A 562,368-nucleotide genomic window follows, 5' to 3' on the forward strand; every position below is an offset into this window, starting at 1 on the left:
TTAAAAATTTGATAAAGTATTGTATTAATAATTTGTATTTCTTTATAGATTTTGTATTTGATAAAAAAATGTTGGGATATCAACGCCGAAATGTACGAGTATTTTATCAGAAATATTTGAAAATAATTTCTGATAAAAAAGTTTAGATATAACGGCCAATTGTACGAGAATTTTATTAATAAACTTATTAAATATTTCCGATAAAAAATATACTTATTTTGATAAAGATATTGTTATGATTTTGTCGACAAAAAAAGTAAGTATTAAGTGTTAATTTTGTGATTCAATATTTACTGTGTTTCCAGAATTGTTACTGTCATTATTATTAATATCTTATAACTGCTGATTATACCCACCACCATAGAATGGTGACGGGGGTATAATAAGTTTGTCATTCCGTGTGTAACACATCGAAATATCGATTTCCGACTACATAAAGTATATGTATTCTTGACAGGGCTGTGGAGCCGGAGTCGGAGTCGGAGTCTTGGAGTCGGAGTCTGAAGATTTTGCTGGAGTCGGAGTCGGAGTCGTAAAAATTTTGCTCGACTCCGACTCCGGCTAAACCAAATTTTTTAAAACACTTCACATTTTTGTAACTAAGCAAGTTTTTACGCAAATTAGATTCCATTGCGTTATTCATTCGATCAATGTACAGCATGATTACAGCCAATTACGGCTATCTTTTTATGTTTCCTAGAATGTTAGACTAGCAGATGGGCTGTATCGATCCATTTTAACGCTCATATCAATCGAACAATCGAAATTATTTTTTTTATTTTATTTTAAGGCCATATACATATGTGGAATATTTACAGAAAATTTTTTCAAAGTTTTTTTTTTATAGAAAATTTTGTCAAAATGTTATTTCTATAAAAAGTTTTGTCAAAATGTTATTTCTATAGCAAAATTTTGTCAAAATTTTATATCTATAAAAAATTTATTCAAAATTTTATTGCTATAGAAATATTTTTTCCTATAGAAATTTAGTCAAAATTTTATTTCTATAGAAAATTGAGTCAAAATTTTGTTTCTATAGAATATTTTGCAAAATTTTATTTCTATAGAAAATTTTGGAAAATTTTGTTTGTTACACAAACATTTTTTCAAAATTTTATTTCTATTGATAATTTTATTTCTATAAAAATTTAAGTCAAAATTTTATTTCTATAGAAAATTTTGCCAAAATTTTATAGTAATAGATTTTTGTATTAAAAAATTTGGTCAAAATTTTATTTCTATATCAAATTTAGTCAAAATTTTATTTCTATAGAAAATTTAGTCAACATTTTGTTTCTATAGAATATTTTAAAAAATTTATTTCTATAGAAAATTTTGCAAAATTTTCTTTGCTACACAATTTTTTTTAATTGTATTTCTATTGATAATTTTTTCAAACTTTTATTTCTATAAAAAATTTGCCAAATTTTATTTCTATAAAAATTTTATTCAAAATTTTATTTCTATATATTTGGTCAAAATTTGATTTCTATAGAAAATTTTACCAACATTTTATTTCTATAGAAAATTTAGTCAAAATTTTGTTTCTGCAGAAAATAAAATTTTGCAAAATTTTTTCCAAAATTGTATACTCACAGATACTCACTGCTAAGTCGAAAACTTGTAGAAATGACTCAAATTTTCAAATTTTTCAATGAATGAATCATAAATGAATTTTTGCGAAATTGTCTAAACAATTATAAATATTTCCCAAATATTGCCCGAGATTTTGTAGAAGTCTGATTTGAGATTTTATCAAAATGTAGATCTAAATACAAAGTTGTGCAGAGTATATTATAATCGGCCCGCCTGACTTTAGACTTTCCTTGCATTTTTTGTTAAAATTGTGTTACGTCCCATAACGTTAGATTTAAATGTTAAGTACATAGATTTTGTAGAAGTATATACAATTTTGTCTAACTCGATTCAGATTCAAATTCATGCATACACACAAAAAAATAATACATTTATTTTATGAATAGTGTTCACAAAAATTTTCCAAATACGGGATTCATAAATTATATGAAAACAATTCATAAAATAAAAAATACAGGTTTTCATTGGCTACGAATGTATACATAATATGAATGGAGTTTTTAATATTATAAATGAAGTATACATATTTTTCGTCATAATTGTCGAGCAAAATTGGCTCGACTCCACAGCCCTGATTCTTGATCAGGGAGATATTTTAAGACGATATAAGCACGTCCGTCTGTCTGTTGTAATCACGCTACAGCCTTCAATAATAGTGCTATCGTTCTGAAATTTGGCACAGATTCGTTGTTTTGTTTGCAGGCAGGTCAAGTTCGAAGATGGGCTATATCGGTCGCAGTTTTGATATAGTCCTCATATAAACCGACTTCCCGATTTGGGGTCTTGGGCTTATAAAAACCGTAGTTTTTATCCAACTTACCTGAAATTGAAAATCTAGAGGTACTTATGGGAGCTATACCATGTTTTGGTATAGCTCCCATATAGACCGATGTCCCGATTTTGCTTCTTGGGCTTCTAGAAACTGTATTTACTATCCGATTTGCTTAAAATTGGAAATCTAGAAGTACTTTGGGAACATATAGAGGTGTGTTGAAAATGGTCCGTATCGGTCCATGTTTTGGTATAGCCCCCATATAGACCGATCTCCCGATTTTGCTTCTTGGGCGTCTATCCGATTTACCTGAAATTGAAAATCTAGAGGTACTTTAGGACCATAAAGAGGTGTGTCGAAAATGGTCCGTATCGGTTAATGCTTTGGTATAGCCGCCATATAGACCGATCTCCCGATTTTTATTCTTGGGCTTCTATAAACTATATTTTCTATCCCATTTGCCTGAAATTGAAAATCTAGAGGTATTTTGGGACCATAAAGAGGTGTGTCGTAAATGGTCCGTATCGGTCCATGTTATGGTATAGCCCCCATATAAACCTAACTCCCGAATTTATTTCTAGAACTTCTGATAAGCGATTCAACGATTTTCTCTAAAATGTATGTCAAAATAAAACTATGCTTGTCTAAAATTTCGTTCCTCAGAAAAGAAAACACTTCTTTCAGGGTATAAGAGGCGCACTGTTCATGATCAGTGCGCCTGTTATATTGCTTGAAACTGAAAGTAAAAATTCCAGATTTTATTCATCGTATTCATTTAAATAATGGCGGAAAAAATAGAGAGATTTAAGATTTCAAATCAAGGCGTAATTTCATCATATACACGGTATGTTTATGATTTCTCTAAAACTGAAACAAAATTGGTTCTCATAAATCCTGGGGGCTAATCACGGCATTCGATATCGAATTCATAATCGTATCGAAAAAATTGTCGATACGATTAAAAGTTTGGATCACGGGATTCGATCGAAATTTGATGCAAGCGTTGCCAACAGCAAAAAACGAAGCAGAACAAAATGAAATGACAAAATTAAGTTAGCGTCACAAAATAGAATGTAGAAAAAACACGTTTTTGGAGGTTTCAAAGTAAAAAGTAAATTGTATTGCATTATATCTTATGGACCCATATCTCTTTTGATATTTGTCCGAATTCCTTCCTAATTGGAGGATGCGATGAATATAAAATAATTCGGCGACAAATAAGGAATAAAAGTGCACTTTGTTATTGGTGTAAGTACATGGGTTTGAAATGGTGTGCACTGTTAGAAAGTCACCTTTTGCATGCTTAATGGGCGATTTCGGCTGACAAAGGAGGCGTTCAAATGGAAAATAATTTTTGGTGGCATGTCAACGTCAATTCTATCACTTTACAATTGTCTGCCGTCTTAAAACTTTTTGCGAGTGAAAGCCTTCATAATTCACTTTCTTACAAGGTGGTCCAGGAGCGTTATGTTGTCACAGAATGGTACGGTATTTGGTTGATCGCAATCTCTTGGATATCGATCTAGCATGTTCACTTTATATATGGTTCTTTGCCAAGATAGGATGCTCGCTGCCGAACTCGATTGTTTAACTTTTATTGGGGTTGCATTAGTCCTAAATATTCAAAATATGTTCATTATATGTAAATTTACTACAAACTAGCAACAATTCGAACTAAAACTAATATATTTACTATTCCTATAAGGCGAAAACAATGTAAAAAACAAGTGAAAAATGTTTACCAATCGAAAAAATTGTCGATCAAAAAACTCGATATCGCTCCCGTGATCCGAAAAATGTAGATTTCGATCAAAAGTTCTCGATATCGAATGCCGTGATTAGCCCCCAGAATCTGATCTTGTCTTCATAGGTAGAATCTGGTTGAACTGATTTGCTTGGGAGAAAATTTGCAATCAAACCCCCTAAAATTCTATACATTACCAAGAAATCTGATACGACGAAGAGTTTTCAAAGTGAACTATTATATTTGATTCATGGTGGTGGGTATTTAAGTTTCGGCCCGGCCGAACTTACTGCTGTATATACTTGTTTTATTTACAGATTGGAATCTATTTTGAGTTAAAACAGCAAGCTGTCGTCGACTTTATTTCCAGAATTTTGAGTTAAAAATTATATATGCAATGAAGACAACAATTCGAGTGTTTATTTGTTTAAAATTTCTTTGAAAAATCAAAAATTATATTTATTATTATTTGGGTTGAACAAATTATTTCTCAATAGAAATAATAAAAGTTTCCTTTTTATGTAAAAATGTATTTTATTTCCACAACATTTTTGATCAATATTGATAAATTGATGAGGATATTTTTATCAAATGGCGGATAATATATTCATTAATTATAATTGATTAAATGCTTACGACATTTTTATAGAAATTAGGATTGTTTTATGTTCATAAATCGTTTACGATATTTTTATCAAATTGTGGATTTATTTTTATCGATATTACAAACCTACGACCTAATTGTTGAATAGTGGATTTCTTTATCGGTTTTGCAAGTGATAAAATGCCAACGATATTTTTGTTAAATTGTGGATTTTTTATCAGTTCAATTTAGAAAATATTTTCGATAAAACACCTTCAACTATGGACTTTGAAAAAGTTTATCGCAGGAAAATTGAATAATATTTTATTTGGATCTTCGTATTTTTTTTTCAAATAAAATTATATTTTCGTTCTGTGTATCACACTCTAATAACACGGGTGATGAACAGATTATTCCTTTCCGAGGTAGATGCCCATTCAAGGTACACATTCCAAGTAAACTTGTAATATACGGTATGAAAGCCTGGATAGCAGTTGATTCTGACAATGCGTTTTGCTTATAATTCCAAATTTAATTGGGAGAAAATGCTACATACGCAATACAAAATGGTTTACTTGATTAATAAAGGGTGATACGGTCAACTCTTGGTCAAGGGAAAACGCGTGTAAATCGGTGAAATCGTTTATTTAAAAAATCAAATTAAATTTCTTTTTCAAGTTCAATTAGTATAAAACTCAGGAAAAATATTCAATTAGGCTTTCGCTTTTCCAAATCCGAATTGCCGGGCCTCACGCTTGACACCTGCCATCAGATTTTGTACAGCCACCTTCTTCGCCGCAGAAAGCCAGTTTGCCTTGAACTGCTGCTCGTCCTTAGCTGTTTTTTTGGTCTTCTTTAGGTTCAGCTTGACAATAGCCCAGTATTTCTCAATTGGGCGGAGCTCTGGCGTATTGGGAGGGTTCTTGTCCTTGGGAACCACCTGCACGTTGTTGGCGGCGTACCACTCCATGGCCTTTTTACCGTAATGGCAAGATGCCAAATCCGGCCAAAACAGTACGGAACAACTGTGTTTCTTCAGGAAAGGCAGCAGACGTTTATTCAAACACTCTTTCACGTAAATTTCTTGGTTGACAGTCCCGGTAGCTATGAAAATGCTGCTTTTCAAGCCACAGGTACAGATGACTTGCCACACCAGATATTTCTTTGCGAACTTTGGCAGTTATGTGCTTGAAAATATCTGCTACCTTTCCCCTTCCTTTTGCCGTATAAAACTCCTGTCCCGGAAGCTGCTTGTAGTCGGCTTTGACGTAGGTTTCGTCGTCCATTATTACGCAGTCAAACTTCGTCAGCATCGTCGTGTACAGCCTCTGGGATCGCGCTTTGGCCGTCGTATTTTGTTTATCATCGCGATTTGGAGTCACTACCTTCTTGTAAGCCAATAGCCCGGCTCGTTTTTTGGCTCGATGCATGGTTGTAGACGACACACCCAGCTTATTTGCGGCATCTCGGAGAGAGAGGTTAGGGTTTCGCTTGAAACTACCGGCAACTCTCTTTGTCGTCTCAGCGGCTTCCGGTTTTCGATTTCCCCCGATCCAGACTTCCTGGCTGTCGACAAACGTTCCCCATTACATTTGTAACGGTTGATTTGGAAACTTTTAGCGATTTTGCCAGCTTTGCGTGCGAGTAGCTCGGATTTTCGCGATGCGCGAGCAAAATTTTGATACGCTGCTCTTCTTGCTTGGACGGCATTTTGACAACTGAAGAGTGAATTCCAAAATCAAAATAGGAGCAACATTCTACACACACACACCTTCAAAATGAGGGGTGTTCAGGTTTTTTAAATGCAAAATTGAATGAAATACGTCAAGTTTATAGTGACCAAATTTTGACCGTATCACCCTTTACTCTTCACCATAACACCAAAATTTTAGAAGATAAAACAAAAAAAAAAAACAATATTCCAGAAATAATATACTATTACAACTCGATAAAGGGTGGAGTTGACACACTGGACCAAATGGTTCGTACATATTTATGTAAAAGAAAAACGCATCGGTGACCAGTTGTTCTCTTTTCTAGCTTATTAGACATTTCTTCTCTCGATGCTTTTATAATGTGGACCGAAATGAATCCTGAATGGCAGAAAAATAAATTGCACAAAAAGCACCTATTTTTGGAACAGCTCGGTGAAGATCTAGCGCAAGATAATATCAAAAGTCGCAATCGACTTCCCCGCGCAGAAGCCTCTGCAACAATTACAAGGTTAGGTTAGGTTAAGGTTAGGTTAAAGTGGCAGCCCGATTAAGATTCAGGCTCACTTAGACTATTCAGTCCATTGTGATACCACATTAACTAAAAGTACCTATTACATATGGGCACTTCTAGTTTTAACCGCTGAACCTTCTTGATTATTTTTCTTTGTTGAACCAACCAGATTGTTCCAAAAACAGTAGCAGACTGCTTAAGTTAACGTTTTCCAGATCCGCCAGTAATCTGAAGCTATATGCTCCTAAAAGTTGCTTGCGCTTTACACAAAATGCAGGACACTCACACAAGAGGTGTTTAATTGATTCTTTTTCCTCTGCATCATGACAGCTCATACAATAGTCATTATACTTCGCGCCAATAGTTTTTGCAAAATCGCCTATCAGGCAGCGACCCGTTATAGCAGATATCAGGAGTGATATCTGACGTCTCGAGAACATTAGCATATCTAGTGTGCGGTTTAAGTTGAAATGGGGCCATATTTGCTTGGTGTCGTTACAACCCTTACAATTCTCCCATCGAACATTTGTCATCATAACAGCCTTCTCACGCAGCATGAGCTTGCAGGTAGCTAGGGGCATACCAACAAATTCTAGTTCCCCTGGAATATGTAAGGTAGTCCCTAGCCTTGCCAACTCATCCGCTTCGCAGTTCCCCGGTATGTTCCTATGGCCAGGCACCCATATTAGGTGAATATTGTACTGCTCAGCCATCTCATTGAGAGATTTGCGGCAGTCGGAGGCCGTTTTCGAGTTGAGGAACACAGAGTCCAAGGATTTTATTGCAGGTTGACTGTCTGAGTATATATTAATGCCCACATTTTTTGGAACATTACTTCTCAGCCAATTCGCCACCTCTCTTATTGCTAATATTTCAGCCTGAAAAACACTACAGTGATTAGGTAATCTTTTCGCTATTCGAAGTTCCAGATCATTAGAATATACTCCGAACCCCACTTGTCCATCCAATTTGGAGCCATCAGTGTAGAAATCTATATATTCTTTATTCCCCGGGGTCTGTGTGCACCACGCCTCACTGTTGGGGATTAGAGTCTCAAACTTTTTGTCGAAAAGTGGACTCGCCAAAGTGTAATCCACTACGTTAGGCACATCTGGCATTGTTTTGAGGACAGAACTGTGACCGTAACCTTTTTCCGACCACAGCGATAGTTCGCGCAACCGCACAGCCGTTGTTGCAGCTGACTGTTTGGCCAAAATGTCTAAAGGCAATAGATGCAGCACGACATTAAGGGAATTTGTTCCTGTCTTGCTGAATGCGCCTGAAATACACAAACACGCCATACGCTGAACTTTATCTAAACAAGTCGGTTTCTGAAGTGCCGGCCACCAGACTACAACACCATATAGCATTATAGGTCTAACCACTGCCGTGTATAGCCAATGCACAATTTTTGGTTTCAGTCCCCACTTTTTTCCTATTGCCTTTTTGCACGAGTACAAAGCTACAGTTGCCTTTCTCGCCCTTTCTTCAATATTAAGCTTAAAGTTCAGCTTCCTGTCCAAAATAACGCCAAGGTATTTTGCACATTCACCAAAGGGAATTTCAATACCCCCTAAGGAAATAGGCCTAACCGTGGGAGTTTTGCGATCGTTGCAGTACATGACTAATTCTGTCTTTGCAGGATTTACCCCAAGACCATTGTCTTTCGCCCATTTCTCAGTCATCCGGAGGGCCCTCTGAATAATATCTCTGATTGTGGATGGGAATTTTCCCCTGACTGCCAGAGCCACATCATCTGCGTATGCCACCACTTTTATCCTTTCTTTTTCTAGAGTAACCAGAAGGCTATTTATAGCAACATTCCAAAGAAGAGGTGATAGGACTCCTCCTTGGGGAGTGCCTCTGTTCACATACCTTTGTATGTTTGCTTGTCCTAGTGTGGCTGAAATACGTCTCTTCATTAGCAGTTCGTCTAACAGCCTGAGTATACATGGATCAACATTCAGAGTTGTCAGTCCATTTAATATCGAGCTCGGATGGACATTATTGAACGCCCCTTCGATGTCTAGAAACGCCACGATTGTGTATTCTTTGACAGATAGTGAGCTTTCAATAAAGCTGACTAGTTCATGTAGTGCGGTCTCAGTAGACCTGCCCTTCGAGTATGCATGCTGTCGTTTCGAGAACAAACTTGACAACAATTACAAGAAGAATTCGAGAAGATTCACCACTTAAGACTTCGTCTTTTGCAGAACCAAAAGGTGCTAGTAAACGTAAGAGGTGTAAATTTTGGCCATTGAAGAACGAAGGAAAAACTCTTACTGACTGCATAACTTGCAAAAAATGCAAATGATCTACCCGATGAAGTAAAATATGCCAGTATTCAAATGTACGCTGACGACGTTCAATTACATATATAACTAGTAATTCGGCTTGTTTTGATGTTTGCGTACAGAATATCAACTTGGTTCTTGCCAGGATCAATAACTGGGCCACAAGAAATGGTTTACTACTAAATCCAAGCAAGTCGAAAGCAATAATTATTAGAAATAAGAATTCTAACGTAAACCTCAACTGCTGTCTGCGACTGGGTGACTCCGCAATTGAAATTGCTAATAAAGCCAAAAACTTGGGCGTAATTTTTAACGAAAACCTAACCTGGTCGGATCATATCACCGCTGCGTGTGGCAAAACCTACTCAATGCTAAGAAACCTTTGGACGTCTCAATCCTATACACCTCTGAACATCAGAATACTTCTAGTAAGGACCTACATTTTACCTACGCTGCTTTATGGTGCTGAGATCTTTGCAGGCTGTGACGCAAACTCTAAAAGGAAACTCCAAACCACCTTCAACAATGCCATACGATATATCTTTGGACTTAGAAAGTTTGATCATATTTCATCGTTTTCGCTTCAAGTGCTAAAAATGCCTTGGGAAAAGTACTTAGAATTCAAATCTCTGCTATTTTTACACAAAATAATTTATACAAGGAATCCCTCATACCTATACAATAGACTACAATTTGCTAGGTCATCTAGAGGAAAGAACATCATACAAATATCATACCGTCGAATATCATCACAAAACTTTTTTCTCATACGATCAATCCGTCTCTGGAATCATCTCCCAAATCTTATTCAAACTATTAGCAACGCGCAATGTTTTAAGAATAAACTATTTTTACATTTAACACAAGAAAGATAAATATTCTTGATTTTTCTTATTATAAAATTGTTGCATCTTTGCATTTGTATTAGTTCAAATGTTAATTTTATTTTATTTAAATATTAAACGTTTATCAAATTTGTTTTTCATTTAAAATTAATTTTAATCCACATATCAATAACTTAGAGATTATAATAACATTGCAATTCCAATACTGTAATATTTAAGATAATTATCTTGTTGTATTGACATATAATTCAATAAATCCATCAATCAATCAATCAATCGAACCCACGACCTTGTGTATGCAAGACGAGCATGATAACCATTGCACCACGGTGACACACAAGGTATTTCCAATTTATTTTATGTAAACGTGACAGTTAAAGCATAAAAAAATTGACTTAAGGAAATTAAATTGAATTGAACCAAAATGAAAAATTAAATAATTTAAAATAATCTAATATTAAAATACATTTATTAATTAAATTGATTTAAAATATAGTTAATTTAAATTAAAATATATTTTATTTACACTAAAATCTCTTAATTTCAATTATATTAACTAGTAAGTAGACGACTATTTGTATAATGTTTATTTATCATTATCTATGTGAAGCAAAATATTGTAAATTTAGTACTTTAATTAATACTCTCCAACTCTGACATTTAACATTTCCTTTATATCAGCTGCAATGTACATTTTAAACGACCGTTATTTTGATAACATCAATGGGTCCTCTATTACATTCCTTTGGTTAAAGTGTTATGTTAACGTTAACATTAACGTAATGCCCATGAAAATAATTATTTGCAAATCACCCTGTGTGATAACATTTGTTAACAGAGCACATCAATGTTAACTTGTTGCTCTCACACAGCAACATGTTGTGTTGTGTTTGTAGCAGGTTGTGTTTACGTTCGCTCGTGTGCTTCCAACAAATCCACAGGCATAAAACGAACCCCATTACACCCCATACACGAAGCAATTTTGCTATGATTTTATGAAGTTCATATTTAAACGAATGTCTTGCTTGGCATTTAGTTTAGTTGTTCGAACACGTTCGAACCGAACGGTTTAAATAGAAAATACGCTGAGTATATAACGAAGTCGCCCTCTGTGACAAATTAATGTTTTAAATTTTTTCTAAACTAAACGAATTTTTTATGTTTTTGCCCCCGCTCGCTTTGCATTAATTGATTAATTTTCTTGCCAACAACAACAACAATAAAGCAAGAGCTTAGAGTGTGTGTATTATTGATTTAAATTACAACAATAATAAAAAAGTGGAAAAATCGACAAGAAGAAAACAAACCAATATTTATTCTCCACAACGGCGGATATTAAGAAATGCGCTTGCTAACACCCCCGACTATTTATTTTTGTGGGTCTTTTCTGATTAATTTGCATTTTGAAATAGCAATAAACCACTAAATCAAACAAAAGGGAAAAAAGTGTCAAAGAAGATAAGAAAAGTTACCGTGATTTTGAAAACAGAGCTTTGGTTTTCTTTTGAAAACGACGAGTGAATACCAAAAAATTGTGGACCAATTTAATGGAAATATTTTCGAATGAAATAAAACGTTTTTAAATAAATGATTTGGTCTTGATAATTGATGAAAAGTTAATTTAATAAAAAAAAAAAAACAACCAAGTGCTTGTAAAACCCGTTAAAAAAATAAATAAAAAGTTCTTAAACCCAGTTTATTACCCGTCATAATAATATTTCCCTTGTGGACAAAAACAAATCTACTCTCCTCTGTGGATTAATGAGCTCTCATGCTGGATTTTTAAATTGATGCTGAACTAAATTGACAACGATTGTTGCGGTTTATCAACCATATTAAAAAAAGGTTTGTAAAATGGAATCGCTTACACATTCTGTATTCTAGCAACTGTGATTATTCTTCGTTATGTGTTGTTATAAAAAAAAAAAAAAAACAACGAACATAGTAAATAAGTGAGTGTTATCATCTCAATTTAGCGATTATTATTGTCCACCACCACAACAGAATTATAAAATGTAAACATATCAACAACAACAACAAAATTATTATGGATGAGAGTGTTCTCTAACCCTCGTACTCTCATCACCCACCCTCCCCTGAAGCAATTGTCATTCTTACTAGTAACGATCTATTCTTATTGAGTTCTCTCCCTCTTTGGATTCTTAACAGCTGATTTCTGTAGTGTTTAACGGTATTTCTTGTCACACATTCTGGTCAAAGTTTAAGTGGTCATTGTTGATCTCACGTCTTGTGAGAGATAGCGACACACATATTTAGCCTACCATTAAGGAAGCCCATTTCGATAATCAATTAATTTCAGTTTCCATTTTAATTTCCCACCATTTATTGGTAGTTTGATGGGGTCAACAAGGAAGACATTTGATTGCCCTAGTTTGAAATCCAAGAATTTCCGATAATTTTAATGGGAATATTAATCAAAGCTAATGCACTCGCTAAGCGCATGGGTCGTAAATGTCCATTTAAATGCTATAAAATTTAACGGAATGTATATATTTTCGATGTTTATTGGAAATTTTATTTTTCAAAAAAAAAAAAGTCTCCTCAAATGTGAGAAATTGAAATGTTTAACTTTGTCACTGTACCGCATTGCATGCATCATTTGATATCACGAAAGTAAATATAGGTTTATTTTAGAAAATAGTAACTAAAAAAATTTACTGTTGCAATCAGTGATACAAATAAGTTAATAATTTTTGTTAAATTGAAGAAAATATATTAAAAATAATAAAGTTTTGCTGTTGGTTTAGAAAATTTCATATTTTGAAAATTGAAGTTAAGGGAAGCTAAAGACATATTCATTTTAAGAAAAATGTACTCGTTTAAGATTTATTTATTACAAGATTTACAATCTTAATAAATTATGAAAATAAATAAGTGCCAACAACAAAGGCTTTTGGTCTATCATTTGAGAAAATTATGAAAGCAATTTAAGTAAACTTCAACCATTTTAGAAAAATATGAACTATCTGCATATTAAGTAAATTTGTGTAATTTTTTCACGTTATTAAAGTAAGCAAAAAATAACTAAAATAAAAAAATTGTCTGAAATGTAAAAAAAAATAAATTTCGTTGTCTTTTTTGTAAAGGTGTCAATTGAATTGATGATAGAATGATGATTTAAAATAAATAAATTTCTATTAAAAGAAAGTTTGTTAAAAGATTTTTCATTAACGACGAAATTTTCGTCCCTCGTAAGTCGTATGTCTTTGAAGTAAGGCAATTTTTCCTTAAAGTAAAAAAAATATTTAAATACATCATTTTTAAATTAAATGAGTCTCTAGCCTCAGGTGGCCTCAGTTGCTAAAGCTTCCCTCTATTTTCCCATACTCATCTTATATTTACTATAAGTTTAGTATAGTTTAAATAAAAAAACAAGTACACTGAAAAAACAGTGAACCCACCAGGAAGAAAACTTTCGGTTAATTTTAGAAAATTTTGAATATTTGTAGAAAATTTTAACTAAACAGTATTACAAACGTTGGCATCACGCCGATGTCATAAAAATAAGTAAATATTTTTCGACAAATTCAAAAAAATTTATTAGACATAATTAAGTTTTTCCACTTGTTAAAGAAAATTTTGTAGTTTGAAGGAAAAAATTCGAATTCAAAATTGCAAGAATGTCTTTAGTGACATACGAAGTTCATGATGAACGCATTTGTAGTAAAATTTACAAATTTAAAGAAATATTGAACTATTTTGTGGAAGACACGAATTTAGTTAATCTTTATCCTTCATTTGTGTATATTTTTTTCCTCGGTTTTAGTTAATTTAACTAACGTACACAAAAAATTATTATAGTAGAGGAAACTTTCTCCAAACATAATAATTCCATGAACTAAACGAAAGTTAAATTGGCTTTAGTGAAATAGAGAGTTCACTTTTTTTGAGTGCCGAATCTTATGTACCCTCCACCATGGATTGCATAGAAACTTCTACGAAAGACTGTCATCCACAATCGATATGGACTTTTGTACGGTACGTAGAGAGCCGGAATTGAAATATGGGGGTCGCTTATATGGGGGCTCTACACTCAAAAAAAGTGAACTCTCTATTTCACTAAAGCCAATTTAACTTTATTTTAGTTCATGGAATTATTATGTTTGGAGAAAGTTTCCTTTACTCTAATAATTTTTTGTGCACGTAAGTTAAATTAACTAAAACCGAGGAAAAAAATATACTCAAATGATGCATAAAGATGAACTAAATTCGTGTCTTCCACAAAATAGTTCTGAATTTCTTTAAATTTGAAAATTTTACCAAAAATGAGTCTATCATGAACTTTGTATGTCACTAAAGACATTCTTGTAATTTTGAACTCCATGTTTTTCCTTCAAACTACAAAACTTTCTTTAACAAGTGAAAAAACTTAGTTATGACTAATAAATTTTCTTGAATTTGTCGAAAATTATTTACTTATTTTTATGACATCGACGTGATGCCAACGTTTGTAATACTGTTTAGTTAAAATTTTCTACAAATATTCAAAATTTTCTAAAATTAACCGAAAATGTTCTTCCTGGTGGGTTCACTGTTTTTTCAGTGTATACAGTTATGAACTTGATATGGACCAATTTTTGTGTGATTGGGGATCGATTTATCTGAGGGCTATATATAACTATAGACCGATATGGACCTAGTTAAGCATGGTTGTTAACGGCCATATACTAGCACAATGTACCAAACTTCAACTGACTCGGAAGAAATTTGCTCCTCCAAGAGGCTCCAAAACCAAATCACGGGATCGGTTTATATGGGGGCTATATATGATTATGAACTGATATGGACCACTTTATGGACCGATTTCGACCAATTTTTGCATGGGTGTTTAGGCCATATATTAACACCACGTACCAAATATAAACTGAATCAGATGAATTTTGGTCGTCCAAGACGCTCCGGAGGTCAAATCTGGTGATCGGTTTATATGGGGGCTATATATAATTATGGACCGATTTCGACCAATTTTTGCACGGGAGTTTGAGACAATATATTAACACCACATACCAAATATCAACTGAATCAGATGAATTTTGATCGTCCAAGAGGCTCCGGAGGTCAAATCTGGTGATCGGTTATATGTGGGCTATATATAATTATGGACCGATGCGGACCGATTTTTGCATAGTTGTTAGAGACCATATGCTAACACCATGTACAAAATTTCAGCCGGATCGGATGAAATTTTCTTCTCTTAGAGGCTCCGCAATCCAAATCTGGGGATCGGTTTATATCAGGGCTATATATAATTATAGGCCGATGTGGACCAATTTTTGCATGGTTGTTAAGGACCATATACAAAGACCATGTACCAAATATCAACTGAATCAGATGAATTTTGCTTCTCTTTGAGGCTCCGAAAGCCAAATCGGGGGATCGGTTTATATGGGGGCTATATATAATTATGGACCGATTTCGACCAATTTTTGTATGGGTGTTTGAGACCCTATATTAACACCACATACCAAATATCAACTGAATCAGATGAATTTTGATCGTCCAAGAGGCTCCGTAAGCCAAATCTGGGGATCGGTTTATATGGGAGCTATATATAATTATGGACCGATGTGGATCAATTTTTGCATGGTTGTTAAGGACCATATACAAAGACCATGTACAAAATTTCAGCCGGATCGGATGAAATTTGCTTCTCTTTGAGGCTCCGAAAGCCAAATCGGGGGATCGGTTTATATGGGGGCTATATATAATTATGGACCGATGTAGACCAATTTTTGGATGGTTATTAGAGACCACATACTAACACCATGTACCAAATTTCAGCCGGATCGGATGAAATTTGCTTCTCTTAGGGGGTCTGCAAGCCAAATTTGGGGATCCGTTTATATGGGGGCTAAACGTAAAAGTGGACCGATATGGCCCATTTGCAATACCATTCGACCTACATCAATAACAACTACTTGTGTCAAGTTTCAAGTCGATAGCTTGTTTCGTTCGGAAGTTAGCGTGATTTCAACAGACGGACGGACGGACATGCTCAGATCGACTCAGAATTTCACCACGACCCAGAATATAGATACTTTATGGGGTCTTAGAGCAATATTTCGATGTGTTACAAACGGAATGACAAAGTTAATATGGCCCCATCCTATGGTGGAGGGTATAAAAATAAATAAATTAAATGAGATATTAATAACTTGGAATAAAGATTAAAATGCTTCCAATATATGCAACGACCTATTTTGAGGGGTTTGAAGAATTTTAATATGCGGTTAACACGTTTATGAAGGGATTCGATATTACATGAAAACAACAGTGGCAAAACACGAATATATCATCTATTTTTTTGCAGAATCAATACCAAAATTATCAGTGTAAAGAGAACATTTTTGAAATCCGGCAACTTTTTTTCACTGTACTCTAAATCAGAATCTTAATTCTGCTCTCTTTACAAAAATTCAAGTAAGAAAAAAATCAGTGTCAAGAGGTTCCTTTCTGTCATCTTTTATCTCTCAGAACTTAGTGATGACTGCAGTGTTATTTGATTTGCTTCCCCTCAAAAAAGCAGGGGGGGTGGTTCAAAAAGGTTTTAAATAAAATTTTATTTATAGAATTTAATTTTTCTTGCAAGACATCACTCATTAGTCATGCCATAAGTGTTCACCACAATAAAGGAAAAATGCTTCGTCATATTATTTTCGTAAAGGGGGGCTCACTTTGATGACGTATGAAATTATTATGGCATTTTTTGTTTTTGTTTAAGATAAAAAGACATTAAATTCGTAATTGTTCAAAGATTATCACTGTACTCGTATTGTGTCATATATCAAAGGTTGGAATAATGACGACAGGGTCATAATATTTGCTAATTTTGGTGTTTTTTTGCTTAGTTACTATTTTGGCTGTGTGATGAATTCCAGGAACCCCAAATTGGCTTCCTAGGTCATCGACAATGTGTTTTTAGTTTGCAAATAATAAAATCTTGAAAAATTCTTTATTTGCTTCTTTTATCAATTTGAGAATTAGTGATTCATAATGTGTCTTTTTTGTTGAGAATTTTTGTTTATTTTTTTAGCTAAATGTGAAATTAGTTTTATATTTTTGCATTGGCATTATTTTATGTTGGTCTCAATGCAATTTTAACTAATGGCGAATAATTAGAGAATTTTTGTTTGAAATAAATGATGATCGCATAAACGATTTCAGGTTTTCAAAGTTAGTTCGTCTATTGTTGGCTTGGCATAATTATGTCTATGTTTTTTATATGATGGTTTAAGGTCCGCAAATCTGTTGATTAAAAAATTCCGGAGGTATTTAAAGTCCGATAATAGCTTACTAAGTTTAGTATACAGGATGACTGAAATGTATTACAACTTCAGCTAGCTATCTCATCTAATCCGCCCGTCTGGCAGCTGACCGTGGCAGTCCATTTTATTGTTTAAAAGCTTATAAAAGTATTTTTATCTATTGCATTTAGATAGTAAGTTATTCGTGATGGAATTAAAGTTTGATAGTATGACCGACCTATAGTTGGCTGCTTCTCGTACGATTACTCATTACAGAAAGTGGTCGAAAACAGTGGTAACACAGAAGAAAAAGACTGTTTTTCATATGTTACGGTGTAAAAATTATATGTTTGGAACTCAAATTTTTTAACACAATAGTTTTAAGTGCAAGCATATAATGTTCATAAACTAGCATAACATGTTTGGGACATATATGTTAATATGTTAGAACACATTATGTTTGGGATACAAAATGTTTGTAAATATAATATGCTTAGATGCAAACCTATATTACCATGGTGCAATGGTTAGCATGCCCGCCTTGCATACACAAGGTCGTGGGTTCGATTCCTGCTTCGACCGAACACCAAAAGTTTTTCAGCGGTGGATTATCCTACCTCAGTAATGCTGGTGACATTTCTGAGGGTTACAAAGTTTCTCTAAGTGGTTTCACTGAAATGTGGAACGCCGTTCGGACTCGGCTATAAAAAGGAGGTCCCTTGTCATTGAGCTTAACATGGAATCGGGCAGCACTCAGTGATAAGAGAGAAGTTCACCAATGTGGTATCACAATGGACTGAACAGTCTAAGTAAGCCTGATACATCGGGCTGCCACATAACCTAACCTAACCTAACCTATATTAATTTAGAAATAGCCTATAAACATATATGTGTTTAGAAAGAGAGACCCTCTGGGTAGTATGCTGCAAGTAAAATAATGGAAGTAACCAATTGGCGCCTTAAAAATATATATACACAAAGAAAATTTCATTAAAGTTTCTTTCTACCAGTGAAAGCCTGAGGTGAAACATAATATGTTTTAACAATACAAACAATATTTTGTTTCGACCAATCCTGAAAATATATATGCTTGAAGCAAAATGTGTTTGGGGCATATGTTACAGAAGTGATTTTGTTTTTGAGGGTGAACAACACCAGAAGTGAAACCCTGGATAGATAAATATTTCGACCGCAGGCCATGGACACTCCAACAGGACTCAACACCAGCGTTACCACAACGACATTTTATTTTGGATCAAATTTTTCCAAACGGAATCAATTTCGAATCTCGAAGAAAAATGTCTTGAAAAGAAATTTATTGTTGTGCAGAGAACTTTAATTAAAAAAATAAAGTAAACCTTGAAAGGACTAATGTGATATACGAGTAGTGGTTGAAATCTACTTTTCGACTTTTAAAATTTCCAAAAGTAGACTTTTTGAAAAGGCTTCTTTAACAAAAATTTGATTTCCACATAAGATACATTTATTTGGTTTATATTGGAATAGCTCCCATGAAGATCGGTCTCTATATTGTACTTCTTGAGGAAATAAAGTAGAATATGGAATTTTCATCCGAGTTGCTTTACAAGCATAATGTAATGCGTCAAGCGTGATTCACATTGGTCCATATTCACTTCAGGCGTACATTCAAGTATAGGAGTTAAAATTGCCAAGAAGATAGAAAAAATGAATAAAATTGACCAATTTTATGAAAATGGACCAAAAAGACCAAAGTTCCATTTAGTCCGACACATCGACCAAATGGAACAAATTTAAAAATCTTTTGGACCAACTTTGGTCCGGTCGGACCGAAATGACAACGATACTCAACACCATTGCTCAGCACACGTCAACAAGAATGTCTTAAAAAGAACGTTCCTTTCTTGATTTCTACCACACATCACATCGCCGATTCCTTTCCGTTGGACTTTTGCGTTTGAGGCATTTTCAAGAATAAGGTTCGCACTAAAAAATACCAAAGTGTCAATCATCTCAAACGGCGCTTCACTGGAAATAGACCAAAATATAACTGGACCATTTTCGTGCAGCTTTATGGGTTGTTTGAAGGTAGGGATGCCAGATTTTGAAGAGGCAAAAAGAGCACATTCAGCTTATAAAAAGAACACATACGAAAATAATAGAGCACACTTTTTCAAATAAAAGAAAAACATTTATTTCCAATTTATTGAAATATAATTCATTTAAACATAGCAAAAAGGTTCATACCATAAACATAAAATAACCCACTTTCAACTCAAGCTAATTTTCTTACAATACTTTTTAAGTCATTTTTTGGTGTTTTTGTGAAAAACGTTATTGAAGAAGTTTGTTTACATTTAGAACAGAGTACAAAGTGAAGAAGCAACATCTTCTACGACTCTGATATATAAAGTAACTATTTAATTAGAAAATAACGGCTAGGAAAATCTATTAGTGCGACATTTACTGAAAATACAGTTACTTTTACCATTTATTTAATCGCGCTTGATTAACATTTGTTGTGATGCAAAAAAAGAGCACTTTTGCGTGCTCTTTTGGCCTGTCTTGTTTTAAGAGCACATTTTGTAAAAAAGAGCACATGTGCTCTTTAAAAGAGCACGTCTGGCATCCCTATTTGAAGGCCATAATTTGTACGAAAGATGGTGAAATCTAAACTGATTTTAAAATTTTATGAAAATTAAATATCGTAATTTTCATAAAATTTTAAAATCAGTTTAGAACAATAATAAAAAAAAAACATTTACATATCAGCCACCTTGTATATGGTGTGCGGTGAGCATAACGCTGGGGAAAGCCCGATCCATCTTCCAATCTAATCAAAAACAGTTTTCGTTACCTAAGAAAGCATCATAAAAAAAATGCTTCCGTTATTCTTTATCGTTCGACTCCAAAACCTTTCCCATTCACACTTGTCTATGTTGTTGCTGTAGTTGTTGTAAATATTACAAAATTTCCAGACGGGTTTTCAATCACAATGCCTAAAAAATAAAAACACGATATAGTGGTGATCATTTAGATCGGCAATTAACACTTCGACAGCTAGGTATCTGGGGTGCAATGTGGGTAAATGGCCCATGAATCAACCGATATGTGGACACATTTTAAGGCCAAAAAACAAAAGAAACTAAACCAAAGAAACCAAATGTTATGGTCAAAAATTGAGTTAGTAGTTAACCACAAAGAAACCAACAACTATAAAAACCATGTTAAACAAAAAAAAAACGGAAAATCTTAAAATTAAAACGTAAGTGTTACAAAAGTACGCCTTCGCACATTTTTTTATGATTTTTTTTTGCCTATATGAGTGATTGTTGGCCATTGAATGAATGCTCTTTGGTTTGGGTAACCATCAAAAGCGTCCAGCGTCTATCGAATAGACTGACGACTGATGACTGATATAATCCATGTCAGAGGACCATACTACGTAACTAGTTGCTAATAGCCGGTCTTATAATAATGTACATAATATGTTTGTGTGTGTTTCTATTGAAATTGCTTGTTTTTGCTGAGTGTGTTTTTTTTTTTGTGTATATTAGAGCTTATGTAGACTATTTTTGTTTGTTTGTAGAGATACGAAATGTTTGAAACCATTTAAGAGCTCTCCATAAATGGTTGAAAAAAGCCGACGAAACATTTATTGGCTGGAACAAAAAAATCAATAGGTATTCTTAGTCAGCTGATTGGGTTAGTGGCAAGCAAGCACGTTTAGTGCAAAAAAGAAATCGATAAGATATCAAAAAAAAAAAACAATAACACAATATTTGTTATTGTTATCCAAAAAAATTATAATCATATCTGAAAAAGAAGGTCGTCTGATAAGGAATTGGCGGGATAAAATGTTGATAGGATTCACCCTGTTATCAGGTAGAAGAAAACAGTTGCTAGCAAAACGGTAATTCAAAATTTTAGTATTTACGATTTTATAAATAAACAAATATTTTAAAAGGGAAATAATATTATTAAGGGATTGTTCGAAACCGAACAGGCTCTTAAAATTACGTCGATTTAAAAATTTGACGTAAATCGAGGTGAGTATAATTTCTCTAACCCAAGGGGCTAGTAAGAAATTTGACATTTGTTGAAAATTCTTGACATTTACGACATCACTAGGCTTGGCATGTTTTGATTATATCACACTGAAAAAACAGTGAACCCACCAGGAAGAAAACTTTTGATTAATTTTAGAAAATTTTGAATAGTTTTAGAAAATTTTAACTAAACAGTATTACAAGCGCTGGCATCACGCCGATATCACAAAAATAAGTAAATATTTTTCGACAAATTCAAAAAAATTTATTAGACATAAATAATTTTTTTCACTTTTTAAAGAAAATTTTGTAGTTTGAAGGAAAAATTTGGAGTTCAAAATTGCAAGAATATCTTTAGTGACATACGAAGTTCATGATGGACGCTGCTGTAGTAAAATTTACAAATTTAAAGAAATAATGAACTATTTTGTGAGAAGTACGAATTTAGTAAAACTTTTTACTTCATTTGTGTATATTTTTTCCCGTCTTTTAGTTCATTTAACTAACGTACGCAAAAAATTATTAGAGTAAATGAAACTTTCTCCAAAAATAATAGTTAAATTGGCTTTAGTGAAATAGTGAGTTCATTTTTTTTTTTGAGAGCAAAACAAACTAAAATTAGTTTTATATTTGAAAGAAATGTGTACACCAAATTAGCAATTGTTTTTCACCATAGTAAATTGATATCTCACCATAGTAAAAAGTTTCGGTTTCGAACAGACCCCAAATAAAGTAAAATTTAACCCAGCAAAAAAAAATTTGGAAGTTTTTCTTAAGGTACAACTTTAAAATCATTTCTAAAAATGTTCTTTCAAAGATGTTCTTTATTTGTACTACAGAGGAAGTCTTTTTAATTCAATTTTTTATAACTCACTGTTTTCATATTTTTAATGGGTAATTTTAACTTTTTTATTTCAATTCGGTTGAAAACAGAATAAGAATGAGTAATATTTTACTCACGCTCACGCACACTCACGACGGAAATTTCTTATTAACGCACACTAACGCACGATATTGTTTGGTAGGTCTCCCGGTCACGCACACTCACGAAAAGAAAACTTGTACTCACGAATTTACCTGAGGGACGTGTCTGATGTCATGAGCACGATTAAAATCGGGAGCGTTATTAAACTTTTAACATCCTAGGTGTCACTAAAATTGCAAATGAATTTAACTTTTAAGCGTTTTATGTTGGAGAGCGGGATTATTTTCGTTATCGTAATTCGTTACTCACGCACACCCACGAAGATATTGTTTTCGTGACTCATGCTCACGCACGACATTTTGGTTTGTTAATCACGCTCACGCACACTAACCCCGTTCACATGAGCGTGACTCACGATTCATGCGTGAGTCACGAAAATTTTCGTGTTACGTGCACACCTCTAGCTTATATTAAATCAATAAAAATTCATATATTCTGCATCAAGACAAATTTTTATAACTTTGTCATTCCGTTTGTAACACTTCCAAATATTGCTCTAAGACCCCACAAAGTATATATATTCTGGGTCGTGGTGAAATTCTGAGTCGATCTGAGCATGTCCGTCCGTCCGTCTGTTGAAATCACGCTAACTTCCGAACGAAACAAGCTATCGACTTGAAACTTGGCACAAGTAGTTGTTATTGATGTAGGTCGGATGGTATTGCAAATGGGCCATATCGGTCCACTTTTACGTATAGCCCCCATATAAACGGACCCCCAAATTTGGCTTGCGATTGCTCTAAGAGAAGCAAATTTCATCCGATCCGGCTGAAATTTGGTACATGGAGTTAGTATATGGTCTCTAACAACCATGCAAAAATTGGTCCATATCGGTCCATAATTACATATAGCCCCCATATAAACCGATCCCCCGATTTGGCTTGCGGAGCCTCTAAGAGAAACGAAAATTTCACCCGATCCGGCTGAAATTTGGTACATGGTGTTGTTATATGTTCTCTAATGACCATGCAAAAATTGGTCCATATCGGTCCATAATTATATATAGCCCCCATATAAATCGATTCCCAGATTTGTCCTCCGGAGCCTCTTGGAGGAGCAAATTTCATCCGATCCGGTTGAAATTTGGAACATGGTGTTAGAATGTGGTCTCTAACAAACACGCAAGAATTGGTCCATATCGGTCCATAATTATATATAGCCCCCATATAAACTGTTCCCCAGATTTGATCTCCGGAGCCTCTTGGAGGAGCAAAATTCATCCGATCCGGTTGAAATTTGTAACGTGGTGTTAGTATAAGGCCGCTAATGTCCATGCCAAAATTGGTCCATATCGGTCTATAGTTATATATAGCCGGTCCCCAATTACACAAAAATTGGTCCATATCGGTTCATATTCATGGTTGCTACTCGAGCCAAAAATAATCTACCAAAATTTTATTTTTATAGAAAACATTGTCAAAATGTTATTTCTATAGAAAATTTTGTCAAAATTTTATTTCTATAGACAATTTTGTCAACATTTTATTTCTAAAGAAAATTTTGTCAAAATTTTATTTCTACAGAAAATTTTGGTAAAATTTTATTTCTATAGAAAATTTTTTCCAAATTTTATTTCTATAGAAATTTTTTTCCAAATTTTACTTCTATAGAAAATGTTGTCAAAATTTTATTTCTATAGAAACTTAAAACTTAATTATATACGTATTTAATCGGCCTTTTTTAGTTTAATATATACCACGTATGGACTATGTGGTATATATTACGGTGTTAGGAAGTTTTAAGATACCTTGCCATCGGCAAGTGGTACCACAACCCAAGTAATTCGATTGTGGATGACAGGTACATAAGCTTCGGCCTGGCCGAACTTACGGCCGTATATACTTGTTTTAATTGATTTTCAATTTCCCAATGCTTGTCTTGCCATTCCGTTATCCATTGAAGTATAACTTAAAATACCAAATTGCTACTAAATCTGTACATCCTTTTATTGTAAACCCAAATCAATTATTAGAAAATATATAACCGTAAGGACATTCCCAATGGACTTGAAGGCAAGTGTAATTAAAACAAAAATCTTTGTTTGCCGAGGTCCTATGCAATTCCCCAACTGCTGCATTGGATCCTCTAAGCCGCCGTTGAATTATTCTAACCCCACCCAACTTTTATAGATTTTCCCTTTCCTTTTCACTTGTTTCAGAATCTTTCCCGGTTCTTTTTTTTTTTTTTGATGAGATTTGTATGAGTTTGAGTTTCACTTCAATTTCAAAGTGTTGGCAAACACAAGACAATAATTTCCCCCTTCTCCATAAATGACTCGCAATATTTGCTTTGCATGATAGGGGGTGTTTTATTTCCTGGTCTCGGTTTAATTGTCTTTACTTGGTGAAACCCCAACTGCATGGATACCCCCCCCCCCCTCCTCCGCCAGACATGAATTCGAGTTTGGGGACTAAAGAATCATGTGCAGATTTGTTTTTTTTTTTCGTATTCACCAGGATGGGGGATACCTACATACTTCTCCACCAGCTGGAAGGAGGAAGGAAAAACAAACAAACAACTGGTGGATATGTCATTACGGCCAGGACATGCGCACGAAATTTTTTGACAACTGTCAAAATCATTTGTTTGACACATTCTTTGCCCCTCTACATTAGTGGAGACTTTGATTTCTCTATACATCGACAAGTGTAATGTCAAAAATCCTTCATGTGAAAATCTCTCCAACAGGATGTTGTCATCTGGTTTTCAGTATTTATTTACCTTAAGTCTAGAGTTTGCCGATATCCTTTGTGACGTTAAGTTGTATTGCCGTCCGTAGCCGTCCGTGTATGTGTGTGTGTGTACGAGTGTTGTCCTTAACGGCATTCATAGTATATCGTATCAATGTGTGAGTGTTTTGTATGTGCACGAGTAATTACAGTTTGCGGAATTTCCGTTTTAGTTTTCTCTGTTGTTTTTTGCTCGTCTCATTGTCGCGTGTTGATTTTTCCTTTATTTCTCTATGGGATTTCTATGGTATTTTCATTAGTCTTGCCGCTCTTCGGGTTAGCTGGCGGTATGGTGTTCTAGACAGACGTCCCATAAATATTCTGCATGCCAAAAACCAACCCAACAACAGAAAGAAAATCTATGTGGCATGAAAAATCCAGGAACTGAATTTAGTTTGGTCTCTGTTTTGGGGTGGAAATTACCGCGAGTGAACTAAATGAAAAAGAGAATTTATTTTATGGAAAATTGAAAGTGCAATAAAAATATAAACAATTCAACACACACACAAAAAAAGGTGGGTAACAACGTAATAGAACAAAAAATGTAATAAAAAACTCTCAGCAGGATATTTTTGTATTGAACATCAAAATAAAATCACAATAAATTAGGACAGTGACAAACATGAAAAGGTCTACCTTTCACAAAACTAAATAAACAAAGAACGGATGTGTAAAAACTGTTAGAGGAACAAATACAGGAGCAGACAGGCCATTCTCGTTATCCTGCCTATAAAAGAATTTTCATTTATCCGCCCGTCTGTCTATGAATACTTCTTGTGTATGTACGTTTCCATTGACTATGGCGATGACACAAATCCAACTCAAATAGTTTTACTTGATAACAGTTTGGAAAAAAAAGTAATTCTTTGGAGATTTTTTTTTGCCATTTGGAATAAAAATGTAAAACAATTAAATGTATTCCGTACGTAAATATTGGAGGGCGTATTCCCTTGCTGATAACATTTACTACACTCACCACATGCATCAATTGCAGCAGCAATATGGTGATAAAAAAAATTTGTTCTAAATTTAAATCACACTCTAGACGAGAGTCTTTAACCCTTTTACATATTTTGTGATATTTAGTGGCTCTAGACTACCATTGGAATTTACTAGAATGGAGTGATTGTCTCGATATCTTTTGTTTTTTGGGTTTGTGGCAAAATAACTTACGAAAAAATTGGAACTATATTTTCATCAAATATAGGAACTTCGATGGGTGATATAGTCATTGAGATATATTCTAAAAAAAATACGGTAGCGGCTGACCAAATCACCGAAAAGTACACTATTTTGTGCCAAAAATTGAAGTACTAAATCGGGGAAAATGTAACAATTTTGTATGCTTATGATTTAAGAAAGCTACCATTTAAGAGAGTACTCCTCATAAAGAAAACAAACAAAAAAAAAATATATATCTAAAAATAACTAAAACAAGTATATACAGCACTAAGTTCGGCCGGGCCGAATCTTAAATACCCACCACCATGAAGCAAATATTAGGGTTTCCTTTGAAATTTCAGGAGGGCTTGAGGACACTTCCTGAAGATACATTTAAGGATTTCACCTATGAGGACTATATCAGATTCTGGATTTATAAGAACCATTTTTGTTTGAGTTTTAGAGGAATCATTAACATCTCTTGTAAGTGTGCAAGAAAATTATAAAATAACGTCTTGATTTGAAATCTTAAATCTGTAGAAGTAAAATCTGGAAATTTTACATTGAGTTCCAAGCAATTTTCATGATCAGTGCGCCTTCTACACCCTCAAGAAGTGAAGTCGGTCTATATGGAGGCATTACAAAATGGACCGATAAAAACTTAATCCGATACACGTTTTTGTGAGCCTAAAATACCAGAATATTTACAATTTCAGGCAAATCAGATAAAAACTACGGTTTCTAGAAACCCAAGGAGTTAAATCGGGAGATCGTTCTTATGGGGGCTATACTAAAATATGGACCAATACTCACCGTTTTCGGCACACCTCTTTATGACCCGAAAATACCTCTAGATTTCCAATTTCAGGCAAATAGGATAAAAACTTCGGATTCTAGAAGACCAAGAAGTAAAATCGTGAAATCGGTCTATATGGGGGCTATACCAAAATATGGACCGATACTCACCATTTTCGGCACACCTCTTTATGGTCTTAAAATACCTCTAGATTTCCAATTTCAAATTGGATAAAAACTACGGTTTCTATAAGCCCAAGACCCCAAATCGGGAGGTCGTTTTATATGGGGACCATACCAAAATATGGACCGATACTCACAATTTTTGGCACACGTATTTGTGGTCCTACAATACCTCTAGATTTCCAATTTCAGGTAAATTGAATAAAAACTGCGGTTTCTATAAGCCCAAGAAGTAAAATCGGGAGATCGGTCTATATGGGGGCTATACCAAAACATGGACCGATACTCACCATTTTTGGCACACCTCTTTATGGTCATAAAATACCTCTAGATTTCAAATTGGATAAAAACTACGATTTCTATAAGCCCAAGACCCCAAATCGGGAGGTCGGTTTATATGGGGACTATATCAAAACCTGGACCGATATAGCCCATCTTCGAACTTGACCTGCCTGCAGACAAAAGAATTTCAGCAGATTGCTTCATTATTGAAGACTGTAGCGTGATTACAACAGACAGACAGACGGACGGACGGACATCGTTATATCGTCTTAGAATTTCTCCCTGATCAAGAATATATATACTTTATATAGTCGGAAATCGATATTTCGATGTGTTACAAACGAATGACAAACTCATTATACCCCCGTCACCATTCTGTGGTGGTGGGTATAACAAGTGAGTAAAGTAGAAAGTCGGGCGGGACCGACTATATCATACCCTAAACCACCCCTACTGAATTAATAAACATTGTTTGTGGGGTATCAATGGTATAGGTTTGGGGATAAACCGCATTTCCATATTTAAGGATGGGGAATGGAAGTTTAATCACAGTCTGAACAGAAATGTCTGATTTTAGAAGCTATAGTTGATTCTGAACCTACAGAGTTAGTTAGCCACTAATATTGAGTCCATTATTAAAAAATAAAGTTTTAAGGGGTAAATTTTTGAAAAACGGGCTATACATATATGGGAGCTATATCTAAATCTGAACCGATTTGGATTATATTTTGCAGGTTTTGTTGATATTATAGGAGATTACCTTGTGCAAAATTTGAGTTAGATCGGTTGATAAATGAGGCCATTATGGTCAAAAATATGCTTATAAGGGGCAAATTTTTCAAAATCGGTCGCTACATATGGGAGCCATATCTAAATCTGAACCGAATTGGATGATATTTTGTACATAGAGTCAGTCTTTTAGAAGGTTAGAGTAAGTCAAGACTGAGTGGGAACGGTTGATAAATAAGGGGTTTATGGCCAAATTAGTGAAAATCTGGCATAGTGAAATCATACATATATATGGGAGCTATGGCTAAATCTGAACCGATTTCGATGACATTTGGCACACTTAAAGGATGGTCCATTGGATTACTTTGTGGCAAATTTGACGCCGATCGGTTAGTAAATAAACGCAATCTGACCCCATTTATCGAAATCGGACGATACATATATATAGCAGCTATATCTAAATATGATCCGATTTGTTCCAAATTCAATAGCGTTCGTCCTTGTGCAAAAAACACTCTGTACCAAAGTTCATAAAAATCGGTTAATAATTGCGACCGGAATCCTGCGAAGAACAAATACATGGACGGACGGACACCAAGCGCTGGATCGACTCATGAGGTGATTCTGAGTCTATATTTTATGGGGTCTAAAATAAATATTTCTGGTAGGCATATTTTTTGGCAGATCAAAGTTATTATACCCTGACCACTATGTGGTTTACTAAGATATTTTTTATTGGTGTCCATTTTACTTAGATGTCAGGTCATTGATTTCCAGACGTTTCACGTTTAGTTTAAAATAAAATTTCTGAGACATATTTGGGATAAGTAAATTGTCAATAAAAATAAGATAAATTTAGCACAAGTTTGACGATGATTTTGTTTTCAGTGTACTCTACCTAGAGGAAATAAGAAAACAATAAATCGATGTATTTCTTGCTGTTTTATTTCGAATTTTCCTACACAGAAAATAATTTCACGATCATTTTCCAATTAAAGTCTTAATTTAGTTTAAAAAAATATTCAATTAAAAATTTAATTGATTCAACAATTTTTTTTTTAATTGAAATCAATAACAAAAATTAATAGTATCAATTAATTTTTTAGTTGGATCAATTAAATCAATTTTTTAATTGACTTTCAGTTAATTTTTTTATTTGATATTATCATTTCTGCAATTGAAGACATTTCAATAAAAACTGAATTGGATCCATTAATTTCGTGATTAAAGACAAAATATATATTTTTTGTGTGTATAGAATTGGATCTTTAGAAAATATGTATATACGCAAAAAATTAATTCTTTCTTCCTAAACAAAATTTTGGAAAAACAACTATCGTTTACCTTTTCGCTGTAAGGAAATTTGTTTGGAAGAAACGTATAAACTTTTGTAATAAACGTTGATTTTTTTGCAGAATGTGAAAACAATTTGATAAGACAAACCCAAAAAAATTTTTTGCTGGTGAATTTTGATTGTCTTACAGACAATGTAGAAACATATATCCGATTTGATTCATTTTTCAATTTTTTTTTACTTTTATTTTTATTTTTACCTTTAACCCGGACGGAGAACAGAACCGCGGACAATACAGTTTGTAAGCCAACACACTATCCACTGGACCATGTAGCTCTTATTGTCATCAACGCACAAGCAATGCATATAGTCAAACAGTTTTATTTATAGAACAGATTGTTGGGCGCACACATGACAATTTAAATAAACTTAATTTAGTAACAAATTTTGGATTAGAAAATAATTGAATATTACATATATTCCAAAAATTTTCGAAAGGATGTTTGCATTTGCATAAATAACACAAGGCTAAGGCAGCCTGAAATATCGGGCTGCCACTATAGATTGGATTTGCATTATACTCTATTAATTTTTTACTATGAAAGCACAAAATGTGTCTTATTTAAGACATGGAAAACAATTGTGTTCGATAACAAATAGAGAAATATGCCCTTAACCCTTAAATGCGCACTGTTTCTTTTAAGATACAACCAGAAAAAAAATCTTACGTCTTAAAATTTTGACCGAATTCTATGAATTCTATGTATGTTTGTTGCACTTAAAACATCATAAAACTATTTCTAAAAATAAGTTTTTTCGGAAAATGTGTAGTCCTTCTGAGTAATACACAGTCAAAATTGAAAATGAAATTTTCAACAAAAATTAAAAAAACTATAAATTGGAAGTTAAATAATATTTACCAGAGATTATATTGTTTAAAATCCTATGTAGTGTGAAAATATCTTTATTCTCTATTCTCTACTAAAATCTAATTGTTTATTTGTAAATAAAAACTTATAAAATAAAAAATGACCTTTATTATTATGCCCTCCAGCTCTTAAAAAATAATAACTTTACATTAATATAAAGAAAGAGAGCGAGCGTTGCTGCTCTCATATCTATTTATGGATTTTTTTTTTCTCTCTTATAAGTTAGTTTCGTATTCTCGGTCTTTTTAAACCCTCCACCATAGGATGGGGGGTATATTAACTTTGTCATTCCGTTTGTAACACATCGAAATATTGCTCTAAGACCCCATAAAGTATATATATTCTGGGTCGTGGTGAAATTCTGAGTCGATCTGGGCATGTCCGTCCGCCCGTCTGTTGAAATCACGCTAACTTCCGAACGAAGCAAGCTATCGACTTGAAACTTGGCACAAGTAGTTGTTGTTGATGTAGGTCGGATGGTATTGCAAATGGGCCATATCGGTCCACTTTTACGTATAGCCCCCATATAAACGGACCCCCAAATTTGGCTTGCGATTGCTCTAAGAGAAGCAAATTTCATCCGATCCGGCTGAAATTTGGTACATGGTGTTAGTATATGGTCTCTAACAACCATGACAAAATTGGTCCTTTTCGGTCCATAATTACATATAGACCCCATATAAACCGATCCCCCGATTTGGCTTGCGGAACCTCTAAGAGAACCAAATTTCATCCGATCCGGTTGAAATTTGGTACATGGTGTTAGTATATGGTCTCTAACAACGATGCAAAAATTGGTCCACATCGGTCCATAATTATATATAGCCCCCATATAAACCGATCCCCCGATTTGGCTTTCGGAGCCTCTAAGAAAAGCAAATTTCATCCGATCCGGCTGAAATTTGGTACATGGTGTTGGTATATGGTCTCTAATGACCATGCCAAAATTGGTCCATATCGGTCCATAATTATATGTAGCCCCCATATAAGCCGATCCCCAGATTTGACCTGCGGAGCCTCTTAGAGGAGTAAAATTCATCCGATCCGGTTGAAATTTGGTACGTGGTGTTAGTGTATTGTCTCTAACAACCATGCAAGAATTGGTCCATATCGGTCCATAATTATATATAGGCCCCATATAAATCGATCCCCAGATTTGACCTCCGGAGCCTCTTAGAGGAGTAAAATTCATCCGATCCGGTTGAAATTTGGTACGTGGTGTTAGTATATGGTCTCTAACAACCATGCAAGAATTGGTCCATATCGGTCCATAATCATATATAGGCCCCATATAAATCGATCCCCAGATTTGATCTCCGGAGCCTCTTGGAGGAGCAAAATTCATCCGATCCGGTTGAAATTTGCAACGTGGTGTTAGTATAAGGCCGCTAATAACCATGCCAAAATTTATCCATATCGGTCTATAGTTATATATAGCCGATCCCCAATCACACAAAAATTGGTCCATATAATCTACCAAAATTTTATTTTTATAGAAAACCTTGTCAAAATTTTATTTCTATAGAAAATTTGTTCCAAATTTTATTTCTATAGAAAATTTTTTCCAAATTTTACTTCTATAGAAAATGTTGTCAAAATTTTATTTCTATAGAAATTTTAAACTTAATTATATACGTATTTAATCGGCTTTTTTTAGTTTAATATATACCACGCATGGACTATGTGGTATATATTACGGTGTTAGGAAGTTTTAAGATACCTTGCCATCGGCAAGTGTTACCGAAACCAAAGAATTCGATTGTGGATGACAGTCTTCAGTAGAGGTTTCTACGCAATCCATGGTGGAGGGTACAAAATCTTCGGCCTGGCCGAACTTACGGCCGTATATACTTGTTTTTATTCTAAAAATAAAAATTTGTAAAAAAATGTTTGTTGATAAAGCTTGAAATTTTCGAAGAAATTAAAAAAACTCTAACAAAAGAACAACGTTTGCGACACACATTTTCCAAATGTTTATTCTCTATGGAACGGGAGGCTTATTATTGAAGGAAACATGAGCCAAAAGATGTGACAAAATTTAAACTAACTAATGGTCTGGTGGCCCTCCCATACATCAGAAAAAGTCGTCCCATCCGATTTTTGAAAAAAAAACTAAAATGCATACAATCCCTATATGTAGGTAATGAGTTAATATAGTTAATATATGATACCAATAATGCTATTTACTCAATTTATTTTAGGGTGTACCGTTAATGTCAATAGCTTGATCACGCTATTCAGTAACTTGTCAAAATCTCCAATGTCCAGTCTTTTAGCAAAAACTATTTTTATTACAACCATAATAGCTGTCCTTGTGTCAATGACCTTGTCATAATGGCAATACCCTTAATTAACGATAGCCTTAATACGAGACCAACACCACCAACACGTGGGTGTGTGGGTGGGTGAAAACTGTAATGTAGTCATCATCAGCTGTTATTTGCAAAGTTTTATGGTTAATATATGTCCTTGATCTTATTTCGTTTTGAGTTCTGTAACACTCAGAGAATAGTTTTTATCTCACTCTTAAGTGCTCCCACTCTCTCTCTCTCTCTCTCTCGACTTTACCACAGGAATGTCAATATTTTCGATAATGTTATGTGAAACCATTTATGATGTCATTATCGAGTCGTTTTCCTGTCGCCAACAACAAATTAATGAGAATTAATCAGCGGCGTATCACTGCTACCATTATCGTGTGGTATTGTCGCAGTAGTGTCACTCGCTTGTTTTGTGTTACATATTAAGCTGTAGTCATTCATTTACAAGATTTCCTCGGTTTATTGTTTATAAAATTGAGCATTTGTTGTGTTGGCAAAATGGAAACTAAAAAAAATTAATTGATTTGATTGCAGGGTTTTGTATTCCCAGAAAAATAATTAGTCGAAGTGAAAAGCGCCACACCAGAATCTCTCATAGCAAATGATACGGTGAGAGGGGAGAGGTGATGATGCTAGCGAAAATTACCACAGTGGTGAGATCAAATGTTTCCTCAATTGTTGTTCTAATCGTATACACTCACACATGGATAGCGATAGAGCTACTCGCTGTACATGATCCAATTCTAACCACATAAACACGATATAATTTACAATCATCGTCGTCATCCTAAATTAATGGAATCCCTTAAATGTTAGAGATGGCAATTTAGTCGCATATACATATGTACCATAAACCATACGGATGGATGTATATGAGCGCCAAGAAACTCATAGGTGGTGAACACGTCTGTTCTAAATTTCCAATGTGAAGCTGAACACAACCATTTCCACCTTATAATCGGGGTGGCACCCATTGCCATTGGCTCGAATAAAATGGGTTAACAACTACTATTGGCGGTACTGCCACATGAATTGAGTACTTAGATGAATGATAGACGACAACGTTGTTGGCCCTACTTAAAATTAATGACAAGAAACCTATGGTTCCAATGTCTTAATGGGTTCACCAGTTATCTTCGTCGCCTTGTTCTGCACCACATCGTCTTGGGCAAATTCAATGATGTGTTATTAGGTCGTTGTTAGTTTTTCATGTAGCTTGATAGCACATATGTGGACCTTAAGGTGATAGAGCAGCATAAAAATCCAAGATTTATTTTATTACGGAATGTGGATTCTGGTAAATGAAAACGAGAGTACTCGTATTGCTATCAATGATATTGATATTGTGTTGAGACTTCTTAGCCTTCAGTAGTAAGCGGAAAATCTGCTGAAAAAAAAATTGGCACATTGAAGAAAAGCATGCAAATCTGTTGTCTTTGAGTTGGGTATTGAGTCCGAGCCAAAGAAGCGAATAATGGAAGTCAGGATACTTTAAAGATACAATTTTCTTTTAAATGTGAGTTTTGCGTACTTGATTCTAGGAAAAATTTTTAAGTAAAATCTTCAGACCTTTAAGAATAGGTTAACGACAACTTAAATTTCCAAATTCAGACTCCACTTTAAGCAGAAATTAAACATAGCATATTTGAATGAACGAATGAATGAATGAATGAATGAAATCTTTGGCCTCACGACAATATTTTTTCAGTGTATTATGTTTTTTTGGTTATTGCAGATACAATGGACGACTTTTTATTGTTTGGTAGAATTCTAGCAGTGTTGGTACTTTTTTTTCTAAATATTCCCCACAAATTTCAATTAGTACAGAGAAATTAGGATAAATTATTCCGTTTGCACCATAATTTCCCCATCATATGGTATAATAACTAAGTTCAGATGGATTTTTTTTTTTGAAACTACCAAGTTGGTCTTGAATTTCTAAGTAATTTTTGCTATCAAAGTTCATTGTGACATACAGAGAAATATTTGTTGTCTGATTTAATCACGAAATTTTTCAATTGAAATTGTTTCAATCACGATAAATAATAGAATCAATTAGAGAATTAATTTTAAATTAAAAATCTTGTTGATTAAACAAATTAAATTGTTTTTTTCCAATTAATTTTTTAATTGGTGCAATTAAAATTTTAATTGAGTTTTGTCAGAAAATACAAATAAAAGAATACACAGTTAGTTAATTAGTGAATATATTCGCGTTTTTTTTTTAACAATTACTTATTCCAATTAACAATGTAATTAAAAAATTTAATCGATTGCAAACAATTGTTTAACTCATTAAATTAAAAAGTTTTACTAAATAATGAATGGAATATATTACAAAACTGCTTGAGTTTTGCAATGAATATCAAAAACAAAATTTATTGAATCAATTAAAAAAAATCAAATTAATTAATTTTTTAATAAAATATTTTTTATACCCAACTCAAACTGTGATTGATACTATCATTTTCGTGATTGAAGACATTTCAATTAAGAAATTGATTGGATCAATTAATTTTATGATTGAATCAGAAATAACTTTTTGTGTGTAGGCTGTTTGTATATTTTACACCTTTCCCCTATAAATTGAACATTTTTGTTCGATTAGAAAATCCAGTGCAGCCTACCCAAAATGTGCACGTTCGATTGGCGGGGTGTAACTCATTGTATAAGCAATAGTGTAAGCCATTTTGCACTATAGGTAGTCTACGGTACAGATGGTTGCAAATTGAAACAGTTGTTGAAGAAGCTTTTATTCTTCGGCCTAAATAATAGCGTGGTTAAAAATACAAAAAAGTGTATGACGCGTGTATTGTGGTTGCTTTTCGATTTCTTCAACACAGCTGATGAGTGTAAAATTAAATATATTAAAAATAAAAGAAAATTTCAAAACGCAAATGTCTTGCTTTAATGATAGTTGATAACAATAATCGAAAAATTTCAGCGAATTTTCTATTATTTACAAACCACTTGTTTTCGATTGCATTTTGTACACATTTTTGTTCGTCTCTAAACGCAAAGAGTGTGGTCTTTGCAGGGGATTTTAGCAACATTGTGGTAACACCATAAAATGTTGTTCACTTTTTATAACTATAGAAATAAGAGAGAAGTTCACCAATGTGGTATCACAATGGACTGAATAGTCTAAGTGAGCCTGATACATCGGGCTGCCACCTAACCTAACTATAGAAAACTGTATATGAGTTTTAAATTAACTGAGATTTTGTATAAAAAATACACCCAAAAAAATTTGCTTGTATCAAAACTTTTTTGTCTTACTTTAAGGGTTTTTGGTATTGATTCCGAGTCATGGATAAGGCTTCTTTAAAAGAGTATTTTTTTTTAATCTAGGATCGATAAAATTGAAACTATATTAAATTAGATTGAAGATTCAAAATCTCAGTTAATTTTTGGATGATTTCTTTAAACCAAAACCATTTTGATTTAGTTCTAAGAAAATTTGCCTTACTTCATAAACATACAAAAACTTCAATCATTCGTGTCCCAAATATAAAGAACAAAACTTTAAAGAAAATATTATGAACCTAATTTAATATAGTTGTCATCGATATTGTATAAATGGCGTGTCTCAAAAATTTAAGTGTCATATTCGGACAATATTTTTTCAGTGTAAGCTAAGGGCCAAAGTAAACTTTTGTCCGTCCGTCTGTTGAAATCACGCTAACTTCCGAACGAAACAAGCTATCGACTTGAAACTTGGTACAAGTAGTTGTTATTGATGTAGGTCGGATGGTATTGCAAATGGGCCATATCGGTCCACTTTTACGTATAGCCCCCATATAAAATTTCATCCGATCCGGCTGAAATTTGGTACATGGTGTTAGTATATGGTCTCTAACAACCATGCAAAAATTGGTTCACATCGGTCCATAATTATATATAGCCCCCATATAAACCGATCCCCCGATTTGGCTTGTGGAGCCTCTAAGAGAAGCAAGTTTCATCCGATCCGGCTGAAATTTGGTACATGGTGTTAGTATATGGTCTCTAATAACCATGCAAAAATCCATATCGGTCCATAATTATATATAGCCCCCATATAAACCGATCCCCCGATTTGGCTTGCAGAGCCTCTAAGAGAAACAAATTTAATCCGATCCGGCTGAAATTTGGTACATGGTGTTAGTATATGGTCTCTAACCATGATGTTAATATATGGTCTCAAACACCCATGCAAAAATTGGTCGATATCGGTCCATAATTATATATAGGCCCCATATAAACCGATCCCCAGATTTGACCTCCAGAGCACCTTGGAAGAGCAAAATTCTTCTCATTCGGTTGAAATTTGGTACGTGATGTTAGTATATGGTATTCAACAACCATGCTGGAATTGGTTCCTATCAGTCCATAATTATATATAGCTCCCATATAAACCGATCGCTAGATTTGACCTCCGGTGCCTTTTGGAGAAGCAAAATTCATTCGATCTGGTTGAAATTTGGTACGTGGTGGTAGTATATGATATTTAACAACCATGCCAAAAGTGGTCCATATCAGTCCATAATCATTTATAGCCCCCATATAAACCGATCCCGAGATTTGGTTTTGGAGCCTCTTGGAGGAGCAAATTTCATCCGAGTGAGTTGAAATTTGTGGATGACAGTCTTTCGTAGAAGTCTCTACGCAATCCATGGTGGAGGGTACATAAGATTCGGCCTGGCCGAACTTGTTTTATATAATAAACTTACTTTTACAGCTCCCCTTATAAAATCTTCAGTAAGTAATGAAATTTATTTACTTCCCTTGTATTCGACAATAGAATAATCTCTGCAATCGCTTCCAATCATTACAAATGTTTTTATTCAGAGAGCAAAGATCCAAACCTCGCCCTTAAGGATTTGTCATAATAATTTGATATTTTATTAAAATTAAAATGATGAAAAACATACGAAAGAATCAAATACAAAGACCCCATTACATATTTTCAACAACATTCACAATAAATGTCAACAATGAAGTTGGGTGGAGGGAGGAGGTGGGTTCTGTATAGCTATGCGAAAACTAACGTTTCTAAGCGATAAAAATGCCAACGCTCTATTGCTGGAGGGGGTGGTGGCTTTAATGGTGTCATTGGAGGTTCTTTGGGGAGTCACCATTTAGCCTCACACATATGGTCATGGACTCGAGCTCGAAATGAGTCACTTTTTTCGGTTTGTTTATGACTGAACCGTCGCTCTCTGTACCCTGTGGATATAACCAAATTTTCAAGGTATTTTTGGTTTTTCCTTGTGCAAACCCCTTTTGGGGCCTAGGTTTAGTCATCGCCTTCATCGTCCTCATAGGTATTCCTATGGATATTCCATTTGACATGCAATGTCAAAATGAATATCCATTTTAATGGATTTCTTCGTTGTGTTGTTTTTTCTTTTTCTCTACTCATTTAAAGAAAATACCGAGTATTCTATTCCAGACAAATGGATCCACTGCGGCAATATGTGAGTCTAGTGTTAGTTCGCTCCAGTACAATATTTATGAAGGCATGCAAATTTTCCATGTCAAAGTTTTGGGGCAATGTCTTTTCAGCGATAAATGAAGCAAAGGCATACAAAAAAAAAACTGTTCACCTCGTTAGCGGCATTTCTTTAGGGGGGTGATCCATTGAATTGGACGAAGGTGTTTGTAAGGCATTCGAAAATAGAAACGTATGACAGTTACAATAATTTATGGACTCGCAAATATATTGCAATAAATCAGAATATACACTTCATTTGATGAGAATTATAAGAGGCTAGCAACTTTTCCATATACCAAGGAAACAGAGGATTGAATAACATTTACATTGGGGAAATTGGATATTATTCTCGTTCTATAGGAAATTTAGAATATTTTCAGTGGTATTCTATTAAAATTGTCTTCCAACTACAAGGATTTTTACTAGAAATTATTACAATATTTATTCGAGCTTATTGGACAGGAAGATTAAGGGAATTGACATCATTAAGTTACTGAAAAGAAATTTGATAAATTATTTGATAAAGTCTTGGAAATAATGTTTGGTTCGTTCTTAAATCGTAGCTCACCTCACAGAAATTTTGATACGTCAAAATTTGGTCAATATAAACTTGACGTATTTCTTTCAATTTTGCATTTAAAAAACCTGAAAATTATCAATTAAATTACTGAAAAGAAATTTGATAAATTATTTGATAAAGTCTTGGAAATAATGTTGGGTTCGTTCTTAAATCGTAGCTCACCTCACAGAAATTTTGATACGGTCAAAATTTGGTCAATATAAACTTGACGTATTTCTTCCAATTTTGCATTTAAAAAACCTGAACACCCCTCATTTTGAAGGTGTGTGTGTGTAGAATGTTGCTCCTATTTTGATTTTGGAATTCACTCTTCAGTTGTCAAAATGCCGTCCAAGCAAGAAGAGCAGCGTATCAAAATTTTGCTCGCGCATCGCGAAAATCCGAGCTACTCGCACGCAAAGCTGGCAAAATCGCTAAAAGTTGCCAAATCAACCGTTACAAATGTAATTAAAGTGTTTGGGGAACGTTTGTCGACAGACAGGAAGTCTGGATCTGGAGGAAATCGAAAACCGGAAGCCGCTGAGTCGACAAAGAAAGTTGCCGGTAGTTTCAAGCGAAACCCCCCTAACCTCTCTCTCCGAGATGCCGCAAATAAGCTGGGTGTATCGTCTACAACCATGCATCGAGCCAAAAAACGAGCCGGACTATCGACTTACAAGAAGGTAGTGACTCCAAATCGCGATGATAAACAAAATACGACGGCCAAAGCGCGATCGCGGAGGCTGTACACGACGATGCTGACGAAGTTTGACTGCGTGGTAATGGACGACGAAACCTACGTCAAAGCCGACTACAAGCAGCTTCCGGGACAGGAGTTTTATACGGCAAAAGGAAGGGGAAAGGTAGCAGATATTTTCAAGCACATAAAACTGTCAAAGTTCGCAAAGAAATATCTGGTTTGGCAAGCCATCTGTACCTGTGGCTTGAAAATCAGCATTTTCATAGCTGATTTTCAAGCCACATTTACGTGAAAGAGTGTTTGAATAAACGTCTGCTGCCTTTCCTGAAGAAACACGGTTGTTCCGTACTGTTTTGGCCGGATTTGGCATCTTGACATTACGGTAAAAAGGCATTGGAGTGGTACGCCGCCAACAACGTGCAGGTGGTTCCCAAGGACAAGAACCCTCCCAACACGCCAGAGCTCCGCCCAATAGAGAAATACTGGGCTATTGTCAAGCGGAACCTAAAGAAGACCAAAAAAAAAAACTCCTAAGGACGAGCAGCAGTTCAAGGCAAACTGGCTTTCTGCGGCGAAGATGGTGGACAATGTGGCTGTACAAAATCTGATGGCAGGTGTCAAGCGTGAGGCCCGGCAATTCGGATTTGGAAAAGCGAAAGCCTAACTGAATATTTTTCCTGAATTTTATACTAATTGAACTTGAAAAAGAAATTTAATTTGATTTTTCACCGATTTACACGCGTTTTCCCTTGACCAAATTTTGACCGTATCACCCTTTACTTTTTGTGATAAACGTTTATTTTTTTCCAGGATGTAAAAACAATTTCATAAAGACTAACTCAAAAAAATTTTTTTCCGGCTAATTGCATTTTCCCTCACATCTTTCTCACTTCCACTAAGTTTTTTAGTTCTTAGCATCTTTTTCTGTAATACAAACAATGTAGAAGAAATTATACGATTTTATAAATTTTTAAAATTTTTTTACCTTTCGCCTGGACGGAGAATCGAACCGCGGACCATGCAATTTGTAAGCCAACACACTATCCACAGAGCTATGTAGCCGTTATTGTCATCAATAGACAATTACACATATAAGTTATATTTATATAACATAGCTTGCGGCGCCCACGAGCCGATTAAACAAACTTTATTTAACAGAAAAATACATTTAGTTGGGCACCGTGGAGCTTTGGTTGCTACGTCCGACTTGCATACCAAGGGTCGTGGGTTCGATCCCTGCTTCGACCAAAGTTTTTTTTTGACAGATAGATTCCGATAAAATGTTCAACATTACATTCTACTATATTAAATTTTTACTATAAACTGTAAAATGTGTCTTATTAAAAACCTATAGTCAGAAAAGAACAGTGTTTGACATAAAAGAAATGGACTGTGTTGTTGGTTCAAAAATAACTTTTTTTTTATCGAAAAAATAAAAATTTTGTAATAAACGAATTTTTTTGGTGATAAAATTGTATACTTTTCGAAGCAATTCAAAAAACTCTAAAAAAAGAAAAACGTTTTCGGTACACGTTTTCCAAACTTTTTTTTTTTCTTTGCGTGTATGGCACGAAAAATAGACTTCAATGGCCGGCTAGGTCATCACACGCAGCACGAAAGTGACTCTGCGGTATTTTAGCTCATTCCCAGCACCATCTTGCGATGATAGACAGGAAACCACAAGTGGCTGAGTTACATGCAAAGAAAATTTCATTAAAATTGAGCCAACGAAATTTGTTCCTTAATATAACGAAATTATTTCATTAAGACAATAAAAATATTCGTTGGTATAACCAAACGTGTTTTTAGTGCCAGCCTTGCACCCGGGCACCAAAATGACCCGAGCGCAAAAGTTCAATGGATTGAGATCCAGAGACTTTGCTAGTCTTTGTACGGGTAGCGGTCATTGGTCATTATGGCGGTTACACGATTACCATCGGTGCGCTTGAGTTATGGTGGCCTATCGAAGGTGTAAACTTTTAGCTGACCACTTGGCTAATAAACCCAATTTATTTGTTACACTGGTAGAAAAAGTTTCGTTATATTAACGAAATGTGTCATTAAAATTGAGCCAATGAAACAAATTCGTTAATATAACGAAATTTTTCGTTACCATAATGAATATTCTGTTATTCAACGAAAATTTTCGTACTATTAACGAATATTTTCATTGTCTTAATGAAAATGTTTCGTTATATCAATGAAAATTTTTCATTGGCTCAATTTTAATGAAATTTTCTTTGTGTGTAAAAAAAAATAAATAAAAAAAAACAAAAAACGGCTCAATTTGGCTTCTCGTGTTCAGATCACGAGAAAGTTTTCTACCACTATGGCGTGGATTTCCATCAAATCTGGATTTCACTACTCGGATCCTTTCTGGTATTGTTATCGTGTTTTTTGTCCACTTATTTAAGGCAATGAAATATTGCTAGTATCACAGAAACGAGCAATGGTATGAGACACAAACGATTTATTCACATTTAAATGGAGAGCTCTGACGATAGCCACTTTTTCAGCCAAATATGCAGCAATCATTCTATGACGCTTGAATTCCGTTACGAATAACTTTATTTCTGAACGCATGTAAACAATATAATTAACTGTTACTAGAATAAATCTGTCAGCTGTCAGACGAGCGGTTTAGAAATGATAGCAATCTGAAGTTAGTTGCAATACATAACAGCCACATTGTAGCTTTTACTCCAGAGATATGTTTACTTTTTTTCTGTAGCGTGTGGACTTCTAAAGACGGGAAGGGGAGGCCCTTTTAAAGACGATAGATTTATACAAAAATAATTTTAAAAGTTTTTTTTTTAGTGCTCACAAAACAATTACCATAAAAAAATTATCTAAAATTTCTAATAACATTTAACCATGGCTAGGGGGGATAGCAAGCATAATGACTGGGATATTCACTAAGATGAATACGCCAAAAAGATCATCATATGATCATCATGTGCTACTACAGACTTCTTCATTTTCCAAAGCTTCTATCCCCTTGTGAGTAGTGTTTTTGTGATGATGAATAAACCGAAAAAAAAGCGAGAGACTTGTTTTCGTAAATTTGGCTCATAATTAATAAAAATGAGCTTTGAATGTTAAGCACTTAATAATTGAGTCTTCAATTTTCAAAGAAGCTTAACTAAATGGATTGCCATTAAAAGCAAATTATTTCCATTACAAAAATATGGCAGTCCCAATGGCATGGGGTTATCATGGAAGTCGATATTTTGGGGCTTCTACGCTTCTACTCCAGATGACAGCCACTTGTTACGAAAGATGTTTTCGTCATAAGAAAATGATAAAATGATCGTTACAAATTTAATTTAAAAAAATTAAATGGAGGATGATAAATTATGAGAGTAAGCAAAGAGGAGACAAATAAAGCACGCACACATTTTTCTGGTCATACGAGGAGGGGTACAGATGACCGGGATATTTAATCAGATAAATAATAACAAATGGTCGGCTGAAAAAAAAAATAAATAAAAAGATCACAAAACAATAATGTGTCTCCAGAAAAATATATCCACGACCTAGGGCAATGCAAGAGTATCCAAAAATAACCCCATAGAGTCATGGCTGTCTGTCTATCCATCCATCAAACAACAGACCTATGGACATGAACAACTCGTTCCGTTCGTTTTTCTTTGTTCGAATGTTGGGAGTTAATTTTGTCACCCTATTGAGGTTTCTCTGCCAGTTATTTTTCTGTTGCGTTTTTTCTTAATTTTTTGTTTTGTTTGCTCTTTAGAAATGACATTGACGCCAGTTCGAAAATTTGGCCATTTATGTTTGGTTTCTTGACTAGGTTTGATGTTTGTTGTCGTCTTGCGGTTTACAATTTGGATTTTCAATTTACAAGTGGGAATTATGGGCCAAGTGAGTGTGCATTTGAGTGAGCGCGCGCGCGTGTGTGTGTGTATTAATGAATGGGAGAATTAATGCCCCGCATGGGTATGGGTGAGTAGTGAGTGAATTGTCGCTGTTGATTTCAATAACTGACAATTTGGCTGACTATGTCCGTCTTGACTCATGTCCATGTCAACTTATGTCCGTCTCTTTGAATGGCAGTAAGTCGCTTTGCTCGGCACATTGCCATATTGGTGTAATTGATTAAAAATAAATAATTGACAAGCCAGACGACAAAAAGCCCACCAAATAAAATAAAAAAAAAAATATATAAATTTTCGAAATTCGGTGATTTATAAAAAATGATTTAATATAAAGGAGGTGGTATTATAATTTTGGTTAAACTTAATCCTTTCACTACCAAATTAAACTTAATGTTAAAATTTTATTTTCTTCTTCTTTGTTTACTTGTACTAACAGTATGTAGAAAAAATTGTAATTTTGAAGACCTATCTCAGTTAGTTAATAAGGTATACGAGTTTGTTCTGAAAATTTAATTTGCAATTGTGACTTTGGCCTATAATATCTGTAGAAGTGTGAGAACAAATACAAACAAAAATCGGATATAATATCAGCTATAGTTTTGACATGAATGTCCATTAGAGAAATGGCCTCAAAATTGTGTATTTTTTTTCGATGATTTTTAAAGAAGTTTATGAAAATGCAGTTTTCTGGCCACCAATATGGGAAATAATTATAGCTCACACAAATTTTTTTTTTTGCTGATTCAATCACGAAATTAATTGATTCAATTAATTTTTTAATTGATTCAATTCAATCACGAAAATGATAGTATCAATAACAATTTTAATTGGGCATAACAAATATTTGATTTAAAAATTAATTGCTTTCATTTGAAAATTTCAATTAATTTTTCAATTGATTCAATTAAAAATTTAATTGATGTTGATTGCAAAGTGTTTCTATGATTGTTGGGTGAAATATTTTGGTCCAAAACAAAAGTTTGTTGTGGTAACGCTGTCACCAGAGATTCGAGCAATGATGACTTGCTCACTCACGATATTTGCACTAGAGATCTGCATCGAATAACTTTTCACTACATGTATGCAATTCGCTGTCGAATATAGTACATACACTGTCTTTCTCTCAGAGCGCAAGTAGTGAAGTGAAGAGAACACTTGCTTGTCAAATACCACCAAGTACTTATCGGAAAAAATATGTGTTCCGAAAAAAAAGGAACAATAAAAATGCAAGTACTTGAGAAAGAGAACAACATGGATTCTCTTCACTTCACGTGGTACTACAAGTATTTCTCAGTTATGTGCTAAGCAAAACTTTCCATTATTATTAATCATAGATATGTATGTATGTCACATATTTCATATATTTATGTATGTCACACACTTACCTTAACGTTTGCCGTTCTTTATAACAAACCGAAAACATATATTATGGAGAGTAACTGTTTTTTGTATTTCTGAAACTGCACGTGGTACATGGAGTACTCTATGAAGTTTTGTTCTCGCAACATACTCGACGTGATCACTCTGAGTACACTTCAATAAGGGAGAAAAAGGAATATGTGTTTGTTGGTAGTGAAGACATCAGAGTAGCAACAAGAAGTTACTCGAGGCCTCGTGTGTACCAATTGTTTTGCGACTCTCTCAAATAGATGTACTCATGTCGCAAGTACACGTGTGCTCTTCATTTACAAATGTAATTGTGCAGACCTCTAATTTGCACGCAGAGAAGGAATATGATCACCTCAAACATGTTTCAAGAGCAAAATGTTATTTTTGTATGGTGACCATGTAACATGTTTGTCACTAAAATGTTATTTTCTCGTCAAATATAACCAGCTTGCCGAAATCATATACATGATTTCCGAGAAAATAGCATGGTTGCGAAAACCATGTTACATGGTCACCACCCAAAAATAACATTTTGCTCTTAAAACATGTTTGAGGTGATCATATCCTTCTCTGGGTGTGGGAACTTTGTAGCTTTTGTGCTTGTCTGCTTCTGTACCTTCTGTGTCTTCCATTATGTGGAAAAGTTTATAAAAATATAGCGATATAGTTACTTTTAAATCAATCTTAATATTAAATTCATGAAGTCATTTAATTTAAATATTTTTCTTTTTATTGCAGGTGAGAGTGAACATATATTTGATGATGGATTACGTTATTACATAATGTTAAAGTTATGGTAAGATGAACATATGCTCCATCCAATTTGAACTCATCATCCGATTTTTTTTTTTTTTCAAATGTAACCCAGCGTTATCATATTTGGAGATTTTCAGAATTATTACTTCCATTTATATGTCGATCTTATTCAATTCCAAGAATTCTTTCCATAATCTCTTTAGCTTTTGTTTTTTACATTTCTTGCATTAAAGATTTTTTAACTTAATCTAACCATACTCGAATACGCGGTTCGAAATTCCTTTACTGTTCTTCCCAACCCTCATACTATAACCAATTTAATTTTACATGACATTTATGGCCACAAATTTTGAAATAGGAACCAAAAGAATTTCTTATAATGTTTTCCTTTTTTTTGTTGTTGTCTTAAGTACCAAAGGGGCCCGCCAAATAAAAACTTTTTTTTGGTAAAAAATGTATTTCTTTCGAAATTCTTTGTAATATTCACAACAACGATGACACACATTAAATTGGATGTCAATAATGTTGCATGATTTTCGGTGTAGTTGGTATCATATCCAAAAAAGCTTTATTAAAAAGCCATAAGAGTCTAGCAGCACCCCCCAGTCCTTCACTTTGTTACATTTTCATTTCTTAATGAAATCGAAATTCTAGTGGGCACTATGCCCAGATGGGAAAACAATCGTTCAACCATCAAAAAGAAAACGAAAAATTCGACTCATGACGAAATTTTTTGCTTAACGAAGAAATCAAATGGACGGCAAACCCTACCCCAGAAGCAAATCGAGTGTCACACAGCAATACTGACCTACAGCACAACAGTGTATCTGACGGGGCCTATGAATATTTTGCTGATAATTTTGTTGCTACTGTTGTTGATTTCATAAAAAAAAACAAAAAGAACAACAACAACGATATACAAATGTTGATGATGCGATAATGTCGTCTTAGACGATATTTGTCCATATGATTACAATTTTCATTTTGGCTATGCGGGATATTAGACTGCAAACTGCTTCATGTCTCTCTCTCTCTCTTTCGCTCTCCCTATCTATGCTCTCACATCATGAGTGTATTTCTTTTATTACTTGATTATGTGTAATTGTTTGTTTTTTTGTGTGTTTTTAAATAAAAAAACGAGCCATCACAATCATCTATCGAAAAAAATTATGATTCATATATAATTTTGGAGGAATTTTTAGTGAAATCATTCTTCCGCAGGGAAGTCTATGAAGTCCATTAATAAAATGAAAGTTGGTCACATAAATTTTTATACGGCAGAAATAAAGGGTGATTCTTTTGAGGTTAGGATTTTCATGCATTAGTATTTGACAGATCACGTGGGATTTCAGACATGGTGTCAAAGAGAAAGATGCTCAGTATGCTTTGACATTTCATCATGAATAGACTTACTAACGAGCCACAACGTCGAATTTTCAGTGAATGGGCCCTAGAAAAGTTGGCAGAAAATCCGCTTTTTTATCGACAAATTTTGTTCAGCGATGAGGCTCATTTCTGGTTGAATGGCTACGTAAATAAGCAAAATTGCCGCATTTGGAGTGAAGAGCAACCAGAAGCCGTTCAAGAACTGCCCATGCATCCCGAAAAATGCACTGTTTGGTGTGGTTTGTACGCTGGTGGAATATTGGACTGTATTTTTTCAAAGATGCTGTTGGACGCAACGTTACGGTGAATGGCGATCGCTATCGTTCGATGCTAACAAACTTTTTGTTGCCAAAAATGGAAGAACTGAACTTGGTTGACATGTGGTTTCAACAAGATGGCGCTACATGCCACACAGCTCGCGATTCTATGGCCATTTTGAGGGAAAACTTCGGAGAACAATTCATCTCAAGAAATGGACCGGTAAGTTGGCCACCAAGATCATGCGATTTGACGCCTTTAGACTATTTTTTGTGGGGCTACGTCAAGTCTAAAGTCTACAGAAATAAGCCAGCAACTATTCCAGCTTTGGAAGACAACATTTCCGAAGAAATTCGGGCTATTCCGGCCGAAATGCTCGAAAAAGTTGCCCAAAATTGGACTTTCCGAATGGACCACCTAAGACGCAGCCGCGGTCAACATTTAAATGAAATTATCTTCAAAAAGTAAATGTCATGGACCAATCTAACGTTTCAAATAAAGAACCGATGAGATTTTGCAAATTTTATGCGTTTTTTAAAAAAAAAAAGTTATCAAGCTCTTAACAAATCACCCTTTATTTCAGATAAATGCCTGCGATTAATGGCAGAGGAAGAGTGTACTTTTAAATGTTTAGAAGAACTATATACACTGGTAGAAAAAGAACTTAGTGATATTTATTAATCGAAAAAGGTTGATCCAGTGAAATATTTCCGCAAATATAAGGTGCCCTGAAAAATATAATCGTTAGAACAAAATTTTCTTATCATTGCAATGTTTGCGTAGCATACACAAAAAAAATATCACCAAAATATTTCCAATTAAAAAGTTGATTGCGGTTGAAATTTTTTTCAATTAATAAATTAATTTATACAATTAATTTTTTAATCAAGATAGAAGCATAGAATTAATTAAGTCAATGATTGTAATATTTTATATTGTTAATTAAAAAATTAATTGATACAATAAATTTTCAATCAAACTCAGAAGACTAATGGCCATTTTCATGTAGCTCCGTTAGGCTTTAACTGCCAGTTAACAGAAAGAAAAATAAAAATATCTTTTCTCCGGTTAACTTTAACTGAAAATTTTTCAGCAGTTAACTGACATATGGAATATATATGCAAGATCACAGATGTATATATATCACGGTTTAAAAGTTCGTTGGCTAACGTAGCACTAACAGAGCTTCATGAAAATGGGGGTAAGTCACTTAATAATGTGATGGATTTTTTTTAAAGTTTTAAATAAAAAATTATTTCAAACAATATATTTTTAAATCTAACTAAAAACACAAAGTCAGACAAGAAAGTAATTTAAAATAGTCACATTTGTATTTCAAGAAATTAATTGAGTTTCGCAATCAATATCACTTAAATTTTTAATTGAATCAATTAAAAAAAATGAAATTTTCAAATCAAATCAATTAATTTTTTTAATCAAATATTTTTTTTATGCCAAATTAAAACTGTGATTGATACTATAATTTTCGTGATTGAAGACATTTCAATAAAGAAATTAATTGGATCAATTAATTTCGTGATTGAATCAGAAAAAATTTTTTGTGTGTAGTTCGGTTAGCTATAATGGCAGTTCGTTATTTCAGGATCACTATACAGTACATTGGAATAACAATGGTACACAGAGAAAAATATCACCAAATTTTTTTCTAATTAAAATTTTAATTGAATTTTAAACAATATTCAATTACAAATTTAATTGGTTCAACAAATTTTTAAATTGAAACAAAACAAAAAAAACTTTGGTGATTGATACTATCATTTCTGTGATTGAAGAAATTTCCATTAAAAATTAATTGAATCAATTAATTTCATGATTGAAGACAAAAAATATTTTTTCTGTGTAGTGGTGAAATTACGTTGAAATCGCTTAAACACTCAGACATGCCACCAGCAATAATCCACCTCCGAAAGACTTTTTCGTGTTTGGTCTAAACACAGGACACTTTGTGTGAGAGGACGACTTTTTAATCTCTGTGATAGAAATTTTGACAAATTATTTTTTTTTAATAAAATTTATTTTTCTTAAATAAATTTTATAAAAAAGACAAACAGGTCATATACACTAACAGGCATACACTAAAAAAGCCATTCCTTAAGATGGGGGTACAATCACTTTGTCATTTCTTTTATAAGGTATCGAAATATTGGTCACAGACCCCATTATTTCACCATGAACCAGAACATATATCTGGTTCTGGTTCATTTGGACCTCTTTCTATACTATATATATATATAAAAAGTTAGAGGTGTGCACGTGACACGAAATTGTCGTGACTCACGAAAATTTTCGTGATTCGTGCGTGAGTCACGCTCATGACAACAGCGTGAGTGTGCATGAGCGTGACTAACAAACCAAAATGTCGTGCGTGAGCGTGAGTCACGAAAATAATATCTTCGTGAGTGTGCGTGACTAACGAATTACATTCACGAAAATATTCCTGCTCACCAACATTAAACGCTCAAGAGTTAAATTCAATTACAATTTTAGTGACACCTGGGATGTTAAGAGTTTAATAACACTCTCGATTTTAATAATGCTCATGTTTTCAGACACTTCGGTAAGGTAAATTAATCATAAAATTATTCGTGAGTCACGATATGTTTCGTGAGTCACGACGTTTTCGTGCGTGAGTAAAAATTTTCTTTTCGTGAGTGTGCGTGAGTGCTACCAAAAAATATCGTGTGTGAGTATGATTTTTCAGTCGTGAGTGTGCGTGAGTAAACTATTACTCACGTGCACACCTCTATAAAAAGATCATATAAAACAAAATTTGTCTGGGTTGGTTTCGAATATAGCAACCTTTTAGGCATAAAGTACACGTCACACCCTTTCTCCTGATACCAAAATATCCTGGACAGGATTGCACATTTCTATCCTAGTTTGTAATTTCTTATTAACTTGGATAAAACACAATTTTCTGGATTGGTTTCTCCTGATACCAAAATATCCTCGGCAGGATAACATAGTATTTTTCCTTATATTAGGCAGGATTTTTTCTTATATTAATCCATCAAAGCTAGTATTTTTCCATTGAATTGGAGAAAACACAATTTTCTGGATTGGTTTCGAATACAGTGACCCTATAGCCAGTAAGTACACGTTACGCCCTTTTTCCTGATACCTAAATATCCTGGCCAGAATATTTTGGTATTAATTAAGGGTCGATTAGTGCCGTTTTATTTCTACAATATCTTAATCGTTATTGTATTTTTTATCTATGTGACTTTATTTTTCCTGGACAGGATTGCACAGTGGGCCAGTTTTCTTTATATTTTGGACGTAGTTTGTATTTTTGCATAAAATTGGACAAAACAGTATTTTCTGCATTGGTATTGAATATAGAAATCTTTTAGCCATAAAGCACACGCCATACCCTTTATCCTGACACCAAAATATCCTGGGCAGGATTTCTTTATATTTCTATCCTAGTTTGTAATTTCTTATTAATTTGGATAAAACAAAATTTTCTGGATTGATATCTCCTGATATCAAAATATCCTGGGCAGGATTGCATAGTGGGGCATTGTTCCTTATATTAATCCATCCAAGTTAGTATTTTTCCATTAAATTGGAGAAAACACAATTTTCTGGATTGGTTTCGAAAGTACACGTTACGCCCTTTTTCCTGATACCAAAATACCCTGGGCAGGATATTTTGGTATTTATTAAGGGTCGATTAGTGCCGTTTTATTTCTACAATATCTTAATCGTTATTGTGTTTTGATCTATGTTACCTTTTTTCTGAAAGTGCGCTCCTGGGCCTTTGTTATGGTATCAAATTTGTGGCTTTGTTAATTGGTCAAAAGTAGTCAAAATATATATAACCATTTTTTGGTCTCCTTAGCGTAACTCACTTAACCCATTTGGTGCGCTGCTACATCTGCCGGGATTGCGTCTTAGCTAGTTACAATTTATCTTCACGTACATATTTAATCAGACTTTTTTATATGAAAATTAAAGGAAAATGTTAAGGAAGAAAGCCCTACCTTGCGATCGACAACTGCCATCACAACCCCAGTCTTCATTAGAATTCTGTACGCTATCCATGGTAGAGGGTATATAAGATTCGGCTTGGCCAAACTTTCGGCCGTAGATAATTGTTTTATTGAATTCGTTTCAAATTGTTGACAATAAATTTTTCCATTTTCTCCTTGGGTTTTTAAGAGACCTAACAAAGTATAATAATATCAAGGCAGATTTAGTAAGGTAGTTTTAGTATTACAAAAACAAAAATGTCAGTCGCCATATTGAAACTTTGATTGTCAGTCAAATTGAATTAAATGTCTCACTTGTTGAACAATATGTTCAACAAATTGGAAATTTAAAATAGAGAAAATCTGGAAATGATCGATGTATGCTTCGAAATATGAAATACGGTCTACAAGAATAATTGAAGTAATTCTTACCATCAATTATGAGGGTAATTTATTTCGATACTTTTCTGTCATAAATTTAAAGCAAATTGAAAATTCCAAATTTTTGGTATAAAATAATTTTAATTTGAATTTTTATTTTTATTTGTCACAATTGTCTATTAAACATTGGCGTAGCTAGCAACATTTTCGTAGGGGGTAAAAGCAACGATGTGTGCTCATTGTGAAGATACCTCAAAAAAAGAAAAAATAAATTCTTATAGATGGGAAGAAACCATAATATTTAATTCAATGATATATAATCATGATTTGAAGAAATACTGAATGGTATTTGGTAGGGGGAGATGAAAAACCCATAAAACCCCTTTAGCTACGCCTATGCCATTAAGCAGATACCGACAATCAAAGTTCTGCTCAAATGAAAAAATTGTAATCATCTGATAGCTTGAAACTACCTTCCTAAATATACCTTGCGCATATTTAACTTCAGTTGTCAGTCAGAATATGATCAGGATTCAATGCGACAAAACACATAAATAGATATGTTTTTTTGTTGTTTTTGTTTTAAATAAAATATCATATGACAAAACAACATAAGTCGGTAATTCCTAATTTTCTCTAAAAATAAGCTATCGAAAAGATTTATCACATAAATATTAAACATTTTCCAAATCTTTTCTACAGAAGTTTTTGAGACCCCCTATATGTGTATTTTCGCTCCCCTGTAAAATTAAGTTTTTAGACTTATGGGGTTTTATCATAAATCCACAGATACGCACTTATATTTGTGAAATCAGCGTTTAGTTTAGTTAAAACCAGGGATCCGGAGCGGAGCGGAGCGTGGAGCGGAGCGGAGCGGAGCAAGCCCTTTTTTTGCCGGAGCGGGAGCGGAGCGGGAGCGGTATTTTTAAAATCCGGAGCGGAGCGGGAGCGGAGCGGTTTCCAAATGAAAAACCGCTCCGCTCCGAATAAAATATTACTTGAATGAAATGTGTAACTTTGAAATTACACTGTGTAGGTAATTTCAAATTTAGCTAGTACTTAGCGTAGTGTGAGTAAACGTTTAAAATGTACGATATGTATTTTTGTACGTACGTACATTGGGGAAAACACAACGTGTTTTTTAGTAATTGTTTTCAAAAACGGCAAATGTCAAAATATATATCTAGTATGTGTTGTAAAAGTAACAACAGTACTTTAGATCAATTTCATCCCGTATTACTACAAAGATGTTTGTAATGAACGTCAAATAAATGCAATTAAACGATCTTATTTATATTTAATTTTTTAGTTTTCTACACTGAAAAAAATATTGTCGTGAAGTCAAAGATTCCATGTCCTTAGAATAAGAATGCAAATTTTGCTTAACATGGAAGACGCATTTCTCTAAAATAAAGTTTTTTTTCTTGTCCAAAAGGTAATAAACTTTTGAATGAAGTTGTAATGTCCTTATAATTAAGTGATTTTACTTAAAAATGTGTATCATAACAGGAAAGATACAATTTTTGAGGTAAGGTAAACGTGACTTTAATAATTAAGAAAAAATTATCTTTAAAATTAATAAAATTGTCTTTAAATTTGTTTCCTTTTTGCATCTTGCCTACAAAGCAAAAAATCGTTAAAAAATAAGACATGTTTTTCAACACTTTATTTTAAAGACGCTTTTTACTTGAAACATAGCATAATTTCTACTGGAAGTCGAGTCTTAATATGGAAAAAAATAACTCGTTAACTCGTTTTTAAAGGATTTTGATAACAACTGACGAAAAAAAATCTAAAAAAATTTGCTTCCTAGAAGCAAGTACATAACCCCCAAATTTAAAAGAGAATTACGTCTTTAAAGTATCCTTACTTGTATTCTCCGCTTCTTTGGCTCGGAATTAATACCCAAACTGTTAAAGTAAAGACAAAATCTTTGGAACCGGGCATGCATTTTTTCATTCATATTTGCTTTACTATTGTACTATACCTAGCATTCTCTTATTTCTGATATTAGTTCTCGAAAATTTAATTAAAATTATGGATAGTCTCAATTTTGGTTGAAAAATGTGCGCATATACATTTATTATACAATAAAGGGGAAAAAAGCGAAATTAGGTAACACTAGATCTGAGTAAGAATATTCGTAGGTATACCACGGACTGATGTCGATGGAGGTTGTTGCAAACATAAACATACACAGATAAAAATAAGTTTGAGAACCAATAACTTTTGTTGGAAAACCAATAACAAAATTTGTTAATTTTCCTGCAACAAACTAATTTGTACTTTTAATAACCATTATTACAAAAAAGTTGTTAGCAATCGTTACCATCAGAAGGCAACAAATAATTTGTGTTCTCAATAACATAATTTGTAAGTAATTTGTTGATCATCCAACAGTACAAAATATTTGTTGTTGAACGTTACGTTTAATCCTCAACAAATATTTTTGAATTTGAACGAAAAAATTTGTATACGGTTTGTTGGAGTCTATCAATGACCTGTAACAAATTTATTGGTGTATTGACAAAAAATTAAATTGAAATTGACAGAATTGCAAAATTGCCGGAACAATTTTGGAGATATTTTGTTAAGTACACACAAAGAAGGAATATGACCAAAATGCTATTTTTGGACGGGGAACATGTAACATTTTTGTGTCGAAAATCCTATACTTAGTTTTGTAAATGTATGACGATTTTAAATTTGAGTAGTCCAGGGTCTAGCAAGCATTTTTACAACTTTTTGCCCAGTGATATATTCTAGTTAATTAGAATTGTAATAACTCTAATCCCGATATTAATATGGTTTTATTAATTATCTCATACAACAAACACATTTAAGAAACTAACAAATTGAAAAATAAAAATTTTGCACAGACATTTATAAATGCTTTTCTGTATTCTCTGATGAATGAGCTCTTTGCTTGCTATCATACACGTGCATGTGCTCATACTCATTTTGTTCTAACGGTATTCTTCGCATACTTCTTTTAGCTTTCGTACATGTTCTCAGAGATGTGCGCGTAACCAGTCTTGTATTTTTGTTTTTGTTTTTATATCGGTAGCAGTCAACTATTTCCTCAACAAAACAATTTGTTAAAAGTTCAGAATATTTCTATTATTTCCTCTGTCAGGCATCTACAAACACATTTCAACAACAAATGCCTCATATTCAATAGACAAATTTGTTGAGCATCAGCAGATTTTACATACGAATAAAGTTGTTAATATTTATTTGCAGTTATTTTTTTGTGTGTACACACACACACACATTACAAATAAAACAAACCCTCTTCTCTACGTCTGTTGCAAAACAAAAAACTTTCGGAGAGTAGTTACTTATACTTATATACTGTATAGACTTTCAATTCCAATCAGCGTTGCCGTTTTGGTCCGATCGGACCAAAATTGGTCCAAAAGATTTCTAATTTTTAAATTTAGTCCGATGGTCAGACCAAACAGAACTTGGTCCATTTTCATAAATTTGGTTTCTATCACATATTAAATAGTAGATGGTGCACCGCAAAGAATATTGTCGGGAGGGCAAATATTTCACATGCTTAAAATACGAATACGAATTTTGCTTAGAATAGAAGACGTATTTCTCTGAAAGAAAGTTTTTCCTTGTCTAAAAGTCTCTAAACTTTTCAATGAAGTCTGTTTGTCCAATGAAGTCTGTCGACATAAAAATGTGTATCCTAACATGAATGCAAATTTCGTTTTAATGAAGTCAAAATGGATTTAATATTTCTGAAAAAATCTTCAAAATTAATAAAATATTTCAACACATTGTTTTAAAGTCATTATACCCTAAACCACATAGTGGTTGATTTTAGACCCCATAAAATATATACCGATCGACTCAGAATCACCTCCTGAGTCGATCTAGCGCTTGGCGTCCGTCCGTCCATCCATCCGTCTGTCCATGTATTTGTTGTTCACAGGATTTCGGTCGCAATTATTAACCGATTTTGATGAAATTTGGTACAGGGAGTTTTTTTGGGCACAAGGACGAACGTTATTGAATTTGGAAGAAATCGGATCAAATTTAGATATAGCTCCCATATATATGTATTGCCCGATTTCGACAAATGGGGTCACGTTGCACTTTTTTTACTAATCGATCGTCGTCAAATTTAGCACAAAATAATCTTTTGTATCACCCTTTAAGTCTGAAAATTTCATCGAAATCGGTTCTGATTTAGATATAGGTCCCATATATATGTATCGCCCGATTTTGTCAAATTAGGTCATAAAACCCTTATTTATCAACCGATCTTACTCAAAGTTGGCGAAATGTAATCTTCTATAGCACTAACTATATGTGCAAAAAATCATCGAAATCGGTTCAGATTTAGCTATAGCTCCCATATATGTACCGCCCGATTTTTCTAAATAAAATAAAACTCAATTGAACAAATAATACAATGTTTGTACTATAATTTTCTCGAAGAGGAGCGGAGCGGAGCGATTTTTTTTTTCTCGGAGCGGAGCGAGGAGCGGAGCGGTTTTTTTTTCTCCGGAGCGGAGCGAAAAAATGGACCGCTCCGGATCCCTGGTTAAAACTTTATACAATTGCCTACATTTGTAAAATTAACCAAAATTGTTCTTCCAACCAATATTGACATGTCGTCTGTAATGGCAAAATAATATCTCTCCAAGCAATTTTCCATTTCGAAGCCATCTAATCAACGAAAACAATTGTTCGTTGTAATTGTTATCTTGCTTCATATTAACCCAAATGTTAGTTAGTTTTCATGATAAATGAAAATTATGTCATTTTTTTGTTTGTTTTGTTATCACAAAACCCTTCGGTTTGAAAAGGGGCCAAAACTGATTGTGAGAAGTAGAGAATGTAACTGGACATGCTTATATGGATGGAGGCACAAAAATATCTGTGTATGAATAATACTGGGTCGTAGTTCCAAAGAAAAATCAATACTGAGTCAGTCAGTCGGATGTTTTCATACTTGGGGTTTTAGTTTTTTTCCTTTGTTGGTTGTTCTTTTTATATACATCTTCTTTATATATATTCACAACTGCCAATGACCATTTTGTAATAGCAAAAAAAAAAAAAAAAAACGCAAACTAAATGGTAATAATAGAAAAAGAAGCTAACAACTGGCATTTCTAACATTCCATTAGGTTTTTTACGTAGTAATTTGTGTTAGTAATACCTCCGCATATGGCTATGTCAACGAACGGAGAATTAGTCAAGCAGAAGATTTATATGATGAATAACTCGAAATGGTATCATCACCCAGCCAAGTATCTATCCACCTTCTCACCCATATTTGCCTAACCTTAAATACACTTGAGCCTATAATTGCGGCTACGTCAAAGAATTCCAGTTATGTGAGCATTACAACAGAAAAATATTGTAACTATATGGAGATGGAGCAAATCAATGCTGGAAACCAATGAACGATTATGAAAGAGTGGACAAACTAGAGCATTATACGTATGTTTGCAGACAGTCCAATGCTCTTATGAAGCGTAAGCTTTTATTCTATGGCACAGTGGATTATTATTCTCGAAAATTCGAGGTGTGGTATGGCACATATCAGGGATGATAAAAAATTGCATTCTTGAAATTGTACGAAATCAGCTTCGAAAAAGTACCTTTTGGCTTAAAAAAGTAAATTTTCGAAGCAATTTCGTTTTTGCTTAAGAAAGATATCCACCAGCATAAAGTGGTTAGCATGCCCGCTTTTCATACAGATTGTCATGATTTTTTGTTGTACTTCCTGAAATATTGATGTAATTTATAAATTGCTCAATTCAGCCAAAGTGCCCTCGGGTATAACGTGTGAAAAAGAACTGAAAATTGGAATGAATTACTGTTTCATATTTGCCATTGTACCAATAACTCTGAAATAGCAAATTTCATAAAAGTGCCATTTTTTTTTAATTTATTTATTTCGTGTTTTCTAACAGTATAGTAACAATCAAGTTATAAAACTAATTTACTTATTGTTAAAAAAAAAAAAAATATATATATATATATATATATATATATATATCTGTAATAACTAAAGTTATAAATACTGTTTTTATTTATTTATTAACGCCTCAGCGTATTTAAGACATTATTAGAGACTAGTTGGCTTTTTTAATACAAGTTTAATACAAGATTTAGTAAAATTAAAAGTTTGAAAATATGTAATATTATTATTGTGAAATATTTAAAAATTCATTTTATGACACAATTCAATTCAAAAATTCATCTATATGTTCCAATAAAAATGATTTTAAACGATGTTTAAAGGTGGAAATTCTGTTTATAGATTTCAGTTCATTCGGCAATTTATTAAATTCTATGCTTCCAACATGTTCAAGCTCAAGTCTACACCAACCAATTCTTAGATTGCTATTATTTCTCGTATTAAAATAAGTTTGATTAATGGAAAAATTTATTGTGAAACTATGAAAACTATAATTATATGGTACTATGGACATTAAATACAAGGCCTGCTGAGCTGGAAATGCACTTGTCTGCACTCAAAAAAAGTTTACTTGAATTCATAGATTTTAACCTTCCCTTAAGTATTGTGCTATGGATTCCGAGACAAAGATGTAGCCTCTTTAAAATAAAAATATTTTTGAAGGAGCTATCTAGCTTTAAATCTAGGCTCTATAAAATTGAAATCTGATTACAGATCCCATTTATCGAATTTTCGTTCTCTTTTTGCGATATATCAACAAAGATATTAATGTAAAGGGTGGTTAAAATTTCAAGGGCCGATGTTGATTTTGAATAAAACACAAACTATTTAGGAAATTATTGTAATTTTATTTTATTATGATATATTGGTATTACTCAATTATGTATGGAACAAAATATCGGCCAAATGGGCGCCGCGACCTCGGTGGCACACCTTCATCCGATGGTCCAAATTTTCGATGACGCTGAGGCATAATGGAGGTTCTATGCCGTTAATGTGCCGAATTATCTCATCCTTTAGCTCTTGAATTGTTGCTGGCTCATCAACGTACACCTTTTCTTTCAAATAACCCCGAAGAAAAAAGTCCAACGGTGTCAAATCACATGATCTTGGCGGCCAATTGACATCGCCATTACGTGAGATAACACGGCCTTTGAATTTGTTGCGCAAAAGGGCCATTGTTTCGTTAGCTGTGTGGCAAGTGGCACCGTCCTGCTGAAACCACATATCGTCCACATCCATATCTTCCAATTCGGGCCATAAAAAGTTCGTTATAATCTCACTATAGCGAACACCATTCACAGTAACTGCCTGACCGGCCTCATTTTGGAAAAAATACGGCCCGATGATCATTAGCGTAGCTAGACAATTTTCCTAGGGGGGCTATAGCCCCCCTAGCTAAATATTTATATTTCATTTATTTATATTTCAATTAATGTTTTATTTCATAAAAATGAATAAAAAAATTATAATATATATATATTAAAAATTAAATAACTCGAAAATTAATTTATAATAAAGCAAGTAAAAGTAGTTCCACACATTTCCCAGCAAAAAAATTTGGAAGTTCTTCCAAAGACACAACTTTAAAAGCACTTCCAGAAGATGTACTCCCAATGATGTTCTTTATTTTAACTACCCAGGAAGTTATTTAAATTCAATTTTTTATAACTTGGTTTTTTCTTACTTTTAATGGGAAATTTTAACTTTTTTGTTTCAAATACCTTAAAAACGAAGTAAGAATTCATAAAATGGTACAAATAACTTGAATTTTGTCGAAAAAAATTATAAATATAATCTGAAAAACTTGTGAATTTTTGAAAATATTTGAGGTCAAACGTTTCCGACAAGCATGAGAATCCATTAAAAATTATAAAAATTATTTATTTGACAAAATATAACAGAATTTTTTAATTTACATTCAAAACATTGAATTCGGATCACACCTAAAGAAGTCATGCAAATTCAGTGCAACGGCTGCTGAAATGGAGGACTTCCGTCCTATGACAAGCCCATGTTAAATTCATCGCTTCTTCGCCAATTTTGCACCACTTCCGGATCCAAAAAGATCATTTTCATTACTTTTTGGGCTGGGCTTGTTTATTTTTTATAAAAATGGAAAATCGTAAATAGGTTTTCAAATTCTGGGGGGGGGGCTAAAATTTTTCTGGGGGGGTCTAAGCCCCCTCCCCAGAGGCCTTCCTACGCTTATGCCGATGATGCCGCCACCCCATAAACCGCACCAAACAGTCACTCTTTTTGGGTGCATTGGTTTTTCGACAATCACTCTTGGATTCTCATTCGCCCAAATGGGGCAATTCTGTTTATTGACGAATCCACTGAGGTGAAAATGTGCCTCATCACTGAAGATGATTTTCTTCGAAAATTGATCATCCACTGTTGCCATTTCTTGGAACCATTTAACACGTTGTTGGATTGTGTGTCTCTCCATGGTTCAAATTGAGTAAGTCTGAAATAGAGAAATGTCAAATAAAATTCGAAAAAGAACTTGGTGTTTAGGAGTGGTTCACATTCATCATCGGCCCTTATAGTTTAACCACCCTTTACAAACAAAATGTTGGTTAAAAAATCCAAAAAAAATAGCATATATTTAATAGTAAGAAATATTTTCTTAATTTCAAAAAAAAAAAAAAAACTTCATACCTAAGAGTCAAAATCCTCAAAATAAGTATTAGCCTATTTTTTAAGTTTTTGTTATCTTTAACCCAAAGATTCAATATCTCAGTTAATTTAAAGATTATTTCTTTAAATCAATAATGTGTTCTTTATTTTAAGATTTGTGTCCTAAATTTAAAGAAACATTTTTTTAAAGCTAAGATTATGAACTTTTTTTTAATTAAAATTGCTTCAATTTAAAGAAATGTGTCTTTAATATTTTGTAAATTGCATATCCTAAATTTTAGTTTGCATATTCTTTTATATTAGGTCAATATTTTTTCAGTGTTGCAATGCGTCACTTGGGATCTGTCTTACCTATTTATTACCGTTATAGTGTGTATTCTCTGCATAGACAATAATTCTTCATAAACTTTAGAAAAATGTTCCTATCGCCTATAAGGTTAAACCAATTCGGAATAGCGTTCACATTTTAATTTATGAACTTAGAAAAGGTTCAAAACGGTACCGAATGTATCACGGGGGTGCTACGTTACTTTCTATACTCAAATAGTGTTAAAAACTGAATAAAAGTGTCAATTTTATCAACCCTGGAACACATACAATCTTCTCGATTATATTATTACTTCAAGGAAATACATCACTCGGATATGCGGAGATTTTGGTGTCCAGGGTGCGGTAGAAATGAAGCAAGAAAATTTCTTTTTAGCCATTCTTGATTGACGTGTGCTTAGTGCGATGAAGGCTGTTGTCCTGTTGGAATATCCATGCGGTCTGCGGGCGAAATGCTTGTCTGCCTGAGGGACATTTACCCCAAAGATAATAAAAGAGGAAGATGGGAGATTGGCTACTGAGCACATCAAACCATTTACCACATTAGTTTAATACTCGAACCAAACGCGTATACGACTGGTATTGACATAGCATTAAAATGCACATAAAAAGAAACTAAGAGCACGAAATAAATTTCCATAAAGGGGAAAATGTAATTTTTTTTTGTTGTTGCCTAAAATTTATCATTGTTTCATTAAGAAAATTAAATTTTTCATTTAAAAAATAAAAACTAAAAACAACTAAAAGGTTACAAACATGTATTAAACTAATCTGGTAAATGCAACATTTGGTATGACGCAAGCCAATCTCCCATCTTCCTCTTTTATTATCTTTGATTTACCCGATAATATTCGACATTTATTTTTACAGCGCGGTCTATGAATATCCACATCATTACTATCGGCAGTGCTCAAGTTCTGGTAGTCAATCGAAATTGTAAAATTTCAGCTGCCTTATCCTGCGTGTGAACCCTATCAGTTTGTTTGTTCACAATCAGCTCAATTTGAAGCGGCTTCCCATCAAATTTCCATTTAAGCCAGCAAAGCAACTCCTTGGCTGTTTTCAATTTAACTTTTTGGTGTATCGGCAATCTCTTGCACTTTCTGGAACTTCAATGGCTTGGACTAAGCAGGCTAATTTTTCGACATGTGTTGCATCCTACGGTGTTATCATTTTCCTGAATGATGCAATTTCAATTAAAAATTAATTGGGTAAAGGGAGAAGTTCCCCACTGTGGTATTACAATGGACTGAATAAGGGGCTCCTACTATAGCTAACCTAACTGAACCTGTATGCACAAAGAAATGTCCATTGAATAAAAATCCTCTGAAATTGAACCATTATACCTTAGTGTTGAAAATCCCAAATATATATACCTCAGAGTTTTCTTATGAATCTCTTCAGTATTGCATTCATTTTCCATCCACTGTGCCTCATAGACGACGTGTTTAACAGCCATTATGATAAGAATTGACACACATTTCATTCCCATTACTCTCGAGGAAATAATATCCATTCATTCATATCGATGGAAGGTGTTGACAATGCGGACGGATATACGATAATAACTAAAGATCAACAGCGGCGACATCATCAGCAAATATCAACAAAATCATCAGTAAGCATTGATGACCGACTTTCTTCTCTCTCCCCTCTCGTTCATCTGATGATCTTTTATTAGCTGTTGGTATTGTATCGGTCTATTTGTTCAGTTTGTTCACATTTGTTTTTGGGTAAACATTGCCATCAATGCACCGCAGCAGGCTGAATGAAGCAGAACCACAGCACACAGCTGGCTTGTAATGCAAGACGCAATGAAGTGACAAGAACTCTACGCACTCCCAAATGCAACTGCAAAGGCATCCTCACCAACACACACACTCTCTCACAGAGAACAATCATTTAAGATAAGATTGTAAATAACCTGGTTTTGGGTTTTGGTGTTCTTTCCCCTAGTGGATGGATGGATGGTTCTTCATTGCACCTTTTTTATGGGTTGATCAATCGTTTGGTAAACAATCACCCGAATGCCATTGATAACCGTGTGCTTGGTTTTGTGTGGTTGGGTTTATTGTTGGGATTATCACAGGCGCCAAGAACAGTTGTTGCATGACAATCATCACCCATATAAGGTGTGAAGAAAGGTATTACCAAACTCATTACATGAATGCCACCATTTAGTTTTTGTTTTTTCCGTTTTGATTAGGATTCGTGGTACGGGTAAATATTTGTTCTGCTTATGTTTTGTGAATTTGATATGATTGTAGTTTTATTGCCGACATGTATGCCCGCACACACTCACACACACAATGCATTGGGTAATGAAAGTGATTACCACCATATTGGAGATTGAGTATATAAGGAGAGTTTTTTTGGTGTAAATAACTTTGTACCCAATTGTCCATATTTGTTGGGTGTAAAAGGTGTCATTGGCTTTGCGGTTTATATTGTCCATTTTCTGTCTTTTCCTTGTCTTCTTCTTTTTAAGTTTTGCCAATTCTAAGCGCCTTTTCGCTTATTTGTAAGTAGTATTGGTACGAGGGTATTAGTGACCATATGGTTGTAATCACCATATGGTTTTGTTATCGCAACAGATTGATAGAAATGTTAGTGCCATTGTAGAACATCGTTAAATGAATTGCACCAATATGTGTGGCATTTTAAGAAAATCCTTAATTTAAATCCTTTATTTTAATGCAATTGTTATTGCTATGCTACCATCGCACTATGGGCGAAATCATGATTTTAGCGTCAAAAAAAAAATTCCCACCAAGTTAGCTTCACAAAATTTAGTGAGTTGATTTGTAGTTATAAAGAAAATGATTTAAAAAATGAATTTTTCGAAAAATTGAGTGATTTTTTGCAGCCTTCAGCAAAGTTGTAGCTCTTGAACTATGAACTATTGAAAATTTTACCAATCAAGGTAAGAAATGTAGCCTATAGTACACATAAAATTCATACGACTACTCCTTAACAATATTTTTTTTTATACCCTCCATCATAGGATGGGGGTATATTAACTTTGTCATTCCGTTTGTAACACATCGAAATATTGCTCTAAGACCCCATAAAGTATATATATTCTGGGTCGTGGTGAAATTCTGAGTCGATCTAACCATGTCCGTCCGTCCGTCCGTCTGTTGAAATCACGCTAACTTCCGAACGAAACAAGCTATCGACTTGAAACTTGGCACAAGTAGTTGTTATCGATGTAGGTCGGATGGAATTGAAAATGGGCCATATCGGTCCACTTTTACGTATAGCCCCCATATAAAGGGACCCTCAGATTTGGCTTGTGGAGCCTCTAACAGAAGCATATTTCATCCGATCCGGCTGAAATTTGGTACATGGTGTTGGTATATGGTCTCTAACAACCATGCAAAAATTGGTCCACATCGGTCCATAATTATATATAGCCCCCATATAAACCGATTCCCAGATTTGGCTTGCGGAGCCTAAAACAGAACCAAATTTCATCCGATCCGGCTGAAATTTGGTACATGGTGTTGGTATATGGTCTCTAACAACCATGCAAAAATTGGTCCACATCGGTCCATAATTATATATAGCCCCCATATAAACCGATCCCCAGATTTGGATTGCGGAGCCTAAAAGAGAAGCAAATTTCATCCGATCCGGCTGAAATTTGATACATGGTGTTGGTATATGGTCTCTAACAACCATGCAAAAATTGGTCCACATCGGTCCATAATTATATATAGCCCCCATATAAAACGATCCCCAGATTTGGCTTCCGGAGCCTCTAAGAGAAGCATATTTCATCCGATCCGGCTGAAATTTGGTACATGGTGTTGGTATATGGTCTCTAACAATCTTGTAAAAATTGGTCCACATCGGTCCATAATTATATATAACCCCCATAAAAACCGATCCCCAGATTTGGCTTGCGGAGCCTCAAAAGAAGCAAATTTCATCCTATCCGGCTGAAATTTGGTAAATGATGTTGGTATATAGTCTCTAACAACCATGCAAAAATTGGTCCACATCGGTTCATAATTATATATAGCCCCCATATAAACCGATCCCCAGATTTGGCTTGCGAAGTCTCCAAGAGAAGCAAATTTCATCCAAGACGGTTATAATTTGGAACATGGTGTTAGTATATGATCTTTAACAACCGTGCCAGAATTGGTCCATATCGGTCCATAATTATATATAGCCCCCATATAAAACGTTCTCCAGATTTGACCTCCGGAGCCTCTTGGAGGAGCAAAATTCATCCGATCCGGTTCAAATTAGGAACGTGGTGTTAGTATATGGTCGCTAACAACCATACCAAAATTGGTCCAATCACACAAAAATTGGTCCATATCGGTTCATGAGCCACTAGAGCCAAAAATAATCTACCAAAATTTTATTTCTATAGAAAATTTTGTCAAAATTTTATTTCTATAGAAAATTTTGTCAAAATTTTATTTCTATAGAAAATTTTGTTAAAATTTTATTTCTAGAGAAAATGTTGTTAAAATTTTATTCGTTTCATAATAAAATTTTCATCATTTTCAAAATTTTATTTCTATAGAAAATTTTGTCAAAATTTTATTTCTACAGAAAATTTTGTTCAAATTTTATTCGGTTCATAATCATGGTTGCCACTCGAGCCACAAATAATCTACCAAGATTTTATTTCTATAGAAAATTTTGTCAAAAGTTTATTTCTATAGAAAATTTTGTTAAAATTTTATTTCTGTAGAAATTTTTGTCAAAATTTTCTTTCTATAGAATATTTTGTCAACATTTTTATTTCTATAGAAAATTTTGTGAAAATTTTATTTATGTAGAAAGTTTTGTCAAACTTTTATGTCTACTACCTTGCCATTGGCAAGCGTTACCGCAACTTAAGTAATTCGATTGTGGATGGCAGTGTTTAGAAGAAGTTTCTACGCAATCCATGATGGAGGGTACATAAGCTTCGGCCTGGCCGAACTTACGGCCGTATATACTTGTTTTAATTTTATTTGTTTTTTTTTCGCTTTTGGATTATCAAGCATTTTAAAACGTTTAGTGACTTTCCTACACTTGTTTCGGGCCTTAAATGAAGTTTCTGCAAGACAATCTACAGTTACTACTGAAGACTCGTTTATTTGAGTTAAAGATACTAATATTTTATATATGTTGGGGCAGACATCGGGCATCATTCATATTTTGTGACAAATATTTCACTTTTTAGCAGTCAAATGCAGACAGTTTTGGCATAAAAATGGAGATTTCTAAAACAATTACATGTAAAAATTTCCAATGACACTTCAAAACACTTTTAGTTTTACTCCACGAAAAACGATGGCTTTTGTGAAATTTTGAGTAACTACGAAATACACAAATTTAGCAAATTCCATTTGTATATAGTTAAACTAATCACCTTGTGTATTAGAACTCATATTTACATATTTCTCTTTTATAAAAATATTTATTTAAAAAAACAGTTTGTTTTTATTTTTCGAAAAATTTACACGTGACACGAAATTGTCGTGACTCACGAAAATTTTCGTGATTCGTGCGTGAGTCAAGAGTCACGCTCATGACAACAGCGTGAGTGTGCGTGATTAACAAACCAAAATTTCGTGCGTGAGCGTGAGTCACGAAAATAATATCTTCGTGAGTGTGCGTGAGTGACGAATTACACTCACGAAAATATTACCAACATAAAACGCTTAAGAGTTAAATTCAATTACAATTTTAGTGACACCTGGGATGTTAAGAGTTTAATAACACTCTCGATTTTAATAATTCTCAGGTTTTCAGACACTTTCGTAAGGTAAATTAATCATAAAATTATTTGTGAGTCACGATATTTTTCGTGAGTTACGGTATTTTTCGTGAGTCACGACGTTTTCGTGCGTGAGTACAAATTTGCTTTTCGTGAGTGTGCGTGAGTCCTACCAAAAAAAAACAAAAAAACATATCGTGCGTGAATGTGCGTGAGTATGATTTTTCAGTCGTGAGTGTGCGTGAGCGTGAGTAAACTATTACTCACGTGCACACCTCTACTCTTGTTATCAACTATTAAACATTTTGTATGTACGGCATAAACAGGGTTGCCAACAGTAATTTATTTTGATTTTTTTACTATCAATATATTCGTTAGTAAATCCCATCTAGAAAATATTAAAAATTTGAGGTTGAAAAACTGACTTTTTGCCGCTAAAATTGCAATTTCAGCCATAATGGAATGAAGTGATCGCCCATTTCAACTCTTTTCAAATAGGAAACTAATACTCGCAATCAGTTTGTTAGTTCAACTTCGATTAGAACGTTGTACCTGTAAACCTCATGTATTAGTTTTGCTTTAATTTATTTATTATAAAATTAATAGGACGAAAGAGTTTCTGATAATTTACTGAGTTGTGAAGGAAAGCGAAATATGCGTAGTACTCAAACTGACATGGTAAACGTACTGGATCGATTGCAGCGAACTAGTTCAATTGAACTAGATCGTTAGGCGCATTACCTCTGCCATGATATACCGATCTCATCATTTTGGAGGAGAGACAATACATTGAAAAAAACATTTAATTTATTTTGAAGAATTTTTCAGAATTCTTAAAGTCAAGTTGGCCTTAGTGCAACAAAATTTTCTTTCATTTAAAAACACCCATTTTTAAGTGGAATCACTTAACTATAAGGACAAAATGACTTCATGGAAAAGTTTATAGTCTTTTGGACAAGAAAAAAAAACTTTACATAGATAAAAATATTTTTAAGTGTAAAGTTTGAAATTTTTTAAGTAATTCAACGTGTTTTGAAGAAAATCCATTTCCTATTTTTCACTTCCCATTTTTACTCGTCTGATAAATTACATTTGATCGATCAACCATGTCATTCACAATACTCAACGTTATCCCTCTTAATCTGACAGTTTTTCTCTTTATTAAATTAGTTGCATGATTGTCATTTGTTTAAGGAGAATTCGGTAGTCTACAATACCCGTATGAGAACTTATTAAGACGACATTTAGGAATACAAACTACCAACATATTTCCACATGGATTATGTTGGGCCTCTCTCATGTTCTCAGACACAAATCCAAATTAAATCAAAATAAAGCCCTCATAGGGTAGACAATTTAATGCATAATCTTAACAAGGAAACCCCTATGCAATGGCTTCATTAAACACCAAATGCTATGGATGGACGGATGAATGGTTGGATGGATAAACCACCCTTGGGTTACTGATTTTTGAATTTTTCGAACTTTCGAAAATTGTATCCACCATCAGTTTTTCGTGATGGAAATATAAACATCTAGTAAATATTTTGAAATGCTTTGAGATTGAGATGAACTGTCGACGGGATTTCATCGATTGATGTGGAATGATACAATTTGAAGAAATTCTGAGATATGGATATGACAGCTTACCACAAATTTTGTCGATAATAAAGATTGAAGATGACAATTCCCCTGCATCATTCGATTTGTATATCAACAAACACGAATTATTTCTCTATTAAATGGGAACATGAATGCCTCTCGCTGAGGTTATATTGCGGTTTCCCCAAGAAGGCTAACAAGGGTCGTGATGGCTTCGTCATGGATTTAAAGAATTGATGCATGTCTTCCTTAAGTATAGACACGTGCATCGTGTGGTCTTTATTCCCATGCATTAAAAATGAAATATTTTGCACTCAGAAAATCCGTCTGTCCCATTCCGGTGTTATGGTTGTAGTACTGGCCACAATTAATGATCGTACTGCTGTTATTTGTTGGACACAAAAATATTTAATGATGCTGCAGTTTCATCCTGTACATAATTCCGAATCTCTATGAATTTAATTCTATCTGAGAATGGGCAAGGCAACGTATCTTCTATCAAAAACACTCGGATAACCATCCAACCAATCTCATTATGGCCGGTTGAAATGCTGTGGTTATGTTGCTGTTGTTTTTGGGGACACCATACAATGTTGTGGAAGCAGCAGTCTCACAGGATTTATTACATCAGTGGCAACATTAGGTGGGGTTCACTTGTACATGGTGCAATAAATTTCAGTTGACTGAATTAGATAGAGAGGCCGATGAACATTTTCGATTTAATTTGGAAGTTTTCGTTTCTCATTAACTTACACCCACAGAAATTTGTTAGAAAGCACAGCAGAAAAATCTTTTCGGAAAGAGCGGAGTTTTTTTTCCAAATAGCCTCCTTTTAATTCGATTCATAACGCTCCATCTTTTTTAACCCGCCTAGGATAGGAATATAGGACCATTTTGGGGTGATATTACCATCAAAAATGCTCTAGGAGGTAATCATATTCCATCTCTGTGTGTTGGTCTTTTTCTTTTCCAAAGCCACTCGTCGATCACAAATAAAATCCAATAAGAGTCATCGCCCCAAGATGGTCATATATGACATTTTTGCCGCAAAATTTTTATCTTATATTCAATCATAAAATTGTACAATATAATGTATATAATAATGTCAGAGAAAATAAAATGGTTACGGCAAACAAGTTACATGTTCACCCTCCAAAAAATATTTTCCTCTAGGAGATGATCATATTCCTTCTATGGATGGCTTTACCTTAACGAGATGGGAGATGCGAGCAGATCCGTTGTCATGAGAAACAGCTCCTTTATCTTTTTCAATAGGAGCCGTTTTTGTTCAATTCATTTCCCTTCTACAGGTAGACGATGTGGATCACATCTTTAGATTTCAAGAAAACGGTGGCATTCACCTTGCCGCGCGATGGAGAATTGTTTGCCTTCTTCGGAGCCCATTGTTTTAAACATCTCACACACTCTCATTGTGAGGTCTGCCTATACTAGATCATGGATTTTTATTATCTGAATTTCGGTGACAACCGTTATTGGAACACCTGCACATGACTTTTAAAAAACGACGTGTGACCATAGGTTAGGTACAATGACAGCCCGGTATTTCACGCTCACTGAGACTATTCAGCCCATTGTGATACTACAGTGGTGAATTTCTCTCTTATCAATGAGTGGTACCTGATACCATGTTAAGCGCAATGATAAGGGACGTCATTTCTATGACCAAGTACGGACGGCTTTCGCATTCCGGTGAAATCGGTCAAAAATATTACCAGCATTACTGATAGGGGAAATCTGCTGCTGAAAATGTTTTTGTATTTGGTCGAGACTGGGATTGAACCCATGACTTTTTGGAGGCAAGGCAGGCATGTTAACCATTGCACCACGGTGGTTATCCATAGAAAGTGTAAATATATTGTAGAACGCATCCAACATTGGTGAACTTCTCTCTTATCACTGAGTGCTGCCCGATTCCATGTTAAGCTCAATGACAAGGGACCTCCTTTTTATAGCCAAGTCCGAACGGCGTTCCACATTGCAGTGAAGCTTTGAAACACTCAGAAATGTCACCAGCATTACTGAGATGGGATAATTTACCGCTGAAAAACTTTTTGGTGTTCGGTCGAAGGAATCGAATGCACGACCTTGTATATGCAAGGCGGGCGTGCTAACCATTGCACCACGGTGGCTCCCCTCTTTGATTTGCGCGTTTTACCACTCGAATCATTGACTAGCATGGATACTTCCGCTTTCCCACTCGGTCGGACCACTTTCGCGGTTATCATGTTAAAAATGCATCCAAAGGGTAATGAGTTCAATACTATTTTCGGCATAACCCAGGAAAGTCTTTCATCGATGCTTTTCCCCTCTCAAAAATGCTGGTGACATCTCAAGGGGTTTTAAGGCTTCTAAAAGCGGATTCGCCGTTTGGGATCCGATATTAAAAGGAGGATCCTTGCATCAGCATTAAAGTTGAGAATTTCTAAAATGTAGCACAAACCGAGTCACTCGTCATAAAAGATGGCACACAAATTTTAAAAAGCAATGCACAAAACGTGGCATATTTTGTTATATAGAAAAATTAACTATTAAACGAATTTATATCAGTTGTGTTTGTAGAATTTTGGCACTAACGTGGTACAATGGTAATTTTGCTTGTCATTGGTACCAAAATGAACTGAATAGCCTAAGTGAGCCTAAGATAAAATCTGCCTATACCTAATCTCAGCTAATAGCAAAATTCCATTAATAAACTTCTATCTATGGAATGTTGAATTCAACAGGATGGCATTTTCTTTTTCTTTTCTAGTTTTTTTACTGAATTTCTCTCAGTGTATTTAACTTATACATTTGATATATGTTTGAATGGAAAATTTAGATTTTTCATTATTCACCTTCTCCTCTATTTGATAGCAAAAACAAGGCAATTAAATCAAAAAGTTCCTGTGGCAATAAATCAATCATCGCATTATGCTTTATTAGGAGTACGTTTTTCAGTGTTTTATTCTTTTTGTTGCTCTCAAAATATTTTTTCTTCCCCTTGAACTCCCCCCACTCAGAGAAAGACATAATTTATGAAAATGTTTTTATTTGCCATCTTCAGTGCTCCATACACTCATGTCTTTAATTTTATTACGATTTTTAATTGAAGCCAAAAAATTCGTAGAGTGGGCCTCTGTGAAGTTGGCTCGCATGTGTGAGGTCTCTTTGTAGTCAAATTTACTTACCTCCTAAATTTATGGAGGTTTTTTTTTGTGAGTGTTTGTTTTCTTTCATGGTAAAAATATTAAATTGAGGAAACCGAGGACTTTTTCACGCCAACTGGGAATAATATTTATTTGTTCTGCTTTTAATTATGAAGTAAGTGTTAATAACGAAGAGGAAATTGTTATGACAAAATTATTTTTAATTTTGGGATGGTTGGGATGCTTTATGGTGGTTTAAATTGCATACGGTTCAACCAAAACCAAAACAAATGCAATAGAGTAAATCATATAAAATTAATTTGGAACAAATCAAATGAAGTCGAATTAAACTGTTTTAATTTTGAATTAAATTAAAGTAAATTAAATGAAAGGCAAGTATATTCGTTGGCGACTTTGCGACATGGCGATCGGATGCCTGGCAGCTAGGTAGGCATCCTCCCACAAGAGTACCCTGTATATAGACGCGATTAGCGGAGTGATGTCTCCGTGGACTCCCTAATCAAACACGTAGAATATAGGACCGTTATTGACACGAATTACGAATATGATTTGAACTACGGATCGGTATAGGAACAGCGAGCCGACAGTTGTGGCATTCTGTTACCTGAGTACCTGGGAGTGACATCTCAAGAATATGGTTTTAGGCTAATGTCACATCTGCCTCCGTCCTGTTAAACCTCTGGCGGGCCTTGGAAAACGCTCTGAATCACGTAAGCATTAAGTTGGCAATATAGGATATGACATCCAGATTATTACCTGACATGGCTCTGAACACAATTACCGATAAGGTCAACACTCGCAAGGACCTAAGTGCTTGCATAGCGACCTTCGGGGTCACTCTAACGAACAACTACATTATCGGATACAGATAACGGCTTCAAATTGAGACCCATACCGAATTACTACTCTGACAAACAATACAAGTGATGGGACAGTTGGAGTTAGCGTCAGGAGCTAGATAATGAGTTCGTCGGTAAAACCCATGCGTCCCACCGGCCAACTACTCCAAGCAATTCAACGGGAAACGGAGAAAATCTCTAGTCGGTTGTAACTTTCTGAAATCGCAACTCGTCAAAACATGAGTTCATTATGAAAATGAGAACATCAGAAGAGGAAGCCCAAGCTAAGTGTTAGTTAACACTCCGCAAGACGAATGCCACAATAAGTAGACCTTCCAGATCAAGCCAAGTGCACCCACCCAGTAGAGACAACTCCAGGAAAGAAGCTAAGAAAGAAATCGATCAATGTATTGCACCTACAGAAGTAGCCAACGTGGTGCAATGGTTAGAATACCCGTCGAGGGTTCGATCCCTGCTTCGAGCAAAACACCAAAAAGTTTTTCAGCGGAGGATTATCCCCTCTCAGTAATGCTGGTGACATTTCTGAGTATTTCAAAGCTTCTCTAAGTGGTTTCACAGCGACCACTTAGAGAAGTGGTTTGAAACGACGTTCGTACTCGGCTATAAAAAGAAGGTCCCTTGTCATTAAGCTAACATCTAATCGGGCGGTATCACAATGGACTGAATAGTCTATGTGAGCCTGAAATATCGGGCTGCCACTATACCTAACCTAAGCTACGGAGGTAAATAAAGCTTCGAACATAAAATTTTCGCTTGCGAAGCGAGAAGGGACTTTATAACGCCGTCGTTATAAAGCCCTGTGACGGGTACAGTTATGTGGACGTTCTGAGAAGTTTGAGGGATAAAATAAATCCTCATGGAAGCAGAGGTGGCAGTTCAAACCGTTCGGAATACTAAGACTGGCTCCATTCTCTTAGTGTTGGGAAAAAGAGGAGACGATGAGACTTTCTGTGAGACGATCACGGGCACACTGAAGGATAATCCCATTGTAAAAAGCATTAAGTCGAATGTCACAATATAGTTCCAAGACCTGGAAACACTTACGAGAGAGGAAAGAGTACGAGAATCTATTAGGAAAGTGACGAAGACCGCTAATGAAGACATGACTATAAGACTTACGACAACAAACTTCAGAGAGCAAAGGAGGGCCGTCGTCTTACTGCCGGAAGACGATGCAAATATTTTTCTTAAGGAGACAACGATTTTAATTGGATGGACCAATTGCCGGATGAAGTAAAAAGAGGAAATTAAACGTTGCTTTTAATCGGGACACATGTGATGGGATTGCAAAAGATCGGACAGGAAGGAAATTAGTCTCTGCATAAAATGTGGAAGAATGGGCCTGAAGATGGAACAATGCACAAACGCCATGAAATGTTGCATTTGCTCTAAGAGCAAATAAATTAAATACAATAAAAAATAAAGCATCTTTTTATAACAATTGTATTGCCAAAATGACTTTCTAAAGAACAAAGCAAATTCTTAAGAAACATTTTCAAAAATTAATCATGTTTTTTTGATTCTTTTAATTTATTATACCCACCACCATAGAATGGTGACGGGGGTATAATAAGTTTGTCATTCCGTTTGTAACACATCGAAATATCGATTTCCGACTATATAAAGTATATATATTCTTGATCAGGGAGAAATTCTAAGACGATATAACGATGTCCGTCTGTCCGTCTGTCTGTCTGTCTGTCTGTCTGTCTGTCTGTCTGTCTGTCTGTCTGTCTGTCTGTCTGTCTGTTGTAATCACGCTACAGTCTTCAATAATGAAGCAATCGTGCTGAAATTTTGCACAAGATCGTCTTTTGTCTGCAGGCAGGTCAAGTTCGAAGATGGGCTATATCGGTCCAGGTTTTGATATAGTCCCCATATAAACCGACCTCCCGATTTGGGGTCTTGGGCTTATAGAAATCGTAGTTTTTATCCAATTTGCCTGAAATTTGAAATCTAGAGTTATTTTATGACCATAAAGAGATGTGCCAAAAATGGTGAGTATCGGTCCACGTTTTGGTATAGCCCCCATACAGACCGATCTCCAGATTTTACTTCTTGGGCTTATAGAAACCGCAGTTTTTATTCAATTTACCTGAAATTGGAAATCTAGAGGTATTGTAGGACCACAAATACGTGTGCCAAAAATAGTGAGTATCGGTCCATATTTTGGTATAGCCCCTATATAGACCAATCTCCCGATTTGGAGTCTTGGGCTTATAGAAACCGTAGTTTTTATCCAATTTGTCTGAAATTGGAAATCTAGAAGTATTTTAGGACCATAAGGAGGTGTGCCGAAAATGGTGAGTATCGGTCCATATTTTGGTATAGCCCCCATATAGACCGATTTCCCGATTTTACTTCTTGGGCTTCTAGAATCCGAAGTTTTTATCCTATTTGCCTGAAATTGGAAATCTAGAGGTATTTTCGGGTCACAAAGAGGTGTGCCGAAAATTGTGAGTATCGGTCCATATTTTAGTATAGCCCATATAAGAACGATCTCCCGATTTAACTCCTTGGGTTTCTAGAAACCGTAGTTTTTATCTGATATGCTTGAATTGTAAATATTCTGGTATTTTGGGCTCACAAAATCGTGTATCGGATTAAGTTTTTATCGGTCCATTTGGTAATGCCTCCATATAGACCGACTTCACTTCTTGAGGGTGTAGAAGGCGCACTTATCATGAAAATTGCTTGAAACTCAATGTAAAATTTCCAGATTTTACTTCTACAGATTTAAGATTTCAAATCAAGACGTTATTTTATAATTTTCTTGCACACTTACAAGAGATGTTAATGATTCCTCTAAAACTCAACCAAAAATGGTTCTTATAAATGCAGAATCTGATATAGTCCTCATAGGTGAAATCTTTAAATTTATCTTCGGGAAGTGTCCTCAAGTCCTCAAGCCCTCCTGAAATTTCAAAGGAAACCCTAATATTTGGTTCATGGTGGTGGGTATTTAAGATTCGGCCCGGCCGAACTTACTGCTGTATGTACTTGTTTTTTATACGAAATGTTTATAAAAAAGCAAACTCGTTAATATTTCATTCATATTCACGGCATGCTGAATGAATTTTCATGAACCATGAAGATTTGAATTGAGAGATTTCTGTTTTATGACATTCCTTCATAGTTATGGGTCAATGGAATTCATCTTAGTTTTGTCACCGCTGAGAAGCCACTCTTTTGACAGCGCGCTAATCACTTTATGGATGAAATCGATTAAGCCGGTGTAAGTAGAGTCATAAAAACAAGAAGATAACATGACTCGCATCATAAAATTTTAGATTGCTAGTCAATCAAAACCAGAGAAAAATACTCTTTTAATAGTCATTTGAAGATGTTGTTTTATTCGATTGAAATTCAGTTGCATTGTTTCTTCTAAAGAAAGTTTATGACAATGAGTAGATCATTTAATTTTACTAAAATGCAAGAAACATAAAAATATAAAAAATTAACGATGGGGAATTAGAGTTTGTAGTGGGATGCTTTGTCTTGGCTATAAACTTTACAGTTTGTTCCTCATAAATATTTTAGATATTACGAATGGATTGAGTTCAAGAGTTCTTTGTATTGTCTGCCTTTCGCTTTGATTTCCACAACCGCAAACTCACAATACACAAAATTAATCATTACATACTAATTTTAAATTTAAGATATTGGCTTATCTCACCGCAATCTCTTGATCAAATAAAGAAAATAGTCATTTATTACAGTTTAAAAAAGAAATATTTATTTTATTGTAGAGGGAAATTCAAAGGGGTTTTTATTCGTGGAAATAATCTAACACATTTCGCATATAATTCTAAATTAAAATTAATTTTTTATAAATCTGTATGAGATTCAAATTCATTCAAATATATTTTTGTGGAGACCATAGCATGGGAGATTCGATTTTGGATTTATTCATCTGTTACACAGAGCCCAGTATTGTGGGCAAGATCATACCAGAACCTTACACCAAAAATCATAGAGAGGGCTGACAAGACTTACATATGCTAGGTAGGCTTTGCAAATCCTAATATATGGGTAGTTAGTCTGAAGGAAATTGACAGGGATAAATTGTAAAATTAGACAAAACCCACATTTTTATATATTTGGGCAGTAACTTCATAAGTTTTTGAAAAACGTTTGCATTGTTAAATAACCCAAAAATTTGAAATGAAAAATAATCCCAAATTTCCTCTTTTTCAGATTCAGTTTAAAGTGGGTCCATTTTTGCTTTGTGGCATTTGGCAATGGTGGCAACTTTTTGTTGTATTGAATATCATTTTATTGAATTGAGTGGCTTACCTTCGGGCGCTGTTTGCGACTTTCATGGAGTCCATAGAGGACGTCGGCTTTTGGCAAAGGTTTGAGATTTTCTCATATGGACAGAGTCCAAAATGGGATAACGCCAATATGCAATGACGTATGTGGTTATATTTTAATAGTGCAAAAAAATCCATATTTTTTCTTCGAACTTGGTAAAACTTCATAGTTGTTCGTCAGTTAGGGTTTTTAAATCAAAAGAAAACTAGCTATAATTTAGTTTTGGGATCGATTTTTACTTACATTTGGTTGGTGTTCATTTTCATCGGGCCCCACATTTGGGGCTCAGTTTTATTTGGGTTCTTCTTAGCAGAATTCTATACAATTTTCCGATCCGAACTTGTAGAAATTTTACGCTAATAAAATTAAAACCAAGTAAGGAAATCCAATTTTGCGCTGGGAGTAGAATTAACACCTACTCCCAGCGCAAAATTGGAGTAAAACATTGGTCATATGAATGGAAATCGGGCGATAGTGATATATAACATTTTCTATAGAAATAACATTTTAACAAAGTTCTATAGAAATAAAAGTTTGAAAAAAATCAATAAAAATAAAATGTTGACAAAATTATCTATAGAAATACAATTTTTGCAAAATTTTCTATAGAAATAAAACTTTGACAAAATTTTCTATGGAAAACAAAAATTATATAGAAATAAAATTTTGACAAAATTTTCTATGGAAAACAAAAATTATATAGAAATAAAATTTTGACAAAATTTTCTATAGAAATAAAATTTTGACAAAATTTTCTATAGAAATACAATTTTGACAAAATTTTCTATAGAAATTATATTTTGACAAAATTTTCTATAGAAATAAAATTTTGACAAAATTTTCTATAGAAATAAAATTTTGACAAAATTTTCTATAGAAATACAATTTTGACAAAATTTTCTATGGAAATAAAATTTTGACAAAATTTTCTATAAAAATAAAATTTTGACAACGTTTTTTATACAAATAAAATTTTGATAATGTTCTTTATAGAAATAAAATTTGTTTTCATTCGTTTTCTTTTGTTATTGTTGGTTTTGTTCTTTAATCATTGTTGTTGTTTTTTTGATTTCAGCTTAAAACCATGCATTGACTAGACTACAAGTGTAGCTTAACCAACAGAGAAAAAAAATGTTTGTCAATTTTGACAATATTTTCTATAGAAATTAAATTTTGATAAAAAACTTTCTATAGAAATAAAATTTTGACAAAATTTTCTATGGAAATAAAATTATGACAATTTTTTTATAGAAATTAAATGTTGATAAAAACTTTCTATAGAAATATAAATTCGACACAATTTTCTAAGGAAATAAAATTTTGACAAAATTTTCTATAGAAATTAAATGTTGACAACAACTTTCTATAGAAATATAATTTTAACCAAATTTTCACAAAAAAAAAAAAAAACATTTGACAATGTCTTTTATAGAAATAAAATGTTGACAAAATTTTATATAGAAATAAATTTTTGACAAAATTTTCTATGGAAAATAATTTTTGAAAAAAATTTCTATAGAAAAAAAAATTGACAAAAACTTCTATAGAAATAAATTTTGACAAAACTTTTTATAGAAATAACATTTTGACAAAATTTTCTATAAAAATAAAATTTAGACAATGTTTTTTATAGAAATAAAATTTTGACAACATTTTCTATAGAAATACAATTTTGACAAAATTTTCTATGGAAACATAATTTTGACAAAATTTTCTATAGAAATAAAATTTTGACAACAATTTCTATAGAAATATAATTTTGACATAACTTTCTATAGAAATCAAATGTTGACAAAATTTTATATAGAAATAAAATTTGACAAAATTTTCTATAGAAATAAAATTTTGACAATGTTTTTTATAGAAATAAAATTTTAACAATTTTTTTTGGAAATAAATTTTTGACAATGATTTTTATAGAAGTAAAAGTTTAATAATTTTTTCTTAGAAATACAATTTTGACAATATTTTCTATAGAAATAAAATTTTGATAAAAAACTTTCTATAAAAATACAATATGGAAATAAAATTTTGACAAAATTTTCTATAGAAATAAAATTTTGACAATATTTTCTATAGAAATAAATTTTTGACAAAATTTTCTATAGAAATAAATTTTTGACAAAATTTTCTATAGAGATAAAATTTTGACAAAAATTTCTATAGAAATAAGTTTTGACAAAACTTTTTATAGAAATAACATTTTGACAAAATTTTTTATAGAAATAAAATTTTGACAATGTTTTTTATAGAAATAAAATTTTAACAATTGTTTTTGGAAATAAAATTTTGACAGAATTTCCTATAGAAATAAATTTTGATAAAATTTTCTATAGAAATAACATTTTGACAATGTTTTTTATAGAAATAAATTTTTGACAAAATTTTCTATATAAATAAAATTTTGACAAAATTTTCTATAGAAATAAATTTTGACAAAATTTGCTATAGAAATAACATTTTGACAAAATTTTCTTAGAGATAACATTTTGACAATGTTTTTTACAGAAATAAAATTTTAACAATTTTTTTCTTGGAAATAAAATTTTGACAATATTTTCTATAGAAATAAAATTTTGATAAAAAAACTTTCTATAGAAATACAATTTTGACACAATTTTTATAGAAATAAATTTTTGACAAAATTTTCTATAGAAATAAAATTTTGACAAAATTTTCTATAGAAATAAATTTTGACAAAATTTTCTATAGAAATAACATTTTGACAAAATTTACTATAGAAATAACATTTTGACAATGTTTTTTTTTATAGAAATAAAATTTCAAGAATTTTTGTTGGAAATCAAATTTTAATAATTTTTTTCTTGGAAATAAAATTTTGACAATATTTTCTATATAAACAAAATTTTGATAAAAAACTTTCTATAGAAATACAATTTTGACAAAATTTTCTATGGAAATAAAATTTTGACAAAATTTTCTATAGAAATAAAATTTTAACAAAATTTTCTATAGAAAAAATTTTTTGACAAAATTTTCTATAGAAATAAATTTTTGACAAAATTTTCTATAGAAATAAAATTTTGACAATGCTTTTTATAGAAATAAAATTTTAACAATTTTTTTTTTGCAAATAAAATTTTGAGAACATTTTCTATAGAAATAAAATTTTGACAATGTTTTTTATAGAAATAAAATTTTAACCATTTTTTTGGAAATAAAATTTTGACAACATTTTCTATAGAAATACAATTTTGACAAAATTTTCTATGGAAATATAATTTTGACAAAATTTTGTATAGAAATAAAATTTTGACAAAATTTTCTATAGAAAAAAATTTTTGACAAAATTTTCTATAGAAATAAAATTTTGACAAAATTTTCTACAGAAATTATATTTTGACAAAAAAATAAAATTAAAAATAAAATTATGACAATATTTTCTATAGAAATGAAATGTTGATAAAAAACTTTCTATAGAAATAAAATTTTGACAAAATTTTCTATGGAAATAAAATTGTGACAAATTTTTTTATAGAAATATAGAAATAAAATTTTGACAACATTTTCTATAGAAATAAAATTTTGGCTAAATTTTCTATAGAAATAAAATTTTGACAAAGTTTTTTATAAATAAAATTTTGACAACAATTTCTATAGAAATCAAATGTTGACAAAATTTTATATAGTAATATATATTATATAGAAGTTTTGACAAAAATATTATATTTAGAAATAAAAATTTTTACAAAATTTTCTATAGAAATAAAATTTTGAAAAAATAGTCTATGGAAATAAAATTTTGACAAAAACTTGAACATTTTCCAATCTCTTAGTAATTAACCTAGATCATTAAAGATTTAACACTATTATTTACAATGTCTTCAACGTGCAATAAAACAATAACATTTACCTGCTGTGCAGCTTTTTCTAAGTCGAAAGTTACCGAAATCACTAAAATACAGGTTGGAAACATTCTGTGTGTCGATTGCTGCGTCGTTGTGAAAGATTTATGTCACTATTTCACAAAATAACTTTCACGAAGGATTGCTTTTTTTTGGCGAAACTGGAAGAAAACTGGAACAATTTAATTTCTCTGTTAACCGGTCAAGTAGATCCACATTCAGCACACTGTATCACTACAAAAACAGCTGGTATGTCTGACATTTCTAATGTGGTGAAATTCGTATTTGTAGCCGTTATTACATTCCAAATACAACCCTGAACAAGACTGAAGTTGAGCAGATCGTATTAATATCGCACTCCACGATTTATTGTACAATTTATATGCACATTTATATATCTTTTGCATTTTTGAACTTAACATTAATTTATCATCATTTTTGCAACTAAAATTATTTTTGCAAATAAAATTATAATAGAGAAAATTAATTCTTACGGTTACACTTGTTGGTTGGAAAGAAAAACAATACTTACAACTCAGACCCCTGAGATATGCAAAATTCCCCGAATCTATTCACATCCCAACAAACAAAGCGAAAACTAGGAGAAACTTCACCCGAAGAAACCAACATGGCAAAGAAACCCGTTGGTAATATGGAGGTAACCGAACTGATGGATATTATGATGTTAACAATGGGTAATATATTGGAAGAAAAATTAAAAAATTTGCCCACAAAACAAGACTTGGAAGAAGTCAAATGCGGTATTTCGTTGGCAACCGCTGAAATAACCAGTCTCAAAGCTGAAAATTCGCAATTAAGGTATGAAATGGGACTGATGAAAAATAAACTGGAAGAAAGCTCCCAAACTATAGCATGGCTAGAGCGTCATATTCAAAATAAAAAATTGATTTTTAAAAATGTGACAAATGGAAAGCCAGCAATAGAAGTTATTAAAAAAATATGCTCTGAAAAATTGAACATTAATCCGCAGATTAAATCGGCAAAACCCCTTTTCGAGAGAAACAACTCACAGACTGTCATAGTTGAATTTGAAGAAGAAAATGATGTAAGAGAAGTACTAAATAATACAAAAGGTCTAGCAGGCTCAGCAATATCAATTGATAGAGACTTGAACCCACAAAGACAAAAAAATAAAACAGCTCTTCTGTTAGTAAGAAAGGAGATTTTAAAGGTATCAAAGAAGTACAAAATATTAGTCAGAGATGACAAAATGAGAATTAAAAACAAATGGTTTTCTTGGAATAATGATCATAAATTGGTATGTGGGAGAGAAGAGAGTGAAGCTGTGCTCAAGGATTTATACGGCGATGAGTTAAAGGATTACTCATTCAATGTAATTTTTGATAATATTGGTTCAAAAAACTAAAAAATGTTCCAAACCAAATTGCAGAACATTTAAGGAATCAAAACTACACAAATTTTAAAATATTATCATATAACATCAATGGATTATCTAATAAATACCTATATCCAAACTTTTTTAATTATTTAAAAGACTTTGAAATTATTATTCTCTTAGAGACACATCTCATAGCACTTAACATACACCAAGCTGAGAAATATTTCCCAGAACATAATTTACATTGGATATATGCTAAGAAACCAAATAGATTTGGCAGAGCAGTAGGGGGCATTATGTTTGGGGTGAAGAAATCAATATTAAAATTTGGTTTACGCTATCAATTTTTCTCCAACGAAGAGTTCTGTGGGGCATATTTCCAAACTGAAAATTTATCTTTCATGGTCTTACCACTTTACATAAGAAGCGCCGATTGGAGACAGGAATTCGAACGGGCGAAGGTGTTTTTCGAGGAGAAAAAATGTGAAAATATAATATTGATTGGAGATATAAATGTCAGAATAGGAGATTTGCAGCAAGACATAGTAGAATTGTATTTGAACTACTTTCGGGCATACACGGGGATGCGGAAATCTTTAGATAACGAAGTGAATTTAAATGGAAGAAAATATATTGATTTTTGTAACGAGCAGAATCTGATAATACTCAATGGCCAAACAAAAGGCGATGATCAGGGTAACTTAACATATGTGAGTAATGTTGGCACTTCAGTTAATGATATATGCGCTGTGGATATAAATATTCTTCAGTACGTAGAAGATTTCCATGTTGAAGAAAAAATTTGGTCAGACCATTTACCTATTTCTCTTAGCCTTTTATTATATAACACGGAAAATATGGAAAATAATATTCAATTATTACCAAAACTGATGTGGAAAGACGCAGATAGAGCCAAATATCATTCCAATTTGAGAAAAAATCTAAACGATTTTCTTGAACATAAAAATATTACATGCCTCAAAGAAATGACAGATATAATTACTGCATCAGTAGTCCAGCGAAATAGTATACAACATTTCGAGCCAAAACAAAAATGGTTTAATAGTAGTTGCTACTGGGCGAGGAAAACAACATTTGAATGTTTATCAAAGTTTCGGAAAACGCATCAGGATTCTGACAAAGTAAAATATCTGAATGCAAAAAAGAAATATAAGGATATATGTGAAACAAGCAAACGAATATTTTATGCAGAAATTGTTGAGAAGCTTAAATATATATCAAATGGAAAAGAATGGTGGAGTTTAGTCAGACTAATAAATGACCAGAACTTTCAAATAAGTAGCTCTCTCTCTGCTGAAGCTCTAAAAGATCATTTTTTCACCTTGCTACAATCACAAGAATCTAACAGGAGTATAGAATATGCACCAAACCTAATGGAAAATCATATATTGGACTCAGATATTACCGTGGACGAAATAAAACATATGTTGCGTAAAACTAAACCAAATAAAGCTCCTGGAGAGGATAGAATCCCATATGAGTTTTTCGTGAACGCAACCGATGAATTTCTCACCAAACTAGCCGAAATATATAATAACATTTACTCTAATAGTAAAATGGATGAAGTTTTCCAAAAGTCAATTATTTTTCCGATTCATAAGAAAGGTAGTTTGGATGATGCAGCTAATTATAGAGGAATTTCATTCATGAACTCCGCAGCGAAAATATTCATGGGAATTCTCAACGAGCGGTTATTACAATGGACTGAAGAAAATGGTATAATGGATGAACACCAGGCTGGTTTTCGAAAAAATTACTCCGCAATGGACAATATATACAACTTAGCCGCCATTGTTAATATTAAACTGGAAGAAAGGAAGAAAATATATGCCTTCTTTGTAGATTTTCGAGCTGCATTTGACAAAATACCTCGAAATCTACTCATTTTTAAACTACACCAAATGGGAATTTCACTGAAATATGTAAAAATGATAGAGGCTGTATATAGTAATACGCAGTCCGCAGTATGGACTGGGAAAGAGCTATCTAGCTATTTTGAAACTCAGTCAGGTGTAAAGCAAGGTTGTCTTCTATCGCCTTTACTGTTTTCCCTCTATATCAATGATCTAAGCGAGTCACTTGGTGAAGGACTGTATATAGAAGACATTAATATTAGGGTTTTACTGTATGCTGACGATATAGTTTTGCTAGCTGAAGAACCTAGTGTCCTTGTAACTATGATTAATAAATTAGAGGAATACTGCAATAAATGGAATTTAGTGGTTAACACAAGTAAATCCAAAATTATGATTTTTCGCAAAGGAGGCCGAGTATCCCAAAATAATACGTGGATCTATCAAGGGGAACGACTTGAAATAGTACCAGACTACAAGTATTTAGGAGTAATACTAACACCACAGATGAAATTTTCGAAACATATCCAGGCTCGAAATAACCAAGCAAAAAGTGCTATAAAGTGCACATGGAATAATTTTTTGAGAAAGGACGATATTTCACTTGAACAAAAATGGAATCTGTACACGGCAGCATGTAGATCAGTACAGACATACGGGGCTCAGATTTGGGGATATGGAAATTTCGAGCAAGTTGACCAGCTTCAACGCTTCTTCCTTAAACTAGTTCTACGATTACCAGAATGTACACCAAATTACGCTTTATACATCGAAACGGGAATGGAAGAAAGTCATCTATACACTCTTCAGCTTCATTTGAGATACATCTTAAGGACTATTTATCAATATACTGCAGAAAGACTTCCTCATCAAATGACCCTAATAATAATTAGAAAAAATCTCTTTTGGGCCAAATACATCAATAACCTATTGAATGAATTGGGCATGCCATTATTAAGAGAATCCACGACATCGGAATCTTGGAATAGCACAGTTGATTTGTTGCTGGAAAACTTGTGCCGGGTTAACAGAGAAAAATCGATCCAGAGAGCTCAGCAAAGCACATCACGTTTTTACAGAAACTTAGACCCAGATAGAGGCAAACTATATTTCACCGGAGGTTATACCTTGAGAGAGATTACATTGATTTTCAAGGCACGTGTGGACTTAATATATCTAAATTCACATAATCGCAATGCAGATGATCAATGTTCGCTTTGCAACCTTTCGGAGAGAGAGACACTTTACCATTTCTTAGCTGTTTGTCCAATTTTTAGAGGCCAGAGGACTCAATTCTTTTGTAAAACATACTTGTCCGAGCAAGAAGTTGTACAAATCCTAGATGGAAGAGGGGATCTTGACTGGAGAAACTTGGTCAAATATATTGCAGCCTCAATTATATACAGGAAGCTGATAATGTCAGAGTATTCCTAATTTACTTTGATATTCATATATGTGCAACCCTTAAAGTTATACACAAAATTTTAAAATTAAATTCCGGCCGACGACAATATGTCATAGCCGTAAATCTTTGTTTCGCTTTATTTATTTTTTGTAAGAAAAACAAAACAAATAACTAAAATTCAAAATCACAAATTTTATACCATGTATATATATAATGAAAATTATGAAATAAAGATGCTACTACTACTACTACTACTACGTGCAATAAATTATAGATTAAAATATGGAGGCCACAAAAAATAAATATAAAAATAAAATTAGTAAAATTAAAAAAAAAAAACTACACATTATTGCCCTCTATTCAGAAATGTGGTGAAAAATAGTATAATTTCGTCCACATTGCCCAATTTGCAACATCAATTAGTCGCATTCGTATATACACTCATTTAATATAAATATAAGTTTCAGTTATTAATGACAAATATAACTAAATTGTTCTGTGAATTGAAACAACATTAAGTGGAACCTATAATCAAATGCAGAATACGACACCCCTGAGCCTAATACTCGTAAAATAAAAACCGTCATAATGAACCACGACCTAGCACAGTCTCAGTCATATTAATCTCATATAGGCTTACATCATAGAAATGTAAACTTGTGTAATTATGGCTTATACATGCACGTACTTAAGTTGACATGGCTAGAAAAAAAAAAACTAAAATACAAAAAGTCTCAAGCCTTTAATAAGAAATATAGGTAATCCCCTAAATAGTCTCACATTAACACGTTCATCCAAGTAATTAGGGTGTAACATTACGCTTGTACCTCGTACCTCGCATATGACGCCATCAACAGATGTATCAGAAAACCACTTTCCGCCCCATTCCCACCCAAACACCCAAAATTCAAGGCTATTAAAATTCCAAAATGGCTAAAAACTAATAACACAGTCAGGCGCTTTGATAGTTGGCGAAATCTACTCAGTATTCTGCAAATTAAGAAATTTTTAAGCTGATTAACTTCCTTATTGTCACAAAGTTGTTAAGCCTATTTAAATTTAAATGACTTTTCTGTTTTAAGTGTTAACTACACCTCATTCGTTAACCCCTTTTGTTGGGTGTAGAGATACTCGTAGCTAAGGCGTACTTATGAGGAGCATATTAGCGTTTGAAGTTAAGGTCATTCATACAGAGGAGAATGGAGCAAATGGAGGTTTTATGTCAATTTCCCCCTCTCGGAAAACGGGGAGTTGAGCAAATAATGACCTCTTTTTCACACTAGACCATGGCATGACGTCAGGTGACATTATGTTCTGAGCCCCTAGGAAGTAAGATGCTAGTCAGCATACAGATGATGGTGGTGATGATGATGACGGGAGATGCTATTATTAATTGTGGTTGCTTTTGAATTCGCCACCAACCTGCTAAGAAGTCAGCAACACGTTCCTTAAAGCCAAGCCAATTTAGTCAAGGAGTAGGCCACGTTTTTTGTTAACAGCGATTTCTTTTTGTTTTTGTGTTGGCCAAAAGCATTTTTGCCATCATCACCAGCTGCTGTCGGCGGTACCACATAAGGCATTCTCGCTTCTTTTTTGTGTTTTGAGCTCATTAATGCAAAAAATGCGAATTCGATGACTGTTTTGTTCATCTCTCTTTGAGAGCAGCAGAGGCTTTAATCCGAACCTCCATTCATGCATACATAAGAATTCATTCATTCATTTGAACAAGTGGTAATAAAATCGAAAAACAAGACAAGAAGAGGGATTCTGAATCGAATCTTGGATACTCTATGGGTTAGGGTGATCAAAAACCGGGGTTCGTGAACGGACGGTGGAAAAATGAAACGGAAACGTTCACAAAAAATCAAAACGAAATGTTCACAATTTCGTCTACGGGCGTTCACGATTTCATGAACGGCATTCGTTTTTCTTTGGCCATGAAAAGAAAGAAATAGTCATTGGACGCTATTATGGCAACTTTCTCGGTGGTGCAATGTGCTAAGGCGACTGTTAACGCGTATGGTGCAGAAAACACAGGTTCGAGTCACGGTAGCGGAAATCTTTTTTTTAATTTTGTTTATAAATTCGTAACCATAACGTTTTCAGATCGTGGACGCTGGTTTTTATTTCAACAACGGATGGTATCATTTTATCGTTGTCAGATTGACACCGCCTGTTCTCCGTTCAACACCACATGTGTGTTGATTCACTTTGATGAACAAATCGTTTTGAAATGAGCATGCCTTGCATAATTTTTTCTATGAGTGAAGAGTTTTCTCGATTTAAAAAAAATCAAACTTTTTTGCAAAACACCAGTGGACGGTGTTTTTTGAAAGAAAAACCCGGTTCAACCGGTTTTCGAACACATAACTTTGAAAGGAAAATCTATTTTAAATGTCCATAAGCGTAGTAAGGCCTCTGGGGGGAGGGCTTAGTCCCCTCCAGAAAAAATTAGCCCCCCTAGAATGTGATAACCTATATATGATTTTCCATTATATATTGTTACTGTAGTATAGATAGGGTGGCTATAGCCCCCCCTGGTTAAAAATGTCTAGATACGGCAATGTAATTGTCCCCAAAAACACCGGTTCTACCGTCCGCCGAAAATGGGATTTTCATAAAAACCGTAATCGGTTTTGATCACTCTACTAGCGGTTCAATGAAAAGATGTTTGTTTCATATACCACACGTTAATAGAAAAAAGTATATGCGGAATTAAGTTCGGCCTGGCCGAATTTTACATACCCACCACTATAATTGGTTCCTTTGAAAACTTTTCGCGCAGCGATTTACTTGTAAATATATAGAATTTCAGGTATACAATATATACCAAAACATGAACCGTTAATTCGGGTGGTCAGTATATATGGGGGAGATACCGAAGCATAGACCGGTACACACCATATTTGGCACACTTATGTATGAACCTCTAGATTTCCAATTTTAGCCAAATTGGATAAAGACGGCAAATCTGGGGACGGTTTGTATTGGGGGCTATATCAAATTCTATGGTGATGGGTACAAAAAAACTGTGTTACAAGATTGTGAACCAGGGATGGAAAATACAATTTTAAGAAAGTACAAAAAAGGTATTTTTTTTGAGCGAAAAAGTACTTTTCACTAAATTTCAACAAAAATTCCATTGGAAGATTATTGTCAACAGCTCCTTTAGACTGAATTTTAAAGAAAATAAAATTGTGTTTGTCAACTCCTCAATTTTAAATATTTTTTTAAGTTTTTTTTCATCGTCTTACAAAGACTGCCGTAGTATTGTAATCACTGTAGCCACAGTTGTACTTCGTGGTACCTCATAAATTTTCTGTAGATAAATAAAAATTCATTTTTGGCAAAATTTTCTAAAGAAATAAAATTTTGGCAAAATTTTCTATAGAAATAAAATTTTGACTAAATTTTCTATGGAAATAAAATTTTGACAAAATTTTCTATAGAAATAAAAATTTGACAAAATATTATACAGAAATAAAATTTTCTACCGAAATAAAATTTTGACAAAATTTTCTACTAATATAAATTTTTACAAAATTTTCTAAACAAATACAGTTTTGACAAAATAAAATGTTGACAACATTTTCTATAGAAATAAAATTTAGGCAAAATTTTCTATGGAAATAAAATTTTGGCAAAATTTTATATAGAAATAAAATGTTGACAAAATTTTCTATGGAAATAAAATTTTGGCAAAATTTTCTATAGAAATAAATTTTTGGCAAAATTTTCTATAGAAATAAAATTTTCTATGGAAATAAAATTTTGGCAAAATTTTCTATAGAAATAAAATTTTGACAACATTTTCTATGGAAATAAAATTTTGGCAAAATTTTCTACAGAAATAAAAGTTTGACAAAATATTCTATAGAAATAAAATTTTCTACCGAAATAAAATTTTGACAAAATTTTCTACCAATATAAATTTTTACAAAATTTTCTAAAGAAATACAGTTTTGACTAAATAAAATTTTGACAACATTTTCTATAGAAATAAAATTTTGACAAAATTTTCTACAAAAATAAAATTTTAATAATATTTTATAGAAATAAAATTTTAATAATATTTTATAGAAATAAAATTTTGAAAAAAATTTCTGTAGAAATAACATTTTGACAAAATTTCCCAAAAGAAAAAATTTTGACAAAATTTTCTGTAAAAATAAAATTTTGACAAAACTTTCTGGAGAAATAAAATTTTTGCAAAATAATATTTTTTGGTAAGATTTTCTTCAATCGTTACATTATTTTATTTTCAAGTTACATTATTTTTGTTTCAAGTTTCGATCGTGACTGTAATGGTACGCGATCGATAACTTCCTATCTAGAAATTGTTCGTGTGCAAGCGAAACATAGAAACACATGATTTCTTCGACTAAAACAACATTCTTGAAATTCGAGATTTTCTACCCGAATGAACTTGTCTGTCTTGTAAAAGACTATACGCAAATAAGTTTGTTAAAGATTTTTTCAAAATATTAAAATATTTTGTAAAAACTATTGTACCATAAATCTGATATTGGTTTAAAAATATCTACACAAAAGGTATTAAATTATTCCTGGGGGTACTACAGTACTGACTAGGGTGGAAAAGTATTGAAAAAAGTACTAAAGTACTGCATTTTCCATCCCTGTTTTGAACGGATATTTACCACAAATGGACGTTAATCAAAAATCAATAGCGATCGTTCATGATTCCATGAAATGTATAAGGAAATGGGTTCCTTTAATAAAAAAAATTCTTAAAAAATAATTTTGTTTTATCACTATTTTTATTTGACTTCAAAGTTTCTTTTAACTAGGATGTCCTTAAGAATATGTGGTTTAAAAAATGAATTTGTACATTGTACAGGAATGGGTTAATTTATTTGCCAATCATTGCCGGATTCGATGGTATTGTAGGAAATACATAAAATCAGTCTAAACTGCCGAGAAGTCAATTTACTGGAGTGATGTACTTGAAAACTAAAATTGTTGGTGCACAGAAAAAAAATCTAAACTGTTGTAAGAGAAAAATGAACTATATTTTTCGTGCAAAAATTGAACTAAATTGTATTTCAGTTGTCATAGTTTTTAGATGAAGTACTTGTATAGAATCTAATCAAGCCATTTCGCTATTCTTTGAAAGAAACTCTATAAAATCATATTTGATTTAGAAATCATAAATGGATTTTAGTGAAGCAAATTATTGGATATATTTACTATACCATCTCAATTTATCGATGATCGGTGCATGCAAAGAAATTTATATTTTTCCATTTCTGTCAAAGAATCTCTCGTCAATGTTTATTTACTTTTGTTATTCCATTTTGTCTTTCATTTAAACTTTCCCAAAGTGTTGCCGTTTTATTATGGTCATCGAATCGATTACGACTACCAAGCCAACAGTCTTTCCGTTCTTTGGGCAAGAAATACAAACTTTTGAATTAAATTTCAATATAAATTCCTTTTCTACTGATGAAAAACAATGAAACCCAGAGATATTGTCTTTTGCAGACATTGTGAATTTCTTTTGTTTATGTCTGGCCAAGATTATGAAAAAGTTGTCCATTACAAAAAAAAACGAAATAAATAATCAACTTTTTTTTTTGGTTGAAATTCTCAATATATCTACAAATACAGATTGACTATTCAGATAATTAAAATAAATTTAAAGAAAATTATTTAAATTACAAAATTACTGGAAAGAGGATCTACATTAAAATAAATATTGATTTAATACAGGCAGCCAAAATTGTAGACAATTTACACAATATTAAGGACAATTTTATTTAAAATAATGAAATTTTTATTAAAAGTTAGTTCTGCTTCAAAAAAATTGAATGTATTAAAATCGTATGCCTTTCATGAAAGGCACATAATCATTTTTAAGTTAAAGAAATAATACAAGACTTATTTCAATGATTTTGCATTTTTTGCTTTACAATTTATTATAATTTAGAAATAAATATTTATTATAATTTAGATTTTTAGACTGGTATTTATTTTTTGGTGAATATCTAATGTTAATTGAATGAAAATTCGATGAAGATGATGTCTATTCTAATTTTAATTTTCAGAGCCTAGATTTAAAGCTAGCCAACTTTCTAAAAAATGTGTTATTAGTGGATTCAATACCAAAATCCTTAAGGGACGGTCAAAATCATTGGAAAAAAGTAAACATGTTATTGAATGTTTCCTGGACTTTCTAAGCTCACTTCGATTGCTTGATCCGAACTCTACCGTATTCCGAGTGCGCTACGTAGATGATTTTGTATGCCTTTCTGTTTATTTTACATTTGTAAGATGTCACTAAAAAATAATATGAAATAGCACACGCGTTTTACATGACAAATTTCTATAAATTAATTTAATTAATTTTAATTAAAAGAAAGTTTGTAATTTTTGCTTTATCACTGTTTTTCATTAAATTTTGGGACACGAATCTTGTAAATTTCCGACCCATCTCGGATGTCTTTGAAGTAAAACAAAATTTCTTTAAAGTAAAGAAAAAATATTTAATTTAAAGAAATCGTCTTTTAATGAATTGAAATATTGAATCTGTAGATTTAAAATAACAAAACACTTCAAATATAGGCTCAGATTTATATTGAGGATTTAGTTTAAAGTTTATTTTGTTGAATATGGGTATTTCCAGGATCGATAACGTGACATTCGTACACCTTTAAATGTAAAAAAAAACATGGTAAAAATCAATAAAAATATATTTGTTATAATATTGACTTTTAGAGAGAATGAAAATTCGATAAACGAGATCTGTTTTTTTTTTATTTATTTAACTCATTTTACAACCAAGCCGAAATGGCCATATACGGTTACAGGGATACTCAAAATAAAGAATTACATTAAATTTACTTAAAAAAATTATAAAAATAATTAGGACTACAATCAAGGACTGCAAAAACTTGACATATAATTACACCTTAATACTAAGTATATATCTTACTACTATATGTAGACTACGTTACAAAAACAATTTGATATATAAATATACAAATTTAGGAATTAATTACTACTCTCAAATGCCAATTTTAATTTTATTGATCCTAGATTCAAAGCTAGATGGCCCCTTAAAAAATGTCTTTATTTAAAAGAAGCCGTATCTTTGCCTCGGAATTAATACCAAAAATCCTAATAGGAAGGTCATAATCTTTGGTTTAATGATACAGAATAAATACAAATGGAATTTCTGATTTCTCTTTACTGAAATTCGACTTTGCAAAATCCATCAAAACGTCAAAAATTCTACCAATCTATCATTTTTGGTAGAATACTACATTCTGTTACAACTGTGACCATGTCATGTAAATCGGTTCACAATTGCGGATTGGATTGCAAAATGTCATATACCCGAGGTGACAAATTTTCGAGACCTATAGGCTAGCCCCACGACCAAAAACTTGCAACCTTATAGGGAAACACCTTAGCTTTCACTAGAAAAACAATTCAAAATTACTCAACCTTTTCAGAGACTTTGAAACCCCCTTTAATTTTGATAATTCTCTAAAAATAAAATTTATTTATATTCAGCAGAAACCCTATGATATGCATGAACTTCTTGGACAGTTAAAATTTAATTTGACTTAATTATTTTAAATTAATTAAAATGAATTAGTTAACTCCAACTAAATTAAGCAAAACTACATTAAACAAGTAAGGAAAGTCTAAAGTCGGGCGGGGCCGACTATGTTATACCCTGCACCACTTTGTAGATCTAAATTTTCGATACCATATCACATCCGTCAAATGTGTTGGGTGCTATATATAAAGGTTTGTCCCAAATACATACATTTAAATATCACTCGATTTGGACAGAATTTGATAGACTTTTACAAAATCTATAGGCTCAAAATTTAAGTTGGTTAATGCACTAGGGTGGAACACAATTTTAGTAAACAAAAAATATGGGAAACATTTAAATATGAAGCAATTTTAAGGAAACTTCGCAAAAGTTTATTTATGATTTATCGCTCGATATATATGTATTAGAAGTTTAGGAAAATTAGAGTCATTTTTACAACTTTTCGACTAAGCAGTGGCGATTTTACAAGGAAAATTTTGGTATTTTGACCACTTTTGTCGAAATCAGAAAAACATATATATGGGAGCTATATCTAAATCTGAACCGATTTCAACCAAATTTGGCACGCATAGCTACAATGCTAATTGTACTCCCTGTGCAAAATTTCAACTAAATCGGAGCAAAAAATTGGCTCTGTGGGCAAATGAGTGTAAATCGGGCGAAAGCTATATATGGGAGCTATATCTAAATCTGAACCGATTTCAACCAAATTTGGCACGCATAGTTACAAAGCTAATTCTACTCCCTATGCAAAATTTCAACTAAATCGGAGCAAAAAATTGGCCTCTGTGGGCAAATGAGTGTAAATCGGGCGAAAGCTATATATGGAAGCTATATCTAAATCTGAACCAGGGATCCGGAGCGGAGCGGAGCGGAGCAAGCCCTTTTTTTGCCGGAGCGGGAGCGGAGCGGGAGCGGCATTTCTAAAATCCGGAGCGGGAGCGGAGCGGTTTCCAAATGAAAAACCGCTCCGCTCCGAATAAAAATATTACTTGAATGAAATGTGTAACTTTGAAATTACACTGTGTAGGTAATTTCAAATATAGCTAGTACTTAGCGTAATGTGAGTAAACGTTTAAAATGTACGATATGTATTTTTGTACGTACGTACATTGGGGAAAACACAACGTGTTTTTTTAGTAATTGTTTTCAAAAACGGCAAATGTCAAAATATATCTCTAGTATGTGTTGTAAAAGTAACAACAGTACTTTCGATCAATTTCATCCCGTATTACTACAAAGATGTTTGTAATGAACGTCAAATAAATGCAACTAAACGATCTTATTTATATTTAATGTTTTAGTATTCTACACTGAAAAAAATATTATCGTGAAGTCAAAGATTTCATGTCCTTAGAATAAGAATGCAAATTTTGCTTAACATGGAAGACGCATTTCTCTAAAATAACGTTTTTTTCTCGTCCAAAAGTCAATAAACTTTTGAATGAAGTTGTAATGTCCTTATAATTAAGTGATTTTACTTAAAAATGTGTATCATAACATGAAAGATAAAATTTTTGAGGTAAGGTCAACGTGACTTTAATAATTAAGAAAATTTCTTTTTTTTTCAGTGTAAGGACATTCATATTTGCTTTACTATTGTACTATATCCTAGCATTCTCTTATTTCTGATATTAGTTCTCGAAAATTTAATTAAAATTATGGATAGTTTCAATTTTGGTTGAAAAATGTGCGCATATACATTTATTTTATTTTTTTTCTCACATTGAAAAATAATGACTTGATTTGTATTATTGCATGTTATCTCCTTTTTTTGAGAACGAACATTTCTTAAAAACGCTGTTCGAAAATGTATTTTTACAATAAAGGGGAAAAAGCGAAATTAGGTAACACTAGATCTGAGTAAGAATATTCGTAGGTATACCACGGACTGATTTCGATGGAGGTTGTTGCAAACATAAACATACACACACACATTACAAATATAACAAAACCTCTTCTCTGCGTCTGTTGCAAAACAAAAAAAAACTTTCGGAGAGTAGTTACTTCTACTCTGAGTATAGACTTTCAATTCCAATCAGCATTGCCGTTTTGGTCCGATCGGACCAAAATTGGTCCAAAAGATTTCTAATTTTTAAATTTGGTCCGATGGTCGGACCAAACTGAATTTGGTCCGTTTTGGCCCATTTTCATAAATTTGGTTTCTATCACATATTAAATAGTAGATGGTGCACCGCAAAGAATATTGTCGGGAGGCCAAATATTTCACATGCTTAAAATACGAATACGAATTTTGCTTAGAATAGAAGACGTATTTCTCTGAAATAAAGTTTTTTCCTTGTCTAAAAGTCTCTAAACTTTTCAACGAAGTCTGTTTGTCGACATAAAAATGTGTATCCTAACATGAATGAAAATTTCGTTTTAATGAAGTCAAAATGGATTTAATATTTCTGAAAAAATCTTCAAAATTAATAAAATGTTTCAACACATTGTTTTAAAGTCATTATACCCTAAACCACATAGTGGTTAGGGTATAATAAGTTTGATCTGCCAAAAAATGTGCCTACAAGAAATATTGATTTTAGACCCCATAAAATATATACCGATCGACTCAGAATCACCTCCTGAGTCGATCTAGCGCTTGGTGTCCGTCCGTCCATCCGTCCGTCTGTCCATGAATTTGTTGTTCACAGGATTCCGGTCGCAATTATTAACTGATTTTGATGAAGTTTGGTACAGGGAGGTTTTTTGGGCACAAGGACGAACGCTATTGAATTTGGAAGAAATCGGATCAAATTTAGATATAGCTCCCATATATATGTATTGCCCGATTTCGACAAATGGGATCACGTTGCACTTTTTTACTAACCGATCGTCGTCAAATTTAGCACAAAATAATCTTCTGTATCACCCTTTAAGTCTGAAAATTTCATCGAAATCGGTTCAGATTTAGATATAGGTCCCATATATATGTATCGCCCGATTTTGCCAAATTAGGTCATAAAACCCTTATTTATCAACCGATCTTACTCAAATGTAATCTTCTATAGCACTAACTATATGTGCAAAAAATCATCGAAATCGGTTCAGATTTAGTTATAGCTCCCATATATGTACTGCCCGATTTTTCTAAATAAAATATAACTCAATTGAACAAATAATACAATGTTTTTACTATAATTTTCTCGAAGAGGAGCGGAGCGGAGCGATTTTTTTTTCTCGGAGCGGAGCGTTTTTTTTTTCTCCGGAGCGGGAGCGGAGCGGAGCGAAAAAAAATGGACCGCTCCGGATCCCTGATCTGAACCGATTTGGCTGATATTTCGCAAGTTTTTCGAGACTCATAAAATATTCGGATGTACGGAATTTGAAGAAGATCGGTTGATATACACCCCAATTATGACCAGATCGGTGAAAATATATATGACGGCTATATATAAATCTGAACCGATTTTTTCCAAAATCAATAGGGATCGTCTTTGAGCCGAAACAGGACCCTATACCAAATTTTAGGACAATCGGACTAAACCTGTGAGCTGTACTTTGCAAACAAAAATACACCAACAGACAGACAGACGGACAGACAGACAGACAGACGGACATCGCTAAATCGACTCAGAATTTAATTCTAAGCCGATCGGTATACTAAAAGGTTGGTCTATGATTACTCCTTCTTGGCGTTACATACAAATGCACAAACTTATTATACCCTGTAACACAGTAGTGGTGAAGGGTATAAAAATTAAATAAAATTTCAGTTGACCAAATTAAATTACAGTCAGCTAAATTTAATTACATTCGTAAAAAAATAAGTTTTATTAATTGCGATAACAAAATTATTTTTAAAACATTTCATTTAAGAAGTTAAATCAATTGGAAAGTGTATTTTTTAATATACAATGTCAAAGGAAAAAAACAACATTTTATTTTTTTTTTTAAATTACAAATTAAAAATTTAATTCATTTTATTTTAGTCCAACATATTTTATAGTAAGTTAGTTTAACATAAATGAAATAAAAATATTTAAATTTAGCTGAAACTGATCTCATTTTTTTCATTTAAATTAAACCAACTTGATATAAAATAATTATAATAAGCTAAAATAAAATAAATTCAATTTTAATAAATGTATTTAACCCTCTAATGCCCCAATTTTTTTACCAGCTGATTAAATTTTCAATGTTAACGACACAAAAGCAAGAAAACTAAGCAAGAAAAATTTTTACGGTAATATTCAGAATATGCTGCAAAGCCTCTTGAATAGTTTCAAATAAATTTTCTTTTTATTTTGCCCATTTTTGTTGTCTTAAGGTGTGTTTTACTAAAAACTTCCTTATTAAATGAAGCGCGCCTAAAGGCGGGCTTGGGTATTAGAGGGTTAATATAAAGTGACTATTTTTATACCCACCACCATAGAATGGTGACGGGGGTATAATAAGTTTGTCATTCCGTTTGTAACGCATCGAAATATCGATTTCCGACTATATAAAGTATATATATTCTTGATCAGGGAGAAATTCTAAGACGATATAACGATGTCCGTCTGTCCGTCTGTCTGTCTGTCTGTCTGTCTGTCTGTCTGTCTGTTGTAATCACGCTACAGACTTCAATAATGAAGCAATCGTGCTGAAATTGTGCACAAGCTCGTCTTTTGTCTGCAGGCAGGTCAAGTTCGAAGATGGGTTATATCGGTCCAGGTTTTGATATAGTCCCCATATAAACCGACCTCCCGATTTGGGGTCTTGGGCTTATAGAAGTCGTAGTTTTTATCCAATTTGCATGAAATTTGAAATCTGGAGGTATTTTATGACCATAAAGAGATGTGCCAAAAATGGTGAGTATCGGTCCACGTTTTGGTATAGCCCCCATATAGACCGATCTCCCGATTTTACTTCTTGGGCTTATAGAAACCGCAGTTTTTATTCAATTTACCTGAAATTTGAAATCTAGAGGTATTGTAGGACCACAAATACGTGTGCCAAAAATTGTGAGTATCGGTCCATATTTTGGTATAGCCCCCATATACACCGATCTCCCGATTTTACTTCTTGGGCTTATAGAAAACGCAGTTTTTATTCAATTTACCTGAAATTGGAAATCTAGAGGTATTGTCGGACCACAAATACGTGTGCCAAAAATTGTGAGTATCGGTCAATATTTTGGTATAGCCCCCATATAGACCGGTCTCCCGATTTTACTTCTTGGATTTATAGAAACCGCAGTTTTTATTCAATTTATCTGAAATTGGAAATCTAGAAGTATTGTAGGACCACAAATATGTGTGCCAAAAATTGTGAGTATCGGTCCATATTTTGGTATAGCCCCCATATAGACCGATCTCCCGATTTTACTTCTTGGGCTTATAGAAACCGCAGTTTTTATTCAATTTATCTGAAATTGGAAATCTAGAGGTATTGTAGGACCACAAATACGTGTGCCAAAAATTGTGAGTATCGGTCCATATTTTGGGATAGCCCCCATATAGGCCGATCTCCCGATTTGGGGTCTTGGGCTTATAGAAACCGTAGTTTTTATCCAATTTGTCTGAAATGGGAAATCTAGAGGTATTTTAGGACCATAAAGAGGTGTGCCGAAAATGGTGAGTATCGATCCATATTTTGGTATAGCCCCCATATAGACCGATTTCCCAATTTTACTTCTTGGGCTTCTAGAATCCGAAGTTTTTATCCTATTTGCCTGAAATTGGAAATCTAGACGTATTTTCGGGTCACAAAGAGGTGTGCCGAAAATGGTGAGTATCGGTCCATATTTTAGTATAGCCCCCATAAGAACGATCTCCCGATTTAACTCCTTGGGTTTCTAGAAACCGTAGTTTTTATCTGATATGCCTGAAATTGTAAATATTCTGGTATTTTAGGCTCACAAAAACGTGTATCGGATTAAGTTTTTATCGGTCCATTTGGTAATGCCTCCATATAGACCGACTTCACTTCTTGAGGGTGTAGAAGGCGCACTGACCATGAAAATTGTTTGAAACTCAATGTAAAATTTCTAGATTTTACTTCTACATATTTAAGATTTCAAATCAAGACGTTATTTTATAATTTTCTTGCACGCTTACAAGAGATGTTAATGATTCCTCTAAACCTCAAACAAAAATGGTTCTTATAAATCCAGAATCTGATATAGTCCTCATAGGTGAAATCTTTAAATTTATCTTCGGGTTGTGTCCTCAAGTCCTCAAGCCCTCCTGAAATTTCAAAGGAAACCCTAATATTTGGTTCATGGTGGTGGGTATTTAAGATTCGGCCCGGCCGAACTTACTGCTGTATATACTTGTTTTCCTTAAACCTTTTATATTAAAAAAATCCAGTTGATTTAATGTCTTAAAATCTAGTTATCTTAATTAAATTAAATTTGACATACTTTTAATGAATGTAATTTAATTTAACTACCGTGGTGCAATGGTTAGCATGGTCCTGGGTTCGATTCCTTTTTCGACCGAACATCAAAAAGTTTTTCAGCGGTGGATTATCCCACCTCAGCAATGCTGGTGACATTTCTGAGGGTTTCAAAGCTTCTCTAAGTGGTTTCACTGCAAAGTGGAACGCCGTTCAGACTCGGCTATAAAAAGGTGGTCCCTTGTCATTGAGCTTAACATGGAATCGGGCAGCACTCGGAATCGGGCAGTGATAAGAAAGAAGCTCACCAATGTGGTATCACAATGGACTGAATAATCTAAGTGAGCCCGATACATCGGGCTGTCAGCTAACCTAACTCGCTTTAATGAAATTCAATACCTTATTTTATAATTTATTAAATAACCTCAATAAATCTAATCAATTTTTTAATCAAACATTTCTTTTTTCTATTTTTGTTTTTCATTTTAGGTAAATTTTTGAACTAATAAATATCTCGATTGATTAATTGGATTGGAGTTTTTCTCATGAATTCGCCATGGATTCCGCTAATAGATAAGGTCAGTTTTGGATTATGCAAATTTATGAAATTTATTAGCAAATTGAATGATTAATCGATGGCTAATTAATTAAAGCTAATGCCAATAAACACAGATTTCCATGTTATGCTTAAAGTTAATGGGTTTTTGAATTTTAATATCCCCTCTAAAAATTAAGAGGATATATTATGATGATGAAATAATCATCAGCAGGTTTTTTGCATGGTGTGAAAAATAGAAGAAGAAAAAAAAACTAAATACAAAATCATGTTAAACTATTAATTCATTTTTATGATGTATGATAAATCGTTCGATATTATTAAGTGCGTAAGGGTTAAACTTTCTTCCAAATGCCATTTGAAATATTCCAGATTTAATTATAAACTCTTCAATAGCTGTCTATACAAACTTATAATTAAAACTACTCACATACAAATTTTTAAGAAAAAAAAAAAAAAAATGATCTATCGATTTTTTTTAAGGAAAAAAAGTGTGAGAGTGTTAAGAAAGGGAAAACAGAAGAATCTTTTGTTTTTGTTAATTTGCTTAATACATGGCTTTTCAATCAAACTGCTGTTGAAGAAGATTACAGGGATGACGAAGATGCCGATATGACTGAAGGGCATAACAGACTATCAATGCAGAATCGAATGATGACCATGATGACGATACCTTTCTTTCTCTTGATCATTTCAAAAGCTTTATCATTTGGATGGACCATGTGTCTACTCTTTCCCCCGCCCTTCACCACGCAAAAATGAAAGCAATGAATTTTTATTTTTTTTTTGTTTGACTGAATATGGTAACTGAGATTTTTCAAGTATGCATCTATGAGAAATCATTTGTGGTGAATGTTGCGTGTAAAAGTTTTCAATTGGAAAGAAAATCCATATAAAAGTTTTAATTTTCAATCAAAAAATTATAGAAAAAAAATCAAAAAAAAAAAATTAAAACTTAGACATACACTTAGTGGCGGCATGACATGCATTTGAAATCAATTGAGGCGATTTTTTGTTATCCCCATTCACAGTGAATTCATTAATTCAGACTTTGCATTAATTGTGGTCTTTGGCTATACGATGGTGGCGCTGATGATGATAACCAGCAGCAATATCACCCATCAATCGATCTTCTTTGGCTTAGTGTTTTTTTTTTTTATTTTTTATGATTTGGGTAAAAACGGAGACCTCAATCAATTTCCACACGAAAAAATTTTCATGATTGAATAGTAGTGGGTCTGTATCATTAGCTAAATTGATAGCTTCCATCACAATCATCATCTCGAGCCATGAAAGTTAGTTTGGACAAAAATCAAACTGTATAAATAACCAAGTTTCAAAATTGGTCATCTTTCGTGGACAATATCGTAGACAAGTGTTTGTGTTTCTCTTTCTAAGTTACTTTTATAACAGCGATTGTTTTTTTTTTTCTCACAGACGATATCTTCTTCGATTCCCTCCCTCTCTCCATATGGACATTTTTTTGCTTTAACAAATACATCGCCTAAATGTCTAACTAATAAAAAACCCATAAAATAATGCAAGCAATTTTTTTAGTTGGCTAATTTACGATAGAGCCCATCATGAATCAATTAAAAAATAGAAAAATAAAAACATTTATGGAATTTTTTTGTAAACCTCCCTCTTGTTTGGCGGAATTTATTGAATGCCATTTCTGTGTTGTCGTTTCTTAATTGAATTGATATCTAATTGTGTAACCCCATTGAGGTTTCATTCATTGTGGGATGATAGTTTCAGTTTCATAAAATTTTTGGTGCATTGACAAGCATACTTTGATAGTTGGTAGATTTGACCTTTACTGCTTATTAAGGGTATTCACTGTGAAGTGATAGCATGGAGAATAGTATGACTACAGGGATGTTAAAATCTCTGTTGCTAAAGAGGACTTTCATTGAAAGAATACTGATTGACTTAGGGCTCTTTTCTTTTAAGGTCGGTATGTACCTCTCGCGAAATTTTCGATGGCAAAAATTTATTTAAGTCTACAACAAAAAAACGGGTTGTGTATAGAGTGTAGAGAAGTATAATACACAAATATTCCTCAAATAAATTGTTGATTATTTACAGACCTCTTACAACTTTTCCACACACAATGATTATGAATAAATTAAATATTTGTTGCCATGAGTTATCAACATCTCTCCAAAATATGCATTTGACAACCCTGTTATGAACAAAAATTTTCATTAGAGGTGCGTACCAACTTACGAAATTGAACGTTACCGAAAATTTCGTTAGCATACATAGCAATGCATTTCTTATGGGAACGAAATTTTTCGCGGGAGGTGCATACCGGCCTTTAGTACTGGATGCCCAAGCCGTGACGAACTAAAAGAAAACACAATGCTCGTTTATCCAGGACATCTCAAAAAATATGCAGCCCTGTCAACAGCTCTTTAATACAAATCACAGAATGTATGAAATGCTCAAATAGTAATAAATATTTAGTGCTGTAATTATCTATGTTATGCGACACATTAATCAAAACAAATTGATACTGTGAATCGAGTAAACGTTACTTTATCAAAATACAATCTGGCAACACCGACGCAACTTGCAGCAGAGAGAATAAAAAGACAAGAGAACGAAAAGCACTCTTCTACAAAAACAACAAATGTCAACCGTATAGATGTCGCACAATGCCTGCAGCTTTGGTATTGCCGACGTTGCGGCCGAAGCGCTGTTTTGATAAGTTTTTTATAAAGGCATTGGCAGTTATAATTTCAAATTATCTGCCAAAAAATTTAGTAGAATGAAAAGATTTATATAAAAGAACATTTGTTATTACAAAGTAGGTTCTAAATCCTATTTTCCTTACGTTTCGTATGATATTTGAGAGAAGCGCCGACAAAAACTGCATGATATTAGATAAATTTTCCTCCTTACTGTCACCTACTGACGCAGTTTCGCTTCACAGTTTCCTCCTCTTGTATTTTTATTCTCTCTGCTTGCAGTGATGTGATGTTCTGAGTAGAACACCAGTGCAAAGATGTTCGGATAGCCCATACAAAAGTTGCGTCTGGTACCAAAAGAAAGCAGGCCTATTGTCCAACTTCAGTATCAATATTTTCAATTGAGAATACTGACGAAATATTGCAAAGGAAACTAATTTGGAATATGTTAGTAAGGAACCTGAGCTTGGAATCCTGGGGAGCCATCCATTCCTAACAGTTGTCGTAACATTTCTAAGTAATTTCTAATGTTGTGTCCCACAATGTGGTGTACGTTAGGTTAGGTTGCAGCCCGATGTATCAGGCTCACTTAGACTATTCAGTCCATTGTGATACCACATTGGTGAACTTCTCTCTTATCACTGAGTGCTGCCCGATTCCATGTTAAGCTCAATGATAAGGGACCTCCTTTTTATAGCCGAGTCCGAACGGCGTTTCACATTGCAGTGAAACCATTTAGAGAAGCTTTGAAACCCTCTGAAATGTCACCAGCATTACTGAGGTGGGATAATCAACCCACCTGTTCGGTCGAAACAAGAATCGAACCCTTTTGTATGCAAGGCGGGCATGCCCCACGGTGGTGTACCTTACGGAGTTAGGTTAAGCTAATCCAACTTATCAACTTCCATTTTTACCTTCCCTTAAGGATTTTCGAATTAATGCCGAGCCTTTTGCAGCTTCTTTAAAATTAAAGGCGTTTTCCAGGAAGCTATCTTTGAATCTAGGCTCATTTGTAGAATTTTTATTTTCGTGTGAAACTATACTAATGAAGCTATTCAGGCACAAATGTCAAATTATAAATCCAAGCTATAAAAGACACTTTAAATCAAAGATGAAAAATCCTTAAAATAAATATCCTGCACAGAGCTCATATTTGTGCCTGGTATTTCTGGTATCATCATATTAAACGTATTTCTATACTTATTCCAATCAGCTTTTCACACACATTTGGTGGAAATATGGTGTTAGAAGTACGAACAGCCAATTATAAATTGATGTAGCCAAGATCTGAGAAGCTATGTTCGCTTAAAAGCTAATCTAACTTATGGGAACCCATTTGAAATTGCACTCAAAAAGAGTTTAGAGTGGAGCAAACGATTTGGACCTTCGCTTAATGCTTTTGGAATTAATTCGTAGCCAAAGAAGAGGCTTCTTCAAAATAAAGTCGTTTTACAGGAAGCTGTCTTTTCATTCAATTCTTGCGAGTCCAAACTCTAAATTACTGACTCATATATTATGATGTGCAGATCCCATGATGAGTTTAGCTTTGTTTTCAATGAGTCCTCAAGGTCTTAATGGCACATGGAGCCATCTCCCTACTTTGTTCCATGTATGAATTTGGTTATTTCTAGACTGACTACGACAGTCAACATGCATTGCTCAATGAAGGTAGCAGAAGTAAGTTTAGCTCAGTTTTTGCAATTATACAGGCTTGGTTTACCCGGGGTCCGTAATTCACAGATTTTATTTTTATATACATATGGTTGGTGATTAAGAACCAAATCCCTTTCATCAGGAGAACTTTTATGACAACACAAGCAGCCTTACAATGTTCAACCACTGTCACATCAACAGTTTCGATTGAATCATCAAGAATGTCCTCTTCACAAATCTCGGCGATTCTTGCAACAACCCTCGGTTCAACTTTGGTGCACGCAGAGAAGGAATATGACCACCTTCTAGAGAAAAATGTTATTTTTGGATTGGATGAAACCAACATGTTTGCGGTAAAAGTGTCCGAGAAGATAACATGGTTGCCACAAACATGTTACAGTTAACCGTCCACCATCTAGGAAGTGATCATATTCCTTCTCTGGGTGTGAGTTTTGAAGCCGTAGAAACCCCTTCCCACATACGATGTTCTTCCATGTCCAAAGTTTTGATGTCTCCCTCGACTTCGCAAGAAGATCTGCTCATTTCTGATTCAGACAGAGGTTTGTCCATTTCGGAATTTTTTGGCTGACCGTTTATATATACCTCGTTTTTTATACCTTGGATATAATGGAAGCCATAACTCACACGTCCCTGGGAGTTGGCTAGATGTGGCAAAGATTGAATGCCAATCTTCCAATCAGCAGATTACATTCCTTTAGACTGTTTTATATCGATTCAGGATCTGGAGGGTTATAAGGTATCCATACGTATTCTAGTTCTAGCCGGCATGTCCTTCTTATCGACTAGCTCTAGAGCAGCTCCATAAACTTTTAGTCCTCAAACGTGATTAGCTTCAATCGTCCTTAGAACCAAACAGCCTCGAGGACTTGGACCGAGAAACTTGTCCAACACCTGTGAACTGTAACATCCAGTGCTCACCTTTTAATGACAAGACTGTCTTTTGCAGCTGAGGTAGACTATCTCTGACAATCTTTTATAAGCTGGAATTCCAGAACTCCTTTCGTCCATATTAAGGAATTGCTTTGCTTGGCCGACAATGCGCTTGGGTCGGCTGATCCTAATTTCTTTAGGACAAACAATTTTGCTATTCCTTAAACCTTTGTCTTGAGGAATTACCACCTCTTGATATCGTTACCATAGGAAAGGTTCGCCAAAGGGGTGTCGCAGCCAGGGTTGGCCTGTCACAAATTGTGACTTTTGCGACGTTATAATACGTATGTCGCAAAAGTCGTAAACCTACTGTAGAAAACCTAATTTTGAATAGAAGAAATTATGAAAAGTTTTTAATTTTGTTTGGCTCCCCGATAAAAGGAATGCGGTCGCTGTCAGTTTCTGCAGACATTTGTGAAAGTTTCCCCATGGTCAAGCCCATTTTCTTAGGTGGTATTGAAATTCCCGTTGGTGACTGTGCAAAATACCTTGGGGTTATATTGGAGGAGAGGCTGAAGTTTAAGCTAAGAAAGGTCGAGAAATGCCACCGTTGCCCTGTACTCGTGCAAAAGGCAATAGGGAAAATGTGGGGACTAAAACCGAAAATTGTGAACATTGCTAAGAATTGAAACTTCTTCGCACATACCATCGTCTTGGATATCATCGAATTCGCTGCCTAACTAACGCGACTAAAGTATTTTGAGTTTGCGACTTTTGTTACTTATTCTACATTTACGACGCGTATGTGACGTTTACAACTTTGCGACAGTCGCAAGCATAAAACAGGTTTCGTACAGTCCGGTCGACCCGTCTACTCTTGATCATTGGTCAAATTGGTATCTTCAGTCGAAACCCGTTCTGTGAACCCTGAAGTTGACAGCCCAGTGAATGGAGTTGAATTTCGTTGCATGATAGCTTCTTCAACCACACCAAACTTGAGTACTTGTTACGGTATATTGGACTACTCTAATATAGAAAAATACGTCCGATTGAATTGTAGGTAACCAATGTTCCCCCCTACTCAGATCTGTTGACAGCTTTATCTGAATTCTGTGGAAATTATATTCTGTGGCCTAAAGTAGCTTCCCACTTTCCTATATATTTCAAATGTTTTCCATACATAGGCCGTTCAACCCTGTTTGACTTAGCATTAAATATCAGCTGGTTTTCTTCGTTAGACATCAGCTGTTCCTGCCTCATACAATTTTGCATTCAATGATGCGTGGTGTATATCAATTTGCAGACAATGACCCCTCATCTTAACCACACATAAAGCTGATATGGATGACATTTGATACGATTCCATTGTAATTGGAGTATTTGGGGGAAACAATGCAATTACCACAGATGCAATTGAACGAACTCGAATAACTGTAACTGGGCAAAAAAAAAACAATTCCCAAGTGAATACCCTTAATAATCTAGGCGGGCGCAAAAATTCAAAGTAGCTCAACTCTTGAACAAGAATGTGGTTATTTTCGGTTGACCGTGGTGAATAAAAATGTGCGTATCCACATGATTGCGTACTGGCAGATAGACGGACATGGGCAAACAGCACGTGCGTAGGTTGTCCGCAACGAGGTTTCTTGATGATGAATTCCAACCATATGTCCGTCCATCTAGTGCTTGTTGATGATAGTTTCTTGACTATTGGCATGGCAAGAGGGGCTTCTTGGGCTGATCGATTGTATGAATGAATTCTGCTCTGTTTGGAACTACATAGAGGCTTGTGACTTCAATGGGTGAACGAGTCGAGTCGAGTAAATGAATGAATTAGTTTTGTGGCATTAGCTGCTGCTGCTGTAGGTATTGGCTTATACAAAATGCCAAGCAAATGTTTGTGGCCATTGATCAAATTGCTGTGGCATCATATTTACATGGCCATAATAAAATCTCCATGGGCAAGCCAAGTGGTGAAAAACTTCAAAACTTCAACGTAAAACAAAAAAAGAGGTACTTAACCATGTGCTCTGGGAAGGCATATTCCAGTCATTGATCGCGGTAGTAGCCTATTAGTCTCTTTCTGTGAGCTTCACTGAGTGTCTGACTGATTGTCTGTCTGTCCATTTGTCTTGTCAAAGTGGCCATCTGTCACTTGTTGTCTTTGGTCGACGGCCTACGGAAAAAGTAGTGAATTTTTTTTTTTTGTGTTTGTTTGGTCAAATACAGTTTTGATGGTGGTCGATGTTATTGCCTTGTGAGTCTACTCAAAATGCGTAAATATTTTGCAATCATTTTTTCCTTAAGAATTCAACAACAATTTGTTTACATTTCGATGGTCTTGTGTTTTATTCATTTTTCTTAGTTTAGTGACTCAATGCACTGAAAGGGGGTAGCCTCTGCATGTGAGAAAGCCAATAATGAAAAATAAACGCCTTTTTTAAATAAAATTATGGTCATCTTTAAGTTGGTTTTCTTATGGAATTTCGAAATGTTTTATTGTCTATTTCCTCATATCGGCTGTTCGTTTGGGAGTTTGGGAGCTGGCTGAAGAAAATGGCAAATGAAATTGAAAGTTGTAGTTCGAATCTCATGAGGATTTGAACACCTGTTATAAGGATTCGCTATTTCCTGGTGTTTGCGAAATGGCAAATTAGAATTAATTAAATGTGGAAAATGGGCAGGATTGTGTTAAAATTCTACCAGTATCTGGTTGGTATCTATATTTGGTGAGTGTCTGTGTATGGTTCGAATACCGAATATTAATCAATTGAGTAGGATATTAGCTATATTCTGCTAAATAGGCCACTTAGACAATGGATGGATCGAATGTTAGACGAGCTATAGACAAGCTAAGGACAATGTATCCGCTTGCCGTTGAGATTTTCTAAAAAATGGCACAAAAAGTCATTCGTTCACATTTCACCACTGTGGTATCACAATGGACTGAGTAGTCTAAGTGAGTCTGAATATAACGGGCTGCCACTATAGCTAATCTAACATAACATTAGTGAAGGAGTCCCGCCATGCATACACGACCTTGTGTGCCCTTGCGTGCGGTGGCTCATTAAGTTAAACATAAAACCGGGCAGCACTAAGTGATAAGAGAGAAGTACACCACTGTGGTATCACAATGGATTGAAGAGTCTAAGTGAGTCTTTAATATCGTTCTGTAATCTACTGGCAACAAAATGACTGTCTTCTTTATAAAGAAGAAAATTAAGAATAAAATGGGGTTTTCCCTGCGAAATTTTAAAGTCGCCATATTTTTAAATTAGAGCTAAATCAATCAACAATCAATGTTTGAAATTGTCAGCTTAGAGAAACTATACTCGAAAAAACTCCTCAAAATTAGAGTAGTGGGAGCAAAAGTTCCATTATAGGTTAAGGCATGGATCAGACCAGTAACTTAAACGAGAGCTGGGGTGAAAACTAACAAAAAATAGTGCACTAGAAAGGGTTTAATAGTAGTCACAAAACATTGCGAAGACGTGATACAAAATTTAAAAAAAAGTATAACATTTAGTATCACAACAAGAGAAGTGGTACAAAGGTGTCAACGATTGAAAAAAGTAGCAAACATGCCACTAAAGTGGCACAGCGTTAACACAGGCCCCTTGTCGACATAATTCAGAAAGATTGCGACAAGGCAATACTAAGAATTACGGAAAATTATTCCGTCAGTAGGATTGCACAATTGCTACATAAACTCACGACAATGAAAGGCACGAATACAAAGAAGAGACTTCAATTAGCAAAAGAGACCATGGTGGTTCAACAAACAGCAAAAGAGCTAAAATCTGATCTACGCAAATTTTAAGTGCTGATCGGCTGTTACGGTGACATTTTTGTGTCACAAAGTGCCATATTTATCTCATTTTATCTTTGTACCACCTTTTTGTTATTTTCCGCAACTTTAACATTAATTCCTTATATATCCCGTAAGATTTATTATAAATTTGAAACTACTTAGGCTTACGAATGTGATAGCAGCCTTGCAAAAATCGAGCCAAAGTCTATACGGGGAAACCTCCAAAATTTGGACATTCTGAAAACCGGACACTTCTCAAAAATAGACAATTTTCGTGAAGCGTTTGTTATATTATCTCATTAAAATTAACCCCCAAAAATTTGACAAAATGGAGTTGGCCATTAGTGTCCATTTCTGGGAGGTTTCGCTGTATTTGTAAGCACTTTCTCCTACTTAATGCATAATGCTTGCAAATATGAAAGGAAGATTTTTGATAATAGGTACCCCAAGATGATTCCTTAAATCACCTTGGGGTCCTTGGCAGCCCGTTATATTCAGGCTCACTTAAACTATTCAGTCCATTGTGGTACCAGAGTGGTGAAGTTCGCTTAACTGAGTGCTGCCAGATGCTATATATAGCTCAATGACAAGGGACCTCCTTTTTATAGCCGAGTTCGAACGGCGTTCCGCATTGCAGTGAAACCACTTAGAGAAGCTTTGAAACCCTCAGAAATGTCACCAGCATAACAGAGAGGGGATAATCCACCGCTTAAAATTTTTTTGGTGTTCAATCGACACTGGGATTGAACACACGATAGTATGGTCGTGGGTTCGATTCCTGCTTCGGCCGAATACCAAAAAGTTTTTCAAGGTGGATTATCCCACCTCAGTAATGCTGGTGACATTTCTGAGTGTTTCAAAACTTCTCTAAGTGGTTGCACTATAATGTCGAATGCCGTTCGGACTCGGCTATAAAAAGGAGATCCCTTGTCATTGAGCTTAACATAGAATCAGTGATAAGAGAGAAGTTCACCACTGTGGTATCATAATGGACTGAATAGTCTAAGTGAGCCTGATACATCGGGCTGCTACCTAACCTAACCTAACATAGCACAATGACAAAGGCCTCATTTTATAGCCGAGTCCAAACGATGTTCCACATTGCTGTGAAACCACTTAGAGAAGCCTTGAAAAACTCAGAAATATCACCCGCATTACTGAGAGGGGATAATCCACCGTTGAGTTTTTTTTTTGTGTTTGGCCTTTGTATGCAAGGCGGGCATGCTAACATGCTAAAGTATTTCACTTGAACCTCGCCTTTGGTCAAAGTCCTATTTCACTACCTCTTAGGTTATCAAGGAGTAGGATGTGTATTCCTTGGCCATTAGCATCTATGACTCTCCGGTCTACAATCATGCTTATTGGGATCTCATATACTAGGGTGCTTCCGGGTTCTCGGTCCGAATCTATTTCCTTCTGTATCAGTACTCAATGTACTCAAAGCGTATATTCAGTAGATCGAAGCCCAAGTTGACATCAGATTTTTAAAAGAATTCAATTATGGGTACTGCCGATCACCATCTAAAGTCTATTTTCAACGTTTTTTTTTGTTTTAACATAAACTAGCAATGGTTTAGAAAAAAAAACAAATTTTTAAAGAAAATATTCTGTTGGTCATTGTCCGATTTAGCAGCTCCAATAAAAACAAAGAGTCTCTGTAACGTTTTCTTTCATTCCAAAAGACCTAATCTTGATCCCAAGGAATGCACCTAGGTGTAGACCAGAATACTCTCTATCAAATCGATCAATGTAAAACTTATGGCACAGATCGCTGACAACTTCCTCATTGTTTGGCATTACGTCTTCCCTTACTACTGCCAAGGTGTCTTTCTCTCTTTTTAGCGTTAAATAAATTCCATAGCATAATGCTTAAGCCAACGCATTATTGTATCTTTTTCGAGATCTACCCTTCATTTCGATTTCGTTACACTGTGCGCATTATAATTATTGATTTGCATAAATCGATCGCAATCAATCAAAAACAGCAGAAGTTCTTGTTAACATTCCTGTATGCAGATGATTGACGTTGTCATGGAAAATGCCGAAGACAGTGATCAGGGAAAACGGCAAAGTCATTGCCACACCGCCAAAGATCCAGGCAATTGTTGGAAATACAGTTGAATGGTTAGCCCGCTGACTTGCCGGCTATCAACTGGCTGACTGGCTCGCTCTTTTAATTGTATGCCAACAATCTGATCGTTCACAGATTGACGGTCATGTCATATGTCCAAACGACCGACCAACCGATCGTCCGTCCGTCCGTCCATACCCCAAGTCAATCGTTGGCTGGCATCCATCGATGCGAGAGTGCCCGTATGTTTGCTCACTGCTAAAGTGATAAGTTTGACATAAAAATGAAAATGTTGATAATAACGTGATAATTATACTTGATGCCATCCAGTCAGCCAAGCGACCATTAATTCATCCATCCATCCATCTATCCATCCATCCATTGGTCTATCCTTTGCTCTTTTTCCCAATGCATAGCATAATGCCTCCTCATGTACAAGTCAAATGTGCTGATCTTCATCAACCAGAAAAACAGAAAAAAACGAAAAAAAGACGGAGTTTCTCCCCATGGCCAAACACTTCTTTTTTCTTATCAAGATCATCATTTTGTTTATATGCGTTTCCTAAGCTTTTTCTTCAGTTGGCTTCTTTTATTTTGGTCGTTGTTGTTGGTGTTGCTGTTGTTTTAGCTCAAGTACTTCATTCAACTGCCACATGGAATGAACCCCACAACAGGTGAAGCAGTAGAGGTGGAGAGATCAGCTAAAATTTACATGCGAATCGTTTCCGTCCGTCTTCTGATTTTAAGGTGGATATGTTGGCATTCTAAAGTGGAGAGTGTTGAAACCAATCTAACCAGATTGTTTGTTTGTTATCTGTCGTTTTGTCTGTCCGTCCGTTCGGATTCATGCCAGTCGGCAATGTAACAAAGAATTTTTAAATACCGGATACTACCGTTTAGTAGGACAGATTGTTATCATATCCATCTGCACGTATTACATTTATGCATACACAAATGCGTAACGTATGATCTGTGATACGACGCTTACGCTGAGCATTAGATGGGTTAGGTGAGATTGGAGTTTTCAAAGCAATGGGTTAGTGTGTTACAAGCAGCGTTACCGTTGTGCCACTTTAGTGGCAAATTTGCCACTTTTCTTGGACGGTGCCACTTTTGCGCCACTTTTTGTTTGTGCCACTAAATGTGATACTTTTTACGATTTTGTGCCACTTTTCCAATAATTCGTGCCACTTTTTCAAAAGTTTAAATATTATGGGTAGTTATCACCATAGATGTGTTATTAAGAAAATTTAATATTGTGCACCAACAGCCTTCGCTCATTAATTCTTATTACGTGAACAGTTACGATTCAACTTATTTGGTAAACCGTACTTTGAATATGCCAAATTTATTGTGGCATGAAATATCAGGATAAATATGAAAATGTTTAAGGTGTGTATTACGACCGCAGGAAATAATTGATGATGGATCCCATAAGGACCCAGTTAGAAAAAATTGCAATCGCCCTTTGAGACAGATTGTTCCAATTCTACTATATTCCTCAAAATGAATGCTGGAACAGTGGACAGTATTGAAGCATTACCTCATTAGAGAAAAATTGGAAGAAAAGTGTCCTAAGAAATTAGAGAAAGTATATGTTAAAGATCCAAAATGCACTTTCAAATACCAAAGATTTATCTTAAATTTTTAGTTTATATTATCAAAAGTATGAATACCGTTAACAGAACATTCCAAAGCGAATCCTCCTAAACGTGAGTACTATGTTCGGTTTTCGAGTTGAAAATCACTTTATTTTCGCGATTACTTTTCCTGAAATAATCAAAATTATAAATGATTGAGTTATTGAGTTAATTTATCTGCTTTATATTGAACTGTTTTAGTAAAGTAACCGCGAAAATTTCAACTCGAAAATCGAACATAGTGCTTACCTTAAATTGTTTATTAATTATATTTAACAAAAATATTCTATTACAAATATACATAAATTTTGTAAGAAAGTTTGTAAAAACGTGATTTAGCAGATATCGACTATAAAAATTCTTTGTATATTAAAACATTAAAACAATATAGATAGGTCACAAAACGACATCACAATCCGAAAGTTGTGGACAAATTTTACCATGAATTGACATAAATGACAAAAAACTGAAGAAAAGGGGGTTCCGCATTACTTAAAAACCAATGATGATATAAATTATTTTGATATCGTAAATAAATTTAAAGATATAATTGAAAGGCCTGATTATTTTATAGACGCTTAAAAAATAATTTTAAATAGGATTTGTTCACCAATTTGTATGAATTCGCAAAATATATTTTAACTTGACCTCATAGCAGTATTTATTTCTTAAGTTTTTTTTTGTTTTTGTATAAGTTAATAAAAAGAATGTGCCACTTTTTGTGCCACTTTTCAAAAATAATTGTGCCCCTTTTTTCGACGTTTGCCACTTTTTGTGCCACTTTTTGAAAATTCCCAACGGTAACGCTGGTTACAAGAGATCACAAGAGGAGAAGAAATGAATTGTGGCCAAAAATTCTAATGAAGATGAAATTCTCTCGCTGTCACTCTCCCTGTCTATGTAGACTCATATGAAGAGTATAAGACAACTTTAAATGTTCTCGAATACGAATGTGAGGAGTCGAAGAGTCTTAAAAAAATCAAAATAGATATGTCATCGATGACTAAACCAACTATCTAACATAGACAAACGTTAATGACCAAACGTAATAAAAATTTCAAAAAGCTAATTAGACAAAAATTTCGTCTAATTAGCTTCCCAGCGAACAATTACTTCCGAATTCGGTCCGAATTCTGACAGAACGTCTGCTAAATCAACCGAGTCTGATTCCGAATTCGGCCCAAAATCGTTCGTATTTGACCAAGAAAATTTTGAAGCAATGTTGTCGTCTTTAAATATAAGTTTTTTATTTTTTTTTTTAGAACACCGTTATGATATTGTTATTTACTATTTTAACACTTCACTTTGCCACTATTTTGTTTATTCACTAGCCGTTTTATTTGTACAATCTGCTCCGCGAAAAAAATGCAAAAACAAAAATTCCCTCCGAACTTTTGCAGAGGTTTTCGGTCAAATCTCGGTTGTCAAAATTCCCTTCAGAGATTCTGCCGACTACGTTGGTTAGTTCTCGTACGAAACTTCAGAGATTGTGCAGACATCGTCTGAAAAAAGATCAGAGAATGTACAGACAAAGTCGGATAAATCTCGGAAGAAATAACAGATTTTCGGCTAAATGTCTGATATAATACCAGAGATTTAGCAGACGTTTTCGGACGTCCGACACGTCGGACATAATTGCTCGCTGGGTTATTTCTAAATTGCAACTAATATTCATTGCAGCTAGGACATTTTGAATAAGCAACCACTTTAGAGACATAGAACAATTTCAGGCTCTACTGTTTAAATTTGACAAATCAACTTTCGATTTTTTGAAAATCGAATCAAATCGAGATCGAACTTTGACATCGGCCATAATTTAATAGTGAACGAAATCGGCATATCGAATTTGAACGAAAATATTGAATTTCAATTGGAAAGATATATTCAAGCTGACAATTTATGTAAAAAAATCGACTTGTTATTAATCGCAAATGTCGATATTTTAATTCTCATTAAAATCTCTATTTTTAGGGAACCAAAACATCAGCAGTGGTTTATCTGTTCCCAGCAATGCTGGTGATATTTCTGGGTGTTTCTGAGCTTCTCTAAAAGGTTTCATCGAAATGTAAAATGCACGTCGCTTGTCATTGTTCTAAGTATCGGGAATTGGACAGAAATCATTGATAATAGAGAAAAATATAACTTATGGTATCGCGATGGACTGAACAGTCTAAGTGAGCCTCAAAATATCAGGCTGTCACTATACCTAATCTAAATTATTCCTAATTCTAAGATAGATTTGGTTGGAAAGAGTTATCATGTATTTCTGTCTAATATACGAAGATATAGGCTAGTTAGGTTAGGTATAGTGGCAATCTCATATTTTAGGCTCAATTAGACTATTCACTTCAGTTGTGATACGACAGTGGTGAACTTCTCTCTTAGTACTCAGTGCTGCTGCCCGATTCCATTTTTAGCTCAATGATAACTGACCTCCTTCTTATAGCCGATTCCGAACGGCGTTCCACTTTGCGGAGAGAGGATAATCCACCGCTGAAAAACACTTCTGGTGTTTGGTTGAAACTGGGATTGAGCCCATGCTAACCATTGCACCAGGGTGGTTTCTACGAATATGCATCTAAGCCAATATTCGGGTTATTGTACGCTCTGGCCCTTCTCATATTCTAGAAACTCCATGTCGATGGCAATATGATGGGTCCAGAACTGAATCGTCGCTTTTTCATGTGGCGGAATCTGTATGTCTTGAATGTAGGGAAGTGGCACAGATGTACGTTGAACTCTAGATTACTGGTCGTGATAGTCACTTGATCCACTGACTGTCGCCCCAGTTGCACTGGTTCTAAGTGTACTAAACACTGAGTAAGCTAAACTTTTCTCCAACTGATGTTTCTATGTTCTTTTTGCAATTGGGAGTAGAGTCTAGAATGGACAGCTTCTTCGCGACTACCGAGGCATTGTTAGCGAGCTAGAAATGAGAAACTATAAACCATCTGAAATCTTAGAGAATGTAATGCTTCATACATCCGACTGGATTACAAATGTTCACAATGTCATTCTAAGGATCGCACAAAATCTGTGTTGATGATGGGTTCCGTAGTCTGATTGGTCCAGTTTTTTACTTGTTGTCCTCTGTACCTAAAGTGAACAGATACAACGGCATCTGTGCTTTTTGTAGTTAATGTGCCACGTTACCTATGTAGATTGTTTAACATCTTGGATTCTCAAGTCCTCTACTTATTATAATTAAATCCGATTCGGGAAGATTTTCTCCTAGACGTAGACCATGTCAGTCATGCAGACGACATTCGGTATGATATCACAAATAATTTTTGGGATTTTTTTTATAGACAGTAAGTGTCATATCCTCAGCTTATGTCACCTCTGTTATCTTTTGTTCTTGTGAGAAGGCAAACGACTGTTCTTCTCAAAGTAAAATTATAGAACTCTTCCCTGAAGACTATTAGTTTGACCTAGGATAAAATGCATCGACGGATGCCTATAGTAAAGCTAACTAAATAGCTCCTTTAGGCTTCCCAGTCCTTCGGAATTCTAGTAGGCACATTGCTTTGTTAAAGATCATCTTGCTAGATGTCTTCTTCAGCTTCTCTGATACTACTTTACTCCTAATATTACCATGACTCCATGACTTTACTCCTAATATTATCCAATGTTGACTATACGCATAGTTTTAAAAATGCTTGGAAACTGAAACAAAACCCAAAAATATCTACAGATCATTCTAATAAATACCTTAAATAACTGCAATTGTTCGTAATTTTTAATAGTGTTGGGCATTATAGTTCAGTGTAGTGATCGCTCACTTCAGCTCTCTTCCGATCAATGAACTAGTTGGTCAGTTAGTTCATTTTCGGTCAGTGACCAGTTCATTTCAACTTATGTTGTTGCTTTCTCCCAGTTCATCATAAATGAAACACATTAGCCTTGCGTTGATTTATTCATCCCAAAAACCACATGCGAAAAGAATCCGGAACTGCTAATGTGCAAAAAAGATCGATAAGAGCGTAAAGGCAGAAAATTGACCAATTATTACGAAAGCGAAAATAACTGAGCGAACAAACGATAAAATGTGCTTAGCTAGCTAAACTGACATGGTGAACGGAAAAGAACGATAGATGTGAACTAGTTCAGCTCTCTCATTTCAGTAAACCGTTCAATTGAACTAGTTCGTTCGCGAACTACCCAACTCTAATTTTTAATTTTAATCTTTCTGAAAAAATTTACGCATTTGTTCCATAACGTCCATTGAATTTAATTTCTGTAGAGAACTGAGAAGAACAATAGATTGAAGTAATCGCAAAACTCGCATATGAAACCAGTTTCGATTGCTGCTAATTCCAACCCAAACGTCAAACAATCAGCTGTCGATGTGTGAGCGAGCAGCTGTTTGAGGCTGCTTCTGTAACGGCCATGTTCTGGATAGGAACCAAAACAAATCTGGGGGAAAAAAACTTTGCATTACAGTTAGAGCTGGTGCATAGAAAAGAGAAGAAGAAGAAAACCAAACTATGCTAAAAAAAAACAATCATAAAACAACTTCCGTTTAAGGTTTTATACTTAACAACAAATCTACAAAACAAAGCGAAAAAATAGAAAATCAATGCGACTTCAGAAACGCAAAACAAAAAAATCTGTGTGAGTGAGTGACTGACTGAGTGCGTGGTTGTATTTAAAAATCACTCTAAAAGATATCTCTCGGCTACAAAACAAATGGATTTTGTGTGAAATTCGTAATAGACAAAATCAAAAAAGGCAATAGAAGTAGCTGCTGTAGAAGCAGTTAGCACTACGAGGTTCCTATGGCAATGAAGGTAAGAAATGCGAAATTCTGGAATTAGAAAAGTCCCCATATTAATGAGAAAAATTATAAACCATTATGTTCAGAGACTTTAAAGTAAGAAGACTAAATTGAAAATTACAACAAAATGTAAGCATCTCAGTCATCGTTACTGTTGAAAATTTCTAAAAAGTGGCCCCAAAAGTGTCACTTGCAATAAAAAATGGCACAAACATTTTTGTCCTTAAAAATATTGTGATATAAAAAAATAGATCGGAATCTATTTTTTTACACCAGAACTTATGAAAGATATATTTTTTATACGTATAGGTTTGCTGGAGGCATACCAGATTCTATGGAGTCTGTAACGTAGTTTCGAGTGTTGTAATGCGATTTACCTACTATAGACAACTTTCGTTGCATAGTTTTAGGCGGTACATGTTTGTGCCTGACAAAAAGTGGCCCTAAAGGTGCAAAAGGTGTGGTATGTTTGGTGCCATGTCGGCTATCACTATCGGCTTATTGTGCACTCTGACCAAATAAAAAAACTTATTTTGCAATTTTTGTGGTTTTATGAAAAAATGTTTCTTTGAATGAAATGATCTATTATTTTATTTTAGAAGTTTATTTTTTTATTATCACTCCTAATTTCCATCGAATTATAAACGTGTCCTCTACCTCTACAAAAAGGTAGAACATACCCACAATGGACTTTGATACCTACCTAACAAAATGTTATTTCTATAGTAAAGGGTGATACGGTCAAAATTTGGTCAAGGGAAAACGCGTGTAAATCGGTGAGATCGTTTATTTAAAAAATCAAATTAAATTTCTTTTTCAAGTTCAATTAGTATAAAATTCAGGGAAAATATTCAGTTAGGCTTTCGCTTTTCCAAATCCGAATTGCCGGGCCTCACGCTTGACACCTGCCATCAGATTTTGTACAGCCACCTTGTCCACCTTCTTCGCCGCAGAAAGCCAGTTTGCCTTGAACTGATGCTCGTCCTTAGCAGTTTTTTGGTCTTCTTTAGGTTCCGCTTGACAATAGCCCAGTATTTCTCAATTGGGCGGAGCTCTGGCGTGTTGTGAGGGTTCTTGTCCTTGGGAACCACCTGCACGTTGTTGGCGGCGTACCACTCCATGGCCTTTTTACCGTAATGACAAGATGCCAAATCCGGCCAAAACAGTACGGAACAACCGTGTTTCTTCAGGAAAGGCAGCAGACGTTTATTCAAACACTCTTTCACGTAAATTTCTTGGTTGACAGTCCCGGAAGCTATGAAAATGCTGTTTTTCAAGCCACAGGTACAGATGACTTGCCAAACCAGATATTTCTTTGCGAACTTTGATAGTTTTATGTGCTTGAAAATATCTGCTACCTTTCCCCTTCCTTTTGCCGTATAAAATTCCTGTCCCGGAAGCTGCTTGTAGTCAGCTTTGACGTAGGTTTCGTCGGGATACATTACCACGCAGTCAAACTTCGTCAGAATCGTCGTGTACAGCCTCCGGGATCGCGCTTTGGCCGTCGTATTTTGTTTATCATCGCGATTTGGAGTCACTACCTTCTTGTAAGTCGATAGTCCGGCTCGTTTTTTGGCTCGATGCACGGTTGTAGACGATACACCCAGCTTATTTGCGGCATCTCGGAGAGAGAGGTTAGGGTTTCGCTTGAAACTACCGGCAAATCTCTTTGTCGTCTCAGCGGCTTCCGGTTTTCGATTTCCCCCCGATCCAGACTTCCTGGCTGTCGACAAACTTTCCCCAAACACTTTAATTACATTTGTAACGGTTGATTTGGCAACTTTTAGCGATTTTGCCAGCTTCGCGTGCGAGTAGCTCGGATTTTCGCGATGCGCTAGCAAAATTTTGATTTTTAATAGGAGCAACATTCTACACACACACCTTCAAAATGAGGGGTGTTCAGGTTTTTTAAATGCAAGTTTATATTGACCAAATTTTGACCGTATCACCCTTTATTTCAGGCTCACTTAGACTATTCAGTCCATTGTGATACCACAGCGGTGAACTTCTCTCTTATCACTGAGTGCTGTACTAATTAACATTTAAAATTTTCTAAAAAGTCAATTTTTGATAGTGGATTTTTGTGAAAATGATTTGCAGAAAATATCGAAATTGAAATCGTTTTATCATTAATCGAATTATATACACGTACTTACTTAATAGGCAAATAATAATTTCGAATGTGGTTTTCGAAACCCTTTTTATGAAACAGTCTACTTCATTTGTCCGTCAGTCCGTTGAAATTTCGTCAGCTTCTGAACAAACAAAGACTTAATATTAAAACCAATACAAACCGCTTAGCAAATTAATTAATTTATGCCAATAATTTCGTTGGTTAAAATAACTTCAGTAATTTATGGGTAAAATCTTTCCCAAAGTTATAGCAGGCCCTTCGCTTTAACTATTCTACTATGACTTGAAAATAGTCACTCATACACTCATTCATCAATCACTATGGCGTTCGACAATAGGCGATAGCGACATGAGCGCGTCGTCAAAGCCAAAAGCCCGAAAAGAAAGAACAAAAAAAGCGGTAGGAAGTTGAGAATCAAACGATGATTCACACAATTTTGCATTTCCATTTATTTGACATAAATTTTTTTTTCCAAGCAGTCAGACTTAGTTTTTGCTAATGCTAACAAAAATAAAATATTTAAGAGCATAGCATAGCAAAGCAGAAAATTAATGCCCCACGAATAAAAACAAAAAATAAGGTAATCAAATTAACATCGAGATAACACAAGAATCGAACACCAATAAATACAAAAGACCGCCACCTCTTTAGCATTTTATCACCGTCTTATTTTTGCTGCGGTTATTTCTTGGCCCTGTGAGTATTGCCGTAAAGTTTCTTCAATAATAAAAAAAAAAATCATTTTATTATGTTTCTGCAAAAGTGCAAAGCTCTGGAGCAGACAATCATCGCCAAGTAATCTTGTCGTGGTCGCTTAAGCGTTAAGTTCAGTTCAATATTTGCAATTGTCAAATAAAAATTTATTCAATAAAACTGTCACGATATCGACACCAAATTGTTGTAGTCAATCTGTCTGTCCGTCCGTTCATATATCTCAGTCGGTCTGTCCTCTACAATAGTCGCTCATTATTGCTTGGTGTTGGTCTGAGAGGTAGCTTGATTTGTCGCGGGTAGTTTATGCGATTGTTGGGGCGGCTTGGATTATGAGACTCAAGCCGTCATTACTTGATTTTAGCCGCCACAACAGTCTCACATCTCTCTTGAGTGCACAGTCACAGTCGTCGAACTTGATGACCATGAATTTATCAAAAACCACTTCAATGATTGAATAGCGGTGTAATGTCAAGAAGAAGAAGAAAACAAAACGCAACACAAAATCGAATACTGAATTTGAAAATCGTAAAGTCGAAGTCGAAGAAAATCAATTTGAAAAATGTTGTAACGATTATATTTCGTTAATAAAACGACAGCAACAGTCAAGCCATCTCAGAAACTCCTTTCAACCAAAGGCCATTTGCGATTGTCGTGTTATTGGCATTTTTTCCCCCTTCTTGGCCGAATGACAGTTCCATATAAAGATCTATTAAAGGTAATCATCGACTTTGTGGCACTAAATATTTACCATAGCCAGAAGCAGCAGAGTGGTAAATGAATTTTTCATGTTTTTTTCGTTTTTCAAATATTCCCAAGATCATAAAGGAGACCAAATAGATGAAAAAAACATCAAGCAGGGAAAATCAATGCCAAGAACTATAGAGGCGATAGACTTTTTTTAAATATCCTAAAAATTAAATTTAAATGGCCCACTAAGGTTTGAAATTCACACTTGATTATTTCACTAGAATTTGAAGAATAAATTCAAAATTATATGTTGGTGTCGACACACATTGTACCGTAAAAGAAATCGTGAAATGTTACTGGAATTTACTGGGGATTATAAACAGAACAAAAAAGTTGAGTTTTTGAAAAGTTGACTTTCCCAATTTTGAACTTTTTAAAAATTTGGAATCTTCAATTTCTTTTCGAGCTACATATAATTTTTATACCCTGCGCCACACTGTGGAACAGGGTATTATAAGTTAGTCCATATGTTTGCAACACCCAGAAGGAGACGAGATAGACACATGGTGCCTTTGGCAAAAATGCTCAGGGTGGGCTCCTGAGTCGATATAGCCATGTCCGTCTGTCCGTGAACACATTTTTGTAATCAAAGTCTAGGTCGCAGTTTTAGTCCAATCGACTTCAAATTTGGCACAAGTATGTGTTTTGGCTCAGAATAGAACCCTATTGATTTTGGAAGAAATCGGTTCATATTTAGATATAGCTCCCATATATATATTTCGCTCGATATGGACTTATATGGCCCAGAAGCCAGAGGTTTACCCTAATTTGGTTGAAATTTTGCACTAGGAGTACAATTAATAGTGTAGTCAAGTGTCCCAAATTTTATTGAAATCGGTTCAGATTTAGATATAGCTCCCATATATATCGTTCTCCCGATTTACACTCATATGACCACAGTGGCCAATCTTTTACTTCGATTTAATTGAAATTTTGCACAGGAAGTAGAATAAGCATTGTAGCTATGCGTGCCAAATTTGGTTGAAATCGGTTCAGTTTTAGATATAGCTCCCATATATAGTTTTCGCCCGATTTACACTCATATGACCACAGAGGCCAATTTTTTGCTCCGATTTAGTTGAAATTTTGCACAGGGAGTAGAATTAGCATTGTAGCTATGCGTGCCAAATTTGGTTGAAATCGGTTCAGATTTAGATATAGCTCCCATATATATATTTTTTTCTGATTTCGACAAAAATGGTCAAAATACCAACATTTTCCTTGTAAAATCGCCACTGCTTAGTCGAAAAGTTGTAAAAAGAATCTAATTTTCCTAAACTTCTAATACATATATATCGAGCGATAAACCATAAATAAACGCTTGCGAAGTTTCCTTAAAATTGCTTCAGATTTAAACGTTTCCCATATTTTTTACTAACATTGTGTTCCACCCTAGTGCATTAGCCGACTTAAATTTTAAGTCTATAGATTTTGTAGAAGTCTTATCAAATTCTGTCCAGATCGAGTGATATTTAAATGTATGAATTTGGGACAAACCTTTATATATAGCCCCAACACATTTGACGGATGCGATATGGTATCGAAAATATAGATCTACAAAGTGGTGCAGGGTATAATATAGTCGGCCCCGCCCGACTTTAGACTTTCCTTACTTGTTCATATTCACCAAAAGGGGTTGTATGCACTGTGGAACGCCTTTTGGATTCAGCTATCAAAAGGAGGTCCCTTGTCATTGAGCTTAACATGGAATCGGGCAGTACTCAGTGATAAGAGAGAAGTTCACCACTGTGGTATCACAATGGACTGAATAGTCTAAGTGAGCCTGAAATTTCGGGCTGCCACTATACCTCACCTAACCTAACCTGACCGCTTTCGTTCAAGGGAAGCAATTCCTTGGCTTTTTCCAGACTAATATTTCTTGCACATCAATGAGCTCTTGTATTTTGTGGAACTTCAATTGCTTTAGGCCAAGTTCATTTTTTTTTCAATATGTGTTGCATTTGTTCTCGCTATAAGGTCATCTCACGTGCTAGTTTTTTACCACTGTAACGTGGATTTCGATCAATTCTGACCTCCACTTCTGGTGTTATTACTGCCTTTTTTTGTCTACTTTCTGGGTGCGATGCAATGGAAATTTAAATGCCGGAGGGCTCTAACGATAGTCAGTGGTGATTTTCTAGCCAAAATATAAAGCAATCACATTATTACGCTTGATTTCTATTACGAATAATTTTATTTCTGAATGCAATAGATCGAAATGCTTTTGTAAGCTTATAAAAAGGATCTGTCACTGGAATACATCTGTCAGCCGGCAGACGAGTGGTTTGAAATTTTCGTAAGTTTTGCATTGATTTTCAAGCTATAAAGATTTTCTTCATGATGTTCTGGGATCACAACATTGCTCACAATTGTATGTCATAATTTAAACAAAATGAAAATTAAAAATGTTAATTTAATTTAAATAATTTAAATGTATAGAATTATATTATTCTTAATTAAAGTAAACAAAATAGAAATTAAAGTATTGAAATTAATAGAAATTTAAGTATTTAACCAAACTATAATTAATATTATTTACTTTAAAATGTAGTTTAATGTAATCGATTTATTAATTTAGATTAACTTAATTTAATGTATTTTAAATGTTATCATATAATTTAATGTAATTAATTTGAATATAATTTCTTTTTTAAGGTTTTATGTTTGATTAGTTTAATTCACTTTAATTTAATTGCATTTAATTTGCTTTAGTTTAATTAACCTAATAATTAAATCAAATAACTCTAATTCATTTAATATAAATAGTTACTTAAAATTGGTATGGAAATTCGGGCTTAATTTTTTTATTTTAATTTCACTAAAATTATTTCAAATTAATTTAATAAAATGAAATTAATCCAAACCCAATTTTAAGTGAATACACACAAAAAATAATACATTTATTTTATGAATAGTGTTCACAAAAATTTTCGAAACACGGGATTTATAAATTATATGAAAACAATTCATAAAATAAAAAATACAGGTTTTCATTGGCTACGAATGTATACATAATATGAATGGAGTTTCTAATATTATAAATGAAGTATACATATTTTACGTCATTGAAAAATATGTACTTTTCCATAATATATATTAAAAACGTCATGCAATACCTGTAACTTTTCCTTTAGATTTTTCCCCTGATTCTTAATGCCAGCATAATTGGTCAAAATGTATGAACCCATTTACTAAAAACCGCATTATAGTCCAACCAGTAAAGAACATAATTTTATAATATTTTATATTACTTATGAGCACCAACGCTTCCATTTAATATTGTTTTTGTCAATTTTTTACAGCAATAAAAAATTCTTCGAATCGCGACGGCGTCTCCAACAGTACTGAAAAACTCAAACACACGTGTTGCCTTCAAAACGTTATGTTTCGTTTTTTTTTGTCTCTTATTATATGCTTGTGTTGTTACATATGAGAGTAACTCTATGGTGTGGTTCTCTCACGCTAAGAGAAAACCAGTATTTTGGATATATTAAGTAAAGTTTAATTGATTTTATGAAACCGTCCATATATATTATTAAAAAATTCATAATTTCACAACAAGTATTTACGAAAACAATATATTATGTAAGTGTACGTATTTTTTATGAAAAAGTCAATAAATTTATAAAAATGTACACATTTATGTACAAATTCATATTTTATTTTTTTTTGTGTGTATTTATATTAAATGATCTGAAGTTTTTTGTTTTACTTGGGGTTAATTATTTCTTCCAAACTCTCGATCAGTCTTAATGAATTATTATAAAGTTTTGATATCATTGCCACTATGCTGAATGTGTCACTGTGCGAATAAACTGAAACATTCTGCCGATTTGTTTGTAACAAAGTTTTAATTAAATTTTTGTTTATTTTTCTCATTATTGAATTTAATGAAGCGTCGTTGATATACCAAATGATGTTACTTTGTTGCTTGCCGACAACCAAAAATGATCATGATCTGGCCACCTTTTGGCTGCTTAAGTAGTTTGTTTTTCATTTGTGTGTGTGTTTTTTTTTTAGATTCAAAGTTGTTTGGATTTGCGACAGTATTTAGTTTGAAATCTTAAAAACTGTTTTGTTGTGAATTGTGTTTTGGTTTTTCAAAATTTTTTGCTTATTATTCAATCTAGTAAGCCCAAATGATGCTTTTCTCGGGGAGGAAACTGGAACATCACGGTGAAGCTTTATAATGGCTTCCATATGACCATAGAAGTGTCTCGTTCAAATGCGCAGGCGCGCATGTTGATTATGATGGACTTACTTACTGAATGACTAGAGCTTGTATGTAGGGTTTATTTGCAAATGTGGGGTATACATTTCGCTAGATATGTTTTCTTGTTTTTGTCTTCCGTAGCTTTTGAATGTTGAAGTATTTGTATTTAATATTTCTTTCCTAAGTACGTCTAGAGTAATCTTTTTGATTTAAGCCGCTTGCAATTTTTCCACAGAGTAAATATTTCTTCTACTCTTAAAAATTTCGATTATAGGCAACAACTTGGTGGCGGTGCTGGTGGTGGTGGACTGATGTCAACACAACAATTTTTTCGTTCTTTTTTCATTTAAGTGGTTTTAGTCTCTGGTTGGTCTGTTGTCATAGAGATAGACTTGCCAACCGAGCAAAGGTAAGACATAGAACTATGGAGGAGATACCAAGCCAAGCGAAGCATGTAAGTTGTATTGGCTAATGTAATATAGTTTGCATAAATACTACAACAACAACAACAATAAAGTTGTTACAAAATTGTTCTGGAAATGTTGTGTATCCCAGAAATGTTGGTAAGTGCAGCAAAACCACTATAGCATTTCAGTCAGAGCCAACTCTTCCATCTCCGCCAATGTCCATCACTAAAGTAAGCTAAGATAACATTATAAATTTGCCATTAACAACAGACAGACGCATATATTCCACAAAGGTTTTTATTATACCAAATACCCCCAACACGTCCTTATATTTGAAATTTAAAATAACAACAGTTTTGCTTTTGTTGTTGTTGTTGTTCTGCTTTGTGGTGAATAACATAAGAAAGATTTCTTACTTACAAAATTGGCGGCGTCCAAAAGCCACTATAGTGCGAGGGCGTCATTTGGCTTTTAATTTATTCGCTACTGTGTTGTGCTGTTATGGCTTGTATGGTACGAGTTCGAACTCAACATCCAACAGACAACAACAGTTCGAAATTTAATTCTTCACTTTTTCACTTAACATACGTGCTTGTTTGTTCTCTTCTTGCCTGTCAAGCGGCTTTTTTTGTCAGCGTGTATGTGTGTGAGTGTGTTGAGTTTTTTTTAATGCCCTGTTTACTTAGCATGGGTTCTCCTTTTAAGGAGGCTTGACGTTGAAAGTAAAATTAAAATTTGCGACGACGTTGTTGTAGTTGTTACATTACGTCGCATAGTTATCTTTGTGGATATGTGTCGTGTGTCGCACTGACTTAAGTACTTACCCTAAGTTTGTTACATCAATGACAACTTCTTACATGTAACAATATTACAACATTACTCATGTAATGAATTATAGCGTCATATGACAGTGTTGTTTGTGTTATTTTGCACTATAACAAAAAAAAAAAAAAACAAAACGAAAAATATGTAGCTGAAATAGCGGCTAGATTTTTTTAGCTGCAACTTTATTAGAAGTCTCTTCAACACTGTGACTACAATCCCTTAGCCTTTAACTTGGAATTGAATGTGAATTTATAATTCATTACAAACTAAATTGAAAATCACTTAATATTTATTGGTTTTAGTTTAATATACACAAAAAATAATAAAATATGAATTATAAATTCATATTTTATTTAAAAATAAAATATGAACATAAATTTGTAAATTTTTATAAATTTATGGACTTCTTCATACAAAATGTGTACACCTACATAATATATTGTTTTCGTAAATACTTTTTATGAAATTATGAATTTTTTAATAACATATAGGGACGGTTTCATAAAATTAATGAAACGTTACTTAATATATCAAAAATACTGGTTTTCTAATAGCCACAACATAGAATTACTCTCATGTGTATACAATACAAGCATATGATACGAGACAAAAAAAAAATCGAAACATAACGTTTTGAAGGCAACACGTGTGTTTGAGTTTTTCAGTAAAGTTTGAGTCTCCGTCGCGATTCCAATATTATTTATTGCCGTAAAAAACTTGACGAAAATACAATATTAACTGGAAGCGTTGGTGCTTATGTTTATAAATAATATAAAATATTATAATTATTAATTATATAATTATGTTCTTTGCTGGCTGGAATTTAATACGGGTTTTAATAAATGGGTTCGTAATTTTGACCAATTATGCAGGCATTAAGAATCAGAAATCTAAATGAAAAGTTACATGTAATGCATGACGGTTTTATTATATATTATGTAAAAGTTCATATTTTTCAATGAGGAAAATATGTATACTTTATTTATAATATTAAAAATTCCATGTATGTATATGTATACATTCGTAGTCAATGAAAACCTGTATTTTTATTTTATGAATTGTTTTCATATAATTTACGAATCCCGTGGTTGGACAGTTTTTGTGAACACTATTCATAAAATAAATGTATTATTTTTTGTGTGTAACTAATTTAACCAAACTATAATTAATATTCTTTACTTTAAAATGTAGTTTAATGTAATTGATTTATTAAATTAGTTTAACTTAATTTAATTTATTTTAAATGTTATCATATAATTTAATGTAATTAATTTGAATATAATTTCTTTTTCAAGGTTTTATGTTTGATTAGTTTAATTTAAAATTATTTTATTTTGATTTAATAAAATATATATATATATATATATATATATATATATATATATATATATATATATATATATATATATATATATATATATATATATATATATATATATATATATATATATATATATATATATATATATTCAATGAAATGAACTTGTTTTATTAAATTAAACCCAAACTATGTTATATTTATCTTATAATTTAATTAAATTAGATTATGTAAATGCATTTTTAAATCAATTGTTTTTAATGTCAATAAAATCAATCAATTATTATACCCTCCACCATAGGATGGGGGTATATTAACTTTGTCATTCCGTTTGTAACACATCGAAATATTGCTGTAAGACCCCATTAAGTATCTATATTCTGGGTCGTGGTGAAATTCTGAGTCGATCTGAGCATGTCCGTCCGTCCGTCCGTCTGTTGAAATCACGCTAACTTCCGAACGAAACAAGCTTTCGACTTGAAACTTGGCACAAGTAGTTGTTATTGATGTAGGTCGGATGGTATTGCAAATGGGCCATATCGGTCCATTTTTACGTATAGCTCCCATATAAACGGACCCCCAAATTTGGTTTGCGATTGCTCTAAGAGAAGCAAATTTCATCCGATCCGGCTGAAATTTGGTATATGGTGTTAGTATATGGTCTCTAACAACCATGCAAAAATTGGTCCACATCGGTCCATAATTATATATAGCCTCCATATAAACCGATCCCCCGATTTGGCTTGCGTAGCCTCTAAGAGAAGCAAATTTCATCCGATCCGGCTGAAATTTGGTACATGGTGTTGGTATATGTTCTCTAATGACCATGCAAAAATTGGTCCACATCGACGCATAATTATATATAGCCCCCATATAAACCGATCCCCAGATTTGACCTCCGGAGCCTCTTAGAGGAGCAAAATTCATCCGATCCGATTGAAATTTGGTACGCGGTGTTAGTATATTGTCTCTAACAACCATGCCAAAATTGGTCCATATCGATCCTTAATTATATATAGCCCCCATATAAGCCGATCCCCAGATTTGACCTCCGGAGCCTCCGAGGAGCAAAATTCATCCGATCCGGTTGAAATTTGGTACGTGATGTTAGTATATGGTATCCAACAACCATGCAGGAATTGGTCCATATCGGTCCATAATTATATATAGCCCCCATATAAATCAATCCCCAGATTTGGCTTGCGGAGCCTCTAAGAGAAGCAAATTTCATCCGATCCGGTTGAAATTTGGTACGTGGAGTCAGCATATGATATCGGTTCATAATCATGGTTGCCACTCGAGCCAAAAATAATTTACCAAAATTTTATTTCTATAGAAAATTTTGTTAAAATTTTATTTCTATAGAAAATTTTTGTTAACATTTTATTTCTATAGAAAATCTTGTCAAAATTTTATTTCTATAGAAAATTTTGTCAACATTTTATTTCAAAAGAAATTTTGTCAAATTTTTTTTTCTATAGAACATTTTTCCCAAATTTTATTTCTATAGATTTTTTTCCAAATTTTACTTCTATAGAAAATGTTGTCAAAATTTTATTTCTACAGAAAAATTTTTTTAAAATTTTATTTCTATAGAAAATCTTGCCAAAATTTTATTTCTATAGAAAATTTAGTCAACATTTTATTTCTATAGAAAATTTTGTTAAAAGTTTATTTCTATAGAAAAGTTTGTTAAAATTTTATTTCTGTTGAAAATTTTATCAAAATTTTCTTTCTATAGAAAATTTTGTTAAAAATTTGTTATGTCTATAGAAAATTTTGTCAAACTGAATTATATACGTATTTGATCGATCTTTTTGATTTAATATAACCACGTATGGACTTACATACAATTTAGAAGACGGTGTTAGGAGGTTTTAAGATACCTTGCCATGGACAAGCATTACCGCAACTTAAGTAATTCGATTGTGGATGGCAGTGTTTAGAAGAAGTTTCTACGCAATCCATGGTGGAGGGTACATAAGCTTCGGCCTAGCCGAACTTTCGGCCGTACATACTTGTTTTTAATTTTAAACACATTCTTGGCAAAGAATATTATTGAACATGATTAAATGTGTAACTGAAAAGAAACTCCCTGACACGAATCTATCTCCAAAAATTGAAATTGTTTGGTCATAGTACAATTGTCCCCTATATGAGAACATTTTCTTGATTTTAAATATGTTCTGCTTACTCTAACGACATGAACTCAAAATGAGAAAAAATGTGTACATTTATTTCTCGCACAATTCGATTTTCGTACAGAATTGTTAATAAATTATTTAAACTAGGAAACTAACTAGCTTTAAATCAAGCATTTAAACAAAATTAAAATTCTGATACAGATCTCATTTATCTAATTTTAACTCCCTTTTTTACAAAGTTATTTTAGTAAATACCAGGAAAAATATCCAAATTACAACCGATATTTTAAAGTAGTTTTTATTTCAAACAAATTTTGAACCATAAGGCCGGTACTCTGTTCGGTTTTCGCGTTGAAACTCCATACAAAACTATTTATGTGGGTTTATAACGCAAACACGAAACATATTTTTGTTCCGAAAATATACAAAGGATCAAAGGAGTAGCAGATCAATTGCCCAAGGAAAAATGTTAATTTTGTAATAGCAAGCAGCAACCACCAACTTAATTCAATATCGCTCCCTGTTAAATAGCGCTCCCAGTTACCTAAATAAACACCGCTTTCTATGTGCGAAATAATGGTTTCTATAAAATTCTTTCGCCAGAATGAACATAGTACCGGCCTATAGATGCAAAATCCCCAAAAATAAAACTTAACCTATATCGGAAGCGTTTTATCTTTAATCCAGAAGCTCAATATCTCAGCTCAAAAATGTTTTCTCTAAATAAAAAAGGTTTTTCTATACTTTAAGAAAATTTTCCTATCACGGTTGTCTTACTGGGTAGAATTCTACCAAACATGGTGGATTTTTATTGTTTGGTAGATTGGTAGAGTTCTTCATTGTTTGGTAGATTTTGCAATAGGTTAGGTTAGGTGGCAGCCCGATGTATAAGGCTCACTTAGACTATTCAGTCCATTGTGATACCACATTGGTGAACTTCTCTCTTATCACTGAGTGCTGCCCGATTCCATGTTAAGCTCAATGACAAGGGACCTTCTTTTTATAGCCGAGTCCGAACGGCGTTCCACATTGCAGTGAAACCACTTAGAGAAGTTTTGAAACCCTCAGAAATGTCACCAGCATTACTGAGGTGGGATAATCCACCGCTGAAAAACTTTTTGGTGTTTGGTCGAAACTTGGTTCCAACCCACGACCTTGTGTATGCAAGGCGGGCATGCTAACCATTGCACCACGGTGGCTCCCAGATTTTGCAATATATTCCTCTTCAATTGGTCAATAGGTGACCATGCCACCCTAGGCAAATATTTGCGAGAAATCGAAAAACAAATCGTCGCCAAACATTTTTAGCTCATATTCTCAAAATGGTCCTGGAAAAAGGTTTGACTCTCAGTTTGGTCAAATATTTGCCTAGTGTGACCATGCCCTCAGTTGAAGAGGAATATATTGCAAAATCTACCAAACAATGAAGAATTCTACCAATCTAAATTTTTGACAAAATTTTCTATAGAAATAATATTTTGATAAAATTGTTTAAAGAAATAAAATTTTGGCGCAAGCTAAAATCGTCGAAAGATTTAGATTTAACAGGTAGGCTGATAAGTCCCCGGTCTAACAAAGAAAAACACATTTTTTTTGTCAAAATTCGTTTTTATTATTCAACATAGTTCCCTTCAAGAGCGATACAACGATTGTAACGACCTTCCAATTTTTTGATACCATTCTTGTAGTACTCCTTCGGTTTTGCCTCAAAATAGGCCTCAGTTCTTTGCAGCCAAATTTTTTCCTTGCGAACATCCTTTTGAGGTCTGAGAACAAGAAAAGGTCGCTGGGGGCCAGATCTGGAGAATACGGTTGGTGGGGAAGCAATTCGAAGCCCAATTCATGAATTTTTGCCATCGTTCTCAATGACTTGTCGCACGGTGCGTTGTCTTGGTGGAACAACACTTTTTTCTTCTTCATATGGGGCCGTTTTGCCGCGATTTCGACCTTCAAACGCTCCAATAACGCCATATAATAGTCACTGTTGATGGTTTTTTCCTTCTTAAGATAATCGAAACAGAGGCCATTACTTTGCCAGCGGACTTTTGAGTCTTTCCTCGCTTCGGAGACGGTTCACTAGTCGCAGCCGATTGTCGATTGGACTCAGGAGTGTAGTGATGGAGCCATGTTTCATCCATTGTCACATATCGACGGAAAAACTCGGGTGTATTACGAGTTAACAGCTGCAAACACCGCTCAGAATCATCAACACGTTGTTTTTGGTCAAATGTGAGCTCGCGCGGCACCCATTTTGCACACAGCTTCCGCATATCCAAGTATTGATGAATGATATGACCAACACGTTCCTTTGATATCTTTAAGGCCTCTGCTATCTCGATCAACTTCATTTTACGGTGATTCAAAATCATTTTGTGGATTTTTTGATGTTTTCGTCGGTAACCACCTCTTTCGGGCGTCCACTGCGTTCACCGTCCTCCGTGCTCATTTCACAACGCTTGAATTTTGCATACCAGTCAATTATTGTTGATTTCCCTGGGGCAGAGTCCGGAAACTCATTATCAAGCCAACTTTTTGCTTCCACCGTATTTGTTTCCTTCAGAAAACAGTATTTTATTAAAACACGAAATTCGTTTTTTCCAATTTTTTCACAATAACAAAAGTTGCTTCACAAAAGACGCTCTATCTCACAAACTAATTGACTTACAGACGTCAAATATTGACACGAATCATTTGAAGGTTGGTACTATATAAAAATAATATGTATTTAATACTAGCGACGCCATCTATGTGTCAGACCGGGGACTTATCAGCCAACCTGTTATACACATTTCCAATCCACGGGATATTTATACAATTTTTTTTTTAAATTCGGTAAATTTTGGTAGATTATTTTTAGCACGAGTGGCAATATGAAAAACTACTCAATATTTAAATAAAATTCATGTCGTCGAACAAAAAAATAAAGTGCGAATAATGTATTTTTTTTACATATATAGATATCCGCTCTACAACTGATTTAATAAAATCTAAAATAATAAATCATCAAAGTCATACAAAATCAAGCAATTCAAAACAATGAAGTAGATTTTGTTCGTTTATATTTTTGTTGTTTTTTTTTATTGTAGGTCATAATGAATTTATTAAATTTAGATTTTTTTATGGAAATGTTTTAAAACTATAAAACGAGATATTTTTACTTTCTTGCCAACATTGCATTATGAAATATATTTTATAAGAATACTCTAAAGTCCATACGCGTATGCTTATAAGAAATATATGTTGTTTAACTTATAAACAATAATTACATAAGAAAAAAATACATATAAAAATAATTGTGTTTTTTCTAACTTTCTTTTATTCATTATCTACTGTAACATTCTGTTTATTTACTGTTCACTAACAACTGCTCTGTATGCAATACAGTTGCGCATGTGCAAATGCAATTCAATTAATTTTTTTTTTTTTTTGTAATTCATTACACTTATGGTTATGGCATTGGATCTGCGGATATGTGTGTTTGTGTGAATTTCTGTCTACATATTAATTGTAAAATTATTCACTTGTACACCAGCCAAATTGATTTAAAAGTCTGTGTATGTTCTCTGTTTATTAGCACTTTTAATATGCAATGAAAATTTATTGAACCCACACTCCAGTAAATTAACTTGAGGCGTGGTCAATAGAAAACGCTAATGGAATCGCAGATATATCTTCCGGGATAAGATACATCTTAAAGATATATGTGTGCACTGAGGCAATTGAAAAATGCACCCCGACAAACGGAAAGATCAATTAAAATGCAACACGCCTTACTAATTAAGTTCACGAGCCTATCAAGAGCTGAATATTTTTAATAAAATCATTTAGCAAATGCAATATAGTTTTAAAAATATATATATGCAAGAAAATAACGATGTACCATCAGTACCATCATTTGATGACATAGTAAATTATTTTTAAAAGAATGTGCAATAAATCGTTAGTAGCAATTCATGGAATCCATTTAAAGAAAATCAATATAAATTATATAAAAGCAAATTTTTTTTGCTTTTGATGGTAAAAACCATTAAATTATAAATTTAAATGGAATGTGTTTTAATTTGAATGTTTGAACAAACCTTGGAATGTTTAAATGCAAAAATAAATATTATAAACAAACATCCATATTTGATTAATTAAATAAAAGTAAATACTGCCATAAATTAAATTAAAATAATTTGAAACTAAGTTGGAAGTTAGAGTGACGTGTAGTTTTCGAAAGACCTCCTTAGTAGGCAGGGGTAGTCAAAGGGTTTATACGGAAAAATATACAGTCCAAATTGGTGAGAATAAAATTGTTTCGGATATTCCCAATATCATCAATTGACTTTATTGGACAAATATCTGCTTCGTATGAGCTTTCCAGAAATTTAAAATATTCCTAAATCTTATTCCTAAAAAATGTCAACATTTTGATAAATAAACGTTTTTTAATTTGGTTTCGTAACAGTCTCTTGGCAGATCTATCGGATATCGTGGTATTACCTTAAATGGATAAACGGAAATTTCTTAGAATAACATTTAAGGTTATAACTTAGCAAATAAATTTGCATACGTAAAAGTAAACCTCTCACACTCATAGGATGAATTCTTTAGATTATGTTTTGTAAAGTCGGAGTTGATTTATTGATTCAATTGATAACATTGCCAAAATTTTCTCATAGTCTTCCAAAAATATTTCAATACAATGTAACATATTGAGATTGTTATTTTGCTTCTGTCGCTTTTTTGTTTGTGGTCGGTTGACTGTCTCATTATTTATGGTGCTTGTAAATTAATAAAATAAATTGGTTATAAATTTAAATGTTTAATGTTCACTTCTCAAATTTCCCATAAATATCAATGTGACGTTCTTTTTTCCTTTTTTTCCAATTATACTAGAACTTTGAATTGGGAATATTAAATAGGAATATTGTAGACAGCTAAGAGGAGATAAAGACAATAGCGAATGTATTTACCAGACGAAATAAACGGCTAAAACATATGGAGGCTTTAAGTAAGTTTTGTTTCAATTGGCTAAAGGGTTTTCCGCAAGGGGTGATTAAAATTTAATGAAATAAATCGGGGATTGTTTTTATTTTATTTATTCCAAGTTCTATCCAATATTATTTTTATAAATGAATGACATTTTTGATTTTTTTTACTCGAAGTAAATTTAAATGTATTTCATATATTTTAATTTAAGTGATTGATTAATTAAAATTGATGTTCTCTTTTATATATAAATTTAATTCAAGTTAGGTAAACCTTTAAAATCAACATGATTTAATGTAATAAAATATATTTAATTTCATTAACTTAATTTAATTTTAATTTTTATATGAGTATTTTTTTATATTTTTATAGCTTAAATAATTAAATTAAACCTTGTTTGTTTGCAATTATTTTTATATAATTTACATTAATTTTAGTTATTATACCCTCCACCATAGGATGGGGGGTATATTAACTTTGTCATTCCGTTTGTAACACATCGAAATATTGCTCTAAGACCCCATAAAGTATATATATTGTGGGTCGCGGTGACCCAGCATGATCTGAGCATGTCCGTCCGTCCGTCCGTCTGTTGAAATCACGCTAACATCCGAACGAAACAAGCTATCGACTTGAAACTTGGCACAAGTAGTTGTTATTGATGTAGGTCGGATGGTATTGTAAATGGGCCATATTGGTCCACTTTTACGTATAGCCCCCATATAAACGGACCCCCAAATTTGGCTTGCGATTGCTCTAAGAGAAGCAAAATGCATCCGATCCGGCTGAAATTTGGTACATGGTGTTAGTATATGGTCTCTAACAACCATGCAAAAATTGGTCCATATCGTTCCACTTTTACGTATAGCCCCCATATAAACGGACCCCCAAATATGGCTTGCGATTGCACTAAGAGAAGCAAATTGCATCCGATCCGGCTGAAATTTGGTACAAGGTGTTGGTATATGTTCTCTAATGACCATGCAAAACTTGGTCCACATCGACCCATTATTATATATAGCCCCCATATAAGCCGATCCCCAGATTTGACCTCCGGAGCCTTTTAGAGGAGCAAAATTCATCCGATCCGGTTGAAATTTGGTACGTGATGTTAGTATATGGTCTCTAACTACCATGCAAGAATTGGTCCATATCGGTCCATAATTATATATAGCCCCCATATAAATCGTTCCCCAGATTTGATCTCCGGAGCCTCTTGGAAGATCAAAATTCATCCGATCCGGTTGAAATTTGCAACGTGGTGTTAGTATAAGGCCGCTAATAACCATACCAAAATTGGTCCATATCGGTCTATAGTTATATATAGCCGATCCCCAATCACACAAAAATTGGTCCATATCGGTTCATAATCATGGTTGCCACTCAAACCAAAAATAATCTACCAAAATTTTATTTTTATAGAAAACATTGTCAAAATGTTATTTCTATAGAAAATTTTGTCAAAATTTTATTTATTTTAGAAAATTTTGACAAAATTTTATTTCTATAGAAAATTTTGTCAGAATTTTATTTCTATAGAAATTTTTTTTTCAAATTTTATTTCTATAGAAAATTTTGTCAAAATTTTACTTCTATAGAAAATGTTGTCAAAATTTTATTTTGTCAAAATTTTATTTCTATAGAATCTTTAAACTTAATTATATGCATATTTAATCGGCCTTTTTTAGTTTAATATATACCACGTATGGACTATGTGGTATATATTACGGTGTTAGGAAGTTTTAAGATACCTTGCCATCGGCTTCAGTAGAAGTTTCTACGCAATCCATGGTGGAGGGTACATAAGCTTCGGCCTGGCCGAACTTACGGCAGAATATACTTGTTTTTATATAATTTACATTAATTTTAGTTATTATTTAGTTTAATTTAATTTACTTAAGTTAGTTGATTTACTTTATTTTCATTTTAATTAATTATTTAATTATTTTTTTATTACTATAGATTAAAAAACTAAATTAATCCCCTGGTGTTTACAATTATCTTTAAATGTACTTTTATTAGTTAGTCTAATTTAATTTTAGTTAACTTAGTTGATTTAGTTTAGATTCATTTTAATTAATTGAATCATATGTAATATACATTCAACAAAATTTTATTCATATAATTTAATCTAATGTGCGTGAAGACAAATTCTGAAGTTGTTTAGCAGAGTCATCAACTATTTTATTAGCAGTGCTCTGTTAATTAGCCAACTCTATAAAGGCGTTAACACAGCACTGTAAGCAGCCAACAGGACTATGTTCTGGCCTATCCAATTAGAAATTATTTTATTGTGTCCATCAGGAATAATAATTTAAAATGGGTTTTCCTCAATTAAATTTGAGAAATATAATGGCTTAAAACACTGGCTGTGGGCACTTCAAATCATGGCTACATTAAAACATATATTTCGGCGAAACTTATTAATTTTTCTGTATATTCTGTGTGAAATGTATTTGAACAACTGTCCCACCCCGACTTCTATACCACCTGGAATGTCTTGTGCGTGTTAATCGAAATACTAAATATTAAATTATTTAAAATTAAATTTCTGGAGCGAACACTGATATTTTTTCTGATTCAATCACGAAAATTAATTGGTCCAGCTAAGTCTTTAATTGAAAATGCAATAGTAACAATCACAAAATTTATTAGACATAATAAACAGAATTGATTTCGTTGACCACTTTCAACTAATTTTTAATCGATTTAATTAAAAATTTAATTAAAGCTCAATTAGTTTAAGACATCCATTATTAAATTTCACCTACTTTTTCAACAATTATTTTTGATTGATATATTTAGAAAGTGCAGTTTTCATGTGTTTTTTGATGAAAAACTTAATTAACTTTTTAATCGACTTAAAAACGTCTGTTAAGAAACTTGTTGAAAATGTTTATGCTTTTAATTGAAGTATTAAGTATCCCTACTAATATTTTAACTAAATTAAAAAATATTTTTAGTTAAAAATCGTTTTGAAATTTTCGTATTCTCCATAGGTTCATTAAATGTTGACTCAATTCCAAAGAAAGTACTAAATCATATGAATTATTACAAAATCACAATAAAATTATTTTTGCATCCAAAGGTAAAATAAATATAAACAAATAATAAAACAATAAAAACTTGATTGCCACAATAAAACAAAAATAATTGAGTTTTGCGACCAAAATCAATACATTTTTTCCTTGATTCAATTAAAAAATTAATTGAAAGTGACGAAGAATTTCATTAATTTTTTGATTAAGAATATTTTTTTATTTCAAAGTAATTCTGTGATTGAAAAAAAAATATGGGAAACATTTAAATCTGAAGCAATTTTAAGGAAACTTCGCAAAAGTTTATTTATGATTTATCGCTCGATATATATGTATTAGAAGTTTAGGAAAATTAGAGTCAATTTTACAACTTTTCGACTAAGCAGTGGCGATTTTACAAATTAAATGTTGGTATTTTGACCATTTTTGTCGAAATCAGAAAAAACATATATATGGGAGCTATATCTAAATCTGAACCGATTTCAACCAAATTTGGTCCGCATAGCTACAATGCTAATTCTACTCCCTGTGCAAAATTTCAACTAAATCGGACTTAAAAATTGGCCTCTTTGGTCATATGAGTGTAAATCGGGCGAAAGCTATATATGGGAGATATATTTAAATCTGAACCGATTTCAACCAAATTTGGCACGCATAGCTACAATGCCAATTCTACTCCCTGTGCAAAATTTCAACAAAATAGGAGTTAAAAATTGGCCTCTGTGGTCATATGAGTGCACTGAAAAAAATATTGTCGTGAGATCAATGATTTCATGTCTTTAAAATACGAATGCAAATTTTGCTGAGCATAGAAGACGCATTTCTCTAATATAAAGTTTTTTTCCTTGTCCAAAAGTCGATAAACTTTTCGATGAAGTCGTATTGACCTTATAATTAAGTGATTTCACTTTAAAATGGGTATCATAACATGAAAGAAAAAATGTTTGAGCTAAGGTCAACTTGACTTTAATAATTCAGAAAAATTATTTAAATATAATGAAATTGTCTTCAAATTTGTTGTCTTTTTGCATCTTGATTACAACGCAAAAAATCGTTCAAATATAGGACATGTTTTTCAACACTTTATTTTAAAGACGTTTTTTACTTAAAACATAGCATAATTTCTACTGGAAGTCGGGTCTTAATTTAGAAAATAAAGTTGTCGTTAACTCGTTTTTAAAGGACTTTGATAGCATATGAAGAAACAAAGCTGAAAAAGCGAAAAATTAAAATTTGCTTCCTAGAAGCAAGTACACAAAACCCAAAATTTGAAAGAGAATTGTGTCTTAAAAGTATCCCTACTTGTATTATCCGCTTCTTTGGCTCGGAATCAATACCAAAATTTTTAAAGTAAAGACAAAATCTTTGGAACCGGGCATGCTTTTTTTTCAGTGTGTAAACCGGGCGAACGATATATATGGGAGCTATATCTAAATCTGAACCGATTTCAACCAAATTTGGTACGCATAGCTACAATGCTAATTCTACTCCCTGCGCAAAATTTCAATTAAATCGGAGTAAAGATTGGCCACTGTGGTCATATGAGCGTAAATCGGGCGAACGATATATATGGGAGCTATATCTCAATCTGAACCGATTTCACTAAAATTTGGCACACTTGACTACACTACTAATTGTACTCCTAGTGCAAAATTTTAAGCAAATTAGGGTAAAACTCTGGCTGCTGGGACCGTATTAGTCCATATCGGGTGATAGATATATATGGGAGCTATATCTAAATCTGTACCGATTTCAATAAAATTTGGCTCACTTGACTATAGTACTAATTGTTCTTCTTGTGCAAAATTTTAAGCAAATTAGGGTAAAACTCTGGCTTCTGGGGCCATATAAGTCCATATCGGGCGAAAGATATATATGGGAGCTATATCTAAATCTGAACCGATTTCAAAATCAATACGGTTCTATTCTGAGCCAAAACACATACTTGTGCCAAATTTGAAGTCGATTGGACTAAAACTGCGACCTAGACTTTGATTACAAAAATGTGTTCACGGGCAGACCGACAGACGGACAGACGGACATGGCTATATCGACACAGGAGCCCACCCTGAGCATTTTTGCCAACGACACCATGTGTCTATCTTGTCTCCTTCTGGGTGTTGCAAACATATGCATTAACTTTATCAATTAATTTCGTGACTGGATCACTATATTCGTTTTTCTTAAAAGCAATTAGAGCAAATTATTGTAATGCTTTGTTATAAATTTGGGCTTATTTGCTCTTTAAAAAAATCATATTGTTTGTTTCATTCGTTTGTTTGTTTCCTTTAGGAGGAAAGTGATGTTTCTTTCGGAGAATCTACATATCCTATTATTATTTTTTTCTGCCTAAAATCCATCAATCCATTTGAAATACACCCTGTTTGTTAGTCCTCATGAATAATGTATTTCCTATACAGCAATTATAAGCATAAACTAATACCAAATTGGAAAACTTCAATTGATTTTTGGAAGTTATTGCTTGAAAATGTCAAATTACTCATCACGACCATAAAACAATTGTTATTGCATAATAAGGCACCCTCGAAATAAAAATTCACATCACAAAACGACATGAATAAATTTTCCCAAAAAAAAAAATCAAACTAAACAACTGAAATAATACAACAGCAACATTGAATCCGATCGAGTTTGATCGAGCGACAACATGAAGAACATAAATCTCCTACAAAAAAAAAAAAAAGAAATAAAATAAAATCTTGTCATACACCATCAGAGATGGATGTTAATCTCCCTTGAATACCCCTCCCACAATCAGTCATAAAATCCGGGCATTAAGAACAATCGATGGAAAAACAAACTAGCTCAGTGTTATGACTTCTACTCTATTTCGCTACAGCATCCACTTCAAAAGAATCGAGTAGCAAAGAATATTCATATAAACGGAACTAAAGCGGGGGGAAACGAGATGAACGAAAGGCAACAACTGCATAAGCAGGAAGAATAAAATCTTATGTTTAAATTTTATTTTATGAGAAAATTATTTATGGTTGTCGCATAATTTTATGTTCATTCCCTGGCTCGTTCATTTTGTTACGGTTGCACAATGTTGCACAATAAAATAACAACAACACCAACGAAAACATAATAAAAACAATAGCAACAATTGTGAAAATAATAAACGGAAAAATAATCAACATATGTATGAACATATTCATCAGATATATGCATTACATGCATTCACCAATCTCAAACCCAGTGGTGGAAAGAAGGTAGGATCTATTGTCTGGTGTCGAGAGCAGAGAAGATTGCTAATATGTTATTTTTGGGATAAATGATTCTCGTATGTAATTTCCATAAGAAATTAGCATATAAGACCCAAATTGAATCATCTTACCCAACCAGATCTTACTAGAGACTATGGAAATATAGATTAGCCAACACTGAAACATATGTATAGTTAGGCTTGTAAGATGGGTATCTGGCATTTTCTTTTCAATAGCATAATAATACCAATTCCTTCATCTTCGTGTCCAATTAGCTCGAATTTAAAATTGTAATTAATGTAAAGTAATTGATTTGGACGAAAAAACCCAGCCTGCATTGATATTAGGCTAACATAAAAATATTTTTTGGTTTCTTTAGAACATTATGCTGTCCTCTCAGGCAACCGTCTCAAGAATTTTTGCTACGAAATGATATAATTATACCGGAAAAATCAATTTTTTTTAATTTTTATACAATTGAAAACTTTAATAAAAGTAAAATTAATTATTAATGTTTTTAAAATCAATTGAAAAAAAAAAATTGATAAATTTACAAGAGATTTAATTTAAAAAATTAAAAAAAGGTATATAAAGCAGTAAGTTCGGCCGGGCCGAATCTTAAATACCCACCACCATGAATCAAATATTAGTGCTTCCTGTGAAAATTTTAGGGGGATTTGATGACAAGCAGATCAGTTCAACCAGTACACTTCCCGAAGATAAATTCAAAGATTTTACCTATGAAGACTAGATCAGATTCTGGATTTATAAGAACCATATTTGTTTGAGTTTTAGAGGAATCATAAACATCGTGTGCAAGAAAACGATGAAATAACGCCTTAATTTAAAATCTAACTGCCCTGTTCCTGTATATCGAACGAAACCCAGTTCGAAAGAAAGGCAGTCACTCGAATTCGAATGAATTTGGGTTTTTCTATTTTGGAAAGTTCGATTCGTTTGTATGAGAATACATTGGTTATTAAACCAAGAATAAAATCTGGAAATCGGTCTATATGGGAGCTATATAAAAACATTGTCCGATTCTCATCATTTTCAGTACACCTCTTTAGGGTTTTAAAATACCTCTAGATTTCTAATTTCAGGCAAATTGGATAAAAACTACAGATTTTAGACGTCCAAGAAGTAAAATCGGGAAATCGGTCTATATGGGGGCTATACCTAAACATCAACCGATAGTCACCATTTTTGGCACACCTCTTTATGGTGCTAAAATACCTCTAGATTACCAATTTGAGGCGAATTGGATAGAAACTATCGATTCTAGAAGCCCTAGAAATATAATCGGGAGATCGGTCTATATGGGGGCTATACCAAAACATGGACCGATACTCACCATTTTTGGCACACCTCTTTGTGGTCATAAAATACCTCTAGATTTCCAATTTCAGGCAAATTGGATAGAAACTAAGGTTTTTATAAGCCCAAGATCCCAAATCGTGAGGTCGGTTTATATAGGGACTATATCAAAACTTGGACCGATATAGACCATCTTCGAACTTGACCTGTCTGCAGACAAAAGACAAGTTTGTGCGAAATTTCAGCACGATTGCTTTAATATTGAAGACTGTAGCGTGATTACAACAGACAGACAGCCAGACAGACAGACAGACAGACGGACATGGTTATATCGTCTTAGAATTTCTCCCTGATCAAGAATATATATACTTTATATAGTCGAATCGATATTTCAATGTGTTACAAACGGAATGACAAACTTATTATACCTCCGTCACCATTCTATGGTGGTGGGTATAAATATATTTTTTTATAATTAGAAATATTCAAACATTAAAAAAATTTCTTTTTCGTTAATTTTTTAAAAATTAGAATATTTATTAAACATTAGAAATTGTGTCAATTAATATAATAATTTAAATTTATTTCCTTTTAATTTAGAAACTTTTAAACATTAGAAAATTAATCTCTTATATTTTTAATTACAGATAGTATAACGATTATTTATTTTTGTTTCTAAAAATCAATTTTTGTGAATAAGAAACTCATTTAAAAGATAATTAATTTATTTTTACATTTTTCTTTTTTCTTTTATTTTTCTAATTACAACATTTAATAAACATTAGAAATTGAATCAATTAATAATATACATTTTAATTTTTTAAAAAAGTTAACATTTTTAAAATTAAATGAATTTTTATTAATTTAAAACCTTTAACAAAAATTAAATCAGTTAATATTTTTGTAATTTCTTAAAAATTAAAAAAAAACAGATTTTTTAAATTAATTTTTTTATTAGAAATTTTTAAGCGTTAATAAATTTAACTTATTTTTTATAAATTAGAACAGTTATTAAACACTAATCAATCAAATAATAATATATTGTTTTAATATTTTAAAACCTTAAAATCGACAATTTACTTTAGAAGCAACTCCATCACTTTAATGCTAGTCAAACCTCGAGAACATGATGCCTGTTATTAGGTTAGATTTGCGAATGCCTAACTAATTTCACCACTGGGATATTTACTCCTTCATACACAAAGAACTTTGTCATATTTGGGATTATATGTCGGGGTTGAATTCGGCATTTAGCTAAGCCGGAAATCTTATAATAATTTTAAGATTGAATGCACGTTACGTTTGCTATGGCAATTTAAAACTATATATATATATATTCTTAGCTATTTGTATTTTTATTTTTCATAGCCTACAAGAAACTTAACTGGAAAGTAGGAGGATAAACGAAAAGATTTTAAGTGTCTGAATAAACATAAGGGAATAATGTAATATAATGGAATGCATGATTTGTATTGGTGTGTGTGTGTGTGCAATAGTTTGCCTATTCAATTCCAAGAAAACCGGACCGCGTTGTACTTAAGGGTTTAAACTAGTTTAAATAAATTAAGAAGTTTTTTCTTCTTGTTTTTGTTTTTCTGCATTTCATATTCAACTGGGACCTAGATTGACTGGATACTAAATATCCATGGTACGTAGGTTTGTTTTTATTATTCTTTCTTGATTATTTTCCATTAAATGTTGAACTGAGTATTGAAAGCATTAATGATTTCATGCCTACTCATTTTTCATATCCAATTTACACCCGAACAGTCCGATCATGTTACTGTTTGACATGCAAAGAACAGTGGAGTTTTCTCGATATTGGCAACAGAAAATATTAATCGTATGTTTTTATAGTTTCAACAAAATCGAAGCAATCTAAAAATTCTAAGCAAGGACCAGTAGCTCCAAATATATGCGGATGATATACATGAGTCTGAAATGGGGATATTTATCCTAATTTTAATTTTATCGAGCCTAGATTTAAAGCTTTAAAATTTATTTATTTTAAAATAGTAACATATTTGGCTTAAAATCGATATTAAAATCCTTATTAACGTTTTAAGTGTAGTAGAATAGCCTTTTGTCGTGTTGGCCAAAATTAAAAATTCCAAATTCAAAGTATGCCATGTTTTAAGTAAAAAGTGTTTTTAACATAAAGTCTTGAAATGTGTCTTATATTTGTATCTTTATAGTCAGAATACAAAAAATCATCGAGCGTAAAGATGATTTTTAAAATATTTATGAATTTTTCAACGATTTTTCAAGAAAACGAAAGAGATTGTAAGCGTGCTCTTATTTTTCTCTTTTATTCTTAATCTTGGAACTGTCAAACCCATGGCTCATCTATGTATTACAAGGTCTATGTGGTGGATAGTATATGAGAGCATATCGAGTTTCGATGTACTCCTTAAAATTGTTAGCCTCTCTGATGTATTACAATGTAACCGGAATTTGAATTTTCATATTAAATGTTATTTCCTTTTTTTTACAATCTATCTCTCCATTAAACGGTAATCAAACGTCCAAATCTAAATAGGTAATGTGAAATGTTCATTACCCACTGTCTTGGAGTGTACCATTCAATGAGACACTTTTCCATCGATTGTCATTCCCATAAGGAATGAACAGCCACATAAAACTTAATCTGAACCATTTAATTTTCATTGACATTACCGCGATCGGCATTCATTTATTTATTAGCTACGCTTTGTTAACAATTTGTTTGGCTGTGGCTAAAAACAAAATGAGTGGGGAGGTAGCCCTCTCAGCTATGGATAGCTTAAATAACTGAATGCATTTAAAGAAAACATGGCTAATACTACAAAACTTGCGGCATTTTTACTTACCTCATCATCAACACCGCCACCAACACTAGCCCCATAGCACAGACAATGAGTGCTTAATTGTTCAACAAAAAAAGTGTGAATGACAATTTTCATTTTCTTTTTCGTTGTTGTTTCTGTTGTTGTCTTGTATGTGTATCGAACGCAATTGATAAGAACTGGCTGGCATGGTATAAAATACAAGAGCAATACAATCAAAAACAATGGAAGATGAAGATGGGAAAATGGCAGCAGAGGGTATCAAACCATTGACGGCGTTCGATGCAAACGTGTCGTTTATGATTTTTTGTTCCACAAATTAAACTAAGAATAAGAAGAAATTTATATCAGGGAATGACGTAGAACAATCGGTCAAAAGTTTCTCATTATTATTTACACAAAATTTAACATCATTTGTGAGTTTTTAACAAAAAATTTGCAAATTAAAAATGAACGAACGTGTATGTATCGAACACCGTAAATGCAACTTTTGGTATGACGTCGCCCATTTTCCAATCTTCCTTTTCCATTGTTTTTGAATACAATGGCCAGAAAAAAACAACAACCAAGTCTACTACTACAACAACATCAAAAGAGAATTACCGCTATATGCAATTGCAATGTGATATTGTGTTGTTGTTATTGTTGCTGTTGCTGCTGGTATTTTTTTGTTATAGATATTCTCTTGTAATTCCCAATTATCGTTGGTGTAGTTGTTGTAATATAGTCTACCGGTCATTATTGCTACTATGCAGTAGTCTTTGTTGCTGTTGTGGTTGGTTTTTACTCTTGTGGTCTTACGTTGCTGCTGTTCACACCAAGCACGTGACCTGTAGACCTAATAAACATAATTTGTTGGATTTTGTGGGTCCGAAAGGGGGAGGTGGAGTCGAATAATAATAACAAGACTCCTCTGGTGTAATGTTAAACGCTTGGCTCAGGCATTACTAATAAAAATGTTAATAACAGCCAGACACCAACAGCTGTGGCAGCATTTAATGAGCACTGCCTATTGTTTAGCCAGCAATGAGAGAAGGTCGAGAGTATGTCAGCAGTCAGCATTATTACATACAGATAATAAAATTAAGCTTTAGATTGAAAATTAGTGATAAATAGTTTGGGACAAACATTTTACGATCAAGAGAGATAGTAACACTACAATTGCTCTTAGCATATGTAGTTGAGAGTGTCTTTCACTGTAGGTTAACAATGGCAACAAGGGCAAGTTTGTTAAAGAAATTTGTCCTTAAAATTGTGTAAACCGCGTGTCCTAAAATTTATGGTGCATGATCTTTCATATTAGGTCAAAATTAGAATAAGAACTCTTTGACCTTACAATATTTATCAGTTGAATGTAAATCTTATACTATAGGTTAACAATGTCATATTTCGAGACTTCCCCGATGACTGACGCTGACCTTATTTATTGATTTTTTTTATTTTCAAGGATGCAATAACCTCAAAATAAATCTTAACTTATATTTTAGGCTTTTTCCTTTTATAATTTTTCACTTCATGGTTTTTTGTAAAAATGTTGTGTTAAAGGACAATTGAATTAATGAAGTATAGTACATTTATATTTAACCCTAGACAGTCATTCTTCGTCAAAATGACGACGCATAATTTCATTTTCGATATAAAATGCATTTTAGCCGATTGGTAATTGAATAATTTAAGTTATCCTAATTCATATATTTTATGAATTTTTGTTTTATATTAATTAAAAACAAATTGAATAAGAAAATAAACTCAATTTTCTCTCGATGCAAATTATAGCATCTTGAAGTAAGCCGTAGTCAAAATGACGTTAGTGTACAAAAAATAAGGATGACTTTCCAGGGTTAAGCAATTCCAAGATACACTCAAAAAAAAAAGTCTACTTGTATCCAAAGATGTTGACCTTCCTTTAAGGATTTTGGTATTGATTCCCAGCCAATGATGCGGCATCTTTAAAATAAAGACAGTTTTTAGCGACCTATCTGGCTTTAAATCTAGGACCAATAAAATTAAAATTATGATACAGATCTCATTTATCAAATTTTCATTCTCTTTTCACGGTTTATTTATAAAGGTACTCACGTACAAACAAATGTCAGTTTAAAATCTAAATTATGACGGATACTTCAAAGTAAAAAATGTTTTCCTTATTCCAAAAAAAAACTTTAAACCAAAAGTGCTAAATCCTCAAAATAAGTCTTAGCCTATATTTGAAGCGTTTTTATCTTAAATCTAAAGTTTCAATATTTCACTTAATTTAAGGCCAATTTCTTTAAATCAAAAATGTGTTTCTTTACCTTAAGGAAAATTAGCCTTAGTTCAAAAACATGCAATTTTAACGGAGGGGCGCAAATTTACAAAATGTGTGGCCTAAATTTAATAAAAAAAAATTTTTGAAGCGAAGATTAAACACTACATACTAATTAAAATTTCGTTATTTTAAAGAAATTTGTTCTTAACATTTTGTAAATTTCGCATCCTAAAATTTAGGTTGCGAAATCTTTAATATTTTTTTCAGTGTAGGTTTGACTGGTATAGGGGCGAGGGTTCTTTTATTTCCATCTTCAAGAAACGAAAGTTTCCCTTTTTTCTGGTTGAATTGGAGAACAAGGAATAGTTCACTCTCATATTGTACAGTCCTATTGCAGAAGTTGCTATTACCCATTTACGACAAAGAGCTCACAACAACGGATCTAGGGTTGCCTTTAAATCGAAAAATCACAGTGTGGTATTTAAAGCGGTTCCAGATCGGCTAATGACACTTGACTATACTACACCCTCATTGCCAAGAAATTTGAAATTTTTTTGTTATAACACGCCCTTGCTGAAACAATTTCATTGCTGTGAAAGTTTTTTTTTTCTAGATAATGCCAAGCCCTTTGCTCTCTTTTTCATTGATATAATATTATAATTGGGCTGCACTCATTCCTCTTGTCCCTCAAGGGATGTTAGTGAAAGTCAGGGTTACACTATATTTTCACTGCATTAATTTTATTTTGACTTTATTTAAATCCTGCTCACCTTATCAGGTGATAAAAACACAGCTTATATCCACTTTTCATCAACTGAAGCCCCCATAATAAATATGTAATAACGGCCGCTCAATGTCATAATCTTTACCGTTTGTTTGAATAAACATCAATTGCCACTTGCCATCAGAGAGACCAATGCACACACACGCATACATACACATTGAAGACCATTATGCATCTCCTCAACTCAAGTATACTTTGGACATCATTCGTACTCACCAAACTTCTCGTTTAAATCGAGCATGCAACCAATCTAGATTGCTGTGTTTGCTGCATTTGTTGTTGTATTGCTAAAAAAAACACACCCATACTCTTGTTAGCAGAATTCCGCAAGACCATCATCCACAGCTTAAAAAATGTTCTACGTAGTTTTCATTCATGCGTTTTATTGAATGATTACGTCTACTTATTCTTTTATTGTGACCAGAGAAATAAAAAAAAAAACAAAACACGGTTAAGTATAGACACCCATGCATACTGCATATCTGGTTGTACGTGAATTTTGCAATAAATAGAATGAACTCACTAATGTTAGATGCGATGTTAATGGAAACATAAACACTCTACGACATTTTGAATATTTTCTTATATTTTATTAACGATAATAAAAAGAGGGCATACGGATGTAAACCTATTTGAAATTTAATTTACTTTTATGGACGCTCCTATGAAGGACAATGTAGCCAAATTAATTTTTTATCTTTATGAAGAAGGACCTCCATCTCAGAGCTGGGTCTGACGAGTACACCATCCAATAGTGGTCACCATTTATGGAAACGTTTCGAAGAGACAACCAACCAATACGTTTTTGTCCCAAAAATTAATCAATGACTTCGGCTTCTATAAATTAAGAGAATAACGCCCCATTCATTCCATATGAAAGTCACATCAACATATTCTTCATGTGATTTAAGTTCCCACAATTTCCTGATCTAAGGCCTTAAGTCACGTACCCACCCATAAGATTTATGGTAATCAATGGAAAGCAAAGAGAACTCTACACGCATTGTTCATTACATTAGTGGACATTGGAAAAAAGTTTTTTTTGGCAAATATTTTTGTCAAAGGTTCAATGAAAATATGTGGTTCAAATATATGTTCTTCATGCCAAATTGTACTATGATGTCTCCTACAAAAAATAACCAAAGCAAATAAACCTAATAAAAAGTCACGTTCCAAATTTGCAATGAACTTGCTTGGTTAGGGTAAATGACTCTAGTAGAGATATCTTCATGGGATGAATAAGCCAGAAATTCTATTGAAACTGAAGAACATAATGCTAAAATCCAATTTTTTTTTAATTACTATAGAGCCTCATTTTTGCTATTAAAGATAAATGAATTTAAATTTTTGAGTCTTAGAGGGTTACGAATAGAATGGTATTCGGGTATTAGTTTAATTCAAGACAAACGGAATATTTGTAAAAACGTTTTTCGACTATTTGCCCCCAAGTGCTAATACAATTCAATTCATTCGTTATAAATATAGTGTGAAGTTATTTTAAGTAAGTTTAGTTATCGGTGTCGGTTAATTAATTAAAATAAAAACATTTAAATGCATACATAATAACCAGGTGAAACTTTAGATATTTAGTGCAATGCGTTTAAATTTAGCACATTATGCTTAAATGATTAATCGGTAATGTGTAATTTTACTAAGTTATCGTACGTACCAAAAGTCCATGTGCCGACAAAAAGTCTTCAACTTTTATTCTAGTTTCCAATATCAAAAGTCGTTGTTAAAAACTATTAAAAAATCTTTTAGTTGACCTTGAAAAGCCGATCACTGGATTTTTTGACATAAATACGAAAAGTCGATTATCGATTTTTTTTAACAAACACGATAGGGACATTGTGGAAAAATATGTCGATATCAACTTTACGGATTCACAATCACCAGTGGAAGCAAATGGAATTCCCAATTCAAAAATGTAGTGATTTTTGCACCGAAATCTATTTTCTCATTGACCCAATTAACAAGTGATTGAAATTTAATAGTTTAATTGAGTCAATGTAAATTAATTGATAATGCAAATATATGCATATTAGTTACAAAAAAAAAAAAACATTTTCAAAAAGTCGATTTTTTATTATGATTAAAAAGTTATTAAAATTGTTGACAAATGTATTCTTTTCGCTCCTTTGATTGCCAAAATTTACAAGTACTTAGTAGCTTCAATTAAAACATTCTTCTAACGCCCTTCTAATAATTTCCAATAGAATTGGAATAAAGAAAATTTTGATTCAAATAACCCCTTCGATTTGCTTTAAAGGACCCAGAATGCGTCCAGAAAAAAAACTAATTATTATTTGCTCCCGAAACTGATATGACATTTGTAAGTTATCTTCACTTCAAAAATATACGATTTCGATGATAGCGACAATTATTTATATATATTTTATTTAATTGTCAATATATTAATTGAAAACGGAATTAATTATTGGTTCAATCAAATTATTAATTTTTATTTTTTATTTAATTAATAAATATCAATCATCAAAATAATTTGAATTAAATTTTATTTTTATTGAATAATGTTTAATAAATTTAATTGAATTAATTATTATCTTATATAAATACCTCAAAATTGTCAATCTCGTGTCTAATTATAAAAAATATAGGTTTATAGGTGAAATGCTAAATTGTATGAATAAAATTATTAATTAAATTTGTTTTCAGCTTCAACTAATTTATTGAAGAAAAATTTGATAGTTTCTGTGCGTAAATTAAAATCTACTGTATGTAAGTGAGGTTAGGTTATGTTAGGTGGCAGCCCGATGTATCAGGCTCACTTAGACTATTCAGTCCATTGTGATACCACATTGGTGAACTTCTCTCTTACCACTGAGTGTTGCCCGATTCCATGTTAAGCTCAATGACCAGGGACCTCCTTTTTATAGCCGAGTCCGAACGGCGTTCCACATTGTAGTGAAACCACTTAGAGAAGCTTTGAAACCCTCAGAAATGTCACCAGCATTACTGAGGTGGGATAATCTACCGCTGAAAAGCTTTTTGGTGTTCGGTCGAAGCAGGAATCGAACCCACGACCTTGCTAACAATTGCACCACGGTGGCTCCCAACTGTATGTAAGTTACATTAGGTGTATTCATGTTCTACGGCCTCATATAAAGCCCCTATGCTAATATTCCCTTATTAATACATGATCTAACTTGTCTTCTTATTCTCTCATATCCTTAACGCCTTTCCCAATTTGTCTCCAATCCCAGTTACTCAGTTAGGTTTGACCAAGTTCTATATCATCCGGCTTTTGAAGTATATAATATCTCTCTAAAGCAGACCAGCGACATACCGTCGTCTACTGCCCTTAATTATAGATGATTATAGATGATATAGATGATAGTACTTCTTTAATTTTTTCCGTATCGGCTTGTTCTTCCCACCTGCCACACCACCGTGGTCCCTACACTTAAGGACAATGTACTTTCCTCCAGAGCGAAATTTTTGACAAAACAAATTATAAAGTATTTTCCTTCAGAGCAAATAAAGCCGAATTAGTGGCAAGCGATGTAACGAGTGTTTTCAATCGCTATTTCGCCCATTATTTCTCTTCCTATTCTTCAATATTATCGCAGTCATTGCAGGCACATTTCGAAATTTGTACGTTACAACCCCACTTTATCGACAAAAATTTTGCTGATGGGCCTAACTACACTCTCATATAAACAGTTTGCCACCGTTGGGTTCAGATCCCACTTTTTAGGTCTGCCGCTCTTGGGCATAGTCTCCAGCATCTGTCATCGATATGGCAATTAGCAGGCGGTACCATTTTCGTATCATTCCTTGTTATCCAATTATTTAGAAAATTTCATCATCGATAGATGGCGGACCCAATATGAAAATGATACCGTCCGGAAAACAGATTATTACCAAATTAGATACGTTCCATATAATATACACATTTCCAGCTCCAGGTCCAGTCCAAAAGAGCTTCCATCTCCCTGTCCAACTATCTTCGTAGCATATTCTAATTAGAGTGCTTCGTATTCGGTCTTAGGAATACTTCCTCAAAATAATATTCAAATGTTTTTTTCCGCGAGTCTTAAATCTTCTGGGCATGCAATAGCTGCTGATGTTGTTGTTGTTTGGGTTGTCATTGGGTTTCCTACATATTTCACATTTCTGTCCAGCCAATGATGTAAATCATGTGTGTTGTAGCGTAGAACTTTCAAAAAAAAAAAAACAGAAATAATAAAAATAAAATAGAAAAAATTGTGGCATAAACACGTTCGGCGATTTCCGGCATGAGTGGGTTTCATTGAGAGAAAAAAAAGAGAGTGGTTCTTACTGCTGCTATAGCTTTCTTGACTCAGCTGCTTGTTATGTTGTTGTTCTGTACGACATTGATGTTGCTGTTGTTGGATTTTCGTTCATTCATTCATTCATGTCGATAAGTGTTACAAAGTTGCATGGGTTCTGGTGATAAAAGTGTTCCATTGGAAACCGAACAAATTCTTCAATTCCCAGGTGTATTCTTGGTAGATCACATACAAATGCTCTTAAATGTTGTTTGCATTAAATGTAAGTGACCAAATTGCACCCCCTCACATTTAATTAGGGTTTAACGATGTGTGTTGTGATTAATGAAGACATCAGACTATTGAATCAAATCTCTAATGCTCTTTGACCAGTAAAATACTAGAAGAAAAAGAAAGAGAGAGAGAGAGAGTGATGTGTAGACTAATGCTATGAATCAATTTTACGTGCCTTAAACACCTATACACAAACACACACTCCAAGTTGAGTGTAAAAAGGAAATACGTATACATCACGTATCAGCTACCTAAAGCTTAGTTACGTTTGAGTGCTTGGATATTAGGCGAACGTAGTCGCAACGTAGGGCGATTGTCAATACGCCAGTGTTCTATGAGAGAGAAAAAATGCCCCCATACCACTATCAATGACTAAGGCGGCATACACAGGAAGTTTTTGTTTTATTTGTTTTGATAACAAATAACAATCTGGGTCTGAGCTCTAGCTAAGCTAAGTGAGTGTCATGTATTGAAAGCGTTTCAAATGATTTGTTCAAAATAATTATTTTTTAGTTCGTGGTGATGTTTTTAGTGTATGTACTTACTTTTACTATGTTTGCGATATTATTGTTTTTAGTTTGGTTTAAGTTAAGTATCCATTAATTGCTAATATTTGTTTTTCTTTCTTTTGTTTTCTTTGCAGGTAATTAATTGTTATTAGCAAAATGGAGTGGAGATTTTGAAAACGAAAAGGTAGGAAAACGAACTCATAAACTCAAGTTGTACGTCAATTGAAAGTGCAAAGTGTATTGCAAATTTGGTTTCAGTAATTAGTGCACAATTATCTTAGGCAAAAATAAAATAAAACTAAAATATAACAATAGTTTTAAGAAGATAAAGCTTTGTTTTCGACACGTTTTTATACCAACACCTTAGAATGGTGGTAAGGGTAAAAGGAGTTTGTCATTTCGTTTGTAACATATCGAAATATCGGTATCCGACTACATAAGGTATATATATATATATATATATATATATATATATATATATATATATATATATATATATATATATATATATATATATATATATATATATATATATATATATATATATATATATATATATATATATATATATATATATATATATATATATATATATATATATATACATATATATATATATATCCGTGATCAGGGCGAAAATCTAAGACGACACAACCGGGGTAAAAAAGCAACTAGAAGTAGTTTCACACTTTTTCCCAGCAAAAAAAAAGGCACAACTTTAAAAGCACTTCCAAAAATGTCCTCACAAAGAAGTTAATTATTTTAACTACGCAGGAAGTTGTTTTAATTAATTTTTTTATAACTCGTTTTTTCGTATATTTAATGGGTAATTTTTTATAATAGGTAATAAGTTAAAATGAGTAAGAGTTTATAAAATGGAACAAATTTTTCAAATTTTGTCCATTCTAGAAAATTTTAATATTTTAATAATTTTTGAAAATATTCGAGGTCAAATGTTTCAGACAAGCGTAATAATGCATTAAAAATCATAAAAACGTATTAAAAATTTTGTATTCGGGAAAATATCACCAATTTTTTTTATTCATCTTATAACAAAGAAACTAACTTACAATTTAGAAGGCAATGCTAAGAAATATATACTGCCATCGGCAATTGGTACCACAATGCAAAGTCGTAAATAGGTTTTAAAATCCTGGGAGGGGGGGGTCAAATATTTTTATGGGGGGTCTAAGCCCCCCCCCACCGAGGCTTTCCTACGCTTATGATGGCTAACTGTCTGTTGTAATTACGCTACAGTCTTCAATAATGAAATTTTGCATAAACTCATCTTTTGTCTGCAGGTCAAGTTCGAAGAAGGGCTATATCGGTCTAGATCTTGATAAAGCCCCCGTATAGACATCCCAATTTTTATCCGATTTGCCTGAAATTCACAATATAATGATATTTTGGGTTCATAAGTGTGCTGAATATGGTGTGTATCGGTCCACTTTTGGATATAGCCCCATATAACCCGATTTGACTTCTTGGGCTTATAAACACTGGAAGCTTTATCCGATTTGCTGAAATTGAAAATCTTGAAGTATTTTGGGTTCATAAATAAGGGGGCTGAATATAGTGTGTGTCGGTCCTTGTTTCGGTGTAGCTCGTATGTAGCCCGATCTTCACTTTAGAGTCGGTTCAGTCCCCAAATTCAGCGAAAACGAAGAAAATGTTATTGAACACACAAAAAAATGTTATTCATTGACATAGAGAAAATTTTTCGTTAGCACATAACATCATAACAATAACGAAAAGTTTCTTTGTATTTATGAAAATGTCACGCTGAAAGTTGACAGTTTTCGTTAATGTTACGAAGTTTTTTCTACCAGTGTAGTACATCCCTGTGATCGATTTGTGCATCCCAGAAGATGCTTCCATCACACTTGAGGTCTATAGGTCGGGCTTTGCCTGCCTCTGTTCACTCAGCGTTAGGTTATGTGGCAGACCGATGTATCAGGCTCACTTAGACTATTCAGTCCATTGTGATACCCCATTCGTGAACTTGTCTCTTATCACTGAGTGCTGCCCGATTCCATGTTAAGCTCAATGACAAGGGACCTCCTTTTTATAGCCGAGTCTGAATGGCGTTCCACATTGCAGTGAAACCACTTAGAGAAGCTTTGAAACCCTCAGAAATGTCACCAGCATTACTGAGGTGGGATAATCCACCACTCAAAAACTTTTTGGTGTTCGGTCGAAGCAGGAATCGAACCCACGACCTTATGTATGCAAGGCGGGCATGCTAACCATTGCACCACGGTGGCTCACTCAGCGTTAAAAAGTGTTCCCATATTCAATCGTCGATTCACCAGTACTAGGTCGTGGTTTTTTGTTGCCTCATACTTCTTGGAAGTCATATTAGGGATACCAGGATGTGGCTCATAATCTATTTAATTTCGCTGTGCGATTTACCTTCCCAAGGCAAACATCTAATCACCAACTGATATAGCTCTTTTGCAATTTTTCTAGAATCCGCGGACCCAGAATACGAGTTCGTTTTGTACTTACTTTTCTTTAGTACACGAGAATATATTATTAGTAAAGTGCTGCAAACATGCATATTAAGTGATTACTGAACTTCTAAGCCATCTCGTCGAGAGATATGCGGCAATCTATAGTCGTTTCGTAGCAACTTCCTACCCCGTATAGGATAACAGAGCCTTATTACAGATAACGCATTAAGTTTAGATGGGGCCATATTAGCTTGGTTTATTCGCAACCCTTTCCAGTCATTCGCCATCATCGCCTTTCCTGACGCAGTATGAGCTTGCAGGAAGTTGGATCGGAATAATAGATTATTGGCCCGATGGAATATGCAAGGTAGCTCCCAGTCTAGCTAAAATATACGCTTCGCAGTGCGCTGATATGTTCCTGTGGCCACACACCCATTTTTGAGTTGAGGAACTCAGAGTCCAAGAATTTGATTTCATACTAACTGACTGAGTATATATTTAACATTTGGAAGTGCTTTTAAAGTTGTGCCTTTTTTTTTGCTGGGAAAAAGTGTGAGTTCCAGCTCTATTGAGTAGTCATTAAAACCTAATCGTGGTTGGAACCATGCTAATCCAGTTTGGAACCATAGGTCTAAATAAGCTTCATTTTTATGCTCCACTCTGCACTATTACCAAGTAGTGTTCCAAATGTCTTGTGGACAGAAGACTTCGCTAGAGTCGAATCCATTGCGGATAACAAATTTGGCATTATTTTGTGGCTCGAATTTTGTCCGTGAGCTATCGGACCGCAGTGATAGCTCGCGTTGACATTGTTACCAAATGAGTGTTTGGCCAGCAGATACAATATGACATTAAGGGAATGTGTATCTGTCTTGCCAAATGCAAGTAAAATTATAGATTGTTCGGGCTTTTCTATTTCGCTTATATAAACGACGCACTTTTTCATTGTGGTGAAACCTGATTTAAGAGAAAATTCCCTTTGGCCTCCAATGGAAAATCGTGAGAATTAGAAATCCAATTGAGATATTAACATAAATCACATTCATTGACTTGTGTGTGTGTGTGTGATTCATTTAACCCTGTTCCAAATCCATGGAATTATCTTTTCCCACAAATAACAAAACTATCAACTAAAGTTTTTGCTCACTTTTTTGTTAAACTTGCAAATAAATTGATCGGACTTTAATCACTCAATGACTCTGTCAAATATTGTAAATCTATGCTGGGACACCTAAAATGCATGGATGCCTCTAAGACATTTTGGCAGCGATTAGTGTCACTTGGACAATTATTAAGTGTCATTGGGAACACATTCACACAAAATTCATTTTTCATTTTTTTTTTTGTTTGGTGTTGTCATAATCACCTATGGTGGAGTGGTGACATAGCTACGAGGAATTTGGTCTCTTCCATTCCAATGGAAGTTGTAGCTGCAATAGTATTTCGTTTTGGATGTTTTGTTAACTTTTTCTCTTTGCAACGAGCGGCAAATATTAATTTTCAAAAATATGCAAAAATCGTAGCAACAAGTGATTATTTCATTATTTGACCATATATGGATATGCTCGCTTAGAAACTAGCAGAGAATTTTAATCTACAATATCCGATTACAAATTAACAACAAATTTTGCACATTAAAAAATGCAATACGAAAAATAAATTTAACAAAATAGCGATATCTCATGGATTACAAGGCAAAGCGACCGACAATGATTCTGCATAAGTTGGAGTCATGGGATTTTGGTACACAGACACTTGGTTAGACACTCAACCAAATGCTGAGTCAGCTGTGATCATCCTGTAATTGGCCCATACAACTTTATAGCCATCAGACTCATCTATCTCTAGCTCTTCACTAAAGTCAGTCACTCAGTCAGTAGAGATGGATTTAGTGTTTGGGTTAAGAAGGCAAGGGGCCAACCGCCACGGTTCCAGTACCAACGGCAACGGCAACGGCAACAGCAACAAAGACGGTTGACAATAGCCATAGAAACTGTAACAGAGGAAATGATAAGCGTGCAACAATAGGAAAACGACCTTATTTCTCAAGTGGCCAGCTATGCATATTCATTCATGCACAAGGTATTCCAAAGAAGATGCACACGGGGTTCAAGCTTTTATTTTGATTCAATAAACAGAAATCCAAAGCACACATTTAGTCATGAAACAAAAGCAATCATAAAATTAATTTATATGATTAATTTTTAATTGAAATTAAATTTTTAATCGAATATTTTTTTAAATCTAATTAAGTTTTAAATGAGAAATGTTCATTAAAACAAAAAAATAATTCATTCATATTAATTGATGCAATTAACATTTTAAACTAACTCGGAAGACTAAGTCAGTAAAAACAAGTATGGAAAGTCTAAAGCTAGGCGGGACCAACACGGCACCACTTTGAAGATCTACATTTCGATAACATTCCAAATCCTTCAAATTTGGTTTTACGTTCCTATAAAATTTCTTAGACTTCTACAAAATCTCTAGGCTTAAAATTTAAATCTAATCCAAACGGTGGTCATATGAGTCTAAATCGGGCGAACGGTATATATGATATATATATGAGAGCTATATCTAAATCTGAACTGATTTCAACGAATGGCATGCATAGTATGAATGTTAATTCTACTCCCTTTGCAAAATTTCACGTAAATCGGGGGGAAACTTGCCAAATTTAAAGTCGATTGGACTAAAACTGCGACCTAGACTTTGATTACAAAAGTATGGTCACAGACGGACATGGCAGGATTGACTCAGGGATCCACCTTGAGCATTATTGCCAAAGACACCATGTGTCTATCTTGCCTCATTCTGGGTGTTGCAAACATATACCCTACCTTTTATTAATTACACTACGGGAAATTGATGCAAATTGCCACTGACGGACCTATCACAGAACTGGCACCGGTGCTCCAATTTTTTAATAGTCGTAATTTGTTGAATTGTGGAAATTTTTAAAATTTTTAATTTAAAAAAATTATTTGGAACAGTCTGTTAAGAAAGTGTTTGAAAGTAGTTACGTTTTTAATTATAAAAAAATTAATTGAGTTTTGTAATCAATATCAATTAAATTTTTAATTGGATCAGTTCAAAAATTAATTGAAATTCGATTATGAAATCAATTAATTTTTAATCAAATTTTTTTGATGTCCAATTAACCCTTAAATGCACAAGAGCACCGATTCCTCCGAAAAAAATATACAAAATGTCTAAAAAGAATATATGCATACCACATTTCATTTAAAAAAAAATATGTTCTTTTGTTTTTCAAAAAAAAAAAAATACATACGTTTTTATTTAAAAATAAACAAATTGATTTTATTAGAGAGTAGAGAATAGAAATATTTTTCATTATACCGTTTTTTTACCAACATCACTTTCATCTCTGGTAAATATTATGTAACTTCCAATTTGTAGTTTTTTGAATTTTTTGACAAAATTTTATTTTCAATTTTCTTCAATTTCTTCAACCACAGAGCTAGCGAAGTTAACACGTATGTCACAAAACAACCCTGATTACTATATGCAAGTATGCTTGTATTCACTCTATAATACGGGCAACATTTTTCCATTTCTCTTACAAAGTTAATCCCACTGTTCCCCGACGTAGCATCACCTTCACGAATACATCATCATAATGAGACAACCTCCCCAGAATCATCTCATCTTTGTCATTAGCTTTTTCTCTTAAGGAAAGATGCGCTAAAGCGTGACATTTTCCTATGTTCTACCTATACACTGGCTGACTCTGGCCGCCTGAGTGAGTGAATGTTAGACTGACACATGAACTAAGTGGCCGACTGAAAGTGCGACTGGGTGACTATTTAGTTATTGGACTACTTCAATGTGTATGAATATCACACTCATATGGCGGTCTGTGAATGATGATGATACGGCATCCGATGCTGCATCCTTTGTTTGCGTTTGTTTACATACAGAGGAAGAAGATAAGGCTTAAAAGTCAGAAACTCTGCTCTCCACTCAAGATGTGTTGCTTTGTAGGTGAAACTCTTAAATTAAAGGCTATAAAGAAACATATGCGAGACACTTGGACAGACGCCAGCACGTACGGTAGGGAGGACGGACAGTCAGTTGCATCAAATGTCGGTAGTGGTGGTGTTGCATTGGCCTAAACTCACAATGTTGGCTGTCAAGTACACAAATGTTATAGACAACAACTACAACAGCAACCAGAGATATTGCTACAACAACAATGATAACCCAAACAAAACACCATTAGAGAGTAAGGTAGTAGCCTTAAGCCATAGAGGCGTGCCACATATGAACGATATCAAATAACTTCTCGAACAACCACAATGCATCTATCCGTGTAGTCAGCATCTTTGTTCGAGGGATACAAATAAACCAACTGCAAGTGCCGACTGTAACAAATATCCCAATCCAATTCTTTTTAGCCATGGCAACATAGCTTAAAATTCGAAAAATTCTTAAAATCAAGTAAGAAAAGTTTTGTGTTTAAGGCAGCATAATCTTCGAGTAGAGAGAGATGGGGTTGACCAATAAGGAAACTATTAACAAAAATTTGCATTTTAAATTATATTAACGTAATTTTAATCTATAAAAAAAAAACATTAAAGATTGAACAGGTATGAAATAAATACAATACATGCCGCTAAGAATTGAGAGCTGTCACAATTATTATAAGAAAATGGGATTTACAAAAATTTAATGTCGCTTTTCATCTGAAAATCGGATACGAAAAATAAGGAAGAAATCTATGTAACAAGAGTTGGGTCTGGCCAGGAGAAATACGAAAAAGTGGGTCAGGGACTTTAGACTTTCGTCCATATATGAAAGGGTTATGCCAATATATATACAACTGTGTCAAAATGCTTTTGTAATTTTTAAAGTAGAAAATTTCAGAAATTTTGCATCTTTGTGAATTACTTATCGAAAATGACTGACTTTTTGACAATTTTTTCCATATAAGTTTCAATGAAAGTAATTAATTTAAATTACTCATGTGAATCCAATGGACTTTTATCATTGATATATTATTTACATTTACGTAACATAAATTAAAAGATATTTAATATCATATAAAATTTGATAAATGAAAATATATTGAATTACCAAATAGAAAAATTATCTAATATTGAATAATTTAAAATAAAAAAATATTTGTATATAGCAAAACTAAATGATAAAATAATTAATTACACAAAAATAGACTAAATATTAAATTAATTTAAATTGTTCAAAATTAAATTACAATTAACTACATTCGAGAAGATGTATCGGGGACTCGATTGCCACTCGAGCCAAAAATAATATACCAAAAATTGGAGAAAATTTTACCAATAAACTACCAAACAAGAAAATCTATTTTGCAAAATTTTATCTCTATAGAAAATTTTGTCAAAAGTTTATTTCTATAGGAAATTTTGTCAAACTTTTATTTCTATAAGAAATTTTGTCAAAATTTTATTTCTCTAGAAAACAGTGTTAGTAAAATTCCATGTCTTATTCTAGTTAATGAACTATTCCTAACTGCTTTCAGTTTAGGATTTTTTTTACTGAAACAAGTAAATTTTATTATTTCACACAAAATTTAAACTTAATGGAAATAAAATGGCTAAACCAAATTGATAAACATTTTTATACCCTGCGCTACACTGTGGAACAGGGTATTATAAGTTAGTGCATATGTTTGCAATACCCAGAAGGAGACGAGATAGACACATGGTGTCTTTGGCAAAAATGCTCAGGGTGGTCTACTGAGTCGATATAGCCATATCCGTCTGTCCGCGAACACATTAATGTAATCAAAGTCTAGGTCGCAGTTTTAGTCCGATCGACTTCAAGTTTGGCACAAGTATGTGTTTTGGCTCAGAATAGAACCCTATTGATTTTGGAAGAAATCGGTGCAGATTTAGATATATCTCCCATATATATATATTTCGGCCGATATGGACTTATATGGCCCCAGAAGCCAGAGTTTTACTCTAATTTGATTAAAATTTCAGATTTAGATATAGCTACCATATATATCGTTCGCCCGATTTACACTCATATGACCACAGTGGCCAATCTTTTACTCCGATTTAATTGAAATTTTGTACAGGGAGTAGAATTAGCATTGTAGCTGTGCTTGCCAAATTTAGTTGAAATCGGTTCAGATTTAGATATAGCTCCCATATATATGTTTTTCTGATTTCGACAAAAATGGTCAAAATACCAACATTTTCCTTGTAAAATTGCCACTGCTTAGTCGAAAAGTTGTAAAAATGACTCTAATTTTCCTAAACTTATAATACATATATATCGAGCGATAACTCATAAATAAACTTTTGCGAATTTTCCTTAAAATGTCTTCAGATTTAAATGTTTTCCATATTTTTTTACTAACATTGTGTTCCACCCTAGTGCACTAGCCGACTTAAATTTTGAGTCTATAGATTTTGTAGAAGTCTAACAAATTCTGTCCAGATCGAGTGATATTTAAATGTATGTATTTGGGACAAACCTTTATATATAGCCCCCAACACATTTGACGGATGTGATATGGTATCGAAAATTTAGATCTACAAAGTGGTGCAGGATATAATATAGTCGGCACCGCCCGACTTTAGACTTTCCTTACTTGTTTCCTTTAGTTTCGAAGACACTTTTTGCTGGATGAGCGTAAATTAAAATAATAAAATTAAAGTATCTGACATTTTCATTTCAATAACTGAACAATACCAATTCCTTCGCATTGTGAAAAAAGCTCGTATAAAATTGTAATATAATACATTTTTTAGAATATTGGAATTTACTATTCTTGGTAACATCGTATTATATAGTAGCATATTGAAATGCGTAGCAGATTTTAATATTCATTACTGATATGTGAAAATAATACTTTTATTTGTAATTGCAGAAAATTTTCATATACTTTTACAAAACTTTAAGTTTCCATACAGTGTGAAAATTATCTACTTATCCCAACTCTTCTAAACACCCAATTCTAAGATAATGCATTCTGCCATTACTGTACAAGCATTCTCTTTTTTTTATCGCGAAATTGGCATGTCGTCTCGATTACATACCCAGTTACAGCAAAGTAGGAATTTCTATGGATCTTACATGCTTCAAATACTTGAAAAATGTTTCAATTTACCAGTGCCCAACCCCCTCCTATGCCCTCCCCAATGGTGGTGGGCAAAAAATGGAAAGCAACTAAATATGAACATTCATCCGGATAAACTTGGATAATACACCTAAGGTCCGTACAAGGTATTTCAGTTGTTCCATGATGAGGCGTACAAGGCAACGCATCCATGGAATAGATCATAGACGAAGGCTGGTCTCCAAGTAAAGCTTTATTAAATTGGCAGTGTCAATGTGGTAACTTGTGATCTGAACGAAATGATAAGGGGAGGGAAGTATACCTCTTGAAAATTGAAATGTTAAAATGCAAAAATGTTTTTTGTTTGGTTTCGTCTGGCAATTATTCGCAGTTGGTTAATTACCGAAGAATCTTCAAGGCAAGGTCATATTACTGTGCATTGCATTGGTCATTACTTTGGTATTATTATTTTTTTCGGGGGGTTTAAATGGAATTTGCAAGTCTTAATAAGAGATTTGGAGAAGCGGTTTACACTTGACATTAAAGTGGAATTTATGGAAAAGAAAATAAAGATTGTTTTCAATGATTTCATACAATGACCAGGAAGTAAAGAAAAATAAACAGATTTAGAGCTCAAATTTGGTTATTTCGATGAATTGTTCGGTATTTCAAGCTTGCCGAAATAGTCATAAGTGTAGGAGTTTTAAAGCATGCCAAATTAGCATTTTTAGTGCACTTTTTTTTTGTGACACAATAGCGGTCATGCAATATTCAAAAATGGAAATGTTGCAAAGAGAGAGAAACGATTTGTCATCGCTTCTATAAATTAATTTTATTTGGCAGCATTGAATATAGCATATGGTGTTATACTTAAAAAAAGATTTACTTGGATTGAAAGATTTTTTAAGGATTTTGGAATTTTAATACCAGGTCAAAAATCAAATTCTTATCCTATCACAATGTCTAACAGCACAACGTTTTGGTCCAAAATACTTTTTTTTTGTCAAAATTTCCAAATGGACTAGTCCTGTTTTTTTTTAAAATAAAAATGTTTGAAAATTTGATTCTCGATCAAAGTTAGTTGAGATCGGGTATTTTGGACTATATGACAATATTTTCATTGTGGTATTGTGGACAATATAAAACCTCTAATATACGCCTTTAAAAGATCGAACAAGTTGAAGAAGACGAATTTTTAGATTTCGTTACGTCGGCCTAGTAGGTAGGTAGGTTAGGTGGCAGAAATATTAGTCTGGAAAAAGCCAATAAATTGCTTCCCTTGAACGAAAGCGGTCAGGTTAGGTTAGGTGAGGTGTAGTGGCAGCCCGAAATTTCAGGCTCACTTAGACTATTCAGTCCATTGTGATACCACATTGGTGAACTTCTCTCTTATCACTGAGTGCTGCCCGATTCTATGTTAAGCTCAATGACAAGGGACCTCCTTTTTATAGCCGAGTCCGACGGCGTTCCACATTACAGTGACACCACTTAGAGAAGCTGTGAAACCCTCAGAAATGTCACCAGCATTACGTCGGCCTATATTTTAGAATCAGTCTGGTAGATATGTCTGTTTTAGCGACACTAAAGTAAATAACTTACGAATACTCGACCATTTGTTAAATAAAAATGCAAAAATTCAATCAATTCGTGATCTTCAAATTCAACTCAATTTGTTTTTGTTTTGTGAAAACTTTTAACCGAAATCTACCCATCGACTTTTGATAGGGCAATTGACTTATCTACACAGAAAACAAGTTTCTCTGAATCAATCACGAAAATAATTAAACTGAAACTGTGTCAAACACTATCATTTTCGTGTTAATCAATCAAATAATTAATTAGTAGTACAAAATATATTTGATTAAAAAATTAATTGATTTCTTCCATACTTTCAATTAATTTTTTAATTGGTTCAATTAAAGTGTTAATGGGTTTTGGTTGCAAAACTGAATTAATTTTTTCTTAAGGCATACAATTCGTTATTGTACTGTTATTCATTGATTTATAATTACACTAGTTTACAAAATATATTTTTTTCATGTACATTTGATGAGAGGTGACGTTTCTTATGCATTTGATTAGCTGAATTCAAACAGTGTAAACTAGTGTTAGGTTAGGTGGCAGCCCTATGTATCAGGCTCTCTTAGACTATTCAGTCCATTGTGATACTAGTGTTATATTACCCTTAGATTCAACAATTTTTTTGTAGTTTAAACTTTCTTATGTATTCTCCGATTTTAATTATGGATGAAAATATTTTTTGATTTAATTAAAATTTTAATTGACATCTTTAATATTTGGATTAATCATTTTTTACTGCCTTTATTTTTGAATTTGATTAAAATGTTTATTATATCAGTTAATTTTTTAATTGATTACTGTTTTTAACTTTAATCAACCCTTTATTGGAAATATTTTGGTGATATTTGTTTCTGTGTACTTTTAAAGTGAAATTCTATAATTCGATTTTGATTTGGAAGAAGAAATGATGTAAAAACTAGAAAACTGCGATATCAATAGTCATCTTTTGAATAATCTCAAAATTCGGCTTTTCGAAAAACAAAGGAAATTTTTCTAAGTTTGGAAAAATCTTAAAGCCGTTTCTTTTAGATTTTGGAAAAGTCTAAAAACAAATTTGTTTTCAAGTTAAAAAAAGAGTTTCTATACCCCCACCATACATGGCAAAAAGTGGAAGAGCCCACAGATGCACAAAAAAATTAGGTTAGAAAGAGCCTAGGAATTACTTCGCTTGCTTAAAAGTATACGAATTTGGTTGTCACAAATGAGAAGCCATTCCAATCGAAGCAAAATGAAAATGTACACCTTCGATTGGCCACCAGAATTCAATCGCTGCCGCTCGTAGGATCAAAATAAATGCCGAATATTATCGGGAAAATGGGCAGACAAACATTTAGCCCGCAGACCATGGACCTTCCAACAGGACTAAGCATCATCGCATTCAGACGTGTCAACCAAAAATGCCTTAAAAGGCGGTTTCTTGATTTATTTCTACCACACATTGGTTCCGATAATCTCTAGATCTCAATCTGTTGGACTTTAGAGCCTGGGGAATTTTGGAGCGTCGTTCATCTCAAGACGGGTATGGGGCCACTTTCATGCAGGTTTTATCGGCCTTTGAAGGCAAAGGTAGTCGATTCGTGTCAAAGGTAGTCGATTCGAATAAATATAAACTGATTTAAAATTTTGATATTATTTCCGAAAGTTTTTGCTTTGGACAATACAGTTATAAACAAAAACATAGTGCTTTACTTTGTGGCATTGCATATCAGCCACTTTGTATTCGTGGTGATATTCTGAGTCAATCTGGCGATATCAGACCGTCCGATCATCTCTTGGAATCACTGCTAACTTCCGAAGTCCCCATATAAGACGACTCCCAGATTTAACTCTGGAGCCTTTTGGAGCAGCAAAGTAGAAATTTGGTATGTGATGTCGGCATACGCCCTTTAATCGCCATATCGATCCATAATTATGTATATGTCTTCCTAATATTTAGAGATAGGTATCGTCCCTCAACATTATTCTGAAATTCTTTCGTATATAATTAAAGCAAAATACTGTCCCTAACATTGTTTTGAGCCAGTGGAATGTTAGTTGATCACTTGGAAATAATTACCATGACATAGCGCATACATTCCCTTCACAATACTGGACATACGGAACGTTGTTCATGGATTCTCATCGCATCTAAGTGTATCTTTAGCATTTCGTTTTTTATGCGATATCTAAATTAACCATAAATGGTTAGCTCCGTTCTATCTTCTAACTGGATAGAGAAGATCTCATCAACTGGCAAACATGCTGGGCACAGAAGTCTTTGGTGGACATAATTTTGTTTTTTTTTTGTTGAGCGCTGTTTAGGTGAGCGTGTCACCATGACTATCATATCATCTTTGGTGTAAACATATCTGCTCAGATAGGGGGGCTGGCGCAGAGAATGAAGCCGACCCATTTTTGTCGGCGGCGGCTAACACTAAATATTTGCCTCCCGCGGCGGCGGCTTGACGGCTAAGCCGATAAAAAATTATCTATTCGGCGGCGCAAAATTATCTATTATAAAATCAATTTGAAGTTTTCCGAATTGTAATGAGATTAGTTGTACAACCAATCCTACAATCAAATTTACATTTCATTCAAATTTTTTGAGCTGAATTTTTGTAAAACTATTATAGCAACTTGATACTAATTCATTGAAGGTGGAAAGTTCAAAATTTTGGCAAAAACTATAACAAATATTATTAAATTTTTCTGATATAAATCAATATTTTAGATTAATTGGCGGCTAAATTTGAGTCGAGATGAGTCGACATATTCGGCGGCGGCGTCGACTGCTAAAAACGGGTCGGCGACGGCTAAAATCGGCGGCGCGACTCGGCGGCTTCATTCTCTGGGCTGGCGATAGACGACACAGTCCACACAAGTGATCTACAATAATTCGTTAAACATTAAATAGGTGTTGTCTGATGCATTGCCATCGTAATTAGATTTGTTGGCTCACACACACACATACACAGAGGACAAAAGAAAGAAAGATCTCAGAGCAATGCCAACAATGTGCAATCTCTCAGAATGCCATGACGATCTCTAAACGCAAAAACAAACAAGGATGGGGGCCATTAAATGGCGAGATAAGTGGTTACTCACCACATACACACACACACACACCGTATGGCTCCCAATGTCTTCGAGACTCCATACCCCTCGAACTGACCGCACTCAACCATCACTCCTTACACTTGACAATGGAAAGTTAGATGCGTTATTGCATCGTACTGTAGAGCCAATGTCATCGCTGTCACACCATAAATGGACCGTGCTCATATGGGCCATAAACAATTGCTTGGCACGCACACTCCACCAGTCACCATCCTTCCTCATCATCTTCACAGGCATGGTAAGGCCTACAGAAAGTTACGAAAAAAGCGAAATAATGAAATGACCATGAAAAGAAAGGCTGTCGTCGTCAGGCCAGGCGTCTTAAGGCGAACCATAAAGAGATGATGATGTTGGAAATTAGAGATCAACTGGAGATACCAAAGAGAATATGTTCATGTGACTCTGTTACTCCGTTTTTGGTTTTTTGTTGCTCCCAAAATGAAATTCCCTCACCAAATATGTGCTTGTCGATGTTTGATTGTCAATTGGTGGAGTCTCCAACATCTCTCGGGGGAATTAATTATTATTAATTATTACATTTATTGAATGCCATTGTGATTCATGACTGCATTTCATCGCTGGAGTTTTCACCCATGCTAATATGGTGGTATTGAAATGGGAGATTACAAACTCAATGAAATTGGATTAAATTGTGGTGGGAGTAGGGTAGGAGGTTAGGAAACATCTATGTTGAGAAAAGTTGGTCATAATAGAAGAAAAAAGAATATAGATTAGTGGAGGTATTTGGCATGCATAACTAGAACGTTAATTCTACTACCTGTGCGAAATTTCATGTAAATTTGCGTGAAACTTGGAACTCCTCTCTGGTCATATGAATCTAAATCGAGCAAAAGATATATGGCAGCTATATCTAAATCTGAACCGATTTCAATCAAATATAGCACACTTGACAAATTTTAGTCAAATCTAATGAATGTGAAGGCTTTTATGCGCTCAAGAATCTGTTTATGTAAGACTATACCGAAATCTGGACCCACAAACGCCATATTTCTTTGAGGATCCCGAATTCTGGAAAATCGTATAAATATTTCAGCCAGGCAAAAATGGGTAGACCGTTTCTCACAGCCAGAATACTCTAAGCGTTTAAGAAACCAAAGATCGGTTTATTTGTGAGCATGAAGTCTAGAAACAGACGGACATATCATATCGTCTTAAATTTTATGGTGGTGAACATAAAAATGGATCGATTAAGCCCATCTCCTAGTCTAACCTTTTAGAAAACAGAATAATATCCATCATTGGAAGTTGCATGTGCAATTACCGTCATTGATTGATTGAAGAACTCAATGAAATCAAATTTGCATAAATATTTATTTAGTTAGAAGAATATAAACTATTTTTAAATTTTAGGTTTTTCTGGAGTCGGAGTCGAGCAAAATGTTTAAGACTCCGTCTCCGATTCCAGCAAAATCTTAAGACTCCGACTCCACAGCGCTAGTTGTAATAGTTGTCGAATTCTTAATATTGTCTTCTAAGTTGGAAGTTAGATCAAGTGAGGCCCATGATAAGGCCGGTACTACAGGGTGTCTGACAGGTAATGCAACATGTGCTATATTATTTATTGTTTGTTTGTTTTTTTTTCGTGTAGAATTTTAATATTCATAGGCAAAAATTTCGGATATAGTATGAAATTTTAGAATCAGTTAAGATTTGCTTGCATCATGGCTTTAAATGACTGACAAAAGCATCACATGCTGCACGAAAGTGATTCTGCAATATTTTGGTCCATTCCCAGCGAAGCGCCGTCTTGATATTTTTAGTGCCAACCTTACTTTACCAAATGTCCCAGGCTCAAAAGGCCAACGGAATTAAACGCGAAGATTTTGATGGTCATTGTTTGACGCATACTGAGTTCGATGGTGCCGAGTCCTGGTGGAATGTCCATAGTCTGCGGCCGAAGTGTTTTTCTGCCCACGGCTGCCCACAATGCTGTCCATTTCCCCAATAATATTCGCCATTTATTTTAATCACACGGTCGAATGAAAACCAGAGAGGAACGATCATCGGTCGTTACTGCGCCCAATCGAAGGTGTATATTTTGATATTCTGATCTCTTTGACAACAAAACCCGATCATTTTGTTTATTTACAAACTGTTCAATTTGGAATGCGTTCTCTTCGGAGAAAGCCAAATTAGGTATCTGTCCACTTTTATTGGCTCTTTCCAGTCGAATTTGTTTGCACATAGGCGAACTTCGAAATTTTGGAACTTCAGTGGCTTTAGTCAAAGCTCAGTTTCATATCTAAATGCTGGATTTGGGCTGGAAATTCTGGTATTAATTCCGAGGCGCAGAAGCGGTGAATTGAAGTAAGGATGCCTTTGAATTTTGTATACTTGATTCTAGGAAACAAATTTGAATTTACTCGTTTTTTTCTGCTCTGAAATTTACAAAATCAGACTCGACTTCAAGAAGAAATTATGCCATGTTTCAAGTAAAAACATCTTTAGAATAAAGTATTGAAAATCATTAGGTTAGGTATAGTGGCAGCCCGATATTTCAGGTTCACTTAGACTATTCAGTCCATTGTGATACCACAGTGGTGAACTTCTCTCTTATCACCGAGTGCTGCCCGATTCATGTCATAAGCTCAATGACAAGGGACCTCCTTTTTATAGCCAAGTCCGAACGGCGTTCCACATTGCAGTGAAACTCTGAAATGTCACCAGCATACCTGAGGTGGGATAATTCACCGCTCAAAAACTTTTTGGTTTGGTCGAAACTGGGTTTGAACCCACAACCCTGTGTATGCAAGGCGGGCATGCTAACCACTGTGGCTCAAAATTTTTGCATACCTGAGGTGGGATAATTCACCGCTCAAAAACTTTTTGGTTTGGTCGAAACTGGGTTTGAACCCACAACCCTGTGTATGCAAGGCGGGCATGCTCAAAATTTTTGCAATTTAATTTCATTCATTTTGAAAAATGTTTCTGAATTATTAAAACCAAGTTGTCCTTAGTCAAATAAAATTGTCTTTCATGTAAATATTTATCGACTTTTAGATAAAAAAAAAAATTAAATTTCAAGGGCCGATGTTGATTTTGAATAAAACACAAACTATTTAGGAAATTATTGTAATTTTATTTTATTATGATATATTGGTATTACTCAATTATGTATGGAACAAAATATCGGCCAAGTGGGCGCCGCGACCTCGGTGCCGAATTATCTCATCCTTTAGCTCTTGAATTGTTGCTGGCTTATCGACATACAAAATACCAAAGAAAAGAAAAAAGTCCAACGGTGTCAAATCACATGATCTTGGCGGCCAATTGACATCGCCGTTACGTGAGATAGGTTAGGTTAGGTTAGGTTATGTGGCAGCCCGATGTATCAGGCTCACTTAGACTATTCAGTCCATTGTGATACCACAGTGGTGAACTTCTCTGTGGTATCACAATGGACTGAATAGTCTAAGTGAGCCTGATACATCGGGCTGCTACATAACCTAACCTAACCTAACCTATCTCACGTAACGGCGATGTCAATTGGCCGCCAAGATCGTGATATAACACGGCCATTGAATTTGTTGCGCAAAAGAGCCATTGTTTCTTTAGCTGTGTGGCAAGTGGCACCGTCCTGCTGAAACCACATATCGTCCACATCCATATCTTCGTTATCATCTCATAATAGCGAACACCATTCACAGTAACTGCCTGACCGGCCTCATTTTGGAAAAAATACGGCCCGATCATGCCGCCAGCACATAAACCGCACCAAACAGTCACTCTCGGTGGGTGCAGTGGTTTTTCGACAATCACTCTTGGATTCTCATTCGCCCAAATGCGGCAATTCTGTTTATTGACGAATCCACTGAGGTGAAAATGTGCCTCATCACTGAAGATGATTTTCTTCGAAAATTGATCATCCACTGTAGCCATTTCTTGGACCCATTCTGCCCATTCATGACGTTTGGAATGGTCAAGAGGCTTTAGTTCTTGAGCCAATTGCACCTTGTAAGCGTGTAAATGCAAGTCTTTATTCATAATGTTCATCAACGACGAGCGTGAGAGGTGCAATTGACGACGAGTTTAGGTGGACGGCTCTTCAGCCACACTATCGCGAACAGCAGCAATATTTTCTGCAGTACGAGCTGTACGAGCATGCACTGGTGTTCTCACATCTTCTACAGACCCGGTTTGCTCGAATTTTTCCACGATTTTTGCGATTGTACGCACATTTTGACGATCAAATTGACCAAAAAATCACGAAGTGCACGATATGCATTTTGATTTGAACGCCCATTTTCATAATATTTAAGTCTGGATAACTTTAACACGTTGTTGGATTGTGTATCTCTCCATGTTAGGTTAGGTTAGGTGGCAGCCCGATGTATCAGGCTCACTTAGACTATTCAGTCCATTGTGATACCACATTGGTGAACTTCTCTCTTATCACTGAGTGCTGCCCGATTCCATGTTAAGCTCAATGACAAGGGACCTCCTTTTTATAGCCGAGTCCGAACGGCGTTCCACATTGCAGTGAAACCACTTAGAGAAGCTTTGAAACCCTCAGAAATGAGGTGGGATAATCCACCGCTTAAAAACTTTTTGGTGTTCGATCGAAGCAGAAATCGAACCCACGACCTTGTGTATGGGCATGCTAACCATTGCACCACGGTGGCTCCCGTATCTCTCCATGGTTCAAATTGAGTAAGTCTGAAATAGAAAAATTTCAAATAAAATTCGGAAAAGAACTTGGCGTTTAGGTGTGGTTCACATGGTGGTTCTATGCTAAGCAAAATTCGCTCTTGTATTGTAAGGACACGAAATTTTCGGCCTCACGACAATATTTTGTTCAGTGGGGTTTCCAGCCAATCACTCTACCACGCTTGAACTCTATTACGAATAACTTTATTTCTGAATGCAATAGATGAAAATGTTTTTCCAAGTTTGTTAGCTGTCGGTTTTCGATTTGAAATTGAGGGATAGATAGAATTTGAAATTGATTGATAGGTAGGACCTTTCCTTATGGAAAGGTAAACATCTTTGGATCCAAGTAAATTTTTTAGAGTGTAGTTGGACTGCTAAAAATTCCTTTTGTCAGCGTATTTGGTAATATTGAAGGTATCGTATTGTAAACGTTACGCATGCGTAACACATCATTAAGAACGTAACTTCCCAGAAGCTGTCTGAATCATATTTGAAATCTAGTTTATTTTGTTTTCATCTTTTTAATATCTTAATTGCGTTATTTGTTTCCCAGAAATTCACTTCCCATATTAATAATCCTGTCAGTTGGATCTATTAATAAAGCTAATGCCATAGGTATTGTCTTGCTGTCAAGATAATATTTTTTGTTTGTTTCCTTTGCTAAACTTGTTTCAAAATCGATTACCGCCAAATTCCATAGAAAAATAGTCAACCAAAACCAATCGAATAGAACAAAAGAAGATGTATGGTATCTTTAAATAAAAATTTGACCTTATTTTCAAGAAATCGTCAAATACATGAAGCCGGTGATACATCTTCAAGCATTAAGCATAAAAATCCTAAAAGTATGAAACTTGGTTATAATTTTTCAAATTAATACTAAATTTATTCTTAAATTATATTCACAAACAAAAAACTACCTCTGACAATGTGATAACAAGCACCTGAAATTTGAAATCTAATCCCAAACGGGTTCTTTGGCTTCCAACAGGGGGGTAGGGGGAAGCAACATGGTTAATTTTAATACGAATTGCTGTTTGTTTGTGTTTTTTTTTCGGAAACTTTTATTATACCAATTAATGTAAATGTGATCATTAAATGGCCACTTGTTGTTGGTGTCTGTCTTGTGATCTGTCCATCCGTCCGTCCATTTATGTATCTGTCTGAGTCGATGTTGGGGTCTAACAAATTATTGTAATACGGTAGTAACTGGCATGCTGACTAAACTTGGCCAAACGGCTTAGATGCTTGTGGCTATTTCTCTTGACTGCTGGGGAGGTGGAGGAGAATCGGCCAATTCAGCCACTTGGCTTAACTGATTGCTGTTTTTGTTTGTTCTTTCAAAACCCTAATGACTACCAATAAAATATCATTTCGTACCACAGATTCGAAATGCAAAAACCCCTTGATGGTCATTATTTTTGCGATTATTTGCCATTATTTTGATTTTTTGGAGATTTATTTTGGCAAAGCAAAAAATAAATAAAACAGAAAAAGATTGAGTTGGGCAAACAAAAAGAAAACACTCTAATGTTCTTAAGATCTTTTCATAAGATTTGTATGCTTTGTTCCTCATTGGATGGAATTGCTGGTTTTTTTTTTTTTTTTGAATTTTAAGCCTTCTTGGCGGGAGTAAACTCCATTAGCCAAAATACACACGATTACGATGAAAACAGAAACTGAAAACAAACTTCACAAGAAACACAAACATTTTGCTCTGTTTTTTTTCTGCCCGAAAAACGGAAAAAATGTACAAGTTCAAGGTTAATGTTGTGTTGTTTTGTATTTTTGTTTCGGCATAGCCCGGCAGAGATTTTCGTATGGGAGGAGGAGGTATGAACCGTAAATTTAAAAAAACCGAAACTTTTGAACCTGGTTTTGAAAAGGAGGGTTGGTGAAATAATTTGGGCGGAGCAAAAAAATAAAAAGGCATGTACTGGGTTTCTCTTCCTTACACCCAAAGAAAAGTTGACTTTTAAAATCAAGTTTCAAATTCTTATTTTTAGCCTGAATATCAGAGAGAATAAAAACACAAGAGGACGAAAATGTCTCTTCTACAAAAACAACAAATGTTAACCGTATAGATGTCGCACAATGTCTGCAACTTTGGTATTACCGACGTTGCGGTCGAAGCGCTGTTTTGCTAAATTGTTTATAAAGGCATCGGCAGTTATAATTTTAAATTGTCTGCCAAAAAATTTAATGGAATGAAAAGATTTATATAAAAAAACAGTTGTTATTACAAAGTAGGTTCTAAATCCTATTTTCCTTACGTTTCGTAAAGCCGGCAGAGAACTGAACTGGGTGACGCCGACGCAAACTGTATGATATTTGAGAGAAGTGTCGACACAATATGCATGATATTAGAGAAATTTTCCTCATGACTGCCACCTACTGACGCAGTTTCGCTTCACAGCTCCGTTCTCTTGTGTTTTTATTCTCTCTGTGAATATATTGCCGGTTAGAGGTCTTAAATGCCATATTGGCGATTTATTTGTCTACTATATGATATTCAAGAACTTAAAAGCTTTCAGTTACCTACAATTTAATTTGTGTGAACTGACAGTTAACGGAGTTACTGGAAAATGGAAAACGGTCCTTATAGGTTAGTTTAACCACTACACAAAGTACTTAAAGTATCTCGGCTTTATATTCGCTAGTCTGGTAATTCTGATTCTCATCTATAAAGTCAAGGACCATCGAATTCTGAAAAGAGTTGTGCGCATGCGTAACACTTTAATCACAAATATGATTGAAAAATTCTATTCACGCGCCTACGAACACTCACGAAAAAGGACTATTAGTCACGAACCAGAATTATGCTAAATGTAATAATCACACACTCAAAAAAAAGTTTACTTGGATCCAAAGATTTTGACCTTACCTTAAGGATTTTGGTATTGATTCCGAGCCAAAGATGCGGCTTCTTTAAAATAAAGACATCTTTGACAGACCTACCTGGCTTTAAATCTAGGATAAATTAAATTAAAATTAGATACAGATCTCGTCCACTTTACTTTAAACAAAAGATGCAAATCCTTATAATAAGTCTTAGCCTATATTTAAAGCGATTTTATCTTAAATTTAAAAATGCAATGTGTCAGTTGAGTTAATGACGATTTCTTTAAATTAAAATTGTGTTTCTTTATTTTAAGGAAAATTAGCCTTACTTCAAAGACCTACAACTTCAGCAGAGAGACAGAAAATTTCAAGATTTGTGTCCTAAATTTAATGAAAAAAAATTTTTTGAAGCAAGGATTATAAACTTTCATTTAATTAAAATCTCATTATATTAAAGAATTTTGTCCTTAACTTTAGGTAAATTTCTATTCCTAAAATTTAAGTTGCATAATCTTCCATATTAGGTCAATATTTTTTTCAGTGCATTCACGAAATGCTTCCAAGGACAAAAATCGATGTTAGAATGGAGATCGAATGTTAAGCATTCCTTCCCATTTTTTTCCACTTCCTACAAAGTCCAATTCTTAAAAAATGCAAATGAAATTTTCCTCAGCAGCGTGGCAATTAAAGATCATGTGTTAGTCACGAAAATTTTCTGTTCGTGAGTAAAAACGAGTTGAATTTTCGTCGCATCTATGCACTCTCAAAATGTAAATTTCAAACGTAACATGCGACACAGTGATCATTTTATTGAGGGAGGCGATTTTTCGTGCTTCAGGAAATTTTTTGTGAGTCACGAAAATGGATGTGAACCCCCAGTTTAGGCTATTTCCCTATATTTCAGACTCACTTAGACTATTCAGTCCATGGATACCACAGTGGTGAACTTCTCTCTTATCACTGAGTTCTGACCGATTCTATGTTTTGCTCAATCACAAGGAACCTCCTGTTTATAGCCCACTCTGAACAGCGTTCCACATTGCGGTGAAACCACTTAGAGAAACTTTAAAACTGAGAGTGGATAATTCACAGCTGAAAAACTTTTTGGTTGAAACTGGGATTGAAGCCATGACCCCACGACGGCACCCAGAATGAATCGTGAGTAGAAACTTTCTGTGCGTTCTGTGCCTTCTAACGATCGTAAGTAAACGTGAATAAAATTTTTCCACACGAGCCTTTAAAAGTTTTACGTGCGCGAGTACGAATTTTCGTTTCGTGAATGGGCGTGAACGTGATCACTACTAAAACTATCGTGCGTTAGTAAACATTTTTCCATCGTGGTTAGGGATCATGATGAACTTCAAAGTAGATTTAGCCCTGTTCGTTCGTCCGTCCGTCTGTCGGTCTGTTTAAATCGCATACCCAAATATCAAGATTTTGACCTTCCCTTAAGGATTTTGGTTTTGCGTCCAAGCCAACTATGCGACTTTTTTAAAATAAAGACATTTTGTAGGGACTAGATTTAAATCGAAGACCATCTAGGGCCACAATGTTCCCCGAATCTCTTTGATTGCAAGCGATCTCTAACTACCATAACAAAATTAATCAATCTCGGTCCATAATTAGTATAGCGTCAATATCAAAATAGGCTTCAGATATCATTGAATGCTTTAAATCTCTAGGAACGGACAGATTTTTTTTCCCATTTTCGAAGTAACCTCATGAAGTAACAAAGTCGAAATGTTTTAGCTTTTCAAAATCTTGGCCACTATGTTGCATCTCTGTGCGTCATTGTATTCTCCAAGTAAAGTCATACGACCTTCGACTTAACTGATCAGATATGCCCCATAAATCCAATACCAAATTATTCAGGTGTATTCGCTTTCCATCTTACGTATGGCTCAGTGGTTTTGTTACCTTTTCACACAAACGCATACACATATACACATATACGCACGTGCGCTTTAAAAAGGCCTAAATTGACCGGGGGGTTAGGAAGATTTAAACTTGAGCTTAGCTTTTTGACTCTTTAAGCATCCCAACTAGTCAGTCATCCAAAGATTCAGCATCGCCGCCTATCGCACCGCCAGATACCGGCAACATCAACTAAAAATATCCAACCATGATGACGACAAGTACAACCATCCAAGCAACCACAATTCACCCCAGGCGTCTGGTGTTGGATGTTTTCGGTTTTTGGTAAATGTGCCACATTCGTTGAATGGGCACAGAGAAAAATCCAAAAAACCCCAAAGTAAATTCTTCCATACCCGGATGAGTAATAAAAGCAATGTGATCAGGCGCTCAGCACCAACTACAGGTTGAATTGTGAACGACATCATCACCCAGTTCCAGCCAGAAGCCGCATTATTATCATGCGAGTATCCAGTATCCAACAGGCATGGAGCTTAAGCAGGTAGCCAAGTCTCTGTTGGCAAATCGAAATTGAAGAAACGCAAAAACCAAACTTTAGTCGCACTTTTTTCGTGGTCATTCGTTTTCTTCGGTTTATAAGGAAATCAACTCAGAAAATATGGTTTTACGCTTCATTTAGAAAAAGTTAATCGTCTGATGTTTGACTTTAAAGAGCGCTTTTTTCACCAAATCATTTTTATATTTGCCACAGATTTTCTGAGGGGCTTTGGGGGGGGGGGGGGGGGATTTGCTTTCTTCGTCTTCATATTCTTAATGGAACTGCTTCATGCTTAGTTTGGAGCGAAAATCTTAAAAAAAGAAGCTCCATTGGCATAACTCATTAACCCCAGGGCAATGAAATTCGCATGCGAACAAGTGTTTAATGTGGCGAATATTGTGTTGCTTCCAAGAAGTGTTCTTCCATGAATGGACTAAGTTCACAGAAAATGCTAATAAATTAATTTGAAAAAAAAACTCTAAATGGGTTATTAGTAGGGAGTGTATCGAATTAAATCGTTGGAGTTGGTTATGTTTCCAAAAGCATTAGCATTAATCTTCAATGGATTTAAAAACAAAATACATGACAGTTCACACGTTATAATTTGTAGGATTTGAAGTTCTCTACCATTAAGCAAGTTCCTATGAATTTTATTACTCAAGGAGACTAAGGTAAATGCGTTCTAAGGCCGTTGCAGGAATTTCTAGTATGGCATAGATCGATTTTTCGAATTTGGAATCAAATCCCTAATGCGGAAATGACGAATACTTCCCAAGAGCTGGATAATTAATAAAGCTATTCGAATTGATAATTTAATAGGTTTCTAGATATTTCTAGCTCTTTTTGTTGAATTCACATATGGCCATTTCGATTGGGGAAAAAGATGCAAAATTCTCGAAATTGATTACCAAATATGAAGGATCATTCAGTATGTGGTTGTGTATCTCAGGCACATTCACTAAGACAGGAACAGATTCTTGTAATGTCATACTGCATATATATTACCTTTAGACATATTAGCGAAACAGTCATCAGCAACAACGGCTATACGGTTGCGTGAACTATCGCTGTAGTCGGAAAAAACACACGGTTCGGTCCTCGGGCGAAACCACTTCTTGAAAGTCTCATTCCCAACAGTGAGGTGGTGGTGCACACAGACCCCGAGAAATAAACGATATATAGATTTCTATACTGATGTCTCCAAATTGGATGGACAAGTGGGTTTCGGAACTTCGAATAGCGAAGTTTTTCAGGCTGAAATATTAGCAATATGAGATGTAGCGAGTTTGCTGAGAAGTAATATTCCAACAAATGTTGGCATTAATATATACTCGACAATCAACGGCCATCGACTGCCGCAAATCTCAAATCAAACGATATGGTTGAGCAGTACAATATTCACCTAATATGGGTGCCCAGAAAGACTAGGAACTACCGGTTAAAACTAGAAGTGCCCATATGTAATAGGTATTTTTAGTTAATGTGGTATCATAATGGACTGAATATAGTCTATGTGAGCCTGACAATAAATCGGATTGCCACTTTAACCTGACCTAACCTAACTTCACTATGTAGGATACTGTCACACACAGAATAAAATATCACCAAAACATTTCCAAATGAAAAGTTAATTGAAGTTTTCAATTAATAAATTAATTGCTATTAACTGTTTAATAAAGATAGAAACATTAAGTTAATTATGTCAATGATTGAACTTTTTAATTTTTAATTATAAAAATAATTGATACAATTAACTGTTTTATCTACCTCAGAAAACTAAGTCAATTAAAACAAGAATATACGGCCGTAAGTTCGGCCAGGCCGAAGCTTATGTACCCTTCACCATGAATTGCGTAGAAACTTCTACTGAAGCCGATGGCAAGGTATCTTAAAACTTCCTAACACCGTAATATATACCACATAGTCCATACGTGGTATATATTAAACTAAAAAAGCCGATTAAATACGTATATAATTAAGTTTAAAGTTTCTATAGAAATAAAAATTTGACAGCATTTTCTATAGAAGTAAAATTTCGAAAAAAATTCTATAGAAGTTTTTTTTAATCAAAAGAAAATTTTGTTTTCTCACGAAAGAAAACTCCTCTTTCAGTGCCCACAATATTCACAAGTTAGGCTTGCCAAATGGCTGGGCTTCGCCTTTATTGTCCCTGAATTTCGTCCCGAAGTGTGGCGAATCTATCACAAAATTTGACAAAAATCCCGGAATTTCAATTACACCGAAAAAAAGAGAACAATTTTATAGGAAGAATGAACTATCACGCACGAAAATTGAACTACATTTTACTCCACATTTTGAGATTTCCACAAAGCGTTGTTAAAACCAGGAAGTTTTAATGCCTTCTTGTACTTTTTAATTGCAGTTCATGAAATTACATCATCTCATAGAAGAAAAAATTAACTAAAAGTAAAGAAGAAAATCATTGGAGCCAAATCGTGACCATTTTAACCATACAGTAGTTCATTCTTACTATTTTTGGGAATCGTACGAAAATTTTCACTTGTTTTAGTTCATATTGAACTCATGTGTACGGTCATTGAACTTTATACTCACGTTTAGTTCATAACATTTTTGATACATACTTAAAAACAGTAAGATTTCATTAAGCTGTGGAATATTTCGATAAAAATAATAAAATTTAACTACAAGCAAATAATTTTTTTCCAATAAAAATAAGTTAAATTAGGCGTTAGTTTAACTACGGACATTTTTTTCTGTGTACTTGCAATCGAAATACTATTTTTATGTTTCACAGCTTTTAAATATTATTTCTTTAACAGAAATATTCTGAAGAATATTCAGAAACTCATATTGGTTATATTGGTTAAATGACACAAATATCATTGTAGAAATATACCGTTTAGTACCTTGCGAAATAAGCAAAATTTTCTCTATAATGTTCCGTTAAAAGAAAGAATCGTTTATGAGCGTGAAGCTACAAACTTTCTACAGTAACATTTGCAAACAGAAAAAAATGTTTGGTATAAAAATTTTTGCTGCCATCTTGGGGAAAGAATTTCGGAATTTTCAAGCCTCTACACAAATTATACCCATTACTGGTAAAATATGGGCATCTGTTTTTGTGATAGGGAAAATTGTCCAAATTTATTCAAATTGGTAACAATTTATATTTTCTATATCTATAAATACTGCCTATTGCGAAAGAGTGTTTAGTATTTTAAATAAATTATATACTACACACAGAGAAGAGATTGGTTGGAAATCGGTTGAAGTAATTAAAATACTACATTTATAATGAAATATCAATTGCCCCAATCTATGTACTATATTTGCAATCATACGTGGGTCTCTACTACAATGTTTCGATTATTTCAATGGATTTACGTTTGTGATAGAAGACAGACAGTTGTAGGAGTTAAATGTCTCTACTTTAAAAAATTTTGCCCGTATTCGGATGACACAACCTGCCGTAATTAATTGTAATAACTGTCACTTTGTTATCACAACTTACGGATGGCTTTCACAACCAAATGCCATTTGAATTATTGCACAAATGTCATTTCGATTAAAATATTAATTTCATGTCTAAGAAAGACGTATTTTTTTAATTTTTAATCTTCAAAACAAAATTTGTTACCTGGAGAACTCGGAATGTAATAGATCGGATGAGAAATTCACTTCCTCAATGGTCAAGGAGTGCTCCGAGACACCACTTTAATGCACCAATCTTCACAGTTCCAACAGGTATTTAACCCTAGCATTTAGTCTGTAATTTGATCAATCAATCAAAACTTTTGTCCTTTAGTTTAGTAAAATACTGACAACTTAATTCCGTGCTAAAGCAAATATAAATTCTCTCGATAGCTGGCGACGTCGGCAAAAAGTAAATATTTGTAATCTGCTATAATCTCAATAGTAACGATTTTCACCATTTTACGTACATATCAGCTAAACAGGTGCAGATGTTCATGCAATATGTTACGAGATGAGTCTTCAAGTAAATTTCTTATGTGTCCTCCACTGTGTTGGGTATTAGTTATACCCTCTACCATAGGATGGGGCGGAGGTATCGAGATATGGCTCTGAGACCCAATAAAGTATATATTCTTAGTCGTGCTGAAATTCTGAGTCGATCTAGCCATGTCCGTCCGTCTATTGAAATCACGTTAACTTCCGAACGAAACAAGCTATCGACTTCAAACTTGACACAAGTAGTTGTTATTGATGTAGGTCGGATGGTATTGCAAATGGGCCATATCTGTCCACTTTTACGTATAGCCCCCATATAAACCGACCCCCTGATTTGGCTTGCGGATCCTCTTAGAGAAGCAACATTCATCCGATTCGGTTGAAATTTGGTACGTGGTGTTAGGTCCATATCGGTCCGTAATTATATTTAGTCACCATATAAACCGATCCCCAGATTTGACCTCGGGAGTCTCTTTGAGGAGCAAAATTCATCCGATCCGATTGAACTTTGGTACGTGGTGTTAGTATATGGTCTTTAACAACCATGAAAAATTGGTCCATATCTGTCTATAATTATATATAGCCTCCATAGAAACCGATCCACAGATTTGACCTCCGTAGCCCCATAATTCATTCGACTCGGTTGAAATTTGATACATTGTGCCAGTATATAGCCGCTATCAATCATACAAAGTCCATATCGGTCTATAGTTATATAGCCCCATATAAAACAAACCCCATATTTCAATTCTAGCTCTCTAATTACCGCGCAGAAGTTCATATCGGTTCGATTTTTCTGCGTATTTAGTTGTTTTCGATACGAACATATATTAATTAATTTATTAATCAATTTTTATTTTGTTTGTAGTAAAAATTTTTTGCCACATAGGATGATGCGCAAATTCATAGCGAAGGATATACGAGCTGATTTACAACCAACTTAATCGCTAAAAATTATAAATTGTAATTTTCATAATTTACACATACTACAATGAATTAAGATTTATTTTCATTTAATATTTTTAAATTAAATAAAATAAATTATAATATTTAAGGAAGGAATTGGTTTTTAATTTGGCCATGAGTATTATTAAGGTTGGGCAACACAACCGAATGATGAAGGTAGCTACAACCAATGTAGTCGGCAGATCCAACCAATACCACATTAGGAATTAGTTGTGTCGACCGAATCAGTCGGGTGACACAACTGCCAAAAGAAGGTTGGAAATAAATTCGATTGTCACAACCAATCTGTATTCTCTGTGTAAGAATAAAGCAGTATGGGTTATTAGAATCATTTATAAACACACGCAGAGAAGAAACATGATTGCCACAATCATATTCGAAGAGCAAAATAATATGATAGCAGCTATTTTTGCGGCGACCATGTAACATTTTAACCTGCAACCATGTTGGCTCAGTGAACATGGTTCTAAGAAAAATACAATTGTCCTCATCTAAAATGTTATTATATTGATAAAAAGAATTTTGTTTCCATTAAAAGACAATGGTCACGATCTAAAATGTTATGTTATTCGTCAAAAATGTTTTTCTTCTAGTTAAAAGAACATGGTCACAACCTAAAATGTTTTGATTTTTATGAAAAAACTTTTTTCGTCGTCGAAAAAAGGACGCCACTTGAGAAAAGAAAACACAAAATCAATTTTATTTATTTGTTTTTATTTATTTATAAACTAATTCATTGTTTATTTGTATTTATAATGTTGTGCAAGCAAACTTCACATATTTTTACACACTCTAGTTTGGTTCAATTTCAACAATAAGAAATCATTCCATATTTACTTCGTGCCCATCAAATGTACAAACACAGACATCATATAACTGCAAATAAAAATAAATTATACCATATGTCAAAATGCAGAACAAAAACCAGGTACATTTGTTTCAATTACACTTTCCTTTTTTGTATTCACATAAAACCACGTGCCATTTCTGAATAAATAAATTAACACAAAACACAATAATTCCGTATTCTCCGTCCATTCCAAGAAACAATCAACACACGACTGACGCGCAAAATGAAGATCGTGTGTACCTGCTCAATGTTTTTATAAAATTCTTGTCGCTGCAAAAAAATTAAAAAATTAAATGGTCACGAAAACAATGTACATGGTCTTTATGGCCATGTAATGCTTGTAGACATATCTATACGTAAACTATAAAAATACTTTTTTCTTTGCAAAAAAGTAAAAAAATTGAATGGTCAGGTACATGATTTTCCTGACCATATAATGGTCTCAAATTCTATCATTTAAATAATAGAACATGTTTGCGGCATTTGAGAACCATTTAAATGCTTATTACCAACATATATTTTTCTCCGCTCGAAAATTATTTTTACAAAGACAAAATACATGGTTTTCGCGACAATTAAATACTCTAAATAAGCATTAAATGGATGCGGCAACCATGTCCAAACATGTTTTTTCTGTGCGTGCAGACGAAGTAACTACCCAGCAAAAAAAGCGTCGCCAAATAAGTAATGAAAATGTTCATTTTGGATCCGGAAGTGGTGCAAAATTGACGCAGAAGCGATGCATTTAACATGGGCTTGTCATAGGACGGAAGTCCTCCATTTCAACAGCCGGTGCACTGAGTTTGCATCACTTCTTTAGGTGTGATCCGAATTCAATGTTTTAGGTGTAAATTAAAAAAATATGTGATATTTTGTCAAATAAATAATTTTTCTAATTTTTAATGGATTCTAACGCTTGTCTGAAACGTTTGACCTCAAATATTTTCAAAAATTCAAAATTTTTTCAGATTGGATTTAGCATTTTTTTTTTCGACAAAATTTAAATAATTTGTACCTTTTTATGAATTCCTAAACTGTTTTTAACAAATTTGAAACAAAAAAGTTAAAAAAATTACCCATTAAAAATATGAAAAAACTATTTTTTTTTAATTGAATGAAAAGAACTTCCTGTGTAGTTAAAATAAAGAACATCATTGGGAGTAGATCTTCTGGAAGTGCTTTTAAAGTTGTGCCTTTGGAAGAACTTCCAAATTTTTTTGCTGGGCAAATTAGCTGACAAAAATGAGGTAGACAAAAATAACTTTATATATTAAGTGGATTTTTTGTGTTCCCAATGTATAATATTTACATTATATATAAAAATGGGCCTTTCTGTTTTGGTTTTACTTAATAAATAAAAATTTATATGAAAGTGAAACTCGAATGTACGGCGCAAAGTCCCGGATTTCGGCAACCATCATCTGGCAACCCTATTCACAAGCCATTTGCAATTGCAATATCTTCATCCTTCTAAATGTCACTCTTCGATTTAAAGATATTCTAAATATACTCGTACCAAGAATCCACCCCAGAGAATGGGTCAATGATACAGAATGGACTTGTGACATTTAAGTGTGACCTCGAGTGTTCTTGATATCTTCTCTGACAAATCTTTCCAATGCCATGATGGGATTCATTAACATGCGATTTTATTTTACACCCCACCCATGTATGCACTGCACTTGACACTTCTGTTTCTTCGACTGTTTGAGGCGATGCTCTAGTCTGGTCAGAGGCCACCCATAAAGATCCTTCGTAATGGCATAGGCATTTATTGAGTAACAATGATCATTATCATGTGAAGTTGTTTATGTTGTTGACACTTCTGTTTTACGTTATGTGGTGACTAGCTCTATGAGCAGCTGTCCCTCCGTCCGACCGTCCGTCTGTACATTCATCAATATGCCTGGTGCGGAACGAATTTGTTGCCACCTCAAAGAGGTCCTATTCCATTGGACCGACAAACATTTGTCAAAACGATCCGCTTGTTTTTTCAATAAATAATTCATTGGACATTTGTGTAAAATTGAATGTAACGTTATGATGTCTTTGTCTCTCTCTCTCTCTGTGTCTTGTCCTCCAGGCTTCTTTCTTTGTGGGTACTCATACGTCTATATCTTGGTGTTTGCATCTTGATGGCGTTTGGCGTTCAATACGTATCCAATTTCAATTCATTTTACAATACTTCAGAGTATTTGTCCATATTTTTTATTTATTTTTCAATTGTTGGTGAATTTGTTTTCTGTGTGCTTGGAGGAGGGGGATATGCTGATAGGTAACTAATTCCAAATAGAGTACAAAATTCTGCCTGTTGGGTAGGTAGAATAGTTTTAACACGTGCGTCGTCGTTCTTATCGGATCGATATTTCATAGCTGGGGGAAAAAAAATATTTCCAATTAGAAACGATAAAAACAAGTTTATTGGCTTTTTTTCTCTCCTTTCTAAGGTTTGATATTTTTGCAAAACAAAAAAAAAACGCCTTCGACGATGGAATACTAATTGTGGTGGAGGGGGTTGCAGCAAACAAAGCAAATGTGATTATTAAATAGAATTTCAAGAACCAGAGAGTTCAGGTGTAGGTCTCCCTGATAAAACCATCATCAATCTTTGTTTGACTCGCAGTGTAATTTAGTGAATTTGATATGCAGCAGCAATTTACTAATATTTATGACCAATTTATCTGATTTCATGAATAACACACAATTCAAACTGTAATGTATGGGCAAGTTAAATATTTGTATGGCCATTCAGGCGGAATATTGTATTACTCAGTTAGAACTTGGTAAGTAGTTGAGGTGGAAAGGCTCACTGCCAAAAGTTCTTGTGCCATTACCCCCAGCATTAGCTTCTGCTTGGAAAAAATGACTTACTGTAAGCAAATACTTTCGATTTCCAAACACTAAATGATCTTGAAGATGATCTTGAAGAAAAAAATATTGTGGGCATAAAGATGTCTTGTCTTTATATTACGATTTTGTTTTGAAAACTTGATTTTTGAATTGTGTCCGACATAGTATTACCATTTCATAGCGCTATTTGGCCTATAAAATCCGTCGAAGTGTGATAAAAAATACCGAACAAATCTGACATAATATCTGCTATATTTTATATATTAGAAAAAGGATCTCAAAATTTCGAATTTTCTTAGATTGTTAAAGAAGTTTATGGGAGCCACCGTGGTGCAATAGTTAGCATGCCCGCCTTGAATATACAAGGTCGTGGGTTCGATTCCTGCTTAGACCGAACACTAAAAAGTTTTTCAGCGGGAAGTTCACTACTGTGGTATCAAAATGGACTGAATAGTCTCGGTGAGACTGATACATCGGGCTGCCACCTAGCCTAACTTAACCTAACCTAAAGGGTGATTTGTTAAGAGCTTGATAACTTTTTTTTTTAAAAAAACGCATAAAATTTGCAAAATCTCATCGGTTCTTTATTTGAAACGTTAGATTGGTCCATGACATTTACTTTTTGAAGATAATTTCATTTAAATGTTGACCGCGGCTGCGTCTTAGGTGGTCCATTCGGAAAGTCCAATTTTGGGCAACTTTTTCGAGCATTTCGGCCGGAATAGCCCGAATTTCTTCGGAAATGTTGTCTTCCAAAGCTGGAATAGTTGCTGGCTTATTTCTGTAGACTTTAGACTTGACGTAGCCCCACAAAAAATAGTCTAAAGGCGTCAAATCGCATGATCTTGGTGGCCAACTTACCGGTCCATTTCTTGAGATGAATTGTTCTCCGAAGTTTTCCCTCAAAATGGCCATAGAATCGCGAGCTGTGTGGCATGTAGCGCCATCTTGTTGAAACCACATGTCAACCAAGTTCAGTTCTTCCATTTTTGGCAACAAAAAGTATGTTAGCATCGAACGATAGCGATCGCCATTCACCGTAACGTTGCGTCCAACAGCATCTTTGAAAAAATACGGTCCAATGATTCCACCAGCGTACAAACCACACCAAACAGTGCATTTTTCGGGATGCATGGGCAGTTCTTGAACGGCTTCTGGTTGCTCTTCACTCCAAATGCGGCAATTTTGCTTATTTACGTAGCCATTCAACCAGAAATGAGCCTCATCGCTGAACAAAATTTGTCGATAAAAAAGCGGATTTTCTGCCACTGATTTTGGTAATAAAATTCAATGATTTGCAAGCGTTGCTCGTTAGTAAGTCTATTCATGATGAAATGTCAAAGCATACTGAGCATCTTTCTCTTTGACACCATGTCTGAAATCCCACGTGATCTGTCAAATACTAATGCATGAAAATCCTAACCTCAAAAGAATCACCCTTTAGTTTTAATAATCAATTGGTACAGCTGTAAATATTCTTCTTTAATTTTTTTCAATTAAATCCATTGGAACAGCGTCTCAAAAACTTTTAAATATAATTAATATAAAAAATTAATTAAATATACAGACAGGCAGAAAATTTTGTGTTTTTCATTTCGAGACCGCATTGCATGAATTAGTCAACTTTATTAAAAGCTCACTATCTGTCAATGAATACAAAATTGTGTTAAACGAAGTTCTAATGAAGAGACGTATTTCAGCCACACTAGGATAAGCAAACATTCCAAGGTATGCGAACAGAGGGATGAGTTCTATTGCCTCTTCTTTGGAATGTTGCTATAAAAACCACCTTCTGTTTCCCTAAAAGAAAAGAAGGGTAAAATTCCATCCACAATTTAGAGATGTGATACAGAGAGGCCTCCGGGCGACTGACAAAAGGGCGACAAAAGGTTTGAAACACTAATTCCACACAAAAAAAACATATTTTTTGTCTTCAATCATGAAATTAATTGATCCAATTAATTTTTAAAACTCAATAATTGGAAAAATGTTCGTTAATTTTTTTTCTGTATCCCAACAGTGAGGCGTGGTGCATACAGATCTCAAGGAATAACGTTATATAGATTTCTACACCGATGGCTCCAAATTGGATGGACAAGTTGGTTTCGACCTGGAACTTAAAATAGCGAAAAGATTATCTAATCACTGTAATGGTTTAAGCAATAAATAGGTGGCACATTGGCTGAGAAGTAATGTTGCAACAAATGTTGGCAAATAGAATTCGTAGACTCTACGTTCCTTCAGACGAAATCATCCATAGACTACCGCAAATGTTTCAATGAGATGGCTGAGTATTGCAATATTCACCTAATATGGGTACCTGGTCCCACACGCAAAGAAAAAAAACGTTTGGAAAACGTGTACCGAAAACGTTTTTCTTTTGTTAGAGTTTTTTGAATTGCTTCGAAAATTTTAAACTTTTATCACCAAAAAAAATCGTTTGTTATAAAATTTTTATTTTTTCAATGAAAAAAGTTATTTTTGAAACAACAACACAGTCCATTTCGTTTATATCAAACACTGTTCTTTTCTGACTTTAGGTCTTTAATAAGACACATTTGACAGTCCAAAATTTAATATACTACAATATAACATAATTTTGGACATTTTTTCGGAATCTTCCGAACATATCTGGAATATATGTAAAAAAAAAAAAAACAAAAAAAAACTTTGGTCGAAGCAGGGATCGAACACACGACCCTTGGCATGCAAGTCGGACGTAGCAACCACTGCTCCACGGTGCCAAACTAAATGTTTGTTTCTGTTAAATAAACTTTGTTTATTCGGTTCGTGGGCGCCGCAAGCTATGCTATATAAATATAACTTATATGGATAATTATCTATTGATGACCATAACAGGTACATAGCTCAGAGGTTAGTGTGTTGGCTTACAAAGTGCATGGTCCGCGGTTCGATTCTCCGTCCAGGCAAAAGGTAAAAAAAAAATTTAAAAATATATAAAATCGTATAATTTCTTCTACATTGTTGGTATTACAGGAAAAGGTGTTAAGAACTAAAAAACCTCGTAGATGTGAGAAAGATGTGAGGGAAAATGCAAACAATGTTTTTTTTTTTGAGTTTGTCTTTATGAAATTGTTTTTACATCCTGGAAAAGAATAAGCGTCTATCACAAAAAGTATATACTTTTCTTCCAAATACACTTCCTTACAGCGAAAAGCAAATGAGAAACGAACTTTGTTTGTCTAAAATTTCGTTTGGGAGGAAAGAATTATTTTTTTGCGTGCAGGTTCCAAGTCTTGGAAGTGTGGCAAATATTCCTCATTTCACTAAATTAACTGAGATATCGAATCTTTGGATCAAAGATAAAAAAGCTTCGAATATTATTTTTCGAGAAATTAAACAAAAACTCTTTTTACTTTGGAATTTCAGTTGTAATTTGGATTTAAAATCAACGTTGCTCTGTTGGAGAAGAACTTTATAACGTCATAACACTTTATTGATCAGCCTTATATCCAGAGTATATATTTTATAAGAGAAAAAAATTATGTAAAATGTTTGATTTATATGAAGGAAAACTATTAACAAAAACCTTCAATAACAATATTTTATTTAACGGCGATTTTCTCCAGATTTGGTTAATATGCACAATACATTGATCAGGTAGATAAATGCAAATATTTTACATTCTTTTGCATTTTGGCTGTCACTTCGCAAGGTAATTCAGACGATTTATTACTTTCATTTTTGCCAACTTATGTTTTCTTTTGTTTTTAACTGGGGACACTTTCATTGGTGTTTTGAAATTTATCAGACCTTACAGAGGTCAATGACAAGCAAACACTTCTAATATGCGACTTTAATTTCGCCAGTTCATTAAGCATTTCTTTATGGTATAAACTTCCCAATGAACTCCTTTGGTCGGTTTAATGAATTAAATGTCTGGAGTTTTTCCTTTGTTTTTGAAGGAGTGCCAATTTGAAACGCACGCAATGTAATTCTGTTTCAAACCCTAAAACCAAGCCTTCATTCTGGTCACTTCTCGTATATGGTTGATTGGAGGTGAAGTACTCAAGTGTTTAAATACATGCATGATGGAAATACATATGGGTTATTCCATAGGAAATTTGAAGAAAATTTTTTGTCGAGGCACTCACAAATATTAAAAAAATAATTGAAAATATTCCAGGCACAAATTTGGTTTTGAAAAAGATGTTTTTCTCCATAAAGTTGTAGAAGAAAACATTTTTTATGGCAGGAAGATTGAAAAACAAATCCAAGGAATTTTTAAATTTGGAGACTATTTGAGTGTGTGTGAGAGAGCTGTTTAGATAGGCGCTGCTTACCTAACATAAAGATCTTGCTACTTGAGAGAGCTAAGGTTTAAGCCGTGGAGCAATTTGGAAACAGCTGACATGTGTCCCAAAAATCTGGTTCCTCTTTTGACCCTATTATAGTTAGAAAATAAAACGAATTGTCACTTCAACTTTTTTTCAACATTTGGAGAGGTTGAATTTAAAAACATCGACTTTACACTTTGGATGTTTGCAAAAGTCAACTTTCGACTTTTAAAGTGGCAACCTTTTTTAATCAGTTGACAATTAATTAATTGAAAATTGATTTTATTCATTGCCATAAAACGAATAATCAATTATGGCCAACATCTCTTGATCTTTGTAGTGTTAGGCCCCATATATGTAGGATGGATTTAAAAGGAAGTTTATTTGATTGCCCTCAGACTTAGCTACTTAGCTTAAATAATTGAGGCAGTGACCGTGGGGTTAATGCCACAAATAAAATTATGAATTATTTCATAATTGGCCATTGTGTTTATTAAGACGAAAACAAACCCGATCAAGCATAAATTCTACGATAAGAGGGGAAAAATTCTAAAACCACAATAAATTTAAAAAATTAAATAAATTTAACTGTGGTAAGAGGAAGGGAATGAAAAAAAGTACCCAAAAAATAAATTAAAATTGAGACAATGAACATTTTTCATTGACTTAGCAAAGAATTGTCATTGTGACTATGAAAATGTTCATTATGTAGTATGAAATGTTTCAATATTGAATTTCATTGTATTTACGAAATTGTTTCGTTGCCTCACCTTTAATGACATGTTTTGGGAATTTGATTGTCCTAGCTACCTTAAATAATAGAGGCAGTGACCATGGGATTAATGGTACAAATGAATTATTTCATAATTGGCCCTTCTGCTTATTAAGTTAAAAGCAGAGCACGCATAAATCCTGAGATAAAAAGGGAAAATTCTAAACCCACATAGGTTAGGTTAGGTTTAAGTGGCAGTCCTTTTTCCAGGCTCACTTAGACGTTTCAAAAGAAATCGATCAGTTAATGAGCTGCCCTCTGCATTGGACGGTATATGTCTGGTTTCTACTCACATGGCGATGTCTGGTTTCTACTCACATGTGCTAGAAACTTTTTTTGGAAAAAGTCCTCGACGCTATGAGGTTGGCTAGTACCAAGGGCGATTTTAGTTAATCGCATTTTCGAACCAGATGTCTGTGGATTGCTTTAAACTTGCGTTGATGCTAATTGCGGAAGCTTGGGAAGGAGACGCTTTGGAGTTAGTCGAGAAGAAGGACACACCGGCTAGACCTAGAGCACATATATGAATGCCTGCAAACCTTTTAGTTTATGTGGTATCACAGTGGACTGAATAGTTTAAGTGAGCCGGAAATAAATCGGGCTGCCACTTTAACCTAACCTAACCTAACCCAGTGTTGCCTGGTTAGGGGTTTCCCCCCAAAATTAGGGGGTTTTTCACGTTTAGGGGGATTTTTAGGGGTAAAATTTATTTGGGGGGATTTTTGGGGGTAAAAAATTATTTCAGACCTTATAAAGTGGTGCAATTCTCAAGCAAATTCGGAACAATTCTAGCATGAGTTATGAGAAAAAAGATGCGGAAAGTCAACAAGAAGATCCTAAATACAAACAAGTATCCAATAGCATTATTTTCGTTATCTTTTTTAAACTCTTCTGTTGAAAGGGCATTTTTAATATTTGACAAAATTAAAAACAATCGTATTTTAACTTAGTAGCTGAAAGCTTTTTAAGAGTAAGCCCGCTTTTTAAATTGATATACATATTGTATTATTACATCCATAGAAAAAATAATTTCCTCAGGGATGAAATTTTAAACAAACGAAAATCTCTTTTGTTTTAAAGTATTTTCTTAAATAGCAAATTTTATTTACTTCAAACGAAAAAAAAACTTTTAGCATCAAAAGAAAACTTAGTTTTTCTAAAATTTCGTTTCTCAGGAAAGAACTCTTCTTTCAGGATATATATTTGTGTTAAATTTAATTTTTAAAGTGTATCACTACAGGATTTTTTTCACGTAATTTTTGTACTTTTATATTCTGAAATTTTTTGGGGGTTTTTGAAAAAAGCTTAGACCAATTTAGAGTTTTTTTTTCTTAAGATTTGGGGGGAAGAATCAAAAATCACCTGGCAACACTGACCTAACCTAGACTATTCAGTCCATTGTGATACTACATTAACTAAAAATATTACGTATAGTTTTTTTACTGTTTAACCCACCCGATTATTTCGTCCTGTTGAACCAGCCTGGTTGTTTCAAAAACATTAGCAGACCGCTTAACTTTTCCAGGTTACTGCTAACATTTTCCGGTTCCGTTAATAATCTAAAGCTCCTAAAATTCGCTTACGCCTCACACAAAATGCAAGGCACTCACTCAAGAGGTATTTAATTGATACCTTTTCTTCCGCATCGTGATAGCCTAAGCAGTAATCATTATTCTGCACTCCCACCGCTTTTGCAAACTCGCCTATCAAGCAGTGACCCGTTATAGCAGATATATGGAGTTATATCTGACGCCTGGAAACACTAAGTTTCGGTTTATGTTTAAATGGAGCAACATTTGGTGTCTTTGCAGTCCTTACTATTCTCCCATCTGACATTCGCTATCATAGCAGTCTTCTCAAGTAGAGTGAACTAGCAGCTAAGGAACATCGAGTCCATGAATTTTATTGCAGATTGACTGTATGAGTGTATATATAAGCCAACGTTTGTTGGTCTTAGCCAATTTGCCACATCTTTTGAATGTACTCCAAAATCCATTAGCCCATCCAATTTCACATAAATTTAAAATATTAAATAAATAGAACTCAGGTGAAGGGAGAGGAATGAAGGAAAATTTCATCGAAAGAAATTTACAAAAAAATTGAACCAACGAAATTTTTATAATAAAAATTTTCATCAGTACACTAAAAAAAATATTTACATGATATTAAATATTACGGGAGCCACCGTGGTGCAATGGTTAGCATGCCCGCCTTGCATACACAAGGTCGTGGGTTCGATTCCTGCTTCGACCGAACACCAAAAGTTTTTCAGCGGTGGATTTTCCTGCCTCAGTAATGCTGGTGACATTTCTGAGGCTTACAAAGCTTCTCTAAGTGGTTTCACTGCAATGAGGAACGCCGTTCGGACTCGGCGATAAAAAGGAGGTCCCTTGTCATTGAGCTTAACATAGAATCGGGCAGCACTCAGTGATAAGAGTGTAGTTAACCAATGTGGTATCACAATGGACTGAATAGTCTAAGTGAGCCTGATACATCGGGCTGCCACCTAACCTAACCTAAAGATTACACAACCTCAATTTTAAGATGCGTAATTTACACACTATTAAGGACAAATTTCTTTAAAATAATGAAATTTTTATTAAATGAAAGATTATAATCTTTGCTTCAAAAATTTTTTCATTAAATTTAGGACACACATTTTGAAAATTTTCATCTCTTCGTGAAAGTTGCATGTCTTTAAACCAAGGCAAATTTTCCTTAGAGCTAAGAAACACATTTTTGATTTAAAGAAATCGTTCTTAATTAACTGAAATGTTGAATCTTTAGATTTAAGATAAAAACGCTTCAAATATAAGCTAAGACTTATTTTGCATCTTTGGTTTAAAGTTTTTTTTTTGGAATTAAGAAAATATTTTTTACTTCGAAGTATCCGTCATAATTTGGATTTTTAAACCGGCGTTTGTTTGGACGTGAATAGCTTTATTAATATACCGGAAAAATAGAATGAAAATTCGATAAATGAGATCTGTATCCTAATTTTAATTTTATAGATCCTAGATTTAAAGCCATATAGGTCGCAAAACAAATTTCCTTATTTTAAAGAACCCACATCTTTGGCTCGGAATCAATACCAAAATCCTTAAAGGAAAGTCTAAATCTTTGGATCCACGAAACTTTTTTTTTTTTTTTTGAGTGTATGAACAGTCTTACTTTTTGTAGTTTTTGGAAAAATCAGGCTGTTTCAACAGAAGGAAATAATCGGGTCAGTTCAACGGTAAACAAAACTAGAAGTGCTTATATGTAATATGTGTGGTACTTTTGGTTAATGTGGTATCACAGTGGACTGATTAGTATAAGTGAGCCTGAATCAAATCGGGTGGCAGCCCTAACCTACAGTATGAAATGTTTCATTATTGTATTTCCTTGTATTTAGGAAATTGTTTTGTTGGCTCAATTGCAATGACTCATTTTGTTAATATTGCGAAGCCTTTTCGCTAAGTGCAAGGTTGACCATTAGATGGATGACCTAAAACTCTCATTTAGTTTGAAATTGAAATTCCCAAGACTTTCTCGTACATATTGAAAAAATTCAAAGAAACCCCAAAGCAATATTGAATTTCCGTATTTGTTTTTCTCTCCTCAAACTCAAAATGTTTATGTCTGCGAGTCATGTAATCAATCAAATTGTAATTAATAATATTTCTATTTAATTTTATGGCTTTTTGATTTTCTTTAAATGTCCAGAGTTATGGTTATCACCTTCCAAATCCAAATGTCAGTAATTGATTTCGAACAAAAGAAAATAAGAAAAAAAAAACAATCCGTTATTCACAACATTTTATTGAAACATTTTGTCTTTACTCAATGACCGTATTAGAGGTGGAGGCGGCAATGGCAATCACATTTGTTAAATAGCTCAAATGATTGGCAAAATGTGTGATTTTTATTTTTCATATTTAAATAAGAAAAAAAAAAACAGTGCGGTGCGAACAGAGCCATAGGTATTTATAAAGTCGCCAAGTAATTCTATCTGAGAACTCGTTCACTTAATAATCTGACAGGTTTGAGTGTTTTTTTTTTTTTTTTTTTGAATTCACAGTAAATAATTCAAAACGACTCTATATCACCTCTAGACGGTGGCAATACGGAGGCGACGACTTTGTTTTTTTTTAAGACGGCATAATGTCAAAGTGTACAACTCAACTGAGTTAAGATTTCAAAACAAGGGGGCATAATAATTTCGATTTGTGCCAGCTTCGAAAATAAATAGTAATGGCAAAAAACCATAGTAATTTTCATTTTTATAGTTTTTTTTTGTATATTAGATTTCATTATTGAATAATCACCATGGTGAAAAAATTCAATCCGTTTTTTTTTGCCATTTTATTACTTTGTGGGAGTCAATGGCGGTTTTTTATGCTCTATTTTGTTTTCTTTGTATTTAACACTGAACTTGAAATTTTACGATAAACTAAAATAACAAACGCAACTCTTTTTAATTCCTATTCTTCGTTTTCTTTCAATTTCAGGTATCTAATCTTGAAGAATTGGTGATAAACTTACCATGTATGTATGTAGGTATCTATGGTTGTTGGTTACTCTTAAGTACTTTACATTTTCAAAATAATACAAAGAAAGAAAGATTAAAACTTTGAATGACTACATTATTCAATCTGTACCATAATGTTATTTTTCTGTTTTTTTGTTTTTTGGCCATAAAGACAATAACATCGAAATTATCAATGGTTATAATAATTCTATGATTTCATTGAATTCTCCAGAACCATTGCAAATCATGCGTGGGTTAGATTAAATTTTGAATGGAAAAAGCAAAAAAAAAAAATTCAATCCGTTATAATTACTTCACAGTTCACAGTAATCAATTTTGATTGGAAATGTTATTCATGTTAAATTTTCAATTGGATTGTTTAATTTTATGTACGTCGATTGATAATTTTTCTAAGAGGTTCCGCAATTTCTGACTTTAATTCAATTTGTAGTACTATAACAATTCACAATGGTTAGCATATGCCATTCACAATGGATATCAGCATTAGATCTTTTCAATGATTTGCGTGATTAGTTTCGGTAGTCTCTGAACAATACGGTTTAGAATTAATTATTAAAGAAAAGCTTACGTCAGGAATCTAGATTTAACTGGAGAATAAAGCACGAACCCTTATTGATATGTCTATATATCTCAGAATAGCTATAAATAGGGGGTCACACTGTATGTGAAACTTCTTAGAGAAAATGTCAATAATTTAAAATGTTCAGATCATAAACAATTTGGTATTTTTTAGTGCCAAGCGTATCCGCCAAAATGCCCTAGGCGTAAAAGTTTAACGGATGGAAATCCGGATATTTAGGTGACCATTGTGAGGTAGAAATGAAGCGAAGAATCTCCTCTTTAAGCTATTCTTGGTTGACGGGTGCCGAATGCGTTGGTGCTGAGTTGGAATGTAATTGGTCTGCAAACTATGTAATTGTCTGTCCAGGGCTTCATTACGTTTTTTTTTTTGAAATTTATTCTTATCCGGTTGATCAGTGGTGTCAAGGGAAATTTTCGGTTTATCGTATAAAGCTAAAAAATCCCTTCACAGACGACAAATACTGTTTTCATATGTTTGGGTGTAAAAATTATATGTTTGGAACCCAAAATTTTTAACGCAATATTTTTAAGTACAAGCATACAATGTTCATAAACTAGCATAACATTTTTGGGACATATATGTTAATATGTTAGAACATGTTAATATGTTTGGTACATAAAATGTTTGTACATATAATATGCTTGTGTTCAAACATATATTAATTTAGAAATAGCCTATAAACATATATATGTGCCTTGCATACACAAGGTCGTGGGTTCGATTCCTGCTACGACCGAACACCAAAAAGTTTTTCAGCGGTGGATTATCCCACCTCAGTAATGCTGGTGACATTTCTGAGGGTTTCAAAGCTTCTCTAAGTGGTTTCACTGGAATGTGGAACGCCGTTCGGACTCGGCTATAAAAAGGAGGTCCCTTGTCATTGAGCTTAACATGGAATCGGGCAGCACTCAGTGATAAGAGAGAAGTTCACCACTGTGGTATCACAATGGACTGAATAGTCTAAGTGAGCCTGATACATCGGGCTGCCACATAACCTAACCTAACCTAACCTATATGTGTTTAGAAAGAGAGACCTACAGAGTATGCTGCAAGTAAAAGAATGAAAGTAAACAATTGTAGTCTTAAAAATATATATAAAGGGTGATTCTTTTGAGGTTAGGATTTTCATGCATTAGTATTTGACAGATCACGTGGGATTTCAGACATGGTGTCAAAGAGAAAGATGCTCAGTATGCTTTGACATTTCATCATGAATAGACTTACTAACGAGCCACAACGTCGAATTTTCAGTGAATGGGCCCTAGAAAAGTTGGCAGAAAATCCGCTTTTTTATCGACAAATTTTGTTCAGCGATGAGGCTCATTTCTGGTTGAATGGCTACGTAAATAAGCAAAATTGCCGCATTTGGAGTGAAGAGCAACCAGAAGCCGTTCAAGAACTGCCCATGCATCCCGAAAAATGCACTGTTTGGTGTGGTTTGTACGCTGGTGGAATCATTGGACCGTATTTTTTCAAAGATGCTGTTGGACGCAACGTTACGGTGAATGGCGATCGCTATCGTTCGATGCTAACAAACTTTTTGTTGCCAAAAATGGAAGAACTGAACTTGGTTGACATGTGGTTTCAACAAGATGGCGCTACATGCCACACAGCTCGCGATTCTATGGCCATTTTGAGGGAAAACTTCGGAGAACAATTCATCTCAAGAAATGGGCCGGTAAGTTGGCCACCAAGATCATGCGATTTGACGCCTTTAGACTATTTTTTGTGGGGCTACGTCAAGTCTAAAGTCTACAGAAATAAGCCAGCAACTATTCCAGCTTTGGAAGACAACATTTCCGAAGAAATTCGGGCTATTCCGGCCGAAATGCTCGAAAAAGTTGCCCAAAATTGGACTTTCCGAATGGACCACCAAAGACGCAGCCGCGGTCAACATTTAAATGAAATTATCTTCAAAAAGTAAATGTCATGGACCAATCTAACGTTTCAAATAAAGAACCGATGAGATTTTGCAAATTTTATGCGTTTTTTTTTTAAAAAAAAGTTATCAAGCTCTTAACAAATCACCCTTTACAAAAAGAAAATTTCATTAATTTTTTTACGGTGAAAAATAATATCATTAAAAAATTCAAACATTATTTTGTTTGAACAAATCCTGAAAATATATATGCTTGAAACAAAATGTGTTTGGGTTATATGTTACAGAAGCGATTTTTTGAGGGTGTACTTTCCCCTACACCTCCAAAAAATTTCCCCGCAATATTTTTCGTTTTTTTTCATTAGATGAAAATTCAATGTATCCGATATTACTTAAAATAAAACTTGTACTTTGAATTCAGTCATTAAAGAAATTATGAATTTCAAAATTTCTAAAGTTCATCCTTCTGAGGAACTAAGTATTTTAGATACGTTGTCTCGCATTTGAAACTACCAAAATCTCTATTGGTAGTTTGTTGCATGTACTGTGACATTATGTTCGAAGAACATGCAAAGCCATACTTCAAAATTGGCCACCAAATCTTTATCATTTTTGCTGCCGAACCTTTTATGTGAAGCTTCAATTTACCATGTTTCCCAAGTTCTGATTTACCATAGCTCATGTGTTTGTCATAAACTGTGCATTTACACTTGCATTTACCGTCTTTCAGTTCAGCAAGCCATCTTGGCCTAAATTTTAGTTTTTATGCCCTAAACCACATAGTGGTCAGGGTATAAAAACCTTGGTCTGCCAAAAATATAGAAATAACTATAAAATCGTTTGATTGAAATATCGAAGATAACGTTACATCGTCATTTGTTAAAATCGTCATATCTGGCAATGGTCAAAACAAATGAAATAAAAACACATCTGAGCTGTTAATAGATTTTGCCGTTGGAATTTCATTTCATATTAGGAACTAGCGTAACCCGGCCCGCTTCGCTACGCCTCCCGAAGCATATTTTCGTTAATTTAGTCAACTATATCCTTCGATCTGAAAACAAATTCGAAAAGATTTGAACTCTTTTAAATAGAAGGGCCAGGGGAAGTCTGGCACAAAAACTGAAGTACTGATTAATCACTCCATGGTTTCCACACACGTGTCCCGTACATTTCAACAAAAAAATGGACTGCTTGCTTTTTCGTTTATATATAGAAATAGGGCAAACGTCGGGTAGGGCGTATTCCCTTTCAAACAATTTTTTGTTTTTTTTTTTAATTGTTCTGTATTCAAATCGCTGGACAATCTTCTACATTTCCTGTGAATTTCAAGCGTGGTTTGTCAAGAGGAGACATACATCTCCTCAACATACCGTCCAATAAATCGGAAAAAGTAAAAGTACTTAAAAATTGACCATATTAACGTTTGTTAAAGTGTTGGACACGGAGAACATGCCTTTCCCAAACATATACCGGAAAATGAAGCACCCTCTACTTTGCGTGTCAACTTCATGTAAAGTTTTTTACTTAAAAATGTCTGGCAGAAGCCTGTGGGAAAATCATAAAATTATGTACCGAGTTCCCATTTATCGACAATCCTCTACTTTATATTTTCAAAAAATCGGGCAAACGGGAACCCCCTCCTTCGCTCCTCACTGACCTGATATTGTAAAATCACGTACCCTATATTCATTTCACATTGAAACATTCGAAAAATAAAGTAGCTGTTCTTTGCCTACACTGTTAGAAAAATATGTTTTTCATATGTTGCGATATAAACAAAATGTGTTTCGGGCACAATTTTTAAACACAATATATTTAAGTGCCAACATGTAATGTTCCTAAACTAACACTAAATGTTTGGGACACATATGTTAATATGTTAAAATATATTATGTTTGGGGTATGAATTTTTCATAAAAATAATATGTGTGAATGTAAACATATATAAATTTACAAATTTCGACCAAACATATATATGTTTACAATTTCTGTGAAACGGTTGTATGTTGTTTCGGAAAAATGCTTTATGATAAGGCCAAATATTTTATATGCTTAAGTCTAAATATTATTTAATTTGAATATTAGAATGAGTATTCGGAGTAAAGAGAATAGACATTCGGAACCAAGAGCATAGAGATTTGAAAAAAAACAGCATGTGTTTTCGCCTTGAGAGGAGAATTTTATGTATGTGGGGACTGTAAATTTTTAATAACCCACATTTCGAAGTTTCATTATAAAAATTTAATATAGTATAAATGTCTAAATTGCAAAAAAAATTGGTTCGGTCGGAGCAGGAATTGAACCCACGACCCTTTGCATGCAAGGCAGACATGCTAACCACTGCTCCACGTGGCCAACAAATGTATGTTTCTTTTAAATAATGTTATGTTTGCATGGGCTCGTGGGCGCTGCAAAGTATGCTATATAAATGTAACTTGTAACGATAATTGTCTACTGGTGACTATAACTACTACGTAGCCCAGTGGATAGTGTGTTTGCTTACAAACTGTATGGGCCTCGGTTCGATTCTCCGCCCTGGCGAAAGGTAAAATTAAGAAAAAAATTATAAAATTGAATAATTTCTTCAACATTATTTGTATTACAGAAAAAGGTGCCAAGAACTAAAAATTTCGTGGAAGTGAAAATTATGTGAGGGAATGATCACAATCTTCTTTGGGGAAAATTCTTCCAAGCATATAATATTTTTGGGCTCAAAATGCTTCCAAACATATAATATGTTCACAAAAAACAAACATATTAATATTTCGGCAGTATCCAATAATATATATGCTTCCTGAAAAATATGTTTGGAACATATGTTAAAGAAGCGATTTTTTTGAGGGTGTAGATGCCCACTTCAACCTTCCCTGAAAATTTCCAGAAAATTTAATAATTTTGTTCCAATTTTCAAAAAGTGCGGCAGGGGGGGGGGGGGAGGTCCTCCTTCCCGTCCAAATATTAAAAAAGCAGGTACCCCATAATAAATTCATAACCTCACAACGTGTTCTCTGTAAATCTCAAGTAAATCGAAGAATTTTTTTAACGGTACTTTAAACAAAAGTCGTATAAAGGGGTGGTCCACCTAAGCGACGAAATATCGAAAAATAAAGTACCGGGTCTTTGTCTAGACATCACCCTTTACCTTCCTTGGAAATTTCAATTTTGAAAAAGTCGGGCAAGGGGAGACATCCCCTTGCCCGACCACCAGATATCAAAAAATTAAATACCCTGTGTTCACAACATGATTACTCTCTACGTTCTCCGAACATTTTTCATGTGAAAAAATTGTTTTATAACAAAAGCAACTGCGATGAATTCAAATTATAAATTTTTGTAATGTGCGCTGTATGTAAAAGAAAATTTCCCGATTTTTCCGTTGAAACTTTTCTTGAATTTTCTTTGCTATAAACCTCACGGAGCCCGAGACCTTTCCAACGAATGCCAAACCGCGGAAATCGGTTCGTGCGTTCTGGAGTTGCATCAGAGATGGCGTTGTATATAAAAAATATTTTCCAGCTTTTCTGTTGAAACTTTTCTTTTTTTTTTCATTTTCATTTCATTTCAAGTAACCATTTATTTCATTTCATTTTCTTATTACAAATAAAAGAGCAATAGGTCTAACTCTATATTTTATGTTAAATATACATATGCAACACTTTGCGTTTCTCTGCATCAGCTACTTAAGTAACGAAACTTTTCTTGAATTTTCTTTGCTATAAACCTTACGGAGCCCGAGACCTTTCCAACGAATACAAAATCGTGGAAATTGATTCGTGCGTCAGAAAGGAAAATCCGACTTATTTTTATATAGTAGATAACATTTTTTTCAGTGCATTAATATGATTTATGAATAGAAACACAAATTTGAATTTAATTCCGTTTAAATGGATAAACAATTATTTAAAGAACATAATTATTTAAGAGTTGATGTTGATATTCTATTGAATAATAAATTCGTACAAAACGATTTACACAATTATCACAAAAAATAATAACAAACAAAAAAAAAATGAACAGAATCATTAATATAACACTTATGCTCATTAATAATTTATGTTTCAATTCTCATACAAATGACGGCTTTTGTGTGTTGTGTATTTAAATTACAAGCATTAACATTTTAAATAAAAATTGTATTGAATATAATTAATAAGAAAAAAAGCTTCAAGCTTCAGCTGACTGGCTTTTTTGAATATGCAAACCAATCACACATCACCCATTATGGCCATAATCAATTGGCCAAAGAAACATGTGGGGGTCTCCAACTGTTCTTGAGCAGATTTTTGTTTTGTGTAATTTATGAACATTTGTTTGAAAATTTACGATTTTTTTCTTGTTTTGATTCAAAAACGATTTTTTTTCTTCATTAAAATTCTTGAGGGGTTACGAATGAAATTGTCATCGGAGTTATTGTTTTACACAATTTAACAATGGCAAAACATCCTTGCTAATGAACATTTGTTATTACCATAATCAGTTTGGCTTAATGTTTTTGGGGTGTTAGCCATAAAACAAAAGATATTTTGTATCTCTAAACATAACCTCCAGCACTCAGTGCTGGAAATCAAGTGACAGGTCTTAGACGAGAACTTCAAGATTTTAAAAAAATTGAAAAAAAAACACAATCTCATTTGGATTTGAATTGCAATGTTCATGATGTTGGGACATGGTTAAAATAAATTTGCAGTTAAACATGTTCATGGAATGCCAAACAAATTCATTTGTTAAAATAAATTGACTACAATTGCGTTATTATTTTTTTATATTTGTAGTTTTTTCTCTTTAGAGGCAGTGACAAAATGGAAAAACGAAACAACTCCAGGCAAATCAAGAATGGAGACACCATTCTAAGAAAACGATAACAAGAATTCTCACTTGAATACGCGAATTAATTGTAAAATCGTGTAATTAAAATGGACAAAATCGTACATAAAATGGACACTTGTCTTGGCACATGTGTGTGTGTGTGCATGGGGGCAAGTCTATGCGCATGCGCAAATCTAATTTCACATAAATACTTTGTACACAACCATTAGAGGCTGGGGGACTCTATAATCCGTAATAGATACAAATGATCATTTGAAATATCTGACATTTTGAGCCCAATAGCAAAATCACAACAGCTCTAAATATCTTCCAAATTCAATTTCAAGAGAATGGATCTATGGAAACACGGTTGAGGGCTTAATTGAAATGAGGTATAAATTACGCATTTGTTTATTTCTTTGACGTCATTTAAGCTCAACAACGATACTTTCAAGCTGAGTGGGGTAAAGTAGATAATATTTTATGTAAACGTAACTCATAATTTACACCAGGCCTTTTTAATTGATATTTGAAATAGTTTCGGAAAATGGAGTTGGTAGATAAGCAAAGTCTGGTGTTTCCGACTATATATCAACCTCACAGGACTAGTATACCACCACCTTGGAGGGGATTTAGAAGAATTTTAATGTCAAATTTTAAAAAGATTAGTTACGAGTATCTTAAAATATATATATTTAATAATTTGGTGTGACACATATCAAAATTGAAGGTTGAATGACAATGTCATGCAATTCTACCTAGCGATTTTTTTCCTGTCCGTCTTTTGAAATCACTGTCATTTTTGCTTGATACTTGGCTCAAACAACTACTTATTGCAATAGGTTACCTTGCATTGCAAATCGAAAATATTGATATAGTTCTCAGACATACCTAATAGGGATTTGGACTCTTGTGTCTAGAATGTTGAATTTTTAATGCCAAAACGTATGGACAGATCCCCAGCTTCGACTTCTTGAGTGTTCTAAGAGCTTATTTTGTTTAAATCGACGTTGTACGCTCCGGTACTATTTGCTATCCATCCCAATCGTATGATCGAAACTTCTTTTTGAAATCTCTGGCCAGCTTTCGCAAAAACAACAAAACCTTTTATTTTTTTCTAAAAGATGTTGGCATTAATTCGGATTCAAGATTTTATGTAAATGAAAATCTAACACAATCAAATTACAATTTACTGCTAGACGCCATTGGATTGAAGAAAGAGAAACGGCTGAGTGCTGCCTTCTCAATGCGCGGACTGGTGTATGTAAAGACTAATACCTCTGATGAACCTATATGCATCCTTAGTGAAGATGATCTTAATAAACTTTTTCCTGGAAGTAATTCACACTAAATACAAATCTACACTTATATCTTTCACAAATCGTAATTATATCCTAAGCATTAAATCTAAAATTAATATCACAAATTTTACTGTAAAGTGTAATTTACCTATAATTAATTTATTTACTTTCTTAATAACTATTGGCTTTACTGAACTGTGCTCTGAATCTTGTATATCTTCTGCATTTCTAATTGATGTCGAGTGTATCCAATAACACTCTTCCGTGGATCTATCATTTTATGATACACCGAATGCTTCAATGGAATCATCTTTCAATTTTGAATGTGTAAATAGTTTTGATGTCCTCGACAGCCTCCTATCTGTGAAGTCCTATGCAGTTGGTGCGGACAATATAGACCCTAGATTTATTAAGATTCTTCTTCCGGAACTGATGCCTTACTTGACATACGTATTTAATCAATTTATTACTAGAAGTGTCTTTCCTGATCGCTGGAAAATCGCCAGGATAATACGGATTCCGAAGAAGAACTCTGATTATAGACCAATTGCTATTCTGCCATATTTATCGAAAGTATTCGAGCACATATTGCATAGACAAATCACATCACACGTCGACCGCAATAATCTTCTATCAGATCGACAATCTGGTTTTAGGGCTCATAACAGTTGTATTTCGGCATTAACGGATGTGGCTGAGGACATCAGAGAGTGTATAGACAGTGGTGATATCGCACTACTTGCCCTGCTTGATCATTCGAAAGCTTTCGACTCGGTCAATCATCACGTCCTGCGACAAAAACTGTCAGGATTTATGCACTTCTCGGTGTTTTCCTAACGCTTAATAGCATCATATCTCAGTGACAGATCGCAGTATGTACAGGTTGGACGGAATAGATCTATGGCACTGCGGGTTTTACAAGGTGTTCCACAAGGTTCTATCTTAGGACCTTTACTATTTTCAATCTATGCGAATGACTTACCGGGTGTCTTAATCCATTCCAAATCTCGGATGTATGCGGATGATCTTCAGATCTACCTGAGCAGTGGCCTAGAGGAGTTTGATAGATGTGTAGAGAGATTTAATGAGGATTTGCGAAGAGTGAACTCATGGGCGCAGAGGAATGGCTTGTCTCTCAATGCGTCGAAGTCCAAGTGTCTGGTAATACAGAAGCGTGTCAATCGTCTGTCACTGACTCCCTATATTCATATAAATGACGAACCTATTGAGATTGTCAGAAGGTATAGGAATCTTGGTGTTATGTTTAATGATTCTTTAACGTGGTCTGACCATATAACCATGATTTGTGGCAGGACATTTACCACTCTCAGATCTCTTTGGAAGACACAGAGATATCTACCACTGAGAATCAAACTACTCTTGGCGAAGACATACTTAATCCCGGTACTGACATATGGGTGTGAAATCTTCTCTAGCTGTGATGCCAGGAGCATACGGAAATTGAATGTCTCCTTTAAAGCAATTGTATGGTACGTGTTTGGCCTTAACAGGTATGCCCATCTGACTCCGTTCTAGACAAAGATATTGGGGGTCAATTTTGATAACTACCTGAAAATTCGTGTTTTATTATTTCTACATAGGATTATTACGGAAAGGGAGCCTAATCATCTATTTAATAGATTACGCTTTAGTGCATCGAGTAGAACTGGAATTTGATCCAATTACGTCACAGACATGTTGTATCAGAGTGGCAATTCTTCTTCCATGCGATTTGTCTCTGGAACATGTTACCACTAAATATAAAAACAATTACAAGCAGAGCACAATTCAAAAGCAAACTTTTTATCTATTTTCGTTAATATTGATATCTTCAGCTATAAGTAAATTACACTATTTTTCAATTCTTTTCATTGTAGTCATCATAATTAATTATAATACTTACACACATAATCTTTGTTAAGTTACAATTCAATTTCAGTCTTTTATATAAGCTTTTTTTTTTGTTTCGTATCAAAAAAAAAAAAACATTACTTTTTATTTCATGTGTCATTCCTTTATCTCATTTAAATCATAACTTGTCCTTTCTGTCCTGGCTCAACTAATGTTATTAATTTTGTCTTGATATAAATATGTTCGTATACAATCTAATGCCTGTACTGTAAATTATAGGACCTCGAGTCTTGTTGTGCAGGAACCAAACTCAATAAATAAATAAAAAAATCATCAGATTGTCCTAAAGGGTTCAACTAATTGTCCAGAACAATAGTTTACATATTAATTCGTCTGTTTTTTCGTGTTGGACCACTAGTAAAAATATATATAATAGCAACGAAACTTGTCATTCAACTTGAGCCAAGAAAACAATTTCATAACAAAAAAGTCTTTCCAAACAAGTAGTTTGGATCCCCACCCTATGATCCGGAAGTATTACAAATTGGGATCATACCCAATGAATTGTACATGGGCTTGTTATAGAAGGGAAGTACTCCTTGTGCTTTGAAAATTCATTTGTATGGAAAATTTAACAAACTAAAAACAATTTTTTTCACCAATTCTACTTTTTTCATTCCATTTTTTTCTGCTTGGAAATAAATTTAACATTTCTGCTGCCTTAACAAAAAATATTCTTTATGACAATAAAACAAATTCATTCTTTCAATTAACTTTTCTTGATGTGGGGAGATACATCAATGGCAACATTTTCCGGTTGCTTGTGATAGACCATTAACCCGGACCATGGTATTGTTCAATTGCCTGAAAGCAGATTTGCAATCGTTCGGTTTGGGTGAGATTTAACAGGTGCCTTCAATGGATACACTTCCGGAACTCTTTCAGTCTAACATAGCTGCGTGAGTACACTGATATTGACTACGTTACAGGATGCTGTACCAATGTCAGCACTAATTTGGGGATCCTTGACTTCTTCCGAGAGTATACACCATCTTCCTCCAAATATTGTTGTACAAGTTTCGGAAACTTATGAGATCGTAGTATGTATTAAGACCACGACAATTCAAAAGACCAAACTAAATCAACAATTTGTAGCATACTCCTGTTCTGCAGGGATCGCAAAAGAAATTGGACTAATGGAGTGGTTTTTATTCTACACCGTTTCGTTAATGTAGACCCATCTTGACTCTGCCAGACACTAGTAACCCGTCCATGGGGTGAGCAGTGAAGTCTGGGACTTTCCAAACAAGTAGTTTGGATCCCCAGGTACCCCATAATAAATTTTAGTTTTTATGCCCTAAACCACATAGTGGTCAGGGTATAAAAACCTTGGTCTGCCAAAAATATAGAAATAACTATAAAATCGTTTGATTGAAATATCGAAGATAACGTTACATCGTCATTTGTTAAAATCGTCATATCTGGCAATGGTCAAAACAAATGAAATAAAAACACATCTGAGCTGTTAATAGATTTTGCCGTTGGAATTTCATTTCATATTAGGAACTAGCGTAACCCGGCCCGCTTCGCTACGCCTCCCGAAGCATATTTTCGTTAATTTAGTCAACTATATCCTTCGATCTGAAAACAAATTCGAAAAGATTTGAACTCTTTTAAATAGAAGGGCCAGGGGAAGTCTGGCACAAAAACTGAAGTACTGATTAATCACTCCATGGTTTCCACACACGTGTCCCGTACATTTCAACAAAAAAATGGACTGCTTGCTTTTTCGTTTATATATAGAAATAGGGCAAACGTCGGGTAGGGCGTATTCCCTTTCAAACAATTTTTTGTTTTTTTTTTTAATTGTTCTGTATTCAAATCGCTGGACAATCTTCTACATTTCCTGTGAATTTCAAGCGTGGTTTGTCAAGAGGAGACATACATCTCCTCAACATACCGTCCAATAAATCGGAAAAAGTAAAAGTACTTAAAAATTGACCATATTAACGTTTGTTAAAGTGTTGGACACGGAGAACATGCCTTTCCCAAACATATACCGGAAAATGAAGCACCCTCTACTTTGCGTGTCAACTTCATGTAAAGTTTTTTACTTAAAAATGTCTGGCAGAAGCCTGTGGGAAAATCATAAAATTATGTACCGAGTTCCCATTTATCGACAATCCTCTACTTTATATTTTCAAAAAATCGGGCAAACGGGAACCCCCTCCTTCGCTCCTCACTGACCTGATATTGTAAAATCACGTACCCTATATTCATTTCACATTGAAACATTCGAAAAATAAAGTAGCTGTTCTTTGCCTACACTGTTAGAAAAATATGTTTTTCATATGTTGCGATATAAACAAAATGTGTTTCGGGCACAATTTTTAAACACAATATATTTAAGTGCCAACATGTAATGTTCCTAAACTAACACTAAATGTTTGGGACACATATGTTAATATGTTAAAATATATTATGTTTGGGGTATGAATTTTTCATAAAAATAATATGTGTGAATGTAAACATATATAAATTTACAAATTTCGACCAAACATATATATGTTTACAATTTCTGTGAAACGGTTGTATGTTGTTTCGGAAAAATGCTTTATGATAAGGCCAAATATTTTATATGCTTAAGTCTAAATATTATTTAATTTGAATATTAGAATGAGTATTCGGAGTAAAGAGAATAGACATTCGGAACCAAGAGCATAGAGATTTGAAAAAAAACAGCATGTGTTTTCGCCTTGAGAGGAGAATTTTATGTATGTGGGGACTGTAAATTTTTAATAACCCACATTTCGAAGTTTCATTATAAAAATTTAATATAGTATAAATGTCTAAATTGCAAAAAAAATTGGTTCGGTCGGAGCAGGAATTGAACCCACGACCCTTTGCATGCAAGGCAGACATGCTAACCACTGCTCCACGTGGCCAACAAATGTATGTTTCTTTTAAATAATGTTATGTTTGCATGGGCTCGTGGGCGCTGCAAAGTATGCTATATAAATGTAACTTGTAACGATAATTGTCTACTGGTGACTATAACTACTACGTAGCCCAGTGGATAGTGTGTTTGCTTACAAACTGTATGGGCCTCGGTTCGATTCTCCGCCCTGGCGAAAGGTAAAATTAAGAAAAAAATTATAAAATTGAATAATTTCTTCAACATTATTTGTATTACAGAAAAAGGTGCCAAGAACTAAAAATTTCGTGGAAGTGAAAATTATGTGAGGGAATGATCACAATCTTCTTTGGGGAAAATTCTTCCAAGCATATAATATTTTTGGGCTCAAAATGCTTCCAAACATATAATATGTTCACAAAAAACAAACATATTAATATTTCGGCAGTATCCAATAATATATATGCTTCCTGAAAAATATGTTTGGAACATATGTTAAAGAAGCGATTTTTTTGAGGGTGTAGATGCCCACTTCAACCTTCCCTGAAAATTTCCAGAAAATTTAATAATTTTGTTCCAATTTTCAAAAAGTGCGGCAGGGGGGGGGGGAGGTCCTCCTTCCCGTCCAAATATTAAAAAAGCAGGTACCCCATAATAAATTCATAACCTCACAACGTGTTCTCTGTAAATCTCAAGTAAATCGAAGAATTTTTTTAACGGTACTTTAAACAAAAGTCGTATAAAGGGGTGGTCCACCTAAGCGACGAAATATCGAAAAATAAAGTACCGGGTCTTTGTCTAGACATCACCCTTTACCTTCCTTGGAAATTTCAATTTTGAAAAAGTCGGGCAAGGGGAGACATCCCCTTGCCCGACCACCAGATATCAAAAAATTAAATACCCTGTGTTCACAACATGATTACTCTCTACGTTCTCCGAACATTTTTCATGTGAAAAAATTGTTTTATAACAAAAGCAACTGCGATGAATTCAAATTATAAATTTTTGTAATGTGCGCTGTATGTAAAAGAAAATTTCCCGATTTTTCCGTTGAAACTTTTCTTGAATTTTCTTTGCTATAAACCTCACGGAGCCCGAGACCTTTCCAACGAATGCCAAACCGCGGAAATCGGTTCGTGCGTTCTGGAGTTGCATCAGAGATGGCGTTGTATATAAAAAATATTTTCCAGCTTTTCTGTTGAAACTTTTCTTTTTTTTTTCATTTTCATTTCATTTCAAGTAACCATTTATTTCATTTCATTTTCTTATTACAAATAAAAGAGCAATAGGTCTAACTCTATATTTTATGTTAAATATACATATGCAACACTTTGCGTTTCTCTGCATCAGCTACTTAAGTAACGAAACTTTTCTTGAATTTTCTTTGCTATAAACCTTACGGAGCCCGAGACCTTTCCAACGAATACAAAATCGTGGAAATTGATTCGTGCGTCAGAAAGGAAAATCCGACTTATTTTTATATAGTAGATAACATTTTTTTCAGTGCATTAATATGATTTATGAATAGAAACACAAATTTGAATTTAATTCCGTTTAAATGGATAAACAATTATTTAAAGAACATAATTATTTAAGAGTTGATGTTGATATTCTATTGAATAATAAATTCGTACAAAACGATTTACACAATTATCACAAAAAATAATAACAAACAAAAAAAAAAATGAACAGAATCATTAATATAACACTTATGCTCATTAATAATTTATGTTTCAATTCTCATACAAATGACGGCTTTTGTGTGTTGTGTATTTAAATTACAAGCATTAACATTTTAAATAAAAATTGTATTGAATATAATTAATAAGAAAAAAAGCTTCAAGCTTCAGCTGACTGGCTTTTTTGAATATGCAAACCAATCACACATCACCCATTATGGCCATAATCAATTGGCCAAAGAAACATGTGGGGGTCTCCAACTGTTCTTGAGCAGATTTTTGTTTTGTGTAATTTATGAACATTTGTTTGAAAATTTACGATTTTTTTCTTGTTTTGATTCAAAAACGATTTTTTTTCTTCATTAAAATTCTTGAGGGGTTACGAATGAAATTGTCATCGGAGTTATTGTTTTACACAATTTAACAATGGCAAAACATCCTTGCTAATGAACATTTGTTATTACCATAATCAGTTTGGCTTAATGTTTTTGGGGTGTTAGCCATAAAACAAAAGATATTTTGTATCTCTAAACATAACCTCCAGCACTCAGTGCTGGAAATCAAGTGACAGGTCTTAGACGAGAACTTCAAGATTTTAAAAAAATTGAAAAAAAAACACAATCTCATTTGGATTTGAATTGCAATGTTCATGATGTTGGGACATGGTTAAAATAAATTTGCAGTTAAACATGTTCATGGAATGCCAAACAAATTCATTTGTTAAAATAAATTGACTACAATTGCGTTATTATTTTTTTATATTTGTAGTTTTTTCTCTTTAGAGGCAGTGACAAAATGGAAAAACGAAACAACTCCAGGCAAATCAAGAATGGAGACACCATTCTAAGAAAACGATAACAAGAATTCTCACTTGAATACGCGAATTAATTGTAAAATCGTGTAATTAAAATGGACAAAATCGTACATAAAATGGACACTTGTCTTGGCACATGTGTGTGTGTGTGCATGGGGGCAAGTCTATGCGCATGCGCAAATCTAATTTCACATAAATACTTTGTACACAACCATTAGAGGCTGGGGGACTCTATAATCCGCAATAGATACAAATGATCATTTGAAATATCTGACATTTTGAGCCCAATAGCAAAATCACAACAGCTCTAAATATCTTCCAAATTCAATTTCAAGAGAATGGATCTATGGAAACACGGTTGAGGGCTTAATTGAAATGAGGTATAAATTACGCATTTGTTTATTTCTTTGACGTCATTTAAGCTCAACAACGATACTTTCAAGCTGAGTGGGGTAAAGTAGATAATATTTTATGTAAACGTAACTCATAATTTACACCAGGCCTTTTTAATTGATATTTGAAATAGTTTCGGAAAATGGAGTTGGTAGATAAGCAAAGTCTGGTGTTTCCGACTATATATCAACCTCACAGGACTAGTATACCACCACCTTGGAGGGGATTTAGAAGAATTTTAATGTCAAATTTTAAAAAGATTAGTTACGAGTATCTTAAAATATATATATTTAATAATTTGGTGTGACACATATCAAAATTGAAGGTTGAATGACAATGTCATGCAATTCTACCTAGCGATTTTTTTCCTGTCCGTCTTTTGAAATCACTGTCATTTTTGCTTGATACTTGGCTCAAACAACTACTTATTGCAATAGGTTACCTTGCATTGCAAATCGAAAATATTGATATAGTTCTCAGACATACCTAATAGGGATTTGGACTCTTGTGTCTAGAATGTTGAATTTTTAATGCCAAAACGTATGGACAGATCCCCAGCTTCGACTTCTTGAGTGTTCTAAGAGCTTATTTTGTTTAAATCGACGTTGTACGCTCCGGTACTATTTGCTATCCATCCCAATCGTATGATCGAAACTTCTTTTTGAAATCTCTGGCCAGCTTTCGCAAAAACAACAAAACCTTTTATTTTTTTCTAAAAGATGTTGGCATTAATTCGGATTCAAGATTTTATGTAAATGAAAATCTAACACAATCAAATTACAATTTACTGCTAGACGCCATTGGATTGAAGAAAGAGAAACGGCTGAGTGCTGCCTTCTCAATGCGCGGACTGGTGTATGTAAAGACTAATACCTCTGATGAACCTATATGCATCCTTAGTGAAGATGATCTTAATAAACTTTTTCCTGGAAGTAATTCACACTAAATACAAATCTACACTTATATCTTTCACAAATCGTAATTATATCCTAAGCATTAAATCTAAAATTAATATCACAAATTTTACTGTAAAGTGTAATTTACCTATAATTAATTTATTTACTTTCTTAATAACTATTGGCTTTACTGAACTGTGCTCTGAATCTTGTATATCTTCTGCATTTCTAATTGATGTCGAGTGTATCCAATAACACTCTTCCGTGGATCTATCATTTTATGATACACCGAATGCTTCAATGGAATCATCTTTCAATTTTGAATGTGTAAATAGTTTTGATGTCCTCGACAGCCTCCTATCTGTGAAGTCCTATGCAGTTGGTGCGGACAATATAGACCCTAGATTTATTAAGATTCTTCTTCCGGAACTGATGCCTTACTTGACATACGTATTTAATCAATTTATTACTAGAAGTGTCTTTCCTGATCGCTGGAAAATCGCCAGGATAATACGGATTCCGAAGAAGAACTCTGATTATAGACCAATTGCTATTCTGCCATATTTATCGAAAGTATTCGAGCACATATTGCATAGACAAATCACATCACACGTCGACCGCAATAATCTTCTATCAGATCGACAATCTGGTTTTAGGGCTCATAACAGTTGTATTTCGGCATTAACGGATGTGGCTGAGGACATCAGAGAGTGTATAGACAGTGGTGATATCGCACTACTTGCCCTGCTTGATCATTCGAAAGCTTTCGACTCGGTCAATCATCACGTCCTGCGACAAAAACTGTCAGGATTTATGCACTTCTCGGTGTTTTCCTAACGCTTAATAGCATCATATCTCAGTGACAGATCGCAGTATGTACAGGTTGGACGGAATAGATCTATGGCACTGCGGGTTTTACAAGGTGTTCCACAAGGTTCTATCTTAGGACCTTTACTATTTTCAATCTATGCGAATGACTTACCGGGTGTCTTAATCCATTCCAAATCTCGGATGTATGCGGATGATCTTCAGATCTACCTGAGCAGTGGCCTAGAGGAGTTTGATAGATGTGTAGAGAGATTTAATGAGGATTTGCGAAGAGTGAACTCATGGGCGCAGAGGAATGGCTTGTCTCTCAATGCGTCGAAGTCCAAGTGTCTGGTAATACAGAAGCGTGTCAATCGTCTGTCACTGACTCCCTATATTCATATAAATGACGAACCTATTGAGATTGTCAGAAGGTATAGGAATCTTGGTGTTATGTTTAATGATTCTTTAACGTGGTCTGACCATATAACCATGATTTGTGGCAGGACATTTACCACTCTCAGATCTCTTTGGAAGACACAGAGATATCTACCACTGAGAATCAAACTACTCTTGGCGAAGACATACTTAATCCCGGTACTGACATATGGGTGTGAAATCTTCTCTAGCTGTGATGCCAGGAGCATACGGAAATTGAATGTCTCCTTTAAAGCAATTGTATGGTACGTGTTTGGCCTTAACAGGTATGCCCATCTGACTCCGTTCTAGACAAAGATATTGGGGGTCAATTTTGATAACTACCTGAAAATTCGTGTTTTATTATTTCTACATAGGATTATTACGGAAAGGGAGCCTAATCATCTATTTAATAGATTACGCTTTAGTGCATCGAGTAGAACTGGAATTTGATCCAATTACGTCACAGACATGTTGTATCAGAGTGGCAATTCTTCTTCCATGCGATTTGTCTCTGGAACATGTTACCACTAAATATAAAAACAATTACAAGCAGAGCACAATTCAAAAGCAAACTTTTTATCTATTTTCGTTAATATTGATATCTTCAGCTATAAGTAAATTACACTATTTTTCAATTCTTTTCATTGTAGTCATCATAATTAATTATAATACTTACACACATAATCTTTGTTAAGTTACAATTCAATTTCAGTCTTTTATATAAGCTTTTTTTTTTTGTTTCGTATCAAAAAAAAAAAAACATTACTTTTTATTTCATGTGTCATTCCTTTATCTCATTTAAATCATAACTTGTCCTTTCTGTCCTGGCTCAACTAATGTTATTAATTTTGTCTTGATATAAATATGTTCGTATACAATCTAATGCCTGTACTGTAAATTATAGGACCTCGAGTCTTGTTGTGCAGGAACCAAACTCAATAAATAAATAAAAAAATCATCAGATTGTCCTAAAGGGTTCAACTAATTGTCCAGAACAATAGTTTACATATTAATTCGTCTGTTTTTTCGTGTTGGACCACTAGTAAAAATATATATAATAGCAACGAAACTTGTCATTCAACTTGAGCCAAGAAAACAATTTCATAACAAAAAAGTCTTTCCAAACAAGTAGTTTGGATCCCCACCCTATGATCCGGAAGTATTACAAATTGGGATCATACCCAATGAATTGTACATGGGCTTGTTATAGAAGGGAAGTACTCCTTGTGCTTTGAAAATTCATTTGTATGGAAAATTTAACAAACTAAAAACAATTTTTTTCACCAATTCTACTTTTTTCATTCCATTTTTTTCTGCTTGGAAATAAATTTAACATTTCTGCTGCCTTAACAAAAAATATTCTTTATGACAATAAAACAAATTCATTCTTTCAATTAACTTTTCTTGATGTGGGGAGATACATCAATGGCAACATTTTCCGGTTGCTTGTGATAGACCATTAACCCGGACCATGGTATTGTTCAATTGCCTGAAAGCAGATTTGCAATCGTTCGGTTTGGGTGAGATTTAACAGGTGCCTTCAATGGATACACTTCCGGAACTCTTTCAGTCTAACATAGCTGCGTGAGTACACTGATATTGACTACGTTACAGGATGCTGTACCAATGTCAGCACTAATTTGGGGATCCTTGACTTCTTCCGAGAGTATACACCATCTTCCTCCAAATATTGTTGTACAAGTTTCGGAAACTTATGAGATCGTAGTATGTATTAAGACCACGACAATTCAAAAGACCAAACTAAATCAACAATTTGTAGCATACTCCTGTTCTGCAGGGATCGCAAAAGAAATTGGACTAATGGAGTGGTTTTTATTCTACACCGTTTCGTTAATGTAGACCCATCTTGACTCTGCCAGACACTAGTAACCCGTCCATGGGGTGAGCAGTGAAGTCTGGGACGGCCGACATACAGTACCCATTGGGTTAATTCCGCCGATTGGGAGCTGTGCTCTAGGTTATAGTTTGCGCATAGAGAGGTTATTGCGCGAGCCCAAATAATATGTTCATGCCCAGCAAAAACTTCGGTATTTTCTCCAAGGTAATGACTAAGGCATATAATCATCGCTGAGCAAATTAATGTGACCACTAGTCACGGGGAACAAGTAAGATCCTAAAATAATTATGGGTGACTACTACACTTAGCCATATATATTGTTAGCATCGCTTGGTCTGGTAATTGACGCAATCTGACAAACCATAATTTCAATTGAATCAGGCCAGATTGGTTTAGCTCATCGTCCAGCGGGAGCCATCACAATTTGTGAAGGAAGACTTTAATTCCCACTGCGAATGTTAACATTATCTCATATGATCAGAGGCATATAGGCCTAACAGAGCAAATTATGGTTTCTACTTTTGCATTGAGAACGAATAAGCTCCCACCCTAAGTATGGGTGACTGCTGAGTTCGCCAGATCTATCCTTAGCATCCCAGTAAAAAAAAGCGTCGCCAAAAAACTAATGCAAATTATTATTTTTTGGATCCGGAGGTGGTGTAAATTGACGAAGAAGCGATGAATTTAACATGGTCTTGTCATAGGACGGAAGTCCTCCATTTCAACAGCCGGTGCACTGAATTTGCATCACTTCTTTAGGTGTGATCTGAATTCAATGTTTTTGATGTAAATTAAAAAATCCTGTGATATTTTGTCAAATAAATAATTTTTATAATTTTTAATGGATTCTAACGCTTGTCTGAAACGTCTGACCTCAAATATTTTCAAAAATTCACATTTTTTTCAGATTGGATTTAGCATTTTTTTCGACAAAATTTAAATAATTTGTACCATTTTATGAATTCTTAAACGGTTTTTAACCAATTTGAAACAAAAAAAGTTAAAATTGCCAATTAAAAATACGAAAAAGCATGTTATAAAAAATTGAATGAAAAGAACTTCCTGAATAGTTAAAATAAAGAACATCTTCTGGAAGTGCTTTTAAAGTTGTGCCTTTGGAGGAACTTCCAAATTTTTTCTTGCCCCACAATGGGATCTAGATGCTAAGGTTGAACAGTGTTGTCAGATTAGGGGATTTTCACCCAAACTGGGGATTTTGTCTCGTGGTTGGGGATATTTGTTCACTTTGGGGATTTGGCTGGGGATAACGTCGTGATTTGGGGATTTTCCATCTTCAATCACATAGTATTACATTTGTTATAGAAAGGGTAAAAGCAAAGGCTTATGGGCTAAACCGCGTTCCTATTTACTATCGCAGTATCTCAGATTCATATTTATGTAAAAAACTTGAAGAAGGTCCAACTTCCATTATTACTTGGGGTTATATATCTGTTCGGTCTTAAACAATTCGTATTAATTACCATGAACATTTTCTTTTAGTTTCATTTCGCGCTCGCTTTGTTTGTTCGATCATCAGAAAATACCAATTTAAAATGGGAATAAGCTAATTTTAATCTAAATTCTCAAAATTTTCTTAACCTCTTTTTCCGTACTACAAAAATGTATAACACGAAATTTTAACACATTGTTCTTATGGAAAAGGAAATTTGTTTGGAGAATTTTTTTTGGCAAAATATGGAATGGTTCAGAAGTTATTGACAATTCAAAATTTTGTGTTTTGTGAATTCGTAAGCCAGAACATAGGATATAGTCTAACTTTCTGAGAAAAAAACTCGGCTATTTTTATTGCAAACACACATCGATTCCAAAAGTTTACCATCTGACAGATTTGCTGAAATCCTCATGAAGGAATACGATAATGTGAGATTTGTTTTTCTTTTTTATAGAATTTACATACATTTAATAATTATATGAATTTTCCTCTGGGGATTTTTCATGGGGAAAAATATTTCAGTTGCGGATTTTTTGGGGATATAATTTCGAAATTTTGGTGCTCTCTCTCGAAAAAATTTGGCAACCGTGATGTTGAAACATCTGGGCACATGGTGAGTTGAGTACCAGACCAGACTTCTTCGTAATCATTCGTGGTACCCGATGTCTGGGAATTTGGCAACCGTGATGTTGAAACATCTGGGCACATGGTGAGTTTAGAACCAGACCAGACTTCCACGTAATCACTCATTGTATCCGATGTCTGGGAATTGGCAGAGAATCCACAGACAAACGCCATGCAATGGAATAACAAACAGACCTATCAGAAGTCAGAAGACCCTCTAACATTAACACAAAAATTGGTTCAAATCGTTTATAATCGGTCCCATAGATTACCAGCTGGGATTTATCAACCATTCTATATGTTTTTATACCCTCCACCATAGGATGGGGGTATATTAACTTTGTCATTCCGTTTGTAACACATCGAAATATTGCTCTAAGACCCCATAAAGTATATATATTCTGGGTCGTGGTGAAATTCTGAGTCGATCTAAGCATGTCCGTCCGTCCGTCCGTCTGTCCGTCTGTCCGGCTGTCCGTCCGTCTGTGGAAATCACGCTAACTTCCGAACGAAACTAGCTATCGACTTGAAACTTGGCACAAGTAGTTGTTATTGATGTAGGTCGGATGGTATTGAAAATGGGCCGTATCGGCCCACGTTTACGTATAGCCCCCATATAAACCGATCCCCAAATTTGGCCTGCGGAGCCTTCCGGAGCAGCAAAATTCATCCGATCCGGTTGAAATTTGGTACGTGGTCTAAGTATACGGTCTCTAACAACCATGGGAAAATTGGTCCATATCGGTCCATAATTATATATAGCCCCCATATAAACCGATCCCCAGATTTGACCTCCGGAGCCTCTTTGAGGGGCAAAATTCATCCGATCCGGTTGAAATTTGGTACCTGATGTTAGTATACGGTCTCTAACAACCATGCAAAAATTGGTCCATATCGGTCCATAAATATATATAGCTCCCATATAAACCGATCCCCAGATTTGACCTCCGGAGCCTCTTGGAGGAGCAAACTTCATCCTACCCGATTGAAATTTGGTACGTGGTGTTAGTATATGGTCTCTAACAACCATGCAAAAACTGGTCCATATCGGTCCATAATTATATATAGCTCCCATATAAACCGATCCCCAGATTTGACCTCCGGAGCCTCTTGGAGGGGCAAAATTCATCCGATCCGTTTGAAATTGGGTACCTGATGTTAGTATACGGTCTCTAACAAGCATGCAAAAATTGGTCCATATCGGTCCATAATTATATATAGCTCCCATATAAACCGATCCCCAGATTTGAACTCTGGAGCCTCTTGGATGAGCAAAATTCATCCGATCCAATTGAAATTTAGTACGTGGTGTTAGTATATGGTCTCTAACAACCATGCAAAAATTGGTCCATATCGGTCCATAATTATATATAGCTCCCATATAAACCGATCCCCAGATTTGACCTCCGGAGCCTCTTGGAGGAGCAAAAGTCATCCGATGCGGTTGAAATTTGGTACATTTCGTTAGTATATGGCCTCTAACAGCCATGTAAAAATTGTCAAATTTTACTACTATAGAAAGTTTTGTCAAAATTTCATTTCTATAGAAAGTTTTGTAAAAAGTTTATTTCTATAGCAATGTTTGTCGACATTTTATTTCTATAGAAAATTTTGTCAACATTTTATTTCTATAGAAAATTTTGTCAAAATTTTATTGCTATAGAAAATTTTGTCAACATTTTACTTCCATAGAAAATTTTGTCAACATTTTATTTCTATAGAAAATTTTATTTCTATAGAAAATTTTGTCAAACTGAATTATATACGTATTTAATCGGCCTTTTTTTTGTTTAATATATACCCCTTATGGACTAACTTACAATTTAGAAGACAGTGTTAAAAAGTTTTACGATACCTTGCCATCGGCAAGTGTTATCGCGACCCAAGTAATTCGATTGTGGATGACAGCCTTTAGTAGAAGTTCCTACGCAATCCATGGTGGAGGGTACATAAGATTCGGCATGGCCGAACTTACGGCCGTATATACTTGTTATCATTTCTTACTATCCGCTAGGTAGATAAAATCGCTGTAATCCAGTCCATATTCACAACAAACTGTATTTAAGGAGCATGCATACACGCCTTCCTTCCTTCACAATCATCACAATATGGCAAATTTCTTGCGAAGTACCATCGTAGCCAGCAATAACCCACAAAATCAAAACAGAATGATGGATAAATTAAAAAAAACAACAACAACAACAATAGGCCCATAACAAGTCAAAAGCCTTTCAAGTACTTGACCCACTTGTAGGTCGATCGCATAATCTCTGAAAGGCACAACATAGCCAAGTTGAACTTTAGCTGCCTACAGCAATCTCGAAGGAAAACAAACGTTTGGGGAAGATTGTGGGGACGACGAGTCGCCTTTGAACACCTAATACGTGTTCAAAGGTACTCTAAGGTTAGATGAATTGGAAGAGAAGTATTATTACTACCACCCCGAAAAGCCGTTGGGGGAGGGGGGTGATGCAAATGGAGAAGCGAAAATATTGCAATTTAACCTTCGCTTTATGGCAGTACTCCGTGTATTGCGGTTAAGATGGTTTAATGAACCCGGTTACAATTAAACGGTCTACTTTATATCGAATCAGTGAGTGAGCGATGATTTTGTTTGTGGTTAGGAAAATAAAATAATTGACTCTGGCCCCCCACCAATTACGATAGTGAGACTAGGGAGCAGTTGCAGTGAGACGCAACTGAAAACTATTGGTGGGAGATTTTTAATGATTTGCGGAAACTTGGGCAATGAATATGCGATAGTGACCACGGCAGAAATACTACGGCATCTCCTCCCACCTCTCTGATAGCCAAGTGTGGCAAATTGGTATTGAGTTCTTGCTTTATTTACATCGTAAAAGAGATCAACTTTATTATCTCAGTGCAGACCAATCAATGTCGCCGCAATCGATGTTCGTTGCCATTGTGGTTTAGAAAAGCAAGCACCAAAAACCAACTTAACCGCCAGTACTGAAATTTTGGATTTAATTCTAGTCGTTGTACTTGTGCCCAATTCATTGAAATCTAATGTCGACATTGTCAAATGGAGGATATATTTTTGGGGTTCATTTGAAAAAGAAGTCTTGGCTGGGACAATGTTTCGTTGTGTTCGGTTTCTTGAATTCACCAATAATAAAGTATTTTTTTTTGATTAATGATTGCTCAAGTCCATTTGGCATTTTTGTTTTTTTCGTTCGTACTGTGTACGTTTATATGTGTTCGAGAGCTTACCTCTAATCAATATTTAATTTTAAAATGGGCAAAAACATTTCAACTTCAGCTTACCAGCTTCTTTATTTGACAGTTATTATGGCAGCTTTTAACCAAATACAGACGAAGTGGAAGAAGATGAAAATTTTCGAAATTAAAAAAAAAAAACTTGTCAAACAGTAGCCAAGATCTTGTACATACGAATTAAAGAGATTCAGTGGCAATCATGGATCAAGCCACTGAAGATAGAGAGACAGACAAGATATTTTATATTTTTAAGGTATGGTCATGTTAAGATCATTCTACCCACATATTGACGAGGAATACTCAGCAATACAACAAGAGATTTTAGCGACATTGTAATTCTTAAGGTAGCTTGTTGTAGAGAACGAAATCGATAAGTCACGCCGACTTACCCATTGCCGAGTAATATTCGCCGGTCAACGTCATTGACGATTATTAAGAAGCTAATATTTGCATCGACAAAATTTACAAAATTTACGATATATTAACCCTTTCACTACCGAAATAAACCTAATGATAAAAAAAATTATTTTTCTTCTTTTTTTACTTGTACTAACAGCATGTAGAACAAAATTTGTCATTTTGAAAACCTACCTCAATTACTTCAAGAGCTATATGAGCTTATTCTGAAAACTTGATTCTTGAATTGTGACCAAATGGCCTTACGAAAATAAGCGCTATTTGCCCTATAATATCTTTCAAAGTGTGAGAAAAAATACAAAAAAGAACCCGTAAAAGTATCAGCTACAGGTTTTGTATAAATGTCCATTTACTAGAAATATACAGTACAAAAATTGTCTCAAATTTTCGTATTTTTCGTTTATTGTTAAAGAAGTTTATAAAAATGTATTTTAGACCTCAACAATATGGACAATATATATATAGCTTATTTAGATGAAAGCCTCTACTTTAAAATAACATCGAGAAATAAATCGAAACTAAGTGGGAAAATAGAATTTTTTCGAAATGTCCTTCTAAGTGGACATCAGTAGTGAAAGGGTTAAAACAAAAAGTAAAATATATTAAAGTTACAATTTACAATTCAGTCAATCGATTTAACGAAGGCCCAGTAACAAAAACGTAGTTTGAATTCCCAACTTGTGATCCGGAAGTAGTGCATATCTCCAATGCATTTTACATGACTGTGATATACCGATATCGATCTTCTAATACCGTAAACAAAAGTTGTTTTATCATTAGTAACAACCTTCAACTCCCGGGAATATATAGGGAATCACAGTTAGAATATATTTCACTAGTAGTGATCGAGTCCTCTCTGGTACAAAATTCCACTGCCACAAAGACTACGGAATATTGTGTGAACTTGACCAATGACCATTTCCGCTTTGCATATAATAGGCTTGTTGAGCACTCTAACCTCTTCTTTGCCGTCTTTTATTCCAGGAACTCGGTGTCTCGAATTCCATATTTTGTTTCCGTTCTGGGCCAGGTTATGTTCCATGCACCATTATCTGCTGGTGGTCATTATTATCACGGTCCTCTTGACTGTCATCATACTCTCCTTAAGTAGTTTCCAGTCTTTTTCTTCCGTCACTTTTCCGACCGTTTTATTCAATTCGGCTCGATTGGCCTTTATTGGCTTTTCGTTCTCAAAGTTCACTTCCCTATGCGTCCTAACTTTTATCGCCAGTTGAGTTTCCTTTACGTTTCTTCTGATAAGCCATGTCCCGACACTCATATGATGCGGATCCAGCGGTATTCCGAGTATTCGTCGAACATGCTTTTGCAATCCAGTACGGTTAGCGATCGAACCGTAATGTCTCCTATTGCCTTCATTGTCCTCCGGCAATCTGTGAAGATGTTGTGGCCTCGTGTTATTCGGAATTATTTAAAACATTCCGTTATGGCACGCACTTCTGCCTGCAGGATTAGTGTCCGGTAGTCGGAATAGAATCTCGGTGTCTGGGTCCTCCACATTTCCTCTCTCCAATCTTCGATCCATCGGTGTAGCATTTATTTCAGTGCGGGGGTCTCATTCTCCCAGAATCATCTTAGTGGGTTCAGAATGGAACAGTCGGCATCTATGGCCACCCCAGGTATACGATCACCCTATCTGATTGTTCATCATGATTCGTGTTTCCGTCCATTCTTACAATATCATCCATCTCATCACAGCGGTTACGCTCTTTATCTGAACCTCATCAGTTCTCTATAGTCCAATATTGTCTCCAAGGCTCTAGTTGACGTGGAAGTCATTACCCCAGTTATGTCAAAACAAAATGTCTGTAGGACGCTTTGTAAAATTTCTTTGTTGCACATTCTCTCCATTAATGTCCACCAGACTACCGACGCGTATATCAGGGTTGGTCTTTTTACGCTCTCATTCTGTGTGTCACCTTTCGAATCAGGCCCCATTAAGGGCCCACCGCTCTTTTGCAGATTCCTCTCCTTGAGGAATACTCCTAATTTTAGTCCCTCTAGTGAAGCTCCCTCAATGTCAATACATACAGCTAGTGTGTACGCCTTAAACAAAAATTCGGCTTTCAACCGTTGCGTCAACCGTTGCGTCTTTATCTGGAATAAAGTAAGACTTATAGGCCTGTATGCCTTTGGATTTGCATAACTCGCTTTCTTTCGGTTTGAGTATGAAGACTGCCCTTCCAGGAGTTTGGAATGTATGCGAATTTAATGTATGCCATATAAATATTCCACCACCATTAACTGAGACCGATTTACGAAATTTCTCCACGATTCTCAATTGAACATGGTCGGCATATCGATATCATTAATGTGAAAGAAGAGCAACAACGATCCGAAAACTGACCACTGAAGTGCGCTTCGATTGACAGTTTGCAAATTTGAATACTGACCATTTGAAAATAAAGCATGCGAGAGGAGGATAAAATTTTGAAGTTTCGTAATTATAATGGAGTGAGTCCACCGAATCGAAAGCTCTTGAGTGATGTAAGAGGATCAGAAACCTGAAGTCCTTCAACCACTTCAATAAGTGAAGATGTACAACTTTGATCAGTTCGATATCCATATTGTTTCGCAGATAACAATATTCGTTTATTTGTAACTTGTCAAGGACCTTGGACATTATTTAGACAATGGAGATTCCTCAGAATTCTGAGCTCGACTGAGGAATGGAAATGACGTTTGTCAATGTCCACGGTTATCGGTCATGAAACCTGTCAAAGCTTTCGGCTAACACATCATTTTCCATCCTATATTGTTCGAATTTGGCATATGGCCTTCTTTACGAACATCTTGCCACATATCAATCCTATCTGGCTTAGATTTAGATGTAGCTGCCATGTATAAATCACACGATTTAAACAAATACCGCCGATAGTATTTCGTAGAGCAGCAGAATATAATTTATATTAACTCTGATTAGTAAATTTATCCCAAATTTTAGGATTTTTTCAATAACGAATAATGAATCAATGATTTTATCATTTTTCCCAAATTGAAAATATCATAGAAATGCCACCGGCACGCGTTAGTCATGCTTCAAACCCATACTGAGTGTTTATTGTTCTCATTTTATTGGAATTTATTTTAGTTGTTTTATTTAAATTAAATGCTAATCCACAGTTATCAATGACATCAAATATTGTAAATAAAATAAATTTAAAATCACGACTATTTCCATAGACAAAGGAGATTAAAAAATGATTTAATTGTTGTTCGCCTCCCTATACAAAAATGCGGATCAAATTGGACTAACAAATTTGCATAAATGCCAACTGATTATATAATCGATTTAAATATGAAGAGAATCATGCCAAAAACAAAAACTTAAGATAATTTGGTAACCACATCCAAAATTCCATAATTCAAAAGCTTGTTAAACTTGAGAAGTTTGCAATTTTGAAATATTATTAAACCAATGAAGCGCTTTGAAAATTTTGAATGAATGTGATGGAAATGATAATAACACATAACTTCTTTTACCATAGCATTAAAAATAAAAATATTTCAAATTAAATATAAACCGTGTAAGCATTTGTGGTTAGACAAATTTGGGGAATTTCCTGGAATTTTTGCAAACATCCATTTTCTATCGTTAACTGAAATTGTAAAGAAATCCAAAACCTGTTAAACTAAAAAGTAGGTGTGTCCAGCTCATTTCTTCTTTTGGAAATGATATCTCCAACGGTGTTTCATTCATATTGGTTTGCTGTCTTGATGGCCACCACTTCATTCATATCTTCGTGCACATAGAGAAAAGAGTATGTAGGCTTGACGACCACCACATTCATTTTGTGTTTTTTTTTTTCTAAGAATTTAGTGATTGCAATGTGAATGTACATCGCCTTCGTGAAAAGTTTTATTGTGCAAAAAAATATACTCGAAATTGTAAAAGATTAGGTAGTATATATTCCCGAAACATTCGATCTATCGAAGTTCTTTGTTGCTATTTGGGAATGCCAAGACCAGGCGGCATTTAGTCGTGTTAGGATGGCTGTTCCTCTGCCGAGTTGGTTTGATTAAATTAACTGGAATTACAAGTCCATTAGAGACCTGACATCGCATAAAGATTCCCTATTTGCTGTAGAGTCCTTCAGGCTGAAACATTTTTTATTTATTAAGTCTATAGATACAAAAATACTTGCAGACTAATATGTACAAGCAAAGATAAATATAACTACTGGTTCAGGTGCAAAAAAATATTTATTTTCAACGTAACTCGGTTCTCAAGGGGAGCCACCATGGTGCAATGATTAGCATGCCCGCCTGCATACACAAGGTCGTGGGTTCGATTTCTGCTTCGACGGAACACCAAATAAGTTTTCCAGCGGTGGATTATGCGAACTCAGTAATGCTGTTGACATTTCTGAGGGTTTCAAAGCTTCTCTAATTGGTTTCACTGCAAGGTGGAACGCCGTTCGGACTCGGCTATAAAAAAGAAGGCCCCTTGTCATTGAGCTTAACATGGAATCGGGCCGCACTCAGTGATAAGAGAGAAGTTCACCACTGTGGTTTCACAATGGACTGAATAGTATAAGTAAGTCTGATCCATCGGGCTTCCACTTAACCTAACCTACCTTCCATACTATTTGCTCCTTTGTATTTTGCGATATCTTCTTTGAATCCGTAAACGGACATGTAATATTTTCAAACTTTATGTAAAATGCAAAGAGGATGGATCAGCACCATCAGCCAACTAACTAAGATGACCACAATTACAGGACTCTGTCCTTTTCATGAAATTTATGTGAAATATTTTTTTATTTTATTTTTTCCTTCGTGTGTAGATATTATTTAACATACATGTGTTTGCTATTTTTGGTCAATCTAATTTTATGGCTGCCTTCATCACAAATATCAACATTATTTGCTATTGCCTTTTTTATATCATTAATTTTCGAAAAATTCAAATAATTGACTTAATTATCTTCATTATTGAAATACTTGTGATGTAAATATGAGAAGGGGAGATGGCGATAAATTCATTGTATAAGGCGGCAACATTTTATGAATGTTGGCTTTATTGGTTTTGCTAATATGGTTAAACGAACTATCATTATTGGTATTTTGTAATACAATAGGCCAAAATCATCGTCATCGTAGTCAGCCATAAACAAAATATGAAACAAAATGTTTACAACATCAAAGGATCATAATTTTTAATAGATGTTTTGTAATAAATTATGACTGCATAAGGTGTGGTCTCGTATACCTTTTTTTGTTTAACATATCTACAAATACATTAACGTTATTTTGTTTAATAAAATCGTAAATATTTATTTATATATTTATGTGTAACAATTATATATGTAAATACATATAAATATACATCACAAGTTTCCAAGTTACTCTCAACAACAGTGGACTTTCAATATTTTAGCCCATGGGAACACACGACTTGGTTATGTGAATTTTTAAAATTAATCCGTTAACTTTGTTACAAATTAATTATCCGATAAGATAACACTATTATGAAATTTATTAATGTTATTTATCCATTTCATTTAATTAAAACTATATAAATAACCTTGCATCCCCAAGTCTCCGCATATTAGATATTTTACTGATAAGTGACACTTGCTGGGTAAAACGTGTTTATTTCCTCTTTTGATTTTAACAAAACAAAAATCCATATTTCTCACCTTAAACTTTGGCGAGTGAAGATGAGTTCGAACTGGTTTTTTCTTCAGCAAGATATGGACTACATTTAAATATTTTGGGGAAAAACATATTTTAATCAAATTGTACTGCCACTGTGGAGAAGTCAACAAACAGTATTGGGAACATTAATTGTGAAATAAGACTCCAATATTTTTTTTTGTTATGGACTATTTAAATCAATCATCTCCTTCTGGAGACATAGTGGTCGGGTTATTAACTTACAAGAAAACTTATCTATTATTGGTTCTAGACCACGGTTGTCGCTCAAGCCAAGAATAATATACCAAAATTTTGAGAAATTTTACCAAAAAACTATCTAAGAGAAAAACATTGTTTGTTAAAACTTTAGTTTAAGGTGGCATCCCGATTAAATTTCAGGCTCACTTACACTATTCAGTCCATTGTTAAAATGTTATTTCCATAGAAATTTTTTTTTCAAAATTTTATTTCTAAGAACATTTTGTCAAAATTTTATTTCTATAGATAATTTTGTCAAAATTTTATTTCTATAGATTAATTTGCAAAATTTTATTTATATAGCTAATTTTGTAAAAAATTAATTTCTATAAATTTTTTTATCATTTTTATTTTCCATAGAAAATTTTGTCAAAATTTTATTTCTATAGAAAATTTTGTCTTTTTTTTGTCCATAGAAAGTTTTGTCAAAATTTCAATAAAAAATTTTGTCAAAATTTAATTTCTATAGAAAATTTTGTTAAAATTTTATTTCTATAGAAAATTTTCTCAAAATTTTATTTCTATACATAGTTTTGTCAATATTTTATTTATATAGCTAATTTTGTAAAAAATTAATTTCTAAAGAAAATTTTATTTCTATAAATTTTTTTATCATTTTTATTTTCCATAGAAAATTTTGTCAAAATTTTATTTCTATAGAAAATTTTGTCATTTTTGTTTTCCACTGAAAATTTTGTCAAAATGTTATTTCTATAGAAAATTTTGTCATTCCGTTTTCCATAGAAAATTTTATCAAAATTTTATCAAAATTTTATTTCTATAGACAATTTTGTCAAAATTTTATTTCTATAGAAAATTTTGTCAAAACTTTATTTCTATACACAATTTAGTCAATATTTTATTTATATAGCTAATTTTGTAAAAAATAAATTTCTATAGAAAATTTTATTTCTATAAATTTTTTTGTCATTTTTGTTTTCAACAGAAAATTTTGTCAAAATGTTATTTCTATAGAAAATTTTGTCATTCCGTTTTCCATAGAAAATTTTGTCAAAATTTTATTTCTATAGAAAATTTTGTCAAAATTTTATTTCTATAGAAAATTTTGTCAAAATTTTATTTCAATAGCAGATTTTGTCATTTTCATTTTCCATAGAAAATTTTGTCAAAACTTTATTTCTATAGAAAATTTTGTCATGCTTGTTTTCCATAGAAAATTTGTCAACATTTTATTTAAAAAAAAAAAATTTGTCATATTTGTTTTTCATAGAAAATTTTGTAAAAACTTTATTTCAATAGAAAATTTTGTCATTTTTGTTTTCCATAGAAAATTTTGTCAACATTTTATTTCAATAACAGATTCTGTCATTTTTGTTTTCCATAGAAAATTGTGTCATGTTTGGTTTCCATAGAAAATTTGTCAAAATTTTATTTCTAAAGAAAATTTTGTCATATTTGTTTTTCATACAAAATTTTGTCAAAATTTTATTTCTACAGAAAATTTTGTCCAAAATTATTTTCTATATGAATTTTTCTCATGTTTGCTTTCCATAGAAAATTTTCTCAATTTTTTTTCTATAGAAAATTTTGTAAAAATTTTATTACTATAGAAAATTTTGTCAAAATTTTATTTCTATAGAAAATTTTATTTCTATAGAAAATTTTGTCAAAATTTAATTTCTATAGGAATTTTCCTCATTTTTGTTTTCCATAGAAAATTTTCTCAAAATTTTATTTCTATAGAAAACTTTGTCAAAATTTTTTTTCTATAGAGAAATTTTGTCAAAATTTTATTCTATAGAAAATTTTGTCAAAATGTTATTTCTATTGAAAATTTTGTCAAAATTTTATTTCTATAGAAAATTTTGTCAAAATTTTATTTCAATAGCAGATTTTGTCAAAATTTTATTTCTATAGAAAATTTTGTAAAAATATTATTTCAATTGAACATTTTGTGAAAATTTTATTTCTGTAGAAAATTTTGTCAAAATTATATTTCTAAAGAATATTTTTGTCAAAATTATATTTGTAAAGAATATTTTTGTCAAAATTATATTTCTAAAGAATATTTTTGTCAAAATTTTATTTCTATAGAAAATTTTGTCAAAATTGTATTTCTATAGAAAATTTTGTCAAAATTTTATTTCTATAGAAAATTTTAGCAAAATTTTATTTCTATAGAAAATTTTGTCAAAATTTAATTTCTATAGGAAATTTTCTCATTTTTGTTTTCCATAGGAAATTTTGTCAAAATTTTATTTTTATAGAAAACTTTTTCAAAATTTCTATAGAAAATTTTGTTAAAATTTTATTTCTATAGAAAATTTTGTCAATGTTTTTTTGTAAAGAAAATTATGTCAAAATTTTATTTCTATAAAAAATTTATGAAATATATCTTAGTTGGAGAGGAATACTATGCAAAATCAACCAAAACATCAAGAATTCTACGAATCCACCAATCAATAAAAAATGTACCATTTTTGGTAGAATTCCAACAACTCTGGCAAACGTGTTCTAGACTCCATAAATTATATACCGATGGATTCAAAAAAAGCTTCTGAGTCAATCTAGCTTTTGTTTTCTGTATCATAACGGCCGTTATTAGTAATCCACTTTGATGTAATTTGGCAAAGCGTGATTTGCTAACCTTTGTGTCAAAGATTTTTTTTCACGTGAGAAATGATGTTTAGTTTATCATTTTAAGTAGTGTAGGATGTAGAATTGTGAGTGAAGCCGAGTTGAGCTCCCGACTTATTTTCGTCAGTTGGCGAATTCAAAAATTAGCTGTACAATTAATCCCAAATTGTTTGGAATTTCCAATTGCACACTGTCTGCAGCCTTCTATATAATTTTTTATTCATCCTCCACTCAACCTTTAGGTAGTAGATCAAGGGTACACGGCTTTAGAGTAATAAAAGTCACAATACTCCTATTAAAGAGAAATATTCACACATGAAAATCCTTTTGCTATTCAGTTGATTAATTCGAGAAAGCAAAATTGTGAATAGGCAAATGGCTTGCTCACGTCGATATCGAGCTGATTTCATATTCAATGTCAGACAATGTTTGAATTATTCATCATTTGAAGCAGACACAAAGTAAGTCATCGAAGATAGATTCTCAAACCAAGGCGCTGTTCTTAGGATTCTACACTTAAGAGGATACAAAAAAGTACCAGGAACTCAAAAGAACATTCAAACCATAGAAAAGGATAACTATGGCGGAGTTTTTTTTTTTTTTGTAGACTACAAAAGAAAAATAAGAACATGCATTGTGTCTGATTCCTGAATGTAATACGTAAAAGCGTTTGCAAAGACAGTTGACGTGGTAAAAAAAATCCACAAACGAATGATGTCTGAGTTGTATCCCTATTGGAGTCCTAGCCACATACACCCATAAACACGCAGGATATAAAATATGTGTATAGGAAAATATATGAAAATTGATTTTCCTCCCATTTCCTTTATTTACCAAAAGCGGTAGACAGACAGACATGACAGTCTAGCCGTTGTTCTGTGCATTGACATTAAGTCTGATTGAATAAAGTTAGCGCACCACCCACATCACCATCATCATCACAATGTGTATCCCCTATTTTATGACTTTGGAAAATGTCCTGCGTTCATTGTCTTTAAAGGATATGTATGGTGAATATTGATTGAATGACTTTAAAGCTGCTCTTCCATCATTTTTTTTTGTGATGCTCTGCTCTTCAGCTGTTGTTGGCTCTGTGACAAAAGTTAATGTCAAGAGCAGAACGCTATCAAGTGGCATTATGCAAAAGTTAATCCTTTAATCAAATACTTGGTCCCGCTTAAATGACGCTTACGTACAGGAAGTATGAACATCAACACCCAGAGAGCCCTCCTTGTTCGGCAGTGAATGTTGAGTGAAGTGTTCATTGTCGATAGCGAAATGTTTCTAAATGGCATCGACACTTAAGTGATCCATTTATTGGAGGGGAAGACTTGTTCTAGCTTTTTTCACGATTCACGTGCTGAAAATGGCTATCTTAACATGAAAGAAAATTCCGTTTGAATAAGGTCAACTTGGTATTAATAATTCTGAAAATTTCGTTAAAACTAATGAAATCGTCTTTAAGTTTTGAACCCACGACCCTGTTTATGCACGACGGACATACTAACAATTGCTCCACGGTGGCTCCCACCTCCCATTTATTCGTTCACGAACCTACTGCTGCTTTCGTCTGTTTGACCTTAAATTTAAAGAAATATTGTTTTGAACGCAAAGAAGTCTCGTCCTTGAATTATGAATGCGAATTTTGCTTAGGAAAGAAGACGCATTTCCATATTTTTGTTTGTTCCAAAAATTTAAAAAAATTTCAATGAAGGCGGTTTGTGCTTACACACAAAAAATAATTCATTTATTTTAGTTGTGTTCCTTTACGTACTACTAGTTACTACTTTTACTAGTTTTTACTAGAAACCGTTCCTCAACCCCAAAAAATAGTAAAAGTAGTAAACAATTTTAAGAGAACAATGTCAAAATGCATGTCTCTTTTAAAATTTTTTTTACTACAAGTTACTCGACAATTTTTTTCGAGTAAAGGTTGTAGATATGTCATGACAAAAATAATTATTTGTTTTCAAATTTTCGAAACTAAAGTAAACTAAATCGCCTTTTTTTGGAAATAATTCTGTAACTTTTTAATGGATTAAGATATCATCATAATTTTTTCTTTGTGCCAAAGCTGAAATGTTTTTCTCTATATTTAGAGGTTTGTAGGTCCCTAGTGGATTCACGGGCTGGTCTATAGACGTTGGAACTTGGACACCTCGGATGTATGAAATTTAGTGTTACTTGGCAAACGCGCAATTATGCACCGATTTTCATGACTTTTGCTTTGCTGGATAGAACTTATAAACTACCATAAAAAGATTGTGTATGTGTGCGAATATATCTAATATTTGCGAGATAGGGCCTTACAATTTATTTTTTTGCAAAATTTGAACAAAGTGGGGTCTGTATTTTGAGTCTAGAAGGACTACATTCCTTATAAAATTCTACGTATTCTGGAGGAAAATTTTGTGCACCTTTGTGCTTTAGATTTAACGTGTAGACTCCACAATTTCAAAACAATGCCGAACCAATACCATTTGTTTCGAAAAAAGTACCAAAACATTGACCGACTCACACCAAATTCGGCACACCCTTTAATGGACCAAAAGTACCTCTACGTTTTGAATTTCATGCAAATCGGATAAAAGTTTTAATGTCTATGTCATGAAGACCCCAATTGGGGGGTCGGTTCATATGGAAGCAAAGTCGAAACTTAGGCCGAAGTAGTCCCATCTTCAAAATTGACCTGCATGTAGAAGAAAAACGTGTCTGGTAAAATTTCTGCACTATAGGTTCATTATTGAAGGAAGTAGCCTGATTACAACAGATAGCCAGACAGAGAGACATCGTCTTATAATTTCTCCCTGATCAAGACTATATATACTTTCTATAGTCAGAATTCGTTATTTGTATGTGTTACAAACAGAATGAAAAACCCCACCTTATAAGATACTGATAATATGCGCTATTACTCTACTTTATGGCCCAGAAGCCAGAGTTTTACTTTGATTAAAATTTTTGCAAAAGGAGTACTTTTTATAACAAAGTAAAGACCATAGCTTCTTTCTATCGTAATAGGGATTTCAAAGTTTCCTGCAAAAAATCTGCCATTTGTCAAAAAAATTTCGATATAAAAGTATTTAATTTACCTACATGTTTTGAAAATATTTATTCAAATCACAATGCTTCTTTTGTTTTTTACTTGACATTTTTACAGTTTTTACTATATTTTCGTTCCTGCACATTTAACAAATATAGAAATCTGAGAGGATTTTCAAAATTTCTCTCTTTTACTACCGGCTAGACCTAGAGCACATGCCTGGATACCTGCAAACCCTTCTGACCCTGAATCTATTTTAAATAGACTGAAACGATGCAATCCAGATCTTCCAACAGCTGATTGGAAGGTTGGCCGTTTGGATGAAGTGGATGGACCAAGACGGCATGCAGTGTTTATATTGAACACTCAGTCTTTGCCACATCTGGCAAAGTCCCAGGGCCGTGTATGTTATGGCTTTCATTATATCCAAATGAAGGTGTATAAAAACGATCAGCTAAAGGATTCAGAAATGGACAAGCCTCTGTCTGAATCAGAAGTAAGCGGATCCTCTTGCGAAGTCGAGGGAGATACCAAAGTTGAAGACATGGATAGATACCGTATGCGTGAGGAGGCTTCTATTGCCTCAGAACTCACCAAAGTCGAACCTATGGTTATTGCGAGAGTCACCGATATCTCTGAAGAGGACATTCTTGATGACTCGATCGAAGCGGCTGATGTGACGGTTGTTGAAAATCTCGATGGTCCTACGGATCCTCCAGATAAATCTTCATCATTGTAAGGCTGCATGTGCTGCCTTAAAAGTTCTCCTGATGAAAGGGGACATAGATATAGTTCTTATTCAAGAACCATATGTTTACAAAAACAAAATATGTGAATTAAGTACTCCGGGGTTCAAACTATTGCAGTATACTGGTAATGATGTAAATCGAGCCTGTATAATTGCTAAAAACGAGCTCAATTTGTTTCTGCTTCCCTCAATGTGCAATACAGACACTGTCGTTGCAAGTTTAGAAATAGCCAAATGCAAATATTGGGTATCTTCGGTCTACATGGGACATGACAGGGAGATGCCTCCATATGCCGTTAAGACCTTAGTGGAGGAGTCACTGAAAACAAAGGCGAAACTCATTATGGGATGCGATGCGAATGCACATCATAGTATATGGGGAAGTAGTGATACTAATGCAAGGGGAGAGTCGCTAATAGAGTTTATTTTGCGTACTAATCTGGTAGTTTGCAACAAGGGAGATGTCCCAACCTTTGTCACTAAAAACAGGCAAGAGGTTTTGGACATCACCTTGGCCTCGCAAGAACTAAATGAAATGATATCTGAGTGGCAGGTTTTAAGTGAACACAGCTTCTCAGATCATCGCTACATCAGTTTCAAATTTGATGTTCATATCACCAAGATCATATTTCCGCCAAATGTTAGGAAAGCTGACTGGAATAGGTATAGGGAATCGTTCAATATGATGATACCGGAAATAACAGAGACAAATATGAGAAATGTGCAAGATATCGAACACGCAGTGGAGCGGATTACTAAGGCCTTCAACATCTCACTGAAAGCTGCATGCCCTAGAGGAAAGCCAAGGGGGAAACATCGACCACCATGGTGGTCTACGGAATTAAGTAATATGAGGAAATCCTGCAGGAAGCTCTTTAACAAGGCAAAGTCCACCAGAGCCCCTGAGGACTGGGACGCTTACAAGAAGAATCTGAGAGGATACAAGCGAGAACTGAGAAAGGCTCAGCATAACTCTTGGAATGCTTACTGCAGCAGTATTGAGAATACGTCCGAGGCTTCCAGACTACGGAAGGTTCTAGCATCCACCAACTCCGCTCCAGGTTTCATTAAAACATCGGAGGGCAATTGGACAACGTCCAGTAAGGAGACGCTGGAGGTACTATTGGACACACATTTTCCTGGAAATCAGACGGTTGAACCATGTACTGGCGGTGCCACAGTTGCTCAGCGGTCGTTTCCTGTCGAGGAAATTGTATCGGAAACTAGAATAAGATGGGCGCTAAATAGCTTTGGACCATTCAAATCCCCTGGACCTGATGGAATTACTCCGGCGGAGTTACAAGCTGTAACTGACAAAATTATCCCCTGGTTGTCGGTGATATATAAAGGATGTATCAACTTATCATATATCCCAGGAAAGTGGAGGGAAACAAAAGTCGTTTTCATACCTAAAGCGGGAAAAGCCTCTCACTCGAGGGCGAAGGATTTCCGACCAATCAGCTTATCCTCATTCCTACTTAAGACTCTGGAGAGGATGATAGATATTTATCTTAGAACTAGCATCGATTCAAGTTTGTTCTCGAAACGACAGCATGCATACTCGAAGGGCAGGTCTACTGAGACCGCACTACATGAACTAGTCAGCTTTATTGAAAGCTCACTATCTGTCAAAGAATACACAATCGTGGCGTTTCTAGACATCGAAGGGGCGTTCAATAATGTCCATCCGAGCTCGATATTAAATGGACTGACAACTCTGAATGTTGATCCATGTATACTCAGGCTGTTAGACGAACTGCTAATGAAGAGACGTATTTCAGCCACACTAGGACAAGCAAACATACAAAGGTATGTGAACAGAGGCACTCCCCAAGGAGGAGTCCTATCACCTCTTCTTTGGAATGTTGCTATAAATAGCCTTCTGGTTACTCTAGAAAAAGAAAGGATAAAAGTGGTGGCATACGCAGATGATGTGGCTCTGGCAGTCAGGGGAAAATTCCCATCCACAATCAGAGATATTATTCAGAGGGCCCTCCGGATGACTGAGAAATGGGCGAAAGACAATGGTCTTGGGGTAAATCCTGCAAAGACAGAATTAGTCATGTACTGCAACGATCGCAAAACTCCCACGGTTAGGCCTATTTCCTTAGGGGGTATTGAAATTCCCTTTGGTGAATGTGCAAAATACCTTGGCGTTATTTTGGACAGGAAGCTGAACTTTAAGCTTAATATTGAAGAAAGGGCGAGAAAGGCAACTGTAGCTTTGTACTCGTGCAAAAAGGCAATAGGAAAAAAGTGGGGACTGAAACCAAAAATTGTGCATTGGCTATACACGGCAGTGGTTAGACCTATAATGCTATATGGTGTTGTAGTCTGGTGGCCGGCACTTCAGAAACCGACTTGTTTAGATAAAGTTCAGCGTATGGCGTGTTTGTGTATTTCAGGCGCATTCAGCAAGACAGGAACAAATTCCCTTAATGTCGTGCTGCATCTATTGCCTTTAGACATTTTGGCCAAACAGTCAGCTGCAACAACGGCTGTGCGGTTGCGCGAACTATCGCTGTGGTCGGAAAAAGGTTACGGTCACAGTTCTGTCCTCAAAACAATGCCAGATGTGCCTAACGTAGTGGATTACACTTTGGCGAGTCCACTTTTCGACAAAAAGTTTGAGACTCTAATCCCCAACAGTGAGGCGTGGTGCACACAGACCCCGGGGAATAAAGAATATATAGATTTCTACACTGATGGCTCCAAATTGGATGGACAAGTGGGGTTCGGAGTATATTCTAATGATCTGGAACTTCGAATAGCGAAAAGATTACCTAATCACTGTAGTGTTTTTCAGGCTGAAATATTAGCAATAAGAGAGGTGGCGAATTGGCTGAGAAGTAATGTTCCAAAAAATGTGGGCATTAATATATACTCAGACAGTCAACCTGCAATAAAATCCTTGGACTCTGTGTTCCTCAACTCGAAAACGGCCATCGACTGCCGCAAATCTCTCAATGAGATGGCTGAGCAGTACAATATTCACCTAATATGGGTGCCTGGCCATAGGAACATACCGGGGAACTGCGAAGCGGATGAGTTGGCAAGGCTAGGGACTACCTTACATATTCCAGGGGAACTAGAATTTGTTGGTATGCCCCTAGCTACCTGCAAGCTCATGCTGCGTGAGAAGGCTGTTATGATGGCAAATGTTCGATGGGAGAATTGCAAGGGTTGTAACGACACCAAGCAAATATGGCCCCATTTCAACTTAAACCGCACACTAGATATGCTAATGTTCTCGAGACGTCAGATATCACTCCTGATATCTGCTATAACGGGTCGCTGCCTGATAGGCGATTTTGCAAAAACTATTGGCGCGAAGTATAATGACTATTGTATGAGCTGTCATGATGCGGAGGAAAAAGAATCAATTAAACACCTCTTGTGTGAGTGTCCTGCATTTTGTGTAAAGCGCAAGCAACTTTTAGGAGCATATAGCTTCAGATTACTGGCGGATCTGGAAAACGTTAACTTAAGCAGTCTGCTACTGTTTTTGGAACAATCTGGTTGGTTCAACAAAGAAAAATAATCAAGAAGGTTCAGCGGTTAAAACTAGAAGTGCCCATATGTAATAGGTACTTTTAGTTAATGTGGTATCACAATGGACTGAATAGTCTAAGTGAGCCTGAATCTTAATCGGGCTGCCACTTTAACCTAACCTAACCTAACCTACTACTTTTTACTACGAGTAAAGTAAAGGAACACACCTTTTATGAATAATGTTCCAAAAAATTTTGCAAAACACAAAATTTTTCATAAATTGTTTTCGTCAACGTTTTTCAGCAATAAATAATCTTCGAATCGCGACGGCGACTCAAACTGCAATGAAAAATATATTGTCGTGAGGTCAAAGACTTCATGTCTTTAAAATACGAATGCAAATTTTGCTTAGCATAGAAGACGCATTTCTCTAATATAAAGCTTTTTTTCTTGTCCAAAAGTCGATAAACTTTTCAATGAATTCGTATCTTCCTTATAATTAAGTTTAGATTTAAGATAAAAAACACTTCAAATATAGGCTAAGACTTATTTTGAGGATTTAGCATCTTTAGTTTAAAGTTTTTTTGGAATTAAGAAAATATTTTTTACTTCGAAGTATCCGTTATAATTTGGATTTTTAAACTGTACGTACGTGAATAGCTTTATTAATATACCGGAAATATAGAATGAAACTTCGATAAATGAGATCTGTATCCTAATTTTATTTTTATACACGGATGAAAAAGACTGTTTTTCATATGTTTGGCTATAAACATTATATGTTTGGAACACAAATTTTTAAACACAATATTTTTGAGTGCAAGCATATAATGTTCATAAACTAGGATAACATGTTTGGGACATATATGTTAATATGTTAGAACATATTATGTTTGGGACATAAAATGTTTGTAAATATAATATGCTTGGATGCAAACATATATTAATTTAGAAATAGCCTATAAACATATATGTGTTTAGTAGCTTGGAGCGCTATTTAACAGGGAGCGATATTGAATTAAGTTGGTGGTTGTTGCTTGTTATTACAAAATTAACATTTTATTTTTCCTTGGGCAATTGATCAGCTACTTCTTTGATCCTTACAAACTGTGTGGTCCGCTGTTCGAATCCTCGACCGGCAAAAGGTAAAATTAAAATAAAAAAAAAAAACAATCATACAATTGAATAATTGCTTCTACAATGTTTGTATTACAGAAAAAGGTGCTAAGAACTAAAAAATCTCGTTGAAGTGAGAAAGATGTGGGGGAATATACAATTGGGCAGAAACAAAATTTTGAGCATTCAGGTCGAAAACCTATGTTGTTAGCACCTATATTACCTGTTTATTTTCATAATTCGTTATGATTGTAAATATATAAATAAATAAATAAAATTTTGAGCACAATATTGTTTGGGAGAATTTTTTTAAGCATATAATATTTTTGGGTGCAAAATGCTTCCAAACATATTATATGTTCACATAATAACATATTGTTTTTTGGAAGACAACATTATTGAATTTGGATGCAAAAATACAAAATGTTTGGAACTTAGACTACCCAAACATATATTGTTTAGACCAATATGCTTTCAAACATATTATATATTGGAAGAGATCAAACATATAAATGTTTGGGCAATACCCAAAAATATATATGCTTGAAGCAAAATATGTTTGGGAGTATATGTTACAGAAGCGATTTTTTGTGAGCGTGTAGATGCTAGATTTAAAGCCAGATACGTCGCAAAAAAATTTCCTTATTTTAAAGAACCATCATCGGAATCAATACCAAAATCCTTAAAGGAAGGTCAATATCTTTGGATCCAAGTAAACTTTTTTATTGAGTGTACGCCAAACTCTAATATAAAATGTATCCTTAGTACAATACTTATTATCTTTCACTCGGAATCAACATTACAGCCTGTTTCTGTATGTCGAACGAGCTCTATCGATCGACTGAAATGGAAACAAACAGCTGAATTTATAACCAAAAATCAGCTGTTTGTATGCATTTCAGTCGATCGATAGAGCTCGTTCGACATACAGAAACAGCCTGTTAAACTCATTAGTGTAAAGACAAAATGTCGGGCAAACTTTTGTTTTCAGTGTAATCTTTATAAAATAATTCTCTCTCTTTTGTTGAATCTCCATATGACCAATAATTTTGTATGTAAATACAACTACTTGTGAAGTTTCACTAAATTTCTAAATTGCAATGTAACCCATAAAATGTAGCATTCAAGACAAAAGTACGTTTTTACTATGAAATAATCAAGATTTCGTTATTATTCAACATTTCATTTTAAATTTCACTTATGATGTAAGCCTAAAATGTGGAATTTTTCTTTTTTTACCCCCAACGATAATCACTAGCGTCTGTTATTAATGCGAATCCTACTACCCTACGACGTGCTATACATTTCCCCCTCGTTTTATTTTATCTTGGAATGTCGAATACGAAATTGGCATGCCCATCCATGCTACTTGTAATCGAGAGAGTTTTTCAACCGTTGAATATGTAAATAATTGCTCCTTAATCTTCTTCTTCTTTTGCTGCTTCTGCCTGCGAATCGAATCTGATGTGTGAGATCAGATAAACTACGCGGCATTCCTTTCGTAACGCAATGTAAACCAATCCATTGGACAAGCCCATCGCATTTACGATATGGCCAAATGTTGTAAACGAAATGTGTTGAATTAATTCCGATGAATGAATGTACTTACATAGCAACATCTCTAGATGCGCAGAAGAAGAAGAAGCACTACATATGTTTGTTAATTCAACCCAAAAAGAATAACAAACGCGAGTTTTATGTTTTACTCAAGTTGAGTGATTTGGATACAATGTGGCGTTTATTAGGGGGTACTCAATTTGATGGGCGTAAAAGTAACAGTTACTCTCCACACAACATCGCCTAATTTTCACTATGGTATTATTGTTGTTGAAATGCGAATCATCTTTACATCAGATAATAACAGTTGATAAGACGAAAATGTATAGCACGCCTAATTATTGGCTGGACCTTAGATCAAATGAAACCTTTCCCTCTGCCGGTCCCAATAGAGAAGAAATATGATCACCATGTTTCAAAAACAAAATGTTACGGCAAAATTTAAATAATTTGTACCATTTTATTAACCCTCTAATGCCCAAGCCCGTCTTCCTTAATTCAGGAAGATTTTAGTAGACAACAAAAATGAGTAAAATAAAAAGAAAACTTAGTTAAAACTTTTCAAGAGACTTTGTATCCATAAGTGTAGGAAGGCCTCTGGGGAGGGGGCTTAGACCCCCCCAGAAAAATTTTAGCCCCCCCCCCAGAATTTGAAAACCTATTTACGATTTTACATTTTTATAAAAATTAAGCAAGTATATACTCGTACAACGCACAAAGTCCCACTAAAGACTTTCATGCACAATCGAATTACTTGGGTTGTGGTAGAAGTCTGATATTTATGAAATAAAGCTGTGGTTGAACTTATGATTTAGTTGAATAAAAAATAGTAATTGATATTAGAACTATTCTTTCATAAATTAATATCTTAATAATGCTGCAAAAAAGCGTCGCCAAAAAGAAATGAAAATGTTCTTTTTGGGTCTGGAAGTGGTACACTCTTACTTACTCTTTTACTCTTTTTTTATTACTTTTTATTACCAATTTTTTGCTGGGAAAAGTGTGGAACTACCCTACGGGAAATGGATCAACCACAGAACTGGTACAGGACTAGTCCCTGGTGTGTATGGATCAGTCCCAGTTCTGATCAAAACGTATGGAAGGGACCGTCCACCTTTACATGGGTTTTGTCATTGACGGAGTAAACTTACATTTTAGGACGCGTCTTGGACTCACCCCAAAGGACATGTCCTGGAACAATTTAGCAGGAGCAACCCATAAACAGGTCCTCAGGAACCAGTCTCGGACAAACTCTTAGAAACTCTTAGAAACTCTTCAGTCTATAAAGTTTTAGCTAGGGGGACTATAGCCCCCCCTAGGAAAATTGTCTAGCTACGCTAATGTTTGTATCATATACTAAATTTTACCGTATTAATTTTTCTTATTTAGTTTTCTTGCTTTTGTGTCGTTAACATTGAATATTTAATCAGCTGGCAAACAAATTGGGGCATTATAGGGTTAATTATAACTCTGTTTTTAACTCATTTGAATGGAGCTTAACATAGAATCGGGCAGCACTCAGCGATAAGAGAGAAGTTCACCAATGGACTGAATAGTCTAAGTGAGCCTGATACATCGGGCTGCCACATAACCTAACCCATTTGAAGCAAACAAAAAAAAATAAAATTACCCATTAAAAAATGAAAAAAGCGAATTGTAAAAAAATTAAATTAAAATAACTTCCTGTGTAGTTAAAATAAAGACCAGCTTTGGGAGAACAATTTTGGAAGTGCTTTTAAACTTGTGACTTTAGAACAACTTCAAAATTTTTTTGCTTGGGTGTAATGGCTTTTTCGGTCAATTCAAGACCATAATTCTTGCCAATTCGACTAAATCTAAATCGATTCTAAAATTTAATGTTATTTCTAACAGTTTTGATTTTGAAGAATTTAATTAACAACAAGTATATACGGCCGTAAGTTCGGCCAGGCCGAATCTTATGTACCCTCCACCATGGATTGCGTAGAAACTTCTACGAAAGACTGTCATCCACAAATTTCAACTCACATGGTTGTTAAATATCATATACTACCACCACGTACCAAATTTCAATCAGATCGGATGAATTTTGCTTCTCCAAAAGGCACCAGAGGTCAAATCTGGGGATCGGTTTATATGGGTCAAATCTGGGGATCGATTTATATGGGTAAAATCTGGGGATCGGTTTATATGGGGGCTATATATAATTATGGACTGATATGAACCAATTCCTGCATGGTTGGTGGATACCATATACTAACATCACGTACCAAATTTCAACCGAATCGGATGAATTTTGCTCTTCCAAGCGGCTCCGGAGGTCAAATCTGGAGGCTATGCGTAAAAATGGTCCTATATGGCCCATTTGCAATATCATCCGACCTACATCAATAACAACTACTTATGCAAGTTTCAAGTCGATAGATTGTTTCGTTCGGAAGTTAGCGTGATTTCAACATCCGGACGGACGGACATGCTTAGGTCGACCCAGAATTTCACCACGACCCACAATATATATATAGTTTATGGGGTCTTAGAGCAATATTTTGATGTGTTACGAACGGAATAACAAATTTAATATACCCCCATCCTATGGTGCAGGGTATAAAAAACACTAAGCCTGTAGTGAAGATCACGTTTGTACAAGTAGGTGATCCATTGGACGATATGATACTGATCTTTATGGTATTCATATACCCTCCTTGGAATAGTTTCTTTTGGCGGCTGAAATTCATTTCACCTGAATAGCTACTCTTTTTTTTCATTATTTATTGTGCTTATGTAATTTTTGGTTAAATTTTAAGCAAATTTTGTTGGCTTATATTGTAAAATGGAAAAAAATCAAGACAAGGGGGAGGTTAAGTCATTTGTTCCATTGGCTTATTTGCGTCTAATAAATGACCCCTTTTACTTCTTCCACATCATTTAGAAGAAAAAACAGCGATTTTTTTCTTTCTTGTTATTTGGCTGAGATTAAATGTTGCCAATAAAATCCAGAGTTGTAGTAACGCGTCCATTCCTTGATTTTTTTTAGTTTTAGCTAAATGGCCGTACATTATTTTTAATGTGTAATTTTTTTTTTGCTCAACAGCAACAACTTAAGTAAATGTAAATGTTTACTTATCGTTGGTTGTTTATTTGGTTTCGCTATTTTTTTCTCGGGAGGATTTTTTTCTTTGCTCCGTTGATGTGCGACTTGAAACTCGACTTGGCCTGTGATTTAGAGTTCGAATGCGTGTAAAATTTATGTGAGAAATAACAATTTTATTGTGTTTACTTAGCAAATGTTTTAAATATTTCATTTTGGACCACCATAGATTGAGATTACAAGTTGGCGACTGCCTCCCCTGAGTGTGGCCCGGACTGGTAATGGTGGTCTATGATTCCTTATCGAAGACCATTGGCCACAATCATTGAATTCTTATTTTAGTTTTCTCTACAAAATATTTGCATCGTTATGTCTAAACAATTTTGGATTTTTTGTTTTTGCGTATTATGTTGATTTGGCTTTTTTTTTTGCTGATTGGGGAGGGAGTGTTAAAACAAATAACTTTAAAGTTAAGTAAGTAAATATGAGTTTACACACAAATATCGCAGATATTTATATAAGAAATTGATTTCAAATATTTAACATGAAATTGAATGTTTGGGGTGTTTCCGTAGAAGACCGTTGAGTGAAAGGAACCTATTTCTAGCTCTTTATTCTCTAAAAATGTTTTAATGTGATGGCATTAATACTGAGAGCAAAATTCTTCAATTTTATATGGGCTTGTTATAATTACTACAAGAAGGGAACATCGTTTTTCTGTATGTATGCTTTGATAATGAATTTTTGCCTTTAGCCACATTAACTAAGATTTAGTTTCATTTGTATCGGAAACTAGAATAAGATGGGCGCTAAATAGCTTTGGACCATTCAAATCCCCCGGACCTGATGAAATTACTCCGGCGGAGTTACAAGCAGTAACTGACAAAATTATCCCCTGGTTGTCGGCGATATATAAGGGATGTATCAACTTATCATATATCCCAGGAAAGTGGAGGTAAACAAAAGTCGTTTTCATACCTAAAGCGGGAAAAGCCTCTCACTCGAGGGCGAAGGATTTCCGACCAATCAGTTTGTCCTCATTCCTACTTAAGACTCTGGAGAGGATGATGGATATTTATCTTAGAACTAGCATCGATTAAAGTTTGTTCTCGAAACGACAGCATGCATACTCGAAGGGCAGGTCTACTGAGACCGCACTACATGACCTAGTCAGCTTTATTGAAAGCTCACTATCTGTCAAAGAATACACAATCGTGACGTTTCTAGACATCGAAGGGGCGTTCAATAATGTCCATCCGAGCTCGATATTAAATGGACTGACAACTCTGAATGTTGATCCATGTTGTTAGCTGTTAGACGAACTGCTAATGAAGAGACGTATTTCAGCCACCCTAGGACAAGCAAACATATAAAGGTATGTGAACAGAGGCACTCCCCAAGGAGTGCCTCTGTTCACTCCTATTCTTTGGAATGTTGCTATAAATAACCTTCTGGTTACTCTAGAAAAAGAAAGGATAAAAGTGGTGGCATACGCAGATGATGTGGCTCTGGCAGTCAGGGGAAAATTCCCATCCACAATCAGAGATATTATTCAGAGGGCCCTCCGGATGACTGAGAAATGGGCGAAAGACAATGGTCTTGGGGTAAATCCTGCAAAGACAGAATTAGTCATGTACTGCAAAGATCGCAAAACTCCCACGGTTAGGCCTATTTCCTTAGGGGGTATTGAAATTCCCTTTGATGAGTGTGCAAAATACCTTGGCGTTATTTTGGACAGGAAGCTGAACTTTAAGCTTAATATTGAAGAAAGGGCGAGAAAAGCAACTGTAGCTTTGTACTCGTGCAAAAAGGCAATAGGATAAAAGTGGGGACTAAAACCAAAAATTGTGCATTGGGAGCCACCGTGGAGCAATGGTTAGCATGCCTGCCTTGCATACACAAGGTCGTGGGTTCGATTCCTGCATCGACCGAACACCAAAAAGTTTTTCAGCGGTGGATTATCCCACCTCAGTAATGCTGGTGACATTTCTGAGGGTTTCAAAACTTCTCTAAGTGGTTTCACTGCAAAGTGGAACGCCGTTCGGACTCGGCTATAAAAAGGAGGTCCCTTGTTATTGAGATTAACATTGGATTCGGGCAGCACTCAGTGATAAGAGAGAAGTTCACCAATGTGGTATCACAATGGACTGAATAGTCTAAGTGAGCCTGATACATCGGGCTGCCACCTAACCTAACCTAACCTAACGGCAGTGGTTAGATCTATAATGCTATATGGTGTTGTAGTCTGGTGGCCGGCACTTCAGAAACCGACTTGTTTAGATAAAGTTCAGCGTATGGCGTGTTTGTGAATTTCAGACGCATTCAGCAAGACAGGAACAAATTCCCTTAATGTCATGCTGCATCTATTGCCTTTAGACATTTTGGCCAAACAGTCAGCTGCAACAACGGCTGTGCGGTTGCACGACCTATCACTGTGGTCTGAAAAAGGTTACGGTCACAGTTCGGTCCTCAAAATAATGCCAGATGTGCCTAACGTAGTGGATTACACTTTGGCGAGTCCACTTTTCGACAAAAAGTTTGAGACTCTAATCCCCAACAGTGAGGCGTGGTGCACACAGACCCCGGGGAATAAAGAATATATAGATTTCTACACTGATGGCTCCAAATTGGATGGACAATTGTGTTTCGGAGTATATTCTAATGATCTGCAACTTCGAATAGCGAAAAGATTACCTAATCACTGTAGTGTTTTTCAGGCTGAAATATTAGCAATAAGAGAGGTGGCGAATTGGCTGAGAAGTAATGTTCCAACAAATATTGGCATTAATATATACTCAGACAGTCAACCTGCAATAAAATCCTTGGACTCTGTGTTCCTCAACTCGAAAACGGCCATCGACTGCCGCAAATCTCTCAATGAGATGGCTGAGCAGTACAATATTCACCTAATATGGGTGCCTGGCCATAGGAACATTCCGGGGAACTGCGAAGCGGATGAGTTGGCAAGGCTAGGGACTACTTTACATATTCCAGGGGAACTAGAATTTGTTGGTATGCCCCTGGCTACCTGCAAGCTCATGCTGCGTGAGAAGGCTGTTATGATGGCAAATGTTCGATGGGAGAATTGCCAGGGCTGTAACGACACCAAGCAAATATGGCCCCATTTAAACTTAAACCGCACACTAGATATGCTAGTGTTCTCGAGACGTCAGATATCACTCCTGATATCTGCTATAACGGGTCGCTGCCTGATAGGCGATTTTGCAAAAACTATTGGCGCGAAGTATAATGACTATTGTATGAGCTGTCATGATGCGGAGGAAAAAGAATCAATTAAACACCTCTTGTGTGAGTGTGCTGCATTTTGTGTAAAGCTCAAGCAACTTTTATTTAGGAGCATATAGCTTCAGATTACTGGAGGATCTGGAAAACGTTAACTTAAGCAGTCTGCTAATGTTTTTGGAACAATCTGGTTGGTTCAGCGAAGAAAAATAATCGAGAAGGTTCAGCGGTTAAAACTAGAAGTGCCCATATGTAATAGGTACTTTTAGTTAATGTGGTATCACAATGGACTGAATAGTCTAAGTGAGCCTGAATCTTAATCGGGCTGCCACTTTAACCTAACCTAGTTTCATTTAATGAATTTAATGAAATTTATTGTTTCCATATTTATCTTACTTTCACCCCCATTTTCGTGAAGCTCCGTTAGTGCCACGTTAGCTAACGAACCTTTAAACCGCGCTATCGACATATCTGTCACCTTGCCTATATATTCCATGTGCCAGCTAAGAACTTAACTGCCGAAAAATTTTCAGTTAAAGTTAAACAGTGAGTAAATATTTCCATGTTTCTTTCTGCTAACTGGCAGTTAAAGCCTAACGGAGCTAAATGAAAATGGCCGTTAATATAATTTAAGTTTAGTTGCTGGTTTTTGTCCAAATTATTAATTTGCTTGCGTTAAATGAAATATAATTAAATATATTTTACAATAATTTTATATCGCTCAATTTGAATTTATTTTGTTTTTACTTAATTTATATTAATTTAATAAATTTAATTTTATATTGATAAAAATATTTTTTTGTTTAATTTAAAAGATTAGGGACATTTTTACACTAAAAAAAGTTTACTTATATTTAGTTTTTACGGAGTTATATAGCTTTAAATCTCAGCTCTACAAAATTAAAATTAGGATTCAGATCTCATTTATCGAACACTGAAAAAACAGTGAACCCACCAGGAAGAAAACTTTTGATTAATTTTAGATAAAATTGAATATTTTTAGAAAATTTTAATTAAACAGTATTACAAGCGCTTGCATCATACCGATATCACAAAAATAAGTAAATATTTTTCGACAAATTCAAGAAATTCAAAATAATTTTTTTCACTTGATAAAGAAAATTTTGTAGTTCAAAAATTACAAGAATATGGACGCTTTTGTAGTAAAATTTACAAATTTAAAGAAATAATGAACTATTTTGTGAGAAATATGAATTTAGTAAATCTTTATGTTTAATTTGTGTATAATTTTTTCACGTTTTTTAGTTCATTTAACTAACGTACGCAAAAAATTATTAGAGTAAAGGAAACCAAACATAATAATTTCATGAACTAAAATAATTTCATGAACTAAAATTGGCTTTGGTGAAATGGAAAGTTCACTTTTGTTTGAGTGAAATTTTCTTCTCTTTTTGCGATATATTGACAAAAAATATTCACGCAAACATAAATTTTAAATTCCAAATCCAATTTATGACAGATACTTCAAAGTTCAAAAATGGTTTCATAATTCAACAAAAAAAAAATTAACTTACAAAAAAAATTATTAACTAACAAAGAAAAAAATTTCCGTAGTTAAACTAACGCTAAATTTAACTTATTTTTATTGGAAAAAATTTATTTGCTTGTATTTAAATTTTATTATTTTTATGGAAATTTTCCACAGCTTAATGAAATCTTACTTTTTTTTAAGTATGTCTCAAAAATTTTATGAACTAAACGTGAGTATAAAGTTCAATGACCGTACACATGAGTTCAATATGAACTAAAACAAATGAAAATTTTCGTACGATTCCCAAAAATAGTAAGAATGAACTACTGTATGGTTAAAATGGTCACGATTTGGCTCCAATGATTTTCTTCTTTACTTTTAGTTAATTTTTTCCTCTATGAGATGATGTAATTTCATGAACTGCAGTTAAAATGTACAAGAGGGCATTAAAATTTCCTGGTTTCAACAACGCTTTGTGGAAATCTCAAAATGTGGAGTAAAATTTAGTTCCATTTTCGTGCGTGGTAGTTCATTCTTCCTATAAAACAGTCCCCTTTTTTTGCGTGTAGCTTTCAAGCTTTATTCCCAAGGCTGATTATCTCAGTTAATTTAAAAATTGTTTGTTTAAAAAGAGTTGTGTCCTAAATTTAATATAAGTACAGATTATGATTTTTCTTTTGATCAAAATTTCTTTAATTCATAGAAACTTGTCCTTAATAAAATAAAATATACTTAATTTGTCATTATATTCTTCAGGGTGATGAAATTGCGATCTCGCCAAATCTCTCTTTCGATATCATCTTGAAATCTTGTTTTTGCAGTAGGGTAAATTTCATGAAAATTGAGTCAACCATATTTTGTAATTGATATAGCAAAGAGTTTTCCTCGATCAGATGAACAGTTTTGTTAATAACATAGTGCGTTTTTAACAGAATAATAAGGGAACATTTCGTTATTGTTACGAATTTATTTCCATGAATAATTTCGTTAATACAATTAACTTCTTGAGAGTGCAGGTTTCATTCTACTCACTTGAAATTCGTATGCTAATGATCCTAAAAAAATTTTTCTCGATATATGTATATAGCTCCCACATAAATAGATCACGATATTCTTGAGGTCTAACATGTACCCCCAAGAATAGTAATAAGAAAATGTTTGTCTATTCATTTTTTCTAGAAATGAACAGACAAACAATTTTCCAGACTGATGCCTAAATGCAAGTTTCATAACATATATAACTCAAATAAAAATGAAAATTAATATAACATACATATCTTTTAATTAATATCACTTGTAAAAATATTCCAAGAATTCCGAATGAAAACAATCGCATTTCTTCTTGCCAGGCATAAAATTAAGTCGTTAAATCTGGCCTTCATTTGTTAGTTATACCCTGCTGAGGGTCTCAATAATAAAATATCTCACATGATTGCTTTCTTTCTAATTCTAAGGTCAACGTCTCTAATGAAGGCAGGCGCAAGCCTTTCCTCTATCTAGGGTCCCTCAATGCATATTAAAAGCCCATAAAATTCAATTGTTTTTTTTTTCCCGAGTCTAAGACATTTCCATTAATAGCCTCTTCACAGCATTCATTAATATTGATCATCATAATTTTCTCCCTCCCTCCTACGTCTATTTTCAGATTACAGTCACCGCCAAGATATTCCACGAATTGCCGCATTATTAAAATTAATTGCTGACACCATTGGAAAACGAAATCAAACGACCAATTCGAATTCAAAACCGATCCACAAACTAAGCAATTTTACCTCCTCATCCTCGTTATGGCTGTTGGGAAGACGAGCGAATGTGATTTACCAGCATGAAATAATGTTTTGTTTTCTTCGTAAATTTTAAAATATTTTTATTTGGTTGTTTTTGGTTTTTTTTTTTGTTAACTCAAAATTTTGAAATTATAACGACACAACAACAACCACTACTGAAGTTAAAAGTTAATTTCCCTCGAACGCGAACTTTTCCTTAAGAAGATTGTTTTTATTTGAAAATTGTATTACGCGAAACGTTACAAACATTAAACGACAAAAATGGCTATGCTTGAAGCACGGCCTTATCGACCTTTCAAGTCGAGTGAAGAATATTTGGAAGCCATGAAAGAAGATTTGGCTGAATGGATGAACACACTCTATCCGGAATTAACAATAAATGCAGAAAATTTTATGGATCGCTTGGATACAGGTGTAGCACTATGCAAGGTAAGTTAATTAATCAAATGGGTGCATTCATTTAATTTTTTGCGAAAATTGCGAAAATCATTGTTTACAATCATATATTAGAGTATGTTATGGTTTAACTTAATGCATTTTTTATTATGATTTTCGTAATGAATTTTTATACCCTTCACCACTACTGTGGTACAGGGTATAATAAGTTTGTGCATTTGTATGTAACGCAAAGAAATAGTGGTCATAGACCCATCTTTTAATATACCGATCGGCTTAGAATTAAATTCTGAGTCGATTTAGCGATGTCCGTCTGTCTGTCTGTCCGTAGGGCCGTTTCTTGGGGCAGAGATAATCGCTATTGGTTTTGGAAAAAGTCGGTTCAGATTTAGATATAGCTGCTATATATATTTATCCCCGATTTGGTCATAGTTAGCGTGTTTATCAACTGATTTTCTTGAAATACCGTACATCCAAATATTTTATGAATCTCGAAAATCTTGCAAAATATCAGCCAAATCGGTTCAGATTTAGATATATCTCCCATATACATCTTTCGTCCGATTTAGACTCATATGACCACAGAGGCCAAAGTTTACTACCGAAATTTTGCGCAGAGGATAGAATTGACCTTCTAGCAATGCTTGGTAAATTTGATTGAAATCGGTTCAAATTTAAATATAGCTCACATATATATCTTTGTCCGATTTGAACTTATATGGCCACAAAAGCCAGAGTTTTGCCGTGATTTGCTTCAAATTTTGCACAAGCGGTTCTTTTAACGATACTATTGTATGTGCCAAATATGGTCAAAATCGAGTCAGATTTAGATATAGCTCCCATATATATCTTTCTTCCGATTTGAACTTATATGGCCTCAAAATCCAGGGTTTTGCCGTGATTTTCACAAGGAGTACGTTTAGTAGTATCGGTAATTGTGCCAAATTTGGTTGAAATCGGTTCAGATTTAGATATGGCTCCGATATATATCTTCCGTCCGATTTGCACTCATATGACCAGGGGGCCAAAGTTATACTCCCATTTACGTGAAATTTCGCATAGATAGCAGAATTATTATTCTAACTATACATGTCAAATTTAGTCAAAATAGGTTCATGGGAGATTATATATAGCTCCCATATATACGTACACCAGAGTTGGGTAGACTGTTACACATTTTAGACCCATTTTCAATGGAAGTTTCCTCCAATTAACTGGATAGCGTTAGCCGATTTAAATTTTAATTCTAGAGATTTTGTAGAAGTAAAAAAATTGTCTCCTTTATATAGCGTCCACACGGATGAAAAAGACTGTTTTTCATATGTTTGGCTATAAACATTATATGTTTGGAACACAAATTTTTAAACACAATATTTTTGAGTGCAAGCATATAATGTTCATAAACTAGCATAACATTTTTGGGACATATATGTTAATATGCTAGAACATATTATGTTTGGGACATAAAATGTTTGTAAATATAATATGCTTGGATGCAAACATATATTAATTTAGAAATAGCCTATAAACATATATATGTTTAGTAGCTTGGAGCGCTATTTAACAGGGAGCGATATTGAATTAAGTTGGTGGTTGTTGCTTGTTATTACAAAATTAACATTTTATTTTTCCTTGGGCAATTGATCAGCTACTTCTTTGATCCTTACAAACTGTGTGGTCCGCTGTTCGAATCCCCGTCCGGCAAAAGGTAAAATTAAAATAAAAAAATCATACAATTGAATAATTTCTTCTACAATGTTTGTATTACAGAAAAAGGTGCTAAGAACTAAAAAATCTCGTGGAAGTGAGAAAGATGTGGGGGAATATACAATTGGGCAGAAACAAAATTTTGAGCATTCAGGTCGAAAACCTATGTTGTCAGCACCTATATTACCTGTTTATTTTCATAATTCATTATGATTGTAAATATATAAATAAATAAATAAAATTTTGAGAATTTTTTTTAAGCATATAATAATTTTGGGTGCAAAATGCTTCCAAACATATTATATGTTCATATAATAACATATTGTTGTTTTGGAAGACAATATTATTGAATTTGGATGCAAAAATACAAAATGTTTGGAACTTAGACTACCCAAACATATATTGTTTAGACCAATATGCTTTCAAACATATTATATATTGGAAGAGATCAAACATATAAATGTTTGGGCAATACCCAAAAATGTATATGCTTGAAGCAAAATATGTTTGGGAGTATATGTTACAGAAGCGATTTTTTGTGAGCGTGCAGCAAATTTGAAGTAGTTGAGATGGTAACACAAATTTTGGCCTACACAGGGGTGAAGGGTATAATATAGTCGGCCCCGCCCGACTTTACTAACATGTGTATTATGATTTTCTTTATTATTTTATTTATATTTTTAATAAATGTCCATATTTAAAATAATTTATAAACAGTTTATCGAAGGAATTTGTATGGGAAAAGCAGGTTCAAGTTTCAATTTAATTTTTTTGAATATTATGATAAAACAGTAGAAGAGAAAGATAGGTAAATGTCGATAAATGTAAATGCAGCATTTCGTTCAATTTAGTTTTTATGAAAATCTCCCAAATAATATTGAAATTTAAATAATTAATAAGAAGAATGATTTCCCTTAGTAATTTTCCCAATATCTTCTAATTTTCTTAATGAAATAAGAAAGGTAGAGTCATTTCTAAAAACAAACTTTATGGCAAACTTTATCGTAATTCTTAAACAATAAAAGATCGACATGACATTTGGAGAATAATTCCATAAAAAATTGTAGTCAACTGATTCAGAGATGCTGAAGATCTCACTGGGGTAACTGCAGATTGCAGAAATTTCCGAAGAAATGAAACCTCAATCAATCTATTGTCAAAAAATATTTTTGGTGTCGTAAGGAATCCTTTCGATTGAATTCTAATAGTACATGCAACTAAATCATTCGGTTGGAACAAGAATTATTTCTTCCCTGTATGTACAACTGGAAATCTTACAACAACTCTCCTCTTCCATATGATCGCGCGGTCAACTTTATTATTGGCCGTCACTTAATTCCTTATAAATATTCCCACCGCTTAGAGACAACAAACTCACTGACCAATTGCATTAGCTCCGAAAATTATGTCTAACATAATAAAATCAAATGTTATGGACATTTACCTATTGCCACTGCCTCTGGCGAACACTTCGGAGAAGAAGCAATGAAGTATTAACTGCACTTACTTTATGGCCACAGGCTAGAGTAGTACGAGCAGCAGCAGCCGCCGTAATTATGAAAAAGCATTTGCATGGCAATAAATAAAATTTACGCCTTTTAAAGTTTTCTTGTTTTTAACGGGAGAATAAAAAATTAACAACAAACTTTGATGGAATTAACGACAGAAGCCTGAGAAGAAAACAAATGAATGGCGGCAAACGTTTGGTGGCAGTGGCCGAATATTAGATATCCTTCATAGGTGATCGGATCTACACTGAAAAAGATAATAACATTGGGATTGATTTCTAGCGAAAGAAGCGAGGAATTGGTTACATGATGATGTTTATTTTTACTTAATCGAGAACAGACGTAGTAGCTGAGATGTAAACGATCCGGATTTCGATCCGGAAAACGACTTTCAAACGGTTTCGTGTAGCTAGATTCTTGTTATTGCCTCGGCGATGGTTCGTAGAAGTGGACTGGCCTAGCGATATTTTTCCAGGCTTCGATAGGGGATTGCTAACAGTTTCGGTGTGATAGCTAATCTAGGTAGAAACTTTCGATGCAAAGTCCTTAGGTATATCAAGCTCACTTGGTCTATCCAGTCCATTGTGATGCCACAGTATTGAACTTCTCTTTTATTACTGTGTACTGCCCGATTCTGTCTTTAGTTCAATGACAAAGGACCACATTGCGGTGAAACTCAGAAATGTCACCAGCGTTACTGAGAGGGGGCATTCCATCGCCGAAATGCGTTTTGGTATTTCATCGAAACTAGAGTTGAACCCATGACCCTTTGTATGAAAAGCGGGCATGCTAACCACTGCTCCACGGTAGATCCTAGGGAGATTGTTGAACTCTTCCGGCCTTTCAACTGGTTGGCTTTAATTGTTACTTGCTATTGCCTTGGTGATGTTTCGTAGAAGTGGACTGGCCTAAACTCCGGTGGCGGTAGTTTCAGCTTCGAGGCGTCAGCTTGTGGGCGTCAATAGTTTTGGGTCGGTTTCAGTGTTATTGACGACCACTCATGCTAACTACTTTGATAGCTAATCTATGTAGGAACTTTAGATCCGAGGATTCTAAAAAGTCAGTAAAGAACTATATATCTGACGTACGGAACTTTAGAGCAGAGGGATTCAGTGTGAGTATGTATGTGATTATTATGCGCCCAGGATGGAGTTGGTGTAAACAGTGTAACCAATTAACACCGAAGTAAAGCAGGACAATGACTGCACCTGAAAGATGCTGTAATATCCCAAGTAATTGTGCCCCCTTTTCGAAGTCTTCTTTTCCTTTTTTTGCAAAACGTTCATAATCATAGCGAATCAACCAACGGACTATATGAGAATTATGTGCAATGGTTAGCATGCCCGCTTGCATACACAGGGTCGTGGGTTCGAACCCAGAGTTGCCAACTGTTTGCGTGTGTGCCCGCTTGCCTATTGGCGTATCCAGAAACCAAGTATTGTTGTTTTTATTTATTTAAGCGAATACATATATGATACTTAACTTATACTACAACTAGTCTCTATTATGAAGAAGTGACTAACCAGTAGTTTATTTATTAACAATCAAAAGACTTATAGATATTAAAATATCCTAAGACTAAGCTAGGACAAATATTCTTGTAAAATTGTTGTTTGGATTGAGACTTTCATATATTCAAAGTAAATCATGTGGTTTGAAACGGCAAAATCTTCTAGGTTGATTGGAAGTTTGAAGTAAATTACGGGCTTCACGATTAGTATGGTTCTGTAGGCGGATAAGATGTTTTTCTGCAATTCTAGAGATTTCCTCTTTGATCGTAGTCATTTTTAAGTATCGGTGGAGGTCACTATTTCGGACATACCATGGAGCGTTTACTGCACTTCTTATCACTTTGTTTTGAAACCTTTGTATTTTCTCGATAGAACTGTATGCCGCACATCCCCATGCCATAAGAATGCCATATACACACAAAAAAAATGTTTTCTGATTCAATCACGAAATTAATTGATCCAATTAATTTTTTAATTGAAATGTCTTCAATCACAGAAATGATAGTATCAATTAAAAAATTAATTGAAGGTCAATTAAAAATTAATTGATTCAATTAAAAAATTAATTGATACTATTAATTTTTGTGATTGATTTTTGTTCCAATTAAAAAATTTGTTGATTCAATTAAATTTTTAATTGAATATTTTTTAAAACTCAATTAAAATTTTTATTGGAAAATTGTTCGTGAAATTTTTTTCTGTGTAACCATATTGGTTTTAATGCTTACTTATATATTAAATAAGCGTTTATTATCTGTAGACAGAACTGACTTTTTTCCGATTAACCAGCGGTATTTAATATTTAGTTCTTCGCACTTTTTATCAATATGAATTTTCCAATTTAATTTAGAATCCAGTGTAAAACCAAGATATTTTGCTGATTTTGAAAAAGGCACTTCTTCATTGCCTATATTTAGGGGTTTGTATCTCGAGGCAATTTTCGCAAAGTCAACATGATCAGATTTGCTACTGTTGAGCTTTAGACCCCAGTTTCTTGTCCATTGGTGAACCTTGTTTAAAGATGCCTGGAGGCTATGTACGGATACCTCCGTATTTTTTCCAGTTGACATTAAAGCTATGTCATCTGCAAATGTTCCAATGAAACAATCTTCGTTAACAGGCATATCGTGAGTGTAAAGTAGATACAGCATAGGTCCAAGTATACTGCCCTGCGAAACTCCTACAGATATTGGATATAGATTAGTAAATTCATTATCATGGCATACTCTATAAAATCGATTACTCAGGTATGAGCTAAGAATTTCACAAGCCAAGTATTGTAACATATTTTAAATTTCCGAAAGGACTTTTTTCAATTTTCCACTTTGGCAAATATCCTCAGTATTTTAATGAAGTGGTACCTTGAAATGTGTGGCAAACAGACTGTATTTTTTTGATGAGAAACATTTTCCTCTCTATACATGGGATGTTCATTGGAACTACATCCACAATGTTGATGTGCACGCAGAGAAGGAATATGATCACCTCAAACATGTTTCAAGAGCAAAATGTTATTTTTGAATGGTGACCATGTAACATGTTTGTCAATAAAATGTTATTTTCTCGTCACATATAACCTGCTTGCCGAAATCAGATACATGATTTCCGAGAAAATAACATGGTTGCGAAAACCATGTTACATGGTCACCACCCAAAAATAACATTTTGCTCTTAAAACATGTTTGAGGTGATCATATTCCTTCTCTGGGTGTGGGACCAACATAATGACCAACGTAGTATACCCCTATCCGTTGGTAGAGGATATATATAAACTGAAAACTACCAATGGATTCATAAAACAAAAGTGGCAAACAAGCATCTAAACGAATGTGGTTATGGCGACAAGATACTTACAGCTATAAAGTCACTCGCATGGTCCATGCTAATAAAGATAGTGCTACAAATCTGTAGAAAAGTCATATATAGGGCGCGCGCGCGAGGGACAGGGGCACGGAGATCTACATATCCTGTATTTGTTTAGTGAATGACTCCACTAGAGCTCAACAAATGCCATATGGTGGATGTTAGTTGGTCCATTGCTTCCCTACGGCAATGTGCCAATGTGAACTAAAGATGAGGAGAAAATCTAAAGCCTATTCCTGGTTACAAGTCCACTGATGCACAACGACTGGTGTGTGGTATTCGGTGTTTGGTGAACATATGTTGTCTGCTGGCTACTGGTGCTATCCAAATGCAAAGGAAAAACGCTCAACTTCAAGCTTCTGTATTTTATGCTCACTTCATACATAAATACCATAATTGACTTGACTTTTTTATGAGCAAAGGAGTTTGTTTGTTTGTTTTTGTGCTCAAATAACTCCATTAAGCCACTAGAAGAACCTAGTGCAACCATATACAGCTGGAAGTGTAACCTGGGGATATTGGAACTTGCAGCACAAACTACAAATCAACTTTGAGAGTTTTTTTCCCCCAAAAACAAAAAAAATCGAATAATAATTTTTAACTGCCATGTCTTTCGTAGTCTCTGCAATAATCCACACCATGGGATGAATGTTTACATAGCAAAACATTCACACTACCCTAATGATACATCCATATACAGTAGATCGCTGCAAGCCACTGTACAAATACAGCACACACTCAGTCAGTCAGTCAGAAGCAAGCACCCAATATTTGTATCTGTACATCAAAATCATCAATTGGCCGCATGCTTCCAAGATCGGTGCAGTGACAGTAGCTGCTGTAGTCCCAAGACCCAAGATGCATTCGGCGGCGGCGGCATTGAGTTTATTAAAGTTTACGAGATTTATACACGGCTGGAATAAATCCATGAATGAATGCCCATTTATTTATTGACTTTACATGGGGGTAATCAAATATTATCTATGAATTGTACAGCAGACATAAAACAAATAGCTGGTGTAAGCAAATTGCTGATGGCCATGATGGTGGTCCAATGGAATTAAGAGATTTGTGAAAATAAAGCATCACCAATTTATTCATTGCATTTGCCACTTAGAACTTGCTAGCATATGCATCGATTAGAAGAGGATCATATATGCGTTGTGATTAATTGATGAGAATCATTTGAAGATTTGGAAAAGAAGACTACTTCATCAATTAGTTGATCGCATTATGGCAGTATTCTTGGGACAAAGAGGGCAATATCTTCACATACATAATTTAAATTTAAAGGAGTTCTAATTTGTGAGTTTTTTTAAATGATATTCAGATGGAATAGATCTAATTATAATTAAAGGATAAAGAAAATATGCAACTGTTGACGAGTTTTTGGAAATACAAAATTTTGCGATTTCTTAAACCACAACGCGGAGGACCATTCCTATGACAATTATTTTGATACATCCCATAAGGGACAAGAATTGTCTATTTCCAAATTCCTGTAGTTGAATAGTTCGCAAATGTCTTAAACTCCATTCCGAATATGGTCGCACTTATCGATTTTCAACGGATTATTAAATTGCATAAACTCGATAGGACCCTTTGGCGGTTTTATTGCACTTACAACCTCCCATAAGTGACAAGAATCAGTTGGCGATGAATAAGTGTATATGGTACCGTATAAACACGAGTTTTCCTAAGCTGTTAGGACTTCGTTACAGTGATCGAAATATTGTATACCATACATTCGCTAAAGATGGTCGCCCCTATCTGACACAAATGTTTCCTCATCTTTTGTTGCACCATCAGATTTCTATGTCACAGATTATCGTCCTATCTCCTTCTGAAATATCTTGTTTCTCATATTAGTGTTAGGTTAGGTGGCAGCCCGATGTATCAGGCTCACTTAGACTATTCAGTCCATTGTGATACCACATTGGCGAACTTCTCTCTTATCACTGAGTGCTGCCCGATTCCATGTTAAGCTCAATGACAAGGGACCTCCTTTTTATAGCCGAGTCCGAACGGCGTTCCACATTGCAGTGAAACCACTTAGAGAAGAAATGTCACCAGCATTACTGAGCTGAAAAACTTTTTGGTGTTCGGTCGAAGCAGGAATCGAACCCACTACCTTGTGTATGCAAGGCGGGCATGCTAACCATTGCACCACGGTGGCACCCATAGTCTCATAATTGCATACAGCGCGGAATTGAGCCAAACCTGGCGAACTTTGTTTACCTCAAGAGGCTCTCATGTTCCTACTAGATTGTTGGTCATTTCGTTGCCTCCGAACATTTTAATCAAAAGCTGAGAGAAATAATTAGGTTAGTATACGTAGTGACACCCCGTTATTGCGGGCTGTCTTACATTCCATACCTAGCTCAATGGCAAGGAGCCTCCGAATCCGTATACAGCTTTATTGAGAGGAGATAATCAACCGCTGAAAAATTTTTGGTGTTTGGTCGAAACTGCGATTGAACTCATGACCCTTCCTAGGCAAGGAGGGTATGCTAATCATTGCACTATGGTGAGTCCCATTGAGAGTAGTTTAGGTTATGCTAGACATAGTGGCAGCCTCATATTTCAGCTGAGTTAAACTATTCAGTCCATTGTGATACCACAGTGGTGATCTTCTCTCTTATCACTAAGTGTTGCCCCATTCTATGTTCAACTTAATGACAAGGGACCTCATTTATAGCCACTTAGAGAAGCTTTGAAACACCCAGAAATATTACCAGCATTACCGAGAGGGAATAATCCAACGCTGAAAAAATTTTTTTGTGTTTGGTTGAAACTGGTTTTAAACTCACGACCCTTTGTATGCAAGGCGGACGTGCTAACCATTGCACCACGGTTGGCCTCGTTGAGAGCAATCGTTGTTTCTTTTTTCTTACATTCCAGCACGGTTTGTAATTTTCTGTCATTTTCTCATTGTCATTCGGTTTGGTTGATTTGGGTCTCGGATCTTCTCCAACTCATATCTACAGCTATACACGTAAGCCATCAATCGATTTGCTGTGTGCTTTAATACTCTCTTTTCCTATCAATTTCCCCCACGTTTCTATATTGGCTTCGATATCGAACCTCTTGCATTCCTGCAAGTTTTGTGATTGTCCACCATTTTCTGAACAAGTTTATAAAAGGTCTTGCGTCTTCGGCAGATATTGAACGAGGTTCCTTCCATTTTTTTCTTTCCAAGATTTCTCCAAACTTTGTTTCGCCGTGTTCACAGCTTCGTTATCGATCAATATGAACTAAAATCTAGGTGCCCCGTAAGAACTATTATGATAAATCGGGTTATAATATCCCCTTTTTCTTCTAGCCCCTTTGCATCTAAACTCAGTCTGCGTGACATCTATCGACCTTCTATAGTCCCATAGCTACGACCAGTATGCAGCGGTGCCAACTCTGACGATTTTTGATGGTAAATTTGGCCTCTGACGATTTGACGGCGATTTTAAACAACTTAGTTATGAGATGACGATTTTTTAAGATGCTCGACTCAAGCGTTTCCTTTTATGGGTTTTTATGTCGATTTGACGATTTTTCAAGTAATTTTGGATCCTAATAATATGACAATTTATATGTAGCTTGCTCCCAGCCGTCTCCAATTTCAAAGCAATCAATATAAATAAACCTAAAATTCGGAATCCCTTTGAAACTTAAACATTGCAAGGTATTATTTTGTCTAAAAACTATTTAAAGCTAAATAGTTCTGATTGCTATGATGATAGTTTAGTTAAATTCACTTTATTTATTTATTCATTACCGATAATAGTAATAATAATAAAAATTATACATGAGCAAGTAATAAGGATTTAAATTCGATTGGAGAATAGGAAATTTTTTTCAAGAAATTCTTATTAAGCAATGCAGTACATGTGGTCACAATCAGATATATTAATGTTAATTTAAATTACTTAGTTTAAAAAACTGGAAACTATATGACTTAATTAGAGATTTAAACGGCATTATTCATGTAACTAAAATGTATTTTAATAACAGCTTTATTGTGTAAACAATAAATGGATGCCTCAGATGTTTGGATAAAACTTTTATTTTGTTCCTAAATCCTTTTTTCAGCTATTTTATGGGTGATTATTTATTGATTTATTGACGAATTCTTTGGGAAGAATTGATGATTTTGACGAAAAATATTTTTAAAATTTACGATTTTCAGCCCAAAGCAGCTGGCACCACTGCCAGTATGTTATTGGTTCTTACGTCTTCTGGAAGCAACGGCTGCCCTACAACCATTCTTGATAGACAGGATAAATCTTTTTACTCTTTAGTGGAGGGTTGCTTATTCGAAATTACATATTCGTACCCGACACTTTGGATCTCGCCGAGTATCAAGACAGCTAGCATTTGATTACATTTACTAGCGATATAATTTGGTGGTTCCTCTTCATCCATTCTCAATCTAGGGAATTTGAAAAGCTTGAAATATTCGTCTGTTTTGATTTCTTCACATAGAGTTTCTTTCCAACTCTCAAGCTACAAAATAATGGACAATAACAATGCATTGTAGTCGATATCTGCTAAAGGCGGCACATTACCAAGACCTTGTGAACTTTCTCATAGATAATAGCCCCAAAGCAATTTCTTTCTAATCAAAATGAACAGCGAGTTTACAAATCTCAGATGGAAACTATAAAAGAACGTGAAATGCATTTCACACCGTAGTAAATACTGCGGTTTATTTAGTTTTTATTTGAAGAACAAAGTTTTTTTTCTAAGATTAACAAGAAAGAATCAACAATGAAGAACTCCCTCAAAAGATAGACTGAAGAATATACCACCCTATGGGTGAATCGAAAAAAAAATCGACAAATATGCTGCAGCTTATCTAAGCCACCCGCAATTTACTTGTTTTCCTTATTTATTTTGGTTGCTGTGTTAATTTTCAAGATAAATAAGATGCTGCATGTTCACGGTGCTTTTGGAGGCTTCTGTTGACCATATGTTGATAAAATACAAGGAAATGCATTTTTGAAGATTTAAATAAACAGTCAAGAAGTATTGGCTTTCAAGAGAAGTAAATAAAATTTTTTTGTGGAGTTTGTATGAGTCCCATGCGGCAATGGATTTTCAATTTTATTGGGAAATTCGTGTTTGGAGGCAAGACAACGAAATGGTAAAATGCAATGCATAGAGCATATCAAATAATGGACATGTACTTAAAACTATAATTATTTAGAATGACATCCCGGCATTTCAGTCCATTACCAGCAAAAAATTGCACATTCTTTTGGAAGCTTATGTGAACCTAACTACTTGGAAATACCTTGCCAATTTTCGACATTGCGTTGCCTATATACACACACCTTAGATCAAAGTTTTCTTCAGAAGGCAGTTTGCAATTTAATTTCCATAATTTCGATTTTATGACACAAACAGATAATCGAGTTTAAAGTAAATAAATTCTGATCCATCGCGGCTTGGATTGTTTTCAATTGTAAATCGCAATCAAGAGAACTACTTGCTAAAATAATTCATGCTGGATGTCTTATTACTTTATAAAAAAATCAATTGGAGAAGCAGAGTGACAAATAGTGCTACACAATTTAATTAATTCTTTACAGCGTACTCATTTTGCAACATTTTGTTTTTTATCACTGAGTGCTGCCAAGTTCTCTGTTATGATTAATAATAAAGGACCTCCTATATATAGACGATTCCAAAAGGTGTGTAACATTACGCGACAATCCTGTGCAATGATCCCTGCATTACTGAGAGAAGATAAACAATCGACGAAATACTTCTAATGTTTGGCCAAAACTGGGATTCAACTAGCGTTACCGTTGGGAATTTTCAAATAGCGACAAAAAGTGGCACAATTATTTTTAAAAAGTGGCACAAAAAGTGGCACATTCTTTTTATTATTATTCTATTTTTTGTTATTATGTCAGTTCATAAAAAATTTGACAATTTTAGGTTGACATTTTAAAATATAAGTTTTTACTGTATTAGTACCAGTTTCAGGGATGCTTTCTGAAATAATTTCTGATTTGGCTTCATGGCCTATGTATATTTTTGTAATTTCTTTAATATAAAAAGAATTTTTTATAGTCGATATCTGCTAAATCACTAACTGCAATATAACAATATATGTATATTTCTAATAGAATAATTTTTGTTAAATATATTTTATCAGAATTATAGTCTACCGAACTAGAACAATCAGTCCCAAGAGTGATTGCAAACTTTTTTAACTAAGGTCTCATGGGATCCATCATCAATTATTCTTTGTGGTCGCACTACAAACGATATTTAACTCCACAATAAATTTGACATAACCTAAATTGAATCATAGCCGCTCACATATATTAAGAATTAACGGACGACATCTGTTTATAGTTGGTAGACGATATCCAATTTTCTGAAAAAACGCATCTATTTATGATGTTAACTTCCCATACATTTTAAACTTTTGAAAAAGTGGCATAAATTATTGGAAAAGTATCACAAAATCGGAAAAAGTATCTCATTTAGGGGCACAAAAAAGGTGGCACAAACGTGGCAAATTTGCGACTAAAGTGGCTCAACGGTAACGCTGGATTCAACCAATTTATTAAAAGGATACGATGATCAACTAAGTTTCTATAATTTTTTTTTTTTGAGATGAAGGAATTATTTTTGACTCGTTTTTTTATATCCATCACCGTACGTAACGTTTCCCATTACGTCACCGCCATTACACTGCTCTAAAATTTGTTGGTGTTTGGTCTGAACTGGGATTAAACTTATAACCCTTTGTGTGCAAAGCAGGCATGCTAACCACTGCACCACGGTGGTCCCCAATAAAGAAGCTATCATTCTGAAATTCGGCACAGATTCGTTTTTCTTTGCAAGCAGGTCAAGTTCGGAAATTGGATATATCGGTCCGGCTTTTCATATAGCGACCTTTTCATATAGCCTGAAATTTGAAATTTAGTTTTGTTGTGGGCTAAGTGTGGTGTGTATCGTTCCATAGTCTGACATATAAATCTTGGCTTTCCGAGGAATTTGAAACGTAGTGTCACTTTGGGCCAACAAAAAGACGTACTAAATATGGTGTATATTGGTCCATATTCTGATGTAGCACTCCTTATATCCCGATTAAACTTCTTGAGTACATAAAAAAAAAACGAAAATTTTTATTTTGATTTCACTGAAATGAAATTGTATGTTTAATGGCAAAAAGACCCCAAAAAATTTACAAAGTGTCCGAAAAGACACTTTACGAACGAAACAAATTTCAAGACTTTTTTAAGCGATTTTTGTTAGTGGTTTTGTCGATTTTTGAACTCAAATTTTTACGAGTTGTGGTCAAAAGTATCTGACAACACTTTACTTTTTATCCCTAATATAATCTAATTCCATTTTTATACTCACCACCATAGAATGGCGATGGCGTATGATAACTTTGTCATTCCGTTTGTAATACATCGAAATATCAATCTCCGACTATATAAAGTATATATATTCATGATCAGGGAAAATTCTAAAGATCAGGGAAAAAATCTTGATGAGGGGAAAATTCGTGTTTTGTGTGCAGGCCGATCTAGTCAGAAGATGGAATATATTGGTCCAAGTTTTGCTATAGCCTCCATATAAATTTTTATCCGATTTACCTGAAATAGGAAATCTGGACGTATTTTAGGTCGCAATATAGGTATGCCGAATATCTTGCGTATCGGTTTAGATCTCCCGATTTGACTTCTTGACACCACAACTTATCATCGATTTGCCTGAAATTCAAAATCTAGAGGTATTTGAACTCCAAAAAAAATGTTGATCCAAGAGTATAATCGAACCCTATAGAGAGATACATTATATCAAACAATTGTCCCTACACCAAACTGTCGAAAATGTATTTCATCGTTTCTCAAAAACTAGATTATTTGATAATTGATAATAATTCTATTTGTTGGTATCAAATAGAAAATAATTATTCAAGCTTGATCTTTAAAATATAATTTACTTGAAACGAATCCGCCATATAGTTTCTGAGAAATATAGCTTTAACAGTTTGGTGTACGGACAATTGTTTGATATAGTATATATCAATTTGGGTTTAAATCATAAGCGTTTGATATATCCCAATATATACCGGTCTCCCGATTTAAGTTTTTGAGGGGTTAGAAGGCGCACTGATCATCCAAATTGCAGGAAACTGGAAGTAAGATTACCCGAGTTTAATTCTCGTGCTCATTCGAATAATGTGGGTAAAAATATAAGGAAATTAGATTTCACACACAGAGAAGGAATATGATCACCTCAAACATGTTTCAAGAGGAAAATGTTATTTTTGGACGGGGAACATGTGTTTTGTCGAAAATTATGTATCTGATTTCGGGCAACAAAAATGTTCCATGTTCATTGTCTAAAAATAACATTTTGCTCTTGAAACATGTTTGAGGTGATCATATTCCTTCTCTGCGTGCAAATTATAGGAAAGGCATTATTTTTATTGGATATTCTTATTCTCGCCTAAGCGTGATGTTTAAGGCTCTTCTGAAACTCAAAAAAAATGGCTCTTATAAATCCAGAATCTGGTGCAGAAATTTTAAATTTTACTTTAGGATGCGTACCATTTGAACCGATTTGCTTGGTAGAGTATATGTCATCAAATCCACTTAAAATTCTATATAATTTCAAGTAACCCTTTACGACGAAGAGTTTTCAAATGAATCTTTTATATTTAGCCGTGTTTGAAACTTCAGTCACTTTATAGGTGTTGATTGACCAAACTCTATCCGATATTGCTACGTAGTCCAAAATATTCAAAGTGGTATGAGTCTGTATAGTTCCACTGTCATCTCTTAGCAACTATTGGTTTGATATCTAAATTTTTGCAGATAACATTTAAACCCATTTGTAAATGGGCTAACAGTTTTGAGCAGCATGAAATCCAATCACAATAAGAATAATGAGTTTGGTAGTTATTATCCTTGTAAACGATTCATGCTGCAGAATCCAAAATATTCGATTCCTCTGAAATGACGGCTTTATTTATTTATTATTTAATACATCAGAATAATTAGAATTCCTTAGATATGATTTTCCTTACACCAAGTTTCTTTATTATGTTAATGTAATGGAAATTTATATTGCAAATGTCATTGCATTATAAAAATCCATTAGATATTAATTAGTTCCCGTTCGAAGAAGTGATTCCTGTCATTCACAGGAAATAATTAAAAATACCACTAGAATTCATTGCTTTGTCTATCCAGGCATACGATACATTTCCTCTGGCTCAGTGAATTCCATTCTATTTCTCTCCTTCACATCGAAGGGCTTGCAATCTATCTTACAAAACGAAAGGAATTTACAGAAAAAGAAATCATTCATTGTACACAGGAACAAAGACTACTCAACGGATGGATGGATGGATGGATGGATGATAGCTGTATTCAAAACAATAACCTATGCGAATAACGATGACGATGACGACGACGAAGAGATTTCGCTTCGAGAATGATGAGAATAATGCAACAGATATCAATGAACTAAAACAAATTATAATGTGGTGTATTCATACAGGCAATTGCATTGTCACATCGACGTACGAGTAAACACGCACACATACTCACAATATCCATCCATGTATTTGTGATGTAAATATTGTCACAGAATCCAATGAGGGAGGCAGTTAATTGTCCCTGAATATGAATGACTACAATGTTGGAATGAGGGGTTGTCGATATACAACAAGCACTGTGTGGTTGGCCCAAGCATCAGCAAGGATTGTTGCATGCTGCTGTCAACAACAGCAAGAAAACAAAGTTTTATTCTTTTTTTTCGTATATTTCAATAAATCATGATAAATGACTCACATAGTCTAGAGTTTACAATGGCATGACAAAATTTTGTAAAAATCTGATGACTACGCAGGAATTTGGCGCCCGAGCATAGCATATGCATACATACGATAAGTTAGGTTAGAGGTGGTTATTATTTGGTTTTACGCCTCAATCAAAAAGTGTCAGCTTTTTGTATATGTGGGGAATCTCAAAACTAATGCCAATATCTAAGATATGAATATCGTCTTTTATAGCTCAAAAGCTTTTTTATTGATTCTTTAAAACAAAATTCAGTGATACCTTACTCAAAACAATTTACTATTCAGGCTGGACTTGAAAATAATAAAATCGTTTGATTTTTAACCGTCTGTCACTATGCCCATTCTAACCTAACTTAGTAATAACCTTATTTTTCAAATTTTCTGCAATTGTTTTATGATATACAGAATCAACAAGTATTCAACGTTGTGCAATTATTGCCGAAATTCATTCGAAGGATTTTGGTATTGATGGTATTGATCCAAAATTTATTAGGATCATACTTCCAACGATTTTGCCTTTTGTTACCCATTTTTTTAATACGATTTTAACCACAAGTATGTACCCCACTATGTGGAAACATGCGAAAATCATTCCGGTTCCTAAATCTAATTTGGATTTCCGTCCCATATCTATACTCAGCTACTTGTCTAAGGTTTTCGAGAAGATATTGCACTCTCAGATGTCAGAATATCTTCACCGGGAGTCACTGTTGACTGGTAGGCAGTCTGGGTTTCGCCCGGACCATAGTTGCATCACTGCCCTGGCGGAGGTTTCAGAATCGTTGAGAGGAGATATTGATGACAACAAAGTTGGATTCCTTGCACTTTTGGACCACTCGAAAGCGTTTGATTCTGTTGATCATCAAAATCTGGCCATGAAATTGAGACGTTTCTTTAAATTCTCATCAACCGCATTGGACCTGATTACGTCGTACCTTAAGGACAGGATTCAAACAGTTTATAGTGGAGGCGATAGATCGGGACCTCTACCTGTATATAGGGGTGTACCACAGGGGTCCATTATAGGTCCGTTTTTATTCTCACTATATGCCAACGATCTCCCCCTACAATTAGAGCATTGCAAGACTGTCATGTATGCTGATGACGTCCAGGTTTTCCTGAGCGGCAATGTTGACAGTATCAGGGACACTGTAGAGAGGCTTAACTATGATCTTAACCGTGTATTTAATTGGGCGAAGGCTAACGGATTATTGCTGAACCCTACTAAATCGAAATGCCTTATAATACACAGGAACAAGCATTTCCACCCACATGCGCCGGATATTATTATAAATGGTCAGAAGGTAGATGTTGTCACCAGAGCGAATAATTTAGGAGTAATTTTCAATAGTTCACTTAGTTGGACAGATCATGTCAATTCTGCTGCGGGCCAGACTTATGCTAGGTTAAGAGCGCTGTGGTTTAGCCATTCCTATACGCCACTGAACATACGAATTCTCTTGGCGAAAACTTTACTAGTACCAGGACTGATTTATGGCTGTGAACTTTTTGCTAATTGTGACTCGGGGAGTCTACGGAGGTTAAATGTTGCCTTCAATAGCATCATCCGTTATGTGTATGGACTGAATAGGCGACAACGGGTCGCACATCTAGGCATTTCTTTATCAGTACAATACGTCTTTGGAACACATTACCGAGCAACATACAAGGCATCAGCAACCCCTTTATTTTTAAAAAGCGAATACTACAATTGTATCGGAATTAATTTAGATCTATCTTGTCCTTCATAAACTTCTATTTACATACTATCACGTCTTTGCAATTAAATGTTAAATTTTTCTTCGATATTATTATAAATACTAATAACATATTACTTTTCAAAAATTATTTATTATATAAATTATTAATATTTAAAAGAAATGTTTTTCCTCAATTTTTTTTTTATAAAATTTCCCATAATATGAATTATTGTAATCCTAATTAAGATGGATATTATTTCAACTATTGAAATCTGCACTATAATTATAAGACATTGTCTTGCTGTGTAGAAATATACAAATAAATAAATTAAATTAAATAAATAAATACATTTTTATGGCCATTGACATTGGTAGTTAAACTCTTCTGGTGATATATATGTTCGCCCCCTTTTTGGGGATTTTCGAGGAAGAAATTTATTTTTAACAATTCGAAGAAGAAGAAGGCATAAATTGATTCGATTACTTAAGTGATCTCATTCACTTATTGTTCTTCCCGGCAAAAACTCTTATTACCCGGTAATCTTGTTGGTAAACCTATTTAACCCTTTCACTACCGACTCATATAGCTCTTGAAGTAATTGAGGTAGGTCCTCAGAATTACAATTTTTATTCTACGTGCTGTTAATACAAGTAAACCCAGAAGAAAAATTTAAGTTTGTAACATTAGGTTTATTTCGGTAGTTAAATGGTTAAAAAATAGTAACCACTTATCGCTCGCAGACATCGCTCCGGATTACATTTACATACGCATGTGCTAGAAGGAAAGTACTTCTCCCCAGGCATACCTTAGTGCTTCCCCAGGCATAAGTAGTGATTTTAAAGCATATAATCACCTAATATGTAATCACTTATTCGTACATATACCAAAGCTTGCAAAATAGACACTTATTGTCTCAGGCAACCAAATCTCGAACATATTGACTTCTCTCGCCGATTACAATGCTGTAATATGAACATTACTTGCCCAGCAAAAAAGCGTCGCCAAAAAAGTATTGAAAATGTTCTTTTTGGATCCGGAAGTAGTGCAAAATTGACGCAGAAGCGATGAATTTAACATGGGCTTGTCATAGGACGGAAGTCCTCCATTTCAACAGTCGTTGCACTGAATTTGCATCACTTCTTTAGGTGTGATCCGAATTCAATGTTTTGGATGTAAATTTAAAAATTCTGTAATATTTTGTCAAATAAATATTTTTTATAATTTTTTTTTTATAATTTTAATGGATTCTAACGCTTGTCGGAAACGTTTGACTACAAATATTTCCAAAAATTCACAATTTTTTTCAGATTGGAATTCGGATTTTTTTCTACAAAATTTAAATGATTTCTACCATTTTATGAATTCTTACTCTGTTTTTAACCTATTTGAAACAAAAAAAGTTAAAATTAACCATTAAAAGTATGCAAAACCAAGTTATAAAAAATTTAATTAAAAGATCTTCCTGGGTAGTTAATATAAAGAACATCATTGGGAGTGCATCTTCTGGAAGTGCTTTTAAAGTTGTGCCTTTGGAAGAACTTCCAAATTTTTTTGCTGGGTGAATATAAACGTAGAAATAAACAAAAATATAACATTATAAATAAATTATAAATAATTTACGTGTAATCTAAATAAGATTATACGCAAATTAATTTCACACTTAAAATAGAAATAAATGTAAGTTGTTTAAGGGAGTTGGATTTGTGAATTACGTTATAATATACCTAATTCAAATTATGTTCGAAATCTACTAAAATGGATTTCAAATTCCCTTTTTTTATTAATAGCCAACTGCATAAAAATTTGAGAATAACAAGTTGAAAATTAACGAGAAGTATGTATTATTATCATTACCAGTTAGTCATTATAATTCATCGCAATGTAATGCAACGTATAATGGTAGCTTTACTCCCGGTAATGGCAATTGTAATGAGATGTGGTTACCCAGTTTTTGCTGGCTTCCTTGAAATATTTCTATACTGAAGTTTGTATGTATCCATATAAAGGATGAATTTTTCATTTATTTATATCATTCTATAATCTGTGAGCCGTATTTGGCCTAATCGATTACGCAATTTAATATATGGGCACAACTAACATAAAAATACTTCAAAGAATAAGAAGTACAAACTTTTATACTAATGCTTATTCTAAAGTGCCACTGGCATGAAAATGGATGACGAAATTATATATTCATAGAATTAAAATCCAAGTAGGTCATCAAAAACACTGCAAAACTGCACTGCATTAGCCTATGGTACCACCGAATTCCATAATCGTATTGCCCGGACACGAAATTATCGCTACATACTCGTAGTTAAAGAACGATACTGAGGCAGCTGAAATGAATCAGTCCTAACTGAACATCCAAACCTAAATTCGAGGCCATATATGGTGGATTATCTTGCTCAATAACCTTATAGAACAATAAAAGTACTCTCAAATGAACCATATTCCCAAAACTACATCCCTGAAACTGCAATACATAAGAATTGACGTAGTCGTTGTAACTCAAACCATAAACATACTAACGAACAATCCTATTAAGTAGTATTCGGAGGCGATCAAGCGTACCTAAAGAGCATCCGAATAAACCTCAATTCGTACAATATGTGTGTCAATTTTCCCACAATTTTCCACGACTGAAAGTTAGACCCCTGTGGCCTATAATCTTCATAAGAGATAGGCTTATCTTGAAGCTATGCTAGACACACATGAGTTTGCCGTCAACGAAACTAAAATAAATAAAAAAGGAGAGAACCTAAAATTGATCCTTACGGTACTCCACGGTAGACATCATACATATTTGAAACATCACCACCACACTGCACAAACTGAGTTCTATAATTCAAAAATGACTTCAATAAGAAACAGGTTGAAGGCGAGAAATTAAACTTTTCATATACGAGTTTGTTCAAATGAACCATATGACTTATTCGGTCAAAGGCCCTACTAAAGTCCAAATTAATTAAGACAAAGATATTCCTCCCACCAATCAATTCCTTGATCCCATCAACCAAATCTGCCATTAACGTTGTCGTACTACAACCTTTCCGTAATCCAGATTGATAAACCGACAACAGTCTCCTCTCATTAAGGCAAGATTTCACCTTTTCATCAATTAGACTCTCCAAAACCTTCGAGAGAGCCGAAAGTTTTGGGCTGAGATGACCTTATCTTTGGCACCGGAAGAACTCCGGCACGAGTTCACATTCGAGTAAAGTTGATGTCATAAAATTTTTAAGAGCTATAGGAAAATAAAAAAAGGTTAAATTGGCAACCCGATTAAATTTCAGGCTCACTTAGACTATTCAGCCCTTGTGATATTTAAATATCAATCATTTACAAAACGCTGAAATCTTTATTTCAACCGATAGCACGGTCCATATAATTTAATTTTTGAAGATAATTTCAAGCCAGTGCTAGTATATTCGCTTAGTCCAATTTTGGCATTATCATGCCAACATTTCGGCCGGCATCTCACGAATAAATAACTCAATGTTACCTTCCAATTCGTCAATATAAGCGAGCTTGTCTGTATAAAACGAGCTTTAACATAGCCCCACAAAAATAGTTTTTAGGCGTAAAATCGAACCATTTATGTGGCCAATTGATCGGTCCCGAACGTAAAGTAAAATGTTCAAATGTCATGCAAGTCAAGCTCTCGTATTTTTGGCAAAAAAAATTGGATATCATCTCACGGTAGCGCTACCATTCCCACTGTGACTGCATCAACTGCGACTTTTTCAGCATGTACACCCTCAAAAAAAATCGCTTCTTTAACATATGTTCCAAACATATTTTGCAGGAAGCACATATATTATTGCATACTGCCGAAACATTAATATGTTTGTTTTATGTGAACATATTATATGTTTGGAAGCATTTTGAGCCAAAAATATTATATGCTTGGAAGAATTTTTCCCAAACACGATTGTGCTCATTCCCTAACATACTCGTAATTTTCACTTCCACGAAATTTTTTAGTTATTGGCACCTTTCTCTGTAATACAAATAATGTTGAAGAAATTATTCACTTTTATAAATTTTTTTAAATTTTACCTTTCGCCTGCACGGAGAATCGAACCGAGGACCATACAGTTTGTAAGCCAACACACTATCCACTGGGCTACGTAGCTGTTATAGTCACCAGTAGATAATTATCGTTTTAAGTTACATTTATATAGCATAGTTTGCAGCGCCCACGAGCCTATGCAAACATAACATTATTTAACAGAAACATACATTTGTTTGCCACGTGGAGCAGTGGTTAGCATGTCTGCCTTGCATGCAAAGGGTCGTGGGTTCAATCCCTGCTCCGACCGAACATTTTTTTTTTTTTTTTTTTTTTTTTTTTAATTTACACATTTATATTTATACTATATTAATTTTTTTAAATGAAACATCGAAATGTGCGTTATTAAAGATTTATAGTCAGTAACAGTGCTTGATATAAACGAAATTGAATGATTTTTGGATAAAATATTATTTTTTATTGCAAAAATAACAATCTTGTAATAAAAAACTGTTTTCGTACAAAACTTTAAAATTTGGAAGGAATTCAAAAACTAACAAAAGAAGAACGTGGAGTCGAGTATAAACATACATACATAATTTTATAATATAAACATAAATTTATTTAGGAGTGAACAGTTTTTTACTAGCATTTAACACCATCGATCTAAAATTCCTTTTATTTTTCTTTAATAATTCATTTTAAAGAAAATAAACTTTTTAAATTGTTTTAGCTGTAAAAGTCGAACTTAATGCCCGCTTTTATATTTGATGGTGTCCGTCAACTCCTCGTGGACTACTTTTTAATAAAGAGAAACTAAACTTTGTTTTTTTTACATTTTACTGTGTAATTTTTCACTATTTCCTCCATATTTCATTTTACCGTCCCAACTCTAAAAAGAGTATAGTGCCATTTCGTTATTTTTATGAAGACCCCTGATTTCTTTCAACGAACCAAGAAAAAAATAATGCCAAAATGATAAACAAAACACATGTCCACACATACATAAAATGCTGCTCTCAAGGCGAAAACATAAGCTGTTTGTTTTTCAAATGTCTATTCTCTTGGTTCAGAATGTATATTCTCTTTATTCAAATTAAATAATATTTAGACTTAAACATATCAAATTTTTGGCCTTATCATAAAACAGTTTTCCGAAACAACATACAAGCGGTTTCACAGAAATTGTTCTCTTTTGACTCTTTTGCTGTGTTATATTGATATCTTTCGTCAACTCTCCCGGTTTCCATCTCTATTTCTCTCTATACTCTCTCTGTCGCTTTGAATAAAATATCACAACATATGTATGTTTAGTTGAAATTTGTAAATTTATATATGTTTGTATTCACACATATGATTTTTATGAAACATTCATGCCCCAAACATAATATATTCTAACATATTAACATAGATGTCCCAAACATTTAGTGTTAGTTTAGGAAAATTACATGTTCGCACTTAAATATATTGTGGTTTAAAATCGTGCCCGAAACACATTTTGTTTATATCGGAACATATGAAAAACATATTTTTCTAACAGTGTATGCACCCAAAGAAAAAATACTTTCCTCAGGAACGAAAATTTAGACAAACTAAATTCCGCTTTCTTATAAAGTATTTTCTTGTAGGGCAGATAAACTCGAATTTTTAATAAATGATTCAACGATTGTCTGTAATCTATTTTATTTGTCTCTAAAGAAAATTTTTTAGCGTCAAAAGAAAACTTTGCTTGTCTGAAATTTCGTTCCTCAGAAAAGAAAATTCTTCTTTCAGTGTGGATAGTCTTTGCAATGTTTCTAGCTGATCTTCACTCTAAAATTGACAATTCTGCACTGAGCCAAAAATGAGTTGCGTCACTGAATGACAGTAAAATAAAACACGAAACGAAAAAAACCGCCGCCCATAGCACCGGAGGAAAGAGACCTCCCAAGGCAGACTAGGGTGGTTTTAGCCCAATTAAGATCAGGCAAGTGCAGCCGCCTCAATTCCTAACTATCAGTGATTGATAGCAGCGTAGCTGACGTGTATCCCATCTGTAACCAAGGGCCACATGACACTCGTCACCTGTTTGCTTGCGCAGCTAAACCTACCCGACTCACCACCAGATCACTCTGGACGCACCAACTGAAGTACCAAAGCATGGAACAAATTGGATGAAATTACATTTAAACTGTTACAACAACAACGAAACGAAAAACAAACTTCGATTACCGAAAATAAATGGGATCCATAAACATTTATTCAATTGCATTACCCAACAAACATGGTTAAGTGGTTGTGATGAATAATAAACTACCAAAAGCTGATGTGGACTGACGCTCTATATATGGGGCTAATGTCGGCTAGGGTTATCACATACCACATGAAATATCGCCACCGTGGTGCAATTGTTAGCATGCCCGCCTTGCATACACCAAAAAGTTTTTCAGCGGTGGATATCCCATCTCAGTAATGCTGGTGACATTTCTGAGGGTTTCAAAGCTTCTCTAAGTGGTTTCACTGCAATGTGGAACGCCGTTTGGACTCGGCTATAAAAAGGAGGTCCCTTGTCATTGAGCTTAACATAGAATCGGGCAGCACTCAGTGATAAGAGAGAAGTTCACTGGACTGAATAGTCTAAGTGAGCCTGAAATATCGGGCTGCCACTATACCTAACCTAACCTATCGCCTGCGATTCCACGTCACAACTCTGGATCCTGGTCTCGCATTCTGGAGATGGTTAACATCTAATCCTTTTTTCTCTAAAGGGCGGTATTAAGTTCTCATTAAGAACTCTTTCACCGGAATTGTCTATTAATATGCTTCTTACTAATGAGACGTATGAAAATTTGTAGCGAAAAGCACATCCAAACAACTAAGAATATCTTAAATATTTCACTGCCATGGATCTCTCAGAAAATAATAGGACCAAAGAGTCCTTGCGGAAATTGCGGAAATCATATTCCATTCAATGGGATATCGTTACCATAAGGATCCATACAATGTCGAAAAAGGATGAGACGGGATTAAATATTCCCTATTTAAAGTAAGCGACGTTTTTGTACTCCCACTCCTTTACTAACTGCCGCAATCATTACTTCAAGGAATTTATAAAAGCGAGCAACATTGTTGTTAAACAGATGGCAACGTTTCATTGAGGAGTTAAGGGAAGGGAGTATGAGTAGGCATATGGTGTCTGAAGATGATGACATCTAGGATGACTATATGAGCAAGTGACTGGTGTTGATACTGACTAAGCTCCTATATACTGAAGCTGATTCGTCACTCTAATGATGATGCCCTGTCAGTGGTTTACCAAGTGGAATGAGTGTTATCGTATCTCACATGAAAGTCTATGGAGCCTATAGAAAAACAACCAACCCAGGCCCATACTGGTGCTAAAGCCTTGTACTGATTATGGTGTTCCAACTCGCTGTGAGCTCATACAGCTGGATGGTTGATGATATATTCAATTTTCACTCTCGTAATGTAGGATAAAACACTGCAGGTTATTGCATTTAGTTATGGCATCATGGATGAATCTTTGCCTGGCATCATGGAAAATGGAATTTTCACAATGTCACACATAGCTTGCAGGTTTAGGTCGAGGAAGATGCCATGTATTCCCCTACCCATTCACCTCTCCGACCCAGTGACATCAAATTATTATTTATGATGGAGGTTCTTCTACAAAACAGATAGGACAAAAATCCTTGGTAGCATAGAGACATTTCTATGGTCTCCATTTCCACTTTGCACCTTGAGTATCATTAGATGACTAAATTCATTCACTCTGATACAACTGCCTGCAATTTGCCTAACAAATTGTGGCAGACAACTTTCTACACCAGTACTCTCACCTGTTCCTCCATATACGGGCTTAAGTGACAAGGACTTTTTATAATGTTTTTTGTTTCGCTGCGAAAAAAAAAAATTAAAACTAAAACTAAATGCTTTTAGTTCATATCCTTACTTAACTTTTTAGCTAAATCCATTATAGTTGGCAAACCAAAGAACTTACAGAACGTGGGCTTCATTATGACTATGGCTATGTGTGATGGAACAGGCCCTATAAAATACTAAAAGTTATGTTGTGTTCTCCAATGTTGGGACTATCATGAGGGACCATAAAAAGTGCCTTCGCCAGAGAACTCACACATGCACAACATAGCAATCTCTAGTATGGCCTTTGTAAATTAGGAGACCTGCCATGTTAGGTTTGATGTTTATTAGAGCACATTAACAAGTGATGTCAGTCAGGAGCAGCACAAGGATCTTCACATTAATGGCAAGTCGAACAGAATTAACTTTACAAACTTTATGTTTTTCTCTATTTCTTTCGAATATACGGAAATTGAAGACAGACTGGGTCAAGGAAGAAATACACTTGGGAAATTTATGAAGGATTCGTTGTCATTTCATGATGGGCCAAAGCATTATTTAGAACTCGGATGTGTGCTAGTCAATTTATTTTCAACAAAAAAACTATGAAAAAAGTTTACCAATTTCACAAGAAACATTAGTTTCTCAAACATTATCTTCAAATTTTAAAAGACTCATAGTGAAACATATTTTTCAGAATTAAAATAAACAGTAAACATACACGGACGAAAACGACAGTTTTTTGCAGGATTCGATGTAAAACTTATATGTTTGGAATCCAATTGTTTAATGTTCATAAACAAGCATAACATGTTTGCCACATATATGTTAACATGTTAGAACATATTATGTTTGGGACATAACATTCTTTTAAATATAATATGTTTGTCTAATTATACAATTATTCTTCGAGCTTTATGGACAGATATAGATTAAGGAACATGGTCAATAGAGCCATTGAAAATAAAACGCCAGATACCAATCTATACACGCCTGGACTGTACATGTTTCGATTCGGGCGAATGAACCTTTCCACAGCCTTTAGTATAGATCTGGCTGGGAGAGATAACTCAATTTTGGGCCCTTTATGCTAACTCCTTATGGAGAAAACATTTGGGAAATTTCCTCTTACAAATTGAATCATCTTTTCTCCCACTGTACATCATCTTTTCATATAACTTACAAGTCCTTAATCTTATTTTTATTTCGTTTTGTTACACAGTAATGCAACAACACGAAATTTATTTTTAGAAAGCTAATTTGTTAGAATTCACCTAAGTGGTGAACAGTCGAACAATGCTTATTGTTTCTACAGTCAACTATATGTTTGGATGAAAACATATATTAATTTAGAAATTGCCTATAAACATATACAGTCGACACTCAACAATTTGAAATTCAAGGGAAAAGAGAAAATGTTCAAACTACCAAGTGTTTCAAAATAATAAGAGTTCAAATTATCGAGAGAAGATAACGGAGAAAAAGTTCAAATAAGCAAGAGTATTAATAAATCAGGAAAATTAGTTTTACATCATATTATTTTGAAAAAAAAAAATGTGTTAATTTCTTCTAAGTTAGCGTTCTGTCATTATCTAATGAATTTCCTATTGTTATGAGTGCTTAATAGAATTCGTCACTTGTATCAGTTCTAAGGAGCGTAGGCTATTAATAGATTTCCTTGCCTCGCTCAATGTGACTGGATTCAGCCGTTGGTCTTCTTCATTTTCCTCCTTGTTTTTATCCAAATCTAAAAGTTCAGCATCAGTAAGAACTCCATAAACATGGATGTCAGTATCAGCTTGGACAAAGTCCTCAAAAGTTAAATCTCCACAGTTAGGTAGAAGTCCCCACCCAGGGTCCGTACTCGAAAATATTGATAATTCTGATAACTATGGCTCATTGTCTGTTTGTCTAAACCCGCTCTTTTTGAAACAGTTTTTACACTGTTAGAAAAATATGTTTTTCATATGTTCCGATATAAACAAAATGTGTTTCGGGCACAATTTTTAAACACAATATATTTAAGAGCAAACATGTAATGTTCCTAAACTAACACTAAATGTTTGGGACACATATGTTAATATGTTAGAATATATTATGTTTGGGGAATGAATGTTTCATAAAAATAATATGTGTGAATGTAAACATATATAAATTTACAAATTTCGAGTAAACATATATATGTTGTGATATTTCATTCAGAGAGCGACAGAGAGAGAGAGAGAGAGTATAGAGAAAGAAATAGAGATGGAAACCGGGAGAGTTGACGAAAGATATCAACATAACACAGCGAAAGAATCAAAAGAGAACAATTTCTGTGAAACCGCTTGTATGTTGTTTCGGAAAACTGTTTTATGATAAGGCCAAACATTTGATATGCTTAAGTCTAAATATTATTGAATTTGAATAAAGAGAATAGACATTCGGAACCAAGAGAATATACATTTGAAAAACAAACAGCTTATGTTTTCGCCTTGAGAGCAACATTTTATGTATGTGTGGACATGTGTTTTGTTTATCATTTTGGCATTATGGGCACAATTTTTTTCTTGGTTCGTTAAAAGAAATCAGGGGTCTTCATAAAAATAACGAAAGGGCACTATACTCATTTTAGAGTTGGGACAGTAAAATAAAATAAGGAGGAAATAGTGAAAAATTACACAGTAAAATGTATAAAAACAAAGTTTAGTTCCTCTTTATTAATAAGTAGTCCACGAGGAGTTGACGGACACCTTCAAATATAAAAGCGGGCATTAAGTTCGAGTTTTGCAGCTAAAACAATTTAAAAAGTTTTTTTCTTTAAAATGAATTATTAAAGAAAAACAAAAACTGTTTTTGTTACAAAATTGTTATTTTTGCAATAAAAAAAATAATATTTTATCCAAAAATCAGTCAATTTCGTTTATATCAAGCACTGTTACTGACTATTAATCTTTAATAACCCACATTTCGAAGTTATATTATAAAAATTTAATATAGTATAAATATAAATGTGTAAATTAAAAAAAAGTGTTCGGTAGGAGCAGGGATTGAACCCACGACCCTTTGCATGCAAGGCAGACATGCTAACCACTGCTCCACATGGCAACCAAATGTATGTTTCTGTTAAATAATGTTATGTTTGCATGGGCTCGTGGGCGCTGCAAACTATGCTATATAAATGTAACTTATAACGATAATTATCTACTGGTGACTATAACAGCTACATAGCCCAGTGGATAGTGTGTTGGCTTACAAACTGTATGGTCCTCGGTTCGATTCTCCGTGCAGGCGAAAGGTAAAATTTAAAAAAATTATAAAAGTGAATAATCTCTTCAACATTATTTGTATTACAGAAAAAGGTGCCAAGAACTAAAAAATTTCGTGGAAGTGAAAATTACGAGTATGTTAGGGAATGAGCACAATCGTCTTTGTGAAAAATTCTTCCAAGCATATACTATTTTTGGGCTCAAAATGCTTCCAAACATATAATATGTTCACATAAAACAAACATATTAATATTTCGGCAGTATCCAATAATATATGTGCTTACTGCAAAATATGTTTGGAACATATGTTAAAGAAGCGATTTTTTTTGAGGGTGTAAGAGTCTTAGGGTTGACATTTTTCCAGACCTCATCGTTATTATGCACGTAATCCAAAAACAATAAGATTTTGCGTTTTTTTTTTCTTTTTCACGTCAATTATAGAATGTTGGCAAGAAAAATGCCATTTCTACGGCTTCAAATTATCAAAGTGTAAAACTCGTACTGTTTTTTCAATTTATCGAGTTTTTTCAAGGGACCGGTAAAAGACTTCAAATAATCAAATTATCGAGAGTCGGCTGTATGTGTTTAGAAAGAGAGGCCGAGAGAGTATGCTGCAAGTAAAAAAATTGAAGTAACCAATTGGCGCATTAAAAATATATACATACAAAGAAAATTTCATTAAATGTTTTTTTCTATCATATTTGAATAATATAATATAAACAAAATTTGAATAATATAAACAAAATCCAATCATGAAAATATATACACGCAAAAAAATAATTGTTTCCTCCCAAACGAAATTTTAGACAAACAAAGTTCGTTTTCCATTTGCTTTTCGCTGAAAGGAAGTGTATTTGGAAGAAAAGTATATACTTTTTGTGATAAACGTTTATTCTTTTCCAGGATGTAAAAATAATTTCATAAAGACTAATCCAAAAAAAAACATTTTTTTCGGGCTGATTGCATTTTGCCTCACATCTTTCTCACTTCCACGATGTTTTTTAGTTCTTGGCACCTTTTTTCTGTAAATGTAGAAGAAATTATACGATTTTATAAATGTTTAATTTTTTTACCTTTCGCCTGGACGGAGAATCGAACCGCGGATCATGCAATTTGTAAGCCAACACACTATCCACTGAGCTATGTAGCCGTTATTGTCATCAATAGACAATTACCCATATAAGTTATATTTATATAGCATAGCTTGCGGCGCCCACGAGCCGATTAAACAAACTTTATTTAACAGAAAAATACATTTAGTTGGTTTTTTTACATATATTGCAGATAGGGGCGGAAGATTCCGAAAAAATTTTCAACATTACATTCTACTATATTTCATTTTTACTAGGTTAGGTTAGGTTAAAGTGGCAGCCCGATTAAATTTCAGGCTCACTTAGACTATTCAGTCCATTGTGATACCACATTTAACTAAAAGTACCTATTACATATGGGCACTTCTAGTCTTAACCACTGAACCTTCTCCATTATTTACTTTTGTGGAACCAACCAGATTGCTCCAAAAACATTAACAAACTGCTTAAGTTAACGTTTTCCAGGTCAGCCAGTAATCTAAAGCTATGTGCTCCTAAAATTCGCTTACGCCTTACACAAAAAGCAGGACACTCACACAAGAGGTGTTTAATTGATTCCTTTTCCTCCACGTCATGACAGCTTATACAATAGTCATTATACTTCGCACCTATAGCTTTTGCAAATTCGCCTATCAGGCAGCGACCCGTTATAGCAGATATTAGGAGTGCTATCTGACGCCTTGAGAACACTAGCATATCTAGTGTGCGGTTTAAGTTTAAATGGGGCCATATTTGCTTGGTATCGTTACAACCCTTGCAATTTTCCCATCGAATATTGGCCATCGTAACAGCCTTCTCACGCAGTAAGAGCTTGCAGGTGGCCAGAGGCATACCAACAGATTCTAGTTCCCCTGGAATATGTAAGGTAGTTCCTAGCCTTGCTAACACATCTGCTTCACAGTTCCCCGGTATGTTCCTATGACCAGGCACCCATATTAGGTGAATATTGTACTGCTCAGCCATCTCGTTGAGAGATTTGCGGCAGTCTATGGCCGTTTTTGAGTTAAGGAACACAGAGTCCAAGGATTTTATTGCAGGTTGACTGTCTGAGTATATATTAATGCCAATATTTGTTGGAACATTACTTCTCAGCCAATTCACCACCTCTCTTATTGCCAATATTTCAGCCTGAAAAACACTACAGTGATTAGGTAATCTTTTCGCTATTCGAATTTCCAGATCTTTAGAAAATACTCCGAACCCCACTTGTCCATTCAATTTGGAGCCATCAGTATAGAAATCTATATATCTTCTATTCCCCGGGGTCTGTGTACACCACGCCTCACTGTTGGGTATTAGAGTTTCAAACTTTTTGTCGAAAAGTGGTTTTGCCAGGGTGTAATCCACTACGTTAGGCACATCTGGCATTACTTTGAGGACCGAACTATGACCGTACATTTTTTCCGACCACAGCGATACCTCGCGCAACCGCACAGCCGTTGTTGCAGCTGACTGTTTGGCCAAAACATTTTTACTATGAACTGTAAAATGTATCTTATTAAACACTTAAAGTCAGAAAAGAACAGTGCTTGATATAAACGAAATGGACTGTGTTGTTGGTTCAAAAATAACTTTTTTATTGAAAAAATAAAAATTTTGTAACAAACGACTTTTTTTGGTGATAAAAGTGTACAATTTTCAAAGCAATTCAAAAAACTTTAACAAAAGAGAAACGTTTTCGGTACACGTTTTCTTTTCTTTGTGTGTATGATGGAAACAGAATATGTTTGGGAGTGTATGTTACAGATGCGATTTTTTTGAGGGTGTATAATTGCAAAATGTGGACAAATATCTTCATTATTTTTGGGTTTGACACGGACGAAAAATACTGTTTTTCGTATGTTTGGGTGTAAAAATTTTATGTTTGGAACTCAAATTTTGTAAGCATATAATGTTCATAAACTAGCATAACATATTTGGGACATATATGTTAATATGTTAGAACATATTATGTTTGGGACATAAAATGTTTGTAAATATAATATGCTTAGATGCAAACATATATTAATTTGGAAATAGCCTATACGCATATATGTGTTTAGAAAGAGAGACCTAGAGAGTATGCTGCAAGTAAAATAATGGAAGTTACCAATTGGCGCCTTAAAAAGAAAATTTCATTAAAATTTTTTACTACCAGTGTATGCCCTAAGGTGAAACATAATATGTTTGAACAATACAAACAATATTTTGTTTGCACCAATCCTGGAAATATATATATGCTTGAAGCAAAATGTGTTTGGGGTATATGCGATTTTTTTTGAGGTTGTAGGGATAGTCTACGAATTTTTATGAATGTTATGCCCAAGAAGCCGTTCCCATATTCTGTCAATCTAAAAGTTGAATAAATTTACTACATGCTACGTTATTTTCCCAATGTATGCGTTTCTTCTATTAAATATCTGCTCTAATAGACTCTTAAAATTTGTTTTATATAAAATAATTTTTCCCCCAAATAATATACACATTGGCCATGGCAAAACAAAATTTATCTTGGCTCTTGGCCAAGTACAATTTTATTTTTACTTTTAACGAATAGCAAAAGCTACTGCCTTTAAATGCTTTTTAGGATAAAACGAAATGCCGATGCTGTTGGATATATGGGGCAGTAGAATATGTCTGTATTTTAGGGCTTTTCAAGTTTGTTTTGTAAGTTCGTCAAATTATGAGCTCTGCATGATAGCCGAATTTTGTGGTTTGTTATATGTTTCAATGGGGCGATGTCCGTTAAGAGATCCTTATAACTTGAAGGCAACAAAAATTGCAACAGTCATCCCTCCATTACCATCGTTGGCTTTTGAGCTTCTATACACTTGAATAACAATCGACGAGAAGGACAAAATAAATAAACCAACCCACCAACTACCCCTTTTGGGAAATATTTTGGTATAAAGGGAAGGCGTTTTGTTGCTCTCAAGGATAATTCATAATTTCTCTAATCTTTGAGACATCTTGGTTTCAACAATAATAATATTTGTCGAAAAAGGACTTGAATATTATATCATAATAGACATGTTTTTTGGGGGATCTGTGATGATAAGAAGGCATGTAAATCTTGCTAGCCATCCCTCATATCCTTAAGAGTGTTTGTAAGGATGCTATTGTGTTTAGTTAGTATATAAGTAAACACTGAAAATAATTTGGTCAAAATGCCGAGCTTGCATTTTTTGCTGTTTTTCTTAAATAAAAAAGTTTTATTTGTAAATATTTTCTTTTATCCTTGGAGAATACAGAAAAACTTTGTCCTTTTCAAATAGCCAGAACATGGTTGTAATGATGGATACATACTCCAGGGCAGAGAAAATAAACACAAATCATATAAATTTGCTTTCTTATCTACTGCAGAGAATAGAAGCTGTTATTTGAACAAATTCGAGTTTGATGATAATCCGTAGTGTTCACATCAGCAAAATGAGATTTATTTATATGGAAGAAATAACACAAATAAAAACCTATTTGGCAATATTTATAGGAAAATGATGCCAAATTTTTTCGATACAAAGGTCGCTGGAACCACCGGCACAATTTAAGGAGTTATAAGGAAGATTGCATGGCTGCCAAATGAGTGAAAACCAATAGCATAAGACTATAGCTGCAGAAATATACCAAGGCATAATTTTAAGATACACAGGTCCAATTAACTTTATTTACACAAAAAAAAATATTGTCGTGAGGCCAAAAATTTCATGTCCTTAAAATACGAATGCAAATTTTGCTTAGCATAGACGACGCAATTCTCTAATATAAAGCTTTTTTCCTTGTCCAAAAGTCGATAAACTTTTCAATGAAGTCGTATTGTCCTTACAATTAAGTGATTTGACTTAAAAATGAAAGATTTTTTTTTTTGTGGAAAGGTCAAGGTTATTTTTAATCCAAAATCCCATTTCAGTCAGTTTAAATATTATATCTTTAATTCAAACGTTTTTTCTTTACTTTGAGGAAAATTCCATTTAGGTCAAAGACATGCAAATTAAACAGATAGACGCACATTTAAAGGATACAAATCCTAAAATTAAAGAAACAAGTTTTACTCAAAGGTTTTAAATTAGGATACAGGTCGGTAGGGTTTGTAAAGAAATCTACAAGTTAGTTGCCGAAGCTACAAGTGGAATCAAGCTAACTGCCGAAGCGCTTAGTATGGAAGCAAACAAATTGCCGAAACGATTTGTGAATTGACAATATGGGGTGAAAATATCTTAGGTCGATTTGGTTTCGCTAAAAATGGGTTGCCTTGGTATTACACTGATTTTTCCCTTCTTATATTTTCACCCAACTGATAATGTCTTTGCAAAGTTATTGTTAATTCATAAGATTGTGAGGAATGCAGGACCCAAAATCTATGACAGTGTCCTTCATATTTTGCAATCAATTTGAAGAATTTGAAGAATATATAATCAAACGATATGTATATAATGTAATATATTACTGTTAGTCTGTAAGGGTTTAATCCATAGACGAAAATAAAAAAAAATGTTGCAACGTTCATTCCAAGCGAAATCGTCATTAGACAAATTACAGCCTTCAAACGTTTCAATTATTCCCGAAAACTTTTAATTCATATAAATATGTAAAACATTCCTATACATTTAATAACATTCAATGCCATCTTATTCCTTTAGTCAACAGTCTCCAGCATACAATGCCATATTCAATTTTTCGTTTTCACCTTGTCATATCATTTGGGCTAATTAACAAAGCTGTCAGATATAGACCTACAGGCCATATCCGACCTAGATTCATCTTGCTGCACTACATTTTCGTTGGCAATTGAAATCGAATGCACGACGTGTGAGAAAACCAATCATGTGTGGTCGAAAGGTAAAATTTATTAATTGCCTTCCCCCTAGCAAACAAATAAAAATCGAATTATCAGCAAAACTGCCTCCATATAAATTGCCTAGTGACAGAAATGCAGATATCCCCTCCAGACTCCATAACATAACAGTGGCCATGCAAATGCACCACGAAATCTACTACATAGCTGGGAAAATTCATACCGGTAGCCATAAAATGTAAAATACTCTGAGTTTATCAATTCCAATTTTCTATGGTGCACTTAATTAATTTTGAAAATTGATTGATAACAGCCGCCAAAATGGGAATGGCCACCAGGGCAAGTGCAAAGATACCAGCACTTATTTACCTCTCCCTGTCATTGGCTATCTATCGACAAGTAAAACATGAATCCAACTGTCTGGGAAGGAAGAAAGTGCAATATTGTGAGAGTGTTTTCCATCGACAATCGACCATTTGCTAATGAGCAACAATATTGCGATGTAGTAAGAAAAACGATGGTGATAAAGTTCATCTCGAGTGGAAATGGACAAAAATGAACACAATTTCTAATACTCCAGAGGAAAATCATTAAAGTACACATCAAAGCCAAAGTTATATTATCAAAGTTATATTAGAAGAAGGGTACTATGACCTTGTTGAACACTACAAATACATTATGAAGATACCTTGAATACCTCTAGTAGTTCCTAGTCCTTCCAACTAAACTGCTTTCCAATTTCCTGTGAAGACACAAAAAATGACTTCCCTATTAAATTGTAATCGTGCTCCTTTCGGAATTTTGTTTTTGGCTCAAAAGGCTAGAAGTAAATGCAATACGGCAATATGGACATATGTAGCTGCTTCACATAATGCTGCTGATGTGACACTGGCAAAATTACGCATTACTTGTTCGAGCACCTGGTGGAACATTTGAAACCATTCAAGCTTCCAAGTCTGGTCTGAAGGCAAGTCTTCCAGCCCTCAGACCAGATAGCCTCCATATGGCCGTCAGTCAGGCGAACGTTCTCCAGACATTAAAGACCCCTAAAGGATTGACAGCCATTATCCCAGATGGTCTAGCTACGAGAATGTCGAAGCACATTGGAGAGCGATTACAATAATAATCAAAATTAATCAAATTACCGATTTTTGGAAAAATTGTATAAGTCGACGTTCCGACATCATATTCTCCTTTTAAATTAAATTCGACTTTTTCCGTTAAAACTCGATTACTCTTTTTTACCTCGAGATGTCTACTTTCGAATTCTGTATCTGTAGTCTTATATTTTTGCACCTTCAGCGACCTTAAAATATCAGATATCTGAGTACTTCATAGCTCTCTCTTGGAAGATATTGTGCAGTCTCCATTCTCAATTATGTGGAATTTCGAGGAAACATCTTCGCTCACGGGGAATAAGCAAAGCCTGCCTCAAGGTGGAGTACTGAATGTTCAGATGTACGCCTATACGGATGGTTGCTTCATAGTCACGTCAGGTAGATAATTCAAGGAATTTAAGGACTTCATTGCCAGTAGTAATATGCAACTTTCTTCCTCCAAGTTGACAGCAACCATTTCCAACTCCTAGATTAACCAGGACCCCGCCACATATATGACAAGATAATTTCCACGTCCAATTATCCTAAGGTTCTTATCGTGACGTTTGATAAGCCTTCACTCTTTACTAAACACACCGAAATGAGACGGAAATTCCCGAATACAGTGAGTGATAGCAAGTAGGAGCTATTCCTCCACCAACATTGTGGGTAATGCGCTTTACAGACTATCAGTTATTCCGGAATGTCAGTGTTTGTAAAGAATCTTACAGTGTGGCGGATCGATACGACTTGTCGGCGATGACTAAATAATCGGTAAATGTTTTATCGATCCAATATACATGCAGCAGTATTGATTATGCCTTCGGACTTAACTTACAATGTGCACAATATATGGGATATGTTCGATACGAGCACTGTCGTCCGGAATAACTGATAGTCTGTAAAGCGCATAAGACTATAATCTGTTAGCGATCATAAGAGACAGCTACATCGAGAGATAAAATCATTGGTCTCCTATCTTCTATCTAGGTAACTAAACAGTTCCCTCTTACTTCTCAACCTACAAAAAGGTGCGAGAGTGAAGTACGCCTGACGCCTTATTCAGTCTGGTCATATGCTTCCTTGAGCTGAAATTAGACTCTTAAAATATCATAAATTGTCGATGTCGACTTTTCTACTAAAATTCGAAAAGTTTCATATTTTGAGATTATTTTGGTGGCGCAGCTTTCGATTTTTTTCCTCCACAATGTTGTTTTCGTTAACAAAAATTTTTAGTCGGGTTTAGCCACCATAACAGTTCAATTAGACGATTGGATTGGGTTTTCAAAAAATGTAAAATTGGATTAGTCGAATTTCAAAAGTACAAAATATCGACTTTTTGCATAAGTTGGTTATCGAGTTTTGTATCTTTAGTTGCCAATGACTGTGTTATTGAAGTCCTTTTAACTTCTACAGAGACATACGGAATCAGGGCCAACCTATTGACTGTAAATCCTTTCCAATTCTTCAATTTTCCTGCTTCAACGACAAGAACATCTTTTCTTGCTCTCCATATTTCTGGAATTTACGAAAAATGGAAATGGTGTTGCACTATCGAGAAGGAAAGGGAATTGAAGAAAAATCGCAATGAAAAGAGCCATTTGTGATAAGCCACGAATATTTGACTGGGGAGTATTTGCAAATACTCAACAAATAAAAATAAAAAAAAAAAAAAACAAAAAACTCTCTTCGCTATAAATTCAATTTGCAAATTTTCATCTTTCCAACCGGAAAGAGAAATTGTGCGGAAACTGTTGAAATGCATGACATTTTTTTGCTTTTCGTTAAATGAAATTTTAATTTGCAAATAGCGTCGAAAACAACACAGCTAAACTAATGTGAAATATGGCTATGGCTTGTTCAACGAAATCATCACCAACCTGGTAAAACGCTCTTCCAAAAACAAAAACCAAAAAAATGTGGCACGAAACTACTTGGAGTCATCTCCCAGAGAGTGGCGTTTTTGTTTCAATTTTTCTAGAAACCAGTAGCAGTAGTAGTTCGGTTAGCAGATTAGCGCTGTTGGCGTCCCAGGCAACCAACCAGCCAGCCAGACGATGATGGATTATGATTTGATGTGCTGTGCGCTTGTCATGCATCCATCGTACGTACCGCTTTGGCCCAATGCAATGCTTCGGCGGTAAGGTGCTCGCAAGCAATGATGATGGACTGTTGTTAATGTCATGTAACAATTTCGCTAAATGATGTGTTAAACAAACTACCGGTACAATTAAACATTATTAGGAGTCACATTCTTGGGCCATGAAGTCTTTTGATGCGCTTTACTTTACGCGTGGCATGGAATCGCATCGTTGCCTTAGGTATTTGGAGTTCCTTGTTCAGAAGACTCCGACAAATACAATATAAAATCCCAGGAAGAAAAGGAAAAACAGTGGTTAGATAATGGAACAACTACTACAAATAAAAAAAAAGAATTTCCATGAAAAGTGATTTTTGGAAGTTGGATACTGACTATAATACCTGATTATATTAGACCAAGAGCTTTTGATCAGGGTTTCTACATGAAAGTGGTCATAGACTCCACGCAGAATGAACGATTCAGAATAGTTTAGAGCCGACTAACTGTCCGTCCGTCTCTCTATTTACTTGTCAGCAAAAAGTATAGTATTAAACGTTTGAAGTATAGTATTAAAAGTTGGAGTCGGATCATTCAGGATGATTCCTTTCCAAATCCACAAAACACACAACCTAGATGGCTTCTGTCCTGGCTTTGCGACCATTAGCTTAGCTTCATATCGTTCGCACCATGAGCTTTTTCCACATTATTGTCCTAGTTGATCCACTTTTCATCTCCTTTTACCATTCGCTATACTCGCAGAGAAGAAAAGCCGTAACTTACACGACCTTAGGTCTGGGCTAGATGTAACAACGACGCAATGTTCTCTCAATGATCTTGGTGCATCCACCTCTTCCAATCGGTGAGATGTGGGTTACATACCTTTAGTCTATTTAATATTGACTCAGGATCAGGAGGGTATGAATGCATGTGCTCTAGTTTTAGCCAGTATGCCTCTCTTCTCGACTAACTCCAAAGCGACTCCTTCTTAAACTTCACCAATTACCATCAAAGGAGCTTTAAAGCAATCCATAGACCTCTGATCTACAAATGTGATTAACTTAAATCGTCTTTGATACCATCCGAAATCTTGCTGTCGAGGACTTGGTCCGGGAAACTTTTCTAGCACTTGTGAGTAGGGACATCGACCCCTTTTAGAAGATGGCGGCTCATCCGGGGATCGTTCTCTTTTTCCAGCTTCACGAATTCCTTGCGGCCATTTTAAGGAATTGCTTTGCTTAGCCGACAACGTGCTTGGGTCGACTGATCCTAATTTCTTTACGAAAAACTAGGCATTCCTTGAATCTTTTTCTAGATGTCGCTACCTTAGGAAAAGTTCAAATGCCAAAGTATCGCAACCTGTCGACCCTTCTACATGGTCATTTTCATGGGGCCCATATTCACAGCTCCAAATTTTACACAGATCGGGCAAACAATCTCGCGGTTGAGTATATCAAGATATCAAATCTGATAATCGGTTATATATAAATTTGGCTTGATATGACTTTTCTCTACATTGACAATTCCCTACAACCTACTTGAATATATGGCCGATTCATTAGAATCTTGGCTTGTTATCAACCAACCGATTATTGGCATTCCAGTGTTTATTCAATTTCGAAGATCTGTATAGCAATCAATTTGAGTCGCTTAAAATCATCCGATGACATCCGGGCAACCAAATCTCTAAGGCCGTAAATTTTATCGCTGATAATTGAGCACCACTGTGCCTGTGATGGTTTTGTCACTCTGCAATTCAATTGTCATTCCATGCAATTCCTAGAAATGGGTAACTCCACTCATCATAACATGCTAACGAAAAATGATGATGTTGCGTAGTTGTAGTCCCTGATTGGAATACTCGTGTATTTGATTTGTCAAACGGAGTAACATGAAATGGGCTTTGTTTTCTGCCTCATTGTAAATTCTAATAATGTTTGTTGGAATTTTGTGTTTATTTTAGGAGAACATTTCCAGGGAAACCGCATACATGACGGGCCCCATAAATAAGAACACGCCGCCATCCCATGTGAATGGAACTCACACATACTTCACTCCACTTCAAATGCCCTCCCGCTGTCCTTTGATTGTAAAGTGAAGAAAAATGCCTGTCAATTGTATTTCATTTGACAAGCTCGGGTGCTCTCATAGCTCTCCTTCCATCCATCTATGCATCCATGGTTTAATATTCTGCAAAGTGTGCGCATGCCATGCACCAAATGTGCGCTTTACTTTTTTAATTAACATTTTACGCTTTGTGCGAAATCGGAAGACTCTGTGCGGAGGCACGCTGTGCGAGCATAACGCATCTGTGTGTAAAGATTGTCAGATTGCGCTGATTCTTTGTTTTCGATGGTATTTATTTTTTTTCATACAAAGTGAAAATGATAAGTTGAGTACATGGTCAGTACCATAGTACTTGGTTTTGCTTGCCGGGATGCTGCTCCCTCCTAGTGGCGCCATCAAAGATTACTGCCAAGAGTCTAGCTAGCTGGAGGTCAATGGCGCAAGAACACCAAAGAAATAAAAAAATGCAAGCTCATATCAACACCATTTCATAATGAAATTTCAGAAAAATTTAATTTGTAATACTCTTGTGAAAATTTTAAATAAATAAACATGAATTTTGTGAAATATTTATTGTCTACGAAATAAGCGGAGGCCACCATTTATCCTTTTGGGATGAAGAAAGAGATTCCAATAAGTTCTTAGATGATTGATGAAAACACTAGGGAGATATGATAAATAGTTTAGCTGAACAGATACCAAATCAAATTGTGAAGAATTAAATATGGCCGTATGTTCGGCTGGGCCGAATCTTAAATACCCACCTCCTCCAAATCACCATTCATATGGTGTCAAACCGAGAACATACGGTGTCTATCTGATAACGATAAAGTGACTCCATACGTTGACAAAACAACAACCTGCGTTTATGATCTGAAAACGTAATAGTTACGAATTTATAAAAAAAAAAAAATAAAAAAATCCGCTACTGTGACTCCAACCTGAGTTGTCTGCTCCATAGGCGTTAACAGTCGCCTTAGCACATTGAACCACCGGACGGAGTTGCCTTAAGCACGTCTAACGAATATTTTAAGACTTTTCATTGCCAAAAAATAAAGAAAACCGTTCATGAAATCATGAACGCCCGTGGACGAGACCGTGAACATTCCGTTTTGATTTTTCGTGAAAGTTTCCGTATCATTTTGTTACCATCCGTTCACAATTTTGAAAGTAATTTTTCTATTAGTGTATTCAGTTGTCATTTCATTATTAAAAACATGATCCATATGACTAATTATTTATTACAAAATAATTAAAAAATTTTACAAAGAAATGGTGCAACATTTTGAAGAAATCGATTTATGCGTTTAATAACTTAACGATATTTTGAAATTGAGAGATGACCATGAACCAACAGTTTTATTATTTCCTATGTATTCCTGCAGATTAATAATTTAAATAAAAATACATTTCTTGTCTAGGATTTATCGTGGACAATTAATAACACTACGATATCGATTTCTTATGAAATTCACTTTTTATTCTCGCTTTGTCCTTTCTTTGAAAATGAACAATGCAATTGGTAGCATCTTGGTAATCCCTCATCATTTCCAACTGTGCCAGGAGGGATTCGAACTGGCGGTATTGATTGTGGTTTTGTGCAAATGAGCCTGACAAAAAGATATGACCATCGTCATATTATCTCCTGGGAACTCTTAACAGTCTTCACTTTGTTCTAGGAGATATAAATGCCCTTGGGAGCAAGTAAAGTCATCAAAGCCCATTATACAATGAGGACCTCACACTGTGTCGAGAGCATCCTGTATTCATGGAAATCAATGAGTGGTAAATTAGAGATCAATAACCTAGCGCAACATTGTGTTGTGTTTTCACAACTCTGGTCACTGAAGGTCCTTGGCACTTGAAGGACAATGGTTATGGTTAAGAATTTCGATTTGTTTTTAAGTGTTATATTTACCCAGAATTAATTTTATTGCCTATTCTTAACATTTCAAGGATCATCATGGCCATTTCATGTACACACAAACGCATTCCTTGCCTTTGTCGTAGCTGGAAATTTTTTTGTTAAATCATTGGAATTATTTTATGAATTGTTTATTTGTCGGCATTTAGGAGTCTTTGAAGTTGACAAATTCCAATAATGGGATGGTGATCAATCGAAGAAAATTTGTGGGAATTGCAGCAGGGAAGTAGAAATTTCATAACTGTTGAAAAATAGATAAACATCTATAGAAATATCTTATATTGGATGGTTGTTTTTTTTTTTATTTTTTTTTTAAATTAATTGATAAGCGAAGTATCTGTCGCAGCATAAACCCCTATTGTAGAGTGTAAGGTATGTTTACGAATCAGACCGCATTTAGCAATTCATTCGATTCGGTTGAAATTTGGTACGTGATGTCAATTTATGACTTCTACACCCTCAAAAAAATCGCTTTTCTAACATATGTTCCAAACATATTTTGCAGGAAGCACATATATTATTGGATACTACAGAAACATTATTATGTTTGTTTTATGTGAACATATAATATACTTGGAAGCATATTATGCTAAGCAGAATTTGCACTCGTATTTTAAAGACATGAAATCTTTGACCTCAGGACAATATTTTTTTCAGTGTACAATTATGAACTTGATATGGACCAATTTTTGTGTGATTGGGGATCGATTTATCTGAGGGCTATATATAACTATAGACCGATATGGACCTAGTTAGGCATGGTTGTTAACGACAATGTACCAAATTTCAACTGACTCGGATGAAATTTGCTCCTCCAAGAGGCTCCAAAAACAAATCTCGGGATCGGTTTATATGGGGGCTATATATGATTATGGACTGATATGGACCACATTTGGCATGGCTGTTAAATACCATATACTACCATCACGTGCCAAATTTCAACCAGATCAGATGAATTTTGCTTCTCCAAAAGGCACCGAAGGTCAAATCTGGGGATCGGTTTATATGGGGGCTATATATAATTATGGACTGATATGAACCAATTCCTGCATGGTTGTTGGATACCATATACTACCGTCACGTGCCAAATTTCAACCAGATCGGATGAATTTTGCTGCTCCAAAAGGCACCGGAGGTCAAATCTGGGAATCGGTTTATATGGGGGCTATATATAATTATGGACCGATTTCGACCAATTTTTGCATGGGTGTTTGAGGCCATATATAATAAATAAATGAACACAAAACAGTAAATCCGTATTCTCCGTCCATTCAAAGAAACAATCAACAAAAAATTCTTTTCGCTGCAAAAAAATTAAAAAAAATTAAATGGTCACCAAAAAAATGTAAATGGTCTTTATGGTACATGGTTCTAGACATGTCTATACTTAACCCTCTAATACCCCAATTTTTTTGCCAGCTGATTAAATCTTCAATGTTAACGACACAAAACAAAGAGAACTAAGCAAGAAAAATTTATACGATAAAATTCAGCATATGCTGCAAAGCCTCTTGAATAGTTTCAAATAAGTTTTCTTTTTATTTTGCCCATTTTTGTTGTCTTAAGGTGTGTTTTACTAAAAGCTTCCTTATTAAATGAAGCCCGTCTAAAGGCGGGCTTGGGCATTAGAGGGTTGACCTATAAAAATACTTTTTCCCCTGTAAAAAAGTAAAACAATTTAATGGTTCTCGACCATTTAATGATCTCAAATTCCATCATTTAAATGGTAGAACATGTTTGCGGTATTTGAGAATCATTCACATGCTTTTTTATTGGAAAAATAACACTTTTGTAACAAAAAACTGTTTTTGGTATAAAAGTTTGAAATTTTGGAAGGAATTCAAAAACTCTACAAAAGAAGAACGTGGAGTCGAGTATAAACATACATAAATAATTTTATAATATACGCATAAATTTATTTAGGCGTGAACAGTTTTTTACTAGCATTTAACACCATTTTAAATGCATTTAAGGCCGGTTTAAGTTGGCATTATCACTCTAAAATTACCATGTTTTGCCTTTTATTTTTCTTTAATAATTAATTTTAAAGAAAATAAACATTTTCAACTGTTGCTTTGGATCATTCCCCACCAAGTTATAATACAATTTCGCAAAAAAAGTTATAACGTTATTCTGTTCTTAGAGATTCGAGTTTTGCCGCTAAAATGAAAAATCATTTTAGCTGCAAAACTCGAACTTAATGCCCGCTTTTATTATTGAAGGTGTCCGTCAACTCCTCTTGGACCACTTATTAATAAATAGGAATTAAACTTTGTTTTAATACATATTACTGTTTAATTTTTCACTGTTTCCTCCTTTTTTCATTTTACTATCCCAACTCTAAAAAGAGTATAGTGCCCTTTCGTTATTTTTATGAAGATCCCTTTGTAACTTTTGTATATTTTCCACTGTTTATGTTTTAATTTCCTTTGTCTGAATATTTTGACTTACTTGTCGTACGTTCCGATTTCTTTTAACGAACCAAGAAAAAACTTGTGCCCATAATGCCAAAATGATAAACAAAACACATGCCCACACATTCATAAAATGCTGCTCTCAAGCCAAAAACACACGCAGTTTTTTTTTTCTCAAATGTCTATTCTCTTTACTCCGAATACTCATTGTAATATTCAAATTAAATAATATTTAGACTTAAGCATATCAAAATTGTGGCCTTATCATAAAACAGTTTTCCGAAACAACATACAAGCAGTTTCACAGAAATTGCTCTCCTTTGATTCTCTCGCTGTGTTATGTTGATATCTCTCTCTCTCTCTCTCTGTCGCTCTCTGAATAAAATATCACAACATATGTATGTTTACTCGAAATTTGTAAATTTATATATGTTTACATTCACACATATTATTTTTATGAAACATTCATGCCCCAAACATACCCAGCAAAAAAAGAGCTTCCAAAAAAGTAGTTTAGATCCCCAATCTGTGATCCGGAAGTAGTGCAAACTTGGATCATCTCCAATGAATTTAACATATGTTTTATTATTACACAATTATTTTCCTATTATCTAATTTTTACAATTTGAAAAACTTTTTCGCTCCGACCAGGGGTTGAACCTGGGTTTGCTGGCACCATAACAGAACGCCTTAGCACACTCAGCCACAAACGCCATTGAACATAAAGCGTCGAAAGGTCAATTCAAATGTTTGTGATATGATCGTAATACAACACCAAGGAAGCAATTAGAAGCTTCTCGAGATGTTCTTTATTAGTATGAAAGAAAAAAATAAGAAACGCAGGTTCAAATCTCACCAGCGGCAATTTTTTTATCAAATATTTTTCAAAAAAAATTATTTTTTTTATGTCATGCATCGTTTTTATTTTTTATTTTCGGCATATATTTTCGTATAAATATATTTTTTCCATTAAAAATCAACAAAAAAAATTAAAAATTCTCGTAATTTGCAAAACCTTCTCAAAAGAACTTCCATGGAAGCGAAAAAGTGAAACGGCACAGGTTCAAATCCCAGCGGGGATGAAATTTATTTTTTTATTATTTTTTACTTTTTTTATTACTTTCTTTTTTTTATTTTTTATTAGTTTTCTATTTGTTTGTAAAATTTAACTGTACAAAATTTGCACTTAAAATAGCCTGATTGCGTTCTTTCTAATACTTGTCCACAAGGACTGCATCGGAACTAGAAAAAAATCATTGGGGGATCCCAAGATGCGCTTTAGAAGAAATGTTTGTACACTTGTCCAAAAGGACTACATCGGAAGTGGAAAAAAATTATTGGGGGATCCCACGATGCGCTTTAGAAGAAATGTTTGTGGACTTGTCCAAAAGGACTGCATTGGAAGTTGAAAAAACTCGATGGGGGATTCCGGGATGGGCTTTAAAAGAAATGTTTGTGGAACAACTTCCAATTTTTTTTGCTGGGATAATATATTCTAACATATTAACATATGTGTCCCAAACATTTAGCGCTAGTTTAGAAACATTACATGTTTGCACTTAAATATATCGTATTTAAAAATTGTGCCCGAAACACATTTTGTTTATATCGGAACATATGAAAAACATATTTTTCTAACTGTGTAATGATCATGCAAAAATTGGTTGATATCGGTTGAAGGACTCTATATGGACTAACCTAAAATTTAGAAAACAATGTTAAGAAGTTTTCAGACACCTTGTCATCGGCAGGTGTTACCACAATCCAAGTAATTCGATTGTGAATGACAGTCTTTAGCATAACTTTCTACACAATGGTGGAGGATACATAAAATTCGGTCGAACTTACTGCCATATTTACTTTTTACAAGTTGTGATCTTGCATACCGATCTCAATAAGTGAAGATTGACTTGACAATGTTTTTAATAAATTGAATCAGTATTTGGTTCAATAAGTGATACCTATGTGGTGGATCTTATCGCCAGTTTGGGCTTTTTTAAGAATTCCATAAAAAGATCATATAATATTAATAAATGTTCATTGCATGTACAGAAATAAAAAAAATGTTTTCAACACAAGGTCTTTGAGAGCATGCTAGACTGTTACTACCCAGCAAAAACCCCTATTACCAATTGTAATTATGGGTAAAGGGTGATACGGTCAAAATTTGGTCAATATAAACTTGACGTATTTCTTTCAATTTTGCATTTAAAAAACCTGAACACCCCTCATTTTGAAGGTGTTTGTGTGTAGAATGTTGCTCCTATTTTGACTTTGGAATTCACTCTTCAGTTGTCAAAATGCCGTCCAAGCAAGAAGAGCAGCGTATCAAAATTGTGCTCGCGCATCCCGAAAGTCCGAGCTACTCGCACGCAAAGCTGGCAAAATCGATAAAAGTTGCCAAATCAACCGTTACAAATGTAATTAAAGTGTTTGGGGAACGTTTGTCGACAGCCAGGAAGTCTGGATCGGGGGGAAATCGAAAACCGGAAGCTGCTGAGACGACAAAGAGAGTTGCCGGTAGTTTCAAGCGAAACCCTAACCTCTCTCTCCGAGATGCCGCAAATAAGCTGGGTGTATCGTCTACAACCGTGCATCGAGCCAAAAAACGAGCCGGACTATCGACTTACAAGAAGGTAGTGACTCCAAATCGCGATGATAAACAAAATACGACGGCCAAAGCGCGATCCCGGAGGCTGTACACGACGATGCTGACGAAGTTTGACTGCGTGGTAATGGACGACGAAACCTACGTCAAAGCCGACTACAAGCAGCTTCCGGGACAGGAGTTTTATGCGGCAAAAGGAAGGGGAAAGGTAGCAGATATTTTCAAGCACATAAAACTGTTAAAGTTCGCAAAGAAATATCTGGTTTGGCAAGCCATCTGTACCTGTGGCTTGAAAAGCAGCATTTTCATAGCTTCCGGGACTGTCAACCAAGAAATTTACGTGAAAGAGTGTTTGAATAAACGTCTGCTGCCTTTCCTGAAGAAACACGGTTGTTTCGTACTGTTTTGGCCGGATTTGGCATCTTGCCATTACGGTAAAAAGGCCATGGAGTGGTACGCCGCCAACAACGTGCAGGTGATTCCCAAGGACAAGAACCCTCCCAACACGCCAGAGCTCAGCCCAATTGAAAAATACTGGGCTATTGTCAAGCGGAACCTAAAGAAGACCAAAAAACGGCTAAGGACGAGCAGCAGTTCAAGGCAAACTGACTTTCTGCGGCGAAGAAGGTGGACAAGGTGGCTGTACAAAATCTGATGGCAGGTGTCAAGCGTGAGGCCCGGCAATTCGGATTTGGAAAAGCGAAAGCCTAACTGAATATTTTTCCTGAATTGTATACTAATTGAACTTGAAAAAGAAATTTAGTTTGATTTTTTAAATAAACGATTTCACCGATTTACACGCGTTTTCCCTTGACCAAATTTTGACCGTATCACCCTTTAAGCCTGTGTCCAGTTCAGTAACCACTTGTTAGCTGGTATACACACAATTTTACATTTACACGGTCATGTCATTCGAGGAAAGTATTTTCGAGCAAACATTTCAAAAAAAAAATATTTTAATTGCCAAATTTCACAATAAATTCAAGCCCTACTGCCATACTTGCTTTCCATATCTCTCTCTAGTACAAAGTGATTCGTATCTACTGTGTGACATGTTGTTAATAAAGCAAAGCTACTTCCATGAAAACAAATCCTAGAGGGATTTAGAATTTAATGTCCTAAACAGAAATTCATAAGAATTTCAAAATATCGCCGAATCAAAAAATATTTCAAAATGTTTTTTTTTTTTAATAAATTATAACATATAAAATAATCTGATGATCTCACACACATTTCAACGAGCTAATGTTGGAATTTGAAAAACCCCGAAAAACCACTTCATTAACAGAAACAGCAGCAGCAGCAACAGTAACAAATAATTAAATACCCACCAATGGACAGAAGGACGGACTGTCAGATGGACAGATGTTGAGTATTGGTTATTGCATTGCATGAACACACAGAGAATAATAAATTGTTGCCGCAATTAATTGAATGGTTTTGTGGTGAATAAGTTGGGGTGTATGTTCATTTGGCTCTAAAACCACCAGCAATTTAATTGTAAAAAAACGCAAGAAATAAAAAGCAATTTTAGTTGAATTTGCTGCTGAGGCAGTGCCAGCTTCTTCTCCAGCATGCTGATGCAGTGACAATTAATTAAACTTAACTCCTACAAAAGCCAAATAAAAACAAAACGGAAAACTTAAATGAAGGAGAAAAATACCAAGAGGCCAAAGATGACAACTTTTTACAAAACTTTATTACTTATAAAGACGTTTACATAAAATCCCATTTCGGACGCAATTCCATGTACCATGGCTCTTGTTTTTTTTTTTTGGATCTGGTGTTTCGTTATTCACTTGAATTTTTGAAATGCTGTGCAGCCAACTATGCCGCTGCAATCACAATAATGACTGCAATGGTCGTTATCGTTATTTGTTTTTCTTTGTTGAAGATCATAATCATCAAACCCCTTGATGATCGGGTCGTCATCATTGATGGTGTTGAAAATGATGTTTTGTTTTAATGTTTTGTGTAAATTTAACAGCAAATTTTCTGGTGTTTTGTTTAACAGCAACGCAAAACAACAACAAAAAATATAAAACAACTAAACCTTATGCGACATATATCCTTTGTGACATAGTAAAACACAGTGTTTCGATTCTATTTTATTTTTGTCACCATTTAATTATTTTGGGAAAAAGGGAAATTGTACACAAAAAAAAAACTAAATGTCCTTTTTACTTATAACTATTGGCTGAAATCGAATTATTCGTGTATTGATTTTGAGTTAACAAACAAAAGTGTACGCCCAATTACTTAATTTGTAATATTTATTCGTTATTTTTTACAGTATTATTGTGAAAACGGCACATATTCTTTAACTTTCTTGGAAATTGAAAATATAATGTAATAATATCGATAATTACATTTACAAATTTTCTTTAAAATTGTAAATTCAACTACGCAATTTATTAAATATGTGTTGAAAAGTTAATAACAGACGTAATTGAAAATAAAAGCTAAATTTTTTTTTTTCAGTGTAAGACATCATTTGCTCTGTTTTCGTTTAGTACTACATATAAAGTTTGTATGATTTAACTAGCAAAACGTTACACTTGACCAATGCTAATCGTGAAGGTATTACCAGGATAAAATTGCCTGTAACTTTTCCTTCATTGACGATAGCCCTTTTTTGTCAATAATTTAAATAATAAACGAAGAAAGAGTGTGAGCAGGTGGAATATTTTTCGCCGAATAATAAATACAAAAAGTGCTTTTAATGGCAATATAGAATTAGTTTGTAATATTCCACATTTTGATATATGATAAATTTGCCTTATGAGTTGGAGATCTTTGTAATGTTCAATCTTATACTAAAAGAAAACACGCCTATTATATAAAGCCATGAACTTTATTCATGTAAATACTCTTTGTTTTATTCATTATTTATAATTTTCTTCTTTTTTATTGCAGGTCAGTAAAAAAATCGATAACCAATTATAAAGTAAGTAATTCCTAAAGTTTGCTACATACAATTGGGTTCAAATCTAGACCATAGTTGATTTATTGATATCCCACATGGTGATGAGTCCCCTACGGGAAATTGGTAGAAATTGTCACTAACGGACATACACGAACAAAAAATTATAATTTTTCATATATTTCGATGTAAAAATTCTATGTGTGGAACTCAAATTTTTAACACAATATTTTTATGTGCATATAACAAATAATGTTCATAAACTAGTATAATATGATTGTGACATATATTTTAATATGTTAGAAAATATTATGTTTGGGACATCTCATTTTCTTCAATATAAATATAATACAATAATTATACAAACATAACAGGTTGGCTGATAAGTCCCCGGTCTAACAAAGAAAAACACATTTTTTTTCTTCAAAATTCGTTTTTATTATTCAACATAGTTCCCTTCAAGAGCGATACAACGATTATAACGATTATAACGACCTTCCAATTTTTTGATACAATTTTGGTAGTACTCCTTCGGTTTTGCCTCAAAATAGGCCTCCGTTTCGGCGATCACCTCTCCATTGCAGCCAAATTTTTTCCCTGCGAACATCCTTTTGAGGTCTGAGAACAAGAAAAAGTCGCTGGGGCCCAGATCTGGAGAATACGGTGGGTGGGGAAGCAATTCGAAGCCCAATTCATGAATTTTTGCCATCGTTCTCAATGACTTGTCGCACGGTGCGTTGTCTTGGTGGAACAACACTTTTTTCTTCTTCATATGGGGCCGTTTTGCCGCGATTTCAACTTTCAAACGCTCCACTAACGCCATATAATAGTCACTGTTGATGGTTTTTCCCTTCTCAAGATAATCGATAAAAATTATTCCATGCGCATCCCAAAAAAACAGAGGCCATTACTTTGCCAGCGGACTTTTGAGTCTTTCAACGCTTCGGAGACGGTTCACCGGTCGCTGTTCACTCAGCCGACTGTCGATTGGACTCAGGAGTGTAGTGATGGGGCCACGTTTCATCCATTGTCACATATCGACGGAAAAACTCGGGTGTATTACGAGTTAACAGCTGCAAACACCGCTCAGAATCATCAACACGTTTTTGTTTTTGGTCAAATGTGCGCTCGCGCGGCACCCATTTTGAACAGAGCTTCCGCATATCCAAATATTGATGAATGATATGACCAACACGTTCCTTTGATATCTTTAAGGCCTCTGAAAAGATTTATATAAAAGAACATTTATTATTACAAAGTAGGTTCTAAATCATATTTTCCTTACGTTTCTTCTTCTCAATTATCTTTGGTAGATGTGCTAGCCAGTTTTGCCAGGTTGCGGGGTTTCCTTCCAAATTTTAGGGGGGTTTTCACGTTTGGGGGGGATTTTTAGGGGTGAAAAATATCTTATACCTTATAAAGTAAAACAATACTCAATCAAATTTGGTACAATTCGGGCATGCATTTGAAGAAAATGGAACGAGGAAGGTTAAAACAAGTACCTAACTAAAAGCAAATATGCAATAGCATTACTGTCGCTACCCTTTTCACATGCTTTACAGACAATTAAATATTGTCTGTAAGTGTATCAAAATAGGATTTTTTTTCAAAATTTGGAAAGGCTTTTTTATCTATTTACATTCCTAAAATTTTTATGGTTCTTGAAAAATCTCTACAAAAATTTAAGGATTTTTTCTTAATATTTGGGGGTAAGGTCCACAAATCACATGGCAACACTGGTGCTTGCATTCGTTATGGTATGCGGCTGACACATACACGAGGCACTCCAAAAATATATGCTTAGGGTGAAACATAATATTTTTGCACAATACAAACAAATTTTGCTTGAACAAATTCGGAAAATAGATATGTTTGAAGAATAATATGTTTGGGTTTGGCGTATGTTATAGAGGCGATTTTTTTAGGCTGTATCACAGGACTCGTAAATATAACTCCAGTTTGCAGCAATATTTAAATGTTAATATACCTTATTGATTTATATATTTTCTTGATATTAAAATCTGATTGGATCTATACATTTTTCGTCCTTTGGAATGAAGTCAAAATCCTGTCCTTAATTGTAAATTTAACCCGTCTGAATAATATTGGGCTTATGCTGTAGTCAAGGGGGGGCTACGTAAGAGGAAGAGGGGCTCCTATACACTGGCCGACGATGGTGATGGAGCTGGATGAGTGGAGCACTGTGACAGATTGTAAGTTGTTGTTGTGGACTGTATTTCTGAGTCGCAGAGATCTTCCAATCTCACCAGAGCAAACGACTACCTTGGTTGAAGGAGACGAGAGGGGTTACTTGTGGGATAGAATCTCACAGGGAATTCAATCCACACAAGTAGAAAACCAAAAGAATAAAAACACACAAGAGGACTCAGTTCAGTATGGGGTTTATTGGAGTTGAAATTTCCTTACCAGTAAATTTGCAGCTTCTTCTTCTGTTGGTAAAATAGAAGTGACCCTATTTAGGTAGAGTGACTTCCCAAGAAGTCGCTATTTCTAAATTTGTATCTTTTTTAGTACATTATAATTCATTTTCATTGACATTCGTAGATCTTAGTTATTTTCAAACTGTAGATATTTTGGTAATATAAATTCAAATGACAGTTACAAATTAAATTCAAATAAGAAAATTCAAATGTTATTAAGTATAAGGCTATAGGTTTATACACCGTCAATGACAAACCTATGTTAAAGTGACGGGTTCCTTCCATACGTTTTGATCCGAACTGCGACGGTTCCATACACATCAGGGACTAATCCTGTATCGGTCCTGGTTTTCTTTATTTCTTTCGAATTGTTTTCTTTTTCACACTAATACTAAATGCGGTTTTGTTTACTCATTATTTTAAATCTGAAATGCAATCACTTCTTTAAAACGCACCAAGTTTGTTGGGGTTTATCAAACTGACTTGAAATAAATACTCTTCCTTGACTCTCTTACGTCAAGGTAAGTTCAGTGTTGTCGTATATATTACGTATAGTTTCGTGTATTTTATGAAGATGTCCATTTATAAAAATGTACAAATTAATATTTTTAAGATGAAGCTAAGTAAATCCACATGAAGGAAGTTGTATGTCTGTTTTCGAAAACTTAACCAAAATATAATTAAAATTTTGACTTGATATATTTTTAGTCCATTTAAAAAAATCATTGACATAAATAGCTTTTTTTCGCTGTTAATTTCGCAGAAACAAAACTGAAATTTAAATACGTTAAAATAAAATTAAATTTAAATGTTTTTGTTTTAAAATTTTCCTAAATTATATTTTCGCCTTTATAAATTTCCATTTCGGAAAAAAGAAACTATATTTTGTTATTCTGTAAAATATGTTATCTAGAAAAAATTGGCTCCCCATATCAGGGTCTGTGCAACACTGTTACACAATACTACGTTCCCTGAAGACCCAATAACCAATATTTGTTAAGTTGTTGGTTAAACATAAAAATCATGTTTCTCGGCCTTTTTTGTAACTTTGTCTTTTTTTTTTTTTTGTAAAAACAAGCAATGTTGTTTTGAAGCACAGAAATACTTTGCAATGGCAAAAAGCAAGGTGCATTAAGTATTGATGCTTTTACTGGTTCTGCTCTTGCTGAAGATCACTATAGTCATGGCTATTGTCTCCTTGTGATTGCTCCTCCGCAATTTTGTCGTTCATGATGGGGCTAAACCGTCTGTTGGCTTGGAGCATGTTGTGTTGTGGGATGTTGTTGAAATTCAGTGTTTAAGACTTTGTATTTTGGAACGAGTATAGTTGCCAGATTTTTTATACCCACCAAGGGGGTATAATAAGTCTGTCACAACGAAATATCGATTTATATACTTAAGCATCTGTCAATCTATCTGCTGAGCGCCCAGACGTAACAGTTTTTATCCGATTTGCTTTATATCTATAAAACCAAATTTTCTTTATAACGACCGCCATATAGATCGTCTACCCCTTTTGAAGGCAAGGAAGCAGAAATTTTCATCCTATACAATTGAAATTGGAAATCCAGATGTATTTTAGGTGTAAAAGAGCTGAGATAAATTTATTTCAAGAGCAAAATGTTATTTTTGTATGGTGACCATGTAACATCTTTGTCACTAAAATGTTATTTTCTCGTCAAATATAACCTGCTTGCCGAAATCAGATACAAGATTTCCGAGAAAATAACATGGTTGCGAAAACCATGTTACATGGTCACCATCCAAAAATAAAATTTTGCTCTTAAAACATGTTTGGGGTTATCATATTCCTTCGCTGGGTGTTGGTTCATACATTGATCTTGATCCGATTTTGCTCAAATTTTAAATCTGAAGATATGTTGTAGACGCGTGATTAAAATAATCTAGTAAATCAATAACCTTCCAACATTTGGGTCTCCAATAATGTGAAAGGCGATTTTTTCATACAATTTTGAAAATCTTAAAGGAGAAATTTTAGCTTCCCTCCGTACCATTTGAACTGATCATTTGGAGGTAGGGACAGTGTTGCCAGGTGATTTTTGATTCTTCCCCCCAAATCTTAAGAAAAAAACCCCTAAATTGGTCTAAGCTTTTTTCAAAAACCCCCAAAAAAAATTCAGAATATAAAAGTACAAAAAGTGGTCCCAAAATTACGTGAAAAAATCCTGTAGTGATACACTTTAAAAATTAAATTTAACACAAATATATATCCTGAAAGACGAGTTCTTTCCTGAGAAACGAAATTTTAGAAAAACTAAGTTTTCTTTTGATGCTAATTTTTTTTCGTTTGAAGTAAATAAAAAATAAAATTTGCTATTCAAGAAAATACTTTAAAACAAAAGAGATTTGCGTTTGTTTAAAATTTCATCCCTGAGGAAATTATTTTTTCTATGGATGCAATAATACAATATGTATATCAATTTAAAAAGTGGGCTTACTCCTAAAAAACTTTCAGCTGCTAAGTTAAAATACGATTGTTTTTAATTTTGTCAAATATTAAAAATGCCCTTTCAACAGAAGAGTTTAAAAAAGATAACGAAAATAATGCTATTGGATACTTTTTTGTATTTAGGATCTTCTTGTTGACTTTCCGCATCTTCCACTTTATAAGGTCTGGAATAATTTTTTACCCCCAAAAATCCCCCCAAATAAATTTTACCCCTAAAAATCCCCCTAAACGTGAAAAAAAAAAACCCTAAATTTGGGGGGAAAACCCCTAACCTGGCAACACTGGGTAGGGATATGTTCGACCAAAATGTCCATAACAATAAAAGTTAATATTTACAATTTGCTAGAGACCCGATATCATTTTTTATCAGCAGCAAAAGTCGTCGTATGTGATGTATGGCCTTCTATTGCAAGCAGTTGTATTCAAAGAAATTTCTTGCATGAATTCTATAGTGGTGTGTAGCCACCGTGGTGCAATGGTTAACATTCGCGTCTTGCATACAAAGTTTCATGGATACAGTTCCAGTTTCGACCAAACACGAAAAAGTTTTTAGGCCGGGGAATAACCCCTCTAAGTAATAAGTGAGATTTCTGACTGTTTCAAAGCTTCTCTAAGTGGTTTCAACGCAATGCGAAACGACGTTCGGAATCTTCTATAAAAAAAGAGCCCTTGTCATTGACCTAAACATGGAGTCGGGCAGCACTCACACGCAGAGAAGGAATATGATCACCTCAAACATGTTTCAAGAGCAAAATGTTATTTTTGTACGGTGACCATGTAACATGTTTGTCACTAAAAAGTTATTTTCTCGTCAAATATAACCTGCTTGCCAAAATCAGATACATGATTTCCGAGAAAAGAACATGGTTGCGAAAACCATGTTACATGGTCACCACCCAAAAATAACATTTTGCTCTTAAAACATGTTTGAGGTGATCTATTTCCGTCTCTGGGTGCTGTGATAACAGAGAAGTGGTAACACAATGGACTGATCCCTACATCACCCCCAGAAAAACAAAAAAATGCTTTCTTCTGGCAACACTGGCCATTATGTACAGATATTGTGTGATGTTGTATTGTTGGCAATAAATGTTTCAATAGTTGGACAACTTATGCTAATTTGTAACTTGACATAATAATTACAAATCTCTGGTTGAAACCCCCAGATTTGTGATATTCTGCTGGAGGTTGTTTGGTTTTTCGCTTGGTTCCTTTGGTAGGTTGCAAATCACTTTTGGCTCTTTACTCGCCATGTTGCAAGGGAGTTTTTGTTTGTTTTATACGAAATCATCGTTGTTTATTTGTTTGTCGTGCAATTTTATTATTTGTTGTTTGTTGTTGTTATTATTTTTTTTTTAGCAATTGTCATCATAATTAAACAACAGGTGTGGATGGCAACTTTATGGGTATGAGACTGCAGTAATAACAGCATACGATTATGATATCCACAAAGGATTTCATGTAATCATGTTTTGATCATAACTTATCAGCAGCAACTTTATTATCTTGCTTATACATGGACATGGGCAATGCAATGGTCATGATCATCATTTGTGATCATCGGAGAGTTAGCTAATTGGATGCTGGCATTATTTCTTCATCTTGCAATTTATTTTATGCACTTGAAACAATTACGACTGTTGTTTTTATCAATGAGGAGAAATTTTGTCATATTTTTCGATCGATCTCAACTGCATTTAAATAAAGGTTTTTATGAAAAGGTCTAGCATTTGAAAGTAAACCAAAATTCGTTGAGTGATATCCGTATGCTAGTCTACAGTAAATAATATCTGGACTCTCCTAGTAGTTGCATCGTATCGTTATAATCTGTAACCTCCCTGCACAAAAAGTGTAACAGGTTGGCTGATAAGTCCCTGGTCTAACAAAGAAAAACACATTTTTTTGTCAAAATTAGTTTTTATTATTCAACATAGTTCCCTTCAAGAGCGATACAACGATTATAACGACCTTCCAATTTTTTGATACCATTTTGGTAGTACTCCTTCGGTTTTGCCTCAAAATAGGCCTCAGTTTCGGCGATCACCTCTTCATTGCAGCCAATTTTTTTCCCTACGAGCATCCTTTTGAGGTCTGAGAACAAGAAAAAATCGCTGGGGCCAGATCTGGAGAATACGCTGGGTGGGGAAGCAATTCGAAGCCCAATTCATAAATTTTTGCCCTCGTTCTCAATGACTTGTGGCACGGTGCGTTGTCTTGATGGAACAACACTTTTTTCTTCTTCATATGGGGCCATTTTGCCGCGATTTCGACCTTAAAACGCTCCAATAACGCCATATAATTGTCACTGTAGATGGTTTTTCCCTTCTCAAGATAATCGATAAAAATTATTCCATGCGCATCCCAAAAAACAGAGGCCATTACTTTGCCAGCGGACTTTTGAGTCTTTCCACGCTTCGGAGACGGTTCACCGGTCGCTGTCCACTCAGCCGACTGTCGATTGGACTCAGGAGTGTATTGATGGAGCCATGCTTCATCCATTGTCACATATCGACGGAAAAACTCGGGTGTATTACGAATTAACAGCTGCAAACACCGCTCAGAATCATCAACACGTTTTTGTTTTTGGTCAAATGTGAACTCGCGCGGCACCCAATTTGCACAGAGCTTCCGCATATCCAAATATTAATGAATGATATGACCAACACGTTCCTTTGATATCTTTAATATAAGGCCTCTGCTATCTCGATCAACTTCATTTTACGGTCATTCAAAATCATTTTGTTGATTTTTTTGATGTTTTCGTCGGTAACCACCTCTTTCGGGCGTCCACTACGTTCACCATCCTCCGTGCTCATTTTACCACGCTTGAATTTTGCATACCAATCAATTATTGTTGATTTCCCTGGGGCAGAGTCCGGAAACTCATTATCAAGCCAAGTTTTTGCTTCCACCGTATTTTTTCACTTCAGAAAACAGTATTTTATCAAAACACGAAATTCCTTTTTTCCATTTTTTTTTTCACAATAATAAAAGCCGCTCTCTCTCACAAACTAATTGTCTTTCAGACGTCAAATTTTGAAGGTTGGTACTATATAAAAATAATATGCATTTAATACTAGCGACGCCATCTATGTGTCAGACCGGGGACTTATCAGCCAACCTGTTAGTCAAAACAGCAATTGGAAATGCTCTTTCTTATCCAGAAGTTTTGAAAAATCAGCTTAGAAGCACTGATTTTTACATGGACCTGTCATAGGACGGATATCATGGTTTTAAACATCCGCTGCCATCAATTTCGCAATTATTCTTCGGATGTGATGCTATTTCAGAGTTTATTAAACTTTGTCAGTTTCTACCTTTAAGTAAAGACGTTTCGAACAATCCTAACTCATATTTTATCGCAAATGTCACGTCTTACTAGAAATCAATAAGCACCCCTTTTCATAAATTGTCCTGTATTTTAACTGGCCTTACTGTGTTTTATTCCAACCGATCGATCAAATCGATCAAGTCTAAACATTTCACACTGGTTCGATGCTAATGACATTTATTATTTTTAGGTCCTGTTGAGATCAATCGACATAGACTGTAATGGGAAGATAGTTTTTCGAACCTCGAAAATATTTTATAGTCCTATTTCAAAATGATCCATAGATGTGTTTTCCTAAAAAAACACTATATAAATGTTTATTTTAAAAAGACAAATAAATACCTCTTGACAAGATAATATAACGAAGCTTTTTAAAAACACATCACCACATTATTTTCCTCATTAAATATTTAGGAGGAATCTTTATTACAATGCTTTATGGCCTCCAGAAATTCTTCTGCCCATGACAGAAAGCCATAGCGGAAAGCATCCCATGTATATACATATCTGGTCATTGAACCATAAATTTTGATAATATTCATAAATTATTTTTATGCATCCACTTTTCCAATTCCCATATTGTATTCGGAATGCACCCATAAGTCACACCAAGTATGCCAACAGTAGCAATTGCAGCAATCTGTATCACCACCAAAGAGCAGGGAAACTATTGGGGGAAAAAAAGTAAAAATAGTTCTCCCTCTACAAAAGACATACACATGGTACTGGTGTCCTCCACAGACATGGGGGGGGAGATAAAAAGAAGGCATAGAAAGTCAAGTTCATTGACATATTCATAGCAGGGATGCAACAGCAGCAACCATTCAAGGGAGAAATTCAAAGATGCTGACAATTGTAAACAAGACGAAAAATTTCATTGCTCTCCAGCATCATCGCATGGAAAGAGGAAATGTCAACGAAATGCAATGCTCAAATGATCCCATCATCACCAAACCAAATCACCATCATAATTTCCACTTAAATTATGATGGCGGGAAATGCAGAGACAATTTAAAATAGATGAACTTAATAATGGAATTAGCAAAGTTCATTAAACATTAATCTGTGGCGGGGAATGTCTTTTTTGTGTCTTTCAATGGCAACTTTGTAAAACAAGCAACGTTTTTTCAAATTCCCGTAGAGAGAACAATGAACTTATTTCCATTGTTATTTCCAACCTCCCATTGATTTGTTGCCGCATTACTGTCACTATTGACTTTGACATTAAATGTCACTGTCAAATCAAATGATTGCAGACAAATACTTTGGGATCTTACCCCCTTTCAGGGGGTACATCTTTTGGTTTTGTTGTACTACAAGTTGTCGGAGTTTGTTTGTATTTTTATCCCACTAAAGCTTATGAAGTTTGGCGAAATAGAACAACTGGGAGGATGAATGGAATGGAAACAAACAGATTGGGATATTTGGAAACTAATACGGCACCACATACAGGATGGCAGAAATGTAATGCAATAAATTAAAGCGCTGCATTCTTTTAATTTTTTTTAATGGACAAAAACAACAAATCAAATCAAATTTTAGAATCAGTTTAGCTTTGTTCGTATTGGCTACATATGGCACGAATTATGTCCGACAAAACCATCACACGTTCCACGATAGTGGCTCTGCGGTTTTTTGGCCAATTCCAGGTGAAAGGCTCTCTTAAGATGATGATTAAGATGATTAAGAGTTGGCGCAAAAGTTCAACAGATTAAGATCGGGAGTGTATGGTGGCCATTGTGCGGTAGAAATGAAGCGAGGAAGCGAGCTGAGTGCAATGGTAATAGGTCCTGCCCATAGTCTGCGGTTCAAATGTAGTCTGCTCAGGACTTCCATAGGGCATTTTACCGATAATATTCAGTATTTATGTTGAGTTCTAGTAACTAATGAGTAGACCTCTTTTGTGTATCGATGAGTTCTTGAACTTTGCGGAACTTCAATGGATTTATACAAGCTAATTTTTCTCGATGTGTTTCATTTGTTCTCGCGAATGTTCATCTCACTAATAAGTTTTCTAAAACTGAGGCAAATTTGGATCAAATTTGGCCTTCATTTGTCGGAAAATTTCTGCTAGTGTTACCGTTTTTTCGTCTACTTTTTGGACGCGATGTCACGGTAACGAGCAATGGATTTATTCACATTTAAATGATGAAAGGCTCTAACGATAGCCACCTATGGTTTTCCAGCCAATTATATAGGAATTACACTATCACGCTAGAAATCTATCACGAATGACTTTATTTCTGAATGCAATATATCAAAATGTTTTTGCAAGCTTGTAAAAATAAAATGAACTGTCACTGGGAAGCCACCGTGGTGCAATGGTTAGCATGTCCGCCTTGCATACACAAGGTCGTGGGTTCGATTCCTGTTTCGACCGAACACCAAAAAGTTTTTCAGCAGAGGATTATCCCACCTCCCACCTGACATTTCTGAGGGTTTCAAAGCTTCCCGAAGTGGTTTCACTGTTATGTGGAACGCCGTTCGGACTCGGCTATAAAAAAAGGTCCCTTGTCATTGAGCTTAACATGGACGGGCAGCACTCAGTGATAAGAGAGAAGTTCACCATTGTGGTATCACAATGGACTGAATAGTCTAAGTGAGCCTGATACATCGGGCTGCCACCTAACCTAACCTAACCTAACTGTCACTGGAATACGAGTGGTTTAGAAATGATGGCATCCTGATTTATGTTGCAATTCATATCAGCCACCCTGCAGAGAAACGGAAGACAAGAGTAATGAAACATTTCCACAAATAAAGCGTTGGCTGTGTTTATTGGAAATTTGTGAATTATTCAGAAATGTTACATACATACATTATTGCTGATATAATCTGACGTTTAAAAATCGCCAAAATTTAAGTTCAACCATGTTTAATCTTTCGTATTCATGGCTAACATATAAGTGTATAAACACAACCACAGCGATAGGCGAGCATTTGGTAATTTTGGAGCCCAAGATAATGTGATGGCTAGCACTGTGTTATCAAATTAAAATCGATTCTACTTCATTGGTGGGAAATTGGCGTTTTACATTACGATGAAATCACTTAGAGAAGCTTTGAAACACTTAGAAATTTCACAAGCATTATTGAGAGGAGATAATCCAACAGTGAAAAATTGTTTGGCATTCAGTCGAGACTGGGATTGAACCCAGGACCCTATGTAGGAAAGAGTAGGGTCAACAATAGGGTTTAATAGTAGAGAATCTGCTAAATCACCCGTGTGAAACTTGAAACGTAGGCATTTATGACGACATACTGATTGCGTTAGTTTGTCGCGGAACAGGATTTCTGGATTACCTAAAGAGCACTCGCCGAAGATATTCCATAATATTTAAAAAAAATGGTTTAGATTTTTTAGACTAACTCAGAAATCAAAACCTTGACATTAACTTTTACTTTTAATGTACTTGATTCTGCATTCCCAATCCATACCGTACAAAAGGTAATTTTGCCCAGTTCTTGACCTATGGCACCCTGCAGTAACGTTAGAAAAAAAAACACAGACTGCCTTAGAAATTAAGATAACTGCGTTTAACACAATTTTTTTTTAACAATTTGTTTATTTACGACGAAAAAAATGCAAATCATGCAAAACTTCAAAAACACCAAATACAACAACATGACACTGAAATATATGTTCCGTACAGCATTTGATAGACAAGTGCCTGCGGAAAAATCGCAAATCGTACTTATGGCACGATGCGGCACCAACAGCAGCAGTTCCAATGTTCTCGAGTTACAAAGCAATTGAGATTTCTTAATTTAAAGTACGAATATTTGTAGACAAATATGATTCATTATTTTACCATGTTTTCGTTGGTGCATTTTTTTCTTATTAAGATTTCAAAAGCTAACAAACCTTGAAGTTTGAATTCAATATAAAATACGTTTGTCAAAATGGAGGGGGAGTGTTAAGAATTTGCAAACAATTTTAAAGTGATTAATGTGGGAGTGAATTTTTACATAGTCATTTCAATGTGGAAATTTTATCAAATTTTATTAAAATATCAAGTCTATCATGTACAATGTTGAAAACATTGCAGAAAATTTTAGAACATACAATTTACTGTAGGTTAAGGATATATTTTTTTAATATTTAATCAATATTTTTAATGAAGTATTTACATATTGTTAATGAAGTATTTCAAATTTATAGATATTATGGATCTTAATATTCTAAAAAAGGCTGTTATCGGCAACATATAATGTTAATTTTGAATCTGAACTTTGTCCAGAATTGTGCGACAAACACTCACTGTGCGCATTCGTCGTGATCATTTCGCCAAAATTTTAACAGAAATAAGTTCGCGAGCACTGTATTGCCACTACTTAGCATGTTATGAGGATTGGAAAAACGTGAAATTGATATAGAAGAATAAATAAAGGTTTTTCACTTTGCATACAAATTCCCCCTATTTTTTGCCGACAGCAGTAAACATTAACTCATAAATGTTTTACACAAAAAAAAGTAAAGAAAGCCTAAAGTCGGGCGAAACCGCTATATTATACCCTGCATCGTTTTGTAGATCTGCATTTCTTCAATGTTAATTGTACTCCCTGCGCAAAATTTCACGTACAGCTCTGTGGTCATATGTGTATGTAAAGTCGGGCGAAAGATATATATGAGAGCTATATCTGAATCCGACCTAAAATCTTAACCAAATTTGGCACACTTTACGACATTACCAATTGTACCCTTTGTACAAAATTTGGTAAAAGTGTGGTTTCAGAGAACATATAACTGCATATCGGTCGAAAGATATATATGACAGCTATATCTAAATCTGAACCGATTTCTTTCAAAATCTGACCCAAAATACATACGTTTAAATTGGTTGGACCAAACATCGACCTAGACTTTGATTACAATAATATGTTCACAGACATACGGAAAGTCAGACAACTCAGGGGCCAGCCCTGAGCAATATTGCCAAAGACACCATGTGCCTATATCGTCTCCTTCTAGGTGATGCAAACCGATTGCTTTACGAAACACCGAAAGCATTTTCTTCGTACAAAGAACGAAAAATTTCGTTAAAGTACGACTATACCAAAGAAACTTTTAATTAAAAGTACGAAATATTTCGTTCTTTTTACGAAGAAAAGTTCTTACAAATTTTTCGTAGTTTGTAAGAAAAAACTTCGTACTTTTTATGAAAAAGTTTCATACTTTTTAAAGGGTGATACGGTCAGAATTTGGTCCAGGGAAAACGCGTGTAAATCGGTGAAATCGTTTATTTAAAAAATCAAATTAAATTTCTTTTTCAAGTTCAATTAGTATAAAATTCAGGAAAAATATTCAGTTAGGCTTTCGCTTTTCCAAATCCGAATTGCCGGGCCTCACGCTTGACACCTGACATCAGATTTTGTACAGCAACCTTGTCCACCTTCTTCGCCGCAGAAAGCCAGTTTGCCTTGAACTGCTGCTTGTCCTTAGCGGTTTTTTTGGTCTTCTTTTGGTTCCGCTTGACAATAGCCCAGTATTTCTCAATTGAGCGGAGCTCTGGCGTGTTGGGAGGGTTCTTGTCCTTGGGAATCACCTGCACGTTGTTGGCGGCGTACCACTCCATGGCCTTTTTACCGTAATGGCAAGATGCCAAATCCGGTCAAAATAGTACGGAACAACCGTGTTTCTTCAGGAAAGGCAGCAGACGTTTATTCAAACACTCTTTCACGTAAATTTCTTGGTTGACAGTCCCGGAAGCTACGAAAATGCTGCTTTTCAAGCCACGGGTACAGATGGCTTGCCAAACCAGATATTTCTTTGCGAACTTTGACAGTTTTATGTGCTTGAAAATATCTGCTACCTTTCCCCTTCCTTTTGCCGTATAAAACTCCTGTCCCGGAAGCTGCTTGTAGTCGGCTTTGACGTAGGTTTCGTCGTCCATTACCACGCAGTCAAACTTCGTCAGCATCGTCGTGTACAGCCTCCGGGATCGCGCTTTGGCCGTCGTATTTTGTTTATCATCGCGATTTGGAGTCACTACCTTCTTGTAAGTCGATAGTCCGGCTCGTTTTTTGGCTCGATGCACGGTTGTAGACGATACACCCAGCTTATTTGCGGCATCTCGGAGAGAGAGGTTAGGGTTTCGCTTGAAACTACCGGCAACTCTCCTTGTCGTCTCAGCGGCTTCCGGTTTTCGATTTCCCCCCGATCCAGACTTCCTGGCTGTCGACAAACGTTCCCCAAACACTTGGGGAACTTGGCAACTTTTAGCGATTTTGCCAGCTTTGCGTGCGAGTAGCTCGGATTTTCGATGCGCGAGCAAAATTTTCATACGCTGCTCTGCTTGCTTGGACGGCATTTTGACAACTAAAGAGTGAATTCCAAAATCAAAATAGGAGCAACATTCTACACACAAACACCTTCAAAATGAGGGGTGTTCAGGTTTTTTGAATGTAAAATTGAAAGAAATACGTCAAGTTTATATTGACCAAATTTTGACCGTATCACCCTTTATGAAAAAATTCGTTCTTTTTACGAAAATTTTCATACTTTCTATGAAATTGTTACGTACTTTTAGTAAAACCATTTCGTACTTTTTATGAAAAACTTTCGTATTTTTTGTGAAAAATGTTCGAACTTTTAGAAAAAAAATTATAGTCCAAAGTTTATTTGGTTGTAGTAACAAGTTTTAAAAGTATCATCACTACTTTACATCTTAAATTTTTGAATAACGTTTAGTTTGGTTGCTTCACTTTTATTCGTAGCATGTTATATTCGTAAAATCTTCTTCGTAAAAATTACGAAAACTAATGAAAATTTCGTTGGTTTAATGAAGAATTCACGAAGAATAGTTATGAAGAATTCTTCGTAAAATTAACAAAAGAATTCTTTCGGTGTATAAAAACATACTATTGCCCATGTTCCCAAATCCACTTCCAGGTGAATGTGAATCAATTCCACGATTTTCGTGTCCTACAATTCACTTTCACCATTATTTTCGTGAAATCAATTCACTTGCAAAAGTCTTGGTGAGAGTTGAATTATGTTCAAGATGGGTGTATTTCCGGTTAAAAAAAGTACTCGCGTAAAAAATTTAAAGTGTTTTATATTTAATACATGAGTTTTATTAAAACTGCGTAGTTTTTAATTAAAAAAAATAATAAATTATAATAAGTCTATTGATTCCACTTATTTTGATTTCCGCCTTAGTGATGATTTGTGCAACCCAGCTGGTTACAGAAAAGTTCAAAAAAGAGCGTGGAATTAAGAACACCAAATTTTCACGTTCGGGGATTTGACGTGAATAGTGGAAGTGGATATCGGAACATGGGTGTATATAATCCAAAATTTACGTCGTGAAATGCGTAAAATTTTTACGGCAAATATATCTGCTTTAAAGATATATAGAGCCGAAGGGTCGGCCATACCAAATCTTACCTACCAACCACCATCCGTTATAGGTTAGATCAGGTTAGCAATTGTGGCAGCCCGTTATTTCGAACTCACTTAGATTATTCAGTCCATTGTTATACCACAGGAGATGAATTTCTCTTAGCAATGAGCTCCTCTTTATAGTCGAGACCGAAAAGCGTTTCACATGACGGTGAAACTATTTAAAGATAATTTGAAACACTCAGAAATGTCACCAGCATTACTGGGTGGAAATAATCCACCGCTGGTAAACTTTTTGGCCGAAACTGGGTTTGAACGCTCAACCCTTTGTAGGCAAAGAGGACAACGATCGTTCACAATTGCATTTCTACATCCAATTATGGACTGATATTGATCATGTTTTTTGTTTTCTTAGAGGTTAATATGGACACTAATTATAGGTGGAATGGATATTGTACAGCGGCCGTATCTAATTATTTATGGACCGACTGAATATTGACTGGGTCAGGATTTTTTCTAGATTGGTCTATGGGGTTTATAGTCCGATATTCGTTCGACATTTGCCGTGATCGACTCATTCTCGCTTTCACAAATCCTTGGCAGGTGAAAGGAGATGCCAGCGAAAATGAGAAAAACTCAAACTTGCAACCTTGATCGGTACACAAATTGACGACCTGGTGGATAATTGGTGGAGGTGACCTTATACGATACACAAATCGAAATCGACCAGTACAATATCTGTTTCCTGAAATTGCTCTAAAGACTCCGTAAAAATGACCTTTTCTAGAAAGTTCCTTCAATGTCAATACATACAATTGATCATACCATTCCCGACCTTTCATATAGGCATATTGCTTGAACCTTAGCACCTCGCTCGAGATTCCACTTTTCATTATGATGTCAAACTTATGTGGCTATAGTTCCTCGGGTGCACCCAAATCACCTATCCAGACCCATTTACACAACATCCAGTATTATCCTCAACGATTATTCTCAATTTCCCATATATTTATTATTAATAATTTCTCAATAGCATAGATAGGTACTTAACCCTTATCAGGGAGGAGAAAACTAAAACATTTACCCTATCCCAAATAAACAATCAATCATTGTTGAAGTCCAATCGGGTATATAATGCAAAGGGCATTGCAATTGATATGGATGGCGTTTTGGAACACTTGAGAGGTATCAAGAGATGCACTTAAAAAAGAAAACTGAAAGTACACAAGAATAATGCACCACTTTAGGGCTCATATTTTCAAGTGTTGCAACATATCAATGCCTTTTTTCCCAACAATATGGAAAGTTTCAAGGGCTCCATTATTGACTTGACACATAATTAGATGCAATATGCAGACAATTATTTCATTGTTCATCCATCACTTCAACTCAACCATTCATTTTATATACTTCAAAGATGCTTTGGGAGTATGGTGTAATCTTCACTGGACCCATTTTGTGGTCAATCGATTGTGTTTTCCCAAATGGCGTTGAGAGAAGCCAATGTAAACAATGACTCAAGTTAATCCAATTTTTAAAGAGCCCTATAGATTTTACGCTGTCAAATGTACTTTAAAGGGTTATGGTAATGAAATGAGAGTTTTCAATTTCCTTCATAAAATGGTTGGGGGAAAAGACAGTTTCTTGAATAATGAAATGGATAAAATAAATCATCTGGCGCCCAACGTATCTAAATTTTTGGAATGGCATGCGTTCCGATAATCGTAATCATGAATCGCAAAATTTTGATTTTCTTATAATTATAGAACTCTTTCATTTAAACTCCCAGTGCAAGAGAATGCAAGTGCTCGTAGATTTAAAACTTTTGTAGTTTCGTTACAAAGGACCAATAAAAATCCTCCGATTACCGGAACATCGGAGACAGTAATAAGAGTGATCGTTACAGCAAACGATCTGGTGATACGAGCCAATGGACAAGTGGAGCTAGTGAACAATCGAACCGCGAGGACTATGGCTCGGCAAAAAATTCCTACTATAGGTCCATTGTGATTCCTCTAGGTAGTTTTCTCAACTTCTTCTTTATGAAGTGGTGTCCTTTAAATACGCTCAAAAACTTTTTGTCCGTCTTCCTTAAAGTTGCTTAAAACTTCCAACCAGAGGACCTGATGAATGCGAATGTATTCCTTAAGCTAAACTGTTTTTCTATTTGTTTCTAAAGGATGGACACTGGCACAGGTAGTCTTATGAGTCTTCTGTAGCTTCCGGGTCCAGATACCATCTGCAAATGTCATCATGTTATGCCCAGTTATAACTCCAATTGAAGTCCTCAACTTCTAGTTGTTCATCGCCATCAGAATCTCGCAATTCTTACGGCCTTTTTGGTTAACTATTAACTTGGTTTGCTCGTAATTTTCAAAGAAATTCAACGTCCTCGTTCATCATATTTGACATGTAACGATATGAGGAAAGAATTTAATCGTTCCACGAGCGCCCTCCTTAGCCGCCAAACATGCTTAAAGAGCAAAATTTTCATTTCTGTTCAATGAGAACCCTAAGCTCTCTATCACAGCGGTTTTATAGCTGCTTAACTATCGATGAAGAAAATGATATCGCGTCTGAATAATGACCACATCAAGAAGTTCCCTATGCCCACAAACAGTGCTATCCTGTGTATCTAAGCCTTTAAGTCTCACGAGTGTCACCTCTGTATTTTCTTGTGCAAATCGAGTCTAAAGCGGTACTGGCTATGGTCCTCATAACGCTTGTCATATAAATAAGTGCTGTTGTATTTATCCCATTAATTTTCGATATCTGATTTTGGTGGTTCGCGATTGTCTACCAAACGTGTAGCCACAGGTTTTATAGCCTGAGTATAAAGCCAATTAAAAAGTGAAGGACGCATTCCCCATCATTCCCCGAATAATTTTTCACAAGAGTACAATGCCGCATAGGTCTTCTTTATACTGTCTGCGGTTTTCTATCCAGTTCAGTTTAGAGTCCAAGTGAACTGCTGCCGATGTCGATAGACTCAATATCTTTAAATTCAGGATCTTTGTATTCAATGATCTTTCTTCTTCCAGTTAAGACCAGCTCTGTTTTTTCTGGGTTCACTCTCAATCCACATCCTCTGGTCCAGTCTGAAAGATATGTCATAAAAAATGGTAAAAAATTATAAAAATTATTGATTTGTAAAATATCACAGTTTTTTTTAATTCACACTCAAAACTCGGAATTCGTATCATACCTCAAGAATTGATTCATATTCAGTGCAACGGCTGTTGAAATGGTGCCCATCCGTCCTATAACAAGCCCATGTCAAATTCATCACTTCGGTTAAATTCATCAAATTTGCACCACTTCCGGATCCAAAATGAATATTTTCACTACATTTTTGGTGAGGCTGGGAAGTACTAGGTGTATTGAACGTCATTTATATACCAGCTTAAACCTATACAATTGCTTACCATGACCCTAGAATTGATCGACAATTGATAATGGGAAATCAATATACATTTATCACTTGTAACCACATGATTCTCATGGGAATTTTCAATAACACAAAAATCCTTGGTCCCGTTAGGAAACATATCTTCAAATGAACTGACTCAAATGACGTGCGCGGAAAACGTTAACCTTCGATAAACTTCCAAAGTCCATCCATCTTGGTAATGGCTTTACTAACTTAATTTTCAATTTTATTACAATAATCTTGAAAACAATTTATTGTCAATTGTTATTCATAGATGCTATGCAGCAATATACTTCCATATCAATAGCTATTGTTTAAACAAATTTTATTTGTGTATTTCTTGTTTTCAGAGTTTTTTGCCTATTGCTAATTTCTAAAAATATAAACAATGCGAAGTTAAACTGTCATTAACGTGACAAGTATGGCGGTCATAATTGTTCGAACTTGACACTCAAGTGATTCATCAGCACTTTGATTGTCAATCGATGGCTAAATATGGACATTATTGTCGGAGGAGCATATTCTCCGCTAAAGTCGGTTTGTTAAAGCTAAACGGTTTCTAGAACAACTAACGCCACCACCACCACCAACGCCAATGTCTCGGCCAGCAAGAATTGACAAACATAGTCGTCTATTAGTGACATTAAATATATGTGTATATATTTATTTAATAGCATTAATAATAATAACAATCATAGAACAATAATAGTTACCTAGGAACAAGCACTTGATCAAAAATTGCACTTTAGAACAACAACAACAAAAAACTGGAAACTGACGGAATGAAAAAAAAACAACAAAAATAAAGTCTCTATAATTGAAGTTTTATAGATTTCCTTTTTTGTGTTGTTCACCAAACATTCTCCATTCAATTGTTTATGATTGTTTCAATTATTTTTTTGAAGTTCATGTGTCATATGAAATTGTTATTGGCTCTGTTAAAATGATTTTCGTTGTCGTGGAGGTGGTAATAACGGTGGCGGCCGCGTCGTAGCATATGGCGACGGCTTAGGCTGCTGTGGCATCGGTGGCGGTTTTATAGCTTAGACGTCAAACAAGTCGATGTGTTTTTGTTTTTCATAATTGTTGTAACTAAATCATTAATATTGTCATTCTAAAGCTCTCAGTAAAGGTAGATAATATAGGCTGTGAGTAATCATTAGAAAATCATGGCAATCAAAGTGAGATCCCAAGTGATTGTGCGTAAATTCGCTCTACTTTTTCACTGCATTGGACGCTGTCATTTAGCGTTGAGTTCCTTATTAATTTTCACCATTAATTAATCAAGATGGGTGGATGATTGTTTCGATACCATAATTGGCATTTGATATATGGACACAGGGTGTGTCAAAAAAAAAAATCCAAATGTAATTTATTTCCTCTAACCAAAGTAATATTTTCAGCACCTATCATTTACGAAAGTAAATGCTGATTTTTTGTTAACTAATATGTTTTTGGCAACAAGCGAATTGAATTTAAACCAAAAGATAACAATTGGTCAAATAGAGCTACAAATTCTCCTCTGTCGTATTCTTCTGATTGAAAAAATAACCGCCACTTTCATGGTGAACTCACCATGAAAGAAAATGTATGTTTATTTTTATTGCAACATAATACAAATAAGTTAATAATTTTTGTTAAATTGAATAAAAATTTAATAATGTTTCTATTGTTTAAGAAAATTTAATATTTTGAAGAAAAAATTAAAGTTAAAAATTATTAAAATGTTAATATGAAGTTCAAGACAGACACGATTTAAGAAAAATTTACTCATGTGAAAAACTTATGAACGCAATTTAAGTAAACTTCACTCATTTTAGTAAATTATGAACTATTTTCCAATTTAGTAAAATTGTGTATTTCATTTGTATAATTTTGTTTCTCATTTTTAATTCACGTCATTAAAGTAAGCAACAAATAATTAAAATAAGAAAAGTGTTCTCACATTTAGCAAAATTTAACTAAAATCCACTCATTTTCATGAACTAAAATAAAATTAAAACGGCTATAAAAATTTCGTTGACCTTTTCTGGATGTGGATGGCGAATTTCGAATTAATTGAATACAGTTTTAGGATCGCTCTGAGGATCGCTTTTTATATTATATTACACTAAAAGAGGGAGAGAGAGTTTTATATTTAATTACACTGAAAGAGGATATTTCTCAGGAATGAAATTTGGAACATGCAAAGTTTTGTGAAAAATATTCTTTAAATTTAAATAAATCAAATTGGAGCCAACCGTTAAATTACTTGTCATACAGCCTGATAAATTTGCCCTAAAAGTAAATAACCTTCTGGTTACCCTAGAAAAAGAAAGGATAAAAGTGGTGGCATACGCAGATGATGTGGCTCTAGCAGTCAGAGGAAAATTGCCATCCACAATCAGAGATATTATTCAGAGGGCCCTCCGGATGACTGAGAATTGGGGTATATCCTGCAAAGACAGAACTAGTCATGTACTGCAAAGGTCGCAAAACTCCCACGGTTAAGCCCGTATCCTTAGGGGGTATTGAAATTCTCTTTGGCGAGTGTGCAAAATACCTTGGCGTTATTTTGGGCAGGAAGCTGAACTTTAACCTTAATATTGAAGAAAGGGCGAGGAAAGCAACGGTAGCTTTATACTCGTGCAAAAAGGCAATAGGGAAAAAGTGGGGACTAAAACCAAAAATTGTGCATTGGCTATACACGGCAGTGGTTAGACCTATAATGCTATATGGTGTTGTAGTCTGGTGGCCAGCACTTCACCAGCCAACAAGTTTAGACAAAGTTCAGCGTATGGCGTGTTTGTGTATCTCAGGCGCATTCAGCAAGACAGGAACAAATTCCCTTAATGTCATGCTGCATCTATTGCCTTTAGACATTTTGGCCAAACAGTCAGCTGCAACAACGGCTGTGTAACGACACCAAGCAAATATGGCCCCATTTAAACTTAAACCGCACACTAGATATGCTAGTGTTCTCGAGACGTCAGATATCACTCCTGATATCTGCTATAACGGGTCGCTGACTGATAGGCGATTTTGTAAAAACTATAGGCGCGAAGTATAATGACTATTGTATGAGCTGTCATGATGCGGAGGAAAAGGAATCAATAAAACACCTCTTGTGTGAGTGTCCTGCATTTTGTGTAAGGCGTAAGCAAATTTTAGGGGCATATAGCTTCAGATTACTAGCGGACCTGGAAAACGTTAACTTAAGCAGTCTGCTAATGTTTTTGGAACAATCTGGTTGGTTCAACAGAAGAAAATAATCGAGAAGGTTCAACGGTTAAAACTAGAAGTGCCCATATGTAATAGGTACTTTTAGTTAATGTGACATCACAATGCACTGAATAGTCTAAGTGAGTCTGAATCTTAATCGGGCTGCCACGTCAACCTAACCTAACCTAACCCACATTGTATTTGCGAAAAATCTCATTCCTACATCTGTATTGGTTTGAAAATTGGTTCGACTCAGAGTTTCGCCACGAACAGTCTTACATATTTCGTTTTGAGAGCAATTTGTGGTCGTTTTAACAGTAATCTTGAATCGATATTGTTTTTACGATATATCTCAATTTGTCTTTGCATAGTTTTTGAGGGAATATTCGAAACCATTTGACGTTTCTTTATGCAGCTCTTTATTAAATATGCATTTTGAGGGGTTATTCAATATTATAACATTGACGATAACTACTTTATATTAAGTGAGAATAAAATGCATTTGTTGGATTGGTATAGTTGAATATTTTTCATCTAAAAAAGTAGATTAATATTTTTAATTAAAACTCGAATTAGAAATCACATTTAGATGGCACACCCTGTATCTCCCAACAAAAAAGCACATATTACTCACAATACGGTGAATGTACTCCATAGTTCAGTATGTTCGTATTGTTTTCTAAGGTTATGGGAATGAGGTAGTGCTTTTATTGCTTCTACTGGCTCTTCAAAACTGAAATATGAATCCATACAATAATCGAGTTCGATACTCACATGATTGAATTTCAATAGGAATAAAAACTCGTAATCATGCACAAATTGTTTTTAGCATATATTTTTTTTTAATTATTTTCAGTCTACTTTTTTCTTCGTTCATTAACACAATCTCAGATTGGTATATCCATGTATTCGCATAGATAAATAAATGATTGTTGTTAGTATTTTGTGCTTTTGCATATTCGCAATTATGAATTCATTTAGAAAATAAAACAAATAAAAAAAACTAATTGCATATCTCATTAAATACTGTATCAAGTAGCAGAATAATTTTTAAATATGGATATCAATTCAATAGGATGGAAGATTCTTCATAAATGGTATGTTTTTGAAACTTCCTAGACTAATACACGTCATTATTATAAACTCACGAGACATAAAAAGATTACTGTTTATTATGTTCATTTTATATTTTGTTTTTAAATTACATACTATATTAATGTTATGTGCTATATCGACATAAATTAAATGCTATAACATATGGAATTTAAATAAAAACTAGGATTAAAGCGAAGCACAGCCCTATTGTTATCTCAATCAGAATGGCAGCAGCATTTTTGATGATTTTATACTACACTCAAAAAAAGTGAACTCTCTATTTCACTAAAGCCAATTTAACTTTATAAACACAACTTAGCAGCAGCGTTTTTGTGGAGAATAGTGGCAGTACACGCACCCTCATAAAAAATCGCTTCTGTAACATATACTCCCAAACATATTTTGCTTCAAGCATATACATTTGTGGGTATTGCCCAAACATTTATATGTTTGATCTCTTCCAATATATAATATGTTTGAAAGCATATTGGTATAAACAATATATGTTTGGGTAGTCTAAGTTCCAAACATTTTGTATTTTTGCATCCAAATTCAATAATGTTGTCTTCCAAAAAACAATATGTTATTATGTGAACATATAATATGTTTGGAAGCATTTTGCACCCAAAAATATTATATGCTTAAAAAATTCTCCCAAACAATATTGTGCTCAAAATTTTATTTATTTATTTATATATTTACAATCATAATGAATTATGAAAATAAACAGGTAATATAGGTGCTAACAACATAGGTTTTCGACCTGAATGCTCAAAATTTTGTTTCTGCCCAATTGTATATTCCCCCACATCTTTCTCACTTCCACGAGATTTTTTAGTTCTTAGCACCTTTTTCTGTAATACAAACATTGTAGAAGAAATTATTCAATTGTATGATTTTTTTTATTTTAATTTTACCTTTTGCCGGACGGGGATTCGAACAGCGGACCACACAGTTTGTAAGGATCAAAGAAGTAGCTGATCAATTGCCCAAGGAAAAATAAAATGTTAATTTTGTAATAACAAGCAACAACCACCAACTTAATTCAATATCGCTCCCTGTTAAATAGCGCTCCAAGCTACTAAACACATATATGTTTATAGGCTATTTCTAAATTAATATATGTTTGCATCCAAGCATATTATATTTACAAACATTTTATGTCCCAAACATAATATGTTCTAACATATTAACATATATGTCCCAAACATGTTATGCTAGTTTATGAACATTATATGCTTGCACTCAAAAATATTGTGTTTAAAAATTTGTGTTCCAAACATATAATGTTTATAGCCAAACATATGAAAAACAGTCTTTTTCAACAGTGTAGATGTTGTCGTTGTGGAATCTGATGTTTTAGTCGTTAATTTCATGTTTGCTTCACTCAATATAGCCGATTAACGTAGAAGTCTCTTTTGACATCACTGATTACGAATACTGATTATTATCCGGATTTATATACACGCACAGAAAAAACATGTTTGGAAATGGATGAGACATTTAATGGTTATCTAGAGCATGTAATTGCCGCGAAGACCATTGTTTTTTGGAAGACAACATTATTGAATTTGGATGCAAAAATACAAAATGTTTGGAACTTAGACTACCCAAACATATATTGTTTAGACCAATATGCTTTCAAACATATTATATATTGGAAGAGATCAAACATATAAATGTTTGGGCAATACCCAAAAATGTATATGCTTGAAGCAAAATATGTTTGGGAGTATATGTTACAGAAGCGATTTTTTGTGAGGGTGTAGTCCAATCTGGGTTCCCTTTCACATACCAATGACATGCACCGAAGCCGGACTCTAACTTGACCTTTTTATAGTACCCTTTTCGTACTGTAGGTGTCGAGTTCCAATTTCACAAATTGTCTTCAAAATGGTTTTTGGATCAAATAATGAAATCAATGATTTCATGTTGACTAATTTTTTGTGAAAGATATATATTCCAATATTCTTTTAATTAAAAAGTTGATTAAAACAGCAAAAGTGTCAAAAATTTATCAATTTAAAGCCTTTTAATTAAATTAAATTAAAATGTCAAATCAGAAATTTATTATTTTGATTGCATTTAAATTAAAAATACCTCTCAATTCAAATGAAAAAGAAATCCAAAAATTTGTTATGAAGCTGCCTACGTATTCTGTTAAATTAAAAAAGTTCAAATTAGTCTTATAACGATATTATAATTGTTTTAATGGTTTTAATTTTTATTCATTATTATCAAATTAAAAAATTCAATTAATTATGTTAAAGGTTTTTGCCAACTAAATTAAATTAAATTAAATATTTTATTGGTTGAATTAATATATCTATCAATTATAGAATACTTTTATTTAAAAAAATTAGTTGGAAAGAATTTGTTTCTCGATAAAATCCTTAAAAAATTATTGAAATTTGAATTGACAACTAAATAATTAATTTGATCAATTCATAAAACAATTTGCTTTTAGTATCAAAATAGATCAAATTCTTTTTTTTATAAAGACATTCAGTCAAGTATATTTTTAATGTTTGACTAAATTTAGGATTGGTCCTAGCATAATGATAAATTAATCTCGTGATTTAATCATTTTCACTTTGTGATACTAAAAAAAAAACGTAATAAATGACATAAGGTCACTAAAAATGTCATCAATGGAATAAACAACCTTTGCATAATCAATTCTAGTAAATTATCATAGTAGTTCTCTATGTTTAGCAATAAAGTACATTAGACAAACCTGATTGACTTAATATAAAATCCCATATTGATATGATGGAAAATTTCACACTTCACCGACATTCAATCGCTCGAATAAATAACAACAAAAAGGTTTTACCTTGATTGTATAAATCTCACCGTTAATAGAACTTTTGCAAGAGTCGTGAAACATCTTATCGCAAAAATTTACATATTAAAACTATAAACACATATATTAAAATAGAAATTACATAAATCATTAGCAATTTTTAAATCAACTTTTTTTTCGTAGAATTAAATTTACACATTTTAAGCCATATCTGTCATTGGATTCTAACCAACACCATATCCGTGTTTCTTTTCTTTTCGTTTTTTTTTTTTTTTTTTTTGTCACAGGTATGTAAATCCAAATGGCAGACGGACACGATAGATAGAACGAGGTGGTTTGTCATAATGTCATGTCATGACATGACACATCAGGTGTTTGTTGGCTATTTTAATTCAATTTACCAAATATGAATATGGTCACACAGCTGCTGGGCGATAATAGGTGGAAAGGTAGGTAGTTCATTAGAGAGTCGTGTGACAAATTTGATGAGCCGCCGTGCTTGAAGCTCCAAAATCTACTTTGAGATGCTGCTGCAATCGGATGAGTTGAGACTTCCCTCTGTCGAACAAAAACGGTTCCATAATTTGCATTGATGTCAACTTTTCAAGTCCATATAAAGGCGCGAAATGGCACGACCGACAAATATGAGTTAATATGCATAACATCATTACTTACATATACTAAAGTATTAAAAATAAAATTAAACACAACAAAAAAAAAATCGAAAATGTATAAAACGAACGTCATACTTCAAGCTTTTTAGCATTTCGAGCTTAAGCCACTATGTATTTGCTTATATCAAAGTGTTCCCACGCTTGCCGCAAAACCAGAAAAATCAAATAAACCAAAAACCCAATGACATTAGATAGACACATGTTCGCATGGTTTATTTTAAATATTTGCATATTAATTTGAACAAAATCCAAATACAAGCAAGCACGAAGAAGAAGAAGAAGCGGACATTAGGCTTACAATAGATTATGCCTTGAAAAAAACAAAACAACACAAAAGGGGCCAACAAAATGTGCAAAATTCCTTTTGATTTGTAAAATAAACGGCTTCAATGATGACGGCGTCAATACAAGCAACGGCGACAAAGAAAGTTTCACTAAAAGTCACGTTTGTTGACATTTCGTTGTTTGACAAATGTCATTTTTTCCACCATCAAAGCGTTAACAAAATTGTCTTGTTTCATGTTATTGTTGTTATACCTAAAGCTGATCGTTGTGTCCAAATGTTTGTTAGCTGTTCGAAAACCATCAGAGGGATCTTGTAAGTCACTTATGTGAAATGAATAGATAATTTCGCATTTTCAGTCTTACCATAACGATTGACAATTTGGTGTGAGAGATGGTAATCTACAGGTGTTTAAATGTAAAGACCCCTCATATAACCTGGATCTCATATCAACAAGAGTTTCTAATTACATTTTTAGCTACGATTTTCGATAAAGAGTTTTAAAAAGGCAGGTTAGGTCAATGACTTACATGCAAACAGTAGGCGTACGTTTTGCTACATAATTATACCAATGATTGTCTAATGTATACCAATGTACCGTTTACACGCAAACAGAAAAGAAAACACGGTTTGTGTGTTGTTATTGGAATTGTCTGCCAAAAATTATGTGGTAGGCTAGGTTAGCTTTGAGATGTTACTATTGAATAGGAAAGGCAACATTTTCCGATAACAAACCCGATGATGGTTGTCGTTGCAGATATTTTCTTCTGTTTACGCTGGCTCCAATTGAATGCTACAAATCAGATAATTTACTCATCTACCGTAGAAGCCACAGGTGTTCAGTTTGCATTGGAGGTGTGCACGTGACCCGAAATTCTCGTGACACGCGTGATTCACACCAGAGATGGTCTGTATCAAACTTTTTTAGGTTTGCGACTGTCGCAAAGTTGTAAACGTCACATATGCGTCGTAAATGTAGAAAAAGTAACAAAAGTCGCAAACTCAAAATACTTTAGTCGCGTCAGCTAAGCAGCGAATTCGATGATATCCAAGACGATGGTATGTGCGAAGAAGTTTCAATTCCTAGGAATGTTCACAATTTTCGGTTTCAGTCTCCACATTTTCCCTATTGCCTTTTGCACGAGTACAGGGTAACCGTGGATTTTCTCGTCCTTTCTTAGCTTTAAGTTCAGTCTCCTGTCCAATATAATCCCAAGGTATTTTGCACACTCACCAACGGGAATTTTGATACCACCTAAGAAAATAGGCTTAACCGTGGGAAAACTTTCACAAATCTCTACAGAAACTCACAGCGAATGCTGTCAAAATAAATTAAAAAATGTTCAGGATTTCTTCTATTCAAAATTAGGTTTTCTACAGTAGGTTTACGACTTTTGCGACATACGTATTATACCGTCGCAAAAGTCATAGTTTGTGACAGGCCAACCCTGATTCACACGTGAATCACGTGAGTCGTGAACAAAATCCAAAGCAACTCTCGTGAATGTGCGTGAATAAGACTAAAATAAATTTGTCGTCCGTGAGCGGGCGTGAGCAATTAAATCGGTTCGTGAATGTGCGTGAATAAAATTTCTGTAAAATCAAGCTCACGAAAAAAATCAAGATTTAATTCATACTCGTATGTTTACTGAAATTAATTTAGCTCTCCAACTATATTCTGTTTTCGAATTTTGTTGCCTTTGTTGATTTTCGTTTGGAAAATTTCGTGAGTCTCGTGAATTTGTCATGAACGCGTGAATTGTCGTGAATCGTGCGTGAGCGTGAATGTGCTTGAGTGGGATTGGCTACCATACGTATCGTGCGTGAGTGTCAGTGAAATTTCAGTTTGAATCCTCATTAGCGGAGTGCCCCTTGTTCTAGAGTGGTATTTAAGCCAGAAATTCTCTATGTTGGCGAAAGTTTCCTCAGTGTCTTGGAAAGACGTACTTGTTTATTCGTCGTCACTTGGACATTAATACTGATTAGTTCATGCAAAGCGGCCTTCGTAGTCGTTTGCTTGGAAAAAGTATGCTATCGTCGTCTATTCAGTTCTAAGAAGAATATCTACCAGTCTCTTAAAATCTTAAATAGAAATTCAGATAGGCTTATTGGTAGGGTTTTTCCCCCGGGAATTCCCGGGATTTTGAGCGGGATCCCGGGAAATTTGAAAAAATCCCGTTTTCCTGGGAATAGAAATCCCCCTAATTATTGAACATAAACCCTTTGAACTTGAGTTCAAGAGTACTTTTCGTTTAAAATTTTCGCGGCGAAAACCCGCTTGTTTATATGGTTATTTTTGGAATTAATAAATTTTTAAAAAAAGAGATGAAGTGTTAACCAAATCAACCAATCAATGTCCTTGAATGTCATCCATGATTTGATGGAAACGTATTCAGAGTGGCTGATATTTAATACGACGAAGTAAAGCACCATATTTTTTAATTTTATTCTTCACAAGCAAAAAATGTCGGAAATAACACCAATTATGGCCTTCCACCGGCAGGCAGAGCCATTACAAAAAAAGAAATGAAATTCAGAGATATAGTTTTGGTTACAAGTCCCCAAAGTACCACCAAGATGGCCAAAATGGAAAAAAATGAAAGTTTCACATTTTTTACACAATTTTGTTACTCTTTCAAAATTAGCAAAATTTTATATTTTGAGTTGAAAGCTAACAACAAATACACAGAAAAAAATATCACAAAAATATTTCCAATTAAAAAGTTAATTGAAGTTGAACATTTGTTCAATTAATAATTTAATTGATACAGTTAACTTTTTAATCATGATAGAAACATTAAGTTAATTAAGTCAATGATTGAAAATTTTAAAATTTTTAATTAAAAAATTAATTGATACACTTATCTTTTTAATCAAATTCGGAAGACTAATTCAGTTAACAAAAGTGCTGATTTTTTAATTTTTAATTAAAAGTGTATTTCAAACAATCATTTGTTAATCCAAATAAAAACTCTAAGCCAATTCAGAAAGTAATTAAAAAGAGTTACCTTTTTTAATTAATAAATTACTTGAGTTTTGCAATCAACATCAATTAAATTTTTAATTGAATCAATTAAAAAATTAATTGAAATTTGGTGAAAACATCAATTAATTTTTTAATGAAGAATTTTTTCTATGCCCAATTAAAACTGTGATTGACACTATCATTTTCGTGATTGAAGACATTTCAATTAAAAAATTAATTTGATCAATTAATTTGGTGATTGAATCAGAAAAAGCATTTTTGTGTGTATACAAAATTTTTAACGAGTCAAAATTATAAAAAAAAATAAAAATTTGATAAACTCTTCCCATAGCCGAGGAGACCGTGGTGTGCGGTAGAAATAAAGCGAAACCCTCCTTTCTGGATAATAATATTCCACGGTCTATGAATACAAGCGGGGAGCGTCCAAGGTGTATGTTTTAGAGCTAACTTCCTTGACAAGTAAACCCAATTATTTTGTTTGACCACTTTGGAATGGCTTCTCACCGGAAAAAAACCAAATTAGATAACTAGCCACTTTCATGCAAGCAAAGCAACTCCTTGGCTCTTTCCAATCTAGCTTTTTTTTTGTTCTTTACTCAAAGCTCATTCTGCAATATGTTTAGCATTCCTTCTTACGATATGTTCAGCTCACGAGAAAGTTTTCTAATACTGCGGCTTGGATTTCGATCAAATCACACCTTCCATTTTGGGATAATTTCATGTGACCATTCTTTTTCGTCCACTGTTTGGGCGTGATGCAATATTCAAGATAACGAGTTATGTTTTGTATTTCAGCCACCCTGTATTTTTAATAGTTTTATTCGAATTAAGAATTTTGGTGAAAAAATGGAACATAGTATCACACTTAGACTTTTTCTCTCTCCAGAATATACAAATCCTGATGTAATCGACAGCGACTGAAAACTCTCTCAGTTTCTGTTTGCCAGAGTACTTCCATAATACCTACCAAAGTACATCCCTTATGCCCTTGAGAATTAATTGTGCAAATAAAGGAAATCCAAAAATGACATTCATGATCATAAATAAGATTAAATTCGACCTTTTCCTATGCATGCCTATTTGAAATCATTGATTCTAATAATTCGTTATATTGTGCCTTGCCATAATAGACATAGCTGGTAAACAATACTCCATAACTTCATAAAGAAATTATATTACGCTACCAAGGCGCCTTGCAGAATTTCACAATTAGCAAAGGTTAATGGAAAAAAGATATCCCCATTGCTAGTAGCAACCCATACAAATTTTATGTTAGCCAATTGGGTCATATCCCAACTTTCCTAATCCACTGACCTAGTTTCATTTGTAAACCAAAAAAAAAAACAATATTTGCATTGCCAAAAAACGATGCCATTTGATATTGAAAATTTCCTCGAATTTCCTTTTCTTTTGGCCTCAGGGGCCGATTCTATTGTCTACAGCGATGAGTTGTCTGAAATCGGTCCAAAGGTCACCAGAAAAAAAAGAAAAACAAAACCGAAACGTAAAATTGAAATGAATCCTTTTGTGCTGTGAATAACAATTATATCTTAATGTTGGTAATGGCCCACTCAGCCAAACCAAACAACACAAAAGCAACTTCGAACAAAAGAAAATGTTGATTTGTTGTTACTTTATTAAACAATTAATAAGATGTTTATCATCATGCTATTGTAGTTGCCCGATATAGTTAGCGGTCTCAAGACAAATGCTCAGTTATAACAACCATTCGGTCGGCATCTCATTGTTGGCTTGATCTGAGAATACAACGCTACATCATGAGGCGGATGCATACTGGGAATGTCATACCATTTGCAATGTCTGCAATTATAGATACGGTGAAATATTTGGGGAATATTTGTCACTGAAATTGAAAATGTCATAAGATTCTTCGATAAGTACCTATTACCACATTTTGTTTTTTTAGATGATGACGAAAAATACAAATATTAAATGAAAATTGTTTTTACTGTCTATCGGTCTGTAGACTCATTTTTGTAATCAAAGCTTACAAAGCTGTCATACGCTCTCTACGTAGCCCGTTTTTGCTTTTCAGGTTCACTTAGAACCTTGCCATACCACATTAACAAAAAAAGTACCTATTACGTATAGGACCTCCTAGTTTTTTTACCGTTGAACCCACACGAACAGTGGTGCCAACTCTGATGATTTTTCGTAAATTTAACGATTTTTGATGGTAAAATTGGCCCGTGACGATTTGGCGACGATTTTAAGCAACGTAGTTAGGTGGCAGCCCTATATATCAGGCTCACTTAGACTATTCAGTCCATTGTGATACCACAGTGGTGAACTTCTCTCTTATAACTGAGTGCTGCCCGATTCCATGTTAAGCTCAATGACAAGGGACCTCCTTTTTTATAGCCGAGTCCGAACGGAGTTCCACATTGCAATGAAACCACTTAGAGAAGGTTTTAAACACTCTGAAATGCCACCAGGATTACTGAGGTGGGATAATCCACCGCTGAGAAACTTCTTGGTGTTCGGTCGAAGCAGGAATTGAACCCACGACCTTGTGTATGCAAGGAGGGCATGCTAACCATTGCACCACGGTGGCACCCAACGTGGCAACGTAGTTATGTTTTGACGATTTTTGAAAATGTCCGACTCAGGTATTTCCTTTAAACATTTTGTATAACGTCTTGACGATTTTCAGAGTGACGTAGTTATAAGTTGACGATAAACACTTTTTAATCTCAATACTATGACAATTTATATATAGTAACTTTGCATGGCATTCTTTAGTCCAAAAACTATTTAAAGCTTAATAATTCTGTTTGTTAGTAATTATGATTGAAGCCAGTTTAGTTAAATTCATTTTATTCATTACAGATAGTAATAATAAAATAGTACAAATAGTAATAATAATAAAAATTATACTTGAGTAGGTAACCTGACTTATTCATCCGCTTCCCAGATCTCTGATATGTTGCGGTGGTCAGGCACCCATATTAGGTAAATATTGTACTGCTCAGTCATTTTGTTGAGAGATTTCCGGCCGTTGATGATGGCCGTTCTCAAGATAACGAACACAGAATCCAGAGATTTTATTGCAGGTTGACGGTCTGATTATATTTATATTCATGCCAACATTTGTTGGAACATTACTTCTCAGTCAATTTGCCACCTATATTGCTATTATTTCAGACGGTTAAGTGTTTTGGAAACTTCCATCTCTGTTATGAACACATGTTAAATTTTGTTTCGATCTGGCAACCTTCATATAGAAACAGGTGTTCAAAAAAGACGCATCCGCAATTTTTTTACAATGGAAAAATTAGAAATGCGTGCTGTCATTACATTACATATTTACATAAAAAAGGTTTTTCGGGACAAGAAATTCATAATGATATGGTGAATGTGTTAGGTGAAAGCGCTCATTCATATGCAACAGTAAAAAATTGGATTGCTGAATTTAAACGTGGTCGTGCAAGCATTGAAGATGAACCACGTAGTGGACGTCCTAAAACCGCAACAACAACAGAAATTGTAGCCAAAGTGCATGATATGGTATTAAATGATGGACGAATAAAATTGCGTGAAATTGCTAATATCATGGGCATCTCAAATGATCGAGTCCATTTAATTTTGCATGAAGAACTACAGATGAAGAGCTTTCTGGGTGCCCCATTTGTTAACAGTCGATCAAAAACGCATAAGAATGAACATTTCTCAAGTTTGTTTGGATCGTTTTAAGCGAAATAAAATGGATTTTAAGCGTCGTTGATGACACTTGGATCCACCACTATACTCCAGAGACAAAAGAACAATCCAAACAATGGACTGAAGCTGGAGGAAGTGCCCCAAACAATTCAATCGGCTGGTAAGGTTATGACAACGGGTTTTTGGGACTTCAAAAGTATTTTATTGATTGACTATCTGCAAAAGGATAAAACAATAAATTCAGAGTACTATTGCAACCTTTTGGGTCAATTAAAAACAACACAAAAAATAATTTTTCATCAAGACATCGCACCAGCGCACAAGAGTGTTTTAACAATGGCTAAACTCAACGAATTAAAGTACGTGTTGCTTGACCACCCACCTTAGTCTCCTGATTTAGCTCCCAATGACTTTTACTTGTTCCCAAATCTAATGTGATCGTGATTGAAGTTAAAAATTAATTGATCACATTGAATTTTTAACTGGAACAAATATTTTTTTTATTTGGGATCGATAACTGATGCTATCATATCAACTATAAAGCAACACAAAAAAGTGCATCCTATATTTCACTAAAGCCTATCTAATTATATTTTAGTTCATGGAATTATTACGTTTTACGAAAGTTTCCATGACTTTAATAATTTTTTGCGTAAGTATCTCCCACAAAATAGTTCAGAATTTCTTAAAAGTTGTAAATTTGATCAAGAATGTACCCATCATGAACTTCGTATGGCACTAAAGACATTTTTGCAATTTTGAACTCAAATTTTTTTCCTTCAAACTATGAATTTTGTCCAATGCCTTGAATTTTTGTTGAAAATTATTTACTTATTTTTGTGAAATCGGCGTGACATCTGCGTTTCTATTACAGTTTAGTTAAAATTTTCTAAAATAAATCTAATTTTTCTAAAATTAACTAAAATGTTATTTCCTGGTGGGTTCAATGTTGTTTCAGTGAAGAAATATTTTTTCTGTACAATAAGCCTGCCTGCTAGCTACCCACAACTCTTTCTCATATCTTAGGGCATCTCTCAATTCGACTTAGCTGAATGCTACAAAACACTACTCATAGTTGTTATAAGAGCTTTCGGGCTGATGTGTTTGCCAATTTCAATGAGATTTTTATGAATATCTCTTTCAGTCTCCTAGTTTTGATTTTTTCTTTAATTTTTCAAAAGGCAGTTTTTTTCCATAGATTTTGAAAAATGAAAAATGTTGAAAAAATTTCTATACATTTTGCTCAAGCCATGCCAAGTAACGAAATAAAATAATCGATGGACAAGGGGACTGTTATTTGTTTTTGGCCACATTGAAGTCCAATTGGCAACAACAACAGCAACAGCAATAAATGAAAAACCGAGAGATAACTTCAATTCAATGTGACTCTGGGAATGTGGGTGAACTTGTTAACTCGATCGAGGCCATAACCGTTAAATGGAAATAATCCAACAACACTAAAGCGGCCCAATACAAACTAACCAAAAAGGCAAAAATATGGCCAAAACAACTAAAACGATTTTTTAGTGTTGATTTCAAGAAAACGATAAATAAAATAGACCAATGTTGTTGTTGTTGTTTTTTTTGTTGGTGTTGCGATTGTTATACTGACACTGGTTGCTAGCCCATTCGTATTTTTGAAGCATTGCTTATTGCCTTTTGTCTTAGTGCGTTTCTTTTTTGTTTTTGGCCATAACATCTTTGTCCGTCCATCCGACGGTGTTTTTTTTGGTATTCTTAACAAACGTACTAATCTTTTGGTCACAAACAAACATTCAGCCCATTGAAACCATCTGGAGACCCATTGACCAAAATGGCAACTCCTCTTGGCCAGGCTGGGTCCGCTAGCTGGCTGTCAGAAAATATGTGCTAAAACCCTAAAACCGCATGTAGTTCATAAATAACATGAAATGACACACCGCCGCATAAAGCCAAAAAAACACAGTCCAATGCAATGCTTCAACGCGAAATGGTCAATTCGGATTAAGAGAACCATGGGGACAATTATTTGATGGTCTTAAACAACAAGGAATGCTGCCGTTGTTGCAACAGAATATTGTCAGGGGCGTTAGTCGAAAAGAGGGGGCCAATAGATCTCTCTCTCTCTCTCTTGTCATTGACAATATAATGCACATCTGTAAACATTTCTCTTATTCTCATCATTTCAAATCTGGACTGTAAAGTTTATGGTTCGCTTTTACATTAAAGTCTACAATTAGACTATATTGGCTTTACACATCATTAGACCTAATCAACACATGCTCTTAATGTAACATTGCATTAGCTATTAAATAAACTTAAATAATTTGTATAATCCCTTCAGTAGCTTTCAAGTTTTTTACCACCCCCCTGCAATCAAATAAGCCACATAATATTTTAAGCTTTCCAATGACTTTGAAGGAAACAAAAACATGGATTATACACAGCATGAAATCGAAACTGACCAGCAAATGCCAAGAACATAAAATAAAAAAAATAGAAGGCGGTGACGGTGGAGTAGTAGGAGGTGTCGCAGGCAAAATAAAATAATTTTCAGCGAAATGAAAATCCGATATGATCTGATGATACTGACAAAGAGCAAACTATGTCCTGGATGCAAAACAAGCTAGCAATGAAAGCGACCACACCAAAGGTACCAATGACAATGAATCCGATTGAGATGACGATGTTTGTGTTTTTATTTCGATAGTTTTCAATTCATTTAATTGTCGATGGTTATCTAGGCATGGACATATTTTCACTATATCAAATTAAAGAAAAAAATTTAAGCAAAATAGCTTTTTGACTTAATCTTGCTAAATTCTTAAAAGGAAACAAATATAATTTTCAAGACCATAAAAATGAGGATAAACAACATAGCCATAAGAATTTCAATATTATAGTTAACATATACAAAAATATAATGGTATAAAATAATCGGATGAAGCTGATAAATAGTTGATGGGCTATATTTAGAAAGATGCTCATTGGACTAACAATGGATAATAAAATTGGTAAAATTATAACAATTAATTCACTTTAAGTTAGATTATATATATTGTTATATAGTAAATTAATTAATATAAAATGAATTAAATTAAATATAATATGGCATTTTAACTAGTGTACTAATTTAGTTAAATTATATTAATGTAAGTAAAATTTACTTATATCATATAAATATCAATTTAATAAATTCAACTAATCCTGGTAGTTTTAGTTATTCGGGTGTATTGAGAGTCTACACTGAAAAAACAGTGAACCCACCAGGAAGAAAACTTTTTGTTAATTTTAGAAAATTTTTAATATTTTTAGAAAATTTTAACTAAACAGTATTACAATCGCTAGCATCACGCCGATATCACAAAAATAAGTAAATATTTTTCGACAAATTCAAGAAAATTTATTAGACATAATTAATTTTTTTTTCACTTGTTAAAGAAATGATTGTAGTTTGAAGGAAAAAAATGGGGTTCAAAAATGCAAGAACGTCTTTAGTGACATACGAATTTCATGATGGACGATTTTTTGGTAAAATTTACAAATTTAAAGAAATAATGAACTATTTTGTGAAATTACGAAATTACGAGTAGTAAATCTTTTTACTTAATTTGTGTATAATTTTTTCCCGTTTTTAGTTCATTTAACTAACGTACGCAAAAAAGGAAACTTTCTCGACACATAATTATCCCTTGAACTAAAATAAAGTTAAATTGGCTTTAGTGAAATAGAGAGTTCACATTTTTTGAGTGTATCAACATTTTAAGCTGTAGATAATCGTAGTCAAAAAGAAAATATTGTATTTCCCGGTTATTTTGTCACCACGGTTACATACACAAAAAAAAAATTCTAATTCAATCACGAAATTAATTGATCCAATTAATTTTTAATTGAAATGTCTTCAATCACAGAAATGATAGTATCAATTAAACATTAATTGACAGTCAATTAAAAAAATAATTAATCCAATTATAAATTAATTGATGCTATTAAGTCGTGTGATTGATTTTTATTTCAATTAAAAAATTTGTTGATTCAATTTTTGATTGAATATTTTTTAAAACTCAATTAAGATTTTAATTGGAAAAATTTTCGTGAATTTTTTTTGTCTCTGTAACTTCCACACATAAATTCCTTAATTTCTAATTTTTATGTTTTTAATGCAAAACTTCATGGTTAATCACTAAGTACCCATCTTGGTTAATTGTCCAAAAGTAGTATACCTAAAATTATCTTTGGCATAATTATCCTTCATACATTATATTTTGCAAAAAAGTATTGTCGTGAGGCCAAAGATTTTATGTCCATAAAATTTGTATGCGAACTTTGCTTAGCATAAAAGACGAATTTCTCCTTGTCCAAAATTCGAAAAACTTTTCAATGAAGACGTTTTGTCCTTACGGTTAAGTGATTTGACTTAAAACTATGTGTCTTTGTATGAAAGAAAAATTTGTTTTATTTAGGTCAACTTGACTTTAATAATTTTGAAAATTCTTCAAAATTAATCAAATCTTCTTTAAATTTGTTGACTTTTTAATATCATCTATGGACAGACTAACACTAATATATACATATGGTTTGTTAATATCTTAAGTATTTAATAATAATGTTATCTTCTTCTTTATATTATATTTCTCTTCTGACAAATCGAGATATTTATAGAATTTATTGAATTCATTAAAAAGTCGGCAAAGCGGATCGTTGTTTTCAAAGTTCGTTCGGAAGTAATCTATGTGAAGCAGTTCAAAGTTGCGGGTAGGTCTTAACGGTACATGGTTAGGTTATGTGGCAGCCCGATGTATCAGGCTCACTTGACTATTCAGTCCATTGTTATACCACATTGGTGAACGTCTCTCTTATCACTGAGTGCTGCCCGATTCCATGTTAAGCTCAATGACAAGGGAATTCCTTTTTATAGCCGAGTCCAAACGGCGTTCCACATTGCAGTGAAACCACTTAGAGAAGCTTTGAAACCCTCAGAAATGTCACCAGCATTACTGAGGTGGGATAATCCACCGCTGAAAAACTATTTGGTGTTTGGTCGAAGCAGAAATCGAACCCACGACCTTGTGTATGCAAGGCGGGCATGCTAACCATTGCACCACGGTGGCTCCCAGTGGTGCATTGAACGATATACTGTTAAGAAGGAAATCAGATTTAAATCTTCCGTTAATTACATCAACCGCAAAACAGATATTCAGCATGGTACGTCTACTTTTCAGTGTAGCTAATTTGACACGTGATAGTCTTTCTTTGTAAGACGGCAAGGTTTCAGGAGTCCAGTTATTCCGACGTAAACAAAACAGTAAAAATTGCTTCTGTACTGATTCAATACGAATGCAATGAATTTGGTACTGTGGGTCCCAAATTATAGATCCATATTCCCGGATAGGACACACAAGTGAAGTATATAAATACCTTGTAACAAATGGGTCAGAAAATTCCTTACTCCAGCGCTTGACAAATCCAAGTGTTCCATATGCCTTATTCAAAGTGTGAGATCTAAAATCTAGCCTGTGATCCAAAAGTATTCCAAAGCGGTCAAAATTTAGTCAAGGCAAAACGCGTGTAAATCGGTGAAATCGTTTATTTAAAAAAACAAATTAAATTTCTTTTTCAAGTTCAATTAGTATAAAAATATTCAGTTAGGCTTTCGCTTTTCCAAATCCGAATTGCCGGGTCTCACGCTTGACACCTGCCATCAGATTTTGTACAGCCACCTTGTCCACCTTCTTCGCCGCAGAAAGCCAGTTTCCTTGAACTGCTGCTCGTCCTTAGTAGTTTTTTTGGTCTTCTTTAGGTTCCGCTTGACAATAGCCCAGTATTTCTCAATTGGGCGGAGCTTTGGCGTGTTGGGAGGGTTCTTGTCCTTGGGAACCACCTGCACGTTGGCGGCGTACCACTCCATGGCCTTTTTACCGTAATGGCAAGATGCCAAATCCGGCCAAAACAGTACGGAACAACCGTGTTTCTTCAGGAAAGGCAGCAGACGTTTATTCAAACACTCTTTTACGTAAATTTCTTGGTTGACAGTCCCGGAAGCTATGAAAATGCCACAATTACAGATGGCTTGCCAAACCAGATATTTCTTGTGAACTTTGACAGTTTTATGAGCTTGAAAATATCTGCTACCTTTCCCCTTCCTTTTGCCGTATAAAACTCCTGTCCCGAAAGCTGCTTGTAGTCGGCTTTGACGTAGGTTTCGTCGTCCATTACCACGCAGTCAAACTTCGTCAGCATCGTCGTGTGCAGCCTCCGGGATCGCGCTTTAGCCGTCGTATTTTGTTTATCATCGCGATTTGGAGTCACTACCTTCTTGTAAGTCGATAGTCCGGCTCGTTTTTTGGCTCGATGCACGGTTGTAGACGATACACCCAGCTTATTTGCGGCATCTCGGTGAGAGAGGTTAGGGTTTCGCTTGAAACTACCGGCAACTCTCCTTGTCGTCTCAGCGGCTTCCGGTTTTCGATTTCCCCCCGATCCAGACTTCCTGGCTGTCGACAAACGTTCCCCAAACACTTTAATTACATTTGTAACGGTAGATTTGACAACTTTTAGCGATTTTGCCAGCTTTGCGTGCGAGTAGCTCGGATTTTCGATGCGCGAGCAAAATTTTGATACGCTGCTCTGCTTGCTTGGACGGCATTTTGACAACTGAAGAGTGAATTCCAAAATCAAAATAGGAGCAACATTCTACACACACACACCTTCAAAATGAGGGGTGTTCAGGTTTTTTAAATGCAAAATTGAAAGAAATACGTCAAGTTTATATTGACCAAATTTTGACCGTATCACCCTTTAACTTACACCATACTCATTTATTAGAAAGAGGAGTGTATATAACTTCCAATCAATTGTGCATGTTTCGAAGTCTATATTGCGTATCAATTTTCAAACCTATCAGTCTTCTCTTTTTCCAACCATAACAGCTTTTATAGTAAATTTAATTTCCACACATCGCTTTCAATACCTAAGTTAATTAATGAAAGAATTGTGAACATTTTGCCCATTATTACCTAAATAAAATCAAGCAACACCTGTTTTGTACTAACCGCACACTGATATCTATTCCACAGAATGGTGGTGTTATTTGTTTTTCATTTCAATAAAACTGAAAAATTTATTGAAATTAAAGTGAAGGTTATATATAAAATATTTTCGAAATATATTTTCAAAATACTTAAACGTGATGCCGGAATTTTGAGGAAATCTTTAATCTTATAAACAATAATAAACACAACAATTAATTAAGCAATTGCTTATAATGATAAATGCCACAAAGATCTGATGTCAGAAATGAGTTGCTAAAGTAAAACTAAAAGGAATTCTATTCAATTTCGATATATATTTAGCAATATGTAAACATCAATATAACGATTTCGTCCACCATTATGCATTCGTCCTACCCGTATTGTGTCATTGTTAATCAAGCTAGTTCGAAGATTCACAAGATCGGCCTACTTCCTCTTTTATCTCCATTTATTAAAAGGCTAATAACAGTTTGGATACGAGAAAGACCCGAAAAGTATTAAAATTAAACATTTTGGAACACTAAAAAAAAACATTGTCGTGAGGCCAACGGCTGATTTAATTTAATTGTATTTAATTGAATGGAACTTATTCAAATTAAATAGCAATACTTAAATTACATTTAACTTATTTGAAATTAAAATAAATTAATATAAATTAAGCTAAATTGAATTATCTATGTTAACAAAATTAAAAAATCAAACTGAATATATACTTGTTACCACGCACTACTGTTTACATCCGTTTCTTCATACAATTACTTACATTATTCGACACTCTTCATTCACAATAGTTCCATAACAGCTGTTAGCTTTCAATTGATGTAAACATTATATTATCTAGGATATAATTTTATATATAATTGCGTTTAGCCAATCGACATAAAAATATACCACCATTATCAGTCTGGCATAAAATTATGTACATTGCACATTTACCTATTTGTTGTTGTGTTTTTGTTATTTTGCTTTATTTCAAATATTTAGGTCTGTTGGTTATTTCTATGAATCTTCCATCTTGTCTTACGTTTTCGAATTTATTCACATGAGCGGTGGTGTTAATTACTCACCGAGTTCTGCAATTTTTCCGCATTTCTTCGCCATTATCGTTTTGCTTTGTTTGTATTTATTTGGTGTTTTGTTTTTCCATTTTATTGTGTAAAAAATACAAAAAATATTTCCATTAGTTAGCAAGTTTTCTTTATCGTGGATGTGTAATAAAGAAGCCACAGGTTGAAAATGTGGAAAACAATGCGTAAACTGACAGGTGGTTTCATTCATGCAATATAAATTGAAAAAAAAAAAAACGAAGTAGATCTAAAGAAATATTTGTTTTTAGTAATATGTAGAGAGATATTTAATTTTAAAATATATGCTATATATAATTTATATGAAAAACTAGTATAAATATTTATAGTTCTAATAATCCACAGATACCAAATTCCGATTACTTTGATTTAGTTTTGTTGTTGTACCTACTTTAAAATTTGTAGTCATCTCAATTTGTATTTTAAAATAGTTAAATTTTTATTAATTTTCTACTATTTACTATATCATTTTTATACCCTCCACCATAGGATGGGGGTATATTAACTTTGTCATTCCGTTTGTAACACATCGAAATATTGCTCTAAGACCCCATAAATTATATATATTCTGGGTCGTGGTGAAATTCTGAGTCGATCTGAGCATGTCCGTCCGTCCGTCCGTCTGTTGAATCACGCTAACTTCCGAACGAAATAAGCTATCGACTTGAAACTTGGCACAAGTAGTTTTTATTGATGTAGGTCAGATGGTATTGAAAATGGACCCTATTGGTCCACTTTTACGTATAGCCCCCATATAAACGGACCCCCAAATTTGGCTTGCGATTGCTCTAAGGGAAGCAAATTTCATCCGATCCGGCTGAAATTTGGTACATGGTGTTAGTATATGGTCTCTAACAACCATGCAAAAATTGGTCCATATCGGTCCATAATTACATATAGCCCCCATATAAACCGATCCCCCGAATTGGCTTGCGGAGCCTCTAAGAGAACCAAATTTCCACCGATCAGGCTGAAATTTGGTACATAGTGTTAGTATATGGTCCCTAACAACCATGCAAAAATTGGTCCACATCGGTCCATAATTATATATAGTCCCCATATAAACCGATCCCCCGATTTGGCTTGCGGAGCCTCTAAGAGAAGCAAATTTCATCAGATCCGGCTTAAATTTGGTACGTGGTGTTAGTATATGTTCTCTAATGACCATGCACAAATAGGTCGAAATCGGTCCATAATTATATATAGCCCCCATATAAGCCGATCCCCAGATTTGACCTCCGCAGCCTCTTAGAGGAGCAAAAGTCATCCGATCCGATTGAAATTTGGTACGTGGTGTTAGTATATTGTCTCTAACATCCATGCCAAAATTGGTCCATATCGGTCCATAATTATATATATACCCCATATAAGCCGATCCCCAGATTTGACCTCCAGAGCCTCTTAGAGGAGCAAAATTCATCCGATCCGGTTGAAATTGGGTGCGTGGTGTTAGTATATGGTATCTAAAAACCATGCCAAAATTGGTCCATATCGGTCCATAATTATATATATACCCCATATAAGCCGATCCCCAGATTTGACCTCCGGAGCCTCTTAGAGGAGCAAAATTCATCCGATCCGGTTGAAATTGGGTACGTGGTGTTAGTATATGGTATCTAAAAACCATGCAAGAATTGGTCCATATCGGTCCATAATTATATATAGCCCCCATATAAACCGTTTCCCAGATTTGATCTCCGGAGCCTCTTAGAGGAGCAAAATTCATCCGATCCGGTTGAAATTTGCAACGTCGTGTTAGTATAAGGCCGCTAATAGCCATGCCAAAATTGGTCCATATCGGTCTATAGTTATATATAGGCGATCCCCAATCACACAAAAATTGGTCCTTATCGGTTCATAATCATGGTTGCCACTCGAGCCAAAAATAATCTACCAAAATTTTATTTTTATAGAAAACATTCACCCTTATTCCTGAAGTCGCCTTCGCCGTCGCTTTTTGTCGCTTTTCGTCAATCGCCACTAATTGGTATTCCGTTCGTCGATATATTCTGCTATCGAAAAAAATCGGTATTCCTGGTGTCGCTTTTTGTCGCCAACATCGTCGCTTTTTGTCGCCTTTAAATTTACCAGCGACGAGTTTAGTGTTTAATTTTTGAAGAAGTTTTTTAGACTTTATTAATCGAACAATTGAAAAATAGATGTAAAAAATGGAAATTGGTAAGAGGTAAAGTGACTAATCTTCAATAATTACAAAAAAATGGGAAAAATCAATATATATAGCAGTTATGGTCATCACATTGAAATCACAGAAAAGAACACTGTACAATTAAAGTAAACGTGTTGATTTTCAATTCCATTTATTTTTAATAGAAATCCTTCAAGGCCAATGTATTTTATTTAGCACCAAACTTAGGTAACAATTGTGTCGAACTTTGAATGATCCTTGGACACATAATGTCAACGTCGTTCCAATTGTATATCCCGGATGTTGTTATTGTCCTAATGTAGATATCTAAATCATTTCCCGAGTCAAATTTATCATTTATTTTGATTTTCCAATTCAACATTGGATTACAAACAGCATTTTAAACACAAATAATTAAAATTCAGTTTTGCACATCAGCTGATTGTTTTCTTTCACGATGATCCTTGTGCCATTGATCTCAGCGTCGTCGCCATTTTTGTAGTTTTGGAAGCTTTAACTGTCCTTGAATATATATCCACATTTTTTCCGCGTCAAATTAAATATTTGTTCTTAATTGTCCGACTTGGGATTGCGTCAGAAATGAAAATATTTTAAACCGAAAAAATTAAAATTCTTTTTTTGCACATCAGCTGATTGTTTTCTAGTGATATCGGCCTTTTATTACCGAGTATTGTAATTGGTACAAAAAGTAATCGTCGTCGTCGCCGTCGCCACTTCGCAGGAATACCAAATGAATGACGAGACTACTTAAAAGCGACAGACGACAAAAAACGACGGCGAGAGCGAGGGCGACTTCAGGAATAAGGGTGATTGTCAAAATGTTATTTCTATAGAAAATTTTGTCAGAATTTTATTTCTATAGAAAATTTTTCCAAATTTTACTTCTATAGAAAATGTTGTCAAAATTTTATTTCTATAGAAACTTTAATCTTAATTATATACATATTAATATATATATTATATATTGTGGATGACAGTCTTCAGTAGAAGTTTCTACGCAATCCATGGTGGAGGGTACATAAGCTTCGGCCTGGCCGAACTTACGGCCGTATATACTTGTTTCTATTGATTCATTGACTACATATATAAATTAATTTTATTTGTATATTTTAAATGCATTTAGGAACTCCTTCCAATTTACTACAATTCATTTAATTTTGCCCAAATTAAATTGAAATTGATTTTAACCTTATTAAATCTAGTATCATGTCCCAGCAAAAAAAGCGTCGCCAAAAAAGTAGTGAAAATGTTCTTTTTGGATCCGGAAGTGGTGCAAAAGCGATGAATTTAACATGGGCTTGTCATAGGACGGATGTCGACCATTTCAACAGCCTTTGCACTGAATATGAAGCACTTTTTAGGGTGTGATCTTAATTCAGTGTTTTTGTATGTGAATTAAAAAATTTTGTGATGTTTTGCCAAATAACTAATTTTTATATTTTTTTTATGATTTTACTAGAATGGATTTAGTATTTTTATTGACAAAATTTGAATAGTTTTTGTTTTTCATTTTATTAATTCTTACTCTGTTTTTAATCTATTTGGAACAAAAAAAGTTAAAATTACCCATTAAAAATATGAAAAAAGCGAGTTATAAAAAATTGAATTAAAAGAACTTCCTGTGTAGTTGATATATAGAACATCTTTGGGAGGACATTTTTGGAAGTAGCAGAACTTCCAAATTTTTTCGCTGGGGTGATGTACCAACTCGATACGAGAAACGTACGTTCTAAAAAATAACCTTATTTATTAGCCTACCATTATTGAAAAAATTGCCGTGAGGCCAAAGATTTCATGTCCTTAAAATACGAATATGAAATTTACTTGGCATAGAGGACACATTTTTCTGAAATAAAGATTTTTTCATTGTCCAATAAAGTCTTTTGTCCTTATAGTTAAGCGATTCGACTTACAATTTGGTTTTCTTACATGAAAGAAAATTTTGTTGGACTAAGGTCAACTTGGCTTTAATAATTCCGAAATATTCTTCAAAATAAATGAAATCGTCTTTATAATAAATGAAATCATTGGCGTTTTGTGTCTTGACTACAAAGAAAAAACTTCAAAAATAACAGATGTTTTTCAATACATACATTTTAAAGTCGTTTTTTACTTGAAACGTGGCATAATTTCTACTTGAAATCGAGTTTGAATTTGGAAATTCTCATTAACACGTTTTTAAAGGACTTTGATAGCACATGAAGAAACAAACTGAAAACGATTTCTTTAAAATTTATTTCCTAAAATCAAGTACGCAAAACCCTGAGAATAACTGAAAGAATGTTGTGTCTTAAATGTATCCTTACCCTGTAAAGTGTAAAGACAAAATCTTTGGAGCCGGTCACTATACATGTAACAACACTGAAAAAACAGTGAACCCACCAGAAGAAAAATTTTGGTTAATTTTAGAAAATTTCGATTATTTTGAGAAAATTTTTTCATCGTTTCTCCCACTGTACATCATCTTTTCATATAACTTACAAGTCCCTTAATCTTATTTTTATTTCGTTTTGTTACATAGTAATGCAACAACACGAAAAAAAATAAAAATAAAATAAAATAAGATTAAGGGACTTGTAAGTTATATGAAAAGATGATGTACAGTGGGAGAAAAGATGATTCAATTTGTAAGAGGAAATTTCCCAAATGTTTTCTCCATAAGGAGTTAGCATAAAGGGCCCAAAATTGAGTTATCTCTCCCAGCCAGATCTATACTAAAGGTTCATTCGCCCGAACCGAAACATGTACAGTCCAGGCGTGTATAGATTTGTATCTGGCGTTTTCTTTTCAATGGCTCTATTAACCATGTTCCTTAATCTATATCTGTCCATAAAGCTCGAAAAATAATTGTATAATTAGATATAATGCATTTGGACGTCAATTGCCTGTTTCGGTATCAGGCTAACATGAACTATAATTTTTCAAAATTCAATTAAAATTTCAATTGGTAAATTTTTGGTGATATTTTTTCTGTACTGGCATTACTATATTTTACATTATTCCACAGAGTGTTTCAGAGCTTAAATGCAATTATCGACCAAATTATCGGGATTTCTACATCTTAATCAGTTCAGTTTATGAGATAAACTAGTTCAATTAAAAAGATCGAACTTGAGTGTCACCGTGATAAAATGGTTATCATTCCTGCTTGCATACAAAGGGTCATGAGTTTAACCCCAGTTTCTACCAAACACCGAAAGGTTTTTCAGCGGTTGATTATCCTCTCTCAGTAATGCTGGTACATTTCTGAGTGTTTTCCCATAGTAATGTTAAACGCTCTTCGGACTCGGCTATAAAAGGAGGTCCCTTGCAGGGCTCCCAATTTTGCCGATTTATCGGCATTTTGACGATTTTTTATTCAAGCTCCTACATGTAGGAGCTAGACCTCATTTCAAATCTACAGTATTAGTATCACGGTTACCACTCGTGCCAAAAATAATCCAACAAAATTTGAAGAAAATTTTACAAAAAATCTATCAGAATAAAAAAAATTATTTTGAAGTTTTCGTGGTTAGTATATAAAAAATTTTGTTTTATTCAAAAGAAATGTTTTATATTGAATTTATAAGCTTTTATTTCTACAGAAAAAGTTGTCAAAATTTTATTTCTATAGAAAATTTCGTCAAAATTTTATTTCTACAGAAAATTTTTATCAACATTTTATTTTTATAGAAAATTTTGTCAAAATTTTATTTCTATAGAAAATTTTGTCAAAATTTTATTTTCATAGAATGTTTTATCAAAATTTTATTTTCATAGAAAATTTTGTCTAAATTTTATTTATATAGAAAATTTTGTCAAAATTTTATTTTCATAGAAAATTTTGTCAAAATTTTATTTTCATCGAAAATTTTGTCAAAATTTTATTTCTATAGAAAACTTTCTCAAAACTTTATATCTGTAGAAAATGTTTGCACATTTTTTATTTCTTTAGAACATTCTTGTAAAACTTGATTTCTATAGAACATTTTTGGCAATTTTTTTATAGTAAATTCTTGCAAGATGTTATTTCTAAACAAATTTTTGCAAAATTTAATTTCTATAGAAAATTTCCTCAACATTTCATTTTTATAGAAGATTTTGTTAAAATTTTATTTCTTTACAAAAATTTTACCTCTTAATTTGAGAGTCAATCAGTAAGAGTTTTTGATCAAATTGTGGAAGATAGTTGCCCGATTATATACGTCAATATTAAAGATCTTTATTTTTATTTTTACATAAAAAACTTAAATATAATCATAATGTTATTTTTATGGAAAACTGAGTTCATAATGCTATTGTTGATGCAATGCATAGTTATGTATGCTAATTTTCTGTTCGTTATATGAAATTAATACTTTTGTTTTTAAGCAAAAAATTAGTTTGTTTTAATATTATTTACATTACAGCTTTTTTGACAATTTTTAAAATAGAAGTGACGATTATGACGATTTTTTCGAAAAAAGTGACGATGTTTCTTGAAATTTTATTGGCAGCCCTAGTCCCTTGTCATTGAGTACCATCGGGTAGCATTCATAGATAAGAAAGAAGTCCACCACGTGCTGTATCACAATGCACTGAATTATCTAAGTGAGCTTACAAATAACCGACTTCCTCTATAACTAACCTAGACTGCAGATTAAGCTACACGAATGAAATGAGTAGAGACTATGAAACTATATCAGATATTGAGCCTAAGTTTGTTGTGATTAAATATCAATTTCTTCCATTTTAATTGTAGACCAAAATTTCGGGGATGTCAATAAATGAATATTGTACATCAACTTAGAATTTTAAGAAGATCTAAGTATAACAACTTCACCACAACATTATACTTAATATACACTGGGGAGCCACCGTGGTTCAATGGTTAGCATGCCCGCCTTGCATACACAAGGTCGTGGGTTCGAACCCAGCTTCGACCAAACACCAAAAAGTTTTTTAACCGTGGATTATCCCACCTCAGTAATGCTGGTAACTTTTCTGAGTATTTCAAAGCTTCTCTCAGTGGTTTCACTGCAATGTGGAAAGCCATTCGAACTCGGCTATAAAAAGGGGGTGCGTTGTCATTGCGCTTAACATAGAATCGGGCAGCACTCAGTGATAAGGGAGAAGTTCACCACTGTGGTATCACAATGGACTGAATAGTGTAAGTGCGCCTGAAATATCGGGCTGCCACTACACCTAATCTAACATAATATATACTGTAATTAATTTTTTATATAATTAATAATGTAAATTAACTTAATAATGTAAATTAATCTAGAAATTCCAACATGCACTTTCCAAAGTACAACAATTTTTAAGGACGTTCTTTTTGGTTAATTTCGTCCCACTGTGTGCTTCTACAAATTCCTTTCTCAGTCTTTGTAGCCACATATTTTTGCGGTAGTCTACACACACACCTTACTACAACCAGGTGGTCAATTTATTGATTAATTCTTGGTTTGATTCGTGCGAAAAACGTGTATGAGTTCGTATCAATTTCACTTGAAATTAAAAAGCAAAAATTTATTCATTGAAAATTGATTTTACCGACTACATTCGGCTCTTTAACAATTACCAATATTTTCTCATCGTTATGGAAAAGGAACTGAAACGCACAGGCCAACCAACATAGGAATAAGTTAGAATGCGAAAAACCTAGAAAAAATTTTAATAATTCCTCCTAGGAAAAATGTTAATCACATTTAGCATTTCATGATGTGCTTAGATAATGCACTGAAAAAGGGTATACAACAGGCTGTGAACTTTTAATTTAGCTGACATCGATTTGTTTGTAAAAATAATTTTACGTGTTTTTAAGCAATAATCATGCTAATCATTGCATCACAATGGTTCCACCTATCAACAGTAATTTTACGGATTTGATGGAATATTCACACATAAATAACAAAACCCCACCTAGATAAGCTAGTATTCCATTGACCTATAAAAACGAAACAGTTGCATATGGCATCTGGATGTGGACGATGAACTTTAGACTATGTTAGACTCATGGTGAAATATACAATTGATAAGCATTGATATATTTTTTAAACTTTTTAAAATTAATACATAAATGCACTTTGACTCTAGTTGAACAAATCCATATGAACAGTCACACTCCCAATTGTTGTTAGGTTAACAAATTTCTCAATAATTCCATTGAAGCGATTACTAAATTGGGTTTCTTCTCCTCTGTTTTTTGGATACACTGTATCTTCAAACATGAACAAACTTCACAAATGAAAATGTTACAAATATATTTCAAACCAAACCCCTTTTCATGCCATGTTCCCTTATGACTCTATTAAAGCGATCTTGAACTTAATTAAAAAAAATACACAACAAAGTAAAATGATCACTAATAAATATGCACACTTCATTGAAATAATCTAAGCAATAAATTTTTCTAGAAAAAATTATTAAAAAAAGTTTATGCTGAGCTAAGTCGACTATAAGATAACCTATACTAACCTCATTTAATTAAAGATGACTGAAAATGACTCTTCTTTTTCGAATTTGAAGAAGATCAGTTAAATACAATTAAGGAAAATCTAAAGTCTGGTGGTGCGTACTATATCCCAGCAAAAAAAAATTGGAAGTTCTTCCAGAGGAACAACTTTAAAATCACTTCCCAATGAAGTTCTTTATTTTAACTACACATGAAGTTCTTTTAATTCAATTTTTTATTACTTGTGTTTTGCATATTTTTAATGGGTTATGTTAACTTTTTTTGTTTCAAATAGGTTAAAAACAGAGTAGGAATTCATAAAATGGTACAAATTACAAAGAATTCGTAAAATGGTACAAATACAAATGCTAAATCCAATCTGAAAAAATTGCGAATTTTTGAAAATATTTGAGGTCAAACGTTTCAGACAAGCGTTGGAATCCATTAAAAGGTTTGGAATCGGCAGTAGCCGACTATCAAACTTTTTTTGGAAAGTTGATAGTTTTGCTGCAAGAAGAGGATGCTGATGAGGAATGTGGTAATTACGAAACAGCTGTACATCCAACCATCTTAGGTTAGGTTATGTTATGTGGCAGCCCGATGTATCAGGCTCAATTAGACTATTCAGTCTTATCACTGAGTGCTGCCCGATTCCATGTTAAACTCAATGACAAGGGACCTCCTTTTTATAGCCGAGTCCGAACGGCGTGCCACACTCCAGTGAAACCACTTAGAGAAGCTTTGAAACCCTCAGAAATGTCACCAGCATTACTGGGGTGGGATAATCCACCGCTGAAAAACTTTTTGGTGTTCGATCGGAGCAGGAATCCAACCTACGACCTTGTGTATGCAAGGCGGGCATGCTAACCATTGCTCCACGGTGGCTCCCATCCAACCATCTTGCAGTCTATAGGGCTTTGCCCAAATAAATTTGACAAGCATACTTTTCCTCTGTTGGTTAAGCTACACTTGTCGTTTAGTCCATGCATGGTTTTAAGCTGAAATCAAAAACAACAATAATGATTGAAAAATAAACCAACAATAACAAACAAAACGAATTATAAAAAATTATAAAAATGATTTATTTGACAAAATATCACAGAAATTTTTAATTTACATCCAAAACATTGAATTCGGATCACATTCGGAAGTGATGCAAATTCAGTGCAACGGCTGTTGAAATGGAGGACTTCCGTCCTATGACAAGCCCATGTTAAATTCATCACTTCTGCGTCAATTTTGCACCACTTCCGGGTCCAAAAAGAACATTTTCATTTTTGGCGACGCTTTTTTGCTGGGATAATTCTCTATAGGCCAACATTATCCTTCCAATTCGAAACTATTTAAATTTCCTGGCAGTTATATCCAACTTCGAACTAATATTAGAAAGTTCTGCACTCAATAATGTCATCTTGTAATAGGAAGAAATTTCCAGTCGCTTTCGCAAGTGTGTAAAAATCGAAAGATATATATATGGAAATTATATTAACATCTAAATTTCATACATATGAATAAAATGTGTTTTTCGCTCTGAGGATCCACCGAAGTGAAATGTTTAGCATGTCCGGCTTGCATACAAAAGGCACTGGGATTCAATCCCAGTTTCGATCCCTCTCAGTATTGCTGGTGACATTTCTGAGTATATCGAAAATTTTCAAACCACTTAACCAAATTGCCGTTAGAACTTGGCTACACCAAAAGAATTCTTCCGTATTTCCTAAAATTCTTCATTAAAACAAAGAAATTTTTATTGATTTTCGGAAGTTTTACGAAGAACTTTTTACGAATATACGAAATATTCTGCATTAAATTTTCTTCTAAAATTCTTACTTTTAACGAAACTTTCTTCACATTTCATGATTTTGTGTGAAGAAGTTTTTACGAATTTATGAATATTTTACGAAACATTCTGCGCTAAAATTTCTTCATAAAAAGTCCAAACATTTTCATTGAAATTACGAAGAAGTTTCATTGCTTCCGTTTGTGATAATAATGTTCTTGAGTGTATTCCTTTTTTTTAATTTATTTATGCATATCTATCCCACTTCTCATTTGGGTGATAGGATGTTATGAATAAAAATGAGTCAACCAAACTACAAATCATTCAAAAACTTAAGGTTTAAAATAGTGATGTAATTTTTCAAACTTGTTACTACAACTAATTGTACAATTGTACAGTAAAATTTTTTCTACCAAAAAGTACGCATATATTTCCTAAAAGGAACGATTTGTTTTTATAACAAGTACGAAAGTTTTACATACAACTAGAACTTGTTGTTTTGATAAAATAACTTAACATTTCGATATTTTAATAAAAAGTTCCACTTTCTACAAAGAGAATTCATTCGGTGTATAAGAAGAAGATCCCTTGCCAGGGAGTTTAACATAGAATCAGGCAGTGCTAAGGGCTTTTTTCCATATTTTCGCTGACATAAATACCCGGGAATTTTGTTCACACTATTTTATATGAAATATTTTCATCAATACTACAAAAAAAATATTTTTGTTTTGTTATTACTTTGATTTCAGTTTAAAACTATGCGTTGACTAAACTACAGGAGGAAATGTATGTTTGTCACATGGATTTGGGCAAAGTCCTTCAGACTACAAGATGGTTAGATGAACGATCGTTTCGGAACTCATTAGCATCGTCTACTTGCAGCTGCAAACTATCAACCAATTATCAGAATAAAGTCGGGTAATTCGCTAAACCCAATGTGAATTATACTCGAATTTCCCAAAGTTTTTTAATAGTCAAGTAGTAGTGCAAGTAGATGATGCTGATAAGGAATATTCTACAGTCCAATGAGGAAATGGCAGAGGTAGAGGTGTGAACATGAGTAATATTTTACTCACGCACACTCACGACGGAAAAATCTTACTCACGCACGATATTGTTTAGTAGGACTCACGCACACTCGCGAAAAGAAAACTTGTACTCACGCACGACAATGTCGTGACTTCCTAAAAATACCGTGACTCACGAATAATTTTATGAGGGATTTACCTTATCGACGTGTCTGAAAACTTGAACATGATTATAATCGAGAGCGTTTTTAAACTCTTAACATCCCAGGTGTTACTAAAATTGTAAATGAATTTAACTCGTAAGCGTTTTGTCCGTGGGCGGAATTATTTTCGTGAGCGTATTTTTCCGAAATTCGTTACTCACGTACACTCACGTAGAAACTATTTTCGTGACTCACACTCACGCACGACATTTGGTTTTTTAATCGCGCTCACGCAAACTCTCCCGTTGCCATAAACGTGATTCATGCGTGAGTCGTGGAACTTTTCTCTACCTTCTCTGAATATTTCAAACTATGGGAAAACTTGTAAAAAATTAGACAAGAAAGGTCCCTCTCCTAGACGAGAATTAGACGTCTTATTGAAGTGATCGTCCTCTAACCTAAATACTTCAAATAGGTAAAGTCATTTTTGAGCTTTCCGATACCAACGGATGTACACACAACAATGGCTAGATTTTGTTATTAGGTCCATTGTGATTTTGTGTTATTAAGTCCATTGTGATCAATTTCACTCTTCTCTATGAGTGCTACCTAATGCACAATATGAAATTTTATAAAAAGATTGAATAGTCGAAATCAGGGCTGTGGAGTCGAGCCAATTTTGCTCGACTCCGACTCCGACTCCAGCATTTTTCATCAACTCCGGGTAATATAATTAATCTCATTTTAATACCACTAATTTGTAGTTCTATTGTGGGGGTACCGTAAGTGGATCGATATAAAGTATCGTATTTATTTATGTGTGCAAAAAAGATCTTAATTTCACATTAGATGCCAATTGAACTCTATATTTCGAATTTAGGGCAATGTTTAATAAATAAAATAATGATATAAATACCCATCATAATATGAGAAGATACCAACAGTATATGTATTTGTGGACCAAAATTATTGATACTATCTCAAATACTTTAAATTTGTTGCGAGCTATATAAAGGTTTATATTCCCATATGCATGAATTTGAATCTGAATCGATTTAGACAAAATTGTATATACTTCTACATCTATGTACTTAAAATTTAAATCTAACGTTATGGACGAAACACAATTTTAACAAAAAAATAAAAATGCAAGGAAAGTCTAAAGTCGGGCGGGCCGATTATAATATACTCTGCACAACTTTGTATTTAGATCTACATTTTGATAAAATCTCAAATCTGACTTCTACAAAATCTCGGGCAATATTTGGGAAACATTTATAATTGTTTAGACAATTTCGCAAAAATGCATTTAAGATTCATTCATTGAAAAATTTGAAAATTTGAGTCATTTCTACATGTTTTCGACTTAACAGTGAGTATCAGTGAGCATACAATTTTGGAAAAATGTTTGTCTAGTAAATAAAATTTTGACTAAATTTTCTATAGAAATAAAATTTTGGCAAAATTAGAAAAAAAAATTTCTATAGTAATAAAATTTTGAATACATTTTTTATAGCAGTGAGTATCAGTGAGCATCAGTAAGAAAAAAATGTTGAGAAAATTTGCTATAGAAATAAAATTTGACAATTTTTTCTTATAGAAATAAAATTTTGAAAAAATTATCAATAAAAATACAATTTTAGAAAAATTTTTGTGTAGTAAATAAAATTCTGCAAAATATTCTACAGAAACAAAATTTTGACTAAATTTTCTATAGAAATAAAATTTTGACCAAATTTTCTTATAAAAAAATCTATTACTATAAAATTTTGGCAAAGTTTTCTATAGAAATAAAATTTTGACTTAAATTTTTATAGAAATAAAATTATCAATAGAAATATAATTAAAAAAAAAATTGTGTAACAAACAAAATTTTGCAAAATTTTCTATAGAAATAAAATTTTGCAAAATATTCTAAAATTTTGACTAAATTTTCTATAGAAAAAAAATATTTCTATAGTAATAAAATTTTGAATAAAGTTTTTATAGAAATAAAATTTTGACAAAACTTTTTATAGAAATAACATTTTGACAAAATTTTCTATAAAAAACAACTTTGAAAAAAAATTCTGTCAATATTCCACATATGTATATGGCCTTAAAATAAAATTAAAAAAAATAATTTCGATTGTTCGAAATATTTCAAATAAATTGATATGGGCATTAAAATGGATCGATTCAACCCATCTGCTAGTCTAACATTCTTGGAAACATAAAAAGATAGCCGTAATTGGAAGTTGATTTTCATTTACAATCATGCTGTACATTGATCGAATGAATAACGCAATGGAAACTAATTTGCGTAAAAACTTGCTTAGTTACAAAAATGTGAAGTGTTTTAAAAAATTTGGTTTAGCCGGAGTCGGAGTCGAGCAAAATTTTTACGACTCCGACTCCAGCAAAATCTTCAGACTCCGACTCCAAGACTCCGGCTCCGGCTCCACAGCCCTTGTCGAAATTGGCATAAGTTGAAATTTCACTTACCCCAAATCGAACATCTTAGACTTTTAGACTCTACTTACAATCTCTACGACCAATATCTACAGTAGCCACAATTCCTTTTATAACGACATTATTTAACTCTGACCGAATAATGATGTCTGTAGTGTACTCAAATTCTTGCCAAATATTCCAACAATTATCGTGCCCCCATCCCCAAAAATAATATCTAATAAAGGTCTTTAAACTTGGAAGCATTTTTTTATGGAGCTCAATTGTTTTGAATTGCGCTGCTGTCATACAAAAAGAATTTGCGATCCATAAAATAATAATAACAACAACATCAATAATAATAATAATAATAATAATAATAAAAACAAAACAATTGTTATGTCATTTCACTTGATCTTGCCACACTCGAATTTCGAATTCGCATACAAAAACCCCATGACTTGAACGAAAACAATCACCGGCGGCACTCTGACAGAGGTAGACAGCAGAAAGACAAGCACAAGCACACAAACCACCGATCAAAAGTATGTAACACCGCCAAAGTCACGTTTTCACACTCTGTTTTGGTTTTTTTCTCTTTTAGGTTTTTTTTTTTTTGCCCAATTTATTTTTGTGTGTTTATGGTATCTGATAAACGATACCCAATAGATTTGTATTTTTTTTTAAATTCGAATAACGAATATTTTCGTTTATGCTAGAATAGATAGAATTGCTAAGACCATACTGAGGGAGGAACAGAGGAATAGGGTAGAGAGAGATATCCCTCTATGAATTTCATAGTAAAGATTATACGTCTGGTAATCCAAGTTTTGCATTTTTTTTCTCAAAAATATTCACTATTAGTCAAAGTGATTTTAGCCATGGTCTATTGCTTTGACTACCCTTGAACTCAGCTTTGTTTTCTTTGCCGTTACCAAACCGCATTCAGCCGAGTCATGTCGTGCAATTTATATGTGTTTTTGCAAATTAACACAAATTTGTTGATGTTTTCTCAATTAATTTAATATTGTCGAATTGTTTACTCTCGTCCAATAGATAGGCAAACAAATACAACATTTGGACAAGCTTGTATATCATATTCGTTGGAATGCATGACCAATAGAGACAGCGTTTAAGCTATCCGCAGAAAAAGAAAACAACCAACGGAGTGTCAAAATCTCCAAAATAAATTGACATCAATTATGTACTTGAGTTATTGCAAGTGATTATTATCATACAATAATTAACGTTATTTGAATCAATCGAATAGAACGGAATATACTAAGGAGACGTTCACACTAGACAAATATTTGAGATATATGGAAGCTTCGTTCAAAGAAGTGTATTTAGTACATTAGAAAATGCTAAGAGTAGTCTTACTTGAATCTTATCTCACATTATGCTCTTGATGATTTCATCAAGAGTACGAATAAAGTTTATTCCGTAACCTCAAACAGTGTTGCGAGCATTTTTTTCTGGCTCTAGGTCCCCAAATTAGGATGCTTTTGTCCCCAAAAATCCCTAAATTAAATTAAAACTCCTCACAAAAATCCCAAATAACGTTTTTATAGCTTTTATGAGAAAATAAAGGAATAGGCTATACTGTAGAAGGTTAGGTTAGGTTAGGTGGCAGCCTGATGTATCAGACTCACTTAGACTATTCAGTCCATTGTGATACCATATTGGTGAACTTCTCTCTTATCACTGAGTGCTGCCCGATCCCATGTTAAGCTCAATGACAAGGGACCTCCTTTTTATAGCCGAGTCCGAACGGCGTTCCACATTGCTGTGAAACCACTTGGAGAAGCTTTGAAACCCTCAGAAATGTCACCAGCATTACTGAGGTGGGATAATCCACCGCTGAAAAACTTTTTGGTGTTCGGTCGCAGCAGGAATCGAACCCACGACCTTGTGTATTCAAGGCGGGCATGCTAACCATTGCATCACGGTAGCTCCCTATAGAAAATCAGTAATACGATTACGATTCATTGTGTTTTTTAATTATAAAGAAATAAAAAGAATTTCATGTAAACCATTATTGTATATCAGATTTATTATACTGAACCGATTTCGAAAAATCTCTATAAAAATCCTCGAAATTTATGAAAATTCCCCAACACATCCCCAATTCAAAAATTTTGTCCCTAATGCTGGCAACACTGGCCCCTAATGTTCGAAATAAAGAAAATTTTTGATTCATACCATCTCCATCTACCATGTTCCCTTACCCTATTCAACCGGTCATAACTGACAATCCTCGTTCTACCCGTTGCACATTCCTTCTTGTGTCTCCAGCACTGATGTCAATTTATTTATTTTATAGCTAGATCTAGCTATTTTGTTGAGTTGCTAGAAAATTGTTAAAATTGCTATTAGCGAGAATTCTAGCTATTTCCGATTTCAACTCTGCTATTTGGGTACTGGGAGATAGGAGATGTAATACTAGTCTGGTTGGTTTATATTCTGGGTCGTAGTGAAATGCTACGTCATGTCTGTCCGTTCGTCTGTTGAAATCACGCTAACTTCCGAACGAAGCAAGATATCAACTTAAAACTTTTCACAACTAGTGGTTAGTAATGTAGGTCGGATTGAGTTAAAATTCGACATGTGCTTTAGCTATCACGCAAAAGTTAGTCCATATCGGTCCATATAGTTATAATATAACCCTTATCCTTAGATTTGACCTCTTGCGCCTACTTGAGCCTCTATTCCATCCGATCCGAAAGAAATTAAGCGTGCTAACTAGACACAATGGTACATTTCCATCTGAAGAGGTATAAAGCCATCTGATGATTAACATCCTCACATTTTATTAACTGAAGTCTAATGCGAATCAATGTTTAATGCGTAAGTCTAGCGAATATTTTGCCAAGGTACTGTATTACTTTCTAAGTTGACCGCACCATGTATTTTAAATATAATTCGCCCGGGGCTGGACTAGTCCCTGGTGTGTATGGACAAGTCCCAGTTCTGGTCAAATCATATTGAAGGGACAACTTAGTAGAATTACCCCATGAACTAGTCCGGGGCAAACTCTCCATCAAAAAGGAAAAACTGCTGAAATATATCGAACAATAGATTATTCTTATAATAGTGCTTAAAAAAATTTGTAGATCAATAAATAATATAAAAATTTTGACAAAGTATAGTACTAGTACCAGAGCTGCCATAGGTCCGTTAGTGGCAATATGCACCAACTTCCCGTAGGGTAGGTATGGCCTCCCTTAGCATGAAATGTGTCATCCTGTATCTAAAAATTTTCTCAAAAATACTGAAGCTAATGATTTTTATAGCATAATTGTTTAAAATAATAAATTTGAGTCAAATTAAATTCGATTTTTTGTTGTTATTTTCTGCTATAAATTTGTTTTTTTTTTTTTTGCTACTCAATAGTTGGCATCACTGGTCCATGGAGCCCACTTATCTAAATTTGTTTACAATTGCCTCTACTTTTCTCCTTAATCTGGCATGACTACTCTAATAGAAACAGATCCGCTATATTATCGAAATGTGTCATTAAACTTTGTACGACACTGCCGAACTTTGGGCTGTATATACTTGTTGTTGTTGATATTACTCATTGTTATACCTGATGAAATCTGTATAATATTTTTTAGTATGTACAATTAACACCTGCCAAGATTAAACAATTATCACAATTTGATTTCAGCCTCTTCTGGTATTAATTTCTATTTTACAAGGCAAGATATGCAAATAGGACTTCTCTCTTCACAATGCAAACCATCCATTCGTGCGTTCTCCCCCTATTAAGGGTGCGTTCACACATGACATCGTTACTTTAACTACAAGTGGCGTTTAAATGCCAATAAAATTCTGTTGAATGTGCCATGTAGTGTCTCCCACAAAACGGTGGTTTTGTATATTTTTCAAAATTACCACAAATATTGGTCAATATGAAAGTATAAGCATTGTGGTTATTGGTTTTCCTTTATTTCTACAAGAGTTTTTTTAGTTTTTGAAAAATATCATTAGCGTTTCTTTGTTTGAAGGGGGTGTAGTTGAGAAATAATAATTAAACACCATTTTGTGGTATTTTTTGCTATTGTTTTTTTTTTTGCTTCATCGGCATTGTTTGTGGTTAAAAGTTCAATTTGAAAGACGGAAATAATTAGACTTTGTGAAGGTGTTCATTTTTTCGCCACATACGAGTATGTGGTCAAGGTCAAAATATTACGGCGTTGCGCATGCGCATGTTGTAATTGTGTCTCTTTGTTAATCTTCTCTGTGCGATTTTAATTTGAAAGTATTTTTGATATTTTTTCCTTTTAATTTTGGCAAAGCAATATCATTAATTATACTATCTACCGTCATTCTGGCATATTTATTTTTGAAACAAAAATATGGTTAGAATTGAATAATAAATAAAATATAAGTTTTCTCTTTTCCCCATATAATGGTTCTTCTTTGTTTCCTAATTTTACCTACTTTAGTGTATACACAGAAACGGCTACGAGTTTCATAGCAGTTGGTAGGTAGTCCAAGGAGTTAGTTACTATACAGTGGGTGCAAACAATTGGTATACTTTCGGTGCAAATATAAAAGGGCCGAGTTACGGATAGGTAATCTGATAGTATGCATAAGGGAGATAATCCAAAATTAACAGCTACTGGAAAAAGGTCTTGGATGTTGTTTTAGCCTCGCAGAATCTATCTGGGTGACAGGGTTCAATTGAACACAATTTCTCACAACATGGTTATGTAAGTTTTAAACTGGCTGTTCATATTTCTAGAACTAATTTCTGTCAAATGTGAAGAAAGCAGATTGAAAAACTATTAAGGATTAGTTCAATACGATGATACAGATACTACCCTTCTTGAAACTATGGAGCGGGTTGCAAACACCTTCAGTATAAGACCAAGAATTAAATGGCAGCAATATAGAGCTAAAGCTATACCTATTAAAGCTCCGAATGACCACTAACTGTTCCACGTTATATTAAACCTTCGGAAGGTAACTGCACAACGATTATCCACAGAGGCACAACGTTGTGGGTATTATATTCGAGTTTAGACGCTAAATTCGAAAAAAAAATCTGTAACAGTAGAGTAAAATCTTAATCTTTTTGGTAATTTTTATTATAACTTTATGGGGAATGATACAAAGCAACCATTGAAAAGTTTCTTGTCTTTAAGATGAACTATCAAACAAAATTAAAAAAAGCAAGTAATTATATGCGGCCGTAAGTTCGGCCAGGCCGAATCTTATGTACCCTCCACCATGGATGGCGTAGAAACTTGTACGAAAGACTGTCATTCACAAATTTCAACTCACTCGAATGAAATTTGCTCCTCCACGAGGCTTCAAAACCAAATCTCGGGATCGGTTTATATGGGGGCTATAAATGATTATGGACTGATATGGACCACTTTTGGACCACTTCGCACTTAAATATCATATACTACCACCACGTACCAAATTTCAACCAGATCGGATGAATTTTGCTTCTCCAAAAGGCACCGGAGGTCAAATGTGGCGATCGGTTTATATCGGAGCTATATATAATTATGGACTGATAGGAACCAATTCCTGCATGGTTGTTGGATACCATATACTAACATCACGTACCAAATTTCAACCGAATGGGAAGAATTTTGCTCTTCCAAGATGCTCCGGAGGTCAAATCTGGGGATCGGTTTATAGGGGGCCTATATATAATTATGGATCGATATCGACCAATTTTTGCATGGGTGTTTGAGGCCATATATTAACATCACGTACCAAATTTCAACTGAATCAGATGAATTTTGGTCTTCCAAGAGGCTCCGGAGGTCAAATCTGGTGATCGGTTTATATGGGGGCTATATATAATTATGGACCGATATGGACCAATTTTTGCATGGTCATTAGAGACCACATACTAACACCATGTACCAAATTTCAGCCGGATCGGATGAAATTTGTTTCTCTTAGAAACTCTGCAAGCCAAATCGGGGGATCGGTTTATATGGGGGCTACATATAATTATGGACCGATATGGACCAATTTTTGCATGGTCATTAGAGACCATATACTAACATCATGTACCAAATTTCAGCCGGATCGGATGAAATTTGTTTCTCTTAGAGGCTCTGCAAGCCAAATCGGGGGATCGGTTTATAAGGGGGCTGTATATTATTATGGACCGATGTGGACCAATTTTTGTATGGTTGTTAGAGACCATATAGTAACATCATGTACCAAATTTCAGCCGGATCGGATGAAATTTGCTTCTCTTAGAGGCCTCGCAAGCCAAATTTGGGGGTCCGTTTATATGGGGGCTATACGTAAAAGTGGACCGATATGGCCCATTTGCAATACCATCCGACCTACATCAATAACAACTACTTGTGCCAAGTTTCAAGTCGATAGCTTGTTTCGTTCGGAAGTTAGCGTAATTTCAACAGACGGACGGACGGGCGGACGGACGGACGGACATGCTCAGATCGACTCAGAATTTCACCACGACCCAGAATATATATACACACAAATAAATATCAATTAATTTGATTGTCAATACAATTAAAATTATGTTTAAAGTTGAGCTAACAATGTAATTTGTAAATATAATTACGACTTTAGTCACTTTAGCAACCAATTTTGTTATATCAACAAACATTTTGTTGAACTTAAAAATTTTCTGTAACAAAAATTTATTATTAGCTAAAAAATTATAACATTATTTTCTGTGTACTTTATGGGGTCTTAGATCAATATTTCGATGTGTTACAAACGGAACGACAAAGTTAATATACACCCATCCTATGGTGGAGGGTATAAAAACTGGCTATTTTAGCCCGGCCTTAAACCGGGAAAACCTTAATCATACATGATTGCCAAAGATTTCCATCTTATGTATGGTTATCCTAATTCATTCTTTACTAAAGAATCTTTAGCGTCTATTGATTCAAGGTTCCCCTCAAATGACAATTTGCTGGTCGGCTTTATTTAACCTAACCTACAATCAAAGGTCATCCGTATTCAATAATAATTCATGGTCAACTCTAAAAGTGGAGTTCAAACACCCAAAGGTATGTGAATAGCTGGAGTCCTCAAGCAGGATTTCTATCAGCTCTACATTAGAATGTGACTATAAACGATATTTTCTGTATAAAAGGAGAAACGATAGACGTGGTGTCATACGCAGATGAAGCAGCACTAACTTCAGGGGCAAAATTTCCATATACAATTAGAAATATCTTACATACACTAAAAAAAATATTGTCGTGAGGCCAAAGATTTCATGTCCTTAAAATACGAATGCAAATTTTGCTTAGCATGGAAGACGCATACCTCTAATATAAAGTTTTTTTTTTCCTTGTTCAAAAGTCGATAAACTTTTCAATGAATTATAATTAAGTGATTTGACTTAAAAATGGGTATCATAACAGGAAAGAAAAAATTGGGGTAAGGTCAACTTAAGTTTAATAATTCAGAAAAATTCTTTAATATTAATGAAATTGTCTTTACATTTGTTGCCTTTTTGCATCTTGACTACAAAACAAAAAATCGTTCAAATACAGGACATGTTTTTCAACACTTTATTTTAAAGACGTTTTTTACTTGAAACATAGCATAAATTCTACTGGAAGTCGAGTCTGAATTTGGAAAATAAAATTGTAGTTAACTAGCTTTAAAGGACTTTGATGGCATATGAAGAAAAAGACGAATAATTAAAATTTGCTTAATAGAATCAAGTACACAAAACCCACATTTAAAAGAGAATTGTGTCTTAAAATATCGTTACTTGTATTCCCCTCTTCTTTGGCTAGGAATCAACACCAAAATTGTTAGAGTGAAGACAAAATCTTTGGAACCGGGCATGCTTTTTTTCAGTGTAGAGCCTCCCTCTGACCGAGTTTTACTTTCCGTTGTTTTCGTTATTTTCTTTAATATCGGTGATCTCATTTTTAGAGCTTTCCTTTTCGCACCTACTGTAGCGCCTTTTCAACTGAGGACCTTTCCTGATCGTTGTTTGTGAGGCCAAAGGAAGACGTTCACAATAAATAACTCTTCCAAACAATTGCATTTTAATATGGCTCCTATATTGAGGAGTATTGTTCCAAAGTAACCATAGTCATTGATATCGTCTTCGTTGTCGTCTCTTTCTCCTGCTTCCTGACGCCCTTGGCCTATCCGATTGGATTTTTCGATTGTCTACAGCCGATATATGGTTAGAAATCATGGACATGGACACCAATATCCACTTTAAATACAAGTTCCAACTCCATCAATGATACTTCAGAGTGGTCTGTCTTCATGGGCTCATTGCAGGCATGCGATGGCCCCTTTGAAACATTTGACTATTTGGACAATTTATTTGTTAATGGGATTTAACAACACTTCATTGAACAATTGACATAAATATTTCCCATGGACATTTAATGGTCAAACAATAAAAACAAATCCGCGTCAAAGATCGAAAAACATGACATGGAGCCACAAACGAACCACCACAACAATGGTCTGGGGCGTAACAGCAGTGAAAAACGATATCTAATTGTTTTGCGTTAAACTTTTGGTGTTTTGCTTTAGTCCTCTGGTGGCGGTCAGTGATCAAAGATGTGTCTCCGACAGCACCTTCATAAAGTCCATAAAATTCGATGGTTCACAGAGGATTTTTACTTCGTTTAGATTTCTCTTCTTTTTTCTGGTTTTTATGGAAGAAGATCTTGTTAGGTTCTTAACAACATTTCCACATTATCTTGGCTACTGAAAGCATTTACCATATCATTGCGGACATTTTCCCATAATTTTTCGGTTCTTTGCACTTTATTAACGACATGCCACTTGCTGGCCACTAAACGCATCTGCAGGATGCATGAATATTGGAACCTGCCCGTTTTGCAGGCGTCTGCAAAATGCCTTAGTTTGGCCATTTATCATGGTTTGTGGCGCCACATTAACAGATTGTTGCCACATTAAGTGGCGTGTTGGGTCTTTTTATTAGTCAGCGTATGTTTTATGCGACTCACATGCCCTGATCTGTGGTCGAAATGCGTGACAGTAAATGCTCTATGTGTTGTGGTCTTCTTTTTTGGAACAAATATCAATGAAAATGATTCATTGTTATGGCCAAAAAAATTAGCATGATGTAGTTTTACAAAATTGTATAATTGTTCATAAAAAATGAATTAAAATTTGGAATTTAAATCAAAAAGTCATATACAGTGAAACCCCTTAACGCTGAAAAGTGGCCAACTCACAAAAGTTGACAATTTTAGTACGGCATTTGTGTGATGTGTTATCACATTAAAATTAATCTCTCGTAAAAGAACTGCTGCCAAATGAGGCAGAATTTAGCCATTCGTGCGCAAAGATTCCATTGTAATGTGTAAACACATGCTCTTGATGCAAAATAATATTTACTGTCATCGTATAGCAAATACGATGTGGACTACTGGCAATAAAAGCAAAGATATCACCAGTGTTCATTGTTTAATCGTTCGCTTTATTTCGAATATAAATCTATACACACGAAAATTCTTGAAGGTGGTTCCTAACTTGTTTCTTGGGGTGGATTAAGCTCGATTGTAAATTGTTTAATTTTCCTGATTAGTTGGCAGGACTGATCAATTTAAAAATTATTATTTTTTTAATTTAGTCTTTGAATCAGTTCTTTTCTGTGTAGTTTGACAGCTAGACACCATAGGAACATAGCGGTAAACTGTAATTAGTACCAAATTTAGTGGAAAGATAAAAACCATTGGAACCGAACATTTCTTCAGTTCAGTGTGAGTTTCGCATAATTCCAAATTACGAAGATTGTCGCAAGATATTTACCTTTAAAACCACATTTGGTAGAATTCTACCAAAAATGGTAGATTTGTTACTGTTTGGTAGATTGGTAGAATTCTTGATGTTTTAGTAGATTTTGCAAAATATTTCTCTCCACATAGGAGGTACTTCACAAATTATCAATACAAATAAAATTTGGGCAATTTTTTTGCAGAAATAAAATATTGACAATCTTTTTTGTAGAACTAAAATTTATGTATAGAAATAAAATTTTATGTGGAAATGAAATTTTGACAAAATTTCATATAAAGGGTGGTTAATTTGTAAGGGCCGATGTTGAATGTGAACCACACCTAAACGCCAAGTTTATTCCGAATTTTATTTGACATTTCTCTATTTCAGACTTACTCAATTTGAACCGTGGAGAGATACACAATCCAACAACGTGTTAAAGTTATCCAGACTTATTATGAAAATGGGCGTTCAAATCAGTGATGTGGCACATTTTCACCTCAGTGGATTCGTCAATAAACAGAATTGCCGCATTTTGGCGAATGAGAATCCAAGAGTGATTGTCGAAAAACCAATGCACCCACAAAGAGTGACTGTTTGGTGCGGTTTATGGGCTGGCGGCATCATCGGGCCGTATTTTTTCCAAAATGAGGCCGGTCAGGCAGTTACTGTGAATGGTGTTCGCTATCGTGAGATGATACACCCAGAAAAAAGGGGCTCTAATGCCAATTGAACTTTATTTTAGTTCATGAAGATTAGTCGATTTTAGTTAAATTTTGTACAATATGAGTAAATGTTCCTTATTTGAATAATTTTTTGCTAACTTTAATGACGTGAACTAAAAATAAGAAAAAAAGTTGTATACAAATATAGTGCACAATTTTACTAAAAAATAAATAAGTTCATATTTTCTTAAAACGGCACAAGTTTGCTTAAATTGGGTTCATAAGTCTCTCAAATGAGTAAATTTTACTAAAATTGTACCTGCCTTGAACTTCGTACAGCGCTAAAGACATTTTAACCCTTTTTAAATCCAATTTTTTCTTTCAACATATTAAATTTTCTTAAACAACAGAAAAAATTAATTATTTTTAGAAAATGTTCTTCAATTTGACAAAAATTATAAACTTAATTGTAACATGTTGCAATTAGAAAACTATTTTAGTTAAAATTTTGTAAAATAAACCTACATTTTCTTCCATGGTGGGTTCACTTTTTTTGGGTGTAACGAACTTTTTATGGCCCGAATTGGAAGATATAGATGTTTACGATATGTGGTTTCAGCAGAACGGTGCCACATGCCACACAGCTAACGTAACAATGGCTCTTTTGCGAAACAAATTCAATGTTATCTCACGTAATGGCGATGTCAATTGGCCGCCAAGATCATGTGATTTGACACCGTTGGACTTTTTTCTTTGGGGTTATTTGAAAGAAAAGGTGTACGTCGATAAGCCAGCAACAATTCAAGAGCTAAAGGATGAGATAATTCGGCACATTAACGGCATAGAACCTCCATTATGCCTCAGCGTCATCGAAAATTTGGACCATCGGATGAAGGTGTGCCACCGAGGTCGCGGCGCCCATTTGGCCGATATTTTTTTCATACATAATTGAGTAATACCAATATATCATAATAAAATAAAATTACAATAATTTCCTAAATAGTTTGTGTTTTATTCAAAATCAACATCGGCCCTTGAAATTTTAACCACCCTTTACAAATGAAATTTCGACAAAATTTAAAATTCGATATACCAGATCTGATAGGAATAGGAAATAGGAATATAATACCCTTTAGAAGGATAAGTCTTGTATCCGAATGGCAGTTCTTTATTGGCACAATACGTCTCTGGAACACTCTACCACTCCATATACAATGCACCACCAACGCATCATCTTTTAAAAAGAATATTCAAAATTTATTTCACAATTAGAGTATCAAATATTAAAACTTTGCTTCATCAAGAATGCAATGTATTTGAATATTAAAATTAATTTTCTATAATTTTTTTCTATAAATTTTAATTTTTATTTATTTTCTTTTTATTTTCAAAATTTAATTATTATATATATGTTGTGTGTGTAGGTACTCAATAAAATGAAATTAAATCTTGACAAAATTTCCTATAGAAATTAAATTTTAACGATCTTTACTATAGAAATAAAATTTGGAGAAAATTTTCTATAGAAATAAAATTTTGCAAAATAACTTTTGATATGTAATGGAATATAAAGTTTTGTTTTTGTTTGGTAGCTTTTTTTTTGTAAATGTTGGTCCAAATTTTGGTAGATTATTTTTGGCAGTTGTCCCTAACATAATCAAATTCCATACTCCTGTATGAACAATTGGCCATTGCTGGAGGAGTTTTATGTTCCTCATTTGTTTTTCAAATGCCTACCCACAACTGGCTATAATGACTAATGAATATGTCACACAACCATTTTATTAATTGGGAAATGCTGCTGAAGTAAACTTCAGTTGACGGTGGCTCCCACAATTAATTCTCTTACCATGAATGCAATAATAGGCATGTTTTCCATTATTCGTTTTTTTATACCATATGTTACAAAGATGAGAGTGTTTCTCATCTGGTGAATTATTATTGTTCGTATTATTTCTATTATGATGGCGGTAAATTGATTTAAGAAAATTTTTTCATGTCTTCATCTTTATGGAATAATACGCTGTTTATACATGCAAAAACTAATTCTTTCCTCTCAAACGAAACGAAACAAACAATCATCGCTATCCATTTGCTTTTCGCTATGAGGAAGTTTGTCTGGAAGAGAACTATATACTCTTTGCAATAAAAGTTGATTCTTTTCTTTCATAAAGAATAACTCAATTATTTTTTTTTTTAATTTTCTGGCTAATTGCATTTTCTCTCACATTTTTTCGTGTTTAGCGCCTTTTTCTGTAATACAAACTATGTAGAAGAAATTATTCGATTATATAAATTTTTCACATTTTACCTTGCGCCCGGATGAAGAATTGAACCGCGGGCCGGTTTGTAAGCCAAACCACGATCCACTGGGCTACTTAGGTGTTATTGTCATCAACAGATAATGAACAAACAATGCATACCGTCAAGCAGTTATATTAAGAGAACATAATTATGGGCGCCCAGTAGCCGATGTAAAGAAATTGACAGAAACATACTCTTCAGTTGGCCACTTTCTTAAAAATACAACTTTTGGAAACGGAAATAATGCATCAATACCCAGCAAGAAATTTGAAGTTTTTCCTTTTTATTACTTTAGATATACATCCGAAAAGGCTCTGCTTGAGAAGGATTTCATTTTCACTTTCTTTTAGGTTATATATAAACCCAATAAACACAAGCATTGGAGAAATGCTTATATTCAATACGCTTTCAAACATTTTTTCAAAGAATTAGATTAGAATTCAATTTGAGAAAGTGTTGAGAAAATCGCGTTCTCAACAAAAAAACAGACATTACCATCAACAGCAGATTTCAACACGTTAGCAACAATTTCTCAACATATTAGCAACAACTTTTTAAATTAAATTTCATTTTAACGCTTCAAATCTATGGAAAATTTGTTGAAAGCAAGCAATTTGCAAGGCCATTTAAATTAATGTTGAACATGAGATTCACTATCAAATTGATATGGCATTACCTATGAAAAATGCTCATCCTTGTGTTTGTTGGGAAAATTCTTCGTTTTACGCCTTTTCGCAATTAATTTAAATCTTATGAATTTTGTCAGATTTGCTAATACTTTCATTACTTGTATTATATTTGTGGCGTGTACTTCTTTGCATTTGAATTATCCACAATTAACGCAATGCAGTTTAGATGCCTAAAATCCGTGCACATAAAATTTCTTTGTAGCAAGAAATTAAAACACGCCTAATATTGCCGTGTGGTAATATGACTTTTGTTTCTATTGTCCAATGTGGCACACCATAATAAGTGCAACACACATTAATGTCTGAAACGTTTAGTAGACAAATAAAATGACATGGCATTTAATTGGCCCCATTGCATATAAAAGACATTGAAAATAATGTTGCCAAAATAACCCAAAACAAAAAAAAAACTCTACACTAGATCCAAAATTAAAACCAAACCAGCGTTGCATAGGGGGTACGGACATTTTGTGCGAAACTTTTCAATTATTCACAGATATTCGGTGACATAATGCAACGGTATCGACGACGACAACAACAACAACAATGCACAAAAGCAAAACCCTTTTCTTCAACCAACACTAACGGACATTGGCATTGCCAACACTGAGAGAGCTAATGATGGTGGTTTCATTTCTCATTCATGGCTAAACATCTTGGCCCATAAAGAAGCATACTCGAATCGACTTTGCCTATTTGCGACATTATTTTCTTGTTTAATTGTGGGGCTGGTATTGTTTATGCAAACAATAACCAAAAATGTCATCAGTGTTGCCACCCCCTAGCTCTCCGCATTTTCTGTCATCATTATGACAGTTTTTAATACCAAAGTTATCGATTCGTTACAAATTCATATGGACCTTAGAAAGCGCCTTCATCATAATAAAGGAACAATGTTTTTTTTCGAATAAAAAACCGAAATCGTGACAAATGATTTTTATTATGGATTGAATGGGGTTTTTTGTGTTATTTTAATTGAAAAAGAAATATAACGAAAAATTGTGTGGCGAATTATTATCAGAGTTTGTTAACAAGGCAAATCTAATCTGTAACAATTGGAGCATTTAACAACCAATTAACATTGTCTGATAATAGATATCGTTATTTAATATTACATAAATGAATCGCTTTTTGTATTAAATATACTTCACATAGAAAGTGAATTAAAACAAGTATATACGGCCGTAAGTTCGGCCAGGCCGAAGCTTATGTACCCTCCACCATGGATTGCGTAGAAACTTCTACTTAAGACTGTCATCCACAATCGAATTACTTGGGTTGCGGTAACACTTGCCGATGGCAAGGTGTCTTAAAACTTCCTAACACCGTAATATATACCACATAGTCCATACGTGGTATATATTAAACTAAAAAAGGCCGATTGAATACGTATATAATAAAGTTTGACAAAATTTTCTATAGAAATAAAATTTTGACAAAATAAAATGTTGACAACATTTTCTATAGAAGTAAAATTTGTACAAAATTTTCTATAGAAATAACATTTTGACAAAATTTTCTATAGAAATAAAATTTTTACAAAATTTTAAAAAGATTTAAAATTTTGACAACATTCTCTATAGAATTAAAATTTTGACAACATTTTCTATAGAAATAAAATTTTGCCAAAATTTTCTATAGGAATAAAATTTCGACAAAATTTTCTATAGAAATAAAATTTTGACAAATTTCTATAGAAATAAAATTTTGCTAGATTATTTTTGCTCGAGTGGCAAGCATGATTATGAACCGATATGGACCAATTTTTGTGTGATTGGGGATCGCCTATATATAACTATAGACCGATATGGACCAATTTTGGCATGGTTATTTGCGGCCATATATTAACACCACGTTGCAAATTTCAATCGGATCGGATGAATTTTGCTCGTCCAAGTAGCTCCGGAGTTCAAATCTGGGGATCGGTTTATATAGGGGCTATATATAATTATGGACTGATATGGACCAATTTTTGAATGGTTCTTAGAGACTATATACTAATACCATGTTCAAATTTCAGCCGGATCGGATGAAATTTGCTTCTCTTAGAGGATCCGCAAACCAAATCTGGGAATCGGTTTATATGGGGGCTATATATAATTATGGACCGATATGGACCAATTTTTGCATGGTTGTTAGGGACCATATACTAACACCACGTACCAAATTTCAACCGGATCGGAATAATTTTGCTCCTCTAAGAGGTTCCGGAGTTCAAATCTTGAGATCGGTTTATATGGGGGCTATATATAATTATGGACCGATATGGACCAATTTTTGCATGGTTGTTAGAGACCACATTCTAACAACATGTTCCAAATTTCAACCGGATCGGATGAATTTTGCTCCTCCAAGAGGCTCCAGAGGACAAATCTGGGGATCGATTTATATGGGGCTATATATAATTATGGACCGATATGGACCAATTCTTGCATGGTTGTTAGAGACCATATACTAACACCACGTACCAAATTTCAACCGGATCGGATGAATTTTGCTCCTCTGAGAGGCTCCGCAAGCCAAATTTGGGGGTCCGTTTATATGGGGGCTATACGTAAAAGTGGACCGATATAGACCAATTTTTACATGGTTGTTAGAGACCATATACTAACATGTAGCAAATTTCGGCCGGATCGGATGAAATTTGCTTCTCTTAGAGCAATCGCAAGCCAAATTTGGGGGTCCGTTTATATGGGGGCTATACGTAAAAGTGGACCGATATGGCCCATTTGTACCATCCTACCTACATCACAAACAACTACTTGTGCAAAGTTTCAAGTCGATAGCTTGTTTGGTTCGGAAGTTAGCGTGATTTCAACAGACGGACGGACGGACGAACAAGCTCAGATCGACTCAGAATTTCACCACGACCCAGAATATATATACTTTATGGGGTCTTAGAGCAATATTTCGATGTGTTACAAACGGAATGACAAAGTTAATATACCCCCATCCTACACTGAAAAAAAAAGCATACTCGGTTCCAAAGATTTTGTCTTTACTTTAAAAAATTTGGTATTGATTCCGAGCCAAGGAAGCGGAGAATACAAGTAAGGTTACTTTTAAGACACAATTCTCTTTTAAATTTAGGTTTAGTGTACTTGCTTCTAGGAAGCAAATTTTAATTTTTCGCTTTCTAAGCTTTTTTTCTTCATATGCTATCAAAAGGAAGGAGTTAAAAAGGAGTTAACGGCAACTTTGTTTTCCAAATTAGGACCCGACTTCCAGTAGAAATTATGCTATGTTTGAAGTAAAAAACTTCTTTAAAATAAAGTTTTGAAAAACATGTCCTATATTTGAACGATTTTTTGCTTTGTAGTCAAGATGCAAAAAGACAACAAATTTAAAAACAATTTCCTTAAATTTAAAGAATTTTTCTGAATTATTAAAGTCAAGTTGACCTTAGCCTATACATTTTTTCTTTCATGTTAAGATACCCATTTTTAAGTCAAATCACTTAATTATAAGGACAATACGACTTCATTGAAAAGTTTATCGACTTTTGGACAAGGAAAATAACTTTTTTTTAGAGAAATGCGTCTTCTATGCTAAGCAAAATTTGTATTCGTATTTTAAAGACATGAAATCTTTGACCTCACGACAATATTTTTTTCAGTGTATGGTGGAGGGTATAAAAATAATATATGATAATTAAGGCAAAATATCCCATTAGGTTATGGGGATTTTTTTAGAAAATTTCTATAAATCGAATATATTCACATAAACTTTTTCATAATATTAATTCTCAATTAATTATTATTTGAGCTTAATGGACAAAGGAGATTAAGGAACTTGATCAACAGTCATTGAAAAGAAAACGCCAGATACAAATCTATATACTCCTGACTGTGCATGTTTCTGTTCGAAAACTTTTTCATAATATTTTCTCATGCAATTTGTCAACAGAAACTTTAAATAAAATCATAGAGAATGCACATCCATTATATTTAGTAACTTGACTAAACTCAAAAAAAAAGTTTACCTGTGTCCAAAGATTTTAACTTAGTCTTAAGGATTTTGTTATTGATTCCGAACCAAAGATGCGGCTTCTTAGGGACCTAACTGTCTTGTAAAATGTTTACATATTCTACAAACTTTTGGCAAAATAACATTAATGTTTCAAAATTTATTTTTTTTTTTTAATGGAAGGCTAACAGCAAATATATAACAAAATCAAAACAATAAATGAATTTCAGAGATACGATTTTTGTTACAAGTCCTCAAAGTCAGAAACGAATTGGCAGGATTGCAATCTGTCGTTATTTTGGTTCACCGTCATTCAAAGGCACCTCTTGACTCTTAAACTCTGACCATATAATCTCTTCGTGTACCTGGAACGACAGTAAGTCTACCATAAAGCATAAACCTATTTTTTCGCAATGCAGTCATCATGCCAATATTTGCCACAAAAAAGACCTTTTCCAGTATGCTCCGATTATTGGTATTTGTAGAAAAGAAGAATAAATTACTAGTTCCAAGATAAAATGTCTTTGATTCACATCCGAAAGTCATCAAACTCGTATGGCGCCAATGATGAATTCCCAACAATTCAGCAACCAATCAAGTATGCCACCGTGGGGTGTAAGTTTGTGCATCAATAAAAAACACGCATTTTTGTGTTGTAACCCAGTTAATGGAATGGTAACAAAATAATTTCTCGCCAAATATGTTTAATTTAATTATGCTATACCCTCAAAATGTCGCAAGTTTTTGTTTTTTTGTGATCTCCCAGGCAAGCAGAAGTGCAGCGACACCCATTGCGGTCACATTGGACGACATTTCCTATTGCATTTCGAGTAGTTTGTATTTTGCAGTGATTCTAATGAGAATTTTGGGTGGCGGCTGCATATCATTTCGCTTGAATGTTTTGCGTAAAAATAATAGCCGGCGGTGGCGTTTCGTGATCTTTCTTTTTAAGATTCCTTGAATTGTTTGAGGGTATTAAATCCAAATATACATTGTCATGTATTTGTTTTTCGTTCTTATTTTTGTTTTGCATATTTGTTTCTCAAATGTATGGTTTTTTATTTTGTGTCTTTTTTTGTTCTTACAGCATGCCAACTATGTACGCCAAGCTGCTGAGGAATATTTGGCCCGACGTCAGGCACGCAACAAATCAATGACTCGGTCTATAACTTCAGGCTCGGCAGGGCCAATTTTGGCCATGGGCAATGTTCACTATTTGATTGGAGCAAAAAGCGGTACATTCTTTGCCCGCGATAATGTTTCAAATTTCATAACATGGTGCAGGTGAGTATACCAATGTAGTAAACTAAGTAGAATAGGAAAATCGTCAATAGTCAAAAAACAAATTTTTTTTTAGCTCAAGTATCTCATTCAAATTTTACTTATTTTAATTTTCGTTTAATCAATGATATTTGTATTAAGACCTATTTAAATAAAATAATAAATAATCACTTTCAATTATTATTTTTCAATTAAAAATATGTCAACATTTTATATAAAAACTGATAGAAAAGGGTTTAGGTACACTCAAAAAAAAAATGACTGGTATTGATTCCCAGTCAAAGATGCAGCTTATTTAGAGTAAATACATTTTTACATGCATCTATCTGGCTTTAAATCTTTTTACATACATCTATCTGGCTTTAAATCTCATTTATCAAATTTTCATTTTCTTTTCGCTGTATGTTACGTACAAACAAATACCAGTTTAAAAATCCAAATTATAACGGATACTTCAAAGTAAACAATGTTTCCTTAATTCCAAAAAAACATTGAGCCAAAGGCACAAACTCCTCAAAATAATTCTTAGTCTATATTCGAAATTTTTTATCTTAAATTTAAAGATTTTAATATTTTTTAACTCTAGTATTACAATCAAATTTTGCTTAGCTTAGTTTAATAATTTATATAAAAAAAAAACTAAAAAGGGTTCATATACACTCAAAAAAGTTGTCTGGGATACAAAGATTTTGACCTTCTCTTAAGGAATTTTGTATTGATTCTGAGCCATAGATGCTGCTTCTTTAAAATAAAGACATTTTTAGCTACCTATCTGATTTTAAGGACAAGAAGTCTATAAATATACGACGGTAAGTTTTTTCAGTGTAGATTAAATTAAATCATAGGACGACAATTCATAACCTAATTCCAACGTGGTGAACCGGAAGAAGTGACCAGATGCGTTATCACAGTGAAAGATAATTCGTCATATTGCAAGTACTTGATTGGTATCTAATAACTCCTAGAATACGGTGGTCATCAACTTTCAGACCAATTAGGCAAACAGATGAAGATCTGTTCCGGAACTCATTCGCCAGTTAGAGTCCACTGTATAGACTTTTCCTAGATGTTGGGTGAATACCAGTGGATCCATGATTCGTCGATTTCGCGAAGCGACCAACGGATATCGTTCAAATGTCTCAAACGGAAATGTTTGCATAATTCTACTTGTTGTTCGGAGTGAGCAAATGCGGAACTGTCGCTCAGCCAGATCAGAATTTCGATATTTTATAATTCCAGCCATCTCAGCTATTTCTACCACTTTCAAACGGGGGTCTGCCAACAAGAGATTGGAGTTCTGCTGCATTATTCTAATCAAAGAACCAAACTTCCTAAACTTTAGTGATGGAAGTCAAACAGTTCATTGATTTGATACAAATCACCGACAGGTTTTGCTCTTTTTCCATTTTTTGCGAAAACGCGGACTCTCTCACACTTCTACATTCGATAAAAACCTTAAATACGATAGTGAATTGCTCCTTCGTTACTTTTGCATCAGACAACGAAACTTTGTAATGACCCGTCAGTCTTTGATACCAAGAATTACATTAAACCAATAATCCGACATGAACTTATTACGACAAAAGATTTCAAAATTCAAACTTGTCATCTCATCCGCAATAGCGATTAATACTAGAATTATTTTCACTGTCTTTTCAAATGTTTTCATTAAATTGTCGATACAAATCGATTGAATTTAGTTAATAGTGGCATTTCCATGTCAATCGATTGATTAAAGTTCCTCTAAATTAGATCAAAGTAGACCGAACACAATGAGATAGACATCGACACACCCATTGGCGTTTTTGCAATCTTCGCAAATTGCATTGTTTTTGTAGAAGTGTAGCAGTGGCGAATAGTTGTTGAGTTTAATCAATGATCATTACGTAGCATGTATATTTAGATAATCTAATTTAATTAAATTAAATTAACTCAGTATATTTTTGAACAGACCTAATGGGGCATATTAAATTTATCATCAGTCAATTTAAACTCAATTTCCATAATACTTTATTCTGAAATGAGGTAAAACCAAATTAACCAAAATTAGGAAAGGGGATTGTTTTTTAATTTCTCGCAACTTCGCTTAAATAACAACTGCTACATTAGATATTTGAACGAATTAAACTACCTAAGGACTAGGTTCTAGTCTACTGAAGTTTACTATCTGGAAACCACTACAAGTTGTCTGTCCACACTGAAAAAAGCTTGCCCGGTTCCAAAGATTTTGTCTTTACGCTAATGATTTTGGTATTGATTCCGAGCCAAAGAAGCGGAGATTTAAAGTACGGAAGCATTTAAGAAACAATTCTTTTTATACCCTAAACCACATAGTGGTCATAGTATAATAACTTTGATCTGCCAAAATATGTGCCTACCAGAAATATTGATTTTAGACCCCATAAAATATATACCGTTCGACTCAGAAACGCCTCCTGAGTCGATCTAGCGCTTGGTGCCTGTCCGTCTGTCCATGTTTTTGTTGTTCATAGGATTCCGGTCGCAATTATTAACCGATTTTAATGAAATTTGGTACAGGGTGATTTTTCTTTGGGCACAAGGACGAACGCTATTGAATTTGGAAGAAATCAGATCGTCACTAAATACTAGATACTAGAAGTCAAATTTGAAATCATTCACTTTTTTCCGCTTTTTTCATCATGTGCTATCAGAGACCTTTAAAAACTTCTTAACAACTTAACTTTTCAACTTTCGACTTCAAGTAGTCAAGTCAAAATAATTTTGAGGAATTTATCTGTATTATTAACGTCAAGTTGACCTTTGTCAAACAAAATTTTCTTTAAGTCGAATCACCTAACTATAAGGACAAAACGACTTCATTGAAAAGTTTATCGACTTTTGTACAGTGAAAAAAATATTGACCTAATATGGAAGATTATGCAACTTTAATTTTAGGAATCGAAATTTACCCAAAGTTAAGGACAAAATTCTTTAAAATAATGATATTTTAATTAAATGAAAGTTTATAATCCTTGCTTCAAAAATTTTTTTCATTAAATCTTGAAATTTTCCGTCTCTCTTCTGAAGTTGTAGATCTTTGAAGTATGGCAAATTTTCCTTAAAATAAAGAAAAACATTTTTAATTTAAAGAAATCGTCTTTTACTCAACTGACATATTGCATTTTTAAATTTAAGATAAAATCGCTTCAAACATAGACTAAGACTTATTTTAAGGATTTGCATCTTTGGTTTAAAGTTTTTTTAACATTAAGAAAACTGTTTTTACTTTGAAGTACCCGTCATAATTTGGGGTTTAAATTGGAATTTGTTTGTACATAAATACCTTTATTAATATATCGCAAAAAGAGGATAAAAATTCGATGAATGAGAAGTGTATCTAATTTTAATTTTATTTATCCTAGATTTAAAGCCAGGGAGGTCCGTCAGAGATGTCGTTATTTTAAAGAAGCCGCATCTTTGGCTCGGAATCAATACCTAAATCCTTAAGGGTAGGTCAAAATCTTTGGATCCAAGTAAACTATTTTTTGAGTGTACAATCAAAAAACTTTATATCAGAGAAATACATCTTCTATGCAAAGCAAAACACGCATTCGTATTTTAAGGCCTCACGACAACATTTTTTCAGTTCACCAGGAAATAAAGTTAATTTAAAGAATGGTTTACTAAACTGTATTACAAAAAATAAGTAAATATTTTTCGACAAATTTATTAGTCAAAATTATTTTTTTCACTTGTTGAAGAAATTTCGTATTTTGAAAAAAAAAATGGAAATTGCACAATGTATATGGCGCCATACAAAGTTCATGATGGATACATTTTTGGTAAAATTTACAAATTTTAGGAAATTCTGAACTAATTTGTGGGAAATGGAATTATCTCCAGTTCATTGTTAAGGGGCCACCTTTTTACAGCTGAGTGCGTTTGCACTAACGCCATAAAATCTTAGATACCGGGTACACTAAAAAAAACAATGACGCTACCATGAAAGAAAATTTTGGAAAATTTTATAAAAATTTGGTTAATTTTAGAAATTTTAACTAAACTACAGTGGCACACATAAGTATTGACACACCAAATAATTTTGATAAAAACCACACTTTAAAAGTGATATGAAGCTAAGTTATTTTAAATTAAAACATTTAAAATAGATCATTTTTTATTTTAGAAAATTTTTCGTTCTTTAATTATTTAAATTATAAAAAATTTTGTTTGATAATGGCATCAAGCAGTCTAGACAATGAATGGACTAATTTTTTGTTTTATTTGTACCTATGTACCCCATTGTAGCCCATTCTTCCATCAACATTAATAATAGTGCCTTGAATACTGCGAACAAATATATGGTCAGGCGGACGGACACCAAGTGCTAAACCGACTCAGGAAGAAGTTGTGAGTCGATCGGTACATATCCTATGGAGCTTAAAATCAATATTTCTGGTAGACACATTTTTTCGCAGATACCCTGACCACTATGTGGTTTAGGGTGCTGTGCCAATACTTATGGGTGGCATTGTATATAACAAACGCAGATGTCACACTAATTTCACAAAAATGAGAAAATATTCGACAAATTCAAGAAAAGTTATAGACATAATTATTTTTTATTCACTTGTAAAAGAAAATTTCGTAGTGTGAAGGCAAAAAGATAGTGTTCAAAATTGCAAAAATATTTTTAGTGCTATACGAAGTTCAAGATGGGCGCATTATTGGTAAAAATTTACAAATTTTAAGAAATTCTAACCTATTTTTCGGGGGACACGAATTCAGTAAATATTTATGCTTCATTTGTACACAATTTTCCACCTTCTTTAGTTAATTTAACGTACGCAAAAAGTTAAGAAATCTTTCCAATGTAGGGATCATGTTTTGTTGAGTGTACACCATAAAAAAAGTAAACTTATAGTAAAAATGAACTACCTCGCACGAAAATTGAACCAAATTGTACTCCCCATTTTAAGATTTCCACAAATCATTGTTAAAACCAGTAAAACTGAATATCCGGTTGTACTTTTTAACTGCAGTTCATGAAATTACATCCTCCCATAGAAGAAAAAAATAACTAAATGTAAAATAGTTCATTCTTACTTTTTCCGAACGGCGTTCCACATTGTAGTGAAACCACTTAGAGAAGCTTTGAAACCCTCAGAAATGTCACCAGCATTACTAAGGTGGGATAATCCATCGCTGAAAAACTTTTTGGTGTTCGGTCGAAGCAGAAATCGAACCTTGTGTATGCAAGGCGGGCATGCTAACCATTGCACCACGGTGGCTCCCCTAGTGTTAGTTTAATTACGTTTTTTTTGTCTGTGTATAGGGAAGTTTTCAAGCCTAAAATACGCATTATTTGTTTTGTCAGAATTTGGCATTAAATAAAAATACTCTGCATGCAAAATGTAATTCTCAGCATGTAATTATTGCTATCCAATAAAAATTGCAATTACATTTATGTGTTGTCTTATTATAAATAATATTTCCGGTTTTAGTTTTTTTTTTTTTTTTTGACCAGATTAAAAGATTCTTTATTACCACAAATTTTTACTTTCAATTACGCTAATTTGGCAAAGCGCATTATTTTCTACGCCAAGCTAAGGAAAAGTGAAATGTTACAATCGGCAAACATTCCCGCCGATCATTGCACTTTCAACTAGAATTTAACAAATAGAAATTCTTGGCAATAGAACTCAAAAGCTAGACAGTAGCAGCCGAAGCAAAAAAAGAAACAAAAAAAGAAAGCAGAACGAAATAAAGAAACAGAACTGAAACATTTAGTCAAACTAAGAAGCTATTCAGCCATATGAAATAGCAAAAGGAAGCCTACAGCGGCATCAGTAGCTGCCTAAGGTAAGCACAGAAGAATTAAGATTCATGCTGCTGCTACTGTTTCTGCCGTTTCTAATGATATTCGTTAAAAACAGAAAATTTCAATTAAATTTAGATCAACAAAATTAAACCGTATCCGCGTAAAATTCATTCACGGCAAATTAATGTTAAATAATAAACGCATCACGCACGCATCATGCCACAGCACTACCAAAAACTCTTTGATGTAAGCCTGAACTAATAATGAGTCAATGAATGCATGGATGCCTCAAAATAACCAAACAGACAGATGGACAGACAGGCAGACCAATAAGAAGTTTCAGACCACCGAAGATCCAGAAGCAAAGATGCAGACATCAGTAGCCATCCAGCGGTATAAATTGAGATAATTTATGATTTATGGCTTACGGCATTCAATAGGTCTATTACAAATAATAACTTATATTAGGAATTGTCTGTCACTCTTTGAATAATTCTGATAGGTTTAGGTTTCATTTCGGCTGTACCCAGCAAAAAAATTGTTGTTCCACAAGTTGTTCCACAAACATTTCATTTAAAGCGCATCCCAGAATCCCCCATCAAGTTTTGTCCACTTCCTATGCAGTTCTTTTGGACAAGTCCGCAAACCTTTTTTTTAAAGTGCATCCTGGAATCCCCCATCAAGTTTTTTCCACTTCCGATGCAGTTCTTTTGGACAAGTCCCCAAACATTTCTTTTAAACCGCATCCCGGGATCCCTTATCGATTTTTTTCCACGTCGGATACAGTCCTTTGGGACAAGTATTAGAAAGTACACAATTAGGCTATGTTAGGAGAAAATTTAAGTTTTGGACAATTAAATTTCCCTAAAAAGAATAAAAAATAAAAAAGCAAAAAAAATAAAAAAATTCATCCCAGCTGGGATGTGAACCTGTGCCGTTTGACTTTTTCACATCCATGGAAGTTGTTTTGCGAAGGTTTCTCAAATTACGATAATTTTAAATTTTTTGTTGATTTTTAATGGAAAAAATATATTTATACAAAAATATATGCCGAAAAAAAAACGATGTATAACACAAAAAATTTTTTTTTTAAAAAATATTTAATATAAAAATTTCTGCTGGTGAGATTTGACCAGCGTTCTTTATTTTTTCATTCATAATAAAATATAATAAAGAACATCTCAGGAAGTAGTTAGAATGTCATGCCGTGGTGTCATATTAGGTTCATGTCACAAACATTTGAATAGACATTTTGATGCATCGTGTTCATCAGAATTTGTGGTTGAGTGTGCTAAGGCGTTCTGTTATGGTGCCAACAGACCCAGGTTCAACCCCCGGTGGAAGCGAAGAATTTTTTCAATTTATAAAAATTAGATAATAATAAAATAAAAATTTAATAAAAAATAATGATAAAAATTTAAAGTGAAATTGGAAAAAAAATTTTTGTTATTTATTTATTTTTTTAATTTCTTCATCCAAATGAACTTCCAAGGCACAACTTCTAAAGCAATGCAAAGGATCCAAACATGGAGTAATTCCATCCTATGACAAGCCCATGTAAAATTCATTTGAGATGATCCATGTTTACACTACTTCCGGATCACAAATTGGGGATCCAAACTACTTTTTTGGAAGCTCTTTTTTTGCTGGGTAGTAATTCCATTAGGTCCATGGTTAAATTCTATTCTAGGAAATCACTGGTTAATCGCGTGTCTTTCGAAATTAAACAGAAACTTTTAAATAAATTTCAATTTGTGCATTTCAAGACATATTGTGAATCAAGGATGCTGTATCCTTAAAATAAATGGGGAATCAGCCCGCAATGAAACATATGTCTAGTTAGGCCTAATAACTTCAAGTCCAATAAACTCTTATTAAAAAAAATTGTAAACCTATGTAAAGGCGTAAATATTTAACTGAAAGACAAATACTTCAAAGACCAGTATCCTAAAATTATTGTAATAAAGCGAGAATAAAGGATGACGATTTTTTTTTAATTTGAGAATAGTTGATATTTTCCTAAAATGGGTGAAGTTTATTTAAATTTCATTCCTAAGTTTCTGAAATGAGTAAATTTTCCTAAAAATGTCTCTTGAACTTAGTACAGTGCTAAAGACATTTTAAAATTTTTTAATTCCAATTTTTTTCTTAAAAATATGAAAAACAAACTAAAAAAAACCTACATTTTCTTTTACGGTGGATTCACTTTTTTCTGGTAGTAGTTTTAATAGCCCTTTTTAATAAGCAAATATTTGTGTAGTTTTAAAACATTAAATAAAAATATAAGGTCAATATTTTTATTTGTTTTAAAACTAAGGAATATGCACCCTAAATTTTAGCGCACGCACCATTAAATACAAGTTTCATTAAAATAAAAAAATTTAATAAAAAGAAAATTTAAAATTTCTGTTTGATTAAATTTAGATAAATGTCTACACCATACAAAATTTAAGAAATTCTGAACTATTTTGCCGGAAACACAATGTTTTTAGTTAATTTAACTATCGTACACAAAAAATTATTAAAGCCAAGGAAACTTTCTCCAAACATAATAAATTGGTTCATTTTTTAGTATATAAATAATGGAATTTTTTTTTACTTTTCCACGTTCAAGTCATATGGGGAAAGTATCTCCCAGAACATTACCAAGAGCTAAATTGTAAGCACGGGCGAGACATGAGCAGAGAATGAAGCCGACCCATTTTTCTCGACAGAGGTTGACACTAATTTATTGCCCCTGGCGGCGGCGGCTTGACGGCTAAGCCCATATAAAATTGTCTAGTCGGCGGCGCACAATTATCCATTATAAAATCAATTTGAAGTTTTACGAATTGTAATGAGATCAAATTTACATTTCATTCAAATTTTCACAGCTAAATTTTTGTAAAACTATTGCAGAATTTTGGTACTGCAGGTGGAAAGTTCATAATGTTGGCAAAAATATAACAATTGTTAATAAATTTCTCTGATTAAATGAATATTTTTCATTAATTGTCGGCTAAATTTGAGTCGAGGTGAATCGACATATTCGGCGACGGCGTCGACTTCCAAAAACTGGTCGGCGGCACGACTCGGCGGCTTCATTCTCTGGACATGAGCATCCAGTGAAGTTTGCGAAAATTGAACAACAAATCTATTTGATAGGTGGTCGTACTCATGAAAACCTGCATTGATAAATCATTATTCTCAAGCATGAGGTAAATGCTTTTGGTAAGCAGTATTTGACATGAACTACTTACCCAAGGTTTGCTGGGTTTGTTCACAAATAACGTGCTTTCTTAAAATGAAACGATAACTTCTTGGAGTCTGCAAATTGAGGCCTTATCGAATACCCAACAACGAACTATTTATGCCACTGGGCAGGCAAAGTCAAATACAGACATCAAACCATGGCAGCACTCCCTTTCATTCCGCAGTAAAAGTAAAAATTCTTCACAAATGTCTTGCACATCGTTTTGAAATTGAACACCTTCAATTGAAGCAAAAGAAGCAAAGAAACCAATTCAATTTCCAAATCTTTTGATGGATAAACACAAAATCTCACAAGATCTCCATTCATTGAAATCTTCGATAACAAAACATTTTCTGATTGTTTTCACGTTGTTTTTTGTTTTTTCTTTTTTTTTTCTTTATTTACCTAACGGCCGGTTTCATGTAGCTCCGTTAGGCTTTAACTGCCAGTTAACAGAAAGTAAATTGCAAATATTTTCTCTCCGGTTAACTTTAACTGAAAAATTTTCGTCAGTTAAGTTCCTAACTGGCCTATTGCATATAAAGACAAGATGACAGCTTCGTCTATAATACGGTTTAAAAGTTGGTTAGTTAACGGAACACTAACGGAGCTTTATGAAAATGGGGGTAAAAGAGACTTTTGATTGATTTGTTGATAATAATTTTAGTATTTCTCTATGGTTACCAAAACTTGTTAATCTTTTCATTGCTGTTGCTTTGTTTCTTCTTGTAATTACAGAAAAAGCCTTAAAATTATAGAGTGCCTCCTATTCGAAACAGACGACCTCATTATGAGAAAAAACGAGAAACATGTAATTTTATGCCTTTTAGAAGTTGCCCGTAGAGGAGCGAAATTTGGTAAGTAGCAAATAGCATTCATTCATATATAAATCCCCCCCAATTACTTGGAGTAAAATACAGTGTGGCGAAATTAAGTAATAAATTTTATTAGTCAATTACAAAACGAACTTTTATTTCGTCGTAACAATACTCAAAACAAATATCATTTATACTTATTTCAAGGTTAAACAGCATATTTTGCAATGCTCTAGAATATCTCGATAAGGACAAAAACTTCTTGCGTAGATAAGTTTGTTTAGACATTACATTGATATTATTAACCTATTGGAAAGAACATGCCAGATACCACTCTAACAGGTTGGCTGATAAGTCCCCGGTCTGACACATAGATGGCATCGCTAGTATTAAATGCATATTATTTTTATATAATACCAACCTTCAAATGATTCGTGTCAAAATTTGACGTCTGTAAGTCAATTAGTTTGTGAGATAGAGCGTCTTTTGTGAAGCAACTTTGGTTATTGTGGAAAAAATGGAAAAAAGGAATTTCGTGTTTTGATAAAATACTGTTTTCTGAAGGGAAAAAATATACTTATTTCAAGGTTAAAACAGCATATTTTGCAATGCTCTAGAATATCTCGATAAGGGCAAAAACTTCTTGCGTAGATAAGTTTGTTTAGACATTACATTGATATTATTAACCTATTGGAAAGAATATGCCAGATACCACTCTACACACAAGCTTGGCTATACTTTCCATCGCAAGCCAAAGCGATTTTCCATAGGCATCAGTATAAAATTAGAGGGGGAGATGATTAATGTGGGTCTTTTATCCTAATTTCCTTTCGGGAAATGCATACTCCAATTATATGAAAAATCCGTTTAAGTTCAATCCTCTGTGATCGTAGCCATAAGGATATACTACTGTGATATTTTAATTTAATTTTGTAATTATTTTAAATATTTCGTGATGTTCCTGTGCCGTCGATTTATTTTCAATTTAAAAAATTAATCAAAAATATGACAAATGACTAAATGTACTTATGGTAAGCTATATAGATATAATTGTGTGTGTTTCTCTTTATATTATGTTTGCCATATTTCAATAAAAATTCATCCCAGAATAGATTGGAAATCACCAACGAAATTTAGAACCAAGAATAATCATAATCGTACAAATGTTTTATGTGGAAAGCGCAAGTGCCGCCGATGGTAATGGTGGAGACCGCCCTAACGGCCGGTGGTTGCTCCCCGCCTGTATTCATCGACAGTGAGGTCAAATTAAATTTCAACTATTATCGGGAAAATGCCCTAAAGACATTACTGAAGCCCCCGGCAAGCAAACATTTCTACCACAGGCCATGGATATTCCAACAGGAATCAACACCATCGCACTTTAGGTTAGGTTAGGTGGCAGCCCGATGTATCAGGCTCACTTAGAGTATTCAGTCCATTGTGATACCACATTGGTTAACTTCTCTCTTATCACTGAGTGCTGCCCGATTCCATGTTAAGCTCAATGACAAGGAACCTCCTTTTTATAGCCGATTCCGAACGGCGTTCCACATTGCAGTGAAACCACTTAGAGAAGTTTTGAGAACCTCAGCATTACTGAGGTGGGATAATCCACCGCTGAAAAACTTTTTGGTGTTCGGTCGAAGCAGGAATCGAACCCACGACCTTGTGTATGCAAGGCGGACATGCTAACCATTGCACCACGGTGGCTCCCGCACTTAGACGTGTCAATCAAGAATGGCTTAAAAGACGGTTCGTCTTTCACAATGGTCTCCAAAATTTCCATAACTCAATCGGTTGGACTTTCAACGTCTAAAGCATTTTGTAAGTAAGGTTAGCACTAAAAAGTACCAAAGTGTCGATTATCTCAAGACGGCGCTTCGCCGATATTGGGTAAAAATACAGCAGAGCCATTTTTGTGTAGCCCGCAGGCTTTGTCGGTCGTGCCGAAGGTAGCCAATTCCAAGAAATCTGAAGCGATTTAACCCTCTAATGGTCCAATTTTTTTGCCAGCTGATTAAATTTTCAATGTTAAAGACACGAAAGCAAGAAAACTAAACAAGAAAAATGTACACGGTAAAATTCAGTGCATGCTTCAGTACATGCCTCTTGAACAGTTTTAACTAAGTTTTCTTTTTATTTTACCCATTTTTGTTGTCTTAAGGTGTGTTTTACTAAAAGCTTCTTTATTAAATGAAGACCGCCTAAAGGCGGGCTTGGGCATTAGAGGGTTAAAAATTTCAAGTTATTTTGACTTATTTAGTTTTGAATAATAAAATTTAAAATAATTTAAAATAAAATAAAAAAAAATATAGCGCCTTACTTTGTTGCATTACATATCGGCCACCCTATATATGAATTATATAAGCTAATTCTTTGGTGGGCACTTGAGATTCGGTATGATCGAATTTTTAGCCGAATATACTATTTACCCGGGTAAAAATTGAGAGATCTAATTTGATACAATTAGATATCAGTAGATCGGAAAAATGGTAAGATCTAATCATATCTGATTACTATGGAATTAAATCTGATCAGATCTCAATATTGGCCTAGATCTAATGTCTTAGATATTATTATATACATCCCTGTATATAGTTGGATCTGATGTTAGATTTCGTCAACCTAACCTTAACCTAACCTATGATGGTAAATCTGCTTAGATCTTAAGTGGCCAATTTTGAGATCTAATCATATCTAATTAGATCCCCCGATTTTTACACGGATAGTGCTTGTGTTCTTAGGGTCATATCGTGGTATTTCCAGAATTAATTCTTCAAAGGAAACCGAACTTAAGGCGATATCGATTCTGATACAAAGTGTAAAATTTTTTTAATTTGGCTTCAAAATATTAACTACTTTTTCAATACATTTTGGATTTAGAATCTCTCCCATTATTATGGATTAACAATAACTTTAGAATGATAATATGATTTAGGTGAAAAAAGCGCAAGAGAAAACACAGTGCAATACGAGGGGAACACTTTTGATAAAAACTAAATCGTCCTTAGTGTTTGAACTTATTGAGGTATACATTAAAAACTACACCCTCAAAAAAATCGCTTCTGTAACATATACCCCAAACACATTTTGCTTCAAGCATATTTATTTTCAGGATTGGTCCAAACAAAATATTGTTTGTATTGTTCAAACATATTATGTTTCACCTTAGGGCATATACTGGTAGAAAAAAATTTTATTGAAATTTTCTTTGTGTGGATATATTTTTAAGGCGCCAATTACTTCCGTTATTTTACGTGCAGCATACTCTCTAGGTCTCTCTTTCTAAACACATATATGCTTATAAGCAATTTCTAAATGAATATATGTTTTGCATCTAAGCATATTATATTTACAAACATTTTATGTCGCAACCAATATGTTCTAACATATATGTCCCGAACATCTTATGCTTGTTTATGAACATTATATGCTTGCACTTAAAAATATTGTGTTAAAAAATTTGAGTTCCAAACATATAATTTTTACATCCAAACATATGAAAAACAGTCTTTTTCGTCCGTGTTCCCATCTTTTTTTCGACTCTCATCCGAGTGTGCTAATACGCTTATGTTTCAACAAATTCATATCGCCGTAGTGCAACGGTTATCATGCCTACCTTGCATACAACGGATCATGGGTTCAATCAACTAAAAGTTTTGTAGCTGTGGATTATCCCCTCTCTGCAAGGCTGGCAACATTTCTGAGTGTTTCAAAGCTTCTCTAAGTGGTTTCACATCAATGTCAAACGCCGTTTGGTCTCGGCTATAAAAAGGATGTCTCTTGTCATATAGCTGCATAGAGTCCGGCAGCACTCATTGACAAAGGAGGTACCAGTGTTGCCAGTATTTTCGGGCGTGTCCCCAAATTAGGACGCTTTCGTTCTAAAAACTTCCCAATTCTAAAATTCGCAAAATATTTTTGACAAGTTTTTATGAGAAAAAATTAAAGAAATAGACTCTGCAGCGGTAAATCAGTAATAATTTAAATGTTGAAAAAAATTTTAAATGTTTTGCCATACCAGCTTATGAGTTGCAATAAAATCAAGATGTCGAAACACAAGACAGGAGACCGGTGGTCTCTGTTCTAAATGTTCGAGAAATGAAAATGGGATTTCGGTTTATGAACGAAAATTTACTTCTAAATATTACTCCAGTAATAAAATTTGGTGGCCGATTAATGTGAAAGTGAATCATTGGGTGGTAGATTAATGTGAAAGTGAACCACTTCATTATTTCTATATGTCCAAACGAGTGATGAACACATGAGATGGCCACATTTAGGCCCAAGTCCTCACAAAATGATTTCAAAATTGTAAAAAAAAAATGTCTTAGCCAAGCTGAGTAAAATTATAAATTAGCGATTGGGCATATAAAATAAAATTCTGTGTCCCTTTTTAGTCCATCTTTTAAATACTGTAGAAATAAACAGAATTTCTTGTAAACTTTATTCATTATTAATTGGATAGTTTTCGGAAAATCCCTAAATTTATAAAAAATCCCCACCAAATCCCCATTTCCCCCAACGTCCCCACCCCCGATTTGGAGAAAATCTCCAAAACTGGTAACACTGTGTGGTAGCACAATGGGAAGAATAAACTAAGTGAACCTAAAGCAACTGGCCGCCCCTATACCTAACCTAACCATATCACAAAAAATGCCATTATTATTATTTTTATATTACCCTTAATTTTTAATTGATCGGCTTATACATTTTGCTAGCCTCCTTAAAAATGAACGTGTAACTTCATTTAATAAAAAATATATTTCTAAATTTCACCACACTGTGTCACATGATTCTTCCAAAATAAATCCTTTTTCCATTATCCTTGATTTTTTTACAAAGTATCATATTTAAATTGAATAAAAAAAAACAAATGTATTGTTAATAGTTTCTAATTTAACAACACCATGTCTCTTCTTTGTAATGCATTACAGGTATGTTGGCTCCCATGTTGGTTCAAATGGAACGCCAAATTGATCGAGAGATAGCAGCCGACAATAAGGCCAATGGCATTGGCTGTGGCACACAAACCGAATGTGATGGGACACAAACTGATATTGGCGTGGGAACTGAAACTGTCGGTACCGAAACTGACATTTTCGATGACAGTGATAGTGAAAATGAAGATGACGACGATCAAGGTCCCATGTTAATGTACGGCCCACAACCACAAATCATAACCAATGATTTGAAGAGTCTTGATGAGATGGTAAGTCACTCACTCACTTTTCTTAAATTTACAATAACAACAACAACAACAACAACTAAGTCATTATCGCTAATATTTACAAATTAAAGTTTACACAGTGCACACAAATTAAATGGCAATAACAAACGGCCATAGCACTGGCTGTTTTTGTTTTTTTCTGATTTACCCCCCAAAAATAGCCATGAGATTTTAAATGATAGTTAAATTGCACTTAAATATCATTACTAGATGCCTATTAAACAAAACTCCAAACTAAACATCAGCCAAAAAAAAACTAAAACAACAACACTGATATTTAGGCCACAATACAAAGTCAGCTAACCAGAAAAGAGCTCTCATGTCCAAAACAAAAAAAAGTCTGTGATGATATTTGATAAGCCATTAACGCCACATTTGATGAAGTTTTCCAACCGTGAAATTTTAAATTTCATAGACTAACCACAAGTTTGTGTGTCTGTGTATGTGTGTGTTGCTGTTTTGATAGATGTTGGACCTTCTTGGTGTTAATCAACATTGTCTGAATGGATTTGAGGGAATGTGTATTCGATTCCAAGCCTAGAAATGACCTTGCTGCTGGTTTTACTTAATTCCAATTTTTGAAAAGAAGTTTCCAAAAAAAAACTGAAGAGGGAATGGCCAGCGGGGCAAATGATCAATGAGGCAAATTAAGTTCTTCATTTCATCAAATCAACTTCAATTATTATATGGCGGATGTCCATCCTGTATTTGGCATTGTTTTTCATAATTAATTAATTTCGTAATATTAGCTTACATTTGTAAATAAAGTAATTTTCTTCAATCACCCAAATGAGGAGACGTAAGTGGGAAAGACATCTCATTTGTTTACAACATGGTGGTATTGATATTAGAAGCTGGTTTTAATTGCCTACAGGTAGTAATTGATCAATCATATTCATCTTTATTTGAGTTTATGAAAAATTGAGATTTATTTGTAAAATATGTCTATTCAATCTTAAATCTGGTGGAAATGAGCTCATATGAAACAAAAAAAGTTTCTTTAGTTACGTGGTTCGTTAGTTAAACAATGATGTCTAGATTTATATGCAAGGCGTAATTGAATTTGTATACCCTGGGCCACACTGTGGAACAGGGTATTATAAGTTAGTGCATATGTTTGCAACACCCAGAAGGAGACGAGATAGACACATGGTGTCTTTGGCAAAAATGCTCAGGGTGGGCTCTTGAGTCGATATAGCGATGTCCGTCTGTCCGTGAACACATTTTTGTAATCAAAGTCTAGATCGCAGTTTTAGTCCAATCGACTTCAAATTTGGCACAAGTATGTGTTTTGGCTCAGAATAGATCCCTATTGATTTTGGAAGAAATCGGTTCAGATTTAGATATAGTTCCCATATATATCTTTCGCCCGATATGGACTTATATGGCCCCAGAAGCCAGATTTTTTGCCGAATTTGGTTTAAATTTTGCACTAGGAGTACAATTAGTAGTATAGTCAAGTGTGCAAAATTTGATTGAAATCGGTTCAGATTTAGATATAGCTCCCATATATATCTTTCGCCCGATATGGACTACTACGGTCCCAGAAGCTAGAGTCTTACCTCAATTTGGTTGAAATTTTACACTAGGAGTACAATTAGTAGTGTAGTCAAGTATGCCAAATTTTATTGAAATCGGTTCAGATTTAGATATAGCGCCCATATATATCGTTCGCCCGATTTACACTCATATGACCACAGTGGCCAATCTTTTACTCCGATCTAATTGAAATTTTGCACAGGGAGTAGAATTAGCATTGTAGCTATGCGTGTAAAATTTGGTTGAAATCGGTTCAGATTTAGATATACCTCTCATATATAGCTTTCGCCCGATTTACACTCATATGATCAAAGAGGCCAATTTTTTGCTCCGATTTAGTTAAAATTTTGCACAGGGAGTAGAATTAGCATTGTAGCTATGCGTGCCAAATTTGGTTGAAATCGGTTCAGATTTAGGTATAGCTCCCATATATATGTTTTTCTGATTTCGACAAAAATGGTCAAAATACCAACATTTTCCTTGTAAAATCGCCACTGCTTAGTCGAAAAGTTGTAAAAATGACTCTAATTTTCTTAAACTTCTAATACATATATATCGAGCGATAAATCATAAATAAACTTTTGCGAAGTTTCCTTAAAATTGCTTCAGATTAAATGTTTCCCATATTTTTTACTAACATCGTGTTCCACCCAAGTGCATTAGCCGACTTAAATTTTGAGTCTATAGATTTTGTAGAAGTCTATCAAATTCTGTCCAGATCGAGTGATATTTAAATGTATGTATTTGTGACAAACCTTTATATACAGCCCCCAACACATTTGACAGATATGATATGGTATCGAAAATTTAGATCTACAAAGTGGTGCAGGGTATAATATAGTCGGCCCCGCCCGACTTTAGACTTTCCTTACTTGTTTTAAAACAGAAAAAGTACCCTTCGTTAAACTGGTGCCAAATTTTCCACAGATAAATGACATTTTCCATATCCCAAGTACGGTTGTCACTTGAACCAAAAATAATCTACCAGAAGTTGGAGAAAATTTTACCAAACAAAAAAATCTTATTTTGCAAAATTTTAATAAACAATTTTTGACAAAATTAAAACTTTAAAACAAAAGTTTATTTCTGTAAAAAATTTTGTCAAAATTTTATTTCTATAGAAAATTTTGTCAAAATTTTATTTCTTTAAAAAAATGTTGTCATAATTTTATTTCTATAGAAAATTTTGTCAACATTTTATTTCTATAGAAATTTTTGTCCAAATTTTATTTCTGCGGAAAATTTTTTCAAAATTTTATTTCTGCTGAAATTTTTGTATAATTTTTTTTTCTACACAAAATTTTATTTGTGCAGAAAATTTTGTAAAAATTTTATTTGTGCAGAAATTTTTATTTCTATAGAAAAGCTTGTCAAAATTTTGTTTCTATAGAAAATTTTGTCCAAATGTTATTTCTATAGAAAATTTTGTCAAAATTTTATTTCTGTAGAAAATTTTGTCAAAATTTTATTTCTGCTGAAATTTTTGTCAAAATTTTATTACTACAGAAAATTTTGTCACAATTTTATTTCTATAGAAAAGCTTGTCAAAATTTTATTTCTATAGAAAATGTTGTCCAAATGTTATTTCTATAGAAAATTTTGTCAAAATTTTATTTCTGTAGAAAATTTTGTCAAAATTTTATTTCTGCTGAAATTTTTGTCAAAATTTTATTACTACAGAAAATTTTGTCACAATTTTATTTCTATAGAAAAGCTTGTCAAAAATTTATTTCTATAGAAAAGCTTGTCAAAATTTTATTTCTATAGAAAATTTTGTCACAATTTTATTTCTATAGAAAAGCTTGTCAAAATTTTATTTCTATAGAAAATTTTGTCAACATTTTATTTCTATTGTGAAATCGACATGATATCTGAGTTTCTAAGACATTTTACTTAAAATTTTCTCGAATATTAATCGATGTTTTCTAAAATTAACTAAAATTTTCTTTCCTGGTGGGTTCACTGTTTTTTCAGTTTACGTGCTTAGAGAAATACAGGGAATCTTCAAAATAAACAAACTTTTCGCCTCTTTATTCCACGGAATTTATTTGCGGTCCTAGAGCTAGAGCAAGAAGTTTTTCTACTACACTGAACAGTGAACCCACCAGAAAAGAAAATTTTAGTAATTTTAGAAAATTTTACCTAATCTGTATTAGAAGCGCAGATGTCACGCCGATATTAATTCAGATGTGAGCATTTGTCAGATGATATTTTGAACACCAGTCTCCTTGTTTTGGGGTTTGAAATCTTCATCCTATTGTAACTTGTAAACAGGCATAACAAAATTGCTAAACCTTGTCAAAAAGTTAATGTGGATTTTTGTGGGGATTTTTAATTTTACTTTTGAGGGACGAAAGCGTCTCAATTTGGGGACATGAGCCAAGAAAATACTGGCAACACTGGCTGGAGAAAAGTTCTTAACAAAATTTAAAATTTAAAAAAATAAAAAATAAATTAAACCAAAATAATGTTTAACAACCGATTTTTTTCTGCGTACGCTACGTCCAGCTCATAAGTTGGGCATCCATATCATGTTTTCCGAAGCACTTTTTCTACTGGGTTATTATCACAATTCCTGGTGTTGATTGTCATTTGGTAAAACTACTTGAATTGAATTGAAAAAATATTAAGTAAATTAAATCAAATAAAATTAAATTGAAATAGGTTAAATATATCGATAGGTTTATTACGCTTAGGTAACGTTCATAAACAAATGAGGTGAAATGCTCCAACTGTGCTCAAGAGGAAAGAATGCCAAGCGATTTTAAACTTTTTTCTTTTGGACTTTCAAACTTTTCTACCACAGCTTGTTGCCCTAAAACCTACTTTGTCATAACCCACTAAAATTCAAAAATTGTCACATACATTCATTCACCTACATACATTTGGAAGTTTTCTAGGAATATAGCCCGAGTGTATTTGCTGACCCAAGTATTCAAATAAGGTTTTCTGAAGGCAAATCACCATATTGCTGACATTTACACAATATTACAGTAGAACTCTGAGGTCTTTTGGCATTGAACTCTTCCAAGAATTAAACAAACTTCACCAGCTGAACATATCAATGAAGACATTGTTAGGGAAATATCTTACATTGAAAGAAAGAACCATAAGCCATAATGAATTTCATTATTTCATACGTCAAACATTGGCACATACACTACTGACCATTACCACAATGAACTGCATTCATAAATTTCCGTGGCAATCAAATTAAAGTCACGTTTTGTGGTTAGGTCACGCGTGCTACTCTAGAAATCTGGGAGGATTAAAGTTTAGCGTAAATTTTCTGCATGTTTGGAACACCGATTTTTTCCACTTCAACAAACAACAACACCACCGGAGGCCACAAATGAAAAGTGCAACCACAACAATGTTGCCATTATACGCCAAATATCCCATATGCATAAGCACACACACACACTCACATATCCACCTTTCTGGAAGAAATAGCATCCGTCCATCCATGGTCATTTCGTTGAAGAGTTGTTGGTGCGGAACAAACCCAAAACCACTAACCCACAACTAACACGGTGGCCCACATTGGGAGACAATAACAGACTCACAAGCCAGATTGCCACATTGATTAGCCAGTGGAACAATAAAACAACCAACAACCAAGCTAAGTGTAATGAATTGAGCTTAAAGCTGGTCCACAATCTCTGAGCCAGGTAACTGTCCACATGAGACCATTGGGGTTTGTTTTTTTTATGGAAAACCATGTAATTGTTGCTCTAATAATAACAGCACCAACAACAACACCATATTGATATTTACATAAATACAGGTCCTCCTTTTGCAAGCTATAATTATTGGACGCGGGGGCTGGATGGTTGAAGTGTGCTGTAGTCGCATAGTGATAATCATTAAATTGGACAATTGGAATGGACAGATGATTAGCTCAGTTTAACAAAATGGACGAATGCATGGATGGATGGATTGTCAGATGGGGGACGGACAGATGTTTATGATTTAATTGTATGATTGCTTGATTTCAGTTTAATCTCTGATAATTTTAGAGTACACTACAATCTATAGTTTATGGATCGATCATGTTATTAACAAATTCATTTAAATAATATTGTAGCAATAGCATTTTGTTTGTTGTTGTATGCAAATTGTGGTGAGCGTTTGTTATGTATGTTTAGAATTATATCTTGAGGCATTCAAAATCCCGGAATTGAGTGGTAATCATTTTACAAGTTTCTGATATGAGTCGGAGCCATCCAGAGGCTTTTACATGGAAGCCTTAATTTACAATTAATTATTATTCGAGCTATATGGACAAATTAGATTAAGGAACTTGATTAATAGCATAACATGTTTGGGACATATATGTTAATATGTTAGAACATATTATGGATGGGACATAAAATGTTTGTAAATATAATATGCTTAAATGCAAACATATATTAATTTAGAAATACCCTATAAACAAAAATGTGTTTAGAAAGAGAGGTCTAGAGTATGCTGCAAATAAAACAATGGAAGTAACCAACCAATTAATCTGCCTTTTATGGACCACCTTACAATTTAGAAGTTTGAAGATACCTTGCCACGAACCCTACGGATTGTAAGCAAATCCACCAACTGGACCACGTACACGCAAAAAAAAACGTGTACCGAAAATGTTTTTCTTTTGTTAGAGTTTTTTGAATTCCTTCGAACATTTTAAACTTTTATCACCAAAAAAATTCGTTTGTTAAAAAATTTTTATTTTTTCAATAAACAAAATTATTTTTGAACCAACAACACAGTCCACTTCGTTTATATCAAGCACTGTTCTTTTCTGACTTTAAGTCTTTAATAAGACACATTTTACAATTTCATAGTATAAATTTAATATAGTAGTGTGTAATTTTGAACACCTTTTCGGAATCTTCCGAACATATCTGGAATATATGTAAAAAAAAACAAAAACAAGTAAGGAAAGTCTAAAGTCGGGCGGGGCCGACTATATTATACCCTGCACCACTTTGTAGATCTAAATTTTCGATACCATATCACATCCGTCAAATGTGTTGGCGGCTATATATAAAGATTTGTCTCAAATACATACATTTAAACATCACTCGATCTGGACAGAATTTGATAGACTTCTACAAAATCTATAGACTCAAAATTTAAGTCGGCTAATGCACTAGGGTGGAACACAATGTTAGTAAAAAAAATATGGGAAACATTTAAATCTGAAGCAATTTTAAGGAAACTTCGCAAAAGTTTATTTATGATTTATCGCTCGATAAATTTGTATTAGAACTTTAGGAAAATTAGAGTCATTTTTACAACTTTTCGACTAAGCAGTGGCGATTTTACAAGGAAAATGTTGGTATTTTTTTTTTTGTCTAAATTTGTCCAAATAGGAAAAACATATATATGGGAGCTATATCTAAATCTGAACCGATTTCAACCAAATTTGGCACGCATAGCAACAATGCTAATTTTACTCCCTGTGCAAAATTTCAACTAAATCGGAGTTAAAAATTGGCCTCTGTGTTCATATGAGTGTAAATCGGGCGAACGATATATATGGGAGCTATATCTAAATCTGAACCGATTTCAACCAAATTTGACACGCATAGCTACAATGCTAATTCTAATCCCTGTGCAAAATTTCAATTAAATCGGAGTAAAATATTGGCCACTGTGGCCATATGAGTCTAAATCGGGCGAAAGCTATATATAGGAGATATATCTAAATCTGAACCGATTTCAATGAAATTTGGCACACTTGACTACACTACTAATTGTGCTCCCTGTGCAAAATTTCAACCAAATTGGGGTAAAACTCTGGCTTCTGGGACCGTATTAGTCCATATCGGGCGAAAGATATATATGGGAGCTATATCTAAATCTGAACCGATTTCAATCAAATTTTGCACACTTGACTATACGACCAAGTGTTATGTTTGTGCAAAATTTCAAGCAAATCAGGGTAAAATTCTGGCTTCTGGGTCCATATAAGTGCATTTCGAGCGAAAGATTTATATGGGAGCTATATCTAAATCTGAACCGATTTCTTCCAAAATCAATAGGGTTCTATTCTGAGCCAAAACACATACTTGTGCCAAGTTTGAAGTCGATTGGACTAAAACTGCGACCTAGACTTTGATTACAAAAATGACAGACGGGCATGGCTATATCGACTCAGGAACCCACCCTGAGCATTTTTGCCAAAGATACCATGTGTCTATCTCGCCTCCTTCTGGGTGTTGCAGTGTGGCGCAGGGTATAAAAATCTTATTGGTGTTCGGTTGAAGCAGGGCCCTTGACCCAGGGCCCAGGACCCTTGTTATGCAAGGCAGATGTAGCAACCACTGCTGCACAGTGCCCAACTAAATGTATGTTTCTGTTAAATATATTTTGTTCAATCGGCTCGTGAGCGCCGCAAGCTATGCTATATAAATATAACTTATATGGATAATTGTCTATTGGTGACAATAACAGCTACGTAACCCAGTGGATAGTGTGTTGGCTTACAAATTGCATGGTCCGCGGTTCGATTCTCCGTCCAGGCGAAAGGTAAAACAAAAAATATATAAAATCGAATAATTTCTTCTACAATGTTTGTATTACAGAAAATGTGCTAAGAATTATAAAACCTCGTGGAAGTGAGAAAGATGCGAGGGAAAATGAAATTGGCCAGAAAACATTGTTTTTTTTTTTTTTTTGAGTTAGTTTTGTGAAATTGTTTGAAAAGAATAAACGTTTCCTCGGCCCATTCTGTTTATGTATTTTGAATATATTTTTTTAATTATGTTAGAAATATAATAGTCCATCTTTTTACTCACTTTTGCGTAAAAAAATTCAAAGAAAGTCAGAAACAAGACTTTAATATTTTTTAAACTTTAAAATTGACTCTATTTTATTTCACACTTGTTTTTCAAACACTGATAAATTAAGAACTGTTGCTTCAATTACAGAAAAAATAACGAGATAATAATAAGAAGAAGACTTACTAATAATGCATAGAAAACCCTGTTTTAAAAATTGTTTGTTTAAGGTAAACAAAACATTCTATTTCTAGAACAGCAGATGGCTCTATTATTTTTCACACCACTGTATATTGTATGAGGTTTCACTGAGATGAAATATGCTTTACATGTTTGTTACGAATAAACCGTCTTCTTAATCAAGATATGTGAAGTATTAGCCCCCTTTTACGGTTTTAAAAATTTTCCGGATCTCGAGATGTTTTGAATATTATGATTTCTTATAAAATTTTTGTTTACCAAATCTGTTTGGTATTATAGAAAATTTAAATTTGCTTTAGTTGGAGTTCTTACTATCGGATATATTCTCATAGAAAATTCAGCTCATGCTTGGCACACGACCAAAATTGACTATCTTGGTTAAAGTGCATATTTGCTTGCTATTATCATCGCTCTCATAGTCATGTCATTCGTTTTACGCTGCAAAGTTGTTGAAAGATAATGTCGATGATTTCATGTTAAATTGAAGAATTTTAGGTTTTCATTATTTTGCAAAAAGCAAAAAAAAAATCAACAAAAATACATTGAAAAATGTGTTAAATCCATATTGCGTGTTTCAATACACTTATTGTAAGTGTTCGAATCCATAAAGTGTGGAGTGGAAGTTTTAAAGCTCACGCTACTACAACTCAACAGACATACCATGTATCTGTGTAAATATTCATAAATATAAACAATCATTGGGGTTTTTCTTCGTTTGTTTTTTTTTTTTTTTTTAAATTCGCATTCAACAACATGATTTTATTAAGTACGTATTCACATGTAAAGTTCATTAATTCAATTTGATTACTTAAGTATAGGCTTCTGATAGTAATGTCGTAGTTTTTTGTTTGTGTTTTCTTTTCGGCTTGCAAAGATTACATAATAAAATGTTTATATATTTTTTTTGTCTTCTACAAAATTTATGTAAATTTCCTATTCCTATATACAACAACAATCAAATGCAATATTCAGAGCGTAATTGTGTAAAAATATTTTACACAAAAACAATGTTCGTTATTTTAATGAAAAGATTGGGGTGATCATGCAAATGTCATGTTTATTATATCATAGAAATTTTAAATCCAGAGATAGTCACACATATTCGTAGGTAAAACATAAACGAATGATGTCTTCGAGTAAGAGGATAAGTTTGTCGCCGCAAACTATGCTCTATAAATATAACTCATGACGATAGTTATCTATTGATTACAATAGGCCTGTTCGCATACTTTTCCAGTAAAAAATATCCAGTAAAAACTAGAAAGAGAGTAAGAGTGTATTTTACTCTCTTTGATTAAAATTGCTGAAAAGTACACGAACGTTATCCAGTAACTATATCCACATTCAAAATTTCAGCTGCTAAAACATTAAGAACAAAAAACGAATCCTATTTATTTAACTTCCAATAGTAATTGCCGAACATGTACATTAGTCTTGGGCAAAGTCGTTCACCGTAGTGATTCGGACTCTTCGTTCCTTTTGTACAAAGGAACTAGTTCCTTCAAATCGTTCCTTTTCGTTCCGCCTTTTTATATCACTGTCATCTACTAAAGACATACATGACATTGTTTGTTTATTTTGTGAAACGAAATTCGTGGACGATTGAAAGATACGAAAAATATGGAAAATTGAGTGGAATTACTTCAAATAGTAATATAGTAGGAAAAAAATGAATGAAATGGAAAATATAAGGAAGTAACTAAACTCAGAAAACCAAACTGTTTGAATGGGTCTTTGGATTTTATAATATTATACTCTGCACCCTCAAAAAAAATCGCTTCTTTAACATATGTTCCAAACATATTTTGCAGGAAGCACATATATTATTGCATACTGCCGAAACATTAATATGTTTGTTTTATGTGAACATATTATATGTTTGGAAGCATTTTGAGCCAAAAATATTATATGCTTGGAAGAATTTTTCCCAAACACGATTGTGCTCATTCCCTAACATACTCGTAATTTTCACTTCCACGAAATTTTTTAGTTATTGGCACCTTTCTCTGTAATACAAATAATGTTGAAGAAATTATTCACTTTTATAAATTTTTTAAATTTTACCTTTCGCCTGCACGGAGAATCGAACCGAGGACCATACAGTTTGTAAGCCAACACACAATCCACTGGGCTACATAGCTGTTATAGTCACCAGTAGATAATTATCGTTTTAAGTTACATTTATATAGCATAGTTTGCAGCGCCCACGAGCCCATGCAAACATAACATTATTTAACAGAAACATACATTTGTTTGCCACGTGGAGCAGTGGTTACCATGTCTGCCTTGCATGCAAAGGGTCGTGGGTTCAATCCCTGCTCCGACCGAACAATATTTGTTTTTTTTTTTTTAATTTACACATTTATATTTATACTATATTAATTTTTTTAAATGAAACATCGAAATGTGCGTTATTAAAGATTTATAGTCAGTAACAGTGCTTGATATAAACGAAATTGAATGATTTTTGGATAAAATATTATTTTTTATTGCAAAAATAACAATCTTGTAATAAAAAACTGTTTTTGTACAAAACTTTAAAATTTGGAAGGAATTCAAAAACTAACAAAAGAAGAACGTGGAGTCGAGTATAAACATACATACATAATTTTATAATATAAACATAAATTTATTTAGGAGTGAACAGTTTTTTACTAGCATTTAACACCATCGCTCTAAAATTCCTTTTATTTTTCTTTAATAATTCATTTTAAAGAAAATAAACTTTTTAAATTGTTTTAGCTGTAAAAGTCGAACTTAATGCCCGCTTTTATATTTGATGGTGTCCGTCAACTCCTCGTGGACTACTTTTTAATAAAGAGAAACTAAACTTTGTTTTTTTTTACATTTTACTGTGTAATTTTTCACTATTTCCTCCTTATTTCATTTTACCGTCCCAACTCTAAAAAGAGTATAGTGCCCTTTCGTTATTTTTATGAAGACCCCTGATTTCTTTTAACGAACCAAGAAAAAAATAATGCCAAAATGATAAACAAAACACATGTCCACACATACATAAAATGCTGCTCTCAAGGCGAAAACATAAGCTGTTTGTTTTTCAAATGTCTATTCTCTTGGTTCAGAATGTATATTCTCTTTATTCAAATGAAATAATATTTAGACTTAAACATATCAAATTTTTGGCCTTATCATAAAACAGTTTTCCGAAACAACATACAAGCGGTTTCACAGAAATTGTTCTTTTTTGACTCTTTTGCTGTGTTATATTGATATCTTTCGTCAACTCTCCCGGTTTCCATCTCTATTTCTCTCTATACTCGCTCTGTCGCTTTGAATAAAATATCACAACATATGTATGTTTAGTTGAAATTTGTAAATTTATATATGTTTGTATTCACACATATGATTTTTATGAAACATTCATGCCCCAAACATAATATATTCTAACATATTAACATAGATGTCCCAAACATTTAGTGTTAGTTTAGGAAAATTACATGTTCGCACTTAAATATATTGTGGTTTAAAATCGTGCCCGAAACACATTTTGTTTATATCGGAACATATGAAAAACATATTTTTCTAACAGTGTGTGTAAAATTATTCACAGCAAGAAATTAAAAGATTTATTTTGGTGTTTTGTGAAGGTCTGAGATGGAACTAATGATTCTATTAAATAGCAGCATATCGATCAATGATTTAATGAATTGGCAAATAGCTGCTGTCAAACAAAAGTCAAGAAATCAAACTGCGATACGCGGAACGATGGAGCCTAAATTGAAAATAAAACTTAATGACAAAAGGAACGATGAGAGCGAAAGAGATGGAACTAGTGACAATCGTTCCAGAGCGACACAAGACTAATGTACATTATACTGGTACTTTGTTTGTTATCAATAACCAGCTGGCAACGTATGCTATGGTTTGCAATATTTTACTGGAGAAAAAGTCTCTAGCAAAAACTTGCAATTCTCTATCTCATAACTGTCAAATGTAATCTCTCTCCGGCTGTCTTTTGCTGGCTCTTTGGTGCAAACGAACGACTTCCAGTAACAATTTGTGATAATAATCAAAAATTATCGGGTTCTCGAACGGAGCTAATAACAGCTACGTAGCCCAGTGTATCGTGTGTTGGCTTACAAACTGTATGGTCCTCGGTTCGATTCTCCGTCCAGGCGAAAGGTAAAATTTAACAAATTTATAAAATTGAATAATTTCTTCAACATTGTTTGTATTACAGAAAAAGGTGCTAAGAATTAAAAAACTCTAGTGAAAGTTAGAAAGATGTGAGGGAATATGCAATTAGGCAGAAATATTTTTTTTTTGAGCACAACCTTTGTGAGAAAATTCTTCCAAGCATATAATAACTTGGGTCTCAAAATGCTTCTAACGGCCATTTTCATGTAGCTCCGTTAGGATTTAACTGCCAGTTAACAGAAAGCAAATTGCAAATATCTTCTCTCCGGTTAACTTTAACTGAAAAATTTTCGTCAGTTAAGTTCCTAACTGGCCTATGGAATATAAAGGCAAGATGACAGCTTAGTCCATAATACGGTTTAAAAGTTGGTTAGTTAACGGAACACTAACGGAGCTTTATGAAAATGGGGGTAAATATATAATATGTTTACATAAACAAGCATAATAATGTTTCGACAATATCCAATAATATATGTGCTTCCTGCAAAGTATGTTTGGAACATATGTTAGAAAAGGGATTTTTTTGTTTGAATATGAAAAAATAATTTGGATTTTTATATTAATTAGGACTTATTATACAGCATTAATATTCTATGATGAAATTTGTCTAATAGCATCAAGTATGCATCACAATCAATATCAAAATCAATGAACCAAAGGCAAAATCTTTGGGTCTGAGTAGGCTCTTTAGTCCGTATGAATGAATACCGTGTCTGAGTAAAAATTTCCCAATTAAATTCTTATTGTGCAAAAGTTCGTTGCTTATATTTTCTAACTATATCATTCAGAATTAAAGTTAAAATATTTTTCACAAGACCCTCAATTAAAATACCTAAACATTAAATAAAAATATTTTTTGGAATTAAATTCAAATTTACATAGAAACACCACCAGATGTTATTTACACAACTCAACGATTAGTCACTTAACGATTTTCGATCTGTCTACTCTGTGTATTAAGACTAATTACAGCAACTATTAGGAGATCAAGTCTGGATATCAAATGTCTAAAATAATAACAAATAGTAAAATGAAATTTATGTGACAGATTTGAATGCGATGAAAGCTCAAACCTGTTCAGACTTGTCATATATTGTTCACATTGTTTACTAAGTAACAGGCACAAAACTATTGCAATAGATCACGATGATCGAAGCTATCATCAGTATTAAGTGTTGAATAAGCCAAGGGGGAGATATGCTGTCATTCGAAAATTATATCTGTGAAAAGTGCACATAATTCATGTGAAAATGTTTTTTGTTTGTAAAATATACAGCAACACAGGATGAAAATTTAGTAGCCTTAGGTGGGGTAAATGACAGCAACAGCAAATTTTAGAGCTGAGAAAAACTGGCATTGCAAAGATTCAAATCTTAACTCATAAATTTTCCCTCAAAGTTGTATTTAACACTTTAGTGAATTTGTAAAGTGTCCTCCATAGACCGAGGACCTAAGGTAGGAATATCTGATTATTTTAAATTCAGTGACAATTATATCGAAGCAAGACTTCCAGTTATGAGTTTCTGTTTTCCAACTCCAAACGAAATACAATTCAAGTCGGCTACAGTAGCCTTTGATAGTACGATTTTGCTATTTGCCTTTTATTTACCGCATATATGTTTTTCTACTGTTGCTGCTGCTTATGCTATAGCTGTTACCTTAATTCGCCTGAGTTCACAATTTGTATGCAACAACTGTGGTTTCCTACTTTTTTCTTCGTATCCACTCTGCGCATTCGCTGTTTACCTATATTTGTATGGGGATTAGTTCACTGTAAAAAATCAGTTTAGAAAAATCGTGACATTAGGTCACACAAACTACTCGAGACTAAAGTTGTAATAATAATTATAATTTATGCACTCACGTGTACTATGGTTTCTTGTCATATTTTCTGTGTTTCGTTTCTATATCAAACGCATCTAGAGTGGTCGTATCAATGTAATGCCAACTAAAATGGGGGGACAAAGTTATAATATCGGAATGTGAATCCTAGCATGATGCATATCGAAAAACTAGTGGCCTTTACGAACTCCGAATGAAGAGATATATTTTAACCCAAATAGGGTAATCAAACAGTGAAAGACATGAAATCCCAAGAAGGATTTCATCCCAATTGAAATGTTGCTATACACAGTATTTTGCTCTGCTAAAAAAAACGAAGGGCATTATTCTATTAGTCAATTTGTTAAAATGGATTCAAGTTCGTAAGAGTTTATATAATTGCAATGTATATTATAAAGTATTAATAATACTACTAAATCAATAAATAAAACAATCTCGCAGAGATAAAATCAAAGTAAGACACCCATAGGTTAGGTTAAAGTGGCAGCCCGATTCAAGCTCACTTAGACTATTAAGTCCATTGTGATAGACACCCATGACCAATTTCGTCAGATGGTATTTAAATTCCGTTTGATAATTGCTCAAAATTAAAATAGAGTTGTAATGACCAATAAGCTGGCCTTTGGAAAAGCTCCTTGTGTCCACCCCGGGAATGGACAGCAGTTGCAGTACGAGCCTAGGTTAGGTTAAGTTAGGTTAGGAGGCAGCCCGATGTATCAGGCTCACTTAGACTATTCAGTCCATTGTGATACCACATTGGTGAACTTCTCTCTTATCACTGAGTGCTGCCCGATTCCATGTTAAGCTCAATGACAAGGGACCTCCTTTTTATAGCCGAGACCGAACGGCGTTCCACATTGCAGTGAAATTACTTAGAGAAGCTTGGAACCCTCAGAAATGTCACCAGCATTTCTGAGGTGGGATAATCCACCGCTGAAAAACTTTTTGGTGTTCGGTCGTAGCAGGAATCGAACCCACGACCTTGTGTATGCAAGGCGGGCATGCTAACCATTGCACCACGGTGGCTCCCAAGTACGAGCCTAAATTGCTTTCGGTGAGGCGACCAGTGGGGTAACCACAAACGAAGAGCACACAGAGAATATAGATTGGTTGTGACAATCGAATTTATTGCCAAACTCCTTTTGGCAGTTGTAGCAACTACCAGTTAGCAGTTGTGTCACCCGACAGATTCGGTCGACACAACTAATATCTCATATGGTGTTGGCTGGGTCTGCCGACGACACCAACTGAAGAGCCCAAGCCATTCCTTTCGATTTACGAAAGGGTGATCAATCATTCAATCACCTGATCGGACATAAGGGCGTCGTTAAATACTTTGCAGACTACAGCGGCTTACAAGGGAAAGAATGTAATCACCCCAAATATTGTTCAGAAGCATAATGTTACTTTATTCGCGCGGAACATGTAACATCATGTGTTATGTATCTGTTAGCAGCAAGCATGTTATGTTTTTTGTTTTAAATTTTTGTGACACAAATATTCCATGTTCTGGTGGTATTAAGTTCGAGTTTAGCCGCTACAACCGAAATTAAATCATTAAAAACAGTACAAAATTGTATCTCTTTGATGCAAATTTTACAAAGTTTATATACTTTTTAAAGGATCATTAGAAAAAACTAATCGTGAAGAACGGGGCTTTTAGCGGCTAAACTCGAACTTAATGCTCACCTTTCAATGTGGAAAAGTAACATTTCGCTCTTGAAATTGTCTGGGCTGATCATGTCCCTTCTCGCAGCTTTTATATGGCATCTCCTGATACCTAAACAATTCTCTGTAACTTCGGTGCACATTCGCGTCACATCAAAATCTGGTATCCATTCGCTGTACTGTGAATCGGTGGGCGGATACGTTGTGAGATGTACTCAAAAGACCTGGAACTTAACACCGCGGAAAAATTTCTCTAAAAACGTATATAGGCGTATACAGTTGACTACATCAGCGAAGCTGCGAAGCGGATTAGTTAGCAAGGCAAGGAACAACCGTAGATATTCCCCACTGCGAATACATTTAAACGAAAAAAAAAATGAAAACACTATGGCAACACTGAACGCATATTTTCCTTATGCTTTACTAAAACAGCAATATTGTAGCGCAGTGATTGTTGCTGTTGTTTACGAATGTTGACGTTACTTTTGTTTACGAATATTCCACTTCTGTTTATGTTGTAGTTGTAATTGTAATTGTTTCATCTGCATAGTTCTTCGTCTTTCTTTATGTTGTTACCACTATGATGTCGTCGTTCTGGTACTTGACTTTGAGTGGATTTACGTGATGTGCATGAAAATACCTAACCGGGGGATTTTTGGATTTTCTGTTGTAGTTACATCCAAAATGCAGCGAATCATTTCACTTTATGTCATTCAATCCACAATACTTACCATTCATATTTTACGTTGCAATCGGGTTGTGTTTCGCCTGTGGAAAATATACAAAACAAAAATGTCCTTATGCGTGTTTTTGTTTTTCCATTTCTTCAACTATGGTTCCCTCAACGTAAATGCATTCCTCTTAAACGTTTGTCGTCTTGATGGCATTTGAAATGAATTTGCGATTATATAAATGCAATTGTTTGAGTTCTTCTTTCTAATGTTGATGTAGTGGTATTCTCTCGTTTTTCTCCCACTGAAGACATTGATTTCGTATGAGTGTGACTTTATGTTGACTTTTTCACCTTGTCCAATTTATGCGTATGTTTATTAATGAGAAATATATGACAATGTTATAAAACACAAACTGAGATATGCAGGGGCACATACAACCCATACACACAAACACTTACCCTAGACTATAACCGACTGACATGAATATACCTTTGTATACCACCATCCTATTTGTTCTCCCCACGATGTACATTTGTTTGGTGTTTGTGTAAATCAGCGGATGATCTCTAGAATTGGGGTCACTTTTGTGGGGTTAAATGCAGTCTATTAAATATAATGTTGTTGTCGTCGTCGCCGGCCCCATATACACGAATGACATTAAAATTTTTATGGCTTATATTTATGAATTTAAACATATGCAAGTACATGTACATTTATCGATATTTGTACATGTACCTTAGATGGTAAACAATTCATGGTATCTTCATTTATATACGAGACGCCCTCTTTAGTTATTGTCGCTGCTTTAATTTTTCTTTAAAATGTTTAAAAAATACTGAGAAATCTTCTAGCTATAAAACGTGATTTAGCCATTATGGATCATCGTATTCGTGATACAAACTGCACAGTGCATTAACAGAAATATATTGTTCTTACATCTGCCAGGATATAAAAAAAATAATAGACTGTGTACAAAGTCAATAAAACAAATTTTATCCAATTCCGTATTACTTCGTACATTTTGGAGTATTACATGAAATGGTGCACTTTTCGGCCTATTTACTATCTCAGAACCAAAAATTAAAAATTCTCTTTAAATCCAGAATTATATTTGTTTTATTAGAAAAAAACAACAAGTATGTTTATTCTGACATTTTCAAAATTAAATTCTAAGTGAGCCTCCAAGTTTTAAAAATTAATGTCCATATTCATAATATCGAAGGAATTTATGGTAATACACGCAAAAAAATAATTCTTTCCTCCCAAACGAAATTTTAGACAAACAAAGTTCGTTTCTCATTTGCTTTTCGCTGTAAGGAAGTGTATTTGGAAGAAAAGTATATACTTTTTGTGATAAACGTTTATTCTTTTCCAGGATGTAAAAACAATTTCATAAAGACAAACTCAAAAAAACATTGTTTTCTTGCTAATTGCATTTTCCCTCACATCTTTCTCACATCCACGAGGGTTTTTAGTTCTTAACACATTTTCCTGTAATACCAACAATGTAGAAGAAATTATACGATTTTATAAATTTTTACATTTTTTTTACCTTTCGCCTGGACGGAGAATCGAACCGCGGACCATGCACTTTGTAAGCCAACACACTAACCACTGAGCTATGTACCTGTTATGGTCATCAATAGATAAATATCCATATAAGTTATATTTATATAGCATAGCTTGCGGCGCCCACGAACCGAATAAACAAAGTTTATTTAACAGAAACAAACATTTAGTTTGGCACCGTGGAGCAGTGGTTGCTACGTCCGACTTGCATGCCAAGGGTCGTGGGTTCGATCCCTGCTTCGACCAAAGTTTTGTTTTTTTTTTTTTTACCTATATTCCAGATATGTTCGGAAGATTTCGAAAAAATGTTCAATATTACATTGTAGTATATTAAATTTTGAACTGTAAAATGTGTCTTATTAAAGACCTAAATTCAGAAAAGAACAGTGTTTGATATAAACGAAATGGACTGTGATGTTGTTTCAAAAATAACTTTTTTTATTGAAAAAATAAAAATTTTGTAACAAACGAAATTTTTGGTGATAAAAGTTTAAATTTTTCGAAGCAATTCAAAAAACTCTAACAAAAGAAAAACGTTTTCGGTACACGTTTTCCAAACGTTTTTTTTCTTTGCGTGTAGTAGGTTTAAAGTTTATGTTATCTCTTGTGAATACGGGTGTAAGAGATAAGTAAAACTATTGTTTGCATGTAGAAATTTTCGTAGGATATATTGGGGCTTATGTTGATGGATAGTGCACCAAGAGAAGGAATCATCTCAAACATGTTTCAAGAGCACCAGGTTCCAACTTAATACCGGCCTTAAAGGTAAAACTGAAATTAAGTACAAAACACGATAAGTTTTAAATACATTTAAAATGGCGTTAAATGCTAGTAAAAAACTGTTCACGCCTAAATAAATTTATGTGTATATTATAAAATTATTTATGTATGTTTATACTCGACTCCACGTTCTTCTTTTGGTAGAGTTTTTGAATTCCTTCCAAAATTTCAAATTTTTATACCAAAAACAGTTTTTTTGTTACAAAATTGTTATTTTCGGAGCTGGGATTGAACCCACGACCCTTTGCATGCAAGGCAGACATGCTAACCACTGCTCCACATTGCCAACAAATGTATGTTTCTGTTGAATAATGTTCTGTTTGCATGGGCTCGTGGGCGCTGCAAACTATGTTATATAAATGTAACTTATAACGATAATTGTCTACTGGTGATAGTGTGTTGGCTTACAAACTCGGTTCGATTCTCCGTCCAGGCGAAAGGTAAAATTTCAAAAATTTATAAAATTGAATAATTTCTTCAACATTATTTGTATTACAGAAAAAGGTCCCAAGAACTAAGAAATTCTGTGGAAGTGAAAATTATGTGAGGGAATGAGCACAATCTTCTTTGGGGAAAATTTTTGCAAGCATATAATATTTTTGGGCTCAAAATGCTTCCAAACATATAATATGTTCACATAAAACAAACATTTTAATGTTCCGGCAGTATCCAATAATATGTGTGCTTCTTGCAAAATATGTTTGGAACATATGTTAGAGAAGCGATTTTTTTGAGGGTGTGGGATTTTTTCAAAGTAGGGCTCGATCAAATTCGATTCACTCGAACGGACTAAGTTTCACAAATGTACCAAAATGTGTCACGGGGTGCCAGGGTACTTTGAGTACACAAGAACAGTAAAAAAGGTAGGTCACAGTTCGGTCCTCAGTGCCAGATGTGCCAAACGTAGTGGATTACACTCTGACGAAACCACTTTTCGACAAAAAGTTTGAAACTATAATTCCCAACAGTGAGGCATGGTGCACATAGGCCTCAGGCAATAAACGTTATAAAGATTCTATAGATTTTTACACTGCTGGCTCAAAATTGGATGGACAAGTGGGTTTCGGAGTATATTCTAAAGATCTGGAACTTCGAATAGCGAAAAGATTACCTAATCATTGTAGTGTTTTTCGGGCTGAAATATTGGCAATAAGAGAGGTGGCAAATTGGCTGAGAATTAATGTTGGCATTAATATATATTCAGACAGTCAACCTGCAATAAAATCCTTGGACTCAGTGTTCCTTAACTCGAAAACGGCCATCGACTGTCGCAAATCTCTCAATGGCTGATCAGTACAATATTCACCTAACATGGGTGCGTGGCTATAGGAACATACCGGGGAACTGCGAAGCGGATGAGTTAGCAAGGCTAGGAACTACCTTGCATATTCCAGGGAAACTAGAATCTGTTGGTATACCTCTGGCTACCTTGAAGCTCTTACTGCGTGAGAAGGCTGTTATGGTGGCAAATATTCGATGGGAGAATTGCTAGAGTTGTAACGACACCAAGCAAACATGGTCCCATTTAAATTTAGACTTAAACTGCACAATAGATATGCTAGTGTTCTCAAGACGTAAGATATCACTCCTGATATCTGCTATAACGGGTCGCTGCCTGATAGGCGATAGGCGCGGAGTATAATGACTACTTCATGAGCTGTCATGATGTGGAGGAAAAGGAATCAATTAACCAACTCTTGTGTGAGTTTCCTGAATTTTGTGTAAAGCGTAAGCGAATTTTAGGGGCATACAGCCTTAGATTACTGGCGGACCTGGAAAACGATGTGTACAATATAATATATTGCTAATTTGTCGAAAATTTTCAATTATCATAAATTTTGTTTTTTGTTATATTAAAATAAGTTTTTATATTTATGTATTTTCTCGTACACCAACACATTTACAAATTGTTTCTGATCAAACATGAATCTAGCACTGCCATTTATAAGATGTATCACCTTGTTGTACTAGTTTTACAAATTATTAAATAAATAAATTAAAATTAAGCAGTCTGCGTCTTAAGTTTTTGGAACAATCTGGTTGGTTTAACAGAAGAAAATAATAATAACTACATAACTACAAGCGTCCATATGTAATAGGTACGTTTAGTTAAGTATCACAATGGACTGAATAGTCTAAGTGACCCTGAAAATAAATCGGGCTGCCACTTTAACCTAACCTATTATCTACAATTCAAAGAGTTGGTGATAAAACGCTTGTTTTCTCTTATGAAAATTTGCCTTCATACAGACAAAAATTTAATTACAATTTTATTGGATGGAATCAATTTGTAGTTGAAATCAATTTTATTTTTTTTTAATTATTTAAAACAAAATTAATTGAGCGAATATCCTATTTGAAAACGCCATTGTTTCAGAGTCAACAACTTTCCAATATATTGGGGATATTTTTAACACACTTTTTCGGGAAATGGATTATTGATGGAAACCCTGATTAAAATTGAATTAATTCAATATCTAGAAATAGCATACTTATACAAGATGGCTGATGTATAATGCAACAAAATAAATAACATCAAATTTTAGAATCAGTTTAGATTTGTTCGTATTGGCTACATTTGCCACGAATTATGGCCTTCAAACGGCCGACAAAGCTACCCAATGCTGCACGGAAGTGGTTTTGCGGTATTTTGGCCCAATCCCGTCGAATCGACGACGATGATATGATACACGCAGAGAAGAAACATGATTGTCACAATCATATTCGAAGAGCAAAATAATATGATAACAGCAATTTTTGCGGCGACCTTGTAACATTTTAATCTGCAACCATGTTGGCTCAGTGAACATGGTTCTAAGAAAAATACAATTGTCCTCATCTAAAATGTTATTATATTGATAAAAAGAATTTTGTTTCCATTAAAAGACAATGGTCACGATCTAAAATGTTATGTTATTCGTCAAAAATGTTTTTCTTCTAGTTAAAAGAACATGGTCACAACCTAAAATGTTTTGATTTTTATGAAAAACCTTTTTTCGTCGTCGAAAAAAGGACGCCACTTGAGAAAAGAAAACACAAAATCAACTTTATTTATTTGTTTATATTTATTTATAAACTAATTCATTGTTTATTTGTATTTATAATGTCGTGCAAGCAAACATCACATATTTTTACACACTCTAGTTTGGTTCAATTTCAACAATAAGTAATCATTCCATATTTACTTCGTGCCCATCAAATGTACAAACACAGACATCATATAACTGCAAATAAAAATAAATTATGCCATATGTCAAAATGCAGAACAAAAACCAGGTACATTTGTTTCAATTACACTTTCCTTTTTTGTATTCACATAAAACCACGTGCCATTTCTGAATAAATAAATTAACACAAAACACAATAATTCCGTATTCTCCGTCCATTCCAAGAAACAATCAACACACGACTGACGCTCAAAATGAAAATCGTGTGTACCTGCTCAATGTTTTTATAAATTTCTTGTCGCTGCAAAAAAATTAAATGGTCACGAAAACAATGTACATGGTCTTTATGGCCATGTAATGGTTGTAGACATGTCTATACGTAAACTATAAAAATATTTTTTTCTCTGCAAAGAAGTAAAAAAAATTGAATGGTCAGGTACATAATTTTCCTGACCATATAATGGTCTCAAATTTTATCATTTAAATAATAGAACATGTTTGTGGCATTTGAGAACCATTTAAATGCTTATTGCCAACATATATTTTTCTCCGCTCGAATATTATTTTTACAAAGACAAAATACATGGTTTTCGCGACAATTACATACTCCAAATAAGCATTAAATGGATGCGGCAACCATGTCCAAACATGTTTTTTCTGTGCGTGTAGACACCCCAAACTACCCCAGGCCCAAAAGTCCTATGGATTGGGATTTGGATATTTTGATGGCCATTGTGCGTTAAGCCTAGTACAAAGATAACGTTTTCGCACGAAAAACTGTTATACTCCATATAAAAAAACGTTAGCGCGGAATAAATGCGAAATCTTTGTTTTGGGCATTTTCAAAAACATATTTATACAACCCTGGATTTTTCGCACGAAAAATAGGCAGGTATATTATTTCACATAAATAAGTTAACCTCCCTGGGCTTGAGACCCTATTTATTAGACATAACGCCAGGCAAATGTTTGGTTTTCCATAATTTCAATACTGTCTTTAGATCATTTTCCCGATAATTATCAACATTTATGTTGACCCTACGGTCGATGAATACGACTTTAATCATTTTTAGCGTACGTTAGCTAAATTAACAAAAAATAGAAAAAAATATACATAAATGGAGCATAAAAGTTTACTAAATTCCTATGTCCTCAAAATAGTTCAGAATTTTTTTATAGATTTTACCACAATTGAGCCCATCGTGAACTTTGTATTGGTGGGTATTAAGTTCGAGTTTAGCCGCTAAAATCGTCATTTTTTCACGATTACTTTTCTTTAATAATGAATTTTAAGGAATACAAACTTTGTGAAAATTTGCTTTGGGCTATTCCCCATCAAGTTATTATGAAATAATATTATGCCTTTTTCTTACTGATTTAGTTTTCACTTTAGCGACTTTAGCGGCTAAACACGAACTTAGTACCCACCTTATGCCGCTAAAGATATTTTTAGAATTTTGAACTCTAATTTTTTCCTTCGAACTACAATTTTTTTTACAAAAATTAATTACATCTAATAAATTTTCTTAAAATATTTACTTATTTTTGTGAGTTAAAATTTTCTAGAATTAACCCTAGACAGCTTATCTACTTTTAAGAGACGTACACGTTTTTTTTAGTTTTTAGCTCTCCCTCATGAAAATGAGTACCGATAATGTGAGTTTTTTGGTACACAATAACTAAAAGTTTAGCTAAAAACGTATTTAAATGCTAAGGATTTGTATATAGAATCGGTGTAAGTACAAAAATTTAAAACAAAAATTCACACATTTTGTCCATATGATGACAAACTATGATACATCCCACAGACGTATGTTTAGCTTATCCGTGACTTTAAGTAGGTTAAGCTTTCTAGGGTTAACTCAAAATTTTCCTTCCTGGTGGGAAGGAAGTGAAGAAGCTCATTAACTATTCCACTTTTTGGAACTTAGACCAATCAAATTTTTCAATATGTGTAGCATCCTTTCTTTCGATATGTTCAGCTTATGAGCAAGTTTTCTAGCACAACGGTGTGGATTTCCATCACATCTGGGCTTTATTTTTCGGATCATTTCTGTGCTGTTGCCCTTTTGTTTTTGTCCACTTTTTGGACACGATGCAACACTGCCAGTATCACTATAATAAGCAATGGGACGATAAATATAAGATTTATTCACATTTAAATGGTGGAGGGCTCTAACGATAACCACTTGTGATTTTCGAGACAAACATAAAACAATCCCATTAATACGCTTGAATTCCATCACGAATAACTTTATTTGTAAAGGCAGTAGAACAAAGTGCTTTTGTAACCATGTAAACAATAAAATGAACTCTCACTGTATAAAATCTCTTAGCTTCATACTAACGGCTAAAAACTGTTAGCAACCCGAAGATGATTGCAATACATGTCAGTCACTCTGTCCCATGGATGTACCCTACTAGCAATCTTGTTCTCCCTGTGATATCAATTGAAGGTCAATACCAATTCTAAGACAGTCTCTTCGGAGTGTTAAGGAAGAATGAGGACAATATTATTGTGATAAAACCTTTATTTTTCAAGAATATTGCCATGTGGATATGGAAATTATAAATCACTGGTAAGCGCGTGATAACTCTATAATAACTTCATGAGTTTCTACAGAAATATTTCCATCAGCAACGCTGGACAGTTCAGAAGTAGCTAAAACCTACACTCTTAGAAAAATATGTTTTTCATATGTTCCGATATAAACAAAATGTGTTTCGGGCACAATTTTAAAACACAATATATTTAAGTGCAAACAAGGTATGTTCCTAAACTAACACTAAATGTTTGGGACATCTATGTTAATATGTTAGAATATATTATGTTTGGGGCATGAATGTTTCATAAAAATCATATGTGTGAATGCAAACATATATACATTTACAAATTTCGACTAAACATACATATGTTGTGATATTTTATTCAATGCGACAGAGAGAGTATAGAGCAAGAAATAGAGATGGAAACCGGGGGAGTTGACGGGAGAGTCCACGTGGCAAACAAATGTATGTTTCTGTTAAGTAATGTTATGTTTGCATGGGCTCGTGGGCGCTGCAAACTATGCTATATAAATGTAACTTATAACGATAATTATCTACTGGTGACTATAACAGCTATGTAGCCCAGTGGATAGTGTGTTGGCTTACAAACTGTATGGTCCTCGGTTCGTGCAGGCGACAGGTAAAATTTAAAAAATTTATAAAAGTGAATAATTTCTTCAACATTATTTGTATTACAGAAAACGGTGCCAAGAACTAAAAAAATTCGTGGAAGTGAAAATTACGAGTATGTTAGGGAATGAGCACAATCGTGTTTGGGAAAAATTCTTCCAAGCATATAATATTTTTGGCTCAAAATGCTTCCAAACATATAATATGTTCACATAAAACAAATATATTAATGTTTCGGCAGTATCCAATAATATATGTGCTTCCTGCAAAATATGTTTGGAACATATGTTAAAGAAGCGATTTTTTTTGAGGGTGTACTTGAACTGAGATTCCATTATAATGGTAATCATTTCATTATGCCTAGAGTAATTTCCCGACCTTTCATATTATTCCTATACTAAAATGGCACAGTTAGCTTTTCTTTCACTTTGGAATTGAATTCCAAGTTATTCCCACCAGAAAGTCATTTCATAGACTTAATGGCTAATACAGACAGTTACAACTCTTTTAATTAAATAAATTTGCACCCATGAATTTCCCAACATTCCCATCTGACGTACAACCCTAATGAGATTCGAGATTCTCTAAGAAACATGACACGGTAATCAGTAATAAATACATAAATTAATTTCTTTTTAACAATGTAATGTTTAAGGACTTTATGCACTTGCGTGCACCTTCAGATGAATGATGAACGAAGATAAATCACAACTAAATTAAATTGTATTATAAATTTTTCTATATTGTTTAAAAGATAATAAAAACAAAATGAAAAGATCCCACGATTTCTCTGCCATTAGTCGGATGTTTTGTACATCGTTGTGGTGAGCATCTTTTGGAAAACGAGCTAAGGAAAATCCCCAATAGATGAGGGAAACAAAACCGACATTGGCCAAAATGAAATGCAATGACTGATTGGATATTGTATAGCTTGGTGAGCTCATTACCTCATAATTGGTGGTTATGGAAAAATGTGCAATGTAGGTCCATCGTTATCGTTTCGTGCGCCAAAATTGGCATTGCATTGTGAGTGTGCAATTGGTTTTCGTTATATCTCTGGTGCGGTTGTGCGAAATTACAAAAAAAAAAAAATAAAAGAAACAGCATGTGGTGTTTTCCTGAAAGAAAACCCACAAAACCAAAAACAACAAATTATGTATTCGAGAAACATCACGCTTGATGGATGTACGAACAATGGGATGAATGAAAACCGTAGTGTAGGTTAGGTTAGGTGGCAGCCCGATGTATCAGGCTCACTTAGACTATTCAGTCCATTCTGGTACCACATTGGTGAACTTCTCTCTTATCACTGAGTGCTGCCCGATTCCATGTTAAGCTCAATGACAAGGAACCTCCATTTTATAGCCGAATCCGAACGGCGTTCCACATTACAGTGAAACCACTTAGAGAAGCTTTGAAACCCTCAGAAATGTCACCAGCATTACTGAGGTGGGATAATCCACCGCTGAAAAACTTTTTTGGTGTTCGGTCGAAGCAGGAATCGAACCCAGGACCTTGTGTATGCAAGGCGGGCATGCTAACCATTGCACCACGGTGGCTCCCAACCGTAGTGTATAAAGCTATCTTCGGCGTTGGGTTTCGTCTCCTTTTAGTCCGCATCCAGACTAAACCTTGTCAACTTTTTTCTTGCGGAAAACGTCTTGCAGCCTACTAGTTCTTCTCAATTTCTACCTTCTTGTAGATGATTTTTCTCATAATCCGTGACCGTGCAGTTTTCTGACCTCCATTTCCCCATGCTTTTGAAAGTATCCGTGACCCTACCGAGACGCTTCTGCTTGGACGAGGGCCTCCTAGGTTTTCCATCAACCCGCTTAGTCACGACGTTATCATAGCAGTATTTTCCGTTGCGCACTCTATCTGCTTAATTGGCTACTTTGTTGGGATTAGAGACACATGCCGTTTCGTTAGTAGTAACAGTTCGGTCTTTTGCATGGCTACTTGTAAACCATGCGTGTCTAACCAGTCTTCCGCGCATATCATGGTTTGGAGAAGATTGCGTTGAAACACTTCAGAATTGTCGCTTTAATAACAGCGCCTATGCGATCAGCGTAGCCAAAGAATGTATCGTCTGCCATGGGTATATTCAATATCAGCATCATATGTTGCGTTCCAGAGATGTAGTCCGAGGATTGAACCTTGTCTTTCAATGTTCTCGTTAAGGCAATGAAAATGTTCATTAATTGTATGAAATGTTTCGTTATTACAGAAAATTCTAAATTATGTCTGGCAAAACTGTTAAATTTTTCCAAGCACTTTCATTACAAATGACACTTGGAACCTTCTCATCTGCCAAGAATGAATCGAATGCCGCACCACTTGGAGGATTACTGCCACTTAGCCCCTCTCTTTATGACGTATTGGTGCATTTCAGGCTTACTTAGTAAACTATGTATAGATGCCTTTAATGTCATGTTGCATTTACTTGATGAATAATCAGGCTTCCGCACCAGCACCAGTAAAACTGGTGTCCAACATAGGAGCAAGTTAAAGATATTCTTAACTCTGATTGCCATTAGTGAAGCATAATAACTCCTGGAAGAAAAGTTTACTTAAATGTCTTCGCAGAGTGTTGCATATTAGATTGAAAAGTAAATTTTGATGCTTGTACCAGAGAGATCACCACTGTGGTATCACAATGGACTGAATAGTCTAAGTGAGCCTGATACATCGGGCTGCCACCTAACCTTACCTAAGCTTGTACCAAAGATCCAATATGGAACTCGACATCGCTGAAAGATTAATTGATCCCTGTAGGAGTTCTCAGGCAATAAAAGAAACAATAAGGTATAAGAGATACATACTATTACAACAAATGACACCATGTAATCACAAACTCGAAAACGGGAGTAAATCTCTCAAGTAGAGAGGGTAGGGTTAATCCTAAACATAAAAACGGAGTCAAATCTCTCAACGAAAGAAATTTGGACTTTGACATTCGCTTACATATTCCAGGGGATGTAAGCCTCTAGCCCCATGCACACTTATAATGACTGTCATAAGGATGGCGAAGTATGAAATATCAGGTTGCTAGAAGTATAACAACTAATTCTTCAGGAATATATGTAGCTCCAATGTAGATGGTATATGATTATCTCTTAGAGCAAAAATGTTATTTTTGGATGAGGAACATGGACATGAACATTTTTACCGCAAACATTTCGTTTTCTCGCCAAACATAAAACGGTTGTCGAAATCGAATGATTGCGACAAACATTTTACATATTCATTGTGCAATAATAACATATGATCATTTCCTGTACTTTTCCCCAAACGCAAACAATCGCCCAATGTGCAATACAATACAATTTTCCAACTGGACTGCTCTAGCAAGCTTTAAATTAAATTAAAACCTAAACTTAAGGAAAACAATTCATCATTCAAGCAATGCCTAGTGGCGACAATGTGTTGTCAAGACCAGCAACACCAAACGACCGATGGATTACCACCAAAAACAAAAATATCATCCAAGCAACAGCAAATGCAACAACTGAAAAACATAAAGATAGAGCTCCAATAAAGGCAACAAACATCGATCAAGAAACCACTAACAAATCGATATCGCCAATATCCATAACAGACAAACACCAGCACTACACAAACATAAAAAAAAAAAACAAATCACAGTGGAAAAACATATGTACCAGTATGGGATGATGGGTGACAGACTCCATGAATGGATGGATGGATGAATGTTTGTGGAATACAGGGACTCCAAGAAGTAGACATTGAGAAATAAAAAAAAACCAACAAACAACAACCATCAACAGGGCAGTGTAATAGTATTATGTGGCGCACTAGACGGACATTCTCAAAACAGCAATCCAAAGTGAACCACAACAACACCAAAGTTGCCACCACCATTATATCGTAAGCATCACCAGAGCCCCATCATTGTTGTAATCGCCTTCTTGCCTTTGAAATAATCAAAAGAGCATTTTTCGAACATTTCCTCACGCCATCAGCGACAGTTTTTCCCAAAACGACAGTTACTGTTGGGGTTAGGGTGGTGTTAGTGATGGTGATGGTGGAGGCAACAACACATCGCTGAGCGCCATCGGCAGCAGCAGCAACAACAACAACAAAAGTAATCGAATTTCAATGTTTCATTTTTAACATAACTTCTCACACACTGCTATGAAAACGAAAGTTATGCGCAATAGATGTTTGTCCATCCGTCTGTCCGTTATCTTATACCTTTTGATATATCTGTCCAAGTTAGAGATATTCACATGCCTTCGCAAGCAGTCATAGAAATTTGTAATGTGACAGTGAATAATATTTCTCTCACGGTCTACTAACATGGCGCTCATGAAACATTTTCATCTACTACCCACAAGGTTCAAGAGTTGACTTTCCAATCATATCTTTGAGCGAAACTGTTCTTCACCGATAATAGGTCAACGAAGGATGGTGGAAAGATCTACCTCAAAGAACACACATAAGCAGCCCTCGTATTCGTTGCATTACTCCAACTCATCTGAACAGAATGTTAGAATCTCGAAGTGAGGGTCGATGTCAAAAGGTCCTTAAAACTCACGTATCTAAGTAAATTTGAAGTGATGACCAGCCATCTACACTGTGAAATAATAAAGGAAAGTAGAGTGATAGAGCGACTCTTATGCGCCGTCCAGATTATAAGTTTATCCAGACACGAATGTCGCACATATCCCAAATATTGGCTACACTATAAGTTATGCTCGATATTGCTGCTTGTTTATGGGATCTATAATACATTTATTGATATTTTAGTTACATGCGACAATTCTTAGCGTTCGGCCACACTGTAAGATTCTTTACAAACATAGTCATTCCGTCCGGAAGAACTTATAGTCTGACCGGTGCATTAGACGTAAAATTTCACTGGGTTAAACCAAAGGGCTTGTGGTTGTCGGTTTTAGTGGAATTCCCGAGGACTAAACAACTGACTTTCGGATTTTATATTTTCATTGTAAAATAGTGCCAAATTTAAGCACATACAATTCAGTAATTTAATAAATAAACTGCAATAACAACACTTCTATATAGGTATAACGTACATTTGAATTAAAATCAATTGTGTCCAACTTTTAATAAATTATCGAATTATTTTTTTTCGTTGATTTTTTGTGACAATAATGCTAGAATATCCTGTGAAAATTTCGTGTTTTTATTAAAACCGTTTGAACCGGTTATTCCGTTTAATTGTTTCAAAAAATACCGTCCACCGGTTTTGGAAACAAGTTCGGGGTTTAGAGAAACCAGAGAAAACCCGACTTTCAAAAAAACGAGTTTTTTTATTACTCTATAAAATACAATGGACCAAGTTTGTATCAAACAATGATGTGTTGCGTAGACTACATAAGGAAAAAGAGGTTATCAATACAATAAAGAAACGAAAAACAGTATATATTGCACATACTATGCGAAAGAATAAATAGAAACTAATCCAAAACACTATCAGATTCAAAATAGAGGATAGACAATCCAGGGGAAGAAAGGAGAAGACTTGGATTAACAATATTTAGGAATGGAATGGACCGATATAACAGATGTTGCAACTCTACTGTTGAAACAGACAATCTTTTGCTAAAATAATAAAAACAAGTATATACAGTAGTAAGTTCGGCCGGGCCAAATCTTAAATACCCACCACCATGAATCAAATATAATAGTTTCCTTCGAAAATTTCAGGGGGGTTTAATGACAGATATTTTCCCAAGCAGATCAGTTCAACTAGTACGCTTCCCACAGATAAATGTAAAGATTTTACCTATAAAGACTAGATCAGGTTCTGAATTTAGAAGAACCATTTTTTGTTTGAGTTTTAGAGGAATCATAAACATCTCTTGTAAGTGTGCAAGAAAATGATGAAATAACGCCTTGATTTGAAATCTAAAATCTGTAGATTTTCATCCCAATTATTTAAATGATTACGAGAAGTAACATCTGGAAATTTTTCATTCAGTTTCAAGCAATTTTCATGATCAGTGCGCCTTCTATACCCTCAATAAGTGAAATCGGTCTATATGTTATGGAGGCCTTACCAAATGGACCGGTACAACTAAATCATATACACTTTGTTATGGGTCTAAAATGCCAGTATATTTTCAATTTGTGGCAAATCGGATAAAAACTACGGATTCTAGAAGCCTAAGAAGTAAAATCGGGAGTTCGATGTAACGGGGCAATACCAAAACATGGAACATTTAATTGTAGTTCTAGAATGTAGACCCCAAATCGGCTATATCAAAAACTGTTCCGATACTCAATATATTCGGCACACCTCTTTATGGTCCTAGAATACCTCTAGATTTCCAATTTCAGGTAAATTGGATAAAAACTACGGATTCTAGAAGCCCAAGAAGTAAATCTGGAGATCGGTCTATATAGGGGCTATATCAACACATGGTCCGATAGTCACCATATTCGGCACATCTCTTTATTTCCCTAGAATAACTCTAGATTTACAATTTCAGGCAAATTGGGTAGAAACACGGATTCTAGAACTTAGGAACCTGACCTGCCTGCAAACAAAAGACGAATCAGAGCCAAATTTCAGGAAGATAGCGCCATTATTGAAGTCTGTAGCGTGATTACAACAGACGGATAGACATGCTTATATCGTCTTAGAATTTCTCCCTGATCAAGAATATATATATACTTTATATATTCGGAAATCGATATTTCGATGGGTTACAAACGGAATGACAAACTTATTGTACCCCCGTCACCCCGTCTATGGTGGTGGATATAAAATCTTATAAATATATCTATATAATGTAAAATATATTTTATGTAATTGCACTGATCCCCAAAAATTCGTAGAAGGAATAGGCCAATAAAGAAGAAGAATCTTCCGTAAAATTGGATGTATCATTTCAAGGAGAGGACTGGAGTGGCTCACATATGCTTGGTACTTTGCCGAAGATAAAACTCTGAATACACATAAGATTAATTAGGTCGGTCCTCAAATTCGAGTCGAGGTAATAGCGTAGACATCAATGCAGAAGAAGTTAAATAATTTGTCTACAGTTTCCAAAAGTAGTAAGACTGAACTACGGCCTGGTTAACAAGGACACCTTGCTGCAGTTCAAGAACATGAATAATGAATACAAGCCAGGGAATAGCGGAATCAGAGGAAGCAAGGTTAGGTTAGGTATAGTGGCAGCCCGATATTTTCAGGTTTACTAGACGATTCGGTCCATTGTGATACCACAGTGGTGAACATCACTCTTATCACTGAGTTATGCCCAATTCTATCCCAGCAAAAAAAGCGTCGCCAAAAAAGTAGTGAAAATATTCTTTTTGGATCCGGAAGTGGTGCCAAATTGACGCAGAAGCGATGAACGTGGGCTTGTCATAGGACGGATGTCCACCATTTCAACAGCCGCTACACTGAATTTGCATCACTTCTTAAGGTGTGAGGCGAATTCAGTGTTTTGGATGTGAATTAAGAAATTTCGTGATATTTTGACAAATAAATAATTTTTATGATTTTTAATGCATTATAAAGCTTGTCTGAAACTTTTGTGATCAAATATTTTCAAAAATTCTAAATTTTTCTACAAAGGATTTTGCATTTTTTCCGGCTAAATTTAAATAATTTGTACCATTTTATTGATTCTTAATCTGTTTTTAACCTATTTGAAACACAACAAAAATGAATTTCCCATTAAAAATATGAAAAAAGCAAGTTATAAAGAAATTGCCTCAAAGAAATTTCCTGTGCAGTTAAAATAAAGAACATCTTTGGGAGAGCATTTTTGGAAGTTATTTTAAAATAGTGCCTTGAGAAGAACTTCCAATTTTTTTTTTTTGCTGGGATATTTAACTCAATGACAATGGACCTCCTTTTTATAGGCGAGTCCGAACGGCGTTCCACATTGGGGTGAAATCACAACGAGAAGCTTTGAAACACTTAGAAATGTCACCAGCATTACTGAGAAGGGATAATCCACCGCTGAAAAATTTTTGGTGTTCGGCCGTTTTGAATTTGGTGTTTTGGTTGCTTCTTTCATATTCCAATCAGAAAGAAATTCCTTGGTTATATTCTCTTAAACGCATTGCCAGGTATTAGACTTTCCCTACAATCTATTCATGGAGTAGTAGATACACAAAACTGAGTTTTTTTTTGTGAGTAATTGTTACCTTTCACACTCACGAAAGGAAAATATTCCATAGTTAATCTTAGAATCTCAAAATTACCGTTCGTCTATAGTTCACTTTCCTCTCTCAAATTCTTGATCACTCTCACATCTCTAACTACCACAAAACCAGCAAACTAACCACATAATGAAATCGATAGTTTTCCATAAAAATTCCCTATTTTTGTGGTCAAATGTTTATCCAACCGTCTGTCCATAATAGTACAATCATCCATCCAACTGTTTGATGGCTAAAATCACTGTCTAGCCGTCAAACAACGTCGTCGTCGTCGTCATCATCAACATCAATGTCCTCGTTGTAATAATAGTCATCACCACCATTACCTCCATCAACATCGTCATGATCTTTTTTGATGGTATCATCAGCACACCAAACCACCACCACCACCACCACCTTCGCTGCCATCAGTATAACGACTACCTTGGTCTAAGATGATTGCCATCATATGTACATCCCAAAAGTATGACCAAGTTATGCAGTGAAGCAGATTTGTTGTCTGGTCTCCGCTATAGTGCGGTGCTTTCGCATAATAGCGAGAAAGAAATTCCAAAACGTATGGAAAATGCTAAAGCGCCACTTACCATCGTGGTCTAACGAGCGCCATATACCGAACCAAGTCCATCGAAGAATCACCATTACCACCAGCACCTTTAGCTCCAACATACAAAGAGCTATTCATCAGTAATTGGCAATCTTCGGTTTACACTTGGCACTATTTGCGACTGGTGACCAAAAGCTCATATTGAAACACTCTTGTGATGGGTTTCTGATGTGTAGTTACGTTATACGTAGCGACTCTTCTGATGGATTTCTACCAAAAATGGTTTTGCGATATGACCTGACGAGTACTTGGATGAAGGATCATATGGTGGAACATGCATGGCTTTAGCATGCCATGAAAACTGAAAATCTTCAATCGGCAGAAGATAACAAGTGGTCAGAGGCGTTCGATGTTATTTATGTGATGGGCGGGGATATTATTCGTAGTACGTGAAATAGCAAAAATAAACTCTATGCAAGTTCTTGGATATTCAAATTTCCTTTTGGAAATAATACTCACCACCCAATATAACATATGTTATCTACCTATTAAAAACTAAAGTGTTTTCCAACAAGAATCATCCGGTATTTCGGTATCTTTCACTTTTAAGCTTTTATTCTTTGACATTTGACAAGTAGAAAACTACGACTAAACATGAAACTATACAAGGTTCAACGACGCATTGAAATGATTAAAATTCACTATCAAAATTGTGAACATCTAGCATTCATAATTCGCAAAGCTAAAGCATTTGTAGGGCGCCTTGGTGGTTACGTTTATAATCAAAATGCCGCATCTCGGGCTTCAAAATCACCAGACTTGTTGTTCAGAAGCCTTTGTTGTGGTTTGAAGATTGCGTTGCCGAGAGGGAACCACCGTGATGCAATGGTTAGCATACCCGTCTTGCGTACAAAGGGTCATGGTTTCAATGCCATTTCCTACCGAACACAAAAAAGTTTTTCAGCTATGATTATTCCCTACCTGTAGTGCATTTTGAAACGCCTTTCGGACTCGCCTATAAAAATGAGGTCCCTTGTCATTGAGTTAAATAAGGAATTAGGAGTTTGAAATAGTGGGCTGACACCATACCTAACCTAATTAATGTTTTCTAATTGGTACTTAGGTTAGGTTAGGTTAGGTGGCAGCCCGATGTATCAGGCTCACTTAGACTATTCAGTCCATTGTGATACCACATTGGTGAACTTCTCTCTTATCACTGAGTGCTGCCCGATTCCATGTTAAGAGAGAAGTTCACCAATGTGGTATCACAATGGACTGAATAGTCTAAGTGAGCCTGATACATCGGGCTGCCACCTAACCTAACCTAACCTAACCTTGGCACTTACTTACTTTTAAGAGGACGTGCCACATAAACAATGAAATCATTGATTTTTTAAGGGGGAAATTTTACGGGAACATAGTGCTGCCACTCTGCGATTTGGTCGTGGTCGTGCTGGCCATTTGGCTGATATTGCTTGTCATTATTATGAAATAAAGATTCCATATTTTTTTCCAAAAGACGACAATTCTCGTTGAATACCACAATAAAACCTCTTATTGGACAACCTTTTACAATCTGCTTGAAGGTCGATTTTAATTCATTTACAAGTACTAAGAAACTCGTTTTTCGACGCGTTGTGCAAAGAGACACTTATATCATAAGGTTACAATTGAGTTCTACGAATCCAAAATTCCCTAACTGAGTTCTTCTGATATACAGTCCCCCACTAAGACTTTCGGGTCTACAGTTCCCACGTGGACTGAAGCAAAACAATTCGCATGAGTAGTCGTCAGTAATACTAAAACCGTGCGGAGACCGCTACCGATCTCGGTATAGAAATTGAAACCAGCCTACCACTACGATCCATCCCCAACACAGCTACAACGACGAACTGTTGTTTGTATATGTTACAAAGCAGGAATGCTACCACAGTAGACAGTGTTAACACTTTCACAACCGAATTAAACCTAATGTTAAAAACTTTAAACTTTCCTCTGTTTCTACTTGTACTAACAGCATATAGGAAAAATATTGCAATTTGGAAGGTCTACCTCATTTATTTTTAAAGCTATATGTGTTTGCTTTGATTTGAATTTATTTCTTGAATTGTGACCAAATGGTCATAGGAAACTAAAGGCTATTTGACCTGTAATATCTGTTGAAGTGTTGGAAAAAAATCAAAAAAGAATATGAAATAATATATGCTACAGTTTTTATAAGAATATCCATTTATTAGAGACGTACAGAAGAAAAATTGTCTCCAAATTCTATATTTGTCGTTTATTGTTCAGAAATGTTATGAAAATACATTTTAGTGCCCAGCAATATGGAAAATAGTTATAGCTTATTTAGATAGGAGCCTCTGCTTTAAAATATTATCGAGAAATAAATCGAAACTAAGTGGGGAGTTGGGAGTGAAAGGGTTAAATCATGATAACATTAATCAAAATTGAGTTCCCGGTTATGATTCGGGTGGATAAAGAAAGGTCAGGTTATGGGTTCTTGTTGGTTAGTCCTCCGGATGAGCAATTGGTATTTTTTCTTATCTCATGATTGTTCATTATTTCAATATAGATCTAATTACTGAGCCCTATTGCATAGGTATCCAAGTAACTAACCTAGATTCTCACAACTGATTCACACATCTGAGACATCGCCTTACTTGTTTCTATGGTTTTATCTCTTGTCCACCCAGTCATTCCCCCGTCATTTAGGTCAGATAAAAAAGGCACAAGAATTAGGAAATTTTTATTCATAATTCTTCGGCTTCACCTGTTGGGATTGAAGAATCATCCTTCGCCAGAACACTTAATTTGATTCGTCCTACTCTACAATCGTATGAGTTTCATGGGAGATAGTATCCCATTCACCAAAATGTCGGATGCTATGTAACCTTAATCTGCATGAAAATGAGCTTGCCTTAAAAAACAACTTTATATACACTGACCGCCTCTATCTATCACTGATTGTCCGCCATTCTGTTCATCAGTTTGTGACTTATAAGAAAGATATGGAAGGCCATAGAATCTAAATTTAAGAAAGAAATTGTAAGGACTTTATATCATCTTTACAATATGGTTCAGGTTCTATGTTATCCCGACCTCCAAGTTCCGTCATCTATAACTCATGAAATGTTGGCTATCACCGTACAACCCACATACATTATCTGTCATTTTGTTCTAGGTTAGGTTAGGTGACAGCCCGATGTATCAGGACTATTCAGTCCATTGTGATACTACATTGGTGAACTTCTCTCTTATCACTGAGTGCTGTCCGATTCCATGTTAAGGTCAATGACAAAGGACCTCCTTTTTACAGCCGAGTCCGAACGGCGTTCCACATTGCAGTGAAACCACTTAGAGAAGCTTTGAAACCCTGAGAAATGTCACCAGCATTACTGAGGTGGGATAATCCACCGCTGAAAAAGTTTTTGGTGTTCGGTCGAAGCAGGAATCGAACCCACGACCTTGTGTATGCAAGGCGGGCATGCTAACCATTGCACCACGGTGGCTCATTTGATTCTAGTAGACAGAAGGCACAATGTGGTAAGGTGCCCTCAACTTCAAGTGACTTCATTAGTTCTCTAATCTTACTCTTTTTGGGTCGATGTTTGAGGTGCCTTCCTCTCCCTGTGTCATTAATTACAATTCGGGTTTGTTAAAAATTGCAGTACTGTATGGAGAGCATCTCCTATATAGTTTTTTGACATCATTTTATGACAATTTTGTCTCATTGTCCGACATCTTTTTTTGGTTTACTCGTACAGAGCACGTTGTCAGCTCACGACACAATTATAGGCCTCCTTTTCTAAATCGGCCATTTTCAAACACCAATATGATGAAAATATATCCATATCCTTGGTACTCGATGATTGTTTTCTAACGTTTTTTGGTCATGCCCTAAGATATCATAATATGCCCTAAGATAACATAATAAATTCCATATTTTTATGGGACAATTTTGTTTGTTTTAAGATCCTTACTCTTTAGGGAAGCCATCCGAAAATTCAATGATGACACGTCTCTGTTCACTGCAAAAGAGATTTCAACGATTTTTGATTCATGTTTTGTGATATATGTGTTAAATTTGAATTTACAATTGCGCAGTCGCAGCAGCAATTGAAAATTCATTGTTCACATTTGTTGCAGTTGCACATCGTTCGTTGATATTTTGACGGAATTCACGTTATAGTTGGGCTATGTGCTGGTGATCCATCGAATCGCTTGATCGTTACATGTAAACTCCACTGCATAGAAAATTTAAACACCAATTTTACTTTTGGCTTCTGGCATTGTAGTTTTAATCCAAGAGAGATTACATGAAGGATCCCCTTACAACCCTGCTCTTCCATTTTTGGGCTTTCCTTCCATGCATGTTAGGATAAAATTCAAAAAAGCCAGCGCACTTATTTCCCATCTATAATCACAACATAGAAATGTATCCAGTCATTTCATCCTCCTTTGGAGGGATCAAAAAAAGTGCGAACAAATGGATGGGTCGGAGGTTTCGTGTAAGCGCAAAGCTGATTAACAATTGGCCGAAATTGTGTTTTTCCATTGTCCCTCGAACCCAGAGATCCATTTCTTGCAATGATATACAGTGGCTAGTTGGGATTGCGTGGCCAGTGGCTTTGTTACCCTATCCCCTGCCATGCTTACTTTGTTGTCCATTTCTGATCGGTTTCCAATGAGTAACCAAACACCACCGCCTTTTGTATTGACACAGCCAAGAAAAAATTCATTACTTTCCAGGAGGAATAGAGGCAACGAAGAATTGGCAACACCATCTCAAACAACCACCATCATCATCCATCGTGGAAAATGTCTTTGATTGAGACAAAATACCAAAAACAACTACACAAGCCCATAGACCAAGAGGCGCTGGCCATTTGGATTTTGTTTGAGCTTCCTGGGATGGATGGTTGAAACGCCAGACAAGTTTAGATTTTAAATATTTCTTGTAAATATTGCCATTGGGCAAATTGCTATCAACTTTCAACACGAATTACCCCAAAAATCAAACAACATCCACATCAACACCACCACCATAATCACCCTCAGAGTCAGGGAACAGGCGGCTGCTAGTCAACCAGTCTGTCACTCAGCTAACCCATCTAGCCAGAAACAACAATTTCAGCATGGAAATTTATTAATCAAAATAGCCTGTAAACTGCGAGTTGCAAGGAAAAACACATTTCCTTATTTTGTAATGCCAGTTTGAACTGCAAATCAAATTGAGGTGGCCCAGGAAAAACCACCCGCCACCCAATGGAGTGTAAATCGGTAAAAAAAGAAACGATATTCAAAATTCCAAACAGCATCGCTTAGATCTTTGATGTTATGTTATATCGAATACTATTGCTATTTATACACTCAGAGTAAAAAGTATTTAGGGATAAATTAAGCTATGGAACAATACGGATTATGGAAAAATTTTATCAACTGTATGTGTTGTACCCATTTCCCGTAAATAACCCGAAAGAAATAATAACGATTTTTTCTCATATCAATAAAGTGCAGTTCTTTTCAAGGATCCTCTTAAAGACCGAGTCCAAATTGCATGCCACACAATCCCTCAATAACATCATTCGGGCTCGGCTAGGAAAGGAGATCCCTTATCACCAAAATGAGAATATAATCGCTCATGACGCATTGATCTGAAAGGATTTCACCCTTATCACTCCAAGTAGGTTTGTACGTACTACAATGGTTTCCTTTTATATTTTGGGTTTGGAGAACAAAAACAAATTCTAGTCATCGAAAAAAGCTTTATTGTTTTTCAAAGTATTTTCCATTAACATCTATACACTTTTCGATGCGTTTCGACTAATTGTCGCAGGTATCTCGAATACATGCATTCTCAACCGCTTCTCCAGGTGTCGAAAAACGTTGACCTCTCATTTTATTTTTTATGTACGGGAATAAAATGAAGTCATTTTTGTGACAAATCGGGACTATAGAGCGGATGACCCATCAAATCGATGTTTTAAGTAATCAAAACTGCAGTTGTTTGAGTCGATGTGCGAGACCTCGCATTGTCATGGTGAAGAGTGATCCGTCTTCGGCGGTTGGTTTTCCTGGCAAACATGTTCAGCTATTCCAAGATAACACGGGATCATTTGCTTTATGTTGAAACACCCATACAAATACTAGATTCATCACCAGTCACGATCACGGCCGCCACAGTTGGTAGAATTCTACCAAAAATGGTAGGTTTTTTATTGTTTGTAGAATTCTTGATGTTGTGGTAGATTTTACAAACCATCTCTCTCTCTCTCCAACTGGGAGGTACTTAAATATTCTCTACATATGGTATTTTGACCAAATTTTCCGTAGATCCGAATAAAAATTGAGGGATCTAATTAGTTACAATGATAAAATCTAATCATATCTCATTACTATGTAATTAGATTTGATCAGATCTCAATATTGGCCTAGATCTATTGTCTTAGATATAATTATATATATATCCCTATATGTGGTTAGATCTGATATTAGATCTCGTCATATGTGGAATTATATATAATTATATCTAATTCTGTCTCATCATATTTGGGTAAATCAACTTAGATCTAAGTGTGTAAATATAACCATAGCGATAGGCGGTAGGCGAACACTTATTTACGTGTATTTCTTATGGGAAGCCCAAAGTCCGCGACGGAAAACCGTGACGGATTTTGGCGAAAACTGGTATAGTGTTGCCATCGATTATCAATTTTTTTAACTCACCACTAGGAATTGCTGTTGCCTGGACACGTGTAGATTATTTTTTCTTGAAATAACAAGCCATTGTATGTTTTTATTCAACTTCATTGTTTAATATTGTCAAAGCATGCTGTATTGACAACAAAAACGCTAGGAAATGTGAAAAAGGGAATTATTCGCCGTCAAGCTTATTGTATTTGCCGTTGCGGCAAAAATGTTTCGCCTACCGCCTACCGCCTATCGCTATGGTTATATTTACACACTAAGGTGGCCAATTTTGAGATCTAATTTTCGAGAGAAATTTTGAAAAAATTTTCAATACCATCCGACCTACATCAATAACAGCTACGTGTGCCAAATTTAAAGTCGATAGCTTGTTTCGTTCGGAAGTTAGCGTGATTTCAACAGACGGACGGACGGACGGACATGCTTAGATCGACTCAGAATTTCACCACGACCCAGAATATATATACTTTATGGGGTCTTAGACCAATATTTCGATGTGTTACAGACGGAATGACAAAGTTAATATACCCCCCATCCTATGGTGGAGGGCATAAAAAACTGTCAGAAATCGTAAACATTCCGTTTTGATTTTTTGTGAACGCTTCGGTTTTATTTTTTTTTTCCGTCTGTTCACGATTTTGGAACGTAATTTGTTTCTATTAGTGCGATTGACAAATTGTGTGGGATCCAACGTGAACAAAATTTTTGACGGTATTTGATGTTCATGGAATATTGAATGTATTTATGGTGAGCATCAATGGTTTCCACAACAACAACTGATTGTGGACGACCTTCACGAAATTCGTCTTGGAGTGAACTACGACCTCAGTTGAATTCACCATAACATCGATAAGCGCTGGTCCTTGAAGGAGCTTCATCACCAAAAGTTCATTTTTCACTACATTACACTCAAAAAAAAGTGAACTCTCTATATCACTAAAGACAATTAATTTTTTTTAGTTCATGGAATTGTTATTTTAGGAGAAAGTATCCTTTCTTTAATAATTTTTTGCATACGTTAGTTAAATGAACTAAAAAAACGGGAAAAAATTATGCACAAATTATGCATAAAGATTTACTAAATTCCTATTTCTGACAAAATAGTTCATACTAAATTCGTATTTCTCACAAAATAGTTCATTATTTCTTTAAATTTGTAAATTTTACTAAAAATGCGTTCATCATGAACTTCGTATGTCACTAAAGACATTCTTGCAATTTTGAACTCCAATTTTTTCCTTCAAACTACAAAATTTTCTATAAAAAGTGAAAAAAATTATTTATGTCTAATAAATTTTCTTGAATTTGTCGAAAAATATTTACTTATTTTTGCGATATCGGCGTAATGCCAGCGTTTGGAATACTATTTAACATAGTTAAAATTTTCTAAAAACATCCAAAAGTTTTCTTCCTGGTGGGTTCATTGTTTTCTCAGTATATACACTACACGTTGATTTGTATAAAACTAATTTTGATTTCAGTAACTCTAAAAAATTTTAAACACTGCACACAAGCAAACAGCTTAAATTTTTCGCAAACCAATTTAATTAGTAATAACTTACTGCGGAAAAAATGTTACTTCAATTTGTTTGCAACAATAGTCTCGTGGTTGCTTCAATACATGCACTGCCACTTTAATTATATTCTTTACATGAATTTATCCATGACTGAATAAGAAGGTTGAATCACGATAACAAAAACAACAAATTTCAATATGTTGTTTACAATTTTAAGAAGTCAAAATCAGCTGATAAAAGAATCGTATGGCATTGGTAAAAGTGGCAATTATTTATTCTTTTAATTGTCCTGAATAAAAAAAATTCAAATCAGAGAAAAATAAAGGTTCAAATTTAATTGCGTCACCTATGAGTGATTTTGAAGTGGATAATTCATCCGAGGAACGCCGATATGAGACAAATAAGACTATAATACCCACCAAAGTTAAGAATGGATGTCAGTCAAATGGATCTTCGCCATCTATTAACAAAAACAGTTTATGATGCAGTTTAAAAACTAATGTGAGTGGTATTTTGGGTCTGGAATATGTTATCAAGATACTCAAGTCATCTTTGAACAATTCTCCAGCTATGAATGCGCGAGTTTGTTTGAGATGCATTTGCTATGCAGTGTCATTTGGAGAGCTGCAATCACCATAAACATATGATTTTGACATCTTAAAATTTTGTCGAAATAAAAAAATTGTAATCATATGGGCCTATGATTTAACCTTCTTGTTCAGCCATGAATTTATCTTTCGTTCTCTATAATTCAAACCGACAAAAGAAATTCCAAATGTAATTGTAATCAAACAAAACATTTCTTTTGCGTGTATTTATCCTCCATCATCAATGATGAAACATACAACCCATGCAGATGATCGGTAATGTTTCAAAGCGCGTAAACATAATGATTTAATGTTATCACCATAATCAGTGAATGGTCTTTTAATAATGATCATTTAAACGCCATAAACAAATTTTCACTTAAACATTTAATCTCTCTGTAGATTGAATCACCCGCACACTCGCATTTTCTTCGAACTCCGACTCCACCCCCTTTGGTACCAGGTGGCTGTGGGGCCTTGCCACCACCTTCATTGAATCTTGTCATCATTAGTAGCCACAACATCAAGAGTTTGAGTTTGATAAGAGATGCAAGAAATCGCCAGGCATTGTGCTGGTTATAAATTTCAATTTTGGTTTCTTTATGTTGTTGGCTAACCATCCATCCACTCATCCGATTTTCGGTTCCTTTTGTCTGCACCTCAGATGGGTGGCTGGATGCCAGATACCCATGGGCGTCTGTGGGTGCAATTTTTCGAAAAGCTTCCTGCCAAAATCACAATAATATGACATTTGCCAATAAATCACAATTATCATGCGAACACCATCATCAAGTGGAATTTCATTGTATTCGATTGTTTGTTTTGTAATTGCGGTGCGATGAAGTGAGCCTGGAACAAAAATGGTTACGGGGACCAATACACTACCCAATTGTCGAATTATTTGTTATCATACTGAAATGCGAATATTTTTTAGTAAAAATTAAAGAGAATTTATTATATAGTAATCCATTGAAAAGGAGAGTATGAACAGGGTGTCTGATAAGTATATTGCTATAGTTTTTGTTTTAAATTAACGTTAAAAAAAATGTTGGAAAAAACCAACATTTTAGAATCAGTTTAGATTTGTTCGAGTTGTCAACCTTTGACAGGAATTTAGGCGTTCAAACTCCCTATGATCAAATCTGGTCTTCTCTATACGGATTATTTCTAGTGTTGTCACTGTTTTTCGTCCTCTTTTTGGAAGCGTTGCAACACTGTCAGTATGACGAGCACTGATACGAGATACAAAAGATTCAATCACATTTAAATGCTGGAAGGCTCTAACGATAGCCACTTGTATATAGCATATGAATATAGCAGTCACGCTATCACGATCAAATTCTATCACTACTAACTTTATTTCTCTCACTGGAATAAATGTGTCAGTTGTCAGACGAGCAGTTTAGAAATGATAACAACCTGAAGTTGATTGCAATACGTATCAGCCACAATAATAGTACGTTCGGAATTGTTCCACGTTTCGACAATTTGAGCAGGGGTCTGTTATATCCATTAAAGGCATGTCAGCGATTCAATTATCAAATCTAATCACTGACATGTTGCCCAAGATCTTCGTATGTTTCTTTATAAATATTCTGTCCTGTAGATTTTCCAAAGACCGAGTTGAAGTGGTTCGCATTCATCAAAACAACATGTATGTAGGATCGTTACATTGTAATCTCGCGCCATCTATTGTCACCAGACTATCACAGCTTATGTTAGCACTGGCCAAATTAAAAATCCTCTTTAAGTTGCGACCACATTTCGCATTCCTACTGCCAATTGCCTAAATGTGCCTCTTCGAATTCAGATTTTCATCTAAGATTACTCTATAAATTACCTTTGTGACATATATCACAATCCTTTGTAGGCCGTATTTAGTTGTTAGTCTCAGTAACGGTCCTATTTCTTTTGTCATGGTTTCTACGAGGTTTGCCTTTTATATGCCGGGGTTGGGCAAGCCTAGTGTTGCAATCTGTCAGATAATGGTTTTTTCTTTTCAGAGAAAAATGTTTTGTCTGTAATGAATTCGCATTTTTAAAATATTGCCAGCAACATAAAAAATTGCTATCATTTCAGCGGGCAGAAAAGAATTCACAGGAACAAACAGCATATACAACTCTGCTTCTGAGGGCAATTGCAACACTCTCGTTTGTCGGTAGTGCTGAAAATGCCGGCAAATTTGCACTAAAAATGCCCGCAATTTGCCTTTATGTGTGGCACTATTTTCACATCAAAATTCGAAGCCTTTTCGAACTTTTATCTATTTTTTTATAAAAAAAAGAAAAAGTTCATATTCCGGGAAAAATGCAAAAAAAGTGTGAATTTTTTACAAGAAAAGAAAACATCATAACAGTTCTATTGTAAAGCTTAACATTTTTGAGGTTATACTTACTCAGAATGTTTTAACATAAGAGCTCTTTGTGTTGGTTACTGTTTTGTTGATTATTGTTTACTACTTCCGATGTGGATTCACCCAACTACAGTGTATCGGTGACCCTAAATCAAGTTTTGGCGATGAACCTTCGTCAGGGACCTGTGGTTATCGATGGGACGGTGAATTCAATCGAGCTTGTAGTTCAATCCAAGACGAATTTCGGTCGTCCCAAATCGGATGTTTTTCCGGAAACCAGTTAAGTACTATGTTCAATTTTCAAGCTGAAACCCAGGTTGTTTCCACGTTACTTTTTTGAGTCAGTTAATTTAAAAATATAAAACGATTCACATGGATATTTTGCATCCATAATTTTACAAGACTTGATAAAAATATAATCGTCTTCATATATTTTTGTACTTTTCATTTAGTATTTTGGTGGAAAACCCGAACATAGAAGTCACCTTTAGGCAAACCAACATACGATCAATATTGCATGAACATTTGACCGTAAAAAACGTTTGATCCCAGACAATTTTTCAGTCCCTCTAAAAAAGGCTAGTGTCAATTTGTCGAAAGAAATGCTCCAAAAATACGATCCCTGTGCTTCAAAACACGTCTATTACATTATGGCGGATGATGAGTTGAGATTTTACCCAAATGAGCCCGAAAGTAAACAGCAGTCGAAAGCTCGACACCTGAAAAAGCGGTTGATGCGGTCAAAATGTATTTTTTTGCAGATACCTCAACCAGAGTTTCAAAAGTTCTTTGACTATTCAAAAGTGTATAGATCTTAAGTGGAATATATTGAAAAACAATAAAGCGATTTTCGATTATTAATATTTATTTTTGTTCTCCAACTCGTATGATGCTTCCATGATCTCTTAAGCTTGATTTTCGAAAATTTATATCTTAACCCATAAATAGCCACCGTGGTGCAATGGTTAGCATGCAGTAATCGAACCCCCTCGTGGATTCGATTCCTGCTTCGACCGAACACCAAAAAAAATTTCAGCGGTGGATTATCCCACCTCAGTAATGCTGGTGACATTTCTGAGGGTTTCAAAGCTTCTCTAAGTGGTTTCAGTGCAATTTGGAACGCCGTTCGGACTCGGCTATAAAAAGGAGGTCCCTTTTCATTGAGCTTAACATGGAATCGGGCAGCACTCAGTGATAAGAGAGAAGTTCACCAATGTGGTATCACAGTGGACTGATTAATCTAATGGTGTTTTCTTTTCTGAAAAAAGTGCTTTGCCTTCATTTTGTCTGTACAGAATGCGCATTTTTAAAATGTTACCAGCAACCTAAAAAAATGCTATCATTTCAGCGGGCAGAAAAGAATTCAAAGAAGGAGGCAGGGCAATCGCAGCACTCTCGTTTGTTGGCAGTGCTGAAAATGCCCGTAATTTGCCTCTATGCGTGGCGCTATTTTCACAACAGAATTCAAAGCCTTTTCGCACTTTTGCCTGTTTTTTTAGAAAAGAACCTAAAAAGTACATTTTCCGGGTAAAATGCAAAAAAAGTGCGCATTTTTTACAAGAAAAGAAAACGCCATAAGTGAGCCTGATACATCGAGCTGCCACCTAACCTAACCTAACCCATAAATGCCTAATGTATCTTTAAAGATACAATAATTAATTTTCGACACAAAAATTCCTACAGCTAACACAAAAACCCAAATTTATTTTTCATGGTTTCATTAACAAAATTTATTGATCCAATTGATTCAATTAATTTATTTGATTGAATTTTAGCTTGATTGAACATTTTATAGAATCAATTAGTTGTTTAATTGAGTGTTGCTTAAAATTCAATTGCTAGATTGTTTAGAAAAGGGCAAAAAATAAAATTAATGAAACCCGAAAAGAAAAGCTTCGTACACACTAGTGGTCTTGGGCATTAAAGAGCCAACTAAAAGGCACTTAGTTCTATTAAATCCTTTTTAAATTTTTAGTTTCACATATTTCAAAAAAATATATAAAGCTTCCATGACCCCCCCAGTTCACAATTTGTTACATGTAAACATGGCCCCTCAGGATCGCAGCATGAATGAACACAATTTGTATCTTTGATAAGACCATTAATTCAATAAACATCAAATATCTCCTCAATCGACAATGTATCGAGTGTTACATGCAGTCCTTTATAATTGCCAAGGCAAACGGTAGACTAGCCAACATGGCTTTTTTGCTTCCTCGTTTGTTTTCTTTTTTTTCTTGGGTTTCTTTTTAGTTTTTCGATAAACAAGCATCACACTGCAAAAGGGGTGATCTTTTACTCAACTCTATGGGCAAATGAAATGGCATCACCATCTAAGGAGCGATCACGCAAAACCATTAATTTTGCATGATTGCAAATGTCAGATTAGGCGAAAATTCATTCAACATTGTTGTTGCCATTGCTGTGGTTGGATAAATATTAATTTAACAAATCGGCAAAAGAATTATCCCCAGCGTAGTGATGCATTTCTGGTTTAGGTCACGAGTAATAATCGGATATTCGATTACAATAAAAAATAATCAGGACTTTCTTTCTGGATGGGAGGGCTAAGCAAACAATTTTTGAGGGGAAATTTCTTAAAGTTCATGCCATGATATTGGGTTATGGGAAACATTGTCTACCATATTAAATCTAATTTTGCTAGTGGCTTTAAAATTAGCTTTTCTGGATTAATTTCACCTCGATTTGTTGTAGTTTTTAGTCTCATGAACCAAATACAAAGAGTGTCTGGTATCTCATATCGATTACTGAAAAGTAATCACTTGCAACATATACCCAGCCACCAGACACTATCGCAGCAACAATTTGGCCAACAATAACAATGCGGTCCATATTAACTTCCTAGTGGAATATGACGATGATGCTACAGACTAACCAATGTATTGTGAACTATAGTTGTGGTTGTGGTTTGGCTTGATCCACAATAAACAAACATTAAATTTTGATGCACACTGGAGGAGTTTTAGGGAAATGTGCTCTAAAGAAAATATTATGGTACTTGGACCTCAATTAAATGTAGAAGGAAAAAAGATTTTTTTTCAATCACGAAAGTAATTGAAATTTCTTTAATCACAGAAATGTTACAATTAATAGGTGTGCTTGATTTTAGTTTTGATTAAAAAATAGTCGAATCAATAAAATTGTTTATTGTTTTTTTTTTTTTTTTACTCAGTTTAAATTCTAATTGGAAAAATATTGGCGATTGTTTTCTGTCTACACCCAGAGAAGGAGTATGGTCACCTCAAACATGTTTCAAGAGCAAAATGTTATTTTTGGACGGTGCCCATGTAACATTTTTATCGCAACCATGTTATTTTCTAGGAAATTATGTATCTGTTTGCGAAAAGCATTTTATGTTCGGCGAGAACACAACATTTTTACGATAAACATGTTACGTGGTCACCATCCAAAAGTAACATTGTGCTCTTGAAACATGGTTGAGGTGATCATATTCCTTCTCTGCGTGTACTTTCATCGGAAGCCACCGCAGCACAATAGGTTTAGGTTAGCACAATAGTTAGCATGCCCGCCTTACATACGAAGGGTCATGGGATAAGTCCCAGTTTTTCAACGAAAGATTATCCCCTCTCAGTATTGCCGGTAATATTTTTAAGTATTTCAAAGCTTCTCTAAGTGGTTTCACCGGACTAAGCTATAAAATGAAGACTCAGAAAAAAGTGTTCCCAAAAAGTTGTAAAAAATTTTCTTTTTGAATCCGGAAAATTGAAAAGTTTCCTTTTTGAATCCCGAAAACTTTTCTTTTTATATCCGATAAATTTGTGCAGAAGCGATGAATTTAACATGGGCTTGTCATAGGATGGATGAACCGTTGCACTAAATTTACATCATTTCTTAAGGAGTGATGCTAGTTCAGTGTCTTCGATTTGAATTGAAAAAAAATTTGCAAAATTTTACCATATACATTTTTTATAATTTTTTATTATTTTATTAGCTCAAATGATGCAGTCAGCGTTAGAATGTATTAAACGCTGACTGAATCATTTGAGCTCGCATCATTAACAAATTCACAATTTTTCTACAAGCATTTTTTTATTTATTTATTTTTTTTTATTACTCATTTTTACCATTTCATTAATTCTTTTGACATATTTGAAGAAACAGTTATATGGAATCCTTAATATTCTTTAAAAGTTGTGCCTTTAAAACATTTTCGAAAAACTTTCACTGAAAAGCTAACCATAGAAACGACACTCATTGATAAGAGAGAAGTTCACCACTTGTGGTATCACAATCTGATCAAGAATATCTGAATAGTCTAAGTGAGCCTAAAATAATGGGCTACCACTATATCTAACTTACTTTCAGAAGTAGGCAATTGGAGAGCCTCGGGCTGATAGTTTTTTTTTTATATATGATGCGCACAAAGGCTGTATGTTGTTCAAAGCAGTAAACCATTACCGTTTGTTCGCTAACGTAAACCTTTCCTAATATTATTCTGTATCACTCCAATTGATTGGTTATAGATTCGGATAGTTGTAGTTTTTAGCATCACAATGAAACTCTTTGACCCCTAATTAAGAAGTCTACTGACTTTTTATATATATTTGTTAATTCAAAAGAACACATTTGGTGTACTTAAAAATATCACTACTGAATTTTTTTTGGAGATGTTAGATTTTTAAAGTTCATTCTGGGCAAATAGGACACCGTCTTATCAACATAGTCTAATTATTGAAATAAGAAAATTGTCCAATAAAAGGAACCGAGAAGAAAGTGAAAATCCCAAAAAGCTGTCTTCCCAACTATTTTGGAAAACATTTTTACCTTCCCATAACATCATAAAAAATCGGCTAATAAATAAGCCCTTATATCACTACATATACTAAGGTGCGTTAATAATACTTCGTACTACAAAAGTCTCCAATGCACATCATAGATGATAAATGCAATAGTTTTATTACTTATATAGGAATATAAGTTATCTTTAAAACCAGTTTTTACTATGGTAGTACCACTAGTTGTATTAGTAATAATAATTAAATCCGCATGAGTATGGGTGGTATGTGTATTATTAATTCGAATAAATCATACTTATATGGTACCAATATACTAAAATGAAAACTATTTATCAAAATACTTTAGGATATTGAAATGATGAGGCTCTGGCGAATTAATCGCTAAGTTTTCAGAGACTATGATAACCGACCACTCATCAATAAGCATCTCATCTCCAAAAACTAAACATTCACCATGATTAAATGTATTTATCTACCTTTAAATATTAACATAATTTACTCAATAACAAACAATACAAATTCAATAAGTTTTATAGACCATTTTATAGTGAGGTATATACCAATATTATTTGGATTTATTCGGATTGTCATTTTGTTATATTTTTGAAACCGAAGTTCAGTATAACAAACCACGACTTTATTAAATTGTATGTTGGGTTATCCAACGCCTTGTGCCATCTTGCATTATTCCACATTTATACAATTTTGGTCGGAAAGGCTCTTCATATTTAAAAGACCCAATGCTACTGCTTCCAATTGGGATTGGAAGTTGTCATACACAACAGTCTGTGTATGAGCTGGAAGCTAATAATGAATTTTTGTCAATCATAGACGAAAGTAATTTGAATTGTTTTTATTTCAAAATATTTTGGGGAAAATCAAACACAAAGCAAGCTCCTTTACTTGGAAAATTGTCTGGAGTAAAACCTAGTAAACAAAGTGTCCAGCAAAGAAAGCGTTGACATGGGCTTCTCATAGCACCATTTCACCGTTGCACTAAATTTGCATCATTTCTTAAGGTGTGATCTGAATTCAGTGTTTTGGCTGGATATTTTGCCAAATAACCAATTATGTTACAAACTTGTCTTTATTGTATTCGAACTGTATTTGATTTTTCCAATTAATAAAATATTGATTAAAACTATCTCGAGGTCTGTGTTTTTATTAAGATTATTATTTTTTTTTTTTTCAATATTTCGTCTTTTCATTGAAAGACTTCATCGGGAAAATTTTTGAAAACAAAAAATATTACACCCACTATTGAGTAGAACATAACGAGTCGGAGTCTGTTGTCATATCCACAATTTTTTATGATCTTTAATGCATTCTATCGCTCGTCTGAAACATTTGACCTCGAATATTTTCAAAACTTCGCAATTTTTCTAGAATGAATTTAGAACATTTTTCGACAAAGTTTATATGATTTCCACCATTTTTATTAATTCTTACTCAGTTTTTAACCCATTTGAAACAAAAAAAAATTAAAACTACACATTAAAAATATGAGAAAGGAAGTTATAAAAACTGAATTAGTAGAACTTCCGCTGTAGTTAAAATAAAGAACATCTTTGGGAGGATATTTTTGGAAGGGATTTTAAAGTTGTGCCTTTAGAACAACTTCCAAATATTTTGCTGGGTGGTAAAAGAGAACGTCATTTGACAATTATCTTTTACTTGTCTATGTGTAGGTGTTAAGGAAAGTTTTGTTATAATAAACTTGTAGAAAAGGCTTCTATCGAGTTTTCGGGCCGAAAAGCAGATTTTTCCCACAGAAAACCCGAACTCACCTTAATATAAAAAGTTACAAATGCGTCAGATGTAAAGTTAGATGCAAAAAAATAAGTTTAATCCTTTGTTGAAAAACATAACCATATGGGTTTATGAACAACCCAATAATTGAATCTCTAATAGTATGACAGATTTTATTACCACCATTTATTTAAATTATATATGTGCTATTTATCAAAATAAGAAATGTATGCCTTCTAAAACAATTTTTTGTAACGAAAGTACCAATAGTTGTATAAGTAATATTAATTCAATTGTTATAAGTCCCATGGGTGTTATGAGCATTTTTAATTGGAATAACTAATACGTATATGGTATAAATAAATTCAAATAAACAAACATGAAAAAAATAATTTAAAATATTTCCTACACTGTGCCCACCATTTATATCCATAGAAATATGAATGAGTTTGTTTTGGTCTCTCTTTCAAAACGAATGTCAAATAAAAGGTCAGAATTTAATGTGTGTATCTTTTTGGTTGTTTTTATCCATTCTGTAGTCTAGGTCCTCCTCCGAAAAAAAATTCCAAAGCCCTGTATGGATGTTTGTTTCATTTGAGTACATGATCCTGCTATGGCATCATCGACAGAAGCAGCCGCAATATCATCTACCACATTACACGGTTGGGGTTGTGGACTAACATTAGACATTATCACAGTGATCGTGTTTAGGTTAAGAAACAAGTCATCCGTATGGACTCATACCCATTCCGACTGATGATGTCGAAGCTCAAACGACGTGAGGTGGGGAATGAAGGCACAAATGCACTTTTTTGGCGCTACCTTTTAAGACATTTCTGGCTGAACCTTTAAGTGGCCCGTGTGCTATCTAACTACTCCTGTATGAGCCATGATGATGATGGTTACTACAAACCCCCAAAGACCATAAAATACAACGTGACGAGAATCATAGACATCGTCGTCAGGGTTCCTCATTTCATGTTTCCTCCTGCGGTTGTCTTTGCTTGGTTTTCTCATAGGCATTGCATTGCATAAATTCACGCGTTGCTTGGCCAGCTAGAGTTGGGGTTTTTGGTTGTCTCAGTACTATCTTTGGTGGGTTAGGGAGTAATACTCGTAGTGATCTTGCACTCGCGTATGTATCATTCATTGTCTAAACAAATAATCCAACAAATAGGCCCACAGACAAGCTCTTACCTGAGCCCACAACTCTAGAGGAAATGCGAAACTCACAACAACAACAACAACAAGAACAACAAACGTACAACAACAACAACAGGCTACATTAACGGCTTCTTTATAGTCTGACCTCTGTACTCCTGGGGTTTTTCTTGTGCCTCCTTGGGCTATGGCGGCCAGCCGGATGGCTATGGGGGAGCTGAGGAATCTTTGCCACACACCACATAGGCATTTGTCTCCCTTGCTGAGGCTATGTGGGTCCGTCTTTCCATCTGGCCCTGTCTGTGTCTTTAAATCACAGTTTATGGCCAAATGCTTGGTTACAAAGACAGTATTCCTGGCAGACCCAAAGCAAACCACACCACTCAGCTAGTCCTAGTCAGTGGTGTAAGATACTGCCATAATCGTGTTTTACTACATGTTCCTTCCTCATCGAAGTCTTCGTCATCATCAGCAGCAGAGGGCAGATCTCAGTTCATGTTTTGTAGGACTTTATGTGGTCGAAGATCGTCACCAGGATCTCCAACACATAGTGTGGGCACTATTCCGTTTATTTATCCCCCATTTTTTTCTTATGAGAGTAGAAGTCTTCCGCAGCTCATAGGAAAATTGGAAAAAATTGATTTCATTTGTGGCTGCACATCTATGAAATGAAACAGAAACAAATTTGGTCGTTTAATTTTATGTGAAAAGCCATTTAAGTAAAAGAAAAACAATTTCATTTTATGTTAAATCGTGTTGATGCATAATTTCGCCAGCGATATTTTTGTTTTTTTTTTTTGGCCCCAAAAAAAAAATTCTTTCAACTCACGCAATTGTCAAATTGCAAACGATTTTTCGCGGAAATGGAAAAAGAAATCATAGATTTTCCAAATGGCAAATCAAAATCAAATGCATGTCAAATGTGACTGGCATGTTGGAGAACACTGACCCTGTAAAAACCCACAACGAGTGACATGAAGAACTGTAGAAATGACCAACGGATTAAGGAGTTCCATGAACTACATTTGGGAAGGAGACTATAAACAGCTTTTGCTCTCATTAAAAACGAAAGGATACAAGTGATGGGGTACGCAGATCACGTAGCACTAGATGTCAAGGAAAGCTTCCACAAACATTTAGAGAATTTCTGCATGGAAATCTGGAAGTTGGATGGAAAATAGTCTAGGAGTAACAGTTTAGATGAAGGATTTTTCCACTTCTAATTGGTGCAGTGAACATAAAAAGTCCGTTAAAAAGGAAGTGAAGGGGTACGCAGATGATGTGACACTAGAATTCAAGGAAAGTTTCCACAAATAATTGGAGATTTCTTGATCAGGAAACTGAAAGGGTAAAAGAAAATAATCTAGGATATTCTTGGCGTTTTGAATATCAAAAAAAAAAATGTTATCTTTCAAGAGTCTATACTTTATTGTTTTTATACTGATCAGGATATGGATTTTAGAAAGGAAGTTCTTCATTCTTAACGACTCGATAACGCCATCTTCCATTTCGTAGAAGGCTATCAGAAATTTAGTTTCCCCTTCCTTATTTTATTATCTGAGTCTTATGTGAAAAGGATCCCAGTATATTCCATCCTTTATGGGTTATGCCTATTGTAAAACCTTCACAGTTGTGAAGCCCATTGTCATCCAGAGGTTTATATAAGTAGAGGACAACTCCCCTCGAAAATTCTTACCATTGTCGCCATTAACATCTCTACATATTTATTATTGTTGACTATCCCTACGGAGTTTTAGTTAAAACATTCCAAAATATTGTTCTGCATTATGTCCAATTGTGCTTCGCCAAATTTCTAAAACTTAATCGAATTAAGTTCAAACCGTTTTTGGTATTTCAAAACTCATATGTCGATGGTTCAAAAAATAATGATAAGGAAAAAATTTGGGTGTTGCGAATTCGTAGGGGGTTAATCTAGTTTACCATTTATTATTCTATCCATCAGAGAGTTGATTTGCGTTTTGCTCCGGTTAAAGTTGATCAGGTTAATCTGGATCGTACTTCCTCCAGTAGGATTGTCTGATTACTCCTCTCCCTGTATTTTCTTTGGTTTTACTTCCTACTTGGTTGACTCCACCGTGGTGCAATGGTTGGCATGACCGCCTTGCATACATAGGGTAATGGGTTCAAACCCGGTTTCTACCAAACACCAAAAAGTTTTTCAGCGGTGGATAATTCCACCTTAGTAATGCTGGTGACATTTCTGAGGGTTTCAAAGCTCCTCTACATGGTTTCACTGCAATATGGAACGCCGTTCGGCTCGGCTATAAAAAGGAGGTCCCTTGCAACACTCAGTAATAAGAGTGAAGTTCACCACTGTGGTATCACAATGGACTGAATAATCTAAGTGGGCCTGAAATATCGGGCTGCCACTATACCTAACCTAACCTAACCTTGGTTGACTCCTACACAGAAAAAATATTCACGAAAATTAAATTAAATTAAAATCTTAATTGAGTTTTAAAAAATATTCAATTAAAAATTTAATAGAATCAAAAAATTTTTAATTGAAATAAAAATCAATCACACAAATTAATAGTATCAATAAATTTTTTAATTGGATCAATTAATTTTTTAATTGATACTATCATTTCTGTGATTGAAGACATTTCAATTAAAAAATTAATTGGATCAATTAATTTCGTGATTGAATCAGAAAATTTTTTTTTGTGTGTAGGGAGACTCTGTTCGCTAAAATCAGCATACCTTTGGTTTTGGTCATTTATCCACAAACGTTCTGACGCCCAGCTTTTTGTGAAGTGTTAGTTCGAGTGGGTTAGGTTTGTAAGGTGATCTCAAGGACCTTGGTAGGGAGAGCAAATGCGGGAGCAAAATATCAAGTTCCCACCATCAAAAAGAGTATTTTATATGTCTTTCTAGTGTTCAGTGGATGAGACGGTATTCAATATTAGTGCTCGTCCCTCTGGTCTTGCGAGCTTGCGGAAGCCACCTTAGTGCCACTGTAGAGGAACAGTTCTTTCAGTGTGGTTCCTCCGCTGTGAGAGATAATCTCACTATTTGCGGTAGCGTCTTTACACAAGTCTCCAGGAATGAAGAAGTGCCCTTTAACTTCGCAGCTCATAATTTGACTGTCTCCAATAAGCCTCCACTTAATAGACGACTTCATTACCGATCAGGCCCTGTATATCTTTATCCTTATGCTCAAAAAAGAAATGCAGTTTTTGAGTAGAATAGACGCAGTATTTTATGTTTCTTTTAGTCGGCTTCTACTTTTTTAGACTCTCTTCGTAGGCTGTACTTAGTCTTCCACTCCATTAGAAGTAGTCTCACTACTTTCCTTCAGTGGATTTTACAACATTGAATGTTCAATGCGAACAATCTAAGAAGTTGCATGTACCATGCCCCATAAGGAGGCAATCGCATCCACTCTTTACTGTAGAGTCTTGACACAGACCTTCAAGCCAATAGTTTTTAATTCTCTGGCTAATATAGTTTTTAGTATAACTCATCTGTCATGCGGTGTTGTCATTGAACAAATATCGTCCAGCCATCTCATTGAGAGAATTAGAGCATGGAGGTTTCTGAGTTGACACAGACTATGTTCCAACACTGAATTGCAGGGATTTCAAAACCCATCTACTTGGAAAAATCATTACTCGCTTAAAATCAAATTAGACTGCGATAAAACGTGTAGCTGGTCTTGTATAGATTAGTATCTGACATTTCCTTTTCAATAACTTAATAGTGTCAATTGCATTCACGTCCTTGTCCAATAAGCTCGTATAATAATTTTAATAATATGAGGAATAATTAATTTGGATTACGCCCACTCTGTGTTGATATCAATAAAATATTTTAGTTAACATTTTCTAAAATTAAACTACATTTTATTATTATGTCCTGCATAACAAGAACAGTTTCTTATAATTGAAGTGTTTCTTTAAATCATGGTGGGTCCACTTTTTTGGGAGTAGTTTAATGCAATATTTTCCATGGCAAATATTTAAGAAAATTTTAGATTATTCAAATATTAATAACAAATTTTATCTACCACATTCCCCATCTTCATTTCGATTTCTATGCTCTTTTTACTCATCATGATATTTTATTCTTTTCTTTTTTGCAGGTCCGGGATTTGGTTGAAAAATGTACCTGTCCTTCACAATTCCCCATGGTTCGTGTCTCTGAGGGAAAATATCGCATTGGCGACACCAAAGTCTTAATATTCGTTCGTGTAAGTATTTACAAAAACAAACATTAATATCGATTTGCGTATTTCGTAAGATATTTACTTATAAGGACATTTTCACCACTTTTACCATAAATTCGGAATGGAATGTTGCTGTGTTTGTTGGATGAGTGACGGACACATCGAAAAATCCAAAATGACAGACAATATCTCTTTCGTTGATGGTGGTGGGCTTTTGATGTCACCTAATTGGACAGGAGAGTGCTGAAATATATATGAGCGAGCATTTGTTTCTCCATTAGCTCCACTCAATTGATAATAAAAAATACAAATTTATTTGTTCATACAGTAATAAAGTTTTGCGTAAACACCTCACGAAATTGCCATAATCACCATCATCATGGATATGGTCGGTTGGACGATTTCGCTGAAACCAACCACTTACAATAATATGCCCATTCAACTGTCTGACCAACCATCCATCCATCCATCCATCGAGAGCTGCGACTCATCACCAATGCTACTGCCATTGCACTAAAAAGGCAAATCAATTCGTACAAAATAATTGCGAACAAAAGATCTCATCATATACCCCACTCGTATTATTTTATTGCAAATATTCCGCTGAGACGACGTTGCGCCTGCGCAGTACTGTTACTGTATGGCCATAGACATAAGCAGTGTTGGATATTGGTCATACTACCTCCCTAAGCCACCATCAATACAGATATTCCATGGATTATTTTAATACCAAAATTGGTATTGGGCTACTGGCTTTCCATTCCTGACCATCTTCAAATCAGGGAGTTAATATTCTCTTTGTCCGTCTGTCCAATCCATCCATGGAGGTAATTGAGTGCTCGTAACTTACTTAACATGATGTCCATTAATACAACAATCAATGCAATCGGAGGTTCAGTGATTTTATTAACACGACTCACCACTCTTTCTATGGTTTTGGGTAATATCTGCCCATGCTCAATATGGAAATTATGTCCACAATTGCTCTTGGTGGTTACCGCCATACCACTACCACTAATATGACACCAATGACGATGACAAAAATGTTGCACTTCTTTGATTGTTCGAACACGAAAACGATAATCATTTTTTTATATTCTTTAAATATTCAACACAACGATCCACTGAGTGGATACGTGGGACATAAATGCTTGAGAATTGTAATTTGAATGGAGTTTATTGGGGTTTGCTTCAGTAGAGTAGACATTTTATGGATCTTCCATGTCCTTAATAGTTAACTTCATGGATTTTTCTAAGAACACATTTGAATATGGGTTCAGGGCATAGGTTATTTTAAAGTCCACATTGGGCTTTATGGGATTTAAAATCGGACATTGAATATCAATAAGAATGTGAAGTTAGATATTATAATTTCAAGCTCATTGTAATTGAATTCGTAGGACACAACATGTTAGTATAAATGAAAAAGGAAAACACCTTTAAGGTAAGGTAATATGGAAATATGGTTAGAGGAGTCTAGATCTGGATAGCCCACATGATAAGGAACAAAATGATATGATGTGGATCGTATGATGTTTGAGGCAAGATATAGCGGGGAATTCAATAATAAAGCCTATTGTCACCTTTACTTTGAGTGACCGCTATATCTTGCCTGCTGAGGATTTTCAGTGACGGGGTATTCGATAGTCTAACTAACAGGTTGGCTGATAAGTCCCCGGTCTAACAAAAAAAAACACATTTTTTTGTCAAAATTCGTTTTTATTATTCAACATAGTTCCCTTCAAGAGCGATACAACGATTATAACGACCTTCCAATTTTTTGATACCATTTTGGTAGTACTACTTCGGTTTTGCCTCAAAATAGGCCTCAGTGTCGGCGATCACCTCCTCATTGCAGCCAAATTTTTTTCCCTGCGAGCATCCTTTTGAGGTCTGAGAACAAGAAAAAGTCGCTGGGGCCAGATCTGGAGAATACGGTGGGTGGGGAAGCAATACGAAGCCCAATTCATGAATTTTTGCCATCGTTCTCAATGACTTGTGGCACGTTGCGTTGTCTTGGTGGAACAACACTATTTTCTTCTTCATATGGGGCCGTTTTGCCGCGATTTCGACCTTCAAACGCTCCAATAACGCCATATAATAGTCACTGTTTATGGTTTTTCCCTTCTCAAGATAATCGATAAAAATTATTCCATGCGCATCCCAAAAAACAGAGGCCATTACTTTGCCAGCGGACTTTTGAGTCTTTCCACGCTTCGGAGACGGTTCACCGATCGCTGTCCACTCAGCCGACTGTCAATTGGACTCAGGAGTGTAGTGATGGAGCAACGTTTCATCCATTGTCACATATCGACGGAAAAACTCGGGTGTATTACGAGTTAACAGCTGCAAACACCGCTCAGAATCATCAACACGTTGTTGTTTTTGGTCAAATTTGAGCTCGCGCGGCACCCATTTTGCACAGAGCTTCCGCATATCCAAATATTGATGATATGACCAACACCTTCCTTTGATATTTTAAGGCCTCTGCTATCTCGATCAACTTCATTTTACGGTCATTCAAAATCATTTTGTGGAATTTTTTGATGTTTTCGTCAGTAACCACCTCTTTCGGGCGTCCACTGCGTCCACCGTTCTCCGTGCTCATTTCACCACGCTTGAATTTTGCATACCAATCAATTATTGTTGATTTCCCTGGGGCAGAGTCCGGAAACTCATTATCAAGCCAAGTTTTTGCTTCCACCGTATTTTTTTCCCTTCAGAAAACAGTATTTTATCAAAACACGAAATTCCTTTTTTCCATTTTTTCACAAAAAGTTGCTTCACAAAAGACGCTCTATCTCACAAAATAATTGACTTACAGACGTCAAATTTTGGCACGAATCATTTGAAGGTTGGTACTATATAAAAATAATATGCATTTAATACTAGCGACGTCATCTATGTGGCAGACCGGGGACTTATCAGCCAACCTGTTATCAGCTCTGACTAACCTAAGCGCTCTAAATATTTAGAATATATTATAATAACAGAAGAAAACGGATCCTTTAAAAGACAAAAGATACCTAGAGGAACCCTAAGTCATCAAGATTTCCCAACACCTTCACATCTGTCGCTTCGACAGAATTATAGAGAATTTCATACTCACGGAGCTCGGTAAGACTTGCAAAAATCTTCAGCTCATCATTCCTAAGTTTTGAGACCGCTACCAACCCAACATCTTAATGTATTAAACGTTTAAATTTTTAACAAAACATTTAAGATTTACGTTACATGTTTGAATCTTTGGTATATCCCTCGCATTTGTAAATATAACTCTTCCTTTCCCACTCTGACTAATTATCAGTTTCGGAATCCTTTGGTTGAACATTTTTGTATAACTTCTTATAGATATCATGGTAGCTATAACTCACCCATCCGTAGGCCAGTCTAGATGTGGCAAGGACTGAGTATTCAATCGATCCACTTTATCCAAATGGCTAATCTTCGACTCAGTTGTCGGCAGGACAAGGTTGCATTGCTTTACTCTTTTTTTATTGTTCATCTATGGAGTAATCCTTACAGACTAACAATACTATACTACAATATGCCAAATGGTATCTTATGCCCAAGTATTTAATAATATTGTTATATTTCTCTTTATTTTATATTTATCTTCAGACAGATCGAAATATTTATAGTATTTATTAAATTCGTTACATAATCGGCGAACAGGATCGAGATTTTCCCATATAGATTCAGGGTCAAGAGAATTTGCAGGTTGCTTTAGATGTGTCCTTCTTCTTGCCTAACCCCAAAAAAGAGCCTTCCCTAAATTTAACCAAATACAAGTACATTAAGGGTGGTTTAAAACAATCAATAAATCGTCTTTAAATCCAATATACTGGATCTTCAGGTCGAGTACTTGGAACAGGATAGTTTTCCACCACCTTTAGTAATTGCGTTCTCTGTTTCCCATATTTGGATAAGCTGTCTTCGGAAACTAGCCGTTCTTGGGCCGATTGATATTAATTTCTTTAGGATAATTATAGTATTACGGTGTTGAACCACTTTCCACATATTGATGTAATTGGCTTATCCTTTAAAGGATGTTATTTAGCTAAATATGGAATCGAGCAGCACTCATTGATAAGAGAAAAGTGCACCACCTATTGTATCAGAATGGACTGAATATTATAGTAGAAGTATCTCTTGTCAGAGTGGCCAGTCTCTGACAAGAAGTCTCCCAAACTACTCTCAAAAAGTGTTGTTGTGAGCATAAAAATTTCTCGTCTTTAAAATATAAATTCGAATTTTGTTTAGCATAGAAAACGAATTTCTCTAATACAAATTATATACATTTTTGCATGAAGGCGTTTTATCCTTAGAGTTAGCAGATTCGACTTGAGCCCTTTACATAAAAATAATCTTTTGAGCTGAGGTCAAATTTATCCTAATACTAAAATCGGGAAAAAATTCTTTAAATTCAATGATATTTTTTAACTTGGTTATAAAGCTAAAAAGTAATTCAAAAGATATTTTCAAGACTTTATTTTAAAGACTTTTAATTTAAACATTAACTGAAAAAATTATTGACCTAATATGAAAGATGATGTAAAATTTAGAACACGCAATTTAAACAATATAAAAGACAAATTGCTTTAAAATAAAGAAATTTTAATTAAAAGAAAGTCCTTAATCCTTTGTTAATTTTTTTTTTTCATAAAATTTAGAACACAAATGTTTGAAATTTGCCTCTCTTCGTTAAAGTCGCACGTCTCTTAAGCAAGTCAAATTTTTCTTAAAGTAAGGAAAAACATTATTAGTCTATACAAATAATGTTTAAATTAACTGATATAGCGAATCTTAGGATCATAGATAAAAAACTTCAAATCCTTAAAAAATATATTAGCCTATGCTAATATATTTTTTAAGGATTTTGCATTTTTGGTTTAAAGCTTTTTCGAAAAAAAACGTTTTTTTACTTTGATGTGTTATTTATAAATTTGATTTTAAAACTTTTATTTGTACGTGAATAAAATGATATCTGCATCCTAATGTTAACTTTATAGAGTTTCGATTTAAAGGTAGATAACTGCCAAACAATATATTTATTTTAAAGAAGAGTTTCTTTGGCCCGGAATCAATAATAAAATCCTTAAAGTGTTCGGTCGAAGCAGGAATCGAACCCACGACCTTGTGTATGCATGGCGGGCATGCTAACCATTGAACCACGGTGGCAATGGTTAGCATGCCGGAATCGGACAAGCTTGTTTTTTTTTAATGTTTTATGGTTAGTTTTCCTCAACAAATTATCCATCAATCCCAAGGAATTATGGTTCTCACATTTATCGCTAGCCAGACATTTCTCATTGCCAACGGAATTATCACCGATAATGTAATTCAATATCATGCTACTACTGGTATTAACAAACCCTGGGTCACCACATAGTCAAATACAACAAAATAATAATCAATCAAAAAACAAGAATTTGACAGCCATGAAACACCAGTCATCCGATAACGAGATTCCAATCCTCCACCCTAGTGGATTAGACAATTCACACATGCTTCATTCACGCGTTTAATGCAATTAATTTCTCCAGCTCTCGATCATTGCAAGTGAACGCAAACATGCCGATGATTTATTGAAGAATAATTACTCGCCAAATTATCTGGACACAATAATCTTTCGTTCACACTCATAGAGCAAGAGGCAAACGACTAGGCGTCCGCTCAACGACCGTCATATCCAATCGATGGAAACTAAACACACACACACACGCGAACATCATGATGGTAACTGAACACCACCACACCACACATGTGCATCATCTGCATTCAAACAAACGAAAAAAAAACAACGAACTCATGTGGAGGGGCATCATATCTCTGCAAGATGATCATTCAATTTCGATTAAAATTAATTTGTATAACAAATTTATTAATATGTAATTTTTCTTAATTTCTTTCCTTTGTGCCATGAACTCTTTCATATTTCTCTCATGCTGTGCCTGGGCTCATTTCTATCTTCTGTGTTTTTTTGTCATTGCAGATATTACGTTCACACGTTATGGTGCGTGTTGGCGGTGGCTGGGATACACTCTCACACTATCTGGATAAACATGATCCTTGCCGCTGTAAAGCTCAGCATCGTTCATCGGTGGCCGCACGTTTAATACCGCGAGCCAATCTACAGACAAATGGCATTGAGCTGCACAAAGCTCAGGTGATATTCGAGAGGTAAGCTAATCGAACTGTTTTTCATATAACATCACCAACCACTAGCGATTATGCTCTATTATATTGTATATGTTAGTCCGTCCGTCGGACGGTCGGTCGGTCTGCGTTTTTATAAACAAAATACCCAGTTTTGGAATCATGCAGAATGGGAGGAGGGGAATTTTTCGAAACACAATTTACATGAATACTTAACAAAACCCATACATAAAATAATCTTTTGCAAATCCTAAACTGATATGGCTAAAGTTTGGCCCTTAAGAGTGCAAAACAAAGGATCGGTTGCAATGGACAATTATTTATCTTCTTGGCAACACTGGTTTAAAAGGCTGACGCTAGTTTAGTATTTTGTTTCACTGTCAAATATCTTCAGTATGGTCTATAATTGAATCATGAATCGTCTTACGTTTGCGAATTATTGAATTGTATTATCAAAATGCGTGAAATAAGTACGTAAATAAGCAGAATTTTCGATTTTGTGGAGAAGATCAGCCCGAATCATTGCAAATGCAGTCAATATAGAAAATGTTTAATGCGGTTTATGGGCTGGCAGCCACTCGTGCCAAAAATAATCTACCAAAATTTCAAGAAAATGTTACCAAAAATCTACCAAAATAAAAAACAAAACCTATTCGGTCAAAATTTTATTTCTATATAAAATTTTGTCAAAATTTTATTTCTATACAAAATTTTGTCAAAATTTTATTTCTATAGAAGATTTTGTCAAAAAAATTATTTCTAGAGGAAATTTTGTGAAATTTTTATTTCTAGAAAAAATTTGTGAAAATTTTATTTTAATTTTTATAGAACATTGTTTAAAAATTTATTTTTTTTTTTCAAAATTCTTTCTATATATAAAAAGATAAAGTACCTCGTAAATGGAGAGGAAGCCTTTTCAAAATCTACCAAAACAAACTAGAGTCCTACCAATCTACTAACAGTAAAAGTGTACCATTTTTGCTAGAATTCTACCAACTATGATTGCATGACATGTGGTGAACATTTTTTTTCACGTTCGGAACCGATCAATTGTCCACCTAGATCGTGTGATTTAACGCCTTAGACTATATTTTGAGGTTATGTTCAAGCTCATGTCTATACAGACAATTCCGCTTCAATTGACGCATTGGAAGTCAACATTGAATCAGTGCTGTAAAGAGTATGTCAAAATTGGACTAAGCCAATTTTGAGCCGACTATCGACTCAAATAAAGTATTCACACATTTTTCTGAATTTTATGTGTTTGTTGAATTGTGCTTTAACTTTTAAAATATCACACTTTAGAATAATGCTATTTTATTACTCCACACTTCTCTATGGCTGCACCATTTAAACGAACCTCCTCTTTAATCATACGAACTTTTTACAGAATATCTTTTTGCAAAGCGAAATACGGTTTTCTAGAACATTTTCTTATAAAACCTCTTTTTTCTCGATCGGCTTGGACATCCCTGTTACAGTGATCGCCTAAACTGTTTACTTTGCATTTTATTATACTTAAGTGAGTATGACAAATGACTTGGTTTCAAGTCAGCACTACCCCATTAGGCATTATCTACATCGTCATCATTAACAACAACAACGACGGTTGAAAATGTACAACAGCAGCCGTAGCAATAACAACTCAGACTTCAGCCTCATAATCTTAATAAGTGATCGATATAATTTGTCTTCCTTGATCTTTCAGTGCGTGGTAGAAGAGGTGATCGTGCGGAGGATACAATAGCAACTAAACAACCGATCAATTTATCAATTAGGAGTGCCTAATTGAAATAGGGAAATTACCTAGTGCTTTGTTTCGCTTTTTCATTTCCAAATAGACCACAAAAAAGTAGACCCTGCCACTTGTCTTACAATTTTGCATCTGTCTATCCAACTGTCTTTCTGTCTATATCTAGAGCTCGTATTTTCTTCAGCGTTTAAGCAACGAATGTAAATTAGTCAGCAGCCTGTTGACAAATAGGCAAAAAATACGCTTCCATCAGAAACAATGACAATGGTAAGCTGGTTACATGGAGCGAATACACGATGTAATTCGATATTGGTTTTCATAGCAAACAGATGCAATTTAAGTTTGACAACCTGTAATTAGTCGCAAGGTGACAAGCTATCATCGTGTAATGTGCTGTAACGATTTGTTATTGTTGGGTGTATTTCTACCTAGAATGGTCATAAATACTTAACTTGGTAATAGCGTTTCCCTACGGCAACAAAGTGCGGCTTAGATGACATTTTAAATATGGCTATAATAGATTTCTCTTTTAGTAAGTATGTAAATGCAAAACTGACGTTAGACTTATACGAAACTATGAAAAATGGAACAAAATAATAACATTTGTCAACTCACATGGGCTGTCACCCATAAGTCATTCGAAGATTGAGAGATTTCATGAAGCCATAGGGTAAAACTTGATTAGGAAAAATGTTCATGCAAATCACTTTTGTAAGTACAGTCTGTTCTAAAGTTTATAGGGAATTTTCAAGCAACCAATTGGTTTTGACAATGAATGGGAAATAGGAATGTGAAACACCAAGGACATTGGTATGAAGCTATGATGGTTAGATGTAGTTGCACCCCTTATTTCAGACTCACTTTATAGTGATTTCGTTTGGTAAAACATGTGTTGCATACACTATCTCAAACAATTGTCCGTACACCAAACTGTTGGATTGTATCAACCATCAAAAATAATTGGTCAAGCTTGATCTTGAAACAAATCGGCCATATAGTTTCTGAGATACAAGCTTTAACAGTTTGGTGTACGGACAATTGTTTGAGATGGTGTATATATTACCCTTACCCCCATAAATCGAAAATTTGTGTTTGATTGGAAAATCTAGTGCAGCCTATCCAAAATGTGCATGTTAGATTGACGGGGTGTTACCCATTGCAAGGCTAAAAGTGTAACCCATTTTGCACTGTAGCTAGTCTACGGTGCAGATGGTTACACTTTAATAATAGTTGTTAACAACAATCGAAATATTTCAAAACTTTGTTTTGTTTACAACCCACTTGTTTTTTGTTTTTTCTTGTTTTGCTTGGATTTTGTATCAGTGTTGCACATTTTTTTTCGTTTTCAAACGCAAACGGCGTTGTCTTTGCAGGGGGTTTTGGCAACGTTGTGGTAACACCGTAAAATTTTGTACCATTTTTAGGGAACACGAAATCACCATTAGACTATTAGGAACTTCTATATTGTCACCAAGTGCTGTCCGATTCCATGTATAGCTCAATGACAAGGTACCTCCGTTTCACATTACGGAGAAGCCACTTAGAGAAGCTTTGAAATACAGAGAAATGTCACTAGCATTAGTGAGAGAGAAATGTTCCATGTTCGCCGTCCAAAAATAACATTTTGATCTTGAAACATGTTTGGGTGATCATATTCCTAATCTGCGTGCGGATATGAGAAAGTCAGAAATTCCAGAATTTTTTTATGCGTTTTTATACCCTTCACCACTACCGTGGTACAGGGTATAATAAGTTTGTGCATTTGTATGTAACGCCAAGAAATAGCAGTCATAGACCCAGAGGATTGCCCTGATTTGCTTTACTATTACGTTTAATAGTATCCTTAAGTGTTCTAAAGTTGGTTAAAATCGGTTCAGATTTAGATATAGCTCCCATATATATATTTCTCCGATTTGCACTTCTATTATCCCAAAAGCCAGAGTTTTGCACTGATTTCCTTTAAATTTTGCACAAGGAGTACGTTTAATAGTATCGTTGAGTTTGCCAAATTTAGTTGAAATCGGTTCAGATTTATATATAGCTCTTACATATATCTTTCGCCCGATTTACACTCATATGACCACGGAGGCCAAAGTTATACACCGATTTACGTGAAATTTTTCAGAGATAACAGAATAATTTTTCTAACTTGCATGCCAAATTTATATGTACGGCAGAGTTGGGCAAATATGGTAGAATGTTTCATATTTTAGACCCATGTTAAATGGGATTTTCCTCCAATTGACTCGGTACTTTCCACAGAGAACGTATTTAATATAATATTTAAGTGTGTCAATTTTGGTCTAATATGGTTCAGATTTACATAAAGCCTCCATATATTTGTTCTTCCGATTTATGCAAATATGGCCAAAATACCCACATTTTACACAAAATGATGATGTGATGATTTCCCCATATCTTAGTCATATCCTACGCACTGTAATGCCAGACTTTCCCCAGAATTGTTGAGTTTTAAATAAGACTCCGACTTATTTCACCAATGTGGTATCACAATGGACTGAATAGTCTACGTGAGCCTGATACATCGGGCTGCCTCCTAACCTAACCTAAGGCTCCGACTTGTGGAAATATCGCCCGACTTGGCCAAATAAAATATCACAACCCACAATTGAGAGATCTACTAACCAATACCTTTCAAAATGGCCACTGCTAAGTAGTAAAAATTGTAAAAACTACTCGAATTGTCCTATATCTCGAACACAAATTGTCCTATATCTCGTCTGATAAATCATAAATGCTAAAATTTGTACTCACGCACGAAAATCTTTTAAATGTCGTGGCTCACTAAAAATATGGTGACTCACGAATAATTTTATGAGTAATTTATTTTAGGGTCTGAAAATGTGAGCATGATTAAAAATCTAGAGCGCTATTAACCTCTTAACATCCCAGGTGTCACTAAAATTGTAAATGAATTTAACTCGTAAGCATTTTATGTCCGTGGGCGGGATTATTTTCGTGAGCGTATTTTTCCGAAGTTCGTTATTCAATTATTTTCGTGACTCAAGCTCACGCACGACATTTGGTTTGTTAATAACGCACACTCACGTCATTGTCATCAGCATGACTCACGAAAATTTTCGTTCTGAGGAGGAGGAGGAGTCCTTGAAGCACTGACCTACTATTACATGATATATAACCCAAAATATCGCTGAAGAGGTGATTCGGAACCTTACTCCGCTTGGAAACAAGGACCGAAAACAAATTAGGAAATTTTTAAATCAAAAAAAATTGATGGATGGAAGAATTAAGAAGGCACAGAAGACTAAACACTAATCCTGGATACTCTTTTTAAATAACTAACTCAAAAACAAATCTCTCAAAGAGATTGTTGAAAAATTCAATATTGACCTAAAATGGAAGCTTAACTATAGGGAACTGCAAAGCAGACAGTTTATAAGGGTATGAACCTTCAAACTCATACTTTCCATTATTGTCCTAATTTCTCAAAAGATCCGCTTCCAATTAGGCAACAAGGTATCTGTTGTGCTAATTACTTCTTCCAAACGTATTTAATACTTAACCAATCGTCTCTAAATTTTGGACATTCTTTTGAGTATACTTATCGCGAGTGCAAACTACCCAACTTATATATAACATCGATATTGGCTAATATCGAAATAGTGCTCCAATTACCGCAACATAGTAATGCTTTGTAAATTGGTCTGGAAATAGACATTGCTGTAAGTCTGCACTATCCTATTACGTACTCTAGTTAGATAGGCTTTCCAAGTGCTGGTATTTTTACGGGAGTTTGTTTGTAGCGTGGGGAAGATTTTTCCCAATTTAAAACGTCGAGGTCTACCTGTTTTTATTTATGGGATACTTGTTCTTGACATAAACTTTGGACTTTAACTTGTGTCTATGGGATATTTGATACACTTTGAGAATATTTTTGAATAACTCTGGTATGCTTAAAAAAGAATTAGCAACTTTATCGCTCCACTCATTGGCTGTGCTGCAATTAATTGTAGGCAACCAAGTGGAATAAATACGATTAACTTACAAGCACATGGTCATGAGAGACTAGAAATGCTTTCACTAACACTCTGAACTACCCTCAGGTTGGCACTAATTGCCATTATTTCGATTACAACTTAAATCTATGACTTAAATTGATTACCAGCTTTTTTTATTGCTCAATTAACTGCAAATTAAAACTAATTCCCTAACCCTTGGGGGACTTTCTTCAATTCCATATCATTTTACAGATCACCACCAACGGCACGCAAAATCAATTCCAATCACAGCAACACTGCAGCAGGCCCAGCCAACAACGTAAATACCTCATTGACAAGCAACAATAATTTGGTTTCCTCGTCGTCCTCATTGCTAGCTCCTGTCTATGGAAGTCTCAACAAAAATCGCAGCCCTAGTCCAACCATACAACAGCGTAAATTCTATACAGCAAATCAAGCGTATCAGGATGCAAATGCTAGCAATTCCCTGGCCTCGCCCAGTGTAGGTCGTCGGTCTATGTCACCAAGTCCAAGACGTTTAATTGATATGCGTAAGAAGCAATCATCATTGGATTCCTATAATAATGGACCAAAATCATTGCCTATAACAGTGGAGCAGAACGGAGGCGTTGCAGGAAGCAACAGTGGACATGTGCAATTCGATAGTTTTGATCAATCATCTTCCGGCCATGGTACAGTAACTCAAAGTTCCGATGCCAGTGCAAATAGTAATAAGTTCGAGAATATCAGCGATAATGGAAGTGAGATCAGTGATGAAGGATATCGCAGTTTGGGCGTTATTCAATCGTCAGCCCAGAAACGTGAATCCATACACAGTCAAGCATCGATGGATGACGCAGACAATAATGGTAAGTACTTTTCATAAATTCTAAATTGATTTTAGAGAAAAAATGCCATAACTCAACTGAAAAGGGTAGCAGGTTAAAGTGGCAACCTGTTATTGCATATCAATAAGATGTTCCAGCATTTGAATAGGGAATGTCCATTCAAGAAATTCCAAAAAGCCATCCAATAAATATGGTCCCAACATCTCTTCTCGATTTAGACATATTATACCCTAACCACAGTTCGGGTTTAATAGATTTGATCTGCAAAAAAAATTTGCCTACCAGAAATATTGATTTTAGACCCCATAAAATATATACCGATCGATTCAGAATCACCTCCTGAGTCGATCTAGCGCTTGGTGTCCGTCCGTCCATCCGTACATCCATGTATTTGTTTTTCGCAGGATTCCGGTCGCAATTATTAACCGATTTTAATTAAATTTGATATGTGGCGGTTTTTTGGTACATAGACGAACGCTATTGAATTTGGAGAAAATCGGAACAAATTTAGATATAACTCCCATATATATGTGTCATCCTATTTCGATAAATGGGGTCAGATTGCGTTTATTTAATAATGGACTCAATATTAGTGGCAAACTAACTCTGTAGAATCAACTATAGCTCCTAAAATCAGATATTTCTGTTCAGATTGTGATTAAACTCCCATTCTTAAATATGGAAATGCGGGTTTCCCCAAACCTATACCATTGATACCCCACAAACAATGTAAACTAATTCAGTAGGGGTGGTTTATGCCGACTATATCGGCCCCGCCCGACTTTCTACTTTACTCACTTGTTTAATTACGAGTATTGAGACGTTATATGTTAGGGCAAATAAAGCGATGATCACAGATCCTACACTAGGTTTGAAAGACCACAAGTACCCTCAGGTTCCTTGCGAGGTTACGATATTTGTGTGGATAGTCCAGGATCATGCCCGCTACCGATTCCTCATGAATCACAATAACCCCTGTCCGGAAACACGCCCACCTTGCAGACTAAGGGTCATGGTAGTGGCAGCTCTTTATTCCTTACTTAGACTATTCCGTCCCTTGTGATACCACAGTGGTGAATTTATCTCTTATCTCTCGAAGAGTTGATCATAAGTATTCACAGAGATCTTGTGATTGAACTCTTTGCAATTTAAAATTCCAAAGAGTATTACTATGGAATCACCCTTTTATTATTTTAAATAATGAAATCTGACAAATCTTGCTCGAGAGTATATTGGTAGTAATCGGGTCCGAATCTCGGGTCCGAACTCTGGTTTCTGTCAAGGTCTGGGTATAGTAACATATTATGGCTGATCTGTTTCCTATCCCAAAACCTTTCGACAGTGCTACATTGGTTCACCTTTGATCAGCCTAGTACTTTATAAGTAGTGAGCAGGGATCTTTGTCGCCAACCCATGTTATATCGGCATGCATCCTGAGGTCTTTCTTCTCGCTCACCTGTTGGTTCCGCATATTTCTTCACTAAGTCCACACTGCCGCATATGAGTCGAGCTTGTGTCTTAACAGTACTGAATGCATTTCCAACTTCATGGAGCATTCCCCGTTTCAATCTACGTTATTAGAACACAACCCACGGACAGCATGTTGTCCTATTTACATTCACAATTCCTTGAGATTTCATGCACATTCTGAACGCTATATTAGCAAATATTTTATTGCATATCACTGTCTCACTTACGTCTTTTCTTTCTCATTTTCAGTGCGTCACGATCAGACATCAAGTGATTCTCAAATTTCACCCAGTGAGGAAGTTACCACCACATCACAAAAATCTCCTGAAACCATGGAAAATAGTTATACCACACAAAACGATGAAGATCTCCATCACAACGACGTTGATGTTGGGCCACAATCTTTGCCAGCCGTATTAAATGCCGAACAAATTCAAGTTCCAACCAATAAATTTGAACAATCTGGCATCTTTATTACAGACGAAGCTATTACGGTTGATATAGCTGAAAATACTGGACTAAAACGAAGTGGTTATGCCAATAAAATATTCGGTTCAAGTACTGAAGATACCACAGATGGCAAGATAGTAACGACTAAGAAGTCAACTCAAGCCAAGGAACAAGTTGGTATGGCCTCAAATAAATGTAAAATTCCCTGTTCACCCATGGCAACACCACAAAGACGCCGTAGTATAGATAATAGCACATGCAATACCGGAAGCCTACAGGATCTACACTCACGTACTGGCCTTCCGGTTATGAATCGTGCCAAACCCGTCTATCGTTCTGTAAGGAAACCACCATCCGCTTTCACTTCGATTAATGAGGCCCGGAAAAGTAAATCGCCAGCGCCAGTGACTGTACCAACAGCAAAAGATGCCCATAACACCTGGAGTGGTAGAAATGCAATTAATGGAGGCGGACGCAAACGTCCCACTCTGACAAGTGACACATTTACCCCACACGCTAGTGGTATTGGTAACACAACCACGGCTTCACCCTTTGAACGTAACTCTAAGACCAGGTCATCACATATTCTGTATGACAGTAATGGACGTAGAATAAAAGGTTGTACAGCCTCTCTGACAACATCGCCGGTCAAAAATCATGCAAACTCACCATTGGCCCAACAACTGTTGGAAGCAGCCAGCAGCGCTAAAAACGATGCACAAATTCTGGAAAAAATGAAAACTCTGCTACTGCAGTATTCCACCACTAATTCCAAGGTTCAAGGTACCCAATCCTCGAATCCGAATCGTTCTCAAAATCCCAAGAAACCAGTGTACGATGACTTTACCAGTGCTTGGGTACACAGCAATGGTAATCTGGAGCGTTCGGCAAGTTGTTCACCACCCACAAAGGCCCCGTCCAAACGTAGTTCGGCCGCATCGTCGTGTGAGAGTAATAACTCACGTGATATGTCAGTGATTGTATCACCACGTCGTGAACGTGGCATGTCTAAGATTCCAGCGCCCGTGCGCCAGCATACAGAACTTTACTAACATAAGTTGTTACCACCACAAATTCGCCGAATTGTGGGATTTCCGAAATCACCTAGAAAACCTTAGCATTTATTACAACAGAACCGTTTAAACAATAACAACAATTCATAAAATCTATAATAATGTGATCGATGCAGAATCGCGTCTGAGTGTTGAAATGAAAAAGTACTTCAAAGTAATGTGAATGTATGTTCGGAAAATTTTTTATCCGAAAACAAATAGCAAATATTTTATGAGAAAGTAAATTAACAGCGAATTTCCCATATCCAAAACGAACGCTTTCGTTCGATGTTTCTTTATAAATTCAGCTGTTTTGGACATCCTAATCGAACGAAAACACTCGTTTTGAATATGAAAAATTGGTCGTAAGTAAAATGGTAATGAATGTTCTTAGACGATTGACAATTTTTTTTAATATAAGGGCTGTTTTCTTTTAGCACTGGATACCTTAAGCCGTGAAGGACTAAAAGAAACCACAGTAATCGTTTATCCAGGACATCTTCAAAAATATGCAACACTGTCATCAGCTGTTTAAAAACAATCACAGAAAAGAAGTGAAATCTTGCATTTTTAATGTTTGAAATGCTCCAATTAGTAATAAATATTTACTGCTGCGATTATCTATGACACTGTACCACTTTGAATTTCATGTTTTTCCATAAATTAGTCACAATAAATTGCTATTGTGAATCGAAGAAGCGTCACTTTATCAAAATACAATCTGGCAACATCGGCGCGACTTGCTCTGATGAGATGTTCTGGATAGCCCATACAAATGTTGCATCCAGTGCTAAAAGAAAACAGCCCTATAATTGTAAATAAGAATATTGATTCATATACATATGTTTTAAATATTGAAGTTTTTGTTGTTGGTTTTTATTTTGACGTGAGCAGCACTATTAAGAAAATAAAATACATACAAATGTAGACTGCAATCACATAGATGTGAATATCTTTCATTTTCAAGTCCAGGATTTTGAATGTAACTTGAGTTCGAGGATTTTTCAAATGTTGGAATTTGCTAGAGTTCGACTATTTTTCAAATGTTTGGTTTGGTTTGCTAATTTGCTATAAATTATTTACCTTTTAGTTGACATTGACAGTCATTTGTTGTACACAGAGAAAAAAGTATCATAAAAATACTCGATCTAAAATACCACAATAAAACATTTGTATGTTTTTTATTTAAAATATATATAGCATTTTAAATTTAAATGGCAATTAAAAACAATATATATCCTTTTTAATTTTATTCCTACAGGAATTTTCAGAATGAATTTTAAAGTTTTAAAACGAATTTAAAAAAAAAAGTATAAAAATAACATTTTTAAAACTATAAATTAAAAAAACACTTTTAAATAGAGACTGCCATAAAAAAAGTTTCCGAAAACATATAACCTAATAACAAACATACGTATAGCCCTTTAAATTCCCTCTAAAATCTCAATAATATACAAAAACAAATAAATAACTGTACTTACATATAATCCCCTTCCATATAGCCTCAAAAGTTAAGAAATTCCAATCAGGTCTTGAAAATTTAATCATTATTGAAATTAAAAATGCCTCTCATAGAAAAAACACCAATCATATATAATATACAGAGTAGCATTAGAATTTTTTAATAAACAAACAAAAACTATAAATAAATTAAATTACAACATACATTCATATACTTTTCCTATATAATGGTACACTTTTATAATATTTCATACTTGGATTTTAATCTGCTGATAAATAAATATATATTAAAAGCATAAAAATATAAACAAAAATAGTTTTCTAGAAATTTTTTGAGAAGTTCCACAAGCTCCCATACTTATAATTAGATGATTGTGGATGCTTTTTTTTATATATGAAAAGAAATATACTACTGTAGTATTAAACCAAAACTAGAGAAACAGAGAAACATTTATTTTTGCACTTTGATAGAAATATAGTAGAATTTATAAGAAACTGATTATAAATAAATTAAATCTTGATTTATTTTCGAAATTTTTATAAATTAAGGGGTCTTCACGCAAAGTATTTGTTGGATAAACTAAATATGTAGAGATTTGTTCCTCCAAAACCATGTTTTATATTAACCAAAAAATCTTTTGTTAAAAAGGACACTTTTTTGCAACTGTTGACAGGTTCATGTCAAACTATGGCACATAGTCTAAGTGAACCTGAAATAAATCGGGCTGCCACTTTAACCTATGGCATCCCTAATATATTTGCAAGTTAAGTAATTTAACACCATGTTTCTGTATGTCGAACGAGCTCTATTGATCGACTGAAATACATAAAAACAACTGATTTTTGGTTATAAATTCAGCTGTTTGTCTCCATATCAGTTGATCGATAGAGCTCGTCCGACTTACAGAAAGAGGCGGACATACATGAATGGATTGTCAACATACCATAGAACTTTCTAACAAATCTTTTACACAAACCAGAGTTGCCATAATAGATCGGCAAATAAAAATATCTCAAAAATCAATTTTTGAGATATTGAATACAGAAACCACATGCGAAATAATAATAACGACAAATTGATTTGTGTGAACGCCCCATTGTTTCTTCTTCTATTTATTATGGAATTTTTCTTTCATAGCTTATGATAGAAACAGCCTTAATATATCAATTAAACGAATCTGAATCTTGGTTTATGACCTACAGAATGATAAAAAAAGGCATTGGTATAATAGTTAGCTAAGTTTTGTACAGATTTTGCGTACTGTATAAGTGATGATTTTGCAAAAGAATTTTAGTTAGGCCCAAGAATATTAGAAAATGACAAAGTGAAAGGACCATTGCCAATGGGGGTAGTTAACCTATACCCCTTTAGCAAGAAAACAATTAATATATAGGGTTGTGAGTTGAGAAGATTTCTTTATTTTCAGATTCAATGGCAATAAAAAAATCGGAACACACAGACCCGGCACTCTATAATTTTATGATTTCTGAAAAAAAATCAAACACTCATATGTTTTCTAATAAATACCTAATTTTTCAGTTTTCTTTTTCCCCCTCTATTTTAGATTTTAAGTTCATACGAAAACAAAAAAACATTAAATATAATTTGGTGCTTAGTTTAATGATACATGAAATATATAAGGAATATACCCAAATCATTTGAAATCGTATAATCAAAAATCAAAACAAAACTCGTCTTATATACTTCCCAATATACATATTAATTTTTTTTTAAGGAAAATATATATATTCATGTATAAATAAACTTTTTGTTTCAATACAAAAACAACAACAACAAAATACTCCTATACTCAATGAAATAATACAGAAAGGCATTAGAAAAGGTGTCCAAAGGAAATCTGCATACAATAATTCACAATAATCATACAGAGTTGTTTAGATCATCACTGCAAATAAAAGCAGAGTTGAATCATTACATCTCAACAGGGCTGTTATAAGGCTCCATATTACACAAGTTTGCAGAACTCTTCCCATGGGCCAGGCTTTAATATATATTAAAACTTTTAAATAATATCGAGAAACTCTTTTAAACCATATATAAACAAAAGATCTTTGTATTAACTTGTCACAATTAATAATTTTATTATAACAAAACCAGACAACAACTCTTAAATGAGGCACAACTTTATAAAAACAAAAAGAATACAAAACAATAATAAATTGTTCTTAAAACAAAAAGCTTTTTAAACATACACATAAGCCAAATATATAACAAAAACACACTTAAACACAACTAATAATAATTTTGTGTTGTTTTTAAATTAAATATCAAAAATCTTCGATTCTTGCAGTAAAAGTTAAACTTTATTTGAAACAGCCATAAAATCCAATAATATTTATCAACAATTTAATTGTTATTAATTAAATAGAAAAACAAAAAATTAAAATAAATTAAATACAAATAAAATCAATGTTAAATTTTGTTTAGATTAAGTACATATCTCAATTTTATAGTTTTTCAGTGAAACAAAAAAAAACGATAAATTTGTAATTTAAAATAAAAGAGCTCCTAACTGTTTTAGGTGGCGGCCTATATTAACCCCCTGGGTTTGAATTTTAGGTTTCTTTTTTCTATTCTCATGTTTCCCAATGTATTTGTAAAATAATTTTCTTTTTTCTTCAGATTTTGTAATTTGTTATTAAGCTAAATTCTATATTACTATGTATAATTCATTTGCGAATGTATTAAAAATACATGAAAATTTCTATTATTTTGTTTTGTAAATGTGAAAACAGACAAAACCCGAAAAGCAAAAACATATTCAGCCGAAATAAAAATTACAGTTAATTATTATTATTATTATTATGTCTTAAATGCAAATAAAACAAACAAAAAAATACAACAAATATTATTGTGTGACACAATTTTAAAACGATATTAAAAAAAAATAATAATAAAAACTAAATAAAAATTACAAAATGGTCTTTTATTGTGTCAAAATATCTTTCAGAGTCGATTATAGCAGCAGACGGCACTTCAGCCTCATTTAGAGAAGCAGTTGTGACAACGCACCGCACTATGGGAACTGCAAAAATTTAACTTAGGTGACTTTTTTGGGCATAGCATATATTTTAGATTTAAAATGATTGGCGAATCTTGATGCGATCTTAATTTTAAGGTCTTTTGAGTAGACACCCAAACCTGCTTGTCCATCCAGTTTGGATGCATCATCTATGGAGCCATCGGTATTGTCAGGAGTTTGCATGCACCACGATTGACAAGTAAAATTTCCACTGATTGGTAGTGCTAGATCATCAGCCTATGTCACCAATGTTGTCCTTTCTCTATCTAAGGAGATCATATGCGAGTTATGCTGTCTTGATTATCGATAAATATGTCTCGATTATCGATAAATATTTGCTTGTCCTAGAGTTGCTGAAATCTTCACTAAGAGTTCGCCTTTCAGTCTCTGTATCCCTTGGTCAGCATTTATAGTTGACAATGCCTTTATTATTAAAAAAAAACAAAGTATATACGGCCGAAAGTTCGGCCAGGCCGAAGCTTATGTACCCTCCACCATGGATTGCGTAGAAACTTCTACTGAAGACTGTCATCCACAATCGAATTACTTGGTTGCGGTAACTTTTGCCGATGACAAGGTATCATAAAACTTCCTAATACCGTAATATATACCACGTAGTCCATACGTGGTATATATTAAACTTAAAATGGCCCATTAAATACATACGTATATAATTAAGTTTGACAAAATTTTCTATAGAAATACAATTTTGACAAAATAAAATTTTGACATTTTCTATAGAAGTAAAATTTGGACAAAATTTTCTATAGAAATACGATTTTAACAAAATTTTCTATAGAAATAACATTTTGACAAAATTTTCTATAGAAATAAATTTTTACAAAATTTTAAAAAGATTTAAAATTTTGACAACATTTTCTATAGAATTAAAATTTTGACAACATTTTCTATAGAAATAAAATTTTGCTCAAAATTTTCTATAGAAATAAAATTTTGCCAAAATTTTTTATAGAAATAAAATTTTACAAAATTTTCTATAGGAATAAAATTTCGACAAAATTTTCTATAGAAATAAAATTTTGACAAATTTTTCTATAGAAATAAAATTTTGCTAGATTATTTTTGCTCGAGTGGCAAGCATGATGAACCGATATGGACCAATTTTTGTGTGATTGGGGATCGCCTATATATAACTATAGACCGATATGGACCAATTTTGGCATGGCCTTAACAATAGCGGCCTTATACTAACACCACGTTGCAAATTTCAACCGGAGTGGCTCCGGAGTTCAAATCTGGGGATCGGTTTATATAGGGGCTATATATAATTATGGACTGATATGGACCAATTTTTGAATGGTTCTTAGAGACTATATACTAATACCATGTACCAAATTTCAGCCGGATCGGATGAAATTTGCTTCTCTTAGAGGATCCGCAAAGCAAATCTGGGAATCGGTTTACATGGGGGCTATATATAATTATGGACCGATATGGACCAATTTTTGCATGGTTGTTAGAGACCATATACTAACACCACGTACCAAATTTCAACCGGATCGGATGAATTTTGCTCCTCTAAGAGGCTCTGGAGTTCAAATCTGGAGATCGGTTTCTATGGGGGCTATATATAATTATGGACCAATTTTTGCGTAGTTGTTAGAGACCATATACTAATACCATGTACCAAATTTCAGCCGTATCGGATGAAATTTGCTTCTCTTTGAGGCTCCGCAAGCCAAATCTGGGGATCGGTTTATATGGGGGCTTTATATAATTATGGACCGATGTGAACCAATTTTTGCATGGTTGTTAGAGATCATATACTAACACCATGTACCAAATTTCAGCCGGATCGGATGAAATTTGCTTCTCTTAGAGCAATCGCAAGCGAAATTTGGGGGTCCGTTTATATGGGGGCTATACGTAAAAGTGGACCGATATGGACCACTTTTTGCATGGCTGTTAGAGACCATATACTAACACCATGTACCAAATTTCAGCCTGATGGATGAAATTTGCTTCTTTTAGAGCAATCGCAAGCCAAATTTGGGGGTCCGTTTATATAGGGCTATACGTAAAAGTGGACCGATATGGACCAATTTTTGCATGGTTGTTAGAGACCATATACTAACACCATGTACCAAATTTCAGCCGGATTGGATGAAATTTGCTTCTCTTAGAGCAATCGCAAGCCAAATTTGGGGGTCCGTTTATATGGGGGCTATACGTAAAAGTGGACCGATATGGCCCATTTGCAATACCATCCGACCTACATCAGTAACAACTACTTGTGCCAAGTTTCAAGTCGATAGCTTGTTTCGTTCGGATGTTAGCGTGATTTCAACAGACGGACGGACGGACATGCACAGAAAAAAATATCACCAAAATATTTCCAATTAAAAAGTTAATTGAAGTTGAAAATTTTTTCAATTAATAAATTAATTGATACAATTAACTTTTTAATCATGATAGAAACATTAAGTTAATTAAGTCAATGATTGAAAATTTTAAAATTTGTAATTAAAAAATTAATTGATACAATTAACCTTTTAATCTAATTCGGAAGACTAATTAAAAATGTATTTCAAACAATCATTTGTTAATCCAAATAAAAACTCTAAGCCAATTCAGAAAGTAATTAAAAATAGTTACCTTTTTTTAATTAATAAATTAATTGAGTTTTGCAATCAACATCAATTAAATTTTTAATTGAATCAATTAAAAAATTAATTGAAATTTGCTGAAAAAAATCAATTAATTTTTTAATCAAGAATTTTTTCTATGCCCAATTAAAACTGTGATTGATACTATCATTTTCGTGATTGAAGGCATTTCAATTAAAAAATTAATTGGATCAATTAATTTGGTGATTGAATCAGAAAAAATTTTTTTGTGTGTGCTCAGATCGACTCAGAATTTCACCACGACCCAGAATATATATACTTTATGGGGTCTTAGAGCAATATTTCGATGTGTTACAAACGGAATGACAAAGTTAATATACCCCCCATCCTATGGTGGAGGGTATAAAAATAATTGAAGGTCAACTAAAAAGTTAATTGATCCAATTAAAAAATTAATTGATACTATTATTTTCGTGATTGATGTTTGTTTCAATTAAAAAATTTGTTGAATCAATTAAATTTTTAATTGAATATTTTTTAAAACTCAATTAAAATTTTAATCGGAAAATTTTCGTGAATTTTTTTTGTGTGTATAATAAAATGAATTCTATTGTTTTGTTTTAAAAAATGTATGCTACTTCAATTTTATTCAATCTACTCCACTTTTTTCCAAAATCTACTTCATTCAATTTTTCACTAGCGGCAGCACTGTTCGTGAATGCCAAAAAAAATCACAATCGTGTATTTATCGACCGAATGTGGTATCTGTAGACCTGCCCTTCGGATGAGTTGTTGTTGTTTTGGGAGCAATTTTAAATCAATGGTTGCGATAATCCTGCACACCCTTCCCGCTTTAATGGTGTTTTTATTTAATCCAGCAACACATTTTGTGTACATCTAAGGAACATATGAAAAAATATTTTTCTATCCGTGTACATAATTTTGCCCGTTACTGTTATACACTGAAAAAAATATTGTCGTGAGGTCAAAGATTTCATGTCTTTAAAATACGAATACAAATTTTGCTTAGCATAGAAGACGCATTTCTCTAAAATAAAGTTATTTTCCTTGTCCAAAAGTCGATAAACCTTTCAATGAAGTCGTATTGTCCTTATAATTAAGTGATTTGACTTAAAAATGGGTATCTTAACATGAAATTTATAGGCTAAGGTCAACTTGACTTTAATAATTCAGAAAAATTCTTTAAATTTAATGAAATTGTCTTTAAATTTGTTGTCTTTTTGCATCTTGACTACAAAGAAAAAAATCGTTCAAATGTAGGACATGTTTTTCAACACTTTATTTTAAAGACGTTTTTTACTTGAAACACAGCATAATTTCTACTAGAAGTCGAGTCTTAATTTGGAAAATAAACTCGTCGTTAACTTGTTTTTAAAAGACTTTGATAGCATATGAAGAAAAAATGCTGAAAAAGCGAAAAATTAAAATTTGCTTCCTAGAAGTAAGTACACAAAACCCGATTTTAAAAGAGAATTGTGTCTTAAAAGTATCCTTACTTGTATTCTCCGCTTCTTTGGCTCGGAATCAATACCAAATTTTTTAAAGTAAAGACAAAATCTTTGGAACCGGGTATGCTTTTTTTTCAGTGTAGGTGTTATTCAGAGTTGATTTGAATTTCTTTTTTTTCGGTTTTCGACAGACAAAAAGTTGAAAACTTCATATACCTGTTAAAATATATAGTAAACTCAGAAACTCTTAAAATATCCTTGAATTTGATTTATGATCCTGAGGAACTTCTACAGATATATAAGAAAAGGTTTTCAAACACCTGGAATTTGTTGAAAGTTTGAATCCAACTGATTTTCAAAGGATATTGTTGACATATTGTTAACCATAAACGAGTATCACTTCCAATCATAATTTGACGCAAACTTTACCTTATAGGGTTCCATCCAATAAAGACAGCTCTGGACGATATTAACTTTTCGTTCCTCTTCCTTTTCCAAAAAGGAAATTAAATACGTACATATAAAAATTGATACGTACATATAAAAATTGAATACACAATTTAATGAAAATCTATATTATAAAAAAATCTATATTGAATGAAAACTACCATAAATATTTTAGCTAGGTGTACAACGTTTTTGACGTATAGTAGAATACATCATGAATGTATGTCAAATACATCTTAGTTTTCGACAAACCATTTCTGGCAATATTGAAGAGTATTAAATATGCACTATCAAGTATATTCTTGTCAAATATTCATTATTAGTTTCTCACAGTATATGTTGTGTCCATTAACAAATAGATTTTATGACAAGTTACCCAACATTTTCCAAGGTCAAGTTCATGACAACTTCAGTTTATCCAATTTGACGATGAAGAACAAAAGGGAAAAGGAAAATATTTTGAAATGATATTCGTAATAGACTCCAACATTGTAAGGGCACTCAACCCACCATCTCCAACAATGGTAATAGCACCAACATAATTCTAGACAAATTGGTCTTTTGTTTGGCTATAATTTACACATTATGTGTAATAAATCATTTTTACACTTTGAAGAGCACATCACATTTTCCCAACATCCGTGCATCCATCCAATCTAGCATCAATGTTGTATGCCTGTTTGCCCATTTGTTACTAGCAATAATGGTAGAGTAAGGTAGAAGGCAAGGTGTAATCACATCTTTCGGTGGGGTTGTACCAAGAGATATGACCATTATGGACCTACCGGCTACGGAAATAATTGAAAGATGAGTGTAACATAACAATGCGTGCTTTACACGAGCCCAAGATGTTATGGCATCAGCCTAGTCAGATAACGAGACGAATGGCTAAGGGTTCAAGTGCGCACACTCACAACAGGTGATCAACTACAATGACGATGTTGGCGATGCTGATGATGATACTATGGGTCATTAATTGGTATTGGATAGCATCTCTTTAATTTTGTAGACAACTTTTTATGGGTATGGGATTTTTTTTTAAATGATTCAGCCTTAACGACATAATCATTACTCTCACCCGGAAATAATGATATATTATTTAACAATTTAATGAAGCGCAAGAGATGGTGAGTTCTCGAAACTGCAACAGTTTTGACGTGTTAATAGTGTAATCGATTGATGGTATAATAACCTACACTGAAAAAAAATTGACCTAATATGAAAGATTGTGAAATCTAAAGTTTAGATCGCGCAATTTACACAATAGCAAAGGCAAATTTCTTTCAAAAAAGAAATTCTAATTATTCAAAAGTTTATAATCTTGGACACGAACCTTTATAATGTCTCTGTTAAAGTCACATGTCTTTGAAGTAAGGCAAAATTTCCTTAACGTAAAGAAAAACATATTTGATTAAAGGAAATTTTAATTAACTAATTATTGTATTTGGATTCTATTTGAGGCTTTTCTTAATTTAAACCGAATATTCAATATCTCAGTTAATTTAATTGTGATACCACATTTAACTAAAAGTACCTATTACATATGGGCACTTCTAGTTTTAACCACTAAACCTTCACTATTATTTTCTTTTGTTGAACCAAACAGATTGTTCCAAAAACATTAACAGACTGCTTAAGTTAACGTTTTCCAGGTCCGCCAGTAATCTAAAGCTATATGCCCCTAAAATTCGCTTACGCCTTACACAAAATGCAGGACACTCATACAAGAGGTGTGACATGACAGCTCATAGTCATTATACTTCGCACCAATAGTTTTTGCAAATTCACCTATCAGGCAGCGACCCGTTATAGCAGATATCAGTAGTGATATCTGGCGTCTCGAGAACACTAGCATGTCTAGTGTGCGGTTTAAGTTTAAATGGGACCATATTTGCTTGGTATCGTTACAACCCTTGCAATTCTCCTATCGAACATTTGCCATCATGACAGCCTTCTCACGCAGTAAGAGCTTGCAGATAGCCAGAGGCATACCAACAGATTCTAGTTCCCCTGAAATATCTAAGGTAGTTTCTAGCCTTGCTAACTCATCTGCTTTACAGTTGCCCGGTATGTTCCTATGGCCAGGCACCCATATTAGGTGAATATTGTACTGCTTAGCCATCTCGTTGAGAGATTTGCGCCAGCCGATGGCCGTTTTCGAGTTAAGGAACACAGAGTCCAAGGATTTTATTGCAGGTTGACTGTCTGAGTATGTATTAATGCCAACATTTTTTGGAACATTACTTCTCAGCAGAGATGGTCCAAGTAGCAATTTTTTGGGTTTTCTACTGTCAAGAAGTTGTAAACGTCGAAAACGTCATATACGTGTATAAAAGGTAAAAAACGTAGTTAATGTCGAAAACGCCTACAGGACCCTTAGATTTGATTTCAAAAACTATTTTTAGTATCCTAAGCCATGAAAACGTCATATTGAGGTATTTTAGATTTTTTTATAATAATATTTTGAAATTTTTAATCAAACGTAATTTGCACGATTCGCGGGCATAAACATTTGAATGCAACTCGTTTTCATTGTTGTGGCACAAATCGGATTTAGGTACAACGTGTGGGCATGAAAAATACCAACCACGCAGATTTAATTTTATTAATAATCATTCTCAAATCAAGTAAGACCTAAATGGTTCTAATAAACGTACTGTAAAAAAATATATATATTTTTGCCAAAAACTAAGTATTTTACGAAGGTTAGCATTTTTTTTATAATGAAAAGTCATTCATAAATACAACTTTTTTACCGTTTATTTCGTACTTTTTAAAAAAAAAGTACGAAATAAACGGTTCTAAAAAAGTATTCAATAGAAATTCGTATATTGTCAAAAACTAAGTATTTTACGAAGGTTTACGACGTTTTTGACGTATGGTAAAATACGTAGTAAATGTATGTCAAATACCTTACAGTTTACGACAGACCATCTCTGCTTCTCAGCCAATTCGCCACCTCTTATTGCTAATATTTCAGCCTGAAAAACACTACAGTGGTTAGGTAATCTTTTCGCTATTCGAAGTTCCAGATCTTTAGAATATACTCCGAAACCCACTTGTCCATCCAATTTGGAGCCATCGGCGTAGAAATCTATATATCTTTTATTCCCCGGGGTCTGTGTACACCACGCCTACCTGTTGGGAATTAGAGTTTCAAACTCAAAAGTGGTTTCGCCAGAGTGTAATCCACTACGTTAGGTACATCTGGCATTATTTTGAGGACCGAACTGTGACCGTAAATTTTTTCCGACCACAGCGATAACTCGCGCAACCGCACAGCCGTTGTTGCAGCTGACTGTTTGGCCAAAATGTCTAAATGCAATAGATGCAGCATGACATTAAGGGAATTTGTTCCTGTCTTGCTGAATGCGCCTGAGATACACAAGCACGCCATACGCTGAACTTTGTCTAAACTTGTCGGCTGGTGAAGTGCCGGCCACCAGACTACAACACCATATAGCATTATAGGTCTAACCACTGCCGTGTATAACCAATGCACAATTTTTGGTTTTAGTCCCCACTTTTTTCCTATTGCCTTTTTGCACGAGCACAAAGCTACAGTTGCTTTTCTCGCCCTTTCTTCAATATTAAGCTTAAAGTTCAGCTTCCTGTCCAAAATAACGCCAAGGTATTTTGCACTCTCACCAAAAGGAATTTCAATACCCCCTAAGGATATGGGCCTAACCGTGGGAGTTTTGCGATCTTTGCAGTACATGGCTAATTCTGTCTTTGCAGGATTTACTCCAAGACCATTCTCTTTCGCCCATTTCTCAGTCATCCGGAGGGCTCTCTTTATAACATCTCTGATTGTGGATGGGAATTTTCTTCTGACTGCTAGAGCCACATCGTCTGCGTATGCCACCACTTTTATCCCTTCCTTTTCTAGGGGAACCAGAAGGTTGTTTATGGCAACATTCCAAAGAACATGTGATAGAACTCCTCCTTGGGGAGTGCCTCTGTTCACATACCTTTGTATGTTAGCTTGTCCTAGTGTGGCCGAAATACGTCTCCTCATTAGCAGTTCGTCTAGCAGCCTAAATCTACCTGGATCAACATTCAGAGTTGCCAGTCCATTTAATATCGAGCTCGGATGGACGTTATTGAATGTCCCCTCGATGACTAGAAACGCCACGATTGTGTATTCATTGACAGATAGTGAGCTTTCAATAAAGCTGACTAGTTCATGTAGTGCGGTCTCAGTAGACCTGCCCTTCGAGTATGTATGCTGTCGTTTCGAGAGCAAACTTGAATCGACGCTAGTTCTAAGATAAATATCTATCATCCTCAGAGTCTTAAGTAGGAATGAGGCTTTTCCTGCTTTCGGTATGAAAACTACTTTTGTTTCCCTCCACTTTTCTGGAATATATTCCAAGTTTATACATCCTTTATATATCACCGTCAACCAGGGGATAATTCTTTCAGTCACTGCTTGTAACTCCGCCGGAGTAATTCCGTAACGTCCGGGAGATTTGAATGGCCCAAAACTATTTAACGCCCATTTTATTCTACGCCATACAATTTCCTCGATAGGAAATGACCGCTGAGCCACTGTGGCACCTTCATTTGAGTCATCAAGGGCTTCCTTTTCACAGATCTCGGTGACTCTCGCAACAACCCGCGGTTCAGCTTTGGTGAGGTTTGAGCTTGTAGGGATTTCCCGCATACGATGTTCCTCAATGTCTGCAGTTTTTATGTCTCCTTCGGCTTCGGAAGATTTTTCTTCTTCTAACTCTACCGGAGGCTTTTTCGTTTCGGAATCCTTTGACTGATCGCATTTTTATACCCTCCACCATAGGATGGGGTTATATTAACTTTGTCATTCCGTTTGTAACACATCGAAATATTGCTCTAAGACCCCATGAAGTATATATATTCTGGGTCGTGGTGAAATTCTGAGTCGATTTGAGCATGTCCGTCCGTCCGTCCGTCTGTTGAAATCACGCTAACTTCCGAACGAAACAAGCTATCGACTTGAAACTTGGCACAAGTAGTTGTTGTTGATGTAAGTCGGATGGTATTGCAAATGGGCCATATCGGTCCACTTTTACGTATAGCCCCCATATAAACGGACCCCCAAATTTGGCTTGCGATTGCTCTAAGAGAAGCAAATTTCATCCGATCCGGCTGAAATTTGGTACATGGTGTTAGTATATGGTCTCTAACAACCGTGCAAAAATTGGTCCACATCGGTCCATAATTATATATAGCCCCCATATAAGCCGATCCCCAGATTTTACCTCCGGAGCCTCTTAGAGGAGCAAAATTCATCCGATAGGTTGAAATTTGGTACGTGGGGTTAGTATATGGTCTCTAACAACCATGCAAGAACTGGTCCATAGCGGTCCATAATTATATATAGCCCCCATATAAGTCGATCCCCAGATTTGTCCTCCTGAGCCTCTTGGAGGAGCAAAATTCATCCGATACGGTTGAAATTTGGAACATGGTGTTAGAATGTGGTCTCTAACAAACACGCAAGAATTGGTCCATATCGGTCCATAATTATATATAGCCCCCATATAAACCGTTCCCCAGCTTTGATCTCCGGAGCCTCTTGGAGGAGCAAAATTCATCCGATCCGGTTGAAATTTGCAACGTGGTGTTAGTATAAGGCCGCTAATAACCATGCCAAAATTGGTCCATATCGGTCTATAGTTATATATAGCCGATCCCCAATCACACAAAAATTGGTCCATATCGGTTCATAATCGTAGTTGCCACTCGAGCCAAAAATAATCTACCAAAATTTTATTTTTACAGAAAACATTGTCAAAATGTTATTTCTGTAGAAAATTTTGTCAAAATTTTATTTCTATAGAAAATTTTGTCTAAATTTTATTTCTATAGAAAATTTTGTCAAGATTTTATTTCTATAGAAAATGTTGTCAAAATTTTATTTCTATAGAAAATTTTTTCCAAATTTTACTTCTATAGAAAATGTTGTCAAAATTTTATTTCTTATTTCTTTTACTTCTTTAAACTTATTTATATACGTATTTAATCGGCCTTTTTAGTTTAATATATACCACGTATGGACTATGTGGTATATATTACGGTGTTAGGAAGTTTTAAGATACCTTGCCATCGGCAAGTGTTACCGCAACCCAAATAATTCGATTGTGGATAACATTCTTCAGTAGAAGTTTCTACGCAATCCATGGTGGAGGATACATAAGCTTCGGCCTGGCCGAACTTACGGTCGTATATACTTGTTATACCTTCATATGGATGTCATGAAAGCCATAACATACACGTCCTTGGGTCTGGGCTAGATGTGGCAGCGACTCAATGTTCAATATAAACATTCCTTTAGTCTGTTTAGTATTGACTTGGGATCAGGAGGATTTGCATGTATCCATGCATGTGCTCTAGACTATCCAAAGAGTCGCCACCTGTCGACCCGTCTATAGGTCGACTAATTGGCCCTGACTCTTGGTCACTGCCCAAATTGATACCAAAATTTTAATAAAGGGTTAGTATTTTGCATAAAGAGAAGCCGCCTTTGAAGAATATGTATTTTCTTTAATGTATTTCTAACAAACTCCGTTATAAACTATACTCGAACCTCCCGAAAAAAATTTAAGAGTAGAACGGTTTGGTGAATTCAAAGATTTTTTTGATAGTTTTGCTACAAGTAGACGATGCCGATGAGGAATGTGGAAGTTCCATATACATGCAAAGGGGGAAAACGTGGGAAATGGTATCTTTTGTTCAAATTTTTCCATCAAAAATTGTTTTTGTTACAAAGTTTTTTTTACATTAAAATAATACTTTTTATTTAATTTACAATTAATTATTATTCCAGCTTTATGGACAAAGAAGATTAAGAACTTGATCAATAAAACCATTGAAAGAAAACACCAGATTTCTATTTCCAAATCACAGTCCTTTTCGTTTATTTTAGGTTCATATCCTATTTGAAACTTTTTTGGAGTTTCGTACAAATTTAATAATATTTTAGGCAATTCAGAACAGTCTTTTAAAATCTTGCGAAAACATTTGGAAAATATGTAATATTACATTTAAAAAAAATTTAAAACTGTTAGTACTACAGAAAAATGTACTGAGAACTAAATATGTAAATCATGCGGAAGTGACAATGATATGATACAATAAGCAAGAAAATTAATAGAAAAATTGGAGTTTCATTTTACATATTTTCACATCCTGTAAATGAGTCAACGTGTATCACAAAAGCCTATATTTTTCTTCCAAACGAACTTACATTCAACGAAAAGCAAATAGTAGACAATTTGCGGCAACAGTCTTACAGTCTAAAAATATTTGCCCTAATCAATTTGGTTGGTTAAGCTAATATTTTGGTTTGGTCGGCGCATGGTTTTAAGCTGAAGTTAATAAGTAATGTGAAAAAAATTCACATTCAAACATATGACCCTATTTGAGGAATTTTCGACAAAAATTTTGTGAAGGTTCAATCAGTAGTATTTTTTAATATTTTTATATACAATATAAAATTACGCAGCAATACACAATTACTTCAAAAGTTATGAAGGCTTTAATTTATAGTTTTACTTCCGAACAAAAAAGTATTTAACAAGTATATACAGTAATAAGTTCGGCCGGGCCGAATCTTAAATACCCACCACCATGAATCAAATATAATAGTTTCCTTCGAAAATTTCAGGGGGGTTGGATTTCCCAAGCAGATCAGTTCAACCAGAACGCTTCCCACAGATAAATGTAAAGATTTTACCTATGAAGACTAGATCAGATTCTGAATTTATAAGGACCATTTTTTGTTTGAGTTTTAGAGGAATCATAAACATCTCTTGTATGTGTGCAAGAAAATGATGAAATAATGCCTTGATTTGAAATCTAAAATCTGTAGATTTTCATCCCAATTATTTAAATGATTACGAGAAGTAAAATCTGGAAATTTTGCATTCAGTTTCAAGCAATTTTCATGATCAGTGCGCCTTCTATATCCTCAATAAGTGAAATCGGTCTATATGTTATGGAGGCCTTACCAAATGGACCGATAAAACTAAATCATATACACTTTGTTATGGGTCTAAAATGCCAGTATATTTTCAATTTGTGGCAAATCGGATAAATACTACGGATTCTAGAAGCCTAAGAAGTAAAATTCTACACGCAAAAAAATAATTCTTTTTAAACAAACAAAATTCGTTTCTCATTTGCTTTTCGCTGTAAGGAAGTGTATTTGGAAGAAAAGTATATACTTTTTGTGATAAACGTTTATTCTTTTCCAGGATGTAAAAACAATTTCATAGAGACTAACTCAAGAAAAAAACATTGTTTTCTTGCTAATTGCATTTTCCCTCACATCCACGAGGTTTTCTAGTTCTTAACACCTTTTCCTGTAATACCAACAATGTAGAAGAAATTATACGATTTTATAAATTTTTAATTTTTTTAGCTTTCGCCTGGACGGAGAATCGAACCGCGGACCATGCACTTTGTACCTGTTATGGTCATCAATAGATAATTATCCATATAAGTTATATTTATATAGCATAGCTTGCGGCGCCCACGATCCGAATAAACAAAGTTTATTTAACAGAAACAAACATTTAGTTTGGCACCGTGGAGCAGTGGTTGCTACGTCCGACTTACATGCCAAGGGTCGTGGGTTCGATCCCTGCTTCGACCAAAGTTTTTTTTTGTTTTTTTTTACATATATTCCAGATATGTTCGGAAGATTCCGAAAAAATGTTCAACATTACATTGTAGTATATTAAATTTTGAACTGTCTTATTAAAGACCTAAAGTCAGAAAAGAACAGTGTTTGATATAAACGAAATGGACTGTGTTGTTGTTTCAAAAATAACTTTTTTTATTGAAAAAATAAAAATTTTGTAACAAACGATTTTTTTTTGGTGATAAAAGTTTAAAATTTTCGAAGCAATTCAAAAAACTCTAACAAAAGAAAAACGTTTTCGGTACACGTTTTCCAAATGTTTTTTTTTCTTTGCGTGTAGAATCTAGACACCAAATCGGCTATATCAAAAATTGTACCGATTCTCAATATATTCGGCACACCTCTTTATGGTCCTAGAATACCTCTAGATTTCCAATTTCCAATTTAAGGTAAAAGAATGAAGACTATGGATTCTAGAAGCCCAAGAAGTAAATCTGGAGATCGGTCTATATAGGGGCTATATCGAAACATGGCCCGATAATCACCATTTTCGGCACATCTCTTTATTTTCCTAGAATACCTCTAGATTTCCAATTTCACGCAAATTGGGTAAAAACTACGGATTATAGAAGCCTAAGAAGTAAAATCGGGAGATCGGTCTATATAGGGGCTATATCGAAACATGGTCCGATAATCACCATTTTCGGCACATCTCTTTATTTTCCTAGAATACGTCTAGTTTTCCAATTTCAGGCAAATTGGGTAAAAACTACGGATTCTAGAAGCCTAAGAAATAAAATCGGGAGATCGGTCTATATGGGGCTATATCCAAAACATCAACCGGTACTCACCATTTTCGACACAATACCTCTAGATTTCAAATTTCAGGCAAACTTGATAAAAACTACGGATTCTAGAAGCCCAAGAAGTAAAATCGGGAGATCGGTCTATATGGGGGCTATATCAAAACATGGACCGATACTCACCATTTTCGGCACACCTTTTTAAGGTCCTAGAATACCTCTAGATTTCCGATTTGAGGCAAATTGGGTAAAAATTATGGATTCTAGAAGACCAAGAAATAAAATCGGGAGATCGGTCTATATCGGGGCTATATCAAAACATGGACCGGTACTTGCCATTTTCGGCACACCTCTTTAGGTCCTAGAATACCTATAGATTTCCGATTTGAGGCAAATTGGATAAAACTTACGGATTCTAGAAGACCAAGAAGTAAAATCGGGAGATCGGTCTATATGGTGGCTATATAAAAATATGGACCGGTACTCACCATTTTCGGCACACGTCTTTAGGGTCCTAGAGTACCTCTAGATTTCAAATTTTACGGATTCTAGAAGCCCAAGAAATAAAATCGGGAGATGGGTCTATATGGGGGCTATATCAAAACATGGACCGATACACCATTATTGAAGGCTGTAGCGTGATTACAACAGACAGACAGACGGACATGCTTATATCGTCTTATATACACTGTTAGAAAAATATGTTTTTCATATGTTCCGATATAAACAAAATGTGTTTCGGGCACAATTTTTAAACACAATATATTTAAGTGCAAACATGTAATGTTCCTAAACTAACACAAAATGTTTGGGGCACATATGTTAATATGTTAGAATATATTATGTTTGGGGCATGAATGTTTCATAAAAATAATATGTGTGAATGTAAACATATATAAATTTACAAATTTCGAGTAAACATATATATGTTGTGATACTTTATTCAGAGAGCGACAGAGAGAGGGAGAGTTAGTATAGAGAAAGAAATAAAGATGGAAACCGGGAGGGTTGAATAAAAAGATATCAACATAACACAGCGAGAGAATGAAATGAGAGCAATTTCTGTGAAACCGCTTGTATGTTGTTTCGGAAAACTGTTTTATAACACTAGGTAACATATAACAAAATTTTCTCTGTGATTTGTTTCTAGCATATTTTTTCTTATTGATTTTGACCTACTAAACACGAAAATGAGTTTTTTCTGTCGATTGGTTTTCGAGATACAATTTTTTTTAATTTTTTTTTTAATTTTTGGAGGTACACCTACAATTTTGAAGAAAATTTTCAAATCGGGTAAGTAGTTTGGATGTTGGCGGCTTAAAAAAGTTAAAAAACTGCGTTTTTTTTAGTAAAAATGTGGCAGAAAAAAACATAAAAAAAAATTCATATAAAATAAAAAACACGATGCTAACAGCAATTTTGGTTTTTTGCGTATAGCTGAAATTTTTACAAAGGAAATAAGCCCTTACGTAACAAAATCTAACAACAAATAGCGGACTTTCGTAGGTCAAAATCAATAAGAAAAAATATGCTAGAAACAAATCACAAAACGACTGTTGGCTAGTGTAATAAGGCCAAAAATTTGGTATGCTTAAGTCTAAATATTATTTAATTTGAATAGTAGAATGAGTATTCGGAATAAAGAGAATAGACATTCGGAACCAAGAGAATAGACATTTAAAAAAAAAACAACATTTTTGTATTACCGAAAAAGATGCGAAGAACTCAAAAATTTCGTGGAAGTGAAAATTATGTGAGGGAATGAACACAATCTTCTTTGGGGAATATAAAGTTTTCATCAGAATACAACCGGGATTCAGTAAACCGACGTCCGCTTTGGACACCCAAATACGATGCGGTATTATTATGTAAAACTTGCATGTTACCTTTTTTAAGTAAATCTAGTCTATGAACTGAAAGTTCTGAACCCATCTATTTCATAAAATTGGTAAATGTCACCATTCAAGAAAATCCCTTAGATACAAATGGAGACCCCATTGCAATTGGCTGTTGGTCAGCAATCGTGATTTACAACATTATAAACGAATTAATTACACACTTGCATAACAATAAATTACAATTACTATGTACATAACAGCCCAGTGACCAGATCAGGCACAGGCACATAAGACATCCTAGCATGGTACCAATCCCATCCATCCAAACCTGTATCGTCATTATTGGAAGAATTATTTTGCTTTTTGGTGTGACAGCACCATTAAACAACGGCCTTTTGGGTTGTGGTCTTGTTATCCGTGTTGTAAAATCAGTACCAGGCCAACAATTCTCCGGCAATTTTGCAAAGAGAAACAACCAAAAACAAAAACAAGAGGAGTATCAAATTTCACAGCATAGCAGACAACAGACCAGGCCAAGCAGCAACAACAACTAATCCAACGACAAGCAACAGTTGTACATTTTAATTAACATCATTACCTTTACAACAGTGGCGGGTTCAGTTGGCCGCCGTTTCGATGGATGATTGCTGGCTTGGATCGTATGCTTGCAGGCTCAATGGCTCCTCCGGCTGCCAGATATCCTCGTCTACATTTTGGATGACTCTTTAAAGCTTGAGATAACTTTGTTCTATGGACTTCTCTTGGTGTGTGTGTGTGTGAAGGGGCAAGCGTTGTCTCTTCTGTGACCAAAAAGTTGGAAATGTCTTAATTTGTAAATGTCGGCAGAAACAGACGAATATTAACAGGCAACATTGGACTCAGCATCGCAAGGCATAAAATACTTGCCACTATCATAAAACAGACCAAGGAAAAAATGAAAACCTCCCAAAAATCAGTAGAAGACCTGAAGTCCAAGTCAAGCTAAACGTGTCCAAAAGGATCGCATCAGCAGAATGGGGAAGAAATAAAAGCAGCATCACCGCCTTATAACACGAGCACGATTCATCAGTTGTCTCATGAATGTATTACAGCATTACATCGCGATTACACATACAGTAAGGTACAGTGGGGCAAAACGGTATATTTTTTAGGGATACGAAGTGTTGCCTCACTGACATAACTGTCAGACTAAAAATGAGAGTTCATTATATTGTTTGTTTACAAGCCACCAAAAGCAATTGCTTCATTTGCATTGTGATTGCGTTGTATTTGTCTGCAAAATCTCAAACAGCTTTTGTTTGCTAGCACATTTCATTCAATTTCTTTATTAAATGCATTCCTATACAACAAGATTAAAATCTTATAATTTTAGTATAGGCTTATTTATTTTGACTAATACATTTGATTATCGTAATAGTTTTACAATAAATACAATTAAAGTAAAGTAAAATCAATTTAACAAAGAGAGAACAGAAGTGGCAAATAAGAAAAATATATTTGTGATATATTAACATTATGAGAAAAATAACAAGTATATACGGCCGTAAGTTCGTCCAGGCCGAATCTTATGTACCCTCCACCAAGGCTGTGGAGCCGGAGTCGGAGTCTTGGAGTCGGAGTCTAAAGATTTTGCTGGAGTCGGAGTCGTAAAAATTATGCTCGACTCCGGCTAAACCAAATTTTTTAAAACACTTCACATTTTTGTAACTAAGCAAGTTTTTACGCAAATTAGTTTCCATTGCGTTATTCATTCAATGTACAGCATGATTGTAACTGAACATCAACTTCCAATTACAGCTATCTTTTTATTTTTCCTAGAATGTTAGACTAGCAGATGTGTTGTATCGATCCATTTTAATTCCCATATCGATTTATTTGAAATATTTCGAACAATCGAAATTATTTTTTTTTATTTTATTTTAAGGCCATATACATATCTGGAATATTGACATAAAATTTTTTCAAAGTTGTTTTTTATAGAAAATTTTGTCAAAATGTTATTTCTATAGCAAATTTTGTCAAAATTTTATTTCTATAAAAAATTTATTCAAAATTTTATTACTATAGAAATATTTTTTTCTATAGAAAATTTAGTCAACATTTTATTTCTATAGAAAATTTTGTTTCTATAGAATATTTTGCAAAATTTTATTTGTATAGAAAATTTTGCAAAATTTTGTTTGTTACACAAACATTTTTTCAAAATTTTATTTCTATTGATAATTTTATTTCTATAAAACTTTAAGTCAAAATTTTATTTCTATAGAAAATTTTGCGAAAATTTTATAGTAATAGATTTTTGTATTAAAAAAATTTGGTCAAAATTTTATTTCTATAGAAAATTTTGCCAAAATTTTATAGTAATAGATTTTTTTATTAGAAAATTTGGTCAAAATTTTATTTCCATAGAAAATTTTGTCAAATATTTATTTCTATAGAAAATTTAGTCAAAATTTTGTTTCTGTAGAATATTTTGCAGAATTTTATTTGCTACACAAAACTTTTTCTAAACTAGTATTTGTATTGATAATTTTTCCAAAATTTTATTTCTACCCAGCAAAAACTCTCATTACCCGGTAATCTTGTAGGTAAGCCGTTTTAAAAAATAATAACCACTTATTAATTGGCATCGCTCCGGATTACATTTACATACGCATGTCCTAGGAGGAAAGTACTTCTCCCCAGACATACTTTCGGCCATGAAATAAGTAGTGCATTTAAAGCATATAATAAGCTAATATGTAATCACTTATTCGTAGATACACCAAAACTTGTAAAATAGCCACTTATTGCCTCAGGCAACCAAATCTCTAAAATATAGATTTCTATCGCCGATTACAATGGATCAAAATATGGCGAGTAATGCTGTAATACAGAAAAAAGTGCCTTCGAAACTAAAGGAAAAAATATTCACCAATTTAGATTAGCCATTTTATTTGCATTAAGTTAAATTACACTAGTTTACACTGAAAAAGTACACTTGATGAGAGTCGACTTTTCTTATGTATTTTGATCTGCTGAATTCGAAAAAAAATGTTTAAAAATTTTCTATGGAACAGTTTTTGAGATATCCTGTTATTTTTATTTTTTCGCTCTTTTCTCTCTAAACAAATTATATCTCGAGTTAAAAATGTCCGATTATATCGTTGTTGGTACTTAAATGAAAGGTATTAAGATAACGAATAATCGTGTATAATTGGATCTGTGATAAGCATTAGCGTAGCTAGACAATTTTCCTAGGGGGGGGGCTATAGCCCCCCTAGCTGAAAATTTATAGACTGAACTTATAGGTTCAATTAATGTTTTATTTCATAAAAATGAATAACAATATAGGCATCAAAATAACTCGACAATTAATTTATAATAAAGCAACTAAAAGTAGTTCCACACTTTTCCCAGCAAAAAAAATGGGAGTTGTTCTAATGTCACAACTTTAAAAGCACTTCCAAAAATGTCCTCACAAAGAAGTTAATTATTTTAACTACACAGGAAGTTTTTTTACTTCATTTTTTCATATTTTAATGCGTAATTTTTTGTTTTCTTTTAAAAAAAGGTAAGAATAAATAAAATGGTACAAATTATTCAAATTTTTCCACAGAAATGCTAAATTCATTATAGAAATTTTTATAGAATTTTTGAAAATATTCGAGGGAAAACGTTTCAAACAAGCGTTAGAATGCATTAAAAATCATAAAAAATATAAAAATTAATTATTTGGGAAAATATAACAAAATTTTTTAATTCACATTCAAAACACTGAATTTGGATCACAACTTAAGAAGTGATGCAAATTCATTGCAACGGCTGTTGTAACGGTGGACATTCGTTCTATGACAATTTCATATTACATTCATCGCTTCTCCGCCAATTTCGCTCCACTTCCGGACCCAAAAAGAAGATTTTCACTTCTTTTTGGCTATGCTTTTTTGGAGCATTATTAAGATATTAATTTATGAAAGAATAGTATCAATTACTATTTTTTAATTAAATTGACTAAACCAGACTAAACAAAATAATAAAGGAGCTTTAGTTATTCAACTAAATCAAAAGTTCAACCACAGATTTATTTTATGAATATCAGATTTGAAACATTGCCATCGGTAACTGCTACCACAACTAAATTAATTCGATTGTGCATGAAAGTCTTTAGCGGAACTTTGTGCGGTTGTATATACTTGTTTAATTTTTAGAAAAATGTAAAATCGTAAATAGGTTTTCAAATTCTGGGGGGGGCTAAAATTTTTCTGGGGGGGTCTAAGCCCCCTCCCCAGAGGCCTTCCTACGCTTATGGTGATAAGTTAAGTGGTTCAAAAATTTTCGATGCGTAAAGCCAAATTTTCAAAAAATTTACAAAGGACCTTTTCCGCCAGAAAATTATAAACCATTGAAAAAACGTGTGGAAGAGAAGTTCATGATCGTATAGATGATACTCTAACGTAAGTAATAAGATCAACTAGAAGAAAAACGACCGAAAAATGTCGTTCCATAAAAAAAAATAATTTTTTTCGAATTCAGCAGATCAAAATACATAAGAAAAGTTGCCTTTCATTAAGTGTACATGCATTTTTTATTTTTTTGTAAACTAGTGTTATTGTGTGAAATAGTAAAATTTACTTGCTTCAGTAAAAAAATCCTAAACTGAAAGCAGTTAGGAATAGTTCATTAACCCCCATTTTCATGAAGCTCCGTTAGTGTTCCGTTAGCTAACGAACTTTTAAACCGTGCTATGGATATATCTGTCATCTTGCCTATATATTCCATATTTCAGTTAGGAGCTTAACTGCTAAAAATTTTTCAGTTATAATTAACCGGAGAGAAGATATTTCCATTTTATTTTCTGTTAAACCCTAACGGAGCTTCATGAAAATGGGCGTAACTAGAATAAGGCATCGCATTTTACTAATACCGTTTTCTTCGCGGGGTATAAGAATTTACTACTGAACAAGAAAAGTTTATTCACTGATAACAAAGCATTCGTAAAAATGAACAAAAACCGAACTAAAACTAAAACCAAATTTAGTAAAATTTCTTATAAAATGATAAGTCTGACTTCCTTTTTTATAGCAAGCTTATCATACATACGAATAGAAAAATATTTCAGTTCATTCGTACTAAGAAGTATTCAATCCTTTCAATTCTATTTTATTAAGCCAACTGCCAAAAAAAATTCGAAAATTATTAGGCATTATATTTATTTTTGTCATTACAAGTAAGTCATTATAACTCGTTGTAATGTAATGCAACGTGTAATGACAGCTTTACTCCTGGTAATATCAATTGTAATGAGATGAGGTTACCTAGTTTTTGCTGGGTATAAGAAAAAATTGTCAAATTTTATTTCTATAGCAAATTTTCTCAACATTTTTTTTTCTTACTGATGCTCACTGATACTCACTGCTATAAAAAATGTATTCAAAATTTTATTACTATAGAAAAATTTTTTTTCTATATAAAATTTAGTCAAAATTTTATTTCTATAGAAAATTTAGTCAAAATTTTGTTTCTATAGAATATTTTGCAAAATTTTATTTCTATAGAAAATTTTGCAAAATTTTGTTTGCTACACAATTTTTTTTAATTGTATTTCTCTTGATAATTTTTTCAAACTTTTATTTCTATAAAAAATTTTGCCAAATTTTATTTCTATAAAAATTTTATTCAAAATTTTATTTCTATATATTTGGTCAAAATTTGATTTCTATAGAAAATTTTGCAAAATTTTATTTACTAGACACAAATTTTTCCAAAATTGTATGCTCACTGATACTCACTGCTAAGTCGAAAACTTGTAGAAATGACTCAAATTTTTCAATGAATGAATCATAAGTGCATTTTTGCGAAATTGTCTAAACAATTATAAATATTTCCCAAATATTGCCCGAGATTTTGTAGAAGTCTGATTTGAGATTTGATCAAAATGTAGATCTAAATACAAAGTTGTGCAGAGAATATTATAATCGGCCCGCCCGACTTTAGACTTTCCTTGCATTTTTTGTTAAAATTGTGTTACGTCCCATAACGTTAGATTTAAATTTTAAGTACATAGATTTTGTAGAAGTATATACAATTGTTACGTCCCATAACGTTAGATTTAAATTTTAAGTACATAGATTTTGTAGAAGTATATACAATTTTGTCTAAATCGATTCAGATTCAAATTCATGCATATGGGAATATAAACCTTTATATAGCTCGCAACAAATTTAAAGGATTTGAGGTAGTATCAATAATTTTGGTCCACAAATACATATACTGTTGGTATCTTCTCATATTATGATGGGTATTTATATCATTATTTTATTTATTAACCATTGCCCTAAATTTGAAATATAAAGTTCAATTGACATCTAATGTGCAATTAAGACCTTTTTTTGCACACATAAATAAATACGATACTTTATATCGATCCACTTACGGTACCCCCACAATAGAACTACAAATTAGTGGTATTAAAATTAGATTTAGTTATATTACCCGTAGTCGACTCCGGAGTCGGAGTCGAGCTGATGAAAAATGCTGGAGTCGGAGTCGAACAAAATTGGCTCGACTCCACAGCCCTGCCCTCCACCATGGATTGCGTAGAAACTTCTACGAAAGACTGTCATCCACAATCGAATTACTTGGGTTGTGGTATCTTAAAACTTCTTAACATCGTTTTCTAAATTGTGAGTTAGTCCATACGTGGTAGAGAGCCAGAATTGAAATATGGGGGTCGCTTATATGGGGGCTGTATAGAATTATGAACTTGATATGGACCAATTTTTGTGTGATTGGGGATCGATTTATCTGAGGGCTATATATAACTATAGACCGATATGAACCTAGTTAGGCATGGGTGTTAACGGCCATATACTACCACAATGTACCAAATTTCAACTGACTCGGCTGAAATTTGCTCCTCCAAGAGGATCCAAAACCAAATCTCGGGATCGGTTTATATGTGGGCTATATATGATTATGGACTGATATGGACCACTTTTGGCATGGCTGTTAATATCATATACTACCACCACGTACCAAATTTCAACCAGATCGGATGAATTTTGCTTCTCCAAAAGGCACCAGAGGTCAAATCTGGGGATCGGTTTACATGGGGGCTATATATAATTATGGACTGATATGAACCAATTCCTGTATGGTTGTTGGATACCATATACTGACATCACGTACCAAATTTCAACCGAATCGGATGAATTTTGCTCTTACAAGGGGCTCCGGAGGTCAAATCTGGGGATCGGTTTATATGGGGGCTATATATATAATTATGGACCGATTTTTGCATGGGTGTTTGAGGCCATATATTAACACCACGTACCAAATTTCAACTGAATCAAATGAATTTTGGTCTTCCAAGAGGCTCCGGAGGTCAAATCTGGTGATCGCTTTATATGGGGGCTATATATAATTATGAACCGATGTGGACCATTTTTGCATGGCCATTAGAGACCATAGGTTAGGTTAGGTGGCAGCCTGATGTATCAGGCTCACTTAGACTATTCAGTCCATTGCATAAGCGTAGGAAGGCCTCTGGGGAGGGGGCTTAGACCCCCCCAGAAAAATTTTAGCCCCCCCAGAATTTGAAACTCTATTTATGATTTTACATTTATCAATAAATGTCAATAGTTTTTTTAATTTTTATAAAAATTAAACAAGTATATACAATCGCCCAAAGTTCCGCTAAAGACTTTCATGAACAATCGAATGTTTGAAGTCAGATATTTATGAAATAAAGCTGTGATTGAACTTATGATTGATTTAGTTTAGTCAATTTAATTAAAAAAATAGTAATTGATATTATTATCAATTCTTTCATAAATTAATATCTTAATAACGCTGCGAAAAAGCGTCACCGAAAAAGTAGTGAAAATGTTCTTTTTGTGTCTAGAAGTGGTGCAAAATTGGCGGAGAAGCAATGAATATAATATGAGCTTGTAATGTCCACCGTTTCAACAGCCGTTGCAATGAATTTGCATCACTTCTTAAGGTGAGATCCGAATTCAGTGTTTTGAATGTGAATTAAAAAATTTTGTGATATTTTCCCAAACAAATAACTTTTATACTGTTTTTATGATTTTTAATGCATTCTGACGCTTGTTTGAAACGTTTTTTCTCTAATAATAAAATTATCGATTTTTCTATAATGGATTTAGCAGTTTTGTGGTAAATTGGTACACATTTTAAATAATTTGTACCAAATTATTTATTCTTACTCTTTATTAAACTATTTGAAAAAAAGAAAACAAAAAATTACACATTAAAATATGAAAAAATGAAGTAAAAAACTTCCTGTGTAGTTAAAATAATTGAGGACATTTTTGGAAGTACTTTTAAAGTTGTGCCTTTAATTGAACCTATAAGTTCAGTCTATAAATTTTTATCTAGGGGGGCTATAGCCCCCCCTAGGAAAATTGTCTAGCTACGCTAATGGTCCATTGTGATACCACATTGGTGAACTTCTCTCTTATCACTGAGTGCTGCCCGATTCCATGTTAAGCTCAATGACAAGGGACCTCCTTTTTATAGCCGAGTCCGAACGGCGTTCCACATTGCAGTGAAACCACTTAGAGAAGCTTTGAAACCCTCAGAAATGTCACCAGCATTACTTACACCATGTACCAAATTTCAGCCGGATCGGGTGAAATTTGCTTCTCTTAGAGGCTCCGAAAGCCAAATCGGGGGATCGGTTTATATGGGGGCTATACGTAAAAGTGGACCGATATGGCCTATTTGCAATACCATCCGACCTACATCAATAACAACTACTTGTGCCAAGTTTCAAGTCGATAGCTTGTTTCGTTCGGAAGTTAGCGTGATTTCAGCAGACGGACGGACGGACGGACGGACGGACATGCTCAGATCGACTCAGAATTCCACCACGATCCACAATATATATACTTTATGGGGTCTTAGAGCAATATTTCGATGTGTTACAAACGGAATGACAATGTTAATATACCCCCATCCTATGGTGGAGGGTATAATCAAAATTATAACAATAAGAAAATGATAGTAAATCAAAACACATATTATTAACATCAATTATTCTGAAAATATTCAGTAATCAGTTTTTTAAAACTGAAAGCGTTGGTGGTAATTTGCAGTTTATTTGGCAGTCCATTCCAGAGATATATGACCCATGTATGATAGTGCCATTCTGATACCAACGTTCGATACATATCTTATATGAATAATCTTTTTTTCCCTGTTAGACCTGAGTAACTTCTTTAATAGGTATATTGGTAATGTTAAGTTTATTGTCTTGTGTAATAAAACAAGTGCCCTTGTGTTATATAAGTAACTAGTGTCAACCCGTAAAGACGACTACTGTACCTGGAAATATGGTCAAATCTTCGGTTACCATAGACATATCTACACCCCAAAAAATCGCTTCTCTAACATATGTTCCAAACATATTTTGCAGGAAGCACATATATTATTGGATACTGCCGAAACATAAATATGTTTGTTTTATGTGAACATATTATATTTTTGGAAGCATTTTGAGACCAAAAATATTATATGCTTGGAAGAATTTTCCCCAAAGAAGATTGTGCTCATTCCCTCACATAATTTTCATTTCCACGAAATTGTTTAGTTCTTGGCACCTTTTTCTGTAATACACATAATGCTGAAGAAATTATTCAATTTTATAAATTTTTTAAATTTTACCTTTCGCCTGGATGGAGAACCGAACCGAGGACCATGCAGTTTGTAAGCCAACACACTATCCACTGGGCTACGTAGCTGTTATAGTCACCAGTAGACAATTATCGTTGTAAGTTACATTTATATAGCATAGTTTGCAGCGCCCACGAGCCCATGCAAACATAACATTACATTTGTTGGCCACGTGGAGCAGTGGTTACCATGTCTGCCTTGCATGCAAAGGGTCATGGGTTCAATCCCTGCTCCGACCGAACCAATTTTTTTTTTTAATTTGCACATTTATATTTATACACCCTCAAAAAAAATCGCTTCTTTAACATATGTTCCAAACATATTTTGCAGGAAGCACATATATTATTGCATACTGCCGAAACATTAATATGTTTGTTTTATGTGAACATATTATATGTTTGGAAGCATTTTGAGCCAAAAATATTATATGCTTGGAAGAATTTTTCCCAAACACGATTGTGCTCATTCCCTAACATACTCGTAATTTTCACTTCCACGAAATTTTTTAGTTATTGGCACCTTTCTCTGTAATACAAATAATGTTGAAGAAATTATTCACTTTTATAAATTTTTTAAATTTTACCTTTCGCCTGCACGGAGAATCGAACCGAGGACCATACAGTTTGTAAGCCAACATACTATCCACTGGGCTACGTAGCTGTTATAGTCACCAGTAGATAATTATCGTTTTATGTTACATTTATATAGCATAGTTTGCAGCGCACACGAGCCCATGCAAACACAACATTATTTAACAGAAACATACATTTGTTTGCCACGTGGAGCAGTGGTTAGCATGTCTGCCTTGCATGCAAAGGGTCGTGGGTTCAATCCCTGCTCCGACCGAACATTTTTTTTTTTTTTTTTAATTTACACATTTATATTTATACTATATTAATTTTTTTAAATGAAACATCGAAATGTGCGTTATTAAAGATTTATAGTCAGTAACAGTGCTTGATATAAACGAAATTGAATGATTTTTGGATAAAATATTATTTTTTATTGCAAAATAACAATCTTGTAATAAAAAACTGTTTTTGTACAAAACTTTAAAATTTGGAAGGAATTCAAAAACTAACAAAAGAAGAACGTGGAGTCGAGTATAAACATACATACATAATTTTATAATATAAACATAAATTTATTTAGGAGTGAACAGTTTTTTACTAGCATTTAACACCATCGCTCTAAAATTCCTTTTATTTTTCTTTAATAATTCATTTTAAAGAAAATAAACTTTTTACATTGTTTTAGCTGTAAAAGTCGAACTTAATGCCCGCTTTTATATTTGATGGTGTCCGTCAACTCCTCGTGGACTACTTTTTAATAAAGAGAAACTAAACTTTGTTCTTTTACATTTTACTGTGTAATTTTTCACTATTTCCTCCTTATTTCATTTTACCGTCCCAACTCTAAAAAGAGTATAGTGCCCTTTCGTTATTTTTATGAAGACCCCTGATTTCTTTTAACGAACCAAGAAAAAAATAATGCCAAAATGATAAACAAAACATATGTCCACACATACATAAAATGCTGCTCTCAAGGCGAAAACATAAGCTGTTTGTTTTTCAAATGTCTATTCTCTTGGTTCAGAATGTATATTCTCTTTATTCAAATTAAATAATATTTAGACTTAAACATATCAAATTTTTGGCCTTATCATAAAACAGTTTTCCGAAACAACATACAAGCGGTTTCACAGAAATTGTTCTCTTTTGACTCTTTTGCTGTGTTATATTGATATCTTTCGTCAACTCTCCCGGTTTCCATCTCTATTTCTCTCTATACTCTCTCTGTCGCTTTGAATAAAATATCACAACATATGTATGTTTAGTTGAAATTTGTAAATTTATATATGTTTGTATTCACACATATGATTTTTATGAAACATTCATGCCCCAAACATAATGTTACGTTTTTATATTTAGGCGTTTTTTAATTATCCGACAATTAAAACACAGTTCTTTTAAATAACGGCAATCTACAATTTATTTACTATGACTTCACACTTTACAATTCGTTCACACTGAAGTTATTCGTTTGACGCTTTAATTAAGACTGACTCGTTAGCAGCATGCGAGCGCTTTTATATATGACGGTGTGGCAATACGAGAACATTCTGGTAGCACTACAATATTCTGGCAACGCCAGAACATTCTTAGACAATGCTAGAAGGATCTACGACCATTAAGTAATTCGTCTGGTGGCTGCCAAACACATACACACTCACATAGATATATGCTCGCATTACTACAACAACAATGACAATAGACAATGAGATGAAATGAGAATGCAAAATAACAAAGCAAAGGGGTTGTTATCAAAGAGAGTGAGAACATGAAAATAAGCAAACAAAAGAACATAAAAGAAATTCAGGAAAGTACTAGAAAATGAATAGATGATTCCAACAAGTTATAACGAAATTGTATGGTTACAATTTGAAATTTTAAATTAACGGAAACTAATTTAAATAAACTTATATCTATAATTGTCAAATTCGTAACACTGCCTCCCGCTTAAGCCTGTTCGTCCCGAACAGGCACAGAACCTGTTCCGTAAGGAGCCAATCGTTCCAGATGTACAACTTTCATCTTTGATCTAGGGCTGTCGTCCTTCTGAATCCGGTATACAACATCATTGATCTTCTTGATGACTTTGTATGGGCCTTCCCACTATGTTTGCAGTTTAGGACACAATCCTTTCTTTCGTTGCGGGTTAAATAGCAGAACCAATTCTTCTTCTTGGAAGCCCTCAGTATTTACAGCACGATCGTATCTCGCCTTCATTCTGTTGTTGACCATTTTTATTTTGTTGCGCACTGATTCGTGAACTTCACCGAAAGTGTTTGAAATGTCGTTTCTGTTTTCTTCCATGGTGAGCTCATTAGGTTTAGCGCCGAATATCAGATCTCCAGGCAACTTCAACTCAGTTCCGAATAGAACATTGGCCGGTGTTCGAGAGGTGGAATCATGAATGGCAGATCTATACGACAGCAAAAACTTTGGTATATGCTCGTCCCAGTCCCTCTGGCCGTTGTCCACTACTTTTCGAAGATGTTCCTCCAGAGTGCGACTAAACCTTTCTACCATGCCATCGGATTGTGGATGTAATGGTGTAGTCCTCGTTTTCTTGATACCAAGGGATTCACACATCTCTTTGAATATGGCCGATTCAAAATTTCTTCCCTGGTCTGAGTGAATCTCGGACGGCACACCGTAGCGACATATCCAGTTTTTGTTGACAACGTCCACAATCGTTTTTGCTTCTTGGTTTGGAATTGCATACACCTCCGGCCATTTGCTGAAGTAATCCATGACCACAAGGACATAACGGTTTCCAGAATCACTTACTGGGAAAGGGCCTGCCACGTCCATTGCTATTCTTTCAAACGGGGCTCCTGGTCTATATTCTTGCATAGGACCTCGACTTTTCCTTGTTGGACCTTTCGCCTTCATGCACTTCTCGCAATTGGCTACCCATTCAGCAATTGATTTCTGGCATCCAACCCAGTAGAATCGTTGCTTCACTTTCTCGGCGGTTTTGGTTATTCCCAGATGACCTCCACTGGGACCATTATGGAACTCCGCCAAAACATCTCTTATTTTGGAATCTGGAACGATGATCAAATTTCGGCTGCTCTTGCCATCTTCGCTTTCCCATTTACGTTGCAGGGATCCATTGACTAGAACTAAACTATCCCATTGAGCCCAGTATGATTTCATAAGTGGACTTTCGGCTGCAATGTCTTTCTTACTGGGCTTCTTGTTCTCTTCCTTTGCCAAAATAATTTTGATCAAAATGGGATCTTTACGCTGTTCTGTTGGCCAGTCCACTGCAGATTCGACGTGTAACAGCCGAATATCAACAATCTCCTCCTTGTGTTCAGCTTTCGAGCAGTGCTTGCATTCTATACTGCAAGGTCGACGTGACAAGGCGTCAGCGTTACCGTGTTTTCCACCTTTTCTATGCTCTATACTGAAATCATAGCTTTGGAGCCTCTCGATCCAACGTGCCAGTTGAGCTTCCGGATTCTTGAATTGGAGCAACCATCGTAGAGCTGAGTGATCAGTCCTGAGCAAGAAGTGTTGTCCATACAAATATTTATGATAATGTTTTACACTCTCTATGACGGCTAGCAGCTCTCGTCGCGTTACACAGTAGTTCTTTTCGGGCTTGGACAACGTTCGGCTGAAATATCCGATGACCTTCTCCTTGCCGTCTATCTGTTGGGATAGCACACCTCCAATACCATGCGCGCTAGCATCTGTATCCAAAACAAATTTTTCGCCCGGAATAGGATACGCTAGAACAGGAGCTGAACATAAAAGTTCTTTTAAATGTTGGAATGAATCCTCCTGTTCGTCGCTCCACTGGAACTTCTGACCTTTTTGCGTCAATTTATGGAGACTAGCGGCGATGCTGGCGAAGTTTGGGACGAATCGTCGGTAATATGTACATAACCCAAGGAAACTTCTTAATTCGTGTAGATTTCGGGGTCGTGGCCAATCTCTGACAGCTTGGATTTTGTCTTCATCGGTGGATATGCCCTCTGCAGTCACATGATGACCCAGGTATTTAACTTCCCGCTGGAAAAGGGAGCATTTCTTTGCGTTAAGGCGTAGACCAGCGGCTGACAATTGCTGGATAACGTCTTTCAAGTTCTTAAGGTGCTCGTCAAATGTTTTGCCCATCACTATGATGTCGTCCAAGTATATCAAGCACGACTTCCAGTGCAACCCCTTCAGTACCCGCTCCATCAATCTTTCGAAGGTAGCCGGAGCGTTGCAGAGCCCGAACGGCATTACATTGAATTGCCAGAGACCGCCATTAACGCCAAAAGCCGTCTTTTCCTTGTCTTTCTCGGCGATCTCTACTTGCCAATATCCACTCTGCAAATCAAGCGTAGAAAACCATGTTGTTCCGGCTAGTGTGTCCAACGTGTCATCAATGCGTGGAAGCGGATAACTGTCCTTTTTGGTGACATCATTCAGTTTTCTGTAGTCCACGCAGAATCGGGTACTTCCATCTTTCTTTTTGACCAGCACAACTGGGGAACACCAAGGACTTGATGATGGCTCGATCACTCCACTCTCCGCCATTTCCTTTATGAGCTTTTGAACTTCGTCTCTTTTTGCCAGGGGAACACTTCGTGGTGCCTGTTTTATGGGCTTTTCTTCTGCGGTTTTAATTTCATGTTTCACTACAGATGTTCTTCCTTGATTTCCCTTTTCAGAAGCAAAAGCACAGGCGTTTTTCCACAACAATTGCTTGGCTTTATTTCTCTCTGACGGCGATAGATGACGTGTCCAAGCCTCGACATACGCTTCTAGATGTTTTCTCACTGCTCCATGTGTCTTTGATGAGTTGCCTTCCAAATTGACTATTGCCTCGGCTGGTGTACATTTGCCAATGTCAGAAAATTTTACAATTTGCTCGTGATTGTCAGACAAGTTCAAGACACGAACTGGTATTAGTCTCTCTTCGTTCGTTGTTACCAGGGCATTTGCTATCAAGATGTTGTTGCTTTTGTTTTCTGCTGGTTCAACAACCCACAATTGGCCGACTTCACAATCTCCATTCATAGGAACCCATATAATTGCTTCGGCATTCGGTGGTATAGACTCTGACTGGTTCGTTGTCAAACGTCTGACAGGTGTATTCTCGTCGTATCCCACGTTTACCGTTATTTCGGCATCGCACCATGTCATTACACGACGCTTCATATCCAGATTGAGGCCAAAAGCAATCATGAAATCCGCTCCAATTATAACTTCGTCTACAATATCGGCCACAATGAAATCATAAGTAACGGATTTGTTAGCAATAGTTAATTTTACGGTGACCTTTCCATATACGGTTGCGGGTTCCCCTGTAGCCGTGCGTAGCTTGACTCCAATCAGTGGTGTAACTTTTCCTTTTACTAAATCAGATCTAATGATAGACTTTGATGCACCAGTATCCAACGTCAAAGTACGCTTGTCGCCATTAATAACACCCGCAATAGTTAAATTGTTATTTTTCTGTTGAACTATTGCTATGGAGATAGTGGGGCCATCGTCTGTGGGAGCCAGCTCTTGCCCCGCTGAACTAGCTCGATTTAGTTTAAAGGTGACTCACTTGACTGTGGGGTCACCTTCTTATGGTTATTGTTTAATGGAGATGGTGATGTGGATCTTGACCGTTTGCGTCGTGCTTTGCATTCTCGAGCTAGATGTCCCGTCTTATCACAGTTATAGCATTTGATTCGGGATTTAGTTGCATCCTGTTTCAATTCTTGCATTACCTGCTTCATTGCCTCTTTCATCGAGTCAATGATAGATTTCGATTCTTCACACTCGGTCTCTACTCTGCGTACTTTGTGAATTTGAGGCCGTGCCAGCAATCTCGCAGTTTCTTGCGCAAGTGCAAATGTTACTGTTTCTGCGAATGTAGCCTTTTGTGACGCATATGTTGCACATTTTATGTCTGGGTCTCGAATGCCATTCACAAAGGTCTCAATTTTGATGCGGTCCACAAGTGGGTGACTCTCTCCTGGGTATGTCAGTAGCACCAACCGCTCAACTTCTATTGCAAAGTCTTGTAGAGTCTCGTTTGATTTCTGGACTCTACCTCTTAATTCCATTCTAAAGATGTCTTGCTTGTGCTCTCCACCATACTTGCGTTGAAGCGCCGCTATTACTTCATTATAGTTATTTCTAGAAGCAGCGGGAATGCTTTGTATCACATCAGCAGCATTGCCCTTTAATGCCAATAGAAGTTCAATTGCTTTATCATCGTCATTCCACAAATTTCTAGAAGCAACCATTTCGAATTGGAATTTGAAGACATCAAATGACGTTGAGCCATCGAAAACAGGAGTTTTGATTTTTGAGCCCTCGATGACGCGCACTGGACCACCTTTAATTTCCAGCTCTGACATTTTTTTCTCGATGTGCAGAAACTTCTCATCATGAACCATAATTTTCTCATCCACGGAAAGAACTTTCTTATCCAATTCCACAATTTGATTTTCTATATGGTCCACACGTTTCTCCATGCCTTCAGAAATTTGTTGTAATTTTTCGTTGACCATTCTAGAATTTTCGTCGAATTTTTCTTCCATTTTTCTAGAATTTACTTCCATCATTTTGCTCAAAACATTGAGCATTGATGTGTAATCCACAACACTCGAAGCCACAGATGGAGTTTCTACACTGCTTGTATTGACGAGTATTGATTCATCAATGTCTTCCTTATAATCAAACTCATGCGTCGCAATGTCCATATTACGCCGTTCAAACTCTTCCAGTAGACGCTTTTGAAGCTGGGCCTTATTGCCTGTTGTCGGCAGCTCCAGTTTGCTCAATTCCTTTTTTAAGTCTTCCACACGAAGCTCATTAAACTTCATTGTAGATTTTTTTTCGTTATCCCACTTCTGACACCAATTGTTACGTTTTTATATTTAGGCGTTTTTTAATTATCCGACAATTAAAACACAGTTCTTTTAAATAACGGCAATCTACAATTTATTTACTATGACTTCACACTTTACAATTCGTTCACACTGAAGTTATTCGTTTGACGCTTTAATTAAGACTGACTCGTTAGCAGCATGCGAGCGCTTTTATATATGACGGTGTGGCAATACGAGAACATTCTGGTAGCACTACAATATTCTGGCAACGCCAGAACATTCTTAGACAATGCTAGAAGGATCTACGACCATTAAGTAATTCGTCTGGTGGCTGCCAAACACATACACACTCACATAGATATATGCTCGCATTACTACAACAACAATGACAATAGACAATGAGATGAAATGAGAATGCAAAATAACAAAGCAAAGGGGTTGTTATCAAAGAGAGTGAGAACATGAAAATAAGCAAACAAAAGAACATAAAAGAAATTCAGGAAAGTACTAGAAAATGAATAGATGATTCCAACAAGTTATAACGAAATTGTATGGTTACAATTTGAAATTTTAAATTAACGGAAACTAATTTAAATAAACTTATATCTATAATTGTCAAATTCGTAACAATAATATATTCTAACATATTAACATAGATGTCCCAAACATTTAGTGTTAGTTTAGGAAAATTACATGTTCGCACTTAAATATATTGTGGTTTAAAATCGTGCCCGAAACACATTTTGTTTATATCGGAACATATGAAAAACATATTTTTCTAACAGTGTACTATATTAAATTTTTATAATGAAACTTTGAAATCTGGGTTATTAAAGATTTACAGTCAGAAACATTGCTTGATATAAACGAAATGGACTGAGCTTTTGGATAAAATATTATTTTTTTATAGCAAAAATAAAAATTTTGTAACAAAAGACTGTTTTAGGTAGAAAAGTTTGCAATGTTCGAAGGAATTCAAAAACTCTAACCAAAGAAGAACGTGGAGTCTAATATAAACATACATAAATAATTTTATAATATACACATAAATTTATTTAGGCGTGAACAGTTTTTACTAGCATTTAACACCATTTTAAATGCATTTAAAACTTATCGTGGTTTGTACTTAATATCATTTTTACCTTTAAGGCCGGTATTAAGTTGGCATTATCGCTCTAAATGACCCTGTTCTGCCTTTTAATTTTCTTTAATAATTCATTTTAAAGAAAATAAACTTTGTCAATTGTTTTTGCTGCAAAAATCGAGCTTAATGCCCGCTTTTATATTTGAAGGTGTCCGTCAACTCCTCTTGGACTACTTATGAATAAAGAGGAACTAAACATTGTTTTTATACATTTTACTGTTTAATTTTTCACTATTTCCTCCTTTTTTCATTTTACTGTCCCAACTCTAAAAAGAGTATATATGAAGATCCCTTTGTAACTTTTGTATATTTTCCACCGTTTTTTTTTTAATTTCCTTTGCCTGAATATTTTGACTTTCTCCTCGTACGTTCCGATTTCTTTTAACGAACCAAGAAAAAATTGTGCCTATAATCAGGGCTGTGGAGTCGAGCCAATTTTGCTCGACTCCGACTCCAGCATTTTTCATCAGCTCGACTCCGGGTAATATAACTAAATCTCATTTTAATACCACTAATTTGTAGTTCTATTGTGGGGTACCGTAAGTGGATCTATATAAAGTATCGTATTTATTTATGTGTGCACAAAAAGGGTCTTAATTTCACATTAGATGCCAATTGAACTCTATATTTCAAATTTAGGGCAATGTTTAATAAATAAAATAATGATATAAATACCCATCATAATATGAGAAGATACCAACAGTATATGTATTTGTGGACCAAAATTATTGATACTATCTCAAATCCTTTAAATTTGTTGCGAGCTATATAAAGGTTTATATTCCCATATGCATGAGTTTGAATCTGAATCGATTTAGACAAAATTGTATATACACCCAGAAAAAAAAGACCCCTTCTTTAAGTTAAAATGAACTCATTGTGAAGAAAGTTGAACTTCGTATAGCGCCAAAGACATTTTTATTTGTTTGAACGATGTGATTTTCGTAGAAATTAGGAATAATGCATTCCATATATTAGTTAACATTTTCCTATATTTATATACCACTATACTACAGACTGAAAAAATTTAACTAATTTGAATTCATATATGGAATGATTTTATTGAAATTTTTTCATTCATTTCGACAAATCTTACACATTTGTGGTAAAACTTTTACTTCATAATTAGAACTGCTTACCTTCGTTTTTAAATATAATTTTATTTATTTCTATAAGCAATTTTATCTTCAATAAAAGACATGTTTTATTAATATATTGAATATATTTATTAAGAATCAACAGCATCGAATCTCTTTGAAATATTAGTTTATTATTCCACTATTTCCAATTCCGTGTGATATTATCAACTGTAAAACGCACTTTTTCTTCTTCTTGTACTTTTCCCTTTTAATAAGTTGCTGCCTAACGATTTTGTCCTCCTTTTACAATTTCAATACCGACAAATATAAAAAATCATAAAACATTTTTGTTGCAAAAGGTTAGCGTCACTGAATATTACCTGATAATTGAAGATTCCAAAATGAAGACAAATGAAAGGGTTGTTATTCTGCTGGTGTTTTCTTTCTTTATACACTATCACGAACATTGATAGATTTTCTCACTAATTTAAAATAACAAATATTGTATATATTTTATTTGTTATTTATTATACTATTTTACCATATTATTTTTTAACAATCTCTCCGTATACCAAAACAACGCGATTCCAACTAAAAAAACAACCGACGCGCAAATATATCGATTACACCCACGCGCAAACACATCAATTACGATGACAGGTATCGATTACAGGTAGACAATAGAAATTTAGGAAAATTTCCTATATTCTAACAAGTGTGTTTCCTTAAGTTTTGAAAGGATTGCATACTTCTTAGTACGAATGAACTAAAATATTTTTCTCTGCCAAGTGTTGTTCGTATGTATGAAAAACTTTCTATTATAAAGGAAGTCGCAATTATCATTTTATAAGAAATTTTACTAATTTTGAGGAAACTTGGTTTTAGTTCGGTTTTTGTTTATTTTTACGAATGCTTTGTTATCGGTGAATAAAATTTTCTTTTTCAGTAGTAAATTCTTATACCCAGCGAAGAAAATAGTATGAGTAAAATTCCATGCCTTATTCTAGTTAATGAACTATTCCTAACTGCTTACAGTTTAGGATTTTTTTACTGAAACGAGTAAATTTTATTATTTTTCACAAAAATTTACCTTAATGGAAATAAAATGGATAAACTATATTGATGAAAATTTTTTCCTTTAGTTTCGAAGGCACTTTTTTCTGGGTGTACTTCTACAAAATCTATGTACTTAAAATTTAAATCTAACGTTATGGGACGTAACACAATTTTAACAAAAAAAAAAAAGGAAAGAAAATTCTAAAGCAGTGAGTATCTGTGAGCATACAATGTTAGAAAAATTTTTGTCAGTAAATAAAATTTTGCAAAATTTTATATAGAAATAAAATTTTGCAAAATTTTCTACAGAAAAAAAAATTTGACTAAATATTTTATAGAAATAAAAGTTTGAAAAAATTATCAGTAAAAATACAATTAAAAAAAAATTATGTAGCAAACAAAATTTGCAAAATATTCTATAGAAACAAAATTTTGACTAAATTTTCTATAGAAATAAAATTTTGACTAAATTTTATATAGAAAAAAATATTTCTATAGTAATAAAATTTTGAATACATTTTTTATAGCAGTGAGCATCAGTAAGAAAAAAAATTGGGAAAATTTTCTATAGAAATAAAATTTGACAATTTTTTCTTACAGAAATAAAATTTTCAAAAAAAATTATCAATAAAAATACAATTTTAGAAAAAATTTTGTGTGGTAAATAAAATTCTGCAAAATATTCTACAGAAACAAAATTTTGCCTAAATTTTCTATAGAAATAAAATTTTGACACAATTTTCTATAGAAATAAAATTTTGACCAAATGTTCTAATAAAAAAATCTATTACTATAAAATTTTGGCAAAATTTTCTATAGAAATAAAATTTTGGCAAAATTTTCTATAGAAATAAAATTTTGACCAAATTTTCTAATAAAAAAATCTATTACTATAAAATTTTGGCAAATTTTCTATAGAAATAAAATTTTGACTTAAATTTTTATAGAAATAAAATTATCAATAGAAATAAAATTTTGAAAAAAATTTTGTGTAACAAACAAAATTTTGACTCAATTTTCTATAGAAATAAAATTTTCACTAAATTTTCTATAGAAAAAAATATTTCTATAGTAATAAAATTTTGAATAAATTTTTTATAGAAATAAAATGTTGACAAAATTTGCTATAGAAATAAAATTTTGACAAAACTTTTTATAGAAATAACCTTTTTACAAAATTTTCTATAAAAAACAACTTTGAAAAATTTTCTGTCAATATTCGACATATGTATATGGCCTTACAATAATATTAAAAAAAATAATTTCGATTGTTCGAAATATTTCAAATAAATTGATATGTGCATTAAAATGGATCGATCCAGTCCATCTGCTAGTCTAACATTCTAGGAAACATAAAAAGATAGCCGTAATTGGAAGTTGATTTTCATTTACAATCATGCTGTACATTGATCGAATGAATAACGCAATGGAAACTAATTTGCGTAAAAACTTGCTTAGTTACAAAAATATGAAGTGTTTCAAACAATTTGGTTTAGCCGGAGTCGGAGTCGAGCAAAATTTTTACGACTCCGACTCCAGCAAAATCTTCAGACTCAGACTCCGACTCCGGCTCCACAGCCCTGCCTATAATGCCAAAATGATAAACAAAACACATGTCCACACAAACATAAAATGCTGTTCTCAAGGCGAAAACACATGACGTTTTTTTTTTGTTATCTTTTGGTTCTCTCGCTGTGTTATGTTGATATCTTTCGTCAACCTTCACACTTTCCATCTCTATTTCTTTCTCTATACTTTCTCTCGCTCTCTGAATAAAATATCACAACATATATATGTTTACTCGATATTTGTAAATTTATATAAGTTTACATTCACACATATTACTTTTATGAAACATTGATGTCCCAAACATAATATATTCTAACATATTAATATATTTGTCCCAAACATTTTATGTTAGTTTAGGAGCATTACATGTTTGCACTTAAATATATTGTGTTGAAAATATTCTGCCAGAAACACATTTTGTTTACATCGTAACATATTAAAAACATATTTTTCTATCCCACAAGGCTACTACTACTATTTGGTACCATAGTCATTCACATTACACTTCCAAAATCCACTAGCTAGATTTCAACTGTCATTTGCCAAATAAAACCCTCTATTATATTAAAAATATCGTAAAGAAAATTTCCCGGGAATTCCCGCACTCCACTCCCGGGAAAGCAGGATAATAGCAAATTCCCGGGAAAAGCCCTAAACATAAGTAATGCCTGGATATGACGATGTAGATTTTAAAACTCAAACATTAACATATTATGTATGGGGGAAAATTTAAAAGTAACCCATGGTCGGCGTTAAAAAAATTTTAACGATATGGACGAAAACATAGTACGTATGTTTATACAAATTTTTTACAAAATTTTCTTTTTCAGTAGTAAATTCTTATACCCAGCGAAGAAAATAGTATGAGTAAAATCCCATACCTTATTCTAGTTAATGAACTATTCCTAACTGCTTACAGTTTAGGATTTTTTTACTGAAACGAGTCAATTTTATTATTTTTCACAAAAATTTACCTTAATGGAAATAAAATGGATAAACTATATTGATGAAAATTTTTTCCTTTAGTTTCTAAGGCACTTTTTTCTGGGTGTACTTCTACAAAATCTATGTACTTAAAATTTAAATCTAACGTTATGGGACGTAACACAATTTTAACAAAAAATAAAAATGCAAGGAAAGTCTAAAGCAGTGAGTATCTGTGAGCATACTATTTTGGAAAAAATTTTGTCCAGTAAATAAAATTTTGCAAAATTTTATATAGAAATAAAATTTTGCAAAATTTTCTACAGAAAAAAAAATTTGACTAAATTTTTTATAGAAATAAAAGTTTGAAAAAATTATCAGTAAAAATACAATTAAAAAAAAATTATGTAGCAAACAAAATTTGCAAAATATTCTATAGAAACAAAATTTTGACTAAATTTTCTATAGAAATAAAATTTTGACAAAAAAATCTGATTCAATCACGAAAATAATAGATCCAATCAATTTTTTAATTGAAATCGCTTTAATCACGAAAATGATAGTATCAATGACCGAATTAATTCGAATTTTAAAAAATTTTTGATCAAAAAATAGTTCAGTTTTTCGACACAAAATTTAATTGATTTTTGCTACAAAACGCTATTATTTTTTTAAATAAAGTTATCAATTATTATTCACTGAAAAAACGGTGAACCCACCAGGAAGAACAATTTTGGTTAATTGTAGAAAATTTAGATTGTTTTTAGAAAATTTTAATTAAACAGTATTACAAGCGCTGACATCACGCCGATATCACAAAACTAAGTTAATATTTTTCGACAAATTCAAGAAAATTTAAGACATAATTAATTTTGTTCACTGGTTAAAGAAAATTTTGTAGTTTGAAGTAAAAAATTGGAGTTCAGAATTGCAAGAATGTCTTTAGTGCCATATGAAGTTCAAGATGGGCGCATTTGTAGTAAAATTGTGAGAATTACTTTTAATTTGGTAAATCTTTATGTTTCATTTGTGTATAATATTTTTCCATGTTTTAGTTAATTTAACTAACGTACGCAAAAAATTATTAGAGTAATGGAAACTTTCTTCGAAAATAATAATTCCATGAACTAAAATTAAGTTAAATTGGTTTTAGTGAAATAGAGGGTTCACTGTTCTTAGTGTTTTACTTTAAGATGAAGTAATTTTCACACGAAATATTTTAAGTAAAAAAGTAAAAAAATTAGTAATTTTCATAATTGACCTTATTTTTAAATTTAGTTGTTAATTGTATCAGTCAATTTTTTAATTGATTACGTTTTCAACTTAAGTATGTTTATTTAATCTTTTTCTGTGTATTTGGTGTCAATTTCCTTTTATCGTTTGATAGCGACACGGGCGTTTAATTTTATTTCGGAGATGTTGTCCACTATTTTATAAAAGCGATGTTTTGAGGGTATAGTAGCTCGAAATTGATATCTACATTTGTTCGAATATTAACGTGATGGTTTTTCTCCTCTTAGTAATGATTGTGACAAAAATAGCAAAACTCCGTACTCAAGCACACTCTTGCTCAGAAATGTCGTGAATCATGCGATTTTTTTTGGGATTTTTTTGACTAATTTACCTATGGGACCTGAAAACATGACCACGATTAAAATCGAGACATCTATAAAACTCTTAACATCTTCGTGTAACAAAGCGTAAGGCTCACAAACACACCCGCCGTTGGAATCAGTGTGACTGAAAGACTTTCGTGTCACGTGCACACCTCTAGTCCAGACCTCTTCGAAATCTCCATAAGACAATTACTCCAAGAAATTTTGATTCATTCAAGATATCATTGCACTCCAATTATGGTTTTCGGCGATACATTCCGTCAAAGGGGGATATATTTCCCTTATTTCAAATATTGCTTTTTCGCCGACTATTCTACTGTACAAAAGAATTGGCATCTACCTTCCTTTGCTTATTTCAGGTTTAATTAATGTTCAACCAGGTACTGTCAATATCTCTCTGTTGCCATAGCCATGGCTTGTGATTTGTGCCTTCAGTATTGATGTCGTCCGATACGATGATAGCCCCCTAAGAGAAAACAGACCTCATTCATGTATGCAGACCAGACCAAACATAATCGGTTAAACTCGTCATTGGATCCATGCCCAAACATTGCCAATCTTGGAGACCTGACATTACCGTAGCTAGCTCTCAACCAGATTCCAAGTGAGTACCAATCAAAATGTGTTAAGGATTACTAAGTGATGATGGCATATTATCAATGTTTTTATGCCTTGATGAAGTCATTATCTTCGCTGGCATAATCTCTGATACAACGAACATAATCTTTAGCACCTGCCATTCGTAAGCTGATCCATTATGAAGCTTAACAATATTCAACTACGAATATGTAGATCCACAATTATGAGACATAGGCGTATGTTTTTTTCTACCCATTTTGGTTGGAATTATATCACTGAGTGATTCAGCCCCTTTACACGCAAAGAAAAAAAAAAACGTTTGGAAAACGTGTACCGAAAAAGTTTTTATTTTGATAGCGTTCTTGAATTTCTTCGTAAATTTTAAACATTTATCTCCAAAAATTTCTTTCGTTACAAACTTTTTATTTCGTTTATATCAAGCACTGTTCCTTTCTGACTTTAAGTCTTCAATAAGACACATATTAAAGTTTCATAGCAGAAATTTAATATAGTAGAAATTTAGTATAGTATAACCTAACCTTCATAGCAGAAATTTAATATAGTAGTATGTAATACCTAACATCTTTCGGAATTTGATAGTCGGCTACTGCCTAAACAAATTTGCAAGCATATTTCTTTTCCTTTGCCAACGTCAAATCATCGATTTGAGTGCAGTTGGCTGCAGCGGTGCCAACTCTGACGATTTTTCGTCATTTTGACGATTTTTGATGGTAAATTTGGCCTCTGACGATTTGACGACGATTTTAAACAACGTAGATGACGATTTTTTAAAATGCTCGACTCAAGTGTTTCCTTTTAAGGGTTTTTATGTCGATGTGACGATTTTTCAAAGTGATGTAGTTATAAGTCGACGATTTTCATAAGTTGTAATGTAAACAAGTTATTTTGAATCTCAATAATATGACAATTTATATGTCGCCGTCTCCAATGTAGAAAGAAATTTCCAAGCAATCAATATAAATAAACCTAAAATTCGGAATCTCTTTGAAACTTAAACATTGCAAGGTATTCATTTGTCTAAAAACTATTTAAAGCTAAATATTTCTGATTGCTATGAAGCCAGTTTAATTAAAGTCACCTTATTTATTTATTCATTACCGATAATAGTAATAATAATAAAAATTATACATGAGCAAATTTAAAATCGCTTGGAGAATAGGACATTTTTCTGTCTAAATCGTCGTTTAATAAACTGGAAACTATATGACTTACGCCCATTTTCATGAAGCTCCGTTAGTGCTCCGTTAACTAACGAACTTTTAAACCGTATTATGGGCATAGCTGCCATCTTGCGTATATATTCCAAATGCCAGCTAGAAACTTAACTGCTGAAAATTTTTCAGTTAAAGTTAACCGGAAAAAAGATTTTTTCATTTTTCTTTCTGTTAACTGGCAGTTAAAGCCTAACGGAGCTACATGAAAATGGCCGTTAATTAGGGATTTTAACGGCATTATTCATGTAACTAAAATGAATTAAACCCTTTTTTATATTACAGCTTTATTGTGTATACAATATATGTATACCTCAGATGTTTGAATAAAACTTTTATTTTGTATCTAAATCTTTTTTCAGCTGTTTTATAGGTGACGATTTTTTGACGAATTCTTTGGGATGAATTGACGATTTTGACGAAAAATATTTTTAAAATTGACGATTTTCAGCCAAAAATAGTTGGCACCACTGGTTGGCTGGGTTTGCTTTTGAGCGTGCTTCCTCTATCTTCATTCGTTTTGTTTGTTATTGTTGGTTTACTCTTAGGCAGAAGCCGACTATCAAAAACTTTTCACAAGCATACCTTTCCTCTGTTGGTTAAGCTACACTTGTAGTTTAGTCAATGCATGGTTTTAAACTGAAATCAAAAAAAAAACAATAATTTCGATTATTTTTAGAAAAATTTAACTAAACAGTATGACAAACGCTGGCATCACGCTGATATCACAAAACTAAGTAAATACTTTTCGACAAATTGAAGAAAATTGATTAGACATAATTAATTTTTTGCATGTTCAAGAAAATTTTGTAGTTTGAAGGAAAAAATTGGTGTTAAAAATGCAACAATATCTTCAGTGCCATGCGAAGTTCAAGATGGGCGCATTATTAGTAAAATTTACAAATTTTAAGAAATAATTATCGCTTTTAGTAAAGAAACCTTTCTCCAAACATAATAATTCCATGTACAAAATTTTTTTTGAGTGTATATGAACTTTTTGTCCCTACACCCAGAAAAAAGTGTCTTCGAAATTAAAGGAAAAAATGTTCATCAATTTAGTTTAGCAATTTTATTTCCATTCAGTTAAATTTTTGTGTGAAATAATAACATTTACTTGTTTCAGTAAAAAAAACCTGAACTGAAAGCAGTTAGGAATAGTTCATTAACTAGAATAAGGCATGGCATTTTACTAATACTGTTTTCTTTGCTGGGTATAAGAATTTACTACTGAAAAAGAAAATTTTATTCACTGATAACAAAGCATTCGTAAAAATAAACAAAAAACCGAACTAAAACCAAGTTTCCTCAAATTTAGTAAGATTTCTTATAAAATGATAATTCTGACTTCCTTTATTATAGAAAGCTTATCATACATACGAATAACACTTGGCATAGAAAAATATTTTAGTTCATTCGTATTAAGAAGTATTCAATTCTTTCAAAACTTAGGGAAACACACTTGTTAGAATATAGGAAAATGTCCTACATTTCTTTTATCTACCTGTAATCGATAGTTGTCTTTGATGTATTCGATATGTTTGCGCGTGGGTTGTTTTTTTAGTTGGAATCGCGTTGTTATGGTAATTTATTATAAAAACAAATAAAATATATAAAATATTTGTTATTTTAAATTAGTGAGAAAAATGTTCGTTTTTTTTTTGAAAATTGGTTTATAAAAAAAGAAAACACCAGCAGAATAACAACCCCTTCATTCGACTTCATTTTGGAATCTTCAATTATCAAGCAATATTCAGTGACGCTAACCTTTTGTGAAAAAATTGGTTTTGGATTTTTTTGTTTATATTTGTAGGTATTGAAATTGTAAAAGGTGGACAAAATTGCTAGACAGCAAATTATTCAAAGTGAAAGGTACTAGAAGAAGATAAAAATGTGTTTTAATATTTCAAGGCCAGTCGATGCTGTTGATTGTAAATAAATATATTTAATATATTAATAAAACATGTATTTTATTGAAGAAAAAATAAGCAGATCTAAATTTGAAGTAAAAGGTTTACCACAAATATGTAAGATTTGTCCAAATGAATGCAATGAAAGTTCAATAAAATCATTCCATATATGAATTCAATTCATGTATCTGATTTCGGCAAGCAGGTAATATTTGACAAGAAAATAACATTTTAGTGACAAACATGTTACATGGTCACCACCCAAAAATAACATTTTGCTCTTAAAACATGTTTGAGGTGATCATATTCCTTCTCTGGGAGTAAAAACCATTTTTTGTTTGAGTTTTAGAGGAATCATAAACATCCCTTGTAAGTGTGCAAGAAAATGATGAAATAACGCCTTGATTTGAAATCTAAAATCTGTAGATTTTCATCCCAATTATTTAAATGATTACGATAAGTAAAATCTGGAAATTTTGCATTTTAGTTTCAAGCAATTTTCATGATCAGTGCGCCTTCTATACCATCAATAAGTGAAATCGGTTTATATGGAGGCCTTACCAAATGGACGGATAAAACTAAATCATATACACTTTTTCATGGGTCTAAAATGCCAGTATATTTTCAATTTGTGGCAAATCGGATAAAAACTACGGATTCTAGAAGCCTAACAAATAAAATCGAGAGTTCGGTGTAACGGGGCTATACCAAAACATGGAAGGATACACACAGTATTCAGCACATTTAATTGTAGTTCTAGAATCTAGACCCCAAATCGGCTATATCAAAAACTGTTCCGATACTCAATATATTCGGCACACTCTTTATGGTCCTAAAATACCTTTAGATTTCCAATTTCAGGCAACTTGGATAAAAACTACGGATTCTAGAAGCCCAAGAAGTAAATCTGGAGATCGGTCTATATCGAAACATGGTCCGATAATCACAATTTTCGGCACATCTCTTTACTTCCCTAGAATACCTCTAGATTTCCAATTTCAGGCAAATTGGGTAAAACCTACGGATTCTAGAAGCCTAAGGAGTAAAATCGGGAGATCGGTCTATATAGGGGCTATATCGAAACATGGTCCGATAATCACCATTTTCGGCACATCTCTTTATTTTCCTAGAATACGTCTAGTTTTCCAATTTCAGGCAAATTGTGTAAAACCTACGGATTCTAGAAGCCTAAGAAGTAAAATCGGGAGATCGGTCTATATGGGGGCTATATCAAAACATGGACCGATAATCACCATCTGGGCACATCCCCTTATTTTCCTAAAATACCTCTAGATTTCCAATTTCAGGCAAATTGGATAAAAACTACAGTTTTTATAAGACCCCAAATCGGGAGGTCGGTTTATATGGGGACTATATCAAAACTTAGACCGATATAGCCCATCTTCAAACTTGACCTGCCTGTAAACAAAAGACGAATCTGCCATTATTGAAGTCTGTAGCGTGATTACAACAGACAGACAGACAGATGGACATGCTTATATCTTCTTAGAATTTCTCCCTGATCAAGAATATATATACTTTATTAGTCGGAAATCGATATTTCGATGGGTTACAAACGGAATGACAAACTTATTATACCCCCGTCACCATTCTATGGTGGCGGGTATAAAAATTTGTTGATACTAAATATGGGTACTAAGTTCGAGTATAGCCGCTAAATTCAAAAATAAATCCGTAAAATAGTATAAATTATAGCTTTTGTCTTAAATTTTATTGTAACTTGATGGGGAGTATCCCAAAGCAGGTTCAGTCAGAAGTTTTTAAGTTGTAAAAATTAGATTATAGGTAAAAGTGCAATGAAATAAAAAATTGATTAAATAAACAGTAAATTGGTAAAAGGTTCCAAAAATTTCTATAGCCGATTTAACCCTCTAATGCCCCAATTTTTTTTGTCACCTGATTAAATTTTCAATGTTAGCGACACAAAAGAAAGAAAACTAAACAAGATAAATTTATATGGTAAAATTCAGTATATACTGCAAAGCCTCTTGAACAGTTTAAACTAAGTTTTCTCCTTATTTTACCCTTTTTTGTTGTCTTAAGGTGTGTTTTACTAAAAGCTTCCTTATTAAATGAAGCCCGCCTAAAGGCGGGATTGGGCATTAGAGGGTTAACTTTTCTCTAGCCGATTTAACTTTTGTATAGCCGATTTAATTTACCCTCCAGTCCATAAAAATATTTAATTTATGTTTTTTTTTAGGTTTTCCAAAACAAATCCTTCTTTTGGATAAAAATTAGAAAATAGTTTTATACAAATGCACTAAAAAAAGTGAACTGTTTTATAGGAAGAATGAACTACCACACACGAAAATTGAACTAAATTTTACTCCATATTTTGAGATTTGCCCAAATGGTTGTTAAAAGCAGGAAATTTTAATGCCCTGTTGTACTTTTTAATTGCAGTTCACGAAATTACATCACCTCATAGAAGAAAAAATTCACTAAAAGTAAAGAAGAAAATCATTGGCGCCAAATCATGACCATTTTAATCATACAGTAGTTAATTCTTACTATTTTTGTCACTCGTACGAAAATGTTCATTTGTTTTAGTTCACATTGAACTTATGTGTACGGCCATTGAACATTATACTCACTTTTGGTTAATAAAATTTTTGAGACATACTTAAAAAAGTAAGATTTCATTAAGCTGTGGAAAATTTCGATAAAAATAATAAAATTTAACTACAAGCAAATAATTTTTTCCAATAAAAATGAGTTAAATTTAGCGTTAGTTTAACTACGGACATTTTTTTCTGTGTGAGTACACAATTTTACTAAATTTGAAATTTGCATCAAATAGTTCATATTTTTCTAATATGTTTTTAAAATGACTAAGTTTTACTGAACTTGTATCTCCATATAGGACTAAAGGCATTTAAAATTTTTTTCCTCTAATATATAACAGAAAAAAATGATTATTTTCAATACATTTTTTTAAATGTGACAAAAAATATTAACCATTAGTAAAATATTTTAGTTAATATTTTCTAAACGAAAGCAACATTTTCTTTCGTGGTGGGTTCACTTTTTAGCCTATGTTTCAAGCTTTTTTTAATTCAAAAATGCAATATCTCAGTTAATTTTAATATTACAATTTTACAAAAGTTTACCTGGATTTTTAAATGCAAGTAAACTTTGTTTAGAGTGCAGGTAGGAACTTAACTGCTGAAAATTGTTCAGTTAAAGCTAACCGTAGATAAGATATATTCAATTTACTTCCAGTTAACTGGTACTTAAAGCCTAACAGAGCTACATGAAAATGACCGTTAGTGTGGTTTCAAGTTTGATTTACCTAATGTTAACATAATTTTTCTTAGACTTACGGCCATTTTCATGTAGCTCCGTTAGGCTTTAACTGCCAGTTAATAGAAATTAAATTGCAAATATTTTCTCTCCGGTCAACTTTAACTGAACAATTTTCAGCAGTTAAACTCCTAACTGGCATATGGAATATATACGCAAGATGACAGATATGTTTATAATGCGGTTCAAAAGTTCGTTAGCTAACGTAGCACTAACGGAGCTTCATGAAAATGGGGGTTAGTCTTTTATTTGATTAGGTTTAAATAAAAAAACATTTAATTAAATCAATTAGATTTTATCTACTTTAGTTTCAAATAATTTAATTATACTTACACTGAAAAAAAGCATACTCGGTTCCAAAGATTTTGTCTTTACTTTAAAAAATTTGGTATTGATTCCGAGCCAAAGAAGCGGAGAATACAAGTAAGGATACTTTTAAGACACAATTCTCTTTTAAATTTAGATTTTGTGTACTTGCTTCTAGGAAGCAAATTTTAATTTTTCGCTTTCTCAGCTTTTTTTTCTTCATATGCTATCAAAGTCCTTTAAAAACGGGTTAACGGCAACTTTATTTTCCAAATTATGACTCGACTTCCAGTAGAAATTATGCTATGTTTGAAGTAAAAAACTTCTTTAAAATAAAGTTTTGAAAAACATGTCCTATATTTGAACGATTTTTTGCTTTGTAGTCAAGATGCAAAAAGACAACAAATTTAAAAACAATTTCATTAAATTTAAAGAATTTTTCTGAATTATTAAAGTCAAATTGACCTTAGCCTATACATTTTTTCTTTCATGTTAAGATACCCATTTTTAAGTCAAATCACTTAATTATAAGGACAATACGACTTCATTGAAAAGTTTATCGACTTTTGGACAAGGAAAAAAACATTATTTTAGAGAAATGCGTCTTCTATGCTAAGCAAAATTTGTATTCGTATTTTAAAGATATGAAATCTTTGACCTCACGACAATATTTTTTTCAGTGTATGTTAAAATAGATATTACTTATTCAATTGACTTGAATTGGAGTTGTAGTTTGCTTTTTGTTAAAAATTTTCCAAAATATTTATGTATTTATTTTGCTTATTTTAAACTAATTAAATGTTATTTGCCATATAAAAATACACTTTTAGTGGATTTCGAGGCTAATGTGAATGGGCTATTATCTAGTTGTTTAGGTTAAATGTAATTAGATTTAGGTCAACAAAGGAGTACTTGCTTAATATAATTTCTCACGTTGGCAAATCCATGTGTTTATACACTGAAAAAAGCATGTCCGATTCCAAAGATTTTTTCTTTACAATAATGAGTTTGATATTGATTCCGAGCCAAAGAAGCGGAGAATTGAAGTAGGGATACATTTAAGACACAATTCTCATTTAAATTTGAGTTTTGAGTACGTGATTCTAGGAAACAAATTTTAATTTATTCCGTTTTTAGATTTTTTCTTCATGTACCATCAGTGGTTTAAAAAAAACGTTTTAGCGACAATTTAAATTTCAAAATTGAAGAATTTTTCAGAATTATTAAAGTCAAGTGGGCCTTAGTCAAACAAAAATTTCTTTAATGTAAAGATGCCAAAGTCGAATCACCTAGCTATAAAGAAAAACGACTTTATTAAAAGTTTATCGACTTTTGGACAAGGAAAAAATTTATAGGAGAGATATGCGTATAATATGCTGAGCAAAATTCGTATTCGTATTTTAAGGACATGAAATCTTTGTCCTCACAACAAAATTTTTTTCAGTGTACTCTGTCTCTAATCTGGCCCTAGTTTAGTGATCTCCATATCTTCAAATTTTGTGACTTGTAAAGAAGAACACTAATAACCAACATACTTTTTGTCGTGTCATACTCTACAAAGGAAGGTAATAAATACCATTTGTCCCTAAGCCCGAGCTATTATCTGATCTTCTGAGCCCTCCACTAACTTTGACAACTATCTACTCGAAATATTTTCACACTTCCGCCCATATGTCCAAAGTCGTTAACAATGCTGTTACTCTCGAAAAAAATGCAAATTTGTCCATTAAGTCCATAGACTGCCAATAAACTACAACACCACGACGATCGTGATACGGGACCATCCAAGTATCCATTCAACGGTACTACCTTACTTACATCTTCTCAGAGTAAAACAAATGACTTCTTTTGCAACTTCACTTTTATGTCGTTGTTTGTTACGCTTACACCTCCCAACCGACAAATCTGAAGAAGGAAAAATAAATTTACAATGGAACCATTGCATCAACTTTGTCCGAACAAAAAAATAGGAACAAGCAAAAACTCTGCACAAGAAATTGTCAATTGATTGGGTATTGATGGAAAACAAAACAAATACTGGGTTAAAGCAAATGAATACCGTCCTCCGTCAAATTGGACTACGACTACATGTCACGTGCTCCCAATGGTTGGATGGGCAGCCTATTGTGGTTTTTTCTGCTGCTGTCGTTCACAGTGGCTCTAGTGATGCTAGGATATGATCTTTACAAAAACACCGCTGTTACGATAACATTTGAGCTAACGTAAACTGTAAACAACTCAAAATGAGGAACAGTGTTTAGGTTAGGTATAGGTTAGGTTAGGTTAAAGTGGCAGCCCGATTAAGATTCAGGCTCACTTAGACTATTCAGTCCATTGTGATACCACATTAACTAAAAGTACCTATTACATATGGGCACTACTAGTTTTAACCGTTGAACCTTCTCGATTATTTTCTTCTGTTGAACCAACCAGATTGTTCCAAAAACATTAGCAGACTGCTTAAGTTAACGTTTTCCTAAAATTTGCTTACGCCTTACACAAAATGCAGGACACTCACACAAGAGGTGTTTTATTGATTCCTTTTCCTCCGCATCATGACAGCTCATACAATAGTCATTATACTTCGCACCAATAGTTTTTGCAAAATCGCCTATCAGGCAGCGACCCGTTATAGCAGATATCAGGAGTGATATCTGGCGTCTCGAGAACACTAGCATATCTAGTGTGCGGTTTAAGTTTAAATGGGGCCATATTTGCTTGGTGTCGTTACAACCCTTACAATTCTCCCATCGAACATTTGCCATCATGACAGCCTTCTCACGCAGTAAGAGCTTGCAGGTAGCCAGAGGCGCACCAACAGATTCTAGTTCCCCTGGAATATGTAAGGTAGTTCCTAGCCTTGCTAGCTCATCTGCTTCGCAGTTCCCCGGTATGTTCCTGTGACCAGGCACCCATATTAGGTGAATATTGTGCTGCTCAGCCATCTCATTGAGAGATTTGCGGCAGTCGATGGCCGTTTTCGAGTTGAGGAACACAGAGTCCAAGGATTTTATTGCAGGTTGACTGTCTGAGTATATATTAATGCCAATATTGCTTGGAGCATTACTTCTCAGCCAATTCACCACTTCTCTTATTGCTAATATTTCAGCCTGAAAAACACTACAGTGATCAGGTAATCTTTTCGCTATTCGAAGTTCCAGATCTTTAGAATATACTCCGAAACCCACTTGGCCATCCAATTTGGAGCCATCAGTGTAGAAATCTATATATCTTTTATTCCCCGGGGTCCGTGTACACCACGCCTCACTGTTGGGAATTAGAGTCTCAAACTTTTTGTCGAAAAGTGGACTCGCCAAAGTGTAATCCACTACGTTAGGCACATCTGGCATTATTTTGAGGACCGAACTGTGACCGTAACTTTTTTCCGACCACAACGATAGCTCGCGCAACTGCACAGTCGTTGTTGCAGCTGACTGTTTGGCCAAAATGTCTAAAGGCAATAGATGCAGTATGACATTAAGGGAGTTTGTTCCTGTCTTGCTGAATGCACCTGAGATACACAAGCACGCCATACGCTGAACTTTGTCTAAACTTGTCGGCTGGTGAAGTGCCGGCCACCAGACTACAACACCATATAGCATTATAGGTCTAACCACTGCCGTGTATAGCCAATGTACAATTTTTGGTTTTAGTCCCCACTTTTTCCCTATTGCCTTTTTGCACGAGTATAAAGCTACCGTTGCTTTCATCGCCCTTTCTTCAATATTAAGCTTAAAGTTCAGCTTCCTGTCCAAAATAACGCCAAGGTATTTTGCACACTCCCTAAAGGGAATTTCAATACCCCCTAAGGAAATGGGCCTAACCGTGGGAGTTTTACGATCTTTGCAGTACATGACTATTTCTGTCTTTGCAGGATTTACCCCAAGACCATTATCTTTCGCCCATTTCTCAGTCATCCGGAGGGCTCTCTGTATAATATCTCTAACTGTTGATGGGAATTTCCCCCTGACTGCTAGCGCCACATCATCTGCGTATGCCACCACTTGTATCCTTTCTTTTTCTAGGGAAACCAGAAGGTCGTTTATAGCAACATTCCAAAGAAGAGGTGATAGAACTCCTCCTTGGGGAGTGCCTCCGTTCACATACCTTTGTATGTTTGCTTGTCCTAGTGTGGCTGAAATGCGTCTCTTCATTAGAAGTTCGTCTAACAGCCTAAGTATACCTGGATCAACATTCAGAGTTGTCAGTCCATTGAATATCGAGCTCGGATGGACGTTATTGAACGCCCCTTCGATGTCTAGAAATGCCACGATTGTGTATTCTTTGACAGATAGTGAGCTTTCAATAAAGCTGACTAGTTCATGTAATGCGGTCTCAGTAGACCTGCCTTTCGAGTATGCATGTTGTCGTTTCGAGAGCAAACTTGAATCGACGCTAGTTCTAAGATAAATATCTATCATCCTCTCCAGAGTCTTAAGTAGGAATGATGATAAGCTGATTGGTCGGAAATCCTTCGCATTCGAGTGAGAGGTTTTTCCCGCTTTAGGTATGGAAACGACTTTTGATTCTCTCCACTTTCGTGGAATATATGCTAAGTTGATACATCCTATATATATCGCCGACAACCAGGGGATAATTCTGTCAGCCACCGCTTTTAACTCCGCCGGAGTAATTCCATCAGGTCCGGGGGATTTGAATGATCCAAAGCTATTTAACGCCCATTTTATTCTAGATTCTGATACAATTTCCTCGATAGGAAACGACCGCTGAGCCACTGTGGCACCGCCAGTGCATGGTTCAACCGTCTGATTTCCGGGAAAATGTGTGTCCAATAGTACCTCCAGCGTCTCCTCACTGGAGGTTGTCCAATTGCCCTCAGATGTTTTAATGAAACCTGGAGCGGAGCTCGTGGATGCTAGCACCTTCCGTAGTCTGGAAGCCTCGGACGTATTCTCAATGCTGCTGCAGGTTAGGTATAGTGGTAGACCTATTCAGTACATTGTGGCACCAAAAATGGTAAATTTCTCTCTTAAGGTGGGTATTAAGTTCGAGTTTTTTCACTAAAGTGAAAACTAAATCAGTAAGAAAAGGCATAAAATTATACATATTTGTTGCACATTTTATTATAACTTGATGGGGAATAGCCCAGAGCAAGTTTTCACAAAGTTTGTATTCCTTAAAAAGTATTATTAAAGAAAAGTAATCGTGAAAAAATGGCAATTTTAGCGGCTAAACTCGAACTTAATACTCACCTTTATCAATAAGTGTTTCTGGAGAAAACAATTTATCTGAAAAGACTAAAATACCCATCGAACTTAGCGTTGGATTAAAGGATTAGTGAGGAAAGCCTAGGTTTAATTCTAAAAAAAAACTAAGACAAAATAAATGTTTGCAATAAACATAAAATAATTATAGACCCAGAGAAGGAATATGATCACCTCCTAGATCAAAATGTTATTTTGAACGGTGAACATGTTACATGTTTGTCGCAACCATTTTTGCGGCACGGACTTTTTCTGTGTATAACCTAAGCTTCATTCTTGAATTTTCTTCCCCTTCAACCTCTTCACCCTCACATAAATGTATTTTTTTTGACATGAGTCCGTAACGCTTCCACAAAACCAAAAAATCAAGCAGTAAGTAAAGAAGGCAGTCATACTCCTTTATGTATAAATTGTATGAATAAATTTCATAAATTAAAAAGACGGTTTGAATGGTACCAAATACATACATGTTAATTATGAAATGTTTCATATAAAAACCAAGTATATACGGCCGTAAGTTTGGCAAGGCCGAATCTTATGTACCCTCTACCATGGATTGCGTAGTAACTTCTACTAAGGACTGTTATCCACAATCGAATTACTTGGATTGTGGTAATACTTACCGATGGTAAGGTATCTTAAAACTTCTTAACATCGTCTTCAAAAGTGTAAGTTAGTCCATACGTGGTATATATTAGAAAAAAAGGCAGATTAAATACTTATATAATTCAGTTCTTGACCGGTATATAGGCAAGTCTACTAATAACTACGAACCGATATGAACTTTTGCGCGGTAATTAGAGAGCCATAATTGATATATATGAAGCTGCGGAGGTCAAATATGGGGATCAGTTTATATGGGGGCTATATACAATGATGGACCAATTTTTGCATGGTTGTTAGGGTCCATATACTACTACCACGAACCAAGTTTCAACTCGATTGGATGAATTTTGCCCCTCCAAGAGGCTCCGGAGTTCAAATCTGGGAATCGGTTTATATAGGGGCTGTATATAATTATGGACCGATATGGACCAATTCTTGCATGGTTATTAGATACTATATTCGTCCACCACGTACCAAATTTCAACCGGATCGGATGAAATTTGTTTCTCTAAGAGGCTCCGCAAGCCAAATCTGGGTGTCGGTTTATATGGGGCTATACGTAAAACTGGTCCAATATGGCCCATTTGCAATACCATCCGTCCGTCTGTTGAAATCACGCTAACTTCCGAACGAAACAATCTATCGACTTGAAACTATAACATTAGTAGTTGTTAGTAATGTAGGTTGGATACTATTGCTATTGAGACATATCGGATCACTTTTATATAGCAAATTTCATCCGATCTGCTTGAAATTTGATACGTGGTGTCAGACTATGCAAAAGTTGGTCGTTTTAGGCCCATAATTATATGTTAGGAGCTACATATATAAACTGATCCTCGCATTTGACCTCCGGAGCCTAGTGAAGAATAAAATTTCATTGGATGCGGTTGAAATTCGGTCCGTGATATCTGTATATGCACTTTAATAATCATGCAAAAATATTGGTCCATATCGGTTCATAACTCATATAATATAAACCGACACCTATATACACCGAGCGCCATGAGTTTACTTCTGGAGCGTCGTTGAGGAACAAATTTCATCCGGTCGCATTGAATTTGGCCTTGTAATTACTATGCGAACATTTGTTCATATCGGTTCATAATTACAGATACCTCTATACACACAAAAAACTTTCACGAAAATTTTTCCAATTAAAATTTTAATTGAGTTTTAAAAAATATTCAATTAAAAATTTAATTGATTCAACTAATTTTTTAATCGAAACAAAAATCAATTACAAAAATAATAGTATCAATTAATTTTTTAATTGGATCAATTAACTTTTTAATTGACCTTCAATTAATTTTTTAATTGATACTATCATTTCTGTGATTGAAGATATTTCAATTAAAAATTAATTGGATCAATTAATTTCGTGATTGAATCAGAAAATTTTTTTGTGTGTATAATCCGATCAAGAATTAAAGTGGCTTACATAGGCATTTATCTTCCTTTTCCATATGGACTAGGTTAGGTTAGGTTGTAGAGCATGACATAAATTTTGTGTTGAATTGATGTCCACTTAAACCAATATAGGTCCATTGTGAATCTTAGAACAACCAACCAGAGGCCCTATGAAGGTAAGTATGTTCCTTATAAACATGATATGTTTGGAACACAAATTTTTAAACACAATATTTTTGAGTGCAAGCATATAATGTTCATAAACTAGCATAACATGTTTGGGACATATATGTTAATATGTTAGAACATATTATGTTTGGGACAAGTTTAGTAACTTGGAGCGCTATTTAACAGGGAGCGATATTGAATTAAGTTGGTGGTTGTTGCTTTTTATTACAAAATTAACATTTTATTTTTCCTTGGGCAATTGATCAGCTACTTCTTTGATCCTTACAAACTGTGTGGTCCGCTGCTCGAATCCCCGTCCGGCAAAAGGTAAAATTAAAATAAAAAAAATCATACAATTGAATAATTTCTTCTACAATGTTTGTATTACAGAAAAAGGTGCTAAGAACTAAAAAATCTCGTGGAAGTGAGAAAGATGTGGGGGAATATACAATTGGGCAGAAACAAAATTTTGAGCATTCAGGTCGAAAACCTATGTTGTTAGCACCTATATTACCTGTTTATTTTCATAATTCGTTATGATTGTAAATATATAAATAAATAAATAAAATTTTGAGCACTATATTGTTTGGGAGAATTTTTTTTAAGCATATAATATTTTTGGGTGCAAAATGCTTCCAAACATATTATATGTTCACATAATAACATATTGTTTTTTGGAAGACAACATTATTGAATTTGGATGCAAAAATACAAAATGTTTGGAACTTAGACTACCCAAACATATATTGTTTAGACTAATATGCTTTCAAACATATTATATATTGGAAGAGATCAAACATATAAATGTTTATGCTTGAAGCAAAATATGTTTGGGAGTATATGTTACAGAAGCGATTTTTTGTGAGCGTGTAGGTTAGGTTAGGTGTCAGCCCGATGTATCAGGCTCACTTAGACTATTCAGTCCATTGTGATACCACATTGGTGAACTTCTCTCTTATCACTGAGTGCTGCCCGATTACATGTTAACCTCAATGACAAGGGACCTCCTTTTTATAGCCGAGTCCGAACGGCGTTCCACATTGCAGTGAAACCACTTAGAGAAGCTTTGAAACTCAGAAATGTCACTGAGGTGGGATAATCCACCGCTGAAAACTTTTTGGTGTTCGGTCGAAGCAGGAATCGAACCCACGACCTTGTGTATGCAAGGCGGGCATGCTAACCATTGCACCTCGGTGGCTCCCAAGCTTAACAAAAGATACCGTAATTCGATTGTGGTTAACATTCTTTAGTGAAACTTTATGAGCAATCCATGATGGAAGTTCATAAATTACGGCCAAACTTTTGGATGTGAATTTAAAAAATTTGTAATATTTGCCCAATAAATAATTTTTACATTTTTAGAATTTTTTAATGCATTCTAACGTTTGCCTGAAACGTTTGACCCCAACATTCTCAAAAATTTTTAATTTTTCTAGAAAGGTCGAACGAGTTTAAATAATTTGTACCATTTTATTAATTCTTGCTCTGTTTTTAACATATTTAAAAGAAACAAGTATATACGGCCGTAAGTTCGGCCAGGCCGAAGCTTATGTACCCTCCATCATGGATTGCGTAGAAACTTCTAAACACTGCCATCCACAATCGAATTACTTAAGTTGCGGTAACGCTTGCCGATGGCAAGGTATCTTAAAACCTCCTAATACCATCTTCTAAATTGTATGTAAGTCCATACGTGGTATATATTAAATCAAAAAAGATCGATCCAATACGTATATAATTCAGTTTGACAAAGTAGACATAAAATTTTGACAAAATTTTCTACAGAAATAAAATTTTAACAAAATTTTCTATAGAAATAAAATTTTCACAAAATTTTCTATAGAAATAAAAATTTTAACAAAATTTTCTATAGAAATAAACTTTTGACAAAATTTTCTATAGAAATAAAATCTTGGTAGATTATTTTTGGCTCGAGTGGCAACCATGATTATGAACCGAATAAAATTTGAACAAAATTTTCTATAGAAATAAAATTTTGACAAAATTTTCCATAGAAATAAAATTTTGACAAAATTTTCTATAGAAATAAAATTTTGACAAAATTTTCTATAGAAATAAAATTTTGGTAGATTATTTTTGGCTCTAGTGGCAACCATGATTATGAACCGAAATGGACCAATTGTTGTGTGATTGGACCAATTTTGGTATGGTTGTTAGCGACCATATACTAACACCACGTTCCTAATTTGAACCAGATCGGATGAATTTTGCTCCTCCAAGAGGCTCCGGAGGTCAAATCTGGAGAACGTTTTATATGGGGGCTATATATAATTATTGACCTATATGGACCAATTCTGGCACGATTGTTAAAGATCATATACTAACACCATGTTTCAAATTACAACCGGATTGGATGAAATTTGCTTCTCTTGGAGACTTCGCAAGCCAAATCTGGGGATCGGTTTATATGGGGGCTATATATAATTATGAACCGATGTGGACCAATTTTTGCATGGTTGTTAGAGACCATATACCAATACCATGTACCAAATTTCAGCCGGATCGGATGAAATATGCTTCTCTTAGAGGCTCCACAAGCCAAATCTGGGGATCGGTTTATATGGGGGCTATATATAATTAAGGACCGATATGGACCAATTTTTGCATGGCTGTTAGAGACCATATACCAACATTATGTACCAAATTTCAGCCGGATCGGATGAAATTTTCTTCTCTTTGAGGCTCCGCAAGCCAAATCTGGGGATCGGTTTATATGGGGGCTATATATAATTATGGACCGATGTGGACCAATTTTTCCATGGTTGTTAGAGACCATATACCAACACCATGTACTAAATTTCAGCCGGATCGGATGAAATTTGCTTCTCTTTTAGGCTCCGCAAGCCAAATCTGGGGATCGGTTTATATGGGGGCGATATATAAATATGGACCGATGTGGACCAATTTTTGCATGGTTGGTAGAGACCATATACCAACACCATGTACCAAATTTCAGCCGGATCGGATGAAATATGCTTCTGTTGAGGCTCCACAAGCCAAATCTGAGGGTCCCTTTATATGGGGGCTATACGTAAAAGTGGACCGATATGGCCCATTTTCAATACCATCCGACCTACATCGATAACAACTACTTGTGCCAAGTTTCAAGTCGATAGCTTGTTTCGTTCGGAAGTTAGCGTGAGTTCAACAGACGGACGGACGGACGGACGGACATGCTCAAATCGACTCAGAATTTCACCACGACCCAGAATATATATACTTTATGGGGTCTTAGAGCAATATTTCGATGTGTTACAAACGGAATGACAAAGTTAATATACCCCCATCCTATGATGGAGGGTATAAAAAGTTAATAGTACCCACTAAAATTTTGAAAAAAGCGAGTTATAAAAAATTTAAATAAAAGAACTTCCCGTGTGGTTAAAATAAAGAACATATTCGGCAGGACATTTCTTGGAAGTGATTTTAAAGTTATGCATTTATGAGATCAGGTTGGAATTACATTTGTTAACAAATGTTGTCGTCTACTTCATAACATTCAAAAATTGACTACTTTCGAAATCACTGTTCATCTTTGGAAGACAATAAGGCAGACATAGGAATGGACAATCAACAGAATTTTAAAACAAAAGTCGTGATGACGAGGTCGAAGTTGGTCGCAGACTGTGGTTTTCTTCTTGTGGTAACTTTGACTCCAACGACTCCAATGTCTCTCGATGTCAGACCCATTGGCTGCCGGGAGCGATCTATGTTTAACATCATCCCAGCTTGCTGGGCTCCTTAACAAACTCCTGAATAGCCACCAACTAAAGCACAGATTGTCACAATATGAAATGTTCAGAAATTGTTGCCCAACTAGCAATAACTTTAGTATACTTCTACATGTCATGTCGCATGTGGCTCATTGCTAATCTTGCTTTGGTTATAGCTGTGGACAATACTGTTTTCGTTTATTTTCTAATTTCTATACTCGAAGTGATTTTGTATGCCTGCGGTTTGCTAGTTGTTGTCGACAACAATCATGGCAATTTGTAGCGACAATTCAACACGGATACGATCAGCAAAAACAACTGCTAGTACTACAACACAACAACAACAGTCTGTCAAATTCAATTACAAGAAAAAACACAAACTCCAAATAGCTGTCAACCAAAACATTATTTAGTAATAGCCAATTGAATGTAAAGGCTCACCAACCCTTCTTCGGCCTATTCTACTTTGAATTGTCCGGAAGATAATGTGCAAAAAAAGAATTACAAAAAACACATTTCATCCAGGCCATGAGTTACAGGGATATGAACAATTCTTTGATTTCGATTTACATCAAATATATTTGGGTGGTAAATTAATGACTTTGAGTTTGCAATCCTTATTGACGGGATAGAAATTATGTCCTCACCAAATGTAAGTACACTCGTTGAAAAAAGGGGTTATTGTATCACCTAACCTCAATTATTGTTTTGAGTTTTTCAGTTGTTGTTTGCTGTAAGGCCGGTATGCACCTCTAGCGAAAAATTTCATTCCCATAAGAAATGCATTGCTATTTATGCTAACGAAATTTTCGGTAGCGTTCAATTTCGTAAGCTGGTACGCACCTCTAATGAAAATAACAGGGTTGTCAAAAGCATATTTTGGCAGCAAACATTTAGTTTATTAAATAAATTTTTGCTACCGAAAATTTCACTAGAGGTGCATACCGGCCTGTAAGAGTAAAACAGAAATGTTTATTATTTCAAGCTGCAGGTTAGTTCGCAATTTGTAATGGATTTGTTTTTAAAATCATTCGAAGGCAAGATCCAATATACACCTCTTGCGAATTTTTCGTTAGCAAAAATATATTTATGCCTCTCACAAAAAAAAATATTTTTTTGTAGAGATTGTAGAGAAACATCCCAGCGTATGCAAAAAAGCAATGAAAATGTTCTTTTTGGGCCCGGACATATTGGCTCAGAAGCGATGAACTTTACATTGGCTTGTCATAGGGCGGAAGTTTTTAAGCATCCGATTCATTTCGCATCAGTTTTTAAGATGGGATCATCATTTAACCGTCGAACTGAATGGACGTGTTGTGCTTATATTGGAATAAATAAATTAATCATAATAAGTACTTATTACGAATTTAATGTGTGGTGGTCCATTAAGCGACCATGCAGCGAAATTTAATGTTATCCACTGGGCTTTTAACTTCAGAGATCAGTGGACGGGTTTAACCCATCCGGCAGTAAAACTGCCGCAAATTGATTTTATGGGTTTTTACTAACTCAGTAACGACTAAATAAAAAACAGATTTTTAACAGTTTTATCTACGTACAACCGGGATATTATATGCGAAGAATTATAGAGTTTAGATCACTTGGTACACATGAAACTATGTCATACGTGTATTTAAATATTTAAAAATACAAAAATAACGTATAGCTCATAGTTGTTTGACTTTCAACAGGTGTCCCCATATGGGGACAGAGTGCGGTAATGGGTTAAACTGAAGTTCTTATGTTGGGCAATTACCAACAGATGGGATGACAGTTTGCAACACATCTTTGACAAATCGAACCTTTCATAAGGAAACGACATCAAAGGGTGGTAATCCATCAAGAAAGGGATTTAAAGGACGCAGAAATGCTTTGTATATCCTAAAGGAATTATGATCAGTCGATCCAAACACGTTGTCGGCTTAGCAAAGCAATTTGTTAAAATGGGCGATTGGAATTCTTGAAGCTGGCAAAAGGAAACGTTCGCCGGATGAGTTGTCAACTTATAAAAGGGCTCAAAGATCGTTTTCATCAGTTGCAAACGACAGTCTTGTGATGGCTATCGTAAATAGGGTGGCAGTGGACGGTATGGTTCCAAAGCATAAGTGGAAAATTGAGAATACTTTGTCTGGCGTCTACTCACAAGTGCTAGAGAAGTTTCCCGGTCCTAATCCTCGACACCAAGAGGCTAGATGGTACCAAGAACGATTTAAGCTAAACGCATTTGAAGACCAGAGGTCTATAGATTGTTTCAAAGATGCGTTGATACTAATTGCTTAACTTTGGGAAGGAGCCGCTATAGGGTTAGCCAAGACATACCGGCTAGACCTAGGGTGGATGCATGGATACCTGCAAACCCTCCTGATCCTGAATCTATTCTAAATATACTAAAGGAATGTAGCCCAGATCTTCCAACCGCTGATTGGAAGAACGGTCTTAATACCCACCTTTAACAACTAGAAAATGTAAGATTTTCACAGTGAAATTCGAAATTACTAACGGCCTTAATAAATTGAGAAACAAAAGTTCCAGCATGAAAAAATATATTTACTTTGGCAACACTTACAGCAAAATGTATATTGGACAACAAAACATAATAACGTTCCAAAAAAATTTGACAGAATACAAGGCATAAACAGAGTGTCACATTCCTTCAGAAATCAAAGCGCCAATTTCTGCAAACCCATCCAAAAATTTTGTTTGTGTTCTATACTCATTATTCCTCGAAATGGTTGAACGAATAGAAGATTTGAATTTACCAAATGCTGTAATTGCACGCCTATTAAAAGATGCCTTACCTGACGGAGCTAATGTCTCAAAAGAGGCCAGAGCAGCAATTGCGCGAGCAGCATCGGTTTTTGTAATATTCCTGACGTCCACTTCGACATCACTGGCACGGAAACAGAACCACAAGACCATAACGGCAACAAATGTGAGTCTGTGCAATTTGCAGGAACAGGGCATAATTTAATCTTCATTAATTCCAAACCGAAAATAATTGTGGTGTCGAAATTCAATATCGAATAAAGAAATGTTTTTTTTTTCAGATACTCGATGCCTTAAAGCAGCTAGAGTTTGAGAGTTTTGTCGACCCGCTGACAAAGGATTTGGAAAACTACCGTAAAGTTGTGAAGGACAAAAAGGACAAAGCCAAAAAAGATACAACTGATGGCGAAAAAGATGCGGCGTAGTCGTAACTTATACTAGATTTAGATGATATTAATAAAAAACTGTAATTAAAAAAAACGAAGACTTTTGGTAAATCACGCTTTCATTTGGCACAAAACAAATTTGGTAATAGGGAGAATACCTTGTTCCAGTTCTGCTCCTGCATTAAGTAGGAGCCTTCAAAAATCCGTTTTGTTCATGAACTTGACTCGTTTTAAAAGTAACTGGATCTATTCTAGTCCTACGGGGGATAATCTCATAGGTTGTACTCAATTAGAGGGTTTCTTAGTTTAGTTATGTAGACCTCTATCTTCCTTCATGTTTCAGGTCATTTACATTGTACCCACTAAGAGGACTTTCGCCTTTAGGTATGTAAATATTTTTCTTTCTTCTGACCGTTTACCTTGTTACGATACAGCCTTTTGTCAGTATCTAAGGAATCAATAAAATTTAGGAAATCCCACACTGTATAAGGTAATTAGTATACATTGAAACAGCATACAATAAAGAGTTCAATAATTAATGCAATCATATTTAAATAACCAATTCATACAGGGTCTAGAAAGCGATCTGATATGCGACATGCAGACGGACAAAAAATCGTATATACAATTGGACATATCATTCTAAAAGTCAGCCGCATAACAGGATATGGACGAAGGAAAATTGACTAAGTGTAACTTGGTCAAAGACAGAATTGACTATATTGTGCTAGAAAACGATTTTTAGAATTCTCGTACACCTATGGATCATTTAGAAAAGCACTCACATGTTATTTGAAAATGTCGACTCCAACACGGACTTCCACACAAACTTTTCCCTGGCAGAAAAGCGAAACACCGATATCCAATATCGATGATAACACTGTAAAATTGGGTGCATAAATTCCCATACCTATAGAAACAAACCTTCCAAAACATTACAATAAAATGCGTTTAACACGAAATGCCCAGAGTCTGCCTCAAATCAGTTTGAATCTGCTTACTCACCTGATTGACCCGTTTTTATTAATAAACGAATACGACAAAACATTAACTTTAAAAAGTGTTACTAGGTAATAATGTATTTCGTATAATATGTATGTATATTTTAATGATAAATTGAGTATATGCAGGAAATGACATGAACTTCTTTGGGGGGGAAACAATAATGGGATGGATGATTAAAGGAATTGTATTAATACACATCAAGCAGTCTTAAAACTAATTTGTTAATTCAGCATTAACATCTTGCCAGAATGGATCCGAAAACGTATCCGATTCATCATCATCGTTTTGTACGGCTGGAGAGGATAGTTCAACGGCTTCCACTGATGGCTCATCACACTCTATGGGCCATTCGTCTTCATTTGCGGACGACACCATCGATGTATCCTGTTCATTTTTTGTATTTGTCCATTGAGCATTGCCCAAAGCATTAACTCCATCTAGAGCTCTTTGATAAGTCGGTTCGTTTGACAAAGCCGTTGTATAATATTCCAATGCACCATTGAGATCCTTCTCGTGAGCTAAAATATCACCAAGCATTGTGAAAAGCTTGTAGTGGGGATAAACAATTACTTGTTTCTTTAATAAGGCTATGGCCTCTTGCGTTTCTCCCTCGGAATGACAAAGTTCTGCCATTAAAGCAACGGCTGGTGCATAGTGCTCATCTATTTCCAATGCTTTACCAACCACTTTCTTGGCACTCTTTTTAGCATTAGGGTGGGCAGAATTGACTAAAGTGCGAGCAAACATCTAATAAAGATAATAACTTTTATTACAATTACATTATATTTACTCTTGATACTTACCACTAAACTCCGTGGAGATTCTCTAAAATACCGTACTGTCAACGCACACATGGTTTGAGCTTCCTTAGCCCTTTTCATTCCAACGTAACAATGAAATAGGCCCTTATACACCTCAAACCGATAGTTTGCGATATATTGTGCCGACCGAAAGTAGAAAATTGCATCTTTGTGGCGTCTAATTTGAAGGCAAATTTTTCCTCGCAATAATTGAGCTTCTACATTTCGTGGATTTACAGCTAAGGCTTTATTGGCAAAACTGGAAGCCTTATCCAATTTGCCATTAGCATAAAAACTTTGTGCCAGCACAAACCAATGACCAGATGTAAATTCGTGTATATTTGTCAACTGGGATGTAAGTTTTTCCAATTCCTGCAGTTTCTGATTGTACTCGAAGACTACAGAAAGACACATTATAGCATCCCAATTGTAAGGATTCAGCATTACCGCAGTCTCCAGATAATGTTGGGCTTGTGTAGAATTTCCATAATAATAAAAACATTTGCCTATCAGCGTTATTAAATATTCATTTTGATGAAATTTAGTTTTGTTGTTTATGTTCTGAAAAGTCTTTGAGGCTTCCATGTGTTTGCGGCTGTAGAGTTGTGCGTGTCCTTTAATCCATGAGCTTAACCACTCAATATTTTTTTGGACTGCACTTGCTACAATGTAGAAAGATAAAAAAAATGAAAAATTTGTTAATTCTCTATTAAGGTGGGTATTAAGTTCGAGTTTAGCCACTAAAATCATCATTTTTTCACGATTACTTTTCTTTAATAATCCATATTAATGAATACAAACCTTTGGGATATTCCCCGTCAAGTTATAATGAAGTCTGCAACAAATATGTATAATTTTATAACTTTTTTTACTGATTTAGTTTTCACTTTAGTGAAAATTGGCGGCTAAACTCGAACTTAATACTCACCTTCAGGGTGTTCATTCGACCAATTTCCAATTTGCCTTATTACTATTTAATTAGTCCAAATAATTACACATACCATTCATAACCAAAGAGTTTACTTCTATTCCATCGACTCCCAACTCCAACAATGAATCAATTGCTTCCAATGCCATTGGACATTCACGAAGTACTTCTTTGTAATTTAAAATAGCTTCGCTCGAATTGGAACCTCCATGATGTATTAATTTTGCCAACAGCAGATGTACTTTCGGTGTTCTAGCCTTAGCAGGCAAACTTTGAAGAACTGTTATAGCTTGAGCGCTTTCTCCCAACTCACGATGCGACATAGCCAAACGGTATCGTGTTTCCGTCTCGTTAAAATGATCGTAAGTGCTTTCAAGGGAAATGAGATGAGAGTTCTTGTAGCGGGCCATGAATTTTCGCATAAGCAATGCAGCATTTAACTGTTTGATTGCCATTCGATACTGCTTTTCTTCATAACATGAATTGGCATGGAACATTAGGACATTGTACTCAATTTCAGGAGACGCACAAGTACGTTCATTTTGCAGCAGTGTAGTGAGAAGACTTGCCTAGAAAAAAAAAAGAATCAAGGAATATTGCGTAAAGTACTTTATTTTTGCAACATACCGCCGTAATGACACTGCTGTACAGTTCATTATCGTATAACTTTTTAATATTGTTCAATAAAACAGTCTCCATCGCACCAAACAAATGAAATTGTTGGTTTAGTTTTCTTTGAGGAGGTGCCAATTTTTGCAAAACAACGTCAATAGAGAGAATTCCATTTTTATTCGTCCCAATCACACCGTAGGATTTGTTGTTCAAACAAGTTATATAACAGATGTGGCAACCATAGTAAGTATTGAATCTATCAACCCTGCCAACATTTTTTGAATTTGGGGGCGCTTCTGAGAATCCCCAGTACGTTGAAAACAATCATATACGATATCAAAAACTCGTCGGAAAAGCGCCGTCACTATTAAGAAGTTGTACCACGCCAAGTTACTACAAAGGTTTCGCATGAGTGCAATTATTAGGTGCCTTTATAGATCAATTTAGAACGACGCCAATAAGAGACCCTCCAAACAATCAGAAAAAGCACATTTTAAGATAGTGGTAAAAGAATCATTGTGGTCGAGTAAAACACGTTTGTTTAGATATTTAATAATTTGATTAATTATTTACAAATTCTTAAAAATATAACATTTATACCACTATCACATCAAATTTAACATAATTTTTTGCATTAATGATGAGGTAGAGTTACAAGTAGCGAGTTACATGTTGCAGCGTCTATCAGTCAGTGTTTTTATTCGATGGAGGCAGCGTGTCTGTAAAATATTTGAAAAACAATCGCTTTATTCCATTTGGAAAATCAAAAATTGTTCACCAATATACCTTTCACAATTTTAAGCGTAAAATCTATGTTTTCAGAACTTTATTGCTACTACTGGTTGCGCTTGGCGTTTCACAAAAAATAAAATGGCTTTTGTAAAAGTAGTGATGGCAAAATACATGTATGAAGTACATTTTGTACTTTATGATATGCTGCCCCCCATCACAGTAGGATGGTTGTAGTGACATTTACGAGTCTGTGGTAGCGATGAAGATGAAATGGAACTTTGAAATGCTGGCAGGGAATCTATCATCTAGTTGACACTAAAGGCCGGTATGCACCTCTAGCGAAAAATTTCATTCCCATAAGAAATGCATTGCTATTTATGCTAACGAAATTTTCGGTAGCGCTCAATTTCGTAAGCTGGTACGCACCTCAAATGAAAATAACAGGGTTGTCAAAAGCATATTTTGGCAGCAAAAATTTAATTTATTACAATCATTGTGTGCGTAAAAGTTTTAAAAGGTCTGTAAATAATAAACAATTTATTTGAGGAATATTTGGAACATATATTAACAATTTTTAAAAGCGATTAGCTGGTTTAAAATTTGTGTACACAGCCCTGTTTTTTTTGTTGTAGACTTAAATAAATTTTTGCTACCGAAAATTTCGCTAGAGGTGCATACCGGCCTAAACGGAAACATCCCACGCGATAGTCATCTATATTGTTGTTGTGCTTGTGATATTACTATCAGCAAACTTCCTGGCGATTCGAAATAGTGACATTTTGGAGAAAGACAATAAAACAAACACCCAATTGCTTGCAGGGTTAGGTTTATTCGTGGGCAGTGCTGCCTTGGAAAAAATGGACAAAAATGCAATATGATTTTGACATTTGTTCCCTCATATTTGCCCAAAGAAATGTAATAAAAACCGCGAAAAACCCTGCCAGCATTTCAAAGTTCCATTTCATCCTCATCGCTACCACAGACTCGTAAGTGACACTGCAACAATCGCCAACTGAAAGCGTATGAAAAAGTATGAAATGTACATAAAAGTATTTTGCCATCACTATTGTTACAAGAGCCCTTTTATATTTTGTGAAACACCAAGCACAACTAGCTTCTTATAATTTATTTAAATAAAATCTGCATCTATCGAGAATAAAAACACTGACTGATAGACGCTGCAACATGTAACATGCCACTTGTAAATCAACATCATTTTGAAAAAAATATGTCAAATTAATAAACATCTAAACAGTCGTGTTTTACTGGACCACAATGATTCTTTTACAACTATCTTAAAATACACTTTTTTTGATTGAAGGGCTCTTATTGGCGTCGTTCTAAATTTATTAAAAAGGCACCTAATAATTGCACTCGTGCGATACTTTTTTGTAGTAACTTTGCGTGGTACAACTTTTCAATAGTGACGGCGCTTTCTCGAAGAGTTTTGGATATCGTAAACGATTGTTTTCAACGTGGTGGGGATTCTCAGAAGTGCCGTCAAATTCAAAAAATGTTGGCAGGGAATATGTACTTAAATTTTATGAAGATTTGTTCTACAAGCAACAAAAAGCAAATGCCGGAAAAATATTGTTTGGAACTGAATCTTTCTGAAAAAATAAAAAAAATCGAAAATTTAATCTTTGAAACCATAGACCTTATCATACATAGATGATCCACTATTCTCTTAAAAAATGTGTCAGTTCCAAAAATTAATTTTCTGACATTTCGTTTTGATTTTTTCGTAAAGAGTCAGTCCCAAACATTAATTTTCGCGCATTTGCTTTTGTGTTGTTCGTAAAGAGCAATGCTGCTCCAAATTAAATTAAATATTTTCGCGGTTTTGGTCACAATTTTTTGTTCAAATACTTTTACTTTGAACTTTTAATATAAGGGCTGTTTTCTTTTTGCACTGATAACCAGTGCTAAAAGAAAACGCAAAAATGTTATCAGTTCAAATTTCGATTTTGATTGGCAACACTTGGCCCCCAGCTGTCAAAACCAATGTATTGTTTACAAATAAAAATACGCGGTAGAAAATTAATAATAAATTTAAACCATAAACGAAAGAGTTATTATTTCTCGAAATAATAACTCATTGAGGGTTTGCTGTCTACCTTTCCACAAGCTTTATTGAGATGAGGCAAAACAAAAACAAAACAGACTCGTTGAACAACTCAACAGTGAAGTTGAAAAAAGATTACAAAAATGAATCTAGCTTCCACTGCCGCCGTCAAAGCTAAAATAATTTCGGATGTTCCAATGGAAGTATTCATTTGAAAATGGAATGCAAACTTGTAATACTCAATTGTCTTTTGTGTGGCACTCATTGGGCATAATGGTGGTCTTCAACAATCCGAATTATCGTATCTGGTCGCATATTTGTTGCTTTGGAGAATGATGACACACTTGGTATTCAATTGCAAAAACATTCAGACGTAGACAAGGAATTATTCAAAAAACGATCGATTGTTGTTTGTACCGATGTTGATGTACAGAAGGTGCTAACCCTGCCAGCATTTCAAAGTTCCATTTCAACCTCATCGTTACCACAGACTCGTAAATGTCACTTCAACCATCATGAAAAGGTACATAAAAAAGTACATGCAAGTAATTTGCCATCCCTACTGTTAAAAAAGCCATTTTTTTGTGAAACGCCAAGCGCAACCAGATTGTTATATTTTAATTAAATAAAAACGAAAATAAAGTTCTGAAAACATAGATTATACGCTTAAAATTGTGAAAGGTATATTGGTGAACAATTTGGTGATTTTCCAAATGGAATAAAGTGATTGTTTTTCAGATATTTTACAGACACGCTGCCTCCATCGAATAAAAACACTGGTTGATAGACGCAGCAACATGTAACTCGCTACTTGTAACTCAACATCATCATTAATGCCAAAAATTATGTTAAATGTAATGTGATAGTGGTATAAATGTTATATTTTTAAGAATTTGTAAATGTTTAATCAAATTAATAAATATCTAAACAAACGTGTTTTACTCGACCACAATGATTCTTTTACAACTATCTTAAAATGCACTTTTTCTGATTGTTTGGAGGGTCCCTTATTGGCGTCGTTCTAAATTGATCTATAAAGGCACCTAATAATTGCACTCATGCGAAACATTTTTGTAGTAACTTGGCGTGGTACAACTTCTCAATAGTGACGGCGCTTTTCCGACGAGTTTTTGATATCGTATATGATTGTTTTCGACGTACTGGGGATTCTCAGAAGCGCCCCCAAATTCAAAAAATGTTGGCAGGGAAGCCACCTATTAATGAAAAGTAACCATTAAAAATACTATTTTCGCCAAACACTCAAAATCAGTGAACCCTCTAGGTTACTAAAGCCAATTTAAACGTATTTTACTTAATGGGAATATTGAGTTTTGAGAAAGTTTCAACTCTAATAATTTTTTGTGTACGTTTGTTAATCTAACTAAAAACAGGAAAAAATTAACACAAAGAAAGCGTAAATAATTAATAAATCCGTGTTTCTCACAAAACAGATCTGAATTTCTTAACAATTTTAAATTTCACCGCAAAGGCATTCGTGCTTTTCTGAGCTCCATTTTTTTCTTTCAAACTACGAAATTTCATGGAAATTTGACGACAATGTAAAAGAAATTGAAGTTTTTACATTCTTCATCGGCTTTAAAGGGAACATTCAGTCTTCTATTAAAATTCACGGAGAACCGTAAAATTAAGACAATGAGCAATCTTGAATTTCAATAATTGTGTAGATAATCTGTAAGTTATCTTTTTCGAGTTAGCCGCCATTTTGCATCAGAGGTATAATTTTATACTGTTTCGAACTTAATACCCACCTTTATACTAAATAATAAACTATTTACAATATTTATTTTATTTTATTCTATTTATTTTTTTTTGTATACACTCCACCATAGGATGGGGGGTATATTAACTTTGTCATTCCGTTTGTAACACATCGAAATATTGCTCTAAGACCCCATAAAGTATATATATTCTGGGTCGTGGTGAAATTCTGAGTCGATCTGAGAATATCCGTCCGTTTAAATCACGCTAACTTCCGAACGAAACAAGCTATCGACTTGAAAATTGGCACAAGTAGTTGTTATTGATGTATGTCGGATGGTGGGCCATATCGGTCCACTTTTACGTATTGCCCCCATATAAACGGACCCCCAAATTTGGCTTGCGAGTCCTCTAAGAGAAGCAAATTTCATCCGATCCGTCTGAAATTTGGTACATGGTGTTAGAATATGGTCTCTAACAACCATGCAAAAATTGGTCCACATCGGTCCTTAATTATATATAGCCCCCATATAAACCGATCCCCCGATTTGGCTTGCGAGGCCTCTAAGAGAAGCAAATTTCATCCGAACCGGCTGAAATTTGGTACATGGTGTTAGTATATGGTCTCTAACATCCATGCAAAAATTGGTCCACATCGGTCCATAATTATATATAGCCCCCATATAAACCGATCACCAGATTTGACCTCCGGAGCCTCTTGGAAGACCAAAATTCATCTGATTCAGTTGAAATTTGGTACGTGGTGTTAATATATGGCCTCAAACTCCCATGCAAAAATTGGTCGGTATCGGTCCATAATTATATATAGGCCCCATATAAACCGATCCCCAGATTTGACCTCCAGAGCCCGTTGGAAGAGCAAAATTCTTTCCATTCGGTTGAAATTTGGTACGTGATATTAGTATATGGTATCCAACAACCATGCGGGAATTGGTTCCTATCAGTCCATAATTATATATAGTTCCCATATAAACCGATCCCCAGATTTGACCTCCGGTGCCTTTTGGAGAAGCAAAATTCATCCGATCTGCTTGAAATTTGGTACGTGGTGATAGTATATGATATTTAACAACCGTACCAAAAGTGGTCCATATCAGTCCATAATCATATATAGCCCCATATAAACCAATCCCGAGATTTGGCTTTGGAGCCTCTTGGAGGAGCCAATGTACCAAGCCAAATCATCCGAGTGAGTTGAAATTTGGTACATTGTGCTAGTATATGGTCGTTAACAACCATGCCTAACTAGGTCCATATCGGTCTATAGTTATATATCCCTCAGATAAATCGATTTCCAATCACACAAAAATTGGTCCATATCAAGTTCATAATTGTATATAGCCCCCATATAAGCGACCCCCATATTTCAATTCTGGCTCTCTACGTACCGTGCAAAAAGTCCATATCGATTTGTAATTATTTGTAGACTTAACTATACATAACTTTTTTGTCTAATATATACCACGTATGGACTAACTCACAATTTAGAAAACGATGTTAAGAAGTTTTAAGATACCACAACCCAAGTAATTCGATTGTGGATGACAGTTTTTCGTAGAAGTTTCTACGCAATCCATGGTGGAGGGTACATAAGATTCGGCCTGGCCGAACTTACGGCCGTATATACTTGTTTTTCATTGACTCCTAAAAATGAATAAATTACAATTTACGGCCATTTTCATTTAGCTTCGTTAGGATTTAACTTTCAGTTAACAGAAAGAAAAATCTAAACTGAAAAAATTTTCGACAGTTAAGTTGTTAACTGGCGTATGTTATATTTAGGCAACATTTTAAAGTTCTTTAGCTAACGGAGCTTCATGAAAATGGTGGTATAATTATAACAATGCGAGAACATATGTATGTATGTACAGTATGTCAAGAAAGTCTTTTGACATTGCCAAATATTTAAAATTCCAGAAATAATTGAAGTAAAAATCGAGTTGTTAATTCGTTTTGAGAAAAATAAAATATGTATACTTTGCAAAATACATAATAAAATATTTTTTAAAATTAAATTATATTTAATTTTGGAATAAAACATAATTTTTATCCTATTGTCAAAACACTTTCTTGACACACTGTATGTATTTATTAAGTACAAATATGGATATAAAGAAATATGTATAATAAATAAAATGCTAATATAATGGAAGAAACATGGCAAAAAAGTTTAGGTTCCAATTTGTTAAAAACGATCCTAAAAAGATATAAATATATTTCATCCGAAGAAAATTAACAAGTATATACGGCTTTAAGTTCGGCCAGGCCGAATCTTATGTACCCTCCACCATGGATTGTATAGAAACTTCAGGGCGGTTACTATGTAACTCGATTCGAAAGTTTGAACAGCTCGAAAGTTGTATTCGATCCGAATTTATAGTCTTACCATGTAAGAGTTTTGAATCGAGTGAAAAGTGCTGTCACTAATTCTTAACATTTTTGGCAGTACTTTCGAATGTTTTATTCAGAGTTGGCTACATCTATTACATGAAACGTCAAAACAATTAAAATAAAAAGTAAATAATATTTGTGCGTTACAAAAATGGATTCGGTTGCCCTTTGGATGGAAAATGAAGATGAGCGAATGGAACGCAGAATCTTACGCGATGGTGTAGATTTTATGCAATTAACGGATGCAATGTAAGTACCAACGTGTTATGTATGTTGTTCGTGAGTTTATACTTATATTTATAGGTTTGTGCGAAATTTCCGGCTTAACAAAGAAGCTTTTAACTATGTGTTGGAGAGACTCTCACGTTTGGAGCCTGTCGGACGAACGTCAGTTTTTGAAGGATGCATTTAATAATGGAGACAAATCGCCGTGGATAATAGGCAATTTGATTATTTTAATGTTATTTATCATTTATTTAAGATGCATTTTATTCTAGGAGACTCTGGATACCCATTAGAGCCATGGATCCTCACTTCGTACAGGACCGCTAATGATAATTCTGCGGAGAGCAGATTTAACAAACAGTTTTGTAAGGCAAGATCAATTATTGAACGTGCGTTTGGTGTTCTGAAGGGAAGATTTCGATGTTTGCTTGCAGCTCGAGAATTGCATTATGCACCGAAAATGGTCACAAAAATATTGAATGTATGTATGTATGTATATTGAATGTATGCATTACACAATATTTGTTTAGAACATAATGTCGAACTACCACCAGAAATACCGATTAATGTGGAACAAATGGAACCGACCTCAACAGCTGTTCCAGCTTCTGAAGACAGAAATCAGTTCTTAACCATAGCCCAATCTCTAAGAAATCAAATAAAAAACAATCTATAACATAGTAATTCATTTATTTAGTAATTCACAGATTTAAAAAGTAGTAAAAAAACTTAAATACTAGACAACGGTAGATTATATATGTTATTGATAGCGGTGTCTTTCAATTTCTAGCATATCTCTCTTTAATTCGAGCTTTGCTAATGTTAGTTTTTGGTTTTCCACACTCAATTTCATTTCGTGCTCGAATTTTCTTTTTTTGAGTTTATAATTTTTTTCTTCTACGTCCACTTGCCTTTTTTTGTATTTAACTAAAGACTTTAAATTACTATATACTGTTCCAGAAGTAATATGGAGTGCTTGTGGTAGTCCATTTGTCCATTCACCTGCTTTTCAAGCAATGCCTGTTTTTTTTGGAGGAGCACGATTCAAAGAAAATTGTGTTGTGTTGGCTGTACGAGATGATGAACAACGCGGTGGGGACAGCGGTGCAGACACTAAAGCATCCGTCTCACTCGGATTATTTATGATGGAGTTGAGCACATTTGCGACGACTTCCTCGGTGTCCTTACTGCTTGTGGCCGTACTAGTGTCATCGCTGGTTGGGGGGGTACTATTATTAATCCCAAATTTTCGGACTCCACTCATACCGTCCACCGCCTTCTGCATATCCAGCAACTCTATGACACCTCTTCTAGCGCCGTGAACGAAAATAATTTTTCTGGTCCTCCCTATTAAAAAACATTTTTATAAATATTAATCTACTGATATATATAAATTTAACAAATACTTACATTTTTATGCGTTTGGTGCCAATAATTTAATATTTTAATTTTTTCCGTTAACATAATATCAAACGAGTAAAAATGTTTACTTTCGAGCGACTTTGACATCTAAATTCGAAGTACATGGTGATGCACATACGAAAGTAGAGTATGAATATCCGATAACGGATGTGGCAACTCGAAAGTAGCAAATGTATTTGTGAATTCTAGTTAGTTGGTAGGAAAAATCCGTTTTCGTAATATTAAACTTTCGAATCGAGTTACATAGTAACCCCCCTGCAAAGAATGTCATCCACAATATAAAATTTTGACAAATTTTATTTCTTTTTTGATAAAATTTTCTGTAGAAATAATATTTTGAAAAAACTTTCAATAATTTTTTTTTGATAAAATAAAATAAAATTTTGAGAAAAGATACAAAACTTTGAGAGAATTTTTTATAGAAAATTTTGAGAAAAAATTTTAAAGCAATAAAATTTCGACAAAGTTTTCTATAGAAATAAAATGTTGACAAAATTTTCTATAGAAATAAAATTTTTGCACAACTTTCTATAGTAATAAAATTTTGAGGAAAGTTTCTATAGAAATAAAATTTTGATAAAATTTTCTATAGAAATAAAATTTCGACTTTCTATAAAAATAAAATTTTGACAAAATATTCTATAGAAATTACATTTTGACAAAATTTTCTATAGAACTAAAATTTTGACAAAATTTTCTATGGAAATAAAATTTCGACAAAATTTTCTATAGTAATAAAATGTTGACAATATTTTCTATAGAAATAAAGTTTTGATAGATTATTTTTGGCGATATGGACCAATTTTTGTATGGCTGTTAGCGGCCATATACCAACGCAATGTACCAAATTTCGAACGAATCGGATGAATTTTGCTCCTCCAAGAGGTTCCGGAGGTGAAATCTGGGGATCGGTTTATATGGGGGCTATATGTAATTATGGACCGATATCGACCAATTTTGGCATGGTTGTTGGAGACCTTATACTTTCACCACGAACCGGATCGGGCAAATTTTGCTCCTCCAAGAGGCTCTGCAAGCCAAATCTGGTGGTCCGTTTATATGGGGGCTATACGTATCCGACGTACATCAATAACAACTACTTGTGCCAAGTTTCAAGTCGATAGCTTGTATCGTTCGGAAGTTAGCGTGATATCAACAAACGGACCGACGGACATTCTTAGATCGACTCAGTATTTCACCACGACCCAGAATATATATACTTTATGGGGTCTTAGAGCAATATTTCGATGTGTTATAAACGGAATGACAAAGTTAATATACCCCCATCCTATGATGGAGGGTATAATAATGTACAACTTTAAACATAAGATCGATCCTTATAAATAATTTAAAATTAAACAAAGGCCATTAAAAAAGATTTATAATTTCTCACTTATTCAGGTTTTCACATGATTCGAATAAACACACTGAAAAAAATATTGTATTGAGGGCAAAGATTTTTTGTGTTTTCCCTTGTCCAACAATGGATAAACATTTAATGAAGTTGTTTTGACCTTACAGTTAAGTGATTCGACTTCTTTACAGGAAAGAACATCTTGTTGGACTATGGCCAATAGGCAAAAGTGCGAAAATGCAAATTGCGGGAATTTTCAGCACTGCCGACAAATGAGAGTGCTGCGATTGCCCTGTTTTCTCCTTTGATTTCTTTTCAGCCCGCTGAAATTATAGCATTTTTTTAGGTTGCTGGCAACATTTTAAAAATGTGCATTCTGTACTGACAAAATTAAGGCAAATCAATTTTTTCAGAAAAGAAAACACCATAAGTGTCTCATACATTTAAAAATCTTTGCAGTTTTGTAACTTTTAACGATAAATGTTAATAGTTGATACCATAGCCATGCTGTTTGATACGGGGATCGTGATCGCGTTGAATAATCCATGCAGACGGATTTCTCGGGATTGTTATGGCAATATTATATGAGGCAAATGTTTTTGAAGACTCGGGTCAATAACTTGTCCAGAAAATGACCTCCAGACCATAATATTGCCCCCTCCATGATTGATGAAACTTTTGGATGGATTGAATTAAAATTGCGACCTCGCCTTTGATTACACATTTTGTTCACAGACATTGCTAGATTCTTGTAATAATTGGATTCTACGGATTTAGTTTAAAAGAACTTATTTTATTGAACGTATATATTTGAATAATTAAATATTTTTCAGTACATGACAAACATAGAAAAGGGTTTTCAAATTAAATTCAAATATTACTTAATAGTACATTTGCTGAGTGTTTATATACAAAGTATTTCAATACCCTCTCTCACTCTGACAAATGTAGTTTTGATCTAAAGAATTTGAATTTGTCAACGCCTAATACTTTAGTACAAATATCGGCTAATTGATGTGTTGTACTAATGTACTGAACATTAATGTTACCTTGCGCCAAATGATCTCGAATGAAATGATGACGGATATCGATGTGTTTCGATCGTTTGCATTCGGTGTTTTTGGACATAAATATGCAGCCTTGATTATCTTCAAATAGGGTCACCGCATAATTTGAATTAATAATATCCATATCTTGCAAAAGCCCTTTTAACCATATCGCCTCCGATGTTGCAGCGCTTAAAGCCAAATATTCGGCTTCTGAAGAAGATATAGCGACTGTTGCTTGCTTTTTACTGGACCACGAAACAGTATTTCCGAATACTTCAAATATGAAACCGCTTACTGATTTTCTGTCATTAATATCAGACGCCCAGTCGGCATCTACATATCCTATTAAAGCTTCAGCATCTTTTCTTCTTTCGAACTTTAATTTTAGATTTATTGTGCCTTTAAGGTACCTCAGAATTCTCTTCAGCATCTTGCAGTGTATTTCCTTTGGTTCATGTTGGAAACGGGCCATATATCCAATATGAAAGCATATGTCAGGACGAACACATAGCATTATGTACATTAAGCTCCCCAACAGTTGTCTATACGGATAGGTACATTGTTCAGATTCAGGCAAAATAAAATTTTTTTCCATTGGTGAATTAACAGGTTTGCATTCGTCCATGCCAAACCTTTTCAAAATGTTGTCAATGTTGCTTTCTTGAGATAACTCCATTACACCATCTTCACAGTTGTAATTTATTTTAATGCCTAAAAAGAACTTGAGATTTCCGCAGTCGGACATTTCAAATTGATTTGACAATTCGATTTTTAAGTTCTTGATTTCTTCTAAATTTTTACTTGCAATTAATAAATCATCTACATAAAGTAGTATATATGTTGTATCCGATTCTTTCTTTCTAATATATAGGCAATAGTCGTGTCTAGATCTTTTAAAACCAATATTCAACAAAAAAAGATTTATCTTTTCGTTCCAGCACCTGGGACTCTGCTTTAACCCGTATAAAGATTTATTTAGTTTAAAAATCTTACCCCTCTCTAGTTTTATTCCATCTGGAGGATCCATGTATATCTGCTCCTTTAGATCACCATGGAGAAATGCCGTTTTGACGTCCATTTGATGAAAATGGTATCTCAGTTGTACGCCAACGGACAAAACTTATAGTTGTTAGCTTCGCAACTGGTGCAAAAGTATTTTCGTAATCTATGCCAAATTGTTGTAAGAAACCTTTTGCCACCAGCCTGGCCTTGTACCTCACCATTTGTCCATTCTCATCTTTTTTTATTCGAAATACCCATCTCGATTGTATAGGCTTTATATTGTCAGGCTTTTCGACTATTTGCCATACATTGTTGATTTCCATTGCCCTAATTTCTTCGTTTATTGCGTTCATCCATTTCTCGCTATCAATTCTTCCTTTTATTTGAGCGTATGTCTGTGGGCATTCATCTGTTCCTAAATGTTGGCTTTCCGCATTATAACCTGTGAAATATTCACTAAATACTTTTGGTATTAAACCTCGGGCACTTCTTCTCAATGACGGAAAGTTTTCTTGATTTTCGGATACTTCCACTACACCTGTGTCTTTGTTCTGTATTTCTGAGTCTTCAATGGAATGGTTTATTTCTGGATGGTTATCCTGTTCAGGGTCTTCTACAGTATCATTGTTTTCATTTACACCATCACATCCATTCATACCTGCAGTTACGGCACTATCAATATCCCTCTCTTGCTCGTTACTGCATGTGGGCACTATATGAATTAGACTTTCTTTATTCGATTCACGAAACGGATATGAATATTCGTCAAACTTTACATCACGGGCTGTTATTATCTTTCTGGTGCTTTTGTTCCAAATTCTATATCCATTATTTGTATATCCAATCATAACACCATCCATGCTTTTCGGATCCAGCTTTTTTCTCTTTTGGTCAGGTATCCAAACATGCGCTTTGCATCAGAAAATTCGCAATTTCTTCACATCCGGTTTATACCCGTACCATAACTCAGCCGGAGTTTTCACTTCTTTAATGCTTCTAGTAGGGCTCCTGTTTAACAAATAAACTGCCATTAAAGCTGCTTCTCCCCACATTTCCTTTGGAGCATTTGATTCTACCAACATTATGCGTATCTTTTCCACCAACGTCCTGTTGAACCGCTCCGATATACCATTTTGCTGCGGAGTGTAAGCAATTGTATCTTCTACTTGAATACCCCTCTCTTTGTAATATTTTATTTGCTCATTAGAGTGGTATTCAGTGCCTTGGTCACAGCGCAAGATCGATATTTTTTGTGAAAATTTAGCATTAACAAAGGCTTCATACTCCTTAAATTTTTCAAAGACCTCATTCTTGCTTTTCAAAAGGTATATAACAGCAAAATGTGTGTATTCATCTATAAATGAAACAAAGTATTTGAATCCATCGTGGGTACTTGGAGAAATTGGACCACAAACGTCGCTATGGATTCTTTCCAACACGCGTTGACTACGGGTATGATGACCATTAAATGGCTCACGACACTGTTTTCCTTTGAGACAAATTTCACATAGACCGAAAGATTTTACATTTCCCAGTCCAATCACCATTTCATTCTTGAACATCATCTCAAGGCTTTGTTGATTTATGTGTCCTAATCTACTATGCCAAAGTTTGGTCTCATCACGTGAACAGTTATATGAATGATCTAAAAATCTCTTAAATGTAACCTCAAAAATATTACCTTTTTGTTTCGCAATAACAAATTCTAACCCACTATTTAATATTATAGCTTTGTCATTTTTGAAAACTACTTCCAGACCAGCTTTGGTCAGTTTTTGAACAGATATTAAATTCTCCCTAAGATCAGGAACGTATAGCACATTTTTGAGAATTACTTGTTTTCCATCTTGAGTATAGCCGTAAATATCTCCCATTTCTGTAGCAATCAACATTTCGTCCTCTTTGGCTACATTGATTTTTATAGGGGTTTGCATCCTTGAGATCGTCTTGAATAGGCTACGATCATTTGTTATATGGTCACTTGAACCCGAGTCCAATATGAAGCTCATTTCGAAACAAGACTTCCGTTCTGTGTTTACCATAAAACACACTGCATTGTCACTGTTAGTCCTTTCTGTTTTAATAACCTGGGCTTCTTGATGGTTATTTATAAAATTAGCTTCCCTCTTTACACGACAGTTCGCCTTCATGTGTCCCTTTTTCCGCAATTGTGGCATTTCCCAGTAAACTTGAACTTACCACTCTTTTTGGCGACAAAAACTGTCCCAGATTTGGAATTTTCACTTCCCGTACGGTCTTTCCGTTTCCTTTCTTCTGCTAAAAGACGCTGTTTAACGATTTGCAATGTTAAGTCCTCTTCTCTCATGTTTTCTAGGGCCGTAATCAGAGGATCATAACTTTCAGGCAAACTTACGAATAGTTGCGAAACTAAATCGCTTTCTGTCAACTGGGCTCCAGCAGATTTGAGCTGACGAACCAAGCCATCGAATTCAAGAAAATGATCCATCATAGATGTGCCTTCTGATAGCTTCAATTTTGCCAATTGTTTTCTTATTATTGTTTGGCTAGTTGATGATCTTACAGCGAATACCTCTTTCAGTGCGTTCCACATTTGTTTGGCTGAATTTTTATCACGCACATAATCCAGATAATCATCCGCTATGCAGCTTACAATAATAGACTTCGCTTTCTTATCTTTTCCGCGAAATTTATTTCTCATTTCATTGCTTGCATCATCCGGCAGATCGACTTCAATAGCATCCAATACGTCCATGACATCCAAATGCATTTTTACACGAAAACTCCAATTTTCGTAACCGGTTCCGTTGAACTGGACAATTCCATGAGGAACTTCCTTTCTTTGGTCGCCCATAACCTCTTGTAATAATTGGATTCCACGGATTTAGTTTAAAAGAACTTATATTCCACGAGAGTAAAGGTGAGTACTAAGTTCGAGTTTAGCCGCTAAAGTGAAAACTAAATCAGCAAAAAAAAAACATAAATTTATACATAGAGCCCAAAGCAAATTTTCACAAAGTTTGTATTCCTTAAAATGGATTATTAAAGGAAAGTAATCGTGACAAAACGACGGATTTAGCGGCTAAACTCGAACTTAATACCCACCTTAAAGGTGAGTATTAAGTTCGAGTTCAGCCGCTAATTTTCACTAAAGTGAAAACTAAAGCAGTAAAAAAAGTCATAAAATTATACATATTTGTTGCAGATTTCATTTTAACTTGATGGGGAATATCCCAAAGCAAATTTGCACAAAGTTTGTATTCCTTAAAATGGATTATTGAAGAAAAGTAATCGTGAAAAAATGACGATTTTAGCGGCTAAACTCGAACTTAATACTCACCTTAACGCAAAATCCAAACAAATTAGTATTTGTTTATTTACTTTATACCATTTATCCATGTTCGATTCTTCTTCTTTTCTGTATGTGACATTCACTTGAGATGTGTTCCTTTCCGAGTATTACTTTAGTTGCCAACTCATATTTTGACAACTACAAAATTCGCATGTCATGGTGACTCTGGTGCGACTTGCACTGATAGATGTTCTGTATAGAACACCAGTGCAACGATTGCCATACAAAAGTTGTAATCAGTGCAAAAAGAAAACAGCCCTATATTTATTTATTTATAAATCCTCTGTTGCATCATAAACGTTCTAATTTTGTGTAAAATTGGCAAACTACAAAATGGAAAACGAAAGAGATTGTGAGCGTACTCTTATTTCTCTCGTTTATTCTTAATCTTCGGAACTGTCAAACATAGTTTGACACCCATGGCTCATCTATGTATTATAAGGTCTATGCTTTTTATTCCATTAAAAATGCTAGTATTAGCTTTAACGTAAGGTTGGCAACAGTAGCCATTAGTTCTCAAATTGTTGTTGGACCGGTAATTGGTTAATATTACTGGGATGTTACAACATCCATTTCTGACTTTCAAAAAGTTTACGGGTAATGTGAACTACAACTAAATCAATATGAATTTCGCCAGAATTTTAATAAAACAGTCATATACTTCTGTGGCACTGTGTAGAACAACGAGAAAATTCTCTACCAAAACATCGCACATTTCCAGCCGCTATATTCCAACCAAAAGCCAACAGGCGATACCTAACACAAATCTGGATATAAAACTGCAAGATTTGGAGGCAAGAGCTTTATCAATAGCGCACAGCCGTAATGTCCATAAGGCTGCCACAGGACCGACAACAATAACGAAAAATGTTCCACTGAGTCAAGTAAACAATAAGCGCAAAAAACGTGCTGGAAGAGCCGATTTAGCCGCACTGGGATTTTTTAATGTAACTGCATTTTCTACAGCAGAGGAATATGATTTAGAAAGCCTTTTGGATGCTCTAAGACAGCAAGAGTTGTACGAAGCAAAAAAGTTCTTTTCCACTGATAATCTTGGTCTGGAGAGAGATGTACTGTATGTTACGGCAAAGTATCAAGTTGGGGAAGAAGATCGAGACATTTTTTTCTTTCGCGAAGGATCGGTTGTAATGTGGAACTTTAACGATATTGAAATCAACAATGTCTTATCATTCTTACGATCATTTGAAAAGGATCCATATTTGCGTCCCCTAGTCCGTAGCGAAAGCGAAGTTATGCCCTACACATATATACCACCATCGGCAATCGACGTTGAGGGTGACATAGTTTCTTCGGCAGATGTAGAACCCGCTAGAGCATTCTTTCAAAGTGGCAAGTTCTTCTTGACTTCGGGCGAGGATAATTTCTTTTCAAAGTACACATTCTCCAATGCGTTATCCACATCCATTAAATTAGGTATATGGGAAGCTACCTTGGATCGTTATATTGACTCGATGGCCTTTCTAACAAGCGACATGAAAAAAGGCAGGCGGATACGAATATCTAGAGCAGAAGTTTTGCGAAAGACGGGTGAATTATTAGCATTGAGACATGTAATCAATTTGTCTTCCGATTTACTGGACACTCCCGATTTTTATTGGGATCGCGAAGAACTAGAAACATTGTATTTACAAGTATGTAATTATTTTTCAATATCACGTCGTACCAAAGTTATGAATGAAAAAATCAATCACTGTGTGGAGCTAGCAGAGTTAATATCACATAATTTGAACGAAGCCCACAATACCCGACTGGAATGGATGATTATCATTTTGATTATGATTGAGGTTGGATTTGAAATAATACATTATCTCGACAGATACTATGTTAAGGAGGAAGATAACAACACAAATACACTAGCACACTAGATACTAATTGTAATATTATTTTTGTAAACCATCAAAAGTTTATAATACATGTTGAACTGTTTTTGTTATATAAAAACAATTGGAAAAATTTATCGTATTTCATTCTACTCGTAAATGCTAGAGAGACAAAACAAGTGATTTTTCTGTGTGAGAGGCTGAAGTCATTTTTTCTATTATAAAAATGATAAATTGAATAAGTTAAATAATTATGTGTGTTACACATGTATGGGATCTATTACTAAATCTTAAGCCAATGTAAAAGAGTTACCACAATTTTTTTAATGGCAGCTAGGCAATATCAATAATTGAAGATTGCAAATATTGTCTAATAATTGAAATGTGCTGTTTGTCCAATAAAAGAGGATTAGTGAGTGCAAAGTATAAAAAAGGCGGCTTTACTTATTAAAATTTTCGAATTTTGCGATTATTGAAAAGGCGAAATTTGACGTTGCATTCCATTCGAAGAAGACTTTTCGATTTTTTCTAATATCAAAACTCGATTTTGGTGGATATGAAAAACCGATGCTCGACTGCTGTCATGCTAACCATTGGTTCCCAATAAAACCATGCGAATAAATAAGCCTACGTACTTGTGTCAATATTAGTTTATCGAAGAAAGTAGGTTTCAACTTGACTATGTACAGTAGGTTTAAAGTTTAATATTAATTTTTTGAATATTTAGTTAGTTAGTTATTACTACATAATGCACCATGTAGATCCTTGTACAATTTATTAAAAGAATAAATAAAATTTACTTTACCTATTAGTACATTGCGATTATCCCATAGATCGTAAGTATAACTTACTATTGCTTATACTATAGTAAAAAATTTTTTTTTGAATATATATTTTTATAATGACGAACGAAAATATATTGTTAATAATAATGTCAGGATCAATTTGCCTTTTAAAAGTCTTTATTATACGTACAATGTGCAATAAACTTGCGATTTCTTGTTGAATATAACAAACTGAACATAACAATGACTACAGGATTTTAGAGAAATTATTCCGGAATATTACTAAGTTTATTCAATGACTTTAATAACAACTTTTATTTAATCTAGTCCCAAGCTTCCTTTACGCGCAGGTGATTTAAACGATCTTCCAGAGTAACGTGTGGTTTGAATTTTTTCGCTGTTTGTGCATCGTTCCACATAGCAATTTTTGCTTCAGATTTCTTAAGGTCCTTCACATGTCCAGCAGATTCCTCCTATAAAAGATATCAATTTAATCACAATTTGTACATTATATATTTTGTTTCGTGAACATCATACCACTGTCAAATATGGATGCCTTAAAAGCAACATAATTTTATCCTGCCTCTCATATTCACGTCGAAGAGTCTCCATTGCTCTGAGACTCACCGGTTTCACCAAACGACGCTTACCCCGAAATATATGACCAGGAACGGTATTTTTGAAAAAATGTATCACTGTTAGACGCATTTTGAATACACTTTTATTGAAGAATATTAGACGGAGTTTTATGAAAATGAAATATTAAATAATACACTGCTAACTGAAATGACAATGTGTGACAGATAACTCAGCTGATTTAAGCCATTTTCACACAAGGTATGTTCAGTTCGTACCAGCCAGAGCTGCCATTACTCTTGTGTTCTGCCAATATATATATTACTATTAAGAATATCAGTTTACAGATTATCAGTTATTCCGAACGACAGTGCTCGTGTCGAACATATCCCATATATTTTGCTCATTATAAGTTAAGTCCGAAGGCATAATCGATACTGCTGCATGTTTATGGGATCGATAACACATTTGCTGATTATTTAGTCATCGCCGACAAGTCGTATCGATCCGACACACTATAAAGCGGACCTTAGACGGTCGGATAAACCCTACGACAGAGGTTCGTCTATTTGTTGTGTGTTCGTTCAAGATTTGCCTTTACACTGTTGTTCGAGCAGTGTAAAGGTGAGTATTAAGTTCGAGTTTAAGCTGAGTACTATGTTCAGTTTTCAAGCTGAAAACCAGCTTGTTTTCACGGTTACTTTTTTTAATTAACTAATTTAGAAATATAAATTTATTTGCTATCAATTCCTTGAATCGTTTCCATCCATTATTTGGCAAGAATCGATCAAAATATAATCGTCTTCATAAATATATTTGTACTTTTAATTTAGTGTTTTGGTGAAAAAACCGAACATTTAAGGTGAGTACTATGTTTGTATTTTTCACCAAAACACTAAATTAAAAGTACAAAAATTTATGTGAAGACGATTATATTTTTATAAAGTCTTGTGAAATAATAAATGGAAAAGATCTAAGGAATTGATTGTGAACCATTTTATATTTATAATTTAATTGATTTAAAAAAGTAACCGTGAAAACAAGCTGTTTTTCAGCTTGAAAACTGAACATAGTACTCAGCTTTAGCCGCTAAAATCGCTAAAGTGAAAACTAAATCAGTAAGACAAATGCATGAAATTATACATATTTGTTGCAAATTCTATTATAATTTGATGGGGAAAAGCTCAAAGCAAATTTTCACAAAGTTTGTATTCCTTAAAATGAATTATAAAGAAAAGTAATCATGAAAAATTACGTTTTTAGCGGCTCGAACTTAATACCCACCTTAAGGTGGGTATTAAGTTCGAGTTTAGCCGCTAAAAACGTAATTTTTTCACGATTACTTTTCTTTAATAATCCATTTTAAGGAATACAAACTTTGTGAAAATTTGCTTTGGGCTTTTCCCCATCAAGTTATAATAAAATTTGCAACAAATCTGTATAATTTCATGCATTTTTCTTACTGATTTAGTTTTCACTTTAGCGATTTTAGCGGCTAAACTCGAACTTAATACTCACCTTTAAGGTGAGTATTAAGTTCGAGTTTAGCCGCTAAAATTGCCATTTTTTCACGATTACTTTTCTTTAATAATACTTTTTAAGGAATACAAACTTTGTGAAAACTTGCTTTGGGCTATTCCCCATCAAGTTATAATAAAATATGCAACAAATATGTATAATTTTATACCTTTTTTTACTGTTTTAGTTTTCACTTTAGTGAAAAAACTCGAACTTAATACCCACCTTTAAGGGCAAAAAAAAAAGATGAAGCATAAACATAAACATTGAAGATGTATGAAGAGTTATGGGTAAAGGTGGGTATTAAGTTCGAGTTTAGCCGCTAAAAACGTCATTTTTTCACGATTACTTTTCTTTAATAATCCGTTTTAAGGAATACAAACTTTGTTAGAGTTAGCTTTGGGCTTTTCCCTATCAAGTTATAATAAAATATGCAACAAATAAGTATAATTTCATGCATTTTTCTTACTTATTTAGTTTTCACTTTCGCAATTTTAGCGGCTAAACTCGAACTTATTACTCACCTTAAAGGCATTTTTTACTGAACAAATGAAAGAAAATAATAAAAATCCGGATATATATGACGAAACAATGATTCCGGAAGTATTCCACATTTCATAAATTACAAATTACTTGATGGATTTCAAAATACTTTTCGCCTGGTTTTCCACTGAATAGAAGTGGAATTTTTTGCCACAATTCTTGTTTAGAATTATATATTTTTTCAATTTCCAGCCAGAATTGACGATCCCTCGTTAATTTCATTGCAGAAATGCCTTTTTTATTGTGAAAATAAATTTGTTTTTGATAAGGTTTGGCGAACATCCCCTTATACCCAATGATTTGTGCCACCCAAACAGAAAAAATCAAAGTCGTTTTGATTTTTTCCCAACACGTCCCCGAAACACGTGAACATGACCTTATACTAGCGGATTTGTGGCCGCAACGTGTTGTGTCGCAGTGTTTATCCGACCGTATAAGATGCCCTTAAGATTCTTTACAAACACCGACATTCCGTCCGGAATAACTGATAGTCTGTAAAGCGCATTACAGACTATCAGTTATTCCGGACGACAGTGCTCGTGTCGAACATATCCCATATATTGTGCTTATTATATGTTAAGTCCGAAGGCACATTATAAGTTATGGGATCGATAACACATTTACCGATTATTTAGTCATCGCCGACAAGTCGTATCGATCCGACACAGTATAAGATTCTTTACAAGGTTAGGTTAGGTTAAAGTGGCAGCCCGATTAAGATTCAGGCTCACTTAGACTATTCAGTCCATTGTGATACCACATTAACTAAAAGTACCCATTACACATGGGCACTTCTAGTTTTAACCGCTGAACCTTCTTGATTATTTTTCTTTGTTGAACCAACCAGATTGTTCCAAAAAACATTAGCAGACTGCTTAAGTTAACGTTTTCCAGATCCGCCAGTAATCTGAAGCTATATGCTCCTAAAAGTTGCTTGCGCTTTACACAAAATGCAGGACACTCACACAAGAGGTGTTTAATTGATTCTTTTTCCTCCGCATCATGACAGCTCATACAATAGTCATTATACTTCGCGCCAATAGTTTTTGCAAAATCGCCTATCAGGCAGCGACCCGTTATAGCAGATATCAGGAGTGATATCTGACGTCTCGAGAACATTAGCATATCTAGTGTGCGGTTTAAGTTGAAATGGGGCCATATTTGCTTGGTGTCGTTACAACCCTTGCAATTCTCCCATCGAACATTTGCCATCCTAACAGATTCTTTACAAACACCGATATTCCGTCCGGAATAACTGATAGTCTGTAAAGCGCATAACACAATTATTTTCATTAATAATAGAATCATGTTGATTTAGTGGCATTAATAAATAATGCCAAAAGCTACAAATTTAACGAATTTGAATTAGTTTTTCGGGATCCTGAAAAATCCCTGGATTCAAAATAAAAAATCCCGGGATTCGGGATTAATCCCGTCCTGAAAATGGCAGAAAAAATTGAATTTTAGCATTTGAAAATTGTAATCAGTTGATACCTTGAAAATACCTCATTAAATATGTCTTCGCTAATGCCATCTATTGTTTTGTCATTTAGCTTGTACCTACTAAGGGATAGTGAATGAATCTCTTCCTTTTATTTAAACAGCTGACAATCGCGTGCAAAACATCTGTTTGATGCCGGTGTTCTGTAATATATTATTTCTGTGATTATATTTCCAATAATCGGAAATGTTTTGGAAATGCGCTTCGTCGCTATGTTTTTTAAAATATAAGTATTATCAAATAAGGTATGTTCGCAAGTAGTAAAAAAGTAAAAAAAAAATATTTATATATTCTACAGTTTCCAGGCATCTCGTCGACTTTTGTCTTCGCAGGTTGTCGATGAATATTTAAATAGATTCGCTGATATACCAGTGGAGCGTATACGTAATTTTAGTATCATTGCACATGTTGACCATGGAAAGAGTACATTGGCGGACAGACTACTGGAATTAACTGGAGCTATTAAGGCCAATTCAGGAAGCCAAGTACTTGACAGTTTGCAGGTTGAAAGGGAACGTGGTATAACTGTAAAGGCCCAAACAGTTTCAATTTTTCACAAATATAATAATGAAGTTTATTTGCTGAATTTAATTGATACACCTGGACATGTTGATTTCTCCAACGAAGTTTCACGATCTTTGGCAGCATGCGATGGGGTCATACTGCTGGTGGACGCTTGTCACGGTGTGCAGGCTCAAACTGTGGCTAATTATCAATTGGCGAAAAATCGTGAACTTGCAGTTGTACCGGTGTTGAATAAAATCGATATCAAGCATGCAGATCCAGAAAAAGTATGCAAAGATTTGAAAAATCTTTTCGGTATCGATCCTGGTACTGTCCTCAAGGTATGTTGTACTTTTAATAAGACCATTTTTGCATAAATAGGTTTAGTATCGATCACTTTTTCAAGGTTTCAGCTAAATTAGGCATTGGTGTGCCGGAGGTGCTCAATTCTATTATTGAAACTATCCCTCCGCCCAAAGTTGAACGAAATTCACAATTTCGTGCTCTATTATTCGATTGTTGGTTTGATCGTTACCGCGGTGCACTTAACTTGATTTATTTGCTTAATGGAAAACTGGAAGTCGGTCAGGATATACAATCATATACTACAAAAAAAGTTTATCCAGTGAAGAGTATATCGATATTGAGACCAGTGGAAACAGAAATAAATTGCATGTAAGTATCTTACATTATTTTCCATTCCCAAAAATGAAGTTGTACAATACATTTTTGAAGGAGAAATTTATCGAAATTTGGGTTTTCGATTAAGACAAAATTCGATTATGTAAAATTTGGCAAACACTGCCGCCTCACTTCTTCATACATCTTTTAGAGAAAGTTAACATACAAGGAAACGTTTGCTTGTATATATGGAGCGATAGAAAGAACTAGCGCCAATCGAAATAATATGCCAATCTTTTGCATACCGTTTATAATCTAAATAAAATATTATTAGAAAATGTGCTCACATAATTTGGGTTCTGTAGTAATCAATCTTTAATTTTTATCTTTTAAATGACATTCTAAGTATTCGCAAGAGTTGAGTTCCAGAATTGAGAAAAAACTGCTTCTTAAAATGTGCAATGGTCTTGGAGAGAGATTTAAGATAATATACAAGATCAGAAATAAATATCAATAGACTGCAGGTTGTAAAAATATTGATAGATCTCCAATATTTCTTTCTTTTTAGATCCGCCGGTCAAGTTGGTTTAATTGCAGTTAATATGCGCAATAGCAAGGAATCTATCATTGGAGATACAATTCATTTGAAAAATGAAACATGTACCCCAGCTGGTAGTTTTAAGCCACAACAACCGATGGTATTTGCTGGTGTATTTCCAGCGGATCAATCCAAGCATGTCGCATTGCGTAGTGCAATTGATAAACTGATACTCAACGATTCTGCCGTTACAATGAAAGTGGACTCCAGTCCAGCATTAGGCCAAGGCTGGCGTCTTGGTTTCCTGGGACTCTTGCATATGGAAGTTTTCTGCCAGCGTTTAGAACAAGAGTTTGGGGCTGAGCCAATTATAACTGCGCCTTCGGTAACTTATCGCTTAGTACTGAAAAATCCGAAGATGATCAAACAATTAGGATCAGATACTATGGAAATTTCCAATGCTGCCCTTTTTCCGGAGCCAATTAATATCAAAGAATATTATGAGCCCTTGGTTAAAGGAACAATTATTACACCCACCGAGTTTGTTGGGCAAATAATTGGACTGTGTGTAGAGCGTCGATGTATTCAAGAAAGCTCTGTCAATATCGACAATGATCGACTGTTAATGACGTATATAATGCCTCTCAGTGAAATCATCTTAGACTTCAATGATCGCCTTAAATCATTAAGTTCGGGGTATGCGAGTTTCAACTACGAAGATTATGGATATCATATGACAAATTTAGTACGCCTTGATATACATTTGAATGGAAAGCCTGTAGAAGAACTTTGCAGGATTGTTCATGTGAGCAAAGCCAAAGATGTGGGTCGTGACATGACAACAAAACTGAAGGATACAATTCCAAAACAAATGGTACAGATAGCCATACAAGCATGTGTGGGAAGTAAAGTTTTATCGAGGGAAACTATAAAAGCTTATCGTAAAGATGTTACAGCAAAATTGGTATGTTTATATATTTTACTCCAATGCTATAATTAATTAATTTTGCTATATGGTTCTTAGTATGGCGGGGATGTAACCAGACGAATGAAACTTCTGCGGCAACAATCTGAGGGAAAAAAGAAGATGCGTCAAATTGCCAACATTCATGTACCACATGAGACATTCATCAACGTTTTGAAACGGTGAATAGGCAAAGGGACAAAGAAAATGTACCCCCATTCAATAGCAGCAGAACAGCGCCAAACAAAAACGATATAGGTTTAAGAAAAACTGTGAGTGTTTTATTATTTTGTTTTTATTATTATTATTTTTTAAATTGGGATGGACCATATATATATTTTTTGAAAAATGTTATTAGGCAGTATCCAGCAATAAACTTGTTACATATGACACACAAAAGCAAACATCAAATTTTGGTTGTGTCGAAATTCATATACATTCTCTCATAAGTTAAAAAAGCTTGGACGCCTAGAGGAAAATATTTACTAAATATAAATCTATTTACATTCGAGTTGGACTAAATATCTAAATAGGGCGATTAAAAATATCAAACAATGTTATCAATTTCGACTTCCCCGAACAACTTGCGGAACATACTCCGAAGCCAATACGATATTCGTGGTAATTTTTTATTCATAAATAATGTAAATTTCTTAAAATGCGATTTGCAAACATTTAGTTTAATGTTAGGCCTCAATTAGATATACATTCACATAATTCTCCATACATATTGCGTTCCTACTGTGTTACAATAGCCCCCAAGTTTATCTTTTTTCATTCAAAAATAGTTATATAGAGTTTCTATTCTTTGAATAGAAATATATATATTCGAATATTTTATATATAAAATGTTTCATCAATTTAAGCAGGCAGTGTGAGTAAAATCTTATATTAAAACGTTATTTCTTTATTTAATTTGTTTTTCATTAATATTTTGATTAGTCTGTTTTGTGTATGCTGTAATAATTTGCAGTACGATGTCGATCCAAAGGCCGTAATTCCATGACGTATTTGTGATTCTGCAAGTGCTAGTATCGTTACTTCAATAGGCGCACAATTATTTAGATGGAAGAAGAAATATGATGCCTTTTTTTTTAATTTCTTGTTGAGATCGAAAATATGCTTCTTCCAGTTAAAATGTGTATCCACCTTTACACCAAGATATTTTATCTCATCAACGATTTCTATGTATTTTTCGCAGTTATCATCATTTCTTGATATAGTATTTTTATGTAGACATTCGATATTGTGAAACTTTATTTTGATTTGTGCAGGTCTAAAACTCGGCAATCTGATGTGCATCATTTTTGTTTTATCTGCGTTTATAATTAAGCCGTTATCGTGGCACCACCTTGATATTAGGTTTAGTTCATCTTGCATAGTTTGTTGTACTATTTCCAGATTTGTGTGAGATACCACAATTGCAGTATCATCAGCATATGCGAATGTTTTACTTTTTTTTAATAGATGTAAATTCATTTGCATAAATCAGATACAATACTGGTCCAAGTTTAGAACCTTGGGGTACGCCATAGGTAAGATTCATTTCATTGCTCATATTTCCATTTATATTTACTCTAAAGGTTCTGCATTCCAAGTAATTTTTAAATCATTCAAGACATTGTCCACGTATTCCACATTTTCCAGAGTAAGTAATAGCTTTCTAAATGGCAGGGTGTCGAATGCTTTACTAAAGTCTATAAATATTGTTAGGCAATCTGCTCTTTGATCAAGGCATTGATTTATGTGGGTTGAAAAAATGTCCAAGGATTTTATTAATACTTTTCCCCTTTTCGAATCCATATTGGTTCTTATTTAATATATTGAATTTTGTTAGAAAGTTTTTAAGTCTACGTACTAAATTTTCTTCTAAGAGTTTTTCAATCACTGGTAGAGTAGATATTGGCCTGTAACATACTTATTGTAGCCATTTTTCAGTCCTTTTTTGTATATTGTATATAAAGATGTTTTTAGTAGTTTTAGATGGTGCTTTCGTTGATGCCCGAATTAATAAAAGACGTGATGATGGGTGTAAGAAGCTCAGCATTGTTTCTTAGATCTTTTAAGATTTAATGTTAATAGAATATTTACTATTTCTAATTCATTGGTATCTTCAATATCAAAAGAAGGTTTTCTTTGAGCAGGTTCCAGCGAAATTTTGCAAAATAAGTCCCGCTTTTCCGGGAATGGAAAAAGTACGAGAAAAGCCTTAATAATGAAGCTATCGTTCCGAAATTTTGTACAAATTAGTTTGTCTGCAGGCAGGGCCGATTCCCCAAATTGACTTCTTGAACATATAGAAGTCCTTATTTCCCTAAGATTTGTCTGAAAATATAAATCTAGAGGCACTTTAATTCCATAAAGATATATGCCCAATTCGGTATGTATCGGTCAATGTTTGGCATGGTCCCCATATAGACTTACTTTTTTGTTTCAAATAGGTTAAAAACAGAGTAAGAATTCATAAAATGGTACAAATTATTTAAATTTTGTCGAAAAAAATGCTAAATCCAATCTGAAAAAATTGTGAATTTTTGAAAATATTTGAGGTGAAACGTTTCCGACAAGCGTTAGAATCGATTAAAAATTATAAAAATTATTTATTTGACAAAATATCACAGAATTTTTTAATTTACATCCAAAACATTTAATTCAGATCACACCTAAAGAAGTGATGCAAATTCAGTGCATCACTGGAAATGGAGGACTTCCGTCCTATGACAAGCCCATGTTAAATTCATCGCTTCTGCGTCAATTTTGCACCACTTCCGGATCCAAAGAGAACATTTTCATTACTTTTTTGGCGACGCTTTTTTTTGCTGGGTTCTTGAGGAAGCCGCAATTTTCATCCAATTCGGATGAAATGCAAATTTGGAATTTTTCAGTTTCAAGCTATACAATGTTTCGATTTAACTCCTTATAGATAAATTTTTGTCCGCAATAATGTGATATTTATCATAATCATTCCAATGGGAGTGTGTATATTTCCCATCGTATATGACTGTATAGTTATATTCACACATACTTTATGCTAATAGTTGCTACTTCTATATTATAGTTTGATAACGCTAGTCAAAATAAACCATAATGAATTACAACAAAAAATGAATATTGTACATATCTCAAAACCACCATCGTTTTATCACTGCTATACATTGAAAACAGAAAAAACAAACTTTTATTTATTTAAATATTTATGATCAGTAAGAGTGAACTGAAGGGACAGTGTAAAAATGAAAGTTATTTTTAAATTAAGAACGAAAACAAAAGCAATTACTATGTACATGTGTGTATGTACAAAAACATTCATACATTTCTGGGAAGTGAATTCACAATTTATCTGTGTTAGAGAGCATAATAATTTGAGTTGCCAAATTAGCCAATTACCTAAAAAGCTTGGACATACAATGTAAATGACACCTGACATAATTACCATATATGTAAGAAATAAGAGAATGTCAAAAATTATCTATAATTAAAACATAAATATTTGCTTGCAAATAAATAGTGCAATGAAATTAAAAATGAATTGCATCCATTTTGGAATAGAATCTAATCTCTGCAGGTTGTTTGTGTGTATTGTCTGAAAAATGTACCTTTTTAGATATTAGCTGACGTTAGAATATATTCGACGGCGGTATCGGATTGTAACGACTAAACTGTCGCCGTCGATGTCTCAAAATTTATTTAGATAATAATGCGAGATGTCTATTGGAATTACATCAACTCTATTATATTTCTTAAATATTTAAAAAATTGGTTGTAAAACAATATTTTGGAATATATTTATTTGAGATTCCATTAATAGTCCGATGTCGAGAAGACAAATGTATGTCGGCTCAACCATCAAAACGCTGGTAGTAAAAATATAACTGATATAGTTCGGGAGCATTGATGAAGATATAATCCATTGAAAAAAAAAAATCGACACCTGACTTTTGCAACACTTATATGAAATAAAATCTTATGAAAAGTAAACGGAATTGATGGGTTTTCATTATAGTATGTGACGGATATAATATCTCATATAAGAAAGTTTAGTAAACCCATTATTTTTCATTTTTTTTGTTGAAAAAGTTAAAAAAATAAAAGCATATTTTTACAATTACGACAGAAGACTTTACAAAAATGCATGTACCACCAGTTCACTTTGGACACAACTCACCTTAGTCGCAGCGTTCCTTCATCTATTACAACAACAAAAAATAATGGAAAAAAATCCTATAAGAATATTTAGTTAAATGAGGACAACCGCGAATATTTTTTTTCAATGACTATATGTTTATATATTTATTATTAGTTTCTGTTCTGCGCAGACTGATTTTTTGAAATATATTTTAATACTTTTTTTTAAATTTATTTATATCTGAATGATGTGTCCATTCACATTAGGCTCGAATCTACTAAAATTGGATTTGGATAGGAGTTAAAGTGGATTTTGGAAGTGTAATGTGAATAAACAATAAAAGTGAATTAGAGAAAAACATTACAAAACCAAAAATAGTTTATTTTAAAAACTCAAATGATTTTGAAAATGTATAGAATGGATAATTGTTTTAAAATAACCAATTTAGTTTGTTGTAAAATAACTGACAAAGTTTACTATTTTAAAAGATTTTTTCTAAACTTATATATAACAATAAACAAAAAATTACTGATAGAATGCGGGAGCATTGATGTAGATATAAATCATGGACATTAAAATCTGATTCCTGACTTTTGCAATACTTATATGAAATGAAATCTTATGAAAAATTTCCAAAGCCCAATTCCAGGATTATTTTTTTAAGAAACTAGAGAACAATAATTTTTTTCATTGTTCAATACAAAAAAAAAAAAAAAATTGGGGCAAAGTTTAGTGAACCGAGATGCGCAGACAAATGCGAGCACAAAAATGTCAATTAAGTTGGCATGGTGTCTGCGTATTTTAACTATGAAAAATTGGGTTAAAATTGGTCCAAGAAAGTTTGTTATCGGTGAAATTAAACTTTACCCGGCTTCGCTAAATACTAAGTTAAAGTTAACCATTATTGAAAATTAAAAATCGATCAAACATTTTTTCGAGATGTAACAAGTCTACTCACTTTCTAATATAAATGCCCTATATAGTAAATTTCTTACATACAACTTGGCAACAATGGTTTATTGTCGTATTTACTGCTAGTGTTAGTCTTTATAGAATTATAGTGGGTAAACGGATAAACATTTTCACGATCATATTAAGGTGCACTATAGTTTCCGGAAGTAAAAATATTTATACATACTAAGTATTAGTAAGAGTCGGCTAAAGTAATGTATGAAAAAGTCGTTTAGAGATCTGAAATTCCGCAAAGATCAGACTTTACATATACACATATAAACATTTTACTAAACTCTCTTTGCATTGAAGATTGAGATTACTTGTGTTTTGCTCTATTTTTTTGAGAGGTTAGTTAGTTGTTAAGTACATGGAGGCCATATAACCATAATTTAATTTTTTGTGTCAGTAGTATAATTGTTGTTGAAAATAATAATATATATATTTTTTATGATTATTTTGTAGATATATAGAATTTATGTCTTTATGTTTATGTTCTCTTCGCTAGTACCTCTTACCACCCTCAGCTATCATCCAATAAAGTTTTGTTTATATTTTCTACCCTCTCCCACTACATATACAAATTCGTTATTGTATATTAAAACTAACACATTACTAATAAACAGCTGGTTTGCTATCTTTTATTTTGTATTTGTTGTTTTCTCTTTTATTTGGTGTTAGTGACGTGCAGAGTCGGTAAATTATCAAGATCGATATCGTATTGAAGTTATTCTGCCATAAATGGAATAATAGCTGATGTA

General features: G+C 34.1%; 6 protein-coding genes and 2 long non-coding RNA genes across 10 annotated transcripts; 5 read left to right on the forward strand and 3 right to left on the reverse strand.

Annotated features, from left to right (window-relative positions):
- Positions 1-11,115: 11,115 nt before the first annotated feature.
- pigs (GAS2-like protein pickled eggs) lies at positions 11,116-466,504 on the forward strand. 3 transcript variants are annotated; one of them, XM_075302273.1, is made up of 9 exons: positions 11,116-11,905; positions 248,823-249,393; positions 373,838-374,034; positions 383,784-383,902; positions 388,798-389,072; positions 446,307-446,414; positions 452,386-452,573; positions 458,535-459,151; positions 460,850-466,504. In XM_075302273.1, exons 2-9 carry the CDS (start codon positions 249,226-249,228, stop codon positions 462,100-462,102), a joined length of 2,925 nt encoding a protein of 974 aa, XP_075158388.1. In that variant the 5' UTR covers positions 11,116-11,905; positions 248,823-249,225; the 3' UTR covers positions 462,103-466,504. The 3 variants fall into 3 exon arrangements, with proteins under 3 accessions (XP_075158388.1, XP_075158389.1, XP_075158390.1); XM_075302274.1 differs by lacking the exon at positions 11,116-11,905 and adding an exon at positions 25,460-25,582; XM_075302275.1 differs by lacking the exon at positions 11,116-11,905 and adding an exon at positions 152,788-152,806.
- Positions 466,505-527,952: 61,448 nt separating this feature from the next.
- On the forward strand, positions 527,953-528,581 carry Chrac-14 (DNA polymerase epsilon subunit 3 Chrac-14). Its single transcript, XM_075299352.1, has 2 exons — positions 527,953-528,263; positions 528,379-528,581. Exons 1-2 carry the CDS (start codon positions 528,060-528,062, stop codon positions 528,520-528,522), a joined length of 348 nt encoding a protein of 115 aa, XP_075155467.1. The 5' UTR covers positions 527,953-528,059; the 3' UTR covers positions 528,523-528,581.
- Positions 528,582-529,530: 949 nt separating this feature from the next.
- Positions 529,531-532,000, reverse strand: APC7 (anaphase-promoting complex subunit 7). The gene is made up of 4 exons (XM_075300158.1): positions 531,844-532,000; positions 531,290-531,785; positions 530,292-530,950; positions 529,531-530,235 (listed from the first exon to the last, which is right to left on the reverse strand). Exons 1-4 carry the CDS (start codon positions 531,913-531,915, stop codon positions 529,702-529,704), a joined length of 1,761 nt encoding a protein of 586 aa, XP_075156273.1. The 5' UTR covers positions 531,916-532,000; the 3' UTR covers positions 529,531-529,701.
- A 3,130-nt stretch (positions 532,001-535,130) lies between these two features.
- LOC142231556 (uncharacterized) lies at positions 535,131-535,557 on the forward strand. Its single transcript, XR_012720825.1, has 2 exons — positions 535,131-535,306; positions 535,364-535,557. It is a non-coding gene; the product is annotated as an uncharacterized LOC142231556 (long non-coding RNA).
- A 6,214-nt stretch (positions 535,558-541,771) lies between these two features.
- LOC142229602 (uncharacterized) lies at positions 541,772-542,496 on the reverse strand. The gene is made up of 2 exons (XR_012720440.1): positions 542,255-542,496; positions 541,772-542,080 (listed from the first exon to the last, which is right to left on the reverse strand). It is a non-coding gene; the product is annotated as an uncharacterized LOC142229602 (long non-coding RNA).
- A 5,130-nt stretch (positions 542,497-547,626) lies between these two features.
- On the forward strand, positions 547,627-549,113 carry LOC142228851 (required for meiotic nuclear division protein 1 homolog). The gene has a single exon (XM_075299375.1). It carries the CDS (start codon positions 547,763-547,765, stop codon positions 549,023-549,025), a length of 1,263 nt encoding a protein of 420 aa, XP_075155490.1. The 5' UTR covers positions 547,627-547,762; the 3' UTR covers positions 549,026-549,113.
- An 811-nt stretch (positions 549,114-549,924) lies between these two features.
- On the reverse strand, positions 549,925-550,584 carry LOC142228852 (large ribosomal subunit protein mL63). Its single transcript, XM_075299376.1, has 2 exons — positions 550,303-550,584; positions 549,925-550,238 (listed from the first exon to the last, which is right to left on the reverse strand). Exons 1-2 carry the CDS (start codon positions 550,471-550,473, stop codon positions 550,089-550,091), a joined length of 321 nt encoding a protein of 106 aa, XP_075155491.1. The 5' UTR covers positions 550,474-550,584; the 3' UTR covers positions 549,925-550,088.
- A 3,408-nt stretch (positions 550,585-553,992) lies between these two features.
- waw (Translation factor waclaw) lies at positions 553,993-556,802 on the forward strand. The gene is made up of 5 exons (XM_075302415.1): positions 553,993-554,148; positions 554,202-554,748; positions 554,814-555,082; positions 555,597-556,530; positions 556,591-556,802. The coding sequence occupies exons 1-5, from the start codon at positions 554,090-554,092 to the stop codon at positions 556,714-556,716; spliced, it is 1,935 nt and encodes a 644-aa protein (XP_075158530.1). The 5' UTR covers positions 553,993-554,089; the 3' UTR covers positions 556,717-556,802.
- Positions 556,803-562,368: the final 5,566 nt, after the last annotated feature.

The sequence above is a fragment of the Haematobia irritans genome, chromosome 3 (assembly GCF_050003625.1).
Source record: "Haematobia irritans isolate KBUSLIRL chromosome 3, ASM5000362v1, whole genome shotgun sequence".
Taxonomy (NCBI): Eukaryota; Metazoa; Arthropoda; class Insecta; order Diptera; family Muscidae; genus Haematobia; species Haematobia irritans.

What these genes read in the sequence shown, in the direction of transcription:
- waw (XM_075302415.1), top strand. Translation starts at nt 554,090, where the DNA reads ATGTTTTGGAAATGCGCTTCGTCGCTATGTTTTTTAAAATATAAGTAT. An exon ending in TATAAGTATTATCAAATAAG is followed by an intron (nt 554,149 to 554,201) that starts GTATGTTCGCAA and finishes TATATTCTACAG; the next exon opens with TTTCCAGGCATCTCGTCGAC. An exon ending in ATCCTGGTACTGTCCTCAAG is followed by an intron (nt 554,749 to 554,813) that starts GTATGTTGTACT and finishes CACTTTTTCAAG; the next exon opens with GTTTCAGCTAAATTAGGCAT.
- Chrac-14 (XM_075299352.1), top strand. Translation starts at nt 528,060, where the DNA reads ATGGTTGAACGAATAGAAGATTTGAATTTACCAAATGCTGTAATTGCA. An exon ending in AGACCATAACGGCAACAAAT is followed by an intron (nt 528,264 to 528,378) that starts GTGAGTCTGTGC and finishes TTTTTTTTTCAG; the next exon opens with ATACTCGATGCCTTAAAGCA.
- LOC142228851 (XM_075299375.1), top strand. Translation starts at nt 547,763, where the DNA reads ATGAATTTCGCCAGAATTTTAATAAAACAGTCATATACTTCTGTGGCA.
- APC7 (XM_075300158.1), bottom strand. Translation starts at nt 531,915, where the DNA reads ATGGAGACTGTTTTATTGAACAATATTAAAAAGTTATACGATAATGAA. An exon ending in ACAGCAGTGTCATTACGGCG is followed by an intron (nt 531,786 to 531,843) that starts GTATGTTGCAAA and finishes TTTTTTTTCTAG; the next exon opens with GCAAGTCTTCTCACTACACT. An exon ending in AAACTCTTTGGTTATGAATG is followed by an intron (nt 530,951 to 531,289) that starts GTATGTGTAATT and finishes TCTACATTGTAG; the next exon opens with CAAGTGCAGTCCAAAAAAAT.
- pigs (XM_075302273.1), top strand. Translation starts at nt 249,226, where the DNA reads ATGGCTATGCTTGAAGCACGGCCTTATCGACCTTTCAAGTCGAGTGAA. An exon ending in CAGGTGTAGCACTATGCAAG is followed by an intron (nt 249,394 to 373,837) that starts GTAAGTTAATTA and finishes TTGTTCTTACAG; the next exon opens with CATGCCAACTATGTACGCCA. An exon ending in CCGTAGAGGAGCGAAATTTG is followed by an intron (nt 383,903 to 388,797) that starts GTAAGTAGCAAA and finishes AATGCATTACAG; the next exon opens with GTATGTTGGCTCCCATGTTG.
- LOC142228852 (XM_075299376.1), bottom strand. Translation starts at nt 550,473, where the DNA reads ATGCGTCTAACAGTGATACATTTTTTCAAAAATACCGTTCCTGGTCAT. An exon ending in GGCATCCATATTTGACAGTG is followed by an intron (nt 550,239 to 550,302) that starts GTATGATGTTCA and finishes TATCTTTTATAG; the next exon opens with GAGGAATCTGCTGGACATGT.